This window comes from Schistocerca serialis, chromosome 3 (genome assembly GCF_023864345.2).
Source record: "Schistocerca serialis cubense isolate TAMUIC-IGC-003099 chromosome 3, iqSchSeri2.2, whole genome shotgun sequence".
Lineage (NCBI taxonomy): Eukaryota > Metazoa > Arthropoda > Insecta > Orthoptera > Acrididae > Schistocerca > Schistocerca serialis.
Window position 1 is genome coordinate 982505547 of NC_064640.1, and position 576716 is coordinate 983082262.

Below are 576716 nucleotides of genomic sequence, written 5' to 3' on the forward strand. Positions count from 1 at the left end.
CAATAGTGTGACAGACTATATATTCACGATTTCACTGGAACGTTCAGATAGTTCAAATGGCTCTGAGCACTATGGGATTTAACTGCTAAGGTCATCAGTCCCCTAGAACTTAGAACTATTTAAACCTAAGTAACCTAAGGACATCACTCACAGCCATGCCCGAGGCAGGATTCGAACCTGCGTCCGTTGCGGTCGCGCGGCTCCAGACTGTAGCGCCTAGAACCGCTCGACTATCCAGGCCGGCCGGAACGTTTAGTGAAATATCATTAAATCAATGCTGTTACAGACGATCCAGTTATAACAGATAGGTGGGTTCAATTTATGGGTATATCAGCCAAAATCACTAGTCTGAAATACGCAGCTGTCGATTTTACCACATATGTCTTAAAAAACAAGAGCTCGAACCATGATAGAACTATTTTTAAGGAGCTGTGTTAGGTGACAGTTTATATCTGTTTAACAAAATTCAGGTTAAACAAAAATATGTTTTAGTCGTAACTATTACTTCGAAGGAACGAACATGTTTTAGTACGGAGAACTAAAGTAGCCTAAACTGTGGCGTTCAGGGTATTCGAGGTATTGCATACATTGCTGTATATCACTTACAACGCTCGTTGTGGGGAGCAGTTAAGTCTCACAAGGAGAGGATCTGACATGTGCGCTACCGATTTTGATCAAATATTGCATGGACGTTCTAGCTTTGTGCTAGACACTCCTTAGCTTTTGAAAAAATCGAGGCCAAAGTTGAGGACGGACAATCGTATTTTCAATACTGTACACCGAAAGACCGTCTACAAATAAAACGTTTTATTAGTACATTTTGGGTTCCAGCCGTTGCGTGGTGGCAACGTGGTAAAGAGCAAGGCTACGAATACAGTCTGCTTTCGGCTGCGTTGGAGCGAGGACGTCCGCTGCGCCCCAATGTGCGCGACCGTGAGCGCTTGCTTGTGTTTACCTTCTCGCGGCGCGAGTTGTATTCGTTCCAAGTTCAGTGCGACTATGGCACACACATGTCGCCACGATACGATAAGAATTGCCTTCCAACCAGATCACGCGCGTCCGCGAGCCAGTGTAATAGAACAGTCCATATGCGACGATCTACGTTTAGATCCGGCGACTGTCGTCGGAATACATTTTTCTATAACGGCGAGCGTAGTTTATGTTTAAATAACCAGTGCAGACGTCTGCGCGACAGTGGTGTCTAAATACACGAACTCACACAGATTCAAACATTCTGACGGGCATATCGGTGCAGCGACGGTGGATCATCCAGGCATGGGCCTGAGGACTGTAAGGGTTTTGGAGCTCCCCGTCAAGGTCCCGGAGAAAGTTGTCAAGGACGCCTTTCGACCATATGGCAATGTCATCAGCCACGTTGCAGAAAAGTGGCAAACTTTTTCGACGTATAAGGTCTACAATGGTGTACGACAAATTGAACTTGAGCACAAGAAACATGTGCCGTCCTATTTGAACATCGGTTGCTGTCGTGCGATCATAATGTACGACGGTCAACGGCGTACCTGTTCCAGATTTGGGCAGGAAGGCCATGTTCGATCGGGCTGCTTACAACGTAGAATTACGCAGACACCAGTGAGAGACTCCGTTTCTCCGACGGGGACGACAATCCTGCCCCCACGTACGCTCAGACGACGATGCGCACCATAGATGAGGATGAAACGGGCGATCTGGTGCATCCATCGACGTCGTAAGGACCAAGGGAGGAAGAGGAAGAACCCCCAACGCCAACCCAGATGTCGCCCCCTTCACAGCAACAACAGTAGCAACAGTCCGACGGACTCCAGACGTAACATAACATTCAGGACGAGATGGACGTGGACGCGAACATTGTCCCGACTGCGGCTTTCCTAGCGGAAGGTGATACGCTGTTGGACTGCCTCCCACATTCTGATACGGATGTCGACGTTCGAAAGCAACGTTCGCCTCGACGACGCAAGCGATGTCAGCGGACCCCTTCTGACGGTTGCCTCCTAACACGGAAGGTCAAGAAGGTGACATCTCGTCAGACAGCATGGATGCTGCAGGTCGCGTCGATGGATGGCGCTCCGTCCGCCTCTTCCAAAGACAACGTGGGTAAGAGAGATTTAGTTGCCGATCAGCTACACAGCATCGTGCTGCACCCACTGTGGTCGGACGATGTTGAGGAACTTTCTGGAGGGGGCACGGGTGACAGGGAAGGGGGTGGCATTGGGTTTGCCACTCCTAGCGTGAAAGATTCATAATTTGTAACGGGTTCAGTGGGTCCGACAACTCTTGCTGTTATCTTCGATTGTCATGGCACCTACCCTAGGTGAAGAGGCTAGGCAGCACACCTTTCGCATTGCCACAGTCAAAATCAATGCGATAAGGGCACTGCACAAACTGACAATGCTACAACGCATGCTCGATGCGGCGGACATTGACGTGGCCCTCTTACAGGCAGTATGTGTATCTAGTTTCCCTGACTTCTACGCATATGCCGCCCACATTTCCCAAGCCTCTTCTACCGTTTGTGGCGTGGATTTCCTACTACAGGAAGGCTTGGCAGATGCGGACGTACTGTACCTACCGAGTGCAAGAGCCATGGCCGTAACTGTCAACGGTGTATGACTCATCAATGTATATGCCCTTTCAGGAGCAGGGAGACGAAGAGATCGGGCCCGCTCTTTTTCTGTATGGGCTGCATAGACGATATGGTGATAGAAGGAGATTTTTAACTGTACTTTATCTCCGTCTCATCAGCAGCCCAGCTCCTGGTTACACCCATTATACAAGCCATTCGTCAAGTCGGTTAGACAGGATTTGCGTCACCAGCACCCTTTCGAAGGCGACGAGAGGAGCAGAGCTCTGGCCTACTGCATTCACCGACCACACAGCCTATATTTGCACCATTGCCCTCCAACCTGCACGTGTATGACGCAGTAGGCCCCACTGGACGAGCTGATAAGTATAGGTGCTATCGAAGAGTCGTGGAACGCGTCCTTACAGCGTCGTGGTCATTACCGATCGACCTTCAGTTGGTGGATAGAATGTGCAAAGCCTACTCTTAGGCGCACCTTCATGGCTTACGGCCTGGAAGTGGCGGCATGGAGGAGGAGCACGGAAAACTTCTATTACACCGTCCTACGGGAATGTCTTGCTATGGAGCCCTCACCTGATAGGCAGATCATAGTCAATCGCGCGAAAGCGCAGCTCGTCTCCTTAGCACGCCATCATTTACTGGGCGCTGTTATACGGTCCTGTGCTCCAGACATGATACAATCAGAAAGGCCATCTATGCACCACGTGCTCTTAGAGCGCAGGAGGCGCCGTAGGGCGCTGGTAACCGACATGATAACGGACGACGGTCGACACGTGGTAGAACAAGCAGATATAGCAGAAGCCTTCTATGGGCATTATGCTCACCTTTATTCAGCAGTGCTCCCTGATATGACGACGGTAGACACCGTTTCAGCACATGTCCACGGTACAGTTCCACCAGACATGGTACCGACTTTACTGGGAGAAGTGACACAAGAGGAAGTGCTCGACGACATTGGTAAAGGTGCTCCCCATAAATGACCAGGAATCGACGGACTACCATTAGAATTCTATCGAGCCTTTAAACAACTGTTGGTACCGTGTTGGGTTGAAATTTATCAGGAACTGATGTACCCAGGTATACCGTTGCCGGCACCGTTCTTGGAAGGACTGATTGTCCGAAGGGACGGAATTATGTACACGATTATCGCCCCTTAACGCTATTGAACAGCGAATTCAAGATCCTTTCGAGGCTGCTATCGGAACGTATTCGTGGCCCACTACTGCACGTCCTGTCCAGCGATCAGACGTCCTTGGGGGGACCCAACAACATCAGAACTGCGTTATGTCGTTACAGAGATCTCATCTCCCTTGCACGGGTGAGACGTTTGCTGGCAGCCCTGGCGTCTATCGACTTTAGCCAGGCTTTTGACCAGGCGCGGCTCGTAATTAAAGGCTCTGAGGCGGAGCCACCCCAAAATATATGTTAAAGTAAATTTTGCAAGAACGTATTACATAATTTAAATTATCAGGACGAATTTCACATATTTCCCATTCAGATTAAAATAATGACGGTCAACATTTTTGGAACTGTTTGCATCGATAGATGTTTTCCGGACGGTTAGTAGTGTTTAGGCTGCGCCTTGGAACGTCCGTAAGCTTCATGTAGTAGCGGTTTGGGGGCGTGGCTTCTACATAGTACTGCTCTTATGGGCGACCCGAAGACTCAGAACTTGCAGCCTAAGGGTGTCATACCAACCAGCACACGTTTTTCATGTTCCACTATCCATGTAATAAAGGAATGTAGAGTGGCCGATACTTCGCTATCCAATCTCTGTCTCTGCACATCTCTACTACGCTTCGATGCATCATTAATCGACGTTTAGTATTATTGTTTTGATAATGTTTTACATCGTTGTTTTGTTTCTGCCATTGGCTATTTTATCCACATTTAGAATAAGTTTGCAAATATCCCGCCAGAGTGCACTGGACTACAGTAACATAACAGTACTGCCATCTAGCGAGAGTTTCATAAGTGATTAGAGGACAAAGCGCGCGAAATTTGTCGCGTTGCTTTACTTTCCTTGCTTGCTGATGCTGACCGCTTTTGTTGATACCGTGTGATATTAGGCAGTTTCTTTTTCGGAGTGTATTTTGCAAGATTTTAGTGAGTTTTACTTGCTTGTGAATATCTGCGACATACCGCGAGTGTGGAACCAGCGCAATATGAATTCAGTGTGCAATTTAATAGGTGAAAACTTGGAACACGGCCATAGGATAAAAGTGAAAGAACTTGGTGCACCCAGACCCGATCTAACGATCAATCAAGAACAGAAGCAGTGGAAATCTAGGCAAGGATACAAACGCAGTTTCAATAGAGCAATGTACGATGCAGCTGAGTGGTTGTGTGGTTGTGAAGTGAAAAATGCATTTTTCTGTTTCACCTGTCTTCTTACAAATAGTACTGATAGTGCCTGGACTGAAACTGGTATCACTGACTTAAAGAATTTTCACGCAAAGGTGAAAAAACATAATTCCAGCGAAAATCATTTAAATGGTTTCACTGAGTTTTCAGTGCTAGGGAAAGTGGACATTATGTGCCAATTAGACAGTGCTTACCGCCGTAATATAGAGATATATAATGAAAATGTATCAAAAAATCGCTATATTCTGGGTAAACTGATAGACTGTATTCAATTTTGCGGCAAATTCGACCTTGCCTTAAGGGGCCACGACGAAACAGAAGATTCCAAAAACCCAGGAATTTTTCGAGGATTAGTCAGTCTTATGGCAGAACTGGACTGCGTCTTGAAGCAGCACATTGAGAAATCAGAAAACCGTGTTTTCTTAGGCCTATCGAAGACAATTCAAAATGAACTCCTGGAATCAATTTATGAGGTATGCCTCAATCTCATCAGGAGTGAACTGTCGAAGGCAAACTTTCTCGCAATAGAAGTTGATGAAATTACTGACCGAGCAAATTTGCCACAATTGGTCCTAATAATTCGCTATGAGCTACTGGGAGAAATAAATGACAGATTTATTTCCTTTGTATGCCCAAAAAGTCACAGTGCAGAAGATGTAACTGCAGCTGTTCTCTGCGAGCTAGAGAAAATGAATGCACATGAAACACCTGAAAAACTGATAGCTCAGTGTTATGACGGTGCTCCTGTTATGAGTGGTCATAAAAGTGGAGTTCAAACTAGAATTAGAGAAATGTACAGAAATGCTCACTTTATTCACTGTTACGCCCATCAGTTAAATTTAATTGTTGAACGTTGTGTGACGGGTAATAAACAAGTGCGGATCTTTAGCAACTTGGAAGGAATTTCCACCTTTTTTCCGGTCTTCTAGCCGTACAGCCATTCTTGACGAAGTAGTGAAGAAGCGTATTGCTACCTGTCCTCAGTCCATCAGATGGAATTTTAAATCACGGAGCGTAACCACTGTGTACAAATACCAAAAGGAAATTGTTGTGTGCCTCGAAAGAATTATTGATGATGATGATGCCAGTGATTACAAGACAATAAACAAGGCCACGGGACTGAAGGGTTCCTGCAAGACGAAGATTTCCTCTTCTGGTTAAATTTTTTTAATACAATCATGTCTCATTGTGACATTCTCTTTAACCAACTGCAGCAGAGGAATATTGCTGCAGTGAGAACTGTTGAATATGTATCGCACTTTTCAGATTCTGTCCTGCAAATTAGGGCCTCACTTGAAACTGACGATCACTGGGAACAGGTAGAACCAACTGCAAAACGGAGACGTTTCACAGAATCAAGAATAGTGAGTGCACGAAACGTTTGCGACCTCATCACAACTCAGATCAGAGAACGATTCAGTTTCAATGATCACTTATCGATTGCACAGCTGTTTGATCCATCGTTGTTTGCAAAACATCAAACTATTTTTCCGGAAAAAGAGTTTAAGATAGCTGTTAATTTGTTCAACTTACAGTTTTCAGATCTACGTCATGAGCTGAACGTGTTGTACAGCCGAAAAGATTTTATGAGCGCGTCAGGTGCTTTGACCTTGTTGAACTTTCTTTACGATAACAATCTGGCTAAAGCTTTTCCTGAAAGTGTAAAACTTCTGCAAATAATAGTAACCTTCCCTATGACGACCGGAGAGGCAGAACGCTGCCTCTCTACGTTAAAGCGAGTGAAAACATTCATGCGCAACACTATGAATGAGGACAGACTTTGTGCGCTTGATTTGTGTTCCCTCGAAAAAGAATTACTGAATCGGCCAAATGTCAATGAAATGGTCATAGACCATTTTTCTGCGCAAAAGGGGAGACGAGTTGACTTCGTCTATAAACAAATGAATTGAGGTAAGCAAAAGTGCATTCATAATTGATAAGAAGTAATTTCTTTATAATAAGTCTTACTTAGCCTATTAAGTGAAGTGAGTAAAAAAGGGTAGTGTTATGTTCAGCCAGTCATAAACCTGATGACATTTTCCGAAACGAATCACTTTTGGTACCGCTACAGTGTCACATTTTGTGTACTTTAGCACAACAAACCGTACTAAAAATGACGTATTTTGGAGAGATCTTTAGTGCGCTATTTCACATAAATGCATATATTCATAATACACAATAATTACAAACTGTTCGCTTCTCAAACATGTGAATTAATATGGCAGTTGCACGAATTTCTCATGTCACCCAAACACAGCACAAGACCTGTGACGTCACCAAAACATCACAGTATCGTCATGCGAACTCGTAAGCTTGGAGGTAAACCACAATAAACGCCTTACGTTTAGAACTGGAAACACCAAAAATATTAAGTAGTCGCAAAGTTAACATTCACCGCATTAAAGATCTCTCCGAAACGCGTCTTCTCATATGATTTGCTGCAAAGTGTCATAAAATGTAATGATGACATATTAAAACGCTAACCAAAGATTTTAACTTGAAGTTAGCTTCTAATGATATTTAATACCTGATTATAGAAGATACAGTACGTAAAATTATAGGTAGAGAGTGATCTACCCACCCCCTTCCCCCCTGAATTCTTAGTTGTTTATGTCAGACTAATCTGTAGCGTAACCCGAGGTCTATGTTGGCTCCGATCGATAAATGCCGCAGCCTTCCCCAGTATAGAAACCACGAGCCGCGCCTGCTTTTGACCGTGTGGGCCACACTTTCCTCACGGCTGTTCTACAGCTCATGGAATACCGCGACCCATTTATCACAGTGTTGACACGCCTTCTGCATGCTGATACTTCTCGAGTTCTTGTTAATGGAAGAATGACGTCACCCATGCCGATCCGCCGATCAGTACGACAGGGATGTCCATTATCTACATTGTTATTGACTATCTATATTAGAAACTTTGTTGTGTGGTCTCCGAGACAGGCTCACTGGGATACAGTCTGACGGCTCCATCTATCGCTGCACTGCATATGCGGATGATTTGATGATCGTCATACGAGGAGCTGACGATGTGGCGGCGCTTTGGACTGGACTGCAACCTACGGTACAGCTTCTGGCAGCCAAATCAACGTTGACAAGTCCGTCACCTTGAGAATAGGGATTGGGCTACCGCAGGAACACAATACCCCGTTACGCTTCAGTGATACTGTCCGCTTCTTGGGCTTAGATTTCATGAACGACATGCGACGCTCGACGACGCTCAATTATCGACGCCTTCTTAACCAAATTCGGGCCGGAATTGCAAATCAGCGCTTGCAATCCCTCAACATCGTTCAATGGGCGCATTATGCCAATGTATACCTTGCATCCTGCATACCGCATGTCGCCCAAACGCTACCCATTCTGAACCCCTTGACGCATAGCATTATGGCAGCGCTGGGATACTTCGTCAGCGCTGGTATGTTACTGAGGATCAGATATGTATCTCTTACCCTCCCCAAGGAAAAAGGTGGTCTCGGCCTAGTTAACGTCCATGACAGGACCATTGCCCTATATGTTAGCTCACATTTAAGTCTGATGCGCCGTTGTCCTACAAGCCTCAGGAGTTTGCTTCTGTCGGCGCTACGGCCTCCTTCACTAAGAGCGTCGGTGCCGCTACAGGACATCCCAGCACCCCTCTTTTATATAGGACGTTTCTATTGAGAACAAAGTTATTCCAGTTTAGCGCTCACGACACCACGAATGGCCACAACTCGACGCCTATATCACGACGTGCTGCAACGCCGCTCCCTAAATGTGGTCGAACTAAAATATCCTGAGGTACGGTGGCACGAGGTGTGGAAGACTGTACACGATGCCGTGCTTGATTACGATGTAGTTTCCTAATGGTATATAGTCGCTAATGGGAAGCTGGTGACGCAAGAACGTTTCTACAATATCCACATGGCAGAATCTCCCAATTGTGTGGGTTGTAATACAGTAGATTCTGACGAGCACTGCCTCAGCTGTGGAGAGGCGGAGCCGGTTCGGCACCTAGTGCGGCAGATGCTAGCTTGTCTCTTGCGAGTTACGCCGGAGCATTTATCTGCATGCATGTTATTGTTTCCGGATGAGACATTTTACCCCAAGACTCGGACCAACTCCATCACCTAGATACGTGGACTTGCGGTCCATTACCTCTATCACAACGGACACAAGAACTTACTTGGCTTCTTGCTCTATTTGCAAGAAAGACATCATGCTATTGGCGGGCATACCAGATATCGACAATGATTCGCAAATGGAATGCCTTTCACAGCCCGCCGTGTAGTTGGAATGTTCCAGGTAGTGGTAGATGAGGTCAGAACGAACAGCAAACGATCATACATTGAACTATCTTTATCGGTGGGTGCAGTCGCTAGGATGCCTAACTACGAAGCGGTAGCTTTATCTTCATGTTATTTATGTTTACCATCTTCGATGGTGTCTTCATTCTGTTTTAGTTTTCCAGGCTTGATCAACTACGACTGTTCACACATTGATATATAAACATATAGAGGTCTCGGGTTCGATTCCTGGCCAGTCCCACGATTTTTATCTGCCATATTACACTTATTTCCCATCGGGCAGTGTTTGTTGATGTGGAAATTCCGAGTTGCACTGTGGTCCGAAAGCAACATTAAACTGTAGGTTACCCTATTAACTGGCTACGTAAGTCAACTCAAAGGTCGAAGGAAAGCAACGGCATACCACCTCCAACAAGACTGTGCCTATTAAAGCACTGTGGTGTTCAAACGAATCTTCCGACTGATGACTGCTTTACTTTACTATGGGTTCCACAGTTAATGATCTTCGGGTTATTAACATTTTTGTGTTTTCATGCCGTAGCTTTGATACCAGTAAACGTAAGTAACCAGCCAAGGACTGTCAGCGTTCGAGTTGTCAAGGTGGTAGACGACAATGCTGTCGAATCCAGTTACAATCTTGGTCATGGCTATGTTACAGTCGAATACCTCTATGTGCCTTTCTGCGTACTACAAAATATACTTTTATACACTTCGAACTCATCGAAATTAATATCTGATAGAGCTGTATTTAGCAACATGAATCAGATATGTTTTCTGAGCAATCAGTGCAGCGAGATTTCGTTTGCGTGTTACGCATGGTGCAACAAATATTTGGGTTTTGATTGCTTCTGTGAAAGGTTTCACCCCACTGAATGCGAGCAAGCTCACGAATAGATTGTCAATAATTGGAATTACACAATAACATACTTAAAAGGTGTATTTTTGTATTATCAATCCCGATGAAAATAACTGTAAATATATTATATATCTACTCGCTTATTATTCGCGCTTCTCGATGGTTACCTCAAAAAATAAAAAGGAAAATAGAAAGAGAGAGAGACAGAGAGAGAAAACAGAAATGTATTTCAAATATCAGCTCGGTGACGCCATGTTCGTCTCATGATGTAGAGCAAGGATAGTTGATAGGTAATATCTCGTTGTACTAGCGATATGTATGGCTACAGGGTTCTTTCTTTTCTCTCTGCAAACAACCAGAACAGAATTCAATAACAAAGTGGTAAGAACACCTATGCGCCAATTAAACACTCAGCCTTTCTTTGTTATTTTCTTAATCGTTAACAGTTCTTTGTAATGCAGTAAACATCCTTGATTACTGATTTGTTATTACTACCATTGTTATTGTTATTCGTCACCTGACAACAGCTTTCGTATCACTCATTGCTGCCAATGCACCTAACGAATGGATCAGGATGAATGGAATGTATGATGTTTCGTCACGGAGAATATACACATTTATCTCATCGCCTTGTGTTCCGAGTAATATGAAAATCGCAGTAAGAGAAGAGGGCAACGGGATGCCGGTGATGCAGGCGATAATATCCAATTATTTCTGTCGACTTAACACCATGACGACAGACAAATTGGCGTCTCAGTGTATTTTGATTACAATTCGTTAGCCTTCTTGCGACCTCGACCTGGGAACAGGCATAATGTTTTTCTTTTGAACATCGAGGAAGAATACACAAAGATAGTCGATGGAAGGATACAAAGAAACAATCAGACTCATGCGTGTGGATCCATTTCATCACTAGAAGACTAAACAAGAGGGAAACATTACGATAGCAATTAATACGCTGGTTAGTATACATTATTTGTATAGATCTGAAGATGAAAAAGCGCAGATCTGAACAGTACCCGCACCTGCACTATACTTTCTGTCTTAATGGGCATTATTTTTAGTTTCTTCTCTTCTGAATTTTCAAATGAACTGATTATTACGTGGCACAGAATAATTAGTTAACTTTGTTTCTTATAGCTTCCATTCGCACCAACATTTTTCTACATTATCATACAATTCATGAAATTCCACTTGTATGATCACAAACCTGCACATAGATGCAATCGACTTCGAGGTGCAAAGTGTTTGTTATCTTACTTTTCGTGACAGGTGGGCAAAGTTTATTTCCAAAGACCGTTTATTGTACTGAAATAATCTTTTGTCACAGAGTAACAAAAATTTTCAAATATCGTGATATCTTATGGGACTTCAGTCATCAGTCCCTAAGCTTACACACTACTTAACTTAATTATCCTAAGGACAAACAGACAAACCCATGCCCGGACCAGCCGCACACTCCATGACTGCAGCGCCCTAGACCGCTCGGCTAATCCCGCTCGGCAAAAGTAACAAGGTAAGTGTTTTATTCACATATATTTTGTGGGAAACTGTAATCGTGATGGAAGATTATACACCTGAATTTTTGACACAACTGGTAGGAGAAAACGCTACATATTAACCAAACCCCACTCCTCCTCTCCGTATCCTCCTATGACATGAGCACGGGAATCTCCTCGCATACCACTACAGAGCTGTTCCTAGCACAGCTGAGAAACTGGCAACATTGTCACAAACATTTGGCAACACTGTGACAGTGCAATCACTTCCGTGTTTGGTACTGAATTGACTCACTAAATTCACTTGATATTCCCTTTCCATTTGAATGACTCGTGCTATATAATCCTCATGTTAACTAAGACACTGAGACAGAAAATTCAATTTTTTGACTAAGAAATGCTATTCTTCACATAAGAGACAACTTTTACTATCGTTCGCGATGCGTTATGAGGCTGAGCGACCAGTACCATGATGAGACTGGCATGCTGGCACCAGTGTGTCTGTAGCCCTGCGATATCGCCCATTTCTCGCGTCACAACGGCTCAATGAGTCGTGAGTTCCAATCGTGGTAGGGGCCAGCGTGTGCGAGATTTCTTTTCTGATTTATTTTATGGAGCTACGAATTTCCAGAAAAAATCCTTTATCGAAATCAGAAGAAAAACTTTACACATCAAGTCCTCTTGGTAGCTTGATTCAGTAAGTTGTGTTAATGGTCATAGACCTCAGCTTTCTGACTGCCAAGCTGCTTCACAATACAAGCATCTCTGAAGAAATTTGAATCGACCGTCAACGATACGAATTTCAGTATTGTTCTTCACTCAAGACTCACATACCAGGGCGATAAATATGAAATGAACCTCTTGATTAGTATACAGCCTCTATGATAAATTTCCACAGTAGCAGTTAGGAACTCTCTGCAGACATTTGCTAATAGCTGCTCTAGCAACTTACTTTTTCTCTGGGTAACTTCAAATATGGGCAATTTAGTCGCCTTAAATCCAACTGAAAATTTTAAATATCACCTTCGAACAGCAGTCACTTCTCCATTTATTAATGTATGGACCTCAAAACAAGCAATGCGCTTGAGTAGCTATAGAGCAGATTTTGAAAGGTATTGACACAATGTTTCGCATCCATTTACCATAGGGAATCAAAGAAAGAAACCGAACACATTACATTGCATTTATTCTCTGTGACTTGAGTAACACATATGAATCCATCACAAAAATAAATTATTTGAAGAATCTCCTTTGAAAATTAAAAGAACAGGATAGGATGCTTTAACTATAGCGCACTGGATCAGAAACAATGAAATTAATTCTGTGCCATGTTGATGTATTTCATACTAGTGCAAGAAAATACTCATCAAATAAAAACGGTTGTGTGCCTCCGTTGCCATAGAGTGTGAAACACAAATCGTAGACAGATTTTCTGGGTCACCAGTCAACAACATTAAAGCATTTTACACAGTCGAGAGTGAGGGGTGGAGCATACGTTGTCTTCAGAAGGCGAGGCAACGCAATGCCTCAGGCCCCGCCAGTAGGTAGCAAATGGGTCCCTGAGAAATCAGACACATATGGTGTTCAGAGGCAGATGGTCCGCCAAGAAATCTCTCGCTAAAATATTGTTGAATCAGACTGTTATTACCAATGTGACAGAAAGCGAAATATATTGTAGATTTGCTTGAATTACACTCATAGCTTCAGCACCGAGAGGAAAGGGGCGATAAAAGTTTTCTCAACATGTGCTTTCAGTTGCCAGACTTCGTATTAGCTATTCTCGCGTTTTGCCTGAAGACTACGGCCATAGTCAATAGTGACATACGCAGACTGCAGTCAAGACTTCCTCCGGGGAGTCCCGCAGTCTGCAATGTTGCCAGATCGAGCATATTGCCGAACATAGAATTTCGAGGGGACCATGACTGATTTGTCCACCTTACGTGAACGACTCGGTGGTCACTGTTTTTGTCTAAGACTGTATCTACAACACATATTGCACGCTGAAGACCCAGAAGAATTAAAAAAACAAAATTAGTTTATGAGAGAAACATTAACTATAGCGTTCGAAGTGTTCATAGTATTGTATACATGTGTGTAAATGCCTTCCAGTGCCCGCTCAAGGAAGACAAGGATACACAATCTAGCTGCAATATTATAAATACGTCTCAGTTTCTGGATGAACTCAGATTTAGGTTGATAATCATTTTGAATATTTAGCAGTACTGAACCCATTGGTGTTAAACTCGTTTTCAACCAATGATTCCCACAGCTATAGGAACACTGGTTGTGATACCTCTTAGACCAGGGCTTAACAACTGGCCGGTTTTGAGCGCGAGTACTCGCGTCTGCTCAGGCACGTGCTCGCCAGCAGCTGCAAGGTGGCGGAGTAGGGAGGGAGGGGAGGGAGGGGAAGTGCGCGCGCATGTTTGAATGTGATCTCGCGTTCTTAGCAGATGTAATTAGCCATCTGGATGGATTGAACATTTTACTACAAGGTAAAGATCTGCTAATTACTCATTTCATAGATCGAATACGTGCTTTTAAAATGAAATTGACACTTTGGGTGAGTCAGCTGGAAACAGGAAACATAGCTCATTTTCCTAAATCATCATCCATGCAAGATGTTCACAAAGACTGTGAACGTTATTCACATAGTTTAGTTGATCAGAGCTTTCAAGACCTGACAGCACTAGACAGTGATTTTGATCTGTTCTCTCCATATTCAGCGAATATTTAAGAGATTCGTCCTGAGCTGCAACTAGAAATTATTGACCTGCAGTGTGACAGAGAATACAGAGACAAATTTCAGAAGAAGAAAAACATTTTGGAATTCTAGAGACACTTCCCTCAGGATAGACTTCCTCGTTTGCACAAACTGGCGGCTACAATAATATCAGTGTTCGGTTCCACGTATGTTTGTAAACAACTGTTCTCTGCAATGAAATGTAACAAGACGCGCCTGAGAAACGCATTGTCTGATCGAAATTTAAACTGCACGCTGCGCCTACAATGCACAAGAACAATTACTCCGAACATAGACGCAATTGTAAAGGGCAAAAAGTACAAGATAACCGAGAACCCCAGACTTCAGTGACACCTTTTATTGTGTAACAGTTCACAAATTAATGCGAATGTAGAGGCATACAACACTAAGCTAATAAAATTATGTGGCACGAGTACATTCTCCTTTATTTGTTTCATTTGTCGCAGTACTAATTCGTGAGTGATATCCCTGCAGGTGGCAGCGGATTTACATTGACTGGCGACAGCTGTTGTGTGCCTCTCCCCACACTCCCTCTGGTCCGGTAGTGGGGGTAGCGTGCTCGCGCTGCTCTGTGCTCACGCCTTCCTGCTCACAGCTTGCTCCGCGAGCACGTATGTTGTGAAGCCCTGTCTTAGACAAAATACTTATGTAATGCTATCAGACGAAAAGATCAACCTGACCAAAACTGTGGGAAATTTGTTTTATAACCTTTGTATTGGATAAAGAGCTTTTGCTATTTGAGATATCTGTGAACGTTGCTGCATAAAACGATTTAAGAAGAAACTAAATTCCTTCAGCTACAACAATGTTTAAAGAAATCGTCTTAACGGATAAAATCGTGGTTTGTGAATCGTTTACGGGCATTACTCTGCCGCATTTCGCTGGTTGGAAGGCAAAAAGCTTACTGACAAATTTCACAGAAGATAAAGGGGACAAAATGTCTCCCACTGGAAGGTTGTGTTGTTTTATTTAAATGATTAAAAAATCAGGTAAAACGAACGGTGAGGTTGTCACTATAAGCACATTACTGTTGTCAGTATGATGTTGCACTGCCCAGGGCCTGTAATGATAAAGGGCCCGTTTAGGTCAAGCATATTGTATCCAGAAGTGGAAGAGAGAGCATCACTAAACTCTACAATACATGTACATTGCATACACACAAAAATTGCTGTTAGAGTGTACTTATAGAGCCCAGTTAGTAAACTGAGTATTTTCTGGTGAGAAAGAGCACTGGCAAACACTCTTCGCTACATTAGATTACTTAAACTGACGTCACTTTGAGCTGGAATTTATGGTCAGCGATTAAGTGTAAGGTCAATGAGTCGGATGCGTGTTTTGCAACTGTGAAATACTTTCCTACATTGTAAAAGCGAATGTTAGATTTGAATTAATATTTCGAAAATTTTGAACTCGGATACCTTACTATGAAAATATTTCTGTTCATTGCAAAGGAAAACAACTGATTTTGTAAAATATTCTGTGTCATACACAACTTGAAACAAGTAATGTCGATCAAATCGTATGGAAGAACTGACAGCGACGTATATCGGAAGGCAGGAAGATCCCCTGGGTTTTGATTTGGCAGTATTCGACAGCCATTTCTAGGCGCAAGTACATAAAGAAAGGCAGCGCGTTTTTGTTATCAAGTAACGTCTTCATCAATTACTTTAGTTTTAATGTAATTTACGAGTAATTGCCGATGTTTGATATTAACATGAAAAGAATTCCATAGACAGGGAAAGAACCTGTTCTTGGGAAACTACATCTAAAATGACCAAAAGGCATTAAATGATCTTCAAGCACATGTGTTCCAGCAGTGGTATGAAGAAAATGATAGTAATAATGACGGTAATAATCTAATTATCCGGTAACTTCACACTTCAGAGTGGCTTTTCTCAAACTAAGAAACTTCAAAACGGCTTCACATCGAGAATACGATGCCTAGAAGAGTCTTTACATTCTGCTGACATGAGAATAGCATAATCTTCGTGTCTGAAGCTTGCTTCTACTTAATCATTTAATAGACCTGCATTTTTTACACCATGACTAATTTTGTAACCTAAGTACATCATCCATAACAGCACACACTTGGGGCTGGGAAATATGGCCACAATGGTCTGGTGGAACGAACTATCACAGGTGCAATGCATGGGTTAAGGCATTTACTTTTAAGAGGCACAAACAGAATTACTTTACCTCTGGTAACCTCAAGAGAAAGATGTTATAATCCGAATCTACATTATACAACACGTTCCTTCATTACCAACTGGGCAGAGCCAGTTCATATTGGCAAATGACATAGGCGGAAGTCATGGTAAACAGAAATACTGTCGCCAGTAAGCTTACTTACATTAGAAAATTTTATTTTATTTGATGAATCGATAGCCATTTAAAAGAAGAGGGCTCCTAGTTTACTTGTACTTAATTGAACTAGAGACGTTGAAAAATTTGTTGCTGGAATGTGAATCGAATTCGTATCGCCTCTTTTGAGGATCTGAATCTCACAGAACAGTACAGTTCAATCATTTCGTTCCTTTCCCCAAGACTGCAATCTTCTCTAGGTCTCCTCCAAAGGTAAGTATGTGGGTCCGAATCCTGATTGAGTACAAAAATATTCATAATTTCATTTCAAGCCCTAAAATGTGCACACTGGCTTGCTAGTGAAAATTAATGTGCATTTTTAATGTCTGTTCAAGTGTTGCCAACAATCGCAAAAGCTGTCGTTATTTCTGATCAAACATGCACACATTTTGCTGTTGATGAGTAACCAAATGAAACTTCAGCTATATCCGTGGATGATAAAGAAGGACGGTAGGTCGGTTCGATTGTCACTCAGGCAAAAAAATTTGTATCCTTATTTTAGATTCAAACAACTAGCAGCTGGTAAGAAAACCGATATGTAACATTTGAATTTACTTAGTTAACAATCCGATTGCGTGTTGGGTTTGTATCTCTCTCACAGAACTTCACATCATGGGCTTCATCTTTAAATGCATGTACATTTTGTTACTTCTGAATGGAGGTATATCCTTCGTGCTTAGTTAACAGGGAGAAAAGGGTCTCAATACGAGCCACATTTTATTACAATAACTGTCATCTTCTTTTATTTTTAAATTTAAATTTGGTTACTGATATTGGCGAAAATTTCGGTAATTCATGCTTCTTCATGGCTAGTAAGCAGTATGATTAGATTAGATTAGATTAATACTTGTTCCATAGATCATGAATACGACATTTTGTAATGATGTGGAACGTGTTCTTTTAATGAAAGATCTCTTTACATACCATGCTTCAATTACTTTACAACAGTTTTTTACTCTCTCTCTCATTCTTTTTTTATAAAAGAATGTATATATATATATATATATATATATATATATATATATATATATATATTCTCTCTCTCTCTCTCTCGCTCTCTCTCTCTCTCTCTCTCTCTCTCTCTCACACACACACACACACACAAACAGATTTATTTTTATTTGTTTGTTGCGCTCGACTATCGGCCAGGCACGAAAACGTCTGTGAATGAGTTTCTTAGTATTGAGTACGATTACCAAAGAAATATAAAAACAACTATAAGAGTTACCGATTTTTGACGCATGGTTTGCAGTCAGTTCTGAGTATTATTACTCACTATGCTCCAATCCCTAAAATTAGTTACAGAAATGTAAATCAGACCCATTACGTATTCCAGGCAGTGGCAGCCGCGTCTTTGAGATGCCCGCTATGTTCACTTCCCAGCCCCTGTAGGAACACTTCAGTTCGTCTTCTTCCTGCTGGTACTGTAACTTAGATTTGGCAACAAGACAAGATATGTTTGGCAACTCTGTGATCGACGAGTTACTTTCTGGTGTGAATGGAATTAAGCCTCAAAGTTCACTTCATTTGCCCTGGCATTTCATTGAATAATCTGATTTATTAGAGCTTGAGGTGTAACAAAAGATTGTAAATTTACGGTTTTCAGCCCAGGAAAGACATTGCTCGTGGAAATCGTAACTAATCTCGTCCTTTAAATACCGGTTTACGAGTTCTACCCACTATTGGCCTTGTAAGAGGAAGTCAAGCCACATATCTCATCGCTAGCTGTGTGGTAACGAGCTGACCTGTGAAAAAGCATCTGTTATTGTTTGCGGTTCGAGTCTCACTGACTGTAATGTCTTTATCCCTTCTGTGAAAGAGCTACAAGCAGTAAGATCAAACATCAATAAGAAAATCGCAAGAAAATACCTTAGGCTCAGAGTGCAATGGTGAAAAACTTACAATGCTCCACAACAGGTAACGCCTCTTTCCGCTGCTGACAAGCGAATTTTGGGTTTCTAGGAATACATAACTTTATTTATGAAATGCCTCATTTGCATATCTCTTGAGTGTGACACAGCAAACCAATTAAACACAGACCCAATCGATATCTAAGTGAGTAGTATTTTACTAATTCGTCCCTATAGAGGCACGTTTGTGTACAGATATTCAGTTTTAATAAAACAGACTTTCGTCATAAGGTTATTGTGGGTAGTTTTATTTCATTTCTTATAATAGAGTGCACAATTTTCGTAAGGTTTCTTTTAGTGTTGTTAAAACAATAATAAATATGAGAGAGAAATTAATCATCAACGATATATGCGAATTCTCTGTCGTTATCTATAACAGTTGACAATGCACATGCAGTTTATTGATTACAAGCATGTAGAAAACTTGTTCTGAGTTAAAGCTGTCAAACAAGGTTTGAAGAAGAATAAAATGCCATTACCACACAACAGTTAATGTAGAAAATCATTTTCTGACGTATTTTGGCACGATGTGCGCTCCCCATACATAATACAAAAGTTTGGAAATGCGTCTGCTGCCTGGCTGTCTATTATACCTGAAAAAAACATAATGTCGAGATGTTAGCCCTTTTTCCATATGCGACTATTTTTGGTTGAGAAGTGAAGGGAATTATGTTCAAAGTGTCATTAGATTGATTACTTCAGCAGGCAGAAGAATTGCGTTTTAAAAAATGTAGTAGTGAATGTACTCGAACTCGCGACGTCTTATCTATGGTGCGCGATGCTTACTGTTATGCTACTAGCTGACATGTAGGTACAGCAGCTCCAGAAGTCAACAGCAATGCTTCAGAACTTCCGCATTCCACAGTGCATAATGCATGTGGACGGATCTAGACTTCTGAGAGACAGACAGTTACAGATTTTCTTTTGCACTGCATGACGTTTTCAACAAAGAGATACCACAATAGAGTAGCTCAAGTTGAAAGGAACACTTCCTATGTAAATTTCTGCATCCTACACTGTTGGCATTTCTGTGTAGGTGTTAGTTACGTGATTTTATTTTGGTGATTACAAAATAGAGTCGAATGTATGCACTGCGTAGCCAATTGTGCTAGTTCATGGCGGTTTGGTCAATCATGTAAATGAATGTACTGAACATGCTTCAAACTACAGGGAGCCTATGTGTCAGAATTCTCATCCAGTGTGGTGCAATGGCTTTACAATAGAAAAATGAGTCACAGAGAAGGAGATTTGGTCTGTTAGATTGATGATAGGTTCATATACTTATGGTCTGGGATGGATTCCAACTTCTGATTATGATTTTAGATAGGGAGAGACTGATTCTATTCTCTTCTGGCTACGCCAATGAAGAAGCTATAATAGCATTGTAGTCTGAAATTCACATTAAACATGATATTCATTCTCTACCAAGCAGACGTTAGGTTGAACCACAATAAAGTCAGGAGTGGCGACATGTAGAGACTCTATGGCCAGTAACCTTTCTTATAATAGCTATTTATTTCTAATGACGAAACAAACGCTATGTAGGGTCACAGGACACTTATTCCAACTTTTATTTGAACTTCTGTATGTCGATAAAATTGGTTCTGAATTGGCAATGCGACTCAGACCGCCCTTAACATGGAATGTGATCCCTTTGTGACAATGCAGATTGACTACAATTTGTTGTTTGTTCAAAACTGCAGATTCCTCAACATCTCCACATATTGCACATGAACGGGTTCGAATCCTGGCTCGGCACTAAGGTTCTCATTATGTATTATCAATCTCTAGCATGAGAACACCTATCTGCTGGTGGATAATAATTTTGATTTTTAATGTATTTTCATTCATTGTCAACACTAACGATATCTGACGTTTTCGACTCCCAGCGAGACAAAGAAACATTTGCAAGATTACTGTAAGTTCAAGGATGTTATTCCGAGCTGCTGGTGGAGAAAAATTCGGTAAGTCACGTCTCTTTGTGCGTAGTCAACAATGATATGTGTGGGGTGCAATTCCCAGTCAGCACTCAACTCTTCGTCATATTATTTCCAGTTCAAACATGATCACATGTCACTGTAGGTGTAACAAACCGATAGTTCACGTTCTTTTTCTCTAGAATATAACAGCAATAGGTGCTGGCTTGGATTCCTGGGAATGCAAAAATTAATGTTTTGTCTTATCATTTCAGTTAAAACATCTTGCTACTGGCGAGAAAATCCGATATGTCACAGTTGATTGTGTTTCGATAACAATCTGATTAGGTTCTGGGTTCGAATCCCTGTCCAACACAAAGCTTTACTTCATGGCATTTCAAGTAAGTCACTTGTGAAGAATCAGTATTTAACATCTCTCGTAGTTCCTCATTAGGGACAATATATGCTGGGTAGGGATCCGCATCCATTGTAAATGTTTACGTTATGTAATTTAAAGTTGATATTTGCTGAATGATACTGTGTAAAATCAAGGTATATCACTCTCTGTATGCCTAATCAGGAATGACTGTTAGTTTCCATCAGTCACGAAATCTTTGCTTAGTCTGCATGACCTGGGTTTGAATCCATATGCAGAACGAGACTGTTCCTCATGTCATTTAAAATTCACACATATTCTCAACTTGCTGCTAGTGAATAACTTAAATTTCTATTGTCATTTTGTGTTAAATAATAAGTATGGTATATTACCTTGAAGAGGAAATCATGAATACGATGAACTTACTACATGCATTACCTATCTGACATAATAATGAGAGTGGTAACGTTCAGGTATGTCATTTATTGTAATAAATGTGAGCTAAGGACAGTCTTATCTGTGCTAAGGTGTTCCCTTATATTCGTAGTATCGTGGTATTACTTTACATCTTGAGTTATTGCGATACAGAGCAGTGTTTTTTAGTGGTGACTTGTTGGAAGCATTTTCAATAGTCAAATGACTGTACTGAGCAGCGATTAGAGGACCTGCTAGATAGCTGCATTAAGCGGGTTACATGCGAATTAGGTGAAATGCAAATAAAAAAATTGCTCGTTACCAATTTTCCAAAAAATTCACCTAATTACCCAGAACATAGAAAACAGACCTACTTACTACATTTACTAAGTAGAACCTTTAATAAGTAGAATCATTTTAGTACAGTACTATAAAATCGCTTATTTTACATATATTTCCCATAGGTGAACATAATAAATTAAGTAAATAATAAATTAAATATATAAAATTATTTACTTTCTGCTATAGCAGCCATATGATTATTATGATCGGTTATTTGTAAATGATTTTGAGACAATATTTATTTAGAGTTCTACCACATTCACCAGTAACTTTAATTTTCTGACATTCTTTCCAGCATTCTTTGTATACATAACAATTTCCACCTGTTCGATATTTATATTTATAAAATTCCTCATTAGATTTTCAATCACACATTCAATACAGTGTATTAAATGTGGCTTAGTGTTGTCCATTTAAAGAAAACAAAATTAATGAGAAAAATAATTTTACATTGTGAATGTTAGTAAATAATAAAAATGTATTAGTTAACAAAGTACATTATTTTAAAAAATTTTACACTGTAAACATAATTAATTATATAAAATAAATTAGTTAACAAAAGTATATCAGTTTAAAATATTTCACATTGTGAAAGTAAGTAAATAATTAAAATGTATTAGTTAACAAAAGTAAATTTTATTAATATTTTCAGTTTTTATTTTTTCTATCTTTCTTAAAATGTTTCAGAAATGTATATAAGCATGAAGTTAACAATTTTATAATTTTTTAAAGTTTTTCATTCATTTATATCGAAGCAAATATTAATAATTAAAAATTTTCAGTAAATAATCTATGTTTTGCATCATATGTAAGATTCTTTTTACGATACATAATTACATAAGCAAGTGTATCATTTTCAATTTTATCATGAAAAGTTGTAGAAATTGTCATAGTAGTTTTCTGAGTAGTTGCAACATTCTTTCTACATGTCATATTTATTACATAAATTGGATAATAAGTTATATAAGTAAATGGATTAATGTCAATAACTGATTTTAGTAAAGTAATTTTTTTAAATCTAGAAATGCATTGTATCCTTTAAGAAAATTATTTGGTGGATTAATATTCCACATTTCTTGAGGAAAAACTTCATTTCGACTATTTTTCAAATATAGATTTTGTAGTTTAATATGATCAAATAATGCTGAATCAACTAATTGATTATTTTTACGATTTGTCTGAAATACAACAAAAACAAAATATGGCATATCAATTTCTGTAGTGTTATTGTATTTTGTTATACCTAGTTCAAAACTGTTTTTACCAGATAATCCAGCAACTTCTTCTTATTGAAGTACATAAAAACAAATAGGGATTTTAGGATTTTTCAGAATATTTTCATATTGTTCAGGTTCGTAATTTGGTTCATATTTAACAACTGGTACACGACAGCATCAGACCAACGAGGCATTACATCGCCATAAGATGAACTTTGTGTGAAAACTACAGTTAAGTACCCTTCAAATATAATTTTTTTAAATTGTTAAAAAATTCAGCGAGCATTGACAATGTATAAAGTACTTCATTTATTTTACTATTTATTTCTCCTGAATTAAGAATATGTCCTTCTAAACTTATTTTGTCAGTAACAGATAAAGTTAAATGTAGTAAAACTGTTGATGAAATAAAAGGATGTTCAATTCTAGATAATATATTATCTCCCTTCTTTATTGTTACAAAGTCAAACAGCATTGCTACATAACTATCAATTAACTTTTTTTTATTTTCCATAATAAGTTGGATAATCTGTACCACAATTTCCAATAATACTAAAATTAATCTAAAATTGTGCATGATTTGGATGAAGCCAACAATCACCAATATTTATTTCGATTTCTGTATCTTAGTTAGGAACTATTAAATTATTTTTAGTTTTCTCATACACAGGGATTGAGTACAACTGATAACTTTCAATTTTGTTCATGACTCAGTCTATGATTGTTTTAGCAATTACTTATTTATTAAGGAAAAAATTTATTTGCGTCAGCAAAGCAGACGAGCATATTTCTAAAATAACTGTTACTGTAGCACCATTAAAGTCAATTAAATTATCATTTTCATCAGTTATAGTAACTTCTAAATCTTGAATTGTATAAAAAAGAGGAATATTTACAGCATAAATAGGTTCATGAATTATTGGTTCACCAAACTCTGCTTTATGTTTGAATGAAGCAATAATATCAGTTTCTGTATAAAAATGATCATTATGTTTTACATACATTCCATGACCAAGATTGAAATTTATTTTGATGAATCCAAAAGGAAATATTTTAGGAACATCTTTAGCTATAGCTTTTTCATTAGCTTGAACAACTTGATTACTAAAACCAAGTAAATTTCCAGTACTATCTGCTACATCCATATGCAATTTTATATCTGTTTCAAATAGTTACTCTGTTTAACATTTCATCTACTTCAATGTATATATTGAGTTTTTACAAAGGTATAAATTTTTAAAATTTTTCAAACCATATTGACCTACAGAAACATCTATTGTTTCTCCATCACAACAAAGTTTATTATTTTTTGTTGTAATATTTGGTGTTAAGAAAGTTGAATACAAATCAACTAATAAAACATTAGTATAACTATCACGAATTGGAACAGTTAATTGTTTTGAGAATTATAGATGATTAATCACTGAGTTGAAATAACCTACTCGTTTACTACAGAAAAATTGATAATAGAAAAATTATTAATAAATGAAAAAATTATTAATAAATGAACAAAATAGATTGAGAACCTAAAGTGAGAATTCCAGAAAATAAGACAAAAAACAAACATCATAAACTTCTACCTAATTCTATTAGATGTGCAATAATTGGGGCAAGTGGTTGTGTTAAAACAACATTAATGATTGATAATTATATTTTAGCTGCAGGATGGCTGAATTGGAATAAAATTAAACATTTGTATGTTTATTCAAAAAGTTTAGAACAACCAAAATATCAAGACTTTATACAACAATGTAAAGAAATTGAAGATAAAACTAATAAACAAATTGTTAGTTTTATTGAAAATAATGAAGAAATTCTTCCATTAGATGAATGTCAAGATAATTCAGTTGTTGCACTTGATGACTTTATTATAGAAAATCAAGATATTGTTCGAGATTATTTTTCTAGAGGCAGACAGAGAGGTATAGATTACTTTTATTTAGCTCAGTGTTATTCAAAAATACCAAAACAGTTAGTTAGAGACAATTTAAATTTTTTTAATATTTTAGACAAGATGACAAAATTTTAAACCATATTTACCATGAGTTTGTTGGTCGAGATTTAAAGTTTGATAATTTTAAAGAAATATGTTGTAAATGTTGGAATGATGACTTTGGATTTTTCACAATAGATATGTCTAGAAAACCAAATGAAAGTAATTTCAGAAATAAAATATATAATTTCTTAACAACTTAAACATAAACATAATTAATGTTTTTTTCTTCATTAATTAATGTTTGCAAAGTATGATGAATAAGTTGTTAAACAAGCTAAACAAAATAGAAAGAAAGCTGAACAATTAAAAGAACAATTTATGCTTTGGAAAAAGCAACCAAGAACTGAATATGAGAAATATAAAAAGGAAGATTAACCTGATATTGATGCTTTTGAAAAAGTAAAACAAAGTGTTGAAGGTTTAGGTGATAATGTTTTAAAAGCAACTGAAGAAAATAGGGCAGTTGAAAAACAAATGATTCCATATCGTCAACATATAGAAGATTTAGGAGACTTATCACAAATTAAACAATTATATGATTCATCTGATGATATTCCTGGTAAGTATGACTTTACATTAAGTGAATCAGAAATTCTAGATGCACTGAATAAATATGAAAAGAAAAAGAATCAAGTAGTTGTCAAAAAGAAACTAGTAAGATAAATGTTAGTGAAAAATGTTAAAGTATATTAATCATAGTGAAGGTAATATATTTGGTTTAAAACCTGTTGAAATGTTGAAATATGTTGTTAATTTACATGTTGAATTCAATGTCGATAAACTAACAACTGGTAAAAAGAACATGGATATACAAGTGGATTAATGAGACTTTTAACTGAAAAACAAATTCCTATGGAAAATATGAATTAAAAATTCGACAGTGTGGATTTATCAAATTATGTAGATATATTATATAATTCAGGAGCATTGTATTCTGGTAATAATCTAAATAAAATAATATCAACTAAAGGTAATAAATATAAATATTTAATAAAACCAATTGGTGATGATAATTTTCCAAACTTAAAAAGATCAGCTATAGATGATACTTCAGAACTAAGTTCTCTGGAACGACAAAAAACAGGTGAAAGTTTATGTGACTCTTGAAGTTTTCCCGGCGTATCGAATATTCCACAAGATTTCGGAATTGCAGCCGGATCTCATCGACTTCTTTCCACGATATTTCGGCTGACAACCTTACAGCCATCTTCAGGCGAGTGTTTGACACTGGAGATTGCTAGTGCAAGTCGCTCTATTTATACATAAAAGTGCCGCAGGCGCGCATGCGCAAGTTACCGTAGCATGCGCGCCACCTGTCGATTCCAAGGCCCTCTACAATATTACTGCATCTATGGAGCGCAATCGAATGCGTGAAAAAAGTAAAACATGCACGCAGACGTGTCCAAAACAATAAAATTTTAATATTAAAATTACTTGTCGCTCGACGTGTCAGAAGCCATGAAAAGTTTTCTTTTGGTTGAAATTAAAGAAATCAACGGGTCCCAGGCCTTATTCAATAAAAAGCCGCCATCACGATTAGTGAGACTATCCACTAAACGTATTTCCACGGATTCCTTCACAACTGAATCCCAGAAGGATCTCGATGGGGCCAAGATTTTCGTGGTCGAATAATCCATAGTATGTCCTGTGGAAATACAATGTTTGGCTATAGCCGACTTACTTGGCTGTAAAAGGCGAGTGTGGCGCCCATGTTTAACGCAGCGGTCGTGTACTGTGGGTGTGGTTTGACCAATGTAGGCTTTCCCACACTCTCAAGGTATTTTATAAATTCCAGCCTTCCGTAATCCCAGGTCATCCTTGGCTGAGCCCAGAAGAGCACGAGTCTTTGTAGGTGGCCGGAAGATTGCTTTCACACGATGTTTCTTTAAAATTCTGCCTACTTTCGATGAAATGTTCCCGACATATGGGAGAAATGCTCTGGACTTAAACACCTCCTTATCCTCTTGATCTTGTTGGTGGTCACGTTTTTTCCTCCTTAAAGCAGTACTGACCTGATGTGAAGAATATCCATTACGTTGAAATACCGATTTCAAGTGCTCTAATTCGTCTGCAAGGCTGTCTTTATCAGACAAGACATGTGCCCTATGCACCAACGTTCGAAGGACGCCCATAGTTTGTGACGGGTGATGACAGCTTGACGCCTGCAGATACAGATCCGTATGCGTGGGTTTTCGATAGACCGAATGCCCCAATGACCCATGCACCCTGCGTTTAACCATGACGTCTAGAAATGGTAGGCAACCATCCTTTTCAACTTCCATCGTAAACTGAATGTTTGTGTGGATGGAATTCAGATGTTGTAAAAACCGTGAAAGCTCTTCTTCACCGTGAGGCCACACTACAAAGGTATCGTCCACGTACCGCCAGAAGACTGTTGGTTTCAACATCGCCGAATCGAGAGCCCTCTCCTCAAAGTCTTCCATATAAAAGTTTGCCACCAGAGGGGACAGAGGACTGCCCATGGCAACACCGTCAAGTTGCTCAAAATATTCATTATTAAATAGAAAGTAAGTAGAGGACAGGGCATGGTGAAACAGCGCCGTTATATCGGCCGTAAACTCATTGCCGATAAGTGACAATGAATCCAAAAGAGGGACCCTCGTAAAGAGTGAAACGACATCGAAACTTACTAATAAGTCCGAATCCTTCAGCTGTAGTGTTCTCAGTCTATTGATAAAGTCCGCATAGTTGCGAATATGGTGAGTACATTTGCCAACAAAAGGTCTCAGTAGCGAAGCCAAATGACTAGATAAATCATATGTTGGAGCACCGACATTGCCCACTATGGGGCGTAAGGGCACATTATCCTTATGGATCTTTGGAAGACCATATAACCTCGGTGGAACAGAACTGTGAGGTCTCAATCTTTTCACAACTTCTTGCGCCAGAGAAGAGGAGTTTAGCAACTCTGACGTTTTCCTTTCTACTTTCCGAGTAGGGTCTTTATCGAGCTTCTTGTACGTTGTCTCAATCAGCAAACTATATATCTTCTGATCATACATATCACGTGGCAACAGCACAGTAGCATTCCCCTTATCCGCCGGAAGTACCACCGTCTGAGTATCTTCCCGTAACTTGCGCAGTGCAGCCCTTTCCATTGAAGAAATGTTGCTCTTCTGAGGCCACATGAAGGAAAATGTGTATATTTTAAAAATTATCAATATACACAAAAGGTTCCATTTGTAATTTATGCTGATTTTGAAAGTTTACTTTTAAAGATGGATAATTGGGAAGCAAATCGAGAAACACAATATACAATGAAATATCAAAAACATGAACCAAGTGCGCTACAACATCAAATAGTAAATATGAGAGAGAAATTAATCATCAACGATATATGCAAATTCTCTGTTGTTATCTATAACAGTTGACTATGCACATGCAGTTTATTGATTACAAGCTTGCAGAAAACTTGTTCTGAGTTAAAGCTGTCAAACAAGGTTTGAAGAACAATAAAATGCCACTACCACACGACAGCTAATGTAGAAAATACTTTTCTGACGCATTTTGGGACGATGCGCTCTCCCCACACATAAAGCAAAAGTTTGGAGATGCATCAGCTGCCTGGCCATCTATTAAACCTGAAAAGAACAAAATGTCGAGAATTTAGCCCTTTTTCCATATGCGACTATTTTTGGTTGAGAAGTGAAGAGAATTATGTTGAAAGATCCATTAGATTGATTACTTCAGCAGGCAGAAGAGTTGCGTTTTGAAAAATGTAGTAGTGAATGTACTCAAACTCACGACATCTTGTCTATGGTGCGCGATGCTTACCGTGATGCTACTAGTTGTCACGTAGGAACAGCAGCTCCAGAAGTCAACAACAATTGATCCAGAACTTCTGCATTCTACAGTGCTGTGAGATAATGCATATGGGCGTATCTAGACTTCCGAGAGACACACAGTTACAGCTTTTCTTTTGCACTGCATGACGGTTTCAACAAACAGATAGCGCAATAGATTAGCTCAAGTGGAAAGGAACACTTCCTATTTAAATTTCTGCATCCTACACTGTTGGCATTTCTGTGTAGGTGGTAGTTATGTGATATTATTTTGGTGATTACAAAATAGAGGGAAACTACTACAGGGAGCCTGTGTGTCACAATTCTCATCCAGTGTGGCGCAACGGCGCTACTATAGAAAAATGAGTCAGAGAGAAGAGGATTTGCTTGTCTGTTGAATTGATGAAAGGTTCATATACTCATGGCCTGGGTTCGATTCCAAATCCCGCCCATGATTTTTGATAGGGAGAGACAGATTCTATTCCCTTCTGGCGACACCAATGAAGAAGCTATAATAGCATTGTGGTCTGAAATTCAGATTAAATGTGATATTCCTTCTCTACTAAGTAGACGTTAGGTTCAACCACAATAAAGTTAGGAGTGGCTACATGTAGACACTCTATCACCAGTAACCTTTCTTATACTAGTTATTTATTTCTAGTGACGAAACAAACGCTATGTAGGGTCACAGGACTCTTATTCCATCTTTTATTTGAGCTTCTTTATGTCGATAAAATAGGTTTTGAACTGGGAATGCAACTCAGACCGCCCTTAATGCAGAATTTGATCCCTTCGTGACAATACAGCTCGACTGCAATTTGTTGTTTGTTCAAAACTGCAGATTCCTCAACATCTCCACATATTGCCCGTGAAAGGGTTCGAATCCTGGTCCCGCACTAAAGCTTTCATTATGTATTATCAAGCTCTAGCATGAGAACACCTATCTGCTGGTGGGTAATAATTTTGATTTTTAATGTATTTTCATTCATTGTCAACACTAACGGTATCTGACGTTTTTGAGTCCCAGTGAGACACACAATTGTTTGCAAAATCGTTGTAAATTCAAGGATGTTATTCCGAGCTGCTGGTGGAAAAAAATTCGGTACCTCACGTCTCTTTGTGTGCGACCAGGAACGATATGTGTGGGCTTCAATTCCCAATCAGCACTCAACTCTTCGTCATATTATTTCTAGTTCAAAGATGCACACATGTGGCTGCTGGTGTAACAAACCTATATATAACGTTCTTTTTCTCTAGAATATAACATCAGTAGGTGCTAAGTTGGAGTTGTAGGAATGCAAAAATTAACGTTTTGTCTCGTCATTTCAGTTAAGACATCTTGCTACTGCCGAGAAAATCCGCTATGTAACAATTGATCGTGCTTCGAGAACATCCTGATTAGGTTCTGTGTTCGAATCCCTGTCCAACACAAAGCTTTACCTCACGGCACTTCAAGTAAGTTACTTGTGAAGAATCAATATTTAACATCTCTCTTAGTTCGTTAACAGGGACAATAGATGCTGGGTAGGAATTCGCGTCCGTTAAAAATGTTTATGTTATGCAATTTAAAGTTGATATTTGCTGAATGGTACTGTGTAAAATCGAGGTATATCACTCTCTATACCCATAGTAAAGAATGGCTTTTAGTTTCCGTCAGTCACGAAATCTTAGCTTAGTCTGCATGACCTGGGTTTGAATCCATATGCAGAACAAGATAGTTCGTCATGTCATTTGAAGTTCACACATATTATCAACTAGCTGCTCGTGAATAACTTAAATTTTTAATGTAATTTTGTGTTAAATAATAGGTACGTTATTATATTTTCAAGAGGAAATCATGAATATGGCAAATGTACTATGTGCATTACCTATCTGGCGTAATAATGAGAGTGGTAACATTTCAGGTATGTCATTTATTGTAATAAATGTGAGCTTACAAGCCATAAGGACAGTCTTATCTGTGATAAGGTGTTCCCTGATATTTGTAGTATCGTGGTATTACTTTACATCTTGAGTTATTGCGATACAGAGCAGTGTTTTTTAGTGGTGACATGTTGGAACCATTTTCAATAGTCAAACGACTGTACTGAGGAGTGATTAGAGGACCTGCTAGACAGCTGCGTTATGCAGGTTGCATGTGAATCAGGAGAAATGCAATTCAGGTCAAAAAAATGGTTCAAATGGCTCTAGGCACTAAGGGACTCAACTGCTGTGGTCATAAGTCCCCTAGAACTTAGAACTACTTAAACCTAACTAACCTAAGGACATCACTCACATCCATGCCCGAGGCAGGATTCGAACCTGCGACCGTAGCGGTCGTGCGGTTCCAGACTGTAGCGCCTTTAACCGCTCAACAACTCCGGCCGGCAAATTCAGGTCATTCGGATACTTTTGAACACGGCTGTACATTATCAGCCATGTAGCCATTAACATTCTCTTAAAGTATGTTTTAAAATTTATTTGTAGTGCCCAACAATGAAGCTGATGGCATCATTTATGTGTCTGACTGACTTTGAAGCCAAATTATAAGAAGCTCCAATGTTGTGCAGGACCTGTAATGTTGTGAGATATACTCTCTCCGAAGTTCAATCCTGCAATGTTGCTCGAATTTTGTAAAGAACAATAGGAAAGGGGATTCCTACAGCAATGTCTGCAGCTATGCTCTTGTGGTGTCAGATTCAAATGACTTAATTCTAGATAGTGTCCAACACGAGTGGACACAAAATTAACAAGGCACTTTTCTTCCTTATCGAGGATTTTCATCTCTGCAGGGCACTTTCCATCAATTTTGTTACTACCTGACATTTTGAGGTGTCTCATACCTCCACATTTGCAAGGAAACTAACCTGTATGATGGCAAACATACTTACAGGTTGCCCAGCCGGAGTGGCCGAGCGGTTCTAGGCGCTACAGTCTGGGGCCGCACGACCGTTACGGTCGCAGGTTCGAATCCTGCCTCAGACATGGATGTGTGTTATGTCCTTAGGTTAGTTAGGTTTAAGTAGTTCTAAGTTCTAGGGGACTGATGACCTTAGGAGTTAAGTCTCATAGTGCTCAGAGCCATTTGAACCATACTTACAGGTTGACTAATCGTTAACAAATTTAATGTCACAGTGTTTGACGAACCTGGATTGTGTAGCGTGTTCAATTTCTTCTTTTCACTTCAAAAATTCACCTTCACTAGAGAACGCTAGATCTCCAGATTTGACATGTATTTGATGAGCAACTTGGAAATATTCAATTAAACACCTTTTTGTCTCAGCTTCAAATGTGCACATCATACACTTCAATCTCTTCTGCTGCTTCATTATGACATGATTGTCTTGCTGGTGGCGTGTTAAACTTCTTTTCCAAGTAAAACTCTTGTCGCATATGTAGTGCTGATAGGAACACAAAGGTTCCTTATTTGTAACATAAGGTACGATTTCGTTCAACTGCTGTGAGTCAGCTCTGGAAGCGGTAAAACACATGAACTACAAAAAAGTGGGGAACAGGCAAATTCTCACTCTACCTTTGTGACAACCAAAGATCATATCGATGCGCTACACAGGACGACGGCCAAAAATCATATCGATGCACTACATGGCGTGTACAAAGCCCTTACCCATGTATTTGGTTGGTATGGAGGGGGGTAAATGAGGGACGTCTGTGCAGTGCCCGTGGTTGATGCTAACTTTTCCTCATTTCGATAGTATCACTTTCACACTGCATGTCGGTTGAACATTATCATCTACGAAAGTTCTATCGTAGCACATCATGTATCACGATGAAAATAGCTGTCAACACGTTATATGTAATTATTTGCTTACTAATCGTACCTCACGGTGCTCTACTCCAAAAAAAAGAAAGAAAAGTACTGAAGAAATATCGAATGAAAAAAAAGTCCACGACCAAGGATCTAACACGAACCAGCAGTTTGGTAGTCTAATTCCTTTATAGCTTTTTTTATTGCTTTATTCAGTTATTTTTTCATAAAGCGTAATTCTTGGTACGTTTTCAGCCCCTCTGATATACTGTTGTCTTTCTCCCTTCAATTTACCCTTGAAACAAAAACTTCTTCTTCTTCTTAAGGGTATGTTATTATATAATTCATGGCATTTTAGGAGAATTAAAATTATGTTCTCCTTGCATTTGAAATAATGGAACTAAGCTGTACCTCTACGTAAATTCGAAACTTCCTCTGAAAAGTAGTTTGGTGTTTTCCTTCTTAAACATCCTTGTTTTATAAGTAGTGCATGAATGGACCACATTTTTCCCTTTTCCAGTTGCTTCTGACAATTTAGTCCCTTTCTTGGCACAAGTACGGTTTGAATTCAGTTACATATTTACCTCTATCGTTGGCAGGCCGTAGTTTTTATAGGAATACACAGTATAAGCCACGTGATTGTTCTCGTCTTTGAAGCCGGGAACGTTTTGAAATCCGTGTACATTATCTTATTGGTGTTAATTTCAGTCGTTGTTGTCATCTATAGCACTGCACATATAAATTAATCCGCTTTCACAAGGCGAGGGTTAGTGGACAGCCTACTGTTCGGCCATGACAACATGTTCACATGACAACATGTTCACAGTAAGGGTTTCTTGTGAGTCTCAGGTGGTGTCGCCGTGATGCCATCGGAAACAGGTCGTTTAAGAACATAGAACTTATAGTCGCATCCGAAAAGTTGGCCACACTAGCTACAAGTTAAAATGTTTGTGTTTTATTTGGCTGGAGGTTGTCTGGACTGTTTCCTCCTCTAGTTCTCCCATAATCTTTTTCATAGTGAAGTTCTTTTCATTTGCGAGTTTCCAGTAGTTACACTTTCCATTTTCCTTTCTTGTCATCTTAGTATTTGCTTACCGCATCTTTCTTATTTTTCCGCTGTGCCACATTTTGATTAGGTTTGGCTTTCGCTGTTGGTGCCTTCTCAACACCTTGAGATTTTATAGCATTCTGATTGCTAATACTACCCTCTTCTGCCTTAACTGTGTGCTTTGCAGATCGTGTGGTGACACTGAAAGCTGTTTCGGTACAATCATCTACTTCACTACCCTGTTCACACGCTCCAGTCACAGATATTGTAGTCTCACTCAGCTGCTTCTGCGTCATTGCTTGGTGTGTTGTTGTTTATTTCCCTACTGTGGGCGCCACAGGGGCTGGCCACGTACGGTTGTCGGGATTGAAGAACATCTAACGCGTGAGTTTCAACCCCAATCTCGGGTCAACCCTGGATTGATGCAATGTTAGCGGACCGCACGTCCACACTGGATGAGCACTCGGCCGTGACTGAAAATATTATTGTCAGTACATTATACGTAATTATTTGGTTATTAATCACGATGTTTCACTCCAAAAAAGGAAAGAAAGCTATTCCGATTACCGCAATATTATCAGATACACAAAAAATTTCTAACGAAAAAAAGCCATGACCAAAAATCGAACACAGACCAGCACTTTGGTAGTCTCATGCCTTGACTTTTAATGGGAATAGTCCCAGGGCCAATGTGGGCAGAAGTCATTTTATGAGGCCTGGCCACAAAGTCTACAACATCAAAGAAGAATATATGTAAGGGGTAAACGGCCACAGGAAACTATTCATTCATTTACTGACAAAAACATATCCTCCTTTCCAATGGCTTGCCTCTGAAAAAAGGAAAACAAACACAAAGTTACACTTCTGGAACATGCACATGGGGCATCGACAGTCCACGGACGCCACCACCCCATCCTCATGACACGTCTTCTGGTAATGTCGTGTAGGTACCATTATCTGTTCAATTTCTTACGTGTGAATGTATCAAATTTATCTCTTGTCATGTACAATCCAGCAATGGGACAGGTTGTGGAAGATCCTCTGCTGCAGGAAGTTCGAACTTAGTGTTCTTCACAATAGCACAATGATTATCATTTAAGTAGTCCCAAAAAATCCATGAGTCTATGAATGGATATAATCGGGTGACATCCGTAAAAAGAGAGCCAAAATCTGATGCACAAAATACCATATCTCTTCTGCTGGCCCACAATGTAGCAGGTGTTCATCTGTATCCTGAACGTTGCAATTCACACGCAAAGGCAAATTGGCAAGATGGATCCTACAGAGTCTCTCTTGAGTAATCTGTTTTCTGTTTACCATCGCATACCTAGTAGAATGTATGCCTCAACATAGAGTTACCGTGTTGATGATGCACCATACTACCAGACAATGCATTGTATGATATGCCTGTTCGACTTCATAAGGCGACCGGAGGCGACATAGGTTGTGATAGATATTACTGGCCGTTGGTAAGTGAGAGATAGGGAGAATAGCCCATAGGTAGCTATATTCTAGATAAAACCTCCCAAAGTACGAAAATGCTACCAGTATCTCAGTGTCACCACATGATCAAGGGAAGATGGTGCCAGAGCCTCCATCATTAAGCCTGTGAGGCTGCTTGAACATCATCACCAAAGCTTGAGGTGCATACCAGCATATGGATACACTGTTCTATCATGAGCACTGGCCAGGCCAAGTCTGTCACATTTTTTTCAGAAGAGTGAATGAGTCATAACAAACCTTAAATAGCACACCTGCAATGAAAAATGGACCGAACGGCGTCACGTCGCTCCGAGCTATATGTTTATGTACTCATAGTGTTTGCCCTAAATACGGAATTTGTGATGCCTGATAGTCATTATTAAGTTCAGTATTAGTAGGGTAATGTATGCTCTGGACCATTTTGCTTGTGTGGGTTGCCTACATTCAGGGGAAAACTTGATTTATTTATGACCACCTCCCCCTCCCCTTCACTTCTGGTTATGCTAATTGATTTATGACCTCCTGAGTGTTGATTTATAACCCCTGGGTATAATCAGTTCTTCTGAGAAATCCTCCACACCTCCCCCTCACCCTCCTCCTCCCACATCTCTCTGGGACACCCCCAAGTCTCCCCCTCCCACTTTTGATTCAAATTAATTTACCAATCAATTTTATTGATCAATTAGTTACCCCTCCCACTCCTGAAAAATCTCCCAGCCCTCCCGTCCCCTCCTCTACTTCCCCCTCCCCACCAATAAAAATATTGGTGGGCAAATCGCTCAGTGTCTGCAGAGCTGTTGGTGTGGAAGGGGTAGGCATTACTCTGTCAAACAACTCTCTGTCCTAATTACATAATTACACTGCTACAGATTGAGGGTGTTGTATTGTTAGATAATGTTTACATGAATTGCTGAGCAGGCCGACTGGAAAGATCACATGGGGACAGGAAACTCAACTAAATTTCAGAGGGTATAATAATACATCATTTACTTACAAAATTCAGTTTGCAGGATTCGATTTCTATTTAGTGTGAAAAGTTCATCATTCTCTGCTGTTTATTTAATTTTGGAAGATACTGGTCTTATAAAATACATCTAAAAAAATTAAATACATAAATAGATCTTTTTTTCTGATCATGGAAGAAATACCATCATGAAATCGACTTCAACGTAACACACGTAATTGCACTGTTAAAAATCTTCCGTTTGTGCCTTTGCACCAACTGCAGGCAGTCATGCTGAGGGCCATGTCGGCTAGGGCACTGCATCTTCACACACCCACTTGCCAGCTGCTCTGCCATGACTGCACCACATGCCACCACCGCCAGCCAGGGGAGGACAGGAGGTCTCCATGTGCATCAACCCCTTATCAAGTGACTACTTAATGTCGATCAAAGCATCTGGTGCTGGCATCCCATTGATACCAGACCTACTTCTTGTTTTGCTCCCAGGCACTCACCTTCCATACCAGATCAGTGGTAGCAGCTGCTCTATTTGCTCGTCCTGCTGCACTGATACTGAGATGGTTCACAATACCACTGGCAGAAGTATGTGGGAGGAGAAACAACCCTACCACTCCTCCCTCCAATCCCTCCTCACCTCGCACCCATCCCTCCAGTTACTTCCTGTCAGACAAAGCATCAGGTGGTGGCAGCTCTTTGATATTGATACCTGAGAGATTCTTGTCAAAACACATGTGCTGTCCAGTGACAGTCAGTCACGCACCACACTGACCCCTCTTCTGCCGAAGTAGTGCATACCTGGTAAATCCGCAGCTGTGGATGTCTTGGAAATAGGCCTCCCACTCTATCAAATCTATCAACTACTCAATTAAATCCCTACCCTCTGTGTGGGACAATTATTCCTTGCTTAATGCTGGTGGATACTATGACTGGAATATTTGTTGGGAAATTCCGAGATTCGATTCCACAACCACTCGGTTTCCAAACGTTACTCTTTCCCCTTCTGGATTTTTTTCCTTGCATGCTCTTTGTGGATACTGGCACAGGTCGGTCGTTTGGCAGGTGGTCCATTATGTTGTAGGTGCCTCAAAATTTCAAATTGCAGCTCAGTTGCGTGCACTGCCCCTAAACAGTTTGCAGAAGCCAGGCATGGGGCTGAACTGGGGTGTGCACTTACAGTAATACTACCAAAAACAATAAATCGATCAATCAGGAATAATCCCTAAGTTGGTTCTCTGTTACACCAGAATGAAGAATGAGGAGGAGGAGGAAGGGTCTGCCATGGGATAGGGTAGTAACAACAATGAATATTACTACAAGCCAGAGTCCACTACAATGTATTGCGAACCACTAAACACAACACACTGAAAACATGATCCATTCCGTAGTAGTAATGGTCATGGCTAAATGCAGAGATCGCTGAGAATCTCGTGCATCTCGCATGCTCTGCTGTTTATGTCCATACACAGCATACCATGAAAGAGGTCGCACAGTGCTAATTCCCGCCACAGATGCGCATCTCAGTGATCGCACCAGGTATGCATCCAGATTCGGCCCACCAAAGAGGACTACCTGGCCATGGAAGATGTCCACGATGACCGGAGTGGTAGGAATTCGGATGTCATCAATACGTCCAGCGCCAATACATCAGTAATCTGTATAGAATCTTCTAAAATATCCACATAAAAAACAGAGAATATTCACAACACACACATTCATGAAGGCTGCTCAACACATACTGAGTATTCGTTCACTATTCACCCACCCAGAGGGCGATACGGTTAGGCCAACTGCATGCCTGTATACTGCCTGTCCAGTCCAGGAAGCTCAGCAGTGGTTCATGCCTCTAGCCACAAATGTCCATTCTTTACGGTCACTGGCTATCTTCGCCGTGCACCCAGACGTCAGACAGTGTCGTCTTAGGAAACCAGCCACATAGTTATCAATGTAATTACAATTAAATAGTACATTGTAGCGTCAATCTGGTGACGTTTGACAATGAGTGAAGCATCGGATATACTTCATCCTCACAACTGTGGCTCTGGAAATGTCACTTTCCCATGTAAATCTATATCCGGACGTAATTTTCCATGTAACATCTTTCATATCTCTTCTAGTTGTCGATGCACTAAAATCGCAATTTCCCTCATCAAATCTATACCTCCCTTATGACCAGGTATAGCACCATCCACATCATTTTCTTTGCACATGACGGAACATTGACAACAGTAACTCCACGCTCCAACACATATACATTTCTGATCATCGTTTATATGTACATAGTGTCTGAAAAAAATTGGTTTATCCACTCTCACACCAGCTAGGTGTCTCGATTCTCCTAAGTTCTAGGAAATTATTTAACATTTAGGTCTTCCAGCCAATCAGATTCGAGGGCAGACTGCAGGTAATTTCACTCAGCACTTCCAGAAGGCCGGCCGCTGTGGCCGAGCTGTTCTAGGCGCTTCAGTCCGGAATCGCGCTGCTGCTACGGTCGCAGGTTCGAATCCTGCCTCGGGCATGGATGTGTGTGATGTCCTTAGGTTAGTTAGGTTTAAGTAGTTATATGTCTAGGGGACTAATGACCTCATATGTTAAGTCCCATAGTGCTTGGAGCCATTTGAACCATTCTGAACTTCCAGAAGATGCCGCATCCCGCCAAGGCTCTCTCAAACAAGTGTTGTAAAGTACAGGCATCCAGCTCTATACAATAATCAACAATGCTCCTGCAGCTGAAAGGGATGGAAAGAGATCAGCAATATGGGCTGGTGTACTGCAATAAACATCACAGTCGATAGTGCATCAAAGAAAACGTGAAGATCTGCTTAAGGGGGTTGATGGGAGGACGTTCTGTGTATCCATGAGGTTACAGCCGTATTTCCTGCCCTGTCTGTACACTATAGCTGATCCAGCTGAGCTCTTGCTTTGCTGTATTGTGCAGTTTTACACAGAAACTTTCATTTTTATCACAACCAAGCAGTACCAGCTAACAAATACCTTAGAGAACAGTTTCTGCATGTTTTTAACAACATTCTATCGAGGTAACAGGGATACATGTAAGCAGACTGCTGTTTTATATTCTTTACTGGAAGAGAGAAGCAACTGCGTCTATACTGACATGGATTTGCGTTAAACGATGCTAGAAAGTAGATCGAGCAATCGGTTGAGAGATGTTGTAATCAGGCATGTTCAAATGTTCAAATGCATGTGAAACTAAGGGACCAAACTGCTAGGGTCATCGGTCCCTAGACTTACACACTACTTAAACTAACTTACGCTAAGAACAACACACACACTCAAGACCGAGAGAGGACTCCAACCTCTGGCGGGAGGGGCCGCGCAATCCATGACATGGCGTCTGTAACCGCGCGATCATTCCACACCGATAATGAGGTATGATTTAATGGTAGACTGGTGATACATTCTGGAGACGCGTGATGAATCATGTCCACCAAACTGACGGAAAACCTATTTTGCCACCATCCTCTAAACGAATGAAGATATACGCGAAGTACTCCATTCCCCTGCCATACCTTGGACATAAATCGAGTCTTCAGTTCCATAACTGTGTTGATTCTAAGTTAGTAACAGGGGTTTGGAGGTACTGCAATCCGTGTGTTTACATTTACATTTGCTTGACAGATGTCGTGTGTCGAAGAGTTAGAGCAGCATGGCGTGTAATTCCACATGTCAAACACCGCTGCCATGTGTTTGTGTATTTCCTCATAAGATGTCGCTGCTTCGTGCATTTTCCATTGCTGACGCTCATTTTATAGGACTGATGCGAGGGGTGTTGTATACCTCTGGAAAGCTATATAGTGCATGGATCACAAAGACTCTAAGATTTTTTCTCCTTTGGTGTAGAAGGTACTAGTTTTGTTATCTTAAAGTTTCTCACCAAAGTGAGTGGGATAGATAACTCAAACAGAATGTATGTGATGTGTTAGAGATATATTACGCATGCGAGGCAGCAGAGAGCGGGCAAACGAAGTCCGCGTTGCCGACTGCGTAGCTGCGGACAACGTCAGTCTCGTTTGTCTATGGTACATTGTATTATATATTCTAATCTATGAGGGGAATAATAAATATTAAAACCAATTTCGATCAATCGCCATGAGGGGAAATATTAATTCATGTCTTGACGACGATGCGTCCATTGCTCCAGAGATTTACTCTGCGTGACGCAAGGGCGTGAGAACAGCTGACACAGCTTTATGAAGACGTGAAGTACTATTTGTCTCAAAATGATAATTGTCTAACGACAATGTCATTGAAACTGCTTGCAATAATTATCATTTATTGCGATTTGAACCGCACTGTAAGTTAAAATTTAATACAGAACAAAATTAACTTCAAGCACAAACTGAAATCATTATATTTGCTTGTCAACTGCTTCTACTTAATAGAATTTTCAAAAATGTATAAGGGGTTTGTGTGTGTGTGTGTGTGTGTGTGTGTGTGTGTGTTTGTGTGTCTGACTATAGATAAGTGTAATCACTGCGTGTAAAAATGAATTAGTGGGAGAAAAAGCTAATGTAAAATACTTTCGTAAGTAAGTTGTCATATTTTTTGCTGTTAACGGGCATTATGAGTGTAAACTAACGCGTTCGACATTACAGTGACAGGTCGCATACATAATCCATTGAACAAGCAAACAATTAATCACCATCTGTGAATAACTCCAGGAAATGCTTACCGATAACATCGAAAACCACCGGTATCTCGACAAGTAAGAGCTACTGTTATTTTAGTGTCTTTCCAGTTCGTGCCTTGAACATGACAGAGGTTTACATGTGGAAATATCGAACTTCTGACGAATTTATCCATCTGCATTCTCACGTGTTATTAGAGCGTATAACATGGTGGGAGAAGCTTAACTTCTCCTTGGGCAATAAATTGTACATTGTAGTCTGCATAATTAAAAAGATACGAAGCCTGAATCAAAAAGGCTAGGAAGTTTTCATTATTATGTAAGCAACTGATATGTTGACAAACACATTTTTTAAACCATGAGTCTTCAAAACTAAGAAATATTATTACTTTGTTCCAAAGGCTACATCGTAATACCATCGTCACTTCTATCTGAGTCTGTTTCCGAACAACCTGATTGTAAATTTACGATGGTAGGTTCCAAACTTATATCCCTCATCAGTTCCCTGTGAAGTTTTTCTTTCTGAAGCTTTTCAGCATGCCGCACACACTACGTTTGGGATGTTGTCTGTTGCCTCATGCACAAGCGATTCAGTGTATGTTATCTTGAATGTTTTTTTTTTCTTTTCTCCCACATAGCCTTAAAACCCTTTGCCCAAATTTATTCCCTGGGGCTACAATGACAGTGGCACGAGGGGAAACTCAAAAGCATGTGACCCCATTCACCTGCAAGGAAGTCAAGTTTATACGTTCCGTCATGTAACTAGTATAAATTAACGAGCTGCAGGAGATCGGCACGAGTCAGGATTGTATTGTGCTTAATATTTTTATTTTTGTCCGGGGAAAAATACCCGTTTCTCGGGTGTTTGTACTTGGTGTTTTCTCTGTAACAGTTGAATTATAACTAGCAGTGACCGACTTCAAAGCAAGGTATGAGAAGAATTGTAAATCACGTCATGACACTGATAGTTTTCATTTCCGAATGGTTCAAAATGTTCAAATGTGTGTGAAATCTTATGGGACTTACCTGCTAAGGTCATTAGTCCCTAAGCCTACACACGACTTAACCTAAATTAGCCTAAGGACAAACATACACACCCATGCCCGAGGGAGGACTCGAGCCTCCGTCGAGACCAGCCGCACAGTCCATGACTGTAGCGCCTTTCCGAATGGTAGTCACACTGTTTTTCTTGCACGTAAATTCAAGTTTATTCTCAGAAACATAACCGGAAGAAGAGTCAACATGTAGAATAATTATTCCTATGAGAACTTTAAAACCACCAGTACCATCACACATTTTCCAGCAGAGCTTTCTGGAATGATTCTAGCTGACCCATGTTTCATCAAGGTAATACACTGCTGAACTACCTTCTTCTCTGGTATCGTCAATCTTTATGTGGGACATAGTTCGTGCTCCACCTTGCCACTTGCTTGAACTAAAAATCCCTTATTAACATATCTGGAACCAACATCTTTTAAAATTCTTTACACTGGCGAAGCGCTTAACATTGAAGCCTGCATAACTGTAACACGTTTTTGTGATGTCGCGCATTCATCATTCACATTAAGCATTTTAAAACATCGTTGTTAAAACTATCCATATATGTTACAATTTCCTTGCGATTTCGATACTTTCCAGGCGGTACGAAACCAACTTTTTCTACGGTTCCAACAGCTCTGACACTTTCATTTACAGTTCTCTTGCCGACTCCACATGGTTCTGGAGTCCGTTCTTGTGTTTTCAGATGTCAACAGAAGCAGACCCGCCTTCAAATTCACGTTTGAGAAAGTCACAAATCCCCCTCGTCATTTCACATTTATCGCCGTCGCCTGGCTTTTTTTAAAAATCGCACGTAAACATTTACATCTACTCATTCATTTTCTGAAAGAAAAAAAGGGGAAAAATTGACAGTTGAATGAATAATTCGGTTGTCGCGAAGTATGGCAACAGTGCAACATGTAGGAGCGAGATTCTCGCTCTCTAGCTGTAACACTCTGCTAGCCATTCGGAAAGAGAATGAATATTATTGGCAACCAGTGGCTAGCGGAAGAGGATGCGCAGAATAGCTGAAAATTGGGCCGCCTTCTTACTTGACACGAACTTTAATACATCGGAAACAACACCGCGTATCCTTAGGAATGTGTGTTTACTTGCGTCCTACGATCATTTCTCTCTTCCCATTACCTTCATGGTATGGAATCCAAACACTACAACAAGTCTACATAATCGATAGTACAAGTGATTTACACAAAATGTTTCAAACTCCTTCTGTCTGGAGCTCCATTATGCATAAATCATATGTTTCTTCTCCTTCTTAATCATCTGTAATATTGTCACGTAGAAAAAGTGTAATTAGATGAACGACGAACACTAACTTCACTTAACGAAGGTTTATTCAGCACTTGCACATAAAAGAGCGCGGAGCGAACTGCCACCGGGCTGAACACATACAGTATATATACAGCTACAGAATATTCCAGTACAATGATGCTTGACATTTGTGGATACTTCTAGAACGTACTTGAACCGAATATAAAACTTAAAATTGTACAGTGCAGGTGATTTTCGAGCTCACGACCCTCCATGCAACAGTTTTTTTTTTTTATGTGCTCGGGGCGGATGTCTTAAGACATCCGTTTAAGTTCGTCTTTGATCGGTTAACTCAGTTTTTTTATTACAGAGGGCTGCTAACCCTCTGACCGAACACGCTGAGCTACCGTGCCGGCACAGTTAAGTATAATAACCACTACACCACGGCGCTACGCAGCTTCGTCTGCGCCATTGCTCCCTCCTTAAGGAACAGTGTCTCGGTGTTACGTCGTCCTAGTCCAGGAACGAGTCGTCTGTCGTGCATACTCCAACTTCCAATGACTGATGCTCGCCCTGGTGGTGATTTTCTTAGAACTTCTTTCGCCGCTACGCTCTTCGTCACCTTTCCGCTTGTTGCCTGTCGCTGGAGCTTCGAATTTACCCTGGGTTGCAGGATCCTTGTAGGGATTCATTCGAAGGACGTGGACCGTATCTCTGATCTTTCGTCGTCTTGTGTCGGGGTCGAAATCTTCAACTTCATAAGTAACGTCAGTCAACTGTCTTACAATCTTATAAGGTCCAAAGTAGCGCCTGAGGAGCTTCTCAGAGAGAGCAGTCTTCCAAACAGGAGTGAAGATCCAGACGAGGTCACCAGGCTGGTAGACAACAGGGCGGTGGCTCGCGTCGTACCTTCGGCGATCGTTTTCTTGAGGCTGCAGCGTGCGGAGTCGAGTTAACTGCCGAGCTTCCTCAGCTCTGGTTAACACCTGGCTGATGTAGTCATCGTCCACGTCATCAGGATGTAACGGAAACACAATGTCCATCGTTGTAGTCACCTCACGCCCATGCACCAGGAAAAAGGGCGTAAACACTGTGGTGTCTTGTTTCGTGGTGTTGTAGGCAAATATCACGAAAGGTAGCACCTCATCCCACTTGGTCTGCTCAACATTGACGAACATTGATAGTATGTCAGCCAAGGTCTTATTAAGGCGTTCAGTAAGCCCATTTAGATTGCAGATGGAAGGCAGTCATCATGTGATGAATTGGTATGAGTCGGCTAGATGGTTTCTGAGGGCTTGCCTTTCTCATCTGGCAATCTCAACAGTGCGACACATAGTGACGGGCACTCCTAAATAAACGTGGCCAGAAAAATCTCTTGTGGATTTGTGGATTCTATCATATTTCTTAATAAATCTTAAATGTTCATCCTCAAGTGTGTCATGGAATTTCTGTAGAACATCTAAACACATGTGTTTAGGAATCACTGGTAGCCACCTCTTTGCAAACGGATCAAAGTTTTTCTTGCAAAGTAATACATGAACTACCTTAAATTGTCCTTTCACATCCTCTGACCGATTTAAGGCAAGCATAATTTGAGATATCTTGGCATCCTTCTTCAGATCAGCAGAAAGATCTTGGAGTGTAGCGAGACAGTCACCATCTTCATCAAAGTCTTGATGGTTTTGCACAGGGTTTCTTGAGAGACAGTCAGCATCTTGGTGTTTTATTCCACTTTTGTACACTATGGTAATGTCATACTCTTGAAGACGTAGTGCCCACCTGGCAAGTAGTAGTTAAGTAGTTGAATAGTTTCTCTCGGCTTTTGTAAGTTTCCTAGAAGTATAGACTATAACATTCTCTTTTCCATTCGAAATTTGCACCAGAACAGCACTGATACCATATCCACTGACATCTGTGTGTAGTTCTGTAGGTGCTCTCTCATCATACAGACCAAGTACAGGGTCAGTCGTCACAGCTTTTCGCAGCACATCGAAAAAATTTTAGCATCAGCTTTTGACAACTCTTGGAGTGGCCTGGCTTTGATTCAAAAGTCTATGATAAAACTACGGTAATAAGAACATAATCCGAGGAAGCTTCTCACATCTCTAATACTTTTAGGAATAGGAAATTCCGTTATAGATCTCACCTTTTCTGGGTCTGGCCGCACACATTCGTTTGACACAAGGTGTTCAAGTATTCTGATTTCTTTTGCTCCAAAGAGACACTTTCTTGGATTTAAGTTCGTCAAATGTCTCTGAGAACACTATAATGTCATCTAAATAACAAAACACATTGTCCACTTCAGGTGACTTAGAAGATTATCCATCATCACATGTGCTCGATGTCAACACGCTTAAGTATACGTTTCCAATGTACTGGAAGAGAGAGACGTGGTAAAATCTTATTGAGTTCTCTACCAGGTGATATTAGCGAAGTTTTTATAGTTCGTAGCATAATTCCGGTGGATGTTACAGAAATAACGAGCAGAGAGAGTCACTATGCCGTGAACAAGAATCTGACACCATTACACTGCCGTATTTCTAGCGTGGTAATCATAGGAATAGGATAAAGTAGATTAGGATATGTACAGGAGGATATTTATAGACTGTCATTGGATACTGATGAATTACGGGTGTAGTACTTCTGAATTTCATCTACATCTACATCTAGATTTATACTCCGCAAGCCACCCAACGGTGTGTGGCGGAGGGCACTTTACGTGCCACTGTCATTACCTCCCTTTCCTGTTCCAGTCGTGTATGGTTCGCGGGAAGAACGACTGTCTGAAAGCCTCCGTGCACGCTCGAATCTCTCTAATTTTACATTCGTGATCTCCTCTGGAGGTATAAGTAGGGGAAGCAATATATTCGATACCTCATCCAGAAACGCACCCTCTCGAAACCTGGCGAGCAAGCTACACCGCGATGCAGAGCGCCTCTCTTGCAGAGTCTGCCACTTGAGTTTATTAAACATCTCCGTAACGCTATCACGGTTACCAAATAACCCTGTGACGAAACGCGCCGCTCTTCTTTGGATCTTCTCTATCTCCTCCGTCAACCCGATCTGGTAAGGATCCTACACTGATGAGCAATACTCAAGTATAGGTCGAACGAGTGTTTTGTAAGCCACCTCCTTTGTTGATGGACTACATTTTCTAAGGACTCTCCCAATGAATCTCAACCTGGTACCCGCCTTACCAACAATTAATTTTATATGATCATTCCACTTCAAATCGTTCCGCACGCATACTCCCAGATATTTTACAGAAGTAACTGCTACCAGTGTTTGCTCCGCTATCATATAATCATACAATAAAGGATCCTTCCTTCTATGTATTCGCAATACATTACGTTTGTCTATGTTAAGGGTCAGTTGCCACTCCCTGCACCAAGTGCCTATCTGCTGCAGATCTTCCTGCATTTCGCTACAATTTTCTAATGCTGCAACTTCTCTGTCTACTACAGGATCATCCGTGAAAAGCCGCATGGAACTTCCGACACTATCTACTAGGTCATTTATATATATTGTGAGAAGCAATGGTCCCATAACACTCCCCTGTGGCACGCCAGAGGTTACTTAAACGTCTGTAGACATCTCTCCATTGATAACAACATGCTGTGTTCTGTTTGCTAAAAACTCTTCAATCCAGCCACACAGTTGGTCTGATATTCCGTAGGCTCTTACTTTGTTTATCAGGCGACAGTGCGGAACTGTATCGAACGCCTTCCGGAAGTCAAGGAAAATAGCATCTACCTGGGAGCCTGTATTTAATATTTTCTGCGTCTCGTGAACAAATAAAGCGAGTTGGGTCTCACACGATCGCTGTTTCCGGAATCCATGTTGATTCCTACAGAGTAGATTCTGGGTTTCCAAAAACGACATGATACGCGAGCAAATAACATGTTCCAAAATTCTACAACAGATCGACGTCAGAGATATAGGTCTATAGTTTTGCGCATCTGCTCGACGACCCTTCTTGAAGACTGGGACTACCTGTGCTCTTTTCCAATCATTTGGAACCTTCCGTTTCTCTAGAGACCTGCGGTACACGGCTGTTAAAAGGGGGGCAAGTTCTTTCGCGTACTCTGTGTAGAATCGAATTGGTATCCCGTGCCGGCTGAAGTGGCCGTGCGGTTAAAGGCGCTGCAGTCTGGAACCGCAAGACCGCTACGGTCGCAGGTTCGGATCCTGCATCGGGCATGGATGTTTGTGATGTCCTTAGGTTAGTTAGGTTTAACTAGTTCTAAGTTCTAGGGGACTAATGACCTCAGCAGTTGAGTCCCATAGTGCTCAGAGCCATTTGAACCATTTGGTATCCCGTCAGGTCCAGTGGACTTTCCTCTGTTGAGTGATTCCAGTTGCTTTTCTATTCCTTGGACACTTATTTCGATGTCAGCCATTTTTTCGTTCGTGCGAGGATTTAGAGAAGGAACTGCAGTGCTGTCTTCCTCTGTGAAACAGCTTTGGAAAAAGGTGTTTAGTATTTCAGCTTTACGCGTGTCATCCTCCGTTTCAATGTCATCATCATCCCGGAGTGCCTGGATATGCTGTTTCGAGCCACTTACTGATTTAACGTAAGACCAGAACTTCCTAGGATTTTCTGTCAAGTCGGTACATAGAGTTTTGCTTTCGAATTCACTGAACGCTTCGCGCATAGCCCTCCTTACGCTAACTTTGACATCGTTTAGCTTCTGTTTGTCTGAGAGGTTTTGGTTGCGTTTAAACTTGGAGTGAAGCTCTCTTTGCTTTCGCAGTAGTTTCCTAACTTTGTTGTTGAACCACGGTGGGTTTTTCCCGTCCCTCACAGTTTTATTCGGCACGTACCTGTCTAAAACGCATTTTACGATTGCCTTGAACTTTTTCCATAAACACTCAACATTGTCAGTGTCGGAACAGAAATTTTCGTTTTGATCTGTTAGGTAGTCTGAAATCTGCCTTCTATTACTCTTGCTAAACAGATAAACCTTCCTCCCTTTTTTTATATTCCTATTTACTTCCATATTCAGGGATGCCCTGTTCTGCACTTACAGAGTCGAAAAGTTCGAGTCTGTTTGTTATTAGTAGGTCCAAGATGTTATCTCCACGAGTCGGTTCTCTGTTTAATTGCTCGAGGTAATTTTCGGATAGTGCACTCAGTATAATGTCACTCGATGCTCTGTCCCTACCACCCGTCCTAAACATCTGAGTGTCCCAGTCTATATCTGGTAAACTGAAATCTCCACCTAAGACTATAACATGCTGAGAAAATTTATGTGAAATGTATTCCAAATTTTCTCTCAGTTGTTGTGTCACTAATGCTGCTGAGTCGGGAGGTCGGTAAAAGGAGCCAATTATTAACCTAGCTCGGTTGTTGAGTGTAACCTCCACCCATAATAATTCACAGGAACTATCTACTTCTACTTCACTACAGGATAAACTACTACTAACAGCGACAAACACGCCACCACCGGTTGCATGCAATCTATCCTTTCTAAACACCGTCTGTGCCTTTGTAAAAATTTCGGCAGAATTTATCTCTGGCTTCAGCCAGCTTTCTGTACCTATAACGATTTCAGCCTATAACGATATCAGCGCTTGAAGTTCCGGTACTTTACCAATGCAGCTTCGACATTTTACAATTACAATACCGATTGCTGCTTGGTCCCCGCATGTCCTGACTTTGCCCGCACCCTTTGAGGCTGTTACCCTTTCTGTACTTGCCCGAGGCCATCTAACCTAAAAAACCGCCCAGTCCACGCCACACAACCCCTGCTACCCGTGTAGCCGCTTGCTGCGTGTAGTGGACTCCTGACCTATCCAGCGGAACCCGAAACCCCACCACCCTATGGCGCAAGTCGAGGAATCTGCAGCCCACACGGTCGCAGAACCGTCTCAGCCTCTGATTCAGACCCTCCACTCGGCTCTGTACCAAAGGTCCGCAGTCAGTCCTGTCGACGATGCTGCAGATGGTGAGCTCTGCTTTCATCCTGCTAGCGAGAGTGGCAGTCTTCACCAAATCAGATAGCCGCCGGAAGCCAGAGAGGATTTCCTCTGATCCATAGCGACACACATCATTGGTGCCGACATGAACGACTACCTGCAGATGGGTGCACCCTGTACCCTTCATGGCATCCGGAACGACCCTTTCCACATCTGGAATGACTCCCCTCGGTATGCACACGGAGTGCACATTGGTTTTCTTCCCCCTCTCTTGCTGCCATATCCCTAAGGGTCCCCATTACGCGCCTGACGTTGGAGCTCCCAACTACCAGTAAGCCCACCCTCTGCGACCACCCGGATCTTGCAGACTGAGGGGCAACCTCTGGAATAGGACAAGCAGCCATGTCCGGCCGAAGATCAGTATCAGCCTGAGACAGAGCCTGAAACCGGTCCGTCAGACAAACTGGAGAGGCCTTCCATTCAGCCCTCCAGAATGTCTTTCGCCCCCTGCCACACCTCGAGACGACCTCCCACTCTACCACAGGTGAGGGGTCAGCCTCAATGCGGGCAGTATCCTGGGCAGCCACAGTGGTAGTTCCATCGGGGGATGCGTGGGACGAGCTGGCTGTCACTGACAAACCCCCATCCAGACCCCCACAGTGATGCCCATTGGCAACAGCCTCAAGCTGTGTGACTAAAGCCAACACTGCCTGAAGCTGGGAGCAAATGGATGCCAACTCAGCCGCATCCGAACACAGCAGTTGCAGTCCCTATCCATGCTAAAAACTGTTGGGCAAAGAACGTCTGAACTAATCTACAGAGAGCACAAACAATTCGACACAAAATTTAAACGGGTATTAAAATACAAGATTGCCTAGTAAATGCAGTAATGCTTCTACTTACGCACTGGATGCTACAACTCTCAAATATTGTAATACGCCAGAAATTTATGAATTAAACAATGCAAGTACCAAAAACACGCAAAGAAATTAAGAATTAAACTATGTAACAAATAAGTGAGCTAGGAGTATACGACTTGCTGCTGGCAGCTGCTTATCCAACGGCAGCAGGGAGCACACTTCAGTCTGTGTATACTCTGCATGGTTGAGAATTTCCTCCTGAAAGACAGTGTGCTATTTTTATCATTGTGGTAGCTCTCTAGCTGTCAGCCTTGTAACTGATGGAACAGTGCTGTCGGAACATGATGGGATTTCGAGAGATTTGGTATGGGTCAGTGACTTGGCTTGGTGTATCAGTTCTTCCTACTCTGGCAAACATCGACTATCGTACAAGAATGTTTGTAACATAAATAAAAAACGTGAAAGCTTTTCATTTGTAATTATGCCATTTATTCCTCATTGTATATATGATACCAAGGATGTGGCAGGGGGGTTTTGCTGCTGGGAAGCTATGCTAGGCCATATGAAATCACTCCCAGCTGATGCGAGTGTGGACACATCATAATTTTTCGGACGCTATACACCTATAAATGATAATCACGCTACTTGTCAGGAACATTATGCTATTGGAATGTAAAGTTACTGTGGTTAGTGTTCCGACATATTGCCAGATGCGTGTGGAAAGTAATAAGACTACTATTCCTCTAAAACATTTATGTATCCCTAGCCCAAAAGGGGGGATTGTGATATCAATGCGTTGACAAATATATCCCAACGTAAGAGATGATAGATTCATTTCATAAACAGGTGCACAATATAGCAACACAAGGGATTAACAGGATCAACTATAGTGTATTGACAGGGCAGAAACCACAGCTGTAGCCTCATGGATACACAGAACGTCTTCTTAATGACTCCCTTAAGCAGATCTTTGCCATACTATCGATTGCCATGTTTATTACAATACATCAGCCCACATCGGTGACGTCTTTCCAACCCTTTCGTCCATGGGAGCATTGTTCATTATTGCATAGAGCCGGATGCCTGTGCTTTACAACACTTGTTTGAGAGAGCTTGGTGGGATACAGCACCTTCTGGAGGTGCTGACTGGAAGTACCTGCACTCTGTTCTCGAATCTGATTGGCTGGAAGACCTAAATATTAAATAATTTCTTACAACTGAGGCGAATCGAGACACCTAGCCGGTGTGTGTGTGGATACGCCATAATTTTTCTGGACACTATACACATATAAAAGATAATCGGAAATGTGTATGTGTTGGAGTGTAAAGTTACTGTTGTCAGTGTTCCAATATGTGCAAAGAAAATGTTTTTGGTGGTACTATATCCGGTCATAAGGGAGATATAGATTTGATGTGGAAAACTGCGATTTTAGCACATCGATAGCCGTAAGGAATATGAAAGATTTTACGTGGAAAATATGTCCAGTTATTAGAAGGATGTAGATTCACATGGGAAATTTGTATTTCCAGAGACACAATCATGAGGACGAGATATTTCTGGTACTTCGCTCAGTGTCGAATGACACCAGATAGGCGCTATGACTGTAATATTTAATTGTAATTACATTGATAACTATGTGGCTGACTTTTTAAGACGACACTGTCTGCCGTCTGGGTGCACAGCAGAGAGAGCCAATAACCAGAACGAATGGACCTTCCTGGCTTAAGGCGTGAACCGCTGCTGAGCCTCCTGAACTGGACAGGTGGGTACATGTGTTCAGTTGACCTAACCGTGTCCCCCTCTTGGTGGGTGAATAATGAACAAATACTCAGTATGTGTTGGGCAGCCTCGCGAACACGTGTGTTGCGAGTGTTCTCCGATTTTTATGTGGATATTTGAGAATATTCTATGTCGATCACTGACAAGTACTGGCACTAATCGTATTTATAACATCCGAATCGCTACTACTGTGGTCATCCTGGACACACTCCATGGCAAGGCAGCCCGCCAAAGAGACTGGACGCATACTGAGTCTGGACGCATACCCGGCGCAATCGAAGAGACGCGCGTCCATGGCGGCAACTAGCGCTGTGCGACCTCTGATCTGGGGCACTGTGTTTGGACTTTGGGACATGAGCACATGGAATGTGTGAGTGTTTCAAATCTCTGGCATCTAGACATGACAACTACTGTTATGCAATGGATCATGGTCTAAGTGTGTTCTGTTTAGTGCTTCTCAATACATCGCAGTGTATTTTGTCTTGCAGTGGTATTCGTTGTTACTATCCTATCCAGTGGTAGACCCGTCCTCCTCCTCATGCTTCTTCCTGGTGTAGATGGGAGAAGGAAGATTGGGTTTAATGTGCCATCAGCATCAAGGTAATTAGAGATTAGAATTGTCTTCAAGGTGTGATGAAGGCTCAGCTTGGCATAGTCACCATTGTAAAGCAGATGTACAGGGTGAAAAGTATTTAAACCGACAAACTGTGGGAGGTTGTAGGGGACATCAAAACAAATATTTTTCCCTAATGTCATTTTTCCTACGAGGATTATTTAAACCGTTGGAGGCCGTATTACGCTCTTCAGTTGTAGGCAACTGCTGTCCACCAGTGTAATAGTGGATTGTGTCTGTTTACTAATGGAGCGATACACCTGGAGTGAGTACACTGATATCGTTGGTGCGTACTACATAGCGCACCACAACGGACGAGCTGCACAGCGGGTTTATCAACAATATCCTAATCGCCATATCCCGCATCATACGACCTTTGATGATGTGTACCAACGTCTGCGTGAGACCGGGTCATTTAGCAGATTACCTGGACAGGGATGCCGTCGCACGGTAAGAACGGTGCAATTTGAGGAAGCTGTCTTGCAGCATGTGGGGCGGGATCCTTCAATCAGCACTCGTGCTATTGCGCGTAACATTGGGACGAATCAGACGGATGTAAGAACAGTCCTTCGAGAGCAATTGTTACGTCCATTTCACTTACAGGGTGTCCACAACCTGGAATCAGTTGATTATCCACCCAGAGCACAGTTTTCGCAGTGGTACCTGGAACAGTGTGAAATGCATCCTACATTTCCATCCTCTGTGTTGTTTACCGATGAAGCAACGTCCAGGAGTGATGGAGTCTTCAACATGCACAATTCGCATGTTTGGAGTGAGGATAACCCACATGCCACAGTTACAAGTGCGGTTCTTCGTTAATGTGTGGGTCGGTGTTGTTGGAGACTGTTTATCTGGGCCGTATCTGCTACCTAGTTGTTGTCACTTGGTCATAAAAAAATGTGAAAGTGTTTGTTGGTTTAATTAATTTGCCGCGAGAGAAATCTTCCTCTACCAGTTTAAATACTCCTCATAGGAAAAAATGACATTAGGGAAAATTATTTGTTTTAATGTCCCCTACAACCTCCCAGAGTTTGTCGGTTTAAATACTTTTCACCCTGTATATGCTCCTTATCATCATAGACACAGGCTCCAGGTGTCTCCCATGCCCTTTGACATTCCGGTGTTTTCAGGTGAACAGTGTTAAATTTCCATGGCCTGCAGTTGCGCCACACCAGTTGACGTCTGAGTGTGATGGTACAAATGTAAGCAGTGTGATCAGTAAATGCTGCTGCCTACAACTCATCTGTTGTGACAGCATCTCTGAGATAGCAGGAGGTATATATCCTTTCAATTCTGCTAGAGGAATGTTTCGTGGAGTGCGTGAAAGCTGGTCTATCAGCATAGATGATGTCCCAAGTGGCTACCAAACCGAGCTTGCGAATGACAGTGCTGGGCATGGTTAATGGTGAGGAATTTAATCCTTGGCAGATTGCGTGCAATGAAAATCGCCCCCGGATCACCATATCATCTGTTCAGCCTCGGTATATTTGAGTAAATTCATCAGTAAAGACTAGCGAACACTCATGCCTCTTGCTAGGATCGGACAGTGTGTAAACATTGGCGAGGTGTATCCCTTGGACTGTAAGCAGCATATCCGTGGCATTTGGTAGGTAATGTACATCAGTGCAAGCAGTGGCGACGAGTTTGGTCACCCCAACGCCATCCTGTCTTCTCTATCATCATGCTGTCCACAGGGAATGGTGGGTGGGACGGTGTAACTCCCCCTCTTCCACAAGTGCTGTGCCTGCAAAATTGTCGTCTTCTACGTCTTCTGCCCACCAGTCACTGGAGAGAGGCTGCCATTGTGTTACATCGCCTACAAAAAGAGGCCCTTGTCATGGTTCCTCACGGCTGCAACAGTGTTCCATCGCCCCCTCCATCTCTGAACAGGAGTCCATGTAAAGAAGAATCCATCGTCTCAGTTTCTAAAGGGGGAGCCTCCATAGCAGATGTGTCCACGACACGGTCGAAATCGGTACGATCATGTGTGTCTGTCCAGAAGAGAGGCTCATTAGGTGACGTCCGTCAGCGTTTCTTGTGGTTGCAGCGTGAATGCTGCTTCTGGAAGTGCGTCTCCATGCTTGAATGTGAGTGTAGATCCGACTCCTCTATGCCTTCCAAGAGGAAAGCTTTGGTAGCCACGACTCGTGGATCAACATCCATCCACACATTGTATGGTGGCAATTGTTGTTTGGGGTGATCTGGCGACACCCTCTGCAGTGAGCAGGCGGTATGTACCTCGTCGATAACTTGTCCATCTGTATGTGTGTGGAGGTAACATACCCTGATCCTTACGCCAGAGGTCGTAGTTGCTGTCACTTGTGCAAAAGTAATTGGTAAAATCGAAGGAGGAACATGTTGACCGTTTCGTCTAATGGAATCTGGGTGATCCGCCACTGCAAACTATCAGAGAGAACATGACCCTCCTGTCCACCTCCTGAGCATGTGCCCAGTTGTCCATTGTACATGACAGTTGCACAACAACTGGCAATGTTTAAGCATGAAGGAACATGCTTCGTGAGTTAGGCTTTGATCTGTCTCTCCCAGTTCAATACAGGATACGTTGTAAAAGTCTGCCATTCCTCAAAAATGGCTCTGAGCACTATGGGACTTAACATCTGAGGTCATCAGTCCCCTAGAACTTAGAACTACTTAAACCTAACTACCCTAAGGACATCACACACATCCACGCCCGAGGCAGGATTCGAACCTGCGACCGTAGCGGTCGCGCGGCTCCAGATTGAAGCGCCTAGAACCGCTCAGCCACACCGGCCGGCCTGCCATTCCTCAGTGACATGGCTAATGACAGTCCCGTATGGCTTAAGAGTGGAATTACTGAGTCGGTGGGTTCCTCAAAAGGTAGCTCAAAAAACCAGAGGATCCTCATGCCTAGGACTGCATATTCAACGATAACAGCGCCGATATGACCATCTGATGGCCTAAACTGGAGTTGCCAGTAGTAACGTTAACCACCTTCACGCATGCTTCTTCGTTAATCATCTTAACATTGACGACACTGTCTGTGACCAAAAAATGAATACCAGTGATGCCCTGTGGCTGTAGATTAGTTTTCTACTTCATATGCTCGCAGTCGTGGATATTCGACTTGAACATAATCCTGATAGTGTTCTTCCTATAGTAGTTCGCCATGTTACTGCAATGAACTTGTAGTAAGCGACTCGTGCTCCCTGTAAGTAAACAAACTCGCGTACGCCACTAGACCGGCGTGACGCTAAGCGACGTCCGCGACGCTCCGTCGATGACGGCCAACTGAACAGGGAATACTAGTACTTAAAAGTTCAGTGGCTGCACAAGGAACGTAATATACACGTGACGCGTTTTCAAGATGGCCGTCGAGTGAGATCACAGGTATTTTCTTCGTCCGCTAAAAGAACTTATTTAAGAGGAAATAGTATCAAATTTAAATTTTCTTTGTTTTGTATATTTGCTATAGTGTCCATTCTTGTCACGCAACTGAATATTAGCGTCCCAGCAGCCCTTGTTCTTGAAAAAACTTGTTCTTTAGCTGAAGTCTCGATAATCGTGACATAACCCGAAATTTTGCGTTACATAAACACAAAAAATTCTATACAAGTTTTCTTGATAGTGCAAAATTCGTTTAAAAAAGACTGCTACTAGTTTCATCAGTGTCTACTGTCGCAATAAAAGTGTAATTAAACGTTTCTAAATCGTATTTAACTAACACATTTCGTATTGTTTACTAGTTAGATAATCGCGATCTAGGGCTAAATTTTCCGAGTTATAAACGTTTAAAAACATGACCAAACATGCCTGATAACGTAAATTCTCTAAAAGCAAAGTAATTACAAATTCATTCTTCTGTCATTGTATCTAAATCAGTACAAATAAAACAACCACCGCACGTAAGATCTTTGTGTCATTTTTTGTTTACACAAAGCCAATCTCGCGTCCTTCAAGAATTAAAAAAAAAAAAAGGTTCAAATGGCTCTGATCACTATGGGACTTAACATCTGAGATCATCAGTCCCCTAGAACTTAGAACTACTTAAACCTAACTAACCCAAGGACATCACACACATCCATGCCCGAGGCAGGATTCGAACCTGCGACCGTAGCTGTCGTGCCGTTCCAGACTGAAGCGCCTAGAACCGCTCGGCCACACCGGCCGGCGACAAATTTAAAACATTCTTTAAACTTAATTATTCTTTCGAAACTGACCATGAGTGAGAAATGTGGGAGCTGTTATAGGGTAGTGAGTAGAGGGATTTGTTGCCAATCTTGTAGGAAATATTTTCACTGGGGGGGGTGGGGGATACAGTGGGGAGAATGTTGGGAGAACAGAAAAAGCTCTCTCCTGGAACTGCAGAATATGCAGTAGGAACATTTTGATTGGGGAACAGGAAAGGAAAATCTGTGCCCTTTAGGCACAGTTGTAGGAAGCAAGGAAGGAACTCATAAGGATCAAGGGAGATAGGGGGGGGGAGGGCGAGGGTGGTTGGGAACTGGCAGCTGGTAGGAGGATAGGAAGAAAGAGAACGCGATCTGACAGTTTTATCATCAACACAAAAGACAGGTATCTACCACTGCCAGAGTTAAGTGGAGAAGAGCCTCAGGTAGAACGAGGAGCAGGTAATGTGCAGCACACCTCAACTAAGGCCAAGAAGCCTAGGAATGTACAAAGTGTTAGGAAGAAGAAAGTGCTGCTACTAGGTAGTAGCCATGGGCGAGGTGTATGCCCTCTGTTACAGGAAAGTTTAGGAGTAGCGCACCAGGCCACCAGTATCTTCAAGCCAAATGCAGGGCTAAGTCATGTGATAGAGGACCTAGGGTCTTTATATAAGAACTTTACAAAAGAGGACCATGTAGTGATAGTGGGTGGGGCGGGAAACAGTTTGGACAGGGATGGGACATATGACATAGGTAATGACCTGGACAAGATAGCTTCCCTGACTCATGGCACCAACATACATTTTGATGAGCTGTTCTGGAGTCATGATCGACCACACCTTGATGGAGCTGCGAGGCGAATCAATGTGGGGTTAGGGATGGCTCTGAGGACAGACAACTTTGCTCATGTTTTGTCTGGTGCCCATCGGGACTATCAACAGATGGGGTTTCACTAGGCATGGCCAACGCCTAAACAGGACTTGGAAGGGAAGATTGGTACAGCTGATTCACGAAAGTATAGGGGGCGGATCTCGGGCCACACATGGTCAAATACCTGTTGTCATAGGTAGGAAAAGTAGGTCTTTTTTAGGATAAATCCAGACAACAGGTTACCCTGCCTAAAGAGTATTTCCAGCACTTTAAAAAATACTGAAACAGTCACTCACAAGACAGATTTTAACACCTCAAACATCACATATACCAGATGTCACAAAGAAAAACAAACCATTGGAAAGAGTAACATGGGGCATTTCACAGACTTAACGGTCCTCCATCAAAACATGCAATCAATAAAAAATGAAATACAACTATTAGAAGTTGAGCTCCAGTCTTTGAACTGCACAGTAGTTTGTATTACTGAGCACTGGTGTAGAGACACAGAAGTCCAACATGTAGTATTATCATTGTATGAAAAGGCAAACTCTTACTGCAGAACTAATGCAAGGGGTGGAGGTTCATGCAATTATATCAGAAAAGGAACACAGTTCAAATCAAGACATGACCTCAGTACCATAAGTGAAGAGAAACACTTTGAAATATCAGCTGTAGAATTAAAAGGGCTTGCTATCATTTTGTGTTTGTATAGATCTCCCAGTGGTAGCGTGGACACTTCTTTGAATAAGTTAGCAGAAGTTCTAGATAAAGTCTCAAGTACAAAGGTCAACGTAATTCAGTGTGGGGACATTAATATCAACACTAACATCATAAATGAATCCAGCAGCACCTTCATAAACATCCTTCAAAGTTTTGGCATGTCCCTATTGGTCAATAGTGCAACAAGGGTTACCACGATGACTTCATCAGTAATTGACCATGTGGCCACAAATTTGGACAGGGAAAAATGTGATGTAGCTGTAAAAGATCTCAGACTATCAGACCATCTCTGCCAAATAACAATAGTAAAGTCATGCATCGAATCATTCCCTAAACTACGAGCCTACAAACGACATCTATCAGAAATCAAAATAAAACATTTTTCAAAAGAACTAGAAAAACAAAGCTGGGATGAAGTGTATAAGGAAACCAATGTGAATATGAAATTCTCTAAATTCTCCACATTGTTTAAATTGAACTTTGAAAAGGCATTTCCAAAAGTATGCATGTCTGTATCAACATCTCACAAAAACAGATGGATAAGACCAGGTATTAAGAAGTCCTCCCAAACACTTAAACCCCTCAGTTCCATGAAAAAGATTCGCAATGATCCAGAATTCTTAAATTTCTATCATAGATACAAAAAGATCTATAGGAAAGTTCCGATTGCTGCAAAAAAGTCATTTAATAACAAAATAATATATAATGCAGAGAATAAAAGCAAAACAGTCTGGGATGTTATAAAAAAAGGAAACGGGGAGAGGCAAACAAACACAGAATAACATACTGCTAAGGGAGGGGGATAAAGTAATAAATGATCCACAGCACTTAGCAAACTATGCAAACGAGCATTTTTCAAGTACTGTAGATAAATTACAGCAAAAATTCCCCCAAACAAATATAACACCTGTAAATAATGTTGCACTAAATACGATGATGTTATTTCCAACTACAGAGAATGAAGTCAGTAAAGCAATTCAAAAACTAAAAAATAAAAAGTCAGTAGGCTTAGATGACATACCAATGTGTGTACTGAAACAATGCATAGGGATTATACAAGTCCCCTTAACAAATATAGTAAATGAATCCTTCACATCAGGGACATTTCCAGGGCAGTTAAAACAGGCAAGAGTTGTACCTTTGCTTAAGAAAGGTAATGCAGAAGACATAGAAAATTACCGGCCCATTTCCCTGCTGTCAGCATTCTCAAAAATAATACAAGCAATTATTAAAGACAGATTTCTGAATTACCTGAATAAATACAATCATTTAAGCGAATCACAGTGTGGTTTCCGAAGTGGCAAAAATACGGAGTCACCCATAGAAGAAGTCACAAAAGTGGTACTTGATGCTCTTGATAAAGATAGTGTCATAGGCATTTTTTGGATCTTTCTAAGGCATTTGATACAGTCGACCACAAGATTCTATTAAATAAATTAAAAGCAAAAAAAATCTTCAAATGTGTGTAAAATTTTATGGGACTTAACTGCTAAGGTCATCAGTCCCTAAGCTTACACACTACTTAACCTAAACTATTCTAAGGACAAACACACACACCCATACCCATGGGAGGACTCGAACCTCCACTGGGATCAGCTGCACACTCCATAACTGCAGCACCTTAGACTGCTCGGCTAATCCCGTGCGGCAAATTAGAAGCATTAGGAATAAGAGGGGTAGCTAATGACTGGTTTCCATCATACCTAACAGATAGGGTACAAAGAGTAGAGATAAACATACTTCAAATAAATTTAAACATTTAGTAAAGCACGTATCAGAACCAAAATACAATAATATAGGGGTTCCACAAGGTAGCATATTAGGACCAATACTGTTCCTGATATACATCAATGACTTTCCCAGTAGTGTTACTCATGGTGAAAAAATCCTCTTCGCTGATGACAGCAATATTATAGTCACTGAGAAAACAGGAGAACTCCTTGCCGAGAAAGCAAATGAAACTCTCAAGGACGTTTGATTGGTCAATAAGTACTAAAGTGACATTGAACATTCAGAAAACTAATGCCATGAATTTCAGTTTGAAGAGGAAAAATGACAATGTTAAATTAAATGTAGATGGCACCTCTATAGACTGTGTAACAAATACAGAATTTCTAGGAATGAATATTGATTCTCAGTTGAAGTAGTGTGAACACACAAAGGTGCTTGCAAACAGAATATCATCAGCACGTTATGCCCTTAGAATCCTATCATCAGTGTGTAACATGCAGCGTCTTTTAGTTGCATATTACTCATATGTACACTCAATTCTTAGCTATGGAATTCTTTTTTGGGGAACAAATGTGCAAAATATGAACACAATTTTCAAACTTCAGAAAAGAGCCATAAGAATAATAACCAAAAATACTAGTAGAGCTCATTGTAAAGATCTGTTCAGAACACTGGGGATTTTAACTGCTCCATGTGAATACATTTACCAGTCAGTTGTACACATCGAAAATAACATTGGTAATTACTGCACAAACAGCTCTGTCCATGGCCATGTGGCAAGAGATAGACTCAACTTACATTTACCAAGAAAAAATAAACATAAAGCTCAAAACAGCATTTTCTACCAAGGAATAAAACTGTACAATAAATTACCAAAAGAGATTAAAGAAATTGCCGAAATACACATATTTAACAAGACAGCTAAAAAGTACATGTTATGTAATACATTTTATACATTGAAGGATTACTTAGCTAAAACAGACTAGGGGTTTGATAAAAAGTGTTCTACAAATAAATAATAATAATAATAATAATAATAATAATGATTATAAAATATCCAACATTCCACATAACACGTTCACTTTATGTTTTTTTCCTTCTTTTTTTTCCTTTCTAGAAATACTTACCCCCAAGCTATGCATAGCACAATACTAACGGCTCTTCCTCTTTCTGAGCTCAACATCTCACTCATTATGGGGGGATGCTGACTCAGTTTTTCAGGATAGCAAATGGGAAGTTGTGGTACAGAAAATGGCCCAGAGATCACTAGTGTTTTTGTGTGTGTGTGTGTGTGTGTGTGTGTGTGTGTGTGTGTGTGTGTGTGTGTGTGTGTGTGCCGTGAATTGTTATGAAACAATGTGTGTATAGTGTGTGCAGTGACTGATAGTGAGATATGAGTGAACAATGTGGCATTACATTATTTAATAAGTTATTTGTAAAAAAAGTATTGTATACCAGCAGTAAATCTAATGATTGTCTCTAACTAGAAGTCTGTAAATATATGCGTATACAAATTACCTTATTTTAAATTGATCTAAATTTATAAATAATTTGACATGTCCTATATCCTTGTAAAAAGAGATCTATGGATGAATAAAGCTACTACTACTTTAGTATAGTACTATACTTTAGTATAGTTCTTTACGCAATTAGTCAGCTACAACACAGAGCACCTCACCGCAGGTCAACACAGGCCGAGCATTCGGCGGCGACTGAAAATAGCTGTCACTACATTGTGTGTAATTATTTGGTCATTAATCACACATCACAATATTGTACTCTAATAAAAGGAAAGTCAGCTGTTCCGATTACAGAAATATTATCAGATACACTTAAAAAAATATGAAAGAAAAGGCATGACCAAGAATCGAACACAATCAGCAGCTTGGCAGTCTAATGCCTCGACCGCTCGAACACCTGCCTCACTCTGCTAGATAGTTACAATGACGGGTACCCAAGCTACATCATGAAAACATTAAGACGTTAATAACTTGAAAATTATTAAATTTGCACTCTATATTATATTAATAAAAAAAGTTTGTTTTTTGACGATCTTTCGGTGTATAGCAGGGGCGGCCCAACGAAGAAGTGAGCACCCACCTCATGATTGGCAAAATAAGGCATAATTCCATAAAATTCCATTTAGGTAAAGTTATGATAAACTGGACATTTGAACCTCACGCCAAATTATTCTTTGATTGGTCCATCCTCCTTTCTCTGACCCTTTTCTTTTGTTTCTTTTTTCTGTGTGTTTGTTGTTAGTATTAATTATACAGTATTACAGGCAGTCCAAAAATTCTCATCTTCTTCAAATGTGGCCCAGGTAAGCTGAAAGGCCTTGATGTATAGCACTGAAAATACAATTTTCTATCATCAGACACTAACCTCGATATTTTGCAAAAACTAGGGAGTGTCTAGCAAAAAGTCGAAGCATATACCTCTTTAATAATACAATATGGGCTTCCACGGCCGTGGTCTTCTTCAGTTAAAACTTCTGGGCTGAGTGGCCGTGGTCGATGTGTGAAACTGCTTCCTGACGTTTTGTCTCCAACTGCGGGAGACATCTACCGAGATAAAACTGCTAGCCTCTTCTTTTATATTTATCATTGCACAGTAAAACAAATAACATGTATATGGCTCACCCTACGAAAATCAATATTTTTTGAGTGCATACAAGTTAAAGGCTCATATCCCACATTTTCTGCCTTGTTCAGCTGCAAGTATCTCGCAACTGGAGCCTCAATCTGGCTTCATCTTTCGTTCTTGAACTAAAGAAGGAATGCTCACAGGATACTATAAGTGGCATATTGCGACGGTGGATGTTTATTGAGTTACTGACCGCCAAAGTCAGCAGCTGAGAGCGCCAAGCGCGTATTTTCTGCCGTATTCAGCTGCCTACATCCCCTAATTGGACTGTTAATCTGCTTCTTGTTCCGTTATTGTACTAAAGGAGGAGTGTTCTGTGGATTCTGCAAGTGGCATATTGCAACCATGGATATTTATTGAACTATTGATCTCCGAAGATAACACTGAAGGCCCCAAGTGCGTACTTTCTGCCACATTCAGCTGTCCATATCAGGTAATCTGGCTGCTAATATGCCTTCATGTTCCGTTATTAGACTAAAAAAGGAATGTATTGTGCACATTGGAAGAAGCATACTGCGACGGCCAATGTTTATTTAGTTACTGACCTTCGAAATTAGCTAGTTACAGTATATCACATAGCTCCATACAGTAATACAAAACAGTTCAATTACCGATTTAAGAATTATAAATTTTAGGGAAAGCTTGTTACAGTTAGACTGGGATGACGTGTACAGGTAACCTGATGCTAATTTAAAATTTAATCTATTTCAGGATACCTTGGTGAGTATGTTAGAAAACACTTTCCCTAAGAAAAAAGTGAAACGTAAATGTAAGAAACCACTTAAAAAGCCATGGCTTACTAAAAGGATAAAAATGTCTTGTAAACAGAAAAAGGAAATGTAACTTATAGCTAGAAGAAGTAATGATCCAGAAACAGTCAAACATTATAAAACTACTGCACTGTACTAAGATAAGTTATGAAAACCGGGTGTCTATGAAGCTGTTTTCTCGGATAGCTAGACAACAATTCAAGCAAATCATGTTAATGGAGTTCATTACAGTAAATTAAATTGCCAATACTCAAATTCGCGTATTTACAGAGCAATTGGCGACATGCAAATAATCAATGTCATTCGATATATACAATTTCCATACAAGCAAATAATGCCGTTCACAAGTCACTGCTATATCGTTTATATCACGGATCGTTTTCTATAATCCGTTCATAATAACACTAAACCTGATGTAAACGTTGCACTATGTATTCTTCCGCGTTGGCTGTAACCTCATTGGATTTCCGTTTCACATGGGACTGCAGCCATGCTGTCTCAAGTACTGTCAAGTACGATAATAAGGGTACGTTTTGTGCTGTGTGTTACGCGATAATATGGGACAACAGCTTTCCCGACACATTTAACTTGGACAGCCAGCTGATACAGTTAGCCTGCAGTGGCGTGGCCAGCTACAGTTCACACGTAAAAAGAGACGACCAGAGGAGCAATACAGCTTCAATGTCATTAATTTTTAAGCAGAATCAAATAATACACTGCAAATTCCCACAATACGCTCCTTAGACGACTAGACGAAAACCGCACACGTTATCGTTTTTAGCTAACGTACTATTGTAATTAAAAACAAGAATTATGAAAGTTCCTGATTTAACCACAGTGTAATTTTTCTGCATAAGCTGTGTGTAACGTAAGAGAATATTGAAGGATTTCACCGTATAGTTAAATAATGAAGCCACTGAAGGTATTACAGTCAGTCTTCTGGTAAACTCTTGGCTCCTTCCTTATCCGAATCCGAGAAATACATTTCAGTTGTGGAAGTGTCATCTGCTACGGTGATAACGAGTCTATCAGCAACAGAATCCACGAAGCCAACAAGGCGCAGCATTTTCTCTTCTTTTATGACGTGCCGTTCTATATCACGCCAGCGTTCGGCAGTGACGTGTGAAAAAGCTGCGTGCGTTAGTTCCTGTACGTCTGGCAGCTTAACAGTCTTGTTACTTCTCGCGCCAAATCCCACAGCTTGGCTCCAGATCAGTTTCTGTTGGGTTCATATTGTAATGGTACAGTAGCAAATGTAAACATGCAGCATTTATATGATGTGCTCGATGCTGTGAAAATGTTTGTTTTTCGTGTTTCTACGATACTTATCTACCTCTGTGGTATAAAACGATGGACATTGTCCAAATAAAGAGGATTTAGTTTTTCATTTTTGCCTTAAAAAATCAAATTGTTATGTTTTCTTAAATTAAACAACTTTTGTGAACAGTTTTTCATAAAATATCGATGATTAAGAATTTGTATTTGAGATGGAAACAGTAATTTCGCGACCAATATGTAATTAGAAACAAGAAGACGTGCATTATTCGTACAAAATGATGATGAAGTTTAAAATTACGAGTTGTAGGTATTTCAAATTGAACGAGAAAAAAAATGATACCAAATACCAACGCACGACTAACCACTGTTTACGTTCCATTACGCTACCGACTGCGCTACACGTTCAAGTTTCATATAGTAATCGAATGTATTATATACAACGCTGGGAAAACTTCAAAGCCGATTATCTCTGTACATTTACGAAAAACATTAAGAACAGCCTGTTTATTGGCACTTTTAACTGTGTTCCATGCGTGTGTTTCACTTCGGAACAGAAAGCAGCCTTGGCCATTTTCATGCTGCGCATCAACAGCGCAACAATCAGGGCACAACGCTGCAGAGGCTGTGACTGTACGCGATTTTTGAAATAAAAACTACGTAGCTAAAGCGTGATTGCGAAAAAGGTTGATGGCTGTTAATACATTTTAATATCTCAAAGTTTCATTTAAAGTAACTTAGTAATAATATCTAACATATGAGTAGGACCTACTTCCGAGAGCGTAACAACAGCAGTGTACGTGTGCTACGACTTCTGACCAATCATCGCGTTTGTGTTTGTTTACATCAGATTTATTCTTACGATGAACGGATTATAGTGCCCCCGCGGCTAGATGGAGTGGCGCTTATATTCTCTTCGTATAGGGGCTACTCCTGTCGTAGTGTCGTCCTAGTCAGGGTACTATTGGCTGACGTCGTCTCACAGCCCTCTGTGCTGTAATGTTCCAGGCCGACATGCCAGCGCTTGATGTTGCGCCGGAACATCCCCCCCCCCCCCCCCCCCCCCGAGTGGACGCTGCGGTGGACCAGAAGCTGTGGCTGCAGGTCGTACCCTGCCATCCGGCCTTCACTCTGGTGGAAACGTCCCCCGGAAAATGACCAGAAGGGTGTGCGTCCACCTCCGGAGGCCAATAACCAGATGTGGAAGGGGTGAGCTGCTGCGATGTGCGCGGGTCCAGTTCCAATGGTAGGACGAGAGGAGGCGGAGAAGACGGAGGATCCGTCTCCGTGGGGTCGTCCCACGTCCCGCGGTGTCGTGAAGACACCCCCTGGCGGCTGCTGTGGCTGCGCTGTCCTCAGAGGAGCCATAAATCTGGGGGAAGAGAGACGGAAGGATCACCGTGCACATGACAGTGGCGAAGTTGACTGTGATGTCGGCAATGCAAGCCATCTGGGTCTGAAAGGAGATACATGCAAGCACCAAGTCGACGGACGATCTTGCCTCTCGCCCACAGTCCGCTGCTGCTAAAAAACTTTAAAACACAATATCGTGCGGCGCGACGCGTTACTTGTGGCCTTCCTTCAGCGCCTGATGCTGAGGAGGGTGGAGCAGGTGCAGCAGTGTCCGATGGCGGCGGCTGTGAAGCAATTTCGCTGGCGACAGTTCATCCGGTGGGTGTGAACGATAGGAGGCGAGAAACAGTTGCAATGCTTTATCCCTGGTGTGTGCGAAGTTTGGCCATCTGCTGTTCGAAGGTTCTGACAAAACGTTCCGCTTCGCCATTTGACTGTGGATGGAACGGTGCACTAGTTAGATGCTGTATGCCATTGCGTTCACAGAATGTTTCAAATGCATTTGCCGTGAACTGAGGGCTGTTCTCTGACGCTATGAATTCAGGTAAACTTCGTGGCAAAAAAATAGAGGACAACACCTTAATTGCGCTATGTGACGTAGAGTTCATTGGCTCAGCAAATGGAAAGTTGCTATACGAGTCAACCACAATCAACCGACGAATGTTCAAAGAAAGGTCCCGCAAGGTCTCTATGCACACGCTGCCAAGGTGAATGCGACTTTCGCCAAGCAGAGAATTTTTGTGGTAGAGCGGACTGATTTTCCGCTCACGCGTGACACTGTGACATCATCTGTTCTATTTGGGTGTCCGTACCCTGCCTAGTACAGTGCCGATGCGCTAACTGTCTCGTACGAACAACCCCCAGCGTCTGTGGTGAAGTAACTGCAACACTCCTTTTTGAGGTATGCGACGTGCAAAGTATCGACGCACTACAGAGTTCTTTATGCTATGCAAGGAACGAGGCCAAGATGTGCAAATGCATGTTAGCAAAATTTTCAAACCTGAATCAGCTTCCGTGGCCTGTGCAATTTTCCCATAGTTCAGCGGAAAAGACTGAAGCAATTCAGAATCCTGACGATCGATGTGGCGCCAAGATGCAGCAGATGCGTCAAAGTCTGTACCAGGGCAGTTCAGAAGACGTGAAAGTGCGTCCGCATTACCATGTTGAGCTTCCAGATGATACATAATCTTGTACTGGTTTTGAGACAAAAACAAAGCCCATCTTTGCAATTTTTGGGCAGTTCGGGGACATTCTAGTGACGCAATGGAGTTCCTATTTGCGCAGCATTTGGTATGAACCGAATATAATATGTCATTTTCCCTAAGACTGATTGCAATTCTGTGACATTGCGAGGAATTGGCAAATCTCGTACGGGTAAGAAACGCGACTGAAGAAGATGTACATCTTGACTGTTTATGACATGTCCAAGATACTGTGACTCAGGCTTAAAAAAATCACACTTGTCCAGTCCACACTTTAGTCATGGATCAGATAACACACGAAACAACGCACACAAGTTTGCAATATGATCTTCAGGTGTACGACTCGCTACAATATTGTGAAAATAATTTAAACAGTTTGGCACTTGAGCAGTCAGCTGTTCCAAATATCGTTGGAAAATGACGGGTGCGGAAGCACTGCCAACAGGTAAACGCAAATATTTAAACAAGCACAATGAGTATTTACTACACACACCTTTTCAGATCCTTCATCAAGCGGTATTTGAAGATACACATCACGCAAATCAATTTTTGAAAAGCAGCAATCAGCGCCTAATCTGTCCACGAGATTCTCTGGGCGTGGCAGTGGATAAGTATCAATCACAGTTTGTGGGTTGACTGTAGACTTAAAGTCAACGCTGAGGCGAATGTGACCTGAAGGCTTGGGGAGCAAAATCAGTGGACTTGCCCATTGACTAGCTTGTATGCGCGCAATAGCTCCGCTATCTTACAATTCTTTAAGTTCAGCAGCGACATTGTCTCGTAACGCGATGGGAACTGTTCTGGCCCAGCAAAATGTCGGCTGAGCATTGTCTTGCAGAGTAATATGTGCAACAAAATTGTTAGCCTTGATTAAACCTCAAAAAGAGTTCTGGAATTCTTTTAGTATGGAAAAGCAGATACTGATAACACATCGTCCTGAATGTTAAAACCAGACAATTCAAATGAATCAAGACCAAATATGTTTGCACAATCACGTGACTGTAGCACCGAAAAACTCACTGTTCGCGTATGCGAGCAATACATTGCAGACAAGGTACATTTTCTGAGAAAGGGAATGCCTTGTACATTAAGCCCTTAGTTGCGTGCTAGTTTTAGACAGGCGTCGGGAGCCTAAGAGTTCATATGTGTGATGATTTAGCAGTTTGACAGAGGCACCCGTGTCCAACTGAAATTTCACACGTTTCCCACAAACAAGTAAATGAACAAAGAGTTTGTTGGACTAGCTTATCACTGAAGAAACTGCACACTTGCTAGTTTTCCTAAAGCCTGTTGCAGACTTTGAATATACTGCATTAATGACATGGGCCTTGTGACTAGATTTTTGTGAGTGGGCCGAATTCTTATGTTTGTTCCTTTGCAAACACACAGATTTTACATGTCCTTTCTTGCGACAAGCATAACATTGTGTTTGTCGGGAGGGGCAGTCTTGTGTTTGTGCTGTGAATAACGCCGAAGGCACGACTTAATTCTGTTCGCCTATGTAGCTGCCTGTTTAGCGAACTGCTTACACAGTGTGAAGGGTTCTTTACGCGGCTGACGAGCGCAAACTGCCATTGTGAAATGGGCCGATTGCAAATAAGGGACTCAACCTGACAAATTGCTGACCACTCAAATTTACTGGCTGACAGGGCACCTGAATCGTACTGATCGAGTATTTGTAGTACCTACTGAAATGATGGAGCGGACTGTTACAAAATATGTTCTCCGAGTTTGACATCAGGTACATTCTACATGATTGCACCACACAAAATAATATCTGAATATAAAGCACCACAAGCACATCTGAATTTGCATTTCCTCATCATACACCGCAAATTTATGACCCAGTAACAATAAGTTTGTTCTGACCGTTTTCAACAATTAAAGAATTGATACCCAGCTCTTACCACATTCACTTGTTGGTCATAATAGGTAGTCAGCGAATATACAACCTGATCATACGAAAGTTCACTTGGAGTGGCATTAGGAAATAAATTCTGAGTTAATCTGAACACTGCACTTCCTGCCGTGGATAATAGATAGGGAAGCTCCACAGTACCTGGTACGCTGTGAACAATTACGTGGGCTTCAAACTGCTGCAACCACTCGAGCCATTCCTCTTCTCGTTTAGGAAAGTGTCGAAAAGGCAGGATAGCACTGGGAGTACTCGTAGGTGTTGCTTGTTCCGTCGGGCACGCAGCATCTAGCGCTGGCAGCTGTGGCACCAGAACAGGGGGTGAGGTAAGTGGGATGGCCATGTTGGAAGAGACAAATGCAAGAAACAGACAAGGCAAGCAAGAAAAATGACTACAAAAGCAAAGAAAATTTCTGCAACGCCCACCTGGAAACACTGAGTGGCAAAAACACTGTAAGAGGCTGTTAAAGCAAGTAAACACCCGTGCACAGAAAAGACAAAAAAGAATTAAGCCGCCAGCGAAACACAAAAGAAAATTCCGTGGCCGTGAAGTGCGGGGTTTGTTTTGTGAATCCTCGTCGTCAAAATGTCGTGCCCCTGCCCACTCGTCTAATATAGAGCGTCTATGAAGCTGTTTTCTCGGATAGCTAGACAACAATTCAAGCGAATCTTATTAATGGAGTTTATTACAGTAAATACTTTACTTTGTGTATTTACAAAGGTGGGTCGCAAGCAATTGGCGACATGGAAATAATTAATGTCCTTCCATATACACAATTTTCATGCAAGCAAATAATACCGTTCACAAGTCACTGCTATAGTGTTTTTGCATCACAAGCTCGTCTTCTAGTACCTCCGCGGACAGGCTGAGCGGCGCTTATATTCTCGCTCCTGTCATGGTGTCGTCCTAGTCAGCGTACTATTGGCTGATGTCGACTGTCGACTCACAGCCCTCTCTGCTGTAATGTTCCAGACTGATGTGCTGACCTTGATGTTATGCCGGAACAGTAACGAAAGGTCAGAAATAGAAAGTATTTTTAATAATCATTTTTTAAGTGTTGCAGAGAAAATAGAAACCAGCTGTTCATTAAAGATGCAAGGCCGTATATGGAAGATACAGTACCAATGCAATTTGATAAAACTGAAATTCAATCCATCTCTCCTACTGAAATTACGATAATAATAAATTCGCCGAAAAGTAAAAGCTCGCATGGAATCAATGGCATTTCCAACAGGTTACTAAATACTTTTTCTCGACAGATAAGTAGGATTGTCAGCCACATACGCAGTGCCTCACTGAAACAGGGCATTTTTCTGGATATACTGAAATATGTTATTGTTAAACCATTGCATAGAGAAGTGGATAAGTTTCGTGCTAACAGCTACTGCCCAATCTCACTTCTGACAGCTTTATCCAAAATACTAGAAAAAGTAATGCATTCAAGAGTAATGGTTCAAATGGCTCTGAGCACTATGGGACTTAACTTCGAAGGTCATCAGTCTCCTAGAACTACTTAAACCTAACTAACCTAAGGGCATCACACACATCCATGGCCGAGGCAGGATTCGAACCTGCGACCGTAACGATCGCGCGGTTCCAGACTGTAGCGCCTAGAACCGCTCGGCCACCTAGGCCCGGCGTATTCAAGACTATATATATTTGTAAAAATGATGCACTAACAAAATGTGTTTGCTTTTCAGAAAGGCTTTTCCGCAGAAAATGTTATTATGAATCCACTGATCGAATATTAAATGCTCTGAATAACCGAACATCCCCTACTGGGATTTTTTGTGATCTCTCAAAGGCTTTTGATGACGTGAATCATGCAGTTCTTCTAGATAAGCTTAAGTATTGTGGTATGAGTGGGACAGTGCACAAATGATTTAATTCGTATTTAAGTGGAAGAAAGCGGAACATTAAAATTAACAGTACAGATAGTCTGCAAAAATCCGCAGAGACCTCTAATACGGGAGGAATCAAGAACGGTACGGAACATGTTTCAGTCTTGGGTCCTCATTGTTCTTAATGTGTATTACTGACATGCCACACTGTATTCATGAAGATGCAATGCTAGTACTTTTTGGTAATCACACCCAACAAACATGAATTAGCTGAGGAAATTGTAAATAATGTCTTTCAGAAAATTATTAAGTGGCCCTCCGCAAGTAGACTCTCGCTAAATTTTGAGAAAACACAGTATATACAGTTCTGTACAGTAAATGGCGTAACACAATTCAGAAATATAAACTTTGAACAGAAGTATGTTGCTAAGGCAGAATATTCAAAATTTATGGGTGTATACTGAGGAACTGAACTGGAAGAAGCATACTGATGATCTGCTGAGACGTTTAGGTTCAGCTACTTACGTTATTAAGGTTATTGCAAGTTTTGGTGATAAACATATCAGTAAATTAGCCTACTGTGCGTATTTTCATTCACTGCTTTCATATGGCATCGTATCCTGTGGTAATTCATCGTTAAGAGAAAAGTATTTATTGCAAAAAAGCGTGTAATCAGAATAATAGCTGGAGCCCACTCAAGATCATCTTGCAGACATTTATTTAAGGACCTCAGTATATTCTCAGTACCTTCACAATTCACATATTCACTTATGAAATTTGTCACTAAAGGGTGATCTTCTCTAATCTGTGTTAAATCTGGCTTTGGCACAGAAAGGGGTGAATTATACTGCCACAAAAATCTTTGGTCATTTACCAGTAGCATTAAAAGTCTGACAAACAGCCAAACAACATTTGAAAACAAATTAAAAGAATTTCTGAATGACAATGCCTACTCAAGAGATGAATTTTAGATATGTAGTAGTCATTGTTAAGTTAAAGATTGTATCCTGAAAGGAAAACTTATGTTAAATTGAGGCATTCCACACCATTAAGAAATGTCTTATTCATATTCTATGTAACAAGTATTAATGTAACGTAACACGACTGAATACGTTCATTGCCTATGTTCTGTGATATTCAGTTGCCGTTATCTCTTAATCAGGCCGGTAATCTGGCTTCACGTTCTATTATTATACTAAAGAAGGAGTGTACTATGCATACTGCAATTGGCAGTATTGCGACGGCCGATATTTATTTAGCTAGTTACCTCCGAAATTAGCGACCGAAAGCGCCCATCATGTATTTTCTGCGGCATTCAGTTGCCGTTATCTTGTAATCGGACCGCTAACCTGCCTTCATGTTTTTATATTGCAGTAAAGAATGTATGTACTAAGTGGCAACTGCAACGGTGGTTATTTATTGAGTTACGAGCTTCTGAATGTTGAGGCCAGTCGCATAGGTCGGGACGAGCTCGGAAACAATCCGTGTGTATTGTGGGTTGTTCCATTGATTTTTATTTGTATGAACTAGTTATCGGCTTATCAGACCATCTTCAGATAACTACTGGCTATTGTTTAAAAGGAACTTGTGTTCTTACGATCCAAACATTCAGGACTAAGATACAACGCACTTACATACGATCTTTAGTTGTGATATTGTCTTTGGAATTGTCAAACGGGTCTTTTGACTTTTTGTTCTGTAAAACTGTTATTTAACACAATAAACCACATTTTATGGTACGTCAGTACCATGTATAGCAACAATTAGAATTATTTAGAATACACATTATTACAAATTTACAATTTTTTGGTATTTGTTGTGAACAGATGCACAGGATATTAATTGTTGGTTGTACAAGCGATTTAGTAGAACAAAAAACCGCCTAAGTGTTATTCAACCCCCAATATGGAATTGATCTATCAAGAAGCGACGGAAGAATCTACAAATAAAATCCGTGTGTAGTTTCTAAGAGCGTACGTTGGCAAATGGCAACCCTGCCGCCATGCAGAGGAAACAAACCTGAGAACGAAGCTAACTCCAAGTTGATAAATCAGGTGGTAGACTTCGATATATTGGTAGAATACTGGAGAAATGCAACTGTCTACAGAGGAGATTCCACACAAATCGTTCGTCCTAGAATATTGCTGTATGGGACCCTTACCAAATAAAACTAAGGGGATACTGAAAATAACCAGGACAACACGAATTATCAGGTTTGTTTGACCCGTGGGAGTGCGTCGCAGAGATATTGGCGAAACGGGACTGGCGTACTCTTGAAGATGGACGTAAACCATCCCGAGAAGTCTCTAACAAAGTTTAAAGAACCAGCTTCAAATGATGGCTCTATGAACATACATACTACAGCCCTATAGCCACACGGGCCGTGAGGGCAGTATTACATTCATTACTGCACGCAGGCAAGCATTTAAACCTTCATTCTTCCCGCTTTGCGTAAGTGAATGGAACGGCAAAAGTACCTAATAACTGCTACCTCTGCAGCACTTCACAGTGGCTTCCAGAGTATACATGAAGATGAGGCAGTGTAACTGGCGGCGCGTAAATACACGGACTTCATTCATTCAATATTTGTCGGGAGCGCTTAGCGACTTCTAACAAAATTTTCACATAATTTCAAAACTTTATTCTCCCAGAAACCACCACTAAATGATCAAACGAACAAAGTTTATCGCTTACCGCATTTTCGCTGTTAATGCATCAAGCATGACATTTTAATTTATTACTAACTCTGTTCCCAACATAGTTTGCTGAAAGTTGCCACATGTACTACTGCATTCGCCTACAACATTATATCATTTCACGACACACGGTTCAGAAGATGTGATGTCATAAACATTGAGATGCGTGAAAAACTATCTTTTCCTTAAAATGGAGCGCAAATTACCCAGCTTATATTCATCCGGTGTTTCATGAGAGCACTTACCGACTTCCAATGAACTTTAAGCCCAATTTCAAACCTTTCCTAAACTTTTTCTGGCACATGTGCTTAAAGCAAATATTTGTGTAATTTGTTATCAGACATTTGAAACGATTTTTTACAGGGGAGTTTGATTCTTTAAAGAACCATGGGTTTGCTGATACTCAAGAACTGGCCATATGAGAGACTTGTAAATAATGTTTCAGATTTGAATTACACTTACGATTTCTGTGCCCAGAATCTGCTCTTCCCACAGCTAGATTTACTTGGCCGTTCCACCATAAATCACTCTAGACCAAAACTCTTTGGTACCATACTAGCAGGTTGTGACTGACTGCATGATTAAATGAGATCATCCTGTCTGTTTACGTATTTCACATTACATTTATTTATGTAGCTGCCAGACTTTGTGTCAGGCACAGCAAGTCCACCTGCTTTGCATAACAAATTTCTAGTGATGTCATCTATCTGTCCATCCTACGTAAACAGCCTCTTAAGACCATCAACTTCATCAGGTATGGTACAAAATCCATCACACTTTATTGATATCAAATCCAGTAAGCACCCACATCAGGAAGGTAGTATTACCTGTCAAACCGTGACAAATGTTTTGTCATCATGGGAAATAACATATGGTGTCTAATCACGATAAAGTGCTCATAAAGAAAGATCATATTGGCAACGAAGGTTTTGCTGAGGTAATTTTTACTGTGGTGAGTACTCACAATCAATGTCATGTGGAATTATAAATTATGAATAACAACATGTCATAACAACAAGACTACTATTTATACAGTAGGATGCACATCATCAAATTCTGGCACATACTCCTAAACCATCATTGCTTCAGTGTGAAATGGGGAATGGAATAAAGGCAACTTTGCATGAGAATGGGCAACAGACGGTGTTGTTTGACAACTTGAAATATATTAGTAAATAATATGGTGAGTTCAAACATCTACATTCTCGAGTGTTTAATGGACAGGTGGCACATGTGGGGCAGCATCATTGGCAGATTTGGCTGCTTTAAATTTTAGTACTTTAATCACTATCTGTTTTTCTACAGGACACTTTTGGTGTTACATTCAACCAAGAGAATGCCACATCACTTTTCTCATGTTTCCTGCTGTTGGTATTTCATTTTATCTGCAAGTTAATATATGTTCATTTTAATTAATAAAGAAAAGGGAAATACTTTAAGATTTATAAATACTTCTTGTTTAGCACTGCTGGTAGTAAATCATATGGTTACAATTAATCCACTGCATTTTCTTGTAACCCACAGATGAAAATATCACTGCACTACTTGTAACGTAAGAACAGGTGAGCGTTTCTGAAATATGTCTTCCTGGAGCACTCTGTGTGACATTTCTGAATTTGATAACATTGTGTTAAAATCATTATATAATTAACTAAACAAAATATATACTTATGTCTTTTTTTTAATCTGACAGTATTGAAGTGTGTACAATAAGTTCCTTTCAATCATAAAAAATTACATTCAGCGCTTGCAAAAAACTATAAATACCATACAATTAAAAATAAAATAACACAGTTTCCTATTCTTTCACACAAATTGGAAAAAAGATTTATTTACAACACATTGTGAAAGTTTTACAAACATTAAAGAAATGACATGTACATTCTCATAAACAAGTATTCCAATACTGTTGCACATATTGTTGTTCCTTGCAATTAACTAGTGATATAATAAATCTGCTTTCAAACCCATAGTGCTAAAATACAATGGCATAAATCACCTTCAATACCAAGCACCAACAAACACACACACACACACACACACACACACACACACACACACACACACACACACACACACACACACAGGAAATATTAATACATATTTATTCCAATACAGGAAGTTATTTGTTCATATTGAGGATTAACATCAGATATATACAGGGTCTTTCATTACGAGTGATATTTTTTAAAATTCACTCTAGGCGTCCACAAGTCACCAAGCTGACAACATAAAGCGAAAACTGAGGAAAATTATCACAGAAGTTACTGTCAGTATTGAGGAAGAGCCAAATGTTTCAGTTTCAAGACATTCTGAACTGTTGCAGCTATCTGAGAAAACTTTGCGAATCTTGTAAAAGGATTTGGGCCTGCATCCCTACAAAGTTATATTGACTCAGTGATCGACAATCCGAGCCATCGTGGGTGTCGGCACATTCAAAGCAGTGGTTGACATTTGAATTATTTTTGTTCAGAATGTAACGTCGAAGTCTAAGCTTCGAAATAAAGCACAGTTTTCTCTGATACGTTGAGTGGTAATTTGTTTTCCTATTTTATGAAGTATCACTCTTAATGGAAGAACCTTTATATATATGGTTATTAAACCAAATGGGCTGCACATCTGAACAAAAATGTCAATTTTATCACAAAACAGGCTTATTAAGATCCTTCATATATTGACTCCCTCTTTGTTAACACATGAATTTTTCTATGAAATCCTTAAAGAATTCCTTTGAATATTACTTTATTTTCCTAATTAGAATACATTTCATTGTCCAATAAATGTATCGTTGGTGAAAAAGTATTCTAGTACTTTTACAGTCATGAGTTTCACATCACCAATACTTCTGCCTGACACACACACACACACACACACACACACACACACACACACACACAGAGGTAGTCACACTCCTGCACATGTCTTTACAAATATGGCAGCTAATCATGGCTGCCATAGACAAAAAAGTTATGACAACAAAGATGAAACACCATATCAAGAAAAAGTGAACAAAAAAAATCAATTAAAAATGATAAATATGTAAATTTTCTTACCGTAATACATATGGCAGTGGTGTAGCTGGCAGTGGTGTAGGTTGGCTGATACCATGCTTGATAGGGTACAGTTTCATTTTTGTAAGACAGTTCAGCCTTTTTACCATATTTTAAAACACTTCTATTCTCTCTCTTCTGAAAAGTGACTTACAACTCTGAACTCTATGAGATCTGAGAACCTGACATTTCATTCCACTGGCAAGATCATCTTATTTAAATTGCCTTTATCTTGAGTGATATATTAAGACACTCAGTTTCTCAAACTTTACTGTCTATTAACAAATTTATTAACACAGATCGATTAGCATCTATTTATTTCATGTCAATTGTGAGAGGTAAGGTTTTGCTGTCAGAAGTAAGGAAGCTTTCCTTACATTTCCACTGAAGAGACTGTATCTGAATCAACACTTATAAATCCATTCCTAAAATCAGACTAAAATGTTAAATCAAAAGGTCATATTTGCACTTATGAATGCAGGAGTTAATGCATTAATGTAATGAAGCAGCATATTTCACAGTGACACTGAATATACCTGTCTCTCACAGTGGTTGCAAGACTTTGTGTCACAAACTTCTGGATGCTGCTAAAGAGTGCACAAAGTAGTGGGGATGCATGCATCATTTGTACACAATAAAACGTGAAGAACTGGAAGGCACAGCCCAGAGATATTAACAATTTTTATGCAACACTAATAAAGAAATCCTGTTAACTCCTGAAGAAGGTTATTACTAATTTATGTTAACAATTCACCGTACTTACAGTGCTTCATGTCCTATGTAAACTATGCTCCAGACATCAATCCCTTCAGTTTTATTCCTTCCATCATCGTGATAATAAATGCTATCAAACTTGTTAACCAAACATAAGATGATAGAAGATAAAGCCTGACATAAAGAATGTCGTATTCTCATCTATTAACAGGGAATAAAAAATAATGGCGGGAAGAAAGGTAGCAACTCATCACAGGTGAGGTGGTGGCTCATCAACAGACATATAAAGAAGACTGAGAATATTGTTCAGCTTTCATACAAATCCTCCTCTAGAGCTAATCCACTTACAACTGCCCACTACATTTTCCCACTGACTACACTGTGATAGCACAATTTAGTTGGTGACAACATTACCGAGCAAGTGTATGTGGATTCGGTTAGCTCCAAAGTTCAGAAACATTCTCAGCCTCATGCAGGTACCTATTGATAACTCAACTATACAACAGGTTTTACATTTACTGCTTCCATTATTTATATTCCACCAAAGACTTTCTGTCACCATTGCCCGCCATACTCAGAAACACTAGACACTTATGTATAATGCTGTCTAATGTTTTACTTCCTGTCAGTACAATATCATCTTACGCAAACACAGACTGACATGTAACAGCAATACTTCCCCATAAGTCTGACAAGAATGTTCATCATTTGCTACTTCTAGACACAGATTAAATTATGTACACTGCCCCCCCCCCCCTTCGTTTTTGCCTGGAAACACCTTCGAATCCTCCATCTAGTGCACACAATAAAGAAATTACTGAATACGGTGCCAGATTGGGATTTAACCAAGATATTTGCTTTTTACAGGCAGAGCCTTCTGAACGTACCTCCCAGCTTCAATCCAAGTCTGGAGTTTTAGGAGAGAAACACAGGCAAATTGAAATTCTTAATCAGGCCGTGAAATGTGCTTCAATGACTCAACTGATAGCATTACCCACAAACAGAAAGATAAAATTTCAATTCCCCTCAGAAACATTATGTAGGGAATCTGCAGTCAGGGTATGTTAATTTTTATCTGTTTAAGAATCCAGGTACTGCTATTATTTGTAAAGTAATACACAGTTTGATCAGAAACACTGATCAGTTCAATAAAAACTGAACTAGTATCAAGAAATCCCAAACGGGAATGCTTTCATCAATCATGTTTAAATTATTTTCCTTTTTCCTGGTATTCCGTCTTGTTTCTAGGTGCTTCCTTCAATTTACTGTTATTGTAAGTATTCGTTACTCAATTGTAGTTGCCTCGAGGTTCATAGCCTGTTTTCACATTAGCACTCTGCATCACTCTTCAGTTCATGTTCAACTGATATACCTCTACCTTGTGCCCACTGTGTTCATTTTCAAATACTTTACAGTGTCAGTTCCTGTATAACACAAAAATGTTTGAGCACGGGAAAGAGGAGGATGTTTTTGCTATAACACTTTAGTATCAATTGAGTTGTGGTCCATAGCTGAACGCAGAACATTTTCCGATGAGTTGCTGCATATGGTCCAATATTCCTTGTACCAGCAACAATACCACAATATATTTAATGTTAGCTATTGTCTCAATGCAGTTATTAAAAGCACAAATTAAACAACATTCATTAAATGAACCACAAACTGTAATTTAAGCAGTGTTAATGGCCACTTAATACATCATGACTCTTCTGATTGAATAACTTGAGCATACAAAGAACAAATTACTTTAACAATTCAGCACTACTGATGTGAATCTTGTGTAGACTGAAAGTTTTTCCAGAATGCATCACAGTTATCTACAAAAACTTCAAATTTACTTTGAAGAAAATTTTTCTTGTATTCCTTGTGAAAATAGTTATGCATACATTTTAGGTAATTATGTTTCCATGGTTAACAGACAGAACTCTTTTTTAACTTTTTGAAGTACAAAGGGATTTGAAAGCAGTTGTCAAGTGAAACACAATGATTTCTTTTCTCTTTAATATATTCTTCCAAATAAACAGAGACCAATACAAAAATCACTGCAGTTGGGTAACCGCCATCATGACTTCACATTAGCAAGATAACAACAAACTCTCATTGGAGTTCAATATGTTTTAGTGTCCCACACATAAATAAGACCTGTTTTTAAGTCATTTGCTTATTGTAAACATTTCACAACACCCTTCCTCTTCATAGTAGAGCACAAAAAATTTGCTGTTTGAACAGCTGATTGTCCACTGCAACCTTGGCGTTTTCACGTAGCTTTAAAATGAAGAAATTTGAGAAAACAGTAAATCCATGCCGTATTTCAAAGACTGTAACCATCTGCACATGGAATGCCTCTTAAAATATGTAACACTGTGTGCCACATTTTCTGCACAGTTCCCGGGAGATCCTTTTATCATCATAAATCAGCTGTACAGGATCGTCTTATTAGACTACCCTACCTTAAGAAAATCATTAATACATTAACTTAAAAGCAAAGAAAATGACACACTAAGACTTACATAAAGTAGTAGTAGTAGGACAAATGTAAAATATACAATGAAAATAAAAGGGACAAATCTGATCATAAAGCAGTGACTGGTTATTTTCAAACTGCAGTTATTGAAAAGTATAATCTTGGGGACAGGACTGGGAGTACTGTGAGCAGGATGGATAATTCACTGGAAAGGTTCTAGGGAGGCAGATCTTTAACAAAATACAGGACAATGCCACCATGTTCTGCATTGCTATTCTCCACTCAATGAAGCCTAACATCACATTACAGTAGTTGCATCCTGTTCTTTCTACATTTTTTAGGCATGACGAATGTAGTCTAAGAAGTGAATTTCAGAAGACATACTAACCAAAATAGTTTATAGTTATCTCAGAGTACAGGACTACAAATGATGTATCACCAGCACAAATTGCAAAGCAATTGATGGTATAACTTTTTACAGGGGGGGGGGGGGGGGGGGGGGGACTTCTTAACATGAGAGAGGGAGTACGACTCCTAACAGACGTTGATAATTTCACCCCTGTCTTCAACACAGACAAAACAAAATTATGAATAAACAGCAGTAAATGATTTTGATATGAGAGCACCATTATAATTTGTTTTGCTTTCCATGAACACATCATCAACCTGAAGAGCAAGGCACTTTTCTCTGCCACAAAAGCACCAATAGTGAGAAAAAATTGTATCATATTGCTGCCATGAGACAAATGATAAATAATAATAATGTAACCACTTAGGTAAAAAAAAAAAGGAACCTACAGATTATAGTCAAAATAAAGAAATAATTTCCAAACTGGGAAGAATGAGCACGTTTTCAGCTACAAAAATATTTATATCAAATAATGAGCTATATTTGGTGTTTTTAAATGAGACTTAAATGTGAAGTGGAGAAAGGTATTGCAAGACAGATGCTGTGCTAACCCCATTCTAAAGATACTGTAAGGCAACAAAGCTTTCAAATCTGATGTAGCAATATATTGCCTGTTTTACACGTTTTCATAAATTAGTTGCTTGGGTTCCTCTGCCTTTCGCATTTACTTTGTACTCTCCAACTTCTGACAGACATTTTCTACTGTCTCTCCTCCTCCCCCCGAAAAATTACTCCTTTTGTGTGTGTGTGTGTGTGTTCTATGAAAATATGCTCTGGTCTTGAAAATATGAGAAACAGCAGGAGCTTATTCATGGTGCTTTTGGCTGTACTGGTATTTTTGCAAGGAGTGTGCATGTGTTTACACACTCTTATTACTGATTTGCAATGAAAAACACCGAAGTTGACAAGACAAACTATAATAAATCTTCAGTAGCTAGATCTGCCACAAATGTAGTATTCCATGGCTGCCACTTTATAAGAACATGCATTCTTATGGGCGAACACATCTTTTGTAAAACACCCATCAGCTAGTTGTTAAATGTATAAGCAAAAAAAGAAAAAAAGAGCATGAACTATGTTAAAAAGATTACGTGTGCACAGGTTGTATAGCTGATGCTACACTGGCAGGGGAAATCAATTGGGAAAATACAGGTGTCTTATTTACAACATGTAGATGAACAAGTACAAAGGCATGTGTTCACACACTCATCCACATACGAAGCAAATGAACTGCACAATTATTTCCATGGATTAAAGAATCATATACAAATCTTAGTAAAATGTTTACAAGAAATGAAATGTACAAATATTTCTATAAACATCTAAAAAGTAAACTGTAAATTTATGGTAATCACAAATGAAGTTTACAATCATTGCATATTACACCTATATTTTTAGTGTTGCAAAAATAAGAATTCAAAATCCAGCAACACCAAACTTTGAAGACGTAGCTTCAATTATGAGTGCACTATTACATTCACAGCCATTCAAATGTACCTTGCTACGAGTCATGATGACATGCTTAGCAGGTACCTATTGCTTATCGTTGTTTTCTTTTTTTTTTTTTTTAATTGTTTAAATGTGGTTCATACACTTCACTTTCTTAGTCTTCAATAGGTCTCTAAACACAGAGCATTTGATCTGCTGTCCTGCTTTGCTGGATATTACTCACATAAAAAAATAATTCACAGAGACATTTATTCACAACCCTCAAATAATAAAGTATGTTTATCATCTAAAGATATCAGTGCAACAGACAAAACGTATCACACAAGTTGCTGGTTATTACATATAACCATTTACATGGTGCTTTTATTATATGAAATTGCCTGAGATGAACTCCATGAAATAGATGATCAATATGTACAAACTACTCAAATAATTACTGATTCAACTGTCACAACACTCATCAAGCTATTCATATTGACTATTGAATAAAATACAGATAACTGTATAAAATGCACAGTAACTGATTAACCAAAAGCACACTAAATGAAAATTAAAAATAAATACGATAGAAATAACACTAATGTTCCCTGAAATTTGATCCTGCATCAACAATAATTGAAAATACTAATCTCACTATTATCACAAGCACTTCCCGGAAGTGAATGTGAAGCTGCAGCAACCAGTAGCACATATACTGATCAATAGTATTTGGCAGTAAAAATTGTCCATAAGGAAGCAGTGAGAGAATATATAAAGCTCCTGTGTTGAAATTTACAGTCACATGTGCCATAGCCACTCACAACTATTTTTACTTTTATGTAGCATACTGAACACAAAATCTTTGAGGTTTTGAGTGCTGGTTCCTTTATACCTTATAGGATGATGCAGTATCACATTTTAAATGTTTTATGAGGGACACAAATCTGAACTGCAAGCAGTTACGAAAGTTTGAGGGACAAAAATAGAACTATTACACATTCACTGCCAAATTATCTCGCAATGTAAACATTTTGTCTTCATTAAAACAAGGTTATATCAAAGTTTTGGTTATTAAGTTCTGAAGACATTTAGAACAATTTTATGATAGCTTGCATGCCAAAATAATGAAAAAAAATTACATTCTTTGAGAGGAATACCATGTATCAGCTCTTCCACGGGAATAAAAAGAGGTATTCCTATTTCAGTTACCCACAAAACTGAGGAAGTGCGGCAGTTCTTTTATTCAAAACATGGCAAATGCATAGATCTTCTTCATTCAGGTACAAATATTTAATTAAACAGTAATTTCAAAAAGACATAGATACATCAGACATTACTGGTGTTCCCTTTTTTGTTGAGAATCACTAATAATAATAATAATAATAATAATAATAATAATCATAGGCTGTGAAACAACTACTGGCTAACAAACCCTAAATACTGACGATGAAATGGAATGTCATAAATACAGTGTCTGGTAGAGAAGGGCTATAATGAAAAATGGGAAATAACCTGTGCCATCAGAACCAGTAAAAATTTGGAAAAAGCTGCAGTGTGTGCAATTCTACAGAAGATATCACAGTATGTGAACTTACATAAGAAGAATATTTCATTATCACAAAAGACATGAGTACAAAAATGAGTAAAATATGTATTGAACATGTTATATCAAATGCTTGGTATCACCAATGTTCCATCTGAATCTGAACAATGCTATGGAACAGACAATGATAACACACACAAGTGTTCAGATCAGAAACTCTCACATTGCAGCAATTTTCCTGTACCAAAATAATGTTCCAGCAAAGACGTTATGCTGCTATGTTAAATGCAATGATCTCAGTTATCAAACAAATTCTCCAGATGAAAATATGGCTCTTTGAGAAAAAAACAGAAATGAGTACAGCAGAAATTCCCGATTTGTAACAAATCTTTAAAAAAGTTCAGATTAAAAACAGTCTACAATTCTGTGTGTATACAAATAATACTGACTGTTTTTTCTGCAAACTATCTACAAGCATTAAAAATGTGATTCAATGGGTACTGCATCCTTATGGAAGAAAAGTTTGCAGCAAAAACTGACAAAATGGTGTTCATCAGCATAGTGCTAATAGTCACTTTATGTCCTATCTATTATTGCATTGGTTAAAATATATGGGTCATTCCACACGAAGTCATCAAAAATGATACAACTGAGAATCTTGCACACAAAAACACTAATTTATTATTCACTATTATTTCACATGGTAAAAACTAAGCTTTCATGTAGAACCACTCTCACGCAGACGAGTCACGACAGATACTGACTAAAATCAACAGAAAAATAAGTGTAAATGATACGTAACGAGGCATAAAAATGAGGGGTGGGGGGTTATGGCGGCACGGGGATGGGGAAGGAGGGGAATTGATGACAAAATATTAAAAAAAAATATTTCCCATCAGAAATAACAATCAGAAAACACTGTCAAACAGCAAATATGAAAGCTAAAATGAAATGTATGTGTTCTGCAGTTACTTTACGAAACAGTCAACGATGTCAATGAACAGTTTGAGCCTTTCCTGTGCAAGGACAGGAACTATCCAAATGGATTGAAGAAGTTCAGTTTGAATCACACAGATTGTCACAAACAAACATTTGATTACACAGTTAGTAATATAACAACTGTCTTAAAATATGCAAAATAATGATAACAAATAGGTTTACTTTTGACAACAAAAACTATAAAACTCATAGTACATTAATTTTGAAGTTGCTCTTCCTCTCACTCGAATCTGTATGAAGCATTATGGCTAGTTCACACTACGCCATAGGAGTCACACTAGCTCTTATCTTACATTTACTTATATACATAAGAAGCAACATCTTAAGTTCACTTAAAGAGACACTATAATCCACATTTGTTAAGATCCATACAAATCATAAAAAATAATTGCGGACACCTGATACATGTACTCTTTGATAATACAATGTCTTTGTTTCTGTTTAAGAAATTATTGAGCATAAAAAATAAATATTTATGCCAAAGTCATTTTCACATCAATACTTAATTGCAACAATACTGCTTCATGAGATTATAAAAACTACACCGTCACTGGAAAATGAGAATAGCTGTTACAAATAGTAACAGTGTTAAAACGAGACTGATACTGAAATGTATTAAAACAAATAAAAGCCAAAGACAGAGGCTGATGGAATGACCCACATCATTTTTTTTTCTTCTTTTCTTTCCTTCAAAAAGTCGATTTGTACAGTTTCTAATATCACCTAACCTGCTTCTGAATCACTAGTGTCAGTCGAGCTACTAGAAAGACTTGAGGTGCTAGAGTCTGTGTCTGAACTGCTTGAAGTGGAGGCTGAAAGATGTGCTGGTCCACCAGCACCATCAATTGATCTGCTCTCATCTGAAACACAAATTTATTTTTAAAAATGACAACACACTTTTATATTAATGAAGCATTAGTACGACCAATGAAGGAAATAGAAGAGGAATAGATGGAAAGGATTATTATATCATAGATCTCTTTGTTAATCAAAGGGGAATGTAAACGTGAACTAGGAGGAATAAGTATCTAAGTAAAATACAGAATGTAAACTGAAACTTCAAAAAGATTGGTGTATTATATCTGATGCTCAACATTCATCAGCAACTGAATTAAATGGCTCTGGGCTCTGTTGGGGGCTGGGTGGGGGGGATTCCCTTCTTTTATACATTTTTCCAACCAGAAATTTCCATTATTGTCAAAAACTTAAGTTTGAGCTATTGAACTGGCACGCAATACATATGAAGTTGCTGTGTTAATGTTATTAGCATTGGTTTTCAATGTATCCATTGAAGAATTTTCTATGAGGCATTGAGCTCCATAATGACACAACTTTATAACAAAGATACTGCAAAAGTTTCATTTTTAAACAGCACTAGATAAGTACTTTTTATTTATTTAATCTTACCAAATTCATTCTCTCCCAATACGTCCACTTCAAAAAACATATAGACTAAATCTCTCTCCAAAGAACTGACTCAATTATTTTTTTAATCAATATTACAAAGTTAAATCCTAATAATGGAATACACAATTAAAAATGCATTCAAAGATTAGTGATCAACGTTAAAGCATAATTACTTCAACAGATTTCTGTTAAACAAAAAGTTAATAAAAAGAAACAAAACAACATGTGCCTATGAGCAAACTATGTGGTTGCAGTATGGTATATCTTACCAGATTGACTAGGTCATGTCTTTTAAGCAGGATGGGCAAAAGTGTGGTATCAAAACATTTTACAGTGATCAGATTGTAGGGACACACAGTATTTCCAAAGTCATGCAGGTGCTGCGTCAAGAGTGTACCATACATCGATTTGGGGAAAACAGTCACTTTCAGAATAAAATGAAGTGAGCAACAAACTGATGACAGGTTAGTGTCAATTACCACTAATTGTAATGATGGTCTGGCAGGCTAAAGTGCGGAAAATCACTTGGCAACTAAATAACTAAATATTGGACAACATAAATCGATAAGCAGCCATAAAAGTTAAAAATACATGGCCCAGTCACATTAATGTGACCAGCGCCTTAGTTCAAAACAGTGCAGTAGTTGTAATGTGGAAATGGAGCAATTTATCTGATGTTCAAGAGGGCAGGATCATTAGCTTTCGGGCCAAGGGTGGAAACATTTCCGAAATGAAGTTTGCAACTGTTTGTGTGCCACCTTGATTAAAGTATACCATACATGGCAAATTGGAGCTATCCAGAACTGATGTCAATGCACCTATGGTACCCCACAGGGCCACGAATGACAGCTGCAGACATGTATATGGGCGAATAGATGTACGACTGTTGAGAAACTGACCGCTCAGATGAACCAAGGGGCTACCAACGTTGTCTCATCAATGACAAAGGCTGGAATCTGCACCACAAAACAACAACTGGACATCCACCGAGAGGTGGAAGGTGGCCTTTTCAGATGAATCACGTTTTATGCTCCATTGGACAGAAGGCCACTGGCATGTATAGCATGAAACGTCTGAAAGAAAAAACCCTGCAACAACTGTCAGAAGGGTCTATGCCAGAGGGTATTCCCTGGGTGATTTTGCCATTATGGAAGGCACAATGGATTAACGCAAGTATGCATCTATCCTTGGGGACCATGCCTACCCGTACATGCAGTTTGTTTTTCCTTCGGCATGACAGTATCTACCAGTTGCTCGCTGTGTACATGCGTGGTTTGAAGAGCGCCAAGATGAGTTTGCCCCACTCCCCTGGCCTCTAAACTCCCCATGTCTACACCCAATAGAAAATTTGGGTGACCACCTTGACCAAGCTGTTCCTGTCATTGATTCTCAACTGAGATGCCTAGCACTCCTGGCTGCAGCAATGGAGTTGGCATGGCTCCATATCCCTGTTGGTACCTTCCAGAACCTCACTGACTCTTCCTGCACACCTCACAGTGGTCCACGTGGTAAACAGTGGTTGTTCAGGCTCCTGACAGGGAGTCACAATAAAGTGAGAGGACAGTGCCTCTCATAACTATGGGTTACAGAACGCACTGCCCCAAATAAATATCTCCAATCACACCAAAGCACAGAGATTATAATAGGTGCAGGAACACTACCACTGGAGGCTAGTCATGGAAAAAGGTGATACAGATTGATATGTAAGAGTAAATATTGGCAAATACGAATGTCAACTTCAAATATGCTGAAAACAACAGGGGCAAGGTGTATATGCAGACAAATAAATAAATAAAACAAAATAAAAAATTAAAAGAAAAATAAATAAATCCCATGTTTTCCAGTTTCAAATACACTTTTTACCAAGTGAAAATACACTTTCCCTCGGAGCTGTAAAACTTTCCAATCATTTGAATGGTAAAGATTTGAAACACCAGCATAGAACTTCTGGGCACTTTAGTCAACGAAATGCAGCAAAAAAGTCTTTTGGTAAGATCTTTGATGTGCAGCAACACGTATACTGCACATTTTCTTAATGAATTCCACCAAATACAGTACGGTAGCTTCCAAAGAGCAGAAACTGATTTTGTGCTGTGCGGCACACTATAGCTCATGTCACATGATTTCATCAGTCGGTGGCAGTAGATGTTCAGCGCACAGGGCACACAATGTAGTCAGCCAACAGTAACCTCACTGTTACGTAGTGCCAACACACAGAAAGTGTAAGTTAATGGTTTGAATTAACATACTTACAGTATAGTTACAAGAAAAGCTAAGCTTTCAAATGCAATATCAGCCATAATTTATTTATTTATTTTGCATTCTTATGTAGGATCCTACAAGAACAACTTTAATTGCAGCATCTGAATATATATTACAAGCTCGATTTTAAATTTCACTTCTGTACACTTCGAATTTTGTGAGTTACCTGGTTGAATACAAGTTTCGTCAAGCACTTCGAATTTTGTGCATTCTTTGTGCCCTCGTTACTGCATGATTTGTAATCTATGAAATAAAAATGAAAAACTAACTTTGAAGCTTGGTCTTTTTAAGTGTGTGTTACCCTGTAAGATATATCAAATGCAAATGTGTCAGTGAAATTTTAAATAGGGCTTAATGACATAAACGGCTGGTCCTCTGGGCCCAGAATTTTGCCAGGTGGCTGTTCCTCAAAGTGTTAAATTTTGAAGAAGAGTCATGTCTTCTGTGATCTAAGACATTCATCACACATTCTCACACCAAACATAATTCATCTTGAATAAAAGGAAATTTACTTTGAAAGTAATGCTTCTCAAGCCACCATTCGCAATAGTTCCTCGCGACCTGTTAGAAATGCAAATAGTTGTCATGTCATGCTCACATTAAAGACTTTGGTGTTAAGTAGTATTGCATTGTCCTTGTCCTAAAGCCTTCAATACATTTTGCTATCAGCAGACACTGCATGTACATCGTGTTTTGTTGTAAACGCCATATTTTCTTTGGACTTAAAGTTTTATTATGGTGTTACTCTCTTGTTTATGTTTTATTACTGGAGTATTATTCTGCAGTAATAGGCTAAAGCAAAATTCTTTGTTAGAGTATCAATTCTTAACAGTTAAAATAACAAAAAATCAACTTAAGATAAAAGCAATGAAAAATTCCTGGAACTCTAAAACAATTTTCGGTTTTACAAGATGAAACAATTCCTGCATTTTTCGTGGATTTTCCAGGGCATATAAACCCTGAGGTGGTTATGCAACAGGGCAAGTGACGGAGGAATTTAGTGTGGGTGGTATTTAGATGAGTTGAAATGGAGTCTGCCATAAAATCTCACTGGTGTACAGTGCAGAAAGTTGCTGTAGTCTTTGCATCTGATTATTCACCTACAGCAGTCCAAGGGTGATCCGTAATTTTGGTATGACAATACAAAACATCTGAATTGTGTCAGAATGGTTTTGGGAACACTTCACAAACATGAGGGGCCTTGAGTGTGGCACATTGTACTAGGTGTGTGTGTGTGTGTGTGTGTGTGTGTGTGTGTGTGTGTGTAATTCAATTGCTCTTAAGTGCACACAAAACAGATAACAGCAGATTAATGTAAATCAATCCAGATTCAAGAATTACTTAAGTAGTGCAAAGCTTTGCATGTCAGTACTGGCGAATGTTCACTGCAGTTACCTTTTCTTGCATGCTTCTTTGCTGAGCCTAACTGACCAGACACATGCTGCAATCTTTTCTCCAGTTCTTGTTGCTTTTCAGCCATTTGCTCATCTTTAGATTTTCCAGAAAGCTTTTTATCTGAGAAAAAAAAAAACGTGAAAATAAATTAAGCAATTTATATGAAAATAACTGGAAAATCCAAAACTCTCTAAATACGTTACTAACAACTAAGTGGCACACATAATCAAGCAATGCTGAGATATTTAATTTATAGAAAAATGGCATAATTATTCACTTGAAATACGGAATGACGTGTGTTCAAGAGAACATAATGCAGTAGCTGCAGTTTGCACGTGTGTCGTATGCCTTATTTTCGTAGATTAAGATACTCTGACATATGGAATTAATGATGTTACTCAGCCCATTGTATTTTATCTGCCAACACCTACAGAGGAAGGACAAAAAAAATATGTAAATGCATTCCTGAACATAAATGCAGATGCTAACCAAGCCTGCAGGTTTCACTGTTTTGGCTGACCAAGAATGGCACCTGTGCACTGTCCTCAATATATTGCTAGTGTCAGTAGTAGTCAGAGCAGTGTTCCGTATAGTAGTTGGTGCATGATGCCTTAGCTCAGAGCGTTATAACGTGGGTAAATTGTTGGTGCTTTTAAGGTGGGTGCCTGTGTAACCAAAGTAGCTGAAGTGTTTGGTGTTTCAAGAGGCACCATATCGAAGATTTATACTACATACAGGGAAAGCAGAAAAAGTGTGTCTTGAGTGATCATGAAGGACAGTCACTGAAGAGGATTGTGACAAAAATAGGAATACGATGGTTGTGAAAGTCAATGCCAGCACTAAAACAATGGAGCTCCACAGGACGGAGTGCAGGATCTGTAATTCCAAACCAACTCATCAGTGATGGAAGTGTGGTACTGAAGCAATAAAACCTGGAGCAATGGAAGAAAGTAATTTGGTTGGACAAGTCTTATGTGACCATTGTGGATGATCAGGTCCATCCCATAGTCCAATGTTTGTTCCCCAATGGTGATGGTGCATTCCAAGACAACAGTGCCCCTGCTCACACAGTTCATACCATCCTGTGAGCAAGTGGATTAATTGACTCCTGTAAATTATATCTCACACTTGTGTATCCAGAATTTATTGCTTGCTGCCACCAAAACTTGCAACAAATGGAATAAAAATTCACTAAATAACTCACTACCATCACATTTAATGCTCGTATTGGCTACGAAATTCGCAGTAGAGCACCCAAAACACTACTGAACACTCATTTGCTGTTGGTGAATGCACGACTCAGGTGTGCAGAATAAGTCTAACCTCGACTGCCATTGTTCGTATATGTCCCACAGCTGTTCCTGTACTGTCAAACGCTTCGGGATGACCAGATGAAGTAGTTTCTTTTACTCAGGTACAATGCTCAAAATGGTTTTCTCATACAGACCACCTGCCTTTTCATACATTTTAAAGAAACTAATGGTGAGTTTTGACCACGAATCTCTCTTTTAAATCCCCAAATGTCCTGCATCAAAATCTGGTAAACAAATGTCTGATCAGGTCAAATGATATCTGAAACCGGTTTTCTTTCCCAGCAATGGAGCAAAATCTTGTATTATTGTTAAATTCTTGGGGGTGGTCAATGTGAAAGAACTGTTTAATGCATAGTACCAAAGACAAGATACTTGTTCACCTGGTGAAACCAAAGAGCTTGACAGCAGAGGTACAGCCGTTGGACGTACAAGGCATTTGATGTTGGAATTATTTTGGCCCCTCTAGACAACCGTCAACTTTCACAAATATTATTTATTTACTCTTGCAAATGTTCCCTTGTCAGTCATCTCGTTACATGATTATGTTGCTGTATTTCAGTTTTGTCCAGAAAGCATGAAATATAATGTATTGAAATATCAGTTGGTATTCTATTATTAATGAGAGCATACAGATGGAGAGAATGCAGGAGGAGTTAGAATTTATGCTGTGATTCGACATTTTTTTGATACTGCATTTACATAGCTAGTAGCAGCTGTTCATGAAGAATTTCAGTTTTGCCTCGAACTACTAATTAAGTTTCTATTAAGTAGCCTGATTACTTTCACACAATCAAGTCTTGCAAAAGCAGACCTCAAGCTGGTCAATTTGATATCCCACTTTTCCATTTCCTGCTTTTCATTTGGCTATGAAAATTCATGCAAAAATCCGTAGTGTAATTTCTAGGGAGACTTGTTTTCTCTTCACTCAAGCATCTGAACACAAATTCCTAATAGTCTACACCATATTTTCTCTCTGTCCACCGCGGCCTGCACGATTGTGAGCGTTTGGTATTTAATTTGCCACAATTCCACTACACTACTTTTCCGTGTAACTCCGAACAGCAAAGATTGTGAGAGTTCCAGCCTCTGTTTAGCAACTGTCTTGTTTCATTTTGTGGCCACCAGAGTGCAACAGATCACTTCAAACTTCAATAAGAAGTCAGAGGCATGTCTCACTGAGGTAGTAACAACACATTTTCCTATGTTATTAGCTGAAGGCAATTCTTGTATAATATATAATACAGGGTGGTCCACTGATCGTGACCAGGCCAAATATGTCATGAAATAAGTGTCAAACGAAAAAACTACAAAGGATGAAACTTGTCTAGCTTGAAGGGGGAAACCAGGTGGAGCTATTGTTGGCCCGCTAGATGGCGCTGCCAAGGGTCTAACGGATATCAACTGATTTTTTAAAAATAGGAATCCCCATTTTTATTACATATTTGTGTAGTACGTAAAGAAATATGAATGTTTTAGTTGGACCACTTTTTTCGCTTTGTGATAGATGGTGCTGTAATAGTCACAAAAATATGGCTCACAATTTTAGATGAAAAGTTGATAAGAGATACGTTTTTTAAATTAAAATACAGAACGGAGGTTGTTCCAATGTGATACATGTACCTTTGTGAACTTATCATTTCTGAGAACACATGATGTTACAGCATGATTACCTGTAAATACCACATTAATGCAATAAACGCTCAGAATGATGTCCGTCAACCTCAATGCATTTGGCAATATGTGTAACGACATTCCCCTCAACAGCGAGTAGTTCGCCTTCCGTAATGTTCGCGCATGCATTGAAAATGCGCTGACGCATGTTGTCAGGCATTGTCAGTGGATCACGATAGCAAATATCCTTCAACTTTCCCCACAGAAAGAAATCCGGGGACGTCAGATCCAGTGAACTTGCGGGCCATGATATGATGCTTCGACGACCAATCCACCTGTCATGAAATATGCTATTAAATACCGATTCAACCCCACACGAGCTATGTGCTGGACATCCATCATGTTGGAAGTACATCGCCATTCTGTCATGCAGTGAAACATCTTGTAGTAACATCGGTAGAACATTACGTAGGAAATCAGCATACATTGCACCATTTAGATTGCCACCAATAAAATGGGGGCCAATTATCCTTCCTCCCGTAATGCCGCACCATACATTAACCCACCAAGGTCGCTAATTTTCCACTTGTCGCAGCCACCGTGGATTTTCCGTTGCCCAATAGCGCATATTATGCCAATTTACGTTACCGCTGTTGGTGAATGACTCTCCATTGCTAAATAGCACACATGTAAAAAAATCTGTCATCGTCCTGTAATTTCTCTTGTACCCAGGGGCAGAACTGTACACGATGTTCAAAGTCATCACCATGCAATTCCTGGTGCATAGAAATATGGTACAGGTGCAATCGATGTTGTCGTAGCATTCTCAACACCGACGTTTTTGAGAGTCCCGATTCTCGCGCAATTTGTCTGCTACTGATGTGCAGATTAGCCACGACAGCAGCTAAAACCGGCGAAAGGTCCGGACACTTGGATGACGTCGTCCAGGATACCGAGCAGCATACATAGCACACGCCCATTGGGCATTTTGATCACAATAGCCATACATCGACACGATAGCGACCTTTTTTGATGACAGATGATGGACTTAGGAGTGGCTACATTTACCCTAGAAGTTGCTGCAGAGGACCTGCCAAAAACAGCATTTTCTTCACTGTAGGGACATTATCAATTCAGAAGGATACCTTCGTACTTGAAAAAGCACCCGTGATGTTTCAGAAGTTGTTGGACGAAGTTCTCAGAGGGTTGAAACCACAACAATGCATGGTATATCTTCATGATATAATTGTCTTTGCCAGTGATATGGAGCAGCACATATGAGATGCATATGGGAGATATTTTCGAGACTGAGGGCTGCGAATTTAATTTATTTGGTCAGAGGATTTTCAATGTGCTTTTGAGACACTGAAAGTAGCTATGATGTTGAGTCCAATCTTAAGTGTTTACAAATTTCAATAAGGAATTCATTCTGTCATGCAATGCGTCCAACCATGCACTTGGTTGTGTGTCGTCTCAAGAACTTCATGGCGTATCACATATGATGGCCTATGCATCAAGCTAAATGAACTCAGGAAAGAAGAATTAATCCATGACAGAAAAGGAAAGTTTGAGCCTTATCTATGGAATCACCTAGTTCAACTGTTATCACTATAGGAACAAGTTTCAAGTGGTATCGGATCACGCAGTGTTGAAACGGTTGATGAAGTTACACTACAGGCGGTACAACTGAATTTCATTTTTTGGTCATACATAAACCCTAAAAGAAACACAGATGGATTGAGTGGGAAAGTAGCAGTATTACAAATAGGAGGCAATGAGCTTAAGGAATGGCAGACAGCACAGAAAATGGATGACAACTGTATGCAGTTTCAAGAACAATCAGAGTCTTGTGTATATGATGGGTTGCTTTACAGAGATAAGAGTAGTATGGGAGATGTGATTATGTGTTAGCTGACCATAGTACTGTTTCAATTGTAGGTCGTTTCAACAAAACACCTGCTGGGAATAAATACATACTTACGCTTATAGACCACCTTTCAAGATATGTCGAAATGGTCGCAATGCTCAACCAACAGGCAGAAACAGTGGTGCACACACTAGGAAACAACTGGATACTGAAGTTTGAGGCACTTGAGATGATGATGATGGCTCAGGGAACCAACTTTATGTCTGATCTGTTCAAAGGATTCTGTAGGATGTTGTGTGTGAAAAAAACTGAGAATGAGTCCTCTTTTTCCCCAAGATATTGGAAGAATGGATAAAAATTTACAGAACTATATGGAAGATGGTAGGATACTATGTGGATGCACACCATGTGACTTGAGATAATTGTTTAAAGTGTGTGGTCGCAGCATACCACTCAAAGCAGCACACGGATACAGGATTCTCACTTTACGAGGTGGTATATTGTTGTAAGATGCCATCACCATTCGACATGTTAAGAGCCAAGAAGGGTGACAGAGGATAATCTGTTAAGGAGTTCATGAGAGTGATAAGGGAAATATGGAAGAGGGCAAACAAAGCTAATTCCACGGCACTAGAAAAGCAAAAAGAAGCAGTGAGCCGCACAGCAAGAATGCCACAATAAAAGGTTGGCCAATTGATAATGTTGTTAACTTCTTATACTCCAAAGGAGAAGACGAAGAAATTTTTTTGGAAAATGTCAGGAGCCATATCAAGTTGTGGAACCTATGTCACAAATGTACGTCTAAATCCAGTTGCCAAAGAGGACATCAATTGCACACATGAGACACTTGAAACTGTTTCGCAGGAGCCCAGAAGTTATTGGAGGAATTGTAAGGTTGGGATGGGAGGAAAATGTGAGAAATAAGATAAGAGCAGATTTTAGTTTTGTGTTTGTTCCAGCAGTTTGAGGCACACTGGTTGTACTCTACCTTCAATCAAGTGATAGTAGTAGCCAGTTTCTATGAACAGGGGAAGCTCATGGCAGCAAAAAGACTGGAGCTAGACAGAAGTGGATTGCTTATAAGCAGGACATCACATGAAACAGTGGGACCTACTTTCTGTCTACCAGACAAAGTTATGAGAATAATCCACCTGAGCAATTTGCAGCCTCAGTTGCATTGGCCAGATGAACCTAGTGACCTGTTACCAGCCACAAATCTATGTTAAACCACACTTTAGAACTCAAGCTGATTAAGTCCGTAGACTAACTCATTAACGAGCAAGAGGGGCGAATCTCCATGGAGACATTGATGCAGCATGTGGATCAGTACATGGAGGATCAGTACAAGAGAGAAACAATCTGGACCATTGTCATACCAGGTACTACTATGTCACTTACTCTGTCAAGCACACTCCTTGTTTATGTGTACAAGATCACAACACAAGACGAAGTTTGGGCCCAGCCACTGTTCAAATTCCGGTGGACTGGATCCCCAGAGTCATATGACAGTAGCAGGAACAATAACCGCAAGTTTTTAAGCTAAAAAGCAACAAACAAAGCTTTGAACATGTAGCCCATAAGGAAATGTAGTGGTAAGAGCAATCTTGATTGAAGATGGATTAAATTCAACTGGGCCAACCGCCAGGGAACTTTAGTTTCCATGGGTTTATGATGACCCAAGGGTCGGCCTTGAAAGTAGGAGGGCAACATAGCTCACTGACCAAATCTGTTCAGAAATGTGCAAAGTAGGAAGTCATTTGCAATTACCATCAGCCACCAATCACTGGTGTTCTGCCTTACAAAATAACAAATAGCTGTCAGAATGTTGTGAGGTGAGCTAGCCTGGTGAAGAGTGGAAACAGTTGATACAGCAGATGAGTCCTGAGCCACTGCCTGGCTGACACTGTTCTCTAGTCAGCAGTGCAGGGCAACAACACACATGACGCCAACGGAAAACTCAGCCATCCTGTCACTTCCTGTGGTGAGTCACAGTGGTGACCAGTAATAATGCAATTTAGAATTTCAGGCTCTTTGATTGGCACTGCATGACATCTTCCTGCATCCCAAATCCACCAGCTATTACAAAGTGAAGAGGAAACAGGTTACTAATGGCAACACGATGGGAACAACCAAAACAAGCAATGCATGACCATGTTTGTCAGACAACAGATTGTACCATTGCAAAATAAACTGTTTCTAATTACAATTGCAACACCAGAAGGATAGTAAATAACTAAATTTTACTTACTGTATGTGTACAGAACAGTAGGAAGAATACATGATTAAATTTGTAGCTGTGAAATTTAATAAATAGAGCTGCCACTTATGGCAACAACTATGGCTCTAACACAACTGGTCATTGAGATGGAATGAGCTGGATTCAGTCTATGCTGGTACAACTAAGCCAGAGTTCATCAATCATAGCAGCTGGAGAGTAGTGGCATGCCAGTCTCTTGGCAACCTATGACCATTCGTTTTCTATGTGTGAGAAATCTGGAGACTATGCTAGTCAACGCAGCAGCTCAACATCCTCCAAAGTAGGGCAGCATAGAAAATGTGCACTGTGTCACTGAAAGATGTCATGGAGACCACAAAGACAGGTCACAGCAACTGCCCTTAACAGATCAGATATGTAACGGCTGCCATCCAAATTATTGGCTATGCAAACCAAATATATTTCTGCTGTGTACCCAATGGCACCACATACCATCACACAAGATGATGGGCCTGTATGATGATGAAAAGTGCAATCTCACATTTGTTCTCCTCAGAGCATACATAAACTGATAGGTCCAAATACCAAAAGGAAATTGTTGAGTGCCTCGAAAGAATTATTGATGATGATGATGCCAGTGATTACAAGACAATAAACAAGGCCACGGGACTGAAGGGTTCCTGCAAGACGAAGATTTCCTCTTCTGGTTAAATTTTTTTAATACAATCATGTCTCATTGTGACATTCTCTTTAACCAACTGCAGCAGAGGAATATTGCTGCAGTGAAAACTGTTGAATATGTATCGCACTTTTCAGATTCTGTCCTGCAAATTAGGGCCTCACTTGAAACTGACGATCACTGGGAACAGGTAGAACCAACTGCAAAACGGAGACGTTTCACAGAATCAAGAATAGTGAGTGCACGAAACGTTTGCGACCTCATCACAACTCAGATCAGAGAACGATTCAGTTTCAATGATCACTTATCGATTGCACAGCTGTTTGATCCATCGTTGTTTGCAAAACATCAAACTATTTTTCCGGAAAAAGAGTTTAAGATAGCGGTTAATTTGTTCAACTTACAGTTTTCAGATCTACGTCATGAGCTGAACGTGTTGTACAGCCGAAAAGATTTTATGAGCGCGTCAGGTGCTTTGACCTTGTTGAACTTTCTTTACAATAACAATCTGGCTAAAGCTTTTCCTGAAAGTGTAAAACTTCTGCAAATAATAGTAACCTTCCCTATGACGTCCGGAGAGGCAGAACGCTGCCTCTCTACGTTAAAACGAGTGAAAACATTCATGCGCAACACTATGAATGAGGACAGACTTTGTGCGCTTGATTTGTGTTCCCTCGAAAAAGAATTACTGAATCGGCCAAATTACAATGAAATGGTCATAGACCATTTTTCTGCGCAAAAGGGGAGACGAGTTGACTTCGTCTATAAACAAATGAATTGAGGTAAGCAAAAGTGCATTCATAATTGATAAGAAGTAATTTCTTTATAATAAGTCTTACTTAGCCTATTAAGTGAAGTGAGTAAAAAAGGGTAGTGTTATGTTCAGCCAGTCATAAACGTGATGACATTTTCCGAAACGAATCACTTTTGGTACCGCTACAGTGTCACATTTTGTGTACTTTAGCACAACAAACCGTACTAAAAATGACGTATTTTGGAGAGATCTTTAGTGCGCTATTTCACATAAATGCATATTTTCATAATACACAATAATTACAAACTGTTCGCTTCTCAAACATGTGAATTAATATGGCAGTTGCACGAATTTCTCATGTCACCCAAACACAGCACAAGACCTGTGACGTCACCAAAACATCACAGTATCGTCATGCGAACTCGTAAGCTTGGAGGTAAACCACAATAAACGCCTTACGTTTAGAACTGGAAACACCAAAAATATTAAGTAGTCGCAAAGTTAACATTCACCGCATTAAAGATCTCTCCGAAACGCGTCTTCTCATATGATTTGCTGCAAAGTGTCATAAAATGTAATGATGACATATTAAAACGCTAACCAAAGATTTTAACTTGAAGTTAGCTTCTAATGATATTTAATACCTGATTATAGAAGATACAGTACGTAAAATTATAGGTAGAGAGCGATCTACCCACCCCCTTCCCCCCTGAATTCTTAGTTGTTTATGTCAGACTAATCTGTAGCGTAACCCGAGGTCTATGTTGGCTCCGATCGATAAATGCCGCAGCCTTCCCCAGTATAGAAACCACGAGCCGCGCCTGCTTTTGACCGTGTGGGCCACACTTTCCTCACGGCTGTTCTACAGCTCATGGAATACCGCGACCCATTTATCACAGTGTTGACACGCCTTCTGCATGCTGATACTTCTCGAGTTCTTGTTAATGGAAGAATGACGTCACCCATGCCGATCCGCCGATCAGTACGACAGGGATGTCCATTATCTACATTGTTATTGACTATCTACATTAGAAACTTTGTTGTGTGGTCTCCGAGACAGGCTCACTGGGATACAGTCTGACGGCTCCATCTATCGCTGCACTGCATATGCGGATGATTTGATGATCGTCATACGAGAAGCTGACGATGTGGCGGCGCTTTGGACTGGACTGCAACCTACGGTACAGCTTCTGGTAGCCAAATCAACGTTGACAAGTCCGACACCTTGAGAATAGGGATTGGGCTACCGCAGGAACACAATACCCCGTTACGCTTCAGTGATACTGTCCGCTTCTAGGGCTTAGATTTCATGAACGACATGCGACGCTCGACGACGCTCAGTTATCGACGCCTTCTTAACCAAATTCGGGCCGGAATTGCAAATCAGCGCTTGCAATCCCTCAACATCGTTCAATGGGCGCATTATGCCAATGTATACCTTGCATCCCGCATGTCGCCCAAACGCTACCCATTCTGAACCCCTTGACGCATAGCATTATGGCAGCGCTGGGATACTTCGTCAGCGCTGGTATGTTACTGAGGATCAGATATGTATCTCTTACCCTCCCCAAGGAAAAAGGTGGTCTCGGCCTAGTTAACGTCCATGACAGGGCCATTGCCCTATATGTTAGCTCACATTTAAGTCTGATGCGCCGTTGTCCTACAAGCCTCACGAGTTTGCTTCTGTCGGCGCTACGGCCTCCTTCACTAAGAGCGTCGGTGCCGCTACAGGACATCCCAGCACCCCTCTTTTATATAGGACGTTTCTATTGAGAACAAAGTTATTCCAGTTTAGCGCTCACGACACCACGAATGGCCACAACTCGACGCCTATATCACGACGTGCTGCAACGCCGCCCCCTAAATGTGGTCGAACTAAAATATCCTGAGGTACGGTGGCACGAGGTGTGGAAGACTGTACACGATGCCGTGCTTGATTACGATGTAGTTTCCTAATGGTATATAGTCGCTAATGGGAAGCTGGTGACGCAAGAACGTTTCTACAATATCCACATGGCAGAATCTCCCAATTGTGTGGGTTGTAATACAGTAGATTCTGACGAGCACTGCCTCAGCTGTGGAGAGGCGGAGCCGGTTCGGCACCTAGTGCGGCAGATGCTAGCTTGTCTCTTGCGAGTTACGCCGGAGCATATATCTGCATGCATGTTATTGTTTCCGGATGAGACATTTTACCCCAAGACTCGGACCAACTCCATCACCTCACCTAGATACGTGGACTTGCGGTCCATTACCTCTATCACAACGGACACAAGAACTTACTTGACTTCTTGCTCTATTTGCAAGAAAGACATGATGCTATTGCCGGGCATACCAGATATCGACAATGATTCGCAAATGGAATGCCTTTCACAGCCCGCCGTGTAGTTGGAATGTTCCAGATAGTGGTAGATGAGGTCAGAACGAACAGCAAACGATCATACATTGAACTATCTTTATCGGTGGGTGCAGTCGCTAGGATGCCTAACTACGAAGCGGTAGCTTTATCTTCATGTTATTTATGTTTACCATCTTCGATGGTGTCTTCATTCTGTTTTAGTTTTCCAGGCTTGATCAACTACGACTGTTCACACATTGATATATAAACATATAGAGGTCTCGGGTTCGATTCCTGGGAGTCCCACGATTTTTATCTGCCGTATTACACTTATTTCCCATCGGGCAGTGTTTGTTGATGTGGAAATTCCGAGTTGCACTGTGGTCCGAAAGCAACATTAAACTGTAGGTTCCCCTATTAACTGGCTACGTAAGTCAACTCAAAGGTCGAAGGAAAGCAACGGTATACCACCTCCAAATGGACCGTGCCTATTAAAGCACTGTGGTGTTCAAACGAATCTTCCGACTGATGACTGCTTTACTTTACTATGGGTTCCACAGTTAATGATCTTCGGGTTATTCACATTTTTGTGTTTTCATGCTGTAGCTTTGATACCAGTAAACGTAAGTAACCAGCCAAGGACTGTCAGCGTTCGAGTTGTCAAGGTGGTAGACGACAATGCTGTCGAATCCAGTTACAATCTTGGTCATGGCTATGTTACAGTCGAATACCTCTATGTGCCTTTCTGCGTACTACAAAATATACTTTTATACACTTCGAACTCATCGAAATTAATATCTGATAGAGCTGTATTTAGCAACATGAATCAGATATGTTTTTTGAGCAATCAGTGCAGCGAGATTTCGTTTGCGTGTTACGCATGGTGCAACAAATATTTGGGTTTTGATTGCTTCTGTGAAAGGTTTCACCCCACTGAATGCGAGCAAGCTCACGAATAGATTGTCAATAATTGGAATTACACAATAACATACTTAAAAGGTGTATTTTTGTATTATCAATCCCGATGAAAATAACTGTAAATATATTATATATCTACTCGCTTATTATTCGCGCTTCTCGATGGTTACCTCAAAAAATAAAAAGGAAAATAGAAAGAGAGAGAGACAGAGAGAGAAAACAGAAATGTATTTCAAATATCAGCTCGGTGACGCCATGTTCGTCTCATGATGTAGAGCAAGGATAGTTGATAGGTAATATCTCGTTGTACTAGCGATATGTATGGCTACAGGGTTCTTTCTTTTCTCTCTGCAAACAACCAGAATAGAATTCAATAACAAAGTGGTAAGAACACTTATGCGCCAATTAAACACTCAGCCTTTCTGGGTTATTTTCTTAATCGTTAACAGTTCTTTGTAATGCAGTAAACAGCCTTGATTACTGATTTGTTATTACTACCATTGTTATTGTTATTCGTCACCTGACAACAGATTTCGTATCACTCATTGCTGCCAATGCACGTAACGAATGGATCAGGATGAATGGAATGTATGATGTTTCGTCACGGAGAATATACACATTTATCTCATCGCCTTGTGTTCCGAGTAATATGAAAATCGCAGTAAGAGAAGAGGGCAACGGGATGTCGGTGATGCAGGCGATAATATCCAATTATTTCTGTCGACTTAACACCATGACGACAGACAAATTGGCGTCTCAGTGTATTTTGATTACAATTCGTTAGCCTTCTTGCGACCGCGACCTGGGAACAGGCATAATGTTTTTCTTTTGAACATCGAGGAAGAATACACAAAGATAGTCGATGGAAGGATACAAAGAAACAATCAGACTCATGGGTGTGGATCCATTTCATCACTAGAAGACTAAACAAGAGGGAAACATTACGATAGCAATTAATACGCTGGTTAGTATACATTATTTGTATAGATCTGAAGATGAAAAAGCGCAGATCTGAACAGTACCCGCACCTGCACTATACTTTCTGTCTTAATGGGCATTATTTTTAGTTTCTTCTCTTCTGAATTTTCAAATGAACTGATTATTACGTGGCACAGAATAATTAGTTAACTTTGTTTCTTATAGCTTCCATTCGCACCAACATTTTTCTACATTATCATACAATTCATGAAATTCTACTTGTATGATCACAAACCTGCACATAGATGCAATCGACTTCGAGGTGCAAAGTGTTTGTTATCTTACTTTTCGTGACAGGTGGGCAAAGTTTATTTCCAAAGACCGTTTATTGTACTGAAATAATCTTTTGTCACAGAGTAACAAAAATTTTCAAATATCGTGATACCTTATGGGACTTCAGTCATCAGTCCCTAAGCTTACACACTACTTAACTTAATTATCCTAAGGACAAACAGACAAACCCATGCCAGGACCAGCCGCACACTCCATGACTGCAGCGCCCTAGACCGCTCGGCTAATCCCGCTCGGCAAAAGTAACAAGGTAAGTGTTTTATTCACATATATTTTGTGGGAAACTGTAATCGTGATGGAAGATTATACACCTGAATTTTTGACACAACTGGTAGGAGAAAACGCTACATATTAACCAAACCCCACTCCTCCTCTCCGTATCCTCCTATGACATGAGCACGGGAATCTCCTCGCATACCACTACAGAGCTGTTCCTAGCACAGCTGAGAAACTGGCAACATTGTCACAAACATTTGGCAACACTGTGACAGTGCAATCACTTCCGTGTTTGGTACTGAATTGACTCACTAAATTCACTTGATATTCCCTTTCCATTTGAATGACTCGTGCTATATAATCCTCATGTTAACTGAGACACTGAGACAGAAAATTCAATTTTTTGACTAAGAAATGCTATTCTTCACATAAGAGACAACTTTACTATCGTTCACGATGCGTTATGAGGCTGAGCGACCAGTACCATGATGAGAGTGGCATGCACCAGTGTGTCTGTAGCCCTGTGATATAGCCCATTTCTCACGTCACAACGGCTCAATGAGTCGTGAGTTCCAATCGTGGTAGGGGCCAGCGTGTGCGAGATTTCTTTTCTGATTTATTTTATGGAGATACGAATTTCCAGAAAAAATCCTTTATCGAAATCAGAAGAAAAACTTTACACATCAAGTCCTCTTGGTAGCTTGATTCAGTAAGTTGTGTTAATGGTCATAGACCTCAGCTTTCTGACTGCCAAGCTGCTTCACAATACAAGCATCTCTGAAGAAATTTGAATCGACCGTCAACGATACGAATTTCAGTATTGTTCTTCACTCAAGACTCACATACCAGGGCGATAACTATGAAATGAACCTCTTGATTAGTATACAGCCTCTACGATAAATTTCCGCAGTAGCAGTTAGGAACTCTCTGCAGACATTTGCTAATAGCAGCTCTAGCAACTTACTTTTTCTCTGGGTAACTTCAAATATGGGCAATTTTGTCGCCTTAAATCCAACTGAAAATTTTAAATATCACCTTCGAACAGCAGTCACTTCTCCATTTATTAATGTATGGACCTCAAAACAAGCAATGCGCTTGAGTAGCTATAGAGCAGATTTTGAAAGGTATTGACACAATGTTTCGCATCCATTTACCATAGGGAATCAAAGAAAGAAACCGAACACATTACATTGCATTTATTCTCTGTGACTTGAGTAACACATATGAATCCATCACAAAAATAAATTATTTGAAGAATCTCCTTTGAAAATTAAAAGAACAGGATGGGATGCTTTAATTATAGCGCACTGGATCAGAAACAATGAAATTAATTCTGTGCCATGTTGATGTATTTCATACTAGTGCAAGAAAATACTCATCAAATAAAAACGGTTGTGTGCCTCCGTTGCCATAGAGTGTGAAACACAAATCGTAGACAGATTTTCTGGGTCACCAGTCAACAACATTAAAGCATTTTATACAGTCGAGAGTGAGGGGTGGAGCATACGTTGTCTTCAGAAGGCGAGGCAGCGCAATGCCTCAGGCCCCGCCAGTAGGTAGCAAATGGGTCCCTGAGAAATCAGACACATATGGTGTTCAGAGGCAGATGGTCCGCCAAGAAATCTCTCGCTAAAATATTGTTGAATCAGACTGTTATTACCAATGTGACAGAAAGCGAAATATATTGTAGATTTGCTTGAATTACACTCATAGCTTCAGCACCGAGAGGAAAGGGGCGATAAAAGTTTTCTCAACATGTGCTTTCAATTGCCAGACTTCGTATTAGCTATTCTCGCGTTTTGCCTGAAGACTACGGCCATAGTCAATAGTGACATACGCAGACTGCAGTCAAGACTTCCTCCGGGGAGTCCCGCAGTCTGCAATGTTGCCAGATCGAGCATATTGCCGAACATAGAATTTCGAGGGGACCATGACTGATTTGTCCACCTTACGTGAACGACTCGGTGGTCACTGTTTTTGTCTAAGACTGTATCTACAACACATATTGCACGCTGAAGACCCAGAAGAATTAAAAAAACAAAATTAGTTTATGAGAGAAACATTAACTATAGCGTTCAAAGTGTTCATAGTATTGTATACATGTGTGTAAATGCCTTCCAGTGCCCGCTCAAAGAAGACAAGGATACACAATCTATCTGCAATATTATAGATACGTCTCAGTTTCTGGATGAACTCAGATTTAGGTTGATAATCATTTTGAATATTTAGCAGTACTGAACCCATTGGTGTTAAACTCGTTTTCAACCAATGATTCCCACAGCTATAGGAACACTGCTTGTGATACCTCTTAGACCAGGGCTTAACAACTGGCCGGTTTTGAGCGCGAGTACTCGCGTCTGCTCAGGGACGTGCTTGCGAGCAGGTGCAAGGTGGCGGAGTAGGGAGGGAGGGGAGGGAGGGGAAGTGCGCGCGCATGTTTGAATGTGATCTCGCGTTCTTAGCAGATGTAATTAGCCACCTGGATGGATTGAACATTTTACTACAAGGTAAAGATCTGCTAATTACTCATTTCATGGATCGAATACGTGCTTTTAAAATGAAATTGACACTTTGGGTGAGTCAGCTGGAAACAGGAAACATAGCTCATTTTCCTAAATCATCATCCATGCAAGATGTTCACAAAGACTGTGAACGTTATTCACATAGTTTAGTTGATCAGAGCTTTCAAGACCTGACAGCACTAGACAGTGATTTTGATCTGTTCTCTCCATATTCAGCAAATATTTAAGAGATTCGTCCTGAGCTGCAACTAGAAATTATTGACCTGCAGTGTGACAGAGAATACAGAGACAAATTTCAGAAGAAGAAAAACATTTTGGAATTCTAGAGACACTTCCCTCAGGATAGACTTCCTCGTTTGCACAAACTGGCGGCTACAATAATATCAGTGTTCGGTTCCACGTATGTTTGTAAACAACTGTTCTCTGCAATGAAATGTAACAAGACGCGCCTGAGAAACGCATTGTCTGATCGAAATTTAAACTGCACGCTGCGCCTACAATGCACAAGAACAATTACTCCGAACATAGACGCAATTGTAAAGGGCAAAAAGTACAAGATAACCGAGAACCCCAGACTTCAGTGACACCTTTTATTGTGTAACAGTTCACAAATTAATGCGAATGTAGAGGCATACAACACTAAGCTAATAAAATTATGTGGCACGAGTACATTCTCCTTTATTTGTCTCATTTGTCGCAGTAATAATTCGTGAGTGATATCCCTGCAGGTGGCCGCGGATTTACATTGACTGGCGACAGCTGTTGTGTGCCTCTCCCCACTCTCCGCTCTGGTCCGGTAGTGGGGGTAGCGTGCTCGCGCTGCTCCGTGCTCACGCCTTCCTGCTCACAGCTTGCTCCGCGAGCACGTATGTTGTGAAGCCCTGTCTTAGACAAAATACTTATGTAATGCTATCAGACGAAAAGATCAACCTGACCAAAACTGTGGGAAATTTGTTTTATAACCTTTGTATTGGATAAAGAGCTTTTGCTATTTGAGATATCTGTGAACGTTGCTGCATAAAACGATTTAAGAAGAAACTAAATTCCTTCAGCTACAACAATGTTTAAAGAAATCGTCTTAACGGATAAAATCGTGGTTTGTGAATCGTTTACGGGCATTACTCTGCCGCATTTCGCTGGTTGGAAGGCAAAAAGCTTACTGACAAATTTCACAGAAGATAAAGGGGACAAAATGTCTCCCACTGGAAGGTTGTGTTGTTTTATTTAAATGATTAAAAAATCAGGTCAAACGAACGGTGAGGTTGTCACTATAAGCACATTACTGTTGTCAGTATGATGTTGCACTGCCCAGGGCCTGTAATGATAAAGGGCCCGTTTAGGTCAAGCATATTGTATCCAGAAGTGGAAGAGAGAGCATCACTAAACTCTACAATACATGTACATTGCATACACACAAAAATTGCTGTTAGAGTGTACTTATAGAGCCCAGTTAGTAAACTGAGCATTTTCTGGTGAGAAAGAGCACTGGCAAACACTCTTCGCTACATTAGATTACTTAAACTGACGTCACTTTGAGCTGGAATTTATGGTCAGCGATTAAGTGTAAGGTCAATGAGTCGGATGTGTGTTTTGCAACTGTGAAATACTTTCCTACATTGTAAAAGCGAATGTTAGATTTGAATTAATATTTCGAAAATTTTGAACTCGGATAGCTTACTATGAAAATATTTCTGTTCATTGCAAAGGAAAACAACTGATTTTGTAAAATATTCTGTGTCATACACAACTTGAAACAAGTAATGTCGATCAAATCGTATGGAAGAACTGACAGCGACGTATATCGCAAGGCAGGAAGATCCCCTGGGTTTTGATTTGGCAGTATTCGACAGCCATTTCTAGGCGCAAGTACATAAAGAAAGGCAGCGCGTTTTTGTTATCAAGTAACGTCTTCATCAATTACTTTAGTTTTAATGTAATTTACGAGTAATTGCCGATGTTTGATATTAACATGAAAAGAATTCCATAGACAGGGAAAGAACCTGTTCTTGGGAAACTACATCTAAAATGACCAAAAGGCATTAAATGATCTTCAAGCACATGTGTTCCAGCAGCGGTATGAAGAAAATGATAGTAATAATGACTGTAATAATCTAATTATCCGGTAACTTCACACTTCAGAGTGGCTTTTCTCAAACTAAGAAACTTCAAAACGGCTTCACATCGAGAATATGATGCCTAGAAGAGTCTTTACATTCTGCTGACATGAGAATAGCATAATCTTTGTGTCTGAAGCTTGCTTCTACTTAATCATTTAATAGACCTGCATTTTTTACACCATGACTAATTTTGTAACCTAAGTACATCATCCATAACAGCACACACTTGGGGCTGGGAAATATGGCCACAATGGTCTGGTGGAACGAACTATCACAGGTGCAATGCATGGGTTAAGGCATTTACTTTTAAGAGGCACAAACAGAATTACTTTACCTCTGGTAACCTCAAGAGAAAGATGTTATAATCCGAATCTACATTATACAACACGTTCCTTCATTACCAACTGGGCAGAGCCAGTTCATATTGGGAAATGACATAGGCGGAAGTCATGGTAAACAGAAATACTGTCGCCAGTAAGCTTACTTACATTAGAAAATTTTATTTTATTTGATGAATCGATAGCCATTTAAAAGAAGAGGGCTCCTAGTTTACTTGTACTTAATTGAACTAGAGACGTTGAAAAATTTGTTGCTGGAATGTGAATCGAATTCGTATTGCCTCTTTTGAGGATCTGAATCTCACAGAACAGTACAGTTCAATCATTTCGTTCCTTTCCCCAAGACTGCAATCTTCTCTAGGTCTCCTCCAAAGGTAAGTATGTGGGTCCGAATCCTGATTGAGTACAAAAATATTCATAATTTCATTTCAAGCCCTAAAATGTGCACACTGGCTTGCTAGTGAAAATTAATGTGCATTTTTAATGTCTGTTCAAGTGTTGCCAACAATCGCAAAAGGTGTCGTTATTTCTGGTCAACCATGCACACATTTTGCTGTTGATGACTAACCAAATGAAACTTCAGCTACATCCGTGGATGATAAAGAAGGACGGTAGGTCGGTTCGATTGTCACTCAGACAAAAAAATTTGTATCCTTATTTTAGATTCAAACAACTAGCAGCTGGTAAGAAAATCGATATGTAACATTTGAATTTACTTAGTTAACAATCCGATTGCGTGTTGGGTTTGTATCTCTCTCACAGAACTTCACATCATGGGCTTCATCTTTAAATGCATGTACATTTTGTTACTTCTGAATGGAGGTATATCCTTCGTGCTTAGTTAACAGGGAGAAAAGGGTCTCAATACGAGCCACATTTTATTACAATAACTGTCATCTTCTTTTATTTTTAAATTTAAATTTGGTTACTGATATTGGCGAAAATTTCGGTAATTCATGCTTCTTCATGGCTAGTAAGCAGTATGATTAGATTAGATTAGATTAATACTTGTTCCATAGATCATGAATACGACATTTTGTAATGATGTGGAACGTGTTATTTTAATGAAAGATCTCTTTACATACCATGCTTCAATTACTTTACAACAGTTTTTTACTCTCTCTCTCATTCTTTTTTTATAAAAGAATGTATATATATATATATATATATATATATATATATATATATATATATATATATATCTTCTCTCTCTCTCTCGCTCTCTCTCTCTCTCTCTCTCTCACACACACACACACACACACACACACACACACACACAAACAGATTTATTTTTATTTGTTTGTTGCACTCGACTATCGGCCAGGCACGAAAACGTCTGTGAATGAGTTCCTTAGTATTGAGTACGATTACCAAAGAAATATAAAAACAACTATAAGAGTTACCGATTTTTGACGCATGGTTTGCAGTCAGTTCTGAGTATTATTACTCACTATGCTCCAATCCCTAAAATTAGTTACAGAAATGTAAATCAGACCCATTACGTATTCCAGGCAGTGGCAGCCGCGTCTTTGAGATGCCCGCTATGTTCACTTCCCAGCCCCTGTAGGAACACTTGAGTTCGTCTTCTTCCTGCTGGTACTGTAACTTTGATTTGGCAACAAGACAAGATATGTTTGGCAACTCTGTGATCGACGAGTTACTTTCTGGTGTGAATGGAATTAAGCCTCAAAGTTCACTTCATTTGCCCTGGCATTTCATTGAATAATCTGATTTATTAGAGCTTGAGGTGTAACAAAAGATTGTAAATTTACGGTTTTCAGCCCAGGAAAGACATTGCTCGTGGAAATCGTAACTAATCTCGTCCTTTAAATACCGGTTTACGAGTTCTACCCACTATTGGCCTTGTAAGAGGAAGTCAAGCCACATATCTCATCGCTAGCTGTGTGGTAACGAGCTGACCTGTGAAAAAGCATCTGTTATTGTTTGCGGTTCGAGTCTCACTGACTGTAATGTCTTTATCCCTTCTGTGAAAGAGCTACAAGCAGTAAGATCAAACATCAATAAGAAAATCGCAAGAAAATACCTTAGGCTCAGAGTGCAATGGTGAAAAACTTACAATGCTCCACAACAGGTAACGCCTCTTTCCGCTGCTGACAAGCGAATTTTGGGTTTCTAGGAATACATAACTTTATTTATGAAATGCCTCATTTGCATATCTCTTGAGTGTGACACAGCAAACCAATTAAACACAGACCCAATCGATATCTAAGTGAGTAGTATTTTACTAATTCGTCCCCATAGAGGCACGTTTGTGTACAGATATTCAGTTTTAATAAAACAGACTTTCGTCATAAGGTTATTGTGGGTAGTTTTATTTCATTTCTTATAATAGAGTGCACAATTTTCGTAAGGTTTCTTTTAGTGTTGTTAAAACAATAATAAATATGAGAGAGAAATTAATCATCAACGATATATGCGAATTCTCTGTCGTTATCTATAACAGTTGACAATGCACATGCAGTTTATTGATTACAAGCATGTAGAAAACTTGTTCTGAGTTAAAGCTGTCAAACAAGGTTTGAAGAAGAATAAAATGCCATTACCACACAACAGTTAATGTAGAAAATCATTTTCTGACGTATTTTGGCACGATGTGCTCTCCCCATACATAATACAAAAGTTTGGAAATGCGTCTGCTGCCTGGCTGTCTATTATACCTGAAAAAAACATAATGTCGAGATGTTAGCCCTTTTTCCATATGCGACTATTTTTGGTTGAGAAGTGAAGGGAATTATGTTCAAAGTGTCATTAGATTGATTACTTCAGCAGGCAGAAGAATTGCGTTTTAAAAAATGTAGTAGTGAATGTACTCGAACTCGCGACGTCTTATCTATGGTGCGCGATGCTTACTGTTATGCTACTAGCTGACATGTAGGTACAGCAGCTCCAGAAGTCAACAGCAATGCTTCAGAACTTCCGCATTCCACAGTGCATAATGCATGTGGACGGATCTAGACTTCTGAGAGACAGACAGTTACAGATTTTCTTTTGCACTGCATGACGTTTTCAACAAAGAGATACCACAATAGAGTAGCTCAAGTTGAAAGGAACACTTCCTATGTAAATTTCTGCATCCTACACTGTTGGCATTTCTGTGTAGGTGTTAGTTACGTGATTTTATTTTGGTGATTACAAAATAGAGTCGAATGTATGCACTGCGTAGCCAAGAGTGCTAGTTCATGGCGGTTTGGTCAATCATGTAAATGAATGTACTGAACATGCTTCAAACTACAGGGAGCCTATGTGTCAGAATTCTCATCCAGTGTGGTGCAATGGCTTTACAATAGAAAAATGAGTCACAGAGAAGGAGATTTGGTCTGTTAGATTGATGATAGGTTCATATACTTATGGTCTGGGATGGATTCCAACTTCTGATTATGATTTTTGATAGGGAGAGACTGATTCTATTCTCTTCTGGCTACGCCAATGAAGAAGCTATAATAGCATTGTAGTCTGAAATTCACATTAAACATGATATTCCTTCTCTACCAAGCAGACGTTAGGTTGAACCACAATAAAGTCAGGAGTGGCGACATGTAGAGACTCTATGGCCAGTAACCTTTCTTATAATAGCTATTTATTTCTAATGAGGAAACAAACGCTATGTAGGGTCACAGGACACTTATTCCAACTTTTATTTGAACTTCTGTATGTCGATAAAATAGGTTTTGAACTGGGAATGCAACTCAGACCGCCCTTAATGCAGAATTTGATCCCTTCGTGACAATACAGCTCGACTGCAATTTGTTGTTTGTTCAAAACTGCAGATTCCTCAACATCTCCACATATTGCACATGAACGGGTTCGAATCCTGGCTCGGCACTAAGGTTCTCATTATGTATTATCAATCTCTAGCATGAGAACACCTATCTGCTGGTGGATAATAATTTTGATTTTTAATGTATTTTCATTCATTGTCAACACTAACGATATCTGACGTTTTCGACTCCCAGCGAGACAAAGAAACATTTGCAAGATTACTGTAAGTTCAAGGATGTTATTCCGAGCTGCTGGTGGAGAAAAATTCGGTAAGTCACGTCTCTTTGTGTGTAGTCAACAATGATATGTGTGGGGTGCAATTCCCAGTCAGCACTCAACTCTTCATCATATTATTTCCAGTTAAAACATGATCACATGTCACTGTAGGTGTAACAAACCGATAGTTCACGTTCTTTTTCTCTAGAATATAACAGCAATAGGTGCTGGCTTGGATTCCTGGGAATGCAAAAATTAATGTTTTGTCTTATCATTTCAGTTAAAACATCTTGCTACTGGCGAGAAAATCCGATATGTCACAGTTGATTGTGTTTCGATAACAATCTGATTAGGTTCTGGGTTCGAATCCCTGTCCAACACAAAGCTTTACTTCATGGCATTTCAAGTTAGTCACTTGTGAAGAATCAGTATTTAACATCTCTCGTAGTTCGTCATTAGGGACAATATATGCTGGGTAGGGATCCGCATCCATTGTAAATGTTTACGTTATGTAATTTAAAGTTGATATTTGCTGAATGATACTGTGTAAAATCAAGGTATATCACTCTCTGTATGCCTAATCAGGAATGACTGTTAGTTTCCATCAGTCACGAAATCTTTGCTTAGTCTGCATGACCTGGGTTTGAATCCATATGCAGAACGAGACTGTTCCTCATGTCATTTAAAATTCACACATATTCTCAACTTGCTGCTAGTGAATAACTTAAATTTCTATTGTCATTTTGTGTTAAATAATAAGTATGGTATATTACCTTGAAGAGGAAATCATGAACACGATGAACTTACTACGTGCATTACCTATCTGACATAATAATGAGAGTGGTAACGTTCAGGTATGTCATTTATTGTAATAAATGTGAGCTAAGGACAGTCTTATCTGTGCTAAGGTGTTCCCTTATATTCGTAGTATCGTGGTATTACTTTACATCTTGAGTTATTGCGATACAGAGCAGTGTTTTTTAGTGGTGACTTGTTGGAAGCATTTTCAATAGTCAAATGACTGTACTGAGCAGCGATTAGAGGACCTGCTAGATAGCTGCATTAAGCGGGTTACATGCGAATTAGGTGAAATGCAAATAAAAAAATTGCTCGTTACCAATTTTCCAAAAAATTCACCTAATTACCCAGAACATAGAAAACAGACCTACTTACTATATTTACTAAGTAGAACCTTTAATAAGTAGAATCATTTTAGTACAGTACTATAAAATCGCTTATTTTACATATATTTCCCATAGGTGAACATAATAAATTAAGTAAATAATAAATTAAATATATAAAATTATTTACTTTCTGCTATAGCAGCCATATGATTATTATGATCGGTTATTTGTAAATGATTTTGAGACAATATTTATTTAGAGTTCTACCACATTCACCAGTAACTTTAATTTTCTGACATTCTTTCCAGCATTCTTTGTATACATAACAATTTCCACCTGTTCGATATTTATATTTATAAAATTCCTCATTAGATTTTCAATCACACATTCAATACAGTGTATTAAATGTGGCTTAGTGTTGTCCATTTAAAGAAAACAAAATTAATGAGAAAAATAATTTTACATTGTGAATGTTAGTAAATAATAAAAATGTATTAGTTAACAAAGTACATTATTTTAAAAAATTTTACACTGTAAACATAATTAATTATATAAAATAAATTAGTTAACAAAAGTATATCAGTTTAAAATATTTCACATTGTGAAAGTAAGTAAATAATTAAAATGTATTAGTTAACAAAAGTAAATTTTATTAATATTTTCAGTTTTTATTTTTTCTGTCTTTCTTAAAATGTTTCAGAAATGTATATAAGCATGAAGTTAACAATTTTATAATTTTTTAAAGTTTTTCATTCATTTATATAGAAGCAAATATTAATAATTAAAAATTTTCAGTAAATAATCTATGTTTTGCATCATATGTAAGATTCTTTTTACGATACATAATTACATAAGCAAGTGTATCATTTTCAATTTTATCATGAAAAGTTGTAGAAATTGTCATAGTAGTTTTCTGAGTAGTTACAACATTCTTTCTACATGTCATATTTATTACATAAATTGGATAATAAGTTATATAAGTAAATGGATTAATGTCAATAACTGATTTTAGTAAAGTAATTTTTTTAAATCTAGCAATGCATTGTATCCTTTAAGAGAATTATTTGGTGGATTAATATTCCACATTTCTTGAGGAAAAACTTCATTTTGACTATTTTTCAAATATAGATTTTGTAGTTTAATATGATCAAATAATGCTGAATCAACTAATTGATTATTTTTACGATTTGTCTGAAATACAACAAAAACAAAATATGGCATATCAATTTCTGTAGTGTTATTGTATTTTGTTATACCTAGTTCAAAACTGTTTTTACCAGATAATCCAGCAACTTCTTCTTATTGAAGTACATAAAAACAAATAGGGATTTTAGGATTTTTCAGAATATTTTCATATTGTTCAGGTTCGTAATTTGGTTCATATTTAACAACTGGTACACGACAGCATCAGACCAACGAGGCATTACATCGCCATAAGATGAACTTTGTGTGAAAACTACAGTTAAGTACCCTTCAAACATAATTTTTTTAAATTGTTAAAAAATTCAGCGAGCATTGACAATGTATAAAGTACTTCATTTATTTTACTATTTATTTCTCCTGAATTAAGAATATGTCCTTCTAAACTTATTTTGTCAGTAACAGATAAAGTTAAATGTAGTAAAACTGTTGATGAAATAAAAGGATGTTCAATTCAAGATAATATATTATCTCCCTTCTTTATTGTTACAAAGTCAAACAGCATTGCTACATAACTATCAATTAACTTTTTTTTATTTTCCATAATAAGTTGGATAATCTGTACCACAATTTCCAATAATACTAAAATTAATCTACAATTGTGCATGATTTGGATGAAGCCAACAATCACCAATATTTATTTCGATTTCTGTATCTTAGTTAGGAACTATTAAATTATTTTTAGTTTTCTCATACACAGGGATTGAGTACAACTGATAACTTTCAATTTTGTTCATGACTCAGTCTATGATTGTTTTAGCAATTACTTATTTATTAAGGAAAAAATTTATTTGCGTCAGCAAAGCAGACGAGCATATTTCTAAAATAACTGTTACTGTAGCACCATTAAAGTCAATTAAATTATCATTTTCATCAGTTATAGTAACTTCTAAATCTTGAATTGTATAAAAAAGAGGAATATTTACAGCATAAATAGGTTCATGAATTATTGGTTCACCAAACTCTGCTTTATGTTTGAATGAAGCAATAATATCAGTTTCTGTATAAAAATGATCATTATGTTTTACATACATTCCATGACCAAGATTGAAATTTATTTTGATGAATCCAAAAGGAAATATTTTAGGAACATCTTTAGCTATAGCTTTTTCATTAGCTTGAACAACTTGATTACTAAAACCAAGTAAATTTCCAGTACTATCTGCTACATCCATATGCAATTTTATATCTGTTTCAAATAGTTACTCTGTTTAACATTTCATCTACTTCAATGTATATATTGAGTTTTTACTAAGGTATAAATTTTTAAAATTTTTCAAACCATATTGACCTACAGAAACATCTATTGTTTCTCCATCACAACAAAGTTTATTATTTTTTGTTGTAATATTTGGTGTTAAGAAAGTTGAATACAAATCAACTAATAAAACATTAGTATAACTATCACGAATTGGAACAGTTAATTGTTTTGAGAATTATAGATGATTAATCACTGAGTTGAAATAACCTACTCGTTTACTACAGAAAAATTGATAATAGAAAAATTATTAATAAATGAAAAAATTATTAATAAATGAACAAAATAGATTGGGAACCTAAAGTGAGAATTCCAGAAAATAAGACAAAAAACAAACATCATAAACTTCTACCTAATTCTATTAGATGTGCAATAATTGGGGCAAGTGGTTGTGGTAAAACAACATTAATGATTGATAATTATATTTTAGCTGCAGGATGGCTGAATTGGAATAAAATTAAACATTTGTATGTTTATTCAAAAAGTTTAGAACAACCAAAACATCAAGACTTTATACAACAATGTAAAGAAATTGAAGATAAAACTAATAAACAAATTGTTAGTTTTATTGAAAATAATGAAGAAATTCTTCCATTAGATGAATGTCAAGATAATTCAGTTGTTGCACTTGATGACTTTATTATAGAAAATCAAGATATTGTTAGAGATTATTTTTCTAGAGGCAGACAGAGAGGTATAGATTACTTTTATTTAGCTCAGTGTTATTCAAAAATACCAAAACAGTTAGAGACAATTTAAATTTTTTTAATATTTTAGACAAGATGACAAAATTTTAAACCATATTTACCATGAGTTTGTTGGTCGAGATTTAAAGTTTGATAATTTTAAAGAAATATGTTGTAAATGTTGGAATGATGACTTTGGATTTTTCACAATAGATATGTCTAGAAAACCAAATGAAAGTAATTTCAGAAATAAAATATATAATTTCTTAACAACTTAAACATAAACATAATTAATGTTTTTTTCTTCATTAATTAATGTTTGCAAAGTATGATGAATAAGTTGTTAAACAAGCTAAACAAAATAGAAAGAAAGCTGAAGAATTAAAAGAACAATTTATGCTTTGGAAAAAGCAACCAAGAACTGAATATGAGAAATATAAAAAGGAAGATTAACCTGATATTGATGCTTTTGAAAAAGTAAAACAAAGTGTTGAAGGTTTAGGTGATAATGTTTTAAAAGCAACTGAAGAAAATAGGGCAGTTGAAAAACAAATGATTCCATATCGTCAACATATAGAAGATTTAGGAGACTTATCACAAATTAAACAATTATATGATTCATCTGATGATATTCCTGGTAAGTATGACTTTACATTAAGTGAATCAGAAATTCGAGATGCACTGAATAAATATGAAAAAGAAAAAGAATCAAGTAGTTGTCAAAAAGAAACTAGTAAGATAAATGTTAGTGAAAAATGTTAAAGTATATTAATCATAGTGAAGGTAATATATTTGGTTTAAAACCTGTTGAAATGTTGAAATATGTTGTTAATTTACATGTTGAATTCAATGTTGATAAACTAACAACTGGTAAAAAGAACATGGATATACAAGTGGATTAATGAGACTTTTAACTGAAAAACAAATTCCTATGGAAAATATGAATTAAAAATTCGACAGTGTGGATTTATCAAATTATGTAGATATATTATATAATTCAGGAGCATTGTATTCTGGTAATAATCTAAATAAAATAATATCAACTAAAGGTAATAAATATAAATATTTAATAAAACCAATTGGTGATGATAATTTTCCAAACTTAAAAAGATCAGCTATAGATGATACTTCAGAACTAAGTTCTCTGGAACGACAAAAAACAGGTGAAAGTTTATGTGACTCTTGAAGTTTTCCCGGCGTATCGAATATTCCACAAGATTTCGGAATTGCAGCCGGATCTCATCGACTTCTTTCCACAATATTTCGGCTGACAACCTTACAGCCATCTTCAGGCGAGTGTTTGACACTGGAGATTGCTAGTGCAAGTCGCTCTATTTATACATAAAAGTGCCGCAGGCGCGCATGCGCAAGTTACCGTAGCATGCGCGCCAATTGTCGATTCCAAGGCCCTCTACAATATTACTGCATCTATGGAGCGCAATCGAATGCGTGAAAAAAGTAAAACATGCACGCAGACGTGTCCAAAACAATAAAATTTTAATATTAAAATTACTTGTCGCTCGACGTGTCAGAAGCCATGAAAAGTTTTCTTTTGGTTGAAATTAAAGAAATCAACGGGTCCCAGGCCTTATTCAATAAAAAGCCGCCATCACGATTAATGAGATTATCCGCTAAACGTATTTCCACGGATTCCTTCACAACTGAATCCCAGAAGGATCTCGATGGGGCCAAGATTTTCGTGGCCGAATAATCCATAGTATGTCCTGTGGAAATACAATGTTTGGCTATAGCCGACTTACTTGGCTGTAAAAGGCGAGTGTGGCGCCCATGTTTAACGCAGCGGTCGTGTACTGTGGGTGTGGTTTGACCAATGTAGGCTTTCCCACACTCTCAAGGTATTTTATAAATTCCAGCCTTCCGTAATCCCAGGTCATCCTTGGCTGAGCCCAGAAGAGCACGAGTCTTTGTAGGTGGCCGGAAGATTGCTTTCACACGATGTTTCTTTAAAATTCTGCCTACTTTCGATGAAATGTTCCCGACATATGGGAGAAATGCTCTGGACTTAAACACCTCCTTATCCTCTTGATCTTGTTGGTGGTCACGTTTTTTCCTCCTTAAAGCAGTACTGACCTGATGTGAAGAATATCCATTACGTTGAAATACCGATTTCAAGTGCTCTAATTCGTCTGCAAGGCTGTCTTTATCAGACAAGACATGTGCCCTATGCACCAACGTTCGAAGGACGCCCATAGTTTGTGACGGGTGATGACAGCTTGACGCCTGCAGATACAGATCCGTATGCGTGGGTTTTCGATAGACCGAATGCCCCAATGACCCATGCACCCTGCGTTTAACCATGACGTCTAGAAATGGTAGGCAACCATCCTTTTCAACTTCCATCGTAAACTGAATGTTTGTGTGGATGGAATTCAGATGTTGTAAAAACCGTGAAAGCTCTTCTTCACCGTGAGGCCACACTACAAAGGTATCGTCCACGTACCGCCAGAAGACTGTTGGTTTCAACATCGCCGAATCGAGAGCCCTCTCCTCAAAGTCTTCCATATAAAAGTTTGCCACCAGAGGGGACAGAGGACTGCCCATGGCAACACCGTCAAGTTGCTCAAAATATTCATTATTAAATAGAAAGTAAGTAGAGGACAGGGCATGGTGAAACAGCGCCGTTATATCGGCCGTAAACTCATTGCCGATAAGTGACAATGAATCCAAATGAGGGACCCTCGTAAAGAGTGAAACGACATCGAAACTTACTAATAAGTCCGAATCCTTCAGCTGTAGTGTTCTCAGTCTATTGATAAAGTCCGCATAGTTGCGAATATGGTGAGTACATTTGCCAACAAAAGGTCTCAGTAGCGAAGCCAAATGACTAGATAAATCATATGTTGGAGCACCGACATTGCCCACTATGGGGCGTAAGGGCACATTATCCTTATGGATCTTTGGAAGACCATATAACCTCAGTGGAACAGAACTGTGAGGTCTCAATCTTTTCACAACTTCTTGCGCCAGAGAAGAGGAGTTTAGCAACTCTGACGTTTTCCTTTCTACTTTCCGAGTAGGGTCTTTATCGAGCTTCTTGTACGTTGTCTCAATCAGCAAACTATATATCTTCTGATCATACATATCACGTGGCAACAGCACAGTAGCATTCCCCTTATCCGCCGGAAGTACCACCGTCTGAGTATCTTCCCGTAACTTGCGCAGTGCAGCCCTTTCCATTGAAGAAATGTTGCTCTTCTGAGGCCACATGAAGGAAAATGTGTATATTTTAAAAATTATCAATATACACAAAAGGTTCCATTTGTAATTTATGCTGATTTTGAAAGTTTACTTTTAAAGATGGATAATTGGGAAGCAAATCGAGAAACACAATATACAATGAAATATCAAAAACATGAACCAAGTGCGCTACTACATCAAATAGTAAATATGAGAGAGAAATTAATCATCAACGATATATGCAAATTCTCTGTTGTTATCTATAACAGTTGACTATGCACATGCAGTTTATTGATTACAAGCTTGCAGAAAACTTGTTCGGAGTTAAAGCTGTCAAACAAGGTTTGAAGAACAATAAAATGCCACTACCACACGACAGCTAATGTAGAAAATACTTTTCTGACGCATTTTGGGACGATGCGCTCTCCCCACACATAAAGCAAAAGTTTGGAGATGCATCAGCTGCCTGGCCATCTATTAAACCTGAAAAGAACAAAATGTCGAGAAGTTAGCCCTTTTTCCATATGCGACTATTTTTGGTTGAGAAGTGAAGAGAATTATGTTGAAAGATCCATTAGATTGATTACTTCAGCAGGCAGAAGAGTTGCGTTTTGAAAAATGTAGTAATGAATGTACTCAAACTCACGACATCTTGTCTATGGTGCGCGATGCTTACCGTGATGCTACTAGTTGTCACGTAGGAACAGCAGCTCCAGAAGTCAACAACAATTGATCCAGAACTTCTGCATTCTACAGTGCTGTGAGATAATGCATATGGGCGGATCTAGACTTCCGAGAGACACACAGTTACAGCTTTTCTTTTGCACTGCATGACGGTTTCAACAAACAGATAGCGCAACAGATTAGCTCAAGTGGAAAGGAACACTTCCTATTTAAATTTCTGCATCCTACACTGTTGGCATTTCTGTGTAGGTGGTAGTTATGTGATATTATTTTGGTGATTACAAAATAGAGGGAAACTACTACAGGGAGCCTGTGTGTCACAATTCTCATCCAGTGTGGCGCAACGGCGCTACTATAGAAAAATGAGTCAGAGAGAAGAGGATTTGCTTGTCTGTTGAATTGATGAAAGGTTCATATACTCATGGCCTGGGTTCGATTCCAAATCCCGCCCATGATTTTTGATAGGGAGAGACAGATTCTATTCCCTTCTGGCGACACCAATGAAGAAGCTATAATAGCATTGTGGTCTGAAATTCAGATTAAATGTGATATTCCTTCTCTACTAAGTAGACGTTAGGTTCAACCACAATAAAGTTAGGAGTGGCTACATGTAGACACTCTATCACCAGTTACCTTTCTTATACTAGTTATTTATTTCTAGTGACGAAACAAACGCTATGTAGGGTCACAGGACTCTTATTCCATCTTTTATTTGAGCTTCTGTATGTCGATAAAATAGGTTTTGAACTGGGAATGCAACTCAGACCGCCCTTAATGCAGAATTTGATCCCTTCGTGACAATACAGCTCGACTGCAATTTGTTGTTTGTTCAAAACTGCAGATTCCTCAACATCTCCACATATTGCCCGTGAAAGGGTTCGAATCCTGGTCCCGCACTAAAGCTTTCATTATGTATTATCAAGCTCTAGCATGAGAACACCTATCTGCTGGTGGGTAATAATTTTGATTTTTAATGTATTTTCATTCATTGTCAACACTAACGGTATCTGACGTTTTTGAGTCCCAGTGAGACACACAATTGTTTGCAAAATCGTTGTAAATTCAAGGATGTTATTCCGAGCTGCTGGTGGAAAAAAATTCGGTACCTCACGTCTCTTTGTGTGCGACCAGGAACGATATGTGTGGGCTTCAATTCCCAATCAGCACTCAACTCTTCGTCATATTATTTCTAGTTCAAAGATGCTCACATGTGGCTGCTGGTGTAACAAACCTATATTTAACGTTCTTTTTCTCTAGAATATAACATCAGTAGGTGCTAAGTTGGAGTTGTAGGAATGCAAAAATTAACGTTTTGTCTCGTCATTTCAGTTAAGACATCTTGCTACTGCCAAGAAAATCCGCTATGTAACAATTGATCGTGCTTCGAGAACATCCTGATTAGGTTCTGTGTTCGAATCCCTGTCCAACACAAAGCTTTACCTCACGGCACTTCAAGTAAGTTACTTGTGAAGAATCAATATTTAACATCTCTCTTAGTTCGTTAACAGGGACAATAGATGCTGGGTAGGAATTCGCGTCCGTTAAAAATGTTTATGTTATGCAATTTAAAGTTGATATTTGCTGAATGGTACTGTGTAAAATCGAGGTATATCACTCTCTATACCCATAGTAAAGAATGGCTTTTAGTTTCCGTCAGTCACGAAATCTTAGCTTAGTCTGCATGACCTGGGTTTGAATCCATATGCAGAACGAGATAGTTCGTCATGTCATTTGAAGTTCACACATATTATCAACTAGCTGCTCGTGAATAACTTAAATTTTTAATGTAATTTTGTGTTAAATAATAGGTACGTTATTATATTTTCAAGAGGAAATCATGAATATGGCAAATGTACTATGTGCATTACCTATCTGACGTAATAATGAGAGTGGTAACATTTCAGGTATGTCATTTATTGTAATAAATGTGAGCTTACAAGCCATAAGGACAGTCTTATCTGTGATAAGGTGTTCCCTGATATTTGTAGTATCGTGGTATTACTTTACATCTTGAGTTATTGCGATACAGAGCAGTGTTTTTTAGTGGTGACTTGTTGGAACCATTTTCAATAGTCAAACGACTGTACTGAGGAGTGATTAGAGGACCTGCTAGACAGCTGCGTTATGCAGGTTGCATGTGAATCAGGAGAAATGCAATTCAGGTCAAAAAAATGGTTCAAATGGCTCTAGGCACTAAGGGACTCAACTGCTGTGGTCATAAGTCCCCTAGAACTTAGAACTACTTAAACCTAACTAACCTAAGGACATCACTCACATCCATGCCCGAGGCAGGATTCGAACCTGCGACCGTAGCGGTCGTGCGGTTCCAGACTGTAGCGCCTTTAACCGCTCAACAACTCCGGCCGGCAAATTCAGGTCATTCGGATACTTTTGAACACGGCTGTACATTATCAGCCATGTAGCCATTAACATTCTCTTAAAGTCTGTTTTAAAATTTATTTGTAGTGCCCAACAATGAAGCTGATGGCATCATTTATGTGTCTGACTGACTTTGAAGCCAAATTATAAGAAGCTCCAATGTTGTGCAGGACCTGTAATGTTGTGAGATATACTCTCTCCGAAGTTCAATCCTGCAATGTTGCTCGAATTTTGTAAAGAACAATAGGAAAGGGGATTCCTACAGCAATGTCTGCAGCTATGCTCTTGTGGTGTCAGATTCAAATGACTTAATTCTAGATAGTGTCCAACACGAGTGGACACAAAATTAACAAGGCACTTTTCTTCCTTATCGAGGATTTTCATCTCTGCAGGGCACTTTCCATCAATTTTGTTACTACCTGACATTTTGAGGTGTCTCATACCTCCACATTTGCAAGGAAACTAACCTGTATGATGGCAAACATACTTACAGGTTGCCCAGCCGGAGTGGCCGAGCGGTTCTAGGCGCTACAGTCTGGGGCCGCACGACCGCTACGGTCGCAGGTTCGAATCCTGCCTCAGACATGGATGTGTGTTATGTCCTTAGGTTAGTTAGGTTTAAGTAGTTCTAAGTTCTAGGGGACTGATGACCTCAGGAGTTAAGTCTCATAGTGCTCAGAGCCATTTGAACCATACTTACAGGTTGACTAATCGTTAACAAATTTAATGTCACAGTGTTTGACGAACCTGGATTGTGTAGCGTGTTCAATTTCTTCTTTTCACTTCAAAAATTCACCTTCACTAGAGAACGCTAGATCTCCAGATTTGACAGGTATTTGATGAGCAACTTGGAAATATTCAATTAAACACTTTTTTGTCTCAGCTTCAAATGTGCACATCATACACTTCAATCTCTTCTGCTGCTTCATTATGACATGATTGTCTTGCTGGTGGCGTGTTAAACTTCTTTTCCAAGTAAAACTCTTGTCGCATATGTAGTGCTGATAGGAACACAAAGGTTCCTTATTTGTAACATAAGGTACGATTTCGTTCAACTGCTGTGAGTCAGCTCTGGAAGCGGTAAAACACATGAACTACAAAAAAGTGGGGAACAGGCAAATTCTCACTCTACCTTTGTGACAACCAAAGATCATATCGATGCGCTACACAGGACGACGGCCAAAAATCATATCGATGCACTACATGGCGTGTACAAAGCCCTTACCCATGTATTTGGTTGGTATGGAGGGGGGTAAATGAGGGACGTCTGTGCAGTGCCCGTGGTTGATGCTAACTTTTCCTCATTTCGATAGTATCACTTTCACACTGCATGTCGGTTGAACATTATCATCTACGAAAGTTCTATCGTAGCACATCATGTATCACGATGAAAATAGCTGTCAACACGTTATATGTAATTATTTGCTTACTAATCGTACCTCACGGTGCTCTGCTCCAAAAAAAGGAAAGAAAAGTACTGAAGAAATATCGTATGAAAAAAAAAGTCCACGACCAAGGATCTAACACGAACCAGCAGTTTGGTAGTCTAATTCCTTTATAGCTTTTTTTATTGCTTTATTCAGTTATTTTTTCATAAAGCGTAATTCTTGGTACGTTTTCAGCCCCTCTGATATACTGTTGTCTTTCTCCCTTCAATTTACCCTTGAAACAAAAACTTCTTCTTCTTCTTAAGGGTATGTTATTATATAATTCATGGCATTTTAGGAGAATTAAAATTATGTTCTCCTTGCATTTGAAATAATGGAACTAAGCTGTACCTCTACGTAAATTCGAAACTTCCTCTGAAAAGTAGTTTGGTGTTTTCCTTCTTAAACATCCTTGTTTTATAAGTAGTGCATGAATGGACCACATTTTTCCCTTTTCCAGTTGCTTCTGACAATTTAGTCCCTTTCTTGGCACAAGTACGGTTTGAATTCAGTTACATATTTACCTCTATCGTTGGCAGGCCGTAGTTTTTATAGGAATACACAGTATAAGCCACGTGATTGTTCTCGTCTTTGAAGCCGGGAACGTTTTGAAATCCGTGTACATTATCTTATTGGTGTTAATTTCAGTCGTTGTTGTCATCTATAGCACTGCACATATAAATTAATCCGCTTTCACAAGGCGAGGGTTAGTGGACAGCCTACTGTTCGGCGCAGTGCTGTGTCAGCCATGACAACATGTTCACAGTAAGGGTTTCTTGTGAGTCTCAGGTGGTGTCGCCGTGATGCCATCGGAAACAGGTCGTTTAAGAACATAGAACTTATAGTCGCATCCGAAAAGTTGGCCACACTAGCTACAAGTTAAAATGTTTGTGTTTTATTTGGCTGGAGGTTGTCTGGACTGTTTCCTCCTCTAGTTCTCCCATAATCTTTTTCATAGTGAAGTTCTTTTCATTTGCGAGTTTCCAGTAGTTACACTTTCCATTTTCCTTTCTTGTCATCTTAGTATTTGCTTACCGCATCTTTCTTATTTTTCCGCTGTGCCACATTTTGATTAGGTTTGGCTTTCGCTGTTGGTGCCTTCTCAACACCTTGAGATTTTATAGCATTCTGATTGCTAATACTACCCTCTTCTGCCTTAACTGTGTGCTTTGCAGATCGTGTGGTGACACTGAAAGCTGTTTCGGTACAATCATCTACTTCACTACCCTGTTCACACGCTCCAGTCACAGATATTGTAGTCTCACTCAGCTGCTTCTGCGTCGTTGCTTGGTGTGTTGTTGTTTACTTCCCTACTGTGGGCGCCACAGGGGCTGGCCACGTACGGTTGTCGGGATTGAAGAACATCTAACGCGTGAGTTTCAACCCCAATCTCGGGTCAACCCTGGATTGATGCAATGTTAGCGGACGGCACGTCCACACTGGATGAGCCCTCGGCCGCGACTGAAAATATTATTGTCAGTACATTATACGTAATTATTTGGTTATTAATCACGATGTTTCACTCCAAAAAAGGAAAGAAAGCTATTCCGATTACCTCAATATTATCAGATACACAAAAAATATCTAACGAAAAAAAGCCATGACCAAGAATCGAACACAGACCAGCACTTTGGTAGTCTCATGTCTTGACTTTTAATGGGAATAGTCCCAGGGCCAATGTGGGCAGAAGTCATTTTATGAGGCCTGGCCACAAAGTCTACGACATCAAAGAAGAATATATGTAAGGGGTAAACGGCCACAGGAGACTATTCATTCATTTACTGACAAAAACATATCCTCCTTTCCAATGGCTTGCCTCTGAAAAAAGGAAAACAAACACAAAGTTACACTTCTGGAACATGCACATGGGGCATCGACAGTCCACGGACGCCACCACCCCATCCTCATGACACGTCTTCTGGTTATGTCGTGTAGGTACCATTATCTGTTCAATTTCTTACGTGTGAATGTATCAAATTTATCTCTTGTCATGTACAATCCAGCAATGGGACAGGTTGTGGAAGATCCTCTGCTGCAGGAAGTTCGAACTTAGTGTTCTTCACAATAGCACAATGATTATCATTTAAATAGTCCCAAAAAATCCATGAGTCTATGAATGGATATAATCGGGTGACATCCGTAAAAAGAGAGCCAAAATCTGATGCACAAAATACCATATCTCTTCTGCTGGCCCACAATGTAGCAGGTGTTCATCTGTATCCTGAACGTTGCAATTCACACGCAAAGGCAAATTGGCAAGATGGATCCTACAGAGTCTCTCTTGAGTAATCTGTTTTCTGTTTACCATCGCATACCTAGTAGAATGTATGCCTCAACATAGAGTTACCGTGTTGATGATGCACCATACTACCAGACAATGAATTGTATGATATGCCTGTTCGACTTCATAAGGCGACCGGAGGCGACATAGGTTGTGATAGATATTACTGGCCGTTGGTAAGTGAGAGATAGGGAGAATAGCCCATAGGTAGCTATATTCTAGATAAAACCTCCCAAAGTATGAAAATGCTACCAGTATCTCAGTGTCACCACATGATCAAGGGAAGATGGTGCCAGAGCCTCCATCAGTAAGCCTGTGAGGCTGCTTGAACATCATCACCAAAGCTTGAGGTGCATACCAGCATATGGATACACGGTTCTATCATGAGCACTGGCCAGGCCAAGTCTGTCACATTTTTTTCAGAAGAGTGAATGAGTCATAACAAACCTTAAATAGCACACCTGCAATGAAAAATGGACCGAACGGCGTCACGTCGCTCCGAGCTATATGTTTATGTACTCATAGTGTTTGCCCTAAATACGGAATTTGTGATGCCTGATAGTCATTATTAAGTTCAGTATTAGTAGGGCATTTTGCTTGTGTGGGTTGCCTACATTCAGGGGAAAACTTGATTTATTTATGACCACCTCCCCCTCCCCTACACTTATGGTTATGCTAATTGATTTATGACCCCCTGAGTGTTGATTTATAACCCCTGGGTATAATCAGTTCTTCTGAGAAATCCTCCACACCTCCCCCTCACCCTCCTCCTCCCACATCTCTCTGGGACACCCCCAAGTCTCCCCCTCCCACTTTTGATTCAAATTAATTTACCAATCAATTTTATTGATCAATTAGTTACCCCTCCCACTCCTGAAAAATCTCCCAGCCCTCCCGTCCCCTCCTCTACTTCCCCCTCCCCACCAATAAAAATATTGGTGGGCAAATCGCTCAGTGTCCGCAGAGCTGTTGGTGTGGAAGGGGTAGGCATTACTCTGTCAAACAACTCTCTGTCCTAATTACATAATTACACTGCTACAGATTGAGGGTGTTGTATTGTTAGATAATGTTTACATGAATTGCTGAGCAGGCCGACTGGAAAGATCACATGGGGACAGGAAACTCAACTAAATTTCAGAGGGTATAATAATACATCATTTACTTACAAAATTCAGTTTGCAGGATTCGATCTCTATTTAGTGTGAAAAGTTCATCCTTCTCTGCTGTTTATTTAATTTTGGAAGATACTGGTCTTGTAAAATACATCTCAAAAAATTAAATACATAAATAGATCTTTTTTTCTGATCATGGAAGAAATACCATCATGAAATCGACTTCAACATTACACATGTAATTGCACTGTTAAAAATCTTCCGTTTGTGCCTTTGCACCAACTGCAGGCAGTCATGCTGAGGGCCATGTCGGCTGGGGCACTGCATCTTCACACACCCACTTGCCAGCTGCTCTGCCATGACTGCACCACATGCCACCACCGCCAGCCAGGGGAGGACAGGAGGTCTCCATGTGCATCAACCCCTTATCAAGTTACTACTTAATGTCGATCAAAGCATCTGGTGCTGGCATCCCATTGATACCAGACCTACTTCTTGTTTTGCTCCCAGGCACTCACCTTCCATACCAGATCAGTGGTAGCAGCTGCTCTATTTGCTCGTCCTGCTGCACTGATACTGAGATGGTTCACAATACCACTGGCAGAAGTATGTGGGAGGAGAAACAACCCTACCACTCCTCCCTCCAATCCCTCCTCATCTCGCACCCATCCCTCCAGTTACTTCCTGTCAGACAAAGCATCAGGTGGTGGCAACTCTTTGATATTGATACCTGAGAAATTCTTGCCAAAACACATGTGCTGTCCAGTGACGGTCAGTCACGCACCACACTGACCCCTCTTCTGCCGAAGTAGTGCATACCTGGTAAATCCGCAGCTGTGGATATCTTGGAAATAGGCCTCCCACTCTATCAAATCTATCAACTACTCAATTAAATCCCTACCCTCTGTGTGGGACAATTATTCCTTGCTTAATACTGGTGGATACTATGACTGGAATATTTGTTGGGAAATTCCGAGATTCGATTCCACAACCACTCGGTTTCCAAACGTTACTCTTTCCCCTTTTTTTCCTTGCATGCTCTTTGTGGATACTGGCACAGGTCGGTCGTTTGGCAGGTGGTCCATTATGTTGTAGGTGCTTCAAAATTTCAAATTGCAGCTCAGTTGCGTGCACTGCCCCTAAACAGTTTGCAGAAGCCAGGCATGGGGTTGAACTGGGGTGTGCACTTACAGTAATACTACCAAAAACAATAAATCGATCAATCAGGAATAATCCCTAAGTTGGTTCTCTGTTACACCAGAATGAAGAATGAGGAGGAGGAGGAAGGGTCTGCCATGGGATAGGGTAGTAACAACAATGAATATTACTACAAGCCAGAGTCCACTACAATGTATTGCGAACCACTAAACACAACACACTGAAAACATGATCCATTCCGTAGTAGTAATGGTCATGGCTAAATGCAGAGATCGCTGAGAATCTCGTGCATCTCGCATGCTCTGCTGTTTATGTCCATACACAGCATACCATGAAAGAGGTCGCACAGTGCTAATTCCCGCCACAGATGCGCATCTCAGTGATCGCACCAGTTATGCATCCAGATTCGGCCCACCAAAGAGGACTACCTGGCCATGGAAGATGTCCACGATGACCGGAGTGGTAGGAATTCGGATGTCATCAATACGTCCAGCGCCAATACATCAGTAATCTGTATAGAATCTTCTAAAATATCCACATAAAAAACAGAGAATATTCACAACACACACATTCATGAAGGCTGCTCAACACATACTGAGTATTCGTTCACTATTCACCCACCCAGAGGGCGATACGGTTAGGCCAACTGCATGCCTGTATACTGCCTGTCCAGTCCAGGAAGCTCAGCAGTGGATCATGCCTCTAGCCACAAATGTCCATTCTTTACGGTCACTGGCTATCTTCGCCGTGCACCCAGACGTCAGACAGTGTCGTCTTAGGAAACCAGCCACATAGTTATCAATGTAATTACAATTAAATAGTACATTGTACTGGTGTCGTTTGACAATGAGTGAAGCATCGGATATACTTCATCCTCACAACTGTGGCTCTGGAAATGTCACTTTCCCATGTAAATCTATATCCTGACGTAATTTTCCATGTAACATCTTTCATATCTCTTCTAGTTGTCGATGCACTAAAATCGCAATTTCCCTCATCAAATCTATACCTCCCTTATGACCAGGTATAGCACCATCCACATCATTTTCTTTGCACATGACGGAACATTGACAACAGTAACTCCACGCTCCAACACATATACATTTCTGATCATCGTTTATATGTACATAGTGTCTGAAAAAAATTGGTTTATCCACTCTCACACCAGCTAGGTGTCTCGATTCTCCTAAGTTCTAGGAAATTATTTAACATTTAGGTCTTCCAGCCAATCAGATTCGAGGGCAGACTGCAGGTAATTTCACTCAGCACTTCCAGAAGGCCGGCCGCTGTGGCCGAGCTGTTCTAGGCGCTTCAGTCCGGAATCGCGCTGCTGCTACGGTCGCAGGTTCGAATCCTGCCTCGGGCATGGATGTGTGTGATGTCCTTAGGTTCGTTAGGTTTAAGTAGTTATATGTCTAGGGGACTAATGACCTCATATGTTAAGTCCCATAGTGCTTGGAGCCATTTGAACGATTCTGAACTTCCAGAAGATGCCGCATCCCGCCAAGGCTCTCTCAAACAAGTGTTGTAAAGTACAGGCATCCAGCTCTATACAATAATCAACAATGCTCCTGCAGCCGAAAGGGATGGAAAGAGATCAGCAATATGGGCTGGTGTACTGCAATAAACATCACAGTCGATAGTGCATCAAAGAAAACGTGAAGATCTGCTTAAGGGGGTTGATGGGAGGACGTTCTGTGTATCCATGAGGTTACAGCCGTATTTCCTGCCCTGTCTGTACACTATAGCTGATCCAGCTGAGCTCTTGCTTTGCTGTATTGTGCAGTTTTACACAGAAACTTTCATTTTTATCACAACCAAGCAGTACCAGCTAACAAATACCTTAGAGAACCGTTTCTGCATGTTTTTAACAACATTCTATCGAGATAACAGGGATACATGTAAGCAGACTGCTGTTTTATATTCTTTACTGGAAGAGAGAAGCAACTGCGTCTATACTGACATGGATTTGCGTTAAACGATGCTAGAAAGTAGATCGAGCAATCGGTTGAGAGATGTTGCAACCAGGCATGTTCAAATGTTCAAATGCATGTGAAATACTAAGGGACCAAACTGCTAGGGTCATCGGTCCCTAGACTTACGCACTACTTAAACTAACTTACGCTAAGAACAACACACACACTCAAGACCGAGAGAGGACTCCATCCTCTGGCGGGAGGGGCCGCGCAATCCATGACATGGCGCCTCTAACCGCGCGGTCATTCCACACCGGTAATGAGGTATGATTTAATGGTAGACTGGTGATACATTCTGGAGACGCGTGATGAATCACGTCCACCAAACTGACGGAAAACCTATTTTGCCACCATCCTCTAAACGAATGAAGATATACGCGAAGTACTCCATTCCCCTGCCATACCTTGGACATAAATCGAGTCTTCAGTTCCATAACTGTGTTGATTCTAAGTTAGTAACAGGGGTTTGGAGGTACTGCAATCCGTGTGTTTACATTTACATTTGCTTGACAGATGTCGTGTGTCGAAGAGTTAGAGCAGCATGGCGTGTAATTCCACATGTCAAACACCGCTGCCATGTGTTTGTGTATTTCCTCATAAGATGTCGCTGCTTCGTGCATTTTCCATTGCTGACGCTCATTTTATAGGACTGATGCGAGGGGTGTTGTATACCTCTGGAAAGCTATATAGTGCATGGATCACTAAGACTCTAAGATTTTTTCTCCTTTGGTGTAGAAGGTACTAGTTTTGTTATCTTAAAGTTTCTCACCAAAGTGAGTGGGATAGATAACCCAAACAGAATGTATGTGATGTGTTAGAGATATATTACGCATGCGAGGCAGCAGAGAGCGGGCAAACGAAGTCCACGTTGCCGACTGCGTAGCTGCGGACAACGTCAGTCTCGTTTGTCTATGGTACATTGTATTATATATTCTAATCTATGAGGGGAATAATAAATATTAAAATATAATATATAATAAAATATAAATATTAAAACCAATTTCGATCAATCGCCATGAGGGGAAATATTAATTCATGTCTTGACGACGATGCGTCCATTGCTCCAGAGATTTACTCTGCGTCACGCAAGGGCGTGAGAACAGCTGACACAGCTTTATGAAGACGTGAAGTACTATTTGTCTCAAAATGATAATTGTCTAACGACAATGTCATTGAAACTGCTTGCAATAATTATCATTTATTGCGATTTGAACCGCACTGTAAGTTAAAATTTAATACAGAACAAAATTAACTTCAAACACAAACTGAAATCATTATATTTGCTTGTCAACTGCTTCTGCTTAATAGAATTTTCAAAAATGTATAAGGGGTTTGTGTGTGTGTGTGTGTGTGTGTGTGTGTGTGTGTGTGTGTGTGTGTGTGTTTGTGTGTCTGACTATAGATAAGTGTAATCACTGCGTGTAAAAATGAATTAGTGGGAGAAAAGCTAATGTAAAATACTTTCGTAAGTAAGTTGTCATATTTTTTGCTATTAACGGGCATTATGAGTGTAAACTAACGCGTTCGACATTACAGTGACAGGTCGCATACATAATCCATTGAACAAGCAAACAATTAATCACCATCTGTGAATAACTCCAGGAAATGCTTACCGATAACATCGAAAACCACCGGTATCTCGACAAGTAACAGTTACTGTCATTTTAGTGTCTTTCCAGTTCGTGCCTTGAACATGACAGAGGTTTACATGTGGAAATATCGAACTTCTGACGAATTTATCCATCTGCATTCTCACGTGTTATTAGAGCGTATAACATGGTGGGAGAAGCTTAACTTCTCCTTGGGCAATAAATTGTACATTGTAGTCTGCATAATTAAAAAGATACGAAGCCTGAATCAAAAAGGCTAGGAAGTTCTCATTATTATGTAAGCAACTGATATGTTGACAAACACATTTTTTAAACCATGAGTCTTCAAAACTAAGAAATATTATTACTTTGTTCCAAAGGCTACATCGTAATACCATCGTCACTTCTATCTGAGTCTGTTTCCGAACAACCTGATTGTAAATTTACGATGGTAGGTTCCAAACTTATATCCCTCATCAGTTCCCTGTGAAGTTTTTCTTTCTGAAGCTTTTCAGCATGCCGCACACACTACGTTTGGGATGTTGTCTGTTGCCTCATGCACAAGCGATTCAGTGTATGTTATCTTGAATGTTTTTTTTTTCTTTTCTCCCACATAGCCTTAAAACCCTTTGCCCAAATTTATTCCCTGGGGCTACAATGACAGTGGCACGACGGGAAACTCAAAAGCATGTGACCCCATTCACCTGCAAGGAAGTCAAGTTTATACGTTCCGTCATGTAACTAGTATAAATTAACGAGCTGCAGGAGATCGGCACGAGTCAGGATTGTATTGTGCTTAATATTTTTATTTTTGTCCGGGGAAAAATACCCGTTTCTCGGGTGTTTGTACTTGGTGTTTTCTCTGTAACAGTTGAATTATAACTAGCAGTGACTGACTTCAAAGCAAGGTATGAGAAGAATTGTAAATCACGTCATGACACTGATAGTTTTCATTTCCGAATGGTTCAAAATGTTCAAATGTGTGTGAAATCTTATGGGACTTACCTGCTAAGGTCATTAGTCCCTAAGCCTACACACGACTTAACCTAAATTAGCCTAAGGACAAACATACACACCCATGCCCGAGGGAGGACTCGAGCCTCCGTCGAGACCAGCCGCACAGTCCATCACTGTAGCGCCTTTCCGAATGGTAGTCACACTGTTTTTCTTGCACGTAAATTCAAGTTTATTCTCAGAAACATAACCGGAAGAAGAGTCAACATGTAGAATAATTATTCCTATGAGAACTTTAAAACCACCAGTACCATCACACATTTTCCAGCAGAGCTTTCTGGAATGATTCTAGCTGACCCATGTTTCATCAAGGTAATACACTGCTGAACTACCTTCTTCTCTGGTATCGTCAATCTTTATGTGGGACATAGTTCGTGCTCCACCTTGCCACTTGCTTGAACTAAAAATCCCTTATTAACATATCTGGAACCAACATCTTTTAAAATTCTTTACACTGGCGAAGCGCTTAACATTGAAGCCTGCATAACTGTAACACGTTTTTGTGATGTCGCGCATTCATCATTCACATTAAGCATTTTAAAACATCGTTGTTAAAACTATCCATATATGTTACAATTTCCTTGCGATTTCGATACTTTCCAGGCGGTACGAAACCAACTTTTTCTACGGTTCCAACAGCTCTGACACTTTCATTTACAGTTCTCTTGCCGACTCCACATGGTTCTGGAGTCCGTTCTTGTGTTTTCAGATGTCAACAGAAGCAGACCCGGCTTCAAATTCACGTTTGAGAAAGTCACAAATCCCCCTCGTCATTTCACATTTATCGCCGTCGCCTGGCTTTTTTTAAAAATCGCACGTAAACATTTACATCTACTCATTCATTTTCTGAAAGAAAAAAAGGGGAAAAATTGACAGTTGAATGAATAATTCGGTTGTCGCGAAGTATGGAAACAGTGCAACATGTAGGAGCGAGATTCTCGCTCTCTAGCTGTAACACTCTGCTAGCCATTCGGAAAGAGAATGAATATTATTGGCAACCAGTGGCTAGCGGAAGAGGATGCGCAGAATGGCTGAAAATTGGGCCGCCTTCTTACTTGACACGAACTTTAATACATCGGAAACAACACCGCGTAGCCTTAGGAATGTGTGTTTACTTGCGTCCTACGATCATTTCTCTCTTCCCATTACCTTCTTGGTATGGAATCCAAACACTACAACAATTCTACATAATCGATAGTACAAGTGATTTACACAAAATGTTTCAAACTCCTTCTGTCTGGAGCTCCATTATGCATAAATCATATGTTTCTTCTCCTTCTTAATCATCTGTAATATTGTCACGTTGAAAAAGTGTAATTAGATGAATGACGAACACTAACTTCACTTAACGAAGGTTTATTCAGCACTTGCACATAAAAGAGCGCGGAGCGAACTGCCACAGGGCAGAACACATACAGTATATATACTGCTACAGAATATTCCAGTACAATGATGCTTGACATTTGTGGATACTTCTAGAACGTACTTGAACCGAATATAAAACTTAAAATTGTACAGTGCAGGTGATTTTCGAGCTCACGACCCTCCATGCAACAGTTTTTTTTTTTATGTGCTCGGGGCGGACGTCTTAAGACATCCGTTTAAGTTCGTCTTTGATCGGTTAACTCAGTTATTTTATTACAGAGGGCTGCTAACCCTCTGACCGAACACGCTGAGCTACCGTGCCGGCACAGTTAAGTATAATAACCACTACACCACGGTGCTACGCAGCTTCGTCTGCGCCATTGCTCCCTCCTTAAGGAACAGTGTCTCGGTGTTACGTCGTCCTAGTCCAGGAACGAGTCGTCTGTCGTGCATACTCCAACTTCCAATGACTGATGCTCGCCCTGGTGGTGATTTTCTTAGAACTTCTTTCGCCGCTACGCTCTTCGTCACCTTTCCGCTTGTTGCCTGTCGCTGGAGCTTCGAATTTACCCTGGGTTGCAGGATCCTTGTAGGGATTCATTCGAAGGACGTGGACCGTATCTCTGATCTTTCGTCGTCTTGTGTCGGGGTCGAAATCTTCAACTTCATAAGTAACGTCAGACAACTGTCTTACAATCTTATAAGGTCCAAAGTAGCGCCTGAGGAGCTTCTCAGAGAGAGCAGTCTTCCAAACAGGAGTGAAGATCCAGACGAGGTCACCAGGCTGGTAGACAACAGGGCGGTGGCTCGCGTCGTACCTTCGGCGATCGTTTTCTTGAGGCTGCAGCGTGCGGAGTCGAGTTAACTGCCGAGCTTCCTCAGCTCTGGTTAACACCTGGCTGATGTAGTCATCGTCCACGTCATCAGGATGTAACGGAAACACAATGTCCATCGTTGTAGTCACCTCACGCCCATGCACCAGGAAAAAGGGCGTAAACCCTGTGGTGTCTTGTTTCGTGGTGTTGTAGGCAAATATCACGAAAGGTAGCACCTCATCCCACTTGGTCTGCTCAACATTGACGAACATTGATAGTATGTCAGCCAAGGTCTTATTAAGGCGTTCAGTAAGCCCATTTAGATTGCAGATGGAAGGCAGTCATCATGTGATGAATTGGTATGAGTCGGCTAGATGGTTTCTGAGGGCTTGCCTTTCTCATCTGGCAATCTCAACAGTGCGACACATAGTGACGGGCACTCCTAAATAAACGTGGCCAGAAAAATCTCTTGTGGATTCTATCATATTTCTTAATAAATCTTAAATGTTCATCCTCAAGTGTGTCATGGAATTTCTGTAGAACATCTAAACACATGTGTTTAGGAATCACTGGTAGCCACCTCTTTGCAAACGGATCAAAGTTTTTCTTGCAAAGTAATACATTAACTACCTTAAATTGTCCTTTCACATCCTCTGACCGATTTAAGGCAAGCATACTTTGAGATATCTTGGCATCCTTCTTCAGATCAGCAGAAAGATCTTGGAGTGCAGCGAGACAGTCACTATCTTCATCAAAGTCTTGATGGTTTTGCACAGGGTTTCTTGAGAGACAGTCAGCATCTTGGTGTTTTATTCCACTTTTGTACACTATGGTAATGTCATACTCTTGAAGACGTAGTGCCCACCTGGCAAGTAGTAGTTAAGTAGTTGAATAGTTTCTCTCGGCTTTTGTAAGTTTCCTAGAAGTATAGACTATAACATTCTCTTTTCCATTCGAAATTTGCACCAGAACAGCACCGATACCATATCCACTGACATCTGTGTGTAGTTCTGTAGGTGCTCTCTCATCATACAGACCAAGTACAGGGTCAGTCGTCACAGCTTTTCGCAGCACATCGAAAAAATTTTAGCATCAGCTTTTGACAACTCTTGGAGTGGCCTGGCTTTGATTCAAAAGTCTATGATAAAACTACGGTAATAAGAACATAATCCGAGGAAGCTTCTCACATCTCTAATACTTTTAGGAATAGGAAATTCCGTTATAGATCTCACCTTTTCTGGGTCTGGCCGCACACATTCGTTTGACACAAGGTGTTCAAGTATTCTGATTTCTTTTGCTCCAAAGAGACACTTTCTTGGATTAAGTTTCAGTCCCCCTTGTTGGAGACACTTAAGAACCGCCCTCAGTCTTTTTATAAGTTCGTCAAATGTCTCTGAGAACACTATAATGTCACCTAAATAACAAAACACATTGTCCACTTCAGGTGACTTAGAAGATTATCCATCATCACATGTGCTCGATGTCAACACGCTTAAGTATACGTTTCCAATGTACTGGAAGAGAGAGACGTGGTAAAATCTTATTGAGTTCTCTACCAGGTGATATTAGCGAAGTTTTTATAGTTCGTAGCATAACTCCGGTGGATGTTACAGAAATAACGAGCAGAGAGAGTCACTATGCCGTGAACAAGAATCTGACACCATTACACTGCCGTATTTCTAGCGTGGTAATCATAGGAATAGGATAAAGTAGATTAGGATATGTACAGGAGGATATTTATAGACTGTCATTGGATACTGATGAATTACGGGTGTAGTACTTCTGAATTTCATCTACATCTACATCTAGATTTATACTCCGCAAGCCACCCAACGGTGTGTGGCGGAGGGCACTTTACGTGCCACTGTCATTACCTCCCTTTCCTGTTCCAGTCGTGTATGGTTCGCGGGAAGAACGACTGTCTGAAAGCCTCCGTGCACGCTCGAATCTCTCTAATTTTACATTCGTGATCTCCTCTGGAGGTATAAGTAGGGGAAGCAATATATTCGATACCTCATCCAGAAACGCACCCTCTCGAAACCTGGCGAGCAAGCTACACCGCGATGCAGAGCGCCTCTCTTGCAGAGTCTGCCACTTGAGTTTATTAAACATCTCCGTAACGCTATCACGGTTACCAAATAACCCTGTGACGAAACGCGCCGCTCTTCTTTGGATCTTCTCTATCTCCTCCGTCAACCCGATCTGGTAAGGATCCCACACTGATGAGCAATACTCAAGTATAGGTCGAACGAGTGTTTTGTAAGACACCTCCTTTGTTGATGGACTACATTTTCTAAGGACTCTCCCAATGAATCTCAACCTGGTACCCGCCTTACCAACAATTAATTTTATATGATCATTCCACTTCAAATCGTTCCGTACGCATACTCCCAGATATTTTACGGAAGTAACTGCTACCAGTGTTTGTTCCGCTATCATATAATCATACAATAAAGGATCCTTCTTTCTATGTATTCGCAATACATTACATTTGTCTATGTTAAGGGTCAGTTGCCACTCCCTGCACCAAGTGCCTATCCGCTGCAGATCTTCCTGCATTTCGCTACAATTTTCTAATGCTGCAACTTCTCTGTATACTACAGCATCATCCGCGAAAAGCTGCATGGAACTTCCGACACTATGATTTAGATATATTGTGAAAAGCAATGGTCCCATAACACTCCCCTGTGGCACGCCAGAGGTTACTTTAACGTCTGTAGAGGTCTCTCCATTGATAACAACATGCTCTGTTCTGTTTGCTAAAAACTCTTCAATCCAGCCACACAGCTGGTCTGATATTCCGTAGGCTCTTACTTCGTTTATCAGGCGACAGTGCGGAACTGTATCGAACGCCTTCCGGAAGTCAAGGAAAATAGCATCTACCTGGGAGCCTGTATTTAATATTTTCTGCGTCTCGTGAACAAATAAAGCGAGTTGGGTCTCACACGATCGCTGTTTCCGGAATCCATGTTGATTCCTACAGAGTAGATTCTGGGTTTCCAAAAACGACATGATACGCGAGCAAAAAACATGTTCCAAAATTCTACAAAAGATCGACGTCAGCGATATAGGTCTATAGTTTTGCGCATCTGCTCGACGACCCTTCTTGAAGACTGGGACTACCTGTGCTCTTTTCCAATCATTTGGAACCTTCCGTTTCTCTAGAGACCTGCGGTACACGGCTGTTAAAAGGGGGGCAAGTTTTTTCGCGTACTCTGTGTAGAATCGAATTGGTATCCCGTGCCGGCCGAAGTGGCCGTGCGGTTAAAGGCGCTGCAGTCTGGAACCGCAAGACCGCTACGGTCGCAGGTTCGGATCCTGCCTCGGGCATGGATGTTTGTGATGTCCTTAGGTTAGTTAGGTTTAACTAGTTCTAAGTTCTAGGGGACTAATGACCTCAGCAGTTGAGTCCCATAGTGCTCAGAGCCATTTGAACCATTTGGTATCCCGTCAGGTCCAGTGGACTTTCCTCTGTTGAGTGATTCCAGTTGCTTTTCTATTCCTTGGACACTTATTTCGATGTCAGCCATTTTTTCGTTCGTGCGAGGATTTAGAGAAGGAACTGCAGTGCTGTCTTCGTCTGTGAAACAGCTTTGGAAAAAGATGTTTAGTATTTCAGCTTTACGCGTGTCATCCTCTGTTTCAATGTCATCATCATCCCGGAGTGCCTGGATATGCCCTTTCGAGCCACTTACTGATTTAACGTAAGACCAGAACTTCCTAGGATTTTCTGTCAAGTCGGTACATAGAGTTTTGCTTTCGAATTCACTGAACGCTTCGCGCATAGCCCTCCTTACGCTAACTTTGACATCGTTTAGCTTCTGTTTGTCTGAGAGGTTTTGGTTGCGTTTAAACTTGGAGTGAAGCTCTCTTTGCTTTCGCAGTAGTTTCCTAACTTTGTTGTTGAACCACGGTGGGTTTTTCCCGTCCCTCACAGTTTTATTCGGCACGTACCTGTCTAAAACGCATTTTACGATTGCCTTGAACTTTTCCATAAACACTCAACATTGTCAGTGTCGGAACAGAAATTTTCGTTTTGATCTGTTAGGTAGTCTGAAATCTGCCTTCTATTACTCTTGCTAAACAGATAAACCTTCCTCCCTTTTTTTATATTCCTATTTACTTCCATATTCAGGGATGCCCTGTTCTGCACTTACAGAGTCGAAAAGTTCGGGTCTGTTTGTTATTAGTAGGTCCAAGATGTTATCTCCACGAGTCGGTTCCCTGTTTAATTGCTCCAGGTAATTTTCGGATAGTGCACTCAGTATAATGTCACTCGATGCTCTGTCCCTACCACCCGTCCTAAACATCTGAGTGTCCCAGTCTATATCTGGTAAACTGAAATCTCCACCTAAGACTATAACATGCTGAGAAAATTTATGTGAAATGTATTCCAAATTTTCTCTCAGTTGTTGTGCCACTAATGCTGCTGAGTCGGGAGGTCGGTAAAAGGAGCCAATTATTAACCTAGCTCGGTTGTTGAGTGTAACCTCCACCCATAATAATTCACAGGAACTATCTACTTCTACTTCACTACAGGATAAACTACTACTAACAGCGACAAACACGCCACCACCGGTTGCATGCAATCTATCCTTTCTAAACACCGTCTGTGCCTTTGTAAAAATTTCGGCAGAATTTATCTCTGGCTTCAGCCAGCTTTCTGTACCTATAACGATTTCAGCCTATAACGATATCAGCGCTTGAAGTTCCGGTACTTTACCAATGCAGCTTCGACATTTTACAATTACAATACCGATTGCTGCTTGGTCCCCGCATGTCCTGACTTTGCCCGCACCCTTTGAGGCTGTTACCCTTTCTGTACTTGCCCGAGGCCATCTAACCTAAAAAACCGCCCAGTCCACGCCACACAACCCCTGCTACCCGTGTAGCCGCTTGCTGCGTGTAGTGGACTTCTGACCTATCCAGCGAAACCCGAAACCCCACCACCCTATGGCGCAAGTCAAGGAATCTGCAGCCCACACGGTCGCAGAACCGTCTCAGCCTCTGATTCAGACCCTCCACTCGGCTCTGTACCAAAGGTCCGCAGTCAGTCCTGTCGACGATGCTGCAGATGGTGAGCTCTGCTTTCATCCTGTTAGCGAGAGTGGCAGTCTTCACCAAATCAGATAGCCGACGGAAGCCAGAGAGGATTTCCTCTGATCCATAGCGACACACATCATTGGTGCCGACATGAACGACTACCTGCAGATGGGTGCACCCTGTACCCTTCATGGCATCCGGAACGACCCTTTCCACATCTGGAATGACTCCCCCCGGTATGCACACGGAGTGCACATTGGTTTTCTTCCCCCTCTCTTGCTGCCATATCCCTAAGGGGCCCCATTACGCGCCTGACGTTGGAGCTCCCAACTACCAGTAAGCCCACCCTCTGCGACCACCCGGATCTTGCAGACTGAGGGGCAACCTCTGGAATAGGACAAGCAGCCATGTCCGGCCGAAGATCAGTATCAGCCTGAGACAGAGCCTGAAACCGGTCCGTCAGACAAACTGGAGAGGCCTTCCATTCAGCCCTCCGGAATGTCTTTCGCCCCCTGCCACACCTCGAGACGACCTCCCACTCTACCACAGGTGAGGGGTCAGCCTCAATGCGGGCAGTATCCTGGGCAGCCACAGTGGTAGTTCCATCGGGGGATGCGTGGGACGAGCTGGCTGTCACCGACAAACCCCCATCCGGACCCCCACAGTGATGCCCATTGGCAACAGCCTCAAGCTGTGTGACTAAAGCCAACACTGCCTGAAGCTGGGAGCAAATGGATGCCAACTCAGTCTGCATCCGAACACAGCAGTTGCAGTCCCTATCCATGCTAAAAACTGTTGGGCAAAGAACGTCTGAACTAATCTACAGAGAGCAAAAACAATTCGACACAAAATTTAAACGGGTATTAAAATACAAGATTGCCTAGTAAATGCAGTAATGCTTCTACTTACGCATTGCTGACACACTGCTCGTCGGAAGGAGACTACGCGAATTTACACTATTCAGGTATTAAAACGCGATGCTACAACTCTCAAATATTGTAATACGCCAGAAATTTATGAATTAAACAATGAAAATACCAAAAACACGCAAAGAAATTAAGAATTAAACTATGTAACAAATAAGTGAGCTAGGAGTATACGACTTGCTGCTGGCAGCTGCTTATCCAACGGCGGCAGGGAGCACACTTCAGTCTGTGTATACTCTGCATGGTTGAGAATTTCCTCCTGAAAGACAGTGTGCTATTTTTATCATTGTGGTAGCTCTCTAGCTGTCAGCCTTGTAACTGATGGAACAGTGCTGTCGGAACATGATGGGATTTCGAGAGATTTGGTATGGGTCTGTGACTTGGCTTGGTGTATCAGTTCTTCCTACTCTGGCCAACATCGACTATCGTACAAGAATGTTTGTAACATAAATAAAAAACGTGAAAGCTTTTCATTTGTAATTATGCCATTTATTCCTCATTGTATATATGATACCAAGGATGTGGCAGGGGGGTTTTGCTGCTGGGAAGCTATGCTAGGCCATATGAAATCACTCCCAGCTGATGCGAGTGTGGACACATCATAATTTTTCGGACGCTATACACCTATAAATGATAATCACGCTACTTGTCAGGAACATTATGCTATTGGAATGTAAAGTTACTGTGGTTAGTGTTCCGACATATTGCCAGATGCGTGTGGGAAGTAATAAGACTACTATTCCTCTAAAACATTTATGTATCCCTAGCCCAAAAGGGGGGATTGTGATATCAATGCGTTGACAAATATATCCCAACGTAAGAGATGATAGATTCATTTCATAAACAGGTGCACAATATAGCAACACAAGGGATTAACAGGATCAACTATAGTGTATTGACAGGGCAGAAACCACAGCTGTAGCCTCATGGATACACAGAACGTCTTCTTAATGACTCCCTTAAGCAGATCTTTGCCATACTATCGATTGCCATGTTTATTACAATACATCAGCCCACATCGGTGACGTCTTTCCAACCCTTTCGTCCATGGGAGCATTGTTGATTATTGCATAGAGCCGGATGCCTGTGCTTTACAACACTTGTTTGAGAGAGCTTGGTGGGATACAGCACCTTCTGGAGGTGCTGACTGGAAGTACCTGCACTCTGTTCTCGAATCTGATTGGCTGGAAGACCTAAATATTAAATAATTTCTTACAACTGAGGCGAATCGAGACACCTAGCCGGTGTGTGTGTGGATACGCCATAATTTTTCTGGACACTATACACATATAAGAGATAATCGGAAATGTGTATGTGTTGGAGTGTAAAGTTACTGTTGTCAGTGTTCCAATATGTGCAAAGAAAATGTTTTTGGTGGTACTATATCCGGTCATAAGGGAGGTATAGATTTGATGTGGAAAACTGCGATTTTAGCACATCGATAGCCGTAAGGAATATGAAAGATTTTACGTGGAAAATATGTCCAGTTATTAGAAGGATGTAGATTCACATGGGAAATTTGTATTTCCAGAGACACAATCATGAGGACGAGATATTTCTGGTACTTCGCTCAGTGTCGAATGACACCAGATAGGCGCTATGACTGTAATATTTAATTGTAATTACATTGATAACTATGTGGCTGACTTTTTAAGACGACACTGTCTGCCGTCTGGGTGCACAGCAGAGATAGCCAATAACCAGAACGAATGGACCTTCCTGGCTTAAGGCGTGAACCGCTGCTGAGCCTCCTGAACTGGACAGGTGGGTACATGTGTTCAGTTGACCTAACCGTGTCCCCCTCTTGGTGGGTGAATAATGAACAAATACTCAGTATGTGTTGGGCAGCCTCGCGAACACGTGTGTTGCGAGTGTTCTCCGATTTTTATGTGGATATTTGAGAATATTCTATGTCGATCACTGACAAGTACTGGCACTAATCGTATTTATAACATCCGAATCGCTACTACTGTGGTCATCCTGGACACCCTCCATGGCAAGGCAGCCCGCCAAAGAGACTGGACGCATACTGAGTCTGGACGCATACCCGGCGCAATCGAAGAGACGCGCGTCCATGGCGGCAACTAGCGCTGTGCGACCTCTGATCTGGGGCACTGTGTTTGGACTTTGGGACATGAGCACATGGAATGTGTGAGTGTTTCAAATCTCTGGCATCTAGACGTGACAACTACTGTTATGCAATGGATCATGGTCTAAGTGTGTTCTGTTTAGTGCTTCTCAATACATCGCAGTGTATTTTGTCTTGCAGTGGTATTCGTTGTTACTATCCTATCCAGTGGTAGACCCGTCCTCCTCCTCATGCTTCTTCCTGGTGTAGATGGGAGAAGGAAGACTGGGTTTAATGTGCCATCAGCATCAAGGTAATTAGAGATTAGAATTGTCTTCAAGGTGTGATGAAGGCTCAGCTTGGCATAGTCACCATTGTAAAGCAGATGTACAGGGTGAAAAGTATTTAAACCGACAAACTGTGGGAGGTTGTAGGGGACATCAAAACAAATATTTTTCCCTAATGTCATTTTTCCTACGAGGATTATTTAAACCGTTGGAGGCCGTATTACGCTCTTCAGTTGTAGGCAACTGCTGTCCACCAGTGTAATAGTGGATTGTGTCTGATACTAATGGAGCGATACACCTGGAGTGAGTACACTGATATCGTTGGTGCGTACTACATAGCGCACCACAACGGACGAGCTGCACAGCGGGTTTATCAACAATATCCTAATCGCCATATCCCGCATCATACGACCTTTGATGATGTGTACCAACGTCTGCGTGAGACCGGGTCATTTAGCAGATTACCTGGACAGGGATGCCGTCGCACGGTAAGAACGGTGCAATTTGAGGAAGCTGTCTTGCAGCATGTGGGGCGGGATCCTTCAATCAGCACTCGTGCTATTGCGCGTAACATTGGGACGAATCAGACGGATGTAAGAACAGTCCTTCGAGAGCAATTGTTACGTCCATTTCACTTACAGGGTGTCCACAACCTGGAATCAGTTGATTATCCACCCAGAGCACAGTTTTCGCAGTGGTACCTGGAACAGTGTGAAATGCATCCTACATTTCCATCCTCTGTGTTGTTTACCGATGAAGCAACGTCCAGGAGTGATGGAGTCTTCAACATGCACAATTCGCATGTTTGGAGTGAGGATAACCCACATGCCACAGTTACAAGTGCGGTTCTTCGTTAATGTGTGGGTCGGTGTTGTTGGAGACTGTTTATCTGGGCCGTATCTGCTACCTAGTTGTTGTCACTTGGTCATAAAAAAATGTGAAAGTGTTTGTTGGTTTAATTAATTTGCCGCCAGAGAAATCTTCCTCTACCAGTTTAAATACTCCTCATAGGAAAAAATGACATTAGGGAAAATTATTTGTTTTAATGTCCCCTACAACCTCCCAGAGTTTGTCGGTTTAAATACTTTTCACCCTGTATATGCTCCTTATCATCATAGACACAGGCTCCAGGTGTCTCCCATGCCCTTTGACATTCCGGTGTTTTCAGGTGAACAGTGTTAAATTTCCATGGCCTGCAGTTGCGCCACACCAGTTGACGTCTGAGTGTGATGGTACAAATGTAAGCAGTGTGATCAGTAAATGCTGCTGCCTACAACTCAGCTGTTGTGACAGCATCTCTGAGATAGCAGGAGGTATATATCCTTTCAATTCTGCTAGAGGAATGTTTCGTGGAGTGCGTGAAAGCTGGTCTATCAGCATAGATGATGTCCCAAGTGGCTACCAAACCGAGCTTGCGAATGACAGTGCTGGGCATGATTAATGGTGAGGAATTTAATCCTTGGCAGATTGCGTGCAATGAAAATCGCCCCCGGATCACCATATCATCTGTCCAGCCTCGGTATATTTGAGTAAATTCATCAGTAAAGACTAGCGAACACTCATGCCTCTTGCTAGGATCGGACAGTGTGTAAACATTGGCGAGGTGTATCCCTTGGACTGTAAGCAGCATATCCGTGGCATTTGGTAGGTAATGTACATCAGTGCAAGCAGTGGCGACGAGTTTGGTCACCCCAACGCCATCCTGTCTTCTCTATCATCATGCTGTCCACAGGGAATGGTGGGTGGGACGGTGTAACTCCCCCTCTTCCACAAGTGCTGTGCCTGCAAAATTGTCGTCTTCTACGTCTTCTGCCCACCAGTCACTGGAGAGAGGCTGCCATTGTGTTACATCGCCTACAAAAAGAGGCCCTTGTCATGGTTCCTCACGGCTGCAACAGTGTTCCATCGCCCCCTCCATCTCTGAACAGGAGTCCATGTAAAGAAGAATCCATCGTCTCAGTTTCTAAAGGGGGAGCCTCCATAGCAGATGTGTCCACGACACGGTCGAAATCGGTACGATCATGTGTGTCTGTCCAGAAGAGAGGCTCATTAGGTGACGTCCGTCAGCGTTTCTTGTGGTTGCAGCGTGAATGCTGCTTCTGGAAGTGCGTCTCCATGCTTGAATGTGAGTGTAGATCCGACTCCTCTATGCCTTCCAAGAGGAAAGCTTTGGTAGCCACGACTCGTGGATCAACATCCATCCACACATTGTATGGTGGCAATTGTTGTTTGGGGTGATCTGGCGACACCCTCTGCAGTGAGCAGGCGGTATGTACCTCGTCGATAACTTGTCCATCTGTATGTGTGTGGAGGTAACATACCCTGATCCTTACGCCAGAGGTCGTAGTTGCTGTCACTTGTGCAAAAGTAATTGGTAAAATCGAAGGAGGAACATGTTGACCGTTTCGTCTAATGGAATCTGGGTGATCCGCCACTGCAAACTATCAGAGAGAACATGACCCTCCTGTCCACCTCCTGAGCATGTGCCCAGTTGTCCATTGTACATGACAGTTGCACAACAACTGGCAATGTTTAAGCATGAAGGAACATGCTTCGTGAGTTAGGCTTTGATCTGTCTCTCCCAGTTGAATACAGGATACGTTGTAAAAGTCTGCCATTCCTCAAAAATGGCTCTGAGCACTATGGGACTTAACATCTGAGGTCATCAGTCCCCTAGAACTTAGAACTACTTAAACCTAACTACCCTAAGGACATCACACACATCCACGCCCGAGGCAGGATTCGAACCTGCGACCGTAGCGGTCGCGCGGCTCCAGATTGAAGCGCCTAGAACCGCTCAGCCACACCGGCCGGCCTGCCATTCCTCAGTGACATGGCTAATGACAGTCCCGCATGGCTTAAGAGTGGAATTACTGAGTCGGTGGGTTCCTCAAAAGGTAGCTCAAAAAACCAGAGGATCCTCATGCCTAGGACTGCATATTCAACGATAACAGCGCCGATATGACCATCTGATGGCCTAAACTGGAGTTGCCAGTAGTAACGTTAACCACCTTCACGCATGCTTCTTCGTTAATCATCTTAACATTGACGACACTGTCTGTGACCAAAAAGTGAATACCAGTGATGCCCTGTGGCTGTAGATTAGTTTTCTACTTCATATGCTCGCAGTCGTGGATATTCGACTTGAACATAATCCTGATAGTGTTCTTCCTATAGTAGTTCGCCATGTTACTGCAATGAACTTGTAGTAAGCGACTCGTGCTCCCTGTAAGTAAACAAACTCGCGTACGCCACTAGACCGGCGTGACGCTAAGCGACGTCCGCGACGCTCCGTCGATGACGGCCAACTGAACAGGGAATACTAGTACTTAAAAGTTCAGTGGCTGCACAAGGAACGTAATACACACGTGACGCGTTTTCAAGATGGCCGTCGAGTGAGATCACAGGTATTTTCTTCGTCCGCTAAAAGAACTTATTTAAGAGGAAATAGTATCAAATTTAAATTTTCTTTGTTTTGTATATTTGCTATAGTGTCCATTCTTGTCACGCAACTGAATATTAGCGTCCCAGCAGCCCTTGTTCTTGAAAAAACTTGTTCTTTAGCTGAAGTCTCGATAATCGTGACATAACCCGAAATTTTGCGTTACATAAACACAAAAAATTCTATACAAGTTTTCTTGATAGTGCAAAATTCGTTTAAAAAAGACTGCTACTAGTTTCATCAGTGTCTACTGTCGCAATAAAAGTGTAATTAAACGTTTCTAAATCGTATTTAACTAACACATTTCGTATTGTTTACTAGTTAGATAATCGCGATCTAGGGCTAAATTTTCCGAGTTATAAACGTTTAAAAACATGACCAAACATGCCTGATAACGTAAATTCTCTAAAAGCAAAGTAATTACAAATTCATTCTTCTGTCATTGTATCTAAATCAGTACAAATAAAACAACCACCGCACATAAGATCTTTGTGTCATTTTTTGTTTACACAAAGCCAATCTCGCGTCCTTCAAGAATTAAAAAAAAAAAAGGTTCAAATGGCTCTGATCACTATGGGACTTAACATCTGAGATCATCAGTCCCCTAGAACTTAGAACTACTTAAACCTAACTAACCCAAGGACATCACACACATCCATGCCCGAGGCAGGATTCGAACCTGCGACCGTAGCTGTCGTGCCGTTCCAGACTGAAGCGCCTAGAACAGCTCGGCCACACCGGCCGGCGACAAATTTAAAACATTCTTTAAACTTAATTATTCTTTCGAAACTGACCATGAGTGAGAAATGTGGGAGCTGTTATAGGGTAGTGAGTAGAGGGATTTGTTGCCAATCTTGTAGGAAATATTTTCACTGGGGGGGGGGGGGGGGATGCAGTGGGGAGAATGTTGGGAGAACAGAAAAAGCTCTCTCCTGGAACTGCAGAATATGCAGTAGGAACATTTTGATTGGGGAACAGGAAAGGAAAATCTGTGCCCTTTAGGCACAGTTGTAGGAAGCAAGGAAGGAACTCATAAGGATCAAGGGAGATAGGGGGGGGGGGGGCGAGGGTGGTTGGGAACTGGCAGCTGGTAGGAGGATAGGAAGAAAGAGAACGCGATCTGACAGTTTTATCATCAACACAAAAGACAGGTATCTACCACTGCCAGAGTTAAGTGGAGAAGAGCCTCAGGTAGAACGAGGAGCAGGTAATGTGCAGCACACCTCAACTAAGGCCAAGAAGCCTAGGAATGTACAAAGTGTTAGGAAGAAGAAAGTGCTGCTACTAGGTAGTAGCCATGGGCGAGGTGTAAGGCCTCAGTTACAGGAAAGTTTAGGAGTAGCGCACCAGGCCACCAGTATCTTCAAGCCAAATGCAGGGCTAAGTCATGTGATAGAGGACCTAGGGTCTTTATATAAGAACTTTACAAAAGAGGACCATGTAGTGATAGTGGGTGGGGCGGGAAACAGTTTGGACAGGGATGGGACATATGACATAGGTAATGACCTGGACAAGATAGCTTCCCTGACTCATGGCACCAACATACATTTTGATGAGCTTTTCTGGAGTCATGATCGACCACACCTTGATGGAGCTGTGAGGCGAATCAATGTGGGGTTAGGGATGGCTCTGAGGACAGACAACTTTGCTCATGTTTTGTCTGGTGCCCATCGGGACTATCAACAGATGGGGTTTCACTAGGCATGGCCAACGCCTAAACAGGACTTGGAAGGGAAGATTGGTACAGCTGATTCACGAAAGTATAGGGGGCGGATCTCGGGCCACACATGGTCAAATACCTGTTGTCATAGGTAGGAAAAGTAGGTCTTTTTTAGGATAAATCCAGACAACAGGTTACCCTGCCTAAAGAGTATTTCCAGCACTTTAAAAAATACTGAAACAGTCATTCACAAGACAGATTTTAACACCTCAAACATCACATATACCAGATGTCACAAAGAAAAACAAACCATTGGAAAGAGTAACATGGGGCATTTCACAGACTTAACGGTCCTCCATCAAAACATGCAATCAATAAAAAATGAAATACAACTATTAGAAGTTGAGCTCCAGTCTTTGAACTGCACAGTAGTTTGTATTACTGAGCACTGGTGTAGAGACACAGAAGTCCAACATGTAGTATTATCATTGTATGAAAAGGCAAACTCTTACTGCAGAACTAATGCAAGGGGTGGAGGTTCATGCAATTATATCAGAAAAGGAACACAGTTCAAATCAAGACATGACCTCAGTACCATAAGTGAAGAGAAACACTTTGAAATATCAGCTATAGAATTAAAAGGGCTTGCTATCATTTTGTGTTTGTATAGATCTCCCAGTGGTAGCGTGGACACTTCTTTGAATAAGTTAGCAGAAGTTCTAGATAAAGTCTCAAGTACAAAGGTCAGCGTAATTCAGTGTGGGGACATTAATATCAACACTAACATCATAAATGAATCCAGCAGCACCTTCATAAACATCCTTCAAAGTTTTGGCATGTCCCTATTGGTCAATAGTGCAACAAGGGTTACCACGATGACTTCATCAGTAATTGACCATGTGGCCACAAATTTAGACAGGGAAAAATGTGATGTAGCTGTAAAAGATCTCAGACTATCAGACCATCTCTGTCAAATAACAATAGTAAAGTCATGCATCGAATCATTCCCTAAACTACGAGCCTACAAACGACATCTATCAGAAATCAAAATAAAACATTTTTCAAAAGAACTAGAAAAACAAAGCTGGGATGAAGTGTATAAGGAAACCAATGTGAATATGAAATTCTCTAAATTCTCCACATTGTTTAAATTGAACTTTGAAAAGGCATTTCCAAAAGTATGCATGTCTGTATCAACATCTCACAAAAACAGATGGATAAGACCAGGTATTAAGAAGTCCTCCCAAACACTTAAACCCCTCAGTTCCATGAAAAAGATTCGCAATGATCCAGAATTCTTAAATTTCTATCATAGATACAAAAAGATCTATAGGAAAGTTCCGATTGCTGCAAAAAAGTCATTTAATAACAAAATAATATATAATGCAGAGAATAAAAGCAAAACAGTCTGGGATGTTATAAAAAAAGGAAACGGGGAGAGGCAAACAAACACAGAATAACATACTGCTAAGGGAGGGGGATAAAGTAATAAATGATCCACAGCACTTAGCAAACTATGCAAACGAGCATTTTTCAAGTACTGTAGATAAGTTACAGCAAAAATTCCCCCAAACAAATATAACACCTGTAAATAATGTTGCACTAAATACGATGATGTTATTTCCAACTACAGAGAATGAAGTCAGTAAAGCAATTCAAAAACTAAAAAATAAAAAGTCAGTAGGCTTAGATGACATACCAATGTGTGTACTGAAACAATGCATAGGGATTATACAAGTCCCCTTAACAAATATAGTAAATGAATCCTTCACATCAGGGACATTTCCAGGGCAGTTAAAACAGGCAAGAATTGTACCTTTGCTTAAGAAAGGTAATGCAGAAGACATAGAAAATTACCGGCCCATTTCCCTGCTGTCAGCATTCTCAAAAATAATACAAGCAATTATTAAAGACAGATTTCTGAATTACCTGAATAAATACAATCATTTAAGCGAATCACAGTGTGGTTTCCGAAGTGGCAAAAATACGGAGTCACCCATAGAAGAAGTCACAAAAGTGGTACTTGATGCTCTTGATAAAGATAGTGTCATAGGCATTTTTTGGATCTTTCTAAGGCATTTGATACAGTCGACCACAAGATTCTATTAAATAAATTAAAAGCAAAAAAAATCTTCAAATGTGTGTAAAATTTTATGGGACTTAACTGCTAAGGTCATCAGTCCCTAAGCTTACACACTACTTAACCTAAACTATTCTAAGGACAAACACACACACCCATACCCATGGGAGGACTCGAACCTCCACCGGGATCAGCTGCACACTCCATGACTGCAGCACCTTAGACTGCTCGGCTAATCCCGCGCGGCAAATTAGAAGCATTAGGAATAAGAGGGGTAGCTAATGACTGGTTTCCATCATACCTAACAGATAGGGTACAAAGAGTAGAGATAAACATACTTCAAATAAATTTAAACATTTAGTAAAGCACGTATCAGAACCAAAATACAATAATATAGGGGTTCCACAAGGTAGCATATTAGGACCAATACTGTTCCTGATATACATCAATGACTTTCCCAGTAGTGTTACTCATGGTGAAAAAATCCTCTTCGCTGATGACAGCAATATTATAGTCACTGATAAAACAGGAGAACTCCTTGCCGAGAAAGCAAATGAAACTCTCAAGGAAGTTTGATTGGTCAATAAGTACTAAAGTGACATTGAACATTCAGAAAACTAATGCCATGAATTTCAGTTTGAAGAGGAAAAATGACAATGTTAAATTAAATGTAGATGGCACCTCTATAGACTGTGTAACAAATACAGAATTTCTGGGAATGAATATTGATTCTCAGTTGAAGTAGTGTGAACACACAAAGGTGCTTGCAAACAGAATATCATCAGCACGTTATGCCCTTAGAATCCTATCATCAGTGTGTAACATGCAGCGTCTTTTAGTTGCATATTACTCATATGTACACTCAATTCTTAGCTATGGAATTCTTTTTTGGGGAACAAATGTGCAAAATATGAACACAATTTTCAAACTTCAGAAAAGAGCCATAAGAATAATAACCAAAAATACTAGTAGAGCTCATTGTAAAGATCTGTTCAGAACACTGGGGATTTTAACTGCTCCATGTGAATACATTTACCAGTCAGTTGTACACATCGAAAATAACATTGGTAATTACTGCACAAACAGCTCTGTCCATGGCCATGTGGCAAGAGATAGACTCAACTTACATTTACCAAGAAAAAATAAACATAAAGCTCAAAACAGCATTTTCTACCAAGGAATAAAACTGTACAATAAATTACCAAAAGAGATTAAAGAAATTGCCGAAATACACATATTTAACAAGACAGCTAAAAAGTACATGTTATGTAATACATTTTATACATTGAAGGATTACTTAGCTAAAACAGACTAGGGGTTTGATAAAAAGTGTTCTACAAATAAATAATAATAATAATAATAATAATAATAATAATAATAATAATGATTATAAAATATCCAACATTCCACATAACACGTTCACTTTATGTTTTTTTCCTTCTTTTTTTTCCTTTCTAGAAATACTTACCCCCAAGCTATGCATAGCACAATACTAACGGCTCTTCCTCTTTCTGAGCTCAACATCTCACTCATTATGGGGGGATGCTGACTCAGTTTTTCAGGATAGCAAATGGGAAGTTGTGGTACAGAAAATGGCCCAGAGATCACCAGTGTTTTTTTTTTTTTTTTTTTTTGTGTGTGTGTGTGTGTGTGTGTGTGTGGATATGAGTGAACAATGTGGCATTACATTATTTAATAAGTTATTTGTAAAAAAAGTATTGTATACCAGCAGTAAATCTAATGATTGTCTCTAACTAGAAGTCTGTAAATATATGCGTATACAAATTAGCTTATTTTAAATTGATCTAAATTTATAAATAATTTGACATGTCCTATATCCTTGTAAAAAGAGATCTATGGATGAATAAAGCTACTACTACTTTAGTATAGTACTATACTTTAGTATAGTTCTTTACGCAATTAGTCAGCTACAACACAGAGCACCTTACCGCAGGTCAACACAGGCCGAGCATTCGGCGGCGACTGAAAATAGCTGTCACTACATTGTGTGTAATTATTTGGTCATTAATCACACATCACAATATTGTACTCTAATAAAAGGAAAGTCAGCTGTTCCGATTACAGAAATATTATCAGATACACTTAAAAAAATATGAAAGAAAAGGCATGACCAAGAATCGAACACAATCAGCAGCTTGGCAGTCTAATGCCTCGACCGCTCGAACACCTGCCTCACTCTGCTAGATAGTTACAATGACGGGTACCCAAGCTACATCATGAAAACATTAAGACGTTAATAACTTGAAAATTATTAAATTTGCACTCTGTATTATATTAATAAAAAAAGTTTGTTTTTTGACGATCTTTCGGTGTATAGCAGGGGCGGCCCAACGAAGAAGTGAGCACCCACCTCATGATTGGCAAAATAAGGCATAATTCCATAAAATTCCATTTAGCTAAAGTTATGATAAACTGGACATTTGAAACTCACGCCAAATTATTCTTTGATTGGTCCATCCTCCTTTCTCTGACCCTTTTCTTTTGTTTCTTTTTTCTGTGTGTTTGTTGTTAGTATTAATTATACAGTATTACAGGCAGTCCAAAAATTCTCATCTTCTTCAAATGTGGCCCAGGTAAGCTGAAAGGCCTTGATGTATAGCACTGAAAATACAATTTTCTATCATCAGACACTAACCTCGATATTTTGCAAAAACTAGGGAGTGTCTAGCAAAAAGTCGAAGCATATACCTCTTTAATAATACAATATGGGCTTCCACGGCCGTGGTCTTCTTCAGTTAAAACTTCTGGGCTGAGTGGCCGTGGTCGATGTGTGAAACTGCTTCCTGACGTTTTGTCTCCAACTGCGGGAGACATCTACCGAGATAAAACTGCTAGCCTCTTCTTTTATATTTATCATTGCACAGTAAAACAAATAACATGTATATGGCTCACCCTACGAAAATCAATATTTTTTGAGTGCATACAAGTTAAAGGCTCATATCCCACATTTTCTGCCTTGTTCAGCTGCAAGTATCTCGCAACTGGAGCCTCAATCTGGCTTCATCTTTCGTTCTTGAACTAAAGAAGGAATGCTCACAGGATACTATAAGTGGCATATTGCGACGGTGGATGTTTATTGAGTTACTGACCGCCAAAGTCAGCAGCTGAGAGCGCCAAGCGCGTATTTTCTGCCGTATTCAGCTGCCTACATCCCCTAATTGGACTGTTAATCTGCTTCTTGTTCCGTTATTGTACTAAAGGAGGAGTGTTCTGTGGATTCTGCAAGTGGCATATTGCAACCATGGATATTTATTGAACTATTGATCTCCGAAGATAACACTGAAGGCCCCAAGTGCGTACTTTCTGCCACATTCAGCTGTCCATATCAGGTAATCTGGCTGCTAATATGCCTTCATGTTCCGTTATTAGACTAAAAAAGGAATGTACTGTGCACATTGGAAGAAGCATACTGCGACGGCCAATGTTTATTTAGTTACTGACCTTCGAAATTAGCTAGTTACAGTATATCACATAGCTCCATACAGTAATACAAAACAGTTCAATTACCGATTTAAGAATTATAAATTTTAGGGAAAGCTTGTTACAGTTAGACTGGGATGACGTGTACAGGTAACCTGATGCTAATTTAAAATTTAATCTATTTCAGGATACCTTGGTGAGTATGTTAGAAAACACTTTCCCTAAGAAAAAAGTGAAACGTAAATGTAAGAAACCACTTAAAAAGCCATGGCTTACTAAAAGGATAAAAATGTCTTGTAAACAGAAAAAGGAAATGTAACTTATAGCTAGAAGAAGTAATGATCCAGAAACAGTCAAACATTATAAAACTACTGCACTGTACTAAGATAAGTTATTAAAACCGGGTGTCTATGAAGCTGTTTTCTCGGATAGCTAGACAACAATTCAAGCAAATCATGTTAATGGAGTTCATTACAGTAAATTAAATTGCCAATACTCAACTTCGCGTATTTACAGAGCAATTGGCGACATGCAAATAATCAATGTCATTCGATATATACAATTTCCATACAAGCAAATAATACCGTTCACAAGTCACTGCTATATCGTTTATATCACGGATCGTTTTCTATAATCCGTTCATAATAAGACTAAACCTGATGTAAACGTTGCACTATGTATTCTTCCGCGTTGGCTGTAACCTCATTGGATTTCCGTTTCACATGGGACTGCAGCCATGCTGTCTCAAGTACTGTCAAGTACGATAATAAGGGTACGTTTTGTGCTGTGTGTTACGCGATAATATGGGACAACAGCTTTCCCGACACATTTAACTTGGACAGCACTGGCCGGTCAGCCTGCAGTGGCGTGGCCAGCTACAGTTCACACGTAAAAAGAGACGACCAGAGGAGCAATACAGCTTCAATGTCATTAATTTTTAAGCAGAATGAAATAATACACTGCAAATTCCCACAATACGCTCCTTAGACGACTAGACGAAAACCGCACACGTTATCGTTTTTAGCTAACGTACTATTGTAATTAAAAACAAGAATTATGAAAGTTCCTGATTTAACCACAGGGTAATTTTTCTGCATAAGCTGTGTGTAACGTAAGAGAATATTGAAGGATTTCACCGTATAGTTAAATAATGAAGCCACTGAAGGTATTACAGTCAGTCTTCTGGTAAACTCTTGGCTCCTTCCTTATCCGAATCCGAGAAATACATTTCAGTTGTGGAAGTGTCATCTGCTACGGTGATAACGAGTCTATCAGCAACAGAATCCACGAAGCCAACAAGGCGCAGCATTTTCTCTTCTTTTATGACGTGCCGTTCTATATCACGCCAGCGTTCGGCAGTGACGTGTGAAAAAGCTGCGTGCGTTAGTTCCTGTACGTCTGGCAGCTTAACAGTCTTGTTACTTCTCGCGCCAAATCCCACAGCTTGGCTCCAGATCAGTTTCTGTTGGGTTCATATTGTAATGGTACAGTAGCAAATGTAAACATGCAGCATTTATATGATGTGCTCGATGCTGTGAAAATGTTTGTTTTTCGTGTTTCTACGATACTTATCTACCTCTGTGGTATAAAACGACGGACATTGTCCAAATAAAGAGGATTTAGTTTTTCATTTTTGCCTTAAAAAATCAAATTGTTATGTTTTCTTAAATTAAACAACTTTTGTGAACAGTTTTTCATAAAATATCGATGATTAAGAATTTGTATTTGAGATGGAAACAGTAATTTCGCGACCAATATGTAATTAGAAACAAGAAGACGTGCATTATTCGTACAAAATGATGATGAGGTTTAAAATTACGAGTTGTAGGTATTTCAAATTGAACGAGAAAAAAAATGATACCAAATACCAACGCACGACTAACCACTGTTTACGTTCCATTACGCTACCGACTGCGCTACACGTTCAAGTTTCATATAGTAATCGAATGTATTATATACAACGCTGGGAAAACTTCAAAGCCGATTATCTCTGTACATTTACGAAAAACATTAAGAACAGCCTGTTTATTGGCACTTTTAACTGTGTTCCATGCGTGTGTTTCACTTCGGAACAGAAAGCAGCCTTGGCCATTTTCATGCTGCGCATCAACAGCGCAACAATCAGGGCACAACGCTGCAGAGGCTGTGACTGTACGCGATTTTTGAAATAAAAACTACGTAGCTAAAGCGTGATTGCGAAAAAGGTTGATGGCTGTTAATACATTTTAATATCTCAAAGTTTCATTTAAAGTAACTTAGTAATAATATCTAACATATGAGTAGGACCTACTTCCGAGAGCGTAACAACAGCAGTGTACGTGTGCTACGACTTCTGACCAATCATCGCGTTTGTGTTTGTTTACATCAGATTTATTCTTACGATGAACGGATTATAGTGCCCCCGCGGCTAGATGGAGTGGCGCTTATATTCTCTTCGTATAGGGGCTACTCCTGTCGTAGTGTCGTCCTAGTCAGGGTACTATTGGCTGACGTCGTCTCACAGCCCTCTGTGCTGTAATGTTCCAGGCCGACATGCCAGCGCTTGATGTTGCGCCGGAACATCCCCCCCCCCCCTCCCGAGTGGACGCTGCGGTGGACCAGAAGCTGTGGCTGCAGGTCGTACCCTGCCATCCGGCCTTCACTCTGGTGGAAACGTCCCCCGGAAAATGACCAGAAGGGTGTGCGTCCACCTCCGGAGGCCAATAACCAGATGTGGAAGGGGTGAGCTGCTGCGATGTGCGCGGGTCCAGTTCCAATGGTAGGACGAGAGGAGGCGGAGAAGACGGAGGATCCGTCTCCGTGGGGTCGTCCCACGTCCCGCGGTGTCGTGAAGACACCCCCTGGCGGCTGCTGTGGCTGCGCTGTCCTCAGGAGCCATAAATCTGGGGGAAGAGAGACGGAAGGATCACCGTGCACATGACAGTGGCGAAGTTGACTGTGATGTCGGCAATGCAAGCCATCTGGGTCTGAAAGGAGATACATGCAAGCACCAAGTCGACGGACGATCTTGCCTCTCGCCCACAGTCCGCTGCTGCTAAAAAACTTTAAAACACAATATCGTGCGGCGCGACGCGTTACTTGTGGCCTTCCTTCAGCGCCTGATGCTGAGGAGGGTGGAGCAGGTGCAGCAGTGTCCGATGGCGGCGGCTGTGAAGCAATTTCGCTGGCGACAGTTCATCCGGTGGGTGTGAACGATAGGAGGCGAGAAACAGTTGCAATGCTTTATCCCTGGTGTGTGCGAAGTTTGGCCATCTGCTGTTCGAAGGTTCTGACAAAACGTTCCGCTTCGCCATTTGACTGTGGATGGAACGGTGCACTAGTTAGATGCTGTATGCCATTGCGTTCACAGAATGTTTCAAATGCATTTGCCGTGAACTGAGGGCTGTTCTCTGACGCTATGAATTCAGGTAAACTTCGTGGCAAAAAAATAGAGGACAACACCTTAATTGCGCTATGTGACGTAGAGTTCATTGGCTCAGCAAATGGAAAGTTGCTATACGAGTCAACCACAATCAACCGACGAATGTTCAAAAAAAGGTCCCGCAAGGTCTCTATGCACACGCTGCCAAGGTGAATGCGACTTTCGCCAAGCAGAGAATTTTTGTGGTAGAGCGGACTGATTTTCCGCTCACGCGTGACACTGTGACATCATCTGTTCTATTTGGGTGTCCGTACCCTGCCTAGTACAGTGCCGATGCGCTAACTGTCTCGTACGAACAACCCCCAGCGTCTGTGGTGAAGTAACTGCCACACTCCTTTTTGAGGTATGCGACGTGCAAAGTATCGACGCACTACAGAGTTCTTTATGCTATGCAAGGAACGAGGCCAAGATGTGCAAATGCATGTTAGCAAAATTTTCAAACCTGAATCAGCTTCCGTGGCCTGTGCAATTTTCCCATAGTTCAGCGGAAAAGACTGAAGCAATTCAGAATCCTGACGATCGATGTGGCGCCAAGATGCAGCAGATGCGTCAAAGTCTGTACCAGGGCAGTTCAGAAGACGTGAAAGTGCGTCCGCATTACCATGTTGAGCTTCCAGATGATACATAATCTTGTACTGGTTTTGAGACAAAAACAAAGCCCATCTTTGCAATTTTTGGGCAGTTCGGGGACATTCTAGTGACGCAATGGAGTTCCTATTTGCGCAGCATTTGGTATGAACCGAATATAATATGTCATTTTCCCTAAGACTGATTGCAATTCTGTGACATTGCGAGGAATTGGCAAATCTCGTACGGGTAAGAAACGCGACTGAAGAAGATGTACATCTTGACTGTTTATAACATGTCCAAGATACTGTGACTCAGGCTTAAAAAAATCACACTTGTCCAGTCCACACTTTAGTCATGGATCAGATAACACACGAAACAACGCACACAAGTTTGCAATATGATCTTCAGGTGTACGACTCGCTACAATATTGTGAAAATAATTTAAACAGTTTGGCACTTGAGCAGTCAGCTGTTCCAAATATCGTTGGAAAATGACGGGTGCGGAAGCACTGCCAACAGGCAAACGCAAATATTTAAACAAGCACAATGAGTATTTACTACACACACTTTTTCAGATCCTTCATCAAGCGGTATTTGAAGATACACATCACGCAAATCAGTTTTTGAAAAGCAGCAATCAGCGCCTAATCTGTCCACGAGATTCTCTGGGCGTGGCAGTGGATAAGTATCAATCACAGTTTGTGGGTTGACTGTAGACTTAAAGTCAACGCTGAGGCGAATGTGACCTGAAGGCTTGGGGAGCAAAATCAGTGGACTTGCCCATTGACTAGCTTGTATGCGCGCAATAGCTCCGCTATCTTACAATTCTTTAAGTTCAGCAGCGACATTGTCTCGTAACGCGATGGGAACTGTTCTGGCCCAGCAAAATGTCGGCTGAGCATTGTCTTGCAGAGTAATATGTGCAACAAAATTGTTAGCCTTGATTAAACCTCAAAAAGAGTTCTGGAATTCTTTTAGTATGGAAAAGCAGATACTGATAACACATCGTCCTGAATGTTAAAACCAGACAATTCAAATGAATCAAGACCAAATATGTTTGCACAATCACGTGACTGTAGCACCGAAAAACTCACTGTTCGCGTATGCGAGCAATACATTGCAGACAAAGTACATTTTCTGAGAAAGGGAATGCCTTGTACATTAAGCCCTTAGTTGCGTGCTAGTTTTAGACAGGCGTCGGGAGCCTAAGAGTTCATATGTGTGATGATTTAGCAGTTTGACAGAGGCACCCGTGTCCAACTGAAATTTCACACGTTTCCCACAAACAAGTAAATGAACAAAGAGTTTGTTGGACTAGCTTATCACTGAAGAAACTGCACACTTGCTAGTTTTCCTAAAGCCTGTTGCAGACTTTGAATATACTGCATTAATGACATGGGCCTTGTGACTAGATTTTTGTGAGTGGGCCGAATTCTTATGTTTGTTCCTTTGCAAACACACAGATTTTACATGTCCTTTCTTGCGACAAGCATAACATTGTGTTTGTCGGGAGGGGCAGTCTTGTGTTTGTGCTGTGAATAACGCCGAAGGCACGACTTAATTCTGTTCGCCTATGTAGCTGCCTGTTTAGCGAACTGCTTACACAGTGTGAAGGGTTCTTTACGCGGCTGACGAGCGCAAACTGCCATTGTGAAATGGGCCGATTGCAAATAAGGGACTCAACCTGACAAATTGCTGACCACTCAAATTTACTGGCTGACAGGGCACCTGAATCGTACTGATCGAGTATTTGTAGTACCTACTGAAATGATGGAGCGGACTGTTACAAAATATGTTCTCCGAGTTTGACATCAGGTACATTCTACATGATTGCACCACACAAAATAATATCTGAATATAAAGCACCACAAGCACATCTGAATTTGCATTTCCTCATCATACACCGCAAATTTATGACCCAGTAACAATAAGTTTGTTCTGACCGTTTTCAACAATTAAAGAATTGATACCCAGCTCTTACCACATTCACTTGTTGGTCATAATAGGTAGTCAGCGAATATAAAACCTGATCATACGAAAGTTCACTTGGAGTGGCATTAGGAAATAAATTCTGAGTTAATCTGAACACTGCACTTCCTGCCGTGGATAATAGATAGGGAAGCTCCACAGTACCTGGTACGCTGTGAACAATTACGTGGGCTTCAAACTGCTGCAACCACTCGAGCCATTCCTCTTCTCGTTTAGGAAAGTGTCGAAAAGGCAGGATAGCACTGGGAGTACTCGTAGGTGTTGCTTGTTCCGTCGGGCACGCAGCATCTAGCGCTGGCAGCTGTGGCACCAGAACAGGGGGTGAGGTAAGTGGGATGGCCATGTTGGAAGAGACAAATGCAAGAAACAGACAAGGCAAGCAAGAAAAATGACTACAAAAGCAAAGAAAATTTCTGCAACGCCCACCTGGAAACACTGAGTGGCAAAAACACTGTAAGAGGCTGTTAAAGCAAGTAAACACCCGTGCACAGAAAAGACAAAAAAGAATTAAGCCGCCAGCGAAACACAAAAGAAAATTCCGTGGCCGTGAAGTGCGGGGTTTGTTTTGTGAATCCTCGTCGTCAAAATGTCGTGCCCCTGCCCACTCGTCTAATATAGAGCGTCTATGAAGCTGTTTTCTCGGATAGCTAGACAACAATTCAAGCGAATCTTATTAATGGAGTTTATTACAGTAAATACTTTGTGTATTTACAAAGGTGGGTCGCAAGCAATTGGCGACATGGAAATAATTAATGTCCTTCCATATACACAATTTTCATGCAAGCAAATAATACCGTTCACAAGTCACTGCTATAGTGTTTTTGCATCACAAGCTCGTCTTCTAGTACCTCCGCGGACAGGCTGAGCGGCGCTTATATTCTCGCTCCTGTCATGGTGTCGTCCTAGTCAGCGTACTATTGGCTGATGTCGACTGTCGACTCACAGCCCTCTCTGCTGTAATGTTCCAGACTGATGTGCTGACCTTGATGTTATGCCGGAACAGTAACGAAAGGTCAGAAATAGAAAGTATTTTTAATAATCATTTTTTAAGTGTTGCAGAGAAAATAGAAACCAGCTGTTCATTAAAGATGCAAGGCCGTATATGGAAGATACAGTACCAATGCAATTTGATAAAACTGAAATTCAATCCATCTCTCCTACTGAAATTACGATAATAATAAATTCGCCGAAAAGTAAAAGCTCGCATGGAATCAATGGCATTTCCAACAGGTTACTAAATACTTTTTCTCGACAGATAAGTAGGATTGTCAGCCACATACGCAGTGCCTCACTGAAACAGGGCATTTTTCTGGATATACTGAAATATGTTATTGTTAAACCATTGCATAGAGAAGTGCATAGGTTTCGTGCTAACAGCTACTGCCCAATCTCACTTCTGACAGCTTTATCCAAAATACTAGAAAAAGTAATGCATTCAAGAGTAATGGTTCAAATGGCTCTGAGCACTATGGGACTTAACTTCGAAGGTCATCAGTCTCCTAGAACTACTTAAACCTAACTAACCTAAGGGCATCACACACATCCATGGCCGAGGCAGGATTCGAACCTGCGACCGTAACGATCGCGCGGTTCCAGACTGTAGCGCCTAGAACCGCTCGGCCACCTAGGCCGGCGTATTCAAGACTATATATATTTGTAAAAATGATGCACTAACAAAATGTGTTTGCTTTTCAGAAAGGCTTTTCCGCAGAAAATGTTATTATGAATCCACTGATCGAATATTAAATGCTCTGAATAACCGAACATCCCCTACTGGGATTTTTTGTGATCTCTCAAAGGCTTTTGATGACGTGAATCATGCAGTTCTTCTAGATAAGCTTAAGTATTGTGGTATGAGTGGGACAGTGCACAAATGATTTAATTCGTATTTAAGTGGAAGAAAGCGGAACATTAAAATTAACAGTACAGATAGTCTGCAAAAATCCGCAGAGACCTCTAATACGGGAGGAATCAAGAACGGTACGGAACATGTTTCAGTCTTGGGTCCTCATTGTTCTTAGTGTGTATTACTGACATGCCACACTGTATTCATGAAGATGCAATGCTAGTACTTTTTGGTAATCACACCCAACAAACAGGAATTAGCTGAGGAAATTGTAAATAATGTCTTTCAGAAAATTATTAAGTGGCCCTCCGCAAGTAGACTCTCGCTAAATTTTGAGAAAACACAGTATATACAGTTCTGTACAGTAAATGGCGTAACACAATTCAGAAATATAAACTTTGAACAGAAGTATGTTGCTAAGGCAGAATATTCAAAATTTATGGGTGTATACTGAGGAACTGAACTGGAAGAAGCATACTGATGATCTGCTGAGACGTTTAGGTTCAGCTACTTACGTTATTAAGGTTATTGCAAGTTTTGGTGATAAACATATCAGTAAATTAGCCTACTGTGCGTATTTTCATTCACTGCTTTCATATGGCATCGTATCCTGTGGTAATTCATCGGTAAGAGAAAAGTATTTATTGCAAAAAAGCGTGTAATCAGAATAATAGCTGGAGCCCACTCAAGATCACCTTGCAGACATTTATTTAAGGACCTCAGTATATTCTCAGTACCTTCACAATTCACATATTCACTTATGAAATTTGTCACTAAAGGGTGATCTTCTCTAATCTGTGTTAAATCTGGCTTTGGCACAGAAAGGGGTGAATTATACTGCCACAAAAATCTTTGGTCATTTACCAGTAGCATTAAAAGTCTGACAAACAGCCAAACAACATTTGAAAACAAATTAAAAGAATTTCTGAATGACAATGCCTACTCAAGAGATGAATTTTAGATATGTAGTAGTCATTGTTAAGTTAAAGATTGTATCCTGAAAGGAAAACTTATGTTAAATTGAGGCATTCCACACCATTAAGAAATGTCTTATTCATATTCTATGTAACAAGTATTAATGTAACGTAACACGACTGAATACGTTCATTGCCTATGTTCTGTGATATTCAGTTGCCGTTATCTCTTAATCAGGCCGGTAATCTGGCTTCACGTTCTATTATTATACTAAAGAAGGAGTGTACTATGCATACTGCAATTGGCAGTATTGCGACGGCCGATATTTATTTAGCTAGTTACCTCCGAAATTAGCGACCGAAAGCGCCCATCATGTATTTTCTGCGGCATTCAGTTGCCGTTATCTCGTAATCGGACCGCTAACCTGCCTTCATGTTTTTATATTGCAGTAAAGAATGTATGTACTAAGTGGCAACTGCAACGGTGGTTATTTATTGAGTTACGAGCTTCTGAATGTTGAGGCCAGTCGCATAGGTCGGGACGAGCTCGGAAACAATCCGTGTGTATTGTGGGTTGTTCCATTGATTTTTATTTGTATGAACTAGTTATCGGCTTATCAGACCATCTTCAGATAACTACTGGCTATTGTTTAAAAGGAACTTGTGTTCTTACGATCCAAACATTCAGGACTAAGATACAACGCACTTACATACGATCTTTAGTTGTGATATTGTCTTTGGAATTGTCAAACGGGTCTTTTGACTTTTTGTTCTGTAAAACTGTTATTTAACACAATAAACCACATTTTATGGTACGTCAGTACCATGTATAGCAACAATTAGAATTATTTAGAATACACATTATTACAAATTTACAATTTTTTGGTATTTGTTGTGAACAGATGCACAGGATATTAATTGTTGGTTGTACAAGCGATTTAGTAGAACAAAAAACCGCCTAAGTGTTATTCAACCCCCAATATGGAATTGATCTATCAAGAAGCGACGGAAGAATCCACAAATAAAATCCGTGTGTAGTTTCTAAGAGCGTACGTTGGCAAATGGCAACCCTGCCGCCATGCAGAGGAAACAAACCTGAGAACGAAGCTAACTCCAAGTTGATAAATCAGGTGGTAGACTTCGATATATTGGTAGAATACTGGAGAAATGCAACTGTCTACAGAGGAGATTCCACACAAATCGTTCGTCCTAGAATATTGCTGTATGGGACCCTTACCAAATAAAACTAAGGGGATACTGAAAATAACCAGGACAACACGAATTATCAGGTTTGTTTGACCCGTGGGAGTGCGTCGCAGAGATATTGGCGAAACGGGACTGGCGTACTCTTGAAGATGGACGTAAACCATCCCGAGAAGTCTCTAACAAAGTTTAAAGAACCAGCTTCAAATGATGGCTCTATGAACATACATACTACAGCCCTATAGCCACACGGGCCGTGAGGGCAGTATTACATTCATTACTGCACGCAGGCAAGCATTTAAACCTTCATTCTTCCCGCTTTGCGTAAGTGAATGGAACGGCAAAAGTACCTAATAACTGCTACCTCTGCAGCACTTCACAGTGGCTTCCAGAGTATACATGAAGATGAGGCAGTGTAACTGGCGGCGCGTAAATACACGGACTTCATTCATTCAATATTTGTCGGGAGCGCTTAGCGACTTCTAACAAAATTTTCACATAATTTCAAAACTTTATTCTCCCAGAAACCACCACTAAATGATCAAACGAACAAAGTTTATCGCTTACCGCATTTTCGCTGTTAATGCATCAGGCATGACATTTTAATTTATTACTAACTCTGTTCCCAACATAGTTTGCTGAAAGTTGCCACATATACTACTGCATTCGCCTACAACATTATATCATTTCACGACACACGGTTCAGAAGATGTGATGTCATAAACATTGAGATGCGTGAAAAACTATCTTTTCCTTAAAATGGAGCGCAAATTACCCAGCTTATATTCATCCGGTGTTTCATGAGAGCACTTACCGACTTCCAATGAACTTTAAGCCCAATTTCAAACCTTTCCTAAACTTTTTCTGGCACACGTGCTTAAAGCAAATATTTGTGTAATTTGTTATCAGACATTTGAAACGATTTTTTACAGGGGAGTTTGATTCTTTAAAGAACCATGGGTTTGCTGATACTCAAGAACTGGCCATATGAGAGACTTGTAAATAATGTTTCAGATTTGAATTACACTTACGATTTCTGTGCCCAGAATCTGCTCTTCCCACAGCTAGATTTACTTGGCCGTTCCACCATAAATCACTCTAGACCAAAACTCTTTGGTACCATACTAGCAGGTTGTGACTGACTGCATGATTAAATGAGATCATCCTGTCTGTTTACGTATTTCACATTACATTTATTTATGTAGCTGCCAGACTTTGTGTCACGCACAGCAAGTCCACCTGCTTTGCATAACAAATTTCTAGTGATGTCATCTATCTGTCCATCCTACGTAAACAGCCTCTTAAGACCATCAACTTCATCAGGTATGGTACAAAATCCATCACACTTTATTGATATCAAATCCAGTAAGCACCCACATCAGGAAGGTAGCATTACCTGTCAAACCGTGACAAATGTTTTGTCATCATGGGAAATAACATATGGTGTCTAATCACGATAAAGTGCTCATAAAGAAAGATCATATTGGCAACGAAGGTTTTGCTGAGGTAATTTTTACTGTGGTGAGTACTCACAATCAATGTCATGTGGAATTATAAATTATGAATAACAACATGTCATAACAACAAGACTACTATTTATACAGTAGGATGCACAACATCAAATTCTGGCACATACTCCTAAACCATCATTGCTTCAGTGTGAAATGGGGAATGGAATAAAGGCAACTTTGCATGAGAATGGGCAACAGACGGTGTTGTTTGACAACTTGAAATATATTAGTAAATAATATGGTGAGTTCAAACATCTACATTCTCGAGTGTTTAATGGACAGGTGGCACATGTGGGGCAGCATCATTGGCAGATTTGGCTGCTTTAAATTTTAGTACTTTAATCACTATCTGTTTTTCTACAGGACACTTTTGGTGTTACATTCAACCAAGAGAATGCCACATCACTTTTCTCATGTTTCCTGCTGTTGGTATTTCATTTTATCTGCAAGTTAATATATGTTCATTTTAATTAATAAAGAAAAGGGAAATACTTTAAGATTTATAAATACTTCTTGTTTAGCACTGCTGGTAGTAAATCATATGGTTACAATTAATCCACTGCATTTTCTTGTAACCCACAGATGAAAATATCACTGCACTACTTGTAACGTAAGAACAGGTGAGCGTTTCTGAAATATGTCTTCCTGGAGCACTCTGTGTGACATTTCTGAATTTGATAACATTGTGTTAAAATCATTATATAATTAACTAAACAAAATATATACTTATGTCTTTTTTTTAATCTGACAGTATTGAAGTGTGTACAATAAGTTCCTTTCAATCATAAAAAATTACATTCAGCGCTTGCAAAAAACTATAAATACCATACAATTAAAAATAAAATAACACAGTTTCCTATTCTTTCACACAAATTGGAAAAAAGATTTATTTACAACACATTGTGAAAGTTTTACAAACATTAAAGAAATGACATGTACATTCTCATAAACAAGTATTCCAATACTGTTGCACATATTGTTGTTCCTTGCAATTAACTAGTGATATAATAAATCTGCTTTCAAACCCATAGTGCTAAAATACAATGGCATAAATCACCTTCAATACCAAGCACCAACAAACACACACACACACACACACACACACACACACACACAGGAAATATTAATACATATTTATTCCAATACAGGAAGTTATTTGTTCATATTGAGGATTAACATCAGATATATACAGGGTCTTTCATTACGAGTGATATTTTTTAAAATTCACTCTAGGCGTCCACAAGTCACCAAGCTGACAACATAAAGCGAAAACTGAGGAAAATTATCACAGAAGTTACTGTCAGTATTGAGGAAGAGCCAAATGTTTCAGTTTCAAGACATTCTGAACTGTTGCAGCTATCTGAGAAAACTTTGCGAATCTTGTAAAAGGATTTGGGCCTGCATCCCTACAAAGTTATATTGACTCAGTGATCGACAATCCGAGCCATCGTGGGTGTCGGCACATTCAAAGCAGTGGTTGACATTTGAATTATTTTTGTTCAGAATGTAACGTCGAAGTCTAAGCTTCGAAATAAAGCACAGTTTTCTCTGATACGTTGAGTGCTAATTTGTTTTCCTATTTTATGAAGTATCACTCTTAATGGAAGAACCTTTATATATATGGTTATTAAACCAAATGGGCTGCACATCTGAACAAAAATGTCAATTTTATCACAAAACAGGCTTATTAAGATCCTTCATATATTGACTCCCTCTTTGTTAACACATGAATTTTTCTATGAAATCCTTAAAGAATTCCTTTGAATATTACTTTATTTTCCTAATTAGAATACATTTCATTGTCCAATAAATGTATCGTTGGTGAAAAAGTATTCTAGTACTTTTACAGTCATGAGTTTCACATCACCAATACTTCTGCCTGACACACACACACACACACACACACAGAGGTAGTCACACTCCTGCACATGTCTTTACAAATATGGCAGCTAATCATGGCTGCCATAGACAAAAAAGTTATGACAACAAAGATGAAACACCATATCAAGAAAAAGTGAACAAAAAAAATCAATTAAAAATGATAAATATGTAAATTTTCTTACCGTAATACATATGGCAGTGGTGTAGCTGGCAGTGGTGTAGGTTGGCTGATACCATGCTTGAAAGGGTACAGTTTCATTTTTGTAAGACAGTTCAGCCTTTTTACCATATTTTAAAACACTTCTATTCTCTCTCTTCTGAAAAGTGACTTACAACTCTGAACTCTATGAGATCTGAGAACCTGACATTTCATTCCACTGGCAAGATCATCTTATTTAAATTGCCTTTATCTTGAGTGATATATTAAGACACTCAGTTTCTCAAACTTTACTGTCTATTAACAAATTTATTAACACAGATCGATTAGCATCTATTTATTTCATGTCAATTGTGAGAGGTAAGGTTTTGCTGTCAGAAGTAAGGAAGCTTTCCTTACATTTCCACTGAAGAGACTGTATCTGAATCAACACTTATAAATCCATTCCTAAAATCAGACTAAAATGTTAAATCAAAAGGTCATATTTGCACTTATGAATGCAGGAGTTAATGCATTAATGTAATGAAGCAGCATATTTCACAGTGACACTGAATATACCTGTCTCTCACAGTGGTTGCAAGACTTTGTGTCACAAACTTCTGGATGCTGCTAAAGAGTGCACAAAGTAGTGGGGATGCATGCATCATTTGTACACAATAAAACGTGAAGAACTGGAAGGCACAGCCCAGAGATATTAACAATTTTTATGCAACACTAATAAAGAAATCCTGTTAACTCCTGAAGAAGGTTATTACTAATTTATGTTAACAATTCACCGTACTTACAGTGCTTCATGTCCTATGTAAACTATGCTCCAGACATCAATCCCTTCAGTTTTATTCCTTCCATCATCGTGATAATAAATGCTATCAAACTTGTTAACCAAACATAAGATGATAGAAGATAAAGCCTGACATAAAGAATGTCGTATTCTCATCTATTAACAGGGAATAAAAAATAATGGCGGGAAGAAAGGTAGCAACTCATCACAGGTGAGGTGGTGGCTCATCAACAGACATATAAAGAAGACTGAGAATATTGTTCAGCTTTCATACAAATCCTCCTCTAGAGCTAATCCACTTACAACTGCCCACTACATTTTCCCACTGACTACACTGTGATAGCACAATTTAGTTGGTGACAACATTACCGAGCAAGTGTATGTGGATTCGGTTAGCTCCAAAGTTCAGAAACATTCTCAGCCTCATGCAGGTACCTATTGATAACTCAACTATACAACAGGTTTTACATTTACTGCTTCCATTATTTATATTCCACCAAAGACTTTCTGTCACCATTGCCCGCCATACTCAGAAACACTAGACACTTATGTATAATGCTGTCTAATGTTTTACTTCCTGTCAGTACAATATCATCTTACGCAAACACAGACTGACATGTAACAGCAATACTTCCCCATAAGTCTGACAAGAATGTTCATCATTTGCTACTTCTAGACACAGATTAAATTATGTACACTGTCCCCCCCCTTCGTTTTTGCCTGGAAACACCTTCGAATCCTCCATCTAGTGCACACAATAAAGAAATTACTGAATACGGTGCCAGATTGGGATTTAACCAAGATATTTGCTTTTTACAGGCAGAGCCTTCTGAACGTACCTCCCAGCTTCAATCCAAGTCTGGAGTTTTAGGAGAGAAACACAGGCAAATTGAAATTCTTAATCAGGCCGTGAAATGTGCTTCAATGACTCAACTGATAGCATTACCCACAAACAGAAAGATAAAATTTCAATTCCCCTCAGAAACATTATGTAGGGAATCTGCAGTCAGGGTATGTTAATTTTTATCTGTTTAAGAATCCAGGTACTGCTATTATTTGTAAAGTAATACACAGTTTGATCAGAAACACTGATCAGTTCAATAAAAACTGAACTAGTATCAAGAAATCCCAAACGGGAATGCTTTCATCAATCATGTTTAAATTATTTTCCTTTTTCCTGGTATTCCGTCTTGTTTCTAGGTGCTTCCTTCAATTTACTGTTATTGTAAGTATTCGTTACTCAATTGTAGTTGCCTCGAGGTTCATAGCCTGTTTTCACATTAGCACTCTGCATCACTCTTCAGTTCATGTTCAACTGATATACCTCTACCTTGTGCCCACTGTGTTCATTTTCAAATACTTTACAGTGTCAGTTCCTGTATAACACAAAAATGTTTGAGCACGGGAAAGAGGAGGATGTTTTTGCTATAACACTTTAGTATCAATTGAGTTGTGGTCCATAGCTGAACGCAGAACATTTTCCGATGAGTTGCTGCATATGGTCCAATATTCCTTGTACCAGCAACAATACCACAATATATTTAATGTTAGCTATTGTCTCAATGCAGTTATTAAAAGCACAAATTAAACAACATTCATTAAATGAACCACAAACTGTAATTTAAGCAGTGTTAATGGCCACTTAATACATCATGACTCTTCTGATTGAATAACTTGAGCATACAAAGAACAAATTACTTTAACAATTCAGCACTACTGATGTGAATCTTGTGTAGACTGAAAGTTTTTCCAGAATGCATCACAGTTATCTACAAAAACTTCAAATTTACTTTGAAGAAAATTTTTCTTGTATTCCTTGTGAAAATAGTTATGCATACATTTTAGGTAATTATGTTTCCATGGTTAACAGACAGAACTCTTTTTTAACTTTTTGAAGTACAAAGGGATTTGAAAGCAGTTGTCAAGTGAAACACAATGATTTCTTTTCTCTTTAATATATTCTTCCAAATAAACAGAGACCAATACAAAAATCACTGCAGTTAGGTAACCGCCATCATGACTTCACATTAGCAAGATAACAACAAACTCTCATTGGAGTTCAATATGTTTTAGTGTCCCACACATAAATAAGACCTGTTTTTAAGTCATTTGCTTATTGTAAACATTTCACAACACCCTTCCTCTTCATAGTAGAGCACAAAAAATTTGCTGTTTGAACAGCTGATTGTCCACTGCAACCTTGGCGTTTTCACGTAGCTTTAAAATGAAGAAATTTGAGAAAACAGTAAATCCATGCCGTATTTCAAAGACTGTAACCATCTGCACATGGAATGCCTCTTAAAATATGTAACACTGTGTGCCACATTTTCTGCACAGTTCCCGGGAGATCCTTTTATCATCATAAATCAGCTGTACAGGATCGTCTTATTAGACTACCCTACCTTAAGAAAATCATTAATACATTAACTTAAAAGCAAAGAAAATGACACACTAAGACTTACATAAAGTAGTAGTAGTAGGACAAATGTAAAATATACAATGAAAATAAAAGGGACAAATCTGATCATAAAGCAGTGACTGGTTATTTTCAAACTGCAGTTATTGAAAAGTATAATCTTGGGGACAGGACTGGGAGTACTGTGAGCAGGATGGATAATTCACTGGAAAGGTTCTAGGGAGGCAGATCTTTAACAAAATACAGGACAATGCCACCATGTTCTGCATTGCTATTCTCCACTCAATGAAGCCTAACATCACATTACAGTAGTTGCATCCTGTTCTTTCTACATCTTTTAGGCATGACGAATGTAGTCTAAGAAGTGAATTTCAGAAGACATACTAACCAAAATAGTTTATAGTTATCTCAGAGTACAGGACTACAAATGATGTATCACCAGCACAAATTGCAAAGCAATTGATGGTATAACTTTTTACAGGGGGGGGGGGGGGGGGGGGGGGACTTCTTAACATGAGAGAGGGAGTACGACTCCTAACAGACGTTGATAATTTCACCCCTGTCTTCAACACAGACAAAACAAAATTATGAATAAACAGCAGTAAATGATTTTGATATGAGAGCACCATTATAATTTGTTTTGCTTTCCATGAACACATCATCAACCTGAAGAGCAAGGCACTTTTCTCTGCCACAAAAGCACCAATAGTGAGAAAAAATTGTATCATATTGCTGCCATGAGACAAATGATAAATAATAATAATGTAACCACTTAGGTAAAAAAAAGGAACCTACAGATTATAGTCAAAATAAAGAAATAATTTCCAAACTGGGAAGAATGAGCACGTTTTCAGCTACAAAAATATTTATATCAAATAATGAGCTATATTTGGTGTTTTTAAATGAGACTTAAATGTGAAGTGGAGAAAGGTATTGCAAGACAGATGCTGTGCTAACCCCATTCTAAAGATACTGTAAGGCAACAAAGCTTTCAAATCTGATGTAGCAATATATTGCCTGTTTTACACGTTTTCATAAATTAGTTGCTTGGGTTCCTCTGCCTTTCGCATTTACTTTGTACTCTCCAACTTCTGACAGACATTTTCTACTGTCTCTCCTCCTCCCCCCGAAAAATTACTCCTTTTGTGTGTGTGTGTGTTCTATGAAAATATGCTCTGGTCTTGAAAATATGAGAAACAGCAGGAGCTTATTCATGGTGCTTTTGGCTGTACTGGTATTTTTGCAAGGAGTGTGCATGTGTTTACACACTCTTATTACAGATTTGCAATGAAAAACACCGAAGTTGACAAGACAAACTATAATAAATCTTCAGTAGCTAGATCTGCCACAAATGTAGTATTCCATGGCTGCCACTTTATAAGAACATGCATTCTTATGGGCGAACACATCTTTTGTAAAACACCCATCAGCTAGTTGTTAAATGTATAAGCAAAAAAAGAAAAAAAGAGCATGAACTATGTTAAAAAGATTACGTGTGCACAGGTTGTATAGCTGATGCTACACTGACAGGGGAAATCAATTGGGAAAATACAGGTGTCTTATTTACAACATGTAGATGAACAAGTACAAAGGCATGTGTTCACACACTCATCCACATACGAAGCAAATGAACTGCACAATTATTTCCATGGATTAAAGAATCATATACAAATCTTAGTAAAATGTTTACAAGAAATGAAATGTACAAATATTTCTATAAACATCTAAAAAGTAAACTGTAAATTTATGGTAATCACAAATGAAGTTTACAATCATTGCATATTACACCTATATTTTTAGTGTTGCAAAAATAAGAATTCAAAATCCAGCAACACCAAACTTTGAAGACGTAGCTTCAATTATGAGTGCACTATTACATTCACAGCCATTCAAATGTACCTTGCTACGAGTCATGATGACATGCTTAGCAGGTACCTATTGCTTATCGTTGTTTTCTTTTTTTTTTTTTTTTTAATTGTTTAAATGTGGTTCATACACTTCACTTTCTTAGTCTTCAATAGGTCTCTAAACACAGAGCATTTGATCTGCTGTCCTGCTTTGCTGGATATTACTCACATAAAAAAATAATTCACAGAGACATTTATTCACAACCCTCAAATAATAAAGTATGTTTATCATCTAAAGATATCAGTGCAACAGACAAAACGTATCACACACGTTGCTGGTTATTACATATAACCATTTACATGGTGCTTTTATTATATGAAATTGCCTGAGATGAACTCCATGAAATAGATGATCAATATGTACAAACTACTCAAATAATTACTGATTCAACTGTCACAACACTCATCAAGCTATTCATATTGACTATTGAATAAAATACAGATAACTGTATAAAATGCACAGTAACTGATTAACCAAAAGCACACTAAATGAAAATTAAAAATAAATACGATAGAAATAACACTAATGTTCCCTGAAATTTGATCCTGCATCAACAATAATTGAAAATACTAATCTCACTATTATCACAAGCACTTCCCGGAAGTGAATGTGAAGCTGCAGCAACCAGTAGCACATATACTGATCAATAGTATTTGGCAGTAAAAATTGTCCATAAGGAAGCAGTGAGAGAATATATAAAGCTCCTGTGTTGAAATTTACAGTCACATGTGCCATAGCCACTCACAACTATTTTTACTTTTATGTAGCATACTGAACACAAAATCTTTGAGGTTTTGAGTGCTGGTTCCTTTATACCTTATAGGATGATGCAGTATCACATTTTAAATGTTTTATGAGGGACACAAATCTGAACTGCAAGCAGTTACGAAAGTTTGAGGGACAAAAATAGAACTATTACACATTCACTGCCAAATTATCTCGCAATGTAAACATTTTGTCTTCATTAAAACAAGGTTATATCAAAGTTTTGGTTATTAAGTTCTGAAGACATTTAGAACAATTTTATGATAGCTTGCATGCCAAAATAATGAAAAAAAAATTACATTCTTTGAGAGGAATACCATGTATCAGCTCTTCCACGGGAATAAAAAGAGGTATTCCTATTTCAGTTACCCACAAAACTGAGGAAGTGCGGCAGTTCTTTTATTCAAAACATGGCAAATGCATAGATCTTCTTCATTCAGGTACAAATATTTAATTAAACAGTAATTTCAAAAAGACATAGATACATCAGACATTACTGGTGTTCCCTTTTTTGTTGAGAATCACTAATAATAATAATAATAATAATAATAATAATAATCATAGGCTGTGAAACAACTACTGGCTAACAAACCCTAAATACTGACGATGAAATGGAATGTCATAAATACAGTGTCTGGTAGAGAAGGGCTATAATGAAAAATGGGAAATAACCTGAGCCATCAGAACCAGTAAAAATTTGGAAAAAGCTGCAGTGTGTGCAATTCTACAGAAGATATCACAGTATGTGAACTTACATAAGAAGAATATTTCATTATCACAAAAGACATGAGTACAAAAATGAGTAACATATGTATTGAACATGTTATATCAAATGCTTGGTATCACCAATGTTCCATCTGAATCTGAACAATGCTATGGAACAGACAATGATAACACACACAAGTGTTCAGATCAGAAACTCTCACATTGCAGCAATTTTCCTGTACCAAAATAATGTTCCAGCAAAGACGTTATGCTGCTATGTTAAATGCAATGATCTCAGTTATCAAACAAATTCTCCAGATGAAAATATGGCTCTTTGAGAAAAAAACAGAAATGAGTACAGCAGAAATTCCCGATTTGTAACAAATCTTTAAAAAAGTTCAGATTAAAAACAGTCTACAATTCTGTGTGTATACAAATAATACTGACTGTTTTTTCTGCAAACTATCTACAAGCATTAAAAATGTGATTCAATGGGTACTGCATCCTTATGGAAGAAAAGTTTGCAGCAAAAACTGACAAAATGGTGTTCATCAGCATAGTGCTAATAGTCACTTTATGTCCTATCTATTATTGCATTGGTTAAAATATATGGGTCATTCCACACAAAGTCATCAAAAATGATACAACTGAGAATCTTGCACACAAAAACACTAATTTATTATTCACTATTATTTCACATGGTAAAAACTAAGCTTTCATGTAGAACCACTCTCACGCAGACGAGTCACGACAGATACTGACTAAAATCAACAGAAAAATAAGTGTAAATGATACGTAACGAGGCATAAAAATGAGGGGTGGGGGGTTATGGCGGCACGGGGATGGGGAAGGAGGGGAATTGATGACAAAATATTAAAAAAAAATATTTCCCATCAGAAATAACAATCAGAAAACACTGTCAAACAGCAAATATGAAAGCTAAAATGAAATGTATGTGTTCTGCAGTTACTTTACGAAACAGTCAACGATGTCAATGAACAGTTTGAGCCTTTCCTGTGCAAGGACAGGAACTATCCAAATGGATTGAAGAAGTTGAGTTTGAATCACACAGATTGTCACAAACAAACATTTGATTACACAGTTAGTAATATAACAACTGTCTTAAAATATGCAAAATAATGATAACAAATAGGTTTACTTTTGACAACAAAAACTATAAAACTCATAGTACATTAATTTTGAAGTTGCTCTTCCTCTCACTCGAATCTGTATGAAGCATTATGGCTAGTTCACACTACGCCATAGGAGTCACACTAGCTCTTATCTTACATTTACTTATATACATAAGAAGCAACATCTTAAGTTCACTTAAAGAGACACTATAATCCACATTTGTTAAGATCCATACAAATCATAAAAAATAATTGCGGACACCTGATACATGTACTCTTTGATAATACAATGTCTTTGTTTCTGTTTAAGAAATTATTGAGCATAAAAAATAAATATTTATGCCAAAGTCATTTTCACATCAATACTTAATTGCAACAATACTGCTTCATGAGATTATAAAAACTACACCGTCACTGGAAAATGAGAATAGCTGTTACAAATAGTAACAGTGTTAAAACGAGACTGATACTGAAATGTATTAAAACAAATAAAAGCCAAAGACAGAGGCTGATGGAATGACCCACATCATTTTTTTTTCTTCTTTTCTTTCCTTCAAAAAGTCGATTTGTACAGTTTCTAATATCACCTAACCTGCTTCTGAATCACTAGTGTCAGTCGAGCTACTAGAAAGACTTGAGGTGCTAGAGTCTGTGTCTGAACTGCTTGAAGTGGAGGCTGAAAGATGTGCTGGTCCACCAGCACCATCAATTGATCTGCTCTCATCTGAAACACAAATTTATTTTTAAAAATGACAACACACTTTTATATTAATGAAGCATTAGTACGACCAATGAAGGAAATAGAAGAGGAATAGATGGAAAGAATTATTATATCATAGATCTCTTTGTTAATCAAAGGGGAATGTAAACGTGAACTAGGAGGAATAAGTATCTAAGTAAAATACAGAATGTAAACTGAAACTTCAAAAAGATTGGTGTATTATATCTGATGCTCAACATTCATCAGCAACTGAATTAAATGGCTCTGGGCTCTGTTGGGGGCTGGGTGGGGGGGATTCCCTTCTTTTATACATTTTTCCAACCAGAAATTTCCATTATTGTCAAAAACTTAAGTTTGAGCTATTGAACTGGCACGCAATACATATGAAGTTGCTGTGTTAATGTTATTAGCATTGGTTTTCAATGTATCCATTGAAGAATTTTCTATGAGGCATTGAGCTCCATAATGACACAACTTTATAACAAAGATACTGCAAAAGTTTCATTTTTAAACAGCACTAGATAAGTACTTTTTATTTATTTAATCTTACCAAATTCATTCTCTCCCAATACGTCCACTTCAAAAAACATATAGACTAAATCTCTCTCCAAAGAACTGACTCAATTCTTTTTTTAATCAATATTACAAAGTTAAATCCTAATAATGGAATACACAATTAAAAATGCATTCAAAGATTAGTGATCAACGTTAAAGCATAATTACTTCAACAGATTTCTGTTAAACAAAAAGTTAATAAAAAGAAACAAAACAACATGTGCCTATGAGCAAACTATGTGGTTGCAGTATGGTATATCTTACCAGATTGACTAGGTCATGTCTTTTAAGCAGGATGGGCAAAAGTGTGGTATCAAAACATTTTACAGTGATCAGATTGTAGGGACACACAGTATTTCCAAAGTCATGCAGGTGCTGCGTCAAGAGTGTACCATACATCGATTTGGGGAAAACAGTCACTTTCAGAATAAAATGAAGTGAGCAACAAACTGATGACAGGTTAGTGTCAATTACCACTAATTGTAATGATGGTCTGGCAGGCTAAAGTGCGGAAAATCACTTGGCAACTAAATAACTAAATATTGGACAACATAAATCGATAAGCAGCCATAAAAGTTAAAAATACATGGCCCAGTCACATTAATGTGACCAGCGCCTTAGTTCAAAACAGTGCAGTAGTTGTAATGTGGAAATGGAGCAATTTATCTGATGTTCAAGAGGGCAGGATCATTAGCTTTCGGGCCAAGGGTGGAAACATTTCCGAAATGAAGTTTGCAACTGTTTGTGTGCCACCTTGATTAAAGTATACCATACATGGCAAATTGGAGCTATCCAGAACTGATGTCAATGCACCTATGGTACCCCACAGGGCCACGAATGACAGCTGCGGACATGTATATGGGCGAATAGATGTACGACTGTTGAGAAACTGACCGCTCAGATGAACCAAGGGGCTACCAACGTTGTCTCATCAATGACAAAGGCTGGAATCTGCACCACAAAACAACAACTGGACATCCACCGAGAGGTGGAAGGTGGCCTTTTCAGATGAATCACGTTTTATGCTCCATTGGACAGAAGGCCACTGGCATGTATAGCATGAAACGTCTGAAAGAAAAAACCCTGCAACAACTGTCAGAAGGGTCTATGCCAGAGGGTATTCCCTGGGTGATTTTGCCATTATGGAAGGCACAATGGATTAACGCAAGTATGCATCTATCCTTGGGGACCATGCCTACCCGTACATGCAGTTTGTTTTTCCTTCGGCATGACAGTATCTACCAGTTGCTCGCTGTGTACATGCGTGGTTTGAAGAGCGCCAAGATGAGTTTGCCCCACTCCCCTGGCCTCTAAACTCCCCATGTCTACACCCAATAGAAAATTTGGGTGACCACCTTGACCAAGCTGTTCCTGTCATTGATTCTCAACTGAGATGCCTAGCACTCCTGGCTGCAGCAATGGAGTTGGCATGGCTCCATATCCCTGTTGGTACCTTCCAGAACCTCACTGACTCTTCCTGCACACCTCACAGTGGTCCACGTGGTAAACAGTGGTTGTTCAGGCTCCTGACAGGGAGTCACAATAAAGTGAGAGGACAGTGTCTCTCATAACTATGGGTTACAGAACGCACTGCCCCAAATAAATATCTCCAATCACACCAAAGCACAGAGATTATAATAGGTGCAGGAACACTACCACTGGAGGCTACAGTCATGGAAAAAGGTGATACAGATTGATATGTAAGAGTAAATATTGGCAAATACGAATGTCAACTTCAAATATGCTGAAAACAACAGGGGCAAGGTGTATATGCAGACAAATAAATAAATAAAACAAAATAAAAAATTAAAAGAAAAATAAATAAATCCCATGTTTTCCAGTTTCAAATACACTTTTTACCAAGTGAAAATACACTTTCCCTCGGAGCTGTAAAACTTTCCAATCATTTGAATGGTAAAGATTTGAAACACCAGCATAGAACTTCTGGGCACTTTAGTCAACGAAATGCAGCAAAAAAGTCTTTTGGTAAGATCTTTGATGTGCAGCAACACGTATACTGCACATTTTCTTAATGAATTCCACCAAATACAGTACGGTAGCTTCCAAAGAGCAGAAACTGATTTTGTGCTGTGCGGCACACTATAGCTCATGTCACATGATTTCATCAGTCGGTGGCAGTAGATGTTCAGCGCACAGGGCACACAATGTAGTCAGCCAACAGTAACCTCACTGTTACGTAGTGCCAACACACAGAAAGTGTAAGTTAATGGTTTGAATTAACATACTTACAGTATAGTTACAAGAAAAGCTAAGCTTTCAAATGCAATATCAGCCATAATTTATTTATTTATTTTGCATTCTTATGTAGGATCCTACAAGAACAACTTTAATTGCAGCATCTGAATATATATTACAAGCTCGATTTTAAATTTCACTTCTGTACACTTCGAATTTTGTGAGTTACCTGGTTGAATACAAGTTTCGTCAAGCACTTCGAATTTTGTGCATTCTTTGTGCCCTCGTTACTGCATGATTTGTAATCTATGAAATAAAAATGAAAAACTAACTTTGAAGCTTGGTCTTTTTAAGTGTGTGTTACCCTGTAAGATATATCAAATGCAAATGTGTCAGTGAAATTTTAAATAGGGCTTAATGACATAAACGGCTGGTCCTCTGGGCCCAGAATTTTGCCAGGTGGCTGTTCCTCAAAGTGTTAAATTTTGAAGAAGAGTCATGTCTTCTGTGATCTAAGACATTCATCACACATTCTCACACCATACATAATTCATCTTGAATAAAAGGAAATTTACTTTGAAAGTAATGCTTCTCAAGCCACCATTCGCAATATTTCCTCGCGACCTGTTAGAAATGCAAATAGTTGTCATGTCATGCTCACATTAAAGACTTTGGTGTTAAGTAGTATTGCATTGTCCTTGTCCTAAAGCCTTCAATACATTTTGCTATCAGCAGACACTGCATGTACATCGTGTTTTGTTGTAAACGCCATATTTTCTTTGGACTTAAAGTTTTATTATGGTGTTACTCTCTTGTTTATGTTTTATTACTGGAGTATTATTCTGCAGTAATAGGCTAAAGCAAAATTCTTTGTTAGAGTATCAATTCTTAACAGTTAAAATAACAAAAAATCAACTTAAGATAAAAGCAATGAAAAATTCCTGGAACTCTAAAACAATTTTCGGTTTTACAAGATGAAACAATTCCTGCATTTTTCGTGGATTTTCCAGGGCATATAAACCCTGAGGTGGTTATGCAACAGGGCAAGTGACGGAGGAATTTAGTGTGGGTGGTATTTAGATGAGTTGAAATGGAGTCTGCCATAAAATCTCACTGGTGTACAGTGCAGAAAGTTGCTGTAGTCTTTGCATCTGATTATTCACCTACAGCAGTCCAAGGGTGATCCGTAATTTTGGTATGACAATACAAAACATCTGAATTGTGTCAGAATGGTTTTGGGAACACTTCACAAACATGAGGGGCCTTGAGTGTGGCACATTGTACTAGGTGTGTGTGTGTGTGTGTGTGTGTGTGTGTGTGTGTGTGTGTGTGTAATTCAATTGCTCTTAAGTGCACACAAAACAGATAACAGCAGATTAATGTAAATCAATCCAGATTCAAGAATTACTTAAGTAGTGCAAAGCTTTGCATGTCAGTACTGGCGAATGTTCACTGCAGTTACCTTTTCTTGCATGCTTCTTTGCTGAGCCTAACTGACCAGACACATGCTGCAATCTTTTCTCCAGTTCTTGTTGCTTTTCAGCCATTTGCTCATCTTTAGATTTTCCAGAAAGCTTTTTATCTGAGAAAAAAAAAAAACGTGAAAATAAATTAAGCAATTTATATGAAAATAACTGGAAAATCCAAAACTCTCTAAATACGTTACTAACAACTAAGTGGCACACATAATCAAGCAATGCTGAGATATTTAATTTATAGAAAAATGGCATAATTATTCACTTGAAATACGGAATGACGTGTGTTCAAGAGAACATAATGCAGTAGCTGCAGTTTGCACGTGTGTCGTATGCCTTATTTTCGTAGATTAAGATACTCTGACATATGGAATTAATGATGTTACTCAGCCCATTGTATTTTATCTGCCAACACCTACAGAGGAAGGACAAAAAAAATATGTAAATGCATTCCTGAACATAAATGCAGATGCTAACCAAGCCTGCAGGTTTCACTGTTTTGGCTGACCAAGAATGGCACCTGTGCACTGTCCTCAATATATTGCTAGTGTCAGTAGTAGTCAGAGCAGTGTTCCGTATAGTAGTTGGTGCATGATGCCTTAGCTCAGAGCATTATAACGTGGGTAAATTGTTGGTGCTTTTAAGGTGGGTGCCTGTGTAACCAAAGTAGCTGAAGTGTTTGGTGTTTCAAGAGGCACCATATCGAAGATTTATACTACATACAGGGAAAGCAGAAAAAGTGTGTCTTGAGTGATCATGAAGGACAGTCACTGAAGAGGATTGTGACAAAAATAGGAATACGATGGTTGTGAAAGTCAATGCCAGCACTAAAACAATGGAGCTCCACAGGACGGAGTGCAGGATCTGTAATTCCAAACCAACTCATCAGTGATGGAAGTGTGGTACTGAAGCAATAAAACCTGGAGCAATGGAAGAAAGTAATTTGGTTGGACAAGTCTTATGTGACCATTGTGGATGATCAGGTCCATCCCATAGTCCAATGTTTGTTCCCCAATGGTGATGGTGCATTCCAAGACAACAGTGCCCCTGCTCGCACAGTTCATACCATCCTGTGAGCAAGTGGATTAATTGACTCCTGTAAATTATATCTCACACTTGTGTATCCAGAATTTATTGCTTGCTGCCACCAAAACTTGCAACAAATGGAATAAAAATTCACTAAATAACTCACTACCATCACATTTAATGCTCGTATTGGCTACGAAATTCACAGTAGAGCACCCAAAACACTACTGAACACTCATTTGCTGTTGGTGAATGCACGACTTAGGTCCGCAGAATAAGTCTAACCTCGACTGCCATTGTTCGTATATGTCCCACAGCTGTTCCTGTACTGTCAAACGCTTCGGGATGACCAGATGAAGTAGTTTCTTTTACTCAGGTACAATGCTCAAAATGGTTTTCTCATACAGACCACCTGCCTTTTCATACATTTTAAAGAAACTAATGGTGAGTTTTGACCACGAATCTCTCTTTTAAATCCCCAAATGTCCTGCATCAAAATCTGGTAAACAAATGTCTGATCAGGTCAAATGATATCTGAAACCGGTTTTCTTTCCCAGCAATGGAGCAAAATCTTGTATTATTGTTAAATTCTTGGGGGTGGTCAATGTGAAAGAACTGTTTAATGCATAGTACCAAAGACAAGATACTTGTTCACCTGGTGAAACCAAAGAGCTTGACAGCAGAGGTACAGCCGTTGGACGTACAAGGCATTTGATGTTGGAATTATTTTGGCCCCTCTAGACAACCGTCAACTTTCACAAATATTATTTATTTACTCTTGCAAATGTTCCCTTGTCAGTCATCTCGTTACATGATTATGTTGCTGTATTTCAGTTTTGTCCAGAAAGCATGAAATATAATGTATTGAAATATCAGTTGGTATTCTATTATTAATGAGAGCATACAGATGGAGAGAATGCAGGAGGAGTTAGAATTTATGCTGTGATTCGACATTTTTTTGATACTGCATTTACATAGCTAGTAGCAGCTGTTCATGAAGAATTTCAGTTTTGCCTCGAACTACTAATTAAGTTTCTATTAAGTAGCCTGATTACTTTCACACAATCAAGTCTTGCAAAAGCAGACCTCAAGCTGGTCAATTTGATATCCCACTTTTCCATTTCCTGCTTTTCATTTGGCTATGAAAATTCATGCAAAAATCCGTAGTGAAATTTCTAGGGAGACTTGTTTTCTCTTCACTCAAGCATCTGAACACAAATTCCTAATAGTCTACACCATATTTTCTCTCTGTCCACCGCGGCCTGCACGATTGTGAGCGTTTGGTATTTAATTTGCCACAATTCCACTACACTACTTTTCCGTGTAACTCCGAACAGCAAAGATTGTGAGAGTTCCAGCCTCTGTTTAGCAACTGTCTTGTTTCATTTTGTGGCCACCAGAGTGCAACAGATCACTTCAAACTTCAATAAGAAGTCAGAGGCATGTCTCACTGAGGTAGTAACAACACATTTTCCTATGTTATTAGCTGAAGGCAATTCTTGTATAATATATAATACAGGGTGGTCCACTGATCGTGACCAGGCCAAATATGTCATGAAATAAGTGTCAAACGAAAAAACTACAAAGGATGAAACTTGTCTAGCTTGAAGGGGGAAACCAGGTGGAGCTATTGTTGGCCCGCTAGATGGCGCTGCCAAGGGTCTAACGGATATCAACTGATTTTTTAAAAATAGGAATCCCCATTTTTATTACATATTTGTGTAGTACGTAAAGAAATATGAATGTTTTAGTTGGACCACTTTTTTCGCTTTGTGATAGATGGTGCTGTAATAGTCACAAAAATATGGCTCACAATTTTAGATGAAAAGTTGATAAGAGATACGTTTTTTAAATTAAAATACAGAACGGAGGTTGTTCCAATGTGATACATGTACCTTTGTGAACTTATCATTTCTGAGAACACATGATGTTACAGCATGATTACCTGTAAATACCACATTAATGCAATAAACGCTCAGAATGATGTCCGTCAACCTCAATGCATTTGGCAATATGTGTAACGACATTCCCCTCAACAGCGAGTAGTTCGCCTTCCGTAATGTTCGCGCATGCATTGAAAATGCGCTGACGCATGTTGTCAGGCATTGTCAGTGGATCACGATAGCAAATATCCTTCAACTTTCCCCACAGAAAGAAATCCGGGGACGTCAGATCCAGCGAACTTGCGGGCCATGATATGATGCTTCGACGACCAATCCACCTGTCATGAAATATGCTATTAAATACCGATTCAACCCCACACGAGCTATGTGCTGGACATCCATCATGTTGGAAGTACATCGCCATTCTGTCATGCAGTGAAACATCTTGTAGTAACATCGGTAGAACATTACGTAGGAAATCAGCATACATTGCACCATTTAGATTGCCACCAATAAAATGGGGGCCAATTATCCTTCCTCCCGTAATGCCGCACCATACATTAACCCACCAAGGTCGCTAATTTTCCACTTGTCGCAGCCACCGTGGATTTTCCGTTGCCCAATAGCGCATATTATGCCAATTTACGTTACCGCTGTTGGTGAATGACTCTCCATTGCTAAATAGCACACATGTAAAAAAATCTGTCATCGTCCTGTAATTTCTCTTGTACCCAGGGGCAGAACTGTACACGATGTTCAAAGTCATCACCATGCAATTCCTGGTGCATAGAAATATGGTACAGGTGCAATCGATGTTGTCGTAGCATTCTCAACACCGACGTTTTTGAGAGTCCCGATTCTCGCGCAATTTGTCTGCTACTGATGTGCAGATTAGCCACGACAGCAGCTAAAACCGGCGAAAGGTCCGGACACTTGGATGACGTCGTCCAGGAAACCGAGCAGCATACATAGCACACGCCCATTGGGCATTTTGATCACAATAGCCATACATCGACACGATAGCGACCTTTTTTGATGACAGATGATGGACTTAGGAGTGGCTACATTTACCCTAGAAGTTGCTGCAGAGGACCTGCCAAAAACAGCATTTTCTTCACTGTAGGGACATTATCAATTCAGAAGGATACCTTCGTACTTGAAAAAGCACCCGTGATGTTTCAGAAGTTGTTGGACGAAGTTCTCAGAGGGTTGAAACCACAACAATGCATGGTATATCTTCATGATATATTTGTCTTTGCCAGTGATATGGAGCAGCACATATGAGATGCATATGGGAGATATTTTCGAGACTGAGGGCTGCGAATTTAATTTATTTGGTCAGAGGATTTTCAATGTGCTTTTGAGACACTGAAAGTAGCTATGATGTTGAGTCCAACCTTAAGTGTTTACAAATTTCAATAAGGAATTCATTCTGTCATGCAATGCGTCCAACCATGCACTTGGTTGTGTGTCGTCTCAAGAACTTCATGGCGTATCACATATGATGGCCTATGCATCAAGCTAAATGAACTCAGGAAAGAAGAATTAATCCATGACAGAAAAGGAAAGTTTGAGCCTTATCTATGGAATCACCTAGTTCAACTGTTATCACTATAGGAACAAGTTTCAAGTGGTATCGGGTCACGCAGTGTTGAAACGGTTGATGAAGTTACACTACAGGCGGTACAACTGAATTTCATTTTTTGGTCATACATAAACCCTAAAAGAAACACAGATGGATTGAGTGGGAAAGTAGCAGTATTACAAATAGGAGGCAATGAGCTTAAGGAATGGCAGACAGCACAGAAAATGGATGACAACTGTATGCAGTTTCAAGAACAATCAGAGTCTTGTGTATATGATGGGTTGCTTTACAGAGATAAGAGTAGTATGGGAGATGTGATTATGTGTTAGCTGACCATGGGCTATGTAGGCCTACTAACAGCAGAGTAGCGGAGGGGTACTGTTGGAGGAATAAGAAGGAAGAGATTGAGCAATATGTGTGAAACTGCATACAGTGTGTTTAGAGAGTGATTTTTTGTCAGACAAACTGCCATTGTAGAGGTCACCTGAAGAATTAGTACTGTTTCAATTGTAGGTCGTTTCAACAAAACACCTGCTGGGAATAAATACATACTTACGCTTATAGACCACCTTTCAAGGTATGTCGAAATGGTCGCAATGCTCAACCAACAGGCAGAAACAGTGGTGCACACACTAGGAAACAACTGGATACTGAAGTTTGAGGCACTTGAGATGATGATGATGATGGCTCAGGGAACCGACTTTATGTCTGATCTGTTCAAAGGATTCTGTAGGATGTTGTGTGTGAAAAAAACTGAGAATGAGTCCTCTTTTTCCCCAAGATATTGGAAGAATGGATAAAAATTTACAGAACTATATGGAAGATGGTAGGATACTATGTGGATGCACACCATGTGACTTGAGATAATTGTTTAAAGTGTGTGGTCGCAGCATACCACTCAAAGCAGCACACGGATACAGGATTCTCACTTTACGAGGTGGTATATTGTTGTAAGATGCCATCACCATTCGACATGTTAAGAGCCAAGAAGGGTGACAGAGGATAATCTGTTAAGGAGTTCATGAGAGTGATAAGGGAAATATGGAAGAGGGCAAACAAAGCTAATTCCACGGCACTAGAAAAGCAAAAAGAAGCAGTGAGCCGCACAGCAAGAATGCCACAATAAAAGGTTGGCCAATTGATAATGTTGTTAACTTCTTATACTCCAAAGGAGAAGACGAAGAAATTTTTTTGGAAAATGTCAGGAGCCATATCAAGTTGTGGAACCTATGTCACAAATGTACGTCTAAAATCCAGTTGCCAAAGAGGACATCAATTGCACACATGAGACACTTGAAACTGTTTCGCAGGAGCCCAGAAGTTATTGGAGGAATTGTAAGGTTGGGATGAAAGGAAAATGTGAGAAATAAGATAAGAGCAGATTTTAGTTTTGTGTTTGTTCCAGCAGTTTGAGGCACACTGGTTGTACTCTACCTTCAATCAAGTGATAGTAGTAGCCAGTTTCTATGAACAGGGGAAGCTCATGGCAGCAAAAAGACTGGAGCTAGACAGAAGTGGATTGCTTATAAGCAGGACATCACATGAAACAGTGGGACCTACTTTCTGTCTACCAGACAAAGTTATGAGAATAATCCACCTGAGCAATTTGCAGCCTCAGTTGCATTGGCCAGATGAACCTAGTGACTTGTTACCAGCCACAAATCTATGTTAAACCACACTTTAGAACTCAAGCTGATTAAGTCCGTAGACTAACTCATTAACGAGCAAGAGGGGCGAATCTCCATGGAGACATTGATGCAGCATGTGGATCAGTACATGGAGGATCAGTACAAGAGAGAAACAATCTGGACCATTGTCATACCAGGTACTACTATGTCACTTACTCTGTCAAGCACACTCCTTGTTTATGTGTACAAGATCACAACACAAGACGAAGTTTGGGCCCAGCCACTGTTCAAATTCCGGTGGACTGGATCCCCAGAGTCATATGACAGTAGCAGGAACAATAACCGCAAGTTTTTAAGCTAAAAAGCAACAAACAAAGCTTTGAACATGTAGCCCATAAGGAAATGTAGTGGTAAGAGCAATCTTGATTGAAGATGGATTAAATTCAACTGGGCCAACCGCCAGGGAACTTTAGTTTCCATGGGTTTATGATGACCCAAGGGTCGGCCTTGAAAGTAGGAGGGCAACATAGCTCACTGACCAAATCTGTTCAGAAATGTGCAAAGTAGGAAGTCATTTGCAATTACCATCAGCCACCAATCACTGGTGTTCTGCCTTACAAAATAACAAATAGCTGTCAGAATGTTGTGAGGTGAGCTAGCCTGGTGAAGAGTGGAAACAGTTGATACAGCAGATGAGTCCTGAGCCACTGCCTGGCTGACACTGTTCTCTAGTCAGCAGTGCAGGGCAACAACACACATGACGCCAATGGAAAACTCAGCCATCCTGTCACTTCCTGTGGTGAGTCACAGTGGTGACCAGTAATAATGCAATTTAGAATTTCAGGCTCTTTGATTGGCACTGCATGACATCTTCCTGCATCCCAAATCCACCAGCTATTACAAAGTGAAGAGGAAACAGGTTACTAATGGCAACACGATGGGAACAACCAAAACAAGCAATGCATGACCGTGTTTGTCAGACAACAGATTGTACCATTGCAAAATAAACTGTTTCTAATTACAATTGCAACACCAGAAGGATAGTAAATAACTAAATTTTACTTACTGTATGTGTACAGAACAGTAGGAAGAATACATGATTAAATTTGTAGCTGTGAAATTTAATAAATAGAGCTGCCACTTATGGCAACAACTATGGCTCTAACACAACTGGTCATTGAGATGGAATGAGCTGGATTCAGTCTATGCTGGTACAACTAAGCCAGAGTTCATCAATCATAGCAGCTGGAGAGTAGTGGCATGCCAGTCTCTTGGCAACCTATGACCATTCGTTTTCTATGTGTGAGAAATCTGGAGACTATGCTAGTCAACGCAGCAGCTCAACATCCTCCAAAGTAGGGCAGCATAGAAAATGTGCACTGTGTCACTGAAAGATGTCATGGAGACCACAAAGACAGGTCACAGCAACCGCCCTTAACAGATCAGATATGTAACGGCTGCCATCCAAATTATTGGCTATGCAAACCAAATATATTTCTGCTGTGTACCCAATGGCACCACATACCATCACACTAGATGATGGGCCTGTATGATGATGAAAAGTGCAATCTCACATTTGTTCTCCTCAGAGCATACATAAACTGATAGGTCCATTGTGATGCTGTATGCAGAATCAGCAATCGCCTCAAAAATCTTAGGTGCTGCTCACATGAAATCCTCCACAGCATTGAATATGGCCCTCCAAGAACCCTTTTATTGCATATTCGCATGACAGCCGTGGGATCCTAACCAATGCCACCAGCAATAACAATAGATTGTAGTCTCAATTGGCCACAATTGGCTGTCAAATTCAAACATGTGTGATAGATGTTTCTCCTTACATCAGGCATAATACAATATTCTCACATGTAAACAACATTCAAATGTTACTTCTGACTGATAAATTCTCTGTGTACTTTCTGTGCATACAGAGTGTAGATTGGTGTAAAAATATACAGAGGGTAGATTGGTGTAACACTTACCTACTTTGTATGGTTGGACTAAAATGCGAATCATTTGCATTTCCAAGCCTGTAGTGCACATCTTGTCAATTTGACATTTCTTTCATGTCGCCTGATTGTATTGCCACTTTATAACCAGTGTACAAAATGTGTAGTGAAAAAGTTATATATTACCGCAGAGTCATTATAAGTACAGTGGTAAACTACAGGTGCTTTGTGATTTTGGCACGCAACAAGCAGCACGAGCACATTGCTTCAACAGGTCAGTTACCATAATGAAAGGGATACTAAATTTGTTCTCTGATAGCACAGTGAATTTTTTGCTAGCTTACGCTTTACACACGAGATCCAACAAGTGACTTTGCTAAGGACGCAGCATTTTGCCTGAGATTTTGAACCTCAGAAGACTATCAACATATGGTTTGATGTGAAGAGTCATAGTACTGGTCAGCTTGTACTGGAGCACTTAGATGCAGCACAGACTGCATGTGGCAATGGATCCTTGTTGTCAACCATGCCCTGCACAAGATGGTGCTAGAACCATATAGGTGCAATATGACTTCTCTCATGAAACTGATCATATTTATTATCTTTCTGTATAGTTACAGTTGATAGGAGCCACTAAGAATGGCTATTGAGACTACGTATGCTCATTTCATACAATTTAAGAATTCTCAAAACAATGGATTACTCAATCAGGATGATGCATCCACTCATATTGCATACAATATTAAAAGTTACATTGATCACAACTTTCAAGAATCTTTCCATCACATTTTTCAATAGTTTATGGAACGGTTTTGGTGTGTGTGTGTGTGTGTGTGTGTGTGTGTGTGTGTGTGTGTGTGGCCGGGGAGGGTGCGGAGGGGGGGGGGGGAGACATCCTGAATTGCCTTTACCAGCAATCTGTCATTTTCCTGAGCTGTTGAACAGTGACAGAAAGATATATTACAGTGCACAGCTATCAGCACTAGGAACTGCTACACCTTGTTGACTGAATCATGAACAGTGAACAGAAACAACATTACTGTTTAGCACAATTGAAGAAGACAATCAGGACAGTTGTCTAAATCCTGTCCAAAATGAAACAAATAACTTTATTATCCTCCTCACCACATAGCAGAGAGGCCGAGTCGCGATAGGCACAACAAAAAGATTCACACTATTACAGCTTTCGGCCATTAAGGCCTTTGTCAGCAACACACACACACACACACACACACACACACACACACACACACACACAGAGAGAGAGAGAGAGAGAAGCGTGTGCATGCGCGCAAACACAACTTACACACATCTGCAGTCTCAGACAACTGAAACCACAGTCAATTCAGCATCTCCGCTATATGGTGAGTAGCAACTTTCATTCTCTAATACTGTTACATTCCATCCTGGATTATCCATTGTTTGATAATCCTTCTGTCACATGTTGCTGACGTTACGGGTATACCCATGAGTACATTGAAACACATTGTGAGAGAGAGTCATAGGGCCGATACAGAAGTTGGATCATTTACCACACCAAATAACAAACTATTAGGAATTTGGAAACTGAATTTGGTAAACAGAAAATGTACGGTTTTCACAAACTGAATTGTGAACTCCATGAAACGTGATTAATGGTTTATGATTCAGACACAGTGAAACAGCAACCAAGTAGAAATTATTTAAGGAAAAGAATGATATTCGCATACAACTTGCAATATTTATGAGTCATTCAGAGGTACAGAACTGGTGGGAGGCCTGTGATATTTGTGGATGATCTGAATTAGGCTTACATCAACTTGTTCTATGCTGATCATCATCTTACAGTTGTAGGATAAGGGCTTTCTTGCTTCTCGTTTGAAAGACAAAGTGAAATACTACTGTACATGTTGGTAGTGTTACATTCAATGAATAGCTTTCGTGATAAAATCTTCTGATTGCCACAATGACAGGAAACTTTGAGGAATAGCTCAGAAGCAAATTAATCCCAAATATCCCATCAAACTGTTTTAGGGACAGCAAAACTTCTTATCACAATATTAAAGTTAAGCCAAGCTTTTCTCAAAAAGAAATAAACTTACTTCCACAAAGAGGTTTTCTTTCTGATGAAGCTACATAAAAAAAAAAAATGTAATTTCTAATCAAACGCAACGAACACACATCTGAAACATTCAAACATTCACAATATCCGCACCAAACATCGATATTCAGTTCTTAAATTACTCATGCCTATAAGACATCAAACTTATTTGGACTTCAGCAAAATATTCTACAAAATAAGAATGTTACATTCACACTAAATTACACAATTCAAATATCAGAAGAAAAATATTTAGTAGTAGACGCTTAATTCACAAAGCTAAACTTCTGTAAGGATTAACATTTAATGGAACGAACTACTGACATAATGACATAACAATCTCTGCTAATGCACACATGAACAGTACTAACGATAGTGAAGGTAATAATGCTACCAGTAATGATGAGTTAAGTGATATTGAAGACACTGACATTGACACAGTAGTAGTGACACCAATGCAAATGGAACCCAGCCACTTTACCCTATTAAGATCTGAAGGGGATTCTGAGTCGTCCTTGAAGAAAAATGGCAGATCATATTCTCCATTGTTTGAGGCCTGACAGTTCTGTGTATTCTAAGTTTCATATGTTGTTAACACACTATATTATTGGTAGCTCCAGAGCTGTTTAAATTTCAGTGCACAAATCCCTCCTCTATTTGGTTGGGTGTGGTTAGGTGGTTGTCATTCTGTGCCCGATTCTGGGAGTTTCCTGTGACAACTTGGGATTTCCCCACTTTATAGTAAGCCTAGTTGTGCTAATAATTGTTCAGAAAATATGTAAGATGTTTTGAAAATTTTTGTATAAAAAAAATCTATACTTTTAAGCCCCGTCAGGCCTATAGCTTCACATTTTTGCAGGATGGACTACGGCAAGGAAGTTGAAAGATTAGTAGATTTTAGTGTTGCAACAGGATGATTTTCCAACTGACATTGGTACATCAAGTGAAAAAAGTACTGATGCTGAAACAGGCCAGGTTCTTAAAGAATTCAGACTCAATAATTCACAGGCCAAACAACCAAAAAATCACATCAACAAAATACTTAATTCTCCACAGCCTGCAATTAAATTTGAAGTTATCAGTGATACCAATAAACAAGTCAAGGGAGATGTGACAAGTGTGCTATTTATAATACATAATCAAGACCGCATTCATTCATTCAAAGAGTTTCCAATGTAAGGTATTTTCATGTGTCAATAAGAGAAGCGACATCTCATTAAGTAATTTTTGTTGATGACTGTATCATTGCGACCTGAAGGGACTTTCAGTTTTTTTTTTTTGGGTGGAGCGAGATTGAAGGGGGGGGGGGGGGGTCAAAAAACTGTTTTCTCCTGGTTTTATTTTACTAAAACAATTTCCAACTGACTCAAAAAAGATACGTGTCAAAGCCAAAGAACAAAAGTGCAGCGCCTAAGGGTTAAGCCTGTGTTACTTGCACATAACTTTGATACTATAATATTTTTAAGGTGAGTAGGAGCAGATCCATGTGATCTCCCTCCTGCATGTGGTTTCCTATAAATGACTTATGTTCTGCTTGCAGCTCTTGCAACATCTAATCAACAATATACAAATTTCGGCATTGTCAACAATATAGCACACACAGTAGAAAGATCCATAAGCAAATCATTACAGCACTTCTTGCAAAAATGCGTTTTTTATTTTATTTTATTGAGGCATTCACTCAGAACAGACCCTTCTCAAATGAAGGTGTAAGTTACTTGGGGATAACTTCTCTTTAGATGGTATACAAGAGAATGTTTTCCTTCTAACACTACAATTGTCAAATTCTTTACGTGCCACACACGCCTTTCTATGTTTTTCTAATGAGACAAATCTGCAAATTCATGCTTAAAATCATGGGACGTGATGGCAGGAAAATGTTCACAAGATATCGCCTTAGTCCATTAGAAAACTGCAAGGTACCAACCGAGAATATAGCACATTGGTGTACTGAATTGTTGATACACATGCCAGTCTGCACAATTATATGGATACAAATATAGTTGATCTGATTCTCTCCCTGCTGCATTCTTTTCTTCACATAAACGTCCATTAACACCAAAGAGAAATATTTTTCTAGCTCCCTTTCTTTGATAAGGATCAACATTCTAGCAGAAACAAGGTCATGCAAGAACGTATTACAGTTATGCCTGCCTCTTGTGAAAACATTATGTGCATTTTTAAAAAAACTGTTTTCTAGTTTTTTTGACTGAATTTGTGTTTTGAGCCTGGGACATAAATACAAGTCTAACCATTCAGTGGTTTAAATGTGTGAGAAAATTACCTTGCAGAGCAACAGATTTTTCTGCAAGTATATTACTAATCCAGCTAACAGACTGGTTCTGTTCCTCGCTACTTGTCTGTTGCAGAGAATAGACAAACTCTGTGTGTGTTGTTTTGTGAATTTTCAATTTATTTATTTATTTTGTTGTGAGAGAAATGCAGTAAAAGCACACATTACGTTTATATGCCAATTATCAAGAAGATGAAAGTTGTTTTCCAGCATTAACCAAAAAGTATCAGTTGAATCTGCCATAATGGAGAAATTTCAGTAGGTTACTTAGGAACAAGAAAGTACAAAGCATTTTTGCAATAATCTACCCTCGTATAGGAAACTGAACACTGCATGTATGATTTAGTTATCAACTATTATGATTTTAAACAAATTTCCAACAATTAAAGAATGGGTTACTGAAATCTGTATCTGCCAATTAAGCAGCTTAATAAGATGTAATTAGTGGTATATTAAAAAAAGAACAGGAAGAAAAGCAATTCCTTCTTGGCTCAACAACAGTTGCCTTCTTCTAAAAGATATTCAGTATGTTTGTCATTTAGCCTTACACATACAGAACAGTATGTGTACAAACAAACAGCAGTATTAGAATCTACGTCTTGGCATAATTTTCTAACTGCAAAACCCACAGCAAATTTGCTGACAAATCACACAGAAAAAATGTGTGCGTGCGTATGTGTGTGTGTGTGTGTGTGTGTGTGTGTGTGTGTGTGTGTGTGTGTGTGTGTGTGAGAGAGATCTCTCTGTCTGTCTCCACCTCTCCGTCCATCCAATCTCTACATATTTCACACAATTAGATGAACGAGAATAAAATATGTTTCACAACAAATTTATTTGACAAGAGATCATTTACAGCAGAGAACAAATTGTATTTTTCCCTTTATGCAACACAATTAGAGATATTTACATTTATTCATGCCAGTAACACTAGCATCTCACATATCACAGTAATTTATAAACATTCAACTGTCATGAAAGACCACATAAACTTGTCCTAATGCTTTCGGATTCAGATAAAAATACAATCTATCAAGAGATTTTGAGCCTTCATTTTAATTCACTGTATTCTCTTCACCACCACATGAAAATAGTACTATTAAGGGAGTAATTATAATCTTTTCTACACCAAACAGCATGGTATCCCAGCTTTTACACTAGTTCACCATAATTCTACAGCAGTTCTCAGTACTGGCACACTCGGATACTCTAGATATTTATCTTCACACTGGATATGCAGACATATTTCACAATAGTGAGAGAAATTTGAGGAGGGAAATAGCACAGTTACTACTTACAATCACACATATCTCCGCTCAAGCTGTGCTCACTGATATGCTCATTTGCGGATCTGCTGGAATCTTCTGTACAAATAGTTATCTGCATTGATGCAATGAAGACTTTCATGGCTGGTGTTTACTTCAATTAAAACTTCTGGGCCGAAAGGCCACGGTCGACATATAACGCTATTTATTGATGTTTCATTCTCAGCTGTGGGTGATATCTGCAAAGATAAAACTGGCAACTACATCAAGAACTTTTGATGCAGATGCAAGTTTTATCTCTGACGGTGTCTCTCACAAATAGGGACAAAGTATTTGTAAATAGTTTGATACATCGACCATGGTCTTTCCACTGAAGTAGCAAGTAGATGCTTCAATACCACTGGTAGCTATAAAGTTAATTTTGCTCAGCCAAAAACATCTCAATATTTGCAGTGTTAGTGACAGTGCACTGAACAGAATGAACTACTCATTTGCTATGCACATACACAGTCTAATAAATTAAATTATTTTTAGCATTTTTCCTGTTACAATTTTACATTAAACTATGTCATAACAATCTTTACATAGAAAATTCTAAACTGCAAACAGCAATTTATATTTATTAGTGCAACAGAATGCGATAGTATATGTTTTCACTGTCACTTAATGACGACTTCAATTTGATGAGGCAACTGCCTGTAACACTGACTTTGTACAGGAAACCACATACAACACAATTCGCTCAGTAAGTCACCCAATGAAGCAAGGTATTACGTGCACTTTCCACTTTGTGTAACTTAATGAAGTTATCACTCTTACAAAACACGGAAGTTATGTCATTAGTACTTGGGTGGTGTATACTTAATTTTAGCATGTATCACATAGGATGCATGGAATATAAAACTGTTATTTGTTAAGAAAGAGGCTGTGCAGTTATGTATGAATCACTGTATCAACATTTTCACAAAACACAATTACAGTACTGAATACGAACAAAATACTGGTAGATTTTTCAGTTGAAAATTTAAAACCAGTATTTTCACACCACACCTCCAGCTTCTTAATTAATTGTTAGTTTTTAACACCATGTGATTGCTGGGAGACTGGAAGAAAAGTGAAAATTGAAAAATCTTTTCCAATAAGGGACCTTAAAATACCCTTCTTACAATTTATTTCCACTAAAAACATATTCACAATTAGAACATTTGCTTAAAACGCAGTGACTGACATACAATGTAAAGTCATTTCTTTATAGCTATTAGAGTGACAGTGGGATTCCATTTGTGGTATGCACGTATCTGCCCATGTTTGAGAAGGTGAATTAAAGTAGTTTGTTTCCTTTTCAGCGGAGTGCCACAACATGCTACAGTGATTTTGATATTAAGTTTGTGATGTGTCATGTGCTTCAAATAATGCTAACTCAAGCTCTTACAATGAAAAATGGTGTTGTCACCTTCATTGGAAGACCTTGATTTATCAGCCGCTCCTCTCAGTGATTGCTTGGGGACAACAAAACATTTGTCTTGGTTAGCAGAGGCAAGATGCACTCTCATGGTTTTGACAATTTATGAAGTTCAGCAATTCTTGTAACGATCTCTGGTTGTACTTTTTGAATTATGAACTAACATTCAGCAATTGTCATTTGGAAAGCTTTGAGGTTCATTATAGTTTGTCCACAGTTCAACTTATTAAAGAGCTGTGCATCTCTCTCTCTCTCTCTCTCTCTCTCTCTCTCTCTCTCTCTCTCTCTCTCCCCCTCCCTCCCTGATTCTTGTGTTACATTCCTCACTGCGCAAATGAACAGGATGCCCTCTCAGTTATCCAGAAGACTTTGGCACAGATGCACAATGACATGGGGAACTGTGCGTGTAGTATGATCCTCCCATTCTTATGTTCTGCCTCTGCATTAAAGCACAGCTAGTTCACTGTATATCATCCAAGTTACCTTTCTGAATGCCAATCCTTACCTTCTGCCCCTTTTCTGTCTAGCATGTGGCTTCAGACTGGGAAATGATCATCAACCAGTTTTCATTGAACAAGGTCTTCAGGAATGGTCAAAATGGGATCTACAGCGGAGAACGACCACATAGCACCGCTTAATTGGATTCTCTATTAATGTTCAGAAAACAACAAGAGGCTTGCAACAGCTAGACTCCTGGGGTAGCTAGTATTAAAACCCCATAGCAGATGATATGGCTTAAAATCCATCCAGAGGGGAATGGGCGGAAGGGTCGTACGGTCAAATTACTGATAATCTTACAGTCAACTGGTTCATGTGACGGCAAGCAGAACAAACACATAGTGACCTAATGACATAAATTGTAAAACCAACGGTATATACTCTGGTGGTGGAGTGAACCGAAGCCATAATCTACATAAACGCAAATGTCAGCACTCCACTAAAGTCTCAATTCCTTCGCAAATAGCCTGAACCAATTTACATTCTAATTTAAATAGATGTCATCTTGTAAGTGAGATTTTCATTTTATTTCAACTCTCCATCTCTCTTTTTGTCAAGATGTGGATGCTATAACAGTTGAAGGTTTACTGGTTTTCTACAATGGGTCTTTTTCAGATTTGCATTGCAAGACAGAGAAGAGTGGCCTGATGATTTTGGATTCATTATTTTACACCTTTTACAGGAGAAACTTACTGAAGAATCAATAGAGGTCATCACAGATACTTATCTCTGACGAAGGACATTGTCCAAAAGCTAAGCTGCTTTTTGGACTTTTCTACTCGACTTGCGTGCACCTACCTCGTTGCTGTATTCTCATATGCTTATTTCATGGAGTTTATCATTTACTTAGATGTATTCCTGACAAATGTGAACATGTGCAGGCCACTGATCCATGCACTGTTCTTCCAATCATGTTGAATACTACTAGTCTTTAGCAATTGTTTGCAAAAACAGCAGTGTCACAGTTTTCTGTATAATCATGCTGATCACATTCAGCAGTTTTATAGTTCTAAAATCATCAGCAATGACAGTGAATCTGTTTCTTGAAACAATCTGGTCCACAAATCAATGAAGTAACAGAGGAAATATTCAACAAACTAGTAATAAAGTTGGCCCTAAAGAGAAAGACTAAATGACTGATGGGACATTGGTACAAGTATTTGGAAGACTGATGAAGTAGCATTGAAAGAGGATTGTTGAAATGATAGGCAAACTTACAGCACAGTGTATCTGTGAAACTTCACAGATTGCTAGAATCACTGAGATGATGACTGTTGTTTCCATTAAATCCATATTATAACAATGAAAAAATATCACACAATTATGATGTTGCTAGATGAATGCCATTATCTTAAAAACAGGGTGTCCCAGGTGGAATGGTCAATATTCAGGGATATGGCAGGAACGATCATTTGAAGTAAAAATGTCTAGTGAACATAGGCTCATTAATGCATACCTTAAAAGCAATGATATTGGCATACATTAAGGGCAATGATACTGTGAAACAAATCTCTTCCACTGCAAGCTCCTTGCATTCCAATTTTTAGAAAAGAAAAATAGATCCAGTTCACACTGGCTCTAAAGAACATACCTCAAGAGCTACGAGCACTTTTTCATCTCAGCTACTGTGAAACACTCCTCTTCTGCTGAGCAAGTGCTCCTAGCTGTAACGTATACATACTAGAGCCCTTGTTTACTATACATTTTCCTTCGAATGATTGTTTCTATTACACCCCTGAATACTGCCCATTCCTCTTGGGACACCCTGTATAACTGGTACCGGAAGGGGTCGCATACGACAGAATGGTGATTAACACAAATGATGATATTCTTTGCGAGTAAAAACAGTGAGATACGGGATCTTTTTTCATACATCAAACTTCAGCAATCTCTTGAAACTGGTAATGTTTGTTACAGCAAATCTCATGCTTGTGAAATATGAGCTGTTCTACTGTGAATTCAATTACACAGATAGGATTCAACCACAACTCACTTGGTGCCTCGCTACACACTTTTAATTTGAAAACCATATTTGTCCTCAATACTTGCTGTTAGCTTAGATTTCACTAATATTTATATGCCAAAGAATAGTGTTTGAAACATATTTGTTGTCTTCAAATTTTCTAATTACATAATTCATAGGAGAAGAAAGACTGGATTGCCACTGTTTACTTTTTGTCATTTGTAACATCCTGCGTCAAACACTTGAGACAAATCACAGTAACTGTTTTGTGAAATGACTGGCTCAGATATGATATTCATACACGCTGTGTTAGACTTTGTAGTTGCATGGCAATGCCAGTACTGACATGTTACAAAATAATATAATATTATTTTAATAATAATAATAATAATAATAATAATAATAATAATAATAACAATGACAACAATAACATTAATAGTAATAATAACAACAACAACAACAGCAGCAGCAGTGATGATGGATACCCAGCACCTGTTAGTCTGATTATACATGTGTGGTTCTATTTGCCAGTTTTATGCACATTCTCAACTATGTAACATTATCAACACATATGTTATCACGCATCTATCTTCAGTCAAAAAAATAATATCTACATATTGACACAATAACACTACAGTGTTACTGCCAGGTAATATTAGTAAAAGTAACAAAAAGTAATTATATTTAAAACTTATTTCAGTGAGACTCAAGAATGTGTTTATATAAAAAGGGTCTTTCAATTACCAATGAGAAAATCAAATTCAAACCACTGTTCACTAACTAATCCTATTGTACATGTGGTTCTTAAATGAAATCATTGATTTATTATGTATTTTATAGAACCTCAAATGTTCAAAATCCACCCTCTTTTTATTTGTTCTCATAATTCATTTGAGGCAGTATGAATTTTTAATCAAGTGTATAATATGATAACAGCCTTTCATGTAATTGATTTGAGACATTTAAAAATAACTTTATATGAAGAGAACAACAGACTAGGTGGCAGTGAAAGGTACTGATCAATCTCTTATGCAACTATAAAAAGTTTGAAGATGAGTCAATAAACAACTAATTATTAACAAATTAGCAAGTTGTGTACAAGTGACCAGATTCCTTATATACTGACATCATCTCAGTTCTAAAGATCACTAAAACAATGCAATATGATAAAAGAAACTAAAAGCAATTGCCACATTACAGATTTGGAAGATGATGAATGTCAATTAGGATGAGAGACATAATGGCATGCTGCAACACATGAGAAAGAAAACAAGCAAAATTTGTTAAATTATCTTACTGCAATCTAAATCTAACCTGCAAAGCTCCTCAAATCTTGAAAACAACATCCACTTATATAGGATGAAGTACACAATGTTGTGTTCCTTTGGGGTTAATTCTTCAGAGTAAAATTAATAAGAACAACAGACACCAAACACTTCAGTTGTTTTGAGCTATAATTTCATTAGAGCTCCTGCTTATAATGACAAGCATTACGACAAATATATTATTGGGATAAATTTTTAAATACTTCCACATTCAAGGTTTCTACAAAAAATTAAAAAATAAAATAAAAATAAATATGTAGCTAATATCTTGATATCAAATGTGCTTTGCTTTTTTTTCTGTCACTTATAACTGTAGGTGTTAACAGTAATTGAGTAAAATTCTCTGTTTATAGCTGTACAATAGTACCTTGGCTAGAAATGGAACTAAAGACAGTATAGAGAAGGACGTCAATTAGAAACAGCAAGTAAGTTGCATTCTACATAAAATGCAATACTAATACATAAAGGAAAGACTACGGAATGTAAATCTATAAAAGTTCCATGTCTCTGGGAGATGTAGGGCACATTGGATGGATGTGATGTACGAAAAAGAAACTTCAAACCACAGCGCAAATGAAATTCAGGTATACAGATGCAACAACCCAAATAACAGCACACAGTAGTTGTAGGTCTCAATTGGAAGACTTAAATTATTTCACAAATTACTTTAACGAACAAACAAATAAATAAATATTCTTTCTGAAACAGATGAAAAAGGAATTAAAAATAAATGACAAAGATAACATTCAAGCACTACGAAGAGTGACAGACAGAAAAATAAATAAATAAATAAATAAATAAAGACTATCTTGAGGTGACTTGACATTTCAAGACGAAACACGAAACTACTGAACAAACACAGAAACTTAACTCAAATGAAACATGTTTATAAAAAATTTGGATTTTTTTGTTTGTTTCGTATGTATACAATGTAACTAACTTGATAAAAATATATTACATTGACGTCATTTTGATTCTATGTTCTAAATTTTCTTGTAGCCTGGACACACACACACACACACACACACACACACACACACACACACACACACACAAATAAACACAACTGGTTAACACGTATATGTCTGTGAAGGCGTTTCAATGAGAAACACAAAAACACTTTGACTTCAACATGTCCTGGGCAATATTATAAAGCCACTAAACATGGGCCTCTGTGAACAATCCAACATGGCGAGTCTGTGGTCTGCCAATCATAGGCCGGTGTGGTGTACGACAGACATCACAATCAGCTTTCCCCAAGAGGTAGTGAGTGTGACAACATAACCACGATGTCCAGGTTATGTCACTGCAAACACAACAGTGGGACATAAAATGTAATGGCGGACTCTACTTGTTACCAAGATGTTTCACTGCAAAATGTAATGACCGAAGCTACTTGTTACCAAAATTATCATATCATTTGATCTGATTTATGCATGTACAAATTATTAGTGTGCAAAAGTTCAGTGAGAAACTTTATGAAAAGCAATATAGTACGCAAAAATAAACATGTTTTCAATATTCCATCTTACAATCTGAGAAATTATGTAGCAATTTGCATGAAAACAAATTGGTCCAATGACTTCTAACATGCTTAGAAAAACTGATAGCATAAAACTGAGGGTGTGTCCAGAAAAGTGCTATATGAGCGATCACAACAAAGGGACATGGTTAGATAAACTTGAAATACCATTAAAATATGATTTACTATATTAATCATAAGAAAGGATATACATATATATTTTATGTAAACCATATATGTGGCCCAGAATAAAACAGCAAAGATGTGAGCAGTAATAATATATACTTCTGAGGAATGAGAAACTTCTGAAAGCTGTGTTCTGGATGAAAGTTAATGAAGGGTATAAGTGTAGTTAAAGACTCCAGAAAATAACAGAACAGCACACATTTGGTAGTAATTTAACTTCACTAACCATTTAGACAGAATCAGCAGAATCTACTACAGATTCTGAACTTTCCTAACAAATTAAACATTTATGCCACAGTGACCTCAAATGTGACATTTATCAATGACAAGGAATAAGTCATGATCCAACATACAGTTTTAATTATCATGAATGCGCCTTACAATACACAATTAGTAGCAGACAAAGCTCAGTTCTATCATAACTGTTTCTGTACATACAGGGTGAATCACCTAAAACTTGCACTGCAAATATTGTGGAAATGGAAAGCCCTATTGATGTGCAGTTTACACAGAATGGACTGGTAGTCAGGGGCTCGTATTGTTAGCCAATCAACTACTTACTTAGAAAGCGTATTTTTGTGCTCACACACACTTTTTAAATGTACCAATGCCTATTGACATAAATAAAATAAAAGTAGGGTCAACTAGAATGCTAAATGTGTTTGTTGCAGGATTCTAGTGCAAATTGTTTATGAGATATTGTATTTTGGAAGGTTTCCACATGGACGCTTGTTTGTGCCAATCAACCTGCATGGTTGTTAGGTATGATGGTGTTATGTTTGCTTACAGTGTGCTTGTGTGTTCCGGAACTGCATTGTGACTTGCTAGTTAGTCAGTGTGACAATCCAAGCAGTAGGTCATGAGTGGATGATGAATTTTACCAATGCAGAAAAAGCTGCCATGCTCACTGTGTATGGAGTGTGTAGGAAGAATAATATCCCAAAGATATCAACCACCTCACCAATTTTTTATCAACCTCGTCAACCAGTTACATCAAAGCCAGACAACATAACAGAAGGAAATGTGACAACAGAAATGGGGGAAATTAATTATCTTGCAGCTGTTGCAGTTGATCCGCACGTTGGATCCCATGCAACCGCACGAGGAAGTGGCACGAGTCAGGCAAGTGTCTACGCACTCTCCATTGACATAGGTTCCATCCCTGACATATTTCTTTCCATCAAGAGCTGCATGGAAACGATTAGAGGATCATGTTAACAATTGTACATGGGCATTAACATAGGATACTTCAGATGTATCATGTATCTTGTTAAGTAATGAAGCCAGATTTACCAATCATGTACAGGTAAACTGCCAGATCATGCTTTGTTGACAATCCTCACTGGCTTCGTCAGGTGGAATATCAGCTTCCATGGAGTGTAAACATATGATGTGGGATAACGAACAATCAGCTCATATACCCATCTTTCATAGACGGAACCCTGAATGCGCAGAAGTATTGCAGCCTCCTAAAAGAGCATCTTCCACAGATGCTAGCAGATGTTCCTCTGCAGACTAGGAGGAACCTGTGGTACCAACATGGTGCCTGACCAAACCATAGGGCATGAAGTACTAGAGTGTGTCTTCACAAATTGTTTCCAAATTGTAGGATTGGATGCAGAGGGCCTGTACCTTGGCCAGCCCATTCCCCAGATTTGATGCCTGTAGAACACTTTTCTGCGGGGAAAACTGAAAGACGCTATCTACAGGGACATACCAACTACACCCAATGATAAGCAATCATGTATTACTGCCACCTGCTCGAACATTTCCACTGAAATGCTAGCATGTGTGCAGCAGTCATTCCGTATCAGACTGGAAGTGTATATAGCTGCTGCCAGTGGTCATTTTGACCACAACCTGTCATGGTCAACTGTCTCATTACTGGTAAGAATCCACATAACTAGGGTATGTACTTCTGATATTATTCAGTGTGTGCTACCACAAGTGCTGTAGAAGTGTCAGTGTGGGAACTTTTCAAAGTATGTTATCTCATAAAAGACTCTCACTAGAATACTGCCCTAAACATCACTGCCATTCTAATTTATACTACTTTTAATTTGTTAATGTCGAAAGGCAGAGACTCATTTAAAAAGTGTATGTTTGCACCAAAATACACTTTGCAAGTATCTTTACAATCTGTTGGTTGCCTGACAATACAAGCCCCCCTGAGTATGAAGCCATTCAGTGAAAACCACACAAAAGCACTTTCCTTTCCTGCAATATTTGTGGTTAAAGTTTTAGGAGATTCAACCTGTATATAGCACATCAAATACTGTGAATGCTTGTATCTAATTACCAATACAGATGTTAAACCAGGTAAATTTGATACAGAAATACAAAGGAATCTACAAATTAAATATAACTATTTATCTGAGAATGGACAATAATATCCAAAATTAGTAATGGATTAAAATGAATCTTCAAGAACAGCAACTGATTTTTGGCAGTGTTCTACGATATTTATTCACACTATCAGAAAATAAAATGACTGACAAATAAAAGCAATATACCATCACAATCAATATGAAGATGATTCAGAATACCATAATAACAGTACTGTCGTAAACTTTTGTGACTTGTGGGAGACTATACCTTCATTTCAAAGATATAATACTGCATTAACAGGTGGAAATTTAAGAGTTCATGATATACTATTATCGTTCAGGAACCACTATTTATGTTTCCAAATGATGTCAGTTTGATTACAGACACCAAATATGTGAATGTTAAGAGGAAAATATATATCACCACACTGAAGCAAACGAGGTTATCAAGATCCACACATAAAAATTTTAATATGAACGGTTTCTATATTTTAATTAAGAAATACAACTTGCTCTGGGACACTGGATAAAATCCTATACTATTGGTAGCTCCTTGTGAAACTGAATGAAAGTTCTTATGATTACTATAACTACAAGAATATCAGGTATAATTACAGTATAGTCCTCTAGTACATCGATGACAATATGGCAACACAGATTTTATGAAGCAGTCATTCACTCACTGGTATAGGTGAAAAATGAGATGGGTTGAATTGAGCCAACGGAAAAACACAAAAACCTGCCAGACACAAACTGCCTTAACAATATGAGTAGAAAAATGGAAGGTATGGTTATGAGTTAGTATCTGCTGACTGAAAATTACTTCGAAGAAAACTGTTCAAAAATTCCGGAACACAGGCACAAAAATGTGAAAAATCTAATCTGTGTACATACCGCAAATAGTGATCACAAAAAACTTTAAGAGCTAGCAAGTTGCAATTCTCTCTGGTAAGTGACACAAACACTGTGTATTAATAAAAGTGAAATCTTCTCGGATTGTCAGGCCAAAAAGAGTATCACCTCGAAGCAATGTTTCTACAGAAGATGAATAGCAAAAAACGTGTCAAAGTTGCTTCCAGAATATGTTGTTACATCAGTGAAATTTTCCACAGAATGACTGCATCATCAGGTTAATATGTTTACAGTAATGAGAGAACAATTTTCAGCTCTAACATCACTTTGATATTCAATATTCTTTAGTTCATGACTCTCTCCCCTCAATGACTTTATTAAAATTGATATTATGAACAATTCTTAATGCCGCAGAATCATAGTGTGTGCGATAAAGTGGAGAACTTGCAAAATTTATTATCACAGTAAAGTGGGGTGAAATTACACTATCAACGTCACCCCCCCCCTCTCCCCCAATCACAACAACTGCCAGGTGTAACAGTACCGAATGCAAAACATGATGTTCTTATTGATCACCTTGTTAACAGTAAAATAAACTCAAGAACAGGCCTGTTTAACAAAACAATAAAAAAATTTCATCAAGAGAATACAGCTCCCAACAAAAAATGGTTTCATAATGAGCAAACTGGAGTACACATTACTGTAACATTCATCTTAGTCTCCAGATTTTGCCCCACTGACTTCTACCCTACACCCCACACACACATGAATACTTGTGGATGGAAAATGTTTGAAGTGCAATGAAGATGTTATCACAATCATACACACATATTTTGAATACTCTCCAGAGCAACAGTTTAGGGAAAGAAACTACTCATTGGAACAGCTTCAGACGTAAGTGCACTGACGTTAAGGGGAAACTACATAAAAAAAGTTCATTTATTACACATCAAAAATCTTTCACTGCCTGACAGAGACATGTTCATCCTGTTGTCATTTTGCAAATGATACTAATAAAATTAGAAAAAAAAAAAATTCAGGAATTGGAGGGAGAGGGGGGAACAAATTATTGAGCCACAGAACTAACATCTGAATGTAAGAAAGTGAAGGTAATGCAGAAATTACCACAATCATAACATGAAAATGGATGGAATCTATTTTACACAATGTTTGGGAGTACTCAGGCACAACATGTAGAGAAAACATTTAACAGACCAAAAAAAATGTCATTCAGAAGTATCAGGAAAGTGCTAATGAGAATTAAGTAAAACCAGACTTAATCAAAGCCATTATGGCATCATACCTGGCCTTATTAAAAAAAAAAAAAAAAATTTGTTCAGTAACATATATTAGTAAATGCACCAAGACTGAGTGTTTTGGTTGACTGACACACAGGTATAGCACCATATAACTGAAAGTTACACCAAAATTGTCAATATATAAGATAAACCTTATTTAATACTGAAGAGAGAAGTACACCATATAAAACTGTCTGTTTATAATTTCATTGCTATTTGTCATGGGAAGTACAAGTGCACACTGCTTGACAAAAAACATGGAGCACCCAGAAGGGAAGGAGGAAACAAAATGAAACTTCATGGGATGAGAGGGTATGTGATGTTATTTCCTTGATTAAAAAAAAACTGGCACTACAAGCCCAACTATCAGAGAGATGCTGCATCCCCTCTAGCCTGGAGGCACGCACCGATTCACTTATGAAGCTGTTATATCCTCTCCTTAGGCAAGCTGGTTCTTGCTATTTTGGATACTGGCACTGGGAAAGAGTTGATATCAGACTTGGTCCCACATCTTCTACCGGAGATAGATCTGAGAATCTTGCTGGCCACAGTAGTACCTCAACAACATGCTGCCAGCTTACAGACGCATGCCATGTGCGAATTAGTAATGTCCTGTTGATAAATGGCACCACAATACTGTTGCACAATAGGTAACACACGAAGACTCAGAATGTCCATGACATACTGTTATGCCATCAAGAGTTCCTTCAATCACTACCAGACATGACCCGATATCCCTCCTGATGGCTACCCACACCATAAGACAAGGAGCAACATCACTCGTTGTGCCTCTCCATATCAATGGAAGAATGGGATCTCTCCCCAGGTCACTGCCATACTCGAAAAATGGTCATTTAGGGTAGCACCTAACTGTGATTTATCACTAAACGTGATGCAATGCCATTCATCTATAGTCCATTACTCCCAGTCATGGCATCACTTCAAATGCAGCCATTCGTTACAGTGTTAATGGCAGTGTACACATGCAGTGGCAGTTCCTAGTCTGGCTGCTGCCAGTCTCTGACCAATGGCGTGATATGACACAGATGTTGCAGCGAGTCCCTTACTTGTTCTCAGATGACATGTGCAGAGGTGAATTGGTTACAATGGGCTTTGTGCATCATACCCACTGATGGTGCGTACACATAAGAAGTTACACTGACGTCCAACCATGTCTTCTGGGTGCTTCACATTTTCTGTCACACACTGTATACAGGATGTCCCATTTATCTTGACCACCCTAAATAGCTGTTTGTCCACATGCAAATTAGAAAATGTTTCAAGCAAATGTTCTTTAGCTGTCAGGGGGTCAATTGCCTTCATTGCAGCTTTTTTTTTTTTTTTTTTTTTTTTTACAAAGATATGAACAGTGGTATGACTTTTTTTTTTTAAATGGCACCCTGCATTTTTTATTCAATAATTCATTTCCTCTCCTAAAGACCTATTCAAAAATGTGTCACAGTTTACCATTCTACACCACTCACTGAAACACAACGTTATTAATTACATAACACTACACTGACATTGACGCTCCCAGCACTTAGTGCAGGTACTCGGGGTAACGGAACACATCCACGTGCTGACACAAGTAGAATACAAAGCCATCATTCCGTCAACCATCGTCAGATGAAGAGTTGTGTGAGTAGAATGTACACCAATGAAGAGAAGGTAGAAATGCTACTCACCTATTGGGAATGTAAGTTAGCAGAACAGTAACTGCAATACTGTTTTCTTATTTAGGGGTACATTTAATACAGTAGTTTAGTCCTTTTAAATACTGTTGTGTAAAGTAGGCATACAGAAAGGCTGTCCTTCCTACAAAGTGCATCAACATAACGTTTATTTTATTGTTGTTGTTGAAGGTATGCAAAATTCTACGCAGGCAGCGGAACTGTAGAGAGAGCAATATTCCAACAAGAATTCACCTTCCCAACAGACGTTTTCTCATCTTGTTATGACACTTCAGGAAATGGGAAGTTTCAACGCACAACAACGCAATTGTCATAGCACTCGCATAGACGAAGCTGCCGACGTTACTTTTCTCACTTCCGTTGCTATGAATCCACATGTGAGCACACAACAGCTTGAACACGAGATTGACATTCCTAAAACCAGTGTACATCGTATTCCTACAAGTCGCCAGTTCCATCCTTACTATGTACACCTACATCAACAATTGCATGGGAACGATTTCCAGAATCGTGTACAGTTCTGTCAGTGGGCACAGCAGCAAATCCTCGCCAACCTGAACTTCTTCTCCAATGTTCTATTTACTGATTAATGCTGCTTCTCAAACGAAGGACAGGTAAATACAAGGAACATGCATTATTGGTCCAGCAACAACCCATGATGGCTTAGACAGGTGGAATATCAGTGTCAATGGAGAGTTAACATCTGGTGTGGCATGCCTGGTCTACAATTATTGGCCCTTATTTCATTAATGGTAGTCTGAACGGCACAGCGTATGTCAAATTCCTCAGACGAATTCTTCCTCCCCTTCTGGATGAAGTGCTGCTAAGAACCAGATTGCTTATGTGGTATTAACACAATGGATGTCCAGCACATAATGCCTTGCGTGCACTTCATGTTCTGAACTGAAGGTATCCTGCCAGATGGATTGGTCGAGGAGGAACAGTTACTTGGCCTGCTGGGTCTCCTAATTTAAATCCTCCCAACTTTTTTCTTTGGGGACACATTAAAGACGTTGTCTATCGCGATATTCCAACAACTCCAGAGGACATGCAGGAACGTATTGTGCTTGCTTGTAATTCCCTTCAGTAGGCAACACTGGAAGCAATAAATAATTCTTTCATTCAACAAGTGCACCAGTGTATCAGTGTCCAGGGTCACCACTTAGAGTACCTTTGAATGTTCTACTCCTGGGCAATGGTACAGGAGAGTCAAAGTCAATTTTGTGTTATGTTTTTACTTGGTTTTCATTTGTGTTCTGACAACTCCAGCAAGTGGACGAGTTTTTGACCCCGGGCTCAAATTCAATGTTGTGTTATGCAATTAATAATTTTGTGTTTCAGTGAATGGTACACTGTGATACATTTCTGAATAGGTCTTTAGGAGACGAAATGATTTACCTAAACAAAATACAGGGTGCCATCTTAAAAAGTCATACTGCTGCTTATACCTTTGTAAAAAACAAAGCTACAAAGGAGGCAATCATGCTGATTGATTTCCCCCTTAATGTAAATGTCGTGTGACTAGGGCTTCCCGTCGGGTAGACTGTTCGCCAGATGCAAGTCTTTCGATTTGACGCCACTTTGGTGACTTCCCCCTGATGGCTAAAGAACATTTGCTTGAAACGTTTTGTAATTTGTATCTGGACAAACAGTTATTTAGGGTAGACAAGATAAATGGGAGACACTGTGTACTAAGTGCAAGGATTTCTGTGTAAAATGATTGCAGTCTAATATATAACTGATCAAGGCCCTGGGTCTACAAAATAACTAATGGCAGGTCATTTCCTAATAAGGATTAACATTCAGTTGGAAATGGGGTTAGATATGGAGCATAAGCTCGGCTGGACACGGGATCTGGGAAGAAATGCCTATTTCCTCATCAAAGGACTGTGGTAGTGATATGAGCTTGTGTGGTAAAGAACTTGTTACAGGTCTGACTCAGAAAATATTATAATGGCCAAAGTGCTAAGTTTTCCAGTGAGAGTAAACAAAACTGAACTTATACAAAAAAGGATGAAAGTAATTAAAAATATTCTTATGGAAAAGATGTAGTACAATATTTGTGCTGAGTACATTCTGAAGCAAAGCAAGAAGTAATACAATATCATCCTGAAGATGTTCATGGAGAACAGCAAAAATGACTGTGAAAATACTATCTAACAAAAGGGCAGGTATTATTTACGAAGATACAAAGCCAAACTAATGACTGAAAATTCAGCTGTTTGTTACTCTTAGTGGTGTATAATTTTGAACGAAGTTATTAACAGTTCAGTATACTTAAAAATTCTTAATAGCTGTGATGTGAATGCAAAGGTAAAATGTCCATTCCAAGTTGGTAGAGCCAAATGAATAATTCCCTGAGAATTTGTCAGAACTGGCAGCTACTGACTATTCAAAACTCAAGGATTGCTTCATGTCCAAGACACACAAAATAAAATTATTCCATGTACGAACCATGGGTAAAAGAAACATAAGATAACTTTATATTCATACGATAAATGAGAAGTACAAATAACAAGCTAATGTAATCAAGTGAGTTCAACATCATGACTTTACTAATGGTTATCGACAAAACTGGAGAGCATAGTTCTATTTACATTACTCTTTGAAATTGTCAATGGGGGGAGATACGCAATCTGTTGATTTAAAACACGTGTGAACAAAACTTCTACATCAAGATCGCAAATTTTCTTTATTGATTTCCGGTTTCACTCACTGATGGGCCATCTTCAGATCAATCTAAAATATTGTTCAGAGTGTGACAATTACCACACATTGTCACATTCTTTAGAGTTAAGTTGCCCTAAAATGAGAAATTTAATTGGTTATGTAAATTGATTAGTGATTAATGTTGTCAATTTACATAAGCAACTGAAATTTTTCATTAAAAGGCAACTTAGCTCAAAGGATATGACAATGTGTATTAATTTTCACACACTGAACTACATTTATCTGAAGATGAGCCGATACTGGTAATAAACAAAGAAAATTTGCGATCTTGACATAGGATTTTTATTCACACAGTTGTATTTACTGGTCAGGGATCATTAAATGAGATACTTCACTGAACAAAAGAATTTTCATTATGTGGAACTGAAATGGATTCAGTTTTGCAAGAAGAACAGCAGGCAGTTAATCCTCTGGCATTTATGATGAAAGGCAAAGACTTGAAGCATGAAGATGTTAATACACGTATGTTTTCAGGTTACCTATTTACCACACATGTAAGGCAGGAATATGGTCTCACAATTTCACCAAGATGGGTGCAAGTGCTCACCTAATGTAAGTGACAAAATGTGAGGTCCAGTGATCAGTTCATGCACGCATGATGGTTGATCAATACACAAAGCATGTTAACTGTTCCAGATGTGTCTTAGTACTTTTTCCCTTCATAATTTATATAATATATGTAGTTACACAAAACTGCTACGGACATTAGCATCCATTCTGTGGCTTGGTGAAGTGTAAAAAAACGAATTTCAAATGCGCAGCAAATGGGAGCAAAACTTAAAGAGGAGGGAAACTAAAAACAGAAAGAAATCTTAGAAAACTGCTATTGAAGGTAGGTTGTTTTCCCAGAAAAAAGAGCTTCGAATAACGAATGTCAAGGTGACAGCTGTAAACAGGCACGCAGCGGATTAAAATAGGGGCACTGAAGTAAACGGTGTCTCACCATCAACAGTTGAGACCAGTGGGGACAAAGTGGGGCAGGACCGACACTTAAAAGATGTCAATGGCAAAGAAGACAGTGCCCTATCCGGAGTCTAGTTAAAATTACTTCCTCCCGACAATGAGGTGGGAAGCTCTGGCAAAGGTCAGAGAGAAGGCAGGTCCGGGGGCAAAGCCAAGGTGGCACCGTATTCCCATTTGTCAAGAAAGTTTCTGGAAATTGGAAGGAAAGAGACTGTAGCAGTTGACAGAAGCGAACTCCTGGTGGTAATAGACAGGAAGGGTGGCCTGCATACCCCAAATCCAAGGAGGTGTCGATAAAAAGGGCATGGGTCAGATGAGCAGGCATGGAAGACAGATGACTAGCATAATGACTCAGAAGGACAGCGTGCCGATTGGACAGCAGAGGTTCAGCAGTCTCAGCGTAAAGGCTCTCCACAGCGCTGGTGTAAGCTCCAGACGCTAAACGCAAACCATGGTGGTGGCAGAGTCGAGACGCTGAAGAATAGACAGCTGTGCAGAGGAGCAAACTATGCTTCCACAGTCCAATTTCGAGCGCTCTAAGGCATAATATAGGTGGAGGAGGACCACTCGGTCCGCTCCCCAGGAGGTACCACTCAGAACACTGAGGGTGTTGAGGGATTACAGACAGCGAGTCAAAAGATATGAAACGTGGGATGACCAGCACAGTTTCCTGTCAAACTTGAGTCCCGAGAATTTTGTGACATCCATGAACGGAAGGTCGATAGGGCCTAGATGTAGGAAAGGGGGATAAAACTCCGTGCAATGCCAAAAATTTACACAGACGGTCTTACTGGGAGAAAATCTGAAGCCAGTTTCGATGCTCCGTAAGTGGAGGTGATCAATAAATCCTTGAAGCTGTTGTTCAAGGAGGCTGGTCCACTGAGAGCTGTAGTAGGTTGTGAAATCATTGACAAAGAGGGAGCCCGAGACATCGGGAAGGAGACAGTCCATAACAGATTTATGGCAATGGCAAACAGTACAACACATAGCATGGAGCCCTGGGGCACCACGTTGTCTTGGGAGAAAGTGTGGGACAGAGTAGTGTTCACCCGCACCTAAACTGTGCGCTCTGTCATAAATTCATGAATGAAAAGGGGTAGACGATCTCGAAAGCCCCAAGAGAACAGTGTGTGGAGGATGTCTGTCCTCCAACAGGTATCGTATACCCTCCCCAGATCAAAAAATATAGCTACCATTTCGTGTTTCCTGAGAAAATTGTTCATGATACAAGTGGAGAGAACAACAAGATGGTCAACTGCAGAACGATGCTTTCGGAAACCGCATTTGCCAGGCGTTAAAAGGTTTCGGGACTCCAGCCACCAGTCTAAACATCAATTTACCATCTGCTCCACAACCTTACATACACTACTCGTGAGAGAGATGGGGGATAACTAAAGGGGATATGTTTGTCCTTTCCGGGTTTTGGAACAGGAATGATGATAGCTTCCCGCCATCTTCTGGGAAAAGATACTGTCAGTACAAATTCGATTATAAAGGCGAAGGAGGTAACGCAGACTACGGTATGATAAATGCAGCAACATTTGCACGTGGATGCCATTCGGTCCTGGAGTGGAAGAGCAAGGCGAAGAGAGTGTGTGTTGGAGTTCCCACATAGAAAAGACAGTATTACAGCTTCCACAATTTTGAGAGGAGAAGGCAAGAGGTGACATTTTTGCTGCTCGTTTCTTTGGGAGAAAAACTGGTCGGTGATTTGAAGAGCTCGAAATCTCAGCAAAATGTTGACCCAATGAGTTAGAAATTGCGACTGGGCCCACGAAGGTACCCTGCGCGACAGTTGGGCCAGAGATCGAGGAGAAACTAGACATGCCGGATAACCGTAGAATTCGACTCCAAACTACAGATGAGGGAGTGAAGGTGTTAAAGGGGTTAATAAAGAATTCCCAGCTTGCCTTCTTGCTATCATGGATGATGCGATGGCATCACACATGTAACTGCTTACAGCGGATACGGTTGGCCAGATGGCGGCGGAAAATGTGAAGAGCACGTCTCCATGCACATACTGTGTCATGGCACGCTTGGTTCCACCAAGGAATTGGGGGGCACCGGGGCAAAGGGAAGGTACTATATATTGAATATTCCGCACCTGTAAGAATAACTTCCGTAGCATGAGTGACCTGATCGTCGATGCTAGGAAATGGACGGTCGTCAAACGTTGCGAGAGAGAAGAAAAGTGTCTAATCGGCTTGAGAAAACTTGCAGTGTCTTGGGTACATAGATGGCAGTTGTGGCTGTACTCGAAGGACACATGGAAAATGGTCACTAGAGTGTGTATCAGCAAGAGAGAACCATTCAAAGCGCTGAGCTAGCAGAACAGTACCAACCGAAAGGACCACATGAGAGAAGGTGGACATGGAGGCAGACAAAAATGTACGTTCCCGAGGCATACAAGATCCACTCGGTGGAAGAGGTCAATCAATAGGGAGCCTCTCTGACAAGGACACGGAGATCCCCAAAGTGGGTGGCGGGCACTGAAGTCCTCCACCAGCATATAGGGGGGTGGGAGCTGACCAAGGAGATCGGCTCTTGCCATTGGAGTGGCCGATGGAATGTATATGGTACAAAGGGAGAAAGTATATCCAGAAAGGGAAAGATTTACAGAGACAGCTTGGAAGGAACTGTTTAAAGGGGTTAGATGTTAATGGATAGTATCATGGAGAAGAATCTTAAGTCCCCCGTGTGCCGGAGTGCCATCAACAGAAGGCAGATCAAACCTGACTGATTGGAAATAAGGGAAAACAGAGCGATCATGGGATGTAGCTGTGTTTCCTGAAGACAGAAGACAACTGGGGAGTAGGATCGTACGAGGATTGACAATTCATCCCGATTGGAGCAAACTCTGTGGATATTCCAATGAATATTGACATAGGGTGGACAGGAAAGGGAAAAAATCTCACCACAGTTGCTATCAACTCAACGACCGCTGAGAGCCGGTGGCCAACGGTGTGGAACGGCATTCAGCCAAAGGCAGAAGATCCTGATCCATAGGTTGTTCGGGGGCAGCTTCTGATGCCAGTGATCAATTGGTTGATTTGCCACCAGCACTGTGTCTCGCCAACACAGAAGATGGCTGAGGGCGGCTACCGCTGGGTGACGCTGTAGAAGAGAGACACCGCGGCGGAGAAGGAGAGGAACTTTGTTTCTTATGAGCCTTCTTGGAAGCAGGATTTTAGAAGAGAGAGGAGTTGATGGTTGTGAGGTCTGGGTACATAAAAAATCTATGGGAGTAGTCTCTTTTTAGGAAGTCAGGGCGTCCGATTTTTGGGCTCATGATTTAGCAGGAGCAGACAAAGGTTTAGGCTTAAAGTGAGCAGGTGATAGTGGGGAGGTTGAACGGGCAATCTTTGGGCTGGCCGATTGGACGACTGTGGCGCTAAAGGTGAGATGGCAAGTCTGTGTGGCTACCTCCTTATTAGGTCGAGAAGAGACATGGTCAGTGCTATATTTACCCGCTGGGAGCTCAGTGAGCTTTCTACTGGCAAATAACTTACGAGCAGCAAAGATGGGCACCTTTTCGTTCACTCGGATTTCCTGAATAATGTGTTCATCTACAAAGGTAGGGCAATCTCTAGAGGAAGCAGTGAGGTCCCCCATACAGTTGATGCAATGAGGGTATGGAGGTGGACAGTCAACCTCACGGGCATCACTGCCACTTGTAACACATTTGGCCGTACTGGAACACGACTGGCTGAGCTCGGGTAATCACCCTTCCCTGGGCCTGGCCTCTACCAGGGCGTACGTACGTGTCCTACCTGTCTACCTGCAGCGGGGAATTACGCGTTACCCCATCAACGGCTAGGCGTGGGAACACGCGGGTTGGCCTTCAGACATGCACAGGGAGGAAAGAAAGAGAAAGGGAGGAAAGAAAGAGAAAAGGAGGAACAAAGAAAAGGAAAGAAGAGATCTCAAATGCTGCAACAGAGAAGGAGGTTAAGAGAAGAATCAGGGAAAAGAGAAGGACGAAGTGAGGACAGAGACCTTTCAGTATAGAGAGAAAAGAAGAGAAACAAGGTCTTACAGTCATAAGCGGCTGTCTCTGGCCGTAGGCAAAAAACATGTCCCAGAGAGATAAATAGAGAGAGAGAGAGAGAGAGAGAGAGAGAGAGAGAGGAGAAGAGGAAGGGAAGGTATGCAGCCCGGAAAGGAAAGAGAGCTGCACTAGCTCGGGGTCCTGTGCTCAGTTCACGTACACATGATGGCTAATCAATATACAATGTATGTTAACTGTTCCAAATGAGTCTTAGTACTTTTTCCTTTCATAATTTACATAATATATGTAGTTACATGCACACTACCATGCTTGTAAGTATTCAGGCTCTGAGAACAGTGACAGAAGAAGACTTTAAGCAATGACATTAGGTAGAGCTGAAGAAAAATGATCCCCCCCCCCCCCCCCCAAAACACACACACACACACACACACACACACACACACACACACACACACACACATATTCACAAACCCCTTCAGAAAACCTTCTGTACCCTGGCCCCAGAGTACTGTGTAAAGCCCTACCAGGAATTAAAATAGTTCAAACTATTTGAAGCAGTTTTGTTACTATCATGATTCCACTGAATTCAGAGGAGTTACATATAAGAATGTACAGATATTATATATGCATTCCCTTGAAGCAGCAAAACTGCAATGTCAACCAATCTGACTCAAATTATACATTAATAATAGAATGATAACGCTGTTTTTGACTGGAGACAAGGTCTACTTACCAACTGCTGGAACGGGTAACTGTTGCAGAGGTCACTCGCGCGCGCGCTCACACACACACACACACACACACACACACACACAAAGCCGACATTAAAAATACTAGATTTTGAAAATTTTAAAACAGTTTCTGCATCACATAATGAAGAGAAACTGAAACAGGACAAGTAAAAAATGATGGGCATAGAACATTAATGTTTAAAAGCTGATTTCTTTTTTATATCAGTGAAGCTGTATTCCCTTTTTCTGACACGTGTCCTGTCCTCTAATCAAATAATTAGCATCTGTGTGAGATGAATGAATCACAATTTACACACAGTGTTAAATGGATCGTATAGTAGATCCATAGTCCGGGTTAGAGGAGGAGGAGGAGGAGGAGGAGGAGGAGGAGGAGGAAAATTCAGTTTGTTAGCAAAGAGGTCACTCAAGACAAAGAACAAGTTAAAATTTTGGAAGGAGGGGAAGGAAACTGGTAATACCCTTCAGTAAAAGCCTGCAAATACCTGAATCTGGGTGGCTGCGACATGGATTTGAACTCTGGCCCTGCCGAATGAGAGTCCAATGTCATAACCACTGTGCCACCGCACTTGGTGGATCAGAGGAGAGAGAAGAGGCACAAAATTACTTTATTATTATTATTATTATTATTATTATTACCACCACCACCACCACCACCACCACCACCACCACCACCACCATTATTATCTCCAATTTTTGCACTGTATATGCATTCTGATTTGTGGTTTTGAGTGCTATTTCCTTCAGTATCTATACATTTTCCTTTCATTATTCTGTCTTTGTCCTATGTCCGCCTAGATGGAGAGCCAGAAGCACAAATGTGCCACATACCAAATAAAGTGCCAGTTGTTGATGAATTTATATGCAGCAGGATAATTTTAACACTTTTTTATTAGGATGCTTTCTTGTCTGTCTGTTCGCTACAAATTTGACGACCGATTCTAAATTAAGTTCCCGATGAGCTACAGACTTGAAATTCTAAACACAGCTCAGAACTGGATGACAGTGCAATTGTGTGGGGGTAAGAACCATCTACCTGCAATAGGGGAGGAGGTGGGATGAAAATGGGGTGACACTATACAACAGCCGTGCTTAGCAGTTTGTGTCACTGCACCTACACGCTTTAAGTGCGTCAATTACCTGCTGCAGAAAGTGTCTGCAAGAATTCATCTGATTTATAGGTGAACCTCTGTAATGCCTGAAGCAAATTTTCACAAAACTCGGCACACACATCACTTAGAACCTGGAAAAAAATTACTGTGGCAGTAAGAACCCTGTAGCACCCCTACAGAGGAGGGTGGGGATGAAAAGGAGTGATATAAAAGCATTACTCAGGGATGTATGAAGCAACATCAATCAAATTTGGTACATTCATGACTCACTTTATTATGTTTTTATTAATTCGTTCTCTATCTGTCCATTTGATCCAAATTTTGCAACTGATTTTAAATTAACTTCCCCATGAGCTAAAGACTTGAAACTTTCAACACAGCACAGAACTGGATGGCAGTGCAATATAACTCACTTGCTTGTCTGCTGTGTGGTGCAATGTACTTTGTGTGCCATTGTCATTTCCCCCTTTCCTGTTCAAGTTGCAAATGGTTCATGGGAAGAACAGTTGCAAGTAAGCCCCTGTGTGAGCTTAAATCTCTCTAACTTTTACCTTCACGGTTTTTTCTTATGACATATGTAGCAGGAAGCAATACGCTGTTTGGCTCGTGAAGAGAAACTGAAATAAACCTGAAATTTGTCACATGTATCTGTTGTAATCCCATCAAAATGTTTGAGATCAACTGAAAAATTTCACATCCACAACACTAAAAAAGAAAGAAAATTATTATCTAAATAAAATAACTTTTTCATGTAACATGTTTTTTATTTCAGATTGAAAAAGTATAAAGCCCAATACAGATAGTTCCGGAAATTTGTAATTGTGAACTTTAATTAGCTATATAAATACTTGTGGGATTTATTATGAAAAACTTGGGGTGCATACAATACATAATTGATGCAGGACTAGTTCACTTCCAAACTATTGTTTTTTGCACGTGCCTCATATTGTTTGTTATAAATCTTGGAAGCATTTTCATAGCTATTAAAAACACAATCGCGAATTTTCAAAACTATCTGTATTGGGCTAAGAGAAATTATTTTTAACTTTTTACTCTGACATAAAAATGTAATACTAAAAATTTATTTTTATTTAAATAATTATTTCTAGGTTTTAAAATGTCCAAATTTGGAAAATCGTATGAACTACAAATAGGTGACAGTATAACCAACTAAATTCATTCAGTATATTTTGTGTGGCTGGGATATTTATTTTTGGGAACACTACACACACAGATAAATGTGTGTGTGGATAAAGCAGCCACATTCAATAGTCTCTGATCTGAATCTACAGTGATTAATTTTGGAAGAAACAAAGATAACAACTCCCATTATGGTCGACGTGTTGAGTGGTTAATAGGCACATTAACAAGATGGAAAACACTACTAAGCTTTCAGACACTTTCCTTCTTCACCACTACATTGACACACAGACAGACACGCACATTCACTTACTCACAGCTTCAGTGTGTCAATTCACTACATTTTATTGGTATGGCAGCTAAACTGGGATAAGGGATTGTTTCAGGTGAAGTAGTCGAGAGGAGGGAGAGAGGGAGGGAGGAATGGCTAATGGCAGGGAGGGAAAGGTAGCAAGGGAATGTGACAGCAATGTGGCAGCAATCAGCTTGCCCTGGCAGGGGCAATGCGACTTGCATGTTGTATATAATGAAGTGCAGAAGTAGATTGGGAGGGAGAGATAAAATGAGGGAAGGGGGAGGGTGTAAGTGTAGACCGAATGAAGTGGAGGATATGGGGGCAGGGGTGGGATGGGCAGGAGCTAGCAGAGATTGAGGCCAGATGGAGTGCAGATTGGAGTATGTTCTGAAGGAACAATTCATATCTATGTAATTCGGAGAAGCTGGAGTTTGAAGGGTTGGGAGGGAAGTGAGGGAGATCCAGATGGCACAAGTTGTGAAGAAGCAGTCACTTAAGTATATTATATTGTGCTCATTAGTGTGATCCACTACTGGGTGCTTGGCCATAGTTCAGCAGCGGCCAATCATTCTGGTGGGCAGTTGGCTGCGAAAGTTACAATACAGCTCGAGTATGATCTGGCTAGTTTCACAGGAGGCACATGCCTGTTATGGGGCTGGAATAGGACTTGCTGGATGGGTTTAATATGGCAAGTCTTGCACCCAAGTCTTTTGCAGGGAACGATCCATACAGAGGGGGATTGGGAGTTGGTGCAGTAAGGATTTAGTTAGGAGCAGGATGAAAGGTAGGTTAAGCCTCAGTAAAGTTTTTATCAGCGTAATATTGCATAATAAAGGATTCCTCATTTTCAGTTTGTGTGAGAGTGCTTGAATTAGTAGTGTGTGTTCTCCATTCTCACCACCTTTCTCCTCTAACCACCTCAACTCCACCTGACACATCCAAACATATGGACTAAATTGATTTGCTGGTACAATTTAGTCATACCTGGTTCAGCTGCAACAACAAGCCAAGTACGTGTGTGTGTGTGTGTGTGTGTGTGTGTGTGTGTGTGTGTGTGTGTGTATGTGTTTGTTTGTTTGTTTTGCCCTAAATCAGTTAGCTCTGAAAAAAGGAAGTTGTCCAGCTATATAGTAATGTTGTCATTCATTTAGTCCTTCCAATATTTGTATTACACCCAGGATTTTCCATTATATTTATGTAGCCATAGTTATTAAAGTTTTTAAGGCACTGCAGCACAGTCTGGGTGCTGGAACTCTGATGGTTGGGGATGCACCACGGCTAAATTAGTATGTTCTGTTTGCTGAAACCTGTACACTTGTGTTTTCCATTTCTCCTATTACTGAAAAACTATTGTATTCTTTTATCCAGCCTCATATATTGCATCAAATTTAAAGTCACAGAGATGTGGGTGGTGTGAGAATATACCTGTTAACATACAAAACAAGCCACTATATCGTTGCCTTCTCCTTATCATAAAAAATGATGAAACTTCTGTAGATCACCAATTTCAACTTGATCTCGCACATCAGTGAACAGTCACTTTGCTTCACCTAACATGAAACTTAGAACATGTTCTTAATTTTACTGATGCAGTTTAAACAATGTTTAACTTTGGTGCATATTTTAGCTGGTTGCTTACACACAACAAAGTACTAACTGAGGGAAGCTGGAAGTTCCCACCTTTTACAGCACTGGTAACTAGTGACCAATGATGATTTCAGGAACATGTTTCCCAGATTGAGCAAAACTTAAGATCTTGCCAACACAATGTCAATACGTGTAAGTAAAGCAGTTTTTAACTACAGGATAAGGACAGAAGCAAAATTATTCCAAAAATACCCAACGAACATTCGTTATTGCTTCATGCAATCATTTACATATATGATATGTAACATAAGTAAATGGAAATTTTGTTACTATTTACAACTTCCTCCAGTTTTTAGCCACAATGTTTTTATTACTGTGGAAATCCACAGATGTACCTTTGGGTATCAGCATACACACAGGCTTTTAAAGTAATTACTACTACCTATCATTTACCTCTCATGCAAAAATAGCAATGAAACACTATGGCAGAACCACACACGTCATGCAACATTCCCAGTATTAAGTGTGAATGAATGATATGTAATTCTCTTATAAATAATAACATCCAGTATCCACGAAACTGAGCTGGTTTATAATGTACAATAATGACATTTAAAGCAAATGAAGGCTCTCTCTAATATTGGTATGAAAAATTGAATTCATTAAAACATTATTTAGTACTGGGAATGTCACAAAATAGCAGGATGTTAGTAATGTGACTTACAGTATGGCTTACGTGGCTTTTTTCTCAGACAAGAGGCAACATATGATTCCAGCTCACGCAGGGTTGATGGTTTTAGGGTTTCAAAGTCAATTTCTATCTCATCAGGATTGGAATCACGCAAAGATGGCTCACGGGACTGGATAATATGAACGACTCTTCCCAATTTGTCACCTGCAATTCATAATACAAAAAGTGCAATTAGGAAACTGTCTTAGGCACTTCAAACATTATTAACTTACAATCAAGTGAATATTTACACAAAATGAGTAAATAATGTGATATTCGCCTAGAATTTAATAGCTATTCGTTTAACATGAATTTTATTATTTATTAGTTTCTAGAGTTTCTGTGTGTGAATTTAATATGTAATAGGCACAGTTCTCGTGTTTTCATTTGCATCGGAAAGTAAACCGATTTTTGTGACATATTACAAGTTCCTAATCAGGGACGAATTATTTAGTTTCACCCGAGTGATTCAATAGTTAGGTATTTGAATCTCTGCATATTATTAGACACAGTTCCTACGCAGCACGTGCTGATAGTCCGTTTATCTGCATAGTTTAGTTTTCCATGGTGCTTAGTATGGACAGGGACTGCAATAGTTGTGTGCAGATGCAAGCAGAGTTGCTGACACTTCGCTCTCAGCTTCAGGGTGTGATGGCTTCGGTTACACAGCTTGAGGCTGCAGTGGATGGGCACCACTGTTGTGGGCCAGCCGAGGGGATCCAACAGATGTCCAGCACGTCTGAGTCCTCCGATAGGTCCTCACCGGTGGCCAACCCAGTTACTGCTTGCACCTGTGGTTGAGTGGGAGGTCGCCCGGTGCGAAGCAGGTGTCGAAAGACTTCCCACGCAGCTGCACATAAGGCCTCCCCAGTTTGACTGAAACAGGTTCCAGGTGCTGTCTGTGGCTGATGCTGTCGCCTGTCCTATTTCAGAGGAAACCACTCAGCCTGCAAGATCCAGGCAATCACGGAGGGTGGGATCATTGATAGTTGGGAGCTCCAATGTTAGGCAAATTATGCGGCCCATTAGGGACTTGGCTAACAAGAAGGGAAAGAAAACCAATGTGCACTCTGTGTGCATACCAGATGGAGTCATTCCAGACATGGAAAGTGTCCTCCCATATACCATGAAGAGCGCAGGGTGCAGCCAACTGCACGTGGTTGCTCACATCGATATCAATGACGTGTGTCACTTTGGATAAGAAGAGATTCTCTCTGGTTTCAAGTGGCTAACGAAAGTGGTAAAGGCTGCCATTCTTGCTTGCAAGATGAAAGCAGAGCTGACCATTTGCAGCACAGTCGACAGGACCGATTGCGGACCTCTGGTACAGAGCCGAGTGGAGGGTCTGAATCAGAGGCACAAACGGTTCTGCGACTGTGTAGGCTGCAGATTCCTTGACTTGCGCCAAAGTGTGGTTGGGTTTCGGGTTCCGCTGAATAGGTCAGGTGTCCACTACATGCAGGAGGCGGCTGCATGAGTAGCAGGGGCTGTGTGGCGTGGACTGGGCAGTTTTTTAGGTTAGAGGGTCTCGGGTAAACACAAGAAGGGCTTCAGTCACAAAGGGTACAGACCAAAAACAGGAAGAATGTAGTTACAGCAACCACTGGTATAACAGTTGTAAATTGTCGTAGCTGTGTTGGGAAAGAACCAGAGCTCCAAGTGCTAATAGAAAGCAATGATGCTCAAATCGTTATAGGCACTGAAAGCTGGCTAAAGCCGGATATAAGCTCAGCTGAAATTTTTGCAAAGTACCTAACGGTGTTCCGAAAGGATAGGCTAAACACGGTTGGTGGTGGCGTGTTTGTTGCTGTTGGAAGTACTTTAACTTGTCGCGAAATTTGAAATAGATACTTCCTGTGAGTTAGTAAGGGCAGAGGTCAATGTCGGCAACCACAATAAAATAATAATAATAGGATCCTTTTACCAACTTCCCAATTCAGATGATACAGTTGCTGAAAGATTCAAAGAAAGCTTGAGTTTGATTTCAAACACATACCCGATTCATACGAAATAGTTGGTGGTGACTTTAATTTACCCTCGATATGTTAGCGAAAATATATGTTCAATTCCGGAGGTACGCATAAAACATGATCTGAAATTGTGCTAAATGTATTCTCTGAAAATTATTTCGAGCAGTTAGTTCATGAGTCCACGCGAATAGTAAACAGTTGTGAACAACACACACTTGACCTCTTAGCAACAAATAATCCTGAGTTAATAACGAGCATCAAAACTGATACAGTGATTAGTGAACACAGGGTTGTCGTAGCGAGACTGAATATTGTAATCCCCAAATCCTCCAAAAATAACCGGAATATATAAATATTCAAAAAAGCAGATAAAAATTCACTTGAAGCCTTCCTGATAGACAATCTCCACTCAATCCAAATTAATAATACAAGTGTAGACCAGATGTGGCTTGAATTCAAAGAAATAGTATCACTAGCAATTGAGAGACTTATACCAAATAAATTGACAAACAACGGAGCTGATCCTCCTTGGTACACAAAACGGGTTAGAACATTGTTGCAGAAACAATGAAGCAAACGTGCCAAATTTAAAGAGAGACAAAATCCCCAAGATTGGCTATCTTTTACAGAAGCTCAAAGTTTTGCACAGACTTCAATGCAAGATGCTTATAACAGTTTCCACAATGAAACTTTGTCTTGAAAACTGGCAGAAAATCCAAAGAGATTCTGGTCGTATGTGAAGCATGTTAGAGGCAAGAAACAATCACTGCCTTCTCTGTGCGATAGCAATGAAGATACTATAGAAGACAGTGCTGCCAAAGCAAAGTTACTAAACACAGCCTTCCAAAATGCCTTCACAAAAGAAGACGAATTAAATATTACAGAATTCGAGTTAAGAACAGCTGCCAACATGAGTAACATAGAAGTAAATATCCTCTGATTAGGGAAGCAACTTAAACCACTTAATAAAAGCATGTCTTCTGGTTCAGACTGTATACCAATTAGGTTCCTTTTGGAGTATGCCGATGCATTAGCTCCATACTTAACTATCATATACAACCGTTTGCTCGACGAAAGATCTGTACCCAAAGACTGGAAAGTTGCACAGGTCACGCCAATATTCAAGAAAGGTAGCACGAGTAATCCATAAAATTACAGGCCCATATTGTTAATGACGATATGCAGCAGGATTTTGGGACATATATTGTGTTCAAAGATTATGAATTACCTCTAAGAAAACTGTCTATTGACACATAGTCAACATGGGTTTAGAAAACATCGTTCCTGTGAAGCACAACTAGCTCTTTATTCACATGAAGTGTTGAGTGCTACTGACAAGGCAGGTCGATTCCGTACTTATGGATTTCCGGAAGGCTTTTGACACTGTACCACAAAAGCAGCTTTTAGTAAAATTGCATGATTATTGAATATCGTCTCAGTTATGTCACTGGATTTGTGATTTCCTATCAGAGAGGTCACAGTTCGTAGCAACTGATGGAAAGTCATCGAGTAAAACAGAAGTGATTTCTGGCGTTCCCCAAGGTAGTGTTATAGGCCCTTTGCTGTTCCTTATCTATATAAACAATTTGGGAGACAATCTGAGCAGCCGTCTTAGGTTGTTTGCAGATGACACTGTCGTTTATCGACTACTAAAGTCATCAGAATATCAAAACAAACTGCAAAACGATTTACAAAAGCTATCTCATGGGTGCGAAAATTGGCAAGTGATCCTAAATAATAAAAGTGTGAGGTCACCCACATGAGTGCTAAAAGGAATTCATTAAACTTCGGTTACACGATAAATCAGTCTAACCTAAAAGCCGCAAATTCAACTAAATACTTAGGTATTATAATTTACGAACAACTTAAATTGGAAGGAATACGCAGAAAATGTTGTGTGGAAGGCTAACCAAAGACTGCGTTTTATTGGCAGGACACTTAGTAAATGTAACAGATCTACTAAGGAGACTGCCTACACTACACTTGTCCATCCTCCTTTAGAATACTGCTGTGCAGATAGGACTGACGGAGTACATCCAAAAAGTTCAAAGAAGGGCAGCACGTTTTGTATTATTGCAAAATATGGGAGAGAGTGTCACAAAAATTATACAGGATGTGGGCTGGACATCATTAAAAGAAAGGCATTTTTCGTTGTGACAATCTTCTCATGAAATTCCAATCACCAACTTTCTCCTCAGAATGTGAAAATATTTTGTTGACACCGACCTACATAGGGAGAAATGATCAGCACGATAAAAGAAGGGAAGTCATAGCTCGTACGAAAAGATAGATGTTTCTTCTTTCCACGCGCTATATGACATTGGAATAATAGAGAATTGTGAAGGTGGTTCGAAGAACCCTCTGCCAGGCATTTAAATGTGATTTACAGAGGTATCCATGTAGATGTAGATGAATTGAAAAATATGACAAAAACCACAGAAAGCAAAAAAATCAACTTTAACTTTTGGCAATATGCCAAATGTGGCATTTAACAGTCTTAAAATATGGCTCTACAGTGAGTAACAGTGACAACTGATTTTCCTTACTCATTAAGAAAATAACTGATACTTAAACCAGGACTGCAAAATTATACCTTTCGTTCAGTCCTGGCAAGTAGCAGCATGTTACAGAATAACTTGACAAAACACGCAGCCAGCTGGCTGCCAGGTCTAGTGGGATTGGGGTGGTAAGTTGTGTGCCCTGTAGGAAGGAAAGTAGATTAAAGAGTGTAAGTATAGAAAGGCTCAAAGAATCAGAAGCCTGTTTCTTCTTCTTCTTTTATTGGGGGGGAGGAGGAGGGGGTCAAGATATTATTGGTGGAAGTTGCTAGGAGCCAGCTCAAGGCGATGTATTTTGTACGACTTGTTAGTGGTGTGCATATCGCTGTCCAGTAGTCAGATCTTTTAATCTTCCTGAAAGTAGTTGGATTGCTAAAAGGCTGTAATTATCGCCCTGTATCATTAGTCAAAGTGATGCTTATGACCCTTAATATAAAGCTGTCATCAACCCAAAGGTTGGTTTGAATGCCACAGAACTTCACTACACTTAATTCTACCCAGCCACTTAAAAGAAAAACTTAAGTTTAATGGGGTCTCCAAGTCACGGTGCAATTAGGCACTTTTCAGATTATCAATAATTGCCTGTGGTACAAGGAAGGATGAGTGACAAATAAAAATCCTGGGACTGACAGGAGACTGAACCTGAGAACTTTGGATTTGTAGACTGGCACTTAACCACTGGGCCAACAAGCCACATTGAGTCTGATTTTAATAGTGTAACTGTAAAGAGAATTAATTTGATTCTGTGAATTAACACTTCTGAGAAAATATGTGAAGCAGTACATCAAGTAATTTGTCACAAACGCTGCCACTTCTGGCCCTGGTAGCAAGTGGGACACGATGTGATACAACAAAAGCTTTGAAGACAAAAGTTATATTTTCGGGTGTCTTGTCTTCATATATCAATTTATTGCCTTCAATTTTTTCAAATTTTTCTGTCTCCTGACATTTTTATAGCAAATCCTGTTTCACATCTTGTTCTTTCTTCATGATGTCTTATTTAATACTTCAATGCAGTAAGTAAACAAATCAAATGCAGTTAAAGCTTATTACTTAGTAACAAAAATTATCAAAATTTATTAACCACTTAAGACACTAATCATGCAATGTGGAAAATGAAAGATAAATGCAGCACTTATGGTCTGTTGACAAACTGAAGAGTGAACAGGCGCGTCCCTAACCTCTTGTAAAGACACAAGTGCAAACAAATGGGCTGTGCCACACTGTGAGCCACTTACAGCAAAACACTGACCCAACAATATGTCATACCATGCACCACCAGATGCCACCGCCTACCACTCAGTCAGTGCCCGGACACATACCAAGACCACACACACTTTGGCACATGGTGTAAATGTCTTGTGCAGCCATGAGACTAGAACAAACCCTTTTCTTCTTCTTCTTCTTTTGAGATAGTGTCAGCCTCCACTGTTAAGGTCACTGCTGCTCTGCCATCATCCAAACAGGACTGGCTACCAAGGGGGTCCAGTCACTGCCATCAAGTTGCACCGAGGCCCTACTAGCCACCAACCCACCAAGGCACTTGCCAGTACCAGTCGCCACCAGGCCGCAGCTCACTCCCTGCATGCCTGCACCTGTCACTTATCACAGCTGGGTGGGGGTTTAAAAGAGTCTTGCACTTAGCAGGCAGTGATACCTGCCACATGTGCCTTGATGCAACTCGGCCACTGGCCAAGACTGTCTATGACACCAAGAATGCACCATGCCAAAACTGTGCTGAGCACAGAGCCAGTCCCCTAATACAACGCTTCACAACCATGAGGTCCATTCATTGATGCCTGCCTCACTGGTTGAGGCCCACTTTCCAATTGTCAGATGAGCATTTGAGCTTGTAATAAATTAATAAAGTGATTCTACTATGTTCGAATGGCTCCTGTCTCACCCCAATTCACCATCTTCCACCAGAGCTCATCTACACTCTGTACCCCTCTGCATCAGTAGAACAACCTACAGACTATTACACAAAGTTACAGTGACACTTGCACAACATGCAGACATATCATGTAAGTGTTCATTTTCCACCAAATGCTTTGAAACTATACGGAACACACAAATCAGCAACTAATACAAGAAATTCACTTGAACACAATTTATGTACATCACATGTTGTACTCCACTGTTTGATGACAATCTGCTTCTTAGTGTTTTGGTACAGCAGATGTAGAACCCAACTGGAAAAGGCCACTTCCTCCACTAAAGGAGCTGCTCGCTCTCCAGTTTATAGATGGACTATAGCTAATGGGAAATCACAAGAACTGGGGTGGCATGACACTGGTCAGGTGAGATTTATGGAGGCAACACTTGAACTAGCAACAAATTATACAAAATCTATGTTGGCAGTAGTACAACTGTTGCGCTGTCAGCTGCAAATGTCAAGTCTCCAAATTTTCGCAACAATGTTTTGCAATGTGCTGATTTTTCACCATATGTCTCATTTTCAAAACTACCCATTTGGATACAGAGCTGAAGTAACACCGCAAGAGTGTGCACCTAATGACAAGCCTTTCAGAGATTTCAAAACCTTATATGTGACCCAGACATGAGGAAGCATAGCCATATAAAGTCCTTAAATAAGATGGAATCCATCGCATTCTTTTCAGGATGGGTAAAGTGACAAATGATCAGATTGTGTGAGGCCTTCTCATTCTACAGCCTTTCCACTTCTAGATACAAATTTTGAAGGTATCTCAGGAATCATCAAAGATTCCTGTCCTAAATTTTCTTTTAAGATTTCAATACTGTTGAACTGCTTTCTTCTCAGTTGTTATTTAAGTAAGGCTAAAAAAGAAATCTGCAGAACACTTTTCACAAGGGTAAGGTTGATGAGAGAATGTCACAGATTTCAGTATGCAAAGCTGATAAATTTAGATGGTGAAGTAGGCGGCTGCAGTACAGTGATATGTTACCTTCAGTTTGTGCCACTGCCATCTGCCTGTTACAGCTATTATTTTATCCCCCCAAAAAATTCTACATAGCAATTTTGTTTTGCAATCTGTTCTCACAGAAATTAATAGTGCTCAATTTTTTGGTTTCTGCCAGGATTTTGCAGCATTAGCTAACAGAATAAGTTAATCCATATAATCAACAATGGTTCTACAATCTACATACATAAACCACAAGTCACCACACAGTGTATGTTGGAGGGAACCTTAAGCCACTACTAATCATTGCCTTTCCTGTTCCACTCATGAATGGAGTGCGAGAAAACCAACTGTCTATCTGCCTCTGTATGCACCCTAACTTCTCTCATCCTGTCTTCACGGGCCTTATGCAAAATGTATGTTGGCAGTAGTACAATTGTTGTGCAGTCAGCTGCAAATGTCAAGTCTCTAAAGTTTCTAAACAACGTTTCACAAAAATGTTGCTTCCTCCACAGATTCCAATTTGAGTACACAAAGCACCTCTCTAATACCTGTTGATCGCACCTACCGGTGACAAATCTAGCAGCACTCCTCTGAAATCCCTCTATGTATTCCTTTAAGTTGACCTGGTTGGGATCCCAAACAGTCAAGCAGCACTCAAGAATGGAACACACAAATGTTCTATACGCGGTCTCCGTTATAGACAAACTATACTTTCCTAAAATTCTACCAATAAACTGAAGTTGACTGTTTGCTTTCCCTACTACCAACCTCTAGAACCAATTCCATTTCATACCGCTTTGCGTCATTGTCTATATATATAGAACCAATTCCATTTCATACCGCTTTGCGTCATTGTCTATATATATATATATATATATATATATATATATATATATATATATATATATATATATGCTAATACTTTAGCCAAACATTACAGGACTGTTTTTCCTACTTATCTCCATTAACTTACACTTATCTACATTAAGTATCTGGCCAATTCTATATCCCACAGTCACCAACGATACTTTCCCCATATTTTATATCCATATCAGCAACCAGTATCAGACTGTTGCTCACTATCAGTCAAATCATTTATGTACACAGGGAACAAGAGCAGTCCTGTCACATTTAACTCTGGCAGTCCTGACAATGATGATACCCTTGTATCCGCTGAACACTTGCTGACAAAATACTGGGTTCTATTACATAATGAGTCTTAGATTGACTCGTGTATCTAGGAAGCTATTCCATACCACTTGGACCTTTGTTAACAGTCTACAGTATGACACCATGTAAAATGCTTTCCAAAAATCTAGTAATATAGAATGTGCCTGCTGCCCTCCATCCAAAATTCACAAAGTATTGTGTGAGAAAGGACATGCTGAGTTTCACATGAGCAATGCTTTCTAAATCTGTGCTGATTTGTGGACAGAAACTTTTCCCTCTCGTGGAAATTCATTATATTTGACATTAGAATATGTTCAACAATTCTGCAGCTGACTGATGCTAAGGATATTGGTCTGCAATTTTGCAAGTCCATTCTTTTACCCTTCTTATATATAGAGTCACCTGGACTGTTTTCCGGTCGTTTGGAACTTTGCACTGTGTGAGGAACTCTTGATAAGCAAAGGGGCCAATGCCATAGTGTCTCCCTGTATAACCAAACTGGGATTCCATCCAAACTTGGTGACTCATTTGTTCTCAATGGTTTCAGCTGCTTCTCTGCACCAGGGATGCCTATTACTATGTCCTAAATACAGGACACTGTGTGAGACAGTCAATTGATGGTATGTCTGTATAAACCTCCTGTGGGAATGATTTCTTAAAGAGGAAATTCACAATTTCAGCTTTCCTTTTGATATCACCACATCAAACTGGTTGACAAGTGAATGACTGCTTAGTAAATTACTGCTTAGTGATTTTACACAGAACCAAAATTACCTTGAGTTCTCCTCAAGATCTTTTGCAAAGGTAAGACTGAGGAAACTGTATGCTTTGTGCACTGATTTTTGTAGACACAATGTTATTAAACCACTGTGGTTCTTTTCCGTCCTTAATACACTTAGTACACAGTTCTCCACAGCATTATTTACAATCAATCGAAATATCCATACCCAATACAACAAATATACAAAAGAAAACAGGAGAAAAAATTGAAAAATACATCCAACTGGCTGAGGATTATTATTATAATAAATTAGTGTTATTATTCTAAATTAAAAATCAATTTTTTTAATGACTGAGTGGTATTATGTGAGACATCATTCATGGTGTGAAGTGATGAACAGTACACATAAAAAAGCAAGGAAAAATGAAAGTCAGGAAAGCAATATTGGTTAGTATTGTTGTGGGAGAACATAACCAGCTAAAAACACAAGCATAGATAAAATAGCATTGAAATTGCCTAGCCACACATTCTTCATCATGAATACATTTAAAAGTATTTGTAACAATCCTTAATTGAATAACAGACACAGAGTTCATCAAGCTCCAGTATGGACAAAATAGTGTAATTAATTATTTCGTAAGGAGCCCAATATGATGAAACTCGCTTCAAAGTGCTTAAATAAAATATGAAACTGTCTCAGAAAACTTAAATTACAAGGCGACAGATTGGCTGGCCAGCACTTACTTTCAGTCGGCCAACTTCCAGTGCAGATGTCAGACACATGGTAGTAGGCAAAAACCACTATTCACAGCTTTTGGAGGTGTTAGTTTCTTCATTAGGAAGAAACAAAGGAACAAACAGTTATGAAAGCTAGAGAAAGTTTTTTCTACTTCTCAATATAAGGATATTGCATCCTGAAAGTAGGTACTGGCCAGTATACTTGCAATTTTACTAGATAAAATATGGAGTAATTACAAATTAAAATTAATTCTGAAGGAAGAACAAAATTGATTCATGTGGTGTATTGATTAGTAACAAAAATAATTTTTTTTTATCATAAGATGTAGATTTACGACAATTTATGATTACGAGAGATAACACTAAGGCATCTATGGCTAGCCAGATGAAGGTGACAACAATTCAATATTTATACATAAAACATTTATACATAAACAGAAAGCAACTGCAGCTGGGCGTGGGGTTGTGGAACCTGAGGACTGATTTTCACTGACTAATCTAGTATTAATTATTGACAAAATGTATGCAAGTGTTTGAGAAGACAATCTACCATATTTACTCGAATCTAAGCCGCACTTTTTCCGGTTTTTGTAATCCAAAAAACCGCCTGCGGCTTAGAATCGAGTGCAAAGTGGAAGTTCTGAAAAATGGTGGTAGGTGCCGCCATAACTAACTTCTGCCATTGAATACATGTAGCGCTACACAGGCATTCTTCGCAGCCACAAAGATAAATACTGGCGCCAAAACCTCAGCATCAGTTAAAAAAAACAGGTGGAAGACGAGCTTTTTTCTCCGCCCCGAGTTTCGATTACTGCATTTTCATACATTATCCAATGAAGTAAATACAAATTCCGTATTGTTCATCTTCAAATGTAGCAGCATTTCAATGTACTACGAAAATCCGACTGGCAAGATTGTTTGGGATGTTTTTCAATATGGCCAACTCTAAGTTCTGAATTTTTTCCTACCTGTGAGAAGAGATGGTTGCTTATAGGAACTTTTATGAATTGTTAATTACATGCAGTATTCTCTTCACCATAAGAATAATATGAATATAAACATTTTGCCGTGTATTCTTTCGTGTTTGCTGCTATCTCATTTAAATCCTGTCTGCCTAATAAATTACGAACCTAAAGTGAGACAACAGAAAACGCGAAAGACTATACACATCATGTCATGTTTATATTCGTATTATTCTTATGACTAATAGTCATACAGTCAGACATGAAGCACGGCAATTGCCTAGATTTTTAAATCTAAGATGACTAATTTTTGTGCAAAATGTAATGTACTAAAGAGACGTCTGCAAAGATTTTCAAACTAAGAAAATTTTTCGCTACACTCTCGTTCAGAACATCATCTATCACACGCATTCTATTATTTGGTTCTTGTTGATTATTATCAAAGAAAGCAGCAGTGTAAGTAACAACAAATAGCAGTCTCTTGCCATTGTTTCGCTAATGAGATGATTCATCTCCTTTTACGCGGTGGTAGCATGCACAAAAGCAAGCCATGCCGCAAGCGGCAACATGCCGTAAACACAGAATGTGACAAACAATGCATGACACAGTACAGTAATGCATTTTTAACTTAGAGTGACGTAAACACCTATAACAAAGAGAATGGCACTTATCGTATCAAAGAAAAATATGCAATCAATTCAAAGCAGACGAAGCACATGAAAAAGGAAGGGTACCCGTATAAATATGGACAGAGTGCCTGACGCATAGCAATGGCTGCCTGGTAAATTACCTCTAGCAATTAAACAGAGAACCGACTCGTGGAGATAACATCTTGGACCTACTGATAACAAACAGACCCGAACTTTTCGACTCTGTATGTGCAGAACAGGGAATCAGTGATCATAAGGCCGTTGCAGCATCCCTGAATATGGAAGTTAATAGGAATATAAAAAAAGGGAGGAAGGTTTATCTGTTTAGCAAGAGTAATAGGAGGCAGATTTCAGACCACCTAACAGATCAAAATGAAAATTTCTGTTCCGACACTGACAATGTTGAGTGTTTATGGAAAAAGTTCAAGGCAATCGTAAAATGCGTTTTAGACAGGTACGTGCCGAGTAAAACTGTGAGGGACGGGAAAAACCCACCGTGGTACAACAACAAAGTTAGGAAACTACCGTGAAAGCAAAGAGAGCTTCACTCCAAGTTTAAACGCAACCAAAACCTCTCAGACAAACAGAGAAAATCCTAGGAAGTTCTGGTCTTACGTTAAATCAGTAAGTGGCTCGAAAGGGCATATCCAGACACTCCGGGATAATGATGGCATTGAAACAGAGGATGACACGCGTAAAGCTGAAATACTAAACACCTTTTTCCAAAGCTGTTTCACAGAGGAAGACCGCACTGCAGTTCCTTCTCTAAATCCTCGCACAAACGAAAAAAATGGCTGACATCGAAATAAGGGTCCAAGGAATAGAAAAGCAACTGGAATCACTCAACAGAGGAAAGTCCACTGGACCTGACGGGATACCAATTCGATTCTACACAGAGTACGCGAAAGAACTTGCCCCCCTTCTAACAGCCGTGTACCGCAAGTCTCTAGAGGAACGGAAGGTTCCAAATGATTGGAAAAGAGCACAGGTAGTCCCAGTCTTCAAGAAAGGTCGTCGAGCAGATCCGCAAAACTATAGACCTATATCTCTGACGTCGATCTGTTGTAGAATTTTAGAACATGTTTTTTGCTCGAGTATCATGTCGTTTTTGGAAACCCAGAAACTACTATGTAGGAATCATCATGGATTCCGGAAACAGCGATCGTGTCGCTTTATTTGTTCACGAGACCCAGAAAATATTAGATACAGGCTCCCAGGTAGATGCTATTTTTCTTGACTTCTGGAAGGCGTTCGATACAGTTCCGCACTGTCGCCTGATAAACAAAGTAAGAGCCTACGGAATATCAGACCAGCTGTGTGGCTGGATTGAAGAGTATTTAGCAAACAGACCACAGCCTGTTGTTATCAATGGAGAGATGTCTACAGACGTTAAAGTAACCTCTGGCGTGCCACAGGGGAGTGTTATGGGACCATTGCTTCTCACAATATATATAAATGACCTAGTAGATAGTGTCGGAAGTTCCATGCGGCTTTTCGCGGATGATCCTGTAGTATACAGACAAGTTGCAGCATTAGAAAATTGTAGCGAAATGCAGGAAGATCTGCAGCAGATAGGCACTTGGTGCAGGGAGTGGCAACTGACCCTTAACATAGACAAACGTAATGTATTGCGAATACATAGAAGGAAGGATCCTTTATTGTATGATTATATGATAGCGGAGCAAACACTGGTAGCAGTTACTTCTGTAAAATATCTGGGAGTATGCGTGCGGAACGATTTGAAGTGGAATGATCATATAAAATTAATTGTTGGTAAGGCGGGTACCAGGTTGAGATTCATTGGGAGAGTCCTTAGAAAATGTAGTCCATCAACAAAGGAGGTGGCTTACAAAACACTCGTTCGACCTATACTTGAGTATTGCTCATCAGTGTGGGATCCGTACCAGATCGGGTTGACGGAGGAGATAGAGAAGATCCAAAGAAGAGCGGCGCGTTTTGTCACAGGGTTATTTGGTAACCGTGATAGCGTTACGGAGCTGTTTATCAAACTCAATTGGCAGACTCTGCAAGAGAGGCGCTCTGCATCGCGGTGTAGCTTGCTCGCCAGGTTTCGAGAGGGTGCGTTTCTGGATGAGGTATCGAATATATTGCTTCCCCCTACTTATACCCCGAGGAGATCACGAATGTAAAATTAGAGAGATTAGAGCGTGCACGGAGGCTTTCAGACAGTTGTTCTTCCCGCGAACCATACGCGACTGGAACAGGAAAGGGAGGTAATGACAGTGGCACGTAAAGTGCCCTCCGCCACACACCGTTGGGTGGCTTGCGGAGTATAAATATAGATGTAGATGTAAAGCTTAACTGCTAAGCTTAGACTCGAACCAAACTACTGTAGCTGTACCGTCATTCATTCGACCTAAATTGTGTCTCATATTAGAATGGACCAACTTTGTTTCGATTTGGAGGTGCGGCTAAAACTTTTCTCTCCCCTTGAATTTCGAGTCTCAAATTTCAGGTGCGGCTTAGATTCGGGAAAAATTTTTTTTTTCCTTGATTTCGCGTCTCATTTTTCAGGTGTTGCTTAGATTCGAGTAAATACAGTATGTAGTAAAAATTACTGCTAACTGGACTCTTCTGTCCTGTATCTACTGCTGTCTATCCTTTGCTGCTGTCCTGTGTTCTACATCGTATTTTATCTCTCTCTTACTCTCTGCATCGTTCCCTACATTTTCCTTCACACCTTTCTTGTATGTGCTTAATACCATCCCTGACCAATATGGTCACAATGGACTTATGTAGCACCATCTGGCAGAGCTCGTAGCCACTTCGACTGCAGCACACATTACCCACCTACTTACTCTACTGCTGGATTCCAGTTCGACATTATTTTAATAGCTGACGACCTCATGTTGCCTCCAAATATATCCATCCTCCTTCCACACACTGTTCTGGTTATTTTATGTGATTGAGCAAGGCTCTTTTGTCTCACATGCACAATTATCACTATCGCATTTTCATTTTGCACACACTCAAATTGTTTTCCATTTTTGTCTACCCCCTCCCCCTTTCTAGTGTGTATTGCACAACAAAATTTGCCTGTGTCAGTTCATATCTCTAGCCATCTGTCACCCTCCCTCATTCCTATCTAAGCACCCCTGCTTACCTTACAGAAATTCCTTACTTCCAACTTGGGATGCACCCCCCTTCCTAGGTCCCTTCACAAGAACACAAACCTCTTGACAGAGGAGAAAACAGCCACCTACTATCTTCAGAAAGGGGCAGACTGAATCATCTTTCCAGCATGCAAAGGTTCTAACACTACTATAATGAACTGTAGTGATTGATGCCATCTCCCTCCATGCCCCAACTATCTCCAACTTCTACATATTTACCTCAGAAACCTAACAATCCTGGATGTCCCGCCGTAGCTGGTTACTATGCTCCTGCGGAACTAATCAAAGCTCTTGTTGAACAGTAGCTCCAACTCAATGCTCACATCCCAGTTTCCCATACCAATGACACGGACTTCTTCCTTCAGTATCTCTCAAGCATCCACAGCCCATTACAACCTGGATTACTCCTCATCATTGTTGATGTCACCTCCCTATACATCAACACCCCCATGTCCATGGTCTTGCCACTGTTAAACACTGTGTGTCCCAAGATCATACCTACAACAAACCCACCAATTCATTCATTTACACTTGATAAAGTCCACCCTTGCACAAAACTACTACTACTCTGAGGAGAAGGTATTTAGACAAATCCCCATCATGACAATGTGCACCTATAGGGCATCCTCATAAATGTTTATGGGGAACCTAGAAAAGGCCCGTTCAGGAGGCAGCTAAGCGAATCTCGTTCGCCACAGGGGAAGTGATCACTCACATTAAACGGGGCCATCAGATGTTATGTAGTGCAGAAAAATGAAAAATGCACTGTCTTCAGAGTAATGACCACTTGTTAGGTTCATTATAGACTTAAGACACAAGTGTATATACACAGTGCTTGAAGTGGGGAGTAATATTTTTTAAATCAATGAAAAGCAGCATGATGGTTAGGTTAGGAACTTCAAAGTAAAGGTCAGAAACATCAACACCAATTTACAACATATTAGTGCAGGATGTCTATGTTTTTAATGTAAGTGATTGTGTCTTTAGATGCCTTGTGTGCTACAAAACTCTGAATACAACGAAAAAATTCAGTTTGCAATGGCATTATAATACCACCCACACAAAAGATTATGCACAGTTAGAAGTTAAAGAGTGAGAAGTGGAGGAGGACAAATGCTCAAAACATGCATATGTAATCTGGGCAAGTTACCACATCGCTTTTCAGATTGCCAAAACATTGTGCAGTTTCACTGAAGGAGGATTTATAAAAGACACGTTCAGTAACTGCACCCATGTGACTAGATAGCTGAGCACATTAAAGTGCCTCCTTTCACAGCTCGGGAAGGCAAATAAATGATGAAGGCTACTGGGCTGAGCAGCCTGGATGTGGTTTTTAGAGTTTCTCCACAACCAACTAGGTAATGCCAGGCTGGTACCCACATCCTAGCTCAGATACATATTATGCAAATACTTAGAAAGGATTCTCACATCTGGAACGTGCGATCTACCCTAGATGTACACAGATGGGGTACACAAGATTCTTTCCCAGGGGGAGTGATGGCATCAGGAAGGTCATCCAACCTCCATACTAACACCACAAAAACCGATCTATAACAATGCTAACCACACAGACAAACAGGAAATGGCAAAAGGAAAATATGATGTTAAGTGTCTGCAGCTGAACAGATAGCACCTGAGAGACTTTAGAAATTAGAGAAACTGCCAATACCATTTAAGATACGGTAATGGTTGTTGCACAAAATTTATTGCACTGTTCTTTGGTGCTGCTCGAGTGAACAAACAATTTCTGATATTACTAGTTGACAATTTACAATAACAAAGTTGACAATAGTCTCACTACCACAAATCAATTACCAGACTTGATTCCAATGAAAGACACTATAACGGGGCAGATATTTGTACCTGTGTGCTAGACAGCATTTACAGAATGGGTCTGCAATGGAAGAATGTCAGTTCTGTGGTTACAGACGGCACAATGGTTATCGCTGGCCAAATTATCTGTTTCCTAGCATGGTTGGCCAAAATATTTGTTTCCTAGTACAGGGTGTATATGTGGACAAAGAAACAAAAATTCCCAGTTTCTTCCCGGTTAAAAAATACACTTTCTCCTGGGTGAAAATACGCTTTTCCCATGTTGAGTGACACTATACTTTCCCTCGGGATTGTATAAGTTATTAATCCTTTGAATGGTTAAGGTTTTATACACCGGCATAGAACCTCCCGCCACTTTAGGAAATGAATCCCACAAAGAAATGTGTTTTGGAAAGATCTTTGATGTGGAGCAACATGTACTCTGCATATATTAGTAATAAGAAAGTATATAGTAGAATTCCACTAAACACTGAACGATAGTTTCCAATGCATTGAAGTCGAGATCGCGATACGCTTTTGTAAGCCAGTCACAGCTCATGTCACGTGATCTTGCCAGTCTATGATAGCAGATATTCATCACGTTTACATGGACTCCCAAAACAAGATTTTGTGAACTGATCTCCCAGACTGCTCCTGGATGGTTGTGTAAACTTTTCAAAATCAATTCTGGAAATCTGCTTCTGGTTGCTGGTTTTCCAATTCCGCAATTGATTTCCGCTCCCATGTAAACACAACTGGTTTTGAAATGTGCTTGGTCTGTCAAGTTTTGTCTTTTACACTAACTATTCACAACTCGTCTAACTGAAGAGAAATAGCAACTGCGCTGACTAAATCAGAAACTGTAACAGCTGTTTTCCACATGCCGTAGTTAACTGCGCTAACAAATGCACTCCAGGCCTTAACATATAAACAGGACAGCGAAAAATCATTTCTGAAATTCGATTTTCATCTTTCTGAAGATGTCGCATGCAAACGTAGTGATACAGGGCATAGGACACGTGATGTAGTCAGCATATAGCAACATCACTGCTAAGTAGTGCAAAAACACAAATAGCAAAAGTTCATGGCTTAAATTAATGTACATAGTGTAGCTACAAGAAAAGCTAAGCTTTCACATATAACATTTGTCTTTTCTGTGTGTGTTACACTTTGATACATCACACAAATGTGCCAGTAAAATTTAAAGTAATGATGTAAATGTCTGGTCATCTGGGTTCGATATTCTTTAAGTATCTGGCCCTCAAAGTGTTAAGCTTTAAATGAAAATCAAATGCTTTGTGATTTAAGAAATTCAAAGCATGTTCGCACAAGTAACATAACTCATATTGCATATAATAAAATGTACTTTAAAAGTAACGCTTTCCAAATGACCAACTAAAATATTCTCCCAGGACCATTACAATTCATTTCAGCAGTTGTCAGAGATTGCCAGAAAACGCTGTTACTGTGCCTGCGCAGCTAAGATGATGTAGGTAGCCCGTATGTTTGTGCGTATATGGCATTAAGAGATCTTACATTATGTCATAAACAAAACTGGACATCTGAGGATACTCCAAGAACACAGGAATTTTGTAAATACTAAAATGCATAATTCAACTTACAGAGCACATCTGTATGTGCAGAGTCACAAGGAAGTAGCCCCAACGTGATATTAAACTTTTCAGTGTGGTTTTCGAGATGAAAATTTTCTTGGCGTACCAGTACTGTATTATCTCATGTTTAGTTCTTTATTATAGCACAACACCATACGTACCAAAAGATAACATCGTGCACTTGAAATTCCGCAAACAGCTGACACTAGACAACAGCGTTTCAAATTAATCGACTACCTCTGCGAAAAAGATTAATTAAAGTCAATTTTTTTAGCAAATCGACACAAAAATAACTTCATTGTTCTGCAAGGCAATTAATACCAGACTGCCAAAAACCTGGGAACAAAATAAAATCAGAGAAAAACTAACAACATATTTCAGCCTTCGATAACTATATAAATATTTTAATTCACTTCATAGCTCCTGGCCACAGGAAATGTGTTTTGTTCTTGAGAGCTGTTAACCCAGAGTGCCGGCCACTGTGGCCGAGTGGTTCTAGGCCTTCAGTCCAGAACCACGCTGCTGCTATGGTCGCAGATTCAAATCCTGCCTCGGGTATGGATGTGTGTGATGTCCTTAGGTTAAAGTAGTTGTAAGTCCAGGGGACTGATGACCTCAGATGTTAAGTCCTATAGTGCTTAGAGCCATTTGAACCATTTTGTAAACCAAGAGGAAACAGCAAAATCACTAAACATAAACACGGTTCACACGGAGACTACCCCTCATCCCACTACAACTCTGACTGCTCTGCGCATGCGCAAATCTGGCAGCTTGAGTGCGGCAGAAAAATGTTTCCTGGTAGCATCTGGCTGCTTGTTGCCACTGCCGATACAGCTAACAGTCGCACTTCAAGTAGCCAGAAGCTGGAAAAGGTACTGCTCATACGCGACTCAACTGCGCATGTGCAGAAGCCCGCTGGTAACTGCTCAAACGAACCTAATGTTAACCGATGTGAAGTCATGCCCATCGGAAGCAGTTTGTTGTTATGAAATATTGCATAGTCTTCGTCCTAAAGCCTTTGACACATTGCTGTTGCCAGACACTTGTGTGTGCATTGTGTTTTGCTGGGGGATTTCCTTTGCAAGTTAAGTTTTATAATTTTTTTGCTTGTTTGTTTTATTGCTGCAGTAGTATATTGCAATAATGGGCTAAAGTAAAATTCTTTGTTAGAGATCAGTTCTTACCAGTAAAAACTTCAAAAACCTAACTCAAAACTAAACAATGAAAAATTCCTGGAATTCCTAAAACTTTCCGTGTTTTTCTCCCGAATGAAGAAAATTCCACATTTTTCACAGATTTCCTGGAGCATATACACCGTGTAGTACTTTAACAAGAAATGATATATTTGTTACTGGTCCGTGATGAGTGTGGTGACCTGTGCAACCTAGTTCAACCAGTCATGCGTTCATTCATAGCCAGTAGGCCTTGAAAGCAGTTACAGCAACATGCCATGTCACAGTAAACAGCGATGGATGAGTCATGGAAAAGTCCTTGAGAGATTTTTTCAGCTTAGTGTGAAATAGATATACAGGGTGTACATAAAGTCTGGGAACACTTTCAGTTATTTATTTCACAAGAACCAAACATTGTACAGATATCATACATATTTCATTTTGAAGAGAAACCCTGAAAGTAGTAGTAGTTGTTTTTTTAATTTGCTGATAGTCAGTGCTAGTCACAAACACGGCAAGTTCAGGTGCGCAGTGAGCTTTGTGCATGTTGGAGTTCGTCAAAAACAAGTGTGCTACATTTGTTCGTTGGATGTTTAGAACCCAGTACAGTAAGAAGCCACAACAAGGAAGACCATTTATCACTGGTGCAACAAATTCGTTACGACGGGTTGCTTGTGCCAGCAAAGAGAAGTGGACGTCCCAGTTTGAGTGAAGTGAATGAGGAGTGTGTATGAGAGACATTCATAAGGAGTTCAAAGAAATCCATGTGTCATGCATCCTATGAACTCAAAATGGCTCCAATGACAGTGTGGAAAGCCCTGCGACAGAAGCTGTGGGTACCTGAACACGGAACTGCCCCATCGATGGATCGGCCGTGCTACAGAAGGGGACAGCTGTTTCATGAAATGGCCTCCCCAATCACCAGTTCTCACTCCGTGTGACTCTTTTCTGTAGGAACACATTAAAGATCTGGTGTATGTACCACCTCTACCACGTGATGTAGCGGAGCTCCGGGAGAGAATATGGGAAGCGACTGCCACAGTCGAAGATGTCATGCTGGGACAGGTATGATATAAGAACTCTATTACCATACTGACGTCTGCCAGGTCACTCATGTTCGCATATTGATTGTTTTTTATACAAACACCTTTCAGACTTTCTCTTCAAAATGCAATATGCACGACATCTGTACAATGTTTAATTCTTGTGCAATAAATAATTGAAAGTGCTCCCGGATTTTATGTAAACCCTGTATTTATTGACATGAGTGGTATGCCTACTGCAGAATTAATCAATGAACAGCAGGTAGCACATTTTGCCTTCTTCTGTGACATTACACACCATTTGAAAGATCCAAATTTAGCTTTGCAGTGTAAAAACAGGTTAATTTTGGAGATGTATAACTGTACTCAGGGATTTAAGACAAAATTCTCTTTGTGGAATAGACAGCCACTCATTTCTCCAAAGCTGTCATCCTCAACAATGAGACCATAGCAGAATTTTGAATAGTATGAAAATACACAACAACCCCGCTTTTACGGTCCCAGAACTAATGCTTTCCCACTGCTTACGACGATTTTTAATAGCTCCTGTCAAATCTTCTATGCCCACAATGTTAAATCGCACCTGATTTTGCATTAACATCTTTATAATTTTCCAATGACTTACACTTTATGAAAAAATGTTCGTGGAGAAAAAACTGATGTAACTGAGTAAAACGCACTGGCATAGCATTGGCCTTCAAATAGTGTTTACAAACGCTAAGCAGTTAAATTTCTTGACACCATGGCACTCTTAATCAGCAGATCTGAATCGGTAAATGAGTAGAAGATGGAAAAATTCATGCCATATCACCTGCCACTGCCAATCTCTACTTGGCATGGTGGCTGATGGGAGTAAATAGGTTTGTTTGAATAAACATATCATGACCAATCACAACCATTTTCAAACTGTCTCTACTGTGCATGCATAGCTTTGTGAATGTTGTGATCGTGATGACACCTTTGTCAAACCATATTTAGCGTGTTTTGTACCACTAGTTGACACCTTCACTGACTTAGTGTTACTCAAATGTTTTTGGTTTAAACGCAGCATCAATTATGCATTTTTTCATGCTTAGCAAGATATGTTTCGAGAGTTTATTCTCATTGCCAAGTGCAATATTTATGTATGTATTTTTTGTGCTGCTTTACTCATGTGTGGTTTTCTACATAATTAAGGAGACACAGACTTGATAACCTCAAAGAGGCAACTACAGTGCAAGAGATGTAGAACAACACATATGCAAACACCACACAAAATACTTACGTAAATATTTGCACTTAACAACAATAAAAGATCCTGAAAAATTGTGCTAAGCCCTGAAAAAATATGTGACTGGTGCAGTTTTTCATTATTTAAATAACAAGTGAAAGCTGCAGCCTGCAGTCAAACAATTCTACTTCCCAGGCAGTTACCAATCACAGTTACACAACCGGTTTTTAACAGATAATAAACCATAATAAACAAGTCCCTGACAAGGATTCTGATGCCTCTTCTGTATATACATCATACAAAATGCAAAGGGGGACTCTGTATGTAACTTTTACCACTTAAAACATTATTTCCCACATTTTTCATTTTCCCCATATTTTACTTTTTTTTTTTGTTTAAACAAAGTCTCTGAACTATCACTATCGTCAAAACTTTATACACCCCTAGTGGGGGAATGGCGCACCTGTGAAATTTTTAACTTTTAAAAACGTGTTATAAGAATTTCCATAAACATGAATCTTCACAATTTTGCAATTGCAAGAATATTGCTGTTTGACTCTACATATGTGCGAGGAACTTTCTTCCACAATTAAGTAACAAAATCCACACACAGAACCTCACTGACACACTTCAACTTAAATGCTTGTCTTCAAATTAGTAGTGTTCAGAAAGTGATACCACACATATGATACTTTAATAAAAATCAAAAATAGGTAATATTGATTGATATCATGTGTTTTTGTGTTTAATGTGTGAATAAAATGATCACAAAATACGAGTAAAAGATGATGTAAATTTTAACTTATTATATTCATCACAAGGTGGCATCAATTTTAAGCAACATCATGTTTTGTGCTTAGTTCACCCACATCACCCACATTCTTCATTTAACTGGCAGATTAAAAGAAATGTACATTTTATTTCACTGTTATTTCTCATCAATGTGACATGCTGATAAAATAAAATTTTCAGAGAATGCTTTAATGAGCCATTGTGAACCAATACATCTCCATAGAACATGACATTAGCAGCTGCAGAATTACACTTTTGACAATAGTTTCTCTTGGGAAGCTACCTTGTTCTGATTCCTCCCTCCTTCCCTTCTCCCTCAATGAACTTTCATGAGCTGGCTGTTGCACACTATTGAGGCGTGAGTGGGAGCCACCTCACATGTGGTGTACAGGTCTGTTCTAGATGATGAGCTCCACCTGTCCAATGCCTCCACTCAAACCAATGTTCATATCAAGCACACTAATTACCAGTCTATACCAAGCACACTAACCACCAATAACACCTTAATTTTGATAGATACCATCGTTTCCATTCTGAAGTGTCTCTTTCATATAGTCTGGAACAAGTGGCCGATGCATCTGTAGTGATGAGCTATCTCTTGCTGAGTATGCTGAAGGTCTTCAGAGGTAGGCATCAAACCCTGAAACTCTTCTGCAAACAGATGCCATATTCATGTATGCCCTAATCTTCCGAACACCATTAGGAACCAGCCAGTTCATCCCACACTAAAACCAACTTAGCCATACCTTCGGTCAGGGCTTCAATTACGTGCCATTGTACTCAGAAATGACGATCACTATCACAATCCTTCTCAGACTGCTACTCTGCCACCCATCCAAACCATGCCAATCCTTTTGCCACTCCTACTCCAAACCCCTTACCACATGGGCAGGGACTGAAAAACTTAGAATATATTTTTGTCGAAATTCACATCTTTTGATTGGATGCACAAACGTAAAAGGTTGTCATGCTACATGAGTGAATACAGAGAAAGCCTTAGTTGTTTGAACCTGACTGTTCAAAAAGTGCCAATTTGGAACTTAGCAACTGGAATGTTTGCTTCTGCAAAAACTTACAGTACCTTTTCCTTCGGAAATTGCCTTCATTTTCTTTGTTTGGCTGATCTAGGCTTTCAAAAATGATTGTTCTGCTGACAAGTAGCAGCATTTTCCTGCCAGTGAACTGAATGTGCTTCTGATTTAAGGTATTTCTGGATATTATTTGTCTTTTCCCACCCAATTTCATGATAACAAAATCTATTAATTTCAACCTTTTGTGGGCATTCACAGCCATGCAATCCATGCTTGTATCGCTCCAGATAGAACTGATATGGCCATTAGCGTAGAACTGAAAGTACTGTAACTCTATTTTTAACATTAGGGGAAGAATTTCGGTACAGTCGAAAAACGTTACAGATTTTGTTTTCCAGTTGTTATAGTCCAGAATGCTGGAACAGTAGGCTATAGTGACAGATGACGCGAATGTATAAAAACTAGAATTTTAACCACAAGAAGGGTGAGGAGTGGTCTGGGGGAAACAAGCCCCGCCTCCCTTTTGCAGGGCAATAGCCCACAATATAACAGACACATTGTCACAGGGACTGTCGACCTCTTCTGGTGTCATAAGTATAGTTATCAAAATCCACGATGGGCCATGATTAGTCGCTTCACTTATTACAAAATAAGAAAAGAAAGCAACAAGCAATACAAAACAAAGCATTTGGGGATGGCTATGGGGCAACTGCCTGTTGAGGTTAGCAGAGTATTGTTAACAACACAGTTCATACCTGATATCTAGCACTATTCGATGCAACCACAGCTCAAAACACCTGGCACCTAATTTTTCCACATTAAAAGTGTTCACATTGAACAGACCATTCAGCTACCTACAACAGGCATGGCACCATATCAGTGAGCACACAGATAAGTTGTGGTTGTGCACTTCCTATTTGGAAAACAGGTTCTTGTGCACATTAGCTTTTGAAACTGTGCTTCACCATATGACGTACAACAACAGTTACTGAAAATTGGTTACATTTTCGATATTTATATGCAGAAAATAAAACTATTTCAAACTATCTGATAAAATGTTTATCTGGATACAATTTGATACAGAATAGTAATTTTGTAGTTTTGCATTTTGAGGCAGAATTTGCATCTATTTTGCAATGATCACAAAATGCAAATTTTTCCATTCGCTACACATGGATCAGAAACCATATGGCAAATCCAGTGCAACGCCTGTCCAGTACACCCACACAGCATGTCTTACTCCAGTCTTGTCACAGGCTTATCCTACCCTATCCACTTGTCAAAACAGTCATATGATGCCAGTGGGAAAATTCCCCTATCAGAGCATTAAAAAAATGAATGTGCTCCTGTTCATCGAAAGACCGACTGAGAAGAGGGTATCAGCTGCCTCATTCTACTTTCTCCAGCACCCTTAAAAATTTTCCCAAAATTCTGGACTGTGAATATATTCGCTCTCTTTTTAACATGCAACTCACCTCTCACTCCCACGAGTTCCTCTAACAAACTCCCTCACACCTACTATAGTCCGATTAAAATTATTCGATATCTCACATCTCTCAATTGTTGCTAAAGTGTTGCCACATTGGCTGCTGGCTACGGCTTGGTTGTATGAATAGGTTACACACAAATACAGTGGGTGACTTTACAAATGCTGCTAATTTGTAATTCGGAGCAATGTTGGAAGTAGCCCTGCGAGGTATGTATGAAATGCAAGATACTCTATCTACAGCTGATTTTAAATGGCCGATAACTAAACTGCAGCAAATCGTGTTTGGTAGCCTTGAATTGCAGCTCGTGTCCTGAGGTAACCACAACCTCGTGATGTGGAATGCAGGCGATAATACGACCGTCGTCAGTCCGCAGAAAAGCCAATCGCTTTGTTCGTGGCTATTAATGCTAACATCTATGAGCAAACTAGAGACAGAAAGAATTCAGTTTCAGCGCTGAAAGCAAAACCTTAATTTCTCACTACCACTGGTTACCTGACACTATCCTCACATTGGCTAAACGAGGTGCTGTGTTACTAACTGATGATGGCATTTGCTCTCAGGTTATAGGTGATACATTTGGATTCCAAATGAAAAAAAGCAATGATATGAAGAAAAATAAGAGCAAATAAAAAAGCCAACAGGAGCACGAAAAAGAGGCAGTAAAGTATTAGAAATAAAAAAATTACATTTAAACCAATTAACTGAATAAAAATAACAATCAAACTCTTTTGATTACATTTAAAATTAAAAAAATACTTTGCTACATTTGACAAGGTTCATTGCAGCATTCAAAAATTCGGCTTCATGAAATGTCGTGCGAAGCTTTAGTGCAAGACAGTCTCCGAGATTATGATAACTGTGTATGTTACACTGGATCATGCCTTATGCGGCAATATCTAGTAGTCCAGAATGAGATTTTCACTCTGTAGCAGAGTGTGCGCTGATATGAAACTTCCTGGCAGATTAAAACTGTGTGCCAGACCGAGACTCGAACTCGGGACTTTTGCCTTATGCGGGCAAGTGCTCTACCAACTGAGCTACCAAAGCACGACTCACGCTCCACAGGAGAGCTTCTGTTAAGTTTGGAAGGTATGAGACAAGGTACTGGCAGAAGTAAAGCTGTGAGGATGGAGCGTGAGTCGTGCTTGGGTAGCTCAGTTGGTAGAGCACTTGCCCGCGAAAGGCAAAGGTCCCAAATTCGAGTCTCGGTCCGGCACACAGTTTTAATCTGCCAGGAAGTTTAATATCTAGTAGTGTTTGGTTAATGCTGCGTATGAAACATGTATATTTCATTAGTATTGTGTGTGTGTGTGTGTGTGTGGGGGGGGGGGGGGGGGGGGGGTTAATCATGTGATGAAATATGAAATAAAAGTGCCACACCCAGTATTTGAGACTCAAGCACATCACGAAAGGAAGGCTAACAAGGGATTGGAAGTGAACTGACCAACTGTTGTGGCAGTCTGGCAACAGTGAACAGTTTAAGCGGACACTGAGTGCTCCGATTGTAGGGAACTAGTTCAAACACATGCAGTGTTAACTATTAATTAATTTTAATCAAACAACAGTTCACTGCTTTAAGTCGCTCATACCCATCCACTCCTACTTACCCATTCTCTTTCAACTCATTCAGCCCAACTCATTGTCATTATCCCTTTGGCTGTGAGACAGTGGGCAGTGACAGATACACAGTTTCCTTCATTCTGCCCTATTAATACTATCTCCTCTCACAGTCACTGTCTCCCTCTTGCTCTCTCTTACTGCCACTGTCTCTCACTGTCACTTGCTCTCACCCATCTATCCTTTCTCCTTCCCTTTATTCCTCTCCCACTAGTACTGTCCTCTTCACTCTTTTCCTGGCACTGTTCTTTCACTGTCGACTAAGTTCCTTGTCACCAACCACTGTCTATCTCCCAGTATTTATTACTTTTCCAACCCACTGCCACTGCACTGTCGTCTTCTCTCTCACCGTAAGAAAATATATATTCACATGTTGAAATATCTGAGAGGAATATAGAATGAGGCAGTTGGTACTCCACTTTTCAGTCAGAGCCTTTTAATAAAGAGAAGCATATGTGGTTTTTTATGCTCTGATAGGAGTATTTTCATCTGGTTCCCTTCTTTTCACTACTGCAGCGGGTAGGTATCTCATATGAAAAGAAGAGATTCAGTAAAATTGAGATAGTTTACTTATGTGAATTGAAATAACGCAAAACTATATGATTTTACACTTCAGACTGGATTCTATGCACACAAAAAAATCTGCATGTGCTTCAGTATTACAATGAGCCTGGGTTCTCAGTCCCCTTCTAATGATAACAAGAAACACTTTACATGGTATTTCTCTGTGCAACATCACTTTATTGATTACGTTTTTGCCTCACACCGGATGTTATGGGAATGATTTACATGTACAAGTAGGGTAATTTTGAATATCTGTACCTTGGAAACGGATGAACATACCAAGAAACGTTTGAATGTGATTCAAGATCGACCTCTTAGGAATCTATTGTAAAAAAAGTTTAGGCATTTGCTGTGCATACTTGTTTTGGAATCCATGGCTCTGTTTTAGTATCCAAAACAGGTTTTTTTCAGGTTTTCTCAAGAACTTCCCATGCGGTAAACTGTCTCTACATAAGCCCCTTAATATGCTCTGTCGGTCACATTTAATGCAAAAAGAACTAACTGAGCTGCACCACTTGCCTAGGCTGGAGGAAGTGCATAATATTCAAAACCTGACCCTGTATTGCAGTATAGATGCAGTTGGACGATCCTTCTACCGTATTTACTCGAATCTAAGCCGCACTCGAATCTAAGCCGCACCTGAAAAATGAGACTCGAAATCAAGGAAAAAATATTTTCCCGAATCTAAGCCGCACCTGAAATTTGAGACTCGAAATTCAAGGGGAGAGAAAAATTATATGCCGCATCTCCAAATCGAAACAAAGTTGGTCCACTGTAATATGAGACACAATTTAGGTCGAACGAATGACGATACAGCTACAGTAGTTTGGTTCAAATCATAAGTTAGCAGTTAAGCTTTACCAGGTAGCCATTGCTATGCGTCAGGCGCTCCGTCCGTATTTATACGGGTACCCTTCCTTTTCCACGTGCTTCTTCTGGTTTGAATTGATAGCTTATTTTTCTTTGATCTGATATGCGCAGTTTTCTTTGTTAAAGGTGTTTATGTCACTCTAAGCTGAAAATGCATTACTGTACTGTGTCATGCATTGTTCGTCGCATTCTGATAGTGCGTGTTTACGGCCTGTCGCCGCTCGCGGCATGGCTTGCTTTTGTGCACGCTACCGACCCCCCCTTTTTTTTCTTTTTTTTTTTTTTAATAGGAATCATCTCATTAGCGAAACAATGGCAAGAAACTGTTATTTGTTGTTACTTACACTGCTGCTTTCTTTGATAATGATCAACAAGAACCAAATAATAGACTGCGTATGATAGATGATGTTCAGAACGAGAGTTTAGCGAAAATTTTTCTCCATTTGAAAATCTTTGCAGGCGCCTCTTTAGTACATTACATTCTACACAGAAATTAGTCATCTTAGATTTAAAAATCTAGTCAATTGCCATGCTTCATTTCTGACTGTATCACTACTAAGCATAAGAATAATGTGAATATAAACATGACATGATATTTATATTCTTCCGCGTTTGCTGTTGTCTCACTCTAGTTTCGTAGTTTATTAGGCAGACCGGATTTAAATAAGATAGCAGCAAACATGAAACAATACATGGCAAAATGTTTATATGCGTATTATTCTTATGGTGACGAGAATACTGCATGTGATTCACAATTTATAAAAGTTCCTATTATAGCAACCATCTCTTCCACAGATAGGAAAAAAATTGGAACGTAGAGTTGGCCATATTGACAAACATCCCAAACAGTCTTGCCAGTCGGATTTTCGTAGTACATTGAAAATAGCTCGTCTTCCACCTTTTTTTAAAATTTATTTACTGACGCAGACGTTTTGGCGCCAGTATTTATCTTTGTGCCTACAAAACATGCCTGTGTAGCGCTACATATATTCGATGGCAGAAGTAAGTTGTGGCGGCACCCACCAACTTTTTTCAGAATTTCCGCTGGCTTTGCACTCGATTCTAAGCCGCAGGTGGTTTTTTGGATTACAAAAACCGGAAAAAAAGTGCGGCTTAGATTCGAGTAAATACGGTATTGGGTACACAAATGGTCCCTACCCAAGGCTATTCAAAACACTTGGCTCTACCTTTCTATCACCAACAGAACCCGAGGTATGAGCCCTGGAAACATCTCGTTTTATACACAGTGATTTGGAACACAATAGGTAGCATGTGCATTCACATGCGTACCAATACCACCTCTGCTGTAATTTCTGCACAGTTTTTCATGGGGCCATGACCACTGATCAGCTGCCCACCTGAATTAATGACCACTGCCAAATTGTGACTAAAAGTAGAGTTTACCACCCAGTGCTAGAACATGTTGCTGAACAAAACATGCTCAATTTCAGCTGTTGCTTCACAACCCGTGCCACCTGGATTCCAATCACCGACATAAGCTCCTCTACATTATTTTGATAGTAATTGTCTTTGCAACATGTTACTTTATCTTTTAATACTCCTTGTCCCCATCTCATTTAGCTCTGTCCCAAATTCATCTCCACCTGTTGTCCACGACCCTCACTTCACTGATCCTGCACTCTCACCCTTTTCGCCAATCTCTCCTGTCTTCTATTTCTGCCTCTCAATCCATTCCTTGTCATTGGCCTCTGAACACAACTCTCCCTGCCTGCAATCCAGTAGGCTTTAACCATTTACATTATTTTTATAAAGTAATGCACTTCAAATACAGTGGGAACATTTTTGGATTGGAATTTCTTTTTGTATCAGCATGATCATGCTCCTGCCAACACTGTAAGAACCACAGCATAATAGTTCAAAGGAAATCAAGCAGGTCTGCTGAACTGCCTAGCTCGAAGTCTCCACATTAACCGCTTCTGCAGTTTTGCAGTGAATTGAAGTATCAAAAATGTGTCACATCAATTACTCCATAAACTTGGCAGTAACTATTTACACAATTTCAAAAAATATCGACACAACAAATTTCGCCTCCTGTGTTAAGTCTGCACTACAGATCCTACAAACTACTAATAGCAAAGCTTCTGTCTTTGGAACCTCTGTGCATCCAGCCATCCTAAACCATAAGAAAATTGGTAGAATTTTTTTAATCACATTTTTAATTTACCTCAGTTACTCGTTTCATTATTCAAATCAGGAGATTTAAATGCATAAGTGTAACACTTTGGATCTCAGAAGGCAATTTTGTGTAATACAGTTCCATTTTCTACATGTTAGTGTTGACATAAAAGTAATTTGGCTAGGTGAGTTGATTAATTTAAAAAGGCTGGAGAAAGTTTGCTACTAATAGGCTTTCATGAAATTTCTTTAAATTCTTTAATACATGGGTTTGTTGCCAAAATAGGAATGAGATACAACAGGGTATTTGTGGAAAACATCTTACCTGGCAACTTATTTATATCAAGGCTCAGCTGTCGTTTCTCATCATATGACATTGGTTTGGCATTATCTTCATCCTCCGAGTCAAAACCCAAGTTTGGTGGCGGCATACTGCTACTTCCTTTCTTCTTGCTTCCTCCTGAACGTGAGCTAGTTTTAGGCCGCTTCTGACTACCTGACTTTCCCATCCCACGAGAACTTTTTTTATTTGCCTTAGATGAGGTAGGTGCACCAATCATCACACCAGAGTTTGCACTAAACCCACTTCTGGTTACACTATGAGGCAACTCTGCTCCAAGTCTATCACCGGTTCCTAACACAGAAACATTAGCACCAGCACTTACAGCATCACTTGCAGATACTGTCCTTGCATCCTTCAATGAAGATCCATGTTTTTCAGACTTCTTTTTTTTTCTCCGGTCTTTGTCATCCTTCTTTTTCTTATTGCGCTTCATGGAACTTTCTTCAACAAGCTTGCGCATTTGGTCTTGCATTGCTTTCAGCTGCAACGAACCATTAAGAAAGTTAGAAGGTGTAAAGTTTCTCATACAAGTAGAACGCATTTCTTACTAAGAAACAAGACATATGTATAGAATTCTTAACATTCCTGGAAGCTTTTATAGCTTGTTTGCAAAAGTTTGTGCATATTCACAATTGCTTGACAATTTTCAAACTACAAAAGCATAAACAATTTGCTATATTGCTAAGGGTTTTGTTCCCAGAAAAAAATCAAACTCTAAAGAAAGTGAAATCTTGTATAAAGACTAATTCAATTACTTAAAAATGTCTTTTAATCCTCTTTCTATAACATTTTCAATATCTAACAGAAATGCTGTGAATATCTGACATAATATGGAGAAAAGTACCACACAAGACAAACATCCATAACATTTTAAATAAAAACATTTTTTCGTGCCTATTCGGTTTTGTACATCAGTGCACCATCTGGATATCCAGGCACATTTGTCAATGCACACAACCTTGCCAATTGTTATTGTTATTATTATTATTATTATTATTATTATTATTATTATTATTATTATATTCTGTAGTTTGAATGTAGGCAGGAATTTTGCTAGGTGCTTCAGAGTGTATCTGCATGGGATAAGACCACTTTTGACAATCAGTATAGCTAGGCAGGCATGTGTGGTCAGAGTAAGTAAGATGGGTGGTGCAGTGGCTGCGAGAAAGAACTTGGGCTATCAGCCACAAGAGGAAACAAGATTTGGCTGCCACATATATCTTGTCATAGTAGCAAAATGTTTAATGATAGTTGTCTGTGTTAATACTAAATCTACCTTATTCATTTGAATAGCTCTTATAAAGGATGAATTTATAATGTACAATGTATATTTTAGTTGTGATAGTAAACCAACAGCAGTAAGTGTAATACTGTTTTATACAACAGTAGAAAAATATGGCTATGTTGCTTTATTTCAAGTAGTTGATATGAAAAGAAGGGATAGGTGATGTAAGGAATATCATACACATCACCTAGAAGGTGGCTCATCTGTGTTGTCAAATGAGAGGAATAGGGTGTCTTTGTACATACACTGAAGCGCCAAAGAAACTGGTGTAGGCATGCTTATTTAAATACGGAGATATGTAAACAGGCAGAATACAGTGCAGCAGTTAGCAACGCCTGTATAAAGCAAGTGTCTGGCGTAGTAGTTAGATTGCTTACTGTCGCTACAATTACAGGTTATCAAGTTTGAATGTGATGTTATAGTCGGCACACGAGCAATGGGACACAGCATCTCCGAGGTAGCGATGAAGTGGGGATTTTCCTGTACGATTGTTTCACAAGTGTACCATGAATATCAGAAATCTGGTAAAACATCAAATCTCTGACATCGCTGTGGCCAGAAAAAGATATGGCAAGAACAGGACCAACAACAACCGAAGAGAATCGTACAATGTGACAGAAGTGCAACTGTTCCGCAAATTGCTGCAGATTTCAATTCTGGGCCATCAACAAGTGTTAATGTGCAAAATATTCAATGAAACATCATCAATGTGGGCTTTCGGAACTGAAGCCCCACTCGTGTACCCTTGATGACTGCACGACACGAAGCTTTACGCCTCGCCTGGACCCAACAACGCTGATATTGAACTGATGATGACTGGGAACATGTTGCCTCATCAGACACGTCTCATTTCAAATTGTATCAAGCAGATGGAAGTGTACAGGTCTGGAGACAACCTCATGAATCCATGGGCCCTGCATGTCAGCAGGGGACTGTTCAAGCTGGTGCAGCCTCTGTAATGGTGTGGCGCGTGTGCAGTTGGAGTGACGGGGGACCCCTGATGCATCTAAATACGACTCTGACCAGTGACACATACATAAGCATTCTGTCTTATCACCTGCATCCATTCATGTCCATTGCGCACTTAGGCAATTCCAGTAGGACAATGTGATACCCTGTACATCCAGAATTATTACAGTTTGGGTCAGAGAACACTCTTCTGAGTTTAAACACTTCCGCTGGCCACCAAACTCCCCAGACATGAACATTATTGGGCATATCTGGGATGCCTTGCAATGTGCTGTTCAAAAAAGATCTCAATCCCTCATACTCTTAGAGATTTATGGACAGCCCTGCGGCATTCATGTTGTAAATGCCCTCCAGCACTACTTCAGACATTAGTCGAGTCCACGCCACGTCATGTTGCGGCTTGTCTGTGTGCTCAAGGAGGCACGACACAATATTAGGCAGGTGTACCCGTTTCTTTGGCTCTTCAGTATATAAAATAATAAGTGCTTGAAGGGGTTGAATATGTACTACATGACTATATAAATGACTCAGCCTTGGTGAGCTTAACGTAACTGGTATAAATTCATTTTAAATTTGTGTATAAATGGTTTCATAATGCAACACAAGATTCTAATTATGTTGATATTGCGCTTTACAACAGTTTAGTTTGTGTTGTTAAGTTATAAATTTTGGTCTTTCTTGTTATAGATCTGATTATGGCTACAATAGGCGAAACCTGTAATGCTGAAAAATTATTAGTTGTGACCAAGGCTGTGTAAAATAAAAGTTGCAAATTTATCACCTATTACACTGGCAAATTGCTGTTATTGTGCAGTATCAGCAATGCCGAACAATTATGTTTCCAGAATGAAATTTTCTCTCTGAAACATCCCCTAAGCTGTGGCTAAGCCATGTCTCCACAATATTCTTTCTTTCGGAAGCATTAGTTTTGCAATGTTCACTGTAGCGCTTCTGTGAAGTTTGGAAGGTAGGAGACGAGATACTGATGGAAGTAAAGCTGTGAGTCTTGCTTGGGTAGCTCAGTCAGTAGAGCACTTGCCCACAAAACGCAAAGGTCCAGAGTTCGTGTTTCGGTCCTTCACACAGTTTTAATCTGACAGAAAGTTTCAATTATGATGTTGCTATTTCTCTGTAGCATGGCTGGCTTGTCTAATAATATTTGTCCTACACCAGACTTCCATTAGTCTGGCATTCAAGATTCGCAACACCCGTAACATGCGTCTGCTATTGTTAGATCTAACTGACATTGTTTGGAATCAATCAGAAGTGTCTGGACTTCACTCAGCTGTCACCACACACAGGTTCAGTTCATTGTTTTGATTGCGAGTGGTTTTTGTCATTTTTTTCTTGGGAACTAGGATCCATTTTACAGCAGTGAACGTAAATATCAAAGTGGCCTGTGCAAGTTTCAACGACATTTAAGCAGTGACAATATTCTTGGACTGAAACCTCCTTCAAGTTCTAAACTAGGAGAGAAATGTAACCACCTAACTCTGACCATTGAGCAGAAATTGGAAATCATTAAATACCTGGATAAAGGTGAGAATAGAAGTATTTTGATGAATGAATTTAATACTGGCTTGTCAACCATTTATGACATTAAAAGAAAGAAAGAGATGAACTAATGAAATTAGGTTGTCAATTAGCAGCAACCAAAAAATTGGCTTCCAGACAAACATTAAGACAAAAACACCAAACCTGGCACAAACAAAGAGCGTATTGTACAAATGGTTCAGTGCGGTATGCTCCAAAGAAAAGCCAATAATGGGGCTCCTAGAAATTTAAAATGCAAAGACATTTGAACAAGATTTACATGCTGCAGAAAATGAATGCAATTTTATCTTATGGTTGGCTCAGAAACTGAGTTTCGGCATGGAATTAAAAGCATTGATGTAAGTGGAGAAAACACTTTCAGTAAATCAAGACTTAGCAGAAAAATGCAAAGGAGAGTTTGAAGAAATAGATCAGATTTACAATACTGATAAAACAGGCCTACTATGGCAGTGCTTGCCAACATCTACTCTAGCTGGGAGGTGAAAAGATGGCTAAAATCCAGACTAACAGTATTTCCCTGTATTAATGAGTCTTGAAGCCACCTAATAACTCCTTTTGTAATTGGTAACTCTGGAAAACCTCAGGAATTTTAAGAATGTTGCAAACTTGCCTGTTCATTATGACGTTCAGTCAAATGTGTTGAAAAACCTAGGTCTACTAGAACACAGCAAAGACATCCTTCTTTCAGACAACTGTGAAGCACATCTGCCAGTAGTTGAGTTAGTTTCTGGAGATCTACTTGCCACACTTCTTCCACCTACTGTTATGTTACTGACTCAAACATTGGACCAAGGGGTAATCCAGAGCTTCAAATGTTTTATAGGAACTGTTTTGTTCACAGCCTGTTAAATATTAAGTGTGATGTAACTGGCTTTCCAAAAAACTTTAATGTGCAAGATGTCTTCTATAATGTCACAATTTCTTGGGCTCAAGTACAGAAAGTTACTTTACCATAGTGCTGGAGAAAACTTTGACCAACTGCAGACTCTAGAAGTGATTCAACACCACAGACTATTGAATAGGGCCACCCAAAACCACTGTCTGAAGTTTTGGATTAAAACGAATATCAAAGAACCTATGGAGCAAGATCTAATTGACGAGGACATTATCCAGTGCATAGTAACCCCTCAATTTATACATAATGTTGAAGAGTATCACTCAGATAAAGAAACAGAAGAAAAGGGTCGAATGGGAGAATCAGCTAGGCAGAAGCTGCAAAATCCCTAAATAAATGTCACTTTTGCTGAGTGTAATTCTAATTATAATGCCTCTGAACTTAATGATTTATGTATCATCAGAAATAGCTTTTATGTGACAACAACCTCAAAAACAAAAATATATTTGAGATTTTTGAAGTCAAACTAAAATATTGTCAGTACAAGTGTGTAAACTAGATGTTTTGAATAAGAATTTGGTACTGGCCTAATTTTGACGAAGTTATTAACCTTATTACTCCGCTAATCAACATTTTACTGCAAAGCACCATGTTACAGCTGCTTTCACCGTATAGCTTAGCCTACACCATTAGTAAGACGTACCGACAGATAGCCCAGTATTTTCACCAATCCGGCATCGGGACGGTCCCGAATGTGCTGGAATCCTACTGTATAACCACTGTACACCCATAGCTTATCCTTCGTAAATGCCAGTTTTGTCTAAATACATACTTCACTCCAAGTTAACATACTTTTACTAAAATGAAGGTTGTATTATCATTTTCTTACATTAGCACAGATTCCAAATTTTTTTGGGAGAGTCAGGTGGGTGGGGGTTGCATGTTCACACTTTCTATGAATTCCATGAACATGGTTATTCCTCTTAAGACACTTCTGGAAGTAGGAGTACATCACTTATTCAAAAGACCCCCCCCCCCCCCCCAAAAAAAAAAACCCAAGCAGTAACTTATCTATTTAAGCTAGCCTACAGCCACTAGGTACCAAAAATGTTTTATTATAATGTATCGTACTTGTAACTTGCTCACGATCTTCCCAGAGGAGGAAAGGGTGGCTGCTCACCTCAATGTTGAAGGTTGTTTTCTATGTTGTTGTTCTATCTTTGTGTCGTGCTAAACATGCCTACAGTGACAATTTGTTACCACAGGTAGCTTATTACATAATGAAATGAATGTAGTGGACATGGCATGAAATCCTGAAACAACTTAGGTTTGTACATAACATCACTGTCCATGTCCCTGGTACAACTCAATTTCTAAATATTCACAGGAAATAAACCTTCCCTGCCCTATTTTTTAAACACATTATAAATTGGGAAGACCACAAAGGCCAAACCAGATCTTCCAGAACTATTATTTCCACCAAATGTAAGTATTAAACATTTCTATATTCACTTATATGTTTTTCACTATTTATTACTGAAACATTCCATTGCAAAAATGCTACATGAAACATGTGATGCTGAAATAAGGGTTGAAGTGTCACAACTTTTGTTGGTAACACCACATATTCTTACTAGTGACCAACTAAAGTTCTTCCGATTCATGAATTTAGTAACAGCTTACTGGTAACAAACTATGGTGGACTCCACTTGATGATAGTTGCCAGTCCAGTAGGCTTGACGTAAAAGATGTGACAGAAATGTTAGTCAGCATAAAACCACCGTTAGCTCTTGTAGTTAAGTTCATATGTTCATAGATCTTTTGTTTCCATTTTCCATCTGTTTATTTGTCTCCCTGATATCTGTTGATTCCACATTATTTACCGTGTGAAAGTTCCTAAGCTTGCATTTGTTGATGTATGGATAACTTTGACCACTAACATATAACATTTCAGCAAATTTATTTGATTTTGTGTGTGTTTGAATACTAATAAGAATGTGTGGTCAGTGCTACAACAAACATAAAAAGTGACCAAGTGATGTAAATTTCAGGATACAAACAGAATGAAAGCGAAAATTTACAGAAGCACTCCACAAAGAATTTACATTTGACAATTTCATTAGTAAAATTGGAGACTCATCTTAAACCCAGAGGAAGTATTCATTTTTAAATACAATGTCTGAAATAAGGAGACATCAGCACACAGTGCACTTAGCACTGATGAAAAACCATTTAGCATTGATGAAAAGAATACAAATAATTCCTTAGTGATCCAGCAACAGACATGTTAATTTCGGGATGGATTTCAAAATAATTGGAGATCTATTATTCTTGCACAACTGTAAGAAAATTTAAAATGCTTGAAGCTGAATATTATAAAAAAGTACAACAATAATTTCAGTACTGACAAATATTAATGAATGCATCAAGAACTACGTTAAAAAATAGAAATGGCTGAAAAAATGTTTTTGGGGTGAGCCAATCTGCTGAAAGAGAACATTATTTGATGAGGTAAAATGTTCTTTCGGGTTGGATTCGAACCAGAGATCTACGGACATCATCTTACAAAATTCGACAATGAGCTACTGAATAACTGAATTATAGTTGGGTAAAATGACAATTTTCACTAGGAGCTTAATTTTGTTGAATGACACAATCCTTCACTGCAGCAGTGGGAGAGCATATCTCAGAGGTAAGTGAATGTTTATCTCCTCACAATGCATCACATGTGTAACTAAGCTAGTCCACTCGTGTGTCGACATTGCGGCAATTTGCCCTTACAGTGCACCAAATTTTACACATCTTCTCACTCACTGGAACACCAAAAATAAGTTTTCAGGAGTTTTTATAGATGTATTTGTACCGTATGGTACTACACACCATTTGTAACAAATTTTCCATAGCATAAATTCCAAAACAAGACATATCTCTGACTGAACATTATGACAGTAGGAGTAGTGAGCTAGCCAGTGACGTCACAAGACACGAGTCGAATGGAGGGTTTTAGCGGGCTTTAAAATTATTTGAATTTTCTTTCCTTTTTTTACAAAAGGATACTGAAATGCATGAGGAAAAAAGCATGCCAGGTGCATAAAATGACAAATTAATCATTTAAAACAATTTCCAGAAAACAGCTGAATACCTATTGCACAGTAGGTGTTATTAAATACTTTGCATCGTGTGTGTTGATCATTGTTTTCTTTTTTTTGCTTTGAAATGACTGAAAAGACTAATCCTCGTCAATCACAGAGTTTGATTACAGCCCTCACAACACCAGAAGGGGTTGATGAATCCTCTAACCCCATCTGTCAGATTTGTTTTCACAGAAAAACAGAATATGGGTGTACATTGGCACCCTGCGGGAAAGAGGTGGGGCTCCTTTCACTGCTCCTCATCCCTCTGGTAGTCTTAATTCTAATTTGTTTACACTTTAGCTGACTGCCAGTTTACAGTGTCCATACTCTGCACTATAGTGACCAGAAAAGACAACCTGCCAAAGTCTTATTCTAATATGTGAGTAGTTATTTTTGGTTCTACTTCAACGCTACCTCATCAGTTCTACCTCTAGCACTGTCAAATATGGGTCGCACACCTACAAATGTGCATGAAAGGTCAAAACCAATATTCTGCAGATTTTGTAATTATCAAGTTGAGTAGGAAAAGAAAAATAATATTGAGAAACATCTTAAAGCAGAGGAGTACTCTGTTCACATTCAGGACAATGCTGCTGCTTCTTCTCACCAGAAACACTTATACTTAAATAGAAGAAAAAGAAGAAAACAATTGACAACTGAAACAGTCAATTTCAATTTGTCTTCAGGCGCATTGTACGACAACTTTCTAAATTTGTACATCTAATCATTTAGGACCGTGGGTGGAGGTTGGCAGTGTTTAGTTGTGAATTTTAGAGGAGCAAAGCAATCATATTTGTTACACAATTTAGTAATAACCATACACAGAATTTGAAAATGAACATTGCAAACAACCAAGCAGAAAAAAACATTACTTTGAACACACTCTTGATCACAAAACTAGCCAATTGAAATGATAATCCACAAAACTTCAATTACAGTATTGACCACAAAGATGATCAACATTATTAAATTCATACGAGCTCTGTCCATCTGAAACAATGCTCTGCTAGCTTTGAAGATATTACAAGAAATGGCTACAGTAACTTCTTATGGGAATAGTGGTTCAATATCAATAGTATTACCTGTTCCTGAAGGAGTGCTAGCTTGCGAACGCGCTCGGCATCAGAATCGTCTGAATCGGATGCTGATCCACTGCTTGATTCACTTCCTGAAGTGGTCACAGACATCTTTTCATTCTTGCTCCCAGAAACTGGTTCTTCTGGTATTTTTGCATATCTGAGAACACACAGATTACTTTATTACTGTAGCAATATCCTAGAAATTAGTATCAATGACAAGGAAAGGGAAGTTATTTCCTGATAAAGATGAAAATACCACAAATGGAAGTATTAAAGTTCAAAAGCAAGGAACAAACACATGAGCAACAACAGTAACTGACCTTAAATGTTATTAGTAACTGTACTTTTATGTCATTATCCTGTAACAATGTGAAACCCCCACAGCCCGGGTTGCAGATGGACAGTGTCTATGAAACAACTATTTACATGTTTATCGATAATGTTACAAAAAATATCATGATAAAATTTCATCACCTGATACTTTTTAAATACTTATCCTAAAATTTTGACTGTGTTAAATTTTTCGAGAAGTGTAGAATTTACTGACGGGTTTTCAAAAGGTTCTATCTTTCGTTCTCTCTATTCATTTAATATCGTAACATGTTACAGCAAGCAAGGTACAAAGTTAGGGAACAACACCAGGCCGAAATACTCAGCCAAACTGACTAGATTCAGCTAGCACTGCCACAAAAATAGCTCTCAGGTTGGAAACAGACACCAAAACTATTTGCAACATTTTCATTCAATCCTGCTTACAGTATTTTATAAGAATATTTATTAATGACAAGGCAAATACAATGTGTATCTACCTTTACATAGTGAACACACCTGTGGCATGGAACTGACTGACTGTTGTACACAAATTACTCATAGTTGAGAGATTCTCAACTCTGTTGATACTACTGATATAAATGTACCTCCTTTACAAATTCATCCTTGCTCAAAGATCTGGTGCTACATTGTTTTCTGACTGTACTTTACAAATATCTATCACACCACTGAAGTAACATACATTCACAAAATCCCCAAGGTACTGATTTTTTGTAACGTTACCATGTCTAGCAATGCTGACTGCCTCTAAGTTGTCTTCATACGTCTGAACAAACTCATCAAGACTTTACATCAAAAATATTTAAAATATTCAGAATTAGCTTAATCTTAGGACAGTTTCTGAGAATGCTGCATACTCAGAAAAAGTAGCAGATTGCATCACTTCCTGTTTCTCAGATTTCCAAAATATCTCTAATCAATGGGCCATTCGACAGTTGGCTCTTGAACTTCCAGGGATGGGGGGACAATGGATGGAACAAGCTCTCGTTTCTTGCATTAAGAACATGTTCCTTTCAACATTGAAACATCCCATTCAATCTTTGTACGGCATTCATTCAACACCCAGGCTATCCACTTGCTGCAGACCTAAGGTTAGTCTAACTCCTGTCAAATAATGTGTTGTATGATACTAAATCTGATGTCAAGGTCCTCTGCTAGCACACAAATGGTTATGTGCTGGTCCGCGCTAATTGCATCATCAACTGCCTGCTTGTTGTCCATGATGGATGAGGCCAGCCACCCAGAAACACTGCCTCGCACCCCCCCGCACCTCTCAATGCACATTCTTTATTTTATGATGGATGTCTACCTGTATTCATCCTTCGACAGCCAAGAAAAGAATAGCATTCATCCTTTAGCAGCCAAGAAAAGTATAGCAACATGCTGGGACGCATTTGGTACTAACGTCGCCACTGTTCTTGTCATTTACCCCCCCCCCCCCCCCCCCCACACACACACAGCAGAAAGATGTGAATGCCACACTACTCCTATGCCTATATGTCAGTGCTTATGTACCCACATTGGGTTCACACTATGTTGCATATACACAGCAACAATATCGTCAAATGGAAACCTCTTATAGACTTACAATCTATACGATCACCTGCCTAATCCACAGCCACAAAACAATGTAAGAGATCAATTATTTTCAGTCCTTCCATATGTTAGCTTCAAACCTTTTGTTTAATGCAATTATTTCGGTACTTGCAAAGCATACTTTAACTGAGCATTACTGTGACAATTTTAAAATCTACTCAAATAGTCTGCACTATAACTTATATTTGGCCGTATTGTTGAGTTAATATACAGGAGTGCACTCATGAAGGTCCTATTCTTAATATCATGATTTGCGTCTTGTTCTGTTTCTAATTTCATGGAACATGTAACTTAATACATAATTACAATATTAAATAGCAAAGCAGTACAGAAATTGTCAAGTATTGGAAAAATGGATGCGTGAAGTTCTTGTGCAGTGTACTCATTTATTAACTATTACAAAAATATATATTTGTCCTCCTCCATTCCTTAGCCTCATCAACAGGAAACATTGAGCCAGTTGACACACTGATTAAAAATACCAAATACCGTCACACTAACAAAGATAATTTTATTGATACAAACTTTGTTCATGGAAGGCTTTTGACTGTGTTGACCACAAAATATCACTGCAGAAGTTGGACCATTATGGAGCAAGGGGAGTAGCTTACAATTGGTTCGCCTCTTACTTCAAGAACAGAAAGCAGAAGGTAATTCTCCGCAATATTGAGAGTGGTAGTGATGTTCAGTCCCAATGGGGCACTGTCAAGTGGGGCGTTCCCCAAGGGTCGGTGCTGGGGCCACTGCTGTTTCTTATTTATGTAAATGATATGCCTTCTAGTATTACAGGTGATTCAAAAATATTTCTGTTTGCTGATGACACCAACTTGGTAGTGAAGGATCTTGTGTGTAATATTGAAACAGTATCAAATAATGTAGTTTATGAAATAAGTACGTCGCTTGTGGAAAATAATTTGATGCTAAATCACAGTAAGACTCAGTTTTTACAGTTTCTAACTCACAATTCAACAAGAACCGATATTTTGATCAGACAGAATGGGCATATTATAAGCGAGACGGAACAGTTCAAGTTCCTAGGCGTTCGAATAGATAGTAAGCTGTTGTGGAAAGCTGATGTTCAGGATCTTGTTCAGAAACTAAATGCTGCTTTATTTACCATTAGAACAGTACCTGAAATAAGTGACAGTTCAACACAAAAAGTAGTCTACTTTCCATATTTTCATATGCTTATGTCGTATGGTATTTTTTGGGGTAATTCTTCTGATTCAAAAAGGATATTTTTGGCTCAAAAACAGGCTGTTCAAGCTATAAGTGGTGTAAGTTCGAGAACATCTTGTCGACCCCTATTCAATAGTATGGGAATTCTGACATTGCCCTAACAGTATGTATTTTCTTTAATGTCGTTTGTTGTTAGCAATATTAGCTTATTCCCAAGAGTTAGCAGTTTTCATTCAGTTAATACAAGGCAGAAATCAAATCTGCATGTGGAATGCACTTCCTTGACGTGCAGAAAGGAGTGCAGTATTCTGCTGCATCCATTTTCAAATAGCTACCACAATAACTCAAAAATCTTAGCAGTAGCCCAAACACTTTTAAGCCTAAACTGAAGAGTTTCCTCATGGCTCACTCCTCCTATTCTGTCAAGGAGCTCCTGGAAGAGCTGAAAAATTAAGCAAATTCCATAGTTACATTGTTGATTTTCTTTATTTAAACTTACGACTTGTCGCCTGAATATGCTTCTTATATTTCATTTTATCAGTTTCTACTATCGTGTTATAATTTCATGTATTGACTTGTTACATGACCATAGAGACTTCTCCTTAATTTGGTCCCACGGGAGGGGGGGGAATGAATAAATAAAATTGTTTCTGTGCATTTTATTCGTATTTTGTTATACGGCATTTAACCCTTTCACTGCAGTGAATGTGTATACATGTCCTACTCTGTCATTCCCCAGGTGCTGTGGACACGTACACATGCGCTGCTCGTGTGCTATTCTGCATGCATAGTGAGCGGCCAACTTCTCACCAAGGTTGATGAATTACTTCCATATCTTGGTGAATAAAAAAGCTCCTAGTATTTATCGTACAATTTAAATGCCTCTGTGTGCTATCATTTGCTAAAAAAACATCATTTTAATATCTTGAATTGTTTAGGAAATATGTCAGTTGTTACGACCACATAATACCCGATGCCTGGGATGGAAAGGGGCACATAGCATCCAACCATCCACTGGACGTAAAAATCAATATCATGATAATGAAATGGGAACCGATCTGTTATCAATTTTAAATAAAATTTCTATATCTTACCTACATTTCTTATACTGTAGAGTATGATCTAAAATAAACCAGATGCACAGTTTACACAATGCATTTTTACCTCTGCAAACACTCTAAAATTTCGTCCAATGTTTTACTTAATTTGAGGCAGTGCAGTAACTATGATGAATAATGAAAATAAATGCAGTTCTTTATCAAGCTAAGATAGGAGACTGTAAGATGTGGAAAAATCAAGTTTCTCCAGTTTCGAATTTGGTAGTTAAAAATACGCTTTTTCCTGGGTGAAGTACATTTTTTCTGCATTAAAGAGACAATCTGCAAAACCAATCAATCCTTTATATGGTAAAGGTTTCATACACTGGTATAAAACTTCGCAGCACTTTACAAAACGAAACCCAGCAAAAAACAACACTTTTGGAAAGATCTTTGATGGGTGGCAACTTGTGTGCTGCATATTTTCATGTTACAAAAATATAATTACAAATTCCACAAAATACAGCATGGTATCTTCTCAATCACTAGAAATGAAATTGCCCTATGTGATTTGTCAGCTGGTCATAGCTCATGTCATATGATCTCACCAGCCATGGACAGCAGGGTCATTCCATGTCAAATTGACTAATTTCTGAGCATTTTCATGCTCCAACATCACAAATTTCAATAAAATGTTTTGTGAACATTTGCACACGTCTCCAATAAACAGTGGTATAAAGTTTAACATTCATTGAAGTAAAGGTGGCTGAGGTATAGTCACTTATAAGGCCAATCCATATGAAGGGGTCCAGTGATGGTTGCTTGACCATTTTTCAATATTTTAATGTTTTTATATGTGATTACCCTAATTTGAGAAGTTCAAAACAGTTTTTTAAAATACTTTTTATCTTGCACCTTTACTGGATGGCAGCCATTTTTTTGTAGACGTGTCATTTTTCAGTCTGGAGACATTAGCGAAAATTTGAAAATCTCTGCACTGGGTTAAGTTACAACATTGCAATTGACATGATTGTTTTTAGAAAAGTGTCCTCTACAACACTGTCTGTTACACAAAATACCCTAAATTAAAAAATAACCAGTCACATTGACCAAAGTTTGGTAACCAAATTTTCAAAAATCCACTATTTAGGCCCAAAAATAACAAACAAGGACTGATTCATGAGAGTATTTTTTCCTACAGTTAGATGTCATACACTACTAGCCTCATATAAAGCAAGAACACTTACAAATGTTTCATTAATTTTTTATGAATTTTTGAAATTTGAAAATTTTCATTTTTTGTAAATTTTGGGGTTAGTTATCTCAGGCAGGACTGAATATAAAAATATGACTTTTGCACAGTTTGTATACCTATATGACAGCAACGTACTGTAAAAATTTGAACACTGATATCTGACTGAACGAAGATATGAATTTTCGAAAATGAGGAAATAATTCACATTACTCTACAACTGATCTTATGGCTGTTGCCTATTTAAAAGGTTTACTGTTTCACTGTAATAAAATTTAATTGTGACTTATATTTAGTTAACACTATCACCCAATATTCATTTAGTTTATTTATTTTTAATAATGCAATATTAAACAATAGGAGCTTTCGCTTTTGTTCTATGGTAATAAAAATGCTCTTTTACGTTTAGGTTTATTGCCAATAAAGAAGTACATTATTGCTGGGTGTGGTATTGTTGTAATCAGTCTGTTCTGAAGCCTCTGTTAGAGTGGTTCTACATACTTCGAGAGTGTAGAATGTGTTATGTGCTTTGTTCTGTGTGTAATATGTAATTACTTTTGAGAGATTAAATGGAATGCAATAACATGGATGAACAGTGCTCTGTTGGACAGACAGCAAATGAAGTGTGTCACAAAACAGTTTAAGGTTCAAGTTTCAAAAAACTTGAAAAATGTCAATGATTTTGATAAAGTTAGACAAACTGTTTAAATTCCAAGTAAGTTGTTCTGTAACATCGCTGTTTGAGTTAACATCAGTATGTGAGTATCATGAGAAGAAATATATTCTGAAGTACAACCACATTTTTGGAAGAAATGTGCTATGATTCACTTAAAGTTCATAAAAAAACCTATTACTAAAGCTTTGAAGGAAATAAAACTTGAACATTTGTTCTTGTTATGTGAGAGTGAAACAGCTTCCCAAGTGAAACGTAATGCGATTCCTGGAAATTCCCTGTGCCCAAATTGTTATTTAAAAATATTTGTTGTAAATCCAGAACCAGAATCGTGTAACATTGTTAATGACATTGATATTCCTAATGAGGAAGCTGTTAGCATATTGGATTTTGCTTGTTCTAAGTTAGACGTATCTCCTGCTTCGAAAATAATAAAATTAAGTAGCAGAAAAAGAAAAACAGCTATTGAACATAAGGTACAACAAATTTCAGACAAAATTAGTAGAGACTTGGAATCATGCTTTAATAATACAGATACCAACATTATTTCTAAAGAAGAAGAAAACCTACCACCAGCATCATCTGACACTGAATATTTGAGATTAATAGACAAATTAAAAATTAAAGGTTCAGTGACATCTAAAGAAGAAAAAGTTAACATTTTAAGTTTGCTCCCTGGCTCATGGTCAAGAGATAAAATAATTCACAAATTCAACGTTTCTCATCATTTGGTTAAACTAACACAAAAATTTGTTAAAGAGCAAGGCATTCTTCCAGTTTTAGGAAAGAAGAAAGGAGCAGGTATAAGTGAAGAAAAAATTAAAAAGATCCAACAGTTTTTGAAGATGATGAAAACAGTAGACTGCGCTCATATTGCAAAGATAGCAAAAGAGTTGTTATAAATGGAGTTAAAGTAGCAAAGCAGAAATGACTAGAGTTGTCAAATTTAAATGAACTTTATGTAGTTTTCAAAAATTATCATCCTTAATGCAAAATTGGAAGGTCAAAATTTTGTGACCTCTGCCCTGAGTGGTGTGTTTTGGGTGGATCCTCAGGGACACACTCCATGTGTGTTTGTTTATATCATCAAAATGTCAAACTGATGATTGCGTGTGCAAAACTCAGAGATCTTAACTACAAAGAGTTACTAGATTTAATAGTCTGTGACACTAACAGTTATGACTGCATGATGAGTTTGTGTAATAAATGCCCTGGTAAGGAAACCGTTATTGAATTGTTTCACGAATATGATGAGGAAATGCCAGATAGTATTACCTTCAAACAGTGGGTCACAACTGACAGGGCAGAAATGATAACAGTGGTTAAATCTCAGGAAGAGCACTTGGAATCTTTAATTGATAACTTACAAAAACTCAAAAGTCACCACTATGTTTCTAAAATCCAAAGTAAGTTTTCGAAGGACAAAAAAGCACAATTTCATGAAACTGAATGTATAGTGCTAGCTGATTTTGCAGAAAATTTTACATTTGTGAGTCAGGATGCAATACAAGAGTACCACTGCGTCAATGACCACGTAACAGTGAATCCATTTATTCTCTACTTTAAAAATGAGAAAGATGAAGTTTGCAGTTCTTCAATTTGCATTTTAAGCGACTACTTGGAGCACAACACTTTGGCTGTACATGTGTTTCAAAAGTATGTAATAAATCACATAAAAGAAAATTTTTCCCAAGGTTAAGAAGCTGGTATACTTTTCAGATGGAAGTGGTAGACAGTATAACAACAAAAAGAATTTTTCAAATTTGTGCAACAACAAAGTAGACTTTGGGTTGGAGGCAGAATGGCACTTTTATGCCTCTTGCCATGGTAAAAATGGATGTGATGGAGTAGGAGGTACAACAAAATGTGAAGCAAGTAAAGCCAGCCTACTAAGACCAACCACAGATCAAATTCTCACAGTACAGGTATGTCTTTTGCAAGGATAATATTAAAGGCATTACCTATTTTCTGATCAAGAAAGAAGAAGTGGTTCTGCAAATGAAAACAACACTTCAAACCAGATTTGAAAACAGTATAGCAATAAAATAAACAAGGCATTTCCACAAATTCCTTGGCATTGCAGAAAACTTAGTTCAATGCTATGTAACATCAGAAACCGAAATTTATGAGGATCATTGTGTCAGTACAATTACATCTCTGCCTTTAATGTTGAATGAAATAGTGGCATGTGTGTATGATGGACAGTGGTGGCTTGCAGAGGTTGAAAGAATAATTTTGGAAAACAATGATGTTTTTGTGCATTTTTACCACCACGCTGGCCCGAGAACATCATTCAAGAAATCTACTAGTGACAAAGTTTGGATACCAATGAAAAATGTTTTACAGAAACATTCAGTGCTTGAACTTACCACAGCAACTGGGAGGACTAATTCTATATCACAGAAGCAATCTGAAGAAATAAGTGTTCCTAACATTCACCACAAGGTTTAGGAACAGTCGCATCTCGAAGGATGTTAATTCAAAATATTTATTTTAAGTATGTCAAAATAATATAAATGTTAATTTCAGTGATGTTTCCACTTTTTGTATTATAATTCAGTACCTTACTACAATAATAATTGATTATATCCCACCAACATCACACATTAACAGGCAACAGCCATAAGATCAGTTGTACAGTAATGTGAATTATCTCCTCCTTTTCAAAAATTCATATCTTTGTTCAGTCAGATGTCAATGTTGAAATTTTTCCAGTACGTTGCTATCATATAGGTGTACAAACTGTGCAAAAATCATATTTTCATATTCAGTCCCGCCTGAGATAGCTAACCCCAAAATTTACAAAAAATGAAAATTTTCAAATTTCAAAAAATCATAAAAAATTAAGGAAACATTTGTAAGTATTCTTGCTATATATGAGACTAGTAGTGTATGATATCTAACTATAGGAAAAAAATATACTCTCATAAATCACTCCTTGTTTATATTTGTACCTAAAAATTGGACCTTTGAAAATTTGGAGGTCGTTTTTGAAGTGTTGGCAGAAGAGCCAACACTGTGTTGCTAGAGGACGCCGAAATGCATGCGTTTAATTACACACTGACTGGCGTGAGGTCTGGAACAGTTAAGGGAATTAATAGTAGCAAATAAAGTACGTAGTTGATATAATACTTAACTTTAATCCACAATTGTAGAACATCTCTCGTTACTGTACATTCTTCACAATATTAATTATCAAATGCTATGGCGCCTTGCTAGGTCGTAGCAAATGACGTAGCTGAAGGCTATGCTAACTATCATCTCGGCAAATGAGAGCGTAGTTGTCAGTGATCCATCTCTGGCTAACTCTGCTGTACAACTGGGAGAGAGTGCCAGGACGTCTCTCTAGGCCTGCCGTGTGGCGGCGCTCGGTCTGCAATCACTGACAGTGGCGACACACGGGTCCGACTTATGCTAGTGGACCGCGGCCAATTTAAAGGCTAACACCTAGCAAGTGTGGTGTCTGGCGGTGACACCACAGTTTTTACTGGTTATTTTTTAATTTACGGTATTTTTTTGCAACAGACTATGTTGTAGAGGACACTTTTCTAAAAACAATCATGTCAACTGCAATGTTTTAACTTAACCCAGTGCACAGATATTCATATTTTTGCTTAAGTCTCTAAACCGAAACATTATCGCACACTTACAAATGAAAATAGTCGCCATTCAGTAAAGATGAAAGGTAATTTTAAAAAAACTGTTTTGAAGTCCTCAATTATAGGGTAATCATATATAAAAAATTAAAATATTTAAAAATGGTCAAGCAACCAACTTAATTTGTATTGGACCACTTCATTCGGATTGACCCTTATTTGACTTTGCCCATAGCGAGCATGAATTTCTGACAAATTTGAGCAGTTATATCTCGGGCTATATTTCAATCAAAGAAATGAAATTTGGCCCTCTTACACAACTTTGTGTGTTCTCTTAACAAAAATAACCAAAATAATTTTATAAGTCATATTCCACCAGAAAATGTTAGACAAAAATCACCTGAAAAAATTTCAACGTCTGGCTTCTTATAGCTCGGGGACAAAAGATATGACGAATGTGAACCTTGGCATGTAGAAACCTAATAATACAAGATTCTCAAATATAAAGTATTAATTTATGTACCACTGTTCAATACTGAATAAGTGAAGTGCAAAATTAGAGATTCTGTAAAAAGATAAAAAAATCCTGTGTTTTCAAACAGTTTTTCCAAAAAACCGTGTTTATAAAACTTTCCAGGCAGGGCTAGTTAGAAAGACCATTGTTTTAACTGCCAAAAAAAGTGTATTTGACTATCCAACACTGGTTAACCATGCTAGGTAATATGAATCAAAGTTCGACGTGAAAATCGCGGCCTAGAAAAGATGTAAACTTCAAATTCTTATATCTCATAGAGTAAATGCATGCTGAACATGTCAAAAATGTGGAATACAAAATTTCATTCCTCTACTATTTTCTAATAATCTACACATTCATTGAAATAATAATGATTTTTGTAAAATGTTGAAAGTAAGGTATATTTTGCACTTCTTTTACAAATTACATTTTTCATTAACTTCAAAACCAGTCTCATTCAAAACAATGTGTTTTAAGTCCTTGGGTTCACGTGCGAATGTTCACATAAAATTTCAACGAAATCTGATCATCAAGCGGGAAGGCCTAGGTGAGTTGACATGGAATGACCCAGTCCATATTCAGAGCATAGAGCAAGTGATGTAGTCGGCTAATAGCAGCACCACAACAGTAGCACAAGCACACAAATACGAAAAGTGAGTGGTGTGAATTAATATACAACTTTTTTTTTTACAGTGCTTCAATTTCAGCAGCTGAATATTTATGACAAGTACAACCAAATTTTCACTGCTGTTCACCAAACATTTTGTGGGTTACCTGGCTGAATACATGTTCTGTTGACAACTGACTTTTCCATAGAAAAGACAGTTACATGTGAAATTGCTCAAGAACTCACCTCATATTTCTAAGAATATTTATACTTTTTGCCATCATTATCATATGATTTGTAATCTATGAAAGAACTAAAATAAATATCAAAAAGTAAGCTCGAAACTTGGTCTTTTTTTAGCATGTGTTGCCCTTCAAGATATATCAAACACTAGTATGCAAGTAAAATTTCAAATAATCGCATAAATGGCTGGTCTTCTGGGGATGAAAGTCTTCGAGTGGCTTGTCCTCAAAGTGTTAATTTTAATGAGATCCAAACGCTCCTCCACGATTTAAGAATTTCATCACAAATTCTCACAAATAACATAACTCATCTTGTGTAAAACAAAATTCACTTTGAAGGTAACACTTTTCAAACCATTATTTGCAATATTTTCCTGTCGACAGTTGTGACATTATGCTCATTAAAAGCAGTTTTTGTTACAAAGTATTGCATAATCTTCATCCTAAAGCCTTTGACACATTTTGCTGTCAGCAGACGCTTGTGTGTGCACAATGTTTTTTTTCTGTTGTAAACGGCACATTTTCTTTGCAGATAAACTTTTAGCCACAACAAAGCTGTATGCTCAGTACAAGATGCAGAGAGCACATCTGTAACATAACATTTATATCAGATGCTGCAAAAGTACACTAATGCACTTTGGTGTTCTCTCTAAACAGATAATGACCAGATTATCAACCACCAATGAATGTATAAACTATAGATATATTTCCCTGCACCTAGAAATGCCATGGGAACTTAAAACAGTGCACTTATAATTCCTAGGAACAAAATTTTTGAACTTTCATAATAAAATACTGGTTAGCTCTGTTAAAGAAGTATCTTACTGAACCAGTGAAAATTAGTATTATGGTAACTCACCTCATTTCAAACACATCTTGCAGCTTTTTTGCCATTGTTACAACATCGTGATCAGGAGGATTGTACTTGTAACAATTTGTGAATATTAATCTTACATCAGCGGCAAATTCTGCAGCAGTTTTGTATTCCCGATTATCCATTTTTTGCTATATGGAAGGAAAAAATTATCAAATGCAAAAACTGTATTATGTATCATGTATAAATATAAGGAATCATGCATTCTAAAGAAATTTTCTTCAACAGAGAGGAAGGGATGAAAGAAACATCCAATTGATGTCTATGTCACTAAAGATGGGATACAAGCTTACACTGACATACAGAGTGAAACACATTCTTTTTTCAAGTGGGCTTGCCAGTGGTAATGCCACAAGCACAATTTACACTTACTGAATGATTACTTATGAAAAAATTGCTGCTTTTAACTGTTCCATCACAGCCCACTTTATTCATCTCAGCCATAATGTTAAACTGGCACAAATGAATAAAATTTAACACTTCTACCAAACTGACAAAAAACTCTACTGAACAAGAAAATAAGTTGAGCTTTGAGAAAATTTTCATCATATTAGAGATGTGACAATATAAGAATGCAGATCTAGTAATGTGTTAAGAGTAGTTTGTTTAAATGCGTGTTTTGTGGGTGGATTATTTATTGTTGAGTAGCTCTCTGGATTACACATGAAACAGTTTTGCAAACATCTGTGGTCAATATTTCTGTGGTTTTACTGGCTAACCTCAGCACAAATAAAAAACTTGAACTATCAATGCTGAATATAAATAAAGAAAACTTACAAATCTTGAAGAGAATGTATTGCTGGAGATATGATTATTGCACAAAAATTTGCATTGGACTGGCAACTAAACTTAACTTTAATAGAGCCTGACTCAGTTTTGACCTCAACGGAATATGTCTGTCAACTGCAATGAACATTCCCACACCTATGGTATCTAATCTCCCCCCCCCCCCCCCCCCACTCCCTCCCTTTTCTGGTAAATCATTTTGTGCTAAAGCTTTTTAGAATCATTTAAAGAAAGTCTACATTCAGTATCGTGGAAACACTCTTATCATTTAACATTAGTTGGAGGTCCTTTAACCTACCGAGAGTAGACTTTTATGTATCTGGATTCAGTGTAGGTTACCATATTTACTCGAATCTAAGCCGCACCCGAATCTAAGCCGCACCTGAAAAATGAGACTCGAAATCGAGGAAAAAAAAATTTCCTGAATCTAAGCCGCACCTGAAATTTGAGACTCGAAATTCAAGGGGAGAGAAAAGTGTTAGGCCGCATCTCCAAATCGAAACAAAGTTGGTCCATTGTAATATGAGAGACAATTTAGGTCGAATGAATGACGATACAGCTACAGTAGTTTGGGTCGAGTCGTAAGCTTAGCAGTTAAGCTTTACCAGGTAGCCATTGCTATGCGTCAGGCTCTCCGTCTGTATTTATACGGGTACCCTTCCTTTTTCACATGCTTCGTCTGGTTTGAATTGATTGATTATTTTTCTTTGATCTGATAAGTGCCGTTTTCTTTGTTATAGGTGTTTACGTCACTCTAAGCTGAAAATGTATTACTGTACTGTGTCGTACATTGTTTGTTGCATTCCGATAGTGCGTGTTTACGGCCTGTCGCCGCTTGCAGCATGGCTTGCTTTTGTGCGTGCTACCGCCGCTTAAAAAGAGAGAGAGAGAGAGAGAGAGAGAGAGAGAATTGTCTCATAAGCGAAACAATAGCAAGAGACAGCTATTTGTTGTTACTTACACTGCTGCTTTCTTTGATATTGATCAACAAGAACGAAATAATAGACTGTGTATGATAGAAGATGTTCTGAACGAGAGTTTAGCGAAAACTTTTCTCTGTTTGAAAATGTTTGCAGACACCTCTTTAGTACATTACATTCTGCACAGAAATTAGAGTCATCTTAGATTTAAAAATCTAGTCAATTGCCGTGCTTCATTTCTGACTATCACTATTAGGCATAAGAATAATACGAATATAAACATGACATGATATGTATATTCTTCAGCGTTTCCTGTTGTCTCACTCTAGTTTCGTAGTTTATTAGGCAGACAGGATTTAAATGAGATAGCAGCAAACACGAAACAATGCACGGCAAAATGTTTATATTTGTATTATTCTTATGGTGAAGAGAATACTGCATGTAATTCACAATTCATAAAAGTTCCTATTAGCAACCATCTCTTCTCACAGGCACGAAAAAATTCAGAATGTAGAGTTGGCCATATTGACAAACATCCCAAACAGTCTTCCCAGTCGGATTTTCGTAGTACATTGAAATGCTACTCCATTTGAAGATGAAAAATACGTAATTTGTATTCACTTCGTTGGATAATGTATGAAAATGCAGTGGTCAAAACTCAGGGCGGGGAAAAAAGCTCGTCTTCCACCTTTTTTTTTTTTAATTTATTTACTGATGCAGATGTTTTGGTGCCAATATTTATCTTTGTGCCTACAAAGCATGCCTGTGTAGCACTACATATATTCGACGCTAGAAGTCAGTTGTGGCGGCACCCACCAACATTTTTTGAACTTCCGCTTGCTTTGCACTCGATTCTAAGCCGCAGGTGGTTTTTTGGATTACAAAAACTGGAAAAAAAAAAAAAAAGTGCGGCTTAGATTCGAGTAAATACGGTACATGAACAGCCAGTCTCGTGAAGCTAGTTCTGAACATGTTTGCCGAAAACTGTCTTGAGCAGCTAGTTTGAAGAAACATGTGCAAAGTAAATGTTTTAGACATTGTAATGTGAAACAGGCCTGACCTTATCAACAGTTTCCGTAAAAAGACAAGAATTAATGATTATCATGTCATCACAGTGACGATGGTTACTAAAGTTAATAAAGCCATCAAGAAGGCTTGGAGAGTATTTATACTGGAAAGAGCAGATAAGCAGTTGTTAGTACCTTACTTAAGACAGTGAACTGATGTCATTTACTTCCAATATGATGGACATTGAGGAACTTATTGGCAAAGTTTAAGCTGATTGTAAATCATCGTCTGGAAAAGTATGTACCAGAAAGTGGATTAAGGATGAGAAAGACCCACAGTGGTTTAATAACAATATTCGGAAAATGATGAGAAAGCAGAGTTTGTTGCACAGTCAAGTTTAAAAAAGAACACAGAAATGTCGCAAGGCAAAGGTTTGTAGAAATTTTTGTGCCTATAGAAAGATCAACCCCCAAAGCGTAAAATTTCCACTGTCACACTTCAGTGAAAGATCTTGTGGAGAACTCGAGAAAATTCTGGTCCTATGTAAAATTACTAAGCAGTTGAAGTTTTCTATCCAGTAACTTGTCAACCAGTTTGGTGTGCTGATAGAGGACAGCAAAAGGAAAGCTGCTATCAGCAAAAGGAAATCTGAAGTTTTAAATACCTCATTTAAGAAATCATAAATGCAGGAAGACTGTACAAACAAACTGTTGTTTGACTGTCACACAGACTCCTATATTTAGGACATAGTAATAGGCATCCCTAGCGTAGAGGGGCAACTGAAAGAGAGTTGAAAACAAGTAAGTTGCCAGGTTTAGATGGAATCCCAATTCGGTTTTGTAGTGTCCTCTATGGCATTGGGACCTTACTTAGCTTGCATTTATCGCAAATCTGTTGCCCAGCGCATAGTCTCAAGCCACTGGATAAAAGTACAGGTGACTCCTGTATATAAGGGTAAAGGAACGGACCCAGCAAATATCCTTATCCTCACTTTGCTGCAGAATTCCTGAACATTTTCTCAGAGCGAATACAATAAATCTCCAAGCAAGACAGAAAGCATCTGTCCACAAATCACCAAAGCTTTATACAGCATCACTAATACGAAACTAAGGTTGCCCTTTTCTCACATGATATCCTGCAAACAATGGATGAAGGACAACAGACAAATTTCATATTCCCAAATTTTCAGAAAACGAGCATACAGAAGAGGTTCCCAGCTATGTGAGTTGCTCTCAGACTTCTTACGTAATAGAAACAAGTGTGTTGTACTCAACAGCAAGTGTTATATGAGTAGTGTCCAAAAGATGAGAGATACGACTGCTCTTGTTCTCTATATCCATAAATGATATGAGGGCCAGGGTGAGCAGCAATCTGTGGCTGTTTGCTGATGGCGCTATGGCGTACAGGAAGGCGTCATTGTCAAGTGACTAGGACGATATCAGATTACGTAAGATAAAATTTATAGTTTGTGTGATTAATGGTATCTTGGTCTTAAAAAAAAAAAGTAAGTTAATGCAGATGAGTAGGAATAACAATCCTGTAATATTCCAAGTACAGCTTTAATAGTACGCTGCTATACACAGTTACGTTGACTAAACATCTAGGCTTAATGTTTTGAAGCAGTACTGCTTCAGTGTTTGGGATCTGCACAGGAAACAACTGATGACTATCACTACCTCAATTCTTTCGACGATGAACATCTGAGATGAAACATTTTTGTGCCATAAACCAAGGTTGTGGATACCTTTTGAAAGGAATAACTTATTCCAAAAAACTGTGCTTCTTTGAGGCTGAAAAGAAGTTTATTTAAAACAGAGCATTCCTTGCACTGATGATAACAGTACATATGCTGGTATATTACATCCAGCAGGAATGTGTCCATTTTGGTTGCCCACATGTATAATTAAAATTACTCTGTGACTTGACATGTTAGCGAGTCGAGTGGTGTGGGCCAGCTGCCAGCCAATTGCAGTTTCTTCCTTGAGTGTCGTATGCTGACTGTGTTGCCTGATTTGTAGTTTTCATGCAGCATCTTGGGAAGTGTGGCTGGCTGGATGCCAGAAACACTGTCCTCTTCCACTACAATCTGTCAATCACAAAGTAATTTTAATCGGATTATAGTAACTTACTTCTTGCCCACTTTCCTGTAAATAATGGATCAATTTGCTACGTTATTCTCACCTTCCTTCCTTCCTTCCTTTCTATATCCTATTTCTCAGCACTGCAGACCAATGTATCTTAAGTGTCGAAACCGATTCATTCAAAACTTTTGCTTCACTTAAAATCAGGGCACTACAAATATATACCAGTTCCAAATACTTGTGCACGGAATGCACAAAGTCGCTGCCTTGTCCACGGATTAGAATTCCTTTACCCACCCTTGACATCTTTGAAAGTGTTCTTTGATGAACACTTTTAATGGAGAACCCTAATTGAAGCAATGCCAACAAATGTTTCACAGCAAAGTGCTTAAAAACACAAACTCACAACAAAAGTTAGGGGAGGGGAGGGGAGGGACTGGAGGGAGGGGAGGGGAGGGACTGGAGGGAGAGAAAAAAAGACAGAAAGGATAAGAAAAACTGAAGCCAATGATGCAAGGTTCCACTGATAATGTTGCAGAAGAAAGTGTTACACGTGCTCCAATGTTAGTTTCACATTGGGGAAGCTGTCTTTCCACTCATGTTACCAGCACAATGACATCATATGGCCTAAATAGGGCTAAACATCAGAAGACTTAAGCCATTTTAATCAATCTGTAACAAGAGCTACATCAGCAGCTTATTACGATGGTGAAATAACTGTCAGATGAAAGACATCCAACACACTGAAGTAGGTATTGACTTCAATGTCAACTAAGAAAGGAGACAACTCTACCTCATTTACTGAAAAATTGTTTCATAGTAACAAAGCAGAGATTAATTTTCAGTTAATTGTGCATGACAGTGACAAATGGTCAGTTGAAAAAAAGGGGAGGGGGACGGGGAGAGGTAGGGGGAGAGGGAGGAGGAAACTATGGGAATACTGGAGGGGGAAAAATTATTCATTATACATAAGAGAGATGATACGTACAAGACTTTTGCCAGTAAAAAGACTGAAATTGAAACACTTCACTTTTTTGCAGGATGTGCATTTGTTTGAAAATTTGTGAAGGTTAAAAAACTGTGAATTTGGTTGGGAATAAAATCCAGACAATGTTTTTAATATGAACAGCGCTCTTCCAATAGAGGCACACCCTGTTCAACAGGTGAAGCTAGCACCTTGATTTGAACAGCTCTTTACTATCCATGGTCCTACTGAAAGAGGAATGCAGCCACTACACCTTGTATACTGACTGACAACTTCGGAAAAAAAAGTTTAAAAAATGAAGGCTTTTAAGTGGTCTGTGAAGTGGTTTTAGGATGCCCAGGTTGAGGACAACTGCTCATGAAAGATCATCTTTCAGATTTAAATAAAAAAAAAAAAAAAAGGAATATCAGCAGGGGGGGCTGTCAGCTAATGCAGAAGACAACAAATGAAAAATCAACTGAGGCTTACTAAACGAACAATCCCATTACTCGCATGAAGTAATTTAGAGAAATTATAGAACACCTGATTTAGAGAAGCCATTCAAAAAGAGACAAAAATGATGGAAAATCCAGGATGAAATGTAACAATATTATGAAAAGAAAAGTTGCTATTCACAATATAGCGGAGATACTGAGTCACAATAGGCATAGAGTGACGTCAGTTGCCCGAGACGGCAGTCACGGGTGTGTGAGTTGCGTTTGTGCGTGTGCGTGTCATCTATTTTTGACGAAGGCCTTACTGGAAAAACGTTTTATTAGTGGCAGTCTTTTTGCTGTGCCTAACTGCAACTCAGCATCTCCGCTATATAGTGAGTAACAACTTTCCTTTACATAATATTGTTACAGACTATAATGCTGGACAGATATAGAATCAAATAGCACTCTCTCCATAACCAGTCATGTCTCATTACAGTTTCAGCTTCACATAGTTCGATCCACAGTTTAAGTCTTGATGAAGCACACCACTTTCATCTGATCGAAGTTATTGGTTTGAAATTATCCCATTGATAGGATAACAAAAGATGTAGTGAAGTGGCTTAAATTTAATCTGCCTACTACTTATAATGAACGCAGCATCCATGCAAAGTACCTTCACTGTAAAATATAAAGTATTTGTGCGAATATAGGTTGCACTTTTTTCCCTAAATTCTGGCTTGAAAAATCATAGTGCAGCCTCCGATCATAAATAATTAATTTCAAAATGAGATGTACACGTGACTTGTGGGTTGAAATTAGTACCATTACAAGTTACTGCAGTTACTTTTGTAAACTATCAAAAATGTAAGAAGAATATAGCAGAAAACTTACACCTTTGTAACATAAAATTTTATTTCGAGTTTTTTTAATGCATTTTCCATATCTTTGACTGCACTCCAAGAAGACATTAAGTTTACAGTGAATTAAGTCATAGATAACTGATTTACATACCCTCATCACTGAATTATTTACAAGAGGACAAATTAGAATCTAAAGAAGGCATCCAACTTAAATTCATGTGCCAGTTTCATGATCTTACCTGGAATACCAGAATTTCAGTCACTATTCTGACTAGTTTTTATTCTAATCATGTACGAAACTGCTACATACATCAAATATACTTGTTCAGATCATTCAAATTAAAGACTACAATAATTATAAAATATTTGTAATGCCAACTGTTGCCAAAGAAGATGGGTGTTATTCTCTTATTGTATACTAGTACTCACAAACAAAGTACACTTTTTGCTAGTCTCGTGTTAGTCAAAGTTTTATCACAGTTCCTGGCAGCTGCTACTATACCTTGTTTGCAAATACAGAAGCTGTTCTTGAAAAAAGAAAAGCAAATCCATTTTGCAAAACTGCATCAGCTTGTTTGTACCTACCAGCGCCCAAATCACTTCCTACCATCTCAGTATCACCAGTCTGATTCTTCACTTTCGCTAGACAATTCAGAATGTTACTCAGAGTCACTATCACAAAGATCATATTCGGTCCCATCAAGATTATCAGAAATTCCAGTTTTTTAAACTTTTCATGGCAATTTCTGAAAATATTAACTGCCAAGCAGCCAAAATGCAATGGCACACTTCTGATGAATGCAGATGTTGCAAACAGCCTCCTGGCATTGAAGCCGTTTTGTTAATGATGTAACTTTTTCACGCTACCTTTGAAAGGATGATTGATACACACATCCACAGCCTGCAACACACTTGTAATGAAGCCTGGAATAATCACTACGTCACATAGTAGTCTTTTCAGTTTTTGTTTCACCAGCATGCCTACGAAAAGTATCCAACAGAAGCATTGATTTTGGGCGAAGAAGAGTTCCTGGCTGCTTATTTCACATTGCTGAAATCCAGTCCAGGACCAGTTCCTCTGTCATCCACCCACCATCACGAGCTCTTACAATAACACCAGCTGGGAAGCTTTCTCCCTTGGGGAGGATTTTCTAATTAAAAACCACATATGATGTCAATTTCTGTTCATGTGCTCAACATCACTGTACATCGCTGCTTTTCAGCACTGCATGTACATATCTGCACACTATGTTCCCCTATATTATTTACTGTAGTACTGTTCAGCATATCAAAATGAGACCTGTGTTTGGCCTGCAGTCCCTATTTGGGAAAACAGATAATTTTTGCATCGAAGTTGGATCACATAACACTGAAAAGACATTAAAAACTCTTTCCTAAGCTTGAGGCAGTTTTTGCACAATTGCAGTTCTGTGATGGATAGATAGATTATTAGCCAAACCCATCCATAATAAACTTTAAATTCCACTGGCAAAATGTTTCTTTAACATGCTAATTTCCAGCCTTCATTTCAAATCATTCAAGCTGTAACGGCATGCTCACGTTTCCTGTTTAGACCTACAAAATCAAGAAAGTCTTTTTCTACATCTGGATATCTGGACTTTTGCTTTTGAAATGATCTCAAACTTTTCAAACTATTTATAGTTGCTCTTCACTTGCACACCACCGACAAACATGTTTTTCATGAAATCAAATCTGCAGCCATCTTCCCACTCTCTGTGATCCTTTGCATAGCCGATGACTTTAAATTTAAATTTTCACACAGTTGCTCACACACCAAATGCTAACTTGTCTCTCACCCTTAACTTTCAACTTCATTACACTGTCTTTTAATTTAGTCACGTCAGAAGACTTCCCAAAATGCAAAACTTGTACCATTACGCCCAAAGCACAAAGCACAATTTTGGTGCTCTGCACTGTTCAATTCTTATGTATGGCTGCCACGTAATTCAGTGTCTGCATAATGTCCCATTTGTTTGCAATAAGTAAACAATTTGCATAGTGGCTGTTGGGAGCAGCAGGAGACATGCTTTGACCTCACATTTTGGCTGCCAAGGGAAAAGAAGCAGTGAGGGGATAACAATGTAGGCTGCTTGCCGCAGTCCCCGCGCCATACCCTTAACAATGTGACACAGTAATACTTCACATCTAGGGGCATGACAACCAACAAGCTGTCTGTCCGCATGAATGGCCACCGACAAACTGTTGCCAAAAAACAAGTGCACCACCCTGTAGCTGAACACGCTGCCAAACATGATACCCCTCATCTCAATGACTGCTTCACAGCCTGTGCCATATGGATCCTTCCCACCAACACCAGCTTTTCTGAATTGCACAGGTGGGAACTTTCCCTGCAATACATCCTACGTTCCCATAACCCTCCTGGCCCCAACCTTCGTTAGTCCATGTCCTCACCCATCCAGCCCCCTCCCTGTTCCCATTCCAGCACTACACAGCCGTCATTTCACCACCACACCCAGTCTTTTAATTTCTTTTATTTTTATTTCTCTCCTTTCCACCACTTACACCCTCCCCCCTCCTCTCCTACCTTCCGTCTAAACTGCAACACTTAACTGTCCGCCACTCCCACCATACTATCCCTCCCACTGCCCGCCCCAGCCTCCTCCCACCCCCACCCAGTCGCCACTCCCATTATGCACTGGTGCAGCTGCTCGCAGTGTAGTTTCAGCTCTCTGAGGCTGCAGGTGTGTGTGTGTGTGTGTGTGTGTGTGTGTGTGTGTGTGTGTGTGTGTGTGTGTGTGTGTCTACTGTTGACAAAGGCCTTAATGGCCGAAAGCTATGATTGTGTGAATCTTTTTATTGTGCCTATCGCGGCTCAGTATCTCCGCTATATGGTGAATACCAACTTTCCTTCTCTCGTATTGTTAAAAACCTTGTGATCTATACGTAGCTGACCATGAGCCCTACCAGAGTACCTAGTACCATATACGGACAAAAATTGTTTCATCTAGAAAAATGATCGGGTAAGTGGTGTTTGCATAACACCTTCTACAAAGATATGGTTCTGTATAAAGTAAAACCAATTCAACACACAAATAAACTGACTGTAAGTGTGATTATATGGCAATCTACTCATTCCGTATAGCCTTCAACAGTTTCAAATTTTATAGTAAACTTTTTAAATATATAACAAATACCTTTACAGTCCCAAGATCCATTGGTTTCTTGATTATGTCATGGTAATCATGGAGACCCAGTAATTCAGCATCAACAGGCTTGTAAAATGGCCATGCATAACCCTGTACAAACATCACAGTCAGTATTAATTCAAGAGCAGACAGACTTCCACAACACGTGAATTTCTTCATTCTATTCGATCACGCAATTAAAAATATGGCGGTGCATCTTACAATCTGACATTTACTCATGGAAACTTTATATCAAAAAGGAGCTGACATCATTTTAAAAAGAGAGTACACACCATACTTTTAACTGGCACGTGTGATAACATAATATTCTTGGACTTGTCCAAGGCTTCTGACACTGTTGACTATGAAATAATACTGCTAAAAAAGGTAGAACCACTAGATGTAAGAGGAGTAGTGAACAAGTGGTTCCAGTCCTAGCTGAAAAACAGGATACATGAGGGATAGTCCACTCATCTGCTGTTTTTGTAAAACTACTAGGCAAGAAACACACAAATGTACGTGTTCCTCAGGGTCATGTACTGGGTTCAATTCTGGTCTTAACATAGATTAATAACTTTTCAGATAGTACAAGACATGGAGAAAGATTTCTCTATGCTGACGACATCAACATCAGTCACTGCTAAAACACCAGAGTGCCTATTATTGAAAGCAAATGAATCCCTCAAAAGATGTTTACAGTTGGGTAGTATACAAAAACTGACCTCGAACATGAAGAGAATGAACAGCACGCACTTCAACATTAAGAGGGAAAACAACTGTGTCACATTAGGTATAGATGACATACCTTTAGAAGATCCTGTAACGAATATTGATTATCAACTGATGTGTAATGAGCGCACAAAGATACTGGCAAAAAGAATGTCATCAGCATGTTATGCTTTTAGGATTTTATCATCATTTTTAACAGCCAATGTCTTGTGGTAACATACTATTCTTAAACATTCCTGAGGGTGTTTTCATTCAATCATTACAACTATACGAAAAGTGTTTTTTTTTTTTTTTTTCCACCAGACATGTTTAATTTTATTGAGGTAAAGCACTATCACATGTCTGTAATTAAAGACATTTAAAATTTGATTTGTTTTTAAGATCGAAAAACAGTTCTTTAACAATTTGCTGGTTTTTACTTACAGTGATTTCTGATTGTTTTTTTACCAACATCAGGAAATGTCATCTGCTGTCAGGTCTTTGGTGTCTTTCTTTATTAGACACAGACACTTGTAGTTTAATTTTTCATTGCTCTGCACAACTATGCATTTCTTATGTTTTGCACAGTACACTTTTTCATACACCACTGTTTACTGTTTATTTTTATACTTCTAAGTGTGTATTGTGTTTTGTAGTGTTACCAACACACGATAATGCCTTTTTTGTTTTATACTTTTTTTATTTTTTCAATTAACTGTATGTGTGTTAATCTATTTAATTATGTTGCTGTGTATTTATATACTGTGTAAAAGTGCAAAATAGTGTGATGGAAGAAAAGGTGAGGAGTACGAAGTGAAATGAAACTGGTGGGGGGGGGGGGGGGGGGGATGGGGGGGGGGCGGGGGGGGGAGGTGTATGAAGAATAAAAAAGGTTCTTTTCTTTCTCCTATGATTTTTTCAATTTTGTATGTAGTGTCCGGTTTTCAGTATTTATTCAGTCATTGATCAATTGTTTATTTTGTGTTAATTCTTTGTGTATGTGGAAATTTTCTGGGAAAGGAAGGTGGTTTCTGTCTTTACTGATTCTTATGATGTTCATGTCTCTTTCACTATTGCTTGGTCTGTGGTATTCCTGTTTTAGATTATCTACAAATATTGAATGGTTTGTACCATATTTCAGTGCTCTGATGAATTCTTTACATCTTGTGTCAAATGTCCTGCCAGTCATTCCAATGTATATTTTTTTCACAATCTCTGCAACTTAGCTGATAGACAGATACCAGGTTGTTGGTAACTATCTGGTATTGATTTGTTTTGGGATGTGCTTTTGTACTGAGTTGTTTGTTTTGTAAGCAACATTTATGCTTTATTTTTGAATATGTTGCCTATTTAGGCAGCTAAAACTAATGTGTACAACAGTGCTAAAGATAACTTGGATGACAGAGTAGTAGATAACAAACAATGAAACAACACCTTGTTGAATTTTAATACATACTCATGGTTTACTGCTTTTTAAAGAAAGTCGTGTGCCAGTACCTGAAATACATGGTATTAATGTCGTGCAGAGACAGTTTTTTTCAGGTGGGCAGAGGAGGAGACAATGGCAACACGAGGCATACTTCAATGTTGGTGGCCTACGAATTGGTTGTCCACACTGGAGTTATCACAAGGGGTATAGCTGCATGTTAATGTCCCGAAAGTCATCAACAAATGTCCTAAGCGTGTGTGGCGATGAGGAGTAAAACTATATTTTTATATTATCAGTTACCAGAATATGTTCGTGTATAAATTAAAAGGCACTGACCTCATGTTCGGGAGGACAGGTTTACTCTGTCCTGCCATCCTGTTTAGGATTTTCCACGGTCTTCCCCGATTACTACAGGCAAATGCCACGACGCACGATGGTTGGTTCACCAATGCCACAGCCTATAGAGTATACTTAAGTAGTCTATATACCTATACTTTAAGCTATTGATCTTTATTGTATTACTGTGAAAACTCCTACACCACTGTGAGACGATTCTTGGATGAAATAAATAAATAACATTGGTTAAGTGAAAAATGTAAAGCTATTCATTAGCGAAGGTTGTTTTAAATGTCACAATGCTTTCCCAGCCATTGCCATATTGGTGGTGGTATGCCCTTGCCTTCCACTGAAGCCTGAACTGACTAATCCAGTCAGCTACAGGTCAACCTACAATTTATAGCAGACTTCAAACCACAGTTCAACTTAGTATTTTTCACACACAAAAATCGTTGTCAAAGATGAAAGAAGTGATTATCATTGGTCATGGTTTCTGAAAAGTTTCTGCTTGCGCGGAAAATGCTTTGAGATACACTACTTTACTACATATGAAGTGGATGTTAAAATTCTACTATGAGGAAAGTCATTTGGTCATGAAATCTTCATTGTCTTCCCACTTTTGGTGCAAATATCAACAAACTGTGCCACAACTTTAGAGATAACTAAAAAAGTTATCCCCTCAACATAAGATACTTGACCTCTCATACTCAATGAAAGGAAGTGTTTTCTTAATATAGGGAAACAGGAAAAATAATAAAAATCATGACTGGATTGTTCACCAGTTACATTCATGATATTCCACAGTTCCACAATAAAGTGTACAGAGGTACTACACTAATTAAAGAGAAATCCTAATAAAATGAACTTCCTGGCACCTGTCTGAAGACTCTTGCAATGCAAGTTCTGGCAACAATAGCATGTTTCTATTACTGAAGAGGAAAGGATGTGAGAAAACCAAAGTAAGAGAAAAACCGACACATCATACATGGTGTAACAGAATGTTGTATTAAAAATTTGAGAGTCTGTAGAGGATGAAATTTTGAACATTTTCTTGTAAAAAACTAATAGCCGGAAATGTGAAATAAAGTTTCTACAGCACTATGCACTTTCTACACATTCAGTAGGCTAAATGTAACACTTGAATATTGTAGTTTGGAAAACATTTATTAACAGTAGAGTACAATCAAAGACTGTAAACCGAATATGTGGCTTCATTACTATAGGGTAAATATTCAATGTGATGAAAATTAATTTCATTACATAATGTGCAACAATGAATGATGTTTTGTTTTTGCAATGGAACATCCTCCAGAAGTTCAGGCAAGACCATGCATCGTTCAAACAATCTAGTAAGACGTGTTTCAATAAGGTACTCTCCAAGAATTCCAGCCCAGATCTTCACTATGAATATTACCTGGTAACTTTTTGCATAGGTAATGTATGGATTTTCAATAGCCCAGTGATGGATGTAAAAACATAATTTCACATTTCCGGCTATAGGATGCTTATATCACAAAGTTCAAAACATCATCCTCTATGATCTCCCAAATTTTTGGAGCTCCATTCTCTTATACACTGTGTATAGATCATCCCACTTCCACACCATTCTATACTGGTCACATTTTGTTATTTCAGCCTACATTTTTTGCACATTCACTTGGTTATTAAGTCAAATGCACTTTGAATTAACTCTTTATGTGACTGGTAAATATATACCATATTTACCCAGTTATGAGATGATGTTTTCTCCCAAATACATCATTCGAAAAATACAGGGTAGTCTTATATTCACAGATTGAACTACTGTCGCCGAGATCAACATTTTTACATTGATTAATGGAGTATACAGGGGTCACTGGGGAAGCACTGGCTATTAAGGTCATATGCAGATTTATTTTGAACCAAGGGCAGGCCAAATTGGGGGGGGGGGGGGGGGGGCAAATGATACTCTCATTCGGACATGCTCGAGTTCGAACATTTCCCCAATATGGCGAAACATGCTAGTGCAAGGAATACACAAGAAACTAGGAACTAGCCACTACGACAATCTATTGCTCTGCTTAAAATTTTACAGTTTGTGAAACACAGGAGGAAATAGCATTAAATTCTATCATCTTACAAACTCTTCTATTTCAACAGGTTTGCAATTAAAGTTCTCATACATGTATTGACACCATATACAAATATTAATGCTACTTTATAAGTAAAGATAATATTCAAAAGAAAATGTTCCTAGAAAAGCATTACTTGATTCTGAACCCAGATCAGTATCTTATTTGGTTTTGAGATAATTTAATTATTTACTAATTCGTTCATTGTTCATGTATTAGAATACTGGGCAAAAATTTACCAGCTTTTGGTCAGCGTTAGAACATGATTATGGCGTTCAGATGAAACAAGAAGGAAAATTAATACAGAATGAAATGTATAACGAACAAAATAAATCACATTAAACTAACAGAATTTATTATCGCGAGAATAAGTAACAATGGCAAGACCTGTCATGGACGTAGTACCTTGTCAGTAGATCATGTAACAAGTAAAAGTTGGACTGAATCTTCATTGCTATCTTTTCTCTATGTATTAGTTGATGTTACACAAAACTTGAGCCCTACAAAGTATCGCAGCCTGTCTTTCACAGTTGACCAACAACAGCACTACAGAAGGGTTGGAGAGGGAACAGTGACACCAGCTTGGCTTGAGGGCTAGGATGAGTGCAGGGAGAGGAATAGTGAGTGAGCAGAAAACATCGTGTTACCAACCCTGGGAATGTATACCATTTTTATGAAAATTTACCACATCTGAACTGCAGTTTGCCTGGATCCATTTGTATTTGGAATTGAATTGACTTTAAAATTGGACAAATACTTTACAACAGTATTCATTTCTGCAGAAGGGAAAAAGTCTAGATAACGCCTATGGCACACTTGCGTGTTTTGTGCTGGAACGTTGCCAACGCCCACCTTGGAATATGACAGGACTGAAAGGGGACGTGTCAGCAGCTGGTTCTATGCAGCCAATGAGGGATCGGCAGGCAGACAATATGTTTGGAAGCAAGAGACATTGTAACATTCTCATGTCAGTATAGCAACGAAATTGCATGTGTATTCCTGGTGGTGGTGGTGGTGGTGGTGGTGGTGGTGGCAAGAGCTTTGTTCTCTGATACCACAGTAACCACAACCTCAGAAATGGCAACATATTCAGAAGAAATACCAAATATTCCTAACAATGAAGATATAAATTTCAAAGACGACTGGGTTAGTAAGCACAAATGATAGAAAAGAGACTGGTCTACTAATTAATGTGAACTATTTCTTTATTATATTTCTCCTTGTATTATCAAAATGCAGACTGTCAATAAATGGCATAAGTTTAGAATATGTGTAATGTTAACTTTTTAGGCAGATACTTAATGTCAATAAAATGTTCTGTAATTCTGATTAATCAGATTATGTTGAAAATAAATTTTTCAGATGGAGCCTCTTTAAAAAATGGGAGTCATCTTATGCTCAGGTAAACACAGTATATACCACTGGCCTTAAATGCTGTTTTGTTACTTTATTTACAACAATCAATCAATTTTACTGGTATTAATAAATTCATAGTAGTTTCTCTGATAAGTGTGTATACGATTACTGTGTTTCTACATTGATAGGCTTGAGATTTAAAGGAATACATGAGTAGTGGTATAAATATTTACCAATAGTCTTTGTGGCATTAGCCTTCAGAGCTGGCTTCAGATTCATCTACCAACTGTCGCCTGTGCATGTTATCTTCTGATCTATTCTGCTATAAGTATAAAATCAATAGGGAAGTCGTCTGTCAGCATACACTGCGGATTCGATTTTCTGGACCTCAGTTATATGGATTCGCAATTATCCAGATTGTCAACCATGAACATCTTTGTAGTCTAGTCCATGCGTGCAAGTACACGCCACACTGGTATTACCCAACCAAACCCTGTGCAGTCTTTGCCCCACGAGATTCATTATTCCTTGAGTCAGACAGCCCACATTTCATTATTGTTTGAGTCAGACATGTTCCAATTGCTACGCCACTGTACCATGTCATGTCTGTGCTCCAAAAAGGCCAAAACTGGTGTTATTGTTTAAAATCACAAAAAAAATGAGGAGGAGGAGGAGGAGGAGGAGGAGGGGGGGGGGGGGGGAGAGGAAGAACTAGGTGAAAGATAGCTGATGAGCATGGTGTACGTACTTTTGTGACAAGCAATAGTAAGAAGAAAACCAATTTAATTCTGAAGTAAAAATGCAAACTTGATAGTGAAGACATGAGTAAACATCAAAAAGTGATGATGAACGCGAAAAATGAACTCTTGAATGAAACTTTGTATTGTTGGTTTTTACAAAAGCGATCACCTAACATTATGTATTAACCATAGAAAGATAACCATACTTAATAATAGAAAAATCACTTTTCTTCATACATTCAGTCATTTGGATTTTTGATTATCTGGATGGCTTATGACAACAGCCTGGATAATAAAGTCTCCATTGTATTTACAGGTAGTTTTCTCCTGTGTCGCATACATAAGTAAATAGACTGTTGTGAATTCATAAATACCATACATTATTTCTGCTGATTATTTCTGCAACATGACAAAAACAGTTTACATACACACTTGAATGTAATTGAGGTATTATACATTCATTTTCGGTTGTTTTTAGCGTACTGACATCCATGAATATTTCCTTTACATCTATAAGAATGACATCACTGAGGAGGTTTAGTTAGATGGTAGATGAAATTCTGGCTGATTATGCAATGAACTGCTACAATGAGGTTACAGAAAAGCACACACAAGATTCTGAATTTAGAGGACACACTCATTCAGATGGCATAGCTACTATTTCTACAGTTTTGAACACTACTATGGAAACTGATGATAGTCTGGGTAACACAGTGTCAAGTGGACCAGTAGGTGAAATGTGTAGTGCAGGTGCATCAGATAGGGTAGTGCCTGTGCCTGAAGCAGCATTTCATTGGAGTTGTTAAACTGACTTTGATATTGAAGTGGTTGCAAATGAGAATTTTATGCGTAGTCTAAAGTTGGTTGTGAACCCCACTTTTTTGGTAAATGTCTTCCTCCTGAGGGCATATGTTTACTAAAAGAATTGACACTGATAATTTTCTGCAGATTTTTTCTCAAATTTACCAGAGGAACTACCATGTATAATTTTGTGCTCCTGATTCATTGGTATGAATATTTATCATTCCAACAATTCATAGTGGACTTGAAGATACAGAATAAATTGAGCAGATTTATCGATTACTAAGAGCCGAAAATGCAGCATTTACTTTTGGCAAATTTCACATCTATTTCTGGTGAAATCCACATACATATTGTTTTTATCTGTAAATGACTCTTCATACATACTTAAAAGATTGTCATGCTATGAGCCTGAAGACATTGTCCTAAAGCTTTGAAATAACTTTATGGTGATTGAATAGCTTCTCAACTTTTATGTTTGCTTTTGCAGAAACTTTCAAGAGGTTTTTTTTTTCTTTCCAAAATGGTCATTGCTTGTTCTGTTTTTTTGGCTCTATTCAAGCTTCCCACTAATGGTTGTTCCTGTTAAAAAGCAGCAACATTTTCCCACATGTGAACTGAGTGCTTATCTGGTTTAATGTGTTTCTTGATATTAATTTTTCCCAAACCAATTTGATTATTACAAAATCTAATTAAAAGATTAATTTCAACCTTTTGTGGGTATCTGTAGCTATCTCTCATACGAGAACACTACAGGTAGAACCGACGAAGTACTTAGCGTAGCAGTAGAGCCGAAAATAACTATTTGCTCATTAGGAGAAAAATTCTGGCTTGTTCAAAGTAAGCTGACAGGTTTTCTTTTTGGTTGCTATAGTGCAAAGTGCGGACACTATAAACTGGCAGTTAGCCAAGAGTGTAAACAAACTAGAATTATGAACACCATAGAGTGAGGAGTAGTGTGGGGAATTTAACCCTGCCACCCTCTTACAGGTCAGACAGCCTATGTTGTGAATTGGCAAGACAGCCAAGTCACTATGAGAGGAAACCGAAAGGCATGCACTTAAGCTCACGCAGGCTGGCACGAGGTCTGGAACAGTTAAGGGAATTAATAGTAGCAAATAAAGTACGTTGTTGATGTAACACTTAACTTTAATCCATAAGTGGCGTACATTGGTCTGACGGTACAGGCATCACAAGTTAAATATCTATTGATAATGGCGCCTTGCTAGGTCGTAGTAAATGACGTAGCTGAAGGCTATGCTAACTATTGTCTCAGCAATTGAGAGCGTAATTGTCAGTGAACCATTGCTATTAACGTCGGCTGTACAACTGGGGCGAGTGCTAGTAAGTCTCTCTAGACCTGCCGTGTGGTGGCGCTCGGTCTGCAATCACTGACAGTGGCGACATGCGGGTCCGACGTATACTAACGGACCGCGGCCGATTTAACGGCTACCACCTAGCAAGTGTGGTGTCTGGCGGTGACACCACAGCCTACACCCATGTTCCATTTTTCTGTGAAAGCTGACCTGACATACAGTCACATGAATCATCAATCCCGTCTCATTGTGTGAGGGTCATAATAGAACCCCATGATGGACAAGGATTAGTCTCTTCATTCAATCAAAAATAAGAAAAGAACGAACAACACACACAATGCAAGGTATTTGGTAACAGCAACCACACAATTGTTTGCCGAGATCAGCAGTGCCACAAACGAGGAAGTCCTGGTCCGACCTCTACCATTATTTGACGCAACCACAGTTCAAAACACCAGCCACCTAAAATGGCCATGCTAAAATGTTGGTTGGTTGGTTTGTGGGGGTTGAAGGGACCTTACTACAAAGGCCATCTGTCCCTTTTTCCACGATCATGAAACACCCACAAGGAACAAAAACAAGCAACGGAGATGACAAGGGATGACACAGAACAAGAAAGAGAGAGAAAGAGAGAGAGAGAGAGAGAGAGAGAGAGAGAGAGAGAGAACAGAAAAAGAGGAATTAAAAACACACAGTGTTACAGAGGTTGGCTGACCATGGAAACAAAAAAAGGAAAAGTCAACCACCAAGAGACACACTAAAAAGCTCAATCTAAAACCGTAGGGCAAAGGCCAGACTCAACACAAAACCTCAGATCGAGCGATAAAAGCCCCCTGCGCAAATAAAACTCAAAGCTAAGCCTGCCATCGCAGTGTCATCCATTTAAAGTGCAGGGAGCGTATCAGGCAGCGCAAACGTCTGCCTGAGCACAGTTCAAAGCGGACAGGCCCACAAAATGTGGAGCACTGTCAATGCTGAACCACAGTGACAGGGAGATGGTCGTCACAGCACAATAAATAACAGTGCGTCATACAGGTGTGGCCAATGCGCAACCGGCAGAGTACAACAGAGCCCTTGCGAGAGGCCCTCAAAGAGGAGCACCAGACACCGGTAGTCTTCTTGCCGATCTGAAGTTTGTTGGGTGAAGGCAGGGTGCGCCATTCATCACCCCAGGTACCAAGGACCTTCTGCCACAAAACTGAACGGAGATCACACTCCGAAAGGCCACTCTCCAATACCAGTGTACCAACAGCCTGTTTGGCCAGTGTGTCAACACATTCATTACCTGGGATGCCGAAATGACCCAGGGTCCACATAAAAACCACAGAGCAGACGTAACGGGCAAGAGTATGGATGGACTCCTGGATAGCCATCACCAGACGAAAGCAAGGAAAACACTGGTCGATAGCTTGTAAACTGGTCAATAGCTTGTAAACCACTCAGGGAGTCACTAAACATAATGAACAACTCACCTGAGCAGGAGTAGATATACTCTAGGGTACGAGAGATGGCGACCAGCTTGGCAGTGAAAACACTGCAGCCAGCCAGCAATGAGCGTTGTTCAGAATGATCCCCAAGAGTAAGAGCATAACCAACTCGACCAGCAGCCATCGAATCGTCATTATAGACCACGTCAGAGCCATGAAACGCGGCAAGGATGGAAAGAAAGTCGCGGAGGAGGGCCTCAGGAGGGACTGATTTCTTCGGGTCCTGTGCCAAATCCAGCCGAAGCCATGGGCGGGACACACATCACGGGGGTATATGTATATGGGCCCGGAAAAGAGGTGGGAGAGGGAAAAACTCAAGCCCAGAGAGAAGAGCCCAGATGCGAACCGCGATCGTAAACCCAGACCAGGGCTGCCGTTCTGAAAGATGGATGTCCAAGGTGAGGAACAGGAGATGGTAATTTGGATGCCCGGGCAAGCTATAAACATGTGCAGCATAAGTGGCCAGTAGTCGTCGGCGCCGGATCCGCAATGGAGGGACACCAGCCACCACAAGTGGGCTGTTTACAGGGCTTGTGCGGAAAGCTCCAGTTGTGAGTCGGATCCCGCAGTGAAGTATGGGGTCGAGCACCTGCAACACGGAAGGCGATGCCGAACCATAAGCCAGGCTGCCATAATCAAGACGGGACTGAATCAACGCCTGATACAGTCATAGAAGGGTAGACTGATCGGCACCCCAGCTGGTGTGACTCAAGCAACAAAGAGTGTTAAGATGGCGCCACAATGTTTTTTTAAGTTGCCGAATGGGAGCCAAGTCAACCGGGCATCAAAAAGCAAGCCCAAAAACCGATGCGCCTCCACCACGACAAGGGGTTTGCCGTCAAGATAAAGCCGTGGCTCAGGGTGAACAGTGCGATGCTGGCAGAAATGCATGACGCAGGTCTTGGCAGCCAAGAACTGGAAGCCGTGCATGACGGCCCAAGACCACGCCCTGTGGATAGCGCCCTGTAGCCGCCATTCAGCAACCACAATGCCAGTGGAGCTATAGTACAGGCAAAAGACACCTGCATACAACGAAGCCGATACGGACATTCCCACAGCTGCAGCTAGCCCATTGATAGCAACTAAAAAGAGGTAGACACTAAAGACAGAGTCTTATGGGACCCCATTCTCCTGGACTCGGGAGGAACTATGGGAGGAACCAATATGGACGCGGAAGGAACGAAGCAATAGAAAATTCTGAGTAAATTCTGAGTAAAAAGCAGGAGTGGGCCCCTAAGACCCCACCCATGAAGCATGGTGAGGATGTGATGTTGCCACGTCGTATCGTACGCCTTTCGCATGTCAAAAACGATGGCAACCAAATGCTGACGGCGGGCAAATGCCGTGCAGATGGCAGACTCCAGGCAGAACAGATTATCGGTGGCAGAGTGGCCCTTACGGAACCCACCCTGGGACAGAGCTAGAAGCCCCGAGACTCAAGTAGGCAACCCAACCACCGGCTCACCATGCGTTCGAACAACTTGCACATAAAGTTGGTGAGGATAATGGGGCAGTAGCTGTCCACCTCCAGGAGGTTCCTTTCAGGCTTCAACACTAGGATGATAATGCTTTCCTGCCACTGAGAGGGGAACTCACCCTCAACCCAGATACGGTTGAAAAGGTTGAAGTGGTGTCGCTGGCATAGAGTCACCTAATCTTGCACCAATCCTGTGATGGGGAGGTATGGGTGCCACTGGTGGAGACATACAATTCCCAACATTCCTGCTTCCATTGGCGAGTTGAGGGGACCCGGAAGAACAGGGAATTGCAGATTCTGGGGCAGAAACCACCACATCAATGGCATCATGAGAAAGAGGCTCAAGAGTGGCAATGGAGACGATCTTGTCCGAGTCAGCCTTTTTCAATGCCCATCTGGGGAGGCACCCAGGTGAGTGATACTGGGGCAGTGACATAAAGATTGGAAAGTGGTCACTATCGCACAAGTCATCATGCACACTCCATTGGACAAACTGTAGAAGGCCAGGGCTGCAGACCAAAAGGTCAATGGCTCGGTAAGTGCCATGCACCACACTGAAATGTGTGGAGGCACCATTATTTAAAAGAGAAAGGTCGAGCTGTACCAACATTAGCTCAACGACAGTGCCTCAGCCTACCAAAATGTCACCATTATACTAACTTGTAACTTTAGCTAGCAAACATACACGTTATATTGTTCTAAGATACTAGATCCCGTGGCTACGTCCTATGATGTAGTACAAAGTGTTTATCTTATGCAGACCATTCATCATCTCAATTGGCTAGGCACCAGAGCCTAGAGTGCACTGAAATGCTGTTACATTTGTGCACTTTTTATTTTGCAAACACATTCTTACCCACATCATCTTTCCAAACTGAACTTCGCAAGATGACATGTAATACCAGTTACTAAAAAGTTGGTTCAAATTTCAATATTTATATGCAGAAAACAAAGCTATATCAAACTACATCTGATAAAATAGGTCATCTGGTTACAATTCGCAATGAAATATTTTTTAGTAGATAATTTTGCATTTTGAGGCAAAATTCACATCTATATTCACATTTAAAGCTATATGAGAATTTTTATTGTCCCTACTGATTACTACTCCCAAAGAGTATAAATCGACATGAATTTCATTGTTATGCTGGATACAACATTTTGTCACTTAATGGATTACAAAAAACCTTAAGATGGAAATACATTTCATGTCTGTTAACACAACAATCGTAGCACAGTAATTAAAATTTTGCAAAACACAGTCTACTATGCGATCTTAAAAATGTGACTCTGTGACCACTCCTTAAAAACTGCAAAGCTCCACGTCATTCCCTTCATAGTTCAGAGAAATTTATGGCTGACCACGAGATTGCATTGAAACTTCTAGGAGTAAATTTTGAGGAAAAAACTTGTAAATGATGATAATATTATTGCTTTAAAAATAGGTGAAATTTTGTATATATGTTACAATACGAAACTAACATTTTCGACACAACAAATGCATATACAAATTATTTCATGTGGAGGTAAATTGATACGTACCGAATGCTTCTTTGAAAAGAGCTCCTTCAGTATCTCATTGCAAGCCTTCAGAGATTCATTTAATTTATCCTTCAGCTTTACCTAAAAATAACACAAAACCACATAGTTTATAACTAAGCCAGTACATTCCCTCCCCCCCCCCCCCCCACTCTAAACATTAATTGCGAATGAAATACAGTACGAGTGCAGGCATTCAAAGAGGGGAATTTTCTGTTGGTACAACAGGTACAAATGGAGTTTCCCCCTAACAATAATGACTAAAACTAAATAGAAATCCACAAGTGTAAGAATACAACCTCTTGCAATTTTTGTAAAGTAATCACATAATTTCTTTCAAATGATGAAGTGACAAGCATACAAACAGTTGCATTTTTTACCACAGAAAAGGAAGGCTTAACAATTCTTGATGCATTGGTCCCATTGCTGTGAACAGGTTTTTCATTTGATATCAGATGCACTTTACTACTTGCAATTTTGTAGTATCACACATACAGATAGTTTTACAAGCACCTTTTATCATCATTATTGATGCACGTGTAGTACTGACAAATGTCTGTAAGTCCTGACTTACACTAACTGTTAACGTGAATTCTTAAGGTCTTGTATATAAGTTTTTTTTTTTTTTTTTTTTTTTTTTGTGCACTTATATGAAAACAATTATTTACAACCACAAATTGCATCAGGCCATTTTAATTAAAAATGGTTTTCTGTTCCAATATTTCCTATTATCATTGTTTATGAGATATATATAATGTTGAAACAGTCCTGTCATGGGAACTTTGTTGTACTCCTTATTTTGGTACCCTTCCCCTGTTAGTGAGACTGTGAAGATACCTGTTTTGCAGTGTCACACCAATCATTACTGTGTACCTCTAAAGAAGTTGGTACAGTTGTATCCACACACTAACAAACTCACACCAAGGTATGATTACCATGCAACATAAGGAAACCAAGTCCTATATTATATGCCAGATACTGAGCATTTTTTTCCGATACTGACATCAATTATGTTGAATACACTAGCCTCCCGGCATGAACCATGGACCTTGCCGTTGGTGGGGAGGTTTGTGTGCCTCAACAATACAGATAGCCGTACCGTAGGTGCAACCACAACAGAGGGGTATCTGTTGAGAGGCCAGACAAATGTGTGGTTCCTGAAGAGGGGCAGCAGTCTTTTCAGTAGTTGCAGGGGCAACGGTCTGGATGATTGACTGATCTGGCCTTTTAACACTAACCAAAACGGCCATGCTGTTGTGGTACTGCGAACGGCTGAAAGAAAAGAGGAAACTACAGCCGTCATTTTTCCTGAGGGCATGCACCTTTACTCTATGATTAAATGATGATGGCGTCCTCTGGGGTAAAATATTCCGGAGGTAAAATAGTCCCCCATTCGGATCTCCGGGCGGGGACTACTCAGGAGGACATTGTTATCAGGAGAAAGAAAACTGGCGTTCTACGGATCGGAGTGTGGAATGTCAGATCCCCTAATAGGGCAGGTAGGCTAGAAAATTTAAAACGGGAAATGGATAGGTTAAAGTTAGATATAGTGGGAATTAGTGAAGTTCAGTGGCAGGAGGAACAAGACTTTTGGTCAGGTGAATACAGGGTTATAAATACAAAATCAAATAGGGTGATGCAGGAGTAGCTTTAATAATGAATAGGAAAATAGGAGTGTGGGTAAGCTACTACCAACAGTATAGTGAACGCATTATTGTGGCCAAGATAGACACGATGCCCATGCCTACAACAGTAGTACAAGTTTATATGCCAACTAGCTCTGCAGATGACGAAGAAATTGATGAAATGTATGATGAGATAAAATAAATTATTCAGGTAGTGAAGGGAGACGAAAATTTAATAGTCATGGGTGACTGGAATTCGACAGTAGGAAAAGGAAGAGAAGGAAACGTAGTAGGTGAATATGGATTGGGGCTAAGAAATGAAAGAGGAAGCCACCTGGTAGAATTTTGCACAGAGCATAACTTAATCATAGCCAACACTTGGTTCAAGAATCATGAAAGAAGGTTGTATACATGGAAGAACCCTGAAGATACTAGAAGGCTTCAGATAGGTTATATAATGGTAAGACAGATTTAGGAACCAGGTTTTAAATAGTAAGACATTTCCAGGGGCAGATGTGGGCTCTGACCACAATCTATTGGTTATGAACTGTAGATTAAAACTAAAGAAACTGCAAAAAGGTGGGAATTTAAGGAGATGGGACCTGGATAAACTGAAAGAGTAAAGAGTTTCAGGGAGAGCATAAGGGAACAATTTAAAGGAATGGGGGAAAGAAATACAGTAGAAGAAGAATGGGTAGCTTTGAGGGATGAAATAGTGAAGGCAGCAGAGGATCAAGTAGGTAAAAAGATGAGGGCTAGTAGAAATCCTTGGGTAACAGAAGAGATACTGAATTTAATTGATGAAAGGAGAAAATACAAAAATGCAGTAAATGAAGTGGGCAAAAAGGAATACAAACGTCTAAAAAATGAGATCGACAGGAAGTGCGAAATGGCTAAGCACGGATGGCTAGAGGACAAATGTAAGGATGTAGAGGCTTATCTCACGAGGAGTAAGATAGATACTGCCTACAGGAAAATTGAAGAGAACTTTGGAGAAAAGAGAACCACTTGCATGAATATCAAGAGCTCAGATGGAAACGCAGTTCTAAGCAAAGAAGGGAAAGCAGAAAGGTGGAAGGAGTATATAGAGGGTCTATACAGGGGCGATGTTCTTGAGGACAATATTATAAAAAAGAAAGAGAATGTAGATGAAGATGAAATAGCAGGTATGATACTGCTTGAAGAGTTCGACAGAGCGCTGAAAGACCTAAGTCGAAACAAGGCCCCGGGATTAGACAGCATTCCATTAGAACTACTGACAGCCTTGGGAGAGCCAGCCTTACAAAACTCTACCATCTGGTGAGCAAGATGTATGAGACAGGCGAAATACCCTCAGAGTTCAAGAAGAATATAATAATTCCAATCCCAAAGAAAGCAGGTGCTGACAGATGTGAAAATTACCGAACTATCAGTTTAACAAGCCACGGCTGCAAAATACTAACATGAATGGAAAAACTGGTAGAAGCCGACCTTGGGGAAGATCAGTTTGGATTCCGTAGAAATGTTGGAACATGCGAGGCAATACTGACCCTACGACTTATCTTAGAAGAAAGATTAAGGAAAGGGAAACCTACGTTTCTAGCATTTGTAGACTTAGAGAAAGCTTTTGACAATGTTGACTGGAATACTCTCTTTCAAATTCGACAGGTGGCATTGATAAACTATTGGTAGCGAAAGGCTATTTACAATTTGCACAGAGGGAAGCAGTGGTTGGGAAGGGAGTGAGACAGGGTTGTAGCCTCTCCCCGATGCTATTCAATCTGTATATTGAGCGAACAGTAAAGGAAACAAAAGAAAAATTCGGAGTTGGAATTAAAATCCATGGAGAAGAAATAAAAACTTTGAGGTTCACCGATGACATTGTAATTCTGTCAGAGACAGCAAAGGACTTGGAATAGCAGTTGAACGGAATGGATAGTGTCTTGAAAGGCGGGTATAAGATGAACATCAACAAAAGCAAAACGAGGATAATGGAATGTAGTCAAAGTAAGTCGGGTGATGCTGAGGGAATTAGATTAGGAAATGAGACACTTAAATTAGGAAATGAGTTTTGCTATTTGGGGAGCAAAATAACTGATGATGGCCGAAGTAGAAAGGATATAAAATGTGTTGAAGTTGAGTGACTGTAGGATGATACAAGACAACTTTAACAAAATCTGTAGTTTGTGTGACAACTGGCAGCTAGCTTCAGGAAAGTGTGGTTCATCTGCAAACGAGACTGTATACAGAACAACTGTGCGACCCATTCTCAAGTATTGCTTGAGTGTTTGGTATCTGCACCACGTCAGATTGAAGGAAGCAGTTCAGAGGTGAGCTGCTAGAATTGTTACCAGTATGTTCAAAGTTCGAACAGCACACAAGTATTACGAAGATGCGTTGCAATCTAAAATGGGAATCCCTGGAGGCAAGGCAACATTCTTTTCGAGGAACATTAACAAGTAAATTTTCAGAATTGGTATTTGAATGCCTCTACTGCTGCCAACGTACATTTTTCCTAATGACTTCAAAGATAACAGAAATTAGGGCTCATATGGAGGCACATAGACAGTCTTTTTTCCTCGTTCTATTCGCAAGTGGAACAGGAAAGGAAATGACTACCATATTTACTCGAAACTAAGCCGCACCTGAAAAATGAGATTCGAAATTAAGGAAAAAAAAATTTCCCGAATCTAAGCCGCACCTGAAATTTGAGACTCTAAATTCAAGGGGAGAGAAAAGTTTTAGGCCGCACATCCAAATCGAAACAGTGTTGGTCCATTGTAATACGAGACACAATTTAGGTCGAATGAATGGCGATACAGCTACAGTAGTTTGGTTCGAGTCGTAAGCTTAGCAGTTAAGCTATACCAGGTAGCCACTGCTATGCGTCAGGCACTCCGTCCGTATTTATACGGGTACCCTTCCTTTTTCAGGTGCTTCGTCTGGTTTGAACTGATTGCTTATTTTTCTTTGATACGGTAAGTGCCGTTCTCTTTGTTATAGGTGTTTACGTCACTCTAAGTTAAAAATGCATTACTGTACTGTGTCATGCATTGTTTGTCACATTCTGTGTTTACGGCATGTTGCCGCTCGCGACATGGCTTGCTTTTGTGCATGCTACCACCGCTTAAAAGGAGATGAATCCTCTCATTAGCGAAACAATGGCAAGAGACTGCTATTTGTTGTTACTTACACTGCTGCTTTCTTTGATAATAATCAACAAGAACCAAATAATAGAATGCGTATGATAGATGATGTTCTGAACAAGTGTTTGGCGAAAAATTGTAACCATTTATCGAAATCATAACAACTAAATAACTATCATACACTGCACCAACAAAACAACATAGTAGTATTCTTACTGTGGAGGGTAGTAATTATCTAGTTAATGACAAAGCCTAAAGAGAAAGCTCACAATGAAAATGTAACCCAGATCCTGAAATAAGCATACTAACTGGACTGCAGGGCCAAAAAACATAACACAGGATTTGATGTATGGAGCAGTGTTTGTAGGGATGGTGTTTGAGGTTTTGGATTAACCCTTGTTGAAAGAAAACGATGAAATGAGGCTCTAGTTAACTTTAGTCCAGTACTGGTGGTAAAACAAAGCTCAGACATTTCTGATGCTATCTATGCTGCTGATACTGAGTAACTGTTTTAAGGAGTCCAAACAATGAAGGTCATCAGTCTCCTGTTCACCTCTCAGGACAGAAGCTGTGTACTCAATCTGTCTGCCTTTAAGTGTGAGAAAGTGTTCAAAATGTTTACATAGTATTTATCTTATGTATCTGAGGTAGAACATGGGAACCAACCTGGTATTCACCTAGTGGGATGTGAGAAACCAACAGTCACGTTGACCTGGGCAGGTCACCATTTAACAAATTTTTTCAAGTGTAGTTAAATATGAAAAACGTACATTTTGATGGCACCAAAAAAGCTTGCCAGAGCTATTAGAATGTACAATCTTAAAACCAGTATTGAAAATATCACAATAGGCTGTTATGTACGGCACGTATAACTGTAACTTACGAAGGTATGTCCTAAAATTTGCTGATTAAGTTAAGACCACTAGAAAGCACTTCTTACAATCTGTGTATCCTGAAAATCTGCTTTAAAAATGTTTACTGTACCTGTGATGTTATCCCAGTAGCTGAATGAGGGACCGTAGCTTGACTAAAGGGAACACCATCATCTTGTCGTTGAGGCTGCTATAAAATATGTTACATTAAACATGGACCTGCTCTCTCAGTATATAATTAAGTCAATGAACAGAATAAGAATCAATTAAGAAACTAAGCAACAATAGTTAAGTACAGAATGTATTTTCTAACCTGGTAAACTGGCAAATCTTTCACAACCTTCCTGATTGTCCTTCCAGATTCTCTCCGTGTAGCAACTTTGGCAGACTTAGAATCAATTGAATTGTAAAGGGGCTCAAAGGAATCTGATGATGGTGTTGTTGTATCTGCCTTTCTTTTCACACCCTTCTTCATCTAAAAGTTACATAAAAAACCTTAAGAATCTCACTTCATTGAACATACATACCAGCATCACATAATAATAAATGCTTTTGTATTATTAACACCTTGAGTAATGCTGCAAACAGCAAAACCAGCATAAAATTCTGTAAATATGTAAGAGGTATTCAATGCAGGACAAAATAACAATACTGTACCTCTCTTATGACATATTACTAGCAGGTCAACAAAAATATTCATCCATTAAGGCAGCACACTAGTTCTTATAGCACACAGATTTATATACAGGGTGCTTCAAAGTCCATGCAACAAATACTGACAGTTCCAGGCAATGCTTCTCGCCCGTCTGTAATGGTTATGTCCCTGAGAAGCAGCAGGGCACAGGTTCTCACGGTATGTGCACGCCTTGTGGGTTGCCTATAAAAACAAGACATCTGCCACATGTGGAAGGGGGGGTGGGTTGCCTATAAAAACAAGACATCTGCCACATGTGGAAGGGGGTAGGTCCAGCAAAATTAAAGGTCCCAATTAATTCTAAAATATCTTTCTCTACTTAGAGACACTGATTTTTAAGGTTTTCTTGTTTAAAATCAATCTTATTAATTTAGTGGGGTAGGTTGCATGCAGAACACCAGAAACTCTCAACGCACAAGAGCCAGCGAATACTAAGGTTGCCTAGGATCACCACAATGCACCAGCGAACACTTTGCCTCTCACTAAAGTTGTTCTCAATGACATTAGTAATCACTATCCCTAGATATTGGAGGCAAAGACTTTGAAACACCCTGTATACTTTCAGCCTGACACTCACAGATCAGGCATTAATATCTGGAAATTTTGTCTCCACGACATCCAAGAGCTTCTCAATGGACGACACACTCGAGACACTCTTATCTTCTGGCATGTGAAGGCCAAAGCTTCTTAAAAATAACTGCAGGGTATTTTAGTCTAAATCAACACTGGCATACACTCTACACAAAACAGAAAACAGCTGATATCCCTGCAGTTTCTATTTACAACTCAATGTTAAACAGTTATTGAGGTTATAGCTAATGTGGCCGGCACAAAAGTAGAGTCCTCAAGGTCACAGCCGCTGCCTGCCGCCAGCAGGGCTGTGATTCGCCTGCCTCTCGGCTTTGTTGCCATGTAGGTACCGTTAGTGGTGCGGTAGATCAGAGCAGCTGAAAGCTCAGTGTAACTGTGCTATATGGAGTGTTCACGTCTGACCTCAGTGTCTTACTGTCTTTAGAAAGGTGCTTTGACATGTGTTTGGTGGTGAACAACACTGCAGGAGCAGTGGCCTACTTGTAGTACTCCTCCAGTCGGTGTGCGTAAAGGGTGTAAAGACATTCGTGCATGAACAATCTAATATAATCATATCAAATGTACTCAAGTTTTTTACTGATCTGGCAGACAATGAAGACGTGAGGAATAACTTAAATTTTGCGCAAATTCATAAACTTACTGCTAAAGCATGTGGTGTCTCCAAGTCAAATGTAGGTCGTATTAGCAAATCTGTGTCGTGTGAACAGAAATCAACCGACTTTGACGATTTTAACAACGAACTCGTGTGTAGAACTGTACTTGGATATAAGACAGAGTAGAGTATCCAACGGCTAAAGAAATACAGGTTGACCTCAGTGAAAAAATTAATTGCTCAGGCTCAGAGACCTCCACTCTTCATCTTTTTCAAGAAGTGTAATGATGGACGGAAATTCTTAATGGAACTCCGAGACACTGCGGCAGCAAGAGCGAAGTTTTTGCAGACAATGCACTTCTTGCATGCTGAAGACACCAGACCTATAGTGTACTTGTATGAAACTTGTGTTTCACAGAACCACACCAATAAGTATATATGGCATGACTCCAAAGGAAACGGCAGTTTGAAAGTGCCTACTGGTAGAAGTGACAGATCAATCATCACCCACACTGGTTCATCAACTACAGGCTTCATACCAAAGTTCTTGCTAATCCGATTACCACTCAGAAATGAATGGAGAAGTTTTTAAGAACTGGTTTATTCGACTGTTGTCTGCACTGGAAGAAGGGTCAATTATTGTGATGGATAATGCCAGCTACCACACTATTCAGATAGAAAAGCTGCCACATTCAAATTGGCTCAAGGCACATATTATGGAGTGGTTAAAGAGAAAGAATGTTTCATTTTCAGTTGATGAAACTGAAGGATGAACTCCTGTCTAAGGAAGATATCATAGGTGCCAAAAAGACTTATGAATTAGATCAATTGGCAAATGAAATGGGACATCAAGTGGTATGTCTACCACCGTATCACTGCCAGTATAATCCCATTGAATTGATATGGGCCCAAGTACAGTGAGAAGTAGTGAAAAGAAATATACTACTTTCAAACATGCTGATGTCGAGAAGCTAATGCACGAAGCTCTTGACAACGTTACTCAGCAGGACTGGCAGAGGTGCGTAAAACACACAGAAGCATTGCCAAGAAACTGATTTCTTGAACCAGGATTTAAGAGAGACCATAGTGGAAGTTATGATGATACATCTGGCTGAAAAAACAAGCGACAGTAATCTGAAGACACGGAGTCAGAAGACCCTTCAGTTTAGCTAAGTGCCGTCTATGTAAAAAGCCAACTTGATTCAAATGTTTGTCTATTCATTTCAGTTATAGAGGGCATACTGCAGATGTTTTTCCCTTACAGTAGACGTCTGATAAATTTACCAGAAGTGGTGGCGTTTAGTTTACTCGACAGTAACTGTCAATTAAAATAAGATTATCAATTCTGCATTAATCAACAACCGTTTTTCCTAAAAACCTGTATCGAATGTCTTTACATTCGGATATAATCTTACTGCATTCGGTTTACTTCTACATTCGAAATTTAACTTTTTTTTTTCCATAGAATGATTTACTGGCTGTTTCATAGGAAGGGTAATGCAGTTCATAAAATGATAAAACATTGTGGTGCTTCTGTATCGATTGTGTATATAAACAGAGCAGTAACATCACAACAGTCCCAGCACCTATTCCGATTCTCCAAGAAGAGCATAGAAAACTGTGATATTTGAAAACTTTTACAAAGAGCTAGAATGTAAAATTGTATTACTTTAGTATGACAGAAGATAGTAGCCGATGGCTAGAGAAATACAGGGTAATGTCAGTGATATAACTGATTATTCTGGCCAGTCACTTCAATGTACTGTCTTCTCCACCCACTTGGTTTTTAATTCAGAAACTCTAATGATGGACGAAATTTGTAACACAAGACAGGGACATTGCAGTAGTAAGAACGAGGTTTTTGTGTACCAAGCACGTATTGCGTTTCGAGTATAATAGGCTTACAGCAAATTTAGATAAAACTTGGGTTTCACAAAACCTTTCGAACAAATATTTTGCTAGACTTCAGTGAAAATGTTGGCTTCAAAATAACTACAATTACTTTTGCGTAGCGTGTATTGGCGTTTTCAGTGATGGATGCAATGCCGAAGGATATGTATTAGCAGCCAGTAAAATATTTTTGGGAAGTAGGGAATATTCTCGGTGATATTAAAGTGAGCTGTCCAAACAAAACTCTTGGTGATGGCCTATGACTTGCTCGCTGCTGTGCACGGAATAGTGCGGAAGTAATTTGCCTCTGTACGCGATACGAAACAATAACGTTGTCTGAAATGTTACAAAGAATAATTTTGTAGTTTTCTTAAGAACTTTCTCACGGGAAGTTTCTTCGCAGTCCTACAGAATGAAAATTAATCAGTGACGTACATTTTTTGCTACGCAGTCAGCACAGTTTCACACCTCAAACTTTGAGGAGCAGGCGATGTCACTTTGATGTGCCTAATTTTGTGACAAGCCCTTTTCGGAACTTTATGTCTTTCTTGTGGGGAGAAACGACGTAGCTAAAAATGAAGTAAAAGATTTCGTGCTCTCCCTTAAACGGAGGTTGCATGAATTCCAGAACACGAATGTGATCATTTTTTCTGTACCACATTGTCACGATCTACATAATTGGTCCTGTGTAAACAAGGAAATAGAAAAAATGAATAAAGCTGTGCAAGATATATGCAGGGAATTCAAAAATACAACATACATTGATATAAGCACACTAGGGAAACGATTTCATACGTCACATGGTTTGCACATCAACAGACTAGAAAAAGCATATGTTAGTTGGAAGATCTTGGATATAGTTCATGCAAAATCAAACATGCAGCGAGCTATAAAGCCTGTTATACCTATGAAAGACAAAAGTGATGTATCTTTTGAATTTAACATGCAACATGATGAAACAGTGACGTATATGACGTATACCAAGAGCATTGATGAAAATGCTTTTTTAACGGAAGTAAATATTCCAGCGATTCCAACTTAGTCAGAAACAATATGTGCAACTCGGATTTGCTACATGCCGATGAGTGCTCAGTTGAGAATGAAAACAATGACAAAATATTAATATTACTGCAAGTCAATATTTGTTGTTTAAGAAATAAACTGTTAGAATTAGAACATTTCTGTAACATTAAGGATGTAGATGTGATGTGTGTGTCAGAACACTGGCTAAAAGAAAATTAAGTTGACAGTTGTTTCCCTCAAGGATATGTTTTACCTAACAATGTGCATGAAAATCAGAAAAATGGGGGTTCTGGAATTTATATCAAGCATGTCCAACAATTTTCAAAATTAGATAACTCCACATTGTTCAAAAGTAAATGCCTAATGTAGCTGTATAAGACTGACTGAAGAAAACATTATATTTGTTAGCCTGTATAGGTCTCTAAATGGAGACATTCATTCATTTTGTTTTTTGTTTTTTTTTTTTTAACAGTTTGAACTAGTAGTTTTGAAACTTTTTAAGTTTAAAACAAGATTGCTATTTGTGGTGATTTTAATATTGAAATGGGAAACTCAAGGCAACACGACTCCAGAACATTTTTTAATATATTAAGATCTTTAAACTTGCACTGCACGAACAAGTGTCCTACTTGTAATGATGCATGCCTAGACAATATTATTGTTAATTTGCATAGAGATGAATATGTGGTTAGCTTGGCTGATGGTCTTTTTGCAGATGGTGATCCATTGCTTTTAACACTTATAATAATAAACCATCTTATTTCAATGAATTTAATGTGGCACGGGTAAGAGGTCAGAGAGAGGAGCACTTAATGTCATTTATTAACAAGTTGAAGAACGCAAACTGGGTCTCTGTTTATGAGTGTCATCCAGGAAAAACAGGAGTTGAAAATGATTTTGAAGCTTTTTATTTTAAAAAAATATATAGACATATGGTCCTCCTGTTCCCGATTAATAAAAGTTAGGTCCTCAGTTAAATGTAAAAATACAAAAATAAACTGGTATACAAAAGAACTGACTGAAATTAGAGAAAATATGCTCATACTGTATCGAACATATAAAGGCAAGGACAATCAAGGGTCTGAACCTGTTGTTAAAAAAGAACAGTCCACCTCATAAGTAAGCCACAAAGCTTTATTTTTAACAAATGTTTAGAGAATGGAGTTTTTCCAGCTTTGCTAAAAATCTCTAAAATTATCCCCGTATTCAGAAAGGGTGATAAACAACTCCCCCGGAACTACCGAGCAATATCTATTGTGCCAACATTTTCAAAAATAACTGAATCACTCGTGTACTTTCAATTAAGCAATTATGTTGAAAAGCATGATCTGCTTTGCAACAATCAATATGGATTTAGACCAGGTAAAAATACCACTGCAGCTGTTCTGGAAATTGTTGATCAGACTTGAACAGCTTTTGAAAATAAGAAGATGGTGTCACTTGTATTATGTGATGTAAGTAAAGCTTCTGATTGCATTCCTTTGAACATATTACTAACAAAACTGGAGTATTATGGTGTACAAAAATCTACATTAGCAATATTTTCTACCTATTTGACCAACAGAAGACAGTTTGTCTCAATTAGAAATAAGCATTCTCCCTTAATAGAAATTGGTACAGGTGTGCCACAGGGCTCTGTCCTTGGCCCCTTCTTTTTCATAGTCGCTATCACTGACCTGCCCCATTCTGTATCACAGTGTAATCTGCTACGCAGATGATAAAACTCTGCTTACTTCACACCATAACATCCCAACCCTTGATAAGATCATACATGAAACTCTTGACCCTGCATTAAATTGGTCCACAGCCAATAAACTTGTGTGTAATCCAGACAAAACCCAAAAGCTTATGTTATGATTATCTAAGAATACAGAAAATGAAAGTGTCAAGCTTTTAGGAATACATATTGATGCTAAACTAACTTGGGAAGAGCATATAAGCCAAATCTGCAAAAAAATCTCAAGAGTGACCTACCTCATGTGGAAACAGAGAGAGATGGTCAATAATAATTATCTCCTTATAGCCTATTTTGGACTCTTTCAATCACATATATCATATGGACTACTCATATGGGGACATTCACCTCGTATCAGTAACTTCTTGTAATGTGTAATGTTGGTCCTGTAGAACACTGTCGTCCTCTTTTTATCAGGCTTAGGGTACGAACAGTGGTGAATCTGTATATCTATGAGGCTGCACTCTTTGTCAGGAATAGCATTAAAGAAGGTATTGGCAGGGAAACAATTCACAAACGTGATACTATGGCAAACATTGACATTCCAAGGCACAGACTAGCAATAACAGGAAATTCCCATAAAGCAAATGCCCTCAAAATTTTTTAACAAATTTCCTCTTGCCACTCGATCCTTGCCTTTAAAAAAGTTCAAAATAAAATTATATGACTGGCTAACAAAAAACCATGTTATCATATAAAAGAGTTCTTGATATTGACATTGTTGATATTAATAATTAAGATTATAGCTGTATGTAAGCTATTTAATTTTCACATATAATGTGATCAATATTTGTATCTTACTATCACTGTAAAAGCCTATTCTACTGTATGTGGTCAACAGCAATAAAGAATCTGAATTATGCCTGTGTTACTATTCAGTCCACTTAAACTGACCTTAATTTGACCATACTACTACTTTGTTGTTTGTAATAGCTCACATACAAGCCACCATCAACAGATACAGTGAGACACTACAAAGTCATTATAAATAAAGAGAATTTTAGTCAAAACAGACTGTTATCAAAGCCCTTTTTGAATTAAAACTTAGTTTAGCAAACATTTACAACGATATATTTCAATGCTCTAATCTACTTTCTAAGTGTACCTTTGCAGGTTGTGAAGGAGGAATAACAGCTGATGACTGATTCTCAGTCTGGCCAGTACTCTGAGGCTGAACATCCAACGATGTGACGACTGCTGACTGACCATGGTATGCACCAGCAGGAGCTGTCACCTTAAAATTGACGTGTCATTGAAATAGTAACTTCAGTCCTGGATAATAATATTTTCAAGTTGAAAATTTGATGAGTGAAGAATAGTATTCGAAAATTACATTAAATAATACTGCATATGAGGATAATATCAGCCCAAAAGCCAAGGAAAAGACGGAACTTCCATTAACATAAAACATGTGAATATAGGCTAAAATTTTAAAGTTCATTGTGCTTATGCTATTTTCCAAAATTTCATAGATTTTGGTTGAGAACACCATTCCTACTATGAATTTAGGACTGTGTGAAAGCAACATGCACTTATTATATCATCTCACCCTGTTTGACTGCTGCTGACAAGTTTACTCGCCATGCTGCCTGCTGCTTCCTGGGTGCTACTGACGAGTATAGTTGCAGCCGCCGGTTTTCCCTTAGCACTTTTGATGAGTTAAGTCGCACCAATTTTCTGTCCCCTGACCGATGATGACGAGTATAGACGCGACACTACCCAAGTGCTGGTGACAAGATAACTCACACAGCAGACTTCCTGCACCACGCCCCAGTAGCCTTTTGCAGTTCTGGCTGCTAGCTTGTTGTCCCATTCTCTGTCTGTTGTGAGCCTAGGCTTTGCACTACAGTTCACTGTTCATCAGAATTTACTTTAGTGCTCTTCGCGTCCTGCATTTTACAAAGAAAGTGGCAAGACGACGTGGGTGCACTGAGGAAGAAATCATGGAGATTCTTACGAGGAACGACAGTGAAAATGAACTACTTGATCTTGACGAAAGTGATAGCTACCACAGAATCGGAAAGCTGTAGTCATAAACTGTCCACATCAACAGGGGTGTCAATGCAGTCTTGTGTTTCAACAAGAGATGTTAGTAGTTCTGATTCTGAAGACTCAGAGAGTGATAGTGAAATGCCTACGAAGAAATCATGTTTAAGTGATTAATTTGACTGGAAATAAAATAATTTTCGACCAGTTAATCGCGCACTTCATGATACGCTATCAGGACGTGTGTCAAGTAGTAAATGAGCCAAGCATTCTGTCAGTTTTGATGTTATTCTTTACAGAAGAACTGATGAAATATATTACTGCAGAAACAAATTAGTTTTATTTATTCACCAAGGAGAACACTCCAGAACCAGTGCATTCTCAAATATCAAAGTGGACAGATACTGGATTGAAAGAAATGTATTGTTTCATAGCTGTTTGTCTTCTGATGACTCATGTGAAAAAACAAACTTGGCTAGTACTGGACCAGACATGTTGTTCTAAATACTCCAATTGTTAGTGAACTGATGTCAAGAGACCACTTTTTGTTACTTATGAAAATATTACATTTCAGTGACAACTCTGCCAATACTGGAGGAGACAGATTATTAAAAATTAGGAACATCGTCGATAAAGTTCGTACAGCTTTCCATAGTGCATTTAATCCACATCAGAAACTCTGCATTGATGAAAGTTTGTTATTATTCAAAGGACGCTTATCTTTGTCTTTCATTTCATCGAAAAGGAGTAAATTTGGAATAATAAAAACATTTGTGTTATGTGATTGCAAGACTGACTATGTCTTAGATTTTATTGTTTATACAAGGACGTCAACAGAAACTGAGTTTCACAATTTGGAGGAAAGTAGTGACATAGTAGCCACTATGTCAGAATGATAAGGCCATATTTAGGATGTGGACATACCCTCTACCCTGATAATTGGTACTAAAGCCCGGACTTATTTTCCTGGCTTCACAGTAACAGGAAGAACGCATGTAGTACTGTCCGTACGAAAACACGCAACATGCCACAACTTCAGAAGAAACTGAAATGAGGAGATATTCAATTTATGTGCACTAATACAATGCTTAGCCCTGTCAGATGTATACACAAAACAATCAAGTGGTATAAGAAGTTCTTTCTCCACGTTCTTTATCTGCATGTTTTAAATGCTCCTGTCCTATGCAGATCACTAACAGGTCGTAAAATTTCGACAGCAGAGTTTCATCTGTCACTGGCAAGGGAACTTATGGAAACATATGCATCAGAGTGCAGAAAAGCTAGCAGGGGAAGGTGTTCTGATGATAATCCTCTAAGGTTTGTGGGAAGGCATTTTCCAAACATTATAACAAGTAAGCATTCCAAGGAAAAGAACACTAACATTCATTGTTTGCTGGAAGCAGAAACTTGTCGAGAAAGCAGGTTTGAATGTAACACTTGCAAGGTACCATTGTGTGTCCTACCCTGTTTTGAAAATTACCACACGAAAAGGAATTACTAATCGCAGCACAGAACGAATGCAACAATGATATCAGAAAAAGCTTTGAAAACTAAAAAAATTATAAAAAAGAAAAAACAAAATAAAATTATATTTTTAACTTTGCCAGTGCCAGTCCAGAACCCAGATAAAAAAGGATGGAAAATACATTCACGAAGCGTAAAGGGAACTCCTAAATTTACAGTTCATGACATTGAATCTTCTCTATAAGCGAATTTAATGCGTTAAGAAAAAGACAGAGATTTCACAGCTTTCAAATGTTGGAAAATTTGTTGAGTACTTATGTGCAACAGTTACAAGTACAGCACAAGAAAAAATAATATCTGTGGCAAAACAGTCAGTCATTTCCGGGGTTCCAAATTATAATAGCACCTATTACCATCAGCAAAGGAGAGCTGCATCTGTACCTGGATGGAACACTTTACACAGTGTACCTATTACAGGTAAAGAATCTGACAGCGGATGACTAAGCACTCAGTTTATTGTATTCTCAGAAACAAATAGTAGGCTGTGTGAAATTTCCTAACAAGTCACAAAATGAGTATAATTGTTCTTACTGCTGCTCACAGTAAATTCCGATATTGTAGTGCGATATGAATGATAACCTGTATGTCACTTTCTCCTATAAACTAAGTAATACAACACTTTGAACTACAAAAACAATGTACAGTTATCTGTAATGTATGGTTCATATTATTCATTCTTGAGTTAGTATAGTGAGGAACCCATAGAGAAATTCAGATGTTATAAACGGGTTTGCAAGACGGTACAGTAAACTACCGAGGTAAAGCTGACAAATCTCTTTCGGCATGAACTACAAAAATCATGCAAAAAACTACAAGCAATATATAATTCTTAGTGGCAGAAAATAATTCTAAAGATTTAGTTTGATTCTGCAGTAACTCATCTGCAGAGAAACTTTGTAGTGAGAACATTTATTCTGTATCAGTCATGAGGGGGCACAGTGTTTCGCCTGGAATCGTTGTCACTCCAGAAATATTCAGCACAGGGCAGGTGAAGCAGTGTGGGCCGCTCCAGTTCTGGCTGCGGATTGAGGAACAGGCACTTAGCGCAGGTAGCCAGATTACGCCGCACGTCACAGCACCTCAGTGTGCCAAGCAGATGGTGCGCCTCCAGCAGTCAAAGGGTTAATAAGTTCACTCCCCAAGATAAGAAACAAGAGCCACATAAACCTACGGAGACCAAAATTGGTTTTATATTAGGATTTAGTTTTCAATTGACACTGAAGGGCGAGGAGGAGGGGGGTCATTCACACAAGTTTGGAAAGAATCAGCAATGGCTTTGTTGAAGAATATGCTGGGCAATCATGTGGATCAGTTTAAATAAACTGATGACAGCCTACACCAAAATAAGTTTTTAAATTTGTTTTGTATGAGTGTGAATCCAATGTTACATCACTAAATTGAAAAAAATATACATTCAATGGGAAAACAGTTTAAGTGTGGAAGCAAATTTTATCTTGCTGAAGACAGACAACAGCACTCCCAGCCAGAAAACTTGCACATGCTTTCACAGCAATTCTTCAGTGGAGCACGTACACAACAGAATCACTAATAGTGGTACATAAGAGACAGTGTGACTGAAAACTGCCTATGAGGGCAGTTTGGTTAAGTTTGCGAAATCACCATTGATGTCAGCATTTGTGCGACTTAGTTCCTGCATAATAATAGGTCGTCCTTTACGAGTAAACACATGACGCATCAGTGCTCTGGTAGAGAGCTGTCATGTGGATAGATGTCTTTCTGCTGTTGTTTCCATGCAGTGATTGTTAAAGATGGGAAAAATCAGATTCAAGCAATGATTAAGTACTTTGTAAAGAAAGGTACAAAAGCAAAGTAAATTAATTCAATTTTCAGAACACACTGGGGGACTCTGCTTCTTCATATTCAAATGTTGCCAAGTGGATCAATGAGTTTAAATTTGGTTGGGCTAGCTGAGTTAGCCTTTGTAGTGTTCAGCTAAAATGTACCGCTACCCCACAAATTACTGCGAAAGCGCATAAAATGATTATGATCCAGGCTGAATGTGTGAGAAACTGCTGAAGCTATGTGATGCCATCTGAATGGGCATATCACATTTTAAAAATGGAGTTAGATATGAGAAAATTACCTGCTAGATGGGGGCTGCAACTCTTAATGCAGAATCAGGCATGCACCTCAATGGAAATGTCTGAACAATATTTGGCCAGTTTTCAGAGCAACCAACAAGAGTTTTTGCACTGGTTTGTGACAACAGGTGAAACTTGGATCCACTACTATATCCCAGAGGCAAAACAAGTCAAAACAGTGGAAACATGTTCATTCACCACCACCAATGAAAGCAAAGACAATACAGTCAGCTTGAAATGTCATGGCGTTGATTTACCGAGGTGCTAACGGGATTCTGTTGATATATTATCTTCCAGTTGGTCAAATAACTATGGGACAATGCTACGCTAACCCGCTGGCCATCTACAGAAAAAGATATGTGAAAAAGGTCAGGTTTGGCACGGGAGAAAGTCATCTTTCATTAAGACAATATGCACTCAAATACAAGTATCATTGGCATGGCAAAAATGCATGAACTAACATATGAACTACTGCCAAACCACCTTATTCACCTGATTTGGCTTCTTCAGACTTCCACCTCTTGCCCAAAATCAAAATTTTCCTCAGCAGATGCAGATTCTCTTCAAATGAATAACTGGCAGCTGAAGTTGACATATTTTGTACGCATGGAGGGATCTAATTTTCAAATGGGATCAAGGAACTGGAACATTGCTAGACCAAGTGCATTAGTGTACAGGGAGACTATACTGAAAAATAATACAAGTTTCACTGAGTTAAGTCATTTCTCTCCTTTTCTTTCTCAGAAATTTTCAAACTATCATTGTAAAATGCTTGTGGTGGGCGATCCGCAGACAATGATGTTACTGCTAAGCTGTAATAATCAGAATATAGTGATGTTGCAAGATATCTGTGCTGCCACTGTTCCACAAAAATCGCTGAAGCAGGCACACAGTGCCTTGGTAAAACCATGGCCTATCTATGATTCAGTGTACAAAATTTTAACAGGCTGCTTGTAATTATTTGAAAATGTATGCAATACTTCCCATCAGATAACCCTCTAGGTATGTCAAAAAAGGCCAATACATACAAGAGCATCAAAGATTTATTCAATAACAACATAAACTGATTATACGTATAAAGAAAACACCTTTGAACACCAACTATCCTGCACATCACAGCTCCAAATTATAGCAGTTGTTTGAAACCTTGGGGATTTGTTAACTTTGCATGCAACATAATTTTCACTTCAACAGACACTGTTACAGCAACATAAGGAAAAGTACGCTAAAAAAATGTATTTATATTGAAACTCAATTCCATTTTTTCCCCGAATAGTGCTGTTCTCAGGTCAACTAGACATCAGCTTTACATATGGCAAAACCACAAGTTATAATAATTTCAGACACTCATATAAACAAAGACTACAAATAATAAAATTACCTGCTTGGGCAATGAATTGTGGGTCCCATGTGGCAGATTACTGCTAGCTGGCACAGTAGTAGTAGCCGTGCTTCCTGGTACAGGGAGAGGAGGTTGTGTGCCAAGGGGAAGGTGGACAGATCCTGTGGAACTGGCAACAGGTGATGTCTGTACTGTTGATTGTGCAGGAGCTTTGGGTGAGGAGGAAACTGCTGATACACTAGAGCTAACTGTTGGTCCACCACTGTTGCTACTGCTTGAAGACGGGCGACCTCTTAGAACAGCTCCTGAAGAGCTGCCACGAGCTTTCTTCCCTTTTGTTCCTTTTGCTGTAGGTGGATCCAGCTCTACTTCCTCTTTAGGCAGAGCTGCAACCTAAAGACATTGAAAGAAAATATGCAATGCAACATTTTGAAAACAAACAAAAAATTATATGTAATCTCTGTATGTTTGAATGAGAACAAAGTTTGTAATCAGTGCCAGAGATGGGGAAAATTGTTCCACAACTTTCTTTTGCATGGTGTCAGAACAAAAGTAAGTATTTTATGAATTTATTAGGAATTTTTCCAATTTTTGCCCTTTACCACGTACCTCAAGAACCCAGGAAAACAGTTTTAAGATTTTTATATACTTTCCTACATCTGTGAATTAAAGGTATCCTACAAACAACATTTTGCAGAAAATGGACTATGCAGATGATAGCTACAGTTGATGTAGAAAAACGTCAAAGCCTAAGGAAGTACTGTTTTCCAGCTGTTCAACTGATACAGCCAGACATGAGTGAGCAAATGAGAGTGAATTTTCCAAGCTCAACATATGGTGACTAGATAAGTATCACAGTCTTAACAAAATCATACAACACAATGACTAAAGAACAGTATTTTTATTAGTTTTTAAAGAAATCTAGTACATTGTGACTTGGGAGATTGCAGGACAGTGCCTGACAAGCAAAGCAGATTTCTTAGCATTGGACATACTTAATTACTAAGACCAGACTAATGTCTTGCACAGAGCAGTGCCTGGAATGTTACTTTTGTGGGTTAACTATGAAATAACATCTTTCAGAATCAAATTATGTTACCAAATGTAACTCTTTCTTTCCTTTGATAACACATGGTGAAATAATTACATTACTGACAATGAAATAATACAAGAATCTTCTTATAATGCTAACACTTGTAACATTTGTGAAATGCTGCTTATTTTAGATTACTACATAGTGCAAGCATGCAAACTTACAATGACCAGGAAGAAATCTGAGCATGAAAATAATCATTTTTCACAAATAAAACAGCAAAATACACAAATTAGAAGTATTGAAATACATTTCACCATATACCACATATTTTACTTTTCCATATCTACAAAAATATTGAGTATATTACAGTTTAAAGATATGTTGTGCAGAAATAATGGAAATAGTCTGGTCATGCAGAAGCACTACACATATTTGTTGTAGCTGTTCTGTCATTATCTCCATCAAATTTCATTCTAAGATATATAAGCAGTGGCCAATATATGTGATGGCATAAAATTGTGCTCTATATTTCTGCTTGGAACCAACTACCAATTTACATTTATGATCACTGCTTCCTGATTGGGGATGGAGTAGGAGAAGGAGGGAGGGGTGGGGGGGGGGGGGGGGGGGGGGGGAGAACACCAACCACTAAAGCACAATAACTAGTAGCTAAATAGAATGAATGAACAAGAGTAAGTTAAGGTTTTCATCACTCGTATGCAAGAAATGGAATAAAGAAAGGAGAAACAAAGATAAAACTATAAAAGAAGCCTATCACAATATTTTATGCCAATCACATAAAAGCGCAAACAAAATCAACCCTCTAATAGCAAATCCAAATTGTCCGACATTTATAGTTCATCTTGTACCATAGTATAGCCATGAAATCACTTGCACATCCACAAGTCCTCACATTATTATTTATAAAATCTCATTCAACCTATTAAGTGAAAAAGAAAGAAAAAGAAATACTTTTCATGCAAATTCTTGTCACATAAATAGCAAATTCTACATGACAGCTGGCATTTTTTAACATATGCAAAACATAAATAAGGAGACATTTATCTACATCTAATATCAAGATCATGTCACATAAAACTCTGGTGACTACTGCTATATACTATGCATCATACACAGTGCAACTTTATTTGGACGCGGCACAGTATGTATCAATGAACTACGGGATGAAATTATGTTTACTGATGTTCTTACCTACATACTGAAAAGCCTGAAACAGAGTTTCACGTTTCTATGAATGTATACTGGAATACAGTTACACAAATGTATACTCAAACTGCCCTACACAGTATAAGAGTACGTTCATAAATAAATCATTTTATACATATCAAAGTCACACAGTACACACAGAAAATAAAACTTGTGAAGTTAAGAAGGCAACATTCCTATCTACAGATATCCCCTCTACACATTTCACATGTCCTACAATAACCAGTTCTAGTTCTTTATTTAGTGATAAACAGACGTATCTTTCATCATGCTGTAAATTACTCACAGACGTGACAAAAAATTCCATACTACACAAATTTAACTGAAGCAATGTAAACAATTCTTGACTTTATAAACCATTTTTCATAAACCAAATTTACCTTATCAAATGTACCGTGTGTGTGTGTGTGTGTGTGTGTGTGTGTGTGTGTGTGTGTGTGTGTGTGTGTGTGTGTGTGTCCGCACGCATTCAGGAGAGTACTTAATAACCACCTTTCTCTAGTTGAGTATCTCCTCATAGTTGAGGGACAACAAAGGAAAATTTTTGCCGAAGAAAACGTGAATCTCACAAGTAAATTATCTCTCTAAAACATTGAGAAAAACTTTAACATCAGGCAATATAATTTCTGTATAAAAAGAAATATTATTATTTGCAGTTATAAACACCACTCAAAATAAGCTTTACCCAATACGTTCCAGATTCTTTAAACTCAATAGTTACGCAGTTCATTTAGATTTCCCTGCAACTCTAACTAAAGCAAACCACAAAGTGATGAAACCAATGTATCTCTAACACAGCACACAGGAATGTGAACATAATTTGGTAAGTCAGTCGACAAAATTTCCTACCTTCCGTTAAAACTAAATGAATTTTCTACTCAACAAGACTGAGTGACTATGGGAGGATACAAGATGACTTAGACAAAATTTCCAGTTAGTGTGATGAATAGCAGCTGGCTCTAAATGTAGAAAATATTTGTTAATGCAGACAAGCAGGAAAAACAAACCCGTAATATTGGAATACAGTATTAGTATTGTGTTCTTTGACACAGTCATGTCAAGTAAATATTTAGGCATAACATTGGGAAGCGATATGAAACAGAATGAGCATGCAAGGATTGTAGTATGGAAGGCAAATGGTAGACATTGGTTACATGGAAGAATTTTGGGAAAGTGTGGTTAATCTGTAAAGGAAACTGCATATAGAACACTAGAGCAACCCATTCTTGAGTAGTGCTCGAGTGTTTCTGAATAGCATCAGGTCAGATTAAAGGAAGCAATTCAAAGACGGGTTCCTCGATTTGTTACCTGTACGTTCAAACAACAAGCAACTACGAGGGCTATCCACAAAGTACATTACGTTTTCGTTTGTGTCCGTTAGGGGCGGAGCTAGCGCGGCCATCTTGGTGTCATGGCATTCTGCCGCTCAGTCAGCATCCTGCCGTGCTAGTGAGACGTTCGTGCTGTACTCCGTTGAGTTACTGTGACAGTTTGAAATGTCAGCGTAAATTGAAAATGCCGCCAAGTGTGAAGTGCTTGCTGTAATAAGGTTTCTGACTGCAAAAAATTGTACAACAATAGAAATCTATCGGCAGCTTTGTGAAGCGTATGGGGACAACATAATCACTGAAGGTGGAGTGCGTCAATGGGTCATAATATTTAAAAATAGCCGAACTAACGTTCACAACGAAGAGCGAAGTGGAAGACCCAGCATAGTGACTGCCGAACTTGTCAAAAAAGTCAATGCCGCGGTCCATGAAAACCGTAATTTCACAATAACGGAACTCTCTATGAGTTTTCCAAAAATTTCGCCAAGTTTGTTGCACGAAATCATTACCGAAAAGCTTGGTTACCACAAGTTTTATGCAAGATGGATACCAAAAATCTTGACAGAGATTCACAAAAATCAGCGAATGGCTGCAGTGTTAACGTTTTTGGACGCTTACGAGAAAGATGGCGACTCATTACTGGATCGCATCATTACTGGTGACGAAACATGGGTTAAGCATGTGAACTGCAAGACAAAATTGCAGTCAATGCAGTGGGGGCACACAAATTCCCCACAAAAACCCAAGAAATGCATGCAATGTCGGCAAGGAAGGTGATGGCGACTGTCTTTTGGAACAGAAAAGGTGTGATTTTTGTGGATTTCCTAGAAAGAGGCACTACAATAAACTCTCAAAGGTATTGCCAAACGCTGCACAACCTCAGAAGAGCAATACAAAACAAGTGCAGGGGAAAGTTGGTCTCAAAGATCTTGCTGATTCACGACAACGCCCAGGCCCACACGGCAAATGCCACTCGTGAAGTTCTCGAATCTTTTAAGAGGGAGTTGTTTCCTCATCCGCCGTACAGTCCCGATCTGGCACCGAGCGACTTCCACTTATTCCCAACACTGGAGAAGTGGTTGGCTATGCAGCGTTTTGATGACGACGCACAGATTCAAGAAGAGGTAACCACGTGGTTGAAGGCACAGGCGACCAAATTTTACGACGAAGGAATTTCCAAGCTCGTCCATCGCTACGATAAGTGCGTTAATTTAAATGGCAACTATGTAGAAAAGTAGTATTTAAGTGTGGCTTTCATCTGTATATAATAAAAAAAATTTCCAATACTTTATTTATTTTTAATTTCAAAACGTAATGTACTTTGTGGATAGCCCTTGTATAACAGAGATGCTTTGTGAACTCAAATGGGAATCCCTAGACAGAAGGTGACATTCTTTCAAGGAATACTATTAAGAAACTTTAGGAAACCAGCATTTGAAGCCGGGTGCAGAAAGGCTTCTACTGCCACCAATACACATTTTGACTACGCACCTCAAAGATATGATAAGAGAATTTACAGCTCATATGGAGGCAGGCAGACAGCCGTTTTTCCTTGCTCTGTTTTTGAGTGGAACAGGAAAGGAAATGACTTGTAGTGGTTCAGAGTAGCCTCCACCACATACTACACAGCAGTTTGCGACATATTCATATAGATGTACATCATATAAATATCATACAGTACTTTTCCCAAATTACTTGTAATTGTTCCATTTTTATCAACTTATTTCTCGCCCAAATTAAGAGCAGTTAAACTCAGGAAACACACTGCAAAAATTAACACTTTATTTGCGGATTATTCTGTCACTCCTTGATTGATAAATTTCATATTTAAGGTTGAAAAATAAAAACTGCATTTTTATTCTACTAAAATTTTCTTATTTCAAACCAGTTTTTGACTTACTGGGTGCCCACAAAACACTCTGGTGGATAGAAAACCAAACATAATAACCACAGATACTTCAACACACACACACACTCCAATATTGTAACCAAAGATTATTTGTGTTGACAGTATCTGTGTTTCTAATGTATGATTTCCTAGACACTAGTGTCTCTTGTGGACAATAGTCAGTTGTTCAGTAAAAATAGCCCAATAAGCCGAAAAATTGTTCGAAATAGACATTAGTAGAAGAGAAATGCAGTTTTTTGCTTTTCAACCTTTATTCCTTTTTTCTTACAGATTTACCTTTTAACAATAATTTCTGTATAAACTCAAATAACACTATTTTTATTAATCATAATCAACAATCACGATTTTCAACCAAAATTTAATTCAGTGGAAAAATTCCCAATAAGTTTCACACCAAGAAAGCTCTAAAGCTTGTAAACATGTAGATTGCTCTCATATGGGAGGTACCATCTGACCTACTGTAAGTGTAACCCAAAGTGGAATCATGTTTGGTTTGATTTTCCAGATTTTAATAGAATGGAGGAGTAAATTAGTAATTAAAATATCATTCACTCACCATAGCTCCAAACATTATTTATTTATAAAAACTGTCATGTCCAAGCACAAGTCATGGCACGAGGTGAAAAGTGTAGCATTCATTCAAAGGCTGGTCGTACAAATTACAGTCTGCACATTTATTTATGTCAAGCCACTCCATCAATTCATTTATTGGCCTTTCCAACGCACAAAGAGTGTCAAATAAGTAAGTAACCCTATTTTAGAAAAGAGAAAGTTCACACAATTTATCATGCTGAAATAATTTTATTTATGACATACAATGCTGCTTTTACTTTTCAGCTTAGTCACCATGTTTTTCCAATCACTTTTCGTAATGCAACAAGTTTTTCCTGACCAGTATTGTACAAGCTTGGGTCCTGCACTCATAACAAGCTGTTTATTTGATTATTTGAGGCGAGGGCCCTCAACATCATGGTCGTTATGGCCCTGACGAAATGTCAGGGACCTGACGAAATGTCAGCATCCCAATCTCCTGGGTGGGGATGAAGCCTGTCCCCATAATGGCGCTGCAAGGCAGGTGTGGTGAACAAGTATAGCCCCTAAAGTCCCAAGGCATGATTGCCACATAACTTTCCCTGTCGAATGTGTGATCACTGCCTCTTTTGGGGCACTTTCACCATGTTTCTTCCACATAATTCCCTTATGTTTTTGTCTCATCTGCAGAGAGAAGCCGTTTGATAATCCTACCTCCCACACACTGACATTTCCAGAAACATTATGGCTGAATCCAACCACTGCCACTTGTGGGCAGCACTCAGCAAACGGGTCACCCATCTTGCACAGACTTTGCGGTAGTGAAGATGGTCTGTCTGATCTTTGCGAGGGCAAGTGTTCAATTGCAGCCCTCATACATAGCTGCACTAGAATGTTGTTAATGGTAATGCAACAACTGTCTTCCACAATAATGTTAATTGCAATAATGACATCACATGTTGCTGCAATGGTTCTTCCTGTGTGCTGTTCGTCACGCGCATCTTTGTGCCCTTCCACAAACATTACACTCCAACATCAAATTGTATGCTCATACAGCCTTCCCCACAGAGAGAGGTTAACTTCCAATGGACATGGAATTGGACAGTTGTTTTGAGGTGGCGGGGCGAGGGGATGACAGAATGCAGCTGACAAGTGTACACACTATGTTGCAGTAACTCCATTCTAACTGATAAGATACTGCAGTATGCACTGTACGACAGTGTGAGCACTGTCAACACACAAAGTTGAACTCGCCAGCCTTCACACCAAGGACATAGTTTATTTTTTTGAGAAAGAACATAGAGAAACTTACTTATTGGACAACCCTTGTAATTTTTTATATCCAATACACAACATCCAAATTAAATCACTGAAATGTTTCCTGTAAAGAATGCAGCACGTCACAGTGTTATGGTGTCGTGATTTTAAGTATCTCTGACATTCTTCCACCATTCAGAATGCACAATTCTGAATATTTAAACATGCAATTACTTCCCAATATATCAGAATAGTATCAGGAAGGAGACACTGAACGATTGAAAGGCAACTGCTTCACCAACCCAGCCAATCACGTGAAAAACACAAAATGGACAAAGTTTTCATAGAGCATATCAATCAAAACTGTTAGTATAGTATAATGTACTTTTGCAACATCTACTTTCAATACATATCAATGACAGGTAAATTCTGTAAGGTGCATGTCTCAGAATTTTTAGGGAAAAAATGAATGCTAATCGGTACACTCCTGTTCACAGCAGCAGCATTTCATTTCAGGTGAGTGACACTGAGCTAAATGCAGTTACCACGCAAAAATATGTACAGCACGTAAGTATCATACTACTGAGAATTAGAATCAGGGTTGGTTACGTCCTATATCTATTCTGATTTTCAATATTTCCTTAAATCATTCATGGATAATGACAGAATGATTTCATTTTTCCATCTGCATGTGTCAGTATGGTAATCTGTTTCCTGAGATTTTAATGCTATCTATATGAAATATTAAATGACTGACTGAGATGTCAACTTAGCTTAGTGAGTATGAAAAATTCACTGTCAGAGACCAAAGGGGTGAATGGAATTAAAAATAAATGAACCTCAACCATAAGAACCTTATTCTTCTGCACAAAATTTGCACTTCCTAGGTTACTTTTGATAGAACATATAAATGACAGGTAAACAGTTCCAGTAAAATAAATAGTCAATGTTGAAAAATCATACACTCCAAATAAATACAAAATTCTAGACAAAAAAGAAAGAAAGAAAAAAAGATTTAACACAGCATTCACTGTAATGCACACAAACTTTTCATGTGTGGCATCACAACTATCTCAGTCCTCCTAAAAGTCGGTATCATATATTTTGGCTAGTTAAGCTTTCTACCAATAAATTTTCCTTGATTCTGGTACTTAAAACTATGCAGACAAGTAACACTACACAGTAGTTCCTAAGTTTACATCAAGACTATTTTGCAAATTGACCGCTCATCCTTTAATACTCAGAAGTAATAGCAGCAACAATTGACAACAGCCATCATTAAATTAAAAATTCAGCCAACCATCACACAGACCATGGCACAGTGTCAGTTAACAAGATAACACAAGGTTGTAAAGGACTGTTTGAGGCAAGTTCAAAATGACATCAAAGAGAAAGAAGGCACTGCATATGATGGATTTAGGGGAAGTGTTGAAAACACTGCTGATGAATTTGGTATTGGAACTTCAATTGCATCTGACTGGAAGAATAACGAGAAGGCAAAGGAAGACTTTTGCTCCAAAATGAGGACAAAGCAAAGTTTAGAGAGTCGCAGGATAAACCGGATGTGACATTAAGATGAAGATGTGGACAGTCAAAAACCCTCGCACAAATAGTAGTAAATGTGATTTGGAAACATGTCATTTTGATACATTTCATTCACTATTAGAATATCACTTGGTTCCTGCAACTTGTAAAAGAGAGCTTTTCCTTACCCACAGATTTCATAGGAACAAGATGGCAGCACTCAAATTTAACTATTTGTTAGGAGGTATTTTGGAAAATTATGAGCTGCTCTAGGAAACTAAGAGGCTGTAATCGAGTTGTGATTTATCCAAATACTAGTTTGTCATCTTTACATTACACTTCCCTGTCTTGACCACTGGACAATCAATGTAGTCAATTAATAAGCAATATCAACAGATATGAACAAGATTGCATACATAGGAAAGACAGAATAGATTACATTGCAAATTTATGTTTTATTAAGTCAATGTTTTTTCAGCTAAATTATTATCTGGTACAACCATCTTCAAAGTTAATATATCAGATGTTATTGAGCAACATCTGTACCTTAGCATGTCAGCACAACAATTATTTACATGTCATCACAAATATTTACTCATCAACGAAAAGTTGTCTAATACAATATATGTTGGCCAATATAATAATTCCCTCATTAACAAATATAATCAATGTGCAATATACCTAATAAAAGTTGACTATGAATACTTAGTACGTAATAACACTTATGTGTTGCGTGATGAAATAATATTAGGAACTATGTTCACAAATTCCATTTTGGTAGCAGCAGTAGGGGAAAGGATATAAACATTTTTTTTGAAAAGACAAATAACACTACTTCATGTTTATATAACATGACCCTACCTACCCTTTACCAAATTTTAAAAACATTGAAGCCCAAAATTCTTGCTACACTAATGTAATGGCAAACAGAGTTAAATATTCATTTTGTATTTATTTATCACCTTATAACTAGTAAAGATAGTGTAACACAGGTGCACAAAACTTAAGGTCAAAAGTAAATATTGCATTATGTAACACAGCTCTACGAAAGTTGGACCATACATGAAAAGAACTGTTACAGTGTATTACAGAAGGTGACCAAAAGAAATATGGAATAAGACAAACAGAAATGACACTTTTATTCAAAGACAATAATCACACTGATGTCACTACAATTCATAATGTTCCCCTGGACATAACAAAAGGTGGGACATGATTAATAGGGTGTGTGGTCACTACAAATAGCAATGCATGGTCTGCAATGTGCTCCCATCCTGGCCAAAAAATTGGTAAGGATTCCTTATGGTAGGGAATTCCATTTCTATACCAGCACAGTTGATAAGCACATGCTCAATGGGATTTAAGTCAGGGGATAGGCAGGCTGTGCAGTTCAATGTGGTCACACATTATCACCCATAAAAATGAAGCCAGGGCCGAGTGCACTCCTGAAAGATGCGTAAGCAGGAGGAGTACAGTGTCACAATAATCCTTAACTGTGAGTGTACGATGTTCAAAGATTTGGAGGGTAGTACGCTTATGCAACATTATGCCTCCCAACACTAAAATATCATGTTTGACAATGATCCTGTGTGCATTACATGTTCCCGGGTCTTGGCATATGAGGGTATGTCCAGTATTCCATCAAGCATGCGCTTGGGAAACATACTGCAGCATGAGCACACTACACATGCGCCAATGACCATCCAGTAGTAGTCCAATGCACTGGTGTACGAATGGAACGCACTACCACAAGAACTCCTTATCAGCTTTGTCACCAGCATGGGAACACATTACCACTGCCACCCGTGGTGATCACACACCCTATTACGGACTATGTTCCACCTTCTGTAATGTCCATGGGACCATCATCATAAATTGCAGTTACTTCAATGGAATTATTGTCTTTGAGTAAAAGTTTTTTTTTTTTTTTTCAGTTTTTCTCATTGTGTATTTCTTTCCATTTCCTTATCCACTGCACTCTCTACGTATTGTCCAAGTTTCATTGCGCTTGTTATTCAGCAGCGACACATCATGCAAAAGTTACTTTCAGCCGTAGGTTTTGCATAGAAGTTTGTAATTTCTTTACAATTCAGTAACCAATAACTAAAGACACAGGCCAAAACTTTACTCGAATGCATGGAGTTTTATACACCACTTAGTATGTTTCCTGCTATTCCATGTCATCATTGAGCTGTTACCACTAGTATGATTTTCCATACCATTTCAAATATCTGAATTTTACTCTTTTGGAAGCCATATAAAATTGGAAATAATCACCTGCATTTGAAGGACTTACATAGACCAGTTGTCAAAATATTATGTGAAAAACACAACCAACAACCCTGCTGCACGCCCAAGTATTCTTTTTTAAAACCCTTATGATTGGCATGTTAACATAATGTGTGTGTGTGTGTGTGTGTGTGTGTGTGTGTGTGTGTGCGTGCGTGCGCGACAGAGAGAGAGAGAGAGAGAGAGAGAGAGAGAGAGGGGGGGGGGGGGGGGGAGAGAGAGAGAGAGAGAGAGAGAGAGAGAGAGAGAGAGAGAGAGAGAGAGAGAGAGAGAGAGAGGGGGGGGGGGGGGAGAGAGAGAGAGAGAGAGAGAGAGAGAGAGAGAGAGAGAGAGTATACGTGGTGAATAATTGTTAGGTATAGCAGCCTGGAATTGTCGATTTTTCTAATCACAAAACAAAATTATTTATAAAATGTAAGTAGTCACTTATGACAGTTACAACCATCAAATTCATCTTGCAAACTGGAAATAACCGGTGAAAGTACGATAATGTTATTTCATCCACATTATTAGTTTTCTTTATCATATAATATATAAGTCTCAATCCAATAATCTCACTTTCACTACAAAGCAACTGGACAACCTACTTCTCACAAGTTTTATAAAGATATATTATTAACATTACAAATGAACACAAAAGAATTGCTACCACTGATTTTTATTATGTACTACAAATTCCAATGTCCCGTGTTACAGATACTATCATTTCATATAGGTCATATGAGTTCAGTGGCAAACAAATACACTAAGTGTGACATGAGGGCAATTATTATATAGCACACCATACTTTCAATGAACTTAATAACAACAGCTGAGAATTTTAGCAACATGGGCTAGTATAGAAGGCTGTTTTAATAAAATTCCTAAAACTTTTCAAAAAACCATACACAATCTAGAGCTGTAAAAATGACACCTATACTAAAGCAATCACATGAATGTGCAGTTCTGTACATGCCACTCTTAAGCAGTTCTAGGCATAGTTGCAGGGATTAAACATAGGAATGGAGAGTGTCTGTTTGCATTTTCAGCTCCAAGGCAAACAAATGACAAACTTAGATGGTAAATAACAAAAGTGTTTTCCTGCTAACCAAGTTTATGAGTCCTACTGAGTTTTGTTTCTTGATTACTTCATTGTAACTACTGCTACTCTCACAAATACGTTAGTTTTACAAAACCTGAAACTAATTAACCTGTCACATGTATGTACACAACAAAGAGAAGTCCGCATCATATAACAGTCCAGTAACCTAACAGTAATAGTAGAACCTAAACAAAAAATACATTTCTTTGCACCAAACTCGCCTGATCACTAAGTCAACTTGTCTGCATACCAAATGAACGTAATCCCAGTGGATGATGCACCCCTCTGTTGACAAGACAGCAAAATAATTATGTATGGGTACTCCAACAGATAGATACTAGTAACAGCTGATACGACCTATCTTCACTGCCTAACATTTCCGGAAGACAATATTTTTTTATTTAATCTTGCAATTCAGCTGCATCATAGTCTCAATAAATTCAAATTTATAATCAACTCAAATTGATCATCAACCATCAGGTACCACCTCCACTGTCATCAAACCCATGCAGAGCAACACGAATTTCACCAATGACCGTGTATTCATATGGTGTAATTTTAACGGCGTCAATAAGTGGAGATAAGCATTCCGAGCACGTACTAGTTGCAGGCAGAATTTCTCATTTCAGCTAGGTTTTATGTCCTTTAGCCACAAATGTCATCTCATGAAACTTCTCATTTAAGGCTTGGTAAATTTTCCTAACAAAAAAGGTTTATAGTTTGCTTTACTATTTATTTATCTGTCAATCATTACACGGCATTCACTATATTCCAAACAGCAGACAAAGAATGCACTCAGCACTGATCTACATTTTACAATAACATGTTTTCCAAAACAGTTTTAGTGTGATGGAAATTTATCTTCATTCAGTGTCCACCACAGTAGTCTTGTAGACACTCTGATGTATGCTGGGTTAGGCTCCTTTTATTCCAATGACAACAGTTCACTGCGAGCAGGCCTCTGTAAATAAAAATAATCACGTGTCTCGAATCTGTGGCTTCCAGCGTTTCCGCATATTCCACCTACTTACAAAAATTACAAGTAATCACACTAACATCCTCCGTCTTTTTGTTTTTAATACATGAAATTACTTTACATCAGAAAACAAAATACTGTCACGTTTTAAACGGAAAGGTTATCAAAAGAATTCCCAGCTGCCTCCTACATAACAGCATTTGTTAATGCCACTACGCAACCTATGCAACATGTTACTCTCTGAAACAAATGTTCCGTGTGCCCTTTACCCATTATGGAAATTATGCCATCTGAATATCATATTGTTGAAGGAAGAGTGGACAAAGTCCAGCCAACAAACAACAACTGTGTGTCACCGAAATGTTTCATTCTGTAAATTATTTAAAATTTAATTTACCACCAATAAAATAGAGCAAACAAACAACTGACTCAAATGATGATATGTATGTTCTGTAGCTAACGATTTTAAAGAATGGTAACAACTCTACTGATGCAAAATAATTGTAAGCCTAATGTATGTTTATCAAGTACTGGTAGGATTTGGCACAAATCACCACGAATTTGATACATCACTGTCACTCACAGGACTCTTTTTATCTGCAAAGAGGCAGCAAAATGTATCAACTACTAGTAAATCTGATACAATACCTTTCTCCATTTATACCTATTACGCAAAAACCATGGCAGAGCCCATAACAGTTTTAAGTCACAATCTGTGGGTGTAATACCCCCAAAATTGAATTTCTGTTCAGCAAAATAAGTCCTAACAATTGGCAAAACTGAGATTAAGGAGAAAGTCATTTAGGTTGCTGCTATTAAGTAACAAACAATTTTATTTTAAAGTAAGTTATGTTACAAAACTGTAGCAATTAATTAAAAGAAGACAAGCGGTATCCTCCTGAACTTACTAATTCTTTAGCCATACCAAATGAAAAGCCCACATTCTACATTCTTGAAACCTTGATTTTTCAATCAATGTTCATTGGAAGTGTTGTATAATGAATCTTGGGTGACACTAAAATTCAGTATTGCAGTTAACTGTGATAGATAAATTGTAAAAATATGGCAAGTATGTGTACTGCAGCGAGGAAATTATTGTTGCATTCATATTTCAGCAAAATATTGAACTTTGATGGGAAAGTGAGACAATTGTGATTTCATGCCAAATGTTCAAATGTTTGAATTTGTCTCTGAAGAAATTTTTGTATCGATCACACTGGAAAAATTCCCCCCACCCCCCCCCCCCCCCCCCCCCAGTAATACTCCAAAAGACAACATTCCTTGTGCCTCCAAATATGTAATTTCTTCTAAATCACACTGCTGCTGCTGCTCCTGTTGTATTTTTCCCATTTCTTTTGAGTTATCCATAACTTACAGAGAACATGTCTAACTGTTGCAGGACAGTATTACAATTTCAGTTTAAAATAGAAGAGAAAGTAGGATTCTTAAATGCAACGAACATTAAGATCCTTGGAGAAATATGTTTATGGCACAGGAAATTCACAGGCTCTGCCCCAGAAATAATAATTACACAGGGTTTTTTTTTAAAAAATAGGTTCACATATTTCATAGATTTCAAAGTTGATTCCCTGTGTGCTTACAGACAGTGTAACATTGCCACCACACTACATAATCGGGCTGGAAGTTTACACAATGGAGTTAAATTTCAGTGTCCCTGACTGCCATTTGGTTGTTTGCAATGGTCCTGAGTGGTTTCTGCTCAGATCAGGATTTGATGCCAGGGAATGAAAAGAAGTCTCACAAGACTATATCTGGGTGGAAGTGTGGCTGAAAAAATACTGTTATGTTCTTTGTGCCAAAAACTCCTTTGCTGATCAAGTGTAGCTTGCTGCGTAACTGTGGTGAATGATACAGGCATGCTGGACTTCAGAGCACACATGTAAAACCCTTTTTATCAAATGGTTGAGTGCTTTGATATAAAAGCATGCATTTCCTATTTGTTTTGTTGGTACAAACTCATTGTAAAAGGCTCTTCTATAGTAAAAAAAATTAAGCCGAAGCTTCTGCTCAGGACTACTATTTTGTACTGTACTACCAATGTTTAATTGATTTTTATTTTCTCAAGAAAATTACATTTACTTTTCAAAAGGTTACACAGTTTACATAATACCAAAATATATCAATGTTCTCATTTGGTAACTCGTATAAGCTTTGCAATTCTCGCACAAATATCTTCCGTTCACATTTGCGAGGCAAAACGGTTTTAGGCAGCTCAACAATATCAGCAGATACTAGTGACAGTATTCCCTTCTTCTACATGCACTTTCTGGTTCAATGCAAACACAGAAGCAGCCAGTATTTTTTCCATCTTCACTGTGCAGCCGCTACTAGAAAAGCAGAGTAAGAAGCAGAGCAGCTTCTCTGCTAACTTTTCTGAAGTTTGTACTTAGTTTTATAGATATTATACAAAACTTTATCGTATAGCTTTGTTTGAGACTACACTGCATTTTGGCACACTGTGTGTCATTGAAACAGCACTAACCAAAATAGTAATCTACAAACTAGAAAAGATAAAAGGTGACACTTGCACACCTGACATTCAACCACCACACACACACACACACACACACACACACACACACACACACACTCTGCACTAATGACATTTTTGATCTTACAATATATGGAACTCAAATGCAAACAGGAAGATAAGTGAAATTATAGGGCACTTCAGGCTAAAATGTATGGACCAAGAAAATATGGAATGAGGTGGTTTGTAATAGAGCAAAGAACATATGGCATTATATACTATGATACAGCAGTATATTTATCTGCCGATGCGGACAAGTGACTTTTAATTAAAATGTCCCCCTAGTATGGGAATTTACATGATAGATCTGTGAGTGCACTGCAGACACATGGTTGATGACCTATGGAAGTTTGGATCTGTTCGTGAAGCATTCTCAGGTAGCTGAATGGTTAGGTGACATGGACTGTAGCTAAAACAACTATGATTTTGGATGCTTATGCTAACTTCTGAAAACCAGCATCAATAAAGACATTTGTCTTATACCAAGTTTTAACAGAGAGTTTGTGTAGGAACCCACCTAGGACCAAGCCTTCCATTACATGCAGTCCATTTCCAAAGAGATTCTATTTTACCCCTAACTATAACTTTTAATGGTTATGTTTCCAACAGTTTTTCATTTTTCTCTCTACTGCAAACACATTAGCTGACAATATTATCCAGATGAAAAAACATGTACCCACCTATTTTGACCAGTGCTTTAGCTTTTAAAAAACAGCAAGGAAACTTTGAATAGGGAAGTGTTAATATGAAATGAATTCTGTTGCTAGATGGTAACCACCTGTATGGTGCAGCATCATCCACAGACCACACTATGGTAAAGAGCACTGGGTCACTAGCACATACATACTTTATAAAATGTAATAAGCATGGCTGTTCAGGAGGCAGTTAGGTGAGCCAAAATATTACTGATAAAATGGGATGTTCAGGTGACATTACGTAGCACACGGGAAATGCAAACAATATGCTGCCTTCAGAGTGATGACCCTAGTTAGGTTCGGCATAGCCTTAGACGTGAGCACATATACTTGCAGCATAGTGCTTAAAGTAAACAGTAGTTCTTTGATAAAAAGTAACCTGATAATCGGGTTACGAACTTCGAAGTGGAGGGAACACACACTAACATCGAACTCCAACACGTCATTGGAGGATGCACAATACTTATGACATGCAATGGTGTCTTAAGACATTTTGTGTATGCTTCAAACCTCTATACACAATGGAAAAAACTCAATTTTCAATGACAACACAATACTTTCCATGGAAAAGATTATGGGCATTTAGAAAGTAAAGGCTCAGATAATATGGAAGTGCAAAAATTAAAGAAAGTTCTGTTAAACTATGTAACTGAAGTCAAATCATCTTCATGTGGGAGCCGACAAATATGAGTCTGAAGTATTTTCCCCAATTTATTCTCTATGAAAACGTATTTTTACTTTCAGAAGGACTACTCAACAAATGCGTCTTCAATTTGAGCAAGCTATCGTACTGCTACCCATACTGCCAAAGTATTACACAGTTTCACTAAAGGAAAGTTTATGAAGACATGCTCAGTAGCTGCAGCTAAGCAATAGCTCCCTAGAGATTTGATGAGTTTCAGGCAGTTAAGTCTCTCTCCTCCAACTGTTCCATGCAGAATTCAAGAAATGGATTACAAATATATATTATTACATTTTCTTTGGAACTGGATGAGTGCAAACTCACTTCTGATACTGCTAAGCTGGCGCTTTACATTCGTGTATTTGATAATAGGCTCATCGTTATGAAAGAACTACTGGACTTTGTTCCGATGAAAGACACTGCAACAAGGCAGATATTCTTGTTTTGTGTGTGTGTGTGTGTGTAGGGGGGGCGGGGGGGGGGGGGGGGGGGTGAAGTGTCGACAGTACAGGTCTGCAATAGAAGAATCTCACTTCTGTGGCAACAGACAGCTCAGTGGCTGTGATTGACCTAAATACAGGTATACAGGTTTGGTGACACTTTTATAAGGGATGTTAAAATTGTTACTTGTTCCACATGAGATTTTTGCAATACATTACATGCTCTACCAAGAGGATTTATGTGCTAAAATTGTGAGCATGAGGGAAGTAATGTGTGTAGCGACACACACAAAAAATTTCATCCGCAGTCATGCTCATCACCAGTGCAAAGTTTTCTTGTAAGACCTGTAAAGCACTTTTAGTGATGTGCTTTATCACACAGAAATACTCTGGCTGAGTTGAGGTAAAGTTCGTGAGAAATTTTTTGAACTTAGTAAACTATGGTCATGTTTGATATGCCTGTTGCAGAATTGAAAAATGAGTGAAGGATACATCTGGCCCTCCTCTGTGACACTGTGCACCATATGAATGTTTTGAATTTAGTATTGCAGGGTAAAAACATGATTAATTTCAGATATGTATGATTGCATTCAAAGCTTTGAGGTGAAACTGTTCATGGAACAGGCAGCTATAAAATGGAATACTGTTCATTTCTACAAGCTCTCATTCTTAATGATGGAAGCAGAGCAGAGTTTTGAACAGTAACTAATATACTCATTAATGAAACAGATTTGTTTCATATAATTTCAAAGTTAAATAAAAAAGTTCAACATCTTTTCACATCCTTTTTCAGCTGATGTTGACAATGTGGGAACTAAGCTAGTTACTACTTCTAGACCTAAAGTGTGACTGGCAGTTGCGTGACAAGTTTCAAAACAAGATTAATCTTTGTGACTTTTATAATAATTTTCCACACCACAACTTTCCACAACTTGACAGATCTGCAGATACAATTATGTCAATGTTTGGTTCTAGATACATGTGCAAGCAATTTTTTCCACAGTGAAGAGAATGAAATTTACAGATAGCAGCTTACTCACAGACTTCAATTTAAAAGCTTACCTTTGAATTAGCAGTACTCAAAAAGTGGTACGAGACATTAATGCTTTAACAACAAGCAAAATAAACAATACTGACTGACATCCTGTTTAAATAAATGGTCACATAATACATTAAAACAGTCTTCATCATAAGGCAGCATCAATTTTAAGAAATATAATGTTTGTATTTAGCTGCCACACGTTTTTCGTTTCATGAAAATACAACAACAGAGATACAAGTTTCATTTCACTGTCATTTCACACTAATACAACAACCTTAGAAAATAAATTTGCCATGAAACACATTAATGAGCCACCACGAATTGATGTATCATGGGAGTAGTATCAGCTGCAGAATTACTCTCTCTGCCAATGCTTCTTCCTTTCATGAAGCCCAGATTCCTCTCTCCCATACCTCTTTTCCCCAGTATTAGTCGCCCCAAGTCATCTACTTACTGCTGTGGCACGAATGCAAGCCAGTTTGCACATGGAGACTGGTCAACAGGTCTGTAGTACAAGATATAAACCCACTGTATATGGATTCTTTAGCAGAGATTCATTAAATGACAGTGCATGGTATAGACACGAGTAGAGATGGGCATTGTGCACACGACTATACAGGATGACTAAGCAAAAACTAGGTTTCAGACTTATGGTACCAAGGTGGATTTTGTAGAGTTTTGTTGACTGCATAACCAGCCATGCATCATTGGGATTGTGAAGCATGAAGGCTGGCACTGTTCACACTGAGCTGGTAGCCTTCTTTATTACCAGAGCTTCTGTTTTACAAAGTACAATCTACAGATAAATATTCCTTGGACGACAATGATAGTTAAACTTATTAGACTGAAGAAACTGGGACTGATGTCACACACACACAAGGGTAGAGGATACAGGCCTTTATTAGTGTAGATTCAAGTAACAGGCATCCCAACTTACACAAGGTATCCAAATCAAACAGTTACTTTCAATTGTTACAAGGAAAGCAAACTACAGAGGACTGAAGGATATCACACAGAAATATTGATATATTGCTGGAAAAAGTCACTGAAGTACATCTTGAATATGAAACTGCGATGAAAAATGGGATTAATTCTAATATGTGATTACCTGTTTCGGCTTTTTTTTATTAAAACCTACCTTCAGAGTCATGTACAGAAAACACAGTCAAAACAGTGTTACAGTTTACATTAATTTTCGGATACAGCAGAAGTCGTAAAAACATTCGTACCACATCATTGCTTCCATTATAATAATAGTAGGTCTACTTAGCGAACATGATGAATGGCACTCTGTGGTGAAGCATGGGAATATTTGCAATGTATCAACAGTTTGACAGCATGCCATTTGATATGCTTCACTGAATGTCATCTTGTTAGGAATGATGTGGTATATATTTTATTTAATATTGTTGCTGCATAAATTGAGTTGTAGCCCCTTCAGTTCCAGGGTGCCAGTGGCATATTCATCCCCTGTGTGTATCTTTGTAACTTTGGCATTACATGGGTTCTGTCTGCAGATAAAAGTTACCACACCAGCGTGCCGTATAAAAGACGTGCAGAGAAAAGAGGTAAATGATTAACTACAAAGTGACGTCTTCAATATTTGTTGTTGTTGTTGTTGTTGTTGTTGTTGTGGTCTTCAGTCCTGAGACTGGTTTGATGCAGCTCTCCGTGAAAAATCTACAGGGGGAGGAAATGGAACAGCCCATCCCCATAAAATATATACTAACATTTGTAACTGTCTCCATAAATATCCTGGCATGCAGCAGCACATCAATACATAGCATTTTCATTTAGATGTTTGCAAATCATCCATGTTGTATTGTCATGGGCCATGAAATATTCTGTTCATAAAATTTTGTCCAGAGCTGCACTGGACATCTTCAGCAGTGCTCATGGTTCTGCTGCATCTTGTCGACTGAATGTCCAAGAGCAACATAAATCGAAAAATTCGAACTCTCAGCTCTACAAAAAGCAAATAAGAAACCATCTCGATGGTACAGGTTTGTAGATGAACAATTATGGTTTGGAAAAGTGCTACAACCAAATAACAGTAGGTCAAAGAACAAGGATAAAATACAAAGATGGAAGAACACAGTTTGTCACTTTTGACAAAAAAAGTAACATAACAGACTGGGAAGATATTGCAGAAACGTGACACCATACCAGTTTTTAGACCAACAAAAAGATATGTCAAACCCTTACACGTGTAAAGGATAAATGCCCTATGTTACCTGTCAACATGTAAGTTATATGAAATTCTGTGCACGCATGGTAAGGTTTATATTGGAAATATCAAGATAAATGTGAATACATGGCTGATGGAACATGTACGTCTTTGCTGGCTAGGAAAATTAGGAATATCAGCTGTATCAGAGCACGCTTTTCATTCAGGAAATCATGAGGTGAAGTTTTCCAAAACCGAACTTTTATCTACAATGACAAACTATTACCCATGGCTACATAGAGAAGCTATCAAAATACATAAACATGAGGATAATTTTAAGAACAAAAAGCTATGAAACTTTGCAATATATGAACAGTATCTGTCCACAATCAATCAATGAGTAAGTTTAATTTTGCACAAATGACAGTTCAGTTTTAGGTCTTACGAGCATCACAACTTGAAGAATTATGCATCGGTTGACTAGAAGAGGGGGAAGGAATGCAATAGAACATGAATAGGTAGCTTTGAGAGATGCAACTGTGAAGGCAGTAGAGGATCAAATTACATAAAAAGACAAGGCCTAGTAACAATCATTGAATAACAAAGAATATGCAGCAAATGAAGCAGGTGAAAGGGAAGGAAAAAGAAAGAGAGAGAGAGAGAGAGAGAGAGAGAGAGAGTGAATTACACGAACAACAGGTTCAGCCAACCTTGGGAAAGATCAGTTTGGATTCTGCAGAAATGTAGGCACATGCGACGCAATACTGACCCTATGATGTGTATTAAAAAAATAGGTTAAGGAAAGGCAAATCCACATTTATAGCATTTGTAGACATAGAGAAAACTTTTGACAATGTTGACGGAATTGAAATTCTGAAGGTAGCAGGGGTAAAATACAGGAAGCACAAGAGGGTATTTGAAATCTGTACAGAAACCAGACAATAGTTGTAAAAGTCGAAGGGCAGGCAAAGGACAGTGCAGTCGAAAAACGAGCTATACAATCTGTACACTGCGTATACAATAAAGAAAACAAAAGAAAAATTTTGGAGTAGGAATTTTTAGTTCAGGGAGCAGAAATAAAAAATTTTGACGTTTATCAATAACATTGTAATTCTGTCAGAGACAGTAAATGACTTGGAAGAGCAGCTGAACAGAATGGACAGTGTCTCGAGATGAGGATATAAGGCGAACATTAACAAAAGCGAAACAAGGATAATGGAATGTAGTCAAATTAAATCAGGTGATGCTGAGGGAATTAGATTAGGAAATTGCACAGTTGTAGTAGAAGATGAGTTTTGCTATTTGGGCAGCAATATAACTGACAACGGCCGAAGTATAAAGGATATAAAATATAGACTGGTAATGGCAAGGAAAGTGTTTCTGGATAAAAGGAATTCATTAAAACAGAATATTGATTTAAGCTTTTTGAAGTCTTTTCTGAAAGTATTTGTTTGGAAGTGAAACATGGACAATAAACAGGTTAGATAAAAAGAGAATAAAAGCTTTTGGACTGTGATGCTACAGAAGAAAGCTCAAGATTAGACAGGTAGATCATGTGGGTCAAGTCCTGTTTGTCCAAATTCGCAATTGCGAATACATTTCTTGTATTTCACAATGGCTGTAGTTGCCACAGTGCCTGTTCCTTTGGACATGCATGCACGTCCAAAGGAACATTGCATAGTAATAACACAGACACTGCAATATTGTATTTATCTGCAAACACCGAGCAACTGACTTTCAAATAAAATGTCTGTTCTGTACGGTACTGTACATAATGGATGTACGTTGCAAACACGGTTGACGACATATGGAAGTTTGGTTCTGGCAGTGAGTCATGCTCAGATAGCCGAACGGTAAGGAAACTGCTTGCAATAAGTGGGAAATCCAGGTTCGGGTCCTGGTCCGGCATAAATTTTCATTGTCATCATTCCATTCTACAGCTGTGGTTGTGCATATCTGTAACTGCAAATAAATTTCATGTATAAAAGAAATTTGTGCCACAACCTGAGAAGAAGAGATCGGTAGAAAGGACGTACTCTGAGGCATCAAGGGATCATCAATTTAGTTAGTACTGGAGGGAAGTGTGGTTGTGATGGCGGTGGTGGTGGGGGAGGCTAAAAATCGTGAAGAGATAAATATAGTAAGTAGATTCAGAAGGATACAAGTTAAAGAAATTTTCGGAGTGTAGGGGTTTGCAAAGCATAGAGTAACATGGAGAGTTGCAGCAAACCAGTCTTCAGACTGAAGACCACAGCAACAAGGATTCTCTCTGTTGATGATGTGTAAACTTCCAACACGCCTTTTCCCAAAGTTTATGTTTCTCTCCAATGTCCGACGACTCAGTTAGCAAGATACTGTGAAACCAGAAGCACCTCTGAAGATGCCCAATGCAGCTCTGGATAAAATGTTAGGAATGGAAAAGTTTTACAGGGTGTATACGGGGACAAGCTAAAAAATTTCCCGGATTTCTCCCGGATATCCCATTTAAAAAATATGCTTTTCCCTGGGCGAAAATACACTTTTTCTGTGCTAAGTGACAGTAGGATTTCCGTAGATTTTCCCTCGGAACTGTAAAACTTATCAATCCTTTGAATGGTTAACGTTTTATACAATTGCGTAGAACTTCCCAGAAAAAAAAGAAAAGACGAGGGAGAGAAGTTTTGGAAAGACCTTTGATTTGCAGCAAGACATACGCTGTATTTTTTCATATTACACAGCACGTTAGTTTCAGGAGCGCTGAAACTGAGGTTGCAATGTCCTTTTGTAAGCCAGTCATATCTCAAGCCACAAGATGTTGCCATCCGATGACAGCAGATATTCAGAGCACAGGACACGTGTTATAGTCAGCCAATAGCAAGATCACTGGTTACATAGCATGAACACACAAGAGGAAAAGTTAACGGTTTACATTAATGTGCACAGTATAGCTACATGAAAAGCTAAGCTTTCACATATAATATTGGTCTCTAAGATCAACACGCTACAACAGAAGCTAAGCTTTCCCATGTAATATTGATCTTTTTTGCGTGTGTTATACTTTAAAATACATCACACAAATGTTTCAGTAAATTTAAAATTATGACATAATTGTCTGGGCTCGAAATTCTTGTATGTGGCTGGTCATCAAACTGTTCAGTTTCGAACGCTCTGTGATTTAGAAATCCATCCCACTTTCTCACACGTAACATAATTCATCTTGCGTAAAAAGAAATTTACTTTAAAAGTAACGCTTTTCTAACCACCGTTCGCAATACTATCCGGAGACTGTTAGAAATAGATTCGATTTACCAGTTGCCACAGAGCACCAGAAAACAGGCATTATTGTGCGTGTGCAGCTGCAGTGGTGTAGGAAGCCCGCATGTTCGTGTATATAAAGCACTAAGAGAGCTTACATTACACCATAAAAGCAACAGGGCATCAGAGGATACTCCAAAGAGCATTGGAATTTCGTAAACCATACTAAAATGCATAAGTCGGCTTGAAGTGCAAATTAGTTTTTTCCAGATTCACAATGAAATAAGTCCCATCTGATATTAAGCTTTTCAGTGTGGTTTTTAGATGAAAATTTTCTTGGAGTACCAGTGCTCTACGATCTCATTTTTGGTTCTTTATTAGACTGCTACTAACTTGGAAATAAAATAAAATCAGAAAACAAACTAATAATATATTTTTGCACTCCGTAATTATGTGAATGTATTTTACACTTGATAGCTCCCGGCCACAGAAATCCGTTTTGTTTTCATTTGACGTGGGAGCTGAACACGAAGAGAAGCAGCGAAATCAGGTAATGTAAACACGCGTCACATGGAGACTAACTAACCCCTCCCCACTACAACTCAGACAACTCTGTGAATGCCCGAATCTGGCAGCTAGGGCGCGCGAGAAAAATTTTTCTCATTTGCATCTGGCTGCTTGCTGCTACAGCCGATACAGCTAACAGCCAAACTTCAAGTAGCGTGAGAAGGTACTGCTCATACGCGAGTGAAATGCGCATGCGCATCAGCCCCCTGGCAACTGGTCAAACGAACCTAATGTGAACAGTTGTGACGTCATGCTCATAGCAAGCAGTTTATTGTTATGGAGAATTACATACTCTTCGCCCTATAGCCTTTGACATATTATTGCTATTTGCAGACGCTTGTGCATGCATAGTGTTTTGTTGTAAATTGCGCATTTCCTTTGCCACTAAGGTTTTATTTTTTTTCCTCTTCTTTATTGCTGCAGTATCATTCTCCAGTAGCAGGATACAATAACATTCTTTGCTAGAGAATCAATTCATAAAAGTCAAAATTACAAAAATTTAACTGAAAGCTAAAACAATGAAAAATTCTCGGGATTCCGAAAAATTCCCAGGTTTTTCCTGGTTTTCTCCCGGATGAAAAAGTCCCGGATTTCCCGGGTCGTATACACCCTGTTTTATGAACCGCAATCATCCAAACCAGAAGATTTACCAGCAGCTAAGACATCCAGCCATGAAAGCCTTCATTGCATTTTCATTTATATTTCATTAGTGGATAGGTTCAGTGTCTGTGATCACTAGTACGGTACAACATGACAAAGCAGTGGTATTAATGACAAACTGCCTATTGGCTTCTGTCTCGGGTTCTTCGGCCGACGTTCGTCTGATGACTTTACTGATGTTTCGCCAGCACGAGTGGTTGGCATTGTCAAAGCTTCACCCTCCATTGCCAGAGTTCACCACCAGCAATGTAGGGTGAAGCTTTGACAATGCCAGCCACTCGTGCTGGCGAAACGTCAGTAAAATCATTAGATGAACGTCGGCCGAAGAACCCGAGACAGAAGCCAATAGGCAGTTTGTCAACAAATGGCCACGAAAGCCTAACACTTTAGTGGTAATAATGTTTGGAATTAGTAAAGAGAAATTATTACACTCATGTTCATGGAATTTACAATCACCAATCCACTTGCAGCACATTAACTCATTCAATTTTTAAATGACCGGCAATGGCATTAGGTATATAGGTACTCTGACACAAAATACCATGAATTCATACGTAATTTTATTACTTTCATGAAACGTGCTTTCCACTAAGATACATACAAAACGTATGCTCATATTTCTTGCAATAGGCTGTGGATATGTAATGGCATAGTGGATGGTAAAATGTCATACCCAGAAGTACAATAAACAAAAACGTGTAAATACTTTAAAAACCCAATTAACAATTATCAATATATTGCAGAATTCCCGTAGACAGTATCCTATTTCCCTATATTGAAATAAGGTAACAAGTGTATACCCACTGACAAAATTCATCTACAAATGCTCCAAGAATTTTAGCACCACATTCATTTCTTGATGATGCATACACAATTTTACTATTGTTTCATATAGAACTACACATGTAAAAATGGCATTATTATTATTATTATTATTATTATTATTATTATTATTAAATAGAGTGTTGCTCAGTTAAACTACATTTTTGTTGTCTGTATAATTCTCTGTGTTTTTAAGTACCGCACATAGTTTTTCAAACTGTTAACATCTCCAAGACTGCTGAAGATTCATTAGAGAACATTGCCTAGTTCATATTGAAACTGATAGCAGAAAAAAATTCCTCTACTGAGGGTATCATGGGACAAGGGAAACTACCACCACACTGGATTTTTCACTGATAATTAAATGCTGTCTATCTAAAACCCTGGAATTATTCTTTATCATTGTCTCCAAAAATGGATAAAAAACTTATCTACGTAGAAGTTTCTTCCATTTACAAATGGTATCTGAAGTCCAATGTTCACGTTAATGAAAATTTTGCTGCAAGTTACGACTATTGTCAAGTCAGCCCAGGCACTGCCCCCCCCCCCCCCCCCACCTCCTATTTCCCAACACTAATCTGAATGAAGGTACATCAATATCAATGACATTAGTGAAATAACACTAACCTAATTCAAAGTGACACTTTTCTCGCTAACTTTACAGTACTTGTCACTGCTCACAGTACTACAAGTTTTTGCCAAAATCTTTCCAGCAATAAAGGTGGTTTTTTTTTGCACGTCTTAGTAATCCACTTCTTAACCACTTACAACAAACGGAAATGGTTTCAGATCAAATCTAAGTCATCTCATGTTTGTTAGAAGTTAACATTTTAGAATGAAGTAATACCACAGCTCATAATTTAGTGGAAAACCTTTCCTACAAAAATTTTGATCTCTCTCTGCAGATAGTCACCACACACAAGCAATTACAGATTGATTTCAAGCTTCAGAACATGTCGCTAATGTATCGTACTTCATTAATTTCATAGAATTGAATTTTGGCCACATTCATGCAATCAGTACTGTACTGAGAACTTTTACAATTTCCTTTGTCTGTCATTTCTTGCACTGGACACAAGCCACACAGATTAGACACTGGATAAAAATACTGAATGTGTGTTTGTTAATAAAAAAACTAATGCAACTTGTACAAAAACATTTTTTCCTTGTATAATAAAAATAAATAAATAAAAAAAGAATAATCTTCATAAGGATTGTCATCCTTTTACAGTAGTTTAGAAAACTATTTCCTGCTTCTTTTACTATCAACTACTACGCAAGTTAAATATTAACAGTTTAAAAGACTGCATGTTTTTTTGCAACTGTTATGGTTGCGATCTGTAACACAGAAATTTGCAACTACCCCACTGAGCTCAATGGACAAATATTAGGAAGCTATATATATGAGGAGCTCAAGGTCTTCAACAGTACCAACCAAACATAATCACACCAACTCATATCACAATATCTTGGATACTTAGTTTTTAAAACCAACAAATGCATAACAAAGCCAAGATTATTGCAACAGGCTATTTTGCATGCAGTGTTACTCACTTTATTCTGAACTGAATGTCTAACATTGAAACCTACACTCTTCAATCAATATCCTACAAAACAGTTTTAACTGAATCTAATTATAAGAACCCAAAATTCTTCTGCCACTATCTTAGTGTTTTGTCTGGTTTGTTGTATAAGGTTATAATGTGTACTTCCCACTTATTTACAGAGCCAGACTACAAATAAACATGCATAAACTTCAATTATTGTACCATCAATTAATAACATGTCCTGCTGAGTGAAAAACTGCTATAAATCTTGTACTTTTTTTTATCTCCAACAGTCTTTCACTTTATTTAGGACCAGTTAACATTTTGAAATGAATGAACCTTTTGCAGTCTTTTCAAATTTCTGACAGCTGCTTCATTGCTGATCCCATTTATTTCTTGAAAAGGGTTTAAATACTTAAAAAGCTTTCAGTTGTTTGTAGATAGCTATAGTGATAATTTAGAATTGGAAAATGTGCTTTGAGTTAACTATTTTTACATACTGCTGTCACAATGCAGCTGTTTTTAATAAAGAACACCAAAATTGATTTTTTGTCAATTCAGACCTATTTTATCTTTATTCATATCCTTCATCAAGTAACATGTATCTCAGTTTCACTAATTTTAAAATATTACTGGAGAATCACTTTTCTCAACAAATTTTTCAAGATTAGTCATGAAGGTTTCTGGTATCTCTTATTGTAACAAAATTAAAAGGCCAAACTAATTCCTTGAAACGTTCACTTTCTCTCACGGGGGAAATTTCACTTTACACTGGAACTGGAGTATTTTAGATGCATGTTAAGATTTTGCACACAAGAAAATCACAAAATGACATTACAGCAGGAAGAAATACATGGATTTTTATTTCTGCATTTCTACGAGCTTATTAACTTGCCACTTTCAACCACTGCTTACGGTTCCAGCTCACACTGATCACTTAAAAATTTTCCATCACTGTTTTCACTTGGTACCTGATAACTTTACGGGTACAGCTTTACACCAATACTCTTGTGGCAGTGATATTTTTCATGTCTGGTGCAAAGTGATATCAAAAGTGTGCGAGAGATTTTTTTGGTCATGTGTTGTTTTTCATCTTTGCCGTAAGACTATAAAGTCTCCTAGTTTTAGTTTCTTCTCATTGCGAGTTTTTGTGAATAAATATTTTTTCGTTAACTCATTATACCGGACGGCTATGTAATTATTTGTTGTAGGCAAGTCGCCTACATAATTGGTGATCTCCGATTAAGGAACTTTAAATCTTTCATCAGCTACGTTAAACATTAACTGCAAAAGCAATGAACGACGATGGCAAACGATACGGTTCGATAACGGAAGAAATTCATATGCTTCAGAATGAGATAGATATGAACTTCAAGCATATACCGGACCAAAGGAATGACATTGGCTCAACAACCATGGCACACACCAGCAAGGCAATATCATCGGAAACTGGGACTACTGCAGCACAACCACAGCAAGTAACAGCAATGGAACTACCCGCTGGTTTCAACGCTTCACCAACTCAAAGGTTGCAATTACGGGCACCCCCATTCATGCCTTCTCAGCCACACACATGGTTTGCGGTAATGGAAAATGTATTTCTACAACAAAGAAGAATGCCGAAGATTAGATGGGTAGATCACATAACTAATGAGGAGCTGTCGAAGAGGATTGGGGAGAAGAGGAGTTTGTAGCACAACTTGACTAGAAGAAGGGATCGGCTGGTAGGACATGTTCTGAAGCATCAAGGGATCACCAATTTAGTATTGGAGGGCAGCGTGGAGGGTAAAAACCGTAGAGGGAGACCAAGAGATGAATACACCAATCAGATTCAGAAGGATGTAGGTTGCAGTAGGTACTGGGAGATGATGAAGCTTGCACAGGATAGAGTAGCATGGAGAGCTGCATCAAACCAGTCTCAGGACTGAAGACAACAACAACAACAACAACAACAACAAAGAATAGTCAGTGATCACAAGAAGTTCACCTTGGTGATAAGTAATTTGAACCATCAGACCTCGGCTTTGATATCTGACATTATAGTGAACCCGCCTACAGAAGGAGCATACTGTAGACTGAAATAAGAATTAATTTCTCGGTGTGTGAAGTCAGTCGATATCAGAGTCAAACAAGTACTGTGCGAAGAGAAATGGGGAGATAAGACCCCATCAGAATACTGGCGTCATTTACGCAGCCTGGTAGGTAGTTCGACAGTCTTTGATAGACTGTTACTCCACGTATGGCAACAACAGCTACCAACGCAAGTAAGAACTACACTAGCTATATACGACGAAAAATCAGTTGACAAACTGCTGCTCACTGCAGACAGAATCTACGAGACGCACGAGCCTACTGCAACAGTCGCAATGACGTCGACAGATGCCACGTACGGTAACTACCACTACCAGCAAGATCAAACTGACGATATAACAGTAAACCGTGCCGCGGTCGCAACGCGACAAACAACAAAAAGTTCAAACAAAATTAGAGATTTAGAAACTGCAATAGAGGATTTGCGAGCGGAGCTACGCACGCTACAGCGACCACAAGTTATCTTTAAGCGGAGGATGAGTGTAAGGTGTGTTGGTACCATAAACGTTTTGGGAGAGATGCTACAAGATGCACATCACCGTGCGCTTACTCAGACAACCAAGGTATGTACAGAAACAGTGCTGTGTTTTCATGTCAGCGACAGCAATCATCACTACATATGCCTCCTGCTTCGAAAAGATTGTATGTATCAGACGTACTTACGGGTACAAGGTTTTTGGTGGATACCGGGTCAGACATTAGTTCGCTTCCTGTCAGCCATGCGCCACACAATGAAAAAGACATACAGCCATGTTTGAAGGCAGTGTATAACTCGGTGATTAACACGTACGGAAGTAAAGCGTGCAAGATTGATGTGGGTTTTTCGAAACAGTTTACCTGGTCTTTTGTGATAGCTGGTATATCAGAACCTATTTTGGGCACTGATTTTCTGGCACATTTCGAGTTGGCGGTCGACTTACAAGGAAAACGTTTGTTAAATCTGACAGACAACAGTGCAATATCAAGCACTTGTGAGAAGCTACAGGCAATTGGAAACTCTGTAGCCGAAGAGCTACACGACGAAGAGAAGAATCGGAGATGTTCTGACAGACAGACAGACAAAAGAAGTTAAACATATACGGTTCACTATATTTGTACCATGCCAGCACAACCAGTTTCACAATGAGCACGTAGAATTGCATCACAGAGATTGACAGAAACAAAGGTGATATTCGAGGAAATGTTACAGTCGGCAATAATTCGCCGTTCAGACAGTCCGTGGTCTTCACCCCTACACTTAGTACGTAAGAAAGATGGATCATGGAGACCGTGTGGGGATTACCGAGCATTAAACTCAAAAACTATTCCAGATAGATACCCAGTACCTAATATACAGGACTTCACATGTGCTTTGGCCGGCGCGAAAATTTTTAGCGTCCTCAATTGCAAGAAAGCATACAACCAGATACCGGTGGCTCCAAGAGATGCTCAGAAGGCAGCAGTGATTACACTATTTGGATTATTCGAGTTTTTATTTATGCCTTTTGGCCTTAAGAATGCAGCACAGACTTGGCAGTGTTTTATCAACGAGGTGATAACGGTATTAGCATTTTGCTTTGCTTATCTTTATGACATCTTGGTTTTCTCTCCGGATAGTCAAACACATGAACAGCATCTGTGTCGACTTCACAAGCGTCTATTTGACTATGGAGTCATTTTAAACGAAAATAAATGTGTCATGGGCAAGAACCAAGTCACTTTCCTTGGCCATACTGTGTTAGAGAAGGTATATTGCCTCTGACAGAGAAGATCGCAGCGATACAGGCCCTTCCGAAGCCGACAAACTACCAAGAGATACGACGATACATGGGAGTAATAAATTTTTATTGACGTCACCTGCCAGCAATGACTACGGTGCAAGCACCACTCACTGATGCACTCAAGGGACGCGACGCCAAAGGTCAATGAATAATTAAGTGGACACAAGAAATGGACAAAGCATTTAATGATCTTCAAGCAAGCCTCAGCAAAGCAGTGTTGCTTGCTCACCCAGTTCACTACGCACAGCTAGCTATTGTTGTAGACGCGAGCCAGTCAGCAATAGGGACAGTGCTGCACCAGCATGTAGAAGGGCAATGGCAATCACTACGGTTTTTCTCTAAAAAGTTACAGACTCCACAACAGAAGTGGACTGCGTATGACAGAATTGTTCGCGATCTACGAAGCAATTAGATACTTCCGCCCACAAATAGAGGCTAGAGCACTGACTGTTTACAGACCACAAATCCATAACATCGGCTTTTAAATACGCCAGTGATAAGTGCTCACCAAGACAGTTCCATTATATTGAGTCCGTAAGTCAGTTCACGGCAGATATACGCCATTTAAGAGGCGCAGAAAATTTAGTGGCTGACTATTTTTCACGTATTTGCGGGATTTCAGGAATTATAGACTATGATAAACTTGCAGTGGAACAGACCAAGGATGCAGAGCTACGACAGCTGTTAAACGACCTGTCTACAGTTCTGAAGTTCAAGCAAATTCTGGTGCCTAATTCCAAGAGGAAACTGTGGTGCAACTTTTCTCAAGGCAGACCAAGACCATTCATTTCAGAAATACTGCGCAAGACGGCATTCGACAGAGTGCACACACTATCGCACCCAGGAGCCAACGCTACAATCAAGCTGCTGACAGGCCGCTGTGCGGCCTTCTATGAAAAGAGACGAGCGCCTTTGGGTACGTTCCTGCATTCCTTGTCAACAAAGTAAAGTAGGACGACATGTGCGTGCTGGTATTGGAGATTTCCAAGGTACCTCTGCTAGATTCACACACGTTCACGTGGACATGGTTGGACCTCTCCCAGAGTCTGAGGGTTACAGATATTTGTTTACGGCCATAGACAGGTGCACAAGATGGGCAGAAGCAACTCCAATAGTCGATATTTCAGCCGAAACTACTGCGAAGACGTTTCTGTGTACGTGGGTTGCCCGTTTTGGATGCCCCCTTCATGTCACAACTGACCAAGGATGTCAGTTCGAATCTACGTTGTCCCTCGAGCTATACAAAATGTGCGGTTTCCAATGCCACCACACGACTATCACCCTGCCAGTAATGGTATGGTCGAACGATGGCACAGAACACTCAAAGCAGCATTGATGTGTCACCAAGAGAGATGGACGGCAGCATTGCCATTAGTGTTTTTAGGCCTGCGGACAGCTCACAAACCCGATATTGGTGCATCAGTTGCCGAGATGGTTTACGGGGAGTCGCTACGGATTCCTGCGGATTATTTAGTACCAACCTCACTACCTGGATCAGAGGGCCTCACACACTGGGTGCAGCAGCTAAAATGTCACTGCACAAATATACGTTGCCTGCAATCCTTCTCGCCATGGCAACCGTAAGGTATTTGTACACAAAGACTTATACAATCGCTCTCACATAATACTGCGAACACTCAGTCAAATCGCCTTTACAACCACCATATATGGGCCATATCAGGTGCTGAGTAGAAATAAGCATACCATGGAGATAATGTACAATGGTGTTCCGACAAAGGTATCGATTGAACGTGTCAATCCAGCATGGGTTTTACCCTCTCCGACCTCTGACACCACGACAGTGCATCAACACATGATGGACACACAGCATACCGAAACACCGCTCAGCACATCGTCCGAGACAAGTGAACCACCACCACAAACAACAACATCACTGCCCCCGAGACACCCGATGCACACCAGAGCTGGATGTCGAATAAAATTCAAGTATCAAGATATCCCTGGGGCTTCGCACTTTCAGGGGGGGGGGGGGGGGGGGGGCTGTGTGGCAGTGATATTTTTCATGTCTGGTGCAAAGTGATATCAAAAGCACACGAGTTGTTGTTGTTGTAGTTGTTTTTTTTTTTTATTTTTTTTATTTTTTGTATTTTTTTTGGGTCATGTGTTGTTTTTTATCTTTGCCGTGAGGCTACAGAGTCTCCTAGTTTTAGTTTCTTCTCATTATGAGTTTTTGTGAATAAATATTTTTTTGTTAACTCATTATACCGGACGACTATGCAATTATTTGTCATAGGCAAGTTGCTTACAGTCTAATCTGTTCACAACCAGCTATTCCCAGGATCCCGTCAGCCACACTCATTATGTGACCATGTCAAACAGATTCACAGAAGAGGGGGAAAAAGAAATCAAGAGTTACATTTTATTAACCAAACTTCACAAAACAACTGCAGAAGCATAAATGAAAACACTAAATGTATTTCACTAATATTTTACTTTTTAATAACATGTTATGAGAGAAGAACACAGCAAGGAAGGAAAAATGTTAAAGAAACTTCAGCATCCCATCAAAAACCTATTGTGTTTGATAAATACCCACTAACACAAAAAAGAAAAATATGCACCACGAAGGAATTATCTGAATGGGGTGAAAATTGGTAGATGGGATGTACATGTACAGACAAACAGATGATTACAATTTCAGAAAAAATTGGATGATTTATTCAAGAGAAAAAGCTTCACAAATTGACCAAGTCAGTAACATGTTGTTCCACCTCTGACCCTTAAGCGAACAGTTATTTGGCTTGGCACTGATTGATAGAAGTGTTGGATGTTGAGCCAAATTCTGTCCAACTGGCACATTATATCATCAAAATCCTAGGGTTGGTGGTGGGGCTTTCCCATTATGCTCCAATGTTCTTAACTGGGGAGACATCTGGTGAACTTACTGGCCAAGGTAGGATACGGCAAGCATGATGACAAGCAGCACAAACTCTTACCATGTGTGGGTAGAAATTTTGTTGTTCAAATGTAAGTACAGGAAGACTTGCAATGACGGGCAACAAAATAGGGCGTAGACTATCTTTGACCCACTGCAGTGCTGTAAGCATGCTACGAATGAAACCCAAAGGTCTCCTCCGTATATGGAAAGGAACGGGACCCCAGACAAGCATTCCTGGCTGTCAGGCCATATGGCGGTTATCAGGTCGGCATCCCACTGCTGTTCATATCATCTCCAGACACGTCTTCAGCCTGGAATCTCATTGACTGGAGTGGCACTGTTTTCATTGATAAGCTCAACTTCAAACCAAGCCCCAATTTCCAGCGAAGAAATGCTTGGAGACACCGAGACAGTGGTGCGATACCAATCTGACTGTCACTCACCATACGGCTGATTGAGTGGTGGTCTGGGGTACCATTTCTTTTTGTAGCAGGACTCTTTTGGTTGTCATCTTCTGGCACCCTTACAGCATGATGACATTTTGTTGCCCCTCATAGCAAGTTATCCTGGGTTTTCATTTCAGGTACATATCACCTACCTGCACACAGCAAGAGTTTCCACTGCTTGTCTTAATGCTTACCGAACTCTACCTCAGCCAGGAAGGTCACTGGATGTCTCCCTAATTAAGAATATTTGGAGCATTCTGGACAAGGACCTACAGACAGCCCAGTATTTTGACAATCTAACCACCTGGACAGAATCTGGCACAATATCCCTCATGGGGGTATTCAACATCTCTATCAATATATGATAAGGCAAATATAACTTGTTGCAACACATTATTGACTTGCTCAATTTGTGAACCTCTTTCTCTTATTTCGGTTTCTTTTGAATAATTCCTTCTTGGTGCGCCTCTCTCTCTCTCTCTCTCTCTCTCTCTCTCTCTCTCTCTCTCTCTCTCTCTCTCTCTCGTTGGGGAGGGGTTCAGTAATCTATAAGCATTCACAACCTTCGGGTTGGTTTGAACAACACAGTGCTCAAACTTCCTGGCACATAACAATTGCGTGCCAGACCAGGACTCTTAACCTGTGACATCTGCCTTTTCCAGGCTAGTTCTCTACCAACTGAGCTGTCTAGCCACGATTCCCCACCTCCTTTCCAGGACTGCTAGTGCCATAGGGTATACAGGAGAACTTCTGTGATGGTGGGTTACAAGTCATGCTTTGCAAGCTCAGTCAGTACAGAACTTGCCCATGAAAGGAGAAAATCCCAGGTTCAGACCCAGTCTTGACACAATTTTGATAAACAAGGAAGTTTCAAATTAGTGCACACTCCAAAGTGCATGGTCCTGATGGAGATGGTATGCCCCCCCCCCCCCCCCCCTTCCTCTGACCTTTGAACAGACTTGGGTAGCTACAGAGGGATCTACTATTTAATTTACCTTCTGAACCACAGCACAACTTGCCATTTTTCACAAGGCATAGTCCATATCAATTCATGCACGCTAGGAAAAAATCTTACCTTCATACTCTGATGTTATTGAATTTAGCGTATATTAAAATAAAGAACCAAGTAAGGAACACATGTTTTTTTTGTTTTCTCAAAAAAAAAAAAAAAAAAAAAAAAAAAAAAAATTGTTTCGTGATACACCCCTCCAAAGATGACATTGTGCATACCATTTTGATGATGAAAATTTGGTAAAAAAATTAAAATGCTGCATCGCTGGAACAGTTCTGTCAAAGTTCGTTAACTAGAGTGTTCTTAACTTTTTTTATAATTTATGGAATTTTTTTTTTTTTTTCAAAATGCCAAACCATAAAATTTTGATTTTTTCTGTTTATTAGTACCATACTCTTCTACACTCCCTGAAAAGGAGAGCTTTCACTTTTACATTGAATAGATTTTATAAACAACTAAAATTTTTGCCATACATAAAACCTGTTTTACTACCAATTATCACATAACAGGCTCATAAAAATGAAAACCTAGCCTTATTTAATATAATTTTAGTTTTGAAAGATGAGTAAGAGACTCATTTTCCAAGCATTTTAAATGGTTCCAAAATGTATGAACAGTCCACAGACTTAAATGTTTCAATTTATACAACTTCCGTGCACTCTGTTTTGTACTGAAATTAGCCAGTCAAAGAACTAAAAATGTGTTCCACTGCTTCAGTACCTTCCTTTGATATAGAGTGATGCCTTCCCGTTGAACCAATAGGAACTAGTGTACTTATAATTTTCAAAACATTGTTAACAGGAAGCAAAACATTTTGAACAGGAAGTGAGCAACGATGGCGTTGTTGCTGTCCTTCAGCTGGAAACCTATAACCCGAAGTTGGTCCATGTGGTAGCGCGGGCGCACCCGCACACGCACACACGCACGCACGCACCTTCTCAAGTTGTGAATCTGAATATTATCTTGCTGTTTCTGAGGTATTGGCCGATAGAACGAAATTTCTTCTTTCTTGCTCTTTTAAGTGCTTGAAATATGAGTTTGCCCATTGCTTTGATTCCAAAAATCTCTCTTCTGAATTCCTTTCACAAGAGTAGCTTTTTTGCACATTTCTTCTTTTTTCTGCTTATGGAATTATTTGATTTCCTCTTTGGAGAAAAGAATGAGGGCTGTCGACGTGTAAGATTTCATGACTCTCATAACATCCTCAGCATTTGGAATCGCAGCTGTATTTGGTCTGAAAAGATTGTGTTTTGTAGCATGATGCTTCAGCAGGCCTTGTACACCATCACAGGGCCCCTTCTTGTGACCAGTAACACTGTATACCTAGTCAGCTGGCACAAGTGACTTACTCAATTCAAGCAGCTCTTAACGATTTTTAAAATGACTTAGAACGCCATCAGAAATACTGATGATCTTCTCTGCTCCTGTTTGTAGTTGAAGAATCTTGCACATTGCTAACAGAGCATGTGCTGCATCATGTTCTGTGTCATCACTTATAAGTGCAACACTTATAGTCTTGTTTTGAAAATATGTCACTCCTATAAAAATTGAAACCTGGTCATTACTCCAACGATACCCTTTTACTTCTTGTGGGAGAATTACAGACCAGTTCTCAGCAAAATCACACTGAAGCACTGAACATAGTTCTTCAGCCTGTACACACCCTTTCACTTCCACAATGTGGTGGTGTTGGAATTTCTTCAGATGCTGGTGTGTTACTGCTTTCACTGACCATTTACCAAGTTCATCAATTAAACTGTTAAAGGCAACAGTGTTCTTAATTAGTTTATTTTCCTCCCATGTCGCATATGTAATTTCTGCAGAGTTATCTGCTATGACTTCCAGGCCAAGTGTCTGTAAAGACAGTCCTCCCATCCCAGGGCAGTCACAACGTTCTTGGAACAAACAATTCTCTCGCTTTACGTCGCAGACTACTAATTAATTCACACTCCCAGCCAAGGCGTCATATGTCACCAGCACCAATTAGTTCTTCAAAGTTATCACACAAAGTTCAAAATTCGCGCAGTAACGCATAAACAGACATCTCTAAGTGGATGTGGAACTACCCACTTAGGTCGTAGTGCATAAATTTTTGATCTTCCAACATGTGAAGTTGTATAGTTTCTCTAATAAATTGCAGAAGTTCCTTTAATACTACAAGTCATGTACCTCCTTTCTTTCACAACTTTTTGGCCTTCAACTGTTACAGTTATAGCATCTTGTGGGCACGCTGGTGAGAACAGTCCCATGTATCTCCCAGATAAAATGACTGCACTATTTGAACTTGAGCTGCTTCTACAGGATGACCATAATAGGGATCTGGTCTTATAAGACTCCTTTTACAGGCCTCACATTTCTTGATTTGTCTAACATGTACTTTGATACGGATGGAACGTGGCTCAAAATTGTTTTCTTTGAAAATGTCTCTGGAATAATAGTTAAACTTGCACCTTTTCACGGTAGGATGCACAATATTCAACAGCTGAATTGATATTTGTGAAAAATTCCTGACAAGAGGTGCAAGAGTGCTTTGGTTAATTTTCTTCTGAAGATGGAATTCCTACTCTGAAGAGTATGGTCAGTTTTACAGTAGTAAATTCATCCATAGCTTTAGTAATGTCTCTGCACTTTCTTGATGCATAGAGCTTATGACTCTACTTCTCCGACCAAGGTTTCTTAACAAGACTAACACCTACCTCTGTAGGTGACTGGTTCAGGGTATTTAATTATTCCTCTATTGATGCAAAATCTGCATCTTCTGCACCATGGAAGTCTTCACCTTGTTCAGATACTATCATTGTTGTTATTCTGTCAAAACTTTTAGAACACACAAAGTCGTCACTGGAAACATCTTCACTTTAAACAAAGTTTTCAAATGAAAACACTTGTTCTCCACCTGAACAAAGTCTCTCCTTTTTTTTGGTCTTATATAGCATATAGTCAGCACACTTCACTCTTCTGTGGTCCAGTCAGAAGACATTTGAAACAGTCCTTTTCACAAAACACACTGCACCTGTGTCAACTGGCAAATTTCTCACAAAAACACAGAACTAACTAGATGGTCTCAGATTTCTTAGAAGCCTCTTCAGTAAGCAAATTAGCAAATACAGAAACTTGCAATGAACAACCACGACAAGACAAGAAACTACAATGAAGTGTATGAAATATCTGCAGCAATGAAAGTGGAAAAAAATAACTGCAACAAAGAAAGTGATAAGAAATAACTGCAGCAAAGACAATACAAATAAACATGTAACAAAGAAATTAGTAAGAAAAATCATCAGTGAAGACGGGTACTAATCAACAGAAAAAAAATTAATTTTTCTGGATTGGCATTTTTGAAAAAAAAAAAAAAAAAAAAAATTTCTGTAAATTACAAAAAAAATTAATAATAATAAAATAAAAACACGACAGTAAAAGAACTTTGACATGTTATGTCCAAACAGAGGATAGCATTGTAATCATAAAGCAACTATCTTTCAAATAAAAGAAACTCACAAAATATCTGGAACTGTTACAGAGATACAGCATTTTAAAAATTTTTCCGAAATTCGCATCTTCAAAATGGTGTTTGTTGTGTCTTCTTTGGAGGCCTGTATCTCAGCGCAGGAATTTTCTTGGGGAAAAAAAAATACGTGTTTCTTACTCACTCCTGAATTTTAGCATATGCTAAATTCAATAACATCCAAGACTATGAAGGTAATCCCCCTGCCTGAAGCGATACGGATTATGCCACAACATATCATGGTCTTGGGTGAAACCACTGATAAGACACAAAAATCGTTGTTTGTATTCTGAAACTAGCCACCTGAGCCATACAATAGAACAACACTATGTAAAATCTAAGTATCCACTAGGCAAGAGTAAAAATGTGCAGTTGTTTGAAAAGGAACCAGATGAGTCTTAATTTGGGTAGGACATAAAATAAATCTGGTAATGATGAGCTGTAATTTAACACACCCACACCAACTACTCTTAATATCTTATTTAATGTGGCATAGTCCACAGTTAAGGAAACTAAATCAAAATACATATGTAAACATCATCCCAAATTGAAGTTTCATCAGATGTATTGGATGAACTGTGCTGCTGAGCACTGCAAATTAATACGTAACACCATTTACAATTTTACACACACAATTATCACAACAGAGCCACAAAAAGGAAACTTTTGTCAAATTTCAAGCAACTACAAACATAATCTGTTGGGTAATTTCATATCGTCAACTACAAATATAATCTGTTGGGTAATTTCATATCGTTTCCTTAGTTTCTGACTAAATTCAATTCCTTTAGCACAGTGTATATAAATCTGTTCCACCATGTCAGTTGCTTGACCTCGTAAAGTCTTTTCCGTATCAAAATATAAAGAACATTCATACATTCGCAGAAAGCACATGCTTTAATTTACCCTGAACACAAACTTCAATATGTAAAACAAGAATCAAATTTTAATGACATTTACATCATCTCAGCTGATTAAATGTGAACACATTACCGTTTTAAAATCCACATCAACTTTCAGCATTTGGTATGCAACGGCAGTCCAGATATGGTAACCATTTGCAGCTGCTACCCCCCCCCCCCCCCCCATATTTTGTTCCTGGAACTCTATAAATTAAGTAACCTGTGTTATTCAAGCAGTAGCCACTGCTTCACGTGCGCCTTACTCCATATCACTTACTTCCTTAGATTAATTTAGAAGTACTACACTGCTGAATATCTCCCCTCCCACAATCACCCATTCCAACTTCAGTAACTGAAGCTTGGAGAATGAACAAAGGCGAGACAAGGCCATGGTTTACCATGTGATTCATAACCGATCATGTCAGTGATTTTCTTGTCTTTCTTTCATGTGGATTATGCTGCGTTCTTAATGCTTATTGCTCAGTACTGAGTGATTATTTTGCTTTCAGTGTTCTGGAATGATAGGAAACATTCACACCAAGCTCTGTATGAACAAGCAATAGGAATAGTTGTTCTGTGTGTATCAGCACTTCAACATCCTGTTCCCACCAAGATGATACGACACGTGACACAATGATACAGTGCACAAGCAACCTGCGTTGGTGGATCATGCAAAATGTAGACCTTCATGGCAATGGGTCACATCGCCTAACTGCGAACTACGCCTAAAGGCAGGCTTCTGCCAGACCAATCAGAACAACCTGCATGTCACAAGCAGATGGCAGAAGCTTGTGCACTGATTTAAGAATTATACAAAGAATTTCAGGTCACGATAACTTGTCTAATGAACCCTGCATTTCAGTTGTTTACAAGTCACCTGGCAAGCAAAAAAGCAGTAAAAAAAATAATTTGATGATCTAAACAATCTCATGAAAAAACATTCTGTGACACAGTGTTCAACATGATTACTGGCAGCAAACACTCAACAGTAAAAAAATTAGTTTTATGTACGGAAAAAGAAAATGAACAATGCTGATAATACTGATAGGCATGGGTTACAGGTATCAGAACACAGACTGGAGAATACTACTGATGGAACACAGTAACTTTATGGTTGCAAGGACTGTGTTATTTGTAAGAATATGAAAAATTTACATTTGCATGAAATGTGATTAACCATGTTAGTTCTTTTTCAAAAATGAATTTATGCAATATATGATATTTTGTAACAAATTGTATCCAATGAACTATTTGGTCAGAGATAATATGAAATAGCTTTATTTTATACAAAAAAACAACTTTTGGTTTTTGTGTATCTGGTGGATCCCAATTTGGAAATAAGAATATGCGTAAGAAGTGTTTGCAAAATAAAGAATGAACCTAATGCACAAACACAATGACTTATCAGTGTGACCGTACAGCCCGTTTAACACGAGTGACTTCCTGGTCGAAATCAACAACTCGCGAGTGCGCATCTCATGCCCGCGTGTAAAATAGCCACCAATGACGTTGCCAGTGGGGCTATTGATGTCAATGACTGTGCCAAATGCAGTTTTAAAATCTTGAGTACACTGTAGACGGTGCACACACAGAAATAGGGGACTGCTAACATCCGACGTTAAACCTATTCTTGCCGAACTCATTCCTATTATAGCAACAGATTTTGAGCTTCTGTGTCTTCTTAATCTGTATTTTGTTGTTTGTTTTTGGTGACAAATTGCAAAGGTTGCACGAGGGCACAGAGCTTTCTCTACTAGCATTCTCCCACAAGAGAGACGAAATATCTGAAATAAAAAAGGTACTTATTTACATTTTACAATAACTCAAAGAAAAAGCCCATGTAATGCATAAATAAGAACATAGATAAACTTTTTTCAAATGAAAATTATTTCAACATTGAAAGTCAGACCTATTTAAGAGAAAAATAACTTTCGATGTTATTTGGCATTTTAAAAGAAAACACGACAGAAACGGTCAAGTAAAAACTCACTATTTACTAACTATAGTTTGATATGTTTCCAAGAATATATTTTGTGAAGCAAATAAATGTAGATTTTTTAAAAAATGTTTGGATGAAAATTTTCTTGTCTTCCAGTTCTTTGGATATTGCAGAATTTATCATACGACAAATGTTCACTGTGAATTTTACTTTGGTCACTATAAAATATTTTCTTTGCTTGTTCCTGCATTACGTTCCTATACTACAATGTTTACATAAAAGTTTGGTCCTCATAAGCTCATTTTCACTGTTCAGGAGCCAAACTGCACAGCAAACAGCTCTCTCAACACATGCAATTTTGGTACCATCAAGTAAGCAAAAAAGACCACAGAGGGTGGGTGGGTGGTTGGTTATTGTTTAGATACACACCATGTATGGCAATGCAGGACTCAGCTGAAGGACCTAGCATCTTAGAACAAAGGAACATGTTTGTCTGCCACCTCTGGTAGGTATTATGGAGGCACTCAATGCAGCTGCTTTAGGTGTTTGGTGTGTAAGCTGCCTCATTTACAAGAACATTCTCAACCTCAGCAAGCAATTGTCTGCTTGGCTGGTTGCCCTGCAAGAGGTTGGGAGGCCTTGTTCCTCTCCAATAGAGTGGTCAAAGTTCTCTTTTTTTATGCTCCTGGCAGATGCCACATTGCGTCCACACTGCCGTGATCGGAAAACCAAACCCATCAACATATTTCCACACATCGAGAATCTTTCTGTACATCATGAATAATTAGTTTCCATTCTATTTGTTGGTGCCATTGGTAGCATTTTGAAGTATGGGTAACATGGCTATGGATGCCCATGAAAGGGCATTACAATTTGCTAATCAGAGCTTATATCTTACAAATTCAAATTTACTGTTTTGCAGATTTTGTAATTATCAGATTGGATCAAAAAGAAATATAATGTCAAGGAACACTTCAAATGAGAGGCGTCCTGTCACCTGCAATTTTTTTTTTTAAAAAAAGAGCTGCTGCTTCTCAAGACAATTATTTGTTAAAAGCCAAGAGACAAAAGAAGAAAAGGAAGACTATAAAAAAGAAACTGCTGAAGTTTTTGCAACAGTAAATGTTCCACTCAAGAAGCTCTTTTGATATAGAAAAATCATTTACGTCCTTTAATTATTATTTTATATCAAATCATTGCACATCCCCCAAAAATTCTATTTAACCTTTAGGTGTGGTAACCTTTTAAATTTATACAAGGCGATTCCGTGATGATATAACAAACTTTCAGGGATGATGGAGAGGGGTAAATGTATCAATATAAGGTAAGGACCTTGGTCCGGAAATGACACAGACTAAAGCAATAAGCAAAAACTGTTGCAATCTCTGACAGTGCAATCCATGTGCCAGTGTTGTTGCTAAGATTGTAGGATAGGCAACTTTCAGAGGTAGTAGTATGGATCAACACATGAAAAAAATGCACAGTAAATATGGGCTCTAAACTGCGTACCTTTGAACTATGGACACATTTTCGCTAGAAGAGATGGGTTTTGCAGTAGCATAGATGAAAGGGTGCTCATAGTCCTAAGTTATGCATTTAAGAGCCCGTATTTAACTTTTTTTTTCTCTAGTTTTGGTCCGCATCTGAAGTTACCTACCCCACAGTCTTAGCAACAACAGCACTGGTACACATATTCCACTGTCGGAAGCAAGAGAACTTTTGACTCATTTCTGGATCAGGGTCTCTGACCTCAAGTTGATAGTACCCCAAAAAGTTGATATCATCACAGAATCATCCAGTATGTCATGTCTTTTACACCAATGTCAATTTTGATAATAACAGATGCTAGAGTTTCAGATCCCCAGTTACTGAGAACGAAGCAGGATGTGTAGCTGCAACATACACTAAGTAAAACCACACAAGAGATGTCAGCCGGAAAATCAGCAATAGGTACCAGTAACTTCAAAGTTACAGTTGGCAAAGAGAATCTACTATTTGTTCTTCATATCATATCTGATCAGCAGAAACTATTTGCCACAGTAAGCTGATTCCCTCCCCCCCTTCAGGCACGAAAGGCTAAGAATCACTAAGATTACACTTTGAAATGCCACATACTGTCTTTAACCCTTTTAGTGCCAGACTTTTCTCAAAAGATTATGTTAAAAGTGCCATGCTATTTTACAGAAAATACAGACCTCTGCCATACTTGCAATAAAATCTAAACTAATGCATAAAGGAGTGTAATTTTTTTTTAATTTTTAGGGAATGGTGCTAGCTACAGTTATATGTGCAATACACATTGTCAAAGAACACATTTTCAGAGAAAAACATTATTTTCATGATGGGGTTTATCAAAACACATTAAAACTTTGCTTTCAATGTACTCTGAGACCCATCAAATGATGATACACTCAGAAATTTCAGGTATATATGGAATCTCTGTAGTTTCCTTAACAAAAACACCATAAAGGAATACAGAAAATTTTACTACACTAAGGAAAAAACAAAAAAAAAACACATAACTTTACAAAAAAAATTGTTTTGCTCTGAACATGTTCTCAGTTCTTCAGTCATAAATCACTGACAAATGTGAGGTTGCAGTTATGAAAACTACTTGCACACATGCTGACCAACACATGAAGGATGCAGTCCTTTCTTGCAACAAACACATACTGTTCGTGAGCGCCGCTTCTTATCCTTCGTAGAACAAACACTGCAGTAGCGTTCCTTTCTCCCCGGAAGCGTCTCTACACCATATACTGTTGTAGCAGGTACATTTATATCTATTGCACTTTGGTTGCAGTCCTTGTCTGAAACCACTACTCAGAGTGTTTGCAAATGACTATGCTGTTAAACTTCAGCCGTGTCAATGGTTTGTCACTGGGGTTTAGGCTTTCCTCATACAAAACATATGCATTCAGCAACATCCTAGTAATTACTGAACACTACCTTCTTCCACATCTTGCCAGTCCTCCTCTTATCTAAATAGCAGTATGCCATCATATCAGATGAGTCAATGCCACCCATATACTTATTATATTAAAAAATCACATCTGGTTTCTTGACCGACTGTCTATTGCGAATTGTCTTTTCTGATGATGTAGCAGAGGATGATGTACTCACAAGGAGGACTGGGTTTCTGTGCTTTCTTCTGTCTGAAGCCACAGACAAGTATAAAAGATTTCCTGAAAAAACTTTAGCTGACCTACAGCATAATTCGACAGAAGACGACGTGGCAGGAATTTTCTGTTTCTTCTAATTGTTCCCGTTAGATAAGTGTCGACTGAATACAGCTTTTCTGCCAGAGGAATAGATGTAAAAGATACACAAAACACATGGTAACCTTTTTGCATGTAGCTCCCTAGAGCCAGGCCATTCTCTTTTATTTCGTTTTTGTCATCATCACTTTTTGTACCACGGTATGCATAAAACCCTAGGCAGTAATTTACTACTGAATCGCATAGCATCCAAAATTTGACTCCGCACCTGTGATGATGTTTAATGGGGAGGTACTGGATTAGCTGTGAGTGTGCCTTTGTCCCAACAAGACTTTCCATCAACACTCAGTTGCTGGTGTTGAGTGTAGTAGAGACGGAAAACATTGTTGGCAATATCCACCAACACTTGAAATTTGGCTGTTGGATCATACAATGGGTGACCAGGAGGGTGAAGTTTCGAATTGTCTACAAAATGTAAGAACCGCAGCCATAACTGAAACCTGTTGCGTGAAACCATTTGCGAAAACCCCGGTGTCAACAGGTTCGAATCAGTTGACCAATAACTAAAAATGGTCTTTTTTTTTTTATCAGTCTCATATTCAAAATCACTGCTATAAAAGCCCTCATTTCTACTACAGTTGTTGGTTGCCACTGTTTGATTCTCGAATTTGGCGATAAATGCGTTGACTGAATCACCTGCCAAGCGTATCTGTTGGTCTCAGTCACCATAATCTTAAGAAGCTGCTGTGTGTGTGTGTGTGTGTGTGTGTGTGTGTGTGTGTGTGTGTGTGTGGGGGGGGGGGGGGGGGGGGGGGTATTATTGGTGTGGCGTTTGCTGGTATATGTTTAGGGCCTGGTAGTTCTGCATACACAAAGCTTGGCGGGGGACGGATTATCTGATGCCTCATCCCTTATTTCCACAAAAGTATTTCCACTGCAATTCCGTTGTGTGTGATCATCGTCGTCGTTTGCTGACACACAATCGTCACTTGAAGAAGAAAACGACGAGTCCTCTGCTCCACCGGACATCTCACAATCCGATTCACTTTCTGCAAATCCTGCAAATTCATCTTCACTTTCACTACTTATCATATTATTGCCTAAATCACTCGTATCGAACTGCAACTTCTTACTTGACGACACCATGCTGCCGCAAAATATTAGGAAAATAAAACAACACCAAAGAAGTTTATTTTACTCAAAATATCGCTCTGACAATCGAAAAGAAGATTGATATGCTGTGCCTTCGACCTTCGTTCTGCGTCTTGGCTAGGAAATACTACCAACTTTGCCTTCAAGCGCGGAAAAGATGAACGAGAAGGGCATCACGATCAGATCGTTACTGGAATTTTTCACCAAAAATCTGGATCACGATCAGATCGTATTTGGCACTAAAAGGGTTAAACATTGGTTTAGAAACAGACATTGCTGTATTTCCCTGCGTGATCAGTAACTGCCTTGGACAATGTGAGCATCCAATGCAAGTGAACAATGTCCCAATTACAAAAACCAAAAGAGAAATTATATGGCTGTCTGTTTATGGAATACCCTATTTTGTCACAGATCAGAATAGAATTGCTGATTCTGTCAATGCCAACATGCTTGTATACCGAATTTATGAGATAAATGAAACTGTCAAGCAGTACTGACACTATTGTTAAAGCACCAAAATACCACTGTCGTCATAATTCAATCAGTCTCTGAAGTCTGAGGTGAAATAATATATATTCAAGATATGTATGGTACACGGAGAGGAAAAAAATTTCCCAGATTTCCTGGTTGAAAACATCCAAGTGAAAATACACCTTTTCCCAGGTCAAAGCACATTTTTTCCACATTAAGTGACAATATACTTTCCAGAGCCATAAAACTTATCAATCCTTTGAATGGTAAAGATTTTGTACACCAGAGTAGAACTTCATGGCATTTTAGGCACCATAAAGCAACATGTTTGGATGGATACATGTATACTGCATATTTTTATATTACAAAAGTATAAATACGAATTCCACCAAATACAGCACAATAGCTTTTGAAGCACTGAACTCCAAGATTGTGCTGCATGATGTGCTTTTGTCAGCCAATCACAGCTCATCATCACGTAACCTTATCAAGGCATGACAGCATATATTCAGAGCGCGACAGGTGACAGTCAGCCCACAGCAACATCACCATTAAGTAGCACGAACACATAACTTGGAAAAGTGAATGGTTTAAACTAATATATGTACAGTATAGTTACAAGGAAAGCTAACTTCTCACATATAACATGTGTCACCCTTTAAGATATATACAAATTTGCAACTAAAACTTTAAATAATGGCAGAAATTGCTGGACTTCTGGGGCCAAAATTTTTCTAGTCGGTTGGTCCTCAAAAGCGTTAAACTTTGAAAGTAACGCTTCTCAAACTGCCATTCACAATATTTTCCTGCGACCTGTAAGAAACATTAACAGTTATGACGTCATGCTCATTGAAAGCAGTTTGTTGTTACGAAGTGTTGTGTAGTCTTCGTCCTAAAGGCTTTGACACATTTTTTGCTGCCGGCAATCATTCATGTGTGCACGGTGTTTTGTTGTAAATGGCACATTTTCTTTGCAATTGAAATTTCATTTTGGTGTTATTATCTCATTCATGTTTTATTGCTGCTGTATTATTCTGCAGTAGTGGGCTAAAGTAAACTTTTATGTTAGAGTATCAGTTATTACCAGTAAAAGCTACAAAAGTTTAATTGAAGACTAAAACAATAAAAAATTCCCAAAATTCTAGAAAGTTCCTGAGTTTTGCCCAGATTTCCCGGGATATATATACACACCATGAAATTGCTGATAAGAACAACATGTTTTAGAACTGAAGATGCTGAGATACTTGTACCAGAGGCAACAGACAGCATTCCAACATCCATCCACATGGGCAACTTTAACCGACACAACAAAACTAACGATATTTCATAATCCCCCCCCTTCCTATGCACAACATATTGTGCTGCTCGCCCACCTTCATTTAAGCACAGTGTTTAAATCAATGGTGTGCATATTGCAACAGGAGGGACACAATACTGAGACAAGAGGAATTGAACAGTAAGTTATGTGATATTATGAACAATTCAAGAAATTCTAACTTTATGAGAATTGCTCAGCTTATTGCACAAAGAACCTGACATTTGGGCTAACAAAGAATCTCTGAGAAGGGTAAGGCATGGTGCGATCAGAGAACAGACTGAATGAGGATATCATTCTGGGAGTTCATTCTGGGGATATTCTGAGAAATTGGACGAGATGAATTTCCTTAATTCCTGTGAAATGGCCTCAGATTTTGAAACACTACAATGGCTTTGTGTGTAAGGCACCAGTTTAGTACAGAGATGTGATCAATCTCAGTCTGAAGTCAATTTTGTTTTACTTCTAATTTTTTCTTTACTCTTGCTTGGGTTTCACTATCAATAACAGTTTTCAGTACCTTGGTTCCAAAATATATGACAAAGAAAGAAAATAAATTATTTAATATGTAGAAAGCACATAATAAGTTATCAATTAAATAGAAATTTACAATTTTTTTTTAACGACTGATAGTCATCACGGAAGTACTGGTAAGAAATTGTTTGAGCACCACAAACATTGTATGAATGACATCTTTTCACAGTTGTGTTTAAGTTTCAATACGAATGCCTACCAGAGTGAATGGTTTTAATGTGAGGTAGCTGGAATCTGGAAGTACACCACTACTCAGTCAGTCTGTTCTCTGATCATTTTCCACTCCCCCTTGACCCACGTCTTCCTCATGTGAAAAAAATTATTCTGTCAATGAAATTGTTTTCAGAAGGTGCCAGAGAAAGAAGTTATATATGAATAATAAGACAGTTTCAAAAAGGGCAAGCTATATTAGATCTTTAGGATGTACCCACTGGGTTACTTAGATGATATGTGGATTCACATATTCTGTGAGAAAATGCCGGTTGGTTGATTGATAGTGTCCAAGGAACATTGTTACAAGTGTTGGTCTAAGTTTGTTATTCTATGCATGGCATTGGTGTATAGATGTATCGTGTGTGAAAGAGCTCCACTTGTAAAAATACTGAAGTGTTCACTATTACTACCTCCCTTTCCTGTTTCTCGAGTGTCAATACAATAGGTCTTTCATGGGGAGAAGGTCTTCAGTTTCCTTTGCAGGTAATATATTCTTATTAATTCCGTAACAATACTAACACATTCTTGTAATAGAGTGCTGCAACTCTTTAAGACAGTCATTTTGCACACACAAAATTTTCTTCTCTAACTAGGCAACACAGTGCACAACAAAAAGGCCACTGTTTTACAAGTACCTTTTTAAATCTGCACCAACAGTTAGTGTTTAACACTGCTTGGGCAGCAAATCTATGAGAGACTCTACATTGCACGTATGCTGTGGCTGTGGTGATCTGGCATGACAAGGAACATTTACTTTGCATAGAACTTCAAGCAAAGTTAAGCTGATTTTGCAATCAAAGTGCTGCATCTTGTCAAGACAATATCATCATTTTAATGTCACCAAGGACGAAAAAAATGTGAAGATGGCAGTTACTGGAGTCTCTTAAGCACTGCAACACCAAAAACTGCATTCAATTGTGCAGACTTAATATATAGCATATGGCTAAATTCTGTATTAGGGCATTTATTTGATATTACTCAGCAATATTCATAAATATATCTCCATTCTCCTCCACATATTCAATTATTATGTTTGTAATATTTCCAAGCAGACATGTCGAACTTCAGACTTCATGTAATTTTATTTCTTAACAAACTTCACACAATGCAGAAGCAGGAAATGTTTTATAAACTACAAATGGTTTACTATATAATCTTAGGCCTTTTGGACACCATACAAAAGATGCAGTTTGGTATTTACTGCAGAAATACTGACCAAATCAGTAGACGGCACTGAAGGCCAATTAATGAAACTCTGCAACACCTCCTTCCTGGCACTGATGCTTCAAATATTGTTCAGATCACAAAGCTACACAGAATTGCAGACAGGAAGCCACAAGCACAAAGCTTTGCCTTCACAATACTGTTTTCTTTACTTTTTTTGCCAAATATGAGATGTGAAATATTTATTTTCATAGTGATCAGATTTCTAATTAAATTCACTTAATTACTTACTTTTGTAAGGAAGAGCTTTTCAAGGGTCTGGGCCATGACCACAACATCTTCACCAGGTTTGTTATAGACATAACAATTTGTAAACATAGTATTGAAATCTTGAATACATTCTCTTCCACTCCAATAATAGTTATGCTCAAGACGTTTCTTTATTGTCCCCAAGTCCATTGGCTGCTTTATTATTTTATGATAGTCCTGGAAAGTGAAACAAAAAAATTCAATAAATAAAAAATCATGCTAAAAGTTATTTCTCCAGTAGTATACCCAAGTTCAGTTTCTCACAGTGGTGGTGGTAGTAGTAGTAGGGTAAATGATAAAGATATATAGGATTAAATACTATGAAGGAATTTCTGATAAAATAATGAGCCAAAAAAATTAGCACATCAACAAAAACCTGGAAATCCAACCAAAACCAAATGTTCAAACAATTTACGTTATAAACACCTTAGTAGTTTGGGAAAACTTGTCGTCCCCCCCCCCCCCCCCCAAGAGCTGATGTACCCTTGCCCTCACACCTGATAACCAGCTTACAACCAATAATAAGGGGACCTGTTTGCGATGGAATTCAGACAATGGTGCAACTTGGCATTTCTCTCACGCAAAAAGCACTGTTGAAGGTTAAAATCATGTTTCAGTACCAGAAAATATTTGATCAGCTGAGAACTGAAAAATTAAGTCTTTTGTGTAGTATAGTAAAACCCCCTTTTCACATTTTTCAGTGGATTGACCCCAAAGAAAGTTTTGCATCACCTCGGTTCCAAGAGTTCTGGAACCTGCACAGAAAATTGGACGAGAGATCAACATAAACATCATTTCCGCCCTTTTTATTGCTCATAAAAACCACACATTGCATGTTGTACCACCATACAGCGAGACCTTCAGAGGTGATGGTCCAATCTCCTGTACACACCAGTACCTCTTATACCCAATAGCATGTCTTCCTGCATTGATGCATGCCTCTATTCTTCGTGGCATACTATCCACAAGTACATTTAGACACTGTTTGTCCAGATTGTCTCACTAATCAACAGCAATTCAGCGTAGATCCCTCAGAGTGGTTGGAGGGTCACTTCGTCCATAAGCAGCCCTTTTCCATCTATCTCGGGCGTGTTCAATAGGTTTAGTGTCTGGAGAACATGCTGGCCCCTCTGGTCGAGCAATGCCATTATTCTGATGGAAGTTAATCACAAGATGTGCACGTTGGGGGTACGAATTGTTGTCCATGAAAACAAATGCCTTGCCAATATGCTGCCGATATGGTTGCACTATCGGTCGGAGGATGGCATTAGCGTATCATACATCCCTTACAACGCCTTCCATGACCACCAGCGGTGTACATCGGCCCTACATAATGCCACCCCAAAACAACAGGGAGCCTCTAGCTTGCTGTACTTGCTGGACAGTGTGTCTAAGGTGTTCAGCCTGACCACGTTGCCTCCAAACACGTTTCCGACAATTGTCTGGTTCAAGGCATATGCGACACTCATCTGTGTCGAGAATGTGATGCCAATCCTGAGCGGTCCATTCGGCATGTTGTTGGGTCTATCTGTACAGCACTGCATGTTGTCATAGTTGCCGTCTAATAGGCGCTGCTCGTGCACGATTGTTTACATCTTTGGGTGGGTTTAGTGACATCTCTGAACAGTCAAAGGGACTGTGTCTGTGATACAATATTCACAGTCAACGTCTATCTTCAGGAGTTTTGGGAACTGGGGTGATGCAAAACTTTTGATGTGTGTAGGAAACACAACAAGCAAAAATGAGTAAGTTACTCCTGTCACTCTTTATATTGTTCAGTATATGAAATTGAAACAATTTAAATATTGACCATTTAAAAAGAATTGAAATAATTGTTTTTGTTTCTTTCTGACACCAATTAGCTCTAACTGCCTCTCCACAGTATACAAAGCATCAATCACAAAGGCAGTGGCCAAGTGCTTACACACAAACATGTGCACAGGTTTCCCTCTTTGCTCTGGCCATGTCAAATGATGAAAATAAAACAAGCAAGCAAAAATCTTTCGTCAAACCACACTGAAAAGATGTTCTTGTTCTAATGTGAGACTTATTATTTACAATCATTATGGTAAATAAAACTTAACACAATACTGGTTAAAACAATAGGCACAAAAAAATCTACAGTTTGTTGCCAACAAGGTCACTCAGTTCTGGGACAAAGTGGGTGAGAAAGAGGGTGGCAATTGTCATAATGTTACCGAGCATCTTGAGGTGGAATGTTTAAACCTGACATCAGGTCATACCAACCTAAGATTCTGGGCTTAGTATGGATGACTGTGAATTTGAGTTAAAGCGGTTTTAATACAATACGATGAGCACGAGGAAGGTTGCTGCTAGAGTCACTATCATCAGATCATGATTACCATAAAGGTAGTAACTTGGCATACTTTCCCACTCCTACAAACACTGTGACCCATAATACAAGTGGCGGTGACCAGACATGTTGACAATGAAAATCTTGATTATTGTGCCAACACTATGCTACAAGACCAATAACTTTGCATATAGTCTGTGTTTTCTGTTTTGTTTACAGGCTGACTTTGAGCAGGAATATGATGCACTTTTTGCAGAAATCTGTACGAAAACCAGTGTTAAAGGTCATGATAACGTTGAAAAATACTTAAAATGAAGGAAATATTGTAAAACAGAATCATTATGAAGGGAAAGCATTGCATTTAGAGAATGGGACTTCTGTTGAGAGCGACAAAATTGAACATAAAAAGCGGTAATACATAAAATGCAGGAACATAAAAACGGGGTTTACGGTATATCAATGGTTAATGAAGAAATTCTCAGAATAAAATAGTAATTTATAGCTCACTAAAAATTCGGTGTCAGATTAATTCATTTTGTGTCACATGGAGAAACATCACTCAGTTATCCAATACATGTAGAGAAGTCAACATGGAAAACTTATTTTATCCTACAGAGAACATGTAAATATCAGCAGCAATAGAATGTAACTACAGTGAAATCCCTCTTTTACATTTTTCATGGTACTTTTAAAACATGTGTAAAAGTCAGGAAACTGTAGATGGTGGGAAATTACTTTTTAAGAACACACAAGTTCCATATTTCAACAATACATTGGTAGTTCGAAGCTTTTGTGTGTGAAGAATGCAGAACTATAGTTCATTTCAGCTTCTTCTGATGGATTTCTTTCTATCTGGTTCTTCTAGTTCATAAATACACTTTGATGTCAACATAAAAAAATTAGCATAAACCTGAAAGTGAAGTAAGTATGAGTAATTCATTAAGAACATCAAGGAAACATATTCTAATTGTTAGGTGTAAATCTCCAGCATTTTAGTAATATTTCTTTTTCCCCTGAAGAAGGCACTAATACGTGCAAGGCATGGCAATCCTTTCAGCATTATGCCTGCATTACACGTTTTGAACACAGTCCTAAAACACGTGTTATATAACACGTATTTGATACATGGGCTTGGAGTGGTTTATTTCACGACATACGATGCTGAAGATAATGTAATGACCATTTCATGATGGAAACTGGTGACATGAATTTGATACAGACAAGCTTGAAGCAAGAAACAGAGTACATACAACAGCTTGATTAGAATGCTACAGTATCTACCAAACCAATAAGACAAAACTGTTGAACTGCTTTAGGAGAAAGGTTTGTCTGAAAACTTACTGGTTACATCAACAATGCTGCAAAAGAACTCTTGACTTTTTAGAGCTATTCAAAGGTGCAACAGGAACACTGGAAGATGAGAAGTTTCCAACAGTTAAGTTTGTTTTGTTATGGGTGCACGAGCTCAAAAGTCATAGTAATATGAGCACAAAGGCACAAGGGTGCATACGTTTAAATTACTGTTCTCACACTGTATGTCTAGCAAGCGAAAATTGTGTGTAATTGCAAAATGCTGCTTTCAGTATCACCAGTATTTTGGCAGTACACTAACACTATCTCTGACTGACAAAGCAAACTTGATCTGAAATCAATCAATTCACTGTAATTACGCTTACAGGGAATAATTTGGAGCCAATTTTGTTCCTGTTAGATTTCTAATTTGTTGGGTCGTCAAGTTCACATATTTACATTTGAATCATTACAGCAGATTGGCGTTATCAAAATCAGCTATGTGATGATTCATTACAAGACTGACAAAAGTTGGTAGTTACATAGTTTCCTGTGACATTCCAAACTATTCTCAAAATTTGATTATTGCATAAAGCAATCTAGTTTCTCTTAAGGATAACAATGATGTCACGATTACAAACTGCCACTCAGGTGTATATGTGTACAGCTTAAACTGCCGTCCTGTCCCTAGGGTGCCTTGTTTGACCACAGCCTGCTTTGAGCATTCATAATCAGGAAAGTCGTGCGTGGGCATGGTAGGATAGAGTGAGTTAGCAAGCAAAACTTCTTATTTGATACCTCTAGTAAACTTTACCCAAATGATGATAGATCATAACCACAAAGATATAAAATACACTGAACATATTGACCAAGTTGTTCTGTGTACAGAGAATCGGGGAACATATTATACGCACTGTGTCTACTGTTTAGGCCAACTGCACACCAAGTTATTCTGATCAAGCCTTTCTTCGCACTTTAATGCATACCCAGTATCCTCTCATTCATTTTCAGTGAGCCTCCCTTCTTTGTTCAATCTATTTATTGTTAGTTTCAACTTTGGCTTTTTTTTTAAAGCGCTGATGTCTTCCAAGTTTCTTCTTGGCTAGGTTAAATTCCTGCGCGTCTTCCTATGTGGCTCCATCTCTTTTAGGTTATGTCGGACCTCCCTGAACCAGGGACTCACTCACTCTTCAGAAAATAGGGAAAAACTGGGATCGATGCTGTTGTGTGTTCATAGAAAGCAGTTTTTAAATGGAAGTGCAGTTTGTAGCTATGCCATCGTTTAATTTAGTTTTCTTGTATTGGACCTAAGGTCTTCCTTTTCTTAGATCCTAACTTCTCTTTCACACCTTTCCAAGAAATCTTGAGGTCATCTGCTGCATACCGTGTGTCCAGTACGATAACTGCACCATAGCATCACGTAATGTGCAGCATTTGATGTAAACATTTCTAGTCAGCTGGTATGTCATATCCATCTTGTTGAGCCTTGAGCTTTTTATCAATATTTGGTTCTATCAACTATATTAGATACTTTTAACTTATACCATTCCCCTTCCAATTTTTACTGTCATTTTTTTAAATTTACATCTGCTTCTCTGAGCACTGGCTAGACGTCTCTTGTAAACTGCTTCCTCAAAGGAGATCTGGTTGCATGCCTACTACAATTAGATTTCAAGTTCTTGAATTTGTTTTGTGGATGGGCCTGGGGAACCTGAAAAGATCAGATGATTATCTGCAAAAGCTATGCAGTAGATAGACTTACTGAACTTTCGCAGCCTTCATTATGTAGTTCTTTGCACCACTCACAAATGATTTTCACATTAGTGGTGGTGGTAGTTAAGTGGTGTTGAGTAATCATTCATTTTCTCTAAAACAGTGCCTTTCAAACTTTTTGGGTCCATGGCCTTTTGATATGAATATATATGAAATGCTAACATGACACTTGTGGGGAAAGTATTCTCGTGGTTTTTTTACCAAACTACCATGATTTGACTCAAAATATCATTTCATTTTATTGGGAAGCACATTATCAGTAGCAAGGACATTGAAACAAATGACACACTGAAGTCATTCTCCATTTCTAACAGTAGTACACAAAAAAACAAACTCGAGTAGCTCTAGTCATACTTTCTACATTTTCATATATTCATGTCTTTAGAACAGCAAGATACATTTGAAATGTCACATTTAACATTAGAACCACCAGAGCGGTCAAACTGACTGCAACAAGTTTTCAAAACGTTATTTTGACTGCAGTTTTTGTCGTATTACAATAAGCTTCGGTGACTTTCCCAGGTTAAAGGTCAGAATCACCCATACTAAATATATTTATTTTTTGAAAAGTGGTTAGGATGTTGTTAAGAAGTATACCTAGAACTGCAATAGTCATTTTGACTGCTGTATTGATTATTGTAATAAAATGTCTCACAACATGTCCTCCTCCTGGTTGAGATTAAATCTTAACGATCAGTCTCTAAACAGCAATAATATGCAGAATAATGAAACTCTTAATTTACTTATGTTCATTGTTTGTCTCTGAGTCTCCGGTCATATTGTCATTCATTAACTCATAGCAACATAGTAATCAAGGCTCACAGATCTCTGTCGCTTACCGATGCAGAATTGTTCGCACTCTTAAATGATATTCCAGATGGTAAGTCTTAAGCAGAATGTGGCCTAGATGCAGAAGACCTAAGAGAAGATGTGGACGAAGATTACTGTCAACCAAACGATCACTCTGAAAGTAGTGATTCAGCTTATGCTGAAAAATGTATGGGTGATTTTCAGCCAGGTTAGTAATAATTATGAAATGTGTTATTTACATGTCAAAATTCAACTTTCATATAAAATTCAGGATTTAGATGACAATTACTCTGGGCAGACACTTCTAATTTGAAGTTTTCTATTGTTTTATTACAGCTGTAGAAAATGTATCATGTAAAACAAGACATCAAAAGGGACAGATCAACACATGCCTCCCAAGGACAACGTAATATGTTGCTGGGTATTGATGGCATCACAGAGTGAACTGCTGCAGAGTTTGGAAAGACCACATCTGGCAGATTGGCGAGTATACCATCATCAGAGAAAATCCAGGACATAAACCATATTCAGAGCGGTATGTTTCTGATGTCAGTGTAGTGAGTGCATGGCGTTTGTTTATCGATGAATCAATACTGAATGACATAAAACACTGAATGGAAACTGAGGCAAAATGTGTTCTACGAAATGAATTGTGGAGTGTAATTTTGGGGATTTATTGTATGCTCTCAGTGTTCTTGGAGACAATAGTACTGAACTTTATTAACTGTGGTCTACGAAGTGGGGCCCACCTGTCTTCAGTGATACAAAGGCGAGAAACTGCTTTCAAGAAATTATAACATTTTTGCACTTCGACGTTAGACACACAAGATCAGAATGTTTGAAGACAGATAAATTCACTTTAGTATCAAAAGTTTGGAACAAATTGAAAATTGCCATTTGACCTATATTCCAGGTGATAATCTGACTGCTGATGAACAGCTTTTTCCAAGCAAAACAAGGTGTCCACTCTTACAGTATATGCCAAACAAACCAGATAAATTTGGTATAACATTTTGTCTTCTTGTCTACACTGACTCAAAGTTTCTGTGCAATGGGTTCCCTTATTTAGGAAATGACGACAACATATCACGTGACCAGACTCTTCCTGGAAGTATAGTAATGAAGTCAATGGAGCCATTTCAAAAGAAGGAGCGAAAAGTGACTACAGGAAATTTTTTACAACAGTGAAGCTGGGCGAGAAGTTGAGAACTATGGTACTAGCATTGTTAGAACAATTAGACGATCAAGGAGAGAAATTTCAAATGCTGTGAAGGCAATGTAGGCTGATCTTTACCACTCGGATCCCTTCAAACATTCTAGTAGCATTCTCACTGCATATCAAGGCAAATGAAACAAGAATGTGCTTCTGTATAGCACTTTGCGTTCATAAGATGAACTTCAAACAGGTTCGGAGGAAAAACCACCAGAAACAATAGATTTCTACAACAATACAAAATGTGGTGTTGATGTGGTGGATCAAATGGCAAGAAAATACAATGTTAGAGCTGGTACTCGTAAATGGCCAGTTCACGTATTTTATAAGATCACTCGTCGAAATTATATCCTGAAGCTAGCAGAGGAGTTTCGTGTGGGGTACATGGACTGTAAAAGTAACCTGGCAGAAACAGGAGCTGAATTTGGAAACACTGTGGAAGGAAATAAAATGAGGAAACAATGTCAAATGAAGAAGTGTAGGAATAAGACAAGTTATATCTGCAAAACGTGCAAATGTACACTATGTTCCAGCCGTTCTAGAGTTAAAGATTTTCCATGCTGAGTGAGAACACAACCATATAAGACAAATATTCGAAAAAACTAACCTTCAAACTGACTGACCCTGAATACAAATGTGTCAGCAGTATGATTAGGCTTCTATCTACCTCACTGCCATAGTTACAGTACTCATTTGCCAGTTATTAGATATCACTCTTAGTGCACAAAGAGAGTAGCTGGTAGTGTATGTGCAATAAATGAGAATTATGACTCAAATACCTTTGTCACCATACTCCTATACTATTTCCTGTGAATATATGTCTTGGAACGGTACACTTTGCACATTACTGAATTACCCGCAAATTAGAAAGGTTAACCAATCATGTACACGAAAGTTCAGGTTTTATTTTACGTTTGAGTGAGTTCTACAATACATCATCAGAGTTACATGGTAGTGTATTTCTGTCCCAAGTCACTTTCCACTGTCTGGCTTCTGGAGGACTGCTGTTTCTGACAGTGTTGCCAGTTCGAGTCTGCACATGAACTGTGGAAGGAGCAGACAGACAAGTCATGAACAAAAAATGTTATGGAAGCTAAATTTGAATTCAGAGGTGAAGGAAAAAAATTGTAACTAATAAAAAGCGCTGAACACTAAAGCCTGTCTTAATTTTGTTGATCTTTGACATTGATATAATGTGGCAATAATGCTTCCTGAACAGGAGCCACATGATATTTTGAAATGAAACTACCACCAGCACTTGACTATGTTTTTTTATACATTTATTTCACTATCACAATTTCAGCTGTAGAGCCATTTCCAAGTGCAAGGTGAAAATTGCAATTTGATCAACAGTTCAAGGAGCATTACTTCAGTTTCCACCTTGCAATTTAAAATGGCTCTACAGCTGAAATCATCATAGTGAAATAAATATATAACACCTTACAGCCAAGTAATGGCAATAATTTCATTTAAGAAGAGTATTATGACTAAGGTTCCTAATCAAGGAAAAGTCATCACATGATATTTCCCTTTTCTACAGCCTACTGTATTTCAGAGTGAGTGGAAGCGATTTCAGCTGTGAGCATGTGTAAAGCTCATTTTACACGGCAGCATATCAAAGCAAACAAGCGAACCAGCATTCACAGACCATTTGCCATTGTTCACCACCATTTGTTTGTATCTTTAAACAAGCATTTATGATGGAGGTAATGGAAGATAACACAAGGGAACAAGTAGAGTAGGCCAACTCTACTAACACTGTGTATTCTTTTCTGTAACATTCCTCACAGGTTTCACAAGGTAATACTAGATACACTATGATGTAAATCTTTGATATTGAGATAGGATTTTTTTGTCCCCAGTTTTTGACAAAGAGAGCAAAATGGAGTAGGGAAATAAGTATGTAGGTGTAAGAATTTGTAAGTATTCACGAAAAATATTGGAGGTAGTGCATTTAAAACTGAGTATCAGCTCCAGCCTTCTTTACCATTATTCCAAAACTTTACATACATATCTGCTGATACCTTTTGCTGATTCCTCATTACACTAAGTGGAAATTTAAAAGCATAACATTTATTAGAAAAAACACTGTGCAAAACAGCTGAAGAATACACTCTGTGATGTTAGCACAGAAGAGGAGACAACATGAGCTTCCTCTGATGCTTCATTAAAGACTAACAACCAGCTGAAAACACACACACACACACACACACACACACACACACACACACACACACTCATAACAAACTTTATCAAATGTTTTCCTGGAATCACCAGAGAAAATTTTCATTCCCCTGTGTCAGTTCCAGTGTAAACCAGGATTAAGTGAGCAATTCATTCACACTCTCTGCCATCCTTTTCTATTACTTTGTGTCTCTTCCATGGGCATTTACTCAGTAGTGAATGGAAGGGAATACCACAGAATGAGATCATAATAATGATGTTGTTGTTGCTGTGGTCTTCAGTCCAGAGACTGGTTTGATGCAGCTCTCCATGCTACTCTATCCTGTGCAAACATCATCATCATCTTCCAGTACTTACTGCAACCAACATTCTTCTGAACCTGTTTAGTGTATTCATCTCTTGGTCTCCCTCTACGATTTTTACTCTCCACGCTGCCCTCCGATACTAAATTGGTGATCCCTCGATGCCTCAGAATATGCCCCACCAACCGATCCCTTCTCCTAGTCAAGTTGTGCCACAAACTACTCTTCTCCCCAATTCTATTCAATACCTCCTCAATAATTATGTGATCTACACCATCAAATCTTCAGCATTCTTCTGTAGCACCACATTTCGAAAGCTTCTATTCTCTTCTTGTCCAAACCATTTATCGTCCACGTTTCACTTTCATACATGGCTACACTCCATACAAATACTTTCAGAAACGGCTTCCTTACACTTAAATCTATACTTCATGTTAACAAATTTCTCTTCTTCAGAAACACCAGTCTATATATTATATCCTGTCTACTTCTACCATCATCAGTTATTTTGCTCCCTAAATAGCGAAACACATTTACTACTTTAAGTGTCTCACTTCCTAATCTAATTCCCGCAGCATCACCGGATTTAATTTGACTACATTCCATTATCATCATTTTGCTTTTGTTGATGTTCATCTTATATCCTCCTTTTAAGACACTGTCCATTCCATTCAGCTGCTCTTCCAGGTCCTTAGCTGTCTCTGACAGAATTACAATGTCATTGGTGAACCTGAAAGTTTTTATTTCTTCTCCATAGATTTTAATTCCTACTCGTAATTTTTCTTTTGTTTCATTTACTGCTTGCTCAATATACAGATTGAATAACATCGGGGAGAGGCTACAACCCTGTCTCACTCCCTTCCCAACCACTGCTTCCCTTTCATGTCCCTCGATTCCTATAACTGCCATCTGGTTTCTGTACAAATTGTAAATAGCCTTTCGCTCCCTGTATTTTACCCCTGCCACCTTCAGAATTTGAAAGAGTATTCCAGTCAACATTGTCAAAAGCTTTCTCTAGGTCTACAAATCCTAGAAGCGTAGGTTCGCCTTTCCTTAATCTATTCTCTCTAAGATAAGTCATAGGGTCAGTATTGCCTCACGTGTTCCAATATTTCTACGGAATCCAAACTGATCTTCCCCGAGGTCTGCTTCTACCAGTTTTTCCATTCATCTTTAAAGAATTCGTGTTAGTATTCTGCAGCCGTGGCTTATTAAACTGATAGTTCGGTAATTTTCACATCTGTCAACGCCTGCTTTCTTTGGGATTGGAATTATTATATTCTTCCTGAAGTCTGAGGGTATTTCACCTGTCTCATACATCTTGCTCACCAGATGGTAGGGTTTTGTCAGGACTGGCTCTCCCAAGGCCGTCAGTAGTTCTAATGGAATGTTGTCTACTCCCAGGGCCTTGTTTGGACTCAGGTCTTTCAGTGCTCTGTCAAACTTTTCAAGCAGTATCATATCTCCTATTTCATCTTCATCTACATTCTCTTCCATTTCTATAATACTGTCCTCAAAAAAATCACCCTTGTATAGACCCTCTACATATCACTTCCACCTTTCTGCTTTCCCTTCTTTGCTTAGAACTGGGTTTCCATCTGAGCTCTTGATATTCATACAAGTGGTTCTCTTTTCTCCAAAGGTCTTTTTAATTTTCCTGTAGGCAGTATTTATCTTACCCCTAGTGATATGCGCCTCTACATCCTTACATTTGTCTTCTAGCCATCACTGCTTAGCCATTTTGCACTTCCTGTCTATCTCATTTTTGAGACGTTTGTATTCCTTTTTGCCCACTTCATTTACTGCATTTTTATATTATGATAATGCTTGCAAAACATCGTGATTTTGCATTCACAACTAAATTGTTTCTTGCTGTGAATGTAAACTAAATTATGTAACAAGCAGGAAATCTAAATATTTAGAGCCTAAAAAGCTTGAATATAAAGAGCTCTGTTAGCAAAGTCCACAAAATGAATGTAAAAGTGGCACTTCAGGTCTTCAGCCACACTGTTTCTCTAACTGACAATACTTTTACAGCAACTAAAGAATTGCAAAGTGATATAGCAGAGAATACAGATTGTTTTACGGAATTTAAGAAGCCTTCTCTATCTAGTGAATAGCAGAATAGCAATCTTTTTTTTTTTTTCAAATTACTGTTGAATTGTTTGATGTTCTGAATTGCAGGACAGCAATTACCTCAAACCCATATAGGTGTGTATTATCAGAACAAAGCCTAGTAGTAACGGAAACAACTGAAAGGACAAAAGAAGTTTTATGTGCAGTATGTGAAATTGACAAAATGACAGGTAAAATCACACCAACATGCAGTACAGGCTTTTTTTTTTTAAACAAATTGTTAGTGTTAAGTTTTGCTGAGTGGTAGATAGAATCAAGACGCACTAGAGAATTTATTTTGAGTGTACCGTCGAAGGTGGCTACAAATGGAACCCAACAGCAAGAACACCAAGTTGTTCCTCACAAGCTCTATTAACTCTCATATGAAACCTCCTGGCACTTCAAACTGTAAGGGTAACACTGATCATATGCTGATACTGAATAACTATGGGTTAGAAAAGGAAGATTATGAACCTCGGCTGTTGGAGAGCTCTTGAAACGTGGAAATCCCTCCTCTGTGGATTGAGAAAGGCGTACCACTGATACTGAAGAGTAGTTTTCTTCTGAGAGGAGCCCAATAGCAAATTTTTCTGGCTACTTAGTACAAAAATGAACCTAAAAGTATGGTTGTTTGAGATATAAGGAAATACTTGTGGTAATGAACTTCAAGAGGAGAGCAATTTATTTTTTCTCCATAAAAGTTACTTTACTGTCAGTTTGTGAGATTCTTCAACTGGGCTCAGAGCTCCAATTACTGAGTTAATAAATGGTACTGAAATGTTTTACAGGCATATGAATCCTGGTTTGCATTTTACTGATAAGGAAATATTAGATTTAGGATCTTTAACTAAATGAAATACAGACTTGACAAATTTCACTGGCTCAATGATAAATATGGAGAACATAAGAATTTTAAATCTTGTGCTAAATGCAAACTGTATTACAGTTGCAGAATAATACTGGAAGACAAGTTTCGTAAAACTCTCAAAATTTAAGGTATTAAAAATTAGGTAGTTTCTTTATAGTGTATTCAAGTGTGAAACAAAATAAATCTTATTTACACTGTGCTAATATATTTCATTGTCTTTCTTTTATCACTCTACTCCATTAAACTGGAAGGAAATATGAGGGGCATTCAATAAGTAATGCAATAATTATTTTTCTGAAAGCAGGTTGGTTTTAGGATTCCAATACTCCATATATTATTCCCCACTCTTTTGGCTACAAAACCTTAGTTTTCAGCATAATCTCTCTTCAATACAGTGTCCATACACCACCTTACTGGGAGGGTCTGTATGCCCACATGGTTGAAGCCAGTGTCAACATCTTGCTGCATCAATAACCTCCCCATCGTTCACGTACTGCTTCCGATGGAGTGCATTCTTCAGTGGATGAGTGTGTCAGCACTACCAACAGGAACATCCAGTTGAGCAGTGAAGTGCCTGAATATCATCCGTCTATCACATTTAACGAGAATGTCCATACAGTCAACATAGCACGTATCACAGCTGTGTGGGGCTGGCCGGCATGCAGGAGATCCGTCAGATTTGTGTGACCTCGATGTCACGACAGACTGTTCGCTCTACGACTCACCGTGGTTTTTAGTCACTGCCAGGTTTCCAACAGACTTTCTGCAAGTGCCTACGATTACCTGCGATGCTCTTGTTTTCCGCCATAAGAAACTCGATGGCAGGTCTATGCTTGAAATGCACCTTCATTACAGATGACATTTTGAAGGCTGTGTATAGTCACAACCACAACAAATTCTGAGTTTTTTCAAACAAAACTAACCAAGAAAAAAAATGTGTGTATTACTTATTGGGTTTCCCTCATAACATATTAAACCTGAGCAAAAGAATACTGTTTATGACAGAGAAGAATGTGATAATATACTGAAGTTGCTTACAGCCTCACAGTTTTCTTGAAGATGCAGTTGTTCAGCGCACGGATTAAATGACGTTCATTTACAAATGATTGTAGTGACATACAAAATGAGGTTGTGGTCAAGAATGTGCACAGAAACACACAGGAGGCGAAAACTGTTTCTTAAACTTGTTTAGTCTCAAGGTAAAAAATATAATGTCATCATAATTTACCTCATCCTTATGCACACTGTGCAAAAATAAAGGATTATGTTTGTAGCATCAAGACGATACTTAGAGATACCCAAGTTGTATACACTAGAGGAGCCATGTTCAATTTTTTACTTGATTAGTGGTTGTGATGAGCCTTCTACACTTGTTACTGATCAGTGAAACTATTATTTCAAGCAGTGAAATCTCTGTGTTTTGTTGTACATATTTGTTTTAATGTAGGACACGAGCCACTAGATGAAAAAAGGTAGACAGTAGTGAGGTGCCTGTTCACTTGTGCTATCTGTGAGTACAGCGCTGCAGCTCGCAGGTGATGGCTTACATTCTGATAAATTTATTCATACTTACTCTTGCTATCGTCTGATAATCAGGAAACAAATATAACCACTATGATTGTATTGGGTACTGATTGTAAACTGAATGACTGTTTGCATAAGCAACTGATACATTTGAATGCTAAAGCAACACAGTCCTTGAGCACACTGCTGTAGGTGACGAAATTTGGTATCACCACTGGGAATCAGTCGAGAGCTTTGATGATCCAATGGTGTCATCCATCGTCCCCTCATCCCAAGAAGTTCAAGAGCCAGCCATCTGCTATAAAAGTGATGCTCACCCCATTATTAGATTATTGAGGGCCACTGATTATTGATCTCTAGGGACCTGATGTCGCCATTACTGGGGAAGAGTTCAGCACAACTCGCTGGAGAAATTATTGCACGAAATTAAGGCAAAATGTCGCGAAAACAATGACAATTAGTGCTGCTGCTTCATGATAATGCACGTCCTCATATCGCAAATGTTGTAACACAGGAAGTTACGTCAACCCAAGTGGGCGACACTAGAGCACCACCCTAGAGTCTTGAACTATCCCCATGTGATTATTACATCTTCAGTCCCTTAAAAAAGGCCTTGGAGTATTGACAATTTCTGCTGGACAAGGATGTGAAGTGAAACAGTTACAGACTCTCTCACACAGCAGGACAAGGTGTTTTACCAAACACGAATCTTCAAGCTGGTGATTGCCTCAATGCTCACAGCAATCTTGCATGATTAGCATTCTGATTCTGGAAAGTGCAGCATTTGAACAGAACATTTTTGATCACCCCTTATATTTTTAAGAAGCTGAGAAGAAATTGGAAGCTATCCAGCGTTATATCTACATAAGGAGATTTTTGTACCTACATTTTACATACCAAACAAGCTTAACAATATAGAGCAAACATGCCATGGATGGCGACGAGTGTGTAAATTGTGCAACTGCATAAATCCAATAATTTCTCAAAAAACTATTATTGCAATAAATCCTGCTTTCAAGTGCTTAATTCGTTAGGAATGTGTGTAAGTGTTACTTTTGACTGATTACATTTATTTGCATTTTTGAGAAGTGTCCCTATTGTAGAAATAAAATTTGTTTGTACAATTACAGAGCTGATTTGCGATCATCAAGAGAAACCTTGATAAAAATTGCTTGGGAGAAACAGCAAACGACCTTCAATTACAATTTGCTACGGGGCAAACACTCTTTGCTCGGGGTGGCCTGCAGGACTGGTCGAGCAGACTTCTATTCGGCGACAAACTTATTCCCACGGGTAATGACACCTCATCAAAGAAACAGTGTTGCCAGTTCTGTGTCGTGTACAACAATGATGATCATAAGTGTTCCTTACGACATGTTTATTAGAACTATGGAACACTTCTGAACCACATAATTTTCCTACACGAGATCAGGAACTGCCAAGCTTGATAATAGTATTGTACAATTTCAGAAAATTTGTGAGTGTAACCACTTAGTACACTGAAATACTACACAATATAAAACACTGTAACAATACGAAACATCATCACAGCTGCAAAACTTCATGTTGCAGAGTACTTACAGGTAAATTGAGCTTCTTAGCATCCACCGGTTGATAAAATGGCCATGCAAATTGATGTTTCCATACTGTCTTGAGCACTGCTTTCAAAAGAAATTGAAGTTGATTGGTAACACGGCCTGGACGGTCTGGATGTGGGTAAAAGGGAGGCTGAACTACACCATTAACTGGCTCCAGATGAGGTTCCTCCCTAGGGGGTGGTTCAATCACATCTTGCTGGCTGCTATTTGCATCCTATGGGGGGAAAAACACATTTACAGTAATACATTAAAAAATTTGCGTCGAAGTAACTAACTGAACAACAATTACACCTGTATAGTATGTCTTTAAAATGAAGAGCAAGCACCACTTGTGGTGGGGAAGAGGCCATTCTCTGAAGGATGCAACAACTGCTGGATATTATCAATAAAAATCAGTTTTCCAACTGGCACTACAGCACGTTCTATCGTGGTTTGTGTGTATTCTGTTTGTATGCATTTCTTGTGTAAGATGTTACAAGTAAACTGATGATTCTTTAGAGTCAGACTCTTGTATATAAAACAGCTTCAAATGTATGATCACAAATGAGTTACTATGTGAAACATTTGCTTTATTCATGTAAGTGAGAAAACTGTACAAAAGGTTAGAAATTATGTATAAAGTTTGTTTTAAGTCACTAAGTGCTCTTATTCTTCAATACTGAATTAATGAAGTCCAGGTATTTGCAAGCCATTAGTTACCCTGCCTCAAGACAAACCAATACTTTCTATTTTTAGTCCTTTTCTTACTGAAATGTTTTAACAAGGACTATACTTCTTAATGAGCAGATTATGACAGCATTTTAATTTTTTAAAATCGGTCAGTAATCATATGAAAGACAGAAAATCTAATCTTTCCTGCCCCTGGAAGCTATTAGATGGACAAACCGCCAATCGGCCAGGGTACAGTGCCTCAGGTTCCAGGATAGTCATTTTCTACATTTTGCGCAGATATTCCATGCTAATGTGGTCCAGAGGTTCCCACATGACCATCATGGATTTTGACAAAGTTGTGTGTGAACAAAACCATGTTCCCAATAAACATCAGTAAAGTTTCACTATCATCAATTCAGTACTTCGAGATATAATCATTTGTTTGACCCCCATGGCGCAGCTTTCAAGAATGCATCCCGAGTTTTTGACACCTTTGAGACATAATAGCTATGGCAATATTTTTTTTAAAGAAAATAAACTTGGCCATTTTAAACAACTTTCTGCACACACTTGTGAGCAAAATAATAATTTTTAAAAAAGATTGCTTGATAAACCTGGAATCTTGTATGTAATAACTTACCAATACAAGGTTTCAGAATATAAAATTTGATGTGTGTGCCAGTTTTCCATAGCTTACAAACTGAGGGCAAAACTGAAGATTTTTGTAAAAATGTCAAAAACGTGTTTTTTAGCCCACTTTCACAAAAGTCTTCTGTAAACTCTTAAACCATTTTCATTAGAAATACTATGTTATAAGTACCTTGAAAAACTATATTTAGCATTGCAGTGACAGCATAAAAGTCCCAAAAATGATGTCAAAGCTGAAACGCATTGAAAATGCACCCATATTTCACTGGTACTCAAATCTGACATATTTTATTACGTCCTACAGTTGTTTAGTACTCTCTGGGAAGTTAATATCAGAAGTCCTGATGAGTAAGAAGTGAAACTAAGTCAGCACAACTTTAAAAAAAAAAAAAAAAAAAAAAAAAGAACCAGGTGGTTTTTGTCATGACTCTCGACATATTTCAGCATTTTTTCTGCTGTAACTATGAAATCAAATTGGCTATTAACTTCAAAATTTAACTATGCTTTACCAAGACACTGCAGATCATGGTAGCAAAATTGTTGAGTAACAGCTACAACACAGAGAGCATAAACTGTGTTCAAGTTTTACACTGTTGTCACATTTGGTAAATTTGGTGAAGTTCACAGCAGTGTATCTGACATTTTTTGAAAAGGATTCATATATTAGAGAATTTTTAGTGTCTTTTTATTATGCAATGCTACTGACATGCTAGTTTAATTCCAGTTTAAAGTATAGCATAGTTTGCTGGTTGGTTGGTTGATTTGGAGGAGGGGACCAAACAAGAGGTCATCGGTCCCGTCGGTTTAGGGAAGGAAGTCTGCTGTGCCCTTTCACAGGAACCATCCCGAAATTTGCCTGAAGCGATTTAGGGAAATAACGGAAAACCTAAATCAGGATGGCTGGATGTGGGTTTGAACCGTAGTCCTCCCAAATGCGAGTCCAATGTGCTAAGAAGTCCAGTGTGCCAACCACTGCACCAGCTCGCTTTGTAGCATAGTTTGTGTTCACACTGTTTGCAGTTTACGTGAACCTATGAAAAATTATGTAAATGTATTGTTTTGGTCCATGGTGGCGTAACCACTGCTGGTTTCTTTTAAAGTGAGGAAAGCCAACATTCCCATCACCATAGGAGTCACCCTGATAGAAATCCAAGAGCAGCCACCAGTGTGTCTTTACTACAGGTTCCAAGCTTGATAAGGATTTCTTAGAGGTATATCAACATCAGACCTCCAAGCCAGGACAGTATGCTGCATGCATTTAGGGTAAGAGTGGTGGATTGGAAATACCTGAAAGTTTTCTGCTGAGCAGGAGTTGTATTTAACCTTTAACTGCTGAGGTGCAGTCTGTGAGACCACGCATATGTTCCATCACGTGATTACATTACTTTCTCTCGCTCAGTTTCCCCCCACCCTTTCAGTAGCTTCTGAAAAGTGCAAGCAGAATAACATAGTTGTGAGTGAACCAGTTGTTCCAATAGATAGGTGAGTTAGAACTAATTAAATGTTGACTGCAGTCTCTCAGACTGCACCTAAGAGTTAGCGTAATTATTTACAATAAAGAGTTTATTTTGTTATTCTGCTTTAGATTGTACAGATAAACATTGGAAGCAGCCGGATCGTCTGATAATAAAAGGTTCAAGGTGGATCAATGACATATACCAAAAAACAGGTATGTGTTACTGATGGAAATTTTGAATCGATAGTGCAGAGTTGGTTGGACAAAACACCGATTCAGACTTTAGTATTGTAGAGGAGACATCCCAGAATGCTCAAAACAAAAAAAATTGATTACAACAGTCATTCAGAAATTGATGTTTCAGAAGTTTCATCATCTGATGAAGAGCTAGACATGGAACCCATACAAGGATGGAACCCATACAAGGAACCTCAAAAAGTTTTCATTGCATGAACAGGTACAGGTGGTTGAAGAATGCACTGAACAGAGCAGTTAGAACTCCTTTGCATAAACTCATCATAAAATTACGCTCATCACAGCTGCCTCTTTCCATTTGGTGTAAGCTAATGGATAATGAAATGATGGATGAAAAGACATCGCTGAAGGCACCACTCAGTGAGACAGGTCGATGGGGAACTGCAATAGATGGTAAAATCATCAACAAAAAGGGAGCCAGAAATGCCCGGTGGGAGACAGGCCACGATCGGGTTAATGGCAATGGCTACAGCAAAGACAACGACTCAGGACGAACGCTGAGGTACACCCTTTTCCTGGATAAATGGTGTCTGACAATGCAGAACCTACACGCACCTTCAAAACACAATCTTGTAAAAACGCCTGAAGGATACAGGGCAGGCGGCCACGGAATTGAACTGAATTTTATACGATCCTGTAAGATTATGCTGTGTACAGTATATGTATGTGTAATATAGGGCATGTCAAAGTAGTAACATTCATTATCATTTTTTTCTACCCCTTCAGCTTACATTTTTACATCATCATTGATAATGAATAACAATATATTCAAATTTAATTGCATAAGTATTCTGCAACACTCTAAAACTTTTTCAATGAGATAGTCTAAGTTTCTTTGGAAAGTCATAGTCAAATACACTATCTTGCAGGTTTTTAGGCAGACTTCTTAGTAGTCTTGACACCAGAGTACTGGGGTCCTTTTTCTAGCATTGCCAGTCAATGGGGTATGCTCCGTACTTCATTCATCCTTCTTGTATTGTGGGTGTGTACACTAGCATTTGTAACCCAGTCCTCACTACCTTTTGTGATGTACATTATCGTTTTGTATATATACAACGATGAAAAAATTAAGATACCTAACTTCTTGAAACAGTTTCTGCACGTTTCAGAGGTCTTTCTTCTTAAAATGGTCCTAATTGCTTTTTTTTTGTAATGTGAACACTCGTTTTGTCTCTTGTTTGTTTGAGTTTCCCCACACAGTCACTACATACTGTAAGTATGGTTCGAAAAGTCCACGATACACTGTACACAGAAGGTTCTTGTCTGAATACTGTGATAGCTGCATCATTAAGAATATGACAGAGCTCAGTTTCTTACAGACATTATTAATACTTTTTTTTTCATTTGAGTTCATTATCCACAAGAATACCTAAAAATCTAGCAGATTCTACTTCTTCCAGCCTTGTTCCATCAACCTCTAAATCCATGTCTACAGCCTTCTTGTTTTTAAACGCTGCATATGTAGTCTTTTTTAGATTTATAACCAGTTCACTTTCCAACAGCCATTGAGCTGTGACATTTGCAGATATGTATGCTCTTCTCTCAAGCTGTTCCACATTTTGGTCACTATTTAGTATTTTCATGTCGTCAGCATACAATATTTTCTTTTCTTCCTCCTCAACACCTATATCATTAACAAACACATTAAATAACAATGGCCCATTACCGAACCCTGCAGCACTTCATATTTGATGGGTTTGGTTTCTGACTGGTATGAGTTTCCTAATGATACATACTGCCTGCAGTTGCAGAAGTATGGTTTTATCCATTCACCTGGTTGCCCTTGAATGCCATAGTTGCCTAATTTTTTTGTATCAGGATTTCATGGTCAATGATATCAAATGCTTTTCAAAGATCCAGAAACATTGCAGAGACAACCTTTTTTTCATCTAAGGACTGTAAAATGTATTCTGTTAGACTGGCAATTGCTGATTCTATAGATTTACCCTTTCTGAAACCATGTTGTGAGGGTATGAGAAAGTTAATTATTTGGACAAACATAACAAAGTATACATAAGCATTTCCAGGATTTTCGAGAAACCTGATATATGTGAAACTGGTCTGTAGTTGTGATTCTTGAGTTTCTCCCGGCGTATTTGATAATCAAAATATCCACAGGTGTGCTGCCGGTCTATAGTGTCCAACGGGCACAATATTTCTGTTATATCCTAGCCAGTAATGCCACCCGAGCCCGCTGCCAAAAGGTTGGCAGCATCAAAGTCCGGACGCCGTCCGCATAAGCAGCGCCAGCGAGACAGGAAATCGCCGCAAGTCTGCGCGCGCCACCGCTGGCTTCTGGTTTCTTAAGCGCTGGAGTCGCGAGCGCTAGGACAGTTCTGTGTTCGCCGCTCAGTTGTATACTCGCCACCGAATTGTGTACTTGCTAGTCAGTTGTGTGTTCATCGCAGCAGAGTAGTTGTTTGTCGTCAGCCGACGTTGACCTAGCCGCTCCGACTCTAACTAGACAGATTTCTGTAGACACGGAGTTCACTACTGTGTTTCTGTATCTTCGTTAATAAAGATAAGTACCGACTTTTATTTAATCAGAGTGTTTGGGTTTTCATCTTTCTGTTCACTGTTCCAGCGGACCGGTCGGCCCGCTATTAAAAGTGTGGCGGTGACTTCGTAAGCCGTTTCTACAGCGAATTGTTTGTCGCTACGAACGCCGCCACAAAAATTTCGGCAATCATACATGTCGCCATCATCAGGTGAACTGACGGACTGAGCTCCTGTGAACGTGCCGGCACGGAGATCCGTACGCTACGGCTGCTCAGAGGGAACTGGGTTCGGTCGCGGCGGTGGCCGATTTAAATACCCTCCGCCATGGGTAGCCCACTCTCACCGGTGGTAGCGAATTTGTACATGGAGAACTTCGAGGAGGAAGCCCTGTCGTCATCCGTATGGAAACCTACTTGCTTTTTCCGTTACGTGGACGACACGTTCGTCATCTGGCCACATGGTATGGATAAACTCCTTGACTTCTAAACTCCATACACCCCAACATCAAATTCACTATGGAGACTGAAACGGAGGGTAAATTACCTTTCCTTGACGTCTTGGTCAAGAGAAGGGCTGACGGCACCCTAGGTCATGGGGTGTATCGGAAGACTACGCACACTGATCTGTATTTGCACGCAGACAGCTGCCACCACCCTTCACAGAGGAATGGGGTACTTAAAACTCTAGTACATAGGGCGCGCAATATCTCAGACGCAGAGAGTCTACCCCAGGAATTGGAACATCTGAGAACTGTATTTCGAAAAAATGGGTACTCAGAGTGGCAGATTCAACGTGCTCTCCGCCCAACCACTGCAGCACAACCTATTGAGATGGATGAAGTCATGAGGGAAGAGGTAGGCACTGCATTTATTCCATACACAGGTGCACTCTCGGGGAAAATCGCACGCATTCTGAAGAAACACCGCATCGGAACTGTGTTTTGTCCTCCAAATAAAACTCGTGCACTGGTGGGGAGCGCCAAAGATGACCTCAGTTTGAGGAAGGACGGCGTGTACCAGATTCCGTGTCAATGTGGCAAGTCGTATATTGGTCAGACGATGCGTACCGTCGAGGATCTATGCCGTGAACACCAGAGGCACACTTGACTGATGTATCTGAGCAAGTCGGCAGTCGCTGAACATTGTTTGTCGGAAAATCACGCCATGGAGTATGACCGCACGAGGATTCTGGTACAGACGTCGAGATACTGGGACAGCGTTGTTAGAGAGGCCATCGAAATTCGCACCAATGACGACCTCATAAACCGAAACTGTGGCTATAATCTTAGCAAGGCTTGGGAACCAGCGATCGGGTTAATCAAGAGTAAATCGAGCAAACGTATAGTTGTGACGACCACGGCGGACAGAGCCATCACATCGACATCATCTCAGATGCCGTCGCAATCTGTTCCACCGCGCGACCGTGGCGCGGGGCGCAGACGGCGGAGGGAGCAGGCCGTGGACGGAGGGTATTTAAATCTGCCGCCGCCGCAATCGAACCCAGTTCCCTCTGAGCAGCCACAGCGTACGGATCTCCGTGCCGGCACGTTCACAGGAGCTCAGTCCGTCAGTTCATCTGATGATGGCGACATGTATGATCGCCGAAATATTGTGCCCGTTGGACACTATAGACCGGCAGCACACCCTTGGATATTTTGATGGTCTGTAGTTGTTGGGGTCATCGTTATACCCTTTCTTGTACACTGGCACCACCTCGGTTATCTTCAGTTTTTCTGGAAAAATTCCATCTCTGAAAGAACAGTTTGCTATGTTCAGCAGTGGTGTTATTATCTGCTCACTTACCAGCTTTATTACACGATTTGATATTTCAGCATCACCAGCTGATTTCTTGGACTTCAGTTTCTGTATAGTTTTCCGTAGTTCATCTTCCGTGACTGGTCTTGAGAACACAGTAATGCATGATCTTTTTGGTACCTTAATGCTCTTCTGTTTTTGACTATTTCTTTCCAATTTTAAGTTTTCTACTACACTGATATAGTTATTATTCAGTATGTTTGCTATTTCCATACCATCTGTGACCACTGTGTTGTCTATTTTAATTGACCTAATACCTTCTTCTTTGTTTGACCCATCTTTTTCCTTTCTTTCAGCATTGAGATCCTGCAGCTTCCTTCGCTGTTCTAGTATTTCACTGGTAATCCACTGTGTTTGATCTTGCAGTCTTTCTTGTCTCTTTACTTTGGGAAATGTTACATTAAAATGGTATTTAATTGTTGAAATGAATGCGTCATATTTTTCATTTACACTCTGGGCCTGTAGGGTTTCATTCCAGGTTTCCTTACTTAACATTGTTCTAAAGATGTTGATATTTTGTTCACTGATGATCCTAATTTCTTTGGTTGTTTGTTTTGGTTCTGATACTGTGTCATTACTTCTGCAAAAGCTGATTATTTGTCCATGATGATCAGATATTTCTGTCTGAATTACATGTGACTCATAGTTACACATATTAGTAATTATGTTGTCAATAACTGTCTCACTTTGTGAAGTCACTCTTGTTGGTGCAGTTATTGTTACTTTCATGTTATGCTGTATTAACAATTTTTCAAAATCCTGTCTTATTTTTGTGTCTTTTTCCCGTGTCAATGTTGAAGTCTCCACATATAATAAGCTTTCTCTTCATATTCATTCTCAATAAGCTAGCAATTTTTTTTTTCAGATATATGCTAATATTGCCACATGGTGATCTGTACACATAAAACACACTAAAATCCTCTGTCACTATACCAGTAAATTCGAAGTCTTTCTCTAGCAATGGGCAATGTAGCAGCTTCACTGTTTACATTCTTTAGGAGAGTACCTGTTTTGTGTGTATATATATATATATATATATATATATATATATATATATATGTGTGTGTGTGTGTGTGTGTGTGTGTGTGTGTGTGTGTCTATACATACATATATATATATACATACATACATATATATATATATATATATATATATATATATATATATATATATATATATACACACACACACACACACACACGCGCCACCACCCTTATATTTAGATCTGCAGAAGTAATTTTTCTAGTTTTAGTCCTCTATTGCAACATTACCGATTTTACTTTCAGGTAGTCCATGTTCACTGACACGTTATATGTCTGGTCTTACTTCACTCAGGAGTACTTCTGCTTCTAAATTTTTGTTACCAAAGTATTGAATATTTTGATGAAGTACTTTTACGTAAAGCCCCATAGCCCCATGTGTAAAGAGTATGGAGGATACCAGTTCTCCAGCAGGTGTAGTAGGCCTTCTCCAAATCTAAAAACATGACCAGTCTGGGATTTCCGCAGAAAACTATTCATGACATGGGTGGACAAAGTAACAAGATGGACAACTGCAAAACGCCGTGCTCTAAATCCACACTGTGCTTTCGTCAGTAAACTGCGAGACCCGAGACACCATACCAGCCAGGCATGAATCATACGTTCCATCACCTTGCAGACATAGCTGGTAAGAGAGATGGGGCGGTAACTAGAAGTAAGGTTTTTGTCCTTACTGGGCTTAGGTATACGCATGACAGTGGCTTCATGCCAGCATCCAGGAAATCTGCCCTCTGCCCAGATGTGGTTGTATGTGTTAAGCAGAAACTGCTTGCCTGCAAGAGAAAGGTGTTGCAACATCTGAATATGGACAGTGTCCGGCCATGGGGCGGAGGATCGGGATGAATAGAGAGCATGATTGAGCTCCCTCATAGTAGAGGTGGCATTGTAGCACTCACGATTCAGAGAAAAGAAGGGTGTCGCCTGGGCCTGCTCCACATGTTTCCAATGGAGGAAGGCAGGGTGATAGTGGGAAGAGCTCAAAACTTCCATAATTTATAATGGAGGCAGTTTTCCATCATAGGATGACTGTTAAAAACATGGAGAGCACGTCTCTGTGTGCAAATTGCATGGCGGCGTGCCTCAGTTCACCACGGGACTGGGACACAACGTGGTAAAGAGGAACAGCGAGGAATAGAACAATCTGCAGCATTAAGGATAACGTTGGTGATATAGTCCACCTGGTTATCACAAATGGGGAAATCTTGTCCTTCAAAGGTGGCCACAGAGGAGTAAAGCTGCCAGTCAGCCATAGTAAGCCGCCATTTGCACGTGCAAGCGGATGGGGTAGGAGTCAGCAAATGGAGAGCACACGGGAAATGGTCACTCAAGTAGGTGTCTGAACAAACGGACCACTCAAGATGAGGGGCAAGCTGGGCAGTGCAAAAGGAAGGTCCAAATGGGAATAGAAGTGAGAGGAGTCGCAAAGGAAAGTGGGTGCTCCATTGTTAAGGCAGAAAAGGTTAAGTTGGTTAAGAAGGTCAGCCAAGAGGGCACCTCTCTGACCGGTCCTGGGAGAACCCCAAAGGGGATGTTGTTGTTGTGGTCTTCAGTCCAGAGACTGGTTTGATGCAGCTCTCCATGCTACTCTATCCTGTGCAAGCTTCATCTCCCAGTATCTACTGCAACCTACATCCTTCTGAATCTGCTTAGTGTATTCTTCTCTTTGTCTCCCTCTACAATTTTTACCCTCCACTCTGCCATCGAAATACTTAACTGGTGATCTCTTGATGCCTTAGAACATGTGCTACCAACCGGTCCCTTCTCCTAGTCAAGTTGTGCCACAAATTCCTCTTCTCTCCAATTCTATTCAATACCTCCTCATTAGTTATGTGATCTACACCATCTAATCTTCAGCATTCTTCTGTAGCACCACATTTCGAAAGCTTCTATTCTCTTCTTCTCCAAACTATTTATCGTCCATGTTTCACTTCCATACATGGCTGCACTCCATACAAATACTTTCAGAAATGACTTCCTGACACTTAAATCTATACTCGATATTAACAAATTTCTCTTCTTCAGAAACGCTTTCCTTGCCATTGCCAGTCTACATTTTATATCCTCTCTACTTCGACCATCATCAGTTATTTTGCTTCCCAAATAGCAAAACTCATTTACAACTTTAAGCGTCTCATTTCCTAATCTAATTCCCGCAGCATCACCGGATTTAATTTGACTACATTCCATTATCCTCGTTTTGCTTTTGTTGATGTTCATCTTATATCCTCCTTTCAAGACATTATCCATTGTGTTCAACTGCTCCTCCAGGTCCTTTGCTATCTCTGACAGAATTAAAATGTTATCGGCAAACCTCAAAGTTTTTATTTCTTCTCCATGGATTTTAATACCTACCCCGAATTTTTCTTTTGATTCCTTCACTGCTTGCTCAATATAGAGATTGAATAACATCGGGGAGAGGCTACAACCCTGTCTCAAGAAGCCATCACCTTCTCCATGATAACAAGTCAAGAACTTCATCGCACACTCAGATCTTTGGTTTTTGTGGTCGTCTGTTAGGAGTTTCGGGACCCAACGGGAGCACAGTTTCCTAAACTTTAGGTGTTCAGAAACAATGTTGTAAAGCATTGACACGTCAGGAAATTTGTTTGAGAGACCTGTTATTGTGAAGAGCCTGTTCTCACGAATCCTCACTTCAAACTGAATCCACCAAATCGTATGTAATCTAAGAAGGGCAACCAGAGCGGTCCTCATCATGGACGTTGTCATGGCCATCTTTGAACTCTCGTACCCACTTACGCACTTTGCTTTCACTCATAACAGTATTACTATACACTTCACAAATCTGTCTATGAATTTCTGCGGCATAAAGGTTCCTTTCTGACAAAAACCATATCACTGAGCGAACCTCACACAAGGTGGGCGAGTTGGTAATCTTAAACATTTTGAAACACAAAACAGAACCATACATGTTAGCTACAGAGCTGAAACTGAGCACAGTTGTTCCCGAGGCATGCCAGTACATGATGCACATGCTTGTTGCGGTAGACGCACAAACTACTAGTGTCTACAACAAAACGGACCTTACTTGAAAAACACGCCTCGTAGTGTCAGACAACTAGACGTTGCTTCAAATCTTACTTAGGCCTCTATAGCGCAAGTTTCAAATCTTATTGTGTTCAACATTAATTCTACATGAAGCAGTTTTAAACATACCTTATCGCCTTAAATCCGAAGCGGGATACATAAAAATAAAATTTAGAAAAGAATACTGGGATTGTAAGTCTCACTACAAACAATAACCCGACCCTGCCAAAATTTTAAATAATGCTGAAATTCTGTATTTATGATACTCATCCATATTTATTGTAGGAACAACTATAAAGATCCTGATATGACCATGTTCACACCACCATGAAGCACAAAGAACGTCATTTCTATTGCTGTAATATACTAGCACATTTCCTACTAAATGCCAAAAAATAAAGTACTCTGAGTCCTAAACAAAAGTGAAAAAGATCAGCATGTTTCATTGACGATACATGTTTGTGCGCCACAGAAATGCCACTTAAGAGCTGATACTAGGAAAGCTACAGCAATGATCGTGAAGTATCACATTCCAGTAAATAAAGATTTGAAACCAGTGTGTACAGATTGCAAATCTGTTTGAATACCGACATAGTCGCCTAAATAGTATTGCTAAATCAATTAGGGGTGGTAAAGGACGTAAAGAATGAGAGAGGGGGTAATCACAAGAAAGAGAAATGTTGTTAGTTTCATCTTCAGCCTAAAGAGTAGGGAGAGCTATCATTCTAGGAAGAATGACTGTACTTTTCTTCAGAACTGAGCATCAGTATGTTCAGAACGTATAATACAAGTATATCAAGTGAATTAAAAGTAGAGCTGGTTGTTCTTTCAGAAAATATTCAGCTCAAAATTTAACTTAGTTTTTGGAACACTTGCCTCAAATACTCGAAGCCACTGTCTCCGATTGGCTACAGCTGCCCAAAATGAAAAATCACAAAGTTCTTACTAATTTGCATCCTCACAGGTTGAGGGCAAAAACTTTTCATCAACTTATGAAGGAGAAGCTCTGTAATTCAACAACCCTCTGCTTTGATATGCAACAGATACAGGTCCTTCCTAAACTATCAATTAATGAGGTATATTATTCACGTCGAATAAGCCATCACACACTCTGTGTAAGAGATGCAGATAAAAAAATTCCCGACTTCTATGTCTGGAGATAAAATCAAGCTGACAGATGATCTGTTGAGGTTGCTTCAGGTCTTTTGATCATCTCGAGAAGTTTGGTGAGTTCCCTATTGAGAATGATAGCTTGATGCTTGTTGCAGATTGTTGTGGAAGGCAGAATAGGAATTCCCATGTGGTACACACTTTAAATCCCTTTCTAGTTAAAGTTCCTCAGCAGCTCAAGAACATAACACTGTTTTTTCTTGTATGAGGCCAATCATTTCTTCCTGCTGACGGAGTTTTGGAAAAACATATTTGAAAAATGTAAGACACTGACAGCCACACATTATCATAGTGTTTATAAATTGGTAGGTTCACATCGTGTTTCAGATGACAATTGGAGTGAGAGAGACTACAAAGCAATCAGTTAACATTTTAAAAAGATTGACAGTATTAGTGACATGAAGTGAAATATTCTGAAACTCAATTAAAGGTGAAATTTCATCGTCAAAATACAAATGGAGCCAATTTACTGTTGTAATGATCCATCCAAAATGTTCAGCCCCATTCTAAAAAATGGAAAGACAATGTGGTATGTTGCTGAACCATCAGTAATTTAATCATACAAAAGAACGAGTGAAGCAAATAAGTCTGATCTGAATAATTTACTATGTAAATGACTTGGGAATAATTGGAAGGCCATAGGAGATTTAGATTTCTATGCTAACATTGTTGATGCAGTTCCTATACGAAGACATTGTAAATTCAATATAAAATGATTACTGATGAACATCAGATGGGAGATATAATACTGCACAAAGAATTTGACAAAGCTCTGAAAGATCTACGTCGAAACACGGCCCTTGGGTTAGACTATATTTCCTCAGAATTGCAGACAGTCTTAGGAGAGCCAGCTATGGCAAAACTCTTCCATCTAGTGTGCAAGATGTATGACAGATGAAATACCCTCAGACTTCAAGAAGAATGTAGTAATGCCAATTTCAAAGAAAGAAGTAGCTGACAGGTGTGAAAACTACCAAACCACCAATTTAATAAGACATGGTTGCAAAATACTAACACGAATTATTTACAAAAAAAAAGAAACAGAAATGATCAGTTTGGATTCCGGAAAAATGTGGGAACACGTGAGGCAGTACAGACCCTACGACTTATCTTAGAAGATGGGTTAAGGAAAGGCAAACCTACATTATAGGATTTGTAGACTTAAGAAAAAGTCTTTTGACAGTGTTGCACTGGCATCACGGACTGCTCATAGTACACTAAACAGTAACAGCATGTTTTGACCCTTTGTCATCAAAAGAGTGATAGAGCAAGTGCAATCATTACATTTTGTTTCAAAGTGGGAAGAGTGTCAAACAAACTTTTCAAGAGATACAGTGTGTGTGTAGTAGTAAAGCAATGAGTCGTAAAACCGTTTTTATGTTGTATGCGAGATTCCGTGATGGTAGAGAGAGCATTGAAGATGACTGACATCCAGGAGCATCAGCAATTCCAGTAGAAGAAAATGTTTGAACAGTTGCTGAAATGCTTCAAAATGATCATTGTGCATCTACCAGCTTAATTGCGGAGTTCACTGGACTTCCTAAAAAACTGTGCATCGCATTGTGACTGAAAATTTAGGCAAAAATAAAAAACCTGTTGTCACTTTGTGCCACACTCGTTCACGGATGATCAAAAACATTACAGACACATGAAACAATCAGCTGATGGGTACCCACACTTTTCGTCAGAGGGAGGGAGGGAGGGAGGGAGGGAGGGAGGGAGGGGGAACATGAGTTTTGCTATTTTGGCAGTAGCAAATTAAACACAGATGATGGTCGAAGTAGAGAGGATATAAAATGAAAATGCCTCATGGGGCAAGATCTGGCAAATACGGCAGGTGGGAAAAAACAGACAGACCATTCCTGAGATGCCAAATGGTGGGTCACTCTTAAGGCCGTATGTGCAGGAGCATTCTCATTATGAATGAACTGGACACCTGATGCCAAAGTTTGAGGAGTTTCCTACACACATCCTCTGTCGGGTGTCTTAAAACTTCCAAACGAAACTGCTGGTTAATGGTCTGGTGAGGGAGGTACAAATTACTGATGCACAATTCATCATCAAACATAGAAAAAGACAATGATCGGCGTCTTCACATTCGACCTCACTTGCCTTGCTAGTTTTGGCCTGGAAGAGTTGAGAGTCCTCCTCTGGCTTGACGCATGCTTGGGTTCTGGATCATACCCACAACACTAACACTCATCACCTTAACTATTTTGTTCAAAAAATCTGGATCACTTTCAGTCTCTGTTTTCAAGTCCTGACACACATTCATGTGCATGTTTTTTTTTGGTCCTGTGTGAGAAAGTGCGGAACAAATTTTGCGGCAACATGTCTGAAGTACAGATCCTCTCCCAAAATCCACTAGCATGAGCTCCAACTCATGACTGACTAGTGAAATTGGGTGAATCATGAGACAATGATCTTCACTGATTGTTTGGTGGATTTATCATTTTTTTTTCTTGTTTTGTGAGGTTAGTAGGGCATCCAGAACTAAGTTGGTCTTCAACACTCATCTCACCATGTTTTAAGTGCCCAAACTAGTTGAAAACTTGTGAGCAGCTCATAGCACCCTCCTGGAAAGCCTTTTTAAGCATTTGTTGAGTCTATGTTGTCAATTTTTTAAGCAGGAAACAAAATTACACACACACACACACACACACACTCACACACACACTTTTTTCTTTTAAATTTGAAATAACGACTTCGCAAGCAGAAGATGCCAACAGTCAGAGAAACACAGCACTAAGCTCAAATGTTGACCGACACACTGTCCCCTCGTATATTTCAAACACTGTATTTTTGATCATCTCAAAAGTTATTCTGAATCTAAACATAAAAGCTACTAACTTCAGAATTCTGGTAGTGTCCTTTATATGGCAAAAAGTGCAAGCAGTCAGTACAGATAGTTGTTTCAAACAACTCTTCATATGAAAGATACTGACCATTTGTTCAAATATACATTTATCTCATAGTCAGAAGCCTTTAGCAGATCCATTAACATGACATAAGGGAGTGTGTTGTTCCAAGACACTTTTCCTCAACACCACAAGGGGAGATTCTACGCCCATGTAATTACTCCACCCTGAAGCTACACTCTCATTTTGGATTTACACGATTAGCAAGGTTATGGATGTATATCATAATCATGAATGTCAAGCTTTTACCAACACCACCCACAATAAAAATTTCTCACTGAAATCCCCCAACTTGTTACAGAGAGTCTGTTTTAAGTTTGTTCATATTCCATAGAATTCTTCTTAAAATAGACCACACTGTGCAAGCAAATGTTTTTAAGTAATACTTATTTCCCACTTTTTATGTTAGCAGAAGCAACACATATCCAGATCCTATCCACCTAAAAAAATGTTTATAATTAACTGAGCTGCTCTTTTTCTTCTTTTAGCTGAGCTTATTGTTATGAAGTGTTCAGCCTAGCTCTTACACATCCACACCCACACACACACCCACACCATTAATATGACATCTACGGCATTCTGGGTCACCTGGTTTTCAACTGCAGTTTGAGATTGTTCATGACACATTTGCTTTGGTGTGTGTACTGTTGTGTATTTGAAGAACAGTTTCTCATGTTGCGAAGTAAATACCCTTATCAATCTCCTCCTATATTTATCTGGCATCTTCAAACAGGAGCATGTCTTAAGCTATCAGATAACTTCAGCTATAAAAGCACTAGCTGCCTGTTTTGACTTTATTCATACTAGGACAAAGTATATTACATGGTGTCATTTCGCTTACTTTTGTTAACAGAGCATTTTGTTTAGCCATGATCACTGGGCTCTATCTTTCAGTACCTTGCTTCACAGTAATTTGCACTGCCAATGTACCCACTTCTGACAGACTGATATAGATGAATTGCACCAAGTCAAGACGTAGGAACCAGGCAACCTTTTTGTTTCCTGTGATGCAACTTATTCAGGATGAGTACTACTATGTTGAACATCAATAAGTGAACTGCTATGGTGGCTATCACTACGTATCTTGTGGATATGTAACACTTTAACCAACGTAGAATTGAATACAATGATAACAATGTTGAGGTATTCACAACCCTATCACAATTGACCTCCAGGAATGTGATAATGACACAGAAATATTCACAGACAAGGAAGTTCAAGTAGGTCCCACCCACTGTTAAGTTTAATCTTCAGAATGTCTAGAAAAAGATACAACTAACACACTTGCCCTATCTTTTCCACAATACCAATCTAGTATTGCACTATATAACACAATTTATAGTAGAAAACTCTCAAACACGCATTCAGGCATCACATACCACCATTCTGAATGAACTGCAATTCTGATCTCATGAGACATGACGAATGTCATTTCATTTCAAATAACATTCTAATGTCTTAAGTATGGATTTTAGCCTTCTTTTTTCTTCTGGGAAATATCACGAATATTGATGGTGCAGTGAATTTCTGCCTGGTGAAAGTGTTGTTTAGTCCTGACATTGAAAATGTGTTGAAGGGACTGCACCCAAACAAAAGTAGGTTCCATTTTGTTGCAGTTCTGAAAATTTATACAATTTTCACTTTTTCATGTATGTAGTGGTTGTCAAGTAATGAAGACAAATGGATATTGGTGCGGTCTGTTCGAAATTACTTTAGGATTGACAACTCTGACAGAAGTAGCACCGGGAGGGGGGGGGGGGGGTGGAATGTAAGGAATAATGACTGCATTCCACCAATACCATGATACGAGGGTTTTTTTTTAAGTAAGGGCCGTTTTCATTTTTAAAAAAAGATACAAATACTTTTGTAAAAAAACTTATATTTTCTGATTCTACACACTTTTACCTATTTTTCTACATAGTTGCCTTGTTTATTTGAGCACTTGTCATACCGTACAACTAAGTTTTTAATTCCCTCTTCAAAGAATTCGGCCGCCTGCTCCGACAGCCAAGAGTTCACGGCCGCTTTCACTCCATCGTCGTCATTGAAGCGCTGCCCGCCAAGATGGTGTTTCAGGTACCGGAAAAGGTGAAAATCGCTAGGAGCAAGGTCGGGGCTGTATGGTCCATGGTCCAAAACTTCCCAGCCAAAAGAATCAATCAAATCCCAAGTCTTTTGAGAGGTGTGAGGCCTAGCGTTATAGTGCAGGGGCAAAACTCCTTTTGTCAGCATGCCGCGCCTTTTGTTTTGAATTGCTCTGTGGAGCTTCTTTAGAGTTGCACAGTAGGCATCTGAGTTGATTGTCGTTCCTCGTGGCATAAAGTCCACTAGCAAAAAACACCGTGCCGGTCCCAGAGCACAGTTGCCATAATCTTGCACTTTGACAGCGTCTGTTTGGCTTTGACCCTGACGGGTGAGGTTGTGTGTCGCCATTCCATCGATTGTTGCTTGCTTTCGGGAGTGATATGGGATACCCATGTTTCATCTCCAGTGACAATTTGACTCAACATGTCATCCCCTTCTTCCTCGTAACGAATCAAAAAGTCCAATGAAGTGGCAAATCTCTTCCCTTTGTGGTCCTCTGGGTACCCACCGAGAACACAGTTTCTTAAAGTTTAGGTTTTCAGACACAATTTTGTACAAAACCGATCTTGAAACTTGTGGAAATTCCAAAGAAATAGTGGAAATTGTGAATCTTCTGTCCTCACGAATCTTTGTTTCGACTGCAGCCACCAAATCTTCAGTGATGACAGAGGGCCGGCCTGAGCGTTCTTCGTCATGGACGTTTTGACGACCATTTTTAAACTCTCTAACCCACTGACGCACTTTACCTTCACTCATTGCATTCAAGCCATAAACTTCTGTTAACTGACGATGAATTTCTGCAGCTGATAGGCTTCTCGCGGTCAAAAAACGTATCACTAACCGTATCTCTCATGCGGCGGGCAATTCAATAATCGTAAACATTATAAAGCAGCACAGCGATGCGTACACGTCAGCTACAGAGCTGCAACTTGCATCAGTGTGAACGGAAAGGATGCCGGTAAGTGGCGTGGTGGCTCTTTATGGCGTCCGCGCGAACTACGGGACTATACGCGCGAACGGCCCTTGCTTAAAAAACAACCCTCGTACATGCAGTCAAAGAAACCATCCAAAGTTGTCAAAATTTTAGCCCCCCATCACAACGCTTTCCACTTGCACTGCAAGTCTCAGGCAGCTTGCTGTCCTGTGCAATCGTTGCACCCTGTGTTTTTTTTTTATTACAGGAGCTATTATTTTATTTGTCGTTACTGTTATTTGTCATGTGATACTAAACACTGTCAAAAAGCAATTCACCAAAGGTTATGAGCGGGATTCCATGTTTTCTTGGACAGAGGATTTTGATACGAGGTCTGTCAAGAGAAATAGTAAGTGCATTACATGCCTACTTTGAGACTAAGAAACGCAATGGTGGCCCCCTGTTCTCTGTTAACAATGTAATTGATAGAAATGCTGTAACTCTGAACATACACAAAAATGCTGTTGTGAAGACTGGCAAAAAGATGTTCAGGTAATAAAAAAATTGCAAAAATCACCACAGCTTGAAGCTATTGGGGAGGGGGCACGACACTTTGCGTAAGCGGATTGCGAATATAGATTCACTTCTTAAGGATGTGATTCATCATCACATTTACGATTGATACTGCAGAAAGTAAAACCTGACATTCGGCAAGTTATTAGCCACCCTTAAGAAATCAAGTCTTTTTCAAGGCAGTTGTACACAGTTTTGCATGACATAGGATTTTACTATTGAGATTTCCGTGGCCGTTAGTGGTATGGCTTGATAAAACACGGGCCACATCTGACCACATTCTCAAGAACGTCTGGACAAATAACTAAAAGGAGCAATGGCAATGCCTTCTGGTAAAGAGGGGCAGACATTATTTGTCATGCTGGCACCTCACAAGGTTCTCCCTTTAATGGTCTCCTGCTAAAATCAAAGGAGACATGAGATGATTATGAAGAGAAAAACCACATTATGTTTACAAAGTTGTTCATATAATCACTAATTCAGAATCTGGGAAAACCATCGACAACTGTTCTAGATGGTGCTCCTTACCACTGAGCTGTTGAAGAGAAGGCACCTACAATAGCAAAGGAAGAGGAGGAAATGATACTGGCTTCAGCATCGTAACAATGTAAGTGACAACCTTAGAAATGTGGAGCTTATGGAATTAATCTCTCTCCATGAAACAATTCCCCACAGACAAAATCTATGAGCTGGCAAAAATGTAACAGCATTATTAGGCTACCACCTTACCACTGCCATTTCAACCCGAAGGAGTGAATACAAATTAAAGGCAAAAAGGAATACAAACGTCTCAAAAATGAGATAGACAGGAAGTGCAAAATGGCTAAGCAGTGATGGCTAGAAGACAAATGTAAGGATGTAGAGGCGCATATCACTAGGGGTAAGATAAATACTGCCTACAGGAAAATTAAAAAGACCTTTGCAGCAAAGAGAACCACTTGCATGAATATCAAGAGCTCAGATGGAAACCCAGTTCTAAGCAAAGAAGGGAAAGCAGAAAGGTGGAAGTAATATGTAGAGGGTCTATACAAGGGTGATTTTTTTGAGGACAGTATTATAGAAATGGAAGAGACTGTAGATGAAGATGAAATAGGAGATATGATACTGCTTGAAGAGTTTGACAGAGCACTGAAAGACCTGAGTCCAAACAAGGCCCTGTGAGTAGACAACATTCCATTAGAACTACTGACGGCCTTGGGAGAGCCAGTCCTGACAAAACTCTACCATCTGGTGAGCAAGATGTATGAGACAGGTGAAATACCCTCAGACTTCAAGAAGAATATAATAATTCCAATCCCAAAGAAAGCAGGTGTTGACAGATGTGAAAATTACCGAACTATCAGTTTAATAAGCCACGGCTGCAGAATACTAACATGAATTCCTTACAGATGAATGGCAAAATTTGTAGAAGCCGACCTCGGGGAAGATCAGTTTGGATTCCGTAGAAATATTGGAACACGTGAGGCAATACTGACCTTACGACTTATCTTAGAAGAAAGATTAAGGAAAGGCAAACCTACGTTTCTAGCATTTGTAGACTGAAAGGCTATTTACAATTTGTACAGAAACCAGATGGCAGTTATAGGAATCAAGGGACATGAAAGGGAAGCAGTGGTTGGGAAGGGAGTGAGACAGGGTTGTAGCCTCTCCCCGATGTTATTCAATCTGTACAATGAGCAAGCAATAAAGGAAACAAAAGAAAAATTCGGAGTAGGAACTAAAATCCATGGAGAAGAAATAAAAACTTTGTGGTTCACCGATGACATTGTAATTCTGTCAGAGACAGCTAAGGACCTGGAAGAGCAGCTGAATGGAATGGACAGTGTCTTAAAAGGAGGATATAAGATGAACATCAACAAAAGCAAAACGAGGATAATGGAATGTAGTCGAATTAAGTCGGGTGATGCTGAGGGAATTAGATTAGGAAGTGAGACACTTAAAGTAGTAAATGAGTTTTGCTATTTGGGGAGCAAAATAACTGACGATGGCCGAAGTAGAGAGGATAGAAAATGTAGAATGGTAATGGCAAGGAAAGCGTTTCTGAAGGAGAGAAATTTGTTAATGTCGAGTATAGATTTAAGTGTCAGGAACTCATTTCTGAAAGTATTTGTATGGAGTGTAGCCATGAATGGAAGTGAAACATGGACAATAAATAGTTTGGACAAGAAGAGAATAGAAGCTTTCGAAATGTGGTGCTACAGAAGAATGCTGAAGATTAGATGGGTAGATCACATAACTAATGAGGAGGTACTGAATAGAATTGGAGAGAAGAGGAGTTTGTGGCACAACTTGACTAGGAGAAGGGATCGGTTGGTAGGACATGTTCCGAGGCATCAGGGGATCACAAATTTAGCACTGGAGGGCAGTGTGGAGGATAATAATCGTAGAGGGAGACCAAGAGACGAATACACTAAACAGATTCAAAAGGATGTAGGTTGCAGTAGGTACTGGGAGATGAAGCTTGCACAGAATAGAGTAGCATGGAGAGCTGCATCAAACCAGTCTCAGGACTGAAGAACACAACAACAATTACTACATAACAAAAACTTTCGTAACTTATGAAATTATAATAAGAACGTCTTATCAGTAACTAACTCCAAATGAAGGTAGTCTCAGGAATTCAGTCTATATCACAAAAAATAAATATTAATGTTTACAATATAATTGCTGCAATACCAAAGCAACTTTTTTGCATTCATTTGTTCTTTCTCCTAACATTTTCTCACTGCGATAAACATGCATAAATATTATGTTTTGTTATGCTAGAAATAAGTAGGTGGACAAGAAAAATTAGTAACAGGTTAATTATGAACCTAGCAATCCATTTCTTGTAACAGAAACATAAGGGCAACTGCTTAGTACTTGACATGTGAGCTGACCATTGTGTGTGATAGTTAACAGAAATTATCTCTTGTTAGAAAACTGAGTTCTGATTTGGAGCAGAGGAAGATTTGATGTGTTCTTAAGATTTCACTTGCTTAATCTGTTCACCTAACTTCAATAACAAAAAAACTCCACTCTTGTTGAAAATTCTGTAACATCAGAAAATGGATTTTCGTAAAGTGTGTCTTGTTTTAATAATTTATTGCCACAGTTAAAGCTAGAATGATAAGATACTGCACCTCTTCTAGCACACATTGATGCAAATTACATAGTTATAAAGTTAGTAGTTTACAAGTTTGAGTGAGTTGAATGAAATTTAAGATTGTGCGTGAGTTCTGTGTGGGACGTGGCAACCCTACTCCATGCCTCCACATGCTCCTGCCGAACTGTCAATCCAAAAGTAATTTTAAACAGACTATATTGATGTCAAGTAAGTGGTAAAATTCAGGACTTACCATCAGTATGCGCAGATCACCAACTCAGATTGGACATAGATGGTGGGAAGAAATCAGTGGTGGCCTTTCCAAAGGAACTATCTTTGCATTTGCCTCAAGCAATTTATACACTACTGGCCATTAAAATTGCTACACCACGAAGATGACGTGCTACAGATGCGAAATTTAACCGACGGGAAGAAGATGCTGTGATATGCAAATGAGTAGCTTTTCAGAGCATTCACACAAGGTCGGCACTGGTGGCGGCATCTACAGCGTGCTGACATGAGGAAAGTTTCCAACCAATTTCTCATACACAAACAGTAGTTGACTGGTGTTGCCTGGTGAAACATCGTCGTGATGCCTCGTGTAAGGACCAGAAATGCGTACCATCACGTTTCAGACTTTGATAAAGGTCGGAATGTAGCCTATCGCGATTGTGGTTGCGGTTTATCATATCGCGACATTGCTGCTCGCGTTGGTCGACATCCAATGACTGTTAGCAGAATATGGAATCGGTGGGTTCAGGAGGGTAATACAGAATGCCGTGCTGGATCCCAAAGCCCTCTAGTAACTAGCAGTTGAGATGATAGGCATCTTATCCGCATGGCTGTAACGGATCGTGCAGCCATGTCTCGATCCCTGAGTCAACAGATGGGGACAATTGAAAGACAACAAACATTTGCACGAACAGTTCAATGACGTTTGCAGCAGCATGGACTATCAGCTCTGAGACCATGGCTGCAGTTACCCTTGACGCTGCATCACAGACAGGAGCGCCTGCGATGGTGTACTCAATTACGAACCTGGGTGTACGAATGGCGGAACGTCATTTTTTTTGATGAATCCAGGTTCTGTTTACAGAATCATGATGGTTGCATCCGTGTTTGGCGACATCATGGTGAACACACACTGAAAGTGTGTATTCGTCTTCGCCATACTGGCGTATCACCTGGCATGATGGTATGGGGTGCCATTGGTTACACGTCTTTGTTACCTCTTGTTCGCATTGACGGCACTTTGAACAGTGGACGTTACATTTCAGATGTGTTATGAACCATGGCTCTACCCTTCATTCGATCCCTGTGAAACCCTACATTTCAGCAGGATAATGTGCGACCGCATGCTGCAGGTCCTGTACGGGCCTTTCTGGATACAGGAAATGTTCGACTGCTGCCCTGGCCAGCACAGTCTCCAGATCTCTCACCAATTGAAAATGTCTGCTCAATGGTGGCCGAGCAACTGGCCGTCACAATACGCCAGTCACTACTCTTGAGGAACAGTGGTATCACGTCGAAGCTGCATGGGCAGCTGTACCTGTACACACCATCCAACCTCTGTTTGACTCAACGCCCATGCGTATCACGGCCGTTATTACGGCCAGAGGTGGTGCATAGATCCTCGGGATCTATGCACCCAAATTGTGTGAAAATGTAATCACATGTCAGTTCCAGTATAATATATTTGTCCAATGAGTACCCGCTTATCATCTGCATTTCCTCTTGGTGTAGCAATTTTAATGGTCAATAGTGTAGAAACCACGTAATACCAAAATGTTGGTAGCTCAATATCTATTTGAACCCTGCTGGTATAAACTGTGAATCCAATACTTTAATCACTGCAATACATCCTGCAATTTACCTTTCATGGGAATGGTCTAAACATGTGAGTTATCCAGAAACACTAACTAGATAGAAATAAACATTGTCTATAATGGTAAACAGCACTTACCACCAAATTCAGACGCTAACAGATAAAAAAAGATTGTTTACTCACCGTACTGCTATGAGCCACCGACTCTACCTGCTGCATTTCCTGGTCACGTCTGCAATTAAAAGGTATTTTCAGTTATTGAAGTTCAGAACATAATGACAAAATAATAATACAACATCATACCTTTGAAGCTTACTGAGCAGCTTGCGTATATTATTCTATATGTTATAACCTTTCCCTGACAACCATTCCACATCTGCAAATAAAACCTTATTAAAAACAGCCCAGTCCAAGCTTCCAAGAAAAAATTAGTGAATGAGAAACAATGTACCTTGAAATATTACTTACTGAAGTCTTGTCTATAATCCTGAACACATTCTTATTGCGTACATGTACAACAAGGCAATGTGAAGTACATGAAATTAATACAATGTATAATTCCCACAACAAAGGCACTAAGAGTAGACTATTAATCTCATTAGATGTATTCAATCATGCAAACCAAAGTGCTACAACTTGCATTCTGATAAAAACGAAGCTTCTGGTTGCAGTTCACACATTTACAAAGTGGAAAACATACGAAGTGAGAAAGTAAAACAGCAAGTAGAAATTGCTAAGGTTATTATACCCAAGCGTATGTTGAGAGCACAGCTTTTCCCCTCATTAGAGCTCATAACTGTTACATGGGTGAGCAGATTCCAATTATTTTTCTCTGCACCTGGTTTGAGTAAAATACAACATCACCATTCCCCTAAGCTCCCGTTAGGTACCAACAAAGGAATGGCTGGTTCCAAAGTATACAACTCTTATTTCCTTGTTTCTGGTAAGCTGCCGTGATCCACTTCTTGCAACAGCCAGGTAGATGATTCTCGTAACATATCTAAACTTCATTCTGTCAACCACAACTACAGGGTGTCATACTCTACAGAGGCCCTGCAAACATGTAGTAATTCCACTGCAATTGCATTGTGTAATTTCTGACGTTTGATGTGCCAACAATGCACTCTGCAACGTGGTTTGACATAACAGCGTGTTTCTGCACGTCGCTGTGGTTGGAGATCAGTGTTCAGTGACAAAGTGTGTCACTCTCTGTCAAAAAGCATGTGCTTCTTGTGAAACAATATCCGATTACTGGTCCCATTAAGACATGTCAGCGAATGTGTGTTGAACGGTTTGGTGACCAACATATACTGTCTAAATGCTGCATACAAAAGATAGTGAACAAGATGGAGAGCAGTGGAACAGGGTTGCATCTTCACGACGGGGGCAGCCGCCATTGTCAGAAGAAAACTTGACTGATGTGAAATGATTGTTGGTCTCTCCTGCAAAGTCTGTTCAACATTTATCTCAGGAATTCTGAATGTCATGGAGCATGTCACAGAGCTACAAAGAAAGCTATCCATACGTATTTACAGTTGTTCAGGAACTGAATGTCAATGGCAAAGACAAATGCACAACATTTTGCTGTTGGTTTCAGCAATTTATTGCTTAGGCAATGGTCGAACAACCCCCGAATTAACAAAAGGTTGGCGTTTACTGTGCAATACCACAGCGTCGCTTCATCGGACTTTTTTTTTTTGGGGTCTACTGAGACACGTGCAGTTTACATCGAAACGTTTCGGGAATTTGCGAACCAGTTGGATGATGATGAACTCGCCCTCAGCTGGTACCAACAGGATGGCATCACATCCCCCATGTCTCGAGTGATCATGGCTGAGGTCTGATTACTTTTCCCCAGCAGAGAGATTTTGAAAGGACCTTTTTTCGTTGTGGTTTTAGGGCACAAAACTGCTATGGTCATTAGCGCCTGGTCTGTGGATTAGGTAAAAAAAACACGAAATGGAAATCAGCAGCAATGGGAGCAAAAATCAAATACTGGGGAAACTAAAAAACAGATGGAAAGCTTAGAAAACCCCTATGGGGGGGGGGGGGGGGGGGGTGTTGTTTTCCCCAAAAAAAGCTTCAAATGACCAACATTTCACTGACACTAATAAACTCGAGGATGTGATTGGCTGAGCACGTGTCATCTGCTAAAACGGAAGATATATCAGGCGACAGCTGTAGATGGGCGTGTAGTGGAGTAAAATAGGGGCACTCAAGTAAAGGGTGTCCCACCAACACAGCTGAGAGCAGTGGGGACAAAGCAGGGGAGGTTCAACACTTAAAAGATGTCAATGGCTAAAAAGACAGTGACCTGTCCGGAGTCTAGTTAAAATTACCTCCTCCCAGCGACGAGTTCGGGAGGAAGAGGTCCAAGCACAAGGAAGAGCATTCACGCCCCGCAATTTATTATTGGGAAGTGTGGACCAACGTGCGTGCCATAAAAGAGCAACACAACAACATAAAACACTCTGTTGATCAGCGAAGGGAACCATGCGAACATCAGGCTGAAGAAGAGAGACTGCAACCTTAGCCACTGTATTGGCCGCCTCGTTTCCACGGATACCAACATGTCCTGGGATCCAGAGGAATGCCACAGAGACACCCCTAAAGTGGAGCAAGCGGAGGCAGTCCTGAATCCGGTGGACCAGACAGCCGAGCAGAGTAGTAAACTACGCTTCCATAGTCCAATTTTGAGCACACTAAGGCGCAACATAGGCGGAGAAAAACCACTTTGTCCACTCCCCGTGAGATACCATTCAGAACACAGAGGGTGTTGACGGATTGCAGACAATGAGCCAAAAGATAGGAAACGCGAGAGGACCAGCACAGTTTTCTGCCAAACGTAAGACCTAGGATGTCCGCGAAAGGAAGGTCAACATGGCCTAGATGTAGGGAAGGCGGAAGAAACTCCGTACGGCCCCGAAAATTGACAGTAACAGTCTTACTAGGAGAAAAGCGGAAGCCGGTTTTGATGCTCTGAGTGTGGAGGCGATCGAGACATCTTTGAAGACGTCATTCAAGAAGTCTGGTCTGTTGAGAGTTGTAGTAAATCGCAAAATAGTCCACAAAGAGGGAGCCCGAGACATTGGGAAAGAGACAATCAATAATAGGATTTATGGCAATGGCAAACAGTACAACACTTAGCACTGAGCCCTGGGGTGCCCCGTTTTCTTGGGAGAAAGTACGGGAGAGAGTAGTGTTCACCCGCACTTTAAATGTGTGCTTTGCCATAAATTCAGAAATAAAAAGGGGCAGCCAACCTCGAAACCGCCAAGAGAACAGTTTGCAGAGGATACCTGTCCTCCAACAGGTATTGTATGCTCTCGCCAGATCAAAAAATATTGCTATCGTTTGGCGTTTCCTGAGAAAATTCTTCACTATATAAGTGGAGAGAGCAACAAGATGGTCATCTGCAGAACGATGCTTTCGGAAACCGCGTTGAGTAGGTGTTAAAAGGCTTCGGGACTCCAGGCACCAGGCTAAACGGCAATTCCCCACATGCTCCAAAACCTTACATACACTACTCGTGAGAGAAATGGGGCAATAGCTAGACAGATGTTTGTCCTTTCCAGGTTTTGGAAAAGGAACGATGATACCTTCCCGCCATCTTCTGGGAAATGTATTGTCGGTCCAAATTCGATTATAACGGTGAAGGAGGTAATGCAGACTATGGTATGATAAATGCAGCAACACTTTGATGTGGATACCATCTGGTCCTGGGGCAGAAGAGCGAGAAGAAGAGTGTGTGTGTGTGTGTGTGTGTTGGAGTTCCTGCAAAGGAGAAAACGCTATTACAGCTTTCGCTATTTTGAGAGGAGAAAGCAAGAGGTTGCACTTCCGTTGCATGTTTCTTTGGAAGAAAGGCTGGCGGGTAATTTGAAGAGCTCAAAATCTCAGCAAAGTGTTGACCCAATGAGTTAGAAACTGTGATGGGTTCCACTAAGGTATCACGCACGACAGTGAGCCCAGAGATTGGGGAGAAACTAGGCCGCCAGATAACCATCGAATTCGACTCCAAGCTTCTGAGGAGGGAATGAAGGTGTTAAAAGAGCTAGCAAAGAAGCCCCAGCTTGCCTTCTTGCTATAGCGGATGATGCGACGGCATTGCGCACACAACTGCTTGTAGCGAATACAGTTGGCTAAAGTAGGATGGTGGCAGAAAACGCGAAGAGCTCATCGTTGCTCACGTATTGCGTCACGGCACGCCTCATTCCACTATAGAACTGGGAGGTGCTGGGGCAAATCAGAGGTGGGAGTTATTGAACGTTTCGCGGCTGTAAGAATAACTTCTTTAACATGAGTTACCTGACCGTCAACGCTAGGGAAGTGTGGTCATTGCATGTCGCTAGAGGTGAAAAAGTGTCCAATTGGTTTGGGCAAACTTTCAGCATCTTGGGCACATATATGGCAGTTGTGGCTGCAATCTAAGGACACATGGAAAATGGTCACTCGAGAGTGTATCAGCAAGAGCGAACCATTCAAAGCCCTGAGGTAGCTGAACAGTACCGACCGAAAGGTCCAAACGAGAGAAACGCATTGTGGAGGCAGACAAAAACGTAGGTTCCCCAGTGCTGAGGCAAACAAGATCCTCTTGGTGGAAATGTCAATCAATAGGGAGCCTCGCGAACAAGGACGCTGAGATCCCCAAAGTGGGTGGTGGGCATTGAATTCCCCAACAAGCAAATAGGGGGGAGGGGGGGGGGGGCAGAATCTGACCAAGGAGATCAGCTCTTGCCATCAGTATGGACAATGGAATGTATACGGTACAAAGAGAGAAGGTGTACCCAGAAAGGGAAAGACTGACAGCAACAGCTTGGAAGGAACTGTTTAAGGGGATTGGGTGCTAATGGACAGTATCATGGAGAAGAATCTTAAGCCCCTATGTGTTGGAGTGCCATTAACAAAGGGGACTGACTTGAAAATGAGGGAAAACAAAGCGATCGTGAGGACGCAGCTTTGTTTCCGGAACACGGAAGATGACCGGCAAGTAGGATCGTAAGAGGATCGACAATTCATCCCGATTCGCTTTAATGCTGAGAATGTTCCAATGGATAATTGACACAGGGTGGACGGAAAAGGGAAGAATCTTACCATGGTTGCTCTCAACTCAACAACTGCTGAGAGCCGGCGGCCGACAGCGTGGAACGGCATTCAGCCAAAGGCAGAAGATACTGATTCATAGGTTGTTCGGGGGCAGCTCCTGCCACCAGCAATCGGCCGGTGGATTGGCCGCCAGCGGTGCGCCTTGGCGACAGAAGACGGCTGAGGGCAGTTACCGCCAGGTGGCACTGTAGATGAGACACGTCATGGCAGAGAAAGAGAGAAACTTTGCTTCCTATGAGCCTTCTTGGAAACAGGACGTTGAGATGAGAGAAGAATCGATGGTTGTGAAGTCAGGGTATGTAAAAAAACCTTCATGAGTAGGCTCTTTTTTCGAAGTCCGGGTGTCTGATTCTGGGGCTCGTGATTTAACAGAAGCCGATGAAGGGTGAGCCATAGAGTGAGCAGGTGATAGTGGGGAGGATGAATGGGCGATCTTTGCACTGGCCAATCTGACAACCGTGGCACTAAAGGTGAGATCACAGATCTGCGTGGCTGCCTCCTTAGTAGCCGAGGAGATGCAAGGACAGTGCTATATTTACCTCTAGGAGGCACAGTGGGCTTTCAACTGGCGAATAACTTACGAGCAGCAAATGTAGACACCTTTTCGTTCACTCTGATTTCCTCAGTAAGCCGTTCACCTTTGAAAATGAGGCAATCTCTAGAGGAAGCAGAGTGTACGAGTTGGAAACAAGTCCTTGTCAACCCTTTTCATGACTATGTACAGCCGTTATGCCCTGGTCAGACAGGTAGTTTTAAATTTCCTCATTGGACAATCCGTCGAGTGAGCGTGTATAAACCACCCCGCGTGATGAATTTAAAGTGCAGTGCACTTCCACCCGGACAGGGAAGGAGTGTAGCAGTGGAGTTCGCAGCAAGTTTTGTGTCTGGATGGCACCAACTGTTTCTAACAACAAGATGTCATTTCGTAATTGGGCACAAGACTTTACAGGACCTGCAATTGCTTTGACACCTTTCTGAATAATGAAAGGGTTGACTGTGGAGAAGTCTTGACCTTCGTCCGACGGAGAAACAACAAGGAACTGTGGCACTGATGGAAGAATTGTCCGTGGCTGAGACTCATTTAACTTTCGCTTGTAAGCAGAAATTGTAGACGTAGAGGAAACTATTGCGGAAGTATCCCCCATGATTACCGGCATCTCCGATGGCGCGCTCCTTCCTTGTGGGGGCCCTCTCTGAGGGCACTCCCGACTTAGGTGATTGTTCACACCTCCTGAGAAACGGACGGAGGGACCAATCGGCACATTCGTAAGGTACCAGCTCGGGAAATCACCCCTCTCTGGGCCTGGCCATTATCAGGGGGTACGTACGTGTCCTACTTGTCTACCTGGAGCGGGGAATTATGCGTTACCCTGTCAACGGCTAAGCGTGGGAACACGTGGGTCGGCCTTCAGACATGCACAGGGAGGAAAGAAAGAGAAAGGGAGGAACAAAGAAAAGAAGAGAGGTCTCAAACGCTGCAGTGGAGAAGAGGGTAAAGAGAAGTGGCATGGAAAAGAGAAGGACAAAGGGAGGACAGAGACTTTCCAGCATAGAAAGCAAAGAAGAGAGACTGTCTTACAGTTACAAGTGTCCGTCTCCAGACATAGGCACAAAACATACTCCCATGGGGGAGAAGGGGAAGGGAAGAGGCAGAGGGGGAGGGGGGGAGGGGGAGGCATGGGGGTTGGGGAAGGATGTGGAAAAGGAAGGTATGCAGCCCGGAAAGGAAAGAGAGCCACACTAGCTCGGGGTCCTGTGCTCGTCACGCATGTATCCACAAAAGAGTTGTGGATATCCAGGGGGTTCAAAAGGACTGTGGCCCCCCAAGGTCACCTGATAAAACACCACTTGACTTTTTGCTCTGGGGTGGCCTAAAAGCGCATGTCTACATGAGCACATCACACAACTTGGAAGATTTACGAAAGAAGATCATCTGTGAAATCGAAGCAGTGACACCAAAGGTTCTAGCAGCAACGTTCGAGAATCTGCAGTGTCATGTTCAACTGTGTTTGCAAGTTGAGGGCAGTCACTTCCAGCACCTTTTGTGATTCACCTTTATTTCCCCATGAACAAGATATGACATGTTTATTTCATTTCCTGATTTTTATGCAAAGCCTTTAGGCGTAATTTAAGCTAATGTACGTATGTATGTACGTATCTCTTCTTTGGAGCTGGACACACTGTACAATGTAACATTAAGAAAAACCTGCTAGTTTTAACAAAAATATGTACAACTGGATTAGTTTTATACAAATCAGGTAAGAGTGTACTAGCAACCAAGTACCTCTTCAAACTCTTCTTTGGCGCATTCTTACATTAATCACAAAAGGAATAATTAAAATTAAGAGAAAAAGAATTTGTTTTTACCTGAACAGCACAGGTGGCCAATTGTAGTATCAAGTTATCAACCTAGTTATAGGAAAGTTCAGTTTACCAACTATAACTTTCAGTTTTGTGATTAACTTTGATATCAGAGGGCCACAGGGGCAAAGTACTAAATCTTCCATATTGAATTACACACATTAATGTAGATATTTGTTTTATGGGCACTAGGCTGTGGTTCACGGCATAATTCTCAAAGATTTTGCCTTCCAATGCTGGACACATGAGATACTTAAATGACTCACAATCTCAAACAATCCCAACAAGCCAAACCGTTTATATGTATCCATGCAATAGTGTTCATTTGCATGTTCATGATGTCATCAGATCATTGCCTAGGATCATGGAGTCACACTGACTGATGTTATGGAGCTAGTAGTGGGTAAGAGTTTTAACTCCTTATTGTTGATTTTGTGTTTTTTAATTTCTATTGCTTCTCTGTACATACTAGTGTAGCAATGATTAGATCTTGCAGAAAATACAGTGTCAGAGAAATTGATTTGGTGGTTCTTTGGACCTAGTGCATAATCTGCTGCTGCTGCTGCTAATGATTTTTTTTCTGCCTTGCCCATGAGGTAACTGTTTCTGTTCCTTAAGGCAGGTGCTAAGGCTTATTTTCAGTTCCTATGTACACTTGACTGCAAGTGCAAGGGATTTAATATAATCCTGCTGTGGAAAGCGTAAATCCTTTCCTCTGTTCAAATATTCATGCATCTTTCTTTTTGGCTTGAGCACTGTACCAATACCGTGTTTTCTGAGTGCTCTGTTGATGCAATCTGTGACAGTTTTTACACACAGAAGGGAAACAGCCTTCAGTCGATTCCTTGGCAGCAGTCTGACACCACAAGCTAACCATTTTGTGCATACAGATAAAGCTTGTTTGAGATTGTAACTGTTTTGTGAATCGCTCAAGCCTATGACAATGTCTACATTATTGGAAGACAAAACATCCGGCAGACAACTATACCACTGGTCCACGGCATAATGTCCATAAAACAAATATCAGCAATAATGCAAATACCAGCGATGAAAACCTGCATTCTATTGTAGTGTCATAGTGCTGATACTAAGTGTGTTGTGTAATGTTGTCGCAGCTGTCAGATTTAATTATGCGCCAGCCAGTGACACCTTATGTAGAAGTAACACTGACAGTTTATTCTTTGATTTTTTCACTGCATACTTCTTGCATTAAAATGTGTATAGAGTTACAGTTTCTAGTTTCCCAGTTACGAGACAGTGCTTAAAATTCAGGGACGAGTCTACTTTCAGGTATATCATCTCATAATATATTTATTACTCAAAGTTGTTATGTATTTGAGTATGTTTATTCTGATTAATAGTTTCTACATTTAACTGATCAAAAAAATGATGTTTCCAGCACTACCACTTGGCCTAATAAAACCTGTGGAACTTAAGCTTTTACATTTTTCATGATTCTACACCATAAATTCATAGCCCCTATGAAAAACCCATAAAATCAATTCTAAAAATTCCCCAATTTTAAATTTCTTCCTTGTAAGGTTTACCTCAATTCTAAGTTCTTACTCGACGCCTCGCTTGACTTCGTCCCATTTTCTACCTGTTGACATTTGATGTGACTGAACAAGTTATAACTGGCACAAAAGGCAAAAGGTTCACAACATGGGTGGTGACAGAGTTAAGGGAATATTTAAGGCCATCATGGAGGGGGTAGATGTGAGAGAGGAAATGCTGACGTAATCCACGACTAGTGTTGCCAATACAACTTGCAACATTTAGCTTCACCACACTATTATACAACTACTGCTAAGTTGCAGTGGTACTGAGAAAACAAGACAGTCAACGCAAAGTATTCCGGACCGAGCCAATACATTACCGAGGGGCCCATACAGCACCTTTTCTTTTGAAACTTTTAACTCAGTCTCATCTTTTTGCATGTATTTCCAATGTACTGTATTCAGCAACAATATCAAGTGTCAAGTATTTAAATTCAAACACAGTCTTGAAGCATACACTCAATTATCATTGAGGAAAGGGCGCCCATTTCCAGCTAGTGAACTCTTATTGTCTGGTTACTTGTTAAGTCACCAAATAGGCAGCGCAGCCACCACATCACACTAACACACACAAAATGAGCTCGCCTACTGGATATGAAGAGAGGGGGAGTGGCTCTTCAACGACTGGAATGCATGTAGGGGTGAAAGCATTTTGTGAAGTGCTGAAAATATACTTTTCATGCAGATGATGTGCTATGACAAAGATGTCACACGGAAATAGAAAAAGTTTTGCAATAGCACATTTTAAAGACTTTCATGTTCAAATCCAACATAATACAGTGCTACAACTACATACACTACTCATGTATATACTTTGCACCACACACTGTAAATTGCAAAGACTGGCAGCAGTGATAGAGGGCATGAAGCAGAACTGTAGCACCCGAGTTCGTTCGTTTGTTTGTTTTATCAGATTTACATTTTACACAGTGTACAGAAATTCAATGAGCCAACTTCTTAGAAACGTGCAACATCAATTGGGGACGCAAACTCATTTTTCCATGTGTCTGTTTCTCTGATCAAGACTAAAATAACAGTAACTGTGGTGAGCTTATGAAGTGCCGCTCATAAGAAAAGCATCAGCCAATAACAGCAATGGTGACTAAATTTGTCACTTAGCAGATGTCCACATTTCTGCTTCTGGTTTAACCACTTAGGTGCTGTGATATTTTTGGTGCAATTCAACATGTTCATCAATTTTTGCTTTTTTCTGGGCGAGGACAAAGGATGATCTCTCAAAACACGCATTTTGAATGTATATTCGGATCAGAGCATGTCAGAAAATAGCTCAATTACCTGATACCCAGAGACCAATTTCAATTTTTGGTGAGTTTTTACCTGATGTTACACATCTAATTTTTTAAAAAAACTGATTAAATCCATTACCACAAATTATTGTATAAACATTGTATTGCACATTTAATTTCCTTCACTTAGATTTTATACAAAGTATTGGAGAATATCGTGATTTTTAATCATATGTGCCCCAAGTACGCGTGTTTTAGCTCATATTTTAGGGGGGGTTTTAACATTTTCCTCTATTCTGCATTTTCCTCAGTTTTGCATTTTTTAAGTCCAGACCACACGAAAACATAAAATAGGGGTTTCACTGCACATGCTACCAAAGGTCTGATAGCTCTAACTATATGTGCATTTGAGCAATTGGTGATCTCAGTGTGATTTTAACCTGATGAGAACTAAGCTGCAACCACAATTTGAAAATAAATAAACAAATTTTCACTAGATGCAAGACGAACCAGCTGTTGTAAGATCAGCCATGTGCTTACCTCCACTCTGGCCACATAATCCTATACTATGGTTCGTGCAAGTTGCAGCGGGTCTTTAAAATGCCAGCATTATGGCTGATTCAGCAAAGTTTGCCCTTTTGCCCTAATAGTGAGACAGCTAGATTACCACATCCCAAGGAAGTACCGGATGTCATAACTGTGCCACCGCCAGCAAATTCTTATGACAAGCTCAAAAGAGAACTAATTTGAAGAGTCACAGCCTCGCAGGAGGATACTGGAGATTGTATGCTGACCCAGTACCTTCAGCACTTAAGGAGCAAGGTGGATACCGGTACTGCTACATAATTTGCTGTGCACCATTTGAATCAGCCACCTACCACCAACAATCAAGGCAATAGCAGCATCCCAAATAGCAATTCCATTACCCGCCATTGCAGAGCTTGCACACAGAATTCAAAGATGCCATTACTCCTGCTCAGTTTAGCACAGTAACAGAGCCATGCAGCAGCAATTGTGTGTGCTGATTGCAACTCTATAGCAGGACAGGCTTATTTATTGTGCACACAATTCAACTAGCTGTTGCCTCAAAGACGATACCATAGAAGACGAAGGAGCTGTTCACTGACTAACGTTATGTCTTCTAATGCAGAGCATTCCATGTGCTGGTACTGCCGCAAGTTCAGTGAGTAGGTGCAAAAGTGTACTGTGCTGTGTTCCTTCACATACACCAGCAGCAGTCTGCAACAGGCACAGCAAACTGCCTGTCCACATCACAGCACCAGTTTATCAGCAACAGGTTATCAGGCCAAAAATATCTGGTGGACACTGGTTCTGGTTTAACTATAATGCCACAACACAGCAGACCACCAACGGCATTCTGTTTGTCAGCAGCTGACAACTCTTCCATATCGACAAATGGATTTGGATTTAGGACTGCATCACCCATTTGTCTGCATCTTCACTGCCACCAACATCTCTGAAGCAGTAATAGGTGCTGATCTTCTGGCTTGTTACCATCTCCTGGCAGAGGTGGTAAATGCTCAGATCATTGACAGTGTTAATAGCCTGACTGACAGGATTTTGTCGCAGTGCACAGTGCCAAGCTAACACAAACCAGTGACTGGAGTGACCTGTTACAGAAATTCCCAGCTTTGACTAGACCTGCAGGCACTCCAAAACAAGTGCTACACATAATACTTCGCACCATATTAAAACTACTGATTGCCCAATGGCTATTGCTAAAGCCGCGTTTGACATCATGCTGAAAGAAGGCATTATCCAATCAAGTGTCACATGGCCATCCCCTTTACAGCTAGAAATGTAGAGTGCAAGTGTGCATGTGGAAATAATCATGCACTTAATGCCAAAATGGTGCTAAACTGCTGTGAGACTATAATTACACCTTGCATGATGCAACCATATTCAGTGTACTCAATTTTACTAAAGCCTACACACAGATCCCAGTAGCAGAGGAAGACATACAAAAAATGATGATTATCACTCCATTTGCATTATCAGAGTACATACATGACATTTGGCTTATGGAATGCTACTTAGATGTGGCAATGATATGTGACTCAGTTCTGCAAGGCCTGCCACTTTGCTTTGCTTACCTCAATGAAATTCTTATCTTTTCAGTCACTGAGAAGCAACATCAACATCTTACTGAAGTATTAAAGTCCTTAGAGCAGTTAGTATGGTCTTGAACACAGTTAAATGTATGTTCAAGCAATCAGAGATTACTTTCCTTGGCCATCAGATATGTTCTGCAGGCTCCTTACCATGATTAGAAGAGGTTAAAGCCATCCTGCAAGTATCGAAGCCAAACACCATCAAAGAATTATGCCAATTCCTAGGAATGTTGAATTTCTATCATCACCACCTACTAAGTTCAGCAGAACTACAGTAACCATTAACTGCAGCACTTGCTTGCCACGAGGTTAGAGACAATATTCCAGTTCAGTGGACTGATGTGATGTCCTCTGCTTTTTTGATGCCGTAAAACAGAGTACGGCGAACATTGTACTTCTAACACACCCCAAAGCTTGATACATCCTTACCATTAGTGGTGGACCCAAGTGGGACAGCTATCGGTACAGTGTTGTAACAACTGTCTGATGGCTCCTGGCAACTGCTTGCTTACTTAGTTTCACAAACTATCACTGTCACAGCAAAAGTGGAGTGCCTACGACCACAAACTTCTTGTGTGTATGAAGCAGTCTAGTATTTATTGCTGCAGACAGAAGCAAGGGAATTTAACCTCTACATGGATCATAAACAACTAACTTGTGCCTTTAAGTGGAACAGTAACAATTGCTCACCTTATCAGAATAATCAACTAGAATTTATAGCTCAATTTAGCACCGACATTAAGAACATTCTTTACAATGTAGTTGCTGACTGCCACTCATGCGTCAAGTCCCACCAATTCCACAGAACTCCTCCAGGTATAACAAGATGACCAGGGGCTCCAGAGTTTCTTAAACAATGCTACATCTGCGTTACGGATGAATCTCAACATTCCTGCAGATGTCCAGCGATGTTGCAATGCCCCTCAGAGAAGATATTATCCTTTCCTTCCAGTTGAATTTGGTAGAGAAGCCTTCAACAGCCTACACAACTTATGTCACCCTGGGATCTGTCCCATATTTTGCCTGGTGTGTAAGCATTTTGTCTGGCCTGAGATGGAAGAAACAGACTCCCTGGAGTGGACATTTACAAGTTTATAATGTCATCTTAGAAGAGCATCTCACGTGCAATCATTTTACTAGCTGGCTGGAACTAGTGTCAGTAGACAATCTTTCTGCAGAAACGTTAGCCCTCACTTTTGTGTCAGCCACTGCACATTACTACTGACTGCGACAAACAATTTCGAGTCAGACTTACTTTCCAAGCCTAAATTCTAGCCGCCGCTGACACTATGATTAAATTACATATGTATTATAAGGGCAAGTTTGTGCCAATAATCAGGAAAGAAACAATATTTCTGGTAAGCCCAATGTGCTGCACAAAAATACTTTAATAGGTTATTTAATTTTAGCATTGATCCCTTTCATTGCGTACTGCCTAACGAGGGAGCAATTTGTTCCCAGTTACAAAAATCACACAGAAATTTTACGTGTAATCCCTGAAAAAATCTTTGTCACATTTAAGTGAGCTATTTTCCATCTTCCATTTCACAAATCCTGACAATGACTATTGTATGCAATAGTGTGTATTTTGTTACTTTTATTGGGCCTGTTTGAAAACCCTTGCTTTATAGATAAAAACTATGCAACTTGTCCGTGTCCAACTCATACTAGTACCTGGAGAAACACTAATAGAATGCTCAAATGGCAAAAGAATCACTATCTTCTCCTTTTTGTAACAAAATATAAGGTACATATGTAGTTGCAAGCTACTCAGAAAATCACTAATGTGGATGGGAAGGAAATACTTTATCACAAAGAAATGCCTTTTCTCGCTCCATCCACAGAGGAGATTAGAAATAATGACCATTAATATGGCCCTGCATAAGCTACTGATCAAGATTTATACTTTACACTCACTTCACTGATCTTCCATCATATCTTCATATTAGGTATTTGCATGACCTCGACTGACCTTTCCGGTATAACTATTTTGGAGTTCATATGATACTGTTACAGACCTGCTTACAGGAAGTTGAACAGTTATTAGTATTTTCTATTTGTACTACACAGAAAAAGCTAATACTATCAAGAGGTGGTTTGAAAATTCAAAACTTCCGTCAAGTTCTAACATGATGCCAAGTCTCTCGAGAAAAAACATACCTTCGTGGGAGTGGAACATCAGGGAATGTCAACAGCCTAAAATCTTTCAACATGTGGTAATATTACAATTTTGGTTGCAAAACTACAGTATGCATCACTGGTATAGCTTTTTTTTTCACTTACCTTCCTGAAATATACATGTGTGAACAATAGCCTCTTCATTTACGTCACAAAGCTGCAGGTACATGCCCTTTCTTAATGGTGTGGTGTGCAAGACAACACCAACAAATTTTCATCTGTATCACTGTGCATTCTCAATAGCTAACATCTGAAAAAAAAAAGCAGCATAATTTACAGAGATGTTTCAGGAAATTATTCGAACACAATCTGACTATTCTAATTCTTAACACTTGATGATATTTTGAGTTACACTTAAATACAACACAAAGTCATAATAAAACAATTACGTCCTCCATAAAAATAACACACTAAAGCATCATATGCCCAAACATCCAAAATTTCAAAGTACAAGAAGACAACCATTAAAAACACTACACAGCCAATGCAACAAATGAAAGATACAAAACTCCCAGACACAGCAACACTCCTCTCATTTGATATAGAAAGCACGTATTCCATACAATTCGAACAACCTCCCTCCCCATCCCCCTCCCCCAAAAAAAAAGATCTCTCTCTCTCTCTCTCTCTACACACACACACACACACACACACACACACACACACACACACACACACACACACAGAGGAATAGACGTTAGTCTTTAACATATACTTAGATAGGTTGACAACAAGTAGGTATACACACCAAAGAGGACGAAACACGTAATGGAGTTGCAATATTTATGTTGTTAAAAGCAGTGTCCAACGAAATAGTTATATAGAGTGGCAAAAGAACAATAGTACACCACAAAAACAGAGAAACATGGTGAACAGTGTGAAGAAAATCAAAGTGGTTGTGCGACCTCCAGACCAGATGAGAGGAAACACAGATCAGCAAATTCTAAGTAATTGCCCCCCCCTTCCATCAAAAATCACAACATGAACTGTTTAATAATCTAAAAATAACAAAACTGTACCGTTATAGATCCCACTGATAATGCCTTAGAACAAGAAAAAGGTGAAAAGCATCTCAGATAAATAAAGTGGCAGCAGAAAAGGGCAGTTTTATTTACAAAACAAGTAAAGTCCACGTGTTTCATTAACATGCAATGACACCCATGTACATGAGCATTTTCTGCAACAAATTTCATAGCACAGTAACAGCTAAGTAAACATTAAGTTCATACCAATTTACAGCAAATTATTTCTGTGGAACAGCAACTACTTCAAACATCTTTTTAGACTTCCATTGGCGTTATACCAATTCCAAAACATGCAAATATCAGACAATTTGACTACAAATAACAGCAACAGAAATCACCCACAAACTCTCAGAAGTACGGCGACATCAGTTAGAAATAGTTTACTATGAAAAATATCACACACTGCGGGAATTGGCAGGATACAGAGAGCTCTACATTGCACAGAGTTTCTTTATGTAAGTATGAGCTACCCATAATCAAGGGAAACATCTGTGGAAATTTACTTCTGATACGTCTCATTAACAATTAGTGTACCAATTAAGTTTTTTTTAAAAAAAAAGGGCAAAAATACAATATAACTGCTGAGAAATCAACAACATTAACTGAAAGTAAGGTTACCAGTCTTAATATCTTGACACTTTTCATATAAAATTATTCAAAGGGCAAAAGAGAAAGCGAAACATTGTAAAAATCAGTTAGCATTGTTACTCACCAAAGTAAACCATTCTGCATAAATCTTTTAGTTTAATTATGAAGGATAACGTGTGTGTGTGTGTGTGTGTGTGTGTGTGTGTGTGTGTGTGTGTGTGTGTGTGCATACTTGCACTATTTTTTATTGTTTTTAGCACCATATATTAAGGCTTCAGTTTTCATCATTGGCACACTAGTGCAGAAGGTGACACAAAACCCATTAAACTACTTATATCACATATTTATTTACATATACTTGCATATTTATGCTGACTTTCGCTATTTCTCTTGTGTTCAGAGTGAAATCAAATGTAGGACAAAGCTACTTCTTAGACCTAGGTCCTAAAACATCACTTAAAACTTGTTTTATGTTGAGTGTATTAAAACCCACAGATGTGTATTTTTCAACATTCATTGATCTGAAAAATGTATTTTGTGTTATAGCATCAGTTTTAACCTATATTTGTGCTTTATACAAATTTGGAAGTAGTATCATTGTTCACCTAAAATTGCAGCATGTACCTACGTATACAAAAACACATTTTTGAGGCGTTCTGAAGTTACAAATAAGTGTTCGGCATAACATTCCATAGTAAATTGTTATTTGAGTTACACTTACTGTAGCATCTGTAACAACTACCATACGATGCTGCACAGTTTCCCTGTTCTATGTGAGTGTATGCTTTCTGCATGTATTGTAAGCTTTCACCATTTTCAAATTTCTTAGTGACCATAACTATGAAAAATGGTCCAAGCAGCTCCAGGAAGCGACTAATATTATCCCAGGTTTTTCTCTTCTAACAAAAGAATCACTTTGTTGGGTAATCACTTCATTTCTTAAAGGAAGGTAGTGTAAAATATCCAAAAATTATTTATTTAATGTTCCATAAAATATTTCACCAGCCACAATGCAACCCCACTGAGACACGTACAAGAGATACCGAAGATACCTAAAGTACTACCTTGTCATGCAGATGGTCCCCTCTACAGGAAGTACAGGATCTGTAACCACTCGTCCACAAGACTGAGTGGCATGTCAATGGTGGGTACAGTGGCCGTGCAGAGGGCAGACAGATATCTAACACCCCCACCCATTCCCCTAATCAACAAGCAACAAGTCTGAGGTGATTTCTTCCACTGAAACTGATCGACTGACACACACTTCACTTTTAAAACCTTGCTGTCTCACATGTCAAGGGGATGTTAACACATTAAGGCACAGGACTATTAATCATCAGCAGTTGAAACTTATTGGAAATAATGGTACCCTTTATGGAAATGGCAGCATGGGATGGGAAGATGATCATCTGCATACACTTACTATTAATGAGAATGTCTGGAGAACTCATTCAACCTGAACAGCCTGTTCCAGCAGCCACTGAGGCAACAAGGAGCACCAGTTGAAACAAAAGATGGCCGTCACACAAGTTCTGAGGTTATACTTTGATCATTCTAATGACTGGCAGATATGGTTGACAGGAGCAGTCTTGCAGAATTTCAACTAGGTTCACAATCTGCATCACTGCCCTCAGAACTGATTGTGGGCCCATCTGGTTCCGAGTTGAAAGCAAGGCTAGAATCGGATACTTGAAGGTTCTGTACCATACTCACCTCTCACTGTAACCAGAAACCTTATAGAAAACCCTGGTTTGTGGGTTTTCAAGTTCCCCGTCATACTGTAATCATAAGGGGAGACTCATCACCCAACAATAATTATGATAATTACAGTTTTGTTAGTGGCGGACATGGCGAGACATGCTGCAAAACTTTACCGAGCGCATTGTCTGAGAAAATTGCCTAGAATAGTTCATACAGGACCCTACTCGTGATGAGAATAAATTTGATCTATTAGCAACAGACGTGACCTATTTGAGGTCATTCGTGCCACAACTGGTATCAATGACAATCAGTTATTTGCAGTGAGGTGATTACCCAATGACAAAACAAGGAGGAAGATTTATACATTCAGCAAACTAGATAAAGAAGCAGAAGTGTCATATCTCAATGAGGAACTTGAGAAGTTTAGCTCTGACCAGGAGTACACAGAAGAGCTTTGCTTTAAGTTTAACGACTTAAAAGAACAGTTGATCATGCACTGGATATTTGTGCACCAAGTAGAACAGTATATGATGGGATGAACCTTCATGGAAAACAGACACCATAAAGCAATGTCTAAAGAAACAGGCTTATGAACAATACATGCAAAACAAAATAAGAGCTGTATGTCTGGATCAGAATAACAATGTGATTGGCATCTACATGTTTACAGTGTTGCTGTCGTAGCAACAACCAATCTGAGAACACACACTGTTGCACCTCCTGTCCCATTCACCACAACCAGAAAGGACTGCAACACTATTCTGTTGCTGATGATGTTTGTGGCCAGTAAATTAACTGTTATCGTTTGTTCTCATTGTGTGCTTCATTTCTTTGTGTGGCATGTATTTTACACAACATAATGACCGAGGCGTGCAATGAAAGTGAGCAAATAAATGTGGCTGCTAAACAGAAAGTTTAATGATCTTCTCACATTTTGTAGGGTCAGGTGTGCAGGCATGGGCATTTGTTTCGAGGAGAGAGGCAATTGTGACCCTGCTGCTCCTAATGAAGGTGGTAAAAAAAGCTCCAGACACTCACAACATTCACAGTGTGGTCCTAAGTAAGGATACCGCCCCACATGCAGCATTATGTCAGTAACAGAATTTCAAGTTTCTGTTTGATACTGATAGCGGTCACACAGGATCGGGTGTAATTAGTGGCGCACACCCGCTAAGCCACACCTCCAGTGACTCCATACAAGTGCCCTCTGCTGCTGCGACACACGGCGGCCGGAGGCAGCCACTTGGCCCACTTGCTCTCGCAGTCACTTCGACGCATGATGCTACACAGATCGTGTCTAGTCGCAGTTCCGACACCATCATTCATGCTTTAGTAGACTCTCTCTTGTTGACTTTGTCATAGTTGGACTCTGTTTTGTGCTGCATTATTTGTAATGAATTGTCATACACTGATAAATAAAAGTTAAAGTAAATCTTCTGTTTGTCGGATAATCTTGTTCGCTAATCATTTCTGCTCCTGCCCAGCTTTCCTATGACAACAGTTGCCACACCACTCTGTAGCCCAACTCTCCTTACCATTGTGTGTGAAGTCTTACACAACATACAGTGTCATGAATGTTCACAAAGAATACTGCATAGAACATAAAGAGGCTTGTTACTTAGGCTACAAACATCCAGTTAGAAAGAGAGAAAGATGAAAATGAGTTGGGCACAATGTATGTGGGTATTATGAGAGAAAGAAACATCAAACCATAGAAGTATTACTTCTTGCAAGATAGAACTATTCAGTGGCAGCAAAACTAATTTATTAACAATTGTCAGAGCCCTGCGATTCAGATCTAAAAAAATTAAGGGATGCAAAATAATGTGAATGCGTGATATTCTTGTGTGGTATTATCGAATTCTAAGAGGCCTAGTGTGGCTATATTTGACTTTGATAAATGCCAGTCATTTTGTCAGCAAAAACTGAACAGAAAATTATGACGTACTATTGTTCCCTGGGAAAGGACAGAAGAGGTTTTTTCTTGCAAGCTGTTTCCGTACTAAATTGTCACTTAGTTTACAAATCGAGGGAATCACGAGGCTACCACAATATGAATCCAGACAAATTTTCTCTCGTGGCTCAACTGGTAGCTACTGAAAAAGTTAGGGATGATCTGTGTAAGGCAGAGCTTGTGGTACTAGTGAAACAAAAGAAACCACGTATTTCACTTTTAAATGTTTAAAGACACCCCAAAAGATAATTTGGCACATTAGGTTTGGAGGGGAATACCTTCGAAATAATGATATGCAAAAAAATGTTTCTCATATAAAGGTCTGTGTAATCAAATTTTGCAATAATTTGAAATTTTGCAAAATACTCCACCACCATCAGTTAACTTTGAAAAATACAAAATTTTTTACAAAATAAATTAAAAAAGCTTTCAAGCTATATACATCCATATGTAATAAAGCTGGTTTCTGAAATTCCATTTTTTGGAAACAAGCTATGCACAATGTGCTGGGTATTTTCAACATACCTCATTAAACTATCTAAACATTCATTATTAGCCTAATTATATATTTTGATTACAATCGTTTTAAGTTTCAAATTGTTATTTTTCATTCATTTGTGTTTTTTTAGTTTAGTGTTTCCCATACATGTATTTTATTAATTGAAAATAATAAGTAACTCATTATTATGACCCAAAATCATAGCAACAATGACACTCTGTAATTAAATGCTTAAAACAATGTTTTCCTATGCCACATACAAAAAATGAACAAAGTTTCTTCAAATAAAATACACAACAGAGAACACAATATAAAACAAAATTCAGCAGGATTTCAAATTGTCACAAGTGACCCTATAAGTATCAGGCATATTTCGATACATTGGTAAGTCTTGGTTAAGAGAACTGATTATGTACCAGGACTGCAGCTTTATTATGTTGTTTCTCAAGTGGAGATTGAAATCCATATTCTTTAACCATAACTACATCTTAAATTCTCAGAAAGTTCTTCCAACATTGAAAACTGTATACATCTCACAACTGTACCTGTGCCATTGAGCCCTTTGGGATCACCAGATGAACTTCCTTATCCTGGGGTTTGATGGTCAAAACAGCTTTTCCACACTGAATCACCCTTCACATGGTTTCAAAAGAAACTAATCAAGAGTTTGGACTGATAATTCCAGATCTTTTTGAAGTCCCAACTGTCATCATAACAGCATCTGTCTGATCGGATCAAATGATATTTGAAAAAACATTTTAGTGTGAAAGGACTGTTTAGAGCATTATACCTGAGGACAAAAAATTTGCTCATTTCGTGACCCCCAAAAGGGCTTGTGGCACAAGTACAATTGTGAGCCCATATACAGCTTTCGATGTTGGAAGAACTTTGTGAGAAGATTTTCAGATCTACTTCTGTTGAGTTGTTATGTCAATCTCCACTTGAGAAACAATATAATCAAGCCACAATCACTAGTATATAATTGATTCTATTCGCCAAGGCTTACTAATACACTGAAATATGCTCAATATGAATCAGATTATTTAGAGGGTCACTTGCGACAATTTGAAATCCAGTTGATTTCTGTTTTCCATTATGTTCTCTGTCATGTATATTTTGTAAGGAAACTTAACTCATTTTACATGTATGCTGTAAGAAAACATGTTTTAAGCATTTATTTTGTCATTATTATAATGATTTTGAATCATCATAATGATTAACATATTATTTTCAATTAACAAAATACTTGTATGTGAGGCGGTATACTAAAAAACAAGAATGAATGTAAAATGACAATTTGTAACATAAAACAACTAGACTACATAGTTTAATTATGTTGAAATACTTTGACAGCACAGTGTGTACCACTTATTTTTCAAGAACAGTATATCAGAAACCAGGTCTATTGCAAATGCCTGCAAGTTTAAAGTTTCATTAACTTATTTTGTAACGAACGTTTTCATTTTTCAAACTTAATGGTGGTGTGGAGTATTTTGCAAAAATTCAAATTATTACAAAAGTTGATTATACAAATATCAAGAACATTAATTAGGCCTATGTATCAACTTTTATGTGAAAAACATACATATCATTTCAAACAATTTCCTCCATACTTAATATGTCAAATTATCTTTGGGTGTGTTTTACCCCCTAAAAGGGGACTTGAGAAAAAGTATTGCATCCTTTGGTCCTCTCTACACACACCAAGCCACTTTAAGTGGCACAAAATACTGTCACAGGGTTCTTCAAGCTTTCACCATACTACGGCTACTTAATATTGTCAGACGGATTTGGGTGCAAATATAAGCATTACATACTAACATAAAAGCTTCAAAGAGGCAGGAATTTAAAAATTGTTACAGGAAGCAGTAGCACAAAATACACCAGAGAAGTGAAGCGGTGATATACACCACACAGGAAAAGTTGTTAAAGCAGCCTGGAAAAACTAAGTGAGCTTAGGAAACAATATTGAGGATATACTCACATCCATAGACAATTCTACAAGCTATTCACAGACCGTAGTTCAGACGAGAGTCGAGAAAGGAGGGTAGTGACTCGGCTAAGTTGCATTTACCCTTTGCCATTATTCAAGCTCGTTCAGCGTGCAGCAGACGTGGTTGTGTTTTGTATTTGTGAGTGACTTCTGCTACAGTTCTATAAGAAATCTCATCTTGCAATTAACAAATACCTCTGCACAAGAATCACATACTACATGCACATTACAGTGATTAGTATATTATATTAATGTAGTTTTTTGATTAATGAAGGAGTCGTATCTGTTTGAGCCGACCTTTAACACTGAATACACCTTTAAACATGAATTACAGTGCACACACTGTTGCTTTTATGAAGTCTACAAATAGGAAAACTATCATGTTATCAACAGGAACGTGTTCCATAAATGATGAGTTTACCACCATCCTGTGAAGTGAACCCAATACTGCACATTATCAACAGGGAGCGTGCGGAAGTAGTCAGTACAGAACCACACAGCTGTTGATCCCACAACCATATGCGCACATGCATGTAATTGTGACCCAACAACAATGCTCCATTCAACACTCAACAGTGTCTTGCTGGCATTCACTTTGTTATTCTGACTCAGGTATACACAGATGCTGATTGAAACATTTGCCATTCAAGATGGCAACATGTGAAGACTTAAACAATTACTGCAGTAGAATCTTACTGAAAGATCCCTCACAAAATCTAAAGAAATACTGGCCATATGGGAAGTCACTGGCCAGCACCCTATGAATGATGAGCTGGAAATCACGCTAGCAAAGCAAAAATCATAAATGCTGAACTCTGCTTTCAAATGTTATTTATATAAAAAAAAGTCCAGGAGTATTGCCCCAGTTTAGTTCTCACACCACTGAAAAGATGAATGGTACAGAACCTAGAAACAAGTACAATCGTGAAAACTGAACCAAGCTCCAATGCTTGACAGAACCCCTACTGCCTGACAAAATACCAATCAGATTCTACGCAGACCTCGCGGCTGAGTAAGCCTCATGATACCATAGATCCCTTCAACAAAACCTATATCTAGTAATTGGAAGAAAGCACAGGTTACACCAGTCTGCAGAAAAGTTAGCAGAAGGAATCCACTAAATTATTGTCCAATACCAACAACATCCGTGTGTTGTAGAATCCTACAACCTATCTGACCCGCACAGATTCCAAAAACATCAGACAAGTGAAAAACAACTTTCACTTCTCATATAAAATTCTGAAACTCACTGATTGAGACAGTCAGATGCAGTATTTCTCAATTTCCAAAAACTATTTGACTTAATGAAAGTAGAGAGGATTCAGCATGTTATCATGGATGGAGAGTCATCAAGAGATGTAAAAGTAACTTCAGGTGTGTCCCAGGGAAACGTGTTGGAATCCTTACTGTTCACACTGTTATATTTCACAAACTACCGCCTGAAAAGAAAAGCTGCACAAATATTCAGACCTTGATTAGATGTTACAGAGGTACAAAGACTGGCAACTTAGTTTAAATGTTCAGAAATTTAGAATCGGTTGTAGGAATATGAAATAGAATGATCACATAGATTCTGTCATAAGTAAAGCTGGTAGCAAACTTAGTTTCGTTGGTAGGATGCTGGGAAAATTCAACCACTCTACAAAGTACGTTGCTTACAGTACACTTGTGTAAGCCGTCCTAAAATAGTGCACAAATGTGTGGGATTTGTACCAAATAGGACTAACGGGCGATACTGAACATATACGAAGAGCAGCAGCATGTGTAATGACAGGTTGTTCGATCAACAGGGAAGTGTCAGAGTTGATACACCTGAACTGGCTGGCACATCTGAAAATTGATGCAAACGATACTGCGAAAGCCTACTTACCAAGTTGCAACTATCAGCTTTACGTGTGGAATCTAAGGATATACTACACAACCTTTATGTACTGTTCGCATCATGATCATTAAGATAAGATTGGACTAATTACGTCATGTACAGAGGTGTTTAAGCAATTATTTTTCCAATGCTCCATACGCAATTGCAATGGGAAGAAATCCTAATGCAGTACCACAGTAAGTATCCTCCACTCTGTACTTCAAAGTGGTTTGTGGAGTACCACTCTTCCTTCAGATCATGCCCAGTTTACCATTTTATTTCCATTTGCATCACACAATCACAATACATGATAAACTCTACATTCTCTAAAGATGACTATTTCACTTCCCTTATAGGTTAGTTATGTTTCCAGTGCATAATCTGATACTTTGCATACTTTCAGCTGCAGATCTGCAGAACATAAGCCACTCCAAAACTGACTCGTTTTACACTTATAAGAACAGTGGGCACTTACATGCAGCATAAACAAGTCGGGGGAGGGGGGATAGAGGGGGAGGGAGGGAGGGAGGGGGAGGGGGAGAGAGAGAGAGAGAGAGAGAGAGAGAGAGAGAGAGAGAGAGAGAGAGAGAGAGAGAGAGAGATATGCAGCCATTAGAACAGCACATATTACTACATAACATAATAAAGTACACATTCTGAACTGTTGACAGCAACTAAGAAAGGTAGCTGCTGCCACACAGTTAAATGCAGTGAATGTGTCAAATCAGAAATGAGGCAAGCAAACTACCAGAACTTCATAAGAATGTTGCCAACTGAAGAAATCTCATATGATCCCTTGGTAGGCAGCAACTACTCTCATTACTTATGAATGGAGTACCAAAAATGCTCTGGGCACAAAGCAAGAGTTCTCACAACAGTGTTTTCTCTGCAGTACATTTTCTTTTTTATTTCATTTGTACCTCAAGAGATAATACTATATGTGCCATTCATACATCCTTCTTAAGACATAAAATCTCCATACTTTTTTATTGTTGACCAATATTAAATAGCTGCTGCTGTTAACATTATTATTAACGAAGCAAGAAACATTTTAACTACACATACAGTCAACCAGCAAAATCATTTCAAACTATGTAGCTTGTATGCTTCTTTATATGGCAAACTATATCACACCATTACTACAAAGAAAAACAAGTTTCAGTCGGTTACGTTCTAAATGCACAAACTGCCAGCAGAAACTTAACACTAACTCCATGCAAAACAAATTAGCCACTTTATAACATAAGTCGACAAAGTCAGACATGTTTTTCTATTATTACGTAATTTCAAAGCTCATATCACTGAACACACTGTTTTAAAATTACACAACATTTAAACAATTAGAAAAATCACAACTGATCAGTTCATAGTCTAAATGAGCAACTTGTTTCCACTATGTTCACTTGAGGTTACATTCAACCCCGATAACCTCACATTACACGTATACCTATATTCCACAAGCCACCTTACGGTATGATCAGAGGGTACTTATGTACCACTGTCACTTCTGTTACCTGTACCAGTCGCAAAGTGTTTGTAAGATGAACAATAGTTGATAATCTCATGTAGACTTAAATCTCTTTTCTCAAGATACTGATAGGAGGCAGCACTATATTGGTCAACTTTTCAGTATGTTACAAAACCAGAATTTTAACAGTAAAGCACACCATATGCTGAACACTGCTTCTGCAGTGTCTGCAGTTGGAATTAGATGAGCATCTACACGACATTCGTGATTACTAAAGGAGTCAGTAACAAGAAACATTGCTCTCTTTGGATCTTCTCTATTTCTTCTATTAACCCTATTTAATACAGATCTGAGACTGAACAGCAACATTCAAATCTTGGAGGAACTAGGATTTTGTAAGCTACCTCCCTTGGTGACTGGTAACCCTTCCTGAGTATTCTTCCACAAGCCTGCCTGGCTTCGCTTATGATAAGTTGTATGTGGTCTTTTCTCTTCAAATCACTCCCTGTGCATACTCGCATTATAAGTAGTGGGTATGACTGCTTCCAGTGATTGTCCTGCCTGTTTATGTGCAATATGTTAGGTTTGTTTACATTGACAGTTAACTGCCAACCTCTGCACCAAGTATTAAGCCTCAGAACTTCTCCCTGCATTCTGCTACAATTTTCACGTGTTGCGAATACCTTGTGTACATCAGCACTCTTCGCAAACTAACTCATGGACCTCGTGAAATTATCCACTAGGTCATTTATACATACTGTGAAAAGTAATGGTGCTATTAACACTCCCTTGTGGAACACCCAAAGATCTTGATTTCACTCCCCGAGAATCACGTCTGCTACAAACTCATCAATCCAAACACACCACCGGGCTGACATCCTGTATGTTCATAATTTGTTCATCAGGCGGCATTGGGGAACTATATTTAGTGCCTTCTAAAAGTCAGGAACATGGCATCAACCTGGACACTAATATCAACTGCTTGCTGGGTCTCAAATGAACAGAGGTTTCACACAATCTTTATTCTCATAACAAATGTTGATTCCTACAGGGAGATTTGGTCTCAAAAAATGTCATCCGTGAGCCTAAAACCTGTTCCAACATCAGAGATACAGGCCTGTAGTTCCATTCAATGGCCCTTCTTGAAAAGGAGAATGCTTCTTTCTAGACACTACGTAAACTATATTTCTCTGGTCCCTGTAAGAGGAAGTTCTTTAGCATACTATACATAGACTTACACTGGTATATGATCTGGTCCAGTGGTCTGTCATCTGTTGAGCAATTTGGGTTTTTCTTCTCTATTTCATGATCACTTGTTTTGATATGTCATTTTGACATTGATGGACTGACTTAAAGGAGGAAGCAGTACAATATTCTTCCATGAAATAGTATTGGGGAAAAATCACTTTGTAAAAAAAGCTTATGTCTTCACTGGCTGCACTCAATAGTAGGAACTATAGGCTGCATATTGTGTTTTGGGGACACTTAGTAGATACAATGTTTCTCAAGTCTTGTTTATTCAACAGCTTTCCATATAATGTACCAGATATTTCATTCCCACAATGAACTAGTAAGAAAAGCTTTTAGTAAAATACGCAAGGTTAAGGATACTTAAAAACACATATTCAAGAACAGCGGAAAGATGAATGACTTTCATGGTGAAAGTACAAATTTGTCTCTACAAATTTATAGAGCTTAACTGTATTTCAACCCCACAGAATGCCCAGCTTGACTCCCAGTGCCTTTTTACTATATACACTGTTTAAAAGACCTACATTTGTCAACAGATATGGTGAAAATGGATGCCTACATTGCAGTAGCTTGATTTCATCCCCATACACAGGAATGATCTGCTACTAAATGTTTACAAACTATTACTTCCACCATAATCTTTATTTTTACTGAACACTTAGAATTAGCAATTACTTTTTCCTCACATTCTTGATAGTAAGTGCATCAATGCATTTATAAACACAGTGTGCGCCACTTCTGTACAGAAAGGGTAAAAAAAAAAAAAAAAGTTTGTGTGTATCAATAGCTTAACTTTGTCTATTCTGTGAATTAAATAAGTTTATGGTTCAATGACTAGCTGGCAACACGGCCATTGGTGAATGTAGGAAGTACTTCTCCCTTTTTATACCACTGCATTTATTCCAACCACAATTTTCCATTAAGCTATGTTATTTCTACATATGTGATGTGTAAAACACTTTACTTACCATCACTCAAAACAAATTTAAATTTGTTTTAAAATAATTATCTTCCCTGTTATCTAGCTACATTAAGAAGCTGTCAGTTAAAATAATAACAATAAATGCACTGTTGTAACTGATGTTGAAATATGTAAACCATCATAATATTTTCAATTTATCACATCACTGAAATGAAAATCAACAGTCATTATTACAAGATTGGGCTCTATTAAAGTTTACTCTATTATTACCCAACAAAAGTGAATATTTAAAGGAAAAAAATGTGGCAAAATAGAGTAGAAGTGTGAACGGAACTTAAGATTCAGCTCTAGCCCCAACCCCTCAAAGCAAAAGGAAATTAATACTGATATTGATCGATACAATGAAATATGTACAATAAACAGCCACTCTGCTGCGAATTTAACACAATTTTCATAAGTAATAAATTTGGATTGCTTTAGTTCTTGGAGACTATGAGTTATATGGAACCCCAACACATCACAAAGTAAAAACACAGTGCTACAACGCTAAAATGTTTAATATTGTAGCACCATTTACCAAATAAGTATATATAAATTTCTGAGCATTCTATTTATACATACAACTGGTGGCTTTATATTTCAGCATTTTTCAACAAACTTTACTTTCCTGCTGACCAAGCATTGCCCACCAGTGTAAAAATGTTGACAAAAGTGGAATTATCACAGTCACAACCTCCAAGACACTTATGAACAGCTGTACCATTCAAAAGAACGACTACCTCTACAAAATCCCTTCTCAAATCAGACTGAATATTACTCTGAGGTGGCAGTGTTTCTTATAAAAAAAAATAACTAGCAAATTCCAGTCTTCAAGATATAAATTCTAATCAATTTTCTGAAGGGCATGGAATTGCATGTTTAATAAGCACTTCCCCAATGTTCCTGAACGAGTGGAAGATTACGCCCACTGTAAATACATGCGCCAATTGTTTAATAACACTGGCCATAGACAACGTTCAGTTACAATAAGTAGATATACCAATAAACACAACAGACGACAAGTCTTTCACGTGTCAAACTTCATTACCACTGGAACAACCCAACAGTTCTTCTCACAGGTCGATTCGGAATGTGCATACTAGTCAAGTAACTCAAACTACAAAACTTACTAGTCTTTAACTACTAATATTTATCGACTGGGAGAACTTCTTAACGCCGCTCCCATATTTATTTACGATACAAATACACTGGAGGAACTCACTGTACTATGCATGCATCGCCAATAGACACTATAAAGCTGCATAAAATAAAAAGAGTAGCACAGTTTCCATAATCACTTTATTTTAAGTAACACTGCGTTCAAGAGTACTACAACTCTCATGAGTAAGTACAATAACACCTTTAACATCACATTATGACTGAATGTAAGCACAAACAGGAACTTAAGATATACCTAGTTCTTAGACGAGACAACACAAGCTCGACATTTCAAACAGACGCATGTTTGGCGTTCTAGGTATTCCCTACTGCGTCGCCTCTGTGTAACCAAATAGTGCAGTAGCGTATTAACAAACTGCTTCAACATGGCGGGTTCCTCATTCAGGGAAGAAAGGCACAGGACGAAAGTTGGATATTTTACTGTGTCGCTTACATGCACGATAGACTACGTGGCTCAGATTGCACCGGAAAAAACTCATTATTACCTACCTGACAAGTGTCGTTGCATACAACACGTGAATTTTAAAATAAAAATAAAAAATCACTATGTTTAACATTCCTCTGACGCTATCCTTGGCGTTATTATGGCCGTCTTCCCTGCAACTGGGGAGCCAGTTCGCTGTAAAATATGCATAGGGTCCTTACTGCACAGTCAGAAATGCTAGAAAGGATGCAATACCCGGCACTGAAGGTGGAAGCTCGTTGCAGTTCGAACAATTTCGAAACAACATTTGATAAACACATGATGCCCACTGATTTCTCACACCCCACAAACACATAACATTGCACCAATCCTGTAGGCAGTGTAGTGCTTGGACAACCGGTTGTTTGGATGGCGAAATGTCTTTGAAATTCCTACGTTCCGATTGGTCCGCCGTGCCCACGTGACATTCATGCTTTCGATCACACGTAATTCGAAATAAAAATTGGCTGGAAGCTCATCCAAATTGCGAAAATCGTCCTTAATCGTTCATCAAACTTAAATTATGGCCACACGTTATATTTATGGAGTATAACACCACCCCATATCATTTGTCTTATGCTAAACTTTTGTATTTTCTCGGCGCCTTCCTAATAACTTACATATGAATTTCCTGTGATTTTAGTACCACACAACACCGCGATAACAATGTGTATTACTGAGTGAAATTTCCTCAATGCTAGTTTATCACATCGAGGTACATCGCACCGTCGCCAAGTGGGTAGTACTGCGAGGAATGCTTAGTGCGCTCAGGACATAATGTACAGCATCAGGAACAAAAAAACATCACAACTATCCTCACTTATCTACTAATTAATATAGGTACTGCCAACAAGCTGCATTTTGCGTCTAAATTGAGACTTCGTGAAGTTTAACGATATGACCGTTCTTGTAAGTTCTTTTTCATCGGTCACACTTACTGGAGGGACACAACAATTTATGTCGCTTTACTCGTATGAATACTGTACTTAAATTTTGGCGTGTACTAAACACATTACCGCATGATTTATATAGACTCACAACTATCTGTGACTTTGCCCAGTCTGCAAATTGATGTAGAGTGCGCGGCAGGGAGCGCTATCTATTGTACCGTAACCTACAGTCAAGTACGTATCCATCCATGTAAACCGTATTATGGGATGTATTATAATGTGCCTCTGTACATAGATTAACTTAGTAGTGCCTAGGGAGGAGGAGAGGAGTGTGTGTGTGTGTGGGGGGGGGGGGGGGGGGGGGGGGGTGGGGGGGGGGGAGACAGCTAGAAGTAGGAGGAGGAGGGGGGGGGGGGGTTGCCAGAAGTAATCAGTCTCAAGAAAGGCGAAACACTTAACAGCAAGTCTATCCAGAATCATTTGACGTGAAATCTCAAAACAATACGGTCCTCGGTACTCTCTTAATTTTGTTGGAACTACTATCACACTAATTTGATCTTCACAGTTCCTACGGGAGCGGCAAGTATCAGGTTCAATATTAGACATAAAATTCCACGCACAAGGCATTATCATGGAATTTTTAAGGGCTCCGCAGCCATTTTTCTTTATGTTTCTACCAGTTTCAGCTTTTCAGTTGAAAAACTTAAAAACGTCTTCTGTAACACTTCGCAGAGCAGAATATATCCGATGCTGACATCCCTCATGTCAAACAAGCCTTTGGCTTTCCTTTCCGTTTTAGTTTTTATGACGAAAAATAAAAAACTACAACAGAAAGGTAAGCCAAAGGCTTGTTTGACATGAGAGATGTCTGCATCGGATATATTCTGCACTGCGAGGTGTTACAGACGCCGTTTTAAGTTTTTCAACTGAAAAACTGAAACTGGTAGACACATAAGGAAAAATGGCTGCGGAGCCCTTGAAAATTCCATGGTAGTGCCTTGTGCGTGGAATTTTATGTCTAATATTGAACCTGATTCTTGCCACTCCCGTAGGAACCGTGAAGATCAAATTAGTGTGATCAACAATGTTAAGAGAGTACCGAGGACCGTATTGTTTTGAGATTTCACGACAAATGATTCTGGATACATTTGCTGTTATGTGTTTCGTCTTTCTTGAGACTGATTGCTTCTGGCTACCCCCCCTCCTCCTCCTACTTCTAGCTGTCTCCCCCCCCCCCCCCCACCCACACACACACTCCTCTCCTCCTCCCTAGGCACTGAGTTAATCTATTTATCATAATTCATCATTAAACGATATATGTGTGTGCCCCTGAATATATTACAGTATTTTGTGTATTTTATTGTTACTGTTAATTATTATGTTAGCATTTATTTGCACAATTTCCAGCACATGTTGAGCAACTCCAATGGGAGCCGTACTTTGAGGTTCAAATGTATTCACAACGTTCCTCACGTTCTCTGGATTTTAGAATATTTGATAATTGCAAGCATGTATACTCTCCTGAGAATGGATTCTTACAGGCGGCACAAACTGACTGTCGCGTGCTGTTGCTCTGATGGTTTGTTTTCCATACAGAAGTTTCAACAAGGTGAATATTTGTACAAACAACTTCTGCAACAAGGCAACCTAAATCAAATTATCAATGTTTGGAAATATAATTTTGAGGGCATTACGGACATTGATCTAGATATTGCTGGCATAAATCACAAAAAGGAACCTGTACTCGTACTAAATGTCATTCGGCGAAGTAAATTCATGGAAATGATAAAAAAAAACTGAAAAACACTATCTGTACAACGGAATCACTGCTGACAAAAAGACTTCGCACTATGCTCCAGGTGTCTGAGAAAAACTAAAAGAAAATTCTTTCCAATAATTTTTCAAAAGCTTCGTGTATTTTGTTCTAATTTCCTATTTACTATGAGCGGCATTCGGATGCTTAAGCACTTGTAGACACTTTTGACACTTGGTAGTGATATTTTACTACCCAGCTTTGCAATCTATTCTGCGTGATCGCACTGATACCGCTGAAACTTTAGATATTTGTTATCACATTGGCCATTATATGTACATAAAAACACGATAACAAACACTAAAAATACATCACCAACTCCAGCTGAAAAAGCATACATGAGACAGATCTACCGACACAAAACATGGATGAAATAAGTCTCATGTATTGCTAGTTTTCTATTGATAATAACCCAATAATGCAACACCTTGGAAAACACTAAGTGAACCCTAAAATCATTATTAGTTACATTAAATAACAAAACTAAAATAATTTTGTATTATGAATCCTACCTAAATCGTCGCAACAGATTGGAGAAATCCCAACAGCAGAAGTCCCAACTGCGCACAGACAATGCACAGCTCGCTCTACAAAAACGCTCTTCACGTTTAGTAGTGACAGTTTGCCACTCAGCTTCTGTGTAGTCCCACTGATATTGCTGAAATTTTAGATATTTTATTTGTTATCACATTAGCCACTGTATGCACATAAAAACAAGATAACAAATACTAAAAATGCATTACCAGTTCCAGCTGAAACAGCTTACGCAAGGGAGGCCTCTGATGTGGAACATGGATGACGTCTATGTAATGCTGGTTTTGTGTTAATAATAATCAAATAATGCAGTACTATGATATGTAAAACGTAAATATTTGTAAGTTATATTAAATTATAAGACTAAAATCACATAGAACATGAAAAACTGCAACTGAAAAAACGGAATAGGAGCAGGTCTACCAAACGGAACGTGGATGCAGTCCCTGCAATACTAGTTTTGCTCTGATAATAACCCAATAAAGCAACACCACGAAATACATTATATGTACACTAAAATAATTGTTTATTACATTAAATTACAAAACTAAAGTAATATTGTATTGTGAATCCTACCTAAAACCTCGCAACAGATCTGAGAAGTCCCAACCGCTCGTAGACGACGCAAAACTGCCTCTGGCAAAGCGCTCACTGAGGGACCCTCCGGTAAAGGTGAGATGGCTGCCTGGAAGCATCTGAATCGATAGATATCGAATGACTTTGAAATAATAATATAATAAGATAAATAAGATAATTTCAAACAAAATTTCAGCAGTCATATCTGCATGTTATTTCTCCTTTTGTAGGTGTAGACGCACTAAACAAATGCTATTTTCTAAACTAGCAGTGTCCAGAAAACAGTCTTTACTGGTGTGTGTCAATCGATTCTTATCGATCCAGCTACTCCCGGCGGACACCGCCCACAGTAGAAAAAATAATACGTTGGAAATGGGGCCTTCAGGAGGGAAAGACGTTAATGAAATATAAATAAAAGGAATTTTACAGCAAACACAGAAAGTATGAACATAACATTTAAGAAGTTCAAATTTTAATGCAAAATATGCATCTCAAATAGATAGTTATCAAAACATAACGCTTCTCTACAGAACAAACAAAATCTGTACTGTAAAAGTGTGTAAAAAAAAAATTTGGACATAAGCAACTCTTTCCATTAAGAATTAACAGCTTAAACAAAGTTCATTGCATTTTTGCAATCCACGTTAGATTCCTCTACCAATTGCAGCTAATTGTCCTCTTTCAATCATACAGATATATTGTTTTTGGTTTGTCAAACCTGCGCCATTTTTGCTGTTCATTTTATACTTTTCCAGATTTAAACATTCATCGTTCTCACAGTTAACTGAAGAATTTTACCGTAAGTCTTTTTTGTTCTTGCTTAAAAGTTACCTAAGCAACCACAATTTTAGTTAATTATGTGCAGTCAGAACCAAGATATTAGTTGTAGGACAGGAATAAAATAATAGACGTGATGCTAAAGTGCTTTATGTTGTTTTCTCGTAGTTACTGATAAAAGACAGATTCCTGCTTGTCCAGTGCTTCCCAGTCGTTTACCACTGAGCTGGAAAACCGCGAAGTGATATGCTGTTAGAAATATTTGGGTGGGGCTTTGCAGTCGCCACAGTTATCTTCCAATCAAAGAGGACCGTTTGAAAACCGCTGTGGATTTATTTTATTCTATTGCAAGGAAAATTAAGTTGCAGGAGTAGATACTAGCATCCAGTTTGTGTAATTTTCAAGGTATAAAGCCAAAAACGTGTTCGTCATGCAACGGAGTCCACCATTAAAGTCTCAAGGTCATTCGAACGTTTATGAACCTACAGTTGGTAGACCTTTTACGTATGGCATGACACAGCATTCCATATGTGAGGCAGACTACTAAAACTGAATTACTTTGCACGATGTATCATAATGACTTGCAAGTAGTCCCTTTATAGAATATTAACTTATTGGTATTTAAATATGGCTGCCAACTGACTACAGAAGAGTTCAAACAAGAGAAAACCATATTTAGTTCAATAACACAAATAAGTGTGTAACACTTTTGCACTAAATAAGCTACAAGTTTGTAAAAAAATCTGTTTCTCAGATTACTTTCAGATTTAGTCTTGCTATGTGTCAAGCATTTGATATCGTTTGGTAAGGGATCAAAGATTTTGGTACTGGAATAATTCTCCCCTTTCTAGGCTTAAGTATTTTTACGAAGAGTAACAAACGTAATTTTTTTCTTCTTGTTTTGCAATCATGTGCATAATTATTGCTTATGAATTCTAACCGATTATTTACAACAAAATTTCTTGAGAGAAAATATGTACTTTGATGCTGTAGGCAGAATACGTTACTCCTTACACAGCTGACGACATGATGATCGAGGGTGAGCACCATATAATATTCTCATGGCAAGCTTTGGTGTACCGAAAACTTTCTTTCTTAAAGATGATTTACCACAGAATACAATTCCATATGACCTTACTGATATAAGTGAAGTATGGCAACTTACTGTTTTGTCCTTCGCCAAGGCTTGCGGTAACAAAGTGCAAAAGTGGCTGAAATTAGTTGCTTATGAAGTTCTAAAACGAGTTTTTTTTATCAATTTCAATTTTCATCAGTATGAACATCGGAAATTTTTAAAGTTTTGCCTTGTTTATTAACTCTTGTTCATTCTTTAAATTTATCTCTGAAGCTGTGCTCCTTAATATTCAGAACTGAATACGGTGTAAGTCCTTAAAGTTAAGAAAGAGACCATTTGCAGAAAATCAGTCAACAAAACTTTAAAATTAAATTAAATGTCCAGCTTTAATATTTTATGGAATCTTTGCAGACACAGAGCAAGGACGAACTGGACAGGCAAAGCTAAGGAAATTGGCTGCGACCTGATGAAATCAAATGTTTTGGCGTTTGCCTTTAAATTATTCAGTGAAATCACGGAAAACTCAAATCTGGATGACTGGTCAGAGTTGTAACTAACACAACCAACAGCAGCCTTATATTTTTACTTGTACGTAGTTTTGTCTTATTTATTCCATTTCATTTTCACAGGCCTACTCTGCATGTTGGAAAAGAGATACATTAAAAACCTGACGTGCTTTATCCACTGGCCCATGGGGTACTGGTGGTAGTTCAGCTGCCCATCTATTTCAAATAGTAAAATGGGATGCCATCTGTGTACCTAATTTACACTCAAAAGTAGCACGATATTTAACGTTACTAAAGAAAACCCAATTTTCACTTAGAAAAATAGTTTTGAACTTGTGTACTTAGAAAAGGGCAACATTTATTATACAAAAGGAGACAGAAAAGTTCCATTAATAATGGGTAAGCTCTTGCAAACATCAAACATATAACGTCAACATCGTTACGATGTATTGTACTACTCTTCCTATGAATACGTAATGAACTGAGTGAATGATTGTCTGACATCATCGGTGACAGTGCCTGACGTGGACCACTAGATAACCGCCAAAACAGTATTCAGAGAAATGAAATCACTATGCCATCTGCCGCAAATAACCAATGCGTTCCGAAGACCTATGAAATATACAGCCGTTCCCCACCGTACATATTTCTGGCTCAATACTTACGGTTTAACTCAAATTAAAGATACTAAGAACATGTTAACAGAGAGCTCATGTAGTGGTGCATCACTGACGGGCAGTTACAGGCGATCAGCAGGTGTAAAGGTCGCTCCTATACGGGACTGGGATAGGAATTAATTCGTAGCTCGGTCGTACACGTAGCAGAAGGTAAATCGGCGAAATGTCATAATGAATCACCTGTAATGAGAAAGACAAGCTCAATAAGTACATTTTAAGTTAGTACATGATCTAACCGTCATAATATTTTCATAATTGCATTTTCTCCTCCTTTCGCTTACAAACATTATAGTATCAGAAAATAGTCACACCTTTCGTCCGTTGAGCACGTGACTAGAAGCAAAATTTTGTGGTATAATCATAATCAATTCACTAAGTTATTTCATGACTGCTCACTGAATATTTTTAAGATGTGACATACTTTAAGATGTGACATACTTCTTTTGAACACGACATCTGGCTATGTTCCCGAACTCTTTAGGTAATTAGCTTAAATAAGACAATAGGCGAAAGAAATTCATCCGTTTGGATAATATTAACACGCCACTGTTCGGAAACTATGACAGGTATGAAAATAAACTTAAGCACTCGCATTTCAAATGGTTGTAAGAGTGAACAAAAAAAGTGAAGGAAAATCCTACAATATCGGCTGCATTTCGTTCGTCTGACGTTAAAAGACGCAAATCCCTAATAAGATTAGATATGTAGTTGGCTTAAAATGATGTCAGCTGGAAGCACCCCGACTTTTCCAGATGTGTCCTGTAGAATGTACTGGGATTGGACAAAATTGTGGAAACACCGTGAGAAACGCATGCAGATTCTTGCCAAGCCTACAGGTTGACCACGAACGGCACCTTTGCAGTGTCCGCAATACGTCTCAACTGTCAGTCGTAGTCAGTCGGAGCTAAGTGAATTAGAATGTGGGCAAATTACTAGACTCGTATTGCGGGTGCTTCCGTAACCGAGGCACACGAAGGGTTTGGTGTTTCAACAGGCACCGTGTCGAAGTTTTATACCGCATAAGTCACAACGCGGACGAAAATGTGTTGAGTGACCGTGACAGATGGTCACTGAAGAGGACTGTGACGAAAAATACGAGGATACAGCAAAAGTCACTGCAGAATTGAATGTCGCACTCGCGAACCTTGTGAGCACCGAAACAACACGAAGGGGACACCGTGAGTAGGAAATTGCAGGGCGAGCTGGAATTCGAAATCCACTCATCAGTGATGCAAATGCCCACAAAAGGAAAACGTGGTGCCGAAGCCAAAAAACTGGGATTATGAAACAATGGAAGAAAGTAATTTGGTCGGACGAGTCTTGTTGCACACTGTTTCAAACTTCTGACAGAGTTTAACGTCCCAAGAGTGATCCGTGGCAGGCGTTCGGTGACGATTTGGGCAGCCGTGACGTGGGTACCCTGCAAGGTCACATTACTGCCGAGGTTTATGTGGCGAGTTTGGCTGATCAGTATTCGGTGGTACAATGTTTGTTCCTCAATAGTTGCGCTGTTTTCCAAAACAACAGGGCTCCTGTTCACAAAGCTGTCATAGTCCAGTAGTGGTTCTGTGAGCACGAGAATGAACAGTCGCATCTCCCCTGGCCACTACAGTCACCGGATCTCAATATTATTGAGCCTTTATGGTCTACTTTGGAGGGAATGCTGCGTGATAGCTGCCGACCTGCGTCGTCGTCACCTAAATTTTCTACAATTTTGCAGGAAGAATGGAATTAGATTCTCTTGATAACCATACAGGAGCTATATTTACCCATTTCTAGACGATTGGAAGTTGTTTTGCTACGCCGTATTAGGCACGGTAACGTATTGTGTTTTTGATGTTTCCATATTTTTATCCACTCCCTAATTTCTTCTCTGTCAGCTTTCGTAGAACATTCTCCTTCATCATCATAGCGCTTATAGAAACAGAACTCGACTGACAACGAGAGGTACTAGCACGGTGCCAACGCCATGGCATTCGTCGGCTGTTTGCTGCCCCATTTCACGTCGTGGATTGAGAGTTTGCAATACGGTGGCGACGTATTTACGAACGAATCTTTAGGATGAAATGATGGGGTATACTGGTGATAGTCGTAATGGCTTGCAACCAACATTTGTTCGATAATACATGATGGGGTGCGGTTGGTAAGAGTACGACGACTGGTTGAAATAGCAAGCAGAGCCAGTGTTCGACTTTCTATACGTAGTTCCCATAACGCAAAATGCTGCAATAGACACAGACAACATGAAAAATGAAGTGACGTTTGTCGGAGAGTCAAGTGGGGCAGTGAATAAGACGCGGGACTCTTATGCGGGACGTGCGAACTTCAAATTTCCCCTGGGTGTCTACATCTAGGGTGACCGTGATTTTCCTAAAATACTTCGCGTGAATATCGCCCTGGTTTCTCAAATAAGCCACGGTAATTTCGCCCATGCTCCTAGGCCTCTAATATGTGATGTTATTTCAGTCATTACAGAATCGAGTCAAATTTACAAATAACTTGGCAGTATGAACCCTCTTATCAGTAAGATGTTGCTCCCCTCTCCCCCTCTTCCTCTTCTGACCTGGATGCTTGCACTGATTCGGTTGTGAAGGCTTTCATAAAGCAATTGTGTCTTTCCTGAGGCAAGCTGGACAACAAATGTTGTAACTGTTCCGTGATACTGAGACGTCCGAGCTGGCCCCAGACGTGTTCTGTCGTGGGGAGGTCTGGGGTATTGCTGGCCACGGGAGTACTTGAGCATCACACAGACACGTGACGTGTGTGGACGAGCATTGTCCTGTTGACAATACTGTCGCATGAGAGCTAAGAAATGAGGATGCAGGGTTTCCATGACATACCGTTGCGCTGTCAGAGTACCATCATTCACTATTAGTCGTGACCTGAAGTTATTGAAGGCTCTGTAATGGGTTGGGGCGTGTGCAGTTGGAGAAATATGGGACCCCTGATACGTCTAGAGACGACTCTGACATGTGACATGTATGTAAGCATCTTGTCTGATCACCTGCATCCGTTCATGACCACTGTGCATTCCGACGGACTAGGGCAATCCCAGCAGGATAATGCGGCACTCCACACCAGAACCCATTGTGATGCTATGGTGTTTATATTTATAGCCCTCGAACATCCTACTGTAACTTCATGCATCCTGTTCCCTAAACAGGAACTGATCAAGACATGTACTCTTTTTTTTTTCTTTTTGGCGGCTTGTCCGAAGCATTTGACTGTGCTACTTATTCATCATTTGGATTTGCAGCTCCTTGTGTTTGCCGTGTTTGCAGTTAAAATTGTAGGATGTGAGGTCCGCCAGTTATGCAAAACACCGTTTTTTCCAAGTACCCAAACATGTTTCAGCACCACTGTGCCATCATCAGTGGGTTTCCGTTTTATTTAATCTTTACACTTGGTGTGCACGATTTTTCACGACCGCTTGTGTGTTATTTATGACAGGTAGCTTGTAATGTTTTCGTGTGGCAAGCCCTTTTATTCTCAGCATCACGGTGAGGTGCCGTGATGCACACGTAAATATGACACGTATTTTCACAAATAAGGTCGTAAAAGCACTTGCACTTCACCAAAACACAGTGTAATTGTGGTTGTTGTGTGTCCTAGCCCTTAGGTGCTTTGAAGAGGACGTCCTTCGTCACGTAGAGGAGAATCCGACGACGAGTACTCCCGTAGAGCACACAGGTCAGAGCTGACTGCGTATCATGAAGTGGGAGATTTGAAAGCAATTCCATCTCGAAACTTATTTGACATCGAAACGGTACAGTTCACGATACGGGATCCTTTTCAAACCTTTAAGTCTCCTCTACAACCCCTAGAAGCCTGTAATAAGAATTGTGATACACCTTGTATAAAGCTGTAGTGAGCCCGCAAGTTGGTGACTCACATTCGGAAGAACGACGGTTCAAACCTGCATCCGGTCATCTAGATTTAGGTTTTCCGTGATTTCCCTAAATCGCTCCAGGCAAATGCCAGGATGGTTTCTTCGAAAGGGCTCGGCCGATTTCGTTCCCCATCCTTGACTCAATCCGAGCTTTTGCTCCGTCTCTAATGACTTCGATGTCGACAGGATGTTGAGCTCAATCTTCCTTCCTTCCGTAAGCTGGTTTTAACACCACAGCATTTTACAGAGCATTGTCTTAAGATTTTCGTTCCGAGAGTGTGAACTGGGGACTTGGATTTACTTCACTTCTACTCTAGCATCGCTTCCGCACGTGAGAACTGGAAGTGGTAATTTTATCTTTCCAAGAAAGCCTACGCTGAGGGGACCGGTAAGGCAGGCTGCACACTTCTACCGGCGGCGCTTTGTCGCTGATTTCTTCCAAGCCGGGACGCCGCGCTGCACGCTGTTGCTCACTTCCGGGAAGCTTTTGTTACACTCCCACGCCGCCGCCGGCTTTCAAAAGATTGCAGCAAATACGTGTCCACGCTGAAGACTTCCTAGTAAACGATTTTCAGTGCATCGTTCTCAGAGACAACATCACAAATGCCAATCCATTTTCAGTATTCAGTTAATGTCGGTCAGTTTCAGGAATCAGTGTAAGTAAATATAAGGGCCGATCAAAAAGTTTCCGTTTGACGGTGTTGCTGCAGCGTATATGAAACGTAGCGCGACCCCGATGCTGGTTTATAAGCACCGACATGAAGACAAGGTGTTAGAATGACACGCGTGTCTTTCGACGTGCGTGCGATAAATACGTAAACAGGAACTATGGCGAAGTTATTGCCAAATGCGTCCAAACAGTACCAAAGTGCTGTTATTCTTTTCTTAGCTGCCGAAGGACAAACACCGGTAGACGTCCTTTGCAGAATGAAGAATCTGTATGGAGCAGCATGTCTGCCGAAAACCGTCTTTGTGAACAAGGGGTGCTATTGCTTCATGATAACCGACGTCCCCATATCGCGAATGTCGTAACGCAGAAGTGTGAGACACTCGAGCACCTATTCTACGGTCCCGATGTCTCCCATGCGATTATAACGCCTTCTGTCCCTTAGAAAAGGCCTAGGCCGAGGGGAGCAATAATGCCCGCCACACACTGTCCCGTCGGACGAGGAGAACTTCTTCACGCAGCGGGAGACGGATATCTTCAACCTATTGCGTCGGCGGGATGTGGCCGACTGGCATATCGACTCTGGACTTTACGGCCTCGAACGGGCACTTTTTCATTGTTGCTTCTACCAGCACAATACTGTAACAGATCAGTAGAGTTGACACACAAACGCCGTACGATGTGCGTAAGCCAGGACACGTCATTGGAACACACTCGGCTTATAATCGTATAAGTACGTAAAAAACGTTACCATTCGATGATTACAATGTTCCCGATCCGCACGACGCAGACAACATTAAAAGACGAGGCTGTGCGAACTCAGTATACACCAACGTCTGTTAACTAAAATCCGATCATATGGGATAGCAAATGAAATCTGTGGCGATACTGAGGGTTTAGCAGTAGGGAGCAAGCAGCGTGTCAATTTGGATGGAGAGCCAGCGATAGATGTATGAATAGGGTTAGACTCGCCCCAGGGAAGTGTTTTAGAACCACTGGCGTACACATTTTATATTAATGACCTGGTGCACAATATTAATTGTATCCTCGTGCTTTTTGCAGATGATACAAATAGTATATCAAGGCGGCTTCTGGGTCAGGTAATGATCTTATCTGGAAGTCACTGATAAGAAGTTCCGTTGTCACGTTACACATTTGTTCGACTTATAATCGAGGTGGGAAGGATGACGATTCAAACCCCGCATCCGCTCATCCAGATTTCGGTTTTCCGTGATTTCCCTAAATCGTTCCAGGCAAATGCCAGAATGGTTTCTTCGAAAGGGCTCGGCCGATTTCGCTCCCCATCCTTGACACAATACGAGCTTTTGCTCCGTCTCTAATGACCTCGATGTCGACAGGACGTTGAGCTCAATCTTCCTTCCTTCCTTCCTTCCTTCCTTCCTTCCTCCAGAGAATAACCGCCGACTGATCATCCAGGAGAACCCCTGCTCTACCCACGCAACCATCATCCCTTCCCCTCCCTTCTTCATGGACCAAGGAGATTCAGGCGTCCTATCCTCATCTCCATCTTTTATAACTATGGCAATTGAGTGGGTGGCTTCACTCAGGATCTGCACAGCATAGGAAGAGGATCAGTCTGTATCTTTCTGTTAGTAACAAATTAATGATATTGTAATTACACTAAGTCGCATCACTCAATGTCTATTTGTTAAGAACAAATTAAATGTAATATTACATCATTTTCGTCATTCAAGGTGCCAGCCGAGACCCCACCAAGGCATATATTTAAGTACTCTCATTCTTCAATGTTCTCCACATTTTCCACACATATTTCACATTTTTGGATTTTTCAATATGCTATACAATTTTATATATTTCTCAACATTTTTCGTATTTTACACATTTTTCCATATTTTTCGTATTTTTTTCGAAATTTCATCCCATTACAGGAGTTCCATCCCACTGCTCTCGGCATTGTGTGAACGTCGCATCATGTTGCATCGACGTTATGATGCTCTTAGCCGATCACAATGCAGCATTTGCCCAAAAAGTATCGAAATTATTTATGATTACACAGGCACCACTATATTACCAGTGTGCGTGTGTGTGTGTGTGTCACGTCTCAAAAAATGTTCAAATGTGTGTGAAATCTTATTGGACTTAACTGCTAAGGTCATCAGTCCCTAAGCTTACACACTACTTAACCTAAATTATGCTAAGGACAAACACACACACACCCATGCCCTAGGGAGGACTCGAACCTCCACCGGGACCAGCCGCACAGTCCATAGCGTCCCAGACCGCTCGGCTAATCCAGCGCGGCTGTGACGTCACAACTAGGGCGACCAGATGTAGATATACACTACTGGCCATTAAAATTGCTACACCAAGAAGAAATGCAGATGATAAATGGGTATTCATAGGACAAATATATTATACTAGAACTGACATGTGATTACATTTTCACGAAGTTCGATTGCATAGATTCTGAGAAATCAGTACCCAGAACAACCACCTCTGGTCGTAATAACGGCCTTGATACGCCTGGGCATTGAGTCAAACAGAGCTTGGATGGCGCGTACAGGTACAGCTGCCCATGCAGCTTCAACACGATACCACAGTTCATCAAGAGTAGTGACTGGCGTATTGTGAAGAGCCAGTTGCTCGGCCACCATTGACCAGACGTTTCCAATTGGTGAGAGATCTGGAGAATGTGCCGGCCAGGGCAGCAGTCGAACATTTTCTGTATCCAGAAAGGCCCGCACAGGAGCTGCAACATGCGGTCGTGCATTATCCTGCTGAAATGTAGGGTTTCGCAGTGATCGAATGATGGGTAGAGCCACGGGTCGTAACACATCTGAAATGTAACGTCCACTGTTCAAAGTGCCGTCAGTGCGAACAAGAGGTGACCGAGACGTGTAACCACTGGCACCCCATACCATCTCGCTGGGTGATACACCAGTGTGGCGATGACGAATACACGCTTCCAATGTGCGTTCACCGCGATGTCGCCAAACACGGATGCGACCATCATGATGCTGTAAACAGAACCTGGATTCATCCGAAAAAATGACGTTTTGCCATTCGTGCACCCAGGTTCGTCGTTGAGTGCACCATCGCAGCCGCTCCTGTCTGTGATGCAGCGTCAAGGGTAACAGCAGCCATGGTCTCCGAGCTGATAGTCCATGCTGCTGCAAACGTCGTCGAACTGATTGTACAGATGGTTGCTGTCTTGCAAACGGCCCCATCTGTTGACTCAGGGATCGAGACGTGGCTGCACGATCTATTACAGCCATGCGGATAAGATGCCTGTCATCTCGACTGCTAGTAATACACGTCCGTTGGGATCCAGCACGGCGTTCCGTATTACCCTCCTGAACCCACCGATTCCATATTCTGCTAACAGTCATTGGATCTCGACCAACGCGAGTAGCAATGTCGCGATACAATGAACCGCAATCGCGATAGGCTACAATCCGACCTTTATGAAAGTCGGAAACGTGATGGTACGCATTTATCCTCCTTACACGAGGCATCACAACAACGTTTCACCAGGCAACGCCGGTCAACTGCTGTTTGTGTATGAGAAATCGGTTGAAACTTTTCTCATGTCAGCATCTTGTAGGTGTCGCCACCGGTGCCAACCTTGTGTGAATGCTCTGAAAAGCTAATCATTTGCATATCACAGCATCTTCTTCCTGTCGGTTAAATTTCGCGTCTGTTGCACGTCATCTTCGTGGTGTAGCAATTTTAATGGCCAGTAGTGTATGTACCCAAGATTCGTTATTTTTACTATGAGGGTGATGAGTTTGGATTCATGCTCAGCCCACAGAAGTTTAAAGAATTAGTCATCACTGACTGCTCTAAGAAACATTGCATTCGCCAACAAAGGACAGGTATTGATGATGTTTCCACCATCGTCGCCTCTCGTAATTTAGTGCGGTACAAAATGCCAAGACTCGATGGACAGCCGCTCGGCTGACTCGCTGTCACCACAGAAAGTGGTGGGATGATAACGCACTGCAGTATGAGGAAACAGCGACATTGCTCTGACCCTGTGATCGTAACAATAGCATAATTTACGTTAGAGGCTGTGAAAAAGCGCTGCGGCTTCGTGACGTTTTGAAAAGCGCTTCACTGATGGACATTGAAGATTATAACTGTCCAGCTGTTCGAAGAGTCAGGACAGAGTGTGGTTGGCGCATAAGTGGTTACATATGTGCTTCGGAAAATGTACAAAAATTTTTAAGTTGCATTATCAGTAAAATATATTGTCTTGTTTTTAATGTGTGTTTCTTTATTTATTCACGTCAACCTCTTACAGAGCTCACTTAAGTATTCATTATACACTCCCTGTGCTGTTCACAGAGGATCAGTGTTATAATTCCAGAAGCCTTCACAATATGTTTCTGGAAGCACAACCTGTCCCTAGACACCTGTATCCAAGGGCCCAAAGGGATATCTCAGTACACAGTAAGTGGCCAGTCATTTAATACGTGAACTGAAGTGCTCATCAGTTGTGGGATGATGGCGGTAGGAGTGCGTTTTTAATATCAAACAAATGTACAAATTAAGTTGATCAACTAATTACCCCTACCAACACACAATACTACACCACCACTCCCATCCCCGGGTAGTAACATGAGTTTTCACCCAGATGGCACATGGGTAGCGGGGGCCACGTTGCCCAGCCCTCCCCCTCTCCAGCTCCCACCTACCCCGTTGGTAGGAATTCCGGAATTCCGAATGTTCGCGGGAATTTCGAATTTCGGTGGGAAATTCTAAAAATGATAGTAATTTCAAAACAGGTGAGGATTTATTTATCCCAAGGTTTTGCTGACGTCCCGCCTCACCTCCCACCCTGGAATCAGTGGGATATTCAAAATGGTAGTTGCTAATTTTGGGACTCGAATCCCGGTCCTTCTGGACGGAAAACCCAAGTGCACCCACCAACACAGGGAAACTGTCCAGATGCCGGAGAGGAAAGTTAGGTTAGTGTACTTGTTTACTTTGGGCAGGAAGATGAAGTAAAGATCGGTACTAATTACGTAATTCAAATGGCTCTGAGCACTATGGGACTTAACATCTGTGGTCATCAGTCCCCTAGAACTTAGAACTACTTAAAACTAACCAACCTAATGACATCACACACATCCATGCCCGAGGCAGGATTCGAACCTGCGACCGTAGCAGTCGCGCGGTTCCGGACTGCGCTCCTAGAACCGCTAGACCACCGCGGCCGGCTAATTACGTAATTAATCATAAAGTTTGGGCATAATGACAAACTATATATAACTACACAAGGAGCTCCTAAAATCGCAATAAGCTCAAAAATTGACGACGTCATATAACTGGTGTTATCCTGATCGGAAAAAAATCACAATTCCACTCGAAACTATAATAGATGTACTCAATCTCTACACAGGATGACTCCTTTACCTACAAGCTAGCTGGAAAAAGGCTGGAGTGGAAGATACTATCCTTATTTTTGGCGGGAATTGTGTTCAACTGATGAGGTGCTGGAGTTGAACAGAGAGGAGTTTAATAGGTGTATTATCTGTAAGCATACAGCTGAGAACTGAGTCTATCACTGTTTGATATTGGAGGTAGCTAGCTACAAATGGGTCCCATTTCATTGCTCGACAATCACCCTACAGCCCTGGTGCTAGAAATTCAGAAAGACCAATAAACGCTACCACATCTGACAGAAAATGCTTCACTGTTCTAATTACACATCTAAATTGTCACGAAAAAACTAACACTCATAAGCAACAGGTCATAATGCAGCACATGTAGTGGGGATTGACAAAATCATTGTATTAAACCAACTACCACAAAAACCGAACTCAAAAGATCACACCAGGAGAGCGGAGCTGAAGCTGCACATGTGTTTTCCTCTATGTGCGGCCACAAACTAATAAACTTAGAGCCGGCCGCGATGGTCTCGCGGTTCTAGGCGCGCAGTCCGGAACCGTGCGACTGCTGCGGTCGCAGGTTCGAATCCTGCCTCGGGCATGGATGTGTGTGATGTCCCTAGGTTAGTTAGGTTTAAGTAGTTCTAAGTTCTAGGGGACTTATGACCACAGCAGTTGAGTCCCATAGTGCTCAGAGCCATTAATAAACTTAGAGCCATTATTACCCCCCCCCAATACCACTCCTCATCGCTCCCTCTCCTCACCATAGGTAGGGAAACAGGCTTGGCTTGTTCTACACTGTCACTGATGGTCCACAAAGACATCCAGTGGTGGCAGTGACATACTGTCTCGAGTCTGTGGAAATCAGTCACAAATAATCAAAAGATTCAAGAACAGAGCGCTTCCTGCAAGCTGTTAAACGAATTTCTCAGAAAGACTGCCCCCCACCTGGAATAACAACAAAAGTACAGAGAACTCTCCAGATCGCCTTCTAATGTCTGCCAGTTCGGTGACAGGGTGCTGCCACTACCATCCACCACCCATCATGAATTGCAGTAGCTAAGTGTGCAGTCTCTGGCCCACAGAAGCACAACCTGAGTAGCGGGTCAAGGCAGATTGTGGCACATTTTGTTAGTACAGATTGCCTACATCAATGGTAGGTATGCACTCAGGGGCAAACCTATTGTTCTCCTTTGATTGACAGGTACTTACCCTATTGTTCTTCTTTGACTGACAGGTACTTAACCTATTGTTCTGTTAAGTGGTTTTCCGTGATACCCCCATTTCCTTTTGATTGACAGGCACTTATCCTATCGCCCCCGACCCCTCCCGCTCCCACAACCCCGTCCTCCCTCGCTGCTACAGGTACACTTTCAGGTCTGTGTTAGTGGAATATCTCCTCTCATTCTTATCAATTTGATTGACTTCTTAATTAAATTGATCAATTAATTGACCTCTCACCCACTGGTAAACCGCCCCCCTCCCATAAAATGGTGGTGAGTTCAAATTCCATCAGGACAATGCAACATACCATGGATACCTCTACTAACCTAAGAAAATGGTGGGAATGAAAGGGCAGTTAGGCTACCTCCACTAACCTAAGTTATCTGACCGCCACCTCATCCTAGGAAATGGTGGGCAGAGGACTCACCCTGATCTGGACATAAGTCTTTATTTTCAGTTTTTATTTAAACAATTAAAGGCAGTACCACCATAAAGTGTGTTCACCCCAAGGTCCAGAGTCCAACTGACCTAGTATACAGTACTGCCACCAGAGGGCTCTGTCATGTCTTCTGTGACATAATCCAAGATGGCGGTATGGTGGTGGTGGAGGGAAAGGATCTCATAACAGGAAATTCAAGGGTATAGTGCTTGTTTGTAAAAAATTCAGTTTGTGGGGTTGAATTTCTCTTGCTCATCATTCTCTGCTGCTTGGAAACATGTAAGAAGCAATTACATGGGACAAACATGTTGCATAGCCTAATGTTTGGCACTGTACTCTGGTTATCTTAACCTAATCTTTGTGCCTTTGTCGGCACTTAACGTATTGTTCTGTTAAGTGGTTATCCATGTCAACCACATTTCTTTTTCCCAGACAAATACCATGACACTGAATATAGACAGTGATTGCTGGAGTGTATATTATCACAGCAGCATTGCGGTTACACGTCGCCAACGGTGCACCTTCTTAATAAAATTATCGAAATTTGAAAGTGGTCCAGCTAAGGAGCGTGGTATGAAAAAGGTATTTGCAACCCCCCTCACTTTGCCGCCACTAGATATTTTTCCAGTATTTGTAATGGATTCTGTCTCGATGCCATTCCATATTTCTGGCACTCTCATATTTCGAAACGGGCCACCTTTCTCAAACCTATCTGCTACAGTAAAATTCCAACATGGTTTTAGTTAGCCCCTATGTATCCTGCAACAACCCCTCAGACTCTGCACTACAGTCCCTACAGCTTTGCGCATGTGATTGTTCCAATGTAAGTCAGAATTGAGTAGAAGTCGGAGAAAGCTATATCTAACATCTTCTGCTACCCGTGTAGAAACAGGCGGAGCTGAGTTACTGCGACAGAACTGTGTTTGGACCATTCGACGGAAACAAAGCCTGCTCCTGCAACATGAGGTAGTATAAAAGAAAGTACAGGAAGTGGGGGAAGGACGTGGATTTTGGTATTGCATTGTGGTGCGTCTCCAAACTACAAACAGGTACTACAGAGCCATGTCCCTCAGGGTCTATCCACGTCTATCAATCCAACATTCTATCATCATTATTCTGTTCCATCCAACAGAGAAAAATTACGAACTATAGAAGCTCCACTAACGTCATCCGATAGAGAACTCATTATGATTTTTTACCGCATCTCTCTCCTGCTATACATAGAAAACAAATACCGTATGCATTCTGGCATCGAGCACATGTGATGATCCTAATAAATATACAGGTATTGATCCACTGCACAGACCAATTTATAGTTCCATCACTTGTACTGTAGGAGGGTGACCATATCCCACAGACTATACTGTAAGTCGCAAGAGACGCTCCCTGTGATCCCGTGTCGTTGTTTGAAACAGTTTTTTTTTTCTGCTGTAACATGCTCTGTACACTGCCATACATTTTGTTTTTCCGCCATGACATCGAGGTCCGTGTCAGGTTCTAAACTGACATTAACACTTTCTGATCCATTGTCTCTTGCAGAAAACTAGACGTCGCACGGTGTAAATCATCTTGTTACTGCGGCTAACATAACACACTACACACACTGGGTGATTTTAACTAAAAGACAGTTACATCGTAAGGAAACTGGGAGTCTGGCGGCGTTATGGAGAGTTTCCAAACTGCTGTCCGAGAGTGACTACATTTAAACTCATCTTTCACAGTGATGGAATACCTGATGGCTCTGGGTTCCGTTTCGACTAATTCCTTACATTGCAGTCACGTACGTGATCACTATTTCGGTGCTATCCGTCCCCAGAAAGTGTTGTCCCTCCACCAAAACTCTTTCTCCAAGTCAAACAAGCGATGTCAGTCAATCAATATGTGGTAACCAACAGCGTACCAGTGGACGGATGCTTATTATTTTAATAATAAGCATCACAGTTGATAGTGCGAACAATTTTAGCAGTTTTACAGTAATTTCAACACCGAGCAATGCTGTGACAGCATGTTTCCCAGTTTCAGTATCATAGCTAAACTGCCCCCCTCTCTACTTTGCGAGTATCATTGTGAATGTAGATAGATGCCTGTGCAGTACGTCCAGTCATTGTTAATTGTCGAACACATACTTCATCAAAGTATACCAGACAGCACTTTTCATATTTCTAACGTCTCGAGCATAGTGCTTAATTTACGGTTTATCTCTATGCTGATGGGGGGTCACAGATCATTCTCACAGTCTTAGGATAAAATTAGAGACTGGAAGACCCCTCACACTGTCATTGACCAACCTACCCTGCAGCACTATTACCGATTTAATCTGCAACCAATGAGAAGTAGACCATTACACTCCACGTCACGTGAGTGAATTAAGCTAGCCAAGTCCTCGCCCATCCAAGTTCTCCAGATGCACCCATGTCGAGGAGGTTAGAACCCCTTATCGGTGTATAGTAACAGATTTGAAAGTATTGCTATGTAATAGCAGGCAGTTCAGAAAAACAAGAAACGGGTGATTTTTGTGCATGATGGAGCTCCAGACTGATGGAGTTCGAACATTTTTACGCAAATCAGCTACGCTATCAACTCTAAAGCATTGTTCTAGAGTCTCGGATCAGAACCTGGAAGGTCAGAGCATAAACACATGCACTCCTAAGGCTACAACGTCCCGCACGTAAAGCAGGCTATAATATTAGATCACTTGAGATTACGCTCTATCAGTCATGTGGACTGCAGCGCTGTTAATATTCCAATGTAAGAAATATATTTCCATCGCATGACATACATCTTGCAGGTTTCTCTACGATAAACTATGGTATTGAACCATAAAACGAGAAAACTACTTCTGTAAACAGTGGCTCTGTGTGACACATGCACAATATAACTCTCCAGCGATGTATAGCGTCCACTGTCCACATCCGATCATGGTTCAGAAATTATACTATGCCCACATCAGTTCTATATAAAATGATCCTTAGTAATGGAAAATACCTCTTACAAGGAAACAGATAAACGCATAGCAGCGGCGTCCGACACGTGAAATTACAAGTCATGCCAACACTAACTTCGTAAACAGAGCACATCTGTCAAGCAGATGTATACACAGGGGATTGCAGTGTCTCACAAATACCTATCGCTAACTTAGTTATGAAACTGAAGTATCGATTTTACACTTAAGATGCGACAGGGGAATGGAGTACATCGCATAAATCTTCGTTCGTTTAGAGGAATGTGTCACGTTTCATCACACGTGAGATGGAGATGACCGAAAGGTTTACTGTTAACGATCGCAAGTAGACACTGTTCTAAGACCCGCACAGAACAAGAGGTTGTGACATGTCGAATGCAGGCTATGTCACATATGTGATGCATCCTGATAGAACATCAGGAAAAAAATGGTCAAATGATTTGCTGCAACTTCCCCCCCCCCCTCTCTCTCTCTCTAGAATGCATCATCAGTCAACCATTAAATCGCACCTCGTTGCAATTCCATCTCAACCGACCAATCCATCCACTCTATGTCATCCTTTAACGCAGATGCAAATAAATTTAGAGGCAGATGGTTCTCTGTCTTCCTGAAAAACGTCAAATACCGTATTCAACTCGAGTGTATCACTGTTACCTCAATAGACATGCTGTAGAATGCTGCCTCAACGGAAAAAAGTGACTTTCCATGGACCCCTTGGCATCCATGTCGATGTTTTTCTCAGCTACCTCTTGCTGTCGCATGCTTGTTCCCATGTAGAAATTGTTCTGCGCCAAGCAGAAGACACGCAAGTACCTCCTCAATTTCCCAGCATTTGGGTGTATTTTCCATCATTGTATAAGGTATTTTCCGCAATTCTATCGATTTTTTTATGTCAGTTCTACCCATGCGATCATGACATAACCTCTCGTTCTAAAATTGCTTGTAAAAGTAGTACAGCTGGCAATACCTAGCGCAGATGCACTGATCGGGATGTATAGTGTAGCACTATACTCGATTGTATCCAGTCGTCTCCAACCCACATTTTCCACATTTGCTAAGTGTTTCCTCTGTTTTCTGTATATCTGTGTATGTGCATGTCCAGTCGTAGGGAAGGTATGGATTTGACGTGGAGTACTACGACAGCAAAGGGAAGAGTATGTCAAGTCATAAGAATGGTACAGATATTTCTATTTCCAGAACCACAGCCATCAGCAGGGTGTATTTCCGATACTTCGCTCGTTGTCGAATGTCGTTCAACTGAGACCGCATTCGCAACACTTAGTTGTAAGTACAATGATAAGAAATATATGTGACTGGTTTCCTAGGACGATTCTGCCTGTGCGTGCTTGGCATGCAGCGCCAGTGACGGGAATGATACGTGTTTCCCGTTAACGGTAGAAGCCGTCTGAATGGAGAGGCCTGTTGGAGTGTAGGAATGTAACTGACTTAACCGTATTGTCCTCTAGACAGTTGAATAGCGAACTAATACCTACTATGTGTTGGGCAGCTTTATTGATCAAGTGGAAATTTGACAAGATTCAATATGGACATGTGTTTGCGCTGCGCCATTATTCCCTCTCATGTAAATTGTTCGGTTGACTGCTTCTTTGCATTTGACTTCTTTATTTAGTTGAGAGAAGATGGATCATGGTGTGTGCGTCCAGCAGATGGAAGACACATTTGCTAGTTCTCTAGACATGAGAAACACCTTAGTTGACTTTGTAAATTATAGGGATGATTTGGAATCTGTTACATCACCGACATCGGTATTTGCGAGTGGAAATATCATTTTCCTCTATTTGTTTCGAGTTCTCACGTAAAGGTCTTCGCAGACGGGATAAGTTTCTAGTTACTCAGTAGTCTAGAGCACGCTTCACCTCGCTAAAGTTTGGGGTTTGTAGAGAAATAATTTCAGTCTATATCTTCGGAATTATGTTGCGCGTGCAATCAGTAGGATACTGCTGTGTGCTTGATATCGAGAAGTACCGCGAAAATGATAAAGTGTTATGGAAAACCATGTGAAAATACATGTGTTCTTGTAATCTCAGAGTCTGGAGATGAGTGCAGAAAAGCAAGCAAGCAAGCAGGTCTGGACCAGAAACAGTAACGCGTTTGCGCCGAGGGGAACGAGTCCGAATTTGTAGAACAGTTCTGAGAGTGACTTCGGTCTGCTGAGGGCGCTCTGGTACTTGTGAGTGGATGACCGCCACCCTCTCAGGGAACTGTGTAGTGCTGCAAGGAGTATATACGGTGCTGTCTCTCTTCGTGGTATATGTACATATGATGTAAGAGGGCTGATTTTGTATTGTGCAGAATACAAATTGTGTGTTTACTACATCGACACAGTACATGGTGATATATTGCTGGGTTAGAGATTGGTTTCACACTCTAATATTCGAGCTCCTGTCCTCAGTTGGAGAGCAGTGTAATTGAGTAAGAGTCTTTCCGTACTTGACGATATGTAGGGCACTTTCACAAGGTTTAGTTGTCAGTGCAATATGGCGATCAGTGTAAAATAGTTTTTTGCCACTGAAAGTCTAGTCTACAGAAAGAAAAAGAAAGGCGTACGGTGCTTCTACACTGGCGACATCAGTAATTCTGCAGGTAAATTTGATAAGAGCCAATCATAATCCCCCATTCATTCACAAGACATCCTGTGTGCTGAGATATAGGAATCTCTACCTAGTGCTGAGAACGTTTGTGTATGTTGAAAGCAGGAAGTGTAACACGTGACGGATGGGGTGCCACGTTAGGACCGCGAGGAAGAACGAATTCACATTTTCCTTGTTGTTCTATCGATAGTGATGATGATTACAGTACACCAACACACGTCGGTGATGTCTTTCCAAGCATTATATCTGCAGGTGCAGTATTCATTATCACACATAGTGCCGGACGCCTGTCCTTCGTAACACTTGTTTGAGAGAATCTTGGCAGGATGCAGCACCTTCCAGAAGCGCTGATCGTAAGATTTTGTCAGATAATGTCCTAGGACAGAATAGAATCGAGACATATAGCCAGTGTTAGTGTAGGCATACCATAATTTTTTCGGGCGCTGTACAGATATGAAAGATAAATGCACAGTTTGTGTAAAATGTGTATATATTGCAGTGTAAAGTTACTATGGCTTATGTTGTGGCATGACCAGAGAAGATGAGTGTGTGTCCTATCGTGAGGGACGTATAGATTCAGCACATCGGTAACCATGAGGGTATGAGACAGATTTCTTACGTTGAAAATTATGTGCGCTATAGATACTGAGATTCGTTCCAGAACCACAGCCATCAAGAGGAGACATTACCTGTATATCGATCAGAGTCAGACTGTTGCAGCAATCATAATATATAATTGCAGTTACACTGGTAAATATGTTCCTGGCTTCCAATATTCCTCTGAGTCTTGTATGTATTTGATGATCTGTAGACGACTTCTGGGGGGTTTAACTATGGTTCAAATGGCTCTGATCACTATGGGACTTAACATCTATGGTCATCAGTCCCCTGGAACTTAGAACTACTTAAATCTAACTAACCTAAGGACATCACACAACACCCAGTCATCACGAGGCAGAGAAAATCCCTAATCCCCCCAGGAATCGAACCTGGGAACCCGGGCGCGGGAAGCGAGAACGCTACCGCACGACCACGAGCTGCGGACCGGGGTTTAACTGCCAGTGCAATAAAGCAATGTGTAGAAAATAGTTTTTTGCCGCTGAAAGTCTCGTCTGCAGGAAAAAAAGGGCAAACAGTGCTCACACACTGGCAGCAGCAGCAGCAGCAGTTTGACGGGTAAATTCAGTGACAGACGGGCTGTCTTGTTAGTATTACTAGGAACAACGCACCCTGTGCTATTCTGGGAAGCACTGCAACATCTCTCGGCGCTGGACCCACACCTCAGCTATGCGTCATCGTGCCAGCAATGGTGCCTAGGTGAACACGTATTTCAACAGGAATTTCTGGGGTGTGGGGAAGCCACTGCCTCATGCTTGTGGGTCACGAATGAACACCTGTGCGTCGCTGGGCAGCTGACAGCCGCATCACCACTTCGCGGGGTCCGCCAATGCACCCGGATTCCAGTGTCGGCGTCGATTTCACTGACCAATAGGACGCTGTGAATTAAGAAAAACAACCCTATACATGTGAAGAATACCAATTTAATTAATTTGCATAAATTTTTTATATCATCGTGGTGTTAGCAGTACAATATTTAAGGGGAGAGTGTGTGCGAGCGAGTGACATGGAGCAGAACAGCAGGTTAAGTGCAGAACAATAGATTAATTTGCATAATTTTTATGTAAAACGCAGTACAATAGTTCAAGGGGGTGGTTGACAAAGAAGAATGTGCCAGAAATGGTGATCAAAAGCATGTGAAATTCGAAAAGTGTACCAGAAAATGGTGGGAGGACATAACTAATTACTTAATTTGGTATCAAAAGCGGTACAATAGTTTGATGAAGTGGGGGTGACATGTAAAACCACTTAACAGAACAATAGGTTAAGTGCCGACAAAGGCGCGAAAATTAGGTTAAGACACCCAGAGCACAATGCCGAACATTAGGTTATGCAACATGTTTGCCCCATGTAATTGCTTCTTACAAGATATACATGTTTTCAAACAGCAGAGAATGATGAGCAAGAGAAATTCACCTGCACAAACTGAATTTTTTATAAATAAACAATATACACTTGAATTTCCTGTTATGAGATCTTTCCCCTCCACCACCACCATACCGCCATATTGGATTACATCACGGAAGGCACGACAGCGCCCTCTGGTGGCTGTACTGTGTACTAGGTCATTTGGACTCTGGACCTTGGGGTGAACACACTTTATGGTGGTACTGCCTTTAATTGTTTAAATAAATACTGAAAATAAAGAGTTATGTTCAGCACAGGGTGAGTCCTCTTCCCACCATTTCCTAGGATGAGGTGGTGGTCGGATGACCTAGGTTAGTGGAGGTAGCCCAACTGCCCTTTCTTTCCCGCCATTTTCTTAGGTTAGTAGAGGTATCCATGGTGTGTTGCATTGTCCTGATGGAATTTGAACTTACCACCATTTTATGGAGGGGAGGCGGTTTACCAGTGGGTGAGAGGTTAATTAATTGATCAGTTTAATTAAGTAGTCAGTCAAATTGATAAGAGTGAGATGAGCTATTCCAATAATGCAGACCTGAAAGTGTATCTGTAGCAGTGAAAGGGGGAAGGGGTTGGGGGAGGGGAAGGGGTTGGGGGGACAATAGGATAAGTGCCTGTCAATCAAAAGGAAATGGGCGTGACATGGAAAACCACTTAACAGAGAAATAGGTTAAGTACCTGTTAGTCATAGGTTTGCCCCTAGTGCATACCTGCTCCTGATGTAGGCAGTCTGTACCAATAAAATGTGCCACAATCTGCCTTGACCCCATACTAACCCACTCCAGCAGGAAGTGGGTTCGACCAGTGCAGCACTATCGATGCCAACAAAAACTACACATACAGAACAGGCGGTGATGCCTGCAGACTACAGAGCTAAATGAGATTCGTGATGACTACCCCGACCACGTGTTGTCTGTCTAATATTGCATGCCATGACAGATAGCTTCCACTGCCGGCCACTGTTCTGTGAGGGAAGACATTGACTGTAAGAGTTGTATTTCATATCAACACACCTCTTATAAGTGAGCGCCACAGCTGCGACGACAATAAAGAGCAGTCTTGCTTCCACGAAAAACGGCACAGTCCACTTTCTTTTAGTTTCATGAGCAAAATCGGTATAACCTGAGAGCATTCATCGTGTTCAAATTATATATTGTCGTGCATAAGGGCATTACATTCTTTTCAGATGATTGAATTATCAATATAGAACGGCATCTATACAATCATTCTTTCATGTTTGACTGAAGGATATAGTTGACATCTCTCTCTCTTCCATCGCCTCCCATTACTTTGTGACATCCAATGATGTCAAAAAAGAAACTTACAGCACAACCACCAATTACAGATGAGCAGAGGTTGGAGCAGTATAGTAATAAATCTGACAGATGTATTAAACTTATCTCACATTCTCTACACATGTCCACCCTGCATATAATCGAATCAACATCCATTATATGAGGCTGAATAAGCGGTGCAGATTGGAATCTCGATGTCTGGAAGCAGTTACGTGTACTGCTACGACACAAAAGAGAGCTTGTCTGCAGAATCACGTAGTGATGTATTTGACTGAAACTCAAAGTCTGGAAGCAGTTCTAGACATTCATTTGACTTCCAACCTATCGTGTAGGAATCAGCAACAGCTAGCTGACATGTGTATAGAGCTGATTTCTACTACTGCTCTGATACTTTTCCCGTAAGTACATTATGTGATCAAATGTATCCGGACACCCCCAAAACATTCGTTTTTCTTATTAGGTGCATTTTGCTGCCACCTACTGCCAGATACTCCATATCAGCGACCTCAGTAGTCATTAGACATCGTGAGAAAGCAGAATGGGGCGCTCTGCGAAACTCATAGACTTCAAACGTAGTCAGGTGATTCGATGCCACTTGTGTCATACGTCTGTACGCGAGAATTCCACACTCCTAAGCATCCGTAGGTCCACTGTTTCCGATGTGATAGTGAAGTGGAAACGTGAAGGGATATGTACAGCACAAAAAGGTACAGGCTGACCTCGTCTGTTGACTGACAGAGACCGCCGACAGTTGAAGAAGGCCGTAATGTGTAATACAGACATCTATGCAGATCATTAGACAGGAATTCCAAACTGCATCAGGATCCACTGCAAGTATTATGACATTTAGGCGGGAGGTAGAAAACTTGGATTTTGTGGTCGAACGGCTGCTCATAAGCCACACATCACGCCAGTAAATGCCATACGAAGCCTCACTTGGTGTAAGGAGCATAAACATTAGACGTTTGAACAGTGGAAAAACGTTGTATGGAGTTACGAATCACGGTACACAATGTGGCGACCCGATGGCAGGGTGCGGGTATGGCGAATGCCCTGTGAACGTCATCTGCCAGTGTATGTAGTGCCAACAGTAAAATTCGGAGGTGGTGGTGTTATGGTGTGGTCCTGTTTTACATAGAAGGGGCTTGCACCCCTTGTTGTTTTGCATGACACTATCACAGCACAGGCCTACATTGATGTTTTAAGCACCTTCTTGCTTCCCACTGTTGAAGAGCAATTTGAGTATGGCGATTGCATCTTTCAACACGAATGAGCACCTGTTCATAACGCACGACCTGTGGCAGAGAGCTCCTGACCTGAATGCTATAGAAGATCTAAGGCATGTTTTGGAACGTCGACTACATGCCAGGCCTCACTGATCACCATCAATACTTCTCCTGGGTGCAGCACTCCATGAAGAATGGGCAGCCATTGCCCAATAAACCTTCCAGCACCTGGCATAACGTATGCCTGTGAGAGTGGAAGCTGTCATCAAGGCTAAGGGTGGGCCAATACAATAGTGAATTCCAGCATTACCTATGGAGGGTGCCACGAACTTGTAAGTCGTTTTCAGCAGGTGTCCGGATACTTTTGATCACATAGTGTATATGCTCTTGTAAGGCGGTAGATTAAATGAATGTCAATTTTGCATCTGACGTGAGAGTTTTTATATATCGTAACAGGAAGGTGAATATGTCACCTGACATACTTCAGCGAAAATGAGCAGATGCAAAGGGATGACACTCAATCGACGGTATTAACACACCGAACCTAAATCCTGCATGTCAATGAGCAAGATATGAAACAAGATGCTGGAGGAAACGTTTTATTTGGGAGCAGATGTGAGGGGCGATGTCACATGCTGAGTACAACAGAAACCTCTTGAAGAGACCCGCGGCGCAGGACAACGAAAGGGGCCAGGTGACTTATCCAGGAGGGCAAGTAGTGGGCCACTGGAGTGGTACGGAGTTAACATCTTTAGAAAACTGTGTTGGGGAATTTCCAGATGGATACGAACAAACCAATGATGCAGTCGATCACGTGAACTGCATGTGGTACGCTCATGATGTCCGTATGCAACTTTAAGGCGTCTGGAGCAGGCACAAAACGTCCGATTGGCTGACTGGAACTGGGAGGAGTAAAGTGCCGAAATTTCGATACAGTTTGATGGTAGGCCCTTTGCGATTGACAGAGATAGTTTCCACAAAATAAAGGGAATTATTCTACTGGTCGGAAAAAGCCGTGACGTACAGCACGAAAGGATCCAGTTGGGGGACAGTTTTGCTACGGGAGACTCAGGACCGAAAATTTCGTGGACTCTCCTCTGAACCAGCATCAAGTGCAGAACAGGGCGCATCACGGTCTATATGACGCAAAGGAGGAATTTTGTGTGAACACTGCATTCACTTCGGCTGACATTCAGCTAGATATTAGCTGTAGCGTAACAGTCACATACAGCGTGGCGCACGAAATGTGTTACCAATTGTTTCTTTCGCAATTTACGACGCACATTAGATATCTCGCTGGGATCTCTACAGCAGTACCAGCAGAGTTTGGAAAAACAAATGAGACGTGTAATTCACGATACTGCCGCTAGGAGACTAGTAAGCAGCAATGGCTGACAATGGAAGACTAACAACACAGCAACGATCGGCAATTGTGTTACTTTTTCATGAAACGGAAAGCCTTGTTGTGACTCAGAGGTGTTTTCGACAACAGTTTAACACACGATGGGTCCCTTGCAAGAAGACCATCCACAGGTTGTACGATAAATTTGTACAGGAAGGAACAGTATTGTAAGCGAAGCGACCTCGGCCTAAGCCTGTTTGTTCGCTGGAGACTTTTGAAGCAGTACGAGTTGCTGTACAGAGAAGTCCCGGGAAATCGTGTAGAAAGGCAGCAGTGCAACTGGGAATATCCAGGCGCTCCGTTCAACGCATTCTTAAAAGTGACCTCCATATGTACCCATTCAAGATGACCTGTGCACAGAAGTTCACTGAAGCACACAAGCAGCAGAGACTACTGTTTGCTCAGTGGGTGGAGGATAGGGAGGAAACTCTCAACAACGTTTGGTTTTCAGACAAGGTGCATTTTCATTTACACGGTGTGGTTATCAAACAAAATGTACGCTTTTGGGCCACTGAAAACCCACAAGTGCTTCATGAACGACAACATTATGCTCCAAGGATTACAGCATGAGCAGCAATTTCCAGTCACGGACATACTGGACCTTTTTTCTTTGAAGAAACTGTGAACAGCGAGCGTTATTTGAGCATGCTTCGCAATAGCTTCAATCCACAAATTCTTGCTACTGCCTTGCCCTTCAACACGCAGTGGTTCATGCAAGATGGAGCAAGGCCACATACTGCAAACACTGTGTTGGCGTTTTTACACGAGCATTTCGACATGCGGATCATTTCACTCAGGTTCCCAGGTCGCTTCAATGGCGGACGAAATTGGCCCCCCAATAGTCCAGACCTCAATCCATGTGACTTTTTTTCTTTGGGGATACGTAAAGCAAAAAATTTTCCCGAAACGTCCACGTGATTTAATGGAGCTCAGAAGACTTATTCTTCAAGCTTGCAGTGAAATTACGGAAGACATGTGCCGTAGGGTAATTACTAAGTTCAGTGTTCGTTTGAAGGAAGTTAGGAAACGAAGTGGTGGACATATTGAGCATGTGCTGAGTTAGAACAAATCTCCATGGACGGCTCTTCATTGTAGTATATGTTCCTTTCAGATTGTATTGACAACAAAGTTTATATTCAAAAACAAAATGGTAACACATTTTGTGCGCCCCCCTGTAGTTAATTGTTCTTGCGAGAACTGAGGGGGTATTGTAATATACACGCTGCTCCATCCATGCACGTGCATATCGCCATATTTCAAGACTATGGATGAGTGCATGTCTTCTCGCCTAACGAGAAACATAGGAGAGTTTCTGCTGATAAAATCAGCAAAGGTTTTGATTAGCCTTTATAAGACTTTCAGAGGACGAGAGCAGCCATGCAGACGACAGCCCATCGCAGCTAAGGTAAATACGGCTAGCAGAGGCGTAAACTTGTTGGTTCACCAGCTTGTGTCCACTGTGAACTCGAGCAACCTTGGGTAATCTTTTGCTCAGCTTGTCACAAAAACTATCCATCCTCCGTAAACTTGATTGTCATCCTAAATAGTATCGAATTTAGAACCGGAATCGGATGATTTGTTGTAATGTTAGCCAACTTCACAATGTAGTAGTAAGAATAATTTTGTAAAGAAACTTCTGGTTAAAATTTGATATTGTTGTGTTTAGACTTATTTTGATTAATCGAGAGGAAATGCGTTATCTTAACGACTGTAATAACATTGTTACGTTACAACCTATGCAAATTCGTGTATTTCTTTGATAATAAATCTGAATTAAACATAATTTGTACTCAGCTAAACACCGTTGTGCTCTGTCATAGAGTAAGGGTGCACACCTAACCCCAATCATTTGTTCTATAGACTCTAACGGCGCTACAGTCTGGAACAGCGCGACCGCTACGGTCGCAGGTTCGAATCCTGCCTCGGGCATGGATGTGTGCTAAAAGGGTGTTTTTGCTGATTTCTGCCAAAAGAAATAATGAGTGGAGTGTCGGATAATGGGGGCCCTGCCAGGATGGCAATTGGTCTGCCAGGATGGCAATCTAGTAAAATTAAAAAGAGTAATCAAAGTTTAGTATTTTTTGTGGCAAGGTTACTCAGGGTGTGTATCGCCATAGTGCTGTAAATGTGTGATCCACAGTGTAGAAAAAGTTATATTAACGAGTAAAGAAAAAGTTTTGTGTTTGTGTAAAAGTAGCTTGTGCATGACTTTGCTGGCGCGCGCGAAGTAATCCACGGGTTGTTGAGTTGGTTTGAATATCCACGAACAGTGAACGGCGTTGGTAATGAAGTGTTCATAGTCTAAGAAACTTTCAGTGATATATTGGAGACGTGTCAGGTCATATAATTCATACTGACTGGAGCTCAACTCAGGCTCGCGCAATTCGAGAAAGACAGAGGTTAGTTAGACGATAGGAGATGGCGGAAGGACGGAGAACATCGCAGATAGGGCAAACTGAAGATCTTCATAGGACAGAAATTGATGTACAACAAAAAGTATCAAGTGCAAGTCACGAAACCGAACAAAGTGACAGTGCAGAGGGAATAGTGGCAGTTTCGCGATTGGCGTCACAGTCTGAGACCGCACGAAAACGAACAAATGACTTATCTGCTGCGTTAGAAGTAGAATCACAGAATGAGCAACTTCGGTACGTTGAACCAAATGTTGTAATTCTGAATCAAACGGGACAGTTTCCCAGGGAAGAATGTGTGCAAGTGTGTCCGCACTATGCACAGAAGTCGGTGAGACGTCACGCAAAAGACGTGAACGACAGGCAAAATTTATATCAAATGTTGACAGGTAACGATGGCGAATAGTCGGATAGTGTGTTCGCACTATTATTGCAACTCACTATTGTCGTCAAGCAAACTAATACGGGGTTAGCAGATTTAAAAACTGAAACAAATGTAGGGTTAGTAAACTTAAGAACTGAAACGGTGAATTAAAAAACCGAAACAGCGAATTTAAAAACAGAGACAAATGCTGCTTTAAATGGTCTCAAATTTGAAACGAATGCTGGTTTCGAAAAAGTCCGCAAAGATCAGCAAAAGTTCTACATCCATACTCCGCAAGCCACCTGACGGTGTGTGGCGGAGGGTACATTGAGTACCTCTATCGGTTCTCCCTTCTATTCCAGTCTCGTATTGTTCGTGGAAATAAGGATTGTCGGTATGCTTCTGTGTGGGCTCCAATCTCTCTGATTTTATCCTCATGGTCTCTTCGCGAGATATACGTAGGAGGGAGCAATATACTGCTTGACTCTTCGGTGCAGGTATGTTCTCGAAACTTTAACAAAAGCCCGTACCGAGCTGCTGAGCATCTCTCCTGTAGAATCTTCCACTGGAGTTTATCTATCATCCCCGTAACGCTTTCGCGATTACTAAATGATCCTGTAACGAAGCGCGCTGCTCTCCGTTGGATCTTCTCTATTTCATCTATCAACCCAATCTGGTACGAATCCCACACTGCTGAGCAGTATTCAAGCAGTGGGCGAACAAGTGTACTGTAGCCTACTTCCTTTGTTTTCGGATTGCATTTCCTTAGGATTCTTCCAATGAATCTCAGTCTGGCATCTGCTTTACCAACGATCAACATTATATGATCATTCCATTTTAAATCACTCCTAACGCGTACTCCCAGATAATTTATGGAATTATCTGCTTCCAGCTGCTGACCTGCTATTTTGTAGCTAAATGATAAGGGATCTATCTTTCTATGTATTCGCAGCACATTACACTTGTCTACATTGAGATTCAATTGCCATTCCCTGCACCATGCGTCAATTCGCTGCAGATCCTCCTGCATTTCAGTGCAATTTTCCATTGTTACAACCTCTCGGTACAGCACAGCATCATCTGCAAAAAGCCTCAGTGAACTTCCGATGTCATCCACAAGGTCAGTTGTGTATATTGTGAATAGCAACGGTCCTATGACACTCCCCTGCGGCACACCTGAAATCACTCCTACTTCGGAAGACTTCTCTCCATTGAGAATGACATGCTGCGTTCTGTTATCTAGGAACTCTTCAATCCAATCACACAATTAGTCTGATAGTCCATATGCTCTTACTTTGTTCATTAAACGACTGTGGGGAACTGTATCGAACGCCTTGCAGAAGTCAAGAAACACGGCATCTACCTGTGAACCCGTGTCTATGGCCCTCTGAGTCTCGTGGACGAATAGCGCGAGCTGGGTTTCACACGACCGTCTTTTTCGAAACCCATGCTGATTCCTACAGAGTAGGTTTCTAGTCTCCAGAAAAATCATTATACTCGAACATAATACGTGTTCCAAAATTCTACAATTGATGGACGTTAGGGATATAGGTCTATAGTTCTGCACATCTGTTCGACGTCCCTTCTTGAAAACGGGGATCACCTGAGCCCTTTTCCAATCCTTTGGAACGCTACACTCTACTGAAATCCGGAAAGATGCGAGAGACTCGAGCGAACTAATTCAATCGCTAATGGCTGTCCAGAAAAAGATGCGTACTGACATTGACGAGGTGCAGAATGCAGTGTCTAATATCAACCAAAGAGTTGACAACTTAGCACGTAAGGCGTCTGGTAAGGCGCAACAGATCGTGGAAGAACTCAATGTCAGAAAACGTGTCACGCGAGCCGCGTTAAAAAGATTAGATACACGCGTTGAAACCATCGTCTCCAAAAATCAGCATCAGTATGAACAGTTTCGTATAGAACTGAAACAGTATATCGAGAACCGTACAGAAAGCAGTGGTGAGGCGGCGGAATCGGTAGTATCACCCGACATAGTGGTGAAAAAAAATCAGGAGGTAACCAAGTCAGTTATACAATCTTCCGTGGCAGTTGCGGAAAAACAAAAAACTCATGGGATTCCACTTTTATATCCTCAAGAGGTTGCGTCAGTATTTTCCGATCCGATACAGAAGCAAATGGGAGTAGCACAGTTGAGACAGGTGAGCGAAGCAGGTAATGTGCGTTCACAGCAGACAGTTGTGCGAAAAGCGGGAACTGCGCGCATTCCAAAAGCGCGACAGCCGACCCTCCGAACGTACGCGAATGACGCGATAACAGAGCAGTTTTCGGCGACACATGCACCAAATTCTCAATTTACGAGTTACAGCACAACAGGACATACACTGCAGGTCAATACGAATCAAATACAAAGACAGAACACTGATCCAGTAACGGGAAATTTAAACGTATCTTTCAGTCCGATACACGAGGAACGGTACGGGTTAGATAATTACACGCCACTGCGTAGATGCGATGCTAGTGGGACTCAAATATGTCATATCAAGATCCAAATGTGGAAGGACGAATAAAAGACAACATGACGCAGTTGAAGGGAACGAAAAATATTGTGAAAACATATAAGTCATATGGCGCAACAGAAAAATTTGACAATGATCACTTTTTGACAGTCAGAAAATTCCAACATTACAAAGAAAGTGGGAACGGCTTGCACCCCCGCACGTTTATACATCAATTCCAGATTGGTTTACCAGAGCTTTTGCCACTTAGCCATAAACGCAACTTCATTTGTGGTCATATGAAAGGCGCAATAGCGGAAACCATGCAAAGAGTCGCTGCAAACTGTCAGTCGTATGAACAATTTAAGTCTGCATTCTTGAAGCTATACTGGTCCACGGAAACCCAAAATACGACAAAATATGAATTGTTACAGAAGGCGTCATTCGAAAATTCAGGAGAAAAGAAGCCAGTTAGATTTTTTTGAAGAAATAACAAAAAGAATCAGAGTTTAGACAATCCATACAGTCATGGGGAACTGATATGTATGTGCACAATGAAGTTACCGTTGCCTAATCAGCAATCGTTGTTTGGCAGAGAAGGGGATAATATACAGGCATTTAAAGGGATGTGAAGTCCGGGCTGAGTGGTCATTGCAACAGAATGTCAATTTTACGGGCCCGGGTTCGATTCCCGGGTGGATCGGAGATTTTCTCCGCTCAGGGACTGGGTGCTGTGTTGTCCTAATCATCATCATTTCATCCCCATCGACGCGCAAGTCGCTGAAGTGGCGTCAAGTCGAAAGACTTGCACCCGGCGAACGGTCTACCCGATGGGAGGCCCTAGTCACACGACATTTACATTTTAAGGGATGTTAAGAGAACTTGAATTCATCTTCAGTGAAGATGACCCGAAGAAACAACGTGCAGGGAGAGAAATCAATGGTAGGGTGAATAATAGCAGCAGATTGGCCTTTAATAATGTTGGGAAAGGTAATCGTTTTGGAAAGAATGGTAATCGCCAATGGAATACTAATAGCTATGGTTTTAGAAACTCACAGAGGTCAAACAATAACTACGGTTTCGGTGAGCCGCGGGATTGCAATAACGGCTTTGGTCCCAGAAACTATGGTCGTAATTACAATTCGCGATACGATCACCGTACAAACGAAACAGGAAGGTTTAGATGTTTTCCATCACAAAACCCAAGTTATTCAGGTGGAACTGGAATGCTTAGCACGCAGAAATGTTGGAAGAATCAGCCTTCAGCAGGACAACACACGCGAAATGAATCGGTACAGGAAGTCGAGTTGAGGCCACCAAACCTGGGTAAAAGGCAGAATTGACGAGATGAATGGTACGAAGACCAGTCAAAAGTGACTCAATCGCCAAATGAAGTAGATTTTATAATTTAACATGTAAATAGACTTAGCTTTGATCAGCCAGATTCTGAACTAGGTTTAAGGGGTGACCAGATACAAACACCAGAATGGTGCGAGACAATTGACTGGGAATCGACCGATGATGAGGAACAAGAGTTGTTAACAGTTAATATAGACAGTTGTACAAAAATTGATGATGACCAAATTGTGAAGGATGTATTTCATTTATACGAAAACGAGAGAGAAATGGTATGCCAAGAGAATAATGCACCATTGGCTACACCAGTGTTGATACCGAAGTCAGAATTACCACCAGTACCCAGAGTATAACATCAGCACCTAGTAAGATTATCACTGTTTAATAGCAAGGCTACGGCGTTGAAGTAAGTTCTTTTCGGTACACAAAGGATCTATGGAAGTAATTAAAGTAGTCCATGATAATGCAGTCGAGTTGATTAATCCAAAAACAGGATAGTCATTGGGTTTGCACCATGTGAGTCATTTGAAATTGTATAAAGAGTAACTCCAGCAGAAGATTTAGTTGTATTAAATATCCAGAAGTCAAAGATTAGGAAAGCTAAGAGAAGGCACGCAAATAAAGCTTTTTAGTTTGTACTTATCTCATTTAAATAAATAGGACAACTTTCACAGTAGGTTAAAAAGATAATTGTGAAGGAAAACAATAAAGTAAGAACTAAAGTAATTCTTCTGCAAACTAAATGTGTTCTGGGGAAAGAGTAGAAAGCAAGGAGGAAGATAGAGATCAGCATGTGGATAGTTTGACGAAATAGTAGTAGATTCTCTCTTATAAAGGTAGTGTAAAGTAGAAAAAAAGGTTCTTATTGGTGCCATGTCGAGGCCCATGGCCAACTGTCATTCCATGCTCAGCAGAGACACGTCAAGGCACATGGCCGACCGCCATTCCATGCTCAGCGGAAACGTGTCGAGGCACATGAAAAAGAGAGTGATGACTTCAATGAACAACATTGAAGATATAGGAGAAAGGACTGTCTGTGACAGACTAGTATCCAATTAAACTGAAAAAAAAGAAAAAAATTACAGACACATGAAGTTTACTGTTATTTAAAAATATTTGATTTTTGTAGAATCTTGTGTGTCAGAAACAGATCTTTATTAACAATGCTTTTCAATTTTAATCTTGACATATCAATAATATTTCCTTGTATTTCATATTTTTCAACATGTCTAAGTTAAGAAATCCGAATGTTAACATTTTCTTTGGAGGTTAAGATTCTAGTATGTAATGTGTTTGTTAAAATATAGGGTATATATATAAAATAGGTTTAGCAATTCCATGATGTTAATTCGATATTTGCAAAGTAATTAGTAGGATTAGAAACTTAATATGTTTGTAAAAGCCACCAATAATTTAAAATTTTTGTAAAGCTATAATGTATAAGTTTAAGACTTTTGTGGGATATAATTATGTTTGTGAATGGGATTATGTCTGTAAAGTTATGAGAAAGATACGGTTAAGTATAGGTTAAGTATAACATAAATCACGAATTTATTGTAAGAAATGTAACTTTCTTAAATTATGATTGACATGATAAAAATAAGGGGTTAAGTATAGACAACAGGTATTGAAAAAGGGGAGGATAATGTTAAATGAAGGTTTCCTCAACTTCAACACATCTCCATCATCATTTAACATAAGTCTTAAAGTCAAAAACAGATCATTCTCAAATTTAAAAATTTAGGAATGGTACAAATTTATAGAGAAGCTTTGATTTGCTTGAATTTAAATTAAAATTAAAACATAGACAACTATAAAACAGAAAGAAAAGACTTCAGATTAGTTAAATAATTGTATTAAATCAGAAAATTAGAAAGAACATGTTAAATTTTGGAAAAATATACTTTAGTGCTCAAATCAGTAATATACATGAAATCAATTGCACTGTAAAATAATGATAAGGAGACTAGAACGAACCTCTGTTTAATTATGCCATATATTAAAGTAGAATGTTGGTCAGTAAATATGTCAATTGCTACAGTCAGCAGTCGAAATCAATTTTGCACTGACTTCAATTAATTTCTCAACAATTATAAAATTTTTGAAAACATTATCAGCAATCTTATACAATATAATTAAATACATATAATTAAAACAGTCTTGATGATAAAAATTTCTTTTAATTGGTGCGACCAGTTTCAATCCTTAAGGATCATCTTCAGACTCCAGAACGGCAGGTGGACTTCCATGGGGCAAGCTGCACTGACTCACGATGCTGAACTGACTGCTCATGAGCAGTCAGTTCAGCAGACTTATTTTAGTCGGAGTGACTGGTTTCAATCCTTAAGGATCATCTGCAGACTCATGAGCAGTCAGTTTAGCATCATGGGTCGGCGCAGTATGCTCCATGGAAGGCCACCTGCTGTTCTGGAGTCTGAAGATGATCCTTAAGGATTGAAACCGGTCACTCCAATTAAAAGAAATTTGAAATCAAGACTGTTTTTTAATTATATATATTTAATTTCCCAACATTTGATTGATCCAGGGCAAAATTGAAAACAGAAGGAGGAGGATATGTAAGGTGGCAGATTAAATGAATGTTAATTTCGCATCTTACATGAGAGTTTTTATACATCGTAACAGGAAGGTGAATATTTCAGCTGACATACTTCAGCGAAAATGAGCAGATTTGCCTATGAAAATGTACAGTATGCAATGCAAAGGGATGACACTCAATTGACGGTATTAATACACCGAACCTAAATCCTACGTATCAATGAGCAAGAGGTGAAACAAGCTGCTGGAGAAAACGTTTCGTTTGGGAGCAGATGCGAGGCCCGACGTCACTGGCCGAGTACAACGGAAAGCTCTTAAAGCGACCCACAGCACAGAACAACGAACGGGCCATGTGACTCATCCAGCAGGGCAAGTAGCAGGCCTTCAGAGTGGCAAGGAAAGAACCTTTAGAAAACTGCGTTGGGGAACTTCCAGATGGATACGAACAAACCGGTGATGCAGTCGATCACGTGAACAGCATGTGGTACGCACATGATGTCCGTATGTAACTTTTAGGCGTCTGAAGCGGGCACAAAATGTCCGATTGGCTGACTGGAACTGGGAAGGAGTAACGTGCCGAAATTTCGATGCAGTTTGATGGTCGGCCCCTTGCAAATGGCAGAGACAGTTTCCACAAAATAAAAGGAATGCTCGTATTGGTCGGAAAAAGCCGTGACGTAGAACATGAAATGACCCAGGTGGGGGACAGTTTTGCTACGAGAGACACAGGACCGAAGATTTCGTGGACTCTCCTCTGAACCAGCGTCAAGTGCAGAACAGGACGCACCAGGAAGGAGGAATTTTGGGCAGCTGATTAAATGAACAAAGGTTTTGATTAGACTTTATAAGACTTTCAGAGGACGAGAGCAGCCATGCAGCCGACAGCTCATCGCAGCTAAGGTAAATACCGCTAGCAGAGGCGTAAACTTGTTTGTTAACCAGCTTGTGTCCACTGTGAACTCGGGCAACCTTGGGTAATCTTTTGCACAACTTGTCACAAAAACTATCCATCCTCCATAGATTTGATTGTCATCCTAAATAGTACCAAACTTAGAACCAGAATCGGATGATTTGTCGTAATATTGGCCAACTTCACGATGTAGTAGCAAGAATAATTTTGTAAAGAACCCTCTGGTTAAAGTTTGATACTGTTGTGTTTAGAGTTATTTTGATTAATTAGGACAAAATGTGTTATCTTGACAACTGTCCTAACCTTGTTACGTTACAACTTATGTAAATTCGTGTATTTCTTTGATAATAATTCTGAATTAAAAACAATTTGTGTACTGCTAAACACCATTGTGCTCTGTCATAGAATGAGGGTCCACTCCTAACCCCAATCATTTATTCTATAGACGCTAACGCACTCAAAGTGTGTTTTTTGCTGATGTTTGACGAAAGAGTAAAGGAGTGGAGTGTCAGACTCTTATTGCTTACCAGATGAGCTTCGCTACTTTTGTTTATACCTTCCAACTCTGATACATATCCACAACCCTGTTAGGATTTCCACAGACTGTAGATTTCAGGTATTTTTTTTATCCTAGCAATAATTTGTACGTTAGTTGACAGTGTTTCGACTGCACTTAGCATTCTGGACCATAAGAGTGTCCCTTTTTCCTACCTAAGGAATGTGTCTCCTCGGCAGCATAATTTATAGACAATCAGTTAGTAAGTTATGCATGCGAACTGCAACCTTCACACACTGGCAGCTCTACACACATGCACATAAAGACCCTGCACGCGTATTACCAATCGGAAATCTCGATTTCAACCACTTGTACGTTATTTTCGACAGTGCTGCAGAGCTGTAAATAGCGAAATACCCTTTGCAAAACGGATCTGTAGGTGATGTAAGCACATTTACATTCCTCTTGCTAAAGAACATAATATCTTCGATGCAAGTTACATTACTCATATTTTGTAACAAGTTGGTATAGATTCTCCAGCAATAACAACAAACCAAGGGATCATTCAACGCCTGTCATATCTCCTTATATACTCTTAAAGTTTCGTGACGACGGTACATAATCAACACAATTTTGCAGTTTTGTGTGGTAGATGTCGGTTGGACTGAGGGAGACAGTCCTTGGTAGGTATTATTGTTCTGTATGAGATAGAACAGCGCATTCCTCGAACGGTATAGTACAACACAAATTGTATTTGTTTTTCTTTATATCAGAAGAGGGAGATGTGTAAAGCTTAAGTCATACAGTGCTTGCACGGTTGACAATAGAAAAACAATGTATACAACTTCTTATGAAAGAACTACGCAGGAACCCTCTCTTGTGATTGACAATTTGTGGGACTGGTCTTCACCCAATACAGGCGACAAAACTTTACACAGGTTTGTTCAAGCGGCTTCCATCACTGGCCACCTGCTCCAGTGAACCAGTACGTGTATACGTAATATGGCTGAGGTCAACATGCAGACTGTATTTATTTTTCGATACATCAGAAGAGAGAGAAATGGTAAAATGTTATAGGAGGTTCTGTTACAGGGAGTGGTATAACACGTCAAAGTTTGGGTGCATATAGTTCTTAGTTTCTTTTTACCTACTCTGGATGTTATAAAATAAGAATGAGGAGTGCAATCGAACGTAATAATTGATTGTACAGGTACTGATCTGTATCGGTATTTCATACGTCTGAAATGTATGTAATGGCCTCATATATGATATTTTGTAATTGTAACATGTGGTATGCTCTCAAACTACAACGATTTTGCTCATAAAACTGACAGAAATCGGCTTATCATGGAATCATGACTGTTTATATATACAGGGTGAGTCACCTAACGTTACCACTGGATATATTTCGTAAACCACATCAAATACTGACGAACCGATTCCACAGACCGAACGTGAGGAGAGGGGCTAGTGTAATTGTTTAATACAAACCATACAAAAATGCACGGAAGTATGTTTTTTAACACAAACCTACGTTTTTTTAAATGGAACCCCGTCAGATTTGTTAGCACATCTGAACATATAAACAAATACGTAATCAGTGCCGTTTGTTGCATTGTAAAATGTTAATTACATCCGGAGATATTGTAACCTAAAGTTAACGCTTGAGTACCACTCCTCCGCTGTTCGATCGTGTGTATCGGAGACCACTGCAACATACATCGCGTTTCTACAGAATGGTCTGCCAACGTTGCTCGAAAATGTCCCACTGGAAACGCGTCGACGTATGTGGTATCAGCATGATGGTGCACGTGCACATTCCGCAATTAACACTAGGCTGACCCTTGACAGGATGTTCGACGGGCGTTTCATAGGACATGGAGGACACATAAATTGCCCAGCCCGTTCTCCTGATCTTACACCTGTGGACTTCTTTCTGTGGGGTACGTTAAAGGAGAATGTGTACCGTGATGTGCCTACAACCCCAGAGGATATGAAACAACGTATTGTGGCAGCCTGCGGCGACATTACACCAGATGTACTGCGGCGTGTACGACATTCATTACGCCAGAGATTGCAATTGTGTGCAGCAAATGATGGCTACCACATTGAACATCTATTGGCCTGACATTCGGGACACACTCTATTCCACTCCGTAATTGAAAACGCAAACCACGTGTGTACGTGTACCTCACCCCTCATGGTAATGTACATGTGCGTCAGTGAAAAAGACCAATAAAAAGGTGTTAGCATGTGGACGTAATGTGCTGTTCCAGTCTCTTCTGTAACTAAGATCCATCACCGTTCCCTTTGGATCCCTACGTAATTCGGTGCTCTCCGATACACACGATGGAACAGCGGAGGAGTGGTACTCAAGCGTCAACTTTAGGTTACAATATCTCCGGATGTAATTAACATTTTACAATCCAACAAACGGCACTGATTACGTATTTGTTTATATGTTCAGATGTGCTAACAAATCTAACGGGGTTCCATTTAAAAAAAACGTATGTTTGTGTTAAAAAACATACTTCCGTGCATTTTTGTATGGTTTGTATTAAACAATTACACTAGCCCATCTCCTCACGTTCGGTCTGTGGAATCGGTTCGTCAGTATTTGATGTGGTTTACGAAATATATACAGCGGTAACGTTAGGTGACTCATCCTATATATATATAAATCACAACCCCCGTGTTAGTTCATACATCGTTACCTCTAATTATAAAGAAACCACCACTTGAATTATATCCCATTGTGGAACCTAAAAGCCGGCTGGAGTGGCCGAGCGGTTCTAGGCGCTACAGTATAGAACCGCGCGACCGCTACGTCGCAGGTTCGAATCCTGCCTCGGGCATGGATGTGTGTGATGTCCTTAGGTTAGTCAGATTTAAGAAGTTCTAAGTTCTAGGGAACTGATGACCTTAGCAGTGCTCAGAGACATTTGAACCATTTGAATTTTCGAACCCAAAAATTATAGTGTATTTTCCCGTTATGTGAGTAGATTGCGTGAAGCATGCTGAGTTGTGATGACCAAACTGCTTACGAAACTGCAACACAAGATCTGCTCCTATTTCGAATGGTGGTCTGCTGGGTGACAGAAAGTTTCCATACAGGTCGGGAGAGGCAAGTTATGGAGCAAAAAGTCAGATGTCAGCAAGCAGATGGTATTTGTTTTCCGTGTATCGGTGGAATATTATAGGCTACTTTGCGACATTATGAGGTTCTACAAGGATGCTCTGATCTGTTTTTTACGTCTCGTAAAAGCCAGCACGATATACCATTGTGCTGGTAAAACAGCACCTGCCATAGCGTACAAAAAGCAATGTCCTCTTGAATTATAGCTTGTTGTTGCCGAAAATAAAATGATTTGTGCCTTTTCCAACATGTTTTTAATACACCCGTGCATCCAGGTTCGTTCATAAACCACCTAATTTTGTCCTAGGAGTTTAAATTCTCACTTTTTCGATACCCTGATGAAAATTTTGAAATAATGAGGACATTCTGCAGTGATTGGTAGTTTTCGCAGCAAAATGGTGGAAGTTTCTTCGATTTTATGCAGGTTGGACATGTGTATGGATGTGAGATAAGTTAATACATCTGTCGGATGTATCGCTATAGAGCTCCAACCTCTGCCGCTTGCTCATCTGTAATTGGTGGCAGTACTGTAGGTTTTCTTTTTAACTTCATTGGATGTCACAAAATAATGAAATAATGTGAGGCGGGGGAAGAGAGAGAGATGTCAACTGTATCCTTCAGTCGAACATGAAAGAATGACTGTATAGATGCCTTTTTATATTGATAATTTAATCATCTGAAAAGAATGTAATGCCCTTGTACATGACAATATATAACTTGAACATGATGAATGCTCTCAAACTATACCGATTTTTATAATGAAACTAAAAGAATGTGGACTGCACCGATTTTCGTGGAAGCAAGACCGTCTTTTATCGTTATCGAGATTCTGTTTTTTTAACAGATTCTCACTTATAAGACTTTGAATAATAATAGCAATAAGGCTACCGAGAGAGAATGATGTGATATAGGATACTTACTTTTCCGTTTAGTCCTGTTCTGCATGACTGTACTGGAGTGCGACTGCTGTTGACACTTCATGGTTCTTCTTCAAAAATGGTTCAAATGGCTCTGAGCACTATGGGACTTAACATCTGAGGTCATCAGTGTGGTGTCACCGCCAGACACCACACTTGCTAGGTGGTAGCCTTTAAATCGGCTGCGGTCCATTAGTATACGTCGGACCCGCGTGTCGCCACTGTCAGTGATAGCAGACCGAGCGCCACCACACGGCAGGTCTAGAGAGACGTACTGGCACTCGCCCCAGTTGTACAGCCGACGTTCATAGCAATGGTTCACTGACAAATACGCTCTCATTTGCCGAGACGATAGTTAGCATAGCCTTCAGCTACATTTGCTACGACCTAGCAAGGCGCCGTATTCAATTGATAATTAATATTATGAAGCATGTACCGTAACGAGAGATGTTCTACAATTGTGGATTAAAGTTAAGTATTACATCATCAACGTGCTTTGTTTGCAATTCTCAAGATATTGTCCTGTTCCAGACCTCACGCCAGTCAGCGCGTAATTAAACGCGTGCATTTCGGCCTCCTCTAGAAAAACAGTGTTGGCTCTTCTGCCAACACTACAATCAGTCCCCTAGAACTTAGAACTACTTAAACCTAACTAACATAAGGGCATCACACACATCCGAACCTGCGACCATAGCAGTCGCATGTTTCCAGACCAAGTGCCTAGAACCATACGGCCACAGCGGCCAGAGGTTCCTCTTCTTCTGCCGACTGAGAGAACAAGACTGAGGCTCCGGAGCTTCTGAGCCTCACCTATATCTCCTACAATGATGTCGCAAGATACTTCCATCCTACTGGCTGAAGTCAAACACGTGACTCGATTAAGGATTCCTATTGGTTCCCACCATTTCCCCCACCCCAGAACATCATCAGCTGACATCACGGTAGCGCCTTCTGGTGCTGCCAATATGTACTAGGCCTCGTGGTGAACACACTGTCTGTCGCCATCTGGGATTGCATCACAGATGAGAGTGCCCTCTGGTGGTGGCACTGTGTACTAAGTTAGTTGGGCTCTGGACCTCGTGGGGAACACACCTGCATGAAATTGTTTAAATAACCTCCGCAAGTCCTTTTCCCACAAATCCTAAGGAGGAGGTGTCAGTCGGGTGACTGAGTTTAGTCCAAGTGTCCTTTCTTTCACATCATTTTCTTAAGGGTGATCCATTATTCTGTTGGAATTTGAAGTTCCCACCATTCTTCTGTGGGGAGGGGAGGGGGTTAGGTTGGTGGAGGTACCCCAAGTGAGCTATCTTCCCGCGATTTTCTTTGCTTATTAGAGATAACTGGGGTGTGAAGCATTATCCTGCTGGAATTTGAACTTCCCACCAATTTTCTGTGGGAGGGGGGCGTGGCACTTTCCCACCAAAATTCAAACGCCACCAAAATCCGCCATCTTGAATGACGTTATGACCATCATCTTGGATGATTTCATGCGCTGTTGACAAGTCTACACGACGCCATCTTGGATGACATCAACACCGCCATCTTGGATAGTGTGGTGAGAGCGCTGTTGCCCCTATACTCGTGGCCAGGCCTTAGAATTGAACCCCTGACCCCTTGCCTCCTCCCGCCTGCTGCTGACTGTGCTCCTCACAAATAAATAAATAAATAAAAATAAAATAAAATAAAGTATATCTTGGTAGGTGGCCCGGGGTCGATTCCGGCGTGATCCATTTGTTTTTAATTTACTGTTCCATTTCCATATACAAGAGGGTGAAGAAATGAAGTAATCTGTTTTGCAATAAAAAAAAACAAAAAAGTGGTCAGTGCATCTGACCACCACGCAGTGGGCCCAGGTTCGATTCCTGGCCAGGCTAGAGATTTTCTCCACTCAGGAACCGTGTTGTGTTGTCTATATTATCGTCAACGCGCGAGTCGCCCAATGACGTCAACTGAACAAATTTACAAGTAGGTGGCCGAGCTTCCCCAGATGGAAACTCCCAGCCATCAATGCTGTACGATCATTTCAATTTTTTCAGCTATCCACACGAACAGTGAGACAACGTCGAAAACAATGGAGGCAGGACTGGTACCGCTTCGTCTTCTGACGAGTCCATGTTCTGCATTCAGCATCATGATGGACAAATGCGCGTGTGGACACTTAAATGGAGAATGAATGTTACCATATCGCATTCGCCGTAGTCAGAAGGTCCCAGCACCTGGCGTGATGCTATGGAGTGCCGTTGGGTACACAACACTATCACCTCTGGTTCACATAGCCAGTAACTTGGGTGGCATCTGTTTCGTTTTTGGCACGTTAAGGTCAGTAACTGTGCACTACATTCGAAGTCACCGTGACGTTATCTTTCAAAACGGTAACAAAAGACTGCATGTTGCCTACACCCTTCCGTTATACAGAGGGAGTTCGGCTTTTGCCTTGGCCAGCACGTTTCCCACATCTCTCATCCACTGAAAGCATTTTAACATGGCTTTGCGGAAAACTGGCACTCCACCACTCATCAGCCACTACGATCACGAACTCTGGCAGAGAGCTGAAGCAGCATCGAATGACGTACCCATATCTGTCATCGGAGCTCAGTTCAACTCAATGCCCGGCCCGGTCCATAGTTGCTGCTAGATGTGGCATCTCTGTGTACTAAATTTCACTCCCTGTACCCCCTCAAAACAAATTTAATCGTGTATTCTCCCTAATACACTGTATAAGAACACTAAATAAAATTTCGTTACCGTTTTTGCTGTTCTCGGTGTCGCAATTGTTATCAACAGCCGTGAAGTTGTAGGAAATGCAGAGACCTGAGTGAAATTCTTTGCGAGAATCCTAAGGAAAACGAAATCACCGTGAAAGATGTGACTTTCAAAACACTCGTTTGACTAACTCTCGAGTATTACCCAACAGACGGAGAAGATCGAAGAATAGCACCGTATTACTTCACTGGTTCTTTCTACACACTGTTCACAAATGGAACACTCCTCAAACACACTGTAACTTGTTTTCCGCAGTACAAATGTAGATAGCCTCTGAAAACGATTTGCTCCGAGTGAAACATCAAGTAGAACAGGATACACGAGACGATGGCCTAAGAAACAAAGCAACATATCTTCAGCGAAACACAGAATACTGGAACTATAAAACAGCATTTTACAAGATGGTGAGATTCTACCCTGTCCAGCCACATTAATGTGACCACTTGTCAAAATCCCGAATACTCAGCTTCTGCAGCGCAGACCGGATGTGGAGCCGTGCCAATTCCCTTGTCGTGGACAGCTGCACTAGGTTTCTCGGTTGAGGTGGTCCCACAGATTCTCCATTGCTTTCAGATCCGAGGAGTTTGGTCGCTAAGAGAGTACGGTAAGCCCATCCTGGCGTTCTTCAAACCACATACGTAAACTGCGAGTTGTGTGACACGTTGCACGATCCTGCTGGTAGATGCCATCATCCTGAGGAAAACAAATTGCATATAGGACGAGACATAGTCCCCACGGATGGATGAATATTTGAGTTGGTGCATTGTGCCTTCCAGAATGACGAAACCACAACGTCACGAAGACGTTCCCCAGATGATAGATTAGATTAGATTAGATTAGTACTTGTTCCATAGATCACGAATACGACACTTCGTAATGATGTGGAACGTGTCAGATTAATAAAAGATGTCTGTACAAGATATTGCATTACACAAAATATTGCATGACACTAATGTTTAAGTTGGTTTTTTCCCCCTCCCTTAGTTTATATCTAAAAATTCAGCCAATGAGTAGAAGGAGTGGTCATCTAGAAATTCTTTTAATTTATTTTTAAATTTTGGTTGGCTATCTGTCAGGCTTTTGATGCTGTTTGGTAGGTGACCAAAGACTTTTGTGGCAGCATAATTTACCCCTTTCTGTGCCAAAGTCAGATTTAACCCTGCATAGTGAAGATCATCCTTTCTCCTGGTGTTATAGCTATGCACACTGCTATTACTTTTGAACTGGGTTGGATTATTAACAACAAATTTCATAAGTGAATATATATACTGTGAGGTTACTGTGAGGATCCCTAGATCCTTAAATAGATGTCTGCAGGATGACCGTGGGTGGGCTCCAGCAATTATTCTGATTACACGTTTTTGAGCAATGAATAATTTTCTACTCAACGATTAATTACCCCAGAATATGATGCCATACGAAAGCAGTGAATGAAAGTAGGCATAGTAAGCTAATTTACTGAGATTCTTATCACCAAAATTTGCAATAACCCTAGTAGCATACGTAGCTGAACTCAGACGTTTCAGCAGATCATCAATGTGTTGCTTCCAGTTTAACCTCTCATCAATGGACACACCTAAAAATTTTGAAAATTCTACCTTAGCCACAGACTTCTGTTCAAAGTCTATATTTATTATTGGAGTTGTGTCATTTACTGTACGGAACTGTATATACCGTGTTTTATCAAAATTTAAAGAGAGTCCGTTTGCTGAGAACCACTTAATAATTTTGTGAAAAACATCATTTACAATTACATCACTTAGTTCTTGGGTTTTGGATGTTATTACTATAATTGTATCATCAGCAAAAAGAACTAACTTTGCATCTTCATCAATGTGTAATGGTAAGTCATTAATGTACATCAAGAACAGTAAAGGACATAAGACCGAACCCTGTGGGACCCCGTACTTGATAGCCCCCCAGTTTGAGGAATCAGCTGTTGTTTTAACATTACATGAACCACTTATTTCAAATTTCTGCAATCTTCCAGTTAAGTATGAATTAAACCATTTGTGCACTGCCCCCCTCAAACCATAATGATTTAGCTTATCTAAAAGAATTCCATGATTGCTCTTCATCCGTCCTGGGCTATTCTGTGACTGTTCTACGGCCGTACACGACGATGGCTATCTGTCTGATGGAGAATCAAAAGAAATTCATTTGAAAAGGCCAGCTGTCACTACTCAGTGGACGTCCAGGTGTCGTACTGGCGTGCAAATCCCTACCTTCGTCGGCGATGAGCAGCAGCCAGCACGGGCGCCTACTGCGGAGCCCCACAAGCAGCAACGCTCGCTGAGGCACAGCTGGTAGCTCCTCGGTGCATCTGGGTGGTCAGTTTTAAAGACTGCATGTCTATTATTCCGCGCATATCGCTGCAGCCGTCGTTGACTCCTGTCGTCAGTGGGTCGTTCCTAGATAACAGAACGCAATATGTCATTCTCAATGGAGAGAAGTCTTCGAAGTAAGAGTGATTTCAGGTGTGCCGCAGGGGAGTGTCGTAGGACCGTTGCTATTCACAATATACATAAATGACCTTGTGGATGACATCGGAAGTTCACTGAGGCTTTTTGCGGATGATGCTGTGGTATATCGAGAGGTATTAACAATGGAAAATTGTACTGAAATGCAGATTGACGCATGGTGCAGGGAATGGCTATTGAATCACAATGTAGACAAGTGTAATGTACTGCGAATACATAGAATGAAAGATCCCTTATCATTTAGCTACAATATAGCAGGTCAGCAACTGGAAGCAGTTAATTCCATAAATTATCTGGGAGCACGCATTAGGGATGATTTAAAATGGAATGATAGTATAGAGTTGATCGTCGGTACAGCAGATGCCAAACTGACATTCATTGGAAGAATCTTAAGGAAATGCAATCCGAAAACAAAGGAAGTAGGTTACAGTACGCTTGTTCACCCACTGCTCGAATACTGCTCAGCAGTGTGGGATCCGTACCAGATAGGGTTGATAGAAGAGATAGAGAAGATCCAACGGAGAGCAGTGCGCTACAGGATCATTTAGTAATCGCGAAAGCGTTACGGAGATGATAGATAAACTCCAGTGGAAGACTTTGCAGGAGAGACGCTCATTAGCTCGGTACGGGCTTTTGTTGAACATACCTTCACCGAGGAGTCAAGCAGTATATTGCTCCCTCCTACGTATATCTCGCGAAGAGACCGTGAGGATAAAATCAGAGAGATCAGAGCCCACACAGAGGCCTACCGACAATCTTTCTTTCCACGAACAATACGAGACTGGTATAGAAGGGAGAACCGATAGAGGTACTCAAGGTACCCTCCGCCTGCGGAGTATGGATATAGAGGCCTTAGTCCTGGTGTTGGATAGCGCCATTTTCCGCGTTGCCCGACATGCCTTATAGTATACACCCTCAGTGTTACCTGTCGTCTGTGAGTGTTTACTGCAAGTTGACGTCGAACATAGGCGGTGATCACATTAATGTACTGAACTGCGTAGTATTTGTTCTCTTGTCCGAGATTGCAGTCAACTATTCTGCAGAACTGTTGGAAGTGTATTATGATGTCAACCACCCCGAATCAAGCAATGACACTATCAGCTAAGAGTAACAGCGGATGAAAACCATTGCCCAATTATTGGGAATGGAGACTACTGACGAGAATTGTCACAAAGCACTGGAGAGTTAATGTGATACAAGAGTAATGATGTCAGAACTCTATCAGCAACCAATCACACTCTGGTGTTAGCTGCAAAAACACAGAATATGAGAACAGATGGCAATTTTCAGGCAGCAGCAGCCAGCCGAGACAAGCAGCAACAGGGAAGTACCCGATTTTGTCACATTTTACAAGTTCCTAAGAGAAGTGAATTATATAGTTTCATCTTGTATGTTTTGGTAATTTAGTTTCTTGAATTTCTGTTGCTAATTAAATATTTAATAGACACAGTTCTCGCGTTTACGTCTGTGTCGGAATGTAAACCGATTTTGTGACATCTTACAAGTTCCTAATAAGGAGCGAATTATTTAGTCTCACTTGAGTGCCTCGGAAGCTTAGATTTTGAATCTCCGCGTGTTAATCTAATTTATTAGACACAGTTCCTGCGTTTTTGTCAGTGTCTACAGGAGACTTCTGTAGCACAGGTCGATAGTCTTTTCTTTGTCTGTATAGCGTAGTTCTCCACGGGTGTGAGGATGCAATCTGAGTTGGTCACACTTCGATCACAGTTCCAACCTCTGATGGCTTCAGTTACACTGCTTGAGACTGCAATGGATGGGCATCACTGTTGTAGGCCAGCCCTGGGGACCCAACGGACGACCAGCACGACTCAAGAGTCCGCATCGGTTGCCAGCCCAATTACTGCTCGCTCTGCGGTTCACCCTACACCCATGGTCAAATGGGAAGTCGCCTTGGGCGTGGCATGGGGCGAAAGACTTTCCAGGGGACCGAATGTAAGGCCTTCCCAGTTAGTCTGACAGACACGTTCAAGGTGCTGTCTTTGGCTGACACAGTCTCTCAGCCAGGTGCAGTTGCTTGACGTGTTTCAGAGGAAACCTCTCACCCTGCAAGATCTGGGCAATCACAGAGGTTGGGATTATTGGCAGTTGGGAGCCCTAATGTTAGGCAAGTTATGGGGCCCCTTCGGGACATGGCTGCCAAGGAGTGGAAGAAAGCTAATGTGCACTCAATGTGCATACTGGGTGGAGTTATTTCTGAGATGGAACAGGTCATTCCAAATGCCATGAAGAGCACAGGGTGCAGCCAGCTGCAGGTGCTGGCTCACGTCGGCAACAATGATGTGTGTCACTTTGTACTGGAAGAGATTCTCTCTGGTTTCAAGCAGCTGTAAGCAGTGGTAAAGGTGCCAGTCTTGCTTGTGAGATGAAAGCAACGCTCACCATTTCCAGCATAGCTGACAAGAACCAATTGCGGACCCCTGGTACATAACCGAGTAGAAGGTCTGAATCACAGGCTCACACGGTTCTGCGACTGTGTGTTCTGAAGATTGCTCGCCTTGTGTCATAGGGTGATAGGGTTTTGGGTTCCACTAAATAGGTCAGGAGCCCATTACACGCCGGAGGTGACAGCGCTCGTAGCAGGAGCTGTGTGGTGTGGACTAGGTGGTTTTTTAGGTTAGAGGGCCTCAAGGAAAAATGAAAAGCGCTTCAGTCTCAAAAGCTGCGGGTCGAACACAGGAATAACGTAGATCTAGGAACTATCGGTATAACAGCTGTAAACTGTCGTAGCTGTTTTGGGAAAGTTCTAGAGTTCTAAGCACTAATAGAAAGCACTGATTCAACTAAGAGGATGCAAATCAGGCTTGCTGCAAAAACGCGCTGAAACGGTCGTGAGCGTTAGTTACTTTTGAGATTGGACGTGGTGAGTTGATGTTAGTCAAGAATGTCTTTGAGGCGACAACGACGCCATTATCAACACCACATTGAGTTTGAACAAGGTCGTGTAATTGGGCTTCGAAAATCTGGATGCTGCTTCTGCAGTATTGCAGAAAGGCTTTACAGGAATGTGTCAACTGTACATGATTGATGACAGCGGTGGTCACGAGAAAGCACGGTCGCAAGAAGACGGGGCTCCGGGCGGCCACGTGGCAATACTGAGAGAGAAGACCATCGTGTTTGGCGTATGGCTCTGGCGTATCGTACAGCATCTTCAGCCGCAGTTGGCACCACACTGACACAAGGAACTGTTACAAATCGGTTACTTCAAGGACAGCTCCGTGTCAGACGGCCTGTGGCCTGCATTCCACTGACCCGAAAGCACCGCTATTTGCGACTTCAATGTTGTTAAGCTAGAACTCATTGGATGACAGTGTGGAGGTCTTTTGTGTTTTGTGATGAAAGCTAGTTCTGCCTCAGTCCCAGTAATGGTCCTCTCTAAGTTAGAAGAAGGCCTTCTGCGTGTTAGACACGTAGGACCTACACCTGGAATTATGGTCAGGGCGCGATTTCGTACGACAGCAGGAATGCTCTCGTGGCTATGCAGCCTACCCTAACTGCAAATCTGTTCGTCAGTCTGGTGACTCGACCTGTTGTGCTGCCATTTATAAACAGCATTCCAGGAGGTGTTTTCCAACAGGATAACGCTTGCCCATATACCGCTGATGTAACCCAAAATGCTGTACAGATTATCGACATGTTGCCTTGGCCTGCTCAATCACCAGATCTGTTTCCAATCGAGTACATATGGGACATCATCGGACGGCAACTCGAGCGTCATCCACAAACAGCACTAACCGTCCCTGTATTGACTGACCGAGTGCCACAGGCATGGAACTCCATCCCAGAAACTCACACCCTTTACGTGTAAAACACAATACATGTATGTCTGCACGGTTGCATTCAACATTCTGGCGATTACATAGGTTTTTAATGTACCAACTTTTCACATTTGCAAAGGCTTACCTCACGCTTACATTAATACGTAATCTTGCAATATTAATCAGTTAAATGTGTTATCTAGACAAATGTATTCCCGAAATTCCATTACTCTACAGTAACTATTTTTTGATATTGCGATGTCTTTTGCGTCGTTGTAGTACACCGAGAACTACAATTCCTGAGATGAACTCAACCGGTATAAAAACAGAATTTGGATGCGTGACAGGTTCATCTGCAATACATAAATTGTCTTTATTGGGATCGCTATTTCTCGAGTGCTTCTTTAAGTAGAAATTGACCTCTGGGTTGAGACTGTAATAGATTGTGGACATAGATGTTGGGAACTGGAGGAGCTTAAAGTAGCCTTCATTCAAAGAGCGCATAACGGTGCATTGTCATAATTTTGGTGGTGGTGATCCAGTAGGTCAGACTAAGTTTCATCATTAATATTTCCCTTCTTTTTCAATTTCGTATTTTATTTTGATACTTTGTTCTTGTCTACTCTGATGTATACAGTAATTTGAAATCTAATTGTCATACAACGCTCATACAGGGTGAACCCGAACTCCGCCGACAAAATTTAGGAAGTTTTTCAGGGATATTTTTGGAATATTTTGTTGTAATGTAAGCACGGTCACTAGTGGCTCGTTACGGAATGTTACGTAATTGTGATGTATTCGGTTTGTTACACCAGTTATCTTTGTTTCTGCAAAGATGCCTTCACGACAGTGGAAGATCCTGCAGTACCTGCCTTTATAAGACTGAAGGTTCCGGTTTCTCGTGGACACTTATTTACAGACCCAGACGTACGATGGTGCGTTAAAAAGTAATGCTTCCCAATTTTTTATACTGTTCTCAATATGAGTTGAGGTATAACATGTCATCCATACGACTTTGTCGCTTCGCTGACACAAAGTGCAACCCTCTGTCATCAGAGGATTCTGAATTGTGGAGTGTAACGTGCCGGTGTGGAACGTCATTATCTTGGTGCGTAAGAGACTCTCAGAAAATTTGAAAAACAAATTCGAGTTCGTCCACACATGGAGCTCCCTCTCCCACAGCATGACACACGAGCGCTGTGATCAACAAACTGGTCTCTCGTTGGGAGAAATGTGATCGACACCAGGGTGAGAAATAAATATATAGACATGAAAAAAAGGTGTAGAATGTTAATAAAGGATGTTTTATTTAAAAAGCTTTAAGTGTTGTCACATAAAAATCTCTGAGGTATTACCGTTCATCACGCCCTCGTATAGTAATGTGGTTCCATCGCTACGGGGACAGTGCTGCATCACGAGCCGCTCTTACGTTGCATTCAGGGAACCCATTTACGAGATGCATTTCTGATAGCCAGTTGTTGCAGTCTTTCATAATCGTAGCAAGTTTACAGTTTAAGATGTGAGTCTACTGTCATCCATTCCATACGTCTCTGTAATTTGTAGTCGCCTTTTCCTGATGCTGTCTGTGATTTTTCCGAGTTAAACGATTTTGTTTTGAGAACCATCTTAGACATCCGTAGTTTTGCCTTTTGTTCAAAAGAGCACTACGGGACTTAACATCTGAGGTCATCAGTCCCCTAGAACTTAGAGAACTATTTAAACCTAACTAACCTAAGGACATCACACACATTCGTGCCCGAGGCATGATTCGAACCTGCGACCGTAGCGGTCGCGCGGTTCCAGACTAAAGCGCCAAGAACCGCTCGGCCACACCGACCGGCTTGCCTTTTGTGATATAGATTTTTGTATACTCCATGTGAGCCTGCATGCCTTTTACCACTTTTAAATAGTTGTGTGTTAGCGGTTCTATTATTTCACCTATTTCACCTAGTTACTTGAATCCGCCCAAGTGCGAATGGGTGATTTTTTTTTTTTTTAGATTAGTGTTGACTGTTGATTTGATCGCTTCCGAATACTGTGTTTCCCCATTTTAAACCTGGGCACTAATTTTTGCTGTTACTTATGGAACTTCTCTATAGACGAGATGGTCTGGCCTGCTGTTAGATAAGGGGTTGTATGAATAAAAACGAGAACATTCTCCACAGTTGATACTCAGAGCAAAAGAATATTTTCAAACAAAGTTCTCAGTTTCGTATGAATAAAAACTAGGAAGTATAATCTCTGACCCTGGAGTACTTTCTCTCTACCTCCCTTCCTTACTGAGTAAGTTCTCAGCAAAGGCCGGCCGTAGTGGCCGAGCGGTTCTAGGCGCTACAGTCTGGAACCGCGCGACCGCTACGGTTGCAGGTTCGAATCCTGCCTCGGGCATGGCTGTGTGATGTCCCTAGGTTAGTTAGGTTTAAGTAGTTCTAAGTTCTAGGAGACTGATGACCTCAGAAGTTAAGTCCCATAGTGCTCAGAGCCATTTGAACCATTTTTTCTCAGCAAAGAGATTAAAATCCAACATCTTTGGTTCTCAGTTTGTTTCGTTTGCGTGTGTTTTGTGTTAGCGAAAGTTTTTCTCAAGTTATTTCTGTGCCGAAATGGAAGACTCAGGATTAGCCTTTGTCAACATTATTAAAGATTACCCCACAATCATCAGTAAATCGCAAACCCCGGCCGCAAGAAGAGAGAAGGCGGATTGTATTAAAGAAATACAACACCGTTATATGGTTAGTTTCGGGAAAGAAATAATGGACTGGCAGATAATGAAGAACCTGCACAACATGAAATCCCGTATCAAGGCCAAAACGGATGTTAATAAGACGGGAAACATTAAGATTTCCCTGAAAAATTGGGAGCAGACATTTTTAAAGTTTTTGGACGGAGATGACTGCAACCCAACTATCCACAGAGTTCCTGTTAAGTCCCATACTTTCCGATTTTTTTATTACGCGCTTAATGCTTTGAAATTTTGATTCAGAAAAATACGTATTTTTAACATGTGAAAATGAAACAATGTTTGGTAAATTTCGTCTACTATATCACCACTTTTCAGTAAAAGTATCACAGTGTACTATGCATGAAATTGGACGAACCCCTCCCACATTTCTGCGTAAACCTGTTTGGTATATTTACTAACTAGAAACTGAATCCTGACACACTACTATTACTTTTTTAAAAAAAGTTTTATTTGGAGCTTGTGCAGTAGGTTGTGGTTCCACCTCTGTCCTCACTTTACCACGGAATTCAGAGGTAACTGACACAGACTGCACATTGTATGAACAAGAGTCAGTTTTGCAGCTACCACTAATTGTTGCAACAACCCATATGGATCTCGTGGGCCCCGAAGTCGTCATACCTTCTCAATTGCCTGCTTCGGGGCATGAGAGACTGCCTAAACGTCGGAGATTAAGCATGGAAACAGATGAGACACTTAATTTGTCTACTTCAGAGCTGCAAAGGCTGGCGCTATTGTACCAATTGGACATATTGAAACGAAAGCAGCAAAAATTGATGCGTGATGAAGATAAACAATAAAACAAATTGTGTAGTGTCTTATTTACGTACCGAATTGTATTAATAAAGACATCTTTTTTAAGTGAATGTTCATTTACATTCCTCATTTACCAAATTCCATATCCTCTTACAAAAATTATTCAGTACAAATTTCTTTCCAGTGAAACAATAAGAGTAATATAATCCAATTTGAAATGTTAAAAAAGTGTATGCACTTATATTGTTGTGTCTGGCCAGTATCTTCACCACATCATTGTAACAATTTCTGGTAAAGTAAAGCAAAAAGAGTAACTTGTTTTACTGTAGCATCTGGCAAATATCTTCACCACTAATCTTTGGTACAGTAAAGCAAAAAGAGTAAGTTGTTTCTATTTTAAATGCTGCAGATTAGACAGTTGTGCACTTATTTACTGTAGCACCTGGCAAATATCTTCACCACATCCTTGTAACAATTTCTGGTAAAGTAAAGCAAAAAGAGTAACTTTTTTGTATTTTAAATGCTGGAGGTTAGACAGTTGTGCACTTATTTACTATAGCATCTGGCAAATACCTTCACCACTAATTTTTGGTACAGTAAAGCAAAAAGAGTAACTTGTTTCTATTTTAAATGCTGCAGGTTATACAGTTGTGCACTTATTCACTGTAGCACCTGGCAAATACCTTCACCACATCCTTGGAACAATTTTGGTAAAGTAAAATAAAAACTTGTGCCATCAATCTGCTGAAGTTACAGTACAGAAATTACATTAAGGTTCCAGCGGTTCATGTTAACCTGTTGTGTCCAAGGCTATTTACAGTAGTATCTGAAAATTCTGTTCTGAGGGAATAATTATTGTAATTACAAAAAATATACAAATTGGGTTTAATTATTCAATGTTTGGACAGACACCCATACATTACAGTTGTCGTATTACATTTACAATTTCCCATCTTTTATTTGTTCCACGTACACGTACGTTTGCTGCTTCCTCTTCTCCCAGTACTGGAGGATTGTTGTCGTCATCACTAGGTGCCTCAAAATCCTCATCCCCTACATGTTTTGCTACGTTGTGCAAAACAAAACAGGCTATTATCACACTGGGGATTTTTGTTTGGGCAAGCCTTATTTTATTCTGCAGAATTGGGAAACGCCATTTCACCTGTCCAAAGCACCGTTCGATTATCACCCTTTCCTTAGAGTGAAGTCTGTTGTATGCCCTCTCATCAGGTGTTTCGGGATTTTGAAATGGTGTCATTAACCACGGTGCAATGCCATATCCTTCGTCTCCTAAAATTAGGGCGTTGCACTGGTTCTCACGCAATATACGATAGACATCGGAGTTTCTCCATATGCTAGCGTCATGTACAGACCCTGGTCATGAAGCATCAACACTCGTAAACATTTCACTGTTTTCACACGTCGCCTGCACGTTTATAGATGGAAAGCCCTTTCGATTAACGTATTCGTCTCAATGAGAAGAAGGTTTCATTATAGGTATGTGAGTGCAGTCTAGGGCCCCTACCGCACATGGGAATTTGTATCTCGATTGCCATTAACTTTCGCTGTTTCTAGTTCGTTAATATTTCTCGGAAATCTGATCCACGACGGTACTTTCCTGTTGACCTGTTGCAGAACATACGAAAATGTTAGTGATATTGTAGTCTGGTGTACTCTCAAATCTTCTCCTACACGTATGTGAAAGCCTGGATCCGCTAAATAGCGCAAAAATATTTTCATTTTGCATTCATTGGAAAGGGCACCTCCTCTCCTTTCGCGATTTTCCGGAAGAAAGTGATTCGCCAGCCAATTAATGTTTTGACTGTTAAATCTATACAAACTTCTACAGCTCCTTTCTTCTGTGTTCCTGCGTACTACGTATATCTTTTTTTGCCTTTCAAGAAACATAAATTCCGCCATTTTCGCTAAAAGCACTCGGTAACGCTTAATCACAACACAACTCACTCAGCTCGAAGTATGCTACGGAGCTCACTCACAAAAACAGAGAATGTTCTCTGCTTGTGAGAAACTTCTTTGGCTCTATTCATACGAAATCGGAGAATATTCTTTGCTTTGAGCAACTTCTCCCACCCTTCAACCCACACTGAGAACATACTCGGGTGAAGTACGAGTATATTCTCAGACTCGCTTTACTCATGCCAACCAGAGAACTTTCTCCGAACATCTGAGTATAAAGTATATTCTCTGTTTTATTCATACTACTCAAGATTACAGAATCCTCGGAAAACGCTTTGCAATCAAAAATTTAGGGACGTATATCAATATTATACCATCAATTTCTTTTCGTGGTTTCCATAACTATGATGAATAGTGATTCCTACAGTGATTTAGAATGGTTCAGAATTTCACCAATACTTCATAGAAAGTGAAGTACCGGGGGCGAACAAAATGCTATCTATCACAAAACCCATCAGCGTCTGATCTTGTATCCAGCGACTGTTGGTCGGCGTTTGTTCACCTAGCAGGTTGGATAACTCACCAAATCGCTCGTCAACGGGTGACCTGGCACAGGTAACTGTGAGACAGGGCTACTTTAATTTAGACTGAAGGATCAGAGAAACTGATACACCTGCCTAATATCGTGTAGGGCCCCTCGTAAGCACGTAGAAGTGCCGCACCACGACGGGGCATGGACTCGACTAATGTCTAAAGCAGTGCTGGAGGGCATTGACACCATGAATCCTGTATGGCTGTCCGTAAGTCCGTAAGAGTACGAGGGGGTGAAGATCGCTTATGAACAACAAGTTGCAAATCATCCCAGATATCCTCAATAATGTTCATGTCTGGGGAGTTTGGTAGCCAGCGGAAGTGTTTAAAATCAGAAGAGTGTACCTGGAGCCACTCTGTAACAATTCTGGACGTGTGGAGTGTTGCATTGTCCTGCTGGAATTGCACAAGTCCGTCGGAATGCACAATGGACATGAATGGATGCACGTGATCAGACAGGATGCTTACGTACGTGTCACCTCTCAGAGTCATATCTAGACGTATCAGGGGTCCCATATCACTCCATCTGCACAAGCTCAACATCATTACACACCGAGCGAGATGGCGCAGTGGTTAGACACTGGACTCGCATTCGGGAGGACGACGGTTCAATCCCGCGTCCGGCCATCCTGATTTAGGTTTTCCGTGATTTCCCTAAATCGCTGCAGGCCGGGATGGTTCCTTTGAAAGGGCACGGTCGACTTCCTTCCCCATCCTTCCCCAATCCGATCAGACCGATGACCTCGCTGTCTAGTCTCCTTCCCCAAACAACCCAACTCAACATCATTACAGAGCTGGAATTGCACAAGTTCGTCGGAATGCACAATGGACATGAATGGATGCACGTGATCAGACAGGATGCTTACGTACGTGTCACCTCTCAGAGTCGTATCTAGACGTATCAGGGGTCCCATATCACTCCATCTGCACAAGCTCAACATCATTACACACCGAGCGAGATGGCGCAGTGGTTAGACACTGGACTCGCATTCGGGAGGACGACGGTTCAATCCCGCGTCCGGCCATCCTGATTTAGGTTTTCCGTGATTTCCCTAAATCGCTGCAGGCCGGGATGGTTCCTTTGAAAGGGCACGGTCGACTTCCTTCCCCATCCTTCCCCAATCCGATCAGACCGATGACCTCGCTGTCTAGTCTCCTTCCCCAAACAACCCAACTCAACATCATTACAGGCCACCAGCTTGAGCAGTTCGCTGCTGACATGCATGGATTCATGAGGTTGCCACCATACCCGTACACGTCCATCCTCTCGATACAATTTGAAACGAGACTCGTCCGACAAGGGAACGTGTTTCCAGTCATTAATGGCCCAGTGTCGATGGTGACGGGCCACGGCGAGGCGCAAAGCTTTGTGACGTGCAGTCATCAAGGGTATAAGATTGGGCCTTCGGCTCCAAAAACCCATATGGATGATGTTCCGTTGAATGGATCGCACGCTGACAATTATTGGTGGCCCTGCATTAAAAACTGCATCAATTTCTTGAACTGTTGCACTTCCGTCACGTTGAACGATTCTCTTCAGTCGTCGTTAGTTCTGTTCTTGCAGGATCTTTTTCTCGCCGCAGCGATGTCGGAAATTTGATTTTTTGCCGGATTCCTGATGTTCACGGTACACTCGTGAAATGGTCTTAAGGGAAAATCCCCACTTGATCGCTACCTTGGAGATGCTGTGTCTCATCACTCGTGCGCCGACTATCACACCACCTTCAAACGCACGTAAATCTTGGTAACCTGCCGTCGTAGCATCAGTAGCCGATCTAACAACTGTGCCAGACACTTGTTTTCTTATATAGGCGTTGCCGAGCGCAGCGCCGTATTCTGCCTGTTTACATATCTCTGTATTTGAATACGCATTCCTATACCAGTTTCTTTGGCACTTCAGTGTATTTTTCTTTTAGTTTTCAATGTACTCTGATGTTCAAAGTCACTGGGAGCCTTTCACTTACTGTAGCATTGCCCTGTCCTTTCTGTTAATTGTATCAACAACACAGCAACAAACCTTTCCAAGTAGGTGATGAAGGTGGATGCCTTCGCGGTCCAGGGGCAGATTTTCGGTGGGTGAGTGACCATCTCGCTGTCTGATAGGGAAAAGATGACAAGTCGTACATCATTCTATTAATCTCAGTCGCCACTGATGCGACGAAAGTCACGGTCACTGTGACAACCGTTACAACCAAGTAATAAAGACTCCCAGTCTCTGCGATGTTAGTGTTACTTGACACACACACACACACACACACACACACACACACACACACACACACACACACACACACACACACAAACATATGCATGTGCACCATCCGTGGGTATGTAAATGATTAAAGTTGCAGTTCTCTGTGACAAGTAGTGTTGTTCACGTTTAGTTGTGTTATGAGGCGTGGTAGTGCACATAAAAGAGATGTAAACAGCACCATATGTTGAGTGATCACTATCCAGGACATGGAGATTCTGCATCCTCGTGTGAAACAGCGTTATGAGTACCAGTCATAATTTATAACGGGGCCTCATTCTGGATCTTCATTTGGCCGGCAGGTCAAATCGTGCAATATCCGGATTTTGGGGCAATCGGTTGAGACAGTGGCTCGATGTTGGACTGCGTGGTGGGAGGTATACTCGTCATCAAGATTGCGGTCCGGTCCGACGATTCCTGGCCACCACAAGCAGGCTGTACTGTGGACCAAGTACATAGTAACCCCGTTACCTCTGTGCCAGTCATCCGCAGACAAGTAATGAACTCTGTGCCATCTGCTGCCATTTGTTTGACATTAGCAGCAGTTGGACTAGCGAATTAATATCCCAAGCGTAGGCTGCCGTCTAGGCCCGCCACACACGTGCCGGTATACCTGTCAGGTAAACCTGCCCAGGCATACCGGAAAGGTATACCTGTGCAGGCTGGAGTTCACACACGCTACGGTAATCCGGAAGATTTTAACTTAGTCAGTCGAGAAATGGCGAGCAGACAAGGAGACCACGCGATCGCGTTAGTCGGTTTGTTAGTGGCCATGAAGTGTAGAAGAAAAACCGAAAAAAGTGGTGTAAAGAGTGGCTTACCAAGAGAAATGAATACATTCACACGAGATTAGTAAGAGAGTTATGTTCAGATCCTTCAGATTACCGTAATTATTTGTGGATACAGTTATGAGAACTTCTATTTCTGCCCATGAAAGACTGACAGCTACTCTGAGGTTTCTTGTACAGGTCGATCGTACGAACGTAAAAATGAACAGGGTAGCGAACAGCCGCTGCAGCGCAATCGCACCCTCTCACATACCGTTGCGACTGAGCAGTCTGCGCCGCCTGGTTCGGACTATCCCGCCGATGGGGGAGGACTGAACTGGGCTGACGACGAAGACGACGAAATGCGTGATTGAGTGGGCTCGTTCCCACATGAGCTGCCTGGTATTTGTCTTTAACATCCGGGGTGATGTAGCAGGGTTACAGTTACGATATTTACACACCTGCTTACATACGACCATGACCTTATCTGACGTTACTTTCTCTGTGTTGCTTTCTCATGCCTGCAATTGACCGTCAGCCGGGAGCCCTCTCCCTTTTAACAGTAAATATCAACTCCATCTCCAACCCAGTAAAACTACGCTCTCTGAAGGACTTTCTGCACCTTGGTGCATTTGATGTGGTTTTTCTCCAGGAGATTTGTGCCCCCTTTCTCTCTGACCTGGTTGGTTATGGGGCACTATATAACATCGACCCTGACGCCAGGCGGGGCACTGCTTTGCTATACAGATCAGAGTTAAATCCATCCGATGTTTCAAAACTACCCAATGGTCGCGTTCTTGCATGTATCATTGGAGATGTACTTTTTATTAATGTCTATGGTGCTTCAGGAGCTAATCACAGGCATGACAGAACAACACTTTTTACGTCAGATATCACCCCTTTCTTTACAGCTCGTCGTCCTATCGTATTTGGCGGAGATTTCAACTGTGTGGTAGCCGATGCTGATCAGGTCCCAACGCCTATGCGGTGTGAGGCGCTCGCTTCACTCCTTCGGGCGGCTGACCTTAATGATACGTGGCGCCACTTTCATCCCGCCTACACACAATTTACTCACATATATCCCACTGGGGCAAGCCGTATTGACCGTGTTTATGTCTCTGCTGATCTGATTCCTGCCCTCTGTGCCGTCCAAGTCATTCCCGTGGCCTTTAGTGACCACTGTGCATACTCTTGCTCCTTGCATATCACGGGTCCAATCCCGGTTCTTCGGGGCACCTATTGGAAGATGAATACACTTCATCTCCCAACGCCCGAACTTCACACTCTTGTCACGAAAACATGGCGGGATTGCATCGCTACTGCTTCGAAGTACCCTACCACTGTGGTCTGGTGGCTCCGCTGTGCGAAGCCACGGCTGCGACGTGTTGTCCAGCAACATAGTCGCGAAGTCGCACACTGGAAGCGTAGCACATTAGACTTCTATCAGCAATGACGCACTAACCCTTGCTGCTGACAGGTATGATCAGCTACGCATGCGCCTCAACAAAATTAAAGCGACAATCCTTCGCTTCTCTCGGGAGAAGGCCGAGGGGATGGTGGTGCGGTGCCGCTCCGCATCCCTGATTGAGGGCGAGAGGCCATCCATCTATCACCTTGCCTCTGAAAGGAATCATGCAAAGACGAACACCATCCTACGCCTTAAAACAGACGATGGTACGCGCCTCACAGACCATTGTGAAGTCCTCAAACACCTAACGGACCATTATACGCACCTCTTCCAGGATGTTGCGGTAGACGTCGCCGCCCAACGAGCACTTATCGGTGGTGTCCCAACTTCATTGGATCGTCGAGACCGCGACTGTTTAACCGAGCCACTCACACTCGCTGACCTCACATCTGTCCTCCGTGCCTGTGCGGGACAAAAATCACCTGGCCCCGACGGTCTCCCTGATGAATTCTACCAACAATTTTGGGACCTGATCGGAGACCGCTTCTGCAAAATGTGCGAGGAGATTTTTGCTGGTTGCGAACTACCCGCCGAATTTCTAGCTGGACGTATTGCCCTTATTCCAAAGGTCACAGGTCACTGTCGAGCTAAAGACCTGCGTCCTATCGCCGTTCTTACACTGATTATAAGTTGGTGGCACGAAACGTGGCCTCTCGTCTTAAACAGGTAATGAATAAGGTACTTTGCCCCACTCAATCATGTGGCGTTTCGAATCGAACCATCTTCACCGCCGCTTCTATATACCGTGATGCTGTCTTACTCACCGCCGACACTCGAACCCCGGCTGCAATTCTTTCCCTAGATTTCGCCGGTGCCTTTGACGGGGTCTCCCACCCTTACCTGCTGGCCGTTATGTCGCGGATGGGTTTTGGGGAGCGCTTCATAAGAATCATCCGGCACTTCTTGGATGGAGCAAATTCCACAATCGTTGTGAACGGATGCCGATCACGACCTATTCCCATCAGACGATCAGTTCGACAAGGGTGTCCCTTGTCAATGTATTTGTTCGCTTTAGCGCTGGACCCCATGCTGCGTGACATCGGACGGATGGTCGATGGTGTCGCTCTCCCAGGCGTCACCTTCCGCAGTGCGGCATACGCGGATGACGTCGGTGTGTTCGTCGCAAACGCTAGGGACATCGATTCAGTTCGCCGAGTTCTCAACGTTTATGAACGAGCATTCGGTGCCATGTTAAATTCCAACAAAACGGTGCTGATCCCGCTAGGACCACGATCATTGCCCATCGAACGCCCATGGTACCGAGTTGTGGGGGAACAACGTATCTTGGGCCTTGAGGTGACTGCCTGTCCGCAGCGCATGTTAACACTCACGCGCATCAGAGGACTTTGCGTGAGTCACGCTGATCGACGACTCGACCTCCATCAACGAATCCAACTGATTAATACTTACATTCTATCACGGGCATGGTATGTAGCACAACTCCTTACGCTACCGAAACAAACCGGCAGAGCCATCTCACAAACAGTATATTGGCTCTTGTGGCGGCATGCACTACTCAAAGTTGATGCACAGACTTGTACACTGCCAAAGGTCGATGGTGGCCTTGGACTCATTGACTTTCCCCGCAAATGTGCGGCCCTCCTGATTCACCGTATCGCCACTTTGCGTGAAACTGACCCAGGTGGGACAACAGCGGTTGTTTTCGACCGTTATCGCCCACAATCGGCGCGTGCACCAGTATGTTTGACACATATTCCGTTCCGGATGACGACAGTCAAGGACTATTACCTTAATCAAAGTTACGTCCTAACAGTGGCCACTGACAAGGCACGCACGTCGAAGCGCCTTTACCAGGCACTTCGAGGCCAGCCCACACCACATAAATTAGAGGACAGACGACCGTCGGTCATCTGGCACCAAGCTTGGGCTAATATCAACAACCCAACCCTTCCCACGGAAGTTTCAGCGCTATGGTATCGTGTCGTAAACAATTTAATACCCATTAATCATCGCCTGGCGGCCATCCGCCTACGGCCCTCGGCTGCTTGCGGCCGATGTGGTGACGTAGACACCAGAGAGCATCGTCTCTTATGCCCTCACGTCACAGAAGTGTGGGACCTTGCACGTGTGCTATTAGCGCTGATCGGTGGGACGACACCAGACAATGTGTCAATCGACTGGTTCCTTACCCCTGATATTCAGACCAACCCCCGAACACGACGTAACGCAATGGTGTGGCTCTTGGGCCACACAATTTTCACGATCTATCACCTTTCCCTCACCGATGCTGTCTCTTTCACGTACTACCTGTGGAGCCAGCATCGCCTGGCGGAATCTGACCGGAAATATACCATTACTTTTGCAAGATTTCTGAAAGTTGCAATGGTTCATGGTTATCAAAAGGTGTTCCGGGTTGACTAAGGCACCTCGTCCAGGAATTGCCTGAGTTTACCCCTGGATCTTTGTCACTCGGACTTTCACACTACCCTTGACTTGCCTATACCCAAGATTTGACATTGGCCTTCTGGGCATCACTAGAGTAGACTGTTCTATGATACTGATAATATGGCAATTGGTAACATGGGAATTGTGTGAACCTTGTATGAAAAATTATTGGAAAATTAGAAAACACGTAATCTATCTTAGAGGATTATTACTTCGTTAATTCCATGGGCGATGGGATTATCTCGCCAGTTTCGTTTTCATTTGTGTGTGCCGCCGTCCCTGTTTTTAATTTGCCTTCATTTCTGTCTTTATTTATTTCTTCCCTTTTAGTTTCTAAACTCATCACTTGCTTCACACCTGCAGAGAGAGGTGTATTTCTGAGTAGTGTGTCGTCGCCCCCTGAGGCATAGCAGAGTATGCCTCCGCTTTTATTTTCGGTTTATGGCAATAAGTCTTGCTACTAACAGCACCCTGCTTTACGTGCTGCGTCGACACTAGAGGATGGCGGCATTTTTGGAGAGGAAAAGGTAGGGCTATAAGGGAGGAAGGAGGCCCAAAAAAAAAAAAAAAAAACAAAAAAAAGAAAGAAACAAAAAAAGAAAAAGAAGCGTATACAAACGTCTGAAAAAGAGATTGACAGGAATTGCATAATGGCTAAGCAGGGATGGCTAGAGGACAAATGTAAGGATGTAGAGGCTCATCTCACCAAGGGTAAGATACATACTGCCTGCAGGAAAATTAAAGAGATCTTTGGAGAAAAGAGAACTACTTGTATGAATATCGAGAGAAAAAGGAAGAAAAAGAAAAAAATGTCTCAAATAGTCTACTATAATATAACCCGCGCCGGCAGAGCGGTTTTAGGCCCTACAGTCTGGAACCGCGCGACCGCTACTGTCGCAGGTTCGAATCCTGCCTCGGGCATGGATGTGTGTGATGACCTTAGGTTAGTTAGGTTTAAGTAATTCTCAATTCTAGGGGACTGATGACCTCAAAAGTTGAGTCCCATAGTGCTCAGAGCCATTTGAACCATTTTTAATATCACCTCAAGCTCTTGGCAAATAATTCCAGAGACGTGTGACGCCATATACAATGTGCTGAAAGGAGTGTATCTTCAGATGTGTAAAACAAATACATTTTCAAATTTTTTTATTCTTAGTAACTCTTTTTACAATTCAAAGACAAAATTTTAACTGAAGCATAATAATGAGTAATACATGAAATTAGAAAAATAATTGAAAATTTGCTAGTATTCGTCAAATAAGACTATAGAAAAATTAAAAATGCCTCAAAAATCAAATGTTATTAAAAGTAGCTAAGTAAGTAGCTGCTGAGTGTGGAAGTTCTTGACTGGTTACCAATCCTGCAGGCGCTGTTTGTTGTTAAACTGATCATATGAAGCAGCTGCGGTAGGACTTAGTGAGCTCGTACTTGAGCTGGGACTGCTTGGATATTCGGAGCTGTGTGAACTCATTGGCACGTTAAGCATTCCCATTTCAGCTTCCCATAGGAGGTCAATGATTCTTCTTTCAACAATCAAACGCTGACGTTTTTCCAGTGCCCTCATTCTCATTGCAATAGATTTTCCCAATAGATAATACCTGCCATCGTGGGGCGAAGGCTTTTTAAAATGATCTTTCACTGATAGCAGGACATCATTGGTCAATTCCACACTTTTCCTTTTTTTGCCAAATTATGTCGTGATATCTGGAGTTGTTTGGAATTTTGAGGACTCTCGTTTTTCTCTGAGGATTCTTCACCGCTGGGTGTTTGTGGGGCAGCATCCACGATTCCATCCTGAAGGACGCATATTATTAGACCCTAAAAGTCATTTACCCTGGTTTCAATGTTTATATTAGGAATATAATTTAAAATAAGAGAAAACTATAACATAAAAATAACACAAACCGTCTTAAAAATTATCAAACAAATAGTTTTACTGTAGTATTTTAAACTTCTATTTCTTATTTTCTTTATAACCCAACTTTTTAAAAAAGCATTGGTTTTGTGTCATTTTAATTGTTATTTTGATTTTGCTTGTAAAAGTAAATTTATAAAGCCCGTCGCAATCTTTTCGGTATACATCCACAGTGTGAAAAAAATACAATTAATTTGTTGTTGTTTCAGTTTCCTGACTCCGCTAAGAAATGGAAAGTTATGCTAAAACATTTGAAGAGATGGAATTTCCCACATTGTCTTGGTGGCATGGATGGTAAACAAATAGACATAGTTTCCTTAGCAAATTGCGGAACTTTTTTCTTCAACTACAAAGGCAGACACTCTGTGCTACTTTTTGCAATAGTGGATGCTAACTGTCGGTTCCTTTTAGTGGATTTTGAAACTAATGGACGGGTTTCTGATGGAGGTGTTATTCAGAATACTAAATATTATGAAAAGTTAGAGAGTAATGAGCTCAAATTTCCAAAGCCATGCAATGTTACAGATCATTTTGAAAATGTCCCTTCCTTTTTTGTGGCTGATGATGCCTTTCCTCTTACACTTAATATTATGAAGCCTTTTCGACAAGGGCAACTAGATTCAGCTAGTAAAGAAATTTACAACTACCGCATTTCAAGAGCAAGACACGTTGTCGAAAATTGTTTTGGAATACTTGCATCCAGATTTCGTATATCCCATACTCAAATCAATTTGGAACCAGAGAACATAATAAAAATGGTGATGGCAATATGTGCATTGCATGATTTTTTGATGGAACAACATCCAAGCTTTTAAGTGACTCCAAACAGTACCTATCAGGAGATGTACGTTGGGGCTACTGCCAGGTTTGGATACGTCGGAATCAAATATGATTTCACTGAAACGTTTGAACCACGGGAACGTAACGTATGCTGCTAAACAGCTTAGAAATAGGTTCACTTCATACTTCATGAATGAAGGCAAAGTTCCATGGCAAGACAATACGGTACTTCGAAACAAAAAATAGACTAAAAGAAGAAGTTTGGCCTTAGTAAGTTAATAATTCATACAGTTCAAAACATTTTGCATTAATTAATAAAAAACGTGGACTCTAAATATAAACTTTTCATTTGTAAATACAAAATGTAGTTTAATTAAATTAAATTATATGAGTATTATAAATAATCTGAGTACTTACTTCATCGATCTCACATCCATCCTCGTCATCCAAGTTTGCACATACGCGCCAGGAGTATCTTCATCGCCAAGAAAATCGAACAGATCTTAGTACCACAATTTTGATGTGTAGACGTTGTCAGTTGAAGCTCCGGATTTCATTGACATATCACCCGGCCGGATTGTGGGATTTCCTCTGCCCGGGGACTGGGAGTTTGTGTTGTTCTCATCATTTCATCCTCATCATCATCATTCGTGACAGTTGCTAGATCGCACTGTGTAAAACAAAAAAAGGACTGTGTATAAATGGGACTTCGTACGGGTGCTGATGACGACGTAGTTGAGAGCCCCACAAAACCAGACATCATCATCATCATTGACATGTCACGTTTCTTCATCTCTTTACGTACATTACTTCTTACATTATTTATTTTCTTAACTACAGATTTCTTTGTAGCATCGGGTTCTAGCTCCTTCAATTTAATAACAAGTGTTTCATAGGCTCCTTCTCTTTTTTCACGGTCGTGGTACTCTTTATTTTCACCTGCCACAGACAAGGTTCCAACCTATACATTTGGATAAACTCTTCCATCACTTGGCTCCTTTTTCAATTTGACAAGTTGATCACACTGTGCGTGTAGCCGCTAGTTGACACTGTTGTACACGTAAATACAAAGACAACCGACGCTCTCTACTCAGGGAGCTAACCCCAGCTGATCAAAAACATGTACAGGCGTGCCAGAATGACTCACACACACGCTCAGGTTTACACGGCTGCGCAGGTAGAAAGAAACGATTTTTTATTCTTGTGGTCGACTGCGCAGATCGCTACGCCTGTACAGTTTGGCCTACAGGTATACCGGATCGTGTGTGGCGGGCATAACACTGCAACACGAGTGGTGCCGTAACCGGGAAGCACGACGTCGCATTGCAAATGGTTCAAATGGCTCTGAGCACTATGGGACTTAACATCTGAGGTCATCAGTCCCCTAGAACTTAGAACTACTTAAACCTAACTATCCTAAGGACATCACACACATCCATGCCCGAGGCAGGATTCGAACCTGCGACCGCAACGGTCGCGCGGTTCCAGGCAGAAGCGCCTAGAACCGCTCGACCACACCAGCCGGCGCGTCGCATTGCATTCGGCGATCAATTACAGTTCTGCAGTACTCCACTTGACCATCGACAGCGATTATGGCAGTAACCTGAGGAGGTTCCATTCTTTCAGTGTTTTCGAGAGACACAGTAGTGTTACTATTGGCGTCATTGTGTGGGAAGCAGATGGGTGTGATTTCAGGTCACGACTGGTAGTGATTGAGGGCCCTCTGACGGCATGTGGTATGTCACGGACGTCCTCCGTCCTCACGTTCTACCTCTCATGCGACAATATCGTGGGACGATTTTTCAGCAGGACAGTGCTCTTCCACACATGGCACTTGTCTCTACGAATTGCCTGCGCGACACTGAGGTACTCCTGTGGCCAGCAAGACCCCCAGATCTGTGGGCCCGGCACGGTCGTCAACTCCGTTCCAGTGCCAGTATTGAGGAGCAGATACAACAGTTTTGGGACAGTTTGCCTCAGAAGACGATACAACGGCTTTATAACACAAATCCCAGCCGAATCAGTGCATGTACGCGTCCAGGCCAGAGGGCTGCAACGCCACACTGATAAGGAAGGGGGGGGGGGGGGAGGGTTCATATTGCAAAGTAAATTGTAGACGATCGTGTAAACACTGAAATAATATGACATAGCCCCTCAATCCCTGAAGTTTTATTTCGTTTCCCCCCCCCCCCCCCTCCCCCCCCCCCTTCTAGGTGCTCCATATTATATTTTGTGTCAGGCAATGTATGGCGAAAAGTTGATGTACGACGATTCTCGTCGTACCACAGTTATTCTCATTTCGCACTCTTAGCCGTTTTGCTACCCTGTTCATCATAGAGTGTAGTTCCTCCTTCGATTCTGCCAATACCACTTCGATCGCTTACATACTGAATTGTCTTTACTGCTTCTCCTCACAGCATTAAGGGGAAACACCACTGTAACGGCCTAACAACGAGTTTCAATGGCCTTTTGTTTTGGGTGGAAGAAAAAGTGATAGAGAAATAATACTTGGCGTTGTTATGGAGCATATATTTAAGTATATAACCAAAGAATTTTGTGGGAAAATATTACAAAATGACGACAGTGCAACAATTTTCCCAAGCCATTTTGAATTTGCGGTGATCTGCGACAAGCACTATAGCTGGTGCCAGTTTGAATCTGCAGAAAAGAAAAATAAAAATCAATGTAGTCTGCATGAGTGTAGCCAGTAAGCTACGTAGGAGATTTTACACTGAAGCGCCAAAGAAGCTGGTATATGCATCCATATTCATTAAGAGATATGTAAACACGCAGAATACGGCGCTGCGCTCGGCAACGTCTATATAAGACTTAAATTGTCCGGCTCAGTTGTTAGATCGGTTACTGCTGCTACGATAGTAGGTTATCAATATTTAAGTGAGTTTGAAAGTGGTATTATAGTCGGCGCACGAGCGATGGTGCACAGGATCTCCAAGGTAGCGACAAAGTGGGGTTTTCCCGTACGGCCATTTCACGAGTGTACCGTGAATATCAGAAATCCGGCAAAAAATCAAATTTCCAACATCCCTACAAGAACAGAACTAACGACGACTGAAGAGAATCGTTCAACGTGACAGAAGTGCAACTCTTCTGCAACTTGTTTCAGATTTCAGTGCTGGGCCATCAGCAAGTGTCAGCGTGTGAACCATTCAACGAAACATCATCGATATGGGCTCTCGGAGCCGAAGGCCCACTCGTGTACCCTTGATGACCGCACGACATGAAGCTTTACGCCTCGCCTGGGCCCGTCAACACCGACATGGGAATGTTGATGACCGGAAACACGTTACCTGGTCGGACGAGTCTCGTTTCAAATTGTATCGAGCAGACAGACGTGTACGGGTATGGTGACAACCTCTTGAATCCATGTCAGCAGCAGACTGCTCAAGCGGGTGGAGGCGCTGTAATGATGTTGGGCTTGTGCAGATGAAGTGATATGGGACCCCTGATACGTCTAGATAAGACTCTGACAGGTGAGACGTACGAAGAGCTTGTCTGATCACGTGCATACGCCGATGTCCATTGTGCATTCCGACGGACTTAGGCAATTCCAACAGGACACTGCGACACCTCACATGTCTGGAACTGCTACAGAGTGGCTCCAGGAACACTCTTCTGAGTTTAAACACTTCCGCTGGCCATCAAAGTCTCCAGACAATAACGTTATTGAGGATATTTGGGATGCCTTGCAACGTGCTGCTCAGAAGAGATCTCCACCCCCTCGTACTCTTACGTATTTATGGTCAGGCCTGCAGGATTGGTGGGGTCAGTTCCCTGCAGCACTACTTCACACATTAGCCGAGTCCATGCCATGTTGTGTTGCGGGAGCTCTGTTTGTTGGCAGGAGCCCTACTCGATATTAGGCAGGTATACCACTTTCTTTGGCTCTTCAGCGTAGAAGTATTGATTTTTGTATAATTTGCGAGTGTTTGAATAAAGTCGTTCAATTTTCACCAAAAGGACAATAATTTGTTAATGAATATCGTTTAAATTAGTTAATCGAAAATCCCCTATGTGGTTCACTTTGTAATGTAATTTCGAAGATGTAGTTAAATTTTCACATACAACGATTGAAAATTGATGGAGCTATGCTGCATACTGTTTTGGAAAATAATATTCCGAGAAAAAGGTGTTATAGACATGGACAAATGAAAAAAATTTACTTTTAGAAAACTCTTACCACTAATCTGCTCTCCTAGGACTGCCCTGTCCTACTGTTGCCCTTTGCGATCGAAGTCATATCCTCAAGTTTATCATGGAACGATCGTGGTAATTCCATGAACTCATAAACCTTTACAATTCCGTTTAACCCTATTCCAAGCAGGTTCATTGCTAGGACGGTTCGATGGTTGATATGATATGGGTTCCGTATAAATTTAGTACTTGGTATAACAACTTCTGGGCAGTTTGGAGAAGTAATAATTGTTGTGGAGCCTAAGAATCGTGGCCTTCGTTCTTGCAACATGATGTCTGCATTACACGTTTTACATTTCACGTACTGAGAAATAACAGAGAAAACGGCAAGAAAATTTGTAATCCTAGAGCTCAGTTCGTAATTCTCATCAAAATCCTGGTCACTCTCTTTCAGTTTCTTATCAGGCAGCCTCATATCTATTCTTTGGACGCTTTGATGACATACTGCTCCGACGCCGCGTTGAATACGATGTTTCCGCACCTTTTCCGATCGAGAACACTTTCTTACTACTCATTCTTACTTGTAAGACGAAACTGTATACAGTAAGAACACAAATAAGCTATCAAAAGTAAAATTGCACACAAAAATCGAGATTCGAAGCGAACGAATTGTCCTTTTCGTACACGTACTGATTCTTGCTGACGCCAAGCTAATGTGTTACTGTTCTGAAATTCTTCTAATTATACTCAGACACTACAGTGGGTGCAGTTGGTGCAGGTAGACCGTTTCGGTTCATCCGAGGCGCTACGGGAGAAGCTCGAAAATTCCATACAACAATTTTTTGCATGGAATAGACTTCTTGCCTCATATTGTAGGAGGTTCAAAAATCTTTTAAGCCAATAAAAATATGATTTTTTGAAAATTCTGTAGTGGTGTTACATGTTAAGACGCGAGCAGACAGAACGTGGCCTGACGCGCGACTTAAAAGGTGCTTTCGGCCGGAAGAGCGCTCGCCGAAAACGCATTACAGTACTTGCACTTTAAATGTGGTCAGCCACTGATCCAAGGATGGTGAGCTAGGTCACGCATCATATCCTCCTCCACCTCTTTCAAACAACAGTTTGCTCAAAGCATTTACATTTTTACACTAGCGACCCGCCCAAGCTTGGCACGGGTAGCACTATCTACAGCCGGACATCTTGTCCGGCGTAGCGATAACAATTTATGAACACAAACTTTCTCCGTGAATCAGTCTTTCTATTACTGAAAATCGTATCAAAATTCCTGCCGTAGTTGCTGATTAAGCCTCAACATACAGACAGAACAACGTGGCAGAAGATTTTACACTCCTGGAAATTGAAATAAGAACACCGTGAATTCATTGTCCCAGGAAGGGGAAACTTTATTGACACATTCCTGGGGTCAGATACATCACATGATCACACTGACAGAACCACAGGCACATAGACACAGGCAACAGAGCATGTACAATGTCGGCACTAGTACAGTGTATATCCACCTTTCGCAGCAATGCAGGCTGCTATTCTCCCATGGAGACGATCGTAGAGATGCTGGATGTAGTCCTGTGGAACGGCTTGCCATGCCATTTCCACCTGGCGCCTCAGTTGGACCAGCGTTCGTGCTGGACGTGCAGACCGCGTGAGACGACGCTTCATCCAGTCCCAAACATGCTCAATGGGGGACAGATCCGGAGATCTTGCTGGCCAGGGTAGTTGACTTACACCTTCTAGAGCACGTTGGGTGGCACGGGATACATGCGGACGTGCATTGTCCTGTTGGAACAGCAAGTTCCCTTGCCGGTCTAGGAATGGTAGAACGATGGGTTCGATGACGGTTTGGATGTACCGTGCACTATTCAGTGTCCCCTCGACGATCACCAGTGGTGTACGGCCAGTGTAGGAGATCGCTCCCCACACCATGATGCCGGGTGTTGGCCCTGTGTGCCTCGGTCGTATGCAGTCCTGATTGTGGCGCTCACCTGCACGGCGCCAAACACGCATACGACCATCATTGGCACCAAGGCAGAAGCGACTCTCATCGCTGAAGACGACACGTCTCCATTCGTCCCTCCATTCACACCTGTCGCGACACCACTGGAGGCGGGCTGCACGATGTTGGGGCGTGAGCGGAAGACGGCCTAACGGTGTGCGGGACCGTAGCCCAGATTCATGGAGACGGTTGCGAATGGTCCTCGCCGATACCCCAGGAGCAACAGTGTCCCTAATTTGCTGGGAAGTGGCGGTGCGGTCCCCTACGGCACTACGTAGGATCCTACAGTCTTGGCGTGCATCCGTGCGTCGCTGCGGTCCGGTCCCAGGTCGACGGGCACGTGCACCTTCCGCCGACCACTGGCGACAACATCGATGTACTGTGGAGACCTCACGCCCACGTGTTGAGCGATTCGGCGGTACGTCCACCCGGCCTCCCGCATGCCCACTATACGCCCTCGCTCAAAGTCCGTCAACGGCACATACGGTTCACGTCCACGCTGTCGCGGCATGCTACCAGTGTTAAAGACTGCGATGGAGCTCCGTATGCCACGGCAAACTGGCTGACACTGACGGCGGCGGTGCACAAATGCTGCGCAGCTAGCGCCATTCGACGGCCAACACCGCGGTTCCTGGTGTGTCCGCTGTGCCGTGCGTGTGATCATTGCTTGTACAGCCCTCTCGCAGTGTCCGGAGCAAGTATGGTGGGTCTGACACACCGGTGTCAATGTGTTCTTTTTTCCATTTCCAGGAGTGTAATTCATCATAGTCCAGTCAATTTGCACTAAATATTTGTAAATTATATACACAAACCTGCATCATGACTCAGCGTATCTCTAAGCCAAAAATGTATCAATGTGGGTACAGTAGCTCCTCAGATTAGTCTTCACATACAAACAGAAAACCTCGACAGGGGTTTTAACTTACGTGTATTATACACCAATCTCTATATTATTCAGCGAACTGTCGGAGATTAATAGCGTAGCGTGAAAACTGTGGGCCTCGAAAATTACGAGAAATTCTAGAAGATTACGAGCAGGACTTTCAGTAAGAAAAGACGGGAAAAAATAACAAAGTCTGAGTTTTCCAAATATATGCAGAAACGACCATTTACATGCTCACTAACACTAGTCTCTGCAGACATGTGTTCATAACATTGTGGTGCTAAGTGAAATGCTGATTGCACACTTCGAATTTATATCGTGCAAATTATGACCTTGTCAAAGCTGTTACAGTTTGTATGTATTGTGGGTCTTAGATCAAATACACGACACGCAAATTTTATTTTTTTTGCAAGAATCAGTTTCAAACAATGTATATCTCTGCACTTCAGTTTCTTGAAATTTATGCCAAAGCGATTAACTAAGCACTAAAGCAAACAAATTATTGTTAGATTTAAATATTTTATTGTTGTGTTATAATAATAATAGGCATCTGTGGCATGTTAGAACGGTGAGGGGTGCTAAGAGGCGGTAACACTGTGATTGCCGCTCCCAAGGAGCGGAAGCGCCTGGCCTGCAGGTGGAGCGCATTTGCCGTGGTGGTAGACTCGGAAACGTCGTATATGACGCATTTCTTTGTGTGAGCCATCTCGTCTGTGTGATATTTCTGCCATGCCTCAAAAGCAGTGAAACTTTCAGGAACCTCACTTTTTTTACTGATGTCATGATAGATTTTGATTTATTTGGTACAATACATCTTCACCTTGCAAGCACTTAAATTCAGTCGGAGTTCCAACTAAGTTCTGTAACTGGGAGTTCTAATAGAAAACTAGCAACTGTGGGAAAAGTCTCATCAAAAAAATAATTAAAACCTCATTGAGAGCATAAAAATGAACATTGAATTCCATCAGTTATGTAGTAGCAAATGTGTACAAGTACAAAGAATAAAAGCCCGCCCGCCGCGCAGTGTAACGCGCTGCTTCCCGAGCGGTAAGGCGTGCCGGTCCCCGGCACGAATCCGCCCGGCAGATAAGTGTCGAGGTCCGTTTTGCCGGGCAGCCTGTGGATCGTTCTTAAGGCGGTTTTCCACCTACCTTGGCAAATGCGAGCTGGTTCCCCTTATTCCGCCTCAGTTACACTATGTCGGCGATTGCTGCGCAAACACTGTCTCCACGTACGCGTACACCAGCAAACATTTGGGGTTACACTCATCTGGTATGAGACGTTCATGGGGGGGGGGGGGGGGGAGGGGGGGGGGGTTCCGTGCGGGCCGAACCGCACAATAATCCTGGGTCCGATGTGGGGGGCAGTGGGGTGGGTGGACTGCTGTGACCTGTTGTGGGGTTGTGAACCACTGAGGGGTACGGCTGGACGAAGCCTCTCCGTCGTTTCTAGGACCCGAGTTTAATACACACACAATACACACACACACACACACACACACACACACACGCACAACGAATAATCTGCAAAAATAAATCATAGTGGCGGTATATTAAAAACTGCAAGACGCGACACTTCATCTATTTTCCAGCATTTTTACAATAAATTTGACTGCAGTCATTGACATGTACTATATTTCTGTACTTCCCTTTTTTTTTACCGCGTCTTCCTTTTAGGAATGTACATACTTTCATCGAGAAGAATATAGTTATTTCAGGAAGCACAAAACGAAGCACAAATCACTCTCGACCACAAATCGCAACCTCTGAGAGCAGTAAACTGGCGCAGGCAGATGGGACTGCTCTCCAATGACTCTACACTCGTACAAGATATTCCATCTCTTCAAGGAATGCAGGCAGTGCAAGAAAGCTACTTAAATACCATAGACTACGTAGACGACATGGCATTGAACGGTGCCATACACTACGAAGTAGCCAGACAATTGAAAAAGCAGGTTTACTACTGGGTAAACTATCAGAGTGTACTACCCTCACGAATTGATGAGCTGGAGTTCGAAGTGACACACAATGCAGACAAAAACACGCAGAAGGAAGACAACCACACAAACAACACCACACACAGAACAATCTGATACCTCAGTTGACATACGGATAGTATAAAACCAGATGTTATGCGGAGAACGTACCAACGATTTCACTCTACGAACGCTCACATGGAAGACCAAACGACAGACATTACACAGAAGATGTATGACACTAAACGATGCACAGGCTACATAAGTCCAGTGAATTTTGTGTCAGGAGGGATAATTAATCCCTCATCCCCTTCACAACACAGCGCAACACTTCAGTACAAATAATCACAACAGCATACCAGTAGCTGCGAAACTAAAGGGAAGAGAGTGATACCTCTCGATGAAAACCTCTTAACAGAAAATCGCGATAGTGAAGATGGCCAGAGTGTAGACGACAGTGCAAATGAGAAGGCAAGTGAGGAGAGTGCAGCCGGTAGTGTAAATAAAAAGGAAAGTTTCGGTAAAAAGGGAAGAGCTGGCATACTGACTATAATAATGTAGACCTAAATCTTAGATTAAGTAGCTTAGAACATAAAGATATCTTTGTTACGGCCCAGAGACTACTGACCAGACTACTCCATCCACTTGGTAGCTACGTCTGCTTCCCGACCACTGAAAAATCAGACAGAATGACACTGAAGACAGAAAATATCCCTACTGACCCTGCTGAATTGGAAAAACTAGTGGTACTTGCGTGCAGTCGGAGGGATCAAACCTACCACCCACACCAGGTGTACAAGGATCCTACATTATTGGATGTCGCACTTACTGTTGCATATCAAGACTGAATAATATGCTGTGAAATGTGTCTCATGAGTGCCTGAGATTTTTTACAGCAGATTGGATTAAATTAGTACTTGTTCGTACTTGTTCCACAGATCATGAATACGATACTTCGTAATGATGTGGAACGTGTCAGGTTTATAAAAGGTGTCTATACGCCAGTTAGTTAGGTTTAACTAGTTCTAAGTTCTAGGGGACTAATGACCTCAGCAGTTGAGTCCCATAGTGCTCAGAGCCATTTTTTTGTCTATACGCCATAGTGTGGAGGATGAAAACCGAAACAGAAAGAAGACCGGCAGAAATGCATTAGTCTAAAAATACAGATATCACAATATATTACACATAACTGCCGGCCGGATTGGACGAGCGATTCTAGGCGCTACAGTCTGGAACCGCGCGACCGCTACGGTCGCAGGTTCGAACCCTGCCTCGGGCATGGATGTGTGGGATGTCCTTAGGTGGGTTAGGTTTAAGTAGTTCTAAGTTCTAGGGGACTGATGACCTCAGCAGTTAAGTCCCATAGTTCTCAGAGCCATTTGGACCATTACACATAACTAAAGCTCAACTTGAATAGATGTAAACATTGTCGGCGCACCGCCGCAATTGCCACAGGCGAACACGGCACTTTAAACCTGTCAATAGCGTAATTATCGTAGTAACAGCTTTAGTAATTAGCATAGGAATTACAGATTAGTTAAAGGTAAGCAAAGGATTGGAGACTGAGGATCAATGGCTTGACGACTAATTCCAAGGCTTTCATCCTCAGTTCCCCAGGGTGGAGGGACTATAAACTTCTTCCTTTCCTATCTTCTTTCCTCTTCTTCATTCTAAACTATATTTTTGTATTTCTTTTTCAAAATTCAAATTTCATGTCAAATTTTTGTTAAACGGTTTGGGAAAAGTGCCATAAAGAAAAGAAAAGAAAGAAAAATAGCAAACAAAGATAACCAAGTAAAAGAAAACAAAATAAAAGAGACAAAAACAAAACACGATCAACTATGACCGGCCTCCACTTGGCGGGACCCGGGCAACGGTGTGATTGAATGCGGGAACTGGTGTGGAGGTTCAGCCACATCAGCGCCCATATACCGATCGCAGCGGCCAAGTGGTCAATAAAGACCCATCTTAAGCAATTAGGTGGTGGGTCGTAAAATATGGGCGGCCAGTGAAAAAAAATTCTGTATCTCGATAGAAAAAAGTTTTCAGTATTAATCGTACAGCAAACTTTCCAGCCGTTTGCATAAGATCATTTAGCGGGAACCTTGTTTTGATGTCTTGAACACTTTCTGGAATATGAATGGTTCGAGATGTCGAAACGAGGTTTTCGGCAAATGGTAGGCAGAGAGACAAGTAATTTTTTGCATGGGAAATACTCTTAACTGTTCTATCAACTGAGATTCTGAAGCAAGTATAGTTTTTTTCCAAATCAAACGAGCGGCAATCGAAAGCTCTTTATTGCACCAGTACAGTGATATAACGGTTGTTAAAGTCAATAACATTGAAACTTCTATCAAAAATATTCGAGAAATGTGCTAAAGTTGAAAGGCAAGACGGACGGAAGCGGCTGTTGTGGAGTAAACACCGGCAGGTTCCGACTTTGCATCAAGCCTTTCGACTTTCTACTTGTTTCTGCAAAAGCTGTTCACTGAAACGCGAATGTGTGCAAACATCTGAAATAGTTTTCTTGAGCGCCATCTGATAAGCTAGGAGGTAGCACACAACAATCGTATCTGACTTTGTATCTGTGTCATGTAACAGGAAATAAGTTTCATCCTAGCATCGTAGGCGTATCTTTTTGCGGTATGGCACGGCACGAGAGCACGGCTCGGCGGTGTTTAGATCACAACAGCTGATTCTGGATGCCTCGCCTTTCAACTTTAGCACATTACTAGGATACTTCAGCGCCAACATTAGCGACAGTTATGTCACAGTACTTGTGTTTGCTAGAGTTTTCGAATCCCATCAAACGACAAAACAAGAAAACATGCTTGCCTCAATGTGTAGGCTGACACAAGAGTTTGAAATATTACCCTTACAACGAAGTTACGCGCCCTCTGTCTACTATTGTTTGCCGAAAACCCCATTCCGATATCGCGAACTATTCACGAAATGAGAGATGTACAGTTTTATGTGATCCAGCCTACGTATATACGGTCAATGGATTCCGTACTGGAGAGAGATATTGCTGTCATTACACGATTAAAATGCAGCATTGCACAATCCAAAGTGCACTAAAAGCAAAGTAGCCAGCAACAGCAAAGTTTACTGCAAACTCTTCGAATTACGTGCCAACAGTTGCTCGATGTCGAATAATCATCTATTAGTTTTCCTAAAATTCCGTGCTGAAGATTGGACAGCGGCGCTGCAGATGAGTCGTGGGAAGCCGTCCGCTAGTGCCTTGCGCAAGGCCACACCCTGCTGCTTTGCCGTTGACCCACCGGAAACTGAAATCACGTGACAGTCCCCTTTGTTTCTAGCCGCCATATTGCGGCCTTGGTTCAGGACCTTGTTATTTCGTCTTTTATGTTTTGTTCCGTTGTCTATGCAGCTTGTTGCTGATTTGATTGAAGATCTTCCTTTTTCTCAGTAGAATAAAGGAAATATAATGGCTGCGGTTAAAGCTTGGACTAGATTTTTTTCGAAAAAAGGGAAAATACAAGTCCAGAAACGTCGACGATTTCTCCAAATTTCTAGTGTAATAAGTAAATTAGGGTTCCACATTCTAGTTTCATTTTAATTAATAGAATTTCATTCCTACAACTACGTTATGTACATCAAACGTTTTGACATGGAACTGCATCATACAATAAAACACGTTATCACTAGTCCACGTTTTTTAGATCAGATTTACCTATAGTTGCCATGTGAGCAATGAAGTTTGTGATAGTATTGATATAAATGTAAAACGATAAAAAAAACCTTATGCAAGTTATATCATGGCATAGTATGTGTTCAAACCTGCTGCTTATCATAAAGACAGAATAATTTTTACAAATAAGATAAACACTTGGATTTTGTATCACACTACATTATTGGATGTCGCACTTACTGTTGCATATGAAGACTGAATAATATGCTGTGAAAAGTGTCTCATGAGTGCCTGAGATTTTTTACAGCAGATTGGATTAGATTAGTACTTGTTACATAGATCATGAATACGACACTTTGTAATGATGTGGAACGTGTCAGGTTTATAAAAGGTGTCTATACAAGATATTACATTACACAAAATATTACATGACACTTAATATTTTTTTTGTGGGGTTTGGGAAAATTACCCACTTACTATATCCAAAAATTCATCTAATGAGTAGAAGGAGTCGCCATTAAGAAATTCTTTTAATTTCCTTTTAAATGCTATATGGCTATCTGTCAGACTTTTGATGCTATTAGGTAAGTGACCAAAGATTTTTGTGGCAGTATAATTTACCCCCTTCCGAGCCAAAATTAGGTTTAACCTTGAGTAGTGAAGATCATCCTTTCGCCTAGTGTTATAGCCATGTACACTGCTATTACTTTTGAATTCGTTCCGATTGTTAATAACAAATTTCATAAGTAAATATATATATAGTGAGGCTACAGTGAAGATCCCTAGCTCTTTAAATAAGTGTCTGCAGGATGACCTTGGATGAGCTCCAGCAATTATTCTGATTACACGCTTTTGTGCAATGAATACTCTTTTACTCAATGATGAGTTACACCAGAATATGATGCCATACGAAAGCAGAGAATGAAAATTGGTGTGATAAGCTAATTTACTAAGATGTTATCGCCAAAATTTGCAACGACTCTAATAGCATAAGTAGCTGAACTCAAACGTTTCAGCAGATCCTCATTGTGTTTTTTCCAGTTCAACACCTCATCAATGTATACACCTAGAAATTTTGAATATTCTACCTTAGATACCGATTTCTGATCGAAGTCTATATATTTACTGTGTGGAACTGTATATACTGTGTTTTGTCAAAGTTTAATGAGAGCCCATTTGCAGAGAACCACTTAATAATTTTCTGAAAAACATCATTTACAATTTCACAGGTGAATTCTCGTCTGTTGGGTTTGATAGCTATACTTGTATCAACGGCAAAAATTACCAGCTTTGCATCTTCGTGAATATACACTCCTGGAAATTGAAATAAGAACACCGTGAATTCATTGTCCCAGGAAGGGGAAACTTTATTGACACATTCCTGGGGTCAGATACATCACATGATCACATTGACAGAACCACAGGCACATAGACACAGGCAACAGAGCATGCACACTGTCGGCACTAGTACAGTGTATATCCACCTTTCGCAGCAATGCAGGCTGCTATTCTCCCATGGAGACGATCGTAGAGATGCTGGATGTAGTCCTGTGGAACGGCTTGCCATGCCATTTCCACCTGGCGCCTCAGTTGGACCAGCGTTCGTGCTGGACGTGCAGACCGCGTGAGACGACGCTTCATCCAGTCCCAAACATGCTCAATGGGGGACAGATCCGGAGATCTAGCTGGCCAGGGTACTTGACGTACACCTTCTAGAGCACGTTGGGTGGCACGGGATACATGCGGACGTGCATTGTCCTGTTGGAACAGCAAGTTCCCTTGCCGGTCTAGGAATGGTAGAACGATGGGTTCGATGACGGTTTGGATGTACTGTGCACTATTCAGTGTCCCCTCGACGATCACCAGTGGTGTACGGCCAGTGTAGGAGATCGCTCCCCACACCATGATGCCGGGTGTTGGCCCTGTGTGCCTCGGTCGTATGCAGTCCTGATTGTGGCGCTCACCTGCACGGCGCCAAACACGCATACGACCATCATTGGCACCAAGGCAGAAGCGACTCTCATCGCTGAAGACGACACGTCTCCATTCGTCACTCCATTCACGCCTGTCGCGACACCACTGGAGGCGGGCTGCACGATGTTGGGGCGTGAGCGGAAGACGGCCTAACGGTGAGCGGGACCGTAGCCCAGTTTCATGGAGACGGTTGCGAATGGTCCTCGCCGATACCCCAGGAGCAACAGTGTCCCTAATTTGCTGGGAAGTGGCGGTGCGGTCCCCTACGGCACTGCGTAGGATCCTACGGTCTTGGCGTGCATCCGTGCGTCGCTGCGGTCTGGTCCCAGGTCGACGGGCACGTGCACCTCCCGCCGACCACTGGCGACAACATCGATGTACTGTGGAGACCTCACGCCCCACGTGTTGAGCAATTAGGCGGTACGTCCACCCGGCCTCCCGCATGCCCACTATACGCCCTCGCTCGAAGTCCGTCAACTGCACATACGGTTCACGTCCACGCTGTCGCGGCATGCTACCAGTGTTAAAGACTGCGATGGAGCTCCGTATGCCACGGCAAACTGGCTGACACTGACGGCGGCGGTGCACAAATGCTGCGCAGCTAGCGCCATTCGACGGCCAACACCGCGGTTCCTGGTGTGTCCGCTGTGCCGTGCGTGTGATCATTGCTTGTACAGCCCTCTCGCAGTGTCCGGAGCAAGTATGGTGGGTCTGACACACCGGTGTCAATGTGTTCTTTTTTCCATTTCCAGGAGTGTAGAATGGCAAGTCATTAATATATATTAAGAACAGCAGAGGACCCAAGACCGAACCTTGCGGCACCCCCTTCTTGATTGTTCCCCAGTTTGAGAAATCACCAGTTTTTTGCATATTAGGTGAACTGCTTATTTCAACTTTCTGTACTCTTCCAGTTAGGTATGATTTAAACCATTTGAGCATTGTCCCATTCATACCACAGTACTTGAGCTTATCTAGAAGTATTCCATGATTTACACAATCAAAAGCATTTGATAGATCACAAAATATTCCAATGGGTGAGTCTGGTTACTCAGAGCATTTAATATTTCATTAGTGAAAGTAAATATAGCATTTTCCGTTGAAAAACCCTTCTGGAAACCAAATTGACATTTTGTTAAAACTTTATTTTTACAAAGGTGTGAAGCTACTCTACAATTCATTACTTTTTAGAGAATTTTGATAAGGCAGTCAGAAGGGAGATTGGGCGGTAATTGTTGACATCAGGCGTATCCCCTTTTTTATGCAGTGGTTTAACAATGGCATACTTCAGTCTATCTGGGAAAATACCCTGCTTCAGAGAGCTATTATATATGTGGCTAAGAATCCCACTTATTTCTTGGGAACAAGCTTTTATTGTCCAGCTGGAAATGCCATCAATTCCATGTGAGCTTTTATTCTTGAGAGAGTTTATTATCTTCCTAATTTCAGAATGAGAGGTGGGTGGAATTTCAGTTGTATCAAATGGTGTAGGTAAGGTCTCTTCCATTAGCTGCCTTGCTTCTTCTCATGAACATTTAGAATCTATTTTCTCTACAACATTTAAAAAATGATTATTCAAAATGTTTTAGCTTTCCAGCTTGTTGTTTATCAAGTTTCCATTTGCTTTGATGGTGATGCCGTCATCCTATACTCTTGGTTGCCCTGTCTCCCTTCTAATAATATTCCAAATTGTTTTGATTTTGTTATCAGACGTATTAATCTCAGACATGATGCACATGCTTATGGACTTTTTAATAACCTTTCTTAATGTAGCACAGTAGTTTTTATAATATTTGGCTGTTTCAGGGTCATTACTCTTTCTTGTTGTTAGATACAGTTTGTGGTTACAAAATATTTTTATTCCTTTAGTAAGCCAAGGTTTTTTGCATGGTTTCTTATAATTAGATTTAACTACTTTCTTGGGGAAACAGTTTTCAAATGCTTTACCGCATACAAAACAAGATATAGACCAAGAAAATTAGAGTCCTGCTTTCCAAAAATTTGTGGAATTATGGAACAGTCTTAATCACTCAAGTACGCCTCTGTTATGAAAAATCTGTCTTTGCCCTTCTTTCTAAATGGAGCTCGTAAATGGGAGAAAAATATGATTATTCATATCGGAGTGATTAAAACAATTTCCAGAAGTGCACTAATTTTTGGAAGGCATCCACCTTTTTGCAGCAAATTTTAGTGGTCTAGTAGTGCATAACTTGATCCGTGTTGTATGTAACTGTATACGACGTCCAGATGTTCATAATATAACCTGCAGCACCGAACTCGCAATTCAGACAGTTCCCAGGTATTAGGGATAACCTACAGCACCGAATTCGCAATTCAGACATTTCCTAGGTATTAGGGATAACCTACAGCACCGAACTCGCAATTCAGACATTTCCCAGCTATTAGGGAAAAGTAACTTACACAATTTCTGTGAAATAAAGTGGGGTATCAAATGAAGTTTGTGGCTAGGCTAAGGATATCTTGCTAAGGAGAATGAAACATGTTAATGTAGATGGAGAGCCAGCGACTGATGCAGAAATAGGTATAGGCGTGGCCAAGGGAACTGTGTTGCAACACTTGGCATTCATGTTTTATATTAATGAGCTGGTAAACAATAAAAGTAATAACCTCAAACTTTGTGTAGACAACGCAACTGTCTATAATGAAGTATTACCTGAGAGAAACCGCGTAAATACCCAGTCAGACCTTGATAAGATTTCATAGTGGTGCAAAGGTCGGAGACTTGTTTTAAATGTGCAGAAATATAAAATTGAGCACTTTACAAAGCAAAAACGTAGAATCCTATGGCTATAACACCAATGAGTCACAATTGGAGTCGGACAACTCATACAAATACCTGAGTGAAACAGATTGTCAAGAAAATTGCCCAAGTGTGTAGGACCTGTATCAGATAAGGCTAACAGGGGATATTAAACGGGCACAAAGAAGGGCAGCACAACCTATGACAGAGCGGCACTGAGAAGCGCAAAAACTGAACTGGCAGACGCTTGAAGACGTTGTTGTTGTGGTCTCCAGTCCGAAGAATGGTTTGATACAGCTCTCCACGCTACTCTATCCTGTGAAAGCCTCTATCTCCGAATAACTACTGCAACCTATATTCTTCTGAACCTTCTTACTGAATTCATCTCTTGGTCTCCGTCTATAATTTTACCGACCCCCCCCCCCCTCCCTCACCCGCACTCACCTCCAGTACTAAACTGGTGATCCCTTAATATCTCATAATGTGTTCTATCTACCGATACATTCTTATATTAAAGTTATACCACAAATTTCTTTTCTGCCAAATTATATGCAGTACCTCCACAATAGTTATGCGATGTACCCATCTTCAGCATTCTTCTGCAGTACCACATATCAAAAGCATCTATTCTCTTTTGGTCTGAACTGCTTATCGTCTACGTTTCATTTCCCTACAAGGCTACAGTCCAGATAAACCCTCAGAAAAGACTACCTAACACTTAATTTTATATTCAATATCATCAAATTTCTCTCATTCAGAAACGCTTTTTTTGCCATTGCCATTCTACATACAGGTATTGTATCCTCTGTACTTCGGCCACGATAAGTTATTTTTCTGCCTAAATAGCAGAACTAATATATTAATTTTGGTGTGTCATTTTCTAATCTAATTCCCTCAGTATTGCCTGATTTAATTCTACTACATTCCATTATCTTTTTTTGCTTTTGTTAGTGTTAATATAATATCCTCTTTTCGAGACACTGTCCATTCCGTTCAGCTGCTCTTCCTAGTCCTTTGCTGTCTCTGACGGAATTACAATGTCATTGACTAATCGCAGCTTTTACTGCCACTCCCTGAACTTTAATTCTCTTTCCAGATTTCTTCTCGCTCTCCTTCACAGCTTGCTCAGAGTACAGAGTAAACAATATTGATAATACTGGGACTCGACTAAAAATAGTTTCTCATTTCCTTCTCAACCACTGCTTCCCTTTTATGCCCTTCGACTCTTACAACTGTCCTCTGGTTTCTGTACAAGTTGTAAATAACCTAGCACTTCCTATATTTGACCCTCGCTACCTTCAGAATTTCAAAGAGTGTATTCCAGTCGACAATCTCAAAAGACTTCTCCAAATCTACAAAGCTGTGAAAGTAGGTTCGCATTTGTTCAACGTATCTTCTAAGAGAAGTTGTAGGGTCAGTACTGCCTCGCATGTCCCTACATTTTTCCTGGATCCAAATTGATCTATCCCGAGGTCGGCTTCTACCAGTGTTTCCTTCTTCTGTAAGTCATAGTTTATTAAACTGATAGTTCAGTAATGCTCACGTTGAGTCCCTAATCCGTTATGCATGGAAACATTTTTATCCGTATTCCTTGCATTCACACGACAGATTTGCACCCGCTGGCCAAAATTTTAACTCACTATTTTTCAGCGTAAATCGGTTTCGCATTAACGAATTAAGAATATCTACTAAGTTTCACTGCCACACAATAATTACAGCTCACAATGGGCCTCTGTGAGCAGTTGCACTTTAATTATAACCACCCGGTTTGTACCTAAGTCCTGAGTCGCCAGCCCCGGCGATGGACAACTTCCGGCTGGCCGCGTCCAACCTACCATTTGTGTGGGCGAAATGATGCTATATTAGGACCAACCACGAGGCTACGTTCTGTCTGCTCAGGCCTTAATGCGTAGCAGTCCAGAATATCGATGTAGTTTCCTTCAGGATAGTGAGAAGCGCCTCATGCGCTACGAAAATTTTTAAAGAAAAGGTTGGAAGTTTAGTGTTTAATGTCCCATCGACAACGAGGTCATTAGAGATGGAGCACAACCTCGGCTTAGGGAAATAAGGGGAAGAAAATCGACCATGCCCTTTCAAAGGAACCATCCTGTCATTTGCCGTAAGTGATTTAGGGAAAGCACTGGAAACCTAAATCTCGGTGATCGAAAGGAATTTGAACTGTCATCCTCCTGACTGCGAGTCCAGAGTGTTGGCCACTTCGGCCCTCGCTCGAATATTTTTGTACTATTAATACGTCACAACACTACAAATGGTGGACGTTTAATTAGCTCCTCATTTGCTTCGACTCCAGCGAGCAGCTATTGCTTTTTTCTAAAACGAAATATAACACAGTACTCACCCTCCCTCACTGTATCCCATACTGTCTTTATTTTGTTATCTGATATGACTATCTTTTCCTTGAAATATATTTGTTTTGATGTCCGTGTTACAGTCTTTAATATTTTGCAGTATTAATTGTAATGTGCTATAGCATCAACATCAGAACTGCAGCAGATGTACTCAGCCTGCGAATGTGTGCTCTTTCGTGCCTGGATGGTTATGTGCAGTCTGGCCGCAACACGACCCACGTGGCCATGAAACTGAAAAGTATCCTGTATTAAACGTAGTTCGTAATTTCTCGGCATTTATGAGACTGGTAGTTTTCATGCAATTTGGTTGCGAATTTGGAAATACACAAAAAAAAATCTCACCACGAAGGAATGTTTTGAATGGGACAGAAATCGATAGATGTGATGTGCAGAGAAATAAATGATTACAATTTTGGAAAAAGTTTGATGATTTGCTCAAGAGAAAGAGCTTAAGAGCTTCACAAATTGAGTAAGCCGTAAACCATTCAACATTTTTGAAATTGTAATCATTTGCTTGTCGGTACATGTACATTACATCTACCAATTTCCGTCCCATTGGGATAATTCCTTCGTGGTGCGGTTGTTTTTTTTTTTTCTTGTGCCTGCGAGTCTGCAAGCACTTTTACTGAAAAGTTTATTTATTTAATTTTGGAGCATACGGTCATGATCCTCATGATTCCCAATTTCCAAGGGTAAATGATACATTGGTGACAGATGTGTATAGTGTTGCAGAACTTTTTAACAAACATTTTATAACTGTTACTGAAAAGATGTGGTTGTCAGGTTATATAGATGCTGCTATGGAATACCTCAGACCAGACATTTCAAGCAACTTCCATAATATGAATTTGGCCCTCACTACCCCAGTAGAAATAATGTCCATCATAAAACCTTTAAAATCAAAAACATCTAGTGGGTATGATGAATTATCAACAAAGTTAATTAAATAATGTGATTCTGAGTTAAGTAACATATTAAGCTATCTGTGTAACCAGTAGTTTATCAGTGGAGTATTTCCTGAATGGTTGAAATATACTGAAGTTAAGCAACTGTTTAAGAAGGGAGATAAAGAAATAGCATCAAATTTCCGTCCAATTTCACTTTTGCCAGCCTTCTCAAAAGTTTCAGAAGAAGTAATGTACAGTCGGCTTTATAACCATCGTATGCCAAATAACATACTGTCAAAGTCGCAGTTCGGATTTCTAAAGGGTTCTGATGTTGAGAAGGCTACACATACACTGAAAATGTGCTTAATTCATTATACAAAAAATTGCAGGCAACTGGTATATTTTGTAATCTGTCAAAGGCATTAGACTGTGTAAATCACAATATCCTTTTAAGTAAATTAGAATATTATAGTGTAACAGGAAATGCTGCAAAATGGTTCAAATCTTATATCTCTGGCAGGAAACAAAGGATGTTATTAGGGAAGAGACATGTATTAAGCTATCAGGCATCATACAACTGGGAACTAATTACATGTGGAGTCCCACAAGGTTCCAATTTAGGGCCCTTACTTTTTCTTGTATATCAAGACCTTTCATCAATAACAGTGCCAGATGCCAAGTTTGTTTTGTTTCCTGGTGATACAAACATTGAAATAAATAGCAAATCGAGTGTAATCTTAGAAAGATTGGCTAATAAAATATTTGTGGACATTAATAATGGGTTCCTAGCCAATTCTTTGTGACTAAATTTTGAAAAAAACACACTACATGTAGCTCAGAACTTGTAAGGGGTGTCCCACGAGTATATGCCCAACATACGATGACAAGCAGATAGAAGAAGTGGGCAGTGTTAAATTTTTGGGATTGCAGCTTGATAATAAATTCAACTGGGAGGAGCACACCACAGAACCACTCAAGCATCTTAACAAATCTCTATTTGCAATGCGAATTGTGTCAGACATAGTGGATATAAAAGTAAAAAAGCTGGTATACTGTGCTTACTTTCATTCCATAATGTCATATGGGATTATTTTTTGGGTAATTCAGCAAGCCAAGCTAAAGTTTTCTGGGTATAAAAATGTGCAATAAGAGTTATATGTGGTGTGAACTCAAGAACATCCTGCAGAAGCCTGTTTAGGGAACTGGGAATACTAACTACTGCTTCCCAATATGTTTATTCCTTAATAAAATTTGTCATTAAAAATATATCACTTTTTCAAACCAACAGCTCAATCCATGGAATCAATACTAGAAATAAGAATAATCTTCACAAGGATTTAACGTCACTTACTCTTGTACAAAAAGGTGTGCATTATTCTGGAACACACATTTTCAATAACTTGCCAGCAGCCACAAAAAGCTTAACAACCAATGAAATTCAGTTTAAGAGGAGCCTAAAGGATTTATTGGTGGCCAACTCCTTCTACTCCATTGTTGAATTTCTCAGCAGAACTAACTGCACAATTGCAGTGCAGTAATGTGTTCATTGTAAATAAGTCTGTGTGTGTGTAAGTACAATCTAACTTCTGCACCATTTCAGTGCAGTAACGTGTTCATTGCAAATAAGTATTGTAGTAGTTCTATTACATGTTTATTACCTTATAAATAAAAAAACTTCTTTTTACTTTAAGTTCAGTGCATTAGTGTTTGTAAAATGATTCTTTCATATAGTGTTCATTAAAAGAAATGACTATCATTCCACTTGGGACCTGTGGAATGGTACGTTAGCTTATTTGTTTGAGTTGTAAATATTTGTCACGTGTTGTAAATATTTGTCGTGTGTTGTAAATATTTGTCATGTATTATCTTTTTTATGAAATGTTCTACATCTTGGAGGACCTCCTCACTATGGATCACTTGGAATGAAAGTAAATCTAATCTAATCTAATCCAAAACCTGCTACGGTTCGTGAGTCCACAGGTATAGTTCACACACTACAGGAGGTTGAGTGAGGCTAGACAGTATGGGAAACACCGATCACTAAGAAAACAGTAACATAAAATTTGCCTTCTCAGATGTATGGAAAAATAACCGAAAGCATTCTCTCCCCCCCCCCTTCCCCACCCACATTTTCATGCTCCCATAGGCTTAGTCTGCAGACATGTGTTCACAAGTGTTCACAATCGCAACGCTGAGTGAAATACTTAGTCTCTAATTATATATTTTGTAAATTAGGACGTAGTTAGAGTTTCGAGAGTGTGTTTCTGTCACATTTCTATATCATTTACATGACATATGCTGTTCTCAAATTTTCGAACAACTGTTTTTCAAATGTTTTATTTATTTGAATTGCAGTTCCTTGGAAATTACAGGCTTTAGCCTAGTGCATAGGCCCTCCTGCAATACAGATATGTCTGCTGGGTCGCGTATATGCCAAATATTAGCAGCATAACAACAACAATTCACATTGGATGGACAAAAATATGGAAACACCACGAGAAACCAGGATGCATGCGAAAGCATATCCACGCAATATGGTCCAAAATTCCACGCATAGTAATGAGATTTTCCAATGATTATACCTTGGGTATGATCACTAGGTCGAGTGTTTTGGATAGCCCATGGGCTAGGGACCATTTGTATAACGAACAGAAGGGTCGTGTTAGTGTCACTATCCTACATCACAGGGTCAAAGTACGAATGTTACGTACTTCCTCCTGCTTAGGCACGTGGATCAAATAGGCTGCTTCGTTTTGCATCTGATGTCGTCTACAGTGAGCTTCATGAGACATATGGAGGCAGCATTAGCTCACGAGCGGTTCCTTGGAAAACCGCAAAAAAATGTTTTTTTCTGTATTTTCGCTGTCCCCAGCGGATTAAAATCCAGCCGAGGATTCCATGACGGCTATGCAGAACAAATTGGTGAAATTTTTGTGATATATTCCTAAAATCCCGATCTCGAACAGTCTTCAAAATTTTCTTGATATGTTTATCCGTATCCATTATACAGAGGATCAAAATTGCCCAACTTCGACACGTAAAACCCTGTATGAGGCGACATCTAATAACATAATTAACCAAAACAAAGTGTTCAAATTTTGACGGTGTATTCGCTAGGCGCTTGCCTGTAGGAACCATCTCCCCGTTTTCAATAATCTTTATCCGTTATCGAGAAATAGCATAAAAACTCGGGTACCAAAACCCGGCCGCGGATTCCGAAACGTCTATACTCAGCAAATGGCTGTAATTTTTACGATGTATTCCTAACAGCCTTGAAAGTTCTTTTCGGATCTTTACTCTTTTGCAAGATACAGAGGCTTCAAAATGGTTCAAATGGCTCTGAGCACTATGGGACTTAACATCTGAGGTCATCAGTCCCCTATAACTTAGAACTTCTTCAACCTATCTAACTCAAGGACATCACACATATCCATGCCCGAGGCAGGATTCGAACCTGCGACCGTAGAGGTCGCGCGGTTCCAGACTGAAGCGCCTAGAACGCTCGACGACAACAAGCGGCAATCGCAACTGAGGAATGAGACAATCTGGACCAATAGTGCCTTGATGAACTTGTGGATAGTATGCCACGAGGAATACAAGCATGCATCAATGCAAGAGGACGTCCTACTGGGTATAGTAGGTACCGGTTTGTACAGCAATCTGGACCACCATCTCTGAAGGTCTCGCTGTGTGGTGGTACAACATGCAATGTGTGGTTTCCATGAGCAATAAAAATGCCGGAAATGATGTTTATGTTGATATCTCTACAGGTTCCGGAACTCTCGGAACCGAGGTGATGCAAAAAATTTTTGATGTGTGTATTAAGCCTCTGTGGTCAACTTTGGAGAGAAGTGTACGTGATCGCTACCCACCACCATTATTGTTATCTGAACTTACCACTATTTTGCAAAAACAATGGTAGAAGTTTGCCTTGACAACCATACGGGACTTGTATTTATCCATTCCAAGACGACTGGAAGCTTTTTTGAATGCCAACTGGTTTCCTGCGCCGTACAAGGCATGGTAATGTTTTGTATTTGTAGTGTTTCCTCGTGCGTTTTCCAGTCAGGCTTGTTGCAGGCGCCACTTGGACAAGTGGCATCGACATCGCTATAGTTTTGCCGTATGCCGGTCACGTGCACGAAAACAAGATGGGACAGGTATTTAGGAGAACGCACGACAGCAATTGAATTGTGACTCCACTGACGTGAACTGTTTAGCAGTTACCTTCGAGTTCTACAAGCGGCTGCCCACGAGTTTCCTAGCAGTTTTCATTGAGCAATCGAGCGACTTTCCAGATTTCTATTCTCATTAACGAATATTTACAGACTCGACTGCGCCCAGTAAGCTGGTCAGCCTCAATTGGACTGTATAAGGAATGTATAAATTATCCAGTTTGGGCTCTGCTTCTAAGGAGTGTTTAGTGAACGCGTTTATTTTATGCCGAGTCTTCTCATACGTCTCTGTATTGTACCTTTATTAATACTGTGATTTGAAGTTCGGTAGCCACTTTGGAGAAACTCTCTGATTCCCGTCACAACAAAATGACGACGAGGATGTTAAACACGAGTGATAATTTGCATTCTAATTGTAGCTACTTCGAGCAGTGCGTATTTCTGAAATATTCTCAGTGAAATATTTTGGTGTTCTCACTACTTTTTGACTATGTGCCAATCGTACGCTTTCATGTTTCACTATGGCACGTCCGAACTGGGGTATGTTAGTGCAAGTGCTATTCTTGTTGCAGAACATGCAAAGGCCATAGGAGCCTATGTTGGCAAAATTGTTCAACTCAGAACCTAACCTGCCCCGAGTGATACCGATGACGCCTCTGCCATTCCAAAGTATCAACAGTAATTTGGAGCCGTGGCTGAACTGCACTGCGAGACACAATTAAACGATCACTTTTTCGAAACCCCGTAATTGTTTCCCATTGCGACGTAGAAGTTTGAAATTTGAATCAAAGGTGCCTACAACGTTCCTCTGTAATTATGCAGTTCTGTAAGCGTGGCACCCCGCGACGTCACCCTCGGGCTCAATAGCTGGCTGGGTGTCTACACATGAAAACAAGGCCAGAATTCAGAAGTTCATGTGATGTGTGAAGAGGGTTGATATCACATTGGCACTGAATTTCACCACAACTCTGCCCAGCGCCACCGTAGACGTGTCACACGATGGGAAGGTCGTCGCACCCCCTCTTACATTTCACTCCTTCTTTCGATGCCTTCTCGATGGAGGTCAGAGCCGTGAGGCCCACTGTTTTCTTTCAGGTGGCCGATGAAAGCATTGCAGGCACACCGCCGCTCAGAATCGACACGAAAAAGCCTCATGCGATGACATAAAGGGCATGAATGAAACCACCTCTTCCCTTGGGGCGTTGATCTTCATTCCCACACATTTTGTGGTCGAAAACGGCAGTTTTCAATGCACTGAGCAACAGAACGACGCTCTTGACATTGCTGAGACCCCGGACGTTTCAACCCTTCTCTAAAGACATTGTGAGGCTGTATCCCCATTGAAAGTAAACACACGCCTTTGGAGTGCAGCGCGATCGCAATTTTTGCTCTCGTGTATAGGTTGGAACCACTAGAGACCATTCAAAACGATTCGACGAAATTTGAACCTGATCCTAAGTAGCAAATGGTGCATATGTGTTTTCAGCCCTCCTGTAGCGTGATCACGTGGGGAGTGGGGGGCTATATCGACCTCCAGTTTTGGCAATACCCACTTTTATTGAAAATTTTAAAAATGTAACTGTACAGAGACAACCTTTGAAAAACCCCTGGCCCTAGGCAACCCGTTGACGCCATTCCGATTCCAGATGCCTAGGTGTAGATGATTAGGACTACTTCGCAGGTTCTCTCTGTAAAGCAACGTTTTTTAAATTCTAAGTAAAGGCGGACAGGTGCCTCAATAGGTGTTGCAAAATGGGGGATCTTAGAGAGATGCTTTGTAGCTTTAAAAGAGGGCGCGAAATACGAGGGTTGAAAACACATAAGCAGTCTTTGCTACATTATGTGATTAAAAGTATCCGGAAACCCCCAAAAACATACGTTTTTCATATTAGGTGCATTGTGCTGCCACCTACTGCCAGGTACTCTATATCAGCGACCTCAGTAATAATTAGACATCGTGAGAAAGCAGAATGGGGCGCTCCGCGGAACTCACGAACTTCGAACGTGGTCAGGTGATTGGGTGTCACTTGGGTCATACGTCGGTACGCGAGATTTCCATACTCCTAAACGTCCCTAGGTCCACTGCTTCCGATGTGATAGTGAAGTGGAAACGTGAAGGGACACGTACAGCACAAAAGCGTACAGGCCGACCTCGTCTGTTGAGTGACATAGACCGCCGACAGTTGAAGAGGGTCGTAATGGGTAATAGGCAGTCATCTATCCAGACCATCAGACTGGAATTCCAAATTGCATCAGGATACACTGCAAGTACTATGACATTTAGGTAGTAGATGAGAAAACTAGGATTTCATGGTCGAGCGGTTGCCCCTAAGCCTCATGTCACGTTGGTAAATGCCAAACGTCGCCTCGCTTGGTGTTAGGAGCGTAAACGTTGGGCGACTGAACAGGGGAAGAACGTTGTGTGGAGTGACGAATCACGGTACGCAATGTGGCGACCCGATGGCAGGGTGTGAATGTGACGAATGTCCAGTGAACGTCATCTGCCGGACTATGTAGTGCAAACAGTAAAATTCGAAGGCGGTGGTGTTATGGTGTGGTCGTGTATTTCATGGAGAAGGCTTGCATCCCTTGTTGTTTTGGGTGGCACTATCACAGTGTGAGCGTGTGGGTGTTATTCTGTCATTCTGCGCAACGGATTAATCTGAGATGTACCCTTTACCCTGTGGCTCCTGCAAGATGCAATTTCCACCCCCACACTACTACAGAAGTCAGACAGACGCTCCTAACGTTCTGAAAAACTTTCAGCAATAAATATCTTCTGTAGTTGTCCATTGTATGGAAATGACACAAAAATTCACAAAATTTCTTACGTAACCAGTGGGATACTTGGGTATTGGAGTAGTGCTAGTTAGTGTAAGAAAAACATGAAACTAGCGAAAATTATTATTTATTTTGCAAAAATTCTGAGAAATCACAATGGCACGTTTAGTTATGAACTGAACAAGTTATTTCCGGGTTCTTTTCGGAATGTGAAGTTACCTCTTAAGGATAGGATTCGCTAATGAAATTTATGTACAATGTTTAAGATTGTTATTGATTTGGCAGAATGGCTGAGAGCCGCGCCTACCCAACTTGAATAATTATCCGTTAGAATGTGCCTAGGTACGGTCGGGGCTGTCGCGTGTGAAATGTAGTGAAGTGTATTGTTGTGGAGGAAATATGGGGCTCGCAAGAGCTGTAGCGCACAATACCGTAAGCTGCGATGACTGCTATCTGCGCCGCTCGCTGCTGACAAATAAGCTAACTCTCATTCTATCTGGATTGAACTTTTCCAATCAAACTCTCCCTACACCTTGATGAAGTCAAGGACTCCTATTCGCCCCTAGTCTAACTATTGGCGTGGTACACCGGTCAGATAACCAGTCCACCGCGATGCCACTCAAAAATACGCTCGCAAGCGTTTAACTGCGAGGTGCATTCAAGTTCTAAGGCCTCCGATTTTTTTTCTAATTAACTACTCACTCGAAATCGATGAAACTGGCGTTACTTCTCTACGAAATCGCCCTGCAGACGTACATGTTTTTCACAACGCTGACGCCATGATTCCATAGCAGCGACGAAGGCTTCTTTAGGAGTCTGTTTTGACCACTGGAAAATCGCTGAGGCAATAGCAGCACGGCTGGTGAATGTGCGGCCATGGAGAGTGTCTTTCATTGTTGGAAAAAGCCAAAAGTCACTAGGAGCCAGGTCAGGTGAGTAGGGAGCATGAGGAATCACTTCAAAGTTGTTATCACGAAGAAACTGTTGCGTAACGTTAGCTCGATGTGCGGGTGCGTTGTCTTGGTGAAACAGCACACGCGCATCCCTTCCCAGACGTTTTTGTTGCAGTGCAGGAAGGAATTTGTTCTTCAAAACATTTTCGTAGGATGCACCTGTTACCGTAGTGCCCTTTGGAACGCAATGGGTAAGGATTACGCCCTCGCTGTCCCAGAACATGGACACCATCATTTTTTCAGCACTGGTGGTTACCCGAAATTTTTTTGGTGGCGGAGAATCTGTGTGCTTCCATTGAGCTTACTGGCGCTTTGTTTCTGGATTGAAAAATTGAATTCACGTCTCATCCATTGTCACAACCGACGAAAAGAAAGTCCCATTCATGCTGTTTTGTGCCCGTCAACATTGCTTGGCAACATGCCACACGGGCAGCCATGTGGTCATCCGTCTGCATTCGTGGCACCCACCTGGATGACACTTTTCGCATTTTCAGGTCGTCATGCAGGATTGTGTGCACAGAAGCCACAGAAATGCCAACTCTGGAGGCCATCTGTTCAACAGTCATTCGGCGATCCCCCAAAACAATTCTCTCCACTTTCTCGATCATGTCATCAGACCGGCTTGTGCGAGCCCGAGGTTGTTTCAGTTTGTTGTCACACGATGTTCTGCCTTCATTAAACTGTCGCACCCACGAACGCACTTTCGACACATCCATAACTCCATCACCACATGTCTCCTTCAACTGTTGATGAATTTCAATTGGTTTCACACCCCGTAAATTCAGAAAATGAATGATTGCACGCTGTTCAAGTAAGGAAAACGACGCCATTTTAAGTATTTAAAACAGTTCTCATTCTCGCTGCTGGCGGTAAAATTCCATCTGCTGTACGGTGCTGCCATCTCTGGGACGTAATGACAATGAACGCGGCCTCATTTTAAAACAATGTGCATGTTTCTATCTCTTTCCAGTCCGGAGAAAAAAAATCAGAGGCCTTAGAACTTGAATGCACCTCGTATAACTCTGTCCGTTCACACCGCACAATAAGTGTGGCGGCCAACACAGTGAACAACGCTTAATCTCAAGGACTCAATATAGAGTCGCACTTCGATTCGCTCTCGACAGAGATGCTCTCCTAGTGAAGTACTGAGGAGAGACTTGTTCCCCACTCTCAGAGTACACGTACGAGCGCACACACTCTCGTTGCGTGTTCTTGCTCCAAGAGCGACAATGGAACGGCCCCTCTCCATGCCAGACGTGAAGAGGTATATCTTTTGATCTCTTCCATTACTCCTTCAGCTCAAGACGTCAGGAATATCGTCTGCCAATCAGCAATGCTCTTCTAAAACAGGAGAATGACATTTAGTTTAAGGCGACCAATCCAGAAATCTATAGCATCGGCGTTTGGCGTTTGCTGTCTCCCTGTGAAAACCTCTGAAACTGCGTGCTATGTTTGTAAAGAATGCGTAGGCTGGGCGCTCCCACACAATGTAGCGAAATTTGCTTTTAAGCCTAACACGGGGTCGTTCTCCCCTTTCACTCGGGCAAACGCTGTCCGCTCCATGGGCGGTTGCCATCCGATGTAGATAGGCTGAATCGTCCTCTGAAGGGACCGGCCTCTCGGCGTGTGGTCCGCCTCTCCCGAACTAAAAGCTCTTGTGACCATCGTGTCTTGAATGTGTATGCCAGCCTCGAGTATCTCAACCCTGGTGCGCACTTGTTATTTGTGTATCATTTAGATGAATTCATACAACATTGACTTTATCTTATCGAGTTTGGGTTCGAATGAAGCTTCTTGATATGCAGAATATGATTGTGAGGGCGGAATATGTAAGCAATGAAGGTCAGGAGACCACGACGTCTTACATAGCTCCCTCCTTCTGACAAAATTTTTGTCTGGGGTTTGTCAATGCCGAGGAAAACATTGACAAAGTCTGGCCAAAATTTTTCTTTTAGATTTTCCAGTAACCTTTTCTCAGTCCTCTTAACAATTTTCTTCTAATGATTTCTTTATCGCTATTGTTTCTATTTTTTCAATTCTACAATTTATGTTTTGTTGTTAGGCAAATATAGACTTTACAAAGGTTGTTATTCTTTGTCGTTGCCAGTACATGTCTCTGTTTTTCTTTTTCATTTCCAAAATTGTTTTTACAATATTAATTTTTCTAAACTCATAAGTGTACAGTGTATTATGTCTGTGTGTGGTTATCTCTTTTCTTGAGTAAGGCTTTTGCGTAAATGTTCACAAAAGCTCTGTTTGTTACTTTGTTTTATTTATTTAGGCATTATCTTTTTCTTTATGTGTCACTGTTTTTTTTGTGTAAGAATGAAGAAGCGTTTCCTCTTAATTTTATCCTCGCTATTAATATTATTACCCCCAAAAAAGTGTTTCTGAATTTTACTTAAAGAAGAAAAATCCTGCATAAATCCTTTTTCTAATTTTACATATAAAAGAAATAAATAGACATTGCATGAGTTTGTGAGATTATATAACTATACTAAGTTTCTTTACAAAAGGTTTTAAAGTATCTATAAATTATGGACTTTACATATTAAAAATAATTACTTTTACAAAGAAAGAGAAGAAAAATATCATATTACAATTGTATATAATTTTCATAAATCTACACTTGTTATAGTACAGAGAGAATTTATTTATTTATTTATTTTTCGAAATAGTCTTTTCGTTTTGTGCTGCTCTGTCAGTTTCTGTGCTTGACGATCTCCATTGAAGTACTGCAAAGCATCGACTCATTTATATGGGTGTCACAGGTCATGTGAGAAGCACAATAGCATGCGATGCCGGGTCTTATTTGTTGACGTTGTCATCATGAAGTGGTATTCTAACCAACGGTTGTTCATGACTGTGGTTTACTGAATATACAGTGATGTCCTTGTACTCCTTTACTGTCACACCTGGAGCAGTATGGCAGTTCAATGACTGTAGTAGACTACCGACGATCGTCACTTAATACATGTGCTGTGACGCCTTGGAACTTCACACCTGGTTCGGTATGGCGATTTGATGACGTGGTAGGCAGAACACTGTTCATTTTGCTGAATGTATTTCTAGTTAATGTTGGTTGGTACTACTTACTATTCTGTTTGCCGTTAGCTTGTATTTGTTTGACGATTCAAGGTTTATTTTTCCAGAGGTGGTTGTGGTGGTTGCCATGCCTCAAAGTTCATAGAAAGACGTTTGTAGCAATTTGCTTTGTAGGACAGGAGAGAAAGGTATCTTGCTGTCTTCTGCCCTTCTTCATCTCGCATCTTCTGTTCTTCTCTTCTTTCTTGCACTCTTCTGTTTTTCTTGGGCTAGGAATATGTGAATTTTAGTGTAGGAGTGACATAGGATTTGTAGGATCTGAGTGCCTTTCCAAATGTTACTTGATGAGTTAGTAGATCTTAGTAATTTTTTTGTTACTTCATTGTCGTCTTGTTGTATTATGATTCACCCCACGCGCTTCCGTTGTGTAGCAGTATCGTGACATATGAAATGTCCATGCTGCGCGTTCTCCTCCTGTTGTTGTTATTGCCTGCTTTCTCTACATGTCTGTACCCTCTCCGTCGCTATCTCGAAGCATCTGGTGTTAAGGGAGCTGGTGATAGGTGTTGGTGGCGATGTCCCTCTGATGCGTAGAGATATTTACAATTTTTGTTTTACATATATTTGTTATTTACAAAAAACTCTGATTTTATACAATGCAAAAATGTTCTGATAGTGGCAAAAATTATTGTATGTATATGATTTCTTTTCTTTATTCTAATTATGTCCTACCACTTCTTCATTCTTTTAATTGTTGTGTACCATTCATTGTTTGTGTGCATGTTGTAGTGTACTTGATACTACAAGAGATTGTTAGTGTGTATTGTGTCTCTTTTTCTTTTAATTAATATGTTGTTCTGTTGATCTATTAATTTAACTTTTATTTAGTGGTTAGTATAAGATAGGGTGGACGTTAGTTTGCCTAACCTCTTCCGCATTTTTCAATTCAATCTTTACGTTTTGCAGTATTCGGTGGCCTAACTTCTACAACTGGTTTCTCTTTGCTGTGTTGTTCTTGCCTCTGTGGACCATAATTTCCTTTGTAATTATTCGGGCCTTCGTCTCGCCAGTTGCTGTTTCTAACATAGTGGCCTCTTTCAAAGTAACCTTGACCATTGGCATTTTGATTCCTAAACCCATATCCACCGCTGTATGAGTGTCCATTACCGTCCCTATTTCGCTACCAATTATTCTGGTTATCTTTTCTATGCCAATTGTCTCCATTGTGCCACTGTCCTTGTCTGTTAAATTGCCTGAAATTATTGGTGTTAGGATTACGATTATTACTGTTGGAATATTCGTTCCTAGTCCTCTCCTTTGCTGTTCCCTTTCCTTTCTTTTTTCTTTCATCTCGTCTTCTTTAAACATAAATTCAAGTTTCTTTAAAACCTCTTTGAATTCTTCGGTATTTTCATTTTTTCCTACTGTCGCCTGTTGATACTTTACCGGTAATTTCATTCTACATAGACGTATCAGCTCTCCGTTACTGTATGGTTTGTCTAGGCATTGATTCTTTTTGTCCATTGTATCAAAGAATTTTACCACGCTTTTCTCTCCTGAGTTTTCATCTGGTGTCATCTGAAGCAACTCGTATTTAATTTTTTTTTGGCGCCTCCTTGGACCAATATCTTTCGAGAAATGCTGTTCTGAACTGTAGGTAAGACGTACAGGTTGCCGCGATCTTTTGCATCACCTCTGCTACTGTCCCTGACATGTGTGCACAAATGAAGCTACGCTCCAGTAGTTTCGTAAGCCTACTTGAAACTGATCGATGAATGAGCGTGCATGCAAGCTACCGCCTTTTTCCTTGAAATTTTGAAATTTTCTAACTGTAAGGAAGTGGTCCGTATCATATCTACTCATAAATGCGGTTTGTGGCTGATTCATGGGCTCAAATAATCTGCCACTGCTTGTGTCGTCGTGTTTATTCTCTGGTAATCTACTGCCTGTCTGCCTATTCTCAATTTCCTGACTCATATCCGGGTCATATCGTATCATTGGTGAGCAAAAGTGTTGTTCGTGTGTTTCTATTCTCGTCGTTCGCGGTATAGTACCTGTGCTGCTATTAAGTTGTGTCATTGGATTTACTAGTTCAGTTGCCTGTCTTTCGATTGGTATCGGCTGAATGTATGAGTTGCGTTTTTGTAGATACTGTGCCTGCTCCTGTGGCATGTCATGTATTACTTTAATCGGAGTTTTCCGTTTCGATTTCTGCGCGAGTGTTACGTCTAGCTTTGGTTCTACTTGAACTTTCTTAGACGACACGTGTTCGTGTACTGAATTAATGCTTGATGTGTCAGTTGTTTCGCTACAGTTGTAGTCGGTCTATCGGTCTCGATCTTTTCTTCGATAGTTTGTATCAACTCTGTTCGAAGCTTTTCAAACTGATCTTTGTTTTTAAGTTCTATTTTATTGATCCGCTGATCATATTTTTTCAGTGCAACCTTTGCGACCTTGTTTTGAATTTCTTGTTCTTCCGAAATTTGTATTGCTGTTCGAGTGGCTTTTTTCGTAAGAGTTCCACCTTTTTGTCAACGTTTACGATGTCCAATTGGACCTTGTCAACATCAGTGCGTAATTGCTGCTGACCTTGTGTTAGTACCTGAATTCTTTCTCTAGATTCTTTCGCGTCTTTTTTTATCTGAGTGATCTGACTATCACTTCTAGCGATCCCTTCTTCCTTCTGAATTTTGACGTGTTGAATCTGCGTCTTTATCTCTTGTCTCAAGTTCTGATTATCTTGTTTCAGTTGCTGATTCAATTCCTGATACTGTTTTGTCATCTGTGTATTAATATCCTGATTCTGTTTCGTCATACTAGCGTTCATTTTTTGTAACATCTCCACGATCGCGTCCTGTCCTGTAACACTACCTTCTGCTGAACTATGTATTCTCGAACTATTGTCTTCTATTCGGTCAGTTACGTCGTTTACTGGGCTATGCTGTGGCGTTTCTAAGTTGGATAACTGCAATAACCCGTGCTGTCTGTGTTGAGGAGTAGTTGCGTTTGTCATTGAACCATTATTTGCCGCAAACAACTCCGCATTCCGCCCTCTCTGTTGTGCATGTCTTGTGTTCGCGGGAACAGCTGCGTCTGTTACGGAACCTTTTCGTGGCGCTCGTAACTCCGCAAAATTTTGTGTCTGTTGTTGGGGCATATTTAGGATGTGTACGATAGGTTCGACGTATTCTAAATGTTCCCCCTCTTTCTCACTGTCTACTTCTCTTTGAACGTTAGCTAACTGCCGGTTCATTAACTGTATTGACGCGTATTCTGTTCCTGAATATGCGGCAAACAAACGAGTTTCCTGTGCTCGTTTCGCTTCTAATCTTTGCCATTTCCTACGTGGGCTGCCTATTTCTGGCTCAGAATGTGCCCTACCTGGAATTTCATATTCTGGAAATTCGATGTTATCGTCCCTTCGATTCTTATCTGTCTGATCTGTCTATCTGTCTCAATTTTATCCCAGTCTAACTGAGCCTACTGATTCTGCAGCTCCCCGACTGTCCTATTCTCTGATTCTCCGTCTGTCCTGTTCTCAATAAGCTCGTTTACTTGATGTCTATCTGGTTGATTCTCCCCCATCTCATCTACTTGCTGTCTCTCACGTAACCTTTTGGCTTGTGCTGTCGTTAACATGGAAATTCTTGGCTGGAACAGTGAAATGATATTGAAATATTACTCAAATGATTTGTGTACCCTTTGTTAGTGATATTTTAGGAATCTTACAGGTACATAAACAATAACAGAACATTTGTTCCAAGAACAGAGTAACCTTTCTGTGCTGATTTTGTGAGATTTATGTTTCCTTTTTCAGGTTAACAGGCTCGGATAACGTGGCAGAACTTGTGAGACACTTTTGGAAAAAATATAAAAGACAATATGACTCCAAGAGCGGTCAGCAAGCTACTGCATCTGATAAATAGCCCTCTTTAAAAAGCATGCGGTTTTTGAAAGACATTATAACACCTGGGCCCAGCTCAGGAAACTTGCCTGCCAAAGAGAAAGAGAATGAGCCTTCTCCACGTGATCAAAGGCCCACCACAGCAAGTGAGAAAAGTACAAATGATCGTGAAATGTGTCTTTCTTCAGAAGAACGAGAGGTGTCTGCTTCTACATCATCTTCTGTGAAAGCAGACAGAATCAGACCAAAACGTCATTTAGAAAAATAGATTATGATTCACAGGCTCTGGACATAGAGAAAAGAAAGATCGACCTATTTGAGCAACATGTTTCTCGAAAACAGAAATATCAGGATGATGACGACTACTACTTCTCCATGAGTTTACTGTCATCAGTCAGACAACTTGATCAACTGGAGAAAATGAGACTACGTATGAAAATTTTGGGGGACGTCACCGAAGCCTTAGAAGCTCACAACTTCAAAAATGATGAGAGATCGTCACGTTTTATAAAAACACACACTGGATGTCCTATACCATCGTTACACCCGTCACCTTACCCATCACCAGGCGCATCTAATTATGCCCAAGATTCGTCTTCCTTTGTGAACGTAGTTAAAATGTGTCCTCCTGCCCCACAACCTGATGGCAACTAATTCTAATGGGCGATCCCTCTGTTAATATGTCTTTGTGTATAAACTACATGTTTATTATCTACAATTTTCTTCATCACTTTTAATGCTGATATTTCTCAGTCGTTAACCAAACAATTGTTTTATAGTGATTTTTAGATTATACATAAATACTTGTCAACAGTTGCTTATTTGCTAAGAATACCTAAATAACTGTGAAGGAACGTTAACAAATATATGAAATGGTCGGAGACAGATAGTCATAAGCCACATTCAACTAGTTTTGAGATACAGCGACTTTAAAGTTTCATGGAAGTATAAAAATGTTGAAGACAAAATAGACACTTTCTTTTTGCTTTTAATTATACTTTAATACATTGCAAACCTTGTGTAAAAGACATCATCTTCTTTCTGTTATGTAATATTAATTTGAGAGTCATTTTAATTATGATGTGGTCGAAAATGGCTTATGACTGTGTCTCCCTGAGAATAATTTAGAACACAAAATACGTTTTTAAGGTTTTATTTTGAAAATTATATTACAACTAGTAAATTTTAACAATTTTTGCACTTTCACATACACACATACATAACAGGTAAGTCAATCTAATACTTCATTTTACACTGTAAATGCGAAATCAAGGAAGTTCTTTTACGTCATCATCGTTCTCATTATTTCCAGCACATGACCGAAAAAAGCTTTGATATGCTTCAGGTATGTATGCCATAAGAGACAGTATATCATCAATCTTTTTCTTCTTAATTTGAAGTGGCTTTCTATATTTTATTGGCAGCTGAAATAGATCTGCTTCAGCAGGTCTTCCTTTCCTGTTGCTACATAGATCCACTGACGTAAAGGCTACTATATCTGAGTAGCAGTGCTTCACACTTATCGTGAAGGGAACTTTATACTCAAACTTAAACTGAGTTGCTTCACTAAAAAGAATGGGATCTCCAGATCTACACTCCTGGAAATTGAAATAAGAACACCGTGAATTCATTGTCCCAGGAGGGGGAAACTTTATTGACACATTCCTGGGGTCAGATTCATCACATGATCACACTGACAGAACCACAGGCACATAGACACAGGCAACAGAGCATGCACAATGTCGGCACTAGTACAGTGTATATCCACCTTTCGCAGCAATGCAGGCTGCTATTCTCCCATGGAGACGATCGTAGAGATGCTGGATGTAGTCCTGTGGAACGGCTTGCCATGCCATTTCCACCTGGCGCCTCAGTTGGACCAGCGTTCGTGCTGGACGTGCAGACCGCGTGAGACGACGCTTCATCCAGTCCCAAACATGCTCAATGGGGGACAGATCCGGAGATCTTGCTGGCCAGGGTAGTTGACTTACACCTTCTAGAGCACGTTGGGTGGCACGGGATACATGCGGACGTGCATTGTCCTGTTGGAACAGCAAGTTCCCTTGCCGGTCTAGGAATGGTAGAACGATGGGTTCGATGACGGTTTGGATGTACCGTGCACTATTCAGTGTCCCCTCGACGATCACCAGTGGTGTACGGCCAGTGTAGGAGATCGCTCCCCACACCATGATGCCGGGTGTTGGCCCTGTGTGCCTCGGTCGTATGCAGTCCTGATTGTGGCGCTCACCTGCACGGCGCCAAACACGCATACGACCATCATTGGCACCAAGGCAGAAGCGACTCTCATCGCTGAAGACGACACGTCTCCATTCGTCCCTCCATTCACGCCTGTCGCGACACCACTGGAGGCGGGCTGCACGATGTTGGGGCGTGAGCGGAAGACGGCCTAACGGTGTGCGGGACCGTAGCCCAGCTTCATGGAGACGGTTGCGAATGGTCCTCGCCGATACCCCAGGAGCAACAGTGTCCCTAATTTGCTGGGAAGTGGCGGTGCGGTCCCCTACGGCACTGCGTAGGATCCTACGGTCTTGGCGTGCATCCGTGTGTCGCTGCGGTCCGGTCCCAGGTCGACGGGCACGTGCACCTTCCGCCGACCACTGGCGACAACATCGATGTACTGTGGAGACCTCACGCCCCACGTGTTGAGCAATTCGGCGGTACGTCCACCCGGCCTCCCGCATGCCCACTATACGCCCTCGCTCAAAGTCCGTCAACTGCACATACGGTTCACGTCCACGCTGTCGCGGCATGCTACCAGTGTTAAAGACTGCGATGGAGATCCGTATGCCACGGCAAACTGGCTGACACTGACGGCGGCGGTGCACAAATGCTGCGCAGCTAGCGCCATTCGACGGCCAACACCGCGGTTCCTGGTGTGTCCGCTGTGCCGTGCGTGTGATCATCGCTTGTACAGCCCTCTCGCAGTGTCCGGAGCAAGTATGGTGGGTATGACACACCGGTGTCAATGTGTTCTTTTTTCCATTTCCAGGAGTGTATATAGAGTGGCTATCGAGATTAATGACTTCAGATCGCCCAAGCTTCTAAAGTCTTGTTTGTACACTTTCATCAAATGAAATTTTTGGACTAGCAGATTTGACTACTTCTGCCCGTTCATCTGACGTGTATACTGCTGGACGTCTGTTTCTCGCATTAATTTCAATGCGACCAAAATCACGATCGCAAGGAAGTCTAGTGCGACCTACCACAGAGAAACAACGCTGCACAGATTCAAATTTTTTGGTGGCAACGAGAATCCTTTCCAGAGCAATAAGACACCAATTATTTGCCTGGCCTTTACAGTTGTCTGTGATTATGTGACGATTTTTGGTTCGAGTGTTAGTTATCTCTAAGTATTTGAATAAACAGCTCCCAACTTCATCTGAACCCTTTCTCCATCCTTCTCACTCCACAGAAACATGTATCCCTTATTTGACCCACAATCGTGTATACTGTAGTTATACATCCATATTTTTCTCTTTTAGAACGCTGGGCCAACTGTTAAGTTTTGGCTTGGGAATCGTTTGTTGCATGTCCATTGCTATTACTTGGTGCTCTTTCACATTCTCTTTAGTCAGAGAAGTTAAAGATACGATCATATTTTGCCCACTATCAGCCTTTCTTAGATGCAACTCATGTTGTTTTTTCCTATGTGTACTTTCTTCTGCACATAATTCTGGGTTACTCGTTACTGTTAGAAAAGTATCACATGTTGAACAGATGTCGCTTTTCGGCAGTTTGAAGCCTATGTTAAATTCGGACACAAATATTGCCCTGAATTTGCTTTGTGATACAGTAGGAACACCCTTTTCCTTGCAGTATTCAGAGTATTTGTCCTGAAATAAGAATGCAGTTGTGAGATCACATCCAAAATATACTTTGGTGGAGTTCTGCTGCCTGCTATAGTGACTTATATTTTGGTATAGCACTGAGGAAGTCTCTGACACCTTGCACAGCTTTGTCTTGAAATTTATGTGGATGATTGCCACGTGTGCCTGAAAGAAAAGACCACATAAGTTTATACATTACTTCGTGTTATTATTATACTTCAACATTATTTTATTTGGTTAAAATGGATACCTTATAGCAAAATGTAACATAGAAACCTCTTCTTTTAGAACTGCGTGACCCAACTTCATTTGCTGTTTCAAATTCCTCACTCTTCGTATGTGGTTCTGTAAGACATGAACCCTGAGGAAAGCTTGCTTGCAAATCATGACTTCTATTCCATTTACTTTCACACTGTATGAAAATGTCACAGCTCTAGATGAAAGTCGCTTTGTAGTCTTTTCGTTAGCTGTGAAAGAAAGAAATGTGAAGCAGAACAAGGTAAAGTAAATTTGTGACTATTGGTCCATTCGTGTCTAAAAACAGTGAAACGAACCTTCGCTTTTTTGGTACAATTTCCATACAACGCACTAGGTAAGTATTCTAGGCATTAAAGTTTACTATGTCCTAAAACGATTGGAAAAAATTTTCTTCTTCTCTGAGTAGTTTCGTATAGCACTTGCTTGAACAACTACCGGGACTTCCCAAAGATGCTGCCCGAACCGTCTTGTTGGTTTTAGAAGACACATACTGTTCAGCCGCGTTACCCAGACGTTTGGCCTTAATTTTTTTTCCACTGATCAATATTACGCTTTCTTTTTCTTGGAGAGTTTAGTTTCTGGGGTAATACTTCATTTGCTCTGCGGATTTCAAGCTCCTGATATGAATAGAAACACAGTCACAGAACTTCCGTGACATATAGTCACAAGCCACACAAATCATTATATGCTGCTAAATGGCATTGATAATAAAAATATTCTTACAAGTTTGTAGCCATGAAAACTATATTATTACTGCAATCAGTGGACATTAAGATTAGGCTCTAAAGGTTTCTCGTTAACACAAAAAACGACGATCAACTGTGAGAGCAATGTCACGATAAACAAAGTCACAAGCCACTGAACAATGATCACCAGTAAGAAAAGTTTTCGTATACTTACATCTACATCTACATCTACATCAATACTCCGCAAGCCACCTGACGGTGTGTGGCGGAGGGTACCTTGAGTACCTCTACCGGTTCTCCCTTCTATTCCAGTCTCGTATTGTTCGTGGAAAGGAGTGTCGGTATGCTTCTGTGTGGGCTCTAATCTCTCTGATTTTATCCTAATGGTCTCTTCGCGAGATATACGTAGGAGGGAGCAATATACTGCTTGAATCTTCGGTGAAGGTATGTTCTCGAAACTTTAAGAAAACCCCGAACCGGGCTACTGAGCATCTCTCCTGCAGAGTCTTCCACTGGAGTTTATCTATCATCTCCGTAACGCTTTCGCGATTACTAAATGATCCTGTAACGAAGCGCGCTGCTCTCCGTTGGATCTTCTCTATCTCTTTTATCAACCCTATCTTGTACGGATCCCACACTGCTGAGCAGTATTCAAGCAGTGGGCGAACAAGCGTACTGTAACCTACTTTCTTTGTTTTCGGATTGCATTTCCTTAGGATTCTTCCAATGAATCTCAGTCTGGCATCTGCTTTGCCAACGGTCCACTTTATATGATGATTCCATTTTAAATCACTCCTAATGCGTACTCCCAGATAATTTATGGAATTAACTGCTTCCATTTGCTGACCTGCTATTTTGTAGCTAAATGATAAGGGATCTATCTTTCTATGTATTCGCAGCACATTACACTTGTCTACATTGAGATTCAATTGCCATTCCCTGCACAATGCGTCAATTCGCTGCAGATCCTCCTGCATTTCAGTACAATTTTCCATTGTTACAACCTCTCGATAAACCACAGCATCATCTGCAAAAAGCCTCAGTGAACTTCCGATGTCATCCACAAGGTCATTTATGTATATTGTGAATAACAACGGTCCTACGACACTCCCCTGCGGCACACCTGAAATCTTACTTCGGAAGACTTCTCTCCACTGAGAATGACATGCTGCGTTCTGTTGTCTAGGAACTCTTCAATCCAATCACACAATTGGTCTGATAGTACATATGCTCTTACTTTGTTCATTAGACGACTGTGGGGAACTGTATCGAACGCCTTGCGGAAGTCAAGAAATACGGCATCTACCTGTGAACCCGTGTCTACGGCCCTCTGTGTCTCGTGGACGCATAGCGCGAGCTGGGTTTCACACGACCGTCTTTTTCGAAACCCATGCTGATTCCTACAGAGTAGATTTCTAGTCTCCAGAAAAGTCATTGTAGTCGAACATAATACGTGTTCCAAAATTCTACAATTGATCGACGTTAGAGATATAGGTCTATAGTTCTGCACATCTGTTCGACGTCCCTTCTTGAAGACGGGTATGACCTGTGCCCTTTTCCAATCCTTTGGAACGCTACGCTCTTCTAGAGACCAAGGTACACCGTTGCAAGAAGGGGGGCAAGTTCCTTCGCGTACTCTGTGTAAAATCGAAGTGGTATCCCATCAGGTCCAGCGGCCTTTCCTCTTTTGAGCGATTTTAATTCTTTCTCTATCCCTCTGTCGTCTATTTCGATATCTACCATTTTGTCATCTGTGCGACAATCTAGAGAAGGAACTACAGTGCAGTGTTCCTCCGTGAAACAGCTTTGGAAAAAGACATTTAGTATTTCGGCCTTTAGTCTGTCACCTTCTGTTTCAGTACCATTTTGGTCACAGTGTGTCTGGACATTTTGTTTTGATCCATCTACCGCTTTGACATAAGACCAAAATTTCTTACGATTTTCTGCCAAGTCAGTACATAGAACTTTACTTTCGAATTCATTGAACGCCTCTCGCATAGCCCTCCTCACACTACATTTCGCTTCGCGTAATTTTTGTTTGTCTGTAAGGCTTTGGCTATGTTTATGTTTGCTCTGAAGTTCCCTTTGCTTCAGCAGAAGTTTTCTAACTCGCTTGTTGTACCACGGTGGCTCTTTTCCATCTCTTACGATCTTGCTTGGCACATACTCATCAAACGCATATTGTACGATGGTTTTGAATTTTGTCCACTGATCCTCAACACTATCTGTACTTGAGACAAAACTTTTGTGTTGAGCCGTCAGGTACTCTGTAATCTGCTTTTTGTCACGTTTGCTAAACAGAAAAATCTTCCTACCTTTTTTAATATTTATACTTACGGCTGAAATCATCGATGCAGTAACCGCTTTATGATCGCTGATTCCCTGTTCTGCGTTAACTGTTTCAAATAGTTCGGGTCTGTTTGTCACCAGAAGGTCTAATATGTTATCGCCACGAGTCGGTTGTCTGTTTAACTGCTCAAGGCAGTTTTCAGATAAAGCACTTAAAAAAATTTCACTGTCTTCTTTGTCCCTGCCACCCGTTATGAACGTTTGAGTCTCCCAGTCTATATCCGGCAAATTAAAATCTCCACCCAGAACTATAATATGGTGAGGAAATCTACTCGAAATATTTTCCAAATTATCCTTCAGGTGCTCAGCCATAACAGCTGCTGAGCCAGAGGGCCTATAGAGACATCCAATTACCATGTCTGAGCCTGCTTTAACCGTGACCTTCACCCAAATTATTTCACATTTCGGATCTCCGTCAATTTCCTTCGATACTATTGCACTTCTTATCGCTATAAACACGCCTCCCCCTTCACTGTCCAGCCTGTCTCTGCGGTATACATTCCAATCTGAGTTTAGGATTTCATTACTGTTTACGTCTGGTTTCAGCCAACTTTCCGTCCCTAGTACTGTATGGGCATCGTGACCGTTTATTAATGAGAGCAGTTCTGGGACCTTTCTATAGACGCTCCTGCAGTTTACTATTAGCACATTAATATTGTTATTCCCTGTTGCATTTTGCCTCCTCCTACCCTGCCGCGTCTCAGGAGGCGTCTTGTCGGGCCTAGGGAGGGAATTCACTAACCTAAAAAACTCCCACGTGCACTCCACAAGTACTCCGCTACCCTTGTAGCCGCTTCCGGCGTGTAGTGTAAACCTATTCAGGGGGACCCTACATTTCTCCACCCGATAGCGGAGGTCGAGCAGTTTGCACCCCAGATCTCCGCAGAATCGTCTGAGCCTCTGGTTTCAGCCTTCTACTCGGCTCCAAACCAGAGGACTGCGATCGGTTCTGGGAACGATACTACAAATAGTTAGCTCAGATTCCACCCCGCGAGCGAGGCTTTCCGCCTTCACCAACTCCGCCAACCACCTGTATGAACTGAGGATGACCTCTGAACCCAGACGGCAGGAGTCATTAGTGCCGACATGAGCAACAATTTGCAGTCGGGTGCACCCAGTTCTCTCTATCGCCGCCGGCAGGGCCTCCTCCACATATCGGATGAGAGCCCCTGGCAAGCAGACAGAGTGAACACTGGCCTTCTTCCCCGACTTTTCCGCTATTTCCCTAAGGGGCTCCATCACCCGCCTAACGCTGAAGCTCCCAATAACTAATAACCCCCTCCCCATCCCCCCCGTGTGCCTGCTCGGACCTTGCTGAAGGAGCGGCCACATGTCCACTCACAGGCAGAGCGGGCGATGCCACACGGCCAGCCTTCACATTGACCCTCCGCCTCGTGCCGCGAACGCCGCTGAACCCGCCACTCCCCTTGGGGAGAGGGTGGCCCAACCACGTCCGGTACGCGCGAAGATGTCTCGACAGCAGGGACAGTGGGTAAAGCATGTAACACCTGGGGTGTACCATGCACCAGACTCCCCACTGCCGCTACACTCCGAGGCAGCAGCCTGAAGACGGCTGACCGCTCCTCCTGCGTCCGTACACAGCAGTCACACAACCTATCCAGCCTAAGAAATCAATTTACTGTAGATTAAAAACAAACACTAGCACAACTGGCACTATGACTGACTAATGGGACTCTCTCTGACTGTATTCAAAACAAACACGAAATCTATGGAACACTATTACTAGCACTCGACAATTAAAGCTCCCTAAAAGCAAAAACACACGGAAGAAGAAGTGACAAGTAAGAAAAATACAGTTAATACTTAAATTAACGTAGCTCGCGGCACAGCAGACGTGAAGCAGACGGCAGTTACGACGACACTGACACTACTTACCGAAACATCTACTGAACTAGCTAGTACTGTTGCCTGATGGACACCAAGACTCATCACCATCACTGTCAAAATGATTAGAATCCTCATATACACTACTGTCACTGCCGTATACGCCTAGAATGCGCGATGCATCTTCAGATGTATGTCAGCATTTAACCATTTTGATGTGGTTTGTGACTATGTATCTTCTGAAGAAGACATCAGGTGGCAGAGTGTAGAACACACTACGTCACCACCTGCCACCTGTTGTAGAAAACCGGCCGGAGTGGACGAGCGGTTCTAGGCCCTACAGTCTGGCACAGCGCGACCGCTACGGTCGCAGGTTCGAATCCTGCCTTGGGCATGGATGTGTGTGATGTCCTTAGGTTAGTTAGGTTTAAGTAGTTCTAAGTTCTAGGGGACTGATGACCTCAGAAGTTAAGTCCCATAGCGCTCAGAGCCATTTGAGCCATTTGTTGTAGAAATACAGAACTTCTTCAATCCAATATGAGGAGGGCATCGTTAAGAATGTCATAGAGTGAATATCTCAATTTCGACGAAAGTGTGGCTTATGACTATATCTCTCCGACCCCTTCATATGTCTATGTTAATAAATATATTTTATTGCAACTGATGCTAGAATTTATTTATAATATTCTAATATTATTTGACCAGTTATGCCACTCACAATAACAAAGAGGCTATCAGCTGTTTTTAACGTTGACTTACCTGACTGTGATAGTAAGTTTTTCTTCGGGAGTGATACATTCCCTGAAGTTGGAATGGGCAGTTATATCGTCTCTCATGTCTTCAAGTATATAGTCAAACGTTTCTATAGACACGTGGTATTTGAACTTAGCTGGAAATTTCTCAATGACTGGCAAGTTGTAAAGAATTTCCCTGCAAATCTGTCTCCATTAAAACGATGCACCTAACTCCTTTTCTTACGTCTTGTCTAGCAGCAGCCAAGCCAAAAAATCATCATCAGAATCACTCATGATAGCTTCTCAACAACTGCAACTGGTGACCGGGCGGTGTGGCCGAGCGGTTCTAGGCGCTACAGTCTGGAACCCGCAAGCTACGGTCGCAGGTTCGAATCCTGCCTCGGGCATGGATGTGTGTGATGTCCTTAGGTTAGTTAGGTTTAAGTAGTTCTAAGGTCTAGGGGACTGATAACCTCAGCAGTTAAGTCCCATAGCGCTCAGAGCCATTTTTTTGCAACTGGTGACCAGTAGAGTGTAACTGAATCCAGTGCGGAGAATCATGAATGACGACTGTTCACTGGGTTGACGCTCAGTATCATCTCTTCCATTGTTTATTAAAGGCGACTGGTAGCCAGCGTCCCACGGGCGTCAGCTTCACGCCGTTGCCAGATCGGGTTGGACCCAGTGTATACATTCACGTCGGACGACGCTGGGGCGCGTTTATCCCCCTTCACAGGACAAGTTCGGATCGGACGGCTTTCGGATGCAATGTAGGTGCAGCTAAAATAGCAGCCATTGTCAGTATGAAAGTGGTATCAAAGAAGTATCCGAGCACTAACCAGCCAGTGATGTCATGGCAGGAGCCACTGTCATCAGTGGTTAACAGCAGCTACTGACAAGGCAGTACAACTTCATCCACAAAAAGAACAGTACTACACTGAAGTGACAGAAGCCATGGGATATCTCCTAATATCATGTCGAACCTCCTGTTGGTCGGCGCAGTGCAACAGCTCGACGTGGTATGGACTCAACAAGTCGTTCGAAGTCCCCTGTAGAAATACTGAGCCATGCTGCGTCTATAGCTGTCCATAACTGTGAAAGTGTTGCCAAGGGGGGATGTTGTACAATAACTGACCTCTCGATTATGTTCCACAAATGTTTGATGAGATTCATGCTGGGCGATCTGGGTGGCCAAATCATTCGCTCGAAATGTCCAGAATGTTTCTTGAACCAGTCGGGATCAATTGTGGCCCTGTGACATGGAACACTGTCATCCATAAAAATTCCATCGTTGCTTGGGAACAAGAACTCCACGAATAGCTACAAATGGTCTCCAAGCAGATGGACATAACCATTTCCATTCAATGATCGGTTCAGTTGTCCCAGAGGACCCAGTCCATTCCATGTAAACACAGCACACACAATTATGGAGCCGCTGCCAGCTTGCACTGTGGCTTGTTGACAATTTGGGTCCACAGCCTCGTGGGGCCTACAATCAGCTCTTACCAACTGAAATCGGGACTCATCTGACCAGGTCATGGTTTTATAGTCGTCTAGGATCCAACTGATATTGTCAGGAGCGCTGCAGGGTATGTCGTGCTGTTAGCAAAGACACTCGTGCCGGTCATCTGCTACCATAGCCCATTGAAGCCAAATATCGTAACACTGTCCTAATGGATATGTTCGTCGTACGTCCCACACTGATTTCTGCGGTTATTTCACGCAGTGCTACTTGTTTGTCTGCACTGACAGCTCTATACAAACGCCGCTGTTCTCGGTCATTAAGTGAAGGCTGTCTCCCACTGTGTTGTCTGTGGTGGAAGATAATACCTGAAATTCGTTATTCTCGGTACACTCTCGACGCTGTGGATCTCAGAATACTGAATTCCCAAACGATTACCGAAATAGAATGCCCTATGCGTGTATCTTCAACTACCATCCCGCGTTCAATGTCTGTTAATTCCCATCGTGAGGCCACAATCATGTGGGAAACCTTTACACATGAATCAGTTGAGTACAAATGACATCTCCGCCAGCGCACTGCCCTTTTATACTTTGTGTATGCGATACTGCTGTATATGTGCAGTCTGTCTCTGTCTCAAACACCAGTGCAGCGGCCGTGGCGACATCAAAAGGACGGGAGCAGAAGCGCCTGGAACCCTCCGCCTCGCGTCGTCTTGACGCTTCGAGACATTATGACGCCACGGCTATATAAAGCCCACCCTGCTCTCGCAGTCAGTGTGGATAGTTTCATTCAGTGCTTGCTGTAGACGTTTTTAGTGTTCCGACTTTAGTGTCTAGTGGACTATTTTATACGACTATATTTTATTCGTTTACTTTAGTCTCATAGTGTATTGTGAATTAAGTTTTCAATGGATAAATTTGTTACCAAAAAGGCGCGCTTGGAAGTTGATGATGCCGCAAGTCAGCATCCAATAATTATTGTGTCGTCAATTGCTTCATCGTCTTCAGGCGAGAACCGTTCACAGCCGAAACCTGGAAAATCCGGCCAGGGAAGGTCATTGTAGAAGGCTTGGTTGATCAAATATACATGGCTAGAATATGAATCATCTCCAGAAAAAGTTTTTTTCAAAACTTGCAAAGAGGCAGATGCTAAAAATTATTACAATTTGCTTCGAAAAAAAGAAGACGCATTTACTTCCGTAGGGTTTTCTAACCAGAAAAAGGCTTTGGAAAAGTTCCGTCTTCATGAAAATACGTTTACGCATAAAGAAGGTGTTCTGAATCTAAATTCTATCACTAACCGAAGTGTGGCCTCACAACTGAATGAGCCGTTAGATAGTGATATGAAGAAAGGCCGTTTAGCTCTTGAGACAATTTTTACTACCGTGCAATTTCCATGCCGACAAGGACAAGCAGTTAGAGTGCACGAAGATGTAAACTCAATTTTTTTTTCAATTGTTCGAACTCCTAAAGAATGATATACCTGAGTTCAAAGATTGGTTATTCAAAAGGAGATCATTGATCTATTAGGAATGTCTGTGTTGAGAAAGGTATTGGCTTCGATCAAGAAGACTGAACATTTTTCTATTATGGTTGACGAAACTAGTGATTCTTCGGTTCATGAACAAGTGTCATTTTGTATTTATACTGTCGATGATTCCTTAATCAGCGACGAAGACTTTATTGGCATATACGAGACCCCCAACACTGAATCACAAACTCTGTTTACTATTTTAAAAGACTTTTTTGCTCGTCTTGATTTTTCAATGGATAACTTAAGAGGACATTGCTATGATGGTGTCTCGAATATGAGAGGTAAGTTCAAAGGACTAAAAAAAGTTAGTTTTCGATATACAACCAAAAGCACCTTATGTGCACTGCACTGCTCACGGTTTAGACTTGACAGTTGTAGACAGTCTCCGCCATCTTACGTCTATGAGGGACATTATGGCTTTAGCCAAGGACTTAATAAACATCGTAATGGAATCCAACAAAAGGATGGGACTTTTCAGAAGCATACGCTGTGAGAGCGCCAACGACCAAGCTGGTCTACGACCCCTTTGCCAGACTCGATGGACTATGTGACCTTCTAGTATCTTGAGAATACTGAAAACTTTGAAGAACTTCTAGAGTTTTTTGAAACACTTTCTGCAGAGGACAAAACAGAGACAGGTTGCAAATGTGCATGCTACCTTGAGTCAATGTTACAATTCAAAACTTATTTCTTTTTACGTCTTTATTACCATGCAATGAACCCAGTAGAGGATGTCAATGAAAAAATTCTATGCCCTCATCTAAGCGTGGCTGATCTGGAAAAAAATGTATGAGGGCTTGATTTGTATATTGAATGGAAGGCGTGATAGTTTTGAACACGTTTGGGAATTGTGTTAAAAAGAAAAATCTTCACAAGTTGATGATCCTTCGCTTCCTCGGAATCGAAGTAGACCAAAGAAGTATGAAAACAACGAAGCCAGCTCACCGCACACTTTCAAAACCCTAAATGGATACTACAAAGCTATTTACATCGAAGTTTGTGAAACAGTGCAATATTACATTACTGAGCGGTTTGCTTCAGCTGGACTCACACAGGTCACTGCAGTTGAACAGGAGTGCTTGCTTTTAGTAAATAGAGGTGAAACAAGTTTGGAAAAATCAACTGAGTTTTTCAAAAATGACCTACACATTGAGAGACTGCTCTTACACTTCAATATGTTAGCCGATATCGCTAATAAAAAACAAACTGGTCTTAAAAAAACATGCGTGATGTAAGAAAGTACATTACACAAGAGCTTGCAGTTGGAAAAATGTCATGTGAAGTAATGGAGTGCATTAAGCTTCTCCAAGTAGTTCCAATCACGACAGCAACAGCAGAACGGTCATTTAGCGCCCTTAGACGTCTGGCTTTTCTTCATGCCCACCGAGATGTTTTGGATGAACTGGATGCCCGACCAGTCATCAACGACTTCATATTCAGTAATACAGTCAGACGGTCGGCATTTGCACCTTTCTAAAGACACTCTAACCCTAATAATGGCATTTAGAGCAATATTAAAAATCTTTATAAAATACAGAATTAAATACACACACAATGTTAAATTTTCAGTTTCGAAATATTAGTACTAGTTTAGTACTGTACTGTATTGCTATAGTACTGTATTAGTTATTTTCAAATACTTAAATATTTTTAGGGTTTAAGACCCAATTAGACCCCGCTATTTACATACTTTTTGACTGAAAATATTAGGCATACTGTATTAACTTTATTAACTGTATTAAAGCATTAACTTTGCGATATTGTTTTTATTTCCTGAACCCTGAGCCTTATTCAAAGTAAGCTTAAATTAGCTATTTCACTTATTAATCAAAGTGCTATTACTGTGCGACAGCAATATTTTGTTTTATTCTTTTAATGATAGTTTAGGATTTATTTAAATATCATTTCAGTCGTTTCAGAGCTATGTGTTCACTGCTCTGTTATAGTCTATAAGCATGATTATTACTGTAAATTAAATTAGCTTTTTGCGAAAATACCGTGCGTGTTTATGTTTCGTTTGTTTTTTCAAAGCCAAAAAATGTGTCAGGGTCGTCGAGTTCCCGGAGTGTCGAGTTATCGAGAGTCCAGTTTTCGGGGCTCTAATGTTGATCATATGACTCTAAAATGTTTAAAAAACTTTAAAACTCATTATTTTTCAACTAAAATTTAGACATTTTCCCAGGGCAAGACCTCCAGTATGCCCCCCCCCCCCCCACTCCAAATATTTTTTATAAGTCGGCGCCCGTGTGGGAAGCCTATATGTAATAGGACGGGATGATACTGAAAGGAGTTCCGTCTGATGTATATGTGTTCGTGAATCTGTTGATCAGTCACCTTGGATATAAGTATGTCTAAGGGTAAATAAACTTGTTTAAAGAGTTCATACCCTCTTCCTACTTTGTCAGGTCACCAACCCTGTCAAATATCTTTCCCGGTTCTCCAGCACCGACCCTAAACAACCAACGAGTTTCTACTCTTTCCTGACTCTGTTATAAGAGTTAATTAAGAGAAATCACAACACAATACTGTCGTCAACGTTCTGATTGTACTAAGCAGACCACACCTGCTCTGTGTTGGTAGCTTGGACCTGCGCCAGAATGCAACATATAACTCCAGTATCCTGTGTGTTGGATGTGTGTTAAAGCAAATGGGGGGAACATAAGAGAAAATCTATCAGTTGTATCGTCGGGTATTACTGCAAGAAGAACAAGAAGCCCATACAAGTGGCAGAAATCAAGGAACGAAAGACCAGAAGAGCCCAGCAGACTGAGACCCATACAAGTAGCAGCCCCCAAGAAATGGACAACCAGCATATTGAATGACCTGCACCACTTCAAGACATCAGAACAGGCAAGAGAGCTCAGCGAATTAAGTATAAGATCTTTTATGATTGTGTAAAATGTAGACCTTGAAAGGTGGCTACACTGAGTCACAGCGCCAGAGATTGCGCCAAAGAGTATCATTCCGCCGCCTCCACTGGAGCAGTAGTAGTTCAGAGGTTGCCGAGGGCAGTGCTTGTTGAGAGGATGTCGATAGCAGTACTAGTTGAAGGTATGTTGTGTGTAGTTTTTCTGTTGGGCGAGACAGCAGATGTTGTTCGATTGGGGATGTTGCAATAATCACAGTGTATTTTTCGTCAATATATATGAAGGTAACAAAAAAAATTTTTATTTCAAATTTCCTAAATAACAATACCTCTTGGTCACAGGTTCAGTCAACAAAGCATCTGGCTTGTGTTCATGTATTAGACTGTAATTCTGGTTTCTATGTACAATTATAGTATTTCTGGTTTTTTAATTACTTCATTATAAATGGTGTTTAAAATATCTTGTCGTATTGAGGAAGAACCGTGCCAGATGTGTACGTTGAATCACACTTCCACATACAGAACAGTTACACTTGTGCTTTGTTGTTTCGTAGCTTTTATAGTTGCTGGGGACTTAATTAATCAATTGTGTTAACAGAAATTTCCTTTCATTCTTTATTGTTATTCTATGCAGTCAGATTGCGTACTAATACTACTCAAGGCCAACCGGTTACGAGACTTCGTATCCGGACATACAGCTACTAAAATTATTTGCATTTTATTTAATTAAGCCCCGATGCAACCTTCAGTAGTGATAGGAGTGTCGTAAGTGTTATGGATGCGCTAGTATTAATTGCAAAAACATTCGAGGGTAACAAAAGAGAACTGCATGAGTTCATTGAGAACAAGAGCAGAGCATTTTATGCAGTTAACATTGAAGATAAATAGCTACTATTTCAACATTTGAAGTCTAAAATTACTGGAGATGCAAGGGCAGTTCTGTCTGAGATAATACTAGTAGCTGGCCATATGTGCGAAGTAATTTAGAGTAAAACTATTCTAGTATAGGGATAATTTTCTTTTATGCATGTAGAATGTTTCGAACCAGATAACATTCAGGAAAATCAATAGCCTCGTGGATAAACAGGATAGATGAGCTACCCAAGGCGATCACCCTAACCATAATGAGGGTGATGGAAAAAGTACAATTAAAAGGGACGATAGGCTTAGTTTACGCGTTAGGATACATCATGTCTCACTCAGAGGCTGGAAAATGATGTAATACATCCCATCATGAGTAATACAGACAAGTGAAACAGTTGAGCTTGTACTACAATATGGAAGTGTGATAATGTCTATGAAATGGAAAAATACGAACATAAGATGGGTGCAGACACCCTCAGGCCAGAAGAAGAGAGGGTATTTCGAGTAGTCTGTTACCATTGTGGTGAGTCAGGGCATACAGTTGTGAAGTGTACCAAGATAATAATTGGTGAAAAATGCTCAAGATATGGGCATAAGGCAAATACGTTATCAACGAGAGAACTGATCCAGATAGCGACCTTCTCTCGAGACTACTATAAGGACTTCCAGCGTCAGGTTATACACTTGGATGACATATAATCACGGTCACCACCAATCCCTCTCCCCAGGGAGGTTGGTTTTATTCAGGATTCCAGTGCACCACATTATTCCCACTCTCCTGGTTACGAAGCCCTAGTTTTCAACATATTCTCTGTTCAATGCAACGGCCTTACGCCACTTTACTGGGAAGGCGTGTATGCCCACGCGGTGCCACTCGACTGGTCGACGTCGGAGCCAACATATTGCTGCGTCAATAACTTACCCGACATCCAAGTACTGCTTCCCACAGGGTACATCCTTCATTGGGCCAAACAGATGGAAATCGGAACATTCGAGATCCAGGCTGTAGGGTAGATGACGAAGAACAATTCAATGAACTTTTGTGAGCTCCTCTCGAGTGTACAGATTTGTGTGAGGCCTCGCGTTGTCAAAGAGAAGGGGAAGTTCGTTTGCATTTTTGTGTTGACAAACTCGCTGAAAACGTTTCTTCAGTTTGCTGAGGGTATCACAATATACTTCAGAGTTGATCGTTGCACCAGTCCCAGAGGGCCGTCGCCGTGACTTTACCAGCTCAGGCTATGGCTTTGAACTTTTACTTCGGAGGAGAGGTGGTGTGGCGCCACTCCATCGATTCTCGTTTTCTTTCCAGTTCGAAGTGATGCACACGCCTGTGACGATATTCGAAAAAAAATTGTCGTGCTCAGTCCCATAACGCATAAGCAGTTGCGCACAGCTGGTCCTTCGTTGCTCTGTATGGTCTTCTGTTAGGTGGTGAGGGACCCAGCAGGAAAACACCTTTCAGTACTCCAGCTGGTGGACGAGTGTGTTACCACTACTACCAGATACGTCCAGTTGAGCAGCGAGGAGTTTGCTTGTGATGTGCCGATCACCTCAACTGAGTATGTCCGCACGGCCCAACACTGCAGGAATCACAGCAGTGTGCAGCTGGCTGGCACGCAGGAGATCGGATAGGTTTGCGAGACCTTGTAGCGGCGATGACAGATGCTTCGTCCGACAACTCACGGTGCTTTTGTTCACTGCCAGGTTTCTGTAGACATTCTGCATGCATCTGTGAATATCTACGATGATCTGGTTATCTCCCAAAAGAAACTCAATGACAGCTCTCTGCTTGGAACAAAGTTCCGTTTCAGACGCGATTTTGAAGGCCACGTATAGTACAGCTATCTACCGGAACTTCGTGAAACTATAGGGGCTGAAGCAGGAATATTCCACAATGTCCCACAATAAATTTTGCATTTTTTCAACCGAAATCGGCGGAGAAGAAAAAACGTGTTGCATTACTTATTGAAAGTCCTTGTACAGTGTGTGATGTCATAGTTTATGTATTAAAATGAGTTTTCCGAAATAATGACGTCTTGGAAAAATGCTGTAGTGCCCAACAAAAGATACAATGTGCGTAAGAATTCGCACAGTGCTACAAAATACGCACCTAGAGACAGTAACCACCCTAGTGTAGAGCAGCCCGCTAATACTGACATGTAGAGTATGGCTGCGGCCGCGAAACACTGCGCTAGTTTTCCTCGTCTCCTACCTGGCTGCTGGCATCAAAGACTCTTGTGTTGGTATATGATCATTCAGCGAGGGACCTCTTACAACAGCAAATAGATCCCAAAGCGTCGGTGGAAACATGTTGCCCGCATTGCTGATAAATCGCAGGCATTCCCTCTATCCTTTCCCTCTCTCGAGCAACCAGAATCCAGCTTTCCAAACTAGGTGGAATGGAGAATCGTAATTACGATTACGATACCTAAACAACTAAATCGTGCAATATTATTACTGTATGCAACATTACCGTAGATCTTCATTATTAACCACAGAAAGAATATGAGTATCATAATCGTTTGGTGAAGCACGCAACGCGCCATTTGCCGAAGTCATGTAGCAGCCAGAAGAGATTGGAATCCGTAAAAAGCTCTAAAATATTATTTTTATTATACAGTCCTCTATATATTGAGAATAATTCCTTTAATGACATACTACTAATGGTAGTGTACTTTAGATGTAAAGAGTTAATTTGTTAAGTCGACTGCACTATGAAAAGAACGTTCTGAAACAAATATACAGTATTATGTTGGTCACCACAATACGATAATTTAATATGAGTTTTGTTTGCATATGCAGTGGTAAGCTGTATCACAAGACAGGTCCACACACTGTATCTTACGCAATAATACTAATAATAAAGTTACAATTAGCCCATGTTGTTTGCACTTCATAGGAGTGAATCCACTGTTGCTTCTGCAAATGCTGTAACACACCCCTTATTAACTTAGCAGAAGATTTTTTTCCCAAAACCAATAACGTGATGATTGGCTTGTTACCGGTAGGTTCGATCAACGTGCTAGTATTACACTGAAGTGGCAAAGAAACTGGTATAGGCATGCGTATTCAAATATGAGACAACAATTGTCTGGCGCAGTTGTTAGATCGGTTACTGCTGTTCCAATGACAGGTTATCAAGATTGAAGTGAGTTTGAACGTGGTGTTGTAGAGTCGGCTCATGGGCGATGGGACACAGCATCTCCGAGGTAGCGATGAAGTGGGCATTTTCCCATACAACCATTTCACGAGTGTACCGTGAATATCATAAATTCGGTAAAACATCAAATCTCCGACATCGCTGAGGCAGGAAAAAGATCCTGTAAGAGCAGGACCAACGATGACTGAAGAGAATCGATCAACGTGATAGAAGTGCAACCCTTCCGAAAACTATGCGGATTTGAAACTTCCTAGGAGATTAAAACTGTGTGCCGGACCGAGACTCGAACTCGGGACCTTTGCCGCAATATCCTTTCTTCCAGGAGTGCTAGTTCTGCAAGGTTCGTAAGAAAGCTTTTGTGAAGTCTGGAAGGTAGGAGACGAGACACTGGCAGAATTCAAGTTGTGAGGAGGGGTGTCAGTTGTGCTTGGGTAGCTCAGTTGGTAGAGCGCTTGCCCGCGGAAGGCAAAGGTCCCGCGTTCGAGTCTCGGGCCGGTACACATTTTTAATCTGCCAGGAAGTTTCATATCAGCGCACACTCCACTGTAGATTGAAAATTTCATTCTGGTTACTGCAGATTTCAGTGCTGGGCCATCAACAAGTGTCAGTGTGCAAACCATTGAACGAAACATCATCGATATACGCTTTCGCAACCGAAGGCCCACTCGTGTACCCTTGATGACTGCACGACACAAAGCTTTCCGCCTCGCCTGGGCCCATCAAGACCGACGTTGGGCTGTTGATGACTGGATGCATCTTGCTTGGTCGGACGAGTTGCGTTTCAAATTGTATCGAGCTGATGAACGTGTACGGGTATGGAGACAGCCTCATGAATCCACGTCAGCAGGAGACTGTTTAGGCTGGTGGAGGGTCTGTAATGGTATGGGACGTGTCTGTTGGAGTGATGTGGGACCCATAATACGTCTAGATACGACTCTAACAGGAGACACGTACGTAAGCATCCTGTCTGATCACCTGCATCCGTTCATATCCACTGTGAATTCCGGCGGACTTGGGCAATTCCAGCAGGACAATGCGACACCCCACAAAGCCCGGACTGATGCGGAGTGACTCCAGGAACACTCTTCTTAGTTGAAACACTTCCGCTGGCCACCAGACTCTCCAGACATGAACGTTATTGAACATATCTGGGATGCCTTGCAACTTGCTGTTCAGAAGAGATCTCCACCTCCTCGTTTTCTTACGGATTTATGGACAGCCCTGCAGGATTCATGGTGCCAATTCGCTTCAGCGCTACTTCAGACATTAGGTGGGCCCATGTCAAGTCGTGTTGCGGTACTTCTGGGTGCTCGCGGGGGCCATACACGATATTATGCAGGTGTGACAGTTCCTTTGGCTTTTCAGTGTATGTGAACTCATTCTGGACAACGTTCTTTTCGCGAAAACTCTGTTGAGAACTGGCAATCACAGCTGACTTCGTACATTTTGCGTAAGATAAGAGAAATTAGCACTCATAGAGACAGACCTTTGACTCTCTAGCCGGCCGGGGTGGCCGAGAGGTTCTAGGCGCTACAGTCTGGAACTGCGCGACCGCTACGGTCGCAGGTTCGAATCCTGCCTCGGGCATGGATGTGTGTGATGTCCTTAGGTTTGTTAGGTTTAAGTAGTTCTAAGTTCTAGGGGACTGATGACCTCAGAAGACCCATAGTGCTCAGAGCCATTTTGCCTCTCCAGCATGTCCTTTTTTTTTTTTTTTTTTTTTTTTTTTTTTTTTTTTTTTTTTTTTGCAGAACGTATGATACGGAGTGTGTGTGTGTGTGTGTGTGTGTTTCAAAAAAAGTGTGCGACGACTGTATATATATATATATATATGTGTGTGTGTGTGTGTGTGTGTGTGTGTGGGTGGGTGTGTTCTAAAGAAACGTAATGATCGCAAAAACATGATTAATCTGTGTGCAAGCGTTTGCCTAATAATTGTTTGGAAATACATTTATGTCGGCACTAGACGGGTAGCGAAATAGGCCTCTACGGGAGAGCTACAATATAGTTATGGCGATAACTGTAGCCCACAGCTCTTGATCCAACATGGTGAGTGTTTCTGACTGATGAGAAAATCCTGCTTTTGTCGTAACACACCACGAAAATCCTAAACGTGTTATACATGTGATAATAATTATAGATTCGATGGCTAATCATAGATATTTATTTACAACACCATACTGCGTGCTGGAACTGTAACACATCCTAAAATGCTATGTTTCTGCCAGCCATGGTTGCGAGTGCATAAGAAAGTATGTTTCCCAGACTTTGATTTACAGGAAGTATCCGATGGCAGTAACGTGACTGATGAGCTGATTTCAGTCATCCGGCAGAGTAACACTAAATTCCATCATTGGATCGTCTACAAAACGGCTGTCAGCATCGCTGTTTGTGTAATCGTTTTCCACATTAAAATAATAAAAAAGACATACAGTGCATATTTTTATAACACGTTACAGGTTTTGATTGTCTTTTTTTAAGGAGATTGTCGAGGTATGGTACTGTATCCTGCATTTACTGAATAATCCATTAAAATTACAGTCTTCCACAACATGAACACATCCAGCTAAATTATAACTCTTGTGTATTATAATTGCAGGGCTCATAACAGGAAAGACGTCATGATCACGTGATCAACATATAAGCTCGTATTACATGCCAACCTACAAAATTGCAGAAAGGCATTGAGACACACATATGAAAAATTTAATATGGTTGTAGAACCATGCACTGTATGCCTACTAAGACGAATTCCTTACAGAAGAATGGAGCAACTGGTAGAACCCGACCTCGAAGATCAGTTTGGATGCAGGAGAGGCGTAGGAACATATGAGGCAATACTGAGCTTACGACCTATCTTAAAAGATAGGTTAAGGAAAAACAAACCTACGTTTGTAGTATTTGTAGGCTTAAAGAAAGCTTTTGAAAATGTTGTCTGGAACACTCTCTTTGAACTTCTGAAGGCAGCAGGGATAAAGTACATGGAGCGAAAGGCTGTTTACAATTTCTACAGAAACCAGACGACAGTTATAAGAGTATACAGGCATGAAAGCCTATCCCTGATGTTATTCAATTTGTACATTGTGCAAGGAGTAAAGAAAACCAAAGAAATACTTGGGGTAGGAATTAAAGTTCAGGAAGAAGAAATAAAAACATTGAGGTTTGCCAATGACATTGTAATTCTTTCAGAGACAACAAAGGACTTGGAAGAGCAGTTGAACGAAATGGACAGTGACTTGAAATGAGGATATAAGATGAACATCAAAAAAAGCAAAACGAGGATAATGGAGTGTAGTCGAACTAAATCAGATGATTCTGAGGGTAGTAAATTAGGGAACAAGATACTTAAAAGTAACAGATAAGTTTTACTGTTTGGGCAGTAAGATAACTGATGATGGCCGAAGAAGAGAGGATAAAAAATGTAGAATGGTAACGGCAAGAAAAGCGTTTCTGAAAAGAGATATTTGTTAACATCGAATATAGATTTAAGTGTTAGGGAGTCTTTTCTGAAAGTATTTGTATGGAAGTGAAACATGGACGATGAACAGTTTAGGCAAGAATAGAGTAGAGGCTTTGGAAATGTGGTGCTGCAGAAGACTGCTGAAGCTTAGATGGGTAGATCATGTAACTAATGAGGAGGTATTGAATAGAATTCCGAGGAAACAAGTTTGTGGCACAACCTGACTAGAAGAAGGGATGGGTTAACAGAACACATTGTGAGACATCAAGGGCTGACCAATTTAGTATTGGAGGAAAGAGTGGGGAGTAAAAATCGTAGAGGAAGATCAAGAGATGAATACAGTAAGTGGATTCAGAAGGAAGTGGGTTACAGTAGGTATTCGGAGACCAAGAGGCTTGCACAGGATTGAGTAGCACGGAAAAAAAGCATCAAACCGGTCTTTGGACTTAAGACCACAATAACAATGTGTGTAGGGTTTTCGTGGTGTGTTATGACAAAACGTATGCGGACTACAATTAACGTGATATCTATATTGTACCTCTTCCACAGAAGCCTATTTTGCTGCCGGTCCAGTGTTTACATACGAATCTTTCCTAGCAACTATCAAACAAATGCTTGCGCACAGATTCTCCGTGTTTCGCAGTGCTTGTTCGAAATCTAGGTCGCTTGTACATACCCACCTTGCGCCATTAAAAAAAAAGCTAGAAAGAAAAGGGTATATCTTTATGAGCCCTAATTTCTCTTATTTTACGCAAAATGCACATAGTCATCTGTGATTGTCAGTTCTCAATAGCGTTTTCGCGAAAAGTATTTTTGCTGTGGGAGGTTAATAGTAGTGAATCAGCTATCCGCTATTGAGGCATACATATATATGCAATGCCACTCATTATTAATCCACAGATAAGTTTTTGGTGGCAATGATTTATTTTTTTGAGATATTGCCGTATGTGTTTTTGGAATTCTATAAAATGGTCTAAATTACGTTAATAGCGATGATTATATTCTGATTTTTCTGGAATTAATACATAAGATTCATAATAATGTTGCATATTTGTTTAGATATTGTAGACATAATTACGTGTCTTCATTCCATCTAGTTCTGGCTGACCGAGACTGACACCACCCACACATAAGTGCAAGTTTTGAATGCTGGGTTCTGGTTAGTTGAGAAAGAGAAAGCAGAGAGGGGAGTGCCTAGCCCGCTTAGCGCTTATCTACATTGTAGGCCACATATTTCCACCGAAGTGTTGAGACCTGTCTGCGGTCTGGCTGGGAGGTTGCTCCCTGAATGCTTCATACAGCATCAGTAGTGTCTTTTTTCTCGGTCATTTCTAGGGCTTTGTTTCTTGGTCGTGGCTATACACCATATGTCAACTTCAGAGGGTTTCTTGGGGTGATTTCAGATACTGAACAGCAACCTCTAGATGCGCAATTTGTAGCACTTGCTGATTCTTATACAACAGTATCTTTGGTTGGAAACCTCCGAATTTTGCTATGACGTCATTATTCCCAATCACAAAATCTATTAACGTAGTGATGGCTTAGCAAGGGTTTACCTATCACAGTGTGTGGAGGGGAGGTGAAGAGGGAGAGCCGATGAGGTGGGGGTTCTTCTGGATGGCCTTCATCAATTGTCAGTTGTTCCCCAGGGCAATGGGAGTGGGGATTGACCTTGATTATAAGTCGCCAATGTAAGTAACCATGAAATCAGTAATACGTAACAGTGACCTTGAGAAAAGATAGTTATCTGGGTCAGCTCTCTCCTTGATAACCTACACTATGTGATCAAAAGTATCCGGACACTTGGCTGAAAATGACTTACAAGTTCTTAGCGCCCTCCAACGGTAATGCTGGAATTCAGTATGATGTTGGCCCACCCTTAGCCTCGATGACAGCTTCCACTCTCGCAAGCATACGTTCTATCAGATGCTGGAAGGTTCCTTGCGGAATGGCAGCCCATTCTTCACAGAGTACTGCACTGAGGAGAGGTATCGATGTCGGTCGGTGAGGCCTGACACGAAGTCGGCGTTCCAAAACATCCGAAAGATGTTCTATAGGATTCAGGTCAGGACTGTGTGCAGGCCAGTCCATTGCAGGGATGTCATTGTTGTGTAACCACTACGCCACAGGCCGTGCATTGTGAAAAAAATGCTCGATCGTGTTGAAAGATGCAATCGCCATCCCCGAATTGCTCTTCAACAGTGGGAAACGAGAAGGTGCTTAAAACATCAATGTAGGCCTGTGCTGTGATAGTGCCACTCAAAACAATAAGGGGTGCAAGCCCCCTCCATAAAAGCACGACCACACCATAACACCACCGTCTCAGAATTTTGCATGTATGAAGATGGTATCTCTGTTTTTGGACATGTCCGAAAGAACAGATACTATTATCATATAGATAAGGCTCACCGGCCATTGATCTTCTTCAATGCGGATGCACTCACATTGCCCGAACTCTTACGGGAATCGGTAAATTGACTGCCGCTAGTAATGAGTGTAGTGGACAGGGGCACTACAAATGTAGTGTGTGGACAGAAAGGTTGGGAGTGTGAGTCTTACGGGGAGCATGACAGAGATAAGTCCCTGCAGTTGCACTATCCTCTGTGTCCTCGGTGGCTCAGTCAGATAGAGCGTTTGCCATGTAAGCAGGCGATCCTGGGTACGAGGTCCGGTCGGAGCACACATTTTCAATTGTCCCCGTTGATATTTATCAACGCCTGTAAGCAGCTAAAGGCTTGGATTTCTTTGTAATTTCATCCGAATTTTACTGTTGGCACCACACACGCTGGCAGATGACGTACACCGGGCATTCGCCATACCCACACCCTGCCATCTGATCGCCACATTGTGTACCGTAATTCGTCACTCCACACAACGTTTTTCCACTATTCAGTAGTCCAATGTTTACGCTCCTTACACCAAGCGAGGCGTCGTTTGGCATTTACCGGCGTAATGTGTGGCTTATGAGCAGCCGCTCGACCGTGAAATCCAAGTTTTCTCATCTCCCTCCTAACTGTCATAGTACTTGCAGTGGATCCTGATGCGCCGGCCGAAGTGGCCGTGCGGTTAAAGGCGCTGCAGTCTGGAACCGCAAGACCGCTACGGTCGCAGGTTCGAATCCTGCCTCGGGCATGGATGTTTGTGATGTCCTTAGGTTAGTTAGGTTTAACTAATTCTAAGTTCTAGGGGACTCATGACCTCAGCAGTTGAGTCCCATAGTGCTCAGAGCCATTTGAACCATTTTTTGATCCTGATGCAGTTTGGAATTTCAGGCTGATGGTCTGGATAGATGTCTGCCTATTACACATTACGACCCTCTTCAACTGTCGGCGGTCTCTGTCAGTCATCAGACGAGGTCGGCTTGTACACTTTTGGTTGTACATGTCCCTTCACGATTCCACTTGATTATCACATCGGAAACAGTGGACCTAGGGATGTTTAGGAGTATGGAAATCTCGCGTACAGACGTTTGACACACGTGAGACCCAATCACCTGACCACTTTCGAAGCCCGTGAGTTCTGCGGAGCGCCCCATTCTGCTCTCTCACGATGTCTGATGACTACTGAGGTCGCTGATATGGAGTACCTGGCAGTAGGTGGCAGCACTATGCACCTAATATGAAAAACGTATGTTTTTTGCGGGTGTCCGGATACTTTTGATCACGTAGTGTACTAAGGCAAAGGACTGCCGGACTCCAGACGTTGCATATGTAATAAATAAGGACTTACATCGCACAACAGGAGGAAAAACATGGGAAGGCTCTGGATGAAACGAAGGGAAACCAAGCAGATGGTACTCTCAGTAGGCACTCATCACCATGGTCAAATATCCTAAGGTTAGGGTAATAGACGACGAGGAAGAAATCGATGGAATGATGGCCGACTGCAAAAATTCGGTAATAAGTTGAACTCCTTAAGAGATATGGAAGCACATATTACTTTAATTAAAGAAAAACGATGAACACACACACACGCACACACACACACACACACATATATATATATATATATATATATATATATATATATGTATATATATATATATACGTTATTAAATAATAGGCATGAGGTTGCTTGGGACGGCAATGCTGACACTAAGGATACCGAAAAATGTGTTATGAGAGCACAAATTCCACGTTTTAAGAAAGGGAACAGGCATGCCTTATAATGGTTTAGTTTGGATGATATTTCCTCCAAAAACAGAGAGCTGTCAATGACTATAGGACTGAACGGTTAGAAGTGAATTGGTGAGACATTAAATTGTTGCTCGTACCCAGAAGTGAGATACCGAAAGGACCAACGGATCAACGGAAGGTTATTGTACAGATTAATGCATGTAAAGGGAAATTAAGGTTGATAAATGAGTACCATTTGAAGAAACAATGGGACGAGTCAGGCGAAAGACATTTAAAACGGCAGAGCACAGTCAGAGAGAGGCAGTCGAAGCAGTTGGCAGGTGAGAGAGAGTCATCCTACATAATGCATTGAAGAGAAAGAGAACTTCGCAGCCAAAAGGGAACGAACAGACCAAGGGAAGAGGTCATGAGAATGCTAGTAAGGGAATATAGGATTATTCCAGAAGGCAAAGCGGTTATAGTGTGAAGAGAGAAGTCCAAAAAGGCGTATATCTTCCAGAAGCTCTCGTATGAAATACATGAGGAGATTGTATTATCAGTCCGTTGAACACCAATGAGGAAAACTGTGGTATAAGTTCTGCACATTTAGTTATTGGGGCACTATGCAGAGAAGCAACAGTAAAGAGGGTTCGAAAAATGCTGAAACAGCCACAAGAATATAATAGACACATCGCGCAGTCAGACTCTTTGTGAACAGAGCACCTAAATTCAGACAGAAAACACGAATTAGGAAAATTGTGCCGTAAACATTGAGATTTATTCTGTTTAGAGGGTGACAGATTGTCATTTACTGTAACCCTGAAACATAGATCATAAAGGCAAAGTTGTAAATGACAGAACCTATTGGATCTCAGAATAACAGAAAAATATATTACAAGAACATATACAATAAATAGTAGGGACTCAAAGTACGTGGAATGTGCCTGTATTTCTAGTCCCTTAAAAGGTACATGCCAATGAGAAAATAAAATGTCGGCTGGTAACAGAGTACCGTGAAATATGCGAGATTTCTGTAGGAGGAGCGTTCCCAATACCGAATATATCAGAAATACTGGAACAGTTAGGAAAGGCTAAATACTATTCTACTTTGGATTTGGCAGATAGTCGTGGACCTCCATGGCAGAGAGAAAACCGGTTTTAGTGCTAACTATCAGTGTTACGAATATAAGAGGATGCCAATGGTATTAAAAAGTGCACCGAATATATTCCGAAGGTTGATGAACGTTGCATCATCGGGTTTAAAGGCTACCAAGTGACATTATTTGTTATGGAAATTCTCAGGGAGACCGCAATGAGAACCTGCGAGAGATTTTTTACAGGCTAAGGGTACACAGATTGAAGTTACAGTCAGATGTATGTGAGTTTTTGTGGAGAGAGGTCATATTTTTGGGACATACACATAGACGACAAAAGTCGTGGGACAGCGATGTGCGCATATACAGATCGTGGTAGTATCTCGTATGTAAGATATAAAAGAGAAGTGCATTGGTGGAACTGTCATTTGTACTCAGGTGATTTATGCGAAAAGCTTTCCGACTTTGAATGCGAAATGGTAGTTGGAGCTAGACGCTTGGGACATTCCATTTCGTAAATCGTTAGGGAATTCAATCCACAGTGTCAAGAATGTGCCGACAACACCAAATTTCACGCATTACCTCTCATCCTGGACAATGTAATGTTCGACGGCCTTCAGTTAACGACCGAGAGCAGCGACGTTTGCGAAGAGTTGTCCGTGTTAACAGGCAAGCAACACTGTGTAAAATAACCGCAGAAGATAATGTGGGACGTACAACAAATTTCACGCATTACCTCTCATCCTGGACAATGTAATGTTCGACGGCCTTCAGTTAACGACCGAGAGCAGCGACGTTTGCGAAGAGTTGTCCGTGTTAACAGGCAAGCAACACTGTGTAAAATAACCGCAGAAGATAATGTGGGACGTACAACAAACGTACACTCCTGGAAATGGAAAAAAGAACACATTGACACCGGTGTGTCAGACCCACCATACTTGCTCCGGACACTGCGAGAGGGCTGTACAAGCAATGATCACACGCACGGCACAGCGGACACACCAGGAACCGCGGTGTTGGCCGTCGAATGGCGCTAGCTGCGCAGCATTTGTGCACCGCCGCCGTCAGTGTCAGCCAGTTTGCCGTGGCATACGGAGCTCCATCGCAGTCTTTAACACTGGTAGCATGCCGCGACAGCGTGGACGTGAACCGTATGTGCAGTTGACGGACTTTGAGCGAGGGCGTATAGTGGGCATGCGGGAGGCCGGGTGGACGTACCGCCGAATTGCTCAACACGTGGGGCTTGAGGTCTCCACAGTATATCGATGTTGTCGCCAGTGGTCGGCGGAAGGTGCACGTGCCCGTCGACCTGGGACCGGACCGCAGCGACGCACGGATGCACGCCAAGACCGTAGGATCCTACGCAGTGCCGTAGGGGACCGCACCGCCACTTCCCAGCAAATTAGGGACACTGTTGCTTCTGGGGTATCGGCGAGGACCATTCGCAACCGTCTCCATGAAGCTGGGCTACGGGCCCGCACACCGTTAGGCCGTCTTCCGCTCACGCCCCAACATTGTGCAGTCCGCCTCCAGTGGTGTCGCAACAGGCGTGAATGGAGGGACGAATGGAGACGTGTCGTCTTCAGCGATGAGAGTCGCTTCTGCCTTGGTGCCAATGAAGGTCGTATGCGTGTTTGGCGCTGTGCAGGTGAGCGCCATAATCAGGACTGCATACGACCGAGGCACACAGGGCCAACACCCGGCATCATGGTGTGGGGAGCGATCTCCTACACTGGCCGTACACCACTGGTGATCGTCGAGGGGACACTGAATAGTGCACGGTACATCCAAACCGTCATCGAACCCATCGTTCTACCATTCCTAGACCGGCATGGGAACTTGCTGTTCCAACAGGACAATGCACGTCCGCATGTATCCCGTGCCACCCAACGTGCTCTAGAAGGTGTAAGTCAACTACCCTGGCCAGCAAGATCTCCGGATCTGTCCCCCATTGAGCATGTTTGGGACTGGATGAAGCGTCGTCTCACGCGGTCTGCACGTCCAGCACGAACGCTGGTCCAACTGAGGCGCCAGGTGGAAATGGCATGGTAAGCCGTTCCACAGGACTACATCCAGCATCTCTACGATCGTCTCCATGGGAGAATAGCAGCCTGCATTGCTGCGAAAGGTGGATATACACTGTACTAGTGCCGACATTGTGCATGCTCTGTTGCCTGTGTCTATGTGCCTGTGGTTCTGTCAGTGTGATCATGTGATGTATCTGACCCCAGGAATGTGTCAATAAAGTTTCCCCTTCCTGGGACAATGAATTCACGGTGTTCTTATTTCAATTTCCAGGAGTGTATATGTTAGAATAGTGAGGAGAAGACTGGCGTTAATGGGCTATCGCAGCAGACGACTGACGCAAGTGTTTTTGCTATCAGCACGACACCGTCTGCGGCGCCTCTTATTGGCTCGTGACCGTATCGGTTGGACCCTAGACGACTGGAAAACCGTGGCCTGGTCAGATGAGCTCCGATTTCAGTTGGCAAGAGCTGACGGTTGGGCTCGAGTGTCGCCAAGGGCTGAAACACAGTGCTGGGACCAGCTGATTGTGGGCATGGGCCTTGCACCCCCTGATAGCGTGTTCTAAGGCAGTGTCAACACCAGGCCAGTACACATCATGTTGCACCATTCCACATTCACATCTGCATGTATACTCCACAAGCCACAATATGGCCCCACGAAGCCACGGATTGGAGTTATCAACAAGGGACTGTGCAAGCTGGTGGTGGCTCCATAATGGTGTAGACTGTGTTTACATAGAATGAATGGACCGGATCCTCTGGTCCAACTGAACTGATCATTGACTGGAAATGATTTTGTTCTGCTACTTGGAGACCATTTGCAGCCGTTTATGGATCCCATGTTCCCAAACAAGGCTAGACTTTTTACAGACGACAATGTGCCATGTCAGCAGGCCACAATTGCTCGCGATTGGTTTGAAGAGCATTGCGGACAGTTCGAGCGAATGATTTGGCCACCCAGATCGGCCGACATGAATGCCATGGAACACGTATAGAGAAGTGACTGCTGCACAGGGAAGACTGTTATGAATGGCTATAGAAGCACCACGTGGACTTACTGAGGGTATGCCACGGCGAGGTGCTTCGCAACGCCGGCCAAAACAAGGTCCGCCACAATATTAGGTATCCCATGAGTTTTGTCACCTGAGTGTAAAATAACGGATACTGGACCACAGCCAGATGTGTGAAATGTAGACAAAGTGAAGACGTTCGCAATGCCAAGGACTAGTAAAGAGTTAAAGGGATACCTATGTTTAATAGGATACTGACGAAAATTTATAAAAGACTCCAGTAAAATTACGGCTCTCTTACGTAAGTTACTAAAGGTCGACAAAAGATATAATTGAGGAAGACAGCAACAAAATGATTTGAAGAATTAAAAGAGAAGTTAATCAATACTCTCATATTACAGTGCCATGATTTCTAGAAACCTTTTATCATTACTACAGGCACAAGTGGTGAAGTAGTCAGAGCAGTTTTATAACAAGGTAAGATTGGAAAAACCTACCAAAAGCGTATGCTGCGTAGGTAGGACACAGTTTTTGATCAGTGGCACTAGCGGTAACGCAGAGGACAGTGGAACGAACAGGCAGGTCAATGAGAGCTCAACTCACAATGAGAACAGCTAACTAGATACAAGTCCAAAGTGAAGCAAAGTCGTCTTCAGCGTATACCACAGTCCAGGGAGCAATCCAAATCACAAACATAAATCAGGCAAGGTCAGAATTCTACTGCTCAGTGGGATGTAGCTAAAGTGTTCAAAGACTAGCAAGAAACTGACTGGCAAGTGTCGGGCTGAGGTATTTACAGTTAGTCGTGTATCAGAGGACCGCTCTATGTGAGAATCTTGCCACGTGGGCACCTCGCATGGGAGCGAACTGTGACTATATTATGTAGCTCGAGTATCTCTGATCTGTTCTGCATATTGATACTGAGGCTGCGTGGCGAATCCAGATCACTGCCAGATACTAAATCCTCCCTTCCCCCCTTTAATCGGGACATATGGCCGGAAATTCCATAGCCTGTGCTGACTTCATCAAGGAAGGGGAGGGAGAGACGCTGGAAGCCCCGCCAAAGGTTCCCACCGAACGTCATCGACACAACTGGCTGCGATGGGTGCCGGCGCAGGCAGTGCGACTGCCGACCGATCTATGTGTTCCAGCACGCAGCTCCGTTCTACCTGCAGGGACAATGATTCACCCTCAATGGGCACTAATCTGAAAACACTCCTCCCCTGTCGATTGTGCTGTGAAGAGGTCGCTGGTAGTGATGGGAGCCGAAAGTGACCTAAATGGGGGGGGGGGGGGGGGGGAATAGTTCTACCTCCATCAGCTCCCAACACTGGTAATTATCGACCCCCTGTCGTCGCCAAACACGAGGGTGGAGGTTGTAGCGGTAGCAGGTGGGTTTGTCCCTGGCCTGGTTGCATAGGTCGAACCCAGCTGACGGCTGTGGGAAGGGAATGGGGGGGGGGGGGGGGCAGTACACGTCACACCGTGGCCAGAGCTCATTTTGATGCCTGACTAAACGCTACTGACTGGCTGCAATCTCATACATTTGCCATTCCCTAGTGGCACCGTTGACGAGTTGGTTCCACCCCAGGTCCCAGCCGAAAGTGCAAGGCCAGATGTGGTGATACAGCTGTGCACATGTGCTGTGAGCCTGAGGAGCTGGGTGCAGCAGGTTGAAGAGTGTGCTGGGTCTGGACTCGTGTTAAATTTCGGCTGAGCTACAGCCATTTACAGGGCAGCACCAGTAGGTGAAAAGGAAACTAGTGAGTGCTTTCCCATAGTCAGCTGGCACGATTATCTTGCTCCTCTGCCTTTAGAGGGTCCTGAGAATCTGCACAGCTCTCGAATTGGACGCGGGATGAAAATGGGCTATGGACAGGTGCTCAATGCCGCTGCGTTTATAAAACACCGATGTAGTGAATTGAGAGCTGTTGTCAGAAACCAAAGTAGAAGATGCACCCTCTATTGCAAACACAATGGACAGGGAACGGATAGTAGCTGCGGTCAACAACTGGAAACCACAGTGCTCCCCAGAATCGTCTGTGAAATAAACGTGCAATCTTTGCCAGAGGTGGTCAGGGCATGGCCAAGGGCTGAAACACTGTGCTGGGACCAACTGATTGTTGGCACAGGCCTTGCAGTTCCTGATAGCGTGTTCTATGGCAGTGTCAACACCAGGCCAGTACACATGATGTTGCACCAATGGATCAAATGGCTCTCAGAGCTATGGGACTTAACATCTGAGGTCAACAGCCCCCTAGAACTTAGAACTACTTAAACCTAAGGACATCACACACATCCATGTCCGAGGGAGGATTCGAACCTGCGACCGTTGCCGTCGCGCGGTTCCAGACTGAAGCGCCTAGAACCGCTCGGCCACTCCAGCCGGCGATGTTGCACCATTCCACATTTACATCTGCATGCATACTCTGCAAGCCACAGTATGGTGAGTGGAGGAGGGTACTCTGCATTACTACTACAAGTCTTAATTTCTCGTATGTTATCTTCGTGGGCCTTAAGCAAAATGTATGTTGAGGTAGTAGAATAGTTCTGCAGTCATCTTCAAATGCTGCTTCTCTTAATCTTCTGAGTAGTGTTCCTCGAAAAGAACGTCGCCTTCCCTCTAGAGATTCCAATTAGAGTTCCCAAAGCATCTCTGTAACACACGTGCGCTGTTCTAACCTACCGGTAACAAATCTAACAACTCGCTTCTGAACTGCTTCGATGTCTTCCTTTAACCCGATCTGGGAAGGATCCCAAACACTCGAGCAGTATTCAAGAATAGGTCGCACTAGCGTTCTATGTGCGGTCTCCTTTACAAATGAACCACACTTTCCCAGAATTCTCCCACTAAATCAAAGTCTAGAATTCACCTTCCGTACCACAATCCTCACACGCTCGTCCCATGTAATATCGCTTTGCAACTTCACGCCCAAATATTTATACGACGTGACTGTGTCCAGCAAGACACTTCTAATGCTGCATGCGAACATTACAGGGTTGTTTTTATTACTCGTTCGCATGAACTTACATTTTTCTATACTTAGAGCTAGCTGTCATTCATCACACCTACCAGAAATGTTGTCTATGTCATCTTGAATCGTTCTACAGTCTCAGAACTTCGACACCTTCCCATACACCACAGCATCATCAGCAAACAACTGGAGATTGCTCCCCAGCCCGTCCGCCAGATCATTTATGTATATAGGACACTCACCATCGAGGACAGCATACTAGTTTTATTACTTAAGGACTCTTTAAGCCACTCACAAATATGGGAACCTATTCCATATGCTCTTACCTTTGTTAACAGTCTGCAGTGGGGCACAGTATCAAATGCTTTCCGGAAATCTAGAAATATGGAATCTGCCTTCCTTCAGCCATGCTTCACAGGGTATAGTGTGAGGAAAGGGCAACCTGAGTTTCGACAAGCGATGCTTTCCAAAAGAGTGCTTCTCAGCCTCAAGAAAATGTGTTACATTCGAACTGAGAATATGTCCAAGGATTCTACAGCAGCCGGATATTAAGGATATTGGCCTGTAATTCTGCGGATCCATTCTTTTACCTTTTTATAAGCAGGAGTCACTTGCACTTTTCTCCACTCGATTGGGACCTTGCAATGGGCGAGAGATTCGCGATAAATGCAAGCAAGTAAGGGGCTATTGCCGTATTGTACTCTTTGTAAAACCGAATTAGGTTTCCATCAAACCTGGCGACTTATTTGTTTCCAACTCTTTCAGTTGTTTCTCTACGCCAGGTATGCTTATTACTAAGTCGTCCATAAGGAGTCTGTTCGATGGTCAAACTACGGTATGTTTGTACTATTCTCCTGCATGAACGATTTCTTAAATCCGAAATTTAAAAATTCAGCTTAGTTTTGCTGTCTTCAACTGCCATACCAGACTGGCCAACGAGTGACTGGATGGAAGTTGCCGGCCGGAGTGGCCGAGCGGTTCTAGGCGCTTCAGTCTGTTAAGTCCCATAGTGCTCAGAGCCATTTGAACCATTTTGGATGGAAGCCTTAGCGACTGTACATAGCACCAGAATTTCCTCGGGTTCTCGGCAAGATCTTTTACTATGAGGTGCATTCAAGTTCTAAGGCCTCTGATTTTTTTGTAATTAACTACTCACCCGAAATCGATGAAATTGGCGTTACTTCTCGACGTAATCGCCCTGCAGACGTACACATTTTTCACAACGCTGACGCCATGATTCCATGGCAGCGGCGAAGGCTTCTTTAGAAGTCTGTTTTGACCACTGGAAAATCGCTGAGGCAATAGCAGCACGGCTGGTGAATGTGCGGCCACGGAGAGTGTCTTTCATTGTTGGAAAAAGCCAAAAGTCACTAGTAGCCAGGTTAGGTGAGTAGGGAGCATGAGGAATCACTTCAAAGCTGTTATCACGAAGAAACTGTTGCGTAACGTTAGCTCGATGTGCGGGTGCGCTGTCTTGGTGAAACAGCACACGCGCAGCCCTTCCTGGACGTTTTTGTTGCAGTGCAGGAAGGAATTTGTTCTTCAAAACATTTTCGTAGGATGCACCTGTTACCGTAGTGCCCTTTGGAACGCAATGGGTAAGGATTACGCCCTCGCTGTCCCAGAACATGGACACCATCATTTTTTTCAGCACTGGAGGTTACCCGAAATTTTTTTTGGTGGCGGTGAATCTGTGTGCTTTCATTGAGCTGACTGGCGCTTTGTTTCTGGATTGAAAAATGGCATCCATGTCTCATCCATTGTCACAACCGACGAAAAGAAAGTCCCATTCATGCTGTCGTTGCGCGTCAACATTGCTTGGCAACATGCCACACGGGCAGCCATGTGGTCGTCCGTCTGCATTCGTGGCACCCACCTGGATGACACTTTTCGCATTTTCAGGTCGTCATGCAGGATTGTGTGCACAGAAGCCACAGAAATGCCAACTCTGGAGGCCATCTATTCAACAGTCATTCGGCGATCCCCCAAAACAATTCTCTCCACTTTCTCGATCATGTCGTCAGACCGGCTTGTGCGAGCCCGAGGTTGTTTCGGTTTGTTGTCACACGATATTCTGCCTTCATTAAACTGTCGCACCCACGAACGCACTTTCGACACATCCATAACTCCATCACCACATGTCTCCTTCAACTGTAGATGAATTTCAATTGGTTTCACACCACACAAATTCAGAAAACGAATGATTGCACGCTGTTCAAGTAAGGAAAACGTCGCCATTTTAAGTATTTAAAACAGTTCTCATTCTCGCCGCTGGCAGTAAAATTCCATCTGCCGTATGGTGCTGCCATCTCTGGGACGTATTGACAATGAACGCGGCCTCATTTTAAAACAATGTGCATGTTTCTATCTCTTTCCAGTCCGGAGAAAAAAAATCGGAGGCCTTAGAACTTGAATGCACCTCGTAAGGTACGACGGAAGTATTTTTGTATGCAACCGATAGTGCAACAGCGTTTGCTTATTTGGCATTTTCCGAATTTTGTTGTTAAACCGTGGTGGGCCTTTTTCGTCCTTAATCCAGTTTCTAGGAATGTAGTTTTCCAGACCACGACTGTTTAAACTGTCTAAACTTTACCCCATAATTTCTCTACGTCCATTTTATTGGAACTAAGTGTTGTCACTTCACTAAGTGAGATGCTAACAACTGTTTATCAGCTCCTTCTAGCAGAAACATTCTTCTAGCCTCCTTGACTGATTTATTAACTTTCGTAACCACAGTTGCTATAGTGACATCACGATCACTAATCCACGGCTCTTTTGCTAACGCTGTCTATAAGGCCAGTCTATTTCTAGCTACAGGGTGTAACGCCACCGTCACACACTTCTCAGTGGCGCTTCCGATGGTTTAAATGGGCAGTTCCACTGGGTGCAGCGGAACAGCGGCCTCCTCACGATGCCACTCGATGGCGCTGCTGACAGCCCAACCTGCGAGTAACGTCTCGTGTTGAGACGAAATGTATTCGCAGTTGCGAATATGGACACCCATCGGCTGTAGAACGAAAATTTGTGCTGGACTGGGACTTGCAGCGCCTGTGTTGTTCAGAAATACGATGCAATGTTCGCCGGCCGCGGTGGCCGTGCGGTTCTAGGCGCTCCAGTCCGGAGCCGCGCTGCTGCTACGGTCGCAGGTTCGAATCCTGCCTCGGGCATGGGTGTGTGTGACGTCCTTAGCTTAGTTAGGTTTAAGTAGTTCTAAGTTCTAGGGGACTAATGACCACAGCAGTTGAGTCCCATAGTGCTCAAGAGCCAATTTTGAACGATGCAATGTTCCTTCGGATGTTAACGCATATTCGATGGAACATTGCATTATACACTGAAGAACCAAAGAAACTGGGTTACGCATGCATACACAAATACACTGATATATAAACAAACAGAATACGGCGCTGCGGTCGGCAACGCCTATTAACCCTGCGTTGCTACTGTGTTCGTTTGTACCACCGTTGCTACGAGGGGTCTCTCAGACCCGAGCTGCGTATCAGTCTGATTTGTTAAGGATAGGGAGCGCAAAAGGGTTTCACATTCACGTATGTTGTCTAGAAGTCATGTATGTTGTCAGACACGTTTTGCTTTGGATTTGAGTAAACTGTTGTCCTTTATTACTACGTAAGCGAATTAGACAGTGATTCTAACATTTACATACCGTACAGGACAAAAATAGTTACACAATGTGGCTCTCGTGTGTCGTAGCACACAAAGTAGAACAATGAAAGCTACGAAAACCAAACTCAGGTATGAACAGATGAGTAGAAAACATGTACGAAAACGTTGTAAGGAAACGGAGAGTATCCACAATGTCTTTTGAACGTACTGTTTCCACATGTCGTTTTACCACATCAGGCTACTACATGCAGTCTTTACAAATTAAACTTGAGTGTTTTTTGAGACACACAAACGTAGAGCATTTGTAACAAATATATTGCGTTTTGCTATCTGCACACCCATAGCACCGTCCACTCTTAGGCTCCGTACTCTGGTTCACACTCCCATCGTGTTGCTGTTCGACCCCCGCCAGTCTGTTGACAGGTCTTTTGAGAGGTCAGTTGATATGCTTACTGCCAGCCCTGTGTAATAACTGGTCTCTGACGAGAGCCTTCCCAAGCGACTTCAGAAAGTCTCTCCTCGTGGTCTCCCCCTGAAGATGACGAGACTATTTATGTCTGCTACATTCAGTAAGCAAAAGAATAAAGCCAACGGCCACCTTATAGTTGTTCGTGCTACATCATAGGTGGCACACATCTGATCTACTACATCTGTCCCACCCTTAGTAGCATTACACAGAGTTATCATCTCCGGATTCATTTCTTCCCCAGCTGTTGCAT

At 40.2% G+C, this 576716-nt stretch overlaps 1 protein-coding gene across 12 annotated transcripts; it reads right to left on the reverse strand.

Annotated features, from left to right (window-relative positions):
* Positions 1–83896: 83896 nt before the first annotated feature.
* LOC126471427 (homeotic protein female sterile-like) lies at positions 83897–433753 on the reverse strand. Of its 12 annotated transcripts, none has more exons than XM_050099579.1 (17): positions 433419–433753; positions 418555–418699; positions 404053–404101; positions 379876–380106; positions 363884–364078; positions 313446–313799; positions 307558–307686; positions 300241–300402; positions 300040–300117; positions 294309–294389; positions 281015–281116; positions 270768–270913; positions 258886–259039; positions 250009–250507; positions 219552–219710; positions 88891–89010; positions 83897–84686 (listed from the first exon to the last, which is right to left on the reverse strand). In XM_050099579.1, exons 2-17 carry the CDS (start codon positions 418569–418571, stop codon positions 84550–84552), a joined length of 2613 nt encoding a protein of 870 aa, XP_049955536.1. In that variant the 5' UTR covers positions 418572–418699; positions 433419–433753; the 3' UTR covers positions 83897–84549. The 12 variants fall into 12 exon arrangements, with proteins under 12 accessions (XP_049955536.1, XP_049955537.1, XP_049955530.1 ...); XM_050099580.1 differs by lacking the exon at positions 88891–89010 and adding an exon at positions 179388–179507; XM_050099573.1 differs by having other exon boundaries at positions 219540–219710.
* Positions 433754–576716: the final 142963 nt, after the last annotated feature.

Excerpts from the sequence above, each read along its gene's own strand:
- LOC126471427 (XM_050099573.1), bottom strand. Across the intron at positions 380,107-404,052 it reads CGGTGGCTCATAGCAGTACG|GATGCAAATAGCAGCCAGCA; the intron begins GTGAGTAAACAA and ends TTCCCCCCATAG. Across the intron at positions 300,403-307,557 it reads CTCCTTCACAACCTGCAAAG|ATGAAGAAGGGTGTGAAAAG; the intron begins GTACACTTAGAA and ends TGTAACTTTTAG.